General features: G+C 39.6%; 4 protein-coding genes and 5 pseudogenes across 13 annotated transcripts; 2 read left to right on the forward strand and 7 right to left on the reverse strand.

The window, feature by feature from the left end:
- Nucleotides 1-28,521: 28,521 nt before the first annotated feature.
- DYM (dymeclin) lies at nucleotides 28,522-426,198 on the reverse strand. 3 transcript variants are annotated; one of them, XM_079108988.1, is made up of 18 exons: nucleotides 425,898-426,198; nucleotides 388,737-388,922; nucleotides 348,466-348,518; nucleotides 343,250-343,343; nucleotides 342,436-342,569; nucleotides 318,438-318,510; nucleotides 287,776-287,901; nucleotides 286,426-286,568; nucleotides 253,933-254,115; nucleotides 249,771-249,949; nucleotides 233,574-233,699; nucleotides 232,733-232,846; nucleotides 231,685-231,779; nucleotides 185,299-185,463; nucleotides 139,476-139,578; nucleotides 106,292-106,474; nucleotides 88,929-89,042; nucleotides 28,522-30,573 (listed from the first exon to the last, which is right to left on the reverse strand). In XM_079108988.1, the coding sequence occupies exons 2-18, from the start codon at nucleotides 388,874-388,876 to the stop codon at nucleotides 30,424-30,426; spliced, it is 2,175 nt and encodes a 724-aa protein (XP_078965114.1). In that variant the 5' UTR covers nucleotides 388,877-388,922; nucleotides 425,898-426,198; the 3' UTR covers nucleotides 28,522-30,423. The 3 variants fall into 3 exon arrangements, with proteins under 3 accessions (XP_078965114.1, XP_078965112.1, XP_078965113.1); XM_079108986.1 differs by lacking the exon at nucleotides 185,299-185,463 and having other exon boundaries at nucleotides 425,898-426,196; XM_079108987.1 differs by lacking the exon at nucleotides 185,299-185,463 and having other exon boundaries at nucleotides 425,795-426,196.
- On the reverse strand, nucleotides 173,951-176,183 carry LOC306643066 (rab GDP dissociation inhibitor beta-like; annotated as a pseudogene). The gene has a single exon. The product of its transcript is annotated as a rab GDP dissociation inhibitor beta-like (transcript).
- Nucleotides 290,537-293,086, reverse strand: LOC306643064 (elongation factor 1-alpha 1-like; annotated as a pseudogene). Its single transcript has one exon. The product of its transcript is annotated as an elongation factor 1-alpha 1-like (transcript).
- On the forward strand, nucleotides 397,953-400,153 carry LOC306643068 (heterogeneous nuclear ribonucleoprotein A3-like; annotated as a pseudogene). The gene is made up of 2 exons (XR_013766872.1): nucleotides 397,953-399,456; nucleotides 399,570-400,153. The product of XR_013766872.1 is annotated as a heterogeneous nuclear ribonucleoprotein A3-like (transcript).
- Nucleotides 426,199-442,655: 16,457 nt separating the features above from the next.
- Nucleotides 442,656-446,785, reverse strand: LOC306643160 (UPF0729 protein C18orf32). 2 transcript variants are annotated; one of them, XM_079109095.1, is made up of 3 exons: nucleotides 446,610-446,785; nucleotides 443,184-443,371; nucleotides 442,656-442,786 (listed from the first exon to the last, which is right to left on the reverse strand). In XM_079109095.1, exons 2-3 carry the CDS (start codon nucleotides 443,346-443,348, stop codon nucleotides 442,721-442,723), a joined length of 231 nt encoding a protein of 76 aa, XP_078965221.1. In that variant the 5' UTR covers nucleotides 443,349-443,371; nucleotides 446,610-446,785; the 3' UTR covers nucleotides 442,656-442,720. The 2 variants fall into 2 exon arrangements, with proteins under 2 accessions (XP_078965221.1, XP_078965220.1); XM_079109094.1 differs by having other exon boundaries at nucleotides 446,533-446,783.
- Nucleotides 446,786-448,373: 1,588 nt separating this feature from the next.
- RPL17 (ribosomal protein L17) lies at nucleotides 448,374-451,820 on the reverse strand. The gene is made up of 6 exons (XM_079109096.1): nucleotides 451,268-451,820; nucleotides 451,137-451,177; nucleotides 450,567-450,701; nucleotides 450,218-450,316; nucleotides 449,046-449,237; nucleotides 448,374-448,552 (listed from the first exon to the last, which is right to left on the reverse strand). Exons 1-6 carry the CDS (start codon nucleotides 451,305-451,307, stop codon nucleotides 448,505-448,507), a joined length of 555 nt encoding a protein of 184 aa, XP_078965222.1. The 5' UTR covers nucleotides 451,308-451,820; the 3' UTR covers nucleotides 448,374-448,504.
- A 2,883-nt stretch (nucleotides 451,821-454,703) lies between these two features.
- On the reverse strand, nucleotides 454,704-455,467 carry LOC306642827 (transmembrane protein 126A-like; annotated as a pseudogene). Its single transcript has one exon. The product of its transcript is annotated as a transmembrane protein 126A-like (transcript).
- A 1,482-nt stretch (nucleotides 455,468-456,949) lies between these two features.
- On the reverse strand, nucleotides 456,950-457,415 carry LOC306642837 (large ribosomal subunit protein eL21-like; annotated as a pseudogene). Its single transcript has one exon. The product of its transcript is annotated as a large ribosomal subunit protein eL21-like (transcript).
- A 34,456-nt stretch (nucleotides 457,416-491,871) lies between these two features.
- LIPG (lipase G, endothelial type) lies at nucleotides 491,872-517,062 on the forward strand. Of its 2 annotated transcripts, none has more exons than XM_079108806.1 (10): nucleotides 491,872-492,128; nucleotides 495,677-495,849; nucleotides 497,473-497,652; nucleotides 499,153-499,264; nucleotides 505,424-505,645; nucleotides 507,622-507,864; nucleotides 508,865-508,985; nucleotides 510,127-510,345; nucleotides 512,871-512,975; nucleotides 514,923-517,062. In XM_079108806.1, the coding sequence occupies exons 2-10, from the start codon at nucleotides 495,700-495,702 to the stop codon at nucleotides 514,942-514,944; spliced, it is 1,374 nt and encodes a 457-aa protein (XP_078964932.1). In that variant the 5' UTR covers nucleotides 491,872-492,128; nucleotides 495,677-495,699; the 3' UTR covers nucleotides 514,945-517,062. The 2 variants fall into 2 exon arrangements, with proteins under 2 accessions (XP_078964932.1, XP_078964931.1); XM_079108805.1 differs by lacking the exon at nucleotides 491,872-492,128 and adding an exon at nucleotides 492,281-492,663.
- Nucleotides 517,063-576,716: the final 59,654 nt, after the last annotated feature.

The following is a 576,716-nucleotide window of genomic DNA, read 5'->3' on the forward strand; positions in this document are numbered from 1 at the left end:
AGGCACACACGGGGGCGGGAAGGAGAGCAGCTCCCCAAGCTTTCCAAGTCCTTCCAGAGACTCGGGGGGCCGGAGCGCGAGAACTCCTGTGGGTAAGGCCTGGCCTGGTCTGGCCCGTCCGACCCCCCATCCCCCCCAACGGTCACTGCATCCAGCCATGGCCAGGCCAGGCCAGGCATGCCTCCTTGCCACCCTACAGACTGCAGATCCGCCCTGCGTCATCCTGGCTGCCTTCTCCGGAACCACTCACTGCTCCCCTTCAAGTCTTGGCTCAAATGTCTTCTTCTCTTTTATTTATTTATTTATTATTTTTTATTTTTACAGACACCATTTTGACTCATTGTACACAAATGGGGTACGACTTTTCATTTCTATGGTTGTGCACGATGTAGATTCCTACCATTCGTGTAATCATATAGGCACACAGGGTGATGATGTCTGTCTCAGTCTACCATTTTTCATACCCCCCTCTCATTTCTCTTTACATAATCTAAGTTCCTCCATTCTTCTCTCACCCCCTACCCCCATTCTATATCATCATCCACTTATCAGAAAAAAACATTTGGCCTTTGGTTTTTTGGGATTGGCTTATTTCACTTAGAATGATATTCTCCAATTCCATCCATTTATCTGCAAATGTTATATTATTCTTCTTTATGGCTGAATAATACTCCATTGTATATATATACCACAGTTTCTTTATTCATTCATATATTGAAGGGCATCTAGGTTGGTTCCACAATCTAGCTATTGTGAATTGAGCTGCTATAAACATTGATGTGACTGTGTCACTGTAGTATGCTAATTTTAAGTCCTTTGGGAATAAACTGAGGAGTGGAATAACTGGATCAAAAAGGTGGGTCCATTCCGAGTTTTCTAAGGAATCTCCATACGGCTTTCCAGAGTGGCTGCACCAATTTGCAACTCCACCAGCAATGTGAAAGTGTACCTATTTCCCCACATCCACACCAACACCTATTATTGTTTGTGTTCTTGATAATAGCCATTCTAATTGGAGTGAGATGAAATCTTAGAATTGTTTTAATTTGCATTTCTCTAATTATTAGAGATGTTGAACACTTTTTTATATATTTATTAATTGCCCGTATATCTTCTTCTGTAAAGTGTCTGCCCAGTTCCTTGGCCCATTTATTGATTGAGTTCTTTGTATTTTGGGTGTAAAGTTTTGTAAGTTCTTTATAAATTTTGGAGATAAGTGCTCTATCTGAAGTGCATGTGGAAAAGATTTTCTCCCATTCTGTAGGTTCTCTCTTCACATTCTTGATTGTATCCTCTGCTGAGAAAAAGTTTTTTAATTTGACTGTATTTCATTTATTGATTCTTGCTTTGATTTCTTGTGCTTTGAAAGTCACATTAAGGAAGTCTGATCCTAACATGAAGATTTGGGCCTTCTTTGTCTTCTATTTGGTGAAGAGTCTCAGGACTAATTCTTAGGTCCTTGATCCATTTTGAGTTGAGTTTTGTGCAGGGTGAGAGATAGAGTTTTAATTTCATTTTACTGCATATGGATTTCCAGTTTTCCCAGCACCATTTTTTGAACAGGCTATCTTTTCTCCATTGTACATTTTTGGCTCCTTTGAGGTAACTGTATACTTTCTCTCTCTCTCTCTGGGGATTGAACCCAGGGCCTTGTGCTTGCGAGGTAAACACTCTACCAACTGAGCTATGTCCCTAGCCTGAGGTGACTGTATTTTTGTGGGTTTGTCTCTGTGTCTTCTATTCTGTACCATTGGTCTGCCTATTTTGGTGCCAATACCATGCCATTTTTGTTACTATTGCTCTGTAGTATAGTTTAAGGTCTGGTATTGTGATACTTCCTGCTTCACTTTCCTGCTTAGGATTGCTTTAGGTCTCTTATTCTTCCAGGTGAAGTTCATGATTGCTTTCTCTATTTCTATGAGGAACATCATTGGGATTTTAATTGGAATTTCATTGAATCTGTATATCACCTTTGGTAAAATGGCCATTTTGACAATATTAATTCTGCCTGTCCAAGAACTTGGGAGATCTTTCCATCTTTTAAGGTTTTTGTTAATTTCTTTCTTTAGTGTTCTGTAGTTTTCATTGTAGAGGTTGTTCATCTCTTTTGTTAGATTGATTCCCAAGTTTTTTTTTTTTTTTTTTTTTTTTCTTCTTTTAAAGCTATTGTGAATGGAGTGGTTTTCCTAATATCTCTTTCAGAGGATTCATCACTTATGAATAGAAATGCATTCAATTTATACATATTGATTTTACATCCTGATACTTTGCTGAATTCATTTATTAGTTCTAGAAATCTTCTGGTAGAGTTTTTTTTTGATCCTCTAAATATCAAATCATGTCATCAGCAAATAGTGACAGCTTGAGTTCCTCTTTTCCTATTTGTACTCCTTTAATTTCTTTGGTTTGTCTAATTGCTCTGGCTAGAGTTTCAAGGATGATGTTGAATAGAAGTGGTGAAAGAGGGCATCCCTGTCTTGCTCCAGTTTTTAGAGGGAATGCTTTCAGTTTTTCTCCGTTAACAATGATGTTGGCTGTGGAGTTGGCATAGACAGCCTTTACAATGTTGAGGTATAGTCCCACTATCCCTATTTTTTTTTAGTGTTTTAAGCATGAAGGGGTGCTGTATTTTATCAAATGGTTTCTTAGCATCTATTGAAATAATCATATGATTCTTAACTTTAAGTCTATTAATGTGGTGAATTACATTTGTTGATTTCTGGATGTTGAACCAACCTTGTATCCCTGGGATAAACCCCACTTGATCATGGTGCACTATCTTTTTAATGTACTTTTGTATGCGATTTGCCAGAATTTTGTTAAGAATTTTTGCATCTATGTTCATCAGGGATGTTGGTCTAAATTTTTCTTTCCTTGGTACAATTTCCTTGGTCTGGTTTGGTACCAGGGTGATACTAGGCTTATAGGATGAGTTTGGAAGGGTCCCTCTTTCTCTATTTCCTGGAATACTTTGAGGAGTATCGGTGTTAGTTCTTAACTGCGTCCCAGGCACGGCGGGGCCAGGCCAGGCCAGGCCAGGCCATGTAGGCCTCCTTGCCACCCCCAAAGACACAGACCTGCCCTGCATAGTCCTGGCTCCCTTCTCAGGAACCACTAGCCATTCCCTTTCAAGTCTTGGCTCAAATGTCTTCTTATTTATTTATTTTAAATATTTTTAGTCGTAGGTGGACACAATACCCTTATTTATTTATGTGGTGATGAGAACCAAACCCCCCAGTGCCTCACATATGGTAAGCGAGCGCTCTACCACCAAGCCACAACCCCAGTCCCAAAATGTCCCCTTGGAAACAAAGCCTTCCGGGCCCACCCCACTTACCCTAAAGCTCTATTTTCCCAGTCAGCACCCCTTGCCTCCTAGCACGGTGTACAGCTTACTCATTCCAAACCCTCACTGCTTATCCGCTGGCTCCCCTCCCTGGATGTCACTCCACTGGGCAGGGGGACTTTCAGGGAGCCCGGAAATGCACCAGGAAATCCCCGCAACTCCAAAGCACAATGACTGTGATTTCTGCAGCGCATGTTATTCTGACTTCTTTTCAAACATTATTTCTAATTCACTCAAAATCTCTACCGTGTTAGGGCACCCTCGCTATTTTATGGACAGAGAATTGGACTTAGAGAGGTTAAATATTTTGCCCAAAGTTGTCCAGCTAGCCGGGGGTGTGTTTGGAGTCTTGTCTTGCCTGTATTCCACCTTTTGGTTTTTAATTATGAAATTGCTTCATTAAAACTGAGGGTGTTTGCTAGAGAGGAAATATTCCATGCGAATTTTCAAACAAAGGAGCAGAGAAGCCCTTCTGGAGGTGGAGGCTGGGCGTGTGGCTGGGCAAGTGGACGGGTTGCTGAGCTGGAGGCAAATGCTGTGGTCGGGCTTGGTGGGTAAGAGCAGCCCTGCTGATTGCCACCCCGGTCCTCAAAGGACCGTCCCTGGGGCCCAGTGTCTGAACCTCTGCTCTTTACCTGGTGTGCCTTGGCGGCTCTGGCATGGGTCCCCCACCACAGGAGAAGCGGACTGAGAAAGGTGCCCCGATCCAGCCACTGGGACCCACCCATGGTGGGAAGAGCACAAAGAAACCTCCAGAATTCCTCATGATCGCAGTGTGCTGGCCGCGGAGGGGGCTGGGGAGCAGGTGGCGGGCGCGCTGGGCCACCGTCCCCTCCTCGAGCTCCCCTGCGCCTTTGGAGAATGTGCCCGTTCACCCAGCCTCCCAGCAACCGCCTTCTGCGGCGGGCGGGAAGCGACCCGTTAAGGACACGTTGGGCCCCGGGCCCAGCTCCCTGTCCAAACGCGCCCGCGGGACTCGCGGCTCAGGCAGAGCCCGGCCGCCCTCCCTCGGCCCCTCCCGCCCCCGCCTGGCACCCGCCGGCCAGACCCCTCTCCCCAGCATGGGATTGCCAAGGGACGGGGCACCGCAAGCCCTGGCCCGCTCTCCTGAACGGCGTGGAGGGCGAACGCCTGATTCAGAACAAAGCTCCAGGCCCGCTGGGGAGGTCTGATCACGGCAGCCCTGGGCCCTCCGATGGATGTCCCCGGGGCTGTGGGATGACACCTGATTCCTGTCCTGGAGTTTGCGGTGGGCTTGGGACGAGGGTCAGGCTGACCAGGGCTGCAAACCCCAGTGCGCCCCTGGGCCAGTCAGACTACCTCTCTGCCCCCTCTCCTGCAAAATGGCCACAGTGACTTTGTAGGGGTGTGGCATTTAACTGATGGGCTTCGCTCTTTAGACATTGTAGGTGCCTCACACTGTCATGGGACAAATGTGACAATAGTAAAAAATAAAATATAGAGCTAGGTGCGATGTGGCATGCCTGTAATCCCAGCAGCTTGGGAGGCTGAGGCAGGAGCATCGTGAGTTCAAAGCCAGCCTCAGCAACTTAGGCCCTAAGTTTTCAACGTTCCCAACTGTGCTTCTCTGTTGTTCCAGTATTTAAGAAGGAGGGGCATTTCTCCCTGGAGGGTGTCAGGCAGCTCTGTGGGGAGTTGGTGGCCACTTTGTCCTGAGGAAGAGCAGGTGCCCCTCCCACTTCAAGGCCTGCAGGGCGATGGCCTTCAGGGACCAGTGAGGGGCTGGCCCTTCTCTCCTCCCACACGGCAGGCAGAGTTTTGAACAGCCCAACTCCTGTGTCTGCTTTGCCCAAGAGGGGGAACCACCCAAGCTGTCAACCTTGTCCCCAAGATGCCAACAAAGTCACCTTCTGTTGAGAGATTCTGCCCGAGTTCCATTTTCCATTTTACTTTATTTTAATTCTATTTTTTATTGTTTTGGCGCCAGGAAATGAGCCCAGGGGCGCTTAACCACTGAGCCACATCCCTAGCCCCTTTTTCTTTTATTTAGAGTTGCTCAGGGCCTCCCTAAGTTGCTGAGACTGGCTTTGAACTTGTGGTCCTCCTTCCTCAGCCTCCTGAGCTGCTGGGATTGCACGTGTGTGCCACCCTGCTGGCATTGCTGAACAATGTCAAAACAACACAAAAGAAGAGGCATCAGGGGTGAATACATGCCCCACCCACCACCTTCCAGCCACTCCTGGAGACCCTGTCTCCCTGCCTCAGTCCCAGCTCTGCGGTGCTCTTATTCTCTATACTGTTTGGCTTTAGTTTGTTTTGTTTCCACAAATCTGGGCTCATTTTATACACAATCTGTCATGAGTTGCTTTTTCACTCAACAACATAGTATCATGGGGATTCTTCCCAATGGCCTTAATGCTCAAGACTTAGTAGAGATACTGTAACTTACTGCAAGACTTAATAGAGATACTGTAACTTACTGTAGCACCCTGTCACTGATGGGTATTTAGGTGGCTTCTGCATTTTTGTTAATTCAGAGAAAACTGCATGAAGATCTTTCCAAATTATCTGCACAGACTTGTGCAAGGCCTTTGTGCAGTATTTTCCTAGACATGGTACGACTGAGTGGAAGGTCTGTGTGTTAAACCTTGGATAGCTGTTGCTAAATTAACCCCCAAAAGGCTGCGCTCCGAGTAACAGCACACCAGCTGTTTGACACACCCTTACTGACCTCAAATTATCAATCTTTAAAATTTTTTTCCAATTTGATAAAGGAAAAATATCTCATTGTCTGTTTGTATCGGAGCAAATAAGCATCTTCTTTTAGTTTGTGGGTCATTTTATTTTCTTCTGGGATGCTCTTTTTTCCATCTTTTGTCTATTTTCTTGTTGGGCTATCTTTTTCTCGTGTGTACAGTCGGGACACTAATCTCTATTATCGCGCATATGAGGCAAATATGTATTTTCTCTCAGGGTGTCATTTGACTTTGTTTTTTAAAAAGTGACAGTCCCCCCCCCCCTTTCAATTTCTAAGAAACCCAAAGATTATCTTTTGTGCTGAATTCTGCACCCCGGGGTAACATGATGGGTGCTGAGACCCTCAGGACATGCTGGCATACAGCCAAGCCCTGAGGGACTTGAGCTTCCCTGAGAGAGAAGTGGTGAGCTTGGGGGCCCAGGCCAGGGTCCTGAAGCCTGCTTCCCCGGGGACTGCAGATGTTTTCCTTGGCCCACCAGCCAGGCCAGACCTGGACTTCTGGATGGAAGGGGCCTGATGGTCACCCCTAGTCGCCATCCCGCTGGGAGACAACAGGGCAGCAGCCAGCAGCTCCCAGGCGCCCAGATCGCTGAGATATGCTAACAGACTTTAACAGGAAGGAGCGGATCCGGCTCCAGCAGGCTGACCGACTGACTCTCCAGCCAGACGCCTGTCTTATCTCCCGGAAAATGGGTCAGCAGGCTGGAGCTGAGCGCCCGCCCCTCCTCCAGCAGGCCGCTGGGAGCCAGGACAGCAGCCCTTTGTTAAATATTTGGGTTTTCCCATTAGAAGAGTGCCACATACCACATTGAGAAAAACCTCAGCCATCACTGGAAGTGAGCCCAGGGGAAAGCGCCCCACCGGAACACCCCCAGGCCTGGGGTCCCTGCCCAGCCAACCCCGGTTTCTACCTGTCCTGGAGTCTCCTTCCCCAGCACGTCCCCAAACGCATCCCATCACCTGATCTCCAGCTCTGGGGCGCAGCGTCACTGTGACATCACCGTCAGTGTACATACAGTCCCTCTCTTACCTGCCCTGTGTCCCCAGTCCCAGTCCTATTGTTGTAGGGCTTTTTCTTTCTTTCTTTCTTCTTTTTTTTTTTTTTTTTTTTTTTTTTTCCAAAAACCTCTCATCACAAAAAACGAGGCTTGGCTAAAGCCATTGGAGAGAAACGTACAGCAGAGAAAATGACCCTAAAGGACGCGCCGCAGACCACCTGCAGCACCCCAGATCCCACCCAGCCCTCCTGGTCACAACCTCCTTCTTGCCCAGTCCCCCAAAGGTAACTGCCACCTGACTTGACCGCTGTCACCTCCTGTCTGCGTTGGCACCTCTGCCACTCTGGTTTGCTGGTTGTCTGTCTCTTGTTTTTTCAAGGGTGGATGGGGCAGCCCCTGCGCCAGGCTCCCCACTCCCTCCGCGCCCCTGACCTCCAGGCGCCACACTGCACAGCCCGGGCAGCCTCTGTGCTGTAGCTGCGCCGTCTTCTCCATCAAGCGGCTCACTGGGGAGGGCGACCTTGCTGGCGCTGAGAGTCTGGCCCAGTGCCTGGCATTTGTGTATTTATTTTGCTACCAGGGATTGAACCCAGGGGCACTTAACCCCTGAGCCACATCCCCAGCCCTTCGTTTTATATTTTATTTAGAGACAGGGTCTCACTAATTGCTGAGGCTGGCTTTGAACTCTTGATCTCCTGCCTCAGCCTCCTGAGTGGCTGGGATTATAGGTGCACCCCGCCACGCCGGCCCAGTGTCTGGCATTTAGGAAGCGGGACACAAATACTAGCTTTCATTCTTGCAGCTTCCCACCTGCCTGCCTCAGCTGCTTCTGATCCCAGTGCCTGGCACGCCTTGTCCTCTTGTCCCACGGGGATCTCGTATTCCTCCACCACAGCCCAATCCCAAAGCCTCAAACTTTTCCAGCAACTTGCTCCTCCTGCATTGTTTCCTCCCCTGCACCCCCACATTCTAAAACTCTCATAAAAACCTCTGCCATTTATGGGGCCAACTATTCATGCAGCCTCTTTCTGCACATCATCCGTAATTCTTGCATCAACTGGGAGAAGTGGATTATGACTCTGTTTTATAGATGAGGAAACTGAGGCTCCCAGAGGTGAAGAGATTTATTTGTCCAAGGTCACAGCTGAAGTCAGTGAGTGACAAAGCTAGGAATCCAACCTGGAAGAGCGGGCTCAACTCACCTCTCCAGTCCTCTCAGTGGACGCAGTCAAGCAGGGGATGAATGTCGTGGAGGTGGATGTGGGGACACAGCTCCTCTGACTCCCGCCCCCCAGCATACTTTCTTTATTTTCTCTGATGTTTTCTTCTGCAGTACTGAGAATTGGACCCTGAGGTGCGCCACCACTGAATGACATCCCCAGCCCTTTTTAATTTTTAGTTTGAGACAGGACCTTGAACTTGCGATCCTCCTACAGCAGCCTCTTGAATTGCTAGATCACAGGCCTGCATCCCTGTGCTCAGACAGGAAGGAACTGCAGGAATCCCAGATGCCCTAGAGTTGGTCTGGCCATGCTTGTGGAGAAGGGGTGGCCCCTGTGAGATATGAGCGCAGATGCCCCAAATCTGATTCACCCCAAGCACCTAGAACCTGCTATGAGCATTTTATGACTTTTGAACCCTAGTACAGGCCAGGACTCCAGGGGTCTAATTCCCAGTTCTCAGTCACTGTGGCCACTTTAAGGCATCAGCCTTACCCTCCCCTCCTAGAGCGGGGTATGGAAGTGCCTAAGGGCTCCGAGCCCAATAGCCAGGACTCAGGTGCCAACTCCACCGTTTTCTGCTTGTGCTACCAGGGGCCAGTCAGCTACTTCTCTGTACTTCAGTTTCCTCCTCTGTGAAAGTGTGATTAAAAGCAGCCCTTCCTGCCTCTGTGGCGCATGGTTAGGGATGCTTCTTAGCCCACTGGGCTGCGGTGAGGACCAAGTGAATTTATATCCTCTCAGGCAGCACTTGGTGCAGAACAAGGTCCATACATGTTAGCTACAGTGAGTCTTCCTTGTTCTGCAAGAGTAAGCTCAAGAAATCCAGCCTCAGCCCCAGCACATTGCTGAAGCTCTCTCGGAGCCTTCCAGACCTCTTTGGAAAGCATTCCCTCATAGGCTTTGAAGTTGGGGGTCTTAGCACCTCATCTTTAAACCAGCAACCAAGGATCTCCTGGGCTCTGGGAGTCTCCAGTGGGTCCCAGCTCTGCCCCAGGAGGTAAGGTTCATGGGCAACATCCATGACTACATGTCCCCTGGGATCCAACCCTTCCCAAATCTGGGCCTATCCCAAGGTAGATGCACCCATCTGACCCAGGAGGATAGGGGTAAGAGGAGGCATGCAGGATACTCACCCTGGTTGAGCACTCTTTATGCTGGACCGTGTAGGAGGTGCTTTGAAATATTATTTAATTTTCACCTATCCTGTGAGATGGGTGGAATCAAACATCATCTTATTATAGTTGTGAAGAAGAGACTTAGAGAGTTTAAGTAATATACCCAAGGTCACACAGTACTGGGATTCAGACTGGGCCCACCTAGCTCCAGAATCTGGGTTTCTTTGTGCAACTCACTGCCCTAAAGTGGGCAGCTTTCTGGGGTTAGCTGTGGATCATCCTGAGGGAATGAAAGTGAACCTCCCAACTTTCCCCAAAGAGAGGGCCCCATTCTTACTTCACAATTGAAGACATTTCAGGATCTTAGGAGATGGGAATCATGTTTCATCTCTAGAGCAATTTGGAGTGTGTTGCTATTCCAACTGTACTGTCTCTGATTCATGAACATGGTATGCCTTCTCAATTTTAATTTTAAATTTTTCAACAATGGTGTAACTTTCAGAATACAAATTCTTTATTTCTTTTGTTGAATTTATACCAATATTTTATTCTTTATTCTATCATAAATGGAATTGTTTTCTTAATTTCATTTTTTTTTTTTTTTTTTTTTTTTTGGTACTGGGGATTGAACCCAGGGGTCTTAACCACTGAGCCACATCCCCAGCCCTTTTGTTATATATTATTTAGAGACAGGGTCTCACTGAGTTGCTTAGAGTCTGGCTAAGTTGCTGAGGCTAGCTTTGAGTTCTTGATCCTCCTACTTCAGCCTCCCTAGCCGCTGGGATTACAGCCATGTGCCACTGTGCCTGGCTTCTTAATTTCATTTTGTATTGCTCATTCCTGGTATACAGAAACCAAGTTGACGTCATATATTGATTTTTCCATCTTGCAAATTTGCTGAAAATGTTTATTAGTTCTAATATTTATTTATTTAGGTGCTGGAGATTGAACCCAGGGCTGTGCACATGCCAGGCGAGTGCTCTACCACTGAGTTACCCCCAGCCTTCTAATCATATTTTAATGAATCATTTAGGGTTTTCTCTCTATAGATCATATCGTTTGCAAACAGAGATAGTTCTATTTCTTCCTTTCCACTCTGGACGCCTTCCATTTCATTTCTTGCCTGCTCACCCTGGCTAGGACCCCCAGCACAAGGCTGAATAGGAGTGGGGACGGCAGAATCCTACTTCATTCCCAACTGGGGGAGACCACCCAGTCTGCGCCAGTAAGCATGATGTTAGTGATGAGTTTTCTGGAGAACGCCTTGGGTTGAGGAGGTTCCTTCTCATTCCTTATCATAAGAAATGTCAAGCTATCTTAATATCATAAGACTGTGTAAGCAATGACAAGAGGGCACATAGTCCCTTCCTTGCTTGGGCTTGTCTGTTCCACCCAGGGGACTCAGTGCCATCCCTCCTCCTGCTGCCTCCTGGCTGGAGCGGTGACTTGTCAGAGCCCACAGGTTTCCACTCAAGTCTCAGGGTGAGAACTCCTCCCCAGGATTAAAAAATCACAACCCTGAGACTCTCGGGGTGGGGCTGGGCTTGCCCCGCCTGGCTTTTGAGTGGACTCAGCCCCCTCTCCTGCTGGGGGCAGGCAGGCTGGGGGCTGGGTGGGGGGCAGAAAAGGGAGGGAGGGAGAGCTGTCAGCCTGCCACCTTCTCAGGGGCTCCCTGGCCTGAAGAGGGAAGAGAGACTGGCAAGGGCCTATCTAGGGGCACCTGTAGGTCTCCTGTCACCAACTCAGGGAGCTTGGGGGACAAGCGATGGGACAGTCCATGAGTTGCTTTGGCTCCCTGAGCTTCAGGACACATACGCCACCAGACACATGGAGCGTGAGGCCTGGGCTCCAGGCTCACGGGTGGCCTGGGGCATCTGGTTGGCTCCTCCAGTCCATCTCCCTGGCTCTTCAGTGGCAGCGCCACTTTACCCCTTTCATCCCTGGCCTGTGTCCTTCCCTCCCTCTCCTCAGTTCTTCCTCTGGAAACAGCTTCACCAGGGAGAACCCGTCCCTTCCTAGTAAGGGTCACCTCTTGGTCCCTTAGGATGCTGGGCAGCCTTATCACAGGGGGCTTGGCACACAGCAGGTGCTCAATAAATGTTCTCTTCCCTGGATACCCAAGCAGAGGCACACTTACATGGATACATGTGTGGGGACACGGGAAGGGCACAGGCTGACTTGGAGGGTCCTCAGATGGCCCTGGTCAGGGAGCATGTCCTGGCTGCGACAGCCATTCCTTCCCCAGCCCAGGACAGCAGTTCTCCTGGGTCTGCGCTCAGCTCTGCAGGCCGGGAGCCTGGGCTCGGCAGAGGACAGGGAGGCGAGGAGGTGTTCGGGGCTTGTCTTTCTGGAGGAACCTCCTGGCTTCACGCTCATGACCTAGTGCTCAAGGGGACAGCCACAAGCACACTAGGCAGGGGCCACCCTGAAGCAGGAGGAAACTGAGGCCCAAAAGGCAGACAGTTCATCTGCAGATGTCACCGTGGGGCCAGAGGGTCTCAGGAAATAGGAGCCGGCCCTCCTTTACCAAAGCCCCGTCAGGCAGCGAGAACAAAGGGCCCCGTTAGGCTTGCCCACCCTGTCAGGAAACTGGGGGAAACCAAGGCAGAGCTTCGCCCTCTTCCCGGGGTGTGTGAGGAGCGCAGGAACCCAGGGATGCCCAGAGAGGGGAAGGAGGAGTGGGCTGGCTGTGCCCGTGGGAGCCGCTGAGCTCAACTCCGGCCCCCAGGGCCTGGGCCTGGGCCTCCGAAGCAGGGGCTCTGCCTTCCGTTCTCTAACCCCTGGTGTCTGCTCCACCAGAGACCTGTCAGTGCTCTGCAGCTTCCTGCCCCTGCCCATGGCCCTGCTCAGGACAGGGAGGACAGGTCCGCACAGCCCCATTTATGTCCAGTTCTGGGGGGATCTGCATTGAGGGCAGCTAGCCTACAGAATGCTCTGCACCCGGGCACCCCACCATGTGTCCCCCACGCCCCACACAGCCGAGCAGCTGGAAACCTGGGGACATGTGCTGGCTGGTCAGCCACCCGCAACTCAGCCTGCACGGCTGGGGAACGGAGGCCGCTGTGACCTGGGCCAGCCTCGGGTTAATAGTTTCATCTCCTGAGCTGCCACGCACGCCTGAAGCCTGCGGCGGGTCTGACCACATTCAGCCCTCACGGCCTTTACCTCTGCTCTCCAAGTCCCCAGAATTCTGAGGATTCAGGTGGTCTGGAAGTGTCTCTCCTGTCTTTGGGGACTCCTTGGACAGCCCAGTTCTGGCCCCCAGGAGTCCAGCCTGTGCCTCAGGATGGTCTGCGCACGTGCACAGGGACGTTCCGAGCCTTCGGCCCAGTAGTCTCCGGTCTCTTCATCCCCACCCCACCAAAGGGACCACTTCCCCGCCTGATGCCCTCTCCCCAGCCCCAGCGGGGCCTCTTCCAGAGGCCGGGCTCTGTTCCTCCTCCTCCTCCATCCATAACTGGAGCTGAGCTCCGGCCTCTGCCAGAGGTGGCTGCTGACCAGTCGACGAGGGAAGGCCCTACTCCGAGCGTGTGACCTGGATCTCAGAGGTCCCCCTGGAGCCTCGGCGCTCGGCCTTCGTGAGGGCCCCTTCCCCAGTGCAGCTCGGGACACTTGCCCGCTCACGTCCCAGCCGAGACCCCTGAAGGCTGGCATCTGTTGAGAGCCAGCTGGCCACATGCCCACGGGGACCCGACTTCTATCCAGCATTTCCCTACACCATCCCCACTCCTTGGGTGAAGAGGGCAACCCAGCCTCTGGCCTCAGTGCCCCTCGCCCTCAGTGCCCTCGCTTCCCCCTCATGCTCCCACAGGGCCCCAGGCCCCTGGCTCTGTCAGTGGAGGGAAAGGAGGCAGGGGCTCGGAGCCCAGGAAGATGCGCAATCAACAAGGAAGCGGGCGGCTGGATGCTCAGGTCTCCAGGTCAAGGCAAAGGAGCTCCGGGAAACATGAGCTCAGCGGCCACGCCCCAGGGAGGGGACCGGCCCTTCCCTGCCTGATGGCAGGGCCAGTGGTGGACATGACCCATGAGCTCACCTCTCCTGGCTCCAGGCAGCAGCCCTGCCCACCTCTGGAGAATTCCATGACTCAGGTGAAAGGGCGGGGCCCTGCCAAAGTCTCAGAGCCAAGGTCATACCACCCTGTACCCCACATCTCTGCAGCATCTGTGGGAGGTGCAGGTCGGGACTGTGGGCACTGAGCAGAGGGAGCAGGAGGGGCCTGGAGCAGAGCTCTGGAGCATGGGGTGCTGGGGAGCTGGGAGCCGTGAGCTCCTTCCTGGCTCTGCCCCAGCAGCCTGCAGGGTGGGAGCCTGGGTTGCAGCTGGGGCAGGCAGAGCCTGGGGCCTGGGAGGTGGGGAGCTGGCCTGGCCTTAGGGAGCTTCCCTAGCAGATGGAAGGCCAGGTGTGTGCCCAGCCCACACCCACACAAGGGCTGCCAAGACTGGCTGCCTGGGTTGTGCACTGCCAAACTCCAGGGGGCGCCCCATACATGGACTTGATAAGCTGGTCATGGGTTATGGGATGCCGCTGATTATCTCAAGAACACACACACACACACACACACACACACAAGCATGAACATTTGGTCACAGGGTATCTTGAAAGTAAATTCACACCGATGTCCTCCTCCCTGCCTAATGACACCAACAGCAAAGTAAAGGGGTGACTATGGCCTGGGGCGGGGTTCAGAATGGAAGAGCTAAGCTGCCTTCCTACTAAAACCCCTCTGTGGGGTCTGCTTCAGGTTCTCAAAGGTCAAAATCATTGTCACAATCCTAACTGGGACCTGCCTAGGCCAGTGCTGGGCCCTCAGGCTCCACTTGGCTGGGCCGCGGGAGCGGGGCGCTCTGTTGGCCTCTTGCTCCGGGGCAGGCCTGGCCCTTGCTCCTGGTGCCCCTGACCAGTCCTGGTCCACTGGGAGTCTGAGGCACAGTTGAAAGGTGACCTTGTGCATAGGGGCTTCCTGGAGCCCTGATAGTCACCCGGTCCTGCACTGCCATCGTCTCCCTTCCCTGGCCACCTCCCCTCAGCCCGGACCCGCACCTCTGGGTGATGCGCTGGGTCAACAAGTGGAAGCAGACGGAAGGCTCCAGACCCTGCTGAGGGTGCCTTTCAGCAAATGTGAGGATCAGCACTATGCTGTCTCATAGAGAAGGGCTGGAGGTCCCTGCAGCCAGCCCGCGGCGGTGGGTTTGAACCTGGGCAACCTGTCTCCAGGGTCGAGTTCCTTAACCCTTCTTCTTCTTTCTTCTCCTTCTCCTTCTCCTCCTCCTTCCTCCTTCCTCCTCCTCCTCCTCCTCCCTCCTCCTCCCTCCTCCCTCCTCCCTCCTCCTTCCTTCTCCCTCTCCCTCTTCTTTTTTTTTTTTTTTTTTTTTTGCGGTGCTGGGGATGGAACCCAGGGCCTCGTGCCCCCGAGCAAGCGCTCTACCCTCTGGGCTACATCCCCAGCCCTCAAGACCCTCCTAGTGTCCCCACTTTCCCTTTCAAGTTTCCCCGGGGGAGTCGCTTCTGCTTTACTGGGACACTGCTTGGAGCCCTGAGCTGTGGGCCTGTGACCCCCTCTCCAAGGCTGCCTGCGGCGGTGAAGAGGCCCAGGCGGGAGCTGCGGTCCCAGCCTCAGCCCCGCCGAGCTTGCGGACAGCCAGCAGCCATCCTCGGTTGGCTGAAGGCAGCTCCGGAGCCTCTTGACCCTGGTGTTGAGTCACCCTAGCCTTGGTGTCTTGCCAGCAAGCCCCAGATGTCATGGGCAGGTGTGAGCCACCCCTTCTACGCTCTGTCAACCTTCTGACCCAAACTCCGGACAATGGCTGTTTGAAGCCACTAAGTTTTGGGGTTATCTGAGGTGCAGTATCAGATAAATGGAATAGCTGCCATCTGCTCCTGGTCCCGCTCTGTCACTGAAACCCTCTCAACACACTGGCCCAGGACTTCCAGGTGGCTAAATTCCACGGGCTCATTTCTGCTGGCCTTTCTTTACCTCTCAGCCACCATTAGGGCCGTCTTGGAAGCACCCTGGCTCTTGGCTTCTATGACAGTCTCTCCCTCCTGGCCTTCTCCCTCACCGCCTGTGCCTTGGTCCCCTCATGGGACTCCTGTCAACTGCCCTTGAATGCAGGTTTCCCCCAGGGTTTCTGCCTTGTCTGTTCTTATCTCCCCGACACAGGGCTGTGATTCCACGTCTCCGATGGCCCCTGGACACCAATCGGCAGCTGGCGGCCTCAAGCCTCTGTCCCTGCACCACCCCAGACTTCCTGTGGCCCAGTTCCTGCAGTCACATCACTCCCCAGGCAACGCCTGGACACTGTGACCACAGAACTGGCATCTGGGAAGGCCACAGGTTCTGTGATGACGCTGATCATCACCCACAGGGAGACGGTGCCAGTCTAGGGCAGAGGCGGTGGCTCCTCTATCATCCCCGCACAGCCTTATCTGATAGTAACTGCCGTTGCTCTTTCGCTGTCCCACCCGCTGGTCTGCTCAAGGGCCCAGTGCCCAGGCTGAGGTTGCACTGACCATCGGCCAGTCAGTTCACACGGAGTGAAAACCAGGGCCCACGCTCCCTGGGCCCTTCCTCTTGATTCTGCCTTGTGTGAGCACAACGGCCAATGGGACTCCTTGGGGTGAGTTGGCCATTCTGTGGTGGAGGATGGAAATGTTCCTGGGCTTGTCCTGGGTTCTGCTGTGCCCTTCTGGAGCTGCCCCCCCGAGGACAGACGGATGCTAACAAAGTAATAAGCAGGTACCCTCGGGGCAGAAGGAGGGTCTGGAGGTCAAGAGCAACGGGCAGGTAGTAGGGCAGTGGGGCCTGGGAGGCGGGTGTGTCGGGAGAGCCCCTAGAGGGGCTGATAGCAGAACAGACCCACAGGTGACTCCATTCAGGGTGTGACCTCCGCCTTGGGAGCAGCAGGGAGTCTGAGGGTTCCCGGGGAGCAGGAGCGTCCACGTTCCCACACCAGAGCTGGAGAGTGGCAAGCCTGCCTGGGTGCGCACGTCCATTTGAGAGTGGGAGTCGGTGTGTGCGTGTGTTTGGGGGACCTAACGGAAGAGGACAGCAAGGAAGTGCAGTTAAAAATGAAGGGGGGGGAAGGTTCGGCCAAATGGGGCAACTCAGGGGTGGCATCTGGGGTCACAGGCAGAACTGCATCCCTCAAACTCAGGGACTGAAGTCAACCCCCACCCGGCCCCTGAGATTGGGACGGTCATCAGAGACAGGGCTTTAAGGAGGTAATTAGGGCAAAGTAAGGTCACCGGCTCGGGCCTCACCCCACCTGACTGGTAGCCTTCTGTGACATGGCTTTGTGGTGCTGGGGATGGAACCCTGGGTCTCCCACGTGCCAGGCCAAAGCTCTACCCCTGAGCCACATCCCCAGCCCTGAGTGATGTCCTTTGAAGACGAAGAGATTAGGACAAAAACACGCAGGGAGGGAAGAGGAGGCGAGGACCAGGAGGAGGAAGGCGGCCCTGGGCAAGCCAGGCAGACTGCAGAAGAAACTGGTTTCCCAGCCTGCGGCCCGGACCCTGGACTGCAGCTCCCAGAGCGGCCCGGAAGGAGGTGCTTGTTGTTCGAGCCCCGCCCCCGCCCGTGGGCTCCGCAGGGTGGCGAGCACACCTGGATCCCAGTCAAGACAGAAGGGCCTGGTGGGTGGCTGGTGACAGCCACCTCAGATCGGGCTGTGCTTCCTGCCCCACCGAGCCGCAGGGCGAGTCACGCCCACCTTAGCGTCGCCCCCAGTTCCTGAAGCTTCAGCTCCTTTGCACCAGCAGAGAAGCGGGAAGTGACCCTGGCTGTCCTTTAGGAACAAGCACCTCACCTCCTAAGATGCCGCAGCTCCAGAGCCACCAAGGGCCCGCGCACATGCGCACACGCACAAATATGTCATCCATTAAAATTCCAGTTTAACAGACTTGCTCTGAAACTGCCCAGAGGACATGGAAAATAGGCCTCTTTGAAGCTGCGTGCCTTTTGGAATGGCTGCCTCAGCTAGCATCTGGTTTCCTGGTCCCTGGGCTGAGGGGAGGCTGGGTCTGGGCCTCCTGTTCCCTGACAGCAGGGGCTGTTTTGGGGTGTTCTCCCTGCCCCGGGGCCCCTCTACTCTGCCTGTGTCATCTGGGTGGACGTGACTGTCCCTGTGTGGTGCCACTCTCCACTCCGTGCTGCCAGCAGACCTCAGCCTCCTCCGGCCCCAGGCCTGGCATCCCTCATTCGAAGATCCTGACTCTGTCCCCACAATGCCACCGTCTCTGAGCCCAGCCCTGACACCTGGGCAGGCTGACCTCCGCCAGGTGGCAGGGCAGGGTGGGGAGCAGGTCCGCTATGAGAGGGCCGCTCTTCTGTGTGCCCCAGGCTCCTGTCCATGCGGTGGGGACCGTGGTCCACCTGCAGACCCCAGGCTGCTCTGAGGGCCTGGTGGGCCCTGGAGGCCAGAGGGGAGGGTGGCCCACGCTGAGGCGGGGAGCTGCCAGCTTCTGTTGGGGAAGAGGCTGGCGAGGCTGCGGTCCAGCCGTGGGAGGCCGGCAGGGCGGGGCTGGTGCGGATGGCTCCTGGAGGAGGCGGGGTTACACCGGTCCACAGCGAGTCTTCCTCAGAGGCGACCAGGACCCCTGCACCTCCACCCCCACCTGAAGACAGACGGCCCCACCGCAGGGCCCACCTGCCAGGCTCTGGGTCGGGGCTCAGGTGTTTCCTCGCCAGGCCTGTCCCCTGGCAGGACACCAGGGAAGTCCCCTCCAGGGGCTGTCAGGTGGGTTCGGGTAAGGACGGACATTCCTGGCAGCCTGCAGGGAGAGCTGCCCGTGCAATCCTCTGCCCTCTGGGGAGCCTGCACTTCCCACTGCTCCTGTCCTGCTCCTGTGGCCCTGTACCCTGGGCATGTCGGTTTTTTTTTTTTTTAATATTTTTTTGATTCATTGTACACGTATTGGGTACAACTTTTCATTTCTCTACAGGATGTAGAGTCACACCATTTGCGTAATCATACATGTACACAGGGTAATGATGTCTGTCTCATTCCCCTGTCTTTCCTTCTCCCGCTCCCTTCCCTCTCCTCATTTTCCTCTGCACAATCGAACATTCCTCCATTCTTCCCTTACCCGCCCCCACCCCCGTTGTGTATCGGTATCCACTTATCAGAGAAAACAGTCGGTCTTTGGATTTTAGAGATTGGTTTATTTCACTTAGCATGATATTCTCCAACTCCATCCATTTACCTGCAAATCCATGATTTTATTCTTCTTTATGGCTGAATAATACTCCATTGTGTATATATACCACAGTTTCTTTATCCATTCATCTTTTGAAGGGCATCTAGGTTGGTTCCACAATCTGGCTATTGTGAATTGAGCTGCTATAAACACTGATGTGGCTGTATCTCTGTCGTATGCTGATTTTAAGTCCTTTGGGTATAAACCAAGGAGTGGGATAGCTGGGTCAAGGGGTGGGTCCATTCCAAGTTTTCTGAGGAATCTCCATACTGCTTTCCAGAGTGGCTGCACCAATTTGCAACCCCACCAGCAATGTATGAGTGTACCTTTTTCCCCACATCTTTGCCGACATCTATTGTTGCTCGTATCCTTGATAATCGCCATTCTAATTGGGGTGAGATGGAATCTTAGGGTGGTTTTGATTTGCATTTCTCTTATTACTAGAGATGTTGAACATTTTTTCATATATTTGTTGATTGCTTGTACATCTTCGGTGAAGTGTCTGCCCGTTTCCTTAGCCCATTTATTGACTGGGTTATTTGTGTTCTTGGTGTAGAGTTTTTTGAGTTCTTTGTAGATTCTGGAGACTAATGCTCTGTCTGAAGTGTGTGTGGCAAAGACTTTCTCTGGCTCTCTAGGCTCCCTCTTCACATGGCTGGTTACTTCCTTTGCTGAGAGAAAGCTGTTTTAGTTTGACTCCATCCCACTTGTTGATTGCTGCCCTCATTTCTTGTCTTCTCCCTGCTCAGCACAACAAGGTTGGGAGTCCCCTAGACGACAGACTCCAGGACCTGGAGCTGGAGACCACGGGCGGGTGGAGTCTCCACTGTGCTCGCCCCAAGTAGGCTGGACGGCCCTCAGGTGCCGGGCTGTGGCAGGGTGGGTGCTGTGCGAGGGCAAGGACGAGGCCCAGGTCTGAGGGCCTGGGCCCCCCTAACTCTGTTCCCTATTAAGCAGACCTGGGAGGTGCAGTGGCCGCTGTGCATCCTGCAGATGTGCGGGGAGCCCTGAAGGGCATGGGCTGAGCAGGCCGAGGTGGCTGTGGGTGCTGTGAGCACATCCCTCCTCGCGGCTCCTGCCCCTCCGCAGGCAGACTGGCCTCTGTCCTGGGAACTGTCCCTTGACTCTGAGCAGCCTCATTCAACAGGAGGGTGTGGGAGCTGGGACTCAGGCATCCCTGGATGGGTTTTCATTAAGATCCTTGCACCATCCCTGCACCATGGCCGGTGGCCTACGTGGGTACCCGGCCGCCCTGATGCTCCCTCTCTCCCACAGCAGACTGGCTTATGTATTCTGGCATTCACTTCACGTGGCCAGTCAGCCTGGCTCCAGCACCGGATTAGTTTGCCATGCTAATGGATCCCTCTCCTTGCCAGTGTTGCTTTAGGAACTGGGGGCTTCTGGGATCAGATCTCATCTTGATGGAACACCAGGAACTGTGGCAGCCGTCTTGTAACTGAGGGGAGCTGGCCAGAGGGTGTCAAATGACAGATGGGCAGAGCTTGGTTCTGTTAAGATGGCGCTGAGTTGCTGTGTAAACCTGTACTGGGGTTCCTATCATGTAAGGTAATACTAGTTATTATTTATTGGGTACTTGCCATTTTTAGAAATGGTGCTGGTGTTAGTCAACAGATACTTTTTTTTCTGTACTGGAGGTCGAACGCAGGGGCACTTTAAAACCGAGGTACATCCTTGGCCCTTTTTATTTTTTTGAGACAGGGTCTCATTAAGTTGCCCAGATTGGCTTTGAACTTGTTATCCTACTGCTGTGCGCCACTGCATAGGGCCAACAAATACTTCTTGAGGTCAGATGCTGTTAAGGGGCATTGGATGCAGATGTGTAGGAATCACAAAGTCTCTGCTCTCAGAGAATTTACATTCTCCATGCCTTCAATATTATATCACTTAAGACTCAAACAACAGCCAGGTGTGGTGACACACACCTGTAATCCCAGCGGCTCAGGAGGCTGAGGCAGGAGGATTGCAAGTTCAAAGCCAGCCTCAGCAGCTTAGTGAGGCCCTAAGCAACTTGGCGAGACCCCGTCTCTAAATAAAATATATATATAAAAAAAGGACTGGGGGTGTGGCTTAGTGATTAAGGGCCTCTGGGTTGAATCCTCACTACAAAAAAAAAAAAAAAAAAAAAAGACTCAAACAACTGCCTGATGTCCAGTGATGGACACCACAGTTGGGCTCAAGACGTCCCAGGAAAGAGGTTTTCCTGAGGCTAGGGGCTGGAAAGCAGAAGGTGTCTCTGGCTTCCCTGCAGCTGGTGTTCTTCCCTAGCTGAGGCTTGAAAGGTGGGAGGGACTATCAGGGGTAACAGGTAACAGGCGTTAGGGATAGGTGGTGGCACTTGGTTCCTCTTGGGCCACTGTAGGCAGAGTTTAGTGTCGGAGCTGTCACTGCATGGATGGATGCTGGGTGCTGGGTGGGACAGCACCAAAACTCTGTGCTGGAGAGCCACCGGGCATTCCTCTGGCCATGTGTCATCCAAGCCGAGGTCCCTGGTCCACCGCAGAATTGGGCAGTTACCCAATACCCAGAAGTGAATCCTTTTCTGCTCAAGTAGCTCACATGCTTGCCACGAATACCACCTCCTCAAATGCCCCACTGGTTTAGGGGAGATAGTGGGGTGGTGGATGAGACTCCGCCCACCGTGGGTGAGAGGCTGGTGGCCCTTGACCTGTGGTGGGAAAGAACCTGGTCTGGGGGTTGCCTCCAGTATTCAGGAAGGGAGGCAACAGGACACAGGGCTGGCAGAGGAACAGGCTGGGACTTGGCCATAACTTCTTTGCAGAGGGAGCCTAGTGCTTTGCTAGGGAATAAGACTAATGGAATGTGGGTGGACAAGGCCGAGGCCAGTAAGGGGACAAGGCCTCAGTCACTCAGCCAGTCTCTCCAGCTCCCAAGACAGCACGGGGTTGAGCAGTCAGTCTAACTGCGCTCATGAGACAGAGATGGCAGGTCCCCCACCAGCGTAGCTGGACGTAGAAGAAAAGAGTACCAGAGAAAAGGGAGCCCCGAATTTGTTACTAATTAAAGTCATTGACTCTAAAGCTGAGTCTGTGGAGGGGAAGACACCAACCTGGAATTCTGTATGCAGCGAAATTACCTTCAAAGATGAAGGCAAATAAAGACTTTTCATGTACACAGAAGCTGAATTTATCAATGGCACTGTAACGACCCTTGTCATGGGCCCCCTAAACTAGTTCAAGGTATAAATGACATTATCTTTAAACATCACCCCGTGTAAAGCAACTGAGAGAGACTGGTTTTATTAAACACAAATTTTTTAACCCAAAGGTTGAGCTTCACAATTATTCCTGCTACATTTCATCTTGTCACATCAGCCTATTGCTCTTTGGATCCTCCCTCTATCACTTCCCAATTTCATGTCATTCACAGATCTGGAGAACATTTTTTCCAAACTTTCATCCAAAGCACACACACACACACGCAAAATTGATTAAGAAGGTTGAGGGGGCTGGAGATAAAGCCCAGTTGGTAGAGTGCTTGCCTATTAAGCACAAGGCCCTGGGTTCAATCCCCAGCTTCGCATAACAAAAAAGAAGGTTGAACAGGCATGGCTGAGACCAGAGACCAGAACCATCTAGAGAACTTCCCTTAGATCAGTGGTTCTCAAAGTTTCTGGAATCAACAAACCTTTGTACTCTTAAAAATTACTGAGGACCCCAAAAAGATATGTTCATATGGGTTATGTCATTGATATTTACTAAAAAAAAAATTGAGAAATTAAAAGAAATTTAACAACTCAGTAAAATATAACAATAATAAACACATGACATGTTAACACAATGTATTTTAATAGAAACCTTTTAAAAATTGTGAGAAGGGAAAGTGGCGTAGTCTTGCATTTTTTGCAAACTGCTCCAGTGTCTGGCTTAAGAAGAGCTGGGTCTCAGGTCAGGTTCTGCACGTGGTCTTGCGACACCACTCACTGTGAAACTTCTGGAAAACTCCACAAACCCTCTTGGGAAAATGAAAGTGAAAATGACGACTGCTGATGATGGCGAGGCCTCAAGGAGCCCGGAGGTGGGTGCGCTGGAAAAAGGGGTGACCATGTCTCAGAGGAGCCAGAGCCAAGGTGCTGAGGTTTTATCACACTATTTAGAAATTTATACCTGGAGCTTTCCATTAATATATATCAGAGGTAACCGAAATTGCGAAGAATGCTAAGGGACAATGCGCGCTGCCCTTCGTTTGCACATTCTGCCTTTGATGACCACTGGCTGCTTCTGGTTTTGAGGTGTTATGAATGATGCTGTCTCCTGGTGCACACTTCTGCATTTCTGTTGGGTGTCTTCCTCGCCCTGGGATTGCTAGGTCTTAGGGTACCAACATCGTCAACTATGGTAGATAGTGCCCACGTTTCCTGAAGTGCTTTCCATTTATATTCCTACAAGCAGTATATGCAATTTCTGTTACTCTAAATCTTCACCCATGCTGGATGTTTTGGAGAGCTTTGATCTTTTTAAAAAGTGAGTTTGTTCATTTTGGTAAAAATAGAAAAGTAACTATTGTGGGATATTTGACATCAAAACTGCATGTAAAATGTCTTATTTGATTAATTTGACACAAATATGGCCCTCACCATAATTTAATCGAGATTTAAAATAAACTAGTATACGTGATTGCTATGGTTTGAATGTCTCCTCCAAAGTGCATGTTGAAATTTAATGCCATTGCGTTAGGAGGGAGCAGATCCGATGAAGGGGTGAAGTTTGGCCTCAGATTCTCTCCATACCCCACCATGCTTTCCACCATGTCATGACAGAGCAAGGTGGCCCTCAAAATCCTGATGTTGGATTCCTAGCTCTCTGAACTGTGAGAAGTCATCTTTTTTTTCTTTTCTTTTCTTTTTTTTTTTTTGCGGTGCTGGGGATCATCCCAGGGCCTTGTGCTTGCAAAGTAAGCACTCTACCGACTAAGCTATCTCCCCAGCCCCTTATTTTCTTTATAAATCACTCAGTCTGTGGAATTCTGTTATGCCAGCAGGAAATGGATGAATGCAACACTACTATATTTTTAATGTCTGCACATGGTCTGAAGGAATCCACTCATTCTCTTCTGATACTGGCTATTTCTCCTCTCCCATGCTGTTTTTTCTTTGATCAGTGTTGTGTGTGGAGGGGTTCAATCAGTTCTTTTAAAGAAACAACTTTTGACTGTTTTGATTTCCTTCATTGTATGTTAGTGTTCTTCTGCATCAATAGTTTTGACTTTTATATTTATTTTTGGGTTTCATTTGTTGTGAGCGTGGATGTGTTTTAAATTTTGAGATGGTTGTTAGGATAACTGATTTTCAAAAATTTTTTTTTTCTAACACATGCATTTAACAGTATACACTTCTAAGAACAGTTTCAGTCACCTCCCATAAGTTATTTACCCATTAGTTTTCATTTCAGTACTGGGGATTGAACCCAGGGCACTTCCCTTCTGAGCTATTATATTCCTAGCCTGTTTTGTTTTTTGACACAAAAGCTGCCCAGGCTAGCCCAAATTCAGGGCCTGCTGTCTCGGAAGTGGCTGGGATTACAGGCATATACCACCCTAACCATGCATTAGTTTTGGCATGTACTTATTTTTATTATCATTCAGTTCAAAATACTTCATATTTCCTTAGTGATTTCTTTGCCCGATGGATTAGAAATCTAATTTCCAAACATATGAGGATTGTAACATTTTTAAATAACTGATTTCCAGTTTAATTGCATTGTGGTCAGAGAATATCTTTTAGTTTTTTTAAAGTTTGTTGAGACTTTTATAGTCAGCATTTTGGAGCAAATGCCATTTGTGTTTGAAAAGTACGCTACTGAATGTTCCACATATATCCACTTGGCCAAGTTTGCTAATTGCATTGCTTAAATCTATGACTTGATTTTTGTATGCTAGTTTTAAATGATCAAAATAGTCATGTTAAAATCTCTCATTACATATATGCTGTTTCTTACTTTTATCATATTATTTCATGTATTTTCAAATTATATCATTAAATGTATATACATTTAGTATTATTTCCTCTTGAACCTTTTACTTCTGAAAAAAACAAAACTTTTTTTTTTTTGCCATGAAGTTTGCTTTCATACATTTATAGCAGTTTCTTCATAATTACTTGTTTGCTGGGTATATAGTTTTCCATATTTTTCTTTCATAATTTCTAAATACATGTTTTAAAGGTTCAAAATCAAGCTTGATAATCCTTGTCAACATTTGCACATTAGTTCATTTGCATTTAATGCAACAAAGGGTTTGTCACAAATACATAGCTTTGTATTTTTTTCCACCTGTTCTGCTTTTTCTTATTCCCTTTATCAACTTTTGCGACTCTTAAACCTGTTCCCTGAATTGATTATTCCAATTCCCCTTACTGGGTTGAAAATTACGTACTCTTTTACTAATATGTCAATTATTACAATATACATACATATCCAAGTCTCTTATCAAGTGGGTTTTTACTACCTTGAATGTTTCGAGGGTCTTAGAATGCTCACCCCTGCTTTGACTCTCATGCATTTTATTTCTACTCCATATTCGAAACTCTGTATAACAGACTTGTTATTGTTTTATGTAGTCAATGTTTATGTTGAACCCTATGTTTCTCCTTTTTGTTGCTTTCACATCTTTTTCTGAAGCTCTCTTCATGTTTGGGATCATTTTCCTTCAGCCTTTAAAACACCTTTTTTAGTACTTGTTTAGGGTAGGTGTGCTGATGAATTCTTCCAGCTGTTTCTCTAAAAATGTCTATTTCTTCCTCATTCTTGAAGGATATGTCCCCTGATTAAAAATTTTTAGGTTGACAATCATATCCAGCCCTTCAAAAGGCAGGATTTCGCGTTTCCACTGTTTCTATGAAGTTGGCTGTCAGTTCAACTGTTGCTTCTTGATGGTTCCATCTGCCCACCCCTCCCCAGCAGGCTGGATATTTTTCTTTGGTTTTCAACAGATTTACTATGATGCATATAGGTGTGGATGTCTATTTTTACTTATCCCACTTGGGGTTTATAGGAGGGCTTTTTGAATTTATTACTTGATAACTGTCTTGAGTTTTAGGAAAAGTTCTATTTATTTAACTCTCCCATGCTCCTACCCTTTTGGGATTCCAACTGCACTTCGATCAGAAATTCTGGTGTGCCCTTTATGTCTCTTACTCATAGTCTCTGTTTTCTATCCTTGACTTTGCTTCACACCCCAGATTTTTACTGTCCACATTATCTTTACTCATGTCTAATCTGCTTTTAAATCCATTCAATGAATTATGCTTAAATTCTTGTTATAGTATTTCCAACTTAAAAAAAAAGTCTCCAATTCTCTGCTAAAATTCTTGGCAATACATTTAGTTTTTTGAACATAGTAAGCACAGCTGTTTAAAACACAGCGACTGACTGATCTGGGTGTTTGTGGGTCCCCTCCTTGAATTTTAATTCAAGTCATTCATATTGTTTGGTCTTCCATACCTAAATCTTCTTCTTCTTTTTTTTTTTTTTGGCGGTACTGGGGATCGAACTCAGGGCCTTGTGCTTGCAAGGCAAGCACTCTACCAGCTGAGCCATCTCCCCAGCCCACTGAATCTTCTGATTGTAGTATTATAGAAGTAATTCAAGGACTTGGGTTATGTCCACTTTCTTCAGAGAGAAGGTACATGTGCTTTGGGAGGTTACTCTTGAGCTAGTTACACTTTAATCCACATTCAGACCCTGTGGTGGCTTAGGAAGTGAGCTTCGGTGTCCAGGACGTTTGGTCTAGACAGAGTAATGGAGGTAATCCAAACCAACTCTCCAGGTAAGGACAATTTCAAAATCTGGTCAAAATACTTAACAAAAACAAACAAACAAACAAACAAACTTGTTTGGAGGAATTCCAGAGCCAGCAGGATGGTGAAAGTTCACTTTAGCTGGATGGGGCTGTGTCATGATTTCAACATTTTTCCTTTCTAAAACTGGTGTTTAAATCCAACTGCCACTGAACAGTGTGAAGAGGTGTGCCCTTAAGAAGTGATTAGAGCACAAAGCCCTGGGTTCGATCCCCAGCACCGCAAAAAAAAAAAAAGAAGTGATGAGGCCATGAAGGACCTGCCCTCTAGGAAGGAGTTTAGAAGTGGTTCTCTTTTCGGTCCTCTGTCCTTTTGTCGTAGGATGAAGCAGCAAGAAGACCTCACCAGATGCTGGAACCTTGATATGGGACCTCCCAGCCTCCAAAATTGTGAGAAATAAAATTCTTTTTCTTTGCAAATTGCCTACTGTGTGCTACTCGCACCACAGAACAGACTGAGACAGGATGCTTTTCCTGTGGGCTTTGCCAGGCCCAGAGTAGCTGACTTTTGCCTCACGCAGTCAACGGGGGTTGGATCATGACCTGATCAAGGGGATGGGGATGCTGATGAGTCTCCCCTGCTCTGCTTTGGGGCTCTGATTAGCTATACCCTGATGATTACATTTTGTGCTTTAACAGAATTTTTCATAAAAGAAAAAAAATGCATTGTTTGCTGTGGATTGTGTACCCAGGTCTTCACGCTGATAGAAAGCCTGGCTCATCAGAGAACAGAACCCTGGCCTCCTTAACTTCAGGAGGTGATGGGCCCTGGAGTAGCCCTGAATTTGTCACTGCAAGGCCCAAGAATCAGTCCCTGCTATCAAGTGGTAACTACTGAAATAGCAGCAGGCACAGTACCTCAAGGAAACCAAGAGACTCGCAGGGTTGACTTCATGCACAATGCTGGGAAGTGTCAGCCAGGACCCGACTCTAATTCATGGCCTGCCACACACAGGGGCTCAGTTATGTAGGCTTCATGCCTGGTGTAAAACCTGGCTCCCCTGAGTCTCAAGGATGGCATGGCCCCTGAAGAATGATATACCAAGAAAGTCAGCACCTAAAAGCACACTTCTCTTGGAAAAATACCTTCACCCGTGTTCGTGGCAGGGGCGAACACTGTCCAAAGTTGCTCCTCTGTTCTCTCCTCTTCCATCTTCCACTTTTCCCGCGCTGCAATTCCCTCTGGAGAGAAGTGCGTGCGCAGTGTGCGTACTGCGCGGCCCTGCTCCTCCAGAGGTCCTGTTTTCTTTACTTTCTGCCTTTGCCCTTGAGCTCCCTGGTGGGCCTCACTTAACGGAGGCATGGGCCTGTTCAAGGTTGCTCCTGCGCCCTGTGACCAGGCCCCGGGGGTGGTTGTGGGAACCAGAGTTATAATTCTGACGCTTTGTGCCAAGTACCTTGAACTCTTGATAGAGAAGGTGCGATTGAAAGGGGCACATTCTTTTAAAATAAATACAGTGGCAGAACCCTTTGTTCATACAAGGACAAGTTGCAACAATGGTTTCATGCCTCGGGTAAAAATCACAAGTTAACTTCCATCTGACCACAAGATGATCCTGTGTTGCTTCATTTTACACACTTTTACTGTGGGTAAAACAAAAAGATTTCTAAACAAATTAATACTCAAAATGAATTCAAGCAGGGCTGGGGATGTGGCTCAGTGGCAGAGCATGTGCCCAGCACATGCAAGGCCCCAGGTTCAATCCGCAGCACTGAAAAAAAAAAAAATTAATTCAAGCATAATTCAAGCGTTATCACTTAAATTTATTGCCATTTGAAAAATATTTCACAAAAATAAGGAAAAAACTCCGGGTGGTTTTGCAGAGCTGAGGCAGTGATGCAGGTAGAGGCCTCGGTGCTGGCAGCCCAGGTGGAGGAGGCTGCTGTCCCAGGGGAGCTCTTAGGCCTCAGCACTTGTGCTGTGTGGCAGGTTGTCGAGGAGGAGAGGGAGGTATGTTTGAGGCCAGGGCCTTTGGGGACCATATTCTTCCCCTGTTCCCCACCACATGGACTGAAAGTCCTGTGTCAGGCCTGTGTCATGGCTGTTCCCTGGAACCACCCAGCCCTTGGACTAAGAGGAAAATCCTGTGGCACCGGGGATTGAACTCCGAGGCACTCAACCACTTAGCCACATCCCCAGCCTGTTTTTCTATTTTATTCTCACTGAGTTGCTTAGCACCCTGCCATTGCTGAGGCTGGCTTTGAACTCAAGATCCTCCTGCCTCAGCCTCTAGAGCTGCTGGGATTACAGGTATGTGCCACCTTGCCTGGCAATCCTGTGGTCTTAACAGAGATCAAGATGCTTCACATGACACTTAAATTCTTTTTTATTTTTTTGCTATTGTTTGTTCAAAGGAAAAAGGAAACAAATTAGAAATGCTCTGGAAACAAATTAAAGCTGTAAATCATTTCCCACATAGGAAATAGGCGTAATTGCTACTTAAAGTTACAATCAAATCATTTCCACCTTCAGATCACCTGTCCCCCAGAGCTGAATGGAGAAGGTGTGACCCACAGCACTAGCCAGAGATCCCGCATGAACCACAGGATGGAGTCTGTGGCCGTTCCTGGGACAGAGGGGCCTGAGAGCACAAGCACTGACGGGCAGGTGGCCCAGTCATGTGAAGCGCCGAGTCTCCGGAAGGACCTCTGGGAGGGCGCGGGACGGTCACTGGATGCATTTGCTTCCTGTACCCACCTGTCTAGGCACAGTCAACCCCTGCCCTTAGTCTTCTGGCCTCAGGGGCTTCTGCTTCATCCTGTCCAGATGAGGGTAAGGAAACGCTGACCTAGGCCAGCGGCCTATGAGCTTCTCACCGGTGGAAACCACACAGCTGCGCACCGAAGTGCTGGCATGGTTTTCAACCTTTACAGCAGGTGTAGTGTCTGAGGATGTGACAGGCCAAAATGACCAGACTCCCAGTCCTGGTGTGGGGGGACAGGCAGAGGGCTGGTCCTGAAGAATTGAAGGGGTGACTGCTGGTTGAAGCAGCCGCCCAGCCTCTTTGGGATTATGTGCTTCCTCTGCAGGAAACCTGGGGACACTTTTTTGCATCCTTGAGGAGGAGGAGAAACTGGGTTCCTCGTCTACACTGGGCAGGGACCAGCCAGGGACACAGATGAGACTTGAAAGGACAGTCCTATGGTCCTCACACCACTATTCTGCTCCACACAGCCTGCAGCGTGTTCCTCAGAGAAGCCCCTTCCTCCAGCTCAGGGCCCAAACGCACAGTTTTCATAGCCCCAAAGCATTTTTCAAGTATCAGAAACAAAGAGAAAATCATGTTTTTCATTCCACTTGGTATACAGCATTGATAAATGAGTCTTCTTTCGCCTTGACTAGCCTGGTTGAAGGAAAACAACTGCTTTCGAAATTAAGCTTTTCTTTCCCAGTGCTGAGTACAGCGCTTAACTTGAGCTACACTCGAGTTGAATTCCAGCTGTAGTTCGGAGGCTAACTCTCCCCAAAGGAACCTTTTTCCTTCTTTGAAGGAAAGACAAAGAGCCTTGAAAGGTCAGTACTGTATTGCCCCGGCACAGTGTTTAAGAAACCGTGGACCGCTGAGACACGCGCACACACACACACACACACACACACACACACACACACGCACACGGGTATGTGTGCACACGTGGCCAAAACAAATGTGTGAAAAAAAAAAAAAGGTGCACTGCTGTCTGTTATGTGCCCAGGGCGTCAGGATCCTGGGAAGCTCTAGATTTCTGGTTTAGAAATAAAACTGCATGTTGACTAGCAGGTTTCCATGTTTATTATTGTTGTGTACCCCCAACCCCTTGCACTACAATCTAAGCTGAGTGATCTACTGCCAACTGGCACCAATTCTCCAAATCTAAGCGTGTGAGGGAAACACGTTTGTGTGATCCTCTCCCATGGAAGACACACTGGGCACTCTGTCTGCTTCTGTTCCCCAGAAATAAAGTAAGTAGCAGGGCTGTTTGCCTGGGGGGTGGTGGGAGGTGCCTCCTGCCTCAGTCAGAATCCATCGTGAACAGCTGGACGTCCTGTGGGTTCCAGTACAGGCCTACTGCTGAGTTGTAGACCAGAGACCAGACATAGGGGATGAAAAACTCTTCCGGCTGTTCCTCTTCCACATATTTGAATTTCAATTCTGGAAATTTCTGGAACAAAAACAAGATGATTTTATCACCTCCTGGTTCCATGCACAAGCAAAAGCAGCCGGAGTTTGAGTGGTGTCGTGTACGGAGAGTCCCCTCCCTTGGTCGGTCCCCGGCTTTTGGGACACTTTGGTTGTCCAGGGGCTCCCCAGGAAATGTGAATCACCTGTGCCATAGTGAACTCACACGAGTTCTGGTCAGTTAATGCCAGTGTGGCCACCAGTTTGCTGAGGAGGGACCCAAACGGAGCATATGACTCGGATGAGACCCATCTCAGCTGAGCAACAGCTCCTGTTGGGGTCAGAAAGGGGTTCAGCAGGCGTCCTCTGGTGTACAAGGCTGAGGGGGGGTCCTTCCTGAGACCTTATCTTTAGGGTCGAGTCATTCTGGAGATGAGGACCCTCCCCTCACAAGACCTGAAACTTGAACTAGAGGCCGGTGCTGGCTACAGGATGGAGTGGGCAGCTTTCTCCATAGCCTTGGCTTTGCAAAAGGGAGCCCAAGCTCACCCCTCCCCTGGGCTGGCTCTGCACAGCACTGCAGGTGCTCTGGGCCTGGCCTCCTCAGTCTTGTACCACAGGGAGCTGATTTCGTTTATGAATTTGTTTACTTGTGTACCATGTGTCCCTATTAGAATACAGGCTCTAGGAAGATGGCAGTCATGTGAGCATCTGCCATATTAATGACACGAAATGTTCGTTGAACTGAATGAATGACCTCACATTTGCACAACAATCTGGTGATAGGTATGATTAACCCTACTGAGGAGATAAGAAATGTGAGGCTCAACCAGGGTAAGCAACATGCCAGAGGCCACAGCCAGACATGGTGGAGGCAGACGTGAAGGAAAGTACACATTCCCTCTGCAGCCTCCTAGTCACTAGGGGCCTAGTGCACTCTTTTTTATTTTTTAATTTTTAAATTTTATTTGTTCTAATTAGATATTGACAGTAGAATGCACTCTATACTTTTTGATAGAAAATACATATAGTGTAATCTCTCATTTTTCTGATTACACATATTGCAGGATCACATTTGTCATGCAGTCTTACATGTACATGAGGTAATAATGTCTGTTTCACTCTACTGTCATTCCCTCCCCTATTCCCCCTTCCCTCCCTTCACTCACCTGTACCTAGTAACCACAAAGTAACTTTATTCTTCCCTATCCACCCTACCTTATTGTGAATTAGCTTCTGCATTTAACAGAAAACATCCAGCCTTTGGATTCTGGGTTTGGCTTATTTCACTTAGCATGGTATTCTCTAATTCCACCCATTTACCAGCAAATGCCAGAATTTCATTCTTCTTTAAAGCTGAGTAATATTACATCATATATATATATATGATATATATATGTATATATCACATTCTTTATCCATTCATCTGTTGAAGGGCATCTAGATTAGTTCCATAGTTTAGCTATTGTGAACTGAGCTGCTATAAACATTGATGTGGCTGTGTCACTGTGGTATGTTGATTTTTAAGTCCTTGGGGTATAAACCAAGGAGTGGGATAACTGGGTCAAATGGTGGTTCCATTCCAAGTTTTCTGAGGAATTTCCATACTGCTTTCTATAATGGTTGCACCAATTCATTCCTACCAGTAATGTATGAGTGTGCCTTTCCCCCCACATCCTCACCAACATTTATTGTCGCTCATATTCTTGATAATTGCCATTCTGATTAGAGTGAGAGAAAATCTTAGAACAGTTTTGGTTTGCATTTCTCTAATTGCTAGGATGTTGAACACTTTTTCATAGATTTGTTGATCAATTGTATATATTCTTCTGTGAAGTGTCTGTTCAGTTCCTTAGCCCATTTATTGATTGGGTTATAAAATAAAATACTTTTGGGAGTCAATCTGATAAAAGAGGTGAAAGACCTCTACAATGAAAACCACAGAACACTAAAAAAAAAAAAAAAAAAAAAAATAAATAAATTGAAGAAGACCTCAGAAGATTGAAAGACTTGCCATGTTCCTGGATAGGCAGAATTAATACTGTCAAAATGGCCATACTACCAAAAGTGTCATACAAATTTTAATGCAATTCCTACTAAAATCCCAATGACAGTCTTCATAGAACTAGAAAAAGCAGACATGAAATTCATTTGGAAAAATAGGAGACCCAGAAGAGCCAAAATAATCCTTAGCAGGAAAAGTGAAGCAGGAGGCATCACAATACCAGACCCCAAACTACACTACAGAGTTATAGTAATAAAAACAGCATGGTATTGGCACCAAAACAGACACATAGACCAATGGAACAGAACAGAAGACACACAGACAAAACCACATAAATACAGATATCTCATACTAGACAAAGGTGCCAAAAATATTCACTGGAGAAAAGATAGCTTATCCAACAAATGGTGCTAGGAAAACTGGAAAGCCACATGTAACAAAATGAAATTAAACCCTTATCTCTCACTCTGCATGAAACTCAACTCACTGAGGATCAAAGACTTAGGCACTAGAACAGAGACCCTGCACCTAATAGAAGAAAAAGTAGGCCCAAATCTTCACTATGTCAGCCTAGGATCTGACTTCCTTAACAAGACTCCTAAAGAACAAGAAGTTAAATCAAGAATCAATGAATGGATGGACTCAAACTAAAAAGCTGCTTTTTTAGCAAAAGAAACAATCAATGTGAAGAGCGAGCCTACAGACTGGGAGAAAATCTTTACCACATGCACCTCAGATATAGCATTAATCTCTAGGATATATAAAAAAACTCAAAAACAACCCAAAAAACCAAATAACCCAATCAATAAATGGGCTGAGGAACTGCCCAGTGCATACTTGTTTAGAACATGTACAGGTTTCCAAGTTTCCCAACAAATGACAAAGAGCATCAATGTTAAGTCACTTAACCTTTATGCTGAGTATGGACATTGTGAACCGAAGGGACTGCTCTGCTGGAGCCCCAGGCTCAGGAGGCCTGGGCTCTGTCCTGACAGCTACTGCTATGCCAGGCAGTTTGGGGCAAGTCACAGCTTTTTGCTAGAATGTGATTTTCTTACCTTGTGAAAGTGAAGGACCTCTGAGCTTCTTCTAGTTCTAACTGGTTGTGGCTTTATGAGGTGACCCCAGTAAGGTCTACACATTTGTATCCCCTGTCTGTCTCTGGGCTCTGCTGGGCTGGTCCAGAGAAAAGCCTGAACGGACAGGGTCTGGGCTCAGTTGAGGTCAAGTAGCCCTGAGGCCCAGTGGTGCTGATTCTGCTCAGCCAGCCTCCACAGCAGGGACTGTGTTCCTGCGCTGTCCTGGGTATAGACAATAGATGGTTTGAAAGGCCAAGTCTCTCAACTGCTTATAACAGCACGAAGTTGCTGTTGAGGAGCTCTCTGGTCTGAAAGCTTACAGGTAAGCGGGATGGGTTCCAAGGTTCAGCCCCCAGAGATGGGGCCTTTGGAGCATCTGGCATATTATTGACATATGTCAATATTGTGCTGGCTAGTTAAGGTCTGATGCTTTCCACTGATATGTTCTCAAATTACTATTTCCCACATGTGTGCCACTGGGGAAAATCGGGGAACCAAAGGAGCAGGCAGACAGAGCAATACGAGTATATCACTACTGGCAGAAAACCGCCTGAACGCCTAGACAGCTCATGCGCACGTCCCTGAGTCCACAGCACCAGCTCTCTATGTCCCAGAGTAAACGCTGAGCTCTGACCTAGTATTTCTTGGGTTGTTTGCTTGAAACTTTACCTGCACTTGAACAGTTCAGCAAAGGGAATCATCATGCACAAAAAAAAAAAAACCAAAAAACAAAAAATCAAGGGCCTGTTCTCCAAACTGGCTGTATTAGGTTAACAGTTGAAAGCACAAGGTAAGGAGCTTCCTCTACTGAAATGAATTGTTTATAAGACCAGTGTCCTGGAAGCACTCTGCAAGGGTGAAAAGTCAGCATAAATCACAAGAGTTTTCACAATGCCATTCACCAACCTGATGAGTGAGATGAGGCTGCTGAGGGGCTCAGCCCAAGTCACATTTAACTGAACCCCTTCCCAAATCAATCTGTCAGTCTCTCCAGCTGCAGGGAGACTGAAACAGACATCCTTCAACCATGAGCTCCTCTGAGATGTCTCAGAAGTCTGAAGAGCCAAGGAAAAGAAAGACAAAAGATTTTATTTAGCACTAAGGACACTGGGGACACATTTGTTGGGACCCAGTCCAAGAAATGTCATGCCTGAAAGTCAAATCAACAACCCAGAAAAAGTCACCCTTTCCTTTATGTTCCTTTGCAAGCCTGTGGAGAACAATAATGCCATCCTGTGGGGCTGAGGGAAGTCCAGCTTCCTCACTCCGGAGTGCCTTTGTCCCTGACACCACCAGCAAATGCCGCTTAACAGTGCGTGAGGGCCACGTGGGGATTCTGAGGCCCTCCCTGCTCTGATATGCATCCCGTGCTTCTCTCCCACTTTCTCCTCCTTGGCTTCTCAGGACCCCTATGGCTCCAGGGCTGTAGGGTGCCATGTCCTGAGGACCATCGGGGCTCTGGAAGGCAGGGTAGGTGCTAGGAAAGGAGGGGCCTTGGTTTGCTAGTTAGGAACTGGCCAGCAAAGGGCAGGGTGCTGGTAACCTCAGTCCAGGATAACCTGGGAAAGTCCTTGGCATCCACTCCTTTCTGAGGTCCTTGTCCCCTGACTCAGCCCAACAAGGAGAGAAAACGCGTCTCTGAAGCTCGGAGTTTGGTGTTGATCCAAAGCTACTTACAACAATCCTGTTGTTTTGATTTTTGGAGCCAGAGGTAATGCTAGACTCTCAGTGTGGCCGGAACATTTTTATCAGTTCCAGCAACTCAACCTACCACAGTGGGACATCCGGACGCCCAGCTCAGACAAAGCAGAGGTCTGATTCAGTGGCGGAGACCTGGATATAACAAACAGACCAAGAGCCGTACAGCCTGACTCTGCTGTCAGTTATGTGCCCTGATGAAAACCCACAGGAAGTTCAGTGCTCAGAGGTAGAGCACAACTGTCATAATTTTATTACCACAAAAGTTCAATGGAGATTTCCAGCTTCCACGTAAAGGTTATACAGATAGCATCAGAAACTCTAGCGGGCACCTGGCATGGCTCCAGGGAAGTTTAATACAATTTAAAATCAAATGGCTACACAGCACATTAAAAACTTAAGCCTGTATTAAACCTCTGAACAGGCGAATAGAAGGGTGACCGCTGGCAGCGAGGCTGCTGGGGAGCTGCCGGCAGCGGGTGTGCCCCACTGGATAGGCCGAGCCACCTCAACAGCATGTGCAGGGTCTGTGGTGGGCAGTCCTGTCAATCCTCTCCACAGACTACTGCATGTGACTTTGGTCCATCCTTCACTAAAGGTTGGTCAGCATCATGACACGGAGGTGCTGTGTTGGGGCTGCAGAGAAAGGAGAAGAATGATGCTCTACTTCAATGGTGCGGGATTTAGGAAGAGGAAAAGGATCAAGCGGGGAGGGTGCTTCAAGATGGGGAAAAGGGGCGCCCCAGGGGCCCGCTCCCAGGTAGCTCTGGCTAACCCTGGGGCCAGCAGGGTTTAGGTAGGTTTGGATAGCAAAAGAGTGAACTGACGAATCGGGAAACATCTATGGTATAAACTCAGTTGAATTACTGGCTGAGCAAGACTATAGGGAAGGCTCTGCCATGTGTAAGGGACAAGTTACAATGTATCAAACACTATAAGCACTGGCAAAAAGAAAAGTGGGCGGGTCTATGAGTAATAGCATTGAATATGGAGTATTCTACTTTATGTGAATTTGTTTATTTTATTTCATTTTTTTGCAGTGCTGGGGATTGAACCCAGGGCCTTATGCTTGTGAGGCAAGAACTCTACCACCTGAGCTATATATCCCCAGCCCTGTTTATTTATTTTTTTTATGGGGTCTTGCTTTGCCCATGCTGATCTTGAACAGTCCTGCCTCACTTCCTGAGCAGCTAGGAGTACAGGTGCATACCACCATGCCTGGCTATGAATTCTTTAAAGAGGATCCAGAACTAAATTCAAAATATAGAAAATCATGAAGGGCCACTTTCTGGAAGTTACAAATTAAGAAAGACAAAGATAAAAGTAAGTAAGCTCATAATGTGGGCACTCAGAAGACAGGACACTTTGCATTTCAGGAATGTAGTCACTGGCCATGCACAGGGCCCGTGGGGGCTCTTTGGAAGTGCCTTCAGGAGGGATGATCATGAAGCTGGAAGACACCACTCTGAAAGCCCAGGCCACCTGGAGCTCAGGAAGCGACTTCTCCACTTCTGAGTGTCTACAAGTGACACTAATGACTTCTGTACTGGGGACAAAAAGACTCCCCCCCAAAGTGGGAAAGATACAGAATAAGGTTGAAGTCCTCCCAGGTGACAAACTCTCCATGCTTGCCATCATTTCACCAACCAGAATTTGAAGCCCATGAGAGCCTGACGCCTGGCATATGCCCCTGTGGGCCTTCCTTGCCAGGTGTGGAGCCCGGGGAAGGAGAGCTTCTCTGTCTCTAGTTTCATCATCTTTCTCTTCACCTGAAGAGCAGCCTGGAGCAGAAGGAAGGACAGGTCTGGGAGGGGACCTAATGGTGCAGGGACCCTTGTGCGTATGATGGCTCTCCATGGACTAGCTGGTAGCATGGTGCAGGGGGCAGCTGGAGGTTGGAAAATCGGGTGCAGGGAGGTAGCCTCAAGGATTGGGGTGAAAAGTGTGCTCATTTGCTGAGTGGAGTAGAGAGCAGGTTGAGGATATTTATAATTAAAAAGTCACTAGCTTCCACGTGTAAATCCTTGTCAAGACAACTATCCCTGGGCCAACTCCAACTCAGGAGACTGGAGGACAGATGTTTTGATCCCGAGGTAGGAGGGGTACAAAAATGCAGAGGTTACTGTAGAACTTATTGTGCAGAAAGTTGGCCCAGAGGAGAGCTAGGAATGTCTGAAACTATTTGTCCTTCTGTGTAGGTTCACTGTCACAAGGACCCAGATGCCATCCAAGAGCAAGCTCTCAGGAAACCAATGTGTTTCTATGATATGAAATTCTAACTAGAATATAAGCTCCATGAGGGCAGGGATCCCCTGCCCCCGACAACCAGGGCTCCCCTAGTGCTTAGAATATCGCCAAAGGCTTAACAGATACTTGCTGAGCAAATGAATTAGCAAACAACAAACAAATAAATGGGTAAAAATTATCTGTGGACAAATTTAGAATTACATATAAAATAAAATGTTGGGAAAATTTGGTCCCGTATACTAAGTGAAATTAATGGAATAACTGCCCAAAGTTATTTTGGATCAATATTTATTAACTATACATTATAGTCATTTAGGCAATATTTAGTGCATGGTCCTTTAAGAAATAAGTGAGCTGTACTATTTAGAATTTGGGGGGACAATAGTCTAACAGATTAATTTATTTCTCAAATTGACTGATATATTACCACTGTGAAAGTCTCACCTAGGAAAATTCAGCTCACGGATAATGGATTATGTTGACAGAGGGTCACCTGTCATATTTCTCACACATACACACACACAAATTATGAAAAGGAAAGGAACTCCTTAACAAAGTGCATGAGTTATAGGTAGTAATGGGCTAGACTGATGCATAAAACATAAGCTGAGAAGTTCCATGGTTATGCCTCCCAAACCTTTGACTCTTGTCAAGGATGTAGTAAGGTTGAAAAAAAAAAAAAAAGGCAAGCTTATGACCTCAAAATGAGAGTTAAACCCTAACTACTGAATCTGTGATAATCTTTCTTTTTGGTAAAAATTTTTCCAGACTAATCTGTGAGCCAGAGTGGTAGGAGATGAGGAGTTGGAAGAAGATTCTGAATCTTGTTTAGACAAGTTGTTGTTTGCCACATCTGAGACACTTTTGTTGGGAGTTACATGTGAAAGAACATACAGAAGATGAGGGAACAAGGGCAGATGTCTGCCAGTGACCTGCCCAGATGGTGTGTCACTATGTAAAGGGGAGTCTGGGTGATTTTATCAGGTGGGGATATAGCCTTTGCCACAGGATGTCAAAAAGATATCTGGAAAGAGAATTCCAACCAAGACAAATATGGAGATAAGAAATTAATTTCTCAGGAGCTCTCTTCTGGGGGCATCCTAGGATTTACACTGTAAACACACTTGAGTTTTCAAGTCTCCAATGGGCACCACCCACTACTAGAAGAAGCAGAAACCAGGCTTCAATATTACTACGCATCCTTGACAGAAGAGAATTTTTTTCTTTCTGCTTATGGAAAGAACAACCTACTCTTGGTGGTGTGTGGAAATCCTTGTGGTTGCTAAGCCAGTGATGCTTTCTCCCATCTATGTGGAGAAAATCAGACTTAAACCCCATAACTCTTTATTTTGTTGATTTTTTTGTATGCTGGGGATCAAACCCGGGCCTGAAGGATACTAGGCCAACACTGGCACAATTCTATGAATATTTTAGAGTGAAGAGGAGGAAGCTCAGTCTGTACTTCTCATGGCCATATTTCCCAGGGATTCATGCACGCTCCAAGACTGACTGAGCCAGTACTGTGGCTTTCCTGCCCAGTATGACAGTCCTGGCTCCACAGTTATCCCAAAATGTGTCACTGACGAATCAGAAAGTACATAATGCCATCTGTTTACTTTTTCATAGCCATGAGGACTAACAAAGAGAATCAGGAAATCTAGAAATCAGCTTCTTGGACCTTGGGCTAGGCAGGCCCCATGACACAGAAAGATGGAGAAACATATGCCTAGGATCTAGAACACAGTTAAGGTGAACACCAAGAAAACATGGGAAAAGGTGGACAAAATCAATGCAGGACAATCTAGTTGGTTCAAATTTTGCTAGGAGTTTCCTAGTTACACTAGTTTGCAAATAATTGAGCAAATAATTATTTTTATGTCACTGTTGTATCTTCAGAGATGATGATGTTAATGGGAATTAGAATCTGAATATGATGTGCTAGGAGTTCTAACACAGAGTAGTAACACTCCTGTTTGCTTTGAAGTCCTGAAGATCCTCCACGGGACCCTGCTATGGCCCATCCCCTGCACAGCTTCACGCCATGCTGCAAGCTTCTCCAAGTGCAGGGGCTGAACAGGCAGAACATTAACCACAGTGGGGCAGAGTGCTTTGGGTAAATAATCTGAATTCCCTTTATTGGACAAAGGTCTCTCTCAGAAAGAATGGAAAGGCAAAGACCATGCTGAGCTGGAGACTGGCAAGGCTGGGCAGATAAAGGTCTCTCTCCAGGGTTCCAAGAAACGTCCTGGGAGGGCTCATAGAAAATGAATGAACAGTACTCAGAGAGGCTGACTACAATGTAACAGCAGGGCCTGGTGCCAGTGGAGATGACTTTGGGCTGGTAAGGCCGCAGGAACACTGTGTGCCTGGCTTGGGCAAGTGAGTAATGGGGATGGAGGGAGAGGGTAGAAGGGGACTTGGGTATTTCTTAAGTCATGCCTGTCTCTTCAACTGTTACCCTTCCCTTCTACCTCCCTGAAATAGAGGCAGGACCATTCAGATAACTCAGATTCAAGAGCCACAAAATGTGCTCAGGGTCCTTCTTTATTCTGGCACTGCCCAGAGCAACTAAACAGTCAGCAAAAGAGAGTGCATTTTTATTATCAATATTGTGACAGAAAAGAAAAATAATACTTCAAATTCTCTCTTTCCAAAACCAGTGTAGAGACAGGATAATAAACAAGGGCAGGTGATGTGACTGCGAATCAAACATGATCCAATTTCAGCCTGCCTGCCCCCAAGGAAAATATTCACAGAAAGCTAATGAATGTGAAAGTACTGATATTTATAAACTGAAAGGTCGAATCTTTCATTTACAAGTCTGCTCTTTGCCATTCCGGAGTCTACTTTTACCCTTTCTTGGACAATAACCCATCAGTGCTGTTCATTACTCAGTGGGTGAGCAGTTTAAACAAATGGGCCACTATATCCAAGCTGGAGTCTTGAATTGGTTTCGGGGACATTAGACACTCAACTACATAGGTACCAACCTATGCAATTTGAATTTTTTCTCTAATTTTTTATGAAGAGAACATTTTCATATTTTATAGCATTATGAACAAGCAACAACATGGCAAACGGTTTAAAGGAAAATTATGTTGCTAGGTGGCAGAGGGATGATAACGGCTGGGGCTAGGACACCAGAGTAGATGAAGAGGCTGCTGCTGGAGCCCTGGCCCTTCATGACTGCCGGAGTCCTGGTCACTCAGGTCCACAGAGGAGCACACCTGGACTCTCAGAAATGGTGGCCAGAAGCGGCCAGGTGAGGAAGCTGGAGGCATGCTTGATTTGTGTGCTGCAAATATGGGGTCCAGGTGGTATAATTCCAGCTATCAACTCAGGACCCTGGAAGGGCCTTTGGAGTTACCCTGCCCTGTGCCATTCGTAGTCTGAAAGCTGAAGCTGTGCCAGATATAATGCTTTGCGTTCTGCCCTGCTTTAATTCCCCAGGTGAGACAGATTGGAGGTGGCAAGAGGCAGGAAGTTGACACTTAATGCTCTCTAAGTCAGCTGTCACAGTTACCAATTATGTGAAATTTAAATCAATGTCATAAAGAAGCATAAACTTTTATGACTGATATGTACCCCTGCCATCTAGAATAAGAATGGCAGAATGGAGGGAAATTCAGGATGCCTGGATTTTAGAGTTGGCCCTGACACTAAGCCAACTTGGACAAATAATGTCACCTCTTTGACACTGAGTTACTTCACCTGTAAACCATCATGGATGATCAGGCCTGCTCTGACTGGTGGCTGAAGACTGGTCCTGATGGTGAAGTGATTCACACGGGGCTGCAGGCCCAACACAGGCCAGGTGGGGCTCCTGGCTGGACTCGCTTAGCCCTGTGCCTGGCCTTGTCTAAATGATGCCATCAAAGAGGCCTCAGAGAACTCATATCCTGCCAGTGACACAGGTCACAGCCAGAGGAACGCTGAAAAGTAGAGAGCCTCTTCCCTTCTTTATCTTGGTCTCTAACGCTGCTTTTTCAAATCAACATCCCAGAAAGCAATAAAACTCAAAAATATACAGTCATTTCCAAGACATGACAGTGGTCTAAGAGTAAGTAAACATATTTTATAGTACAAGCTCTGATTATTCCAAATTTACATCTTCCAATAAAGAAAGATGCACTGCTTATCTCTTTCTGGCATCAAGCATGAATAGTTTGGTTGTTAAACACTGCAAGCATCAACATTAAAAATATAGGAATTTACCTTAAAATATTCACAAAACATTTTAAAGGATCTTTTGAAGTGAAATTCTAAATTTAAATAATCAACATATTATGTTTTAGGATTTGGTTACAGGAAACAATAAGATATTCTTTTATATACGGGTTTATTTAGAATAACAGAATGCAAAACTTTTCATTTTTGTAAAAAAAAGTCACTAAAAACAAGACAAAAAAACCTCCCATGCTCCTGGATAGGCAGAATCAATATTGTCAAAATGGCCAAACTACCAAAAGTGCTATACAGATTTAATGCAATCCTATTAAAATTCCAATGACATTCTTCACAAAACTGGAAAAAGCAGTTCTGAAATTCATTTGGAAAAATAAGAGACCCAGAATAGCTAAAGCCATCCTTTGCAAGAAAAGTGAAGCAGGAGCCATCACAATACTGGATCTCAAATTATAAGACAGAACTATAGTAACAAAACCAGCATGGTACTGCAACCAAAACAGGTGCCAATGAAAACCACTGGAATAGGATAGAAGACACACAGACAAACCCACATGAATACAGTTAACTACCAATACTAGACAAAGGTGCCAAAAACATACACTGGAGAAAAGAGTCTTTTTAAAAAATGGTACTGGGAAAACTGGGAATCTATTACATGGAAAAATGATATTTAACCCCTGTCTCTCAGCCTGCACAAAACTCAACTCAAAGTGGATCAAAGACCTAGGAATTAGGCCAGAAACCCTGCAATTGCTAGAAGAAAATAGACCCAATACTACAACATGTCACACAGGAACTGACTTCCTTAACTAGATTCTTAAAGCACAAACAATAAAATAAAAAATCAGTAAGTGGGATGACATCAAATCAAAGAACTTCTGCATAGCAAAGGAAACAAGAGTGTGAAGAGAGAGCCTACAGGATGGGAGATCTTTGCCACCTGCTCCTCAGGGCATAAATATCCAGAATATAAAAAGAACTAAAAAAAATTAACATCAAAAACCAAATAACGCACTTGATAATATTAACAGATGCTTCTCAAAAGAAGAAATACAAATGGTCAACAAATGAAAAAATGTTCAACATCTCTAGCAGTTAGGGAAATACAAATCAAAACTACAATGAGATTTCATCTTATTACCGTCAGAATGGCAATTATCAAGAATACAAATAATAAACATGGGAGAGGCTGAGGCAGGAGGATTGCAAGTTCAAATCCAACCACAGCAATTTAGCAAGGCCCTAAGCAACTTAGTGAGACCCTGTTTCAAAACAAAAATAAGGAGAGATCCAAGATGGTGAACTAGAGGGAGGCTGCGTTCCTTGTCCCTCCATAATTCGCGTTTCAAGCAGAGGCTGTTTCTTGGTGAGGCAGTTTTTGCTGCTTGTCGATTCCCTGCTGTATACCCCATTTGTCTATTGTGGTCACCTGTAGTCTGCCAGCATATCGACTACTTTTGGAGTGCAGATTGCTCACTATCTGGCACCTACCATCTGCCATTTGCCTGCCTCGTGCCTGTCCATCACCTGCCTTACACCCCATCACTCACCGCCTGAGGTTCACCTCCCGACTGTCCAACAGCAGCCAGCAGACTGACCACAGATTGCCAGAGGAGTGCCAGCTGCCTGCTGTTGCCTGGAAGTCCAATGTCACAGTACCTGCAGGTTTGATTGTACGTGGCTGCCACCATTTTGAGAAAACAGTGAGGACCTGTAGGACCCCTGGCCGGACTGACTGAGCCCAGTCTCTAGGACCCCTCAGCCCGACCGACCACTCCCTGCCTCCGGGGCTCTCAGACCGACTGACTGCTCCCCACTTCCAGGACCCCCAGACCGACTGACTATGCCATGCCTTCAGGATCCTGCAACCAGACCATCCACACCCCGCCTCCAGGACCCCTGCCCGACCAACTGCACCCCGCCTCCAGGACCTCCAGCTGAACACACTCACACCCTGTGCTGCAGCTTCCCATTTGCCAAAACATTTGGGAGCCAGAGCAGCCATCTTGGATAATCCTGGAAGCCGTATCTTTAGGTGGAGCAAATCCCATCCTGAGATGCCTGTTGGAGACTGGAAGCTCATTGACAGGTGTCTCTCATATGTAAGGCTACTGAAGACTGGGAGGTTTGAATAGTATATGACTGTTAATAGTGTAGATTTTTTTTTTCCTTATTGAAAAATTTTAAGTTTTTATTTCTTTACTTTTCTTGCTCTATTTTCCTTTTGTTTACTTGTTCCCTCAGAGTCTCTTTCTCTCTTTATGCTAACAACCAACTTCTTTTGATTATACTTTCACTTTCTATGATCTAGAACTTCTATATATTCTTTTCTTATCTCATTAACAGCTACATTCTACACCCCTCCCCATCCTCTTTGTCCTCCATTAGAAACTGCAGACCTTATTGCAAATCTATTTTTTTTTTTTTTTTTGGGTGCTGGGGATCGAACCCAGGGCCTTGTGCTTGCAAGGCAAGCATTCTACCGACTGAGCTATCTCCCCAGCCCCTGCAAATCTATTTGTTATATTTGTAGATAATAATTAAACTCATTCTGTTTATTATGATAATATTGTTAATGTCCTCATAGGGGCTACTGGGCGGGGGTTGCATATTCTCTGTACTGGGCACTGCTGATATTGATCTCCCCCTTAAAGAAAAGGATTTGGAAACCTGTAGGGCCACTATAAGCCTATAGGTGAGAAACTGCAGTACCCTATATCTGCACTGCTACAGGGGAAGATATATGAACAACATGAAAAAACAAGGGAAGAAAATGGTCCAAACAAACCTAGATTCAATATTAATAGAATCCAGTGACAGCATGGTAGAAGAAATGTCAGAAAAGGAGTTCAGAATATACATAATTAAAATGATTCGTGAAGCAAAGGATGAGATAAGAGAGCAAATGCAGGCAATGAATGATCACTCAAGCAGTTGAAAGAGCAATTTCAGGAGGCAAAAGATCATTTCAACAAAGAGATATTCTCAAAAACAAAAACAAAACAAAACAAACAAACAAAAAAACACCAAACGAAAATCCTTGAAATGAAGGAAACAATAAACCGAATTAAAAACTCAACAGAAAGTATCGCCAAGAGACTAGACCACTTGGGAGACAGAACCTCAGACAAGATAAAATATTTAATCTTGAAAATAAAGTTGCCCAAACAGAGAAGATGGTAAGAAATTATGAACAGAACCTCCAAGAACTATGGGACATCATGAAAACACCAAATTTAAGAATTATCGGGATTGAAGAAGGGACAGAGATACAAACCAAAGGAATGAACAACCTATTCGATGAAATAATATCAGAAAATTTCCCAAACCTGAACAATGAAATGGAAAATCAAATACAAGAGGCTTACGGAACACCAAATGCACAAAATCACAACAGATCCATACCAAGGCATATTATAATGAAAATGTCTAACATACAGGGCTGGGGAGATAGCTCAGCTGGTAGAGTGCTTGCCTTGCAAGCACACAAGCACAAGGCCCTGAGTTTGATCCCCAGTACCGCAAAAAAAAAAAAAAAAAAAAAAAAAAAGAAAATGTCTAACATACAAAATAAAGATAAGATTTTTGAAGGCTGCGAGAGAAAAGCAGCAGATTACATATAGGGGGAAACCAATATGGATATCAGCAGATTTCTCAGCCCAGACTCCAAAAGCAAGAAGGGCCTGGAACAACATATTTCAAGCTCTGAAAGAACATGGTTGCCAACCAAGAATCCTATACCCAGCAAAACTAACCTTCAGATTTGAAGACAAAATAAAATCTTTCCATGATAAACAAAAGTTAAAAGAATTTACAAACAGAAAGCCTACGCTACAGAATATTCTCAACAAAATATTCCATGAGGAGGAAATGAAAAACAACAATGGAGGTCAGCAAAGGGAGGAACTACCTTAAAGGAAAAGCAATCAAAGGAGAAACCAAGTCAAGTTAAAAACCAAAAATAAGCCCAAATGACTGGGAATACAAATCATATCTCGACAATAACCTTGAACGTTAGTGGTCTAAACTCATCAATCGAAAGACATAGACTGGCAGATTGGATTAAAAAGAAAGACCCAACCGTATGCTGCCTTCAAGAGACTCATCTCATAGATGAGAACATCCACAGACTAAAGGTTGAAAGGATGGGAAAAAACCTACCTCGCACACGGACTCAGTAAAAATGTGGGCTTTTCCATCCTTATTTCAGATAAAGTGGACTTCAAGTCAAAGTCAGAAGGGATAAAGAAGGACATTTCATACTCCTTAAGGGAACCATAAATCAGGGAGACATATGATCATAAATATTTATGCTCCAAACAATGGTGCATCCCTGTACATCAAACAAATTCTTCTCAATGCTAGGAATCAAATAGACCACAACACAATAATTCTGGGTGACTTTAACATACCGCTGTCACCACTGGATAAATCTTCCAAACAAAAACTAAACAAAGAAACCATAGAACTCAATAACACAATCAGTAACTTAGACTTAACAGATATATAGAATATTCTATCCATCAATGAGCAAATTCCCTTTCTTCTCAGCAGCACATGGAACCTTCTCGAAAACAGACCATATGTTATGCCACAAAGCAGCACTTAGTAAATGCTCTATCAGAGCATTACCTTAGTAAATGTTCTATCAGATCATAATGAAATGAAATTAGAAATCAATGACAAAATGAAAAATAGGAATTACTCCAACACCTGGAGACTAAATAATATGCTACTGAATGAAGCATAGACAACAGATAACATCAGGGAGGAGATAAAAAAATTCTTAGAGGTAAATGAGAATGATTTTACAACATATCAAAATCTCTGGGATACATTGAAAGCAGTACTAGGAGGAAAATTCATTGCATGGGGTGCATTAAAGAAAAGAATAAAAAGTCAACAACTAAATGACCTAATATTACAGCCCAAAGCCCTAGAAAAAGAAGAACAGAACAACACCAAAAGTAGTAGAAGACAGGAAATAATTAAAATCGGAGCTGAAATCAATGAAATTAAAACAAAAGAAACAATTCAAAAAATTGACAAAACAAAAAGTTGGTTCTTTGAAAAAGTAAACAAAATAGATAAACCCTTAGCCACACTAACAGAGGAGACAGAAAATTCAAATTACTAAAGTTCGTGATGAAAAAAGAAATATCAGGATAGACACCACTGAAATACATAACATAATGAGAAGCTACTTTGAAAATCTATACTCCAACAAAATAGAAAATACTGAAGACACTGACAAATTTCTAGAGACATATGATCCTCCCAAACTGAACCAGGAGGACATACACAATTTAAACAGATCAATATCAACCAATGAAATAGAAGAAGCCATCAAAAGCCTATCAATCAAGAAAAGTCCAGGACCAGACAGATTTTCAGTCGAGTTCTACAAGACCTTCAAAGAAGAGCTCATTCCAATACTTCTCAAAGTATTCCAGGAAATAGAAAAGGAGGGAACCCTACCAAACTCATTCTACGAAGCTAATATCACTCTCATACCCAAACCAGAGAAAGACACATCAAGAAAAGAAATTTTAGATCAATATCCTTGATGAATATAGATGCAAAAATCCTTAACAAAATCCTGGCAAACTGCATCCAAAAACATATTAAGAAGATAGTATATCACGATCAAGTGGGGTTCATCCTGGGAACACGAGGTTGGTTCAACATCCACAAATCAATAAATGTAATCCATCATATCAACAGACTTAAGGATAAGAATCATATGGTTATTTCAATTGGCGCAGAAAAAGCGTTCGACAAAATACAACACCCCTTCGTGCTCAAAACACTAGAAAAAATAGGGATAGTAGGAACATACCTGAACATTGTAAAGGCTATTTATGCTAAGCTCACAGCCAACATCATTTTTAGTGGAGGAAAACTGAAAGCATTCCCTTTAAAAACTGGAACAAGACAGGGATACACTCTTTCACCATTTCTATTCAACATCATCCTTGAAATACTAGCCAGAGCAATTAGACAGACTACAGAAATTAAAGGGATACAAATAGGAAAAGAGGAACTCAAGCTGTCACTATTTGCGGATATCATGATTCTCTATTTAGAGGATCCAAAAAATTCCACCAGAAAACTTCCAGACCTCATAAATGAATGCAGCAAAACAACAGGATATAAAATCAACATGCATAAATCTAAAGCATTTTTATACATAAGCAATGAAACATCTGAAAGGGAAATGAGGAAAACAACTCCATTTGCAATAGCCTCAAAAAAAGTAAAATACTTGGGAATCAATCTAACCAAAGAGGTGAAAGAACTCTACAATGAAAACTACAAAACACTGAAGAAAGAAATTAGGAAGACCTTAGAAGATGGAAAGATCTCCCATGTTCTTGGATAGGCAGAATTAATATTATAAAAATGGCCATACTCCCAAAGGTGCTATATAAATTTAACACAATTCCAATTAAAATTCCTATGACATTTCTCATAGAAACAGAAAAAGCAATCATGAAATTCATGTGGAAGAACAAAAGACCCAGGATAGCCAAAGCAATCCTGGGCAGGAAGAGTGATGCAGGAGGTATCACAATACCAGACCATAATAAACTCTACTGTAGAGCAATAGTAACAAAACCGGCATAGTATTGGCACCAAAATAGACAGGTAGATCAATGGTACAGGATAGAAGACACGTAGACATACCCACATAAGTACAGTTATCTCATGCTAGAAAAAGGTGCCAAAAACTTACGATGGGGAAAAGATAGCCTCTTCAACAAATGGTGCTGGAAAAACTGGAAATCCATAAGCAGTAAAATGAAACTAAACCCCTATCTCTCACCCTGTACAAAACTCAACTCTAAATGGATCAAGGATCTAGGAATTAGACCTGAGACCCTTCACCAAATAGAAGAAAAAGTAGGCCCGAATCTCCATCATGTTGGCTTAGGACCAGACTTCCTTAACAAGACCCCCATAGCATAAGAAATAAAGGCAAGAATCAATAAATGGGATAGATTCAAACTAAAAAGTTTTTTCTCAGCACAGGAAACAATCAATAATGTGAAAAGAGAGCCTACGGATTGGGAAAAAAGTCTTTTCCACACACACTTCAGACTCATCTCCAAAGTTTATAAAGAACTTAAAACACTTTACACCCAAAATACAAAAAACCCATTCAATAAATGTGCTAAGAAAATGGGCAGATACTTCACAGAAGAATATACACAGGTGATCAATAAATATAAAAAAAGTGCTCATTATCCCTAGTAATTAGAGAAATGCAAATTAAAACCACCCTAAGAGTTCATCTAACTCCAAAGAGAATGGTTATTATCAAGAACACAAGCAATAATAAGTATTGGTAATACAAGCACTCCTAGATATGAGTTTGAGTTATTGATAAAATGTTAAGGGTTTGATTTTATATAACAAGCTTATTAAATATATTTTTGTGGAAATTAAAAAAAAAAAGTATTGGCGTAGATGTGGGGAAAAAAGCACACTCATAAATTGCTGGTGTAGTTGCAAATTGGTGCAGCCACTCTGGAAAGCAGTGTGGAGAATCCTCAGAAAACCTGGAATGGACCCACCTTTTGACCCAGCTATCCCACTCCTTGGTTTATACCCAAAGGACTTAAAATCAGCATACTACAGTGATGCAGCCACATCAATGATCGTAGCAGCTTAATTCACAATAGCTGGATTGTGGAACCAATCTAGATGCCCTTCAATTAACAAATGGATAAAGAAACTGTGGTATATATATAAAATGGCATATTTCTCAGCCATTTTATATATATACCACTCAGCCATAAAGAAGAATAAAATTATGGCATTTGCTGGTAAATGGATGAAGTTGGAAAATATCATGCTAAGTGAAATAGGCCAAGCCCCAAAAATCCAAAGACCGAAATGTTTTCTCTGATAAGTGCATGACAATATATAACGAGGGGGGATGGCGGGGGGAAGAATGAAGGAATTTTGATGGTGTAGAGGAAAATGGGGTGGGAGGGGTTGGAGGACAGAAAGGTGAATGAAACACCTTATGTATAAAAAAAATTAATGCTCTTTTGAGATATAATTCACATGCCATAAAATTCACCTACTTAAAGCATGCAAATTGATGGTTTTAGTATGTTCCTGGAATCGTGCAATCTTCACAATTAAATTTCCAACATTTTCGTCACCCTGAAGGGAAATGCTCTTTCCATTAGTAGACACCCATCTACTTCAACCCTTCCAGCCCTACACAACCACTGTCTACTTCCTGTTGCTATGAGTCTGCCTGTTCTGGACATTTTATTTAAATAGATCATGCAGTATGTGACTATTGTGTCTGGCTGCATTCCCTTAGCATAATGTATTTAAGGTTCATAATATTATAGTATCATTACTTCATTTATTTTTATTGATGTTTTATGATTCACTGTATAGATATGCTACATTTTCTTAATCCATTCATCAGTTGATACATGTTTGGGTTATTTCTGCTTTTTGGTTATTATAAATTATGCTGCTATGAACATTCATGTAAAAAAATAATAAATACGGGTGAGGACGTGGGGGGAAAGGTACACTCATGCACTACTGGTGGAACTGCAAATTAGTGCAACCACTCTGGAATGGAACTACCATATGACCATATCCATATCTAGTTATCCCACTCCTTGGGATATATTCAAAAGATTTAATTGATACAACCACATAAATGTTTATAGCATTGTAATTCACAATAGCCAAGCCATGGAACCAACTTATGTGCCCTTCAACAGATGAATGGATAAAGAAAATTTGGTATGTATATACAATGGAATATTACTCAGCCATAAAGAAGAATGATATTATGGTATTTGCTGGTAAGTGTATGGAACTGAAGATTATCAAGCTAAGTGAAATAAGCCAGTCCCAAAAGTCAAAGGCCAAATGATATCAAAAAGCTAATCCAAAATTGGGGGGGGGGGGTAAAAATCAAAGAGAGAAGGAAAAAAAGGAGAAGGAATTTCACCAAAATAGAGGGAAGATTAATGGAGTAGATAAAGAGATTTGAGGAGAAGGAAGAAGGAATGGGAAAAGAAAAGAACAGTGGAATGAACTGACCAAATTTCATATGCGCATGCATGGATGTGGCCCAGTGGACCCCAGCATCAGGTGTATCCATAGGATCCTAATCTTAAAAAAAAAGATATATCCTGGCATTGTTTATAACCAAACAATTAAATAAATAAAATTTTGGTCTCAATAAGAAAACAAGGTGAAAACTATGAGCCTCCCCTGTGTAGTAGCTGGAAGTATAGCTCAGTGGAAGGACCCTAGCCTAGCACGTTCAAGGCTCTGGGCTCAGTCCCCAGCACTGGGGGTGGGGAACTGGGGGAGAAAGAGGACCCATGTATACTCATCATCAAAAGCATGATGATATGAACTTCTGGGGCTTTTAAAATGTTGCTTTACTTTCAAAAGTAGCATATTTAAAAAGAAAATCTGCCTATTTAAAAGTAATTTACATACACGGTAGAAACATCTTTCATGGTTTCTCCACTCTAGTGAACACAAAAAATACTTTCTGATGAAGAAAGATGTTTTAAGATAAAACTTCTGATTAAATTCCTCCGGTGAGGGGCTGTGATCTGAATATTGGTGTCCCCATCCAATTCATATGTTGAGATTAAAGTGATCTTAGATGCAGGGCCTCTGGGAGATGAATGGGATTAGTGTGACCTTATAAAAGAGACCCAGAGCTCACTACCCACTGTCTTCCACCATGGGAGGATACAGCTAAAAGGATGTTGTCTATGAGCCAAAAAGTGGGCTCTCACCAGAAATCAAATCTGCCAGTGCCTTGATCTTGAACTTCTAGCCTCCATAACTGCGAGAAATCCATTTCTAATATGTTTTTTAATAAAAATTATTTATTTATTTTAATTAAAAATCATAAATTTACATAGGGCAATATTGTTTGATTCATTCTGTTATTTCTTCCCTTCCCCCCCACCCCTCCCACCCCTCTAATATCTTTATAAGCCACCCAGTCTGTGGTATTTTGTTAGAGCAGCCTGCACAGACTAAGACAAAAAGTGACCTGCTCACCCATTCATCTGTCCTTCTTTTCATTAATTTTACATTATAATTATATAAACACATGCTTTAAAAAAACAGTATTTTAATTCAATGGTGGATACAAAATAATGGTCTTCTTTGGCATCAGGCTGATGGATGCTTATCATTTGCCTGTGACTATATCAACCAAATGGTGGATCCTCAGTCATTTCCCTGGCTCTTCTGGGGATCAGGGCAGTAGCAGTGGGCTGGACCGGCAGTGAGAGGTGTAGGTGGCCGCTAGCCAGGGAAGCGAGGAAGTGGGAAAGGGCTGGGGCCCTGCAAGCTGAAGGCTTCCTGGGCCCTACTGCACACTCAGGGTTTTATCAGGGAGGATTATGTACAGACAGAAGTAGAGAGGATAGTACTGTGGGCCTGTGTGTCCACTGGCCAGCTCCAAGTCACTAACTCATGGTCATTCTTGTTTCAACTACTTCCACTTCCCTCCTCTGAACTGTTTTGGTGCCAATTCTGGGTATTATATAATTTTGCCCTTAAGTATTATCAAATAAGTAAGAACTTTTTGCTCCACTTTAAGATAACTCAATATGAGAATAGATTAAAGGGTGACCCTGGTACCATAAAAGCATTTAATAAAAATATGAAACATGGTCCTTGCTCTTAAGGATCTTAACATTTACTCGGAGAGCTAAGATAAATGCAAATGGAAAAAAAAAATCACTAAAAAGTAATCTCCAACGTAACCTATCATTAGAATGTACCATGTAATAATTGCCAGTTCTGAATGGATTCTAGGATCTCCACAAAGTGGCTGCATGAGATCTCTTAGCTTTATCTGCTTTCTCTCACACAAACCCATCAGCTCTGTGCAAAGGAATTCTACAAGTCCTCTGCGCCCTCTAGGCTGATGCCACCTCCATCTCTGGGAACCAGGTTCCATATCAATAAACTCTGAGCTGGTCCCAATACCCCCACTCCCACAGATCGTCCTGCATGGTCCTCCCCAGGTTCAGTCCTGCCTGCCTGTTTATAGCATTTATTTGCAAATTTCCCACAAGGTAACCTGGCTGGATCCAGGTCTGGATATGGTTTCCACTCACAATGGACATAAATGTTTTGAAAGCTGTGCATGGCCACCTACAGCTCAGGTAAGGCTTTGCTGATTGAGGAACAGCACTCTACCAAGGGCTGTGGTGGCTTAGGGGAAGAGACCCTGTGGACCAGAGCAGTGAGGGGAGGCTCACAAGACAGGGAATCTGGTGTGGTTCTGAGGGACAAGGGAGTGTGGCAAGGCTCTCTGGGCAGAGAGGGTCATGCAGAAGCCTGGCCAACTAAGAACAGGGACCTCTCTGAGGAGTTCCTGGGGAGTGGGGGAGCATGAGCAAAAAGCCCCATAAAGAAATCTGATTGTGCTACTCTGTGCTTAAAAAAGCCCTTCCTGATGGCAGCCACTGCCACGGAAGGTACAAAAGCACAGGCAAAACCTCTGCACTGGGTGTGCATAACTGAGGCATGGAGCTAAGACATTAAAAAAAATTATGGGACAAGATGTGAAAAGGGCCCTGTAGGGTACTCTAGAAAGTGTGACTCGTGGGGCTCTGGGAAAGGAGACTCAAGTGAGGGTACCAAGAAGGGCTTCAAGAAGCAAGTGGCACATGGGGGGTTTGCACACAAGGGCCAGGATTCAGGCTGTGGAGGTGGGAGGAAGGCAAAGTAGGACAGGACGAACGAGCACCCAGAGCTGGTGCTCAGGGGTGTGCAGCACAGGGGTGGGTTGTGTGAAGAGAGCGTGAGGGCGGGTTTACAGAGACCCACTGGGCTGGAGCCTAGACTGCGTTCTGTGTGCAGAGGGCACACTGCATGCCTGTGAGCAGGGCAGTGCCCAGGGCCAGAGTGTGGCTCTGGAAGGCTACTCAGGAAAGAGTGTGGGGTATGGTTCATGTGGTTTAGAGAGGCAGCACAGCCTAGGGGAGGAGCCCCTGGAGGACTATTGTCCAGGAAACAGAGGACAAGGGATTGGGCCCAAGAGATAGCAGAAGGAACAGAGGAGGGTGAAGAGCAGGGAGTCTGGGCAGTTCCTCCCAGCTAGTGTCTTTCCCCAGAAAGGAAAATCAGGCTGAGAAAAGACATCAGGAAAAATTCAAGGGCCTCCTCTGTCCACCATCAAATTTCATGTTTTAAATCCAGTGACCTTTGTTACTTTTGCTTTTCACTAGAAACAAAGATGCAGACAAATATTATTCTGTTTCCATCCCGTCTGGCTCCATTCTAATGTGTCTTTATCTTTCTGCCATGGCTTCTCTAGTTGGCTTGCCTTTGGGAAAGGGCCTCTGTGCTGCAGACTGCACGGGCCTTGACTATGCACCCAGGCTGGACAGCCTCAGAGCCCAGATTAAGCAAAATGTCTGGAAGGCTTGACAAAATTATAATTCTTTTGCTGTCTTCAAGAGCTAGACAAGAGGGAAAGAGGTTCTGGGAGAAAGTCCCAATCCACCTTCCTGAAGGAAGACATTTTACTTAGTTCTGCACATTTTAATCAGGGATCATCAGCCCTACAAGTAAACATTAGAGTGCAACGACAATGGTTTAGGAAAAAGGAGAGACTACTGTCCCTGATGACGACCTTCTGATCAGGGTCTGGGAAGCATCCTTAGCTAGCTTGAGCTCAGGACCCATTGACTAATGCCCTCAGTGGTCCCTGGACTTGATACTACAAATGCAGTGACTGATGGGCCTGGTTAGTCCTGCCCAAAGTGGGAAGCCAGTAAAATACTCCCACAAGTTTTGGAAACACAGTAAGCCCTAAGATTCAGAGGCTAAAGACAAAATGGACTGGACTTCGGGTATTTCAGGCCCATGGCACAGCACCAAGCCTGTTTCCCACCCACAGGACACACATAGATGGTCACACCATGTGCATCTGCCCTCTCCTCTGTGAATTATTTGGAAAGGAAGTAGGAATCCTTGAGAAACACTAGGATTAAGGGTTTCAGCTTAGAGAAGCTCACTTCAGCGAGGTGCTCAGCCTCGCTCCCCTCCAGGAACGCATGGGCAGTGCACCCTTTCCTTTTCACTTCTAGAAACGATGATTGGGAATGAGGCCAGGGAGAGGAGTTTATGGTAAGCTTGGAAAGTCATTTAGCTAACCTGCTTTATTCCGAGGGTGGGATGCTCCAAACAGGAGCTCTGTGCATCTGTACTGTTCAGCCACTGCCAGTTTTTACGCACCGCTCCTCTTCCTCTCTCAAGTGGCAAATCTAGGTAGAACCCTACTAATTAGAACTGTCCTTAGAACACATCTCTTTTTAGGACAAGTGAACTAATACGAGAACAAGCACATATTCATCAGGTCAGTAACACACACACACACACCAAATCCCGAGGAGCCCACCACTGAAGGGATTGTATACGCTGCCCCATTTCCCAGGCCTCGCTCACGCAGGCCTCCACGGGGTGCTCACGGCAGGAGGAGGCTCCTACCACTCTGAGAGTCCCCTGCTGAAAAGCTTGGGGAATAAGTCTGCCTTTGTGTTTTGTAAAAGAAAGAAAGAAACTAAACTACAGAAATAGGTAAGTGAAAGGTACTGTCACAGAGGAGGAAACTGGAGGTGGAACAGGACAGTCCCTGCTTGAGAGGTGCATTCTCTCTACAAGGACAGACCAACTGTCGGACACACAGACAGGTCAAAGCGGGAGGCCCTTTTGGAGCTGGGCAGCTGAGGGGTGACACAGGCTTGAAAGGGCTGAGCAGTGTGGGGAAGAAGACTCAGAGGTGGGAAAAGGTGAGTGCGCAGCAGGTGCAGTAACAGCTTCATCCTCAGAGGGAGACAGTACAAATGGCCCCTCTTGAAGGGACTAGGCTTTGATTTTTTCACTTTTTATAAACAGACTGCTCACACTGTATAACCCTGGAGAGACCCTCTATCATCTGCATTATGAACAACTGCCATGCGTAGGAAAGGAGCTTTCCTGGGCAGACTCCTGCCTGGAAATAAAAATCCTTGGCCTGCAAAACAGGATGTTTCAAAAACCTATTCCCTGGCTAATAAAAATTAACTTCTGAGATTTCAATTATTTATAACTATCCTTTTTTACTCTATCTTCTCCAAAAGTCACTTACCACTGATAAAGAAAACACCTTCAGATAAACATGAAAACATTTATATCAGACACACAATTCTGAAAACAGATTCATTCGTGAAGCTCTCTACAAGGAAGGGTTCAAACTCCCCAAAGGAACTGTTAATGGTCAGAAATGTCACATTCACTTACTGAGGGCCACAGAGAATTTTCAGCCATGATGGATTTGATTTGATCCCACTCGAATGTATATATACACATACACACATATATATATTTATACACACACACACACACACACACACATATAAAGGTATACATGTTTTTAGACTTCTAAATCTACAACTAAATTTATTTTTCCATGTTCAAAAATTATAGTTTTCTCTTTACTTTTACACACTATTTTGCAATCCAGCCCTCTTTGTTGCTAACTATATATGTAGTATTAATTTGCAGTCATCTTATGACATAATATTGCCTCTTAAAAACACAGATGTCCTACCCTTAAGGGTTGTTAATCTATAAACAAATTATTTTCTCAAACTTTTTACTTACTTCTATGATTTAAATTAGCTACAGTCTCATTTCTGAAAGTACTAAACTGTTTAAGGTATACTTAAAAGATACTTGTTTAGCTAATTCATTGCTAGATCAGAGAGAATAACTCAAAAACACAAATTGTCTCTAAGTGCTCACAGACAAATCACAGCTTTGCCTTGGGGTTCCTTGCACAGCATGTCACTAAAGTACCCACAGGAGGCCTGGGCCTTCATGTTAGAGAGAGCAGGGATGGAATCTATTTCCCTATTCTCAATTGCTTCAAAACCATTAACTGCACATTCATTATAATCTCCTCTAACTCATACTGCCTGGACCATCTTTTCTTTACTTTCTTTTTTTTTTTTTTTTGATGAAAAACTATCACAAATTTTTTGCTACATGCGTTATAGTAGAATAAAATATACTATACTATTCATTGAAGGAAAGTTTTAAAACAGATTCAAATACTTCTACTGAACTGTAAAAACTGAAACATGGTGCTCTTTCTCTGTTTTGTCCTTTTGGGGGAGGGGCATAGATCACATTTTAGAAGAGAGAGGTGAACATTTGATTTTCATACCCAAATGAAATGGGGAAGAATTACATTTTTTTTTTTTTTTTTTTAAATCTGGGATTGAACTCTGGGGCACTTGACCTCTGAGTCACATCCCCAGCAGCCCTATTTCATATTTTATTTAGAGACAGGGTCTCACTGAGTTGCTCAGTGCTTTGCTTCTGCAGAGGCTGGCTTTGAACTCTCCATCCTCTGCCTCAGCCTCCTGAGCTGCTGGGATTACAGGCGTGCACCACTACGACCGGCCCGAATTACACTGTCGATAAAAGTATTCTTGCCTTCAGTGGAACCCCCTTAACATTTCTATCACTTGCACACTTTGTTCATTTTCAAATAATGGAGTCTATGGAAAGTTCCTCACCCTCATACCTCTTCTTACCCTTTTCTCTTGTGAACCATACCACACATCCACAGAAGCATGCAGACCCAAAAATGGAGCAACTGAATTAGAGGATGGCAAGCACCAGAGTCTGGACGAGGGGACTCAAAGGCACCCCTTTACACTATCCTGGCTGCCATGGGCATCGCTTCCTTGTTCTTTCTCACATTTCTCTCACCTGTATCTATATTCCCCAACACTCAGTACGTTCTGCTTATCTCTGATGGAATCATACAGTATGCACCCTTAGGTGTCTGGATTTTTTCCTTTTACCACTATGTGTGTGAAATTCATAAGGTTAGGGTTAGCCAGGATTCAACCATTTTCACCGCTGTGGAGATTTCTACTGTTTCAATATACCACAATGTATGAATTAATTCTACTGTTGATGAGCATCAGGTTGTTTCCGGGGTTCGCCTATTCACAATGATGGTATGGGCATTCTTACACGTCTCCTCATACACAAGGGCAAGCATTTAGGCCAGTTAGATTCCTAGGGGTGAAATAGAGCACAAGAGTCCCTCCTTATCTGCAGGGGATACCTCCTAAGACCCTAAGCGGACACTTGAAACTGTGGATAGTACCAAACTCCGAAACTAAGTAGTAGTATACTATAACCACTGATCTGGTAACAGAGATGCTGGATGTTTGGGATATAAAAAGGCAGATGGCAAACTTCTGTTACAATGGAGTCTTAACAGAGGTAGTATAATAATAAGCAGCAAATAATCAGTGTAGCCAAAGAGTGCTGTGGAAGCACAGTAGAGGAAAGTGTGGGGTGATAGGTGAAAATCTTGACGAGGAGATCACCCTTATGGGGAAAACAGGACTGGAACAAGCAAAGGCAGAGGCTGGGAACCTACAGGCCATGTTTAGGATACAGGGAAGGCTAAGTGATATCTTGTGACAACTGGATGTGGTCCCTTCAAGGCCTAGATAGATCTGGGATGTTCACATACTACCAAGCACTCCAAACTGGCCCTCTTACAAAGATAGTCCCTTTGTCACAAAGGAGACAGGTCAGTGAAAGAATCTAATGAACATGAATGAATTGAGAACATGAAGCCAACACTCACCGCATCCTCTTTGTATACAAAGATCAGCAGAGGGCTAATTACTACAAGCAGCTGGACTTCCCAGATTTTCAGGGCTCTTTTCAGAGAACACTTTAGACTGACACTAGTCATCACTGTTTCCCCAAGTGCAAGGAAGAGTCATGCAGAACACAGAAATGGTACCAATCAGGGACAGGAAACCTGGAGCCTGCCCCATCAGCCTTGTGACCTCGGACAAGTCAATTCTCATTTCCCTACTGATAAAATAAAGGGGTTGAAACAGATTTTCTGACATACCTCTTCTCTCTCTATTCTAATTACTGATGGTGAGCAATGAGATGTTTTCATTCTACCTCCTTAAGAATGGAGGAATGGGAGGAAGCCCAGGCCTCACTCCTCTATACTTTTTTTCTTTTTTTTCAGTGCTGGGGATTGAACCCAGGACCTGTGCTTGCAAGGCAAGTACTCTACCGACTGAGCTATATCCCCAGGCCTCCTCTGTACTTTCTTTAAACATTCCCTCAAACTGTAAAGTTTACAATGGAGAAAGGCCCCAGTTTGATGCTGCTCCTTAGAAATGATTCTGGGAGTATCATTTTGAATCATTTTAACACAGTTTTTGTTAGGCTGGGTTGCTGGAGGCAAGACACATGAGACAAATCAAAACAACCAAAAAGATGAACTAGGCATCCTGACACTTGGCTGCTTTTGTTAAAAAAATCACACATAGTGCTCATATGCAGAAGACAAAAATAGACATTTAAAATAAGAAAGTGGCTTCTCCTGTTTCCTCTCTAGGAGTGATTTACATTCTAAACCATCTTGTTTCCCTGCCCCCCTATTTATGAGATTCAGAATCATGCTCAACTTTAAGAAGGTCACATGAACACGTCTGCATGGAATTAAGAAGGCTTTTCATAAATAAACATACTAAAGCACTAAAGGATCTTAAAACCACAAGAATCAGGGAACAATCTATAATCTCAAATATTCAGTTTTTGTATATTGAGAATAGAATGTATATTAAGGAAATATGGGCAAAAGAGAAGTACAATAAATTGATATGGAAATAAAAGATATTCAGTTAGACAGGCTGGCTCAGCCTCAATTTGTACCATATCAATAAAATATTTACCTGCCTAGTGGGGCAATTATGAGTTAATTAGATAACTTAATTTTGATAGTTATTAATGTTTTCATGGAAAATGGTGAATAAACCATTTATTATAAATCAAAACATTTTTAAGGGGCTGGGGTTGTGGCTCAGTGGTAGAGGACTTGCCTAGCACATGTGAGGCACTGGGTTTGATCCTCAGCAACACATAAAAATAAATAAACGAAATAAAGGTATTGTGTCCATCTATAACTAAAACAAAAATTAAAACATTTTTAAGAATCTTGCTATGCTTCTTTCCAAAGTAAAAGAGCAAGCAATCTAACCAACTAAAAAGTCCCTCAGAAATCTGTGCTCTGAAAGGTCAGACCAGTGGAGCCTTCTCTGGCCACAGATCCTCCCTTTGCTGTTCAGCTGTGTGTCCTGGAATCATCCCAACTTTTCCTCAGGGTATGACCTCTCCAGACTTGCACATTTTTCTGATGTCTTCACAGGAGTAGGATGTAAAAGTAGTTTTTTTTTTTGTTTGTTTGTTTTTTTGTACTGGGGATTGAACCCAGGAGTGCTTAATCACTGAGCCACATCCCCAACCCTTCTTTATATTTTATTTAGAGACAGGGTCTCCCGTAGTTACTTAGGGCCTTGCTAAATTGCTGAGATTGACTTTGAACTTGTGATCTTCCTGCCTCAGCCTCCTAAGTTCCCACTGAGATTACAGGCATGTACCACCTTGCCAGGCAGGATGTAAAAGATCTTAATAGACACCACAGGGAGCATTCACATATGTTGCTTTCTGTCCCTTCCCTGGCTAATGAGTACAAGTGGCCCTCCATTTCCACTGCATTGCTGTATGCGCTTGAAGTGAGAAGTGTCAGATTGTTAGGGGCTCACAGCCCTCTACTAATACAGTACACTGAGAGGACGTTGAGCCACTGCTTCCATTGTTCGGAGCTGATGGCCCTAGTTCAAGTTTTTGTTCTAGGGCTGAGGCAATAGCTCATTTGGTAGAGTGCTTGCCTCACAAGCACAAGGCCCTGAGTTCGATCCCCAGTACCACAAAAAAACAAACAAACAAAAAGAAGTTTTTGTTCTAGAAAAGTGAAGCTGATTCACTCTCATGCCCTGCAGCATCCTGCCTGCCGGTCCTCTTAGGGTATTGGCTTCAGGGTCTGTACTCTGCCCACAGCCCTTTCTCATTTCAAGAAAATCAAGGCATCCCAAAGTCCCCAGGGTTTGGCAGTCTCCTTCCCCACCTTTCCCCTCCCCTGACTATTTGCATTCCTAATTTGCTTAAGATTCATTCCTTACCTTTGAGAGAGTAGGGAAGCTGTTTCTTTGAATGTTACTTTAGAAATGACACCCTCCTAAATGGAGGGGCTCTTTAAGGGATAACTACTGAGTGCTGCCGGGGCAGGAGTTGCTCCATGAATATTAGTTGAACAAATAAATGAAAGGCAAGAAAATCACTATTGCAAACAGTAGCTTTGTAAAAAGAGAAATGTCAGGCACTGGATATTGGAGATGTCTACTCAAGAACTCAGAGGTCTCAGGACTTTGAGAACAACTTCAATATATATAATGACCACAGGATCGCATGGGTCCTTGTACCCCATTGTGTCCTGACTTGGAAAAACTCCCGTACTGGATCTGGGGTTTTCTCTTAATCTGTTAATGAGAGGCCATACAGTGGAATGCACAGAACAAGTATGGAGAACTAGCATGCTCACCATTTTCCCGTTTCAGTTCCTGCAAGTTGGGGTGAGGGTACAGAGAGCCAGAGATGAAGGTGAATCTTTTACAGTACCTGCCTGTTATTATTTTTCATGTCTGTATCAGCCAGAAGAATGCAGAATGCACACAGCTGATAAGACTGATGTTTATTTAATGGCAGAGGTTGTTAAAAACAATAAAATGAACTAAACATACTCTTTGAATATTTCATTAGTGAAATTCATCTAATGCACATTTTTAATAAAAGACTGTACTTTTCATTTCCAAAAATATGGTCTTTTGCTATAAACATATTATAATTGAATAAAAAAAAATAAGAACATCCTTGACAAAAAGCAACCACCCACTTCAGTCTGTGTAACATTCTGGGATACAATTGAAACCATGGACACAATGGTCTAAAAGCAATTCAAGTTCATAAAAGCTTATCTCCCTGTGATGAATAAAGAAAATGATTCATTCATTTACCCTTTATGGAACCAGTGTGTCTCTTCAGGGCTCAGATTATGAGCAAAGTCACCAGCTGGCAGAGGCTAAGGGCTGGCTTTGTGACCATAAGCACATTTTTAGCTAATAGAAGCCACGACAGGCAAGGCTAACAGGGCTCACCGACAGTAACTGTCTACTTGTATAGCCTAACACAATCAAGGCAAAGAGCTGAATGAAAAGAAAGGGGGAGAGTAAGTTGAAGGAATTCACTCCTGAATTTTATCAAATATATACCTTAACTATCATATTTAATGACAGAGAGAGAAAGGACAATAACAGTAGGACTACAAAGGGACCCATTTATTGCATCCTGTCATAGGGACTATTGAAAATTAAATAAGGCTGTCTCTAGCTGCTACTGCTATTAATTAGCCAGCAACCACGTCCACAGCCATGATAGCTGCCACATGCCTATTGTGTGTTTACCTCTGGGCTAATTCCAAACACTGGAGGTTGTAGCTGGAGACAGCACCAAGCACACTAGCCTGTGACAGAACGCCTTGCTCCACTGACTTTGCTTTACAAAATGCAACAATTCAGTACGTCACAATATTTTGGACAACGTAGCCTGGTTCCGTTCCTTACACATGTGAACTAGATTATACACTTGGCCACGGTTCCACCTTCCCTCACCCAAACCATTTCTGTGCCACACAACTACATGCTCCTTTTTGTGTTCCTTCCAGCTTCACAAAATTTAAACAATAACCAGTTTATGCTGCCAATAAGGTGACTGTGTCATGTTTAAAGGCTTTCATTTTTGAAAGTGAAAAAGTCTTGTGAAAGTGAGACTGAAGATTGAAAGACGATGATGTCAACATGAAAAAAATATCCCATGCCCAAGGGCCATCTTTTAATATCAATGAAAGTAACCCCCAAACTCACTCCCCTCCCTGCGGTGTGGCTCAGACCCTTGTTATTGACAGGGCTCCCAGGGACAAAAGCTGCAGTGCTGACCAACAATAATTAATGCTTCCCCTGAACTTTGGAAGAAGTCAGATTTCGTCAGGGAGGTTTGGCAATGTGAAAAACTCTGTAACCAATTTCATTTCCTGATAAATGAATGGTCCATAGGGAACGTCAGCCAGTGAGTTTGGGAACTTTACTGAAGGCTCCTTAAAAGATCCAGACTGTCTCTGCTTATCATTGCTGGGCCAGACAGCTCCATGCTAACAGCCAGGCTCCATTTCCAGCCTTCTGAAGCAGCTGTGATAGGGCTTCCCTGGCATGCAGTATCCTCCAAGAAAGGACACTAGTGTCCCTTCCATCAGATGAGGCCTTTTAATTGTAGGATTGGGAATGTGGGCCTATTAAAATGATTTCAGAAGAGCAGGCTTAATGTCTCCATCATTTAAACTTAATCCCCCTTATGCAGCCCCAAATGAACTATCCTCGGCCTTCAGTTTCAGTTCGGAGTTGGAGAAATGCAATGTACCCAAACACAGAGGGGAGTTACAAAGAATACCAAGTATCTCAAAGTGTTGGGAAAAAAAATTCACCTGAAATGTGAAAAACCTCATCAATCACAAGATCATTTATATTTTAGGCTTGAAATGAAAACTTTTGTGTTTGAGAAAATTAAAAGTCAATTCTCATAAATATAGCCCTATATGTTGAATTTATGCTGAAAATTAAAAAAAAAAAAAGAACATTTTTCATATTACTTCAGAATTGGTCAAAGCACATCCTTAAAAGTATATTCACTGAATTCAAGTAACTTTTTGTCAAAGGTTCACTGGAGAGATTTAAAGTATCTAATTTGGTCTTACTTAGAATGCATACACGGTTACCCTCATAAAATACTCAAATGAACACTTGGAGGCAAGAGAAGGGGAAAGTCTTAAATAATGGCTTCAGGCCCTAATTATAAAAAATAAAGAAAACAAAGGCTGAGACCCTGAGCTTCCTAGAGACTGGCAGGCTCAGGCTGGCAGTGGGGAACCTGGAGCTGATTAGCCTCACCCTGCAACATGGCCCAGCAGCATGGAGGAAGCACTGGAGGTCTGCAGAGAGGGGGACACTAACTTCATCCGCCAATAAAAATGATATATAAAATAAGGGAGGCGGGAGCACCAAGGAGCCCTTTAGCTTCCTTGGTAACCTTTTAATTCATTTTCTCCTCTTCCATGATTTTGGAACCATGAGATTCATTCTTTGTTTGACTTCAATTTTAGACTCTTGGTGACACTGAGTGAGTTGTCTCCAGGCCAGGCCAAGAAGAGATGGAGTCGTGCACTTCCCTGCAGGAAATCAGCACTATGATTTATTAAGATCAAATAATTTGATAACAAAAAGGAAAAGCCAGTTCCCTAGGCATTTTAAAACCAGCTGAGGTGTGGGGTGAAAAGGGTAATCACCTTCACACCAGGGCTCTTTCAGTCTCCACAATTTCAAAATAAAGTAAAAGTAGCCGGGTTTGGTGGGGCACACCTGTAATCCTAGTGGTTCAGAAGTCTGAGACAGGAGGATTGCAAGATTGCAGACAGCCTCAGCCATTCAGTGAGACCCTGTCTTAAATTAATAATAATAATGGCTGGGGGTGTAGCTCAGTGGCATCATGCTCCTATATTCAATGCCTAGTACCAGGGAAAAAAATAAGAGTAAAAATAAGTTTTGGGCATGATATTTTCAAATTCAGAAAATAAGCAAAACTAGAAAAATGGAAAGGTTTAATTTAAAAACGGAGCTTGTTACCTGTGGTGGGTGAATTAGTCTGTTTCCTAACATGAAGGCTGAGTTGGTTAAAGGATAACCATCAGTGCTTTGTACAACAGAGCTACAAACGACTCCTGAGTTTAATGGCCAAAAGTGAATCTGAGACCTCTACTGAATCTCAAGGACCATTTCTTGTAAATATTCTGCAAAGCATATGAGTTTCTTATACAATGAATTCCAAGAGAACTAAATGTTTTTCTGTTTGCTTCTGAGTGTGACTGCTTTCGGATGGTTTCAGATTCAGCAGCCAGATGGGATGGCAGTGAGGGAGGAAAGGGTGGAAGGCTGAAGGCCAATATGCTGAGGCTGCCATGGAACAGGCCCGACAGGACAGCACAGGCTCTGAAGGGCCACGAGGGAGGGAGAAGAACTGGATTCTCCTCAGATGCTCATCAATCCTAGATCCTGGAGGTCAGGGATCTGGCTTCAACTTCTGCCTCCATGCTGGACAGGATCAACAAGGTTGTTTTTATATTTATTTAAAAAATTTTTTTTTAGTTGTCCATAGACCTTTGTTTTAATTTAGTATTTATATGTGGTGCTGAGAATTGAACCTAGTGCTTCACACATGCTAGGCAAGTGCTCTATACCACCGAGCCACAACCCCAAAAGGTGTTTGCTGCCAGTGAATGAAGGCCCCTGACCCGCGGGTCTGGACACAGGATCTGAGGTACTCATAAGCAGGCACTGGTGAGCTTCCCCCATCGGTATGCTTCTCCCTGCTTCCAGGTTCTCATGGATCAATGCAAGTCACAAAACTCTCCTCTGAGGGCTGAGGTGTGGGTCCTGTGGAGGAGTGGTGCAGGTGGCAAGGGGCAGAGAGGCCTGCACGTGGGAGGTGTGCATGCTCTCCCACTCCCCACACCTCTTTTCAGATTGTCATCAAAGCACCAGGGTCACTCAGAAATGTGTAATTACAGTGAGCAATGTCTGTTTTAGAGCTGAGGATATGTAGGGACAGAGAGATTCAGTGAAGGGGAAAAGGCATCAGTGGCAGGGTCAAGAGGAAAACACATTTCTGGAGTCTGACTGGGGACACTGGCAACAGTTACGAGCAAGACCACAGCCAGAGCCTCCCGCCCACATTTCGATGGCGGGGCTCATGGGTAATGCTATGAAATGCCAGAAATTTTCCAACACTGAGAATTCAAAACATTTACTACTGTGAGTCTTGGAAACAAGGAATAGGCAATTGAAGTTGCGAGGTGGGGAAGCGGAAGGATCAAAGACTGTTTACTTTGTTTTGTAGAGAAAAAAGTTTTATGAAGTGCTCCTTCCAGTGGAAGACATAATTATTATTTTCTGCTGGGAAACTTTCTGGCTAGTTTACAGTAAAGATCTAATATAACATGTGAAGATCTTAAACCCTATACACTTAAAAGTCTGCTAGCACATATTTTCCTGTTGAGGCTGTGGCAATGTTTACCCTCTAGTTTGATAGGGCAATGTTGGAAATGTGTTAGCAGGGCACGCTGTTACGGAAGAAGCATAATAACATTAAAGGACGTTTTAACAAAGCAAAGCAAAGCAAAATAGGCAAACAACCCACTCACTCTTAACCCTACTCTAAGTAAGTAAATTTTCATTTTGGGGAATAATCTTTCTGTCCCTCTGTGCATATATATATTTATATATGAACACAGTTGCAATCATATGAAAAACATTATGATGTTTTAAATTTTGCGTCTGGAAGACACATTAAGAAAAACTGCCATGCCTTTCTACTTGTAGATGACAGAAATTATTTCCTACTTTTGATTTATTCTCCATGCTACAGAGATTATGCCAAAAGTAAACTACTGAAATGTGTTTGGTGAAACATACTATTGTAATTGTTCAAGTAATCTACAACTCCAGCTAACAGCAAGCACAGTGTTGTTTAGGTTTTGAGACTACAGTCACGTAAAATGATTTTTCTGGAGTCATTTTGCTTTCCACTAGCTATCATATAAATATGTAGTAACAGTAGAAAGTGCAGAACCCTCACATCCTGAAGACACTGGGAAGAAGTGAATTGTACATTCCACTTTAAAACAACCCTTGAAGGTACTACAAAAATATGGTATCAGTTACTGCCAGAATTCTCCCTGGGAGTGCCAAAGAGAGGCGATGGATCCACAGAACACAGCTGCTGTCAGCCCCCATCACTTTTTGACAGATAATAAGCTTAGGTGGAAAATCTTTTTTTTTTTTTTTTAATTCCACATAAAAAAGCTCATTTTAAAAGGGTGGGTATTATATAGCTTTTACTCTCTGTTACAAGAACTGACTCTGGGCTGTATGAGAATATGGAGAAAGAACGGTCTTAGGTCTTTGTCAGGAGCTTAGCTTGTATAGCTCCTTTTTCCAAAATCTGATCTCTTTAAATGCTCTAACCATGAATTAGCTCTTTTTTCAACTCGTGAGACACATAGTATCTTGCACAACATGGGAGCATGGGACCTTCAAGTACTTTTTGGCAATGTTTTTCTGGTCTCCAATTATATTTTTGAAATTCAACTCTGCCCAAATACATTCTTTTCCTCCTTTTTTCTTTTCTTTTCTTTTCTTTCTTATTGAGTTTATCAGACAATAAAACCATTCAATTTCATAAATTTCATTACTTGAACATCATCATGTGATCACTGCCACAATCATATACAGAACAGGTGCCTCTGCAATTGACTCCTTGCACTGTTGCCCTGGTCCAAGGCAGTCTGCTTTCTGTTACATACAACTTTGCCTTTACTAGCATTTTAGTGATTTCTAATCATGTGTTTTGACTTTGATGATTCTAATGATTTTAATTTTTGTTTAGATTAGTTCTAAGGCTCAGAATAGGGTTTACTTTGGTAAATGTGCCATGTACATTTGAAAAGAATGTGAATTCTGCCACCATTAGGAGAAATACTCTATAACTATCAATCACATGAAGGTGGCTGATATGACAGTACCTTTCAGATCTCCTATGTCTTCACTGATTTTTTTGGTCTAGTTCTACCAATTACTGAGGGAGGGATGTTAAAATCTCCAGCAAATATAGTGTATTATCCATTTCTCCCTTCAATTCTGTCAACTTTTTGTTTCATGATTCAGAACTTTGTTATGTTTGTGATTATTGTATCTGCCTGTGGGCCAGTCCCTTTAATCATTAAGCAGTATCACCCTTTGCCTTAGGTCTTGTTTTGAAATCTGTATTAGCTGATATTAACATAGTTACTTTAACTTTATACTCACTGCTCACATGATATCTGCTGTTCCACCCACTTGATTTCAGCCTAGTTTTATAAGCAGAGTAAGTAGCTTTGCACACATCATGAAGTTGGGTCTTATTTTATCCATCTGACAATCATGCCTCTTAATGTGTTGGTGCATTAACATTTAATGTACTTATCTATGTGGTCATGTTTGGGTCAGTCATCTCATTTTCTGTTTTCTACTTGGATTCTCTCTTGCTCCTTCATTCCACTTTTCCTGCCTTAGTGGTGGTGAGGGTTATAAAAATAATTTTTAGTATTCCAATCTTTCTGTTCATTTAAAAATATTTTTATAGTGGTTGCTCTAGAGATTACAAAAGATATCCTTAATTTTTCATAGTATATCTACAAATAATAATATACTACTTCATGTATACAGCCATACAGGACCATATCCCTTCTCTCCTTTCCTTTATACTATAGTTGTTATATATAATTCACCTACACACATTATAAACCCTAAAAGGCAAAATGATGATTCTAGTTTAAGAAATGTTATATACTTTATTAAAAATTGGGGGTGGTGGAGGAAAAGAGAATGAAAGTATAAATATGAACATTTTGCATTTATCTAGGCATTTATCACTTCTTATAAATAGTTCTCATTCATCTCGGAAATCTGAGTTTCCATCTGGTATCATTTCTACTCAGTCTGAAGAACTTCCTTCAGTTTTTTTTTTTTTTTTTTTCTTACAGAGCAAGTGTGCTGGCACCAAGTTCTTTCAGTTTTCTTTCACCTGATAATGTCTTCATTTCACTTTCATTCTTGAATGATCTTTTCACTGGATACAGAATTTTGGGTTGATAATTGTTTTCTTTCAGCACTTTAGACTTTGTTCCCCTCTCTTTGAGACTCTGGTTTCTCATGAGAAGTGAGATGTCAACTGGACTGTTGTTCTGCCCATGGTGTTGTACTATGTGGTTTTTTTCTTGGTCTTCCTCACTTGCTTTCAACAGTTTTGATGCTAATGTGCCTTGACATGAGATTCTTTGCATTTATTCCGCTTGGTATTAGCATCTCATATCTGCACATTTCTGCCCTTTTTCCATTTGGTTCTTTCTTATTGTTTCTGTTGCTCAGTGGAGACATCTCATTTCTCTACTGAAATTTTCATGCATTGAAAATGTTTCATGCTATGAAACAACCGAGGAGTTATAGTAGTCACTTTAAAATCCTTGTCTGTTAGTTCTAACATCTGGTTCGTTTTGGAATTGAACTTAATTGATTTTCTTTTATGTAAGGAATGTGTTCAATTTTCTTGATTCTTTGGATGTTAGGAAATTTGGGATTGTATCCTGAATAAAATTAATGTTATGTTGTTGAGATTCTTGTCTAGGTTTGAACTGCAAACTTTTTTTTTTTTTTTTCCTGGCTATGCTGGGGATTGAATCCAAGGTCTCACACATGCTAGGTGAGTGCTCTGCCACTGAACAAACTGTATTCTGAGTAGCTGCTCTGGTCTCTGTGCAGATCTTCTGTCTTTAGCTGGGATGCTCATTTCTGCAGATATGTGGTTCAAAGTCTCATTCAGAGATATGGGAGACAGTGTTTAAGGATACCCTTGGACTCTTTCTCTTCTGGGATTCCCCTGTTATTTTCAGAGTTCCTGGATTCTCAGCTTCTCTTTCCTGATTTATCAGGCCAGGGAGGCTTCAACTTTTGCACATATACCCCATTTCTGTTGTAGGTGTCATGACTACAGTAAGTCCAAGGCTAAAAGCCTCAGTGACTGGAAGTCTGCTATTTTCCATTCTCCAAGTGAACAATTTACATCCTTCCCTAAAGGCTTTTTGCATCTGTTCACACTTCCCAGCTTCAGAGCTGCAAGTCTGGTCTTAGTTCAGATTTCTGGTCTTAGGTTGAGCTGCTTTGAGTCTGTATCTTACATGTGGTTCAGGTGTCAATCAGAGATCTGGATAGATACAGTTTGGGGATCCCTCCTCTGGCTCTTTCCCTTCTGAGATTCCTCTACTCTCTTCAGCATTCGTGCTTTCTCAGGTTCACTTTTGTGGCTTCCTAGACCAGAAATATTAAAGTTTTTCTATGTGAGCTCCTACTTACCATGCTGGAAGCTATGCAGATTGTACTCAGCTCCAGGTCACGGAAAGACACATGTACTTATATAGCATCCTACGTCCCCTCTTCTAAATGGGCATGAACTCACTGTAGAGTCTGCTTCTACTCACTCTCCAGGACGCTCAGGTAGTTACGTTTTGAATTATTTGTCTAGACTCTTTTCTTCTTTCCCTGCCTTCCTACCTCTATCTCTTTCTTCTTTTGTTATAGGGGATTGAGCCTAAGGGTCCTTCATCACTGAGCCACATCCCCAGCCCTTTTTATTTTGAGAGAGGGTCTGCTAAGTTGTGTAGGGCCTCCCTAAGTTGCTGAGGCTGGTTTTGAACTTGTGATCCTTCTGCCTAAGCCTCTTGAGTTGCTGGGATTAAAGGCATGCACCATCACACCTGGCTTCATAGCTGTCTTCTAAAGGAGGTATTATCTGAAAGATGCTTAGACCAGGATACATGGAAGCAGAAAATATTAATTCCCCCACTATTTTTTAACCATTTCACATTAGTTCATTCAATAATGTTTAATGATTAGCTAGTCTGTGCAGGGTAGTATGTTAAGATGTTATTGGGAGATAGAAACAGAAAACATAGCAAAGAACTTAAAATGAAATAAAGAGAAATTAAAACATGCACATACACATTTACATATAAAGTAGCATGGAATAAAATAGTACAAGAAGGTAAAGAAGAACTTGGGAACTTAAGACAAGGGTTTTGGCCGTGCCTCTGAAATGGATAGAATTTCAAAGGAAGGCATATAAAGGCAAAGAGGTGGAAAAATGCAAGCAATGTTTTCACAAGAATGCATGGCTCAGTGCACGAAGAGGAGAGGGTTAGATGAGACTGGCATGCCCAAGAGTGTGAGGACATAATGACAGGGCACATGAATACATGGGTAAAGATAGAGGGGGAACCTCCAGTGTCTGTCTACAGGCAGTTTAGGAACCAAAATAGCAAAATAGCTTCATTTTAGGTGGTGTTTCCAGAATGAAGAGATAATTCTAAGAAGCAGAAAACGAAATAGAATCACAAGGAGATGCTCAAACACATCCACTGGGTTAATCAAAATAAGAGAGATGATTTTTTTTTTTAAGAAAAAGAACTATAAACACACTGCTGATGAAATGATACAACCAATCTGGGGAACAGTTTGACACTGAAATTGAACATACCTATGTTATACAATCCACTTTTGAGTATATCATTGTTAATACAACACTGTTTTTAGTATAAAGAAACATAACAGTTTTTGAACGTGAATTCTGTATCTAGCAACATTTTTGGGGTGAGTACCGAGGACTGAACCCAGGAGCACCTAACCACTAAGCCACATCCCTAGCCCTTTTTTACCTTTTAATTTTGAGACTGGGTCTTGCTAAGTTGCTGAGGCTGGCTTTGAACTTGCAATCCTTCTGCCTTAGCCTCCTGAGCTGCTCGGATTACAGGTGTGCACCACCATACCTGATTCTAGCAACATTTTAAACTCATTTATTAGTTCTAGTAGTTGTGTTGTGGAGTCATTAAGATTTTGTAAATATAGGATAATTTCATATGCAAATAAAGACGGTTTTACTTCATTTCCAATGGGTACACATTTGATTTTTTAAAAATATTTTTTTAGATGTTGATGGATCTTTATTTTATTCATTTATTTTTACGTGGTGCTGAGAATAGAACCCAGTGCCCCATACATTTGAGGCAAGTGTTCTACCACTGAGCCGCAACCCCAGCCCCCACATTTATTTTGTTCATTCCATCTTAATGACCACCGTTCAATGCTGAACAGATGTGCTGAGAGAAGACATCCTTGTCTTCTTCCTGATCCTAGAGGAAAAAGCATTCTGCCTTTCATGACCATGTGTGGCATTGGCTGTGAATTTTTCATATATGCCCATTACCATTTCTAGTTTTTTTAGAATTTTTATCATGAAAAGATAAAATAGTTCTGTCTGCTACAGGGACTAAACACTTTTTCTGTAAAGGACCAGATAATAAATATTTTAGATCTTGTGAGCCACATGGTCTATATCACAACTACTGGATTTTGCTACTGTAGTGTGAAAGTAGCCATAAACAATATGTGAGTGGGTGGAGCTATGAACCATAGGACTCGGCCTGTGGGTCATCCATCACTTGCTGATCTCTGGTCTATGAAGATGATCATGTTTTTTTTTTTCCCCCCTGCAGTGCTGGGGATTGAACCCAGGACTTTATGCTTGCGAGGCAAGCACTCTACCAACTGACCTATACCCCCAGCCCATGATCATGTGGTTTTGTACTTTATTCTATCAGTAAGGCATACCGCATTATTTGATTTTTGAATATAAACCAGATTTTGCATTCCTGAGATAAATCTCATTTGGTCAAGGTATATAATCCTTTGTGTTGCTGATGTTGGCTTGCCATATTTTGTAAAAGATTTTTGTGTCTGTTCATGAGAGATGTGACATGTACAAAGTTCATGGTCTGTACTTTTCTTTGATCTCTTTATCTGGTTTTGGTATCAAGGCAGTACTGGCCTCGCAGATGAGTTGGGGAGCATTCCTCCCTCCTGTAGTTTCTGAAAGAGTTTGTGGAAGATTTATATTATTTCTTTTTAAAAACTATAAGTGAAGCTACATGAGTCTGTGTTTTTTCCTTATAGGAAGATTTTAATTACTAATTATTTTTATTTTAATTTTTAAACTAGTGATGTGTCTATTCAAACTTTCTAATTCTTAAATCAGTTTTGATCATTTGTGCCTAAAAATTTCCTATTTCATCTACGTTTAATTTTTTGGTGTAAAGTTGTTCTTAATATTCCCTTACATTTCTTTTTATTCTACAGGGTCGATGATGAGATCCCCACTTTCAGTCTTCACTTTGGTAATCTATGTTTTCTCTTTTTTGTGTGTTCACTCAAGGTAAATGTTTATTCATTTTATTGATCTTCTCAAAAAATCAGATTTTGATTTTACTGCTATTTTCTACAGTTTTTCTCTTTTTTATTTCATTGATTGGCGCTATGAGCTTTAATTTCTATTCTTTTGTTTGCTTTGGCCTTAATTTGCTTTTCTTCTTTTAGTTTCTTTTGGTAGAAGCTTAAATTATTTATTTGATATACACAACCCCCTCCCCCCACCAATACAGCTATTTAAAGCTATAAATGTTCCTCTAAGCACCACTTGGGCTGCATACCATAAGTTTTCATAAGCTGTGTGTTCATTTTCATTCAGGTAAAAGTGTTTTCTAATTCCCCCTGTGATTTCTTCTTTGATTCATTGAACGTGTGTTGCTTAATTTTCAAATATTTGGGAATTTCTCAAACTTCTCTCCATTGCTGACTTCTAGTTTAATTCTGTTGTTGTCCATGAACACATTTGTATGACTTCAACCCTTTCAAATTTAAGATCTGGCTTGTGACCTACCACATGGACTACCCCGGAGAATGTTCCATATGCACTTAAAAAGATTATGCATATTCAGCTACCACTGGGTAGAATGCTCTCTACCATTCAGATCAAGTTGGTTGATGGTGGTGTTCAAATCTCTATTCTTGCTGACTACTTACTTATTCTATTATGGAGGAACTGAAATCTGCAACTAATATTTTTGGATTATCTCTATTCCTTTTCAATTTTGTTTAAGTTTTGCTTCACTTATTGTTTTTAGTAGCTCAGAATTTGAAATAATCTAAATGTCTGCCAATAATAGAATGGATAAACTTTGAACTATTTATATGATGTCATATTAATGCATCAGAGGAAACACTATGTATAACAACATAAATGTCTCTCATAAATGCAATACTGAGTAAAAGAAGAAAGTTGAAAAGGAAAATACAGTGCATGATTTCATTTATGAAAAGTTCAAAATCAGAAACCATATTGTTTGGGAATATACACACAGACGGTGAAATGATGAAGAATGAGATGATCATCTCTAAAGAAAGGACAGTGCTTATTTCTAGGAGGACACGGTGTATGGAGATTTCTGGGATGTTGACAACATTCCATCCTTGATCACAGCAGTGGTCATATGGATATTCACCTTATAGTTACTCTTTTCAAGTATATGTCTATTATGTAGTCATCTGTATTGTGATATCTTTCTCAATTAAAATAGTAAAAAAAATAAGGGAGGGATTTCTTTTTTTTGTGGTCTGGGGACTGAACTCAGAGCCTCATTCCATGTGCACTATTTCTGAACTGCATCCCCAACCCTTTTTATTTTTTTATTTTAAGACAGGGTCTGACTAAGTTGCCTAGGCTGGCCTTGAACTTGCTATTCTCCTGCCTTAGCCTCTTGAGCAAATGGGATTATAGATGACTGTCACTATGCCTTGCTGGAGGTGGTTCTATTAGTAGAGAGAACCTTGACTATGTTTTAGATATGATGTTTGACCAGAAACTGGTATCATTTCTGTGACTCAATCAACATCTGAAATTAGCAATAATATACGTTCCTTCTAATTTCATTCTAAGATTATTGAACAACAGTATAATTCTTACCTAATACTAAAGAAAAGCTAATGTAAGTGTTTTTTTTTTTTTTTTTTTTTAAACTTTCACATTTGAAGTGTAATAGGGTCATTTCTAGTTGAAAGAGTGCACAAGAAATCTTTCTGATGAACAAAGATAATTTCTGGACACAAATAATTAAGCCTATGATTTATCATTTTTAACATGAGAGTTTCTGTACAGTGGATATTCTTGAAGTGGGGCATGTTGGTAGTGATCTTTAAAATCTAGTAACTGACATTACATTAGTCAAAGATTAGGAAATCCCCTGAAATATTTATCCAAACTCATATTTTAAACTGGGCGTGGGGGTTAAAGATCATGTCACTATTTAAGTTTTCAGAATGGATTTGGTTCCTACTGATTAAAGTGTGCAATGTCTAAGTACTTCAACTGCCTTCAGAGCTGCCAGGCAAGAATTCTATAGAGAACTTATATGTAATGAAGTGCCAAGAAAACAAAACAAAACATTACATGAACTAATAATAATAATTGCAAACTCACTTTTAGGCAACAATATTATCCATATTCTTCACAGAGCTAAGCTAGATTTCAGGAACTCAAATCCTCTAAAAATCAACAAATGCAGTGCACCAGGAAATGCGAACCACTTGTCCAGATGCTCACCAGCAGCCTCGGTGTGATCATCTATATGTCAATCACTGCTACCTCCAATTTCCCTCAAAACCAAAAATCATTAAAGAAAGTGGCCTTATTCCTTCAAATGACAAATTTTTCTGTGTAAGGTATTACAGTAGTATTTAAGACAATGAACACAGTCTTTTTTTTTTTTTTTTTAAAGTCTTATATCCCCTTCAAAGTTTTCAGAAACTTTTGGGCTGTCTGTATGTTAAGAATACCCCTTCAAAAATCATAAGAACCAAATACAATTATTTTGTTTCCTTATATTACTTAAAAAAGTCTATATGAAAAAGCCAAATTGAGAATATTAATAAAATAAGCAGAACCTATAGGACAAATCATTATGATTCATTAGCTTTCTTCTTATCAAAATAATTCATTAGTCACTGATGCATTAAAATAATTTTATAACTATCTGGGAACCACTAGTTTTTGGCATATGTTAGCAGTTCAAAAGATTCTGTAAGAATTGAAATAAATAGCCTGAATGGTGACTACTTAGGCAATGAAACAGTCTCAGTGACATTCATATAGTCGATCTCAGAACAGTCAAGGTTGGGAATGATGAATGATGATACTGGGTTTATTTTTTAAACTACCATAGGAGATTCTCTTTTTTAGGAAATTTTAGTTTGTGACTCACAAGTTTCTTACCAAAGAAAACCCTATCAAAACTAATAGCAGGGATTTAAAGATGAAATCACACAGAATAAAATTTCATTTTCTACCAAAGAGGATCAGCATTTCCCAGAGCTACCCTTGTACTGTGAACCTTGTTTCTTAGTCGCTGGAAACCATGGTTTGGAGAACTAGGTGATATGGACTGAATGTTTATGTTCCCCACAACTTCTTTTAAGACATTATAATCTAAGACATTATAACAAATATCACCTTGATTGTTTATCAAAATGGCTATGACAGGCACAGTGGCTCAAATCTGTCATCTCAGCTACTCAGGAGGCTGAGGCAGAACGTTTACAAATTCAAGGCTACCTGGGTAACACAGTGAGACCCCATCTCAAAAAACTGTTGGCGGTATAGCTCAGTGGGTGAGTACAGGCCTAGCCTGCATGAGGCCATGGGTACAATTTCAGCATCCCCAAACAAACAAACAACAACAAACCTCTCTAAAAGTAAATATGTCGTGAGACCATGTGTTTAATGCAATTTCTATGTTATGTATGAAAAAGGTCTAACAGCCTTGTAGTATTCCTTACAGCAGTGACATCGCAGAGACTGTAACACAGTGTATGGATACTGTCAAACCAAGAAGCTAATCTGGCATATTGTGAAGGAGTTAGGTTAAACAAATTGATCTAATTGTCAGAAGTGACAGGCACAGGCTCCTATCAGTTTCTGTCAGAACCCAAGAACATGCATGCTGTACACACATTGGAGGAGGCAGACAAAAATCAATCAGAAAAAAAGCACAGTGGCTCTTTGCTAGACCTTCTACCATGCTCTGAGAAAGAACCAGAAATAGAAAAAAACTAAGATCATTTCCCAAATTGATGCTAATAACATAAATCAGAATATTTTACTGTTTGAACTAAAATGAAATCACTATGAGTAACAGCCAAGAGCACCCTGAGAAATATTAAAAATTTAGTAAGGGCAGACTACACAGGAACTACCTTCCCCATGAGGAGAACTAAAATGGAGGTCCTCATGTTAGGCTTTTGTACAAAGCTATAAGAAAGCATGAGTGTGGGGGCTGGGGCGATAGCTCAGTCGGTAGAGTGCTTGCCTTGTAAGCACAAGGCCCTGGGTTCGATCCCCAGCCCCCCCCCCCACAAAAAAAAAAAAAAAAAAAAGCATGAGTGTGGAATATTATCACAGAATTAAGTAACTATTCCACCAGTCACACTTGAGCTTCTCTATTACATGTTGGCTTGGAAGCAGACTCTTCAAGAGTCTATGGAGAACTGTTCTTCAAAGAATGTTTTCAAAACAGCATTACAGGCCATCACTCAAGTCAATAGGCCTATTCTTCCTTTTCTCTCCTTCCTCCCTCTTCCCTTCCTCACAAACAGCATATAATAGCAAAGTGTCCAAGATATAGCAGATATGCTTCAGATACTCCAGAGCAAAGTGTAAAGACCCCTGACCCCCTGGAGTTTATGTCATCTGGTAGAATAATAACAAATAACTATACAGTATGCTGGTGAGAAACGCTGTGGACAGAGAGAAAAACATAGTAGGGTTAGAGGGGCTGGGAATGCTGGAAGAAAAACGAGACAGCCAGGGCAGGCCTCATCTGCTCAGGTGAAGAAATGTGAAGACAGTGCAGGAGTGAGGTGAGAGGTACCTGAAGGGGGAGTGACCTAGGCCCAAGTCCTAGGGGTAGAGAGCAGGGGTGCTGTCCAGTGCTGTGCTTCTCCAATTTGAGCAGGCAGCAGAACTGACAGAAGGCCTGGTATAGCACAGGCCCCCATTGCTGGGTTCCAGCACCACTTCTTCTGATTTAGCAGGTGTCAGGTGGGACCTAGGAAACTGCATTTCTAACAAGTTCTCAGGGGATGCTGATGCTCCTGGTCCAAGGATCACACTTTGAAAATCACCGATTAAATGCACTGTTTTTAACCTCTGAATCACTAAATGACAATTGATCATTAAATCAATCTAATAAGCCTGTCCAGCAATTAAAAAAAAAAAAAAAGAATAGGAAATATCTCAGCCTATTGCATTTAATGAGGGTAGTACTATTCTACGAAATTTTTGTTTCAGTTACATACAAATGTGCATATTGCATTATAGCGTAAAATGTACTTTTTAATGGGAATGGCAGTCAAAAAAGCTCAAAAGCCATTGGTCTAATGACTAGTGTATCACTGAATGACAAAAGCCACATTAATTTGGCAGAGAGAATTGAGGAGCCCTACTGTTTCTGTCGAGTACTAAGCCGATCTGGCCTTGGGCCCTCTCTTCCACTCACAGGTGCATTTCCTCTGCCTGCATTTCTTCTCTTTCATCTTTGCCTAGAATCCTTCCAAGACAGAATGTAAGTCCAGGTTCCTCCTTAACCTTTCTGACAAGCTCTTCCAGTGATGTCTCTGTTCCTTCCTCCTGACTTATTCTCTACACCTGTCACTGGACACACAGCATAAGCTACCCAGCTTGGTAAATTATCTTTCTCTCCTGAAATGGGATACACACACACACACACACACACACACACGCACGCACACATACTTTGAGGGCGCTGCTTGTGTCTTTTTGTTCCCTCAATATTGTCCTAGCAATGTCCTGTTCAAAGTGAAGTCAAATAACTACCTGTGGGCAGAAAGAACAGTCAAGCCAAGTTTGTTAATTATAATGTATTATTTTTCTAAGTTATAGGTAATGAGAGACCTGACAGAGAAATGAAAGATATTTGGTGGAGGGGAACGAGGGAGATCCCAACAGAAGAAAGTTTTTAAGCAAGTCAATACTAAGAAGCTATGAAAAAACTCTTGGAGCTGGTTGTGGTGGTTCATACCTGCAATCCCAACAACTCAGGAGGCTGAGGCAGGAGGATCGCAAGTTTGAGGGCAGCCTGGGCAACTAGTGAGACTCTGCCTCAAATTAAAATTTTTAAAAGGGTGGGGTAGCTTAGTGGTGGTGCTTGCCTAGCATGTGCAAGGTCCTGGGTTCGATCACTAATAATGAAAACCAAAACCAAAACCAAAAAACACCTCTTGAAATTTCTGTGTAACTTTCTATATTTCTCTTTGGGTAAGTGTAGACAATGGTGAAAGTACTCTAAAAGGAGCATACAAAAAGGAAGGTTTTTAAGTCAGTGTGAAACTGGTTATCACTTTTAATTTCTGATTTACCAAGTGTCTTAAGCAAATGAAAAGTTCATTTAATGTCACAACTTAAATTATTCCGAAGCTTCCTACTTATACTAAAAGAGAAGCTATCTTCTGGTTAGTTCCTCTTGAAAAGCATGATCTCATTTGTGTATTTGAGAGCGCGTGTGCGTGTGTTTGTGTGTGTGTTACTGGGGACTGAACCCAGGGCCTCATTCAGGCTAGGCAAGTGCTTTTGCTTTTCCATTTAGTTACACCTTCAGCCCTGGTAAAATCCTTAATCCTCAAATGATGTATATAGTTCACCAAATGGACAGAGACAGGGAACCTGGGAACTACACATAATTGAATATGAGGTGGTGTGGTTGTGAACATGCATGCAACTGGGTGAACTGTGCCCTGTCACCATGACACTCAAATTGTCCCACACTAAGTGAAGTAGGAGCCAGGAGCTGTTGTGGACACAGACAGTGAGAGCTTTGAGCTGTGGCTTCTAACTCAGCTCCCAGGGGACATGACTTTCTTTATTTCCTTCTGAACCTTAAAGGAGAAATAAGCAATTAAGGATTTCAGAGCTTGTTCTTTAGGTTTCTGTTTAAGCAGGAGGGTCCGGAAAAAATAATTACCTGGAATTGCCTTTCCCAGACTTCACGGAATACAAGTAAGAAGAGAATGTTTAGAATGATATTAATACTATTTACTCTGAACAGCCAAGTTGTTTAACTACAGAGACAGATTTATTCAAAGAGTATATATTTCCACACAGGATATTCTACAAATATTTTAGAAGACTATGTCAAATAGTATTTGATTGAAAAATATTTTATTTGGTTGAAAGTCAGTTACTATGCCTTGGACTTCCAGATTTTAATGTTTACTTGCCCAAAAGTGGAAGAATAATTTTTCCACAAATTTGGCTAGAGGTCTACAGTGCAAGGGAAACATTGAAAACTTTTGACTCATCTGCTTTAGCTGACATTAGTGAATTCATGAGTAAGGGGCACTGTGATCCTCTTAACAACCCACAAGGTAGCTAGAAAGAACTCTGAATTTTTTTATGTTTAGTATACATATTTCAAGAAAGGTGAATCAATAAGCATACATTATTCTGCACTTTCATAGAGTGCTCACAAAAACAGCATTTTCTCAATTTAAAACCAACTCTTCCATTAAAAACTCATATACAAAGCTATTATTATATACCCGACAATTATTTTATCAGTATATATTAGTAAACCACCCCAAAAGACTATGATGTGCTCTTATGTGGTATAATACAAATATTATTCAACACACAGCTTGAATTTTCAATCAATTTTAGATAACATAGTATTCTGTGAATTAACTCGAGATTTTAAGTAATTCATTTTATTATAAACATTCAATCCAAAAAGATGATTAAAATAATTGAGATAAGATAAGCCTTGATTATAAGGATAAACAGACTTTTTTTTTCTAGAAACATCTGTGGTAATAATATGCTATCATTTAAACCAACTGAGGATGACTCATCATCTGTGAGTAAATGTAATTTTTGTTTCCTTTCCCAGTACTGGTGACGGTTTTTTTTTTTTTTTTTTTTTTTTTTTTTTTAAAGACAGAATCATTCATCTTCTGTTCTTTTTTGCAATCACAGAGTGAGAGGGGAAGCTGGATCAGGAGCACAATTTCTTATTGTGCTTCAGAACAAAATTAACTCACTCACTTAAGGGATTTACTCATGACCTTGGCCTCAGCAGGATCTAACTCTAAGTAAGAGTTAACTTTCCTAGGACCTCCCACAGATGGATTAATTTCTCTATTTAGTTGTAATCCTAAAAAACACAGAGTTATATTTTCAATTACATGCCACTATCTCAAAGATAAAGAAAGTTGCTCTCTGAACATGGTAGAGTAAATGAGCAACACATTAGCATTCAAGCAGTAGACTGCACACTACAGTTAATTTCACTTTAAGGTCAGTGTTACAGTGAACTAAATACAATGTTAATTTTTTGTATCTACTGTGGCCCATGGAGGGGCTCTTGGGCCCCAAGTGTTCATTAAAGGAATTAGAAAATAAATCTGGAATTGCATTAAGTAGAAAAAAATGGGACAAGGACACAGTGAGAGATAAGCCAAAGATAAGAGAAAAGATTTATCAAAAAGAAGAAGTACAGGGCTCGGGTTGTGGCTCAGTGGTAGAGCACTTGCCTCGGACGTGTGAGGCACTAGGCTTGATCCTCAGCACCACATAAAAATAAATGAAGATAAAGGTATTGTGTCTCTCTACAACTAAAAAAAAAAAAAAGGCACAAAAGGAAAAATTTTGGGTATTTATATGGCAGTGGAGTGAGAAAGCACTTCAGCTGTAGAGGGAGATGGGAGAGGAGGGCAGGCAAGGCTCTAATAAGGTGGTGACCTACTACACACACACCAGGTCTTGGCTCCTAAAAAGAAAACCTAAAAGGAACTGGAGCTTATTGGAACAGTGGCTGACTTCTGAGCTGAGCCTGAGGCAGGAAAAATGCAGGATTACTCTGCAGCATCCCGTGGAGCCAGGAAGTAAGGAAGTTCTCAGAACAAGATGGGGACACATGGAATGATAGGTGATTCAACTTGGAGAAGCCACACTGGCCAAAGCTAGAACAACCTGAGTAACAAAATAAACAAGTGCTAAAACTGAGTTATAACCCATGGAATAAAATACAAAATCACCATTAAGTAAGTACCATGGTAGTTAGGTATTATTATGTAGGTAAGATCCACAAATGATGATAAAATCAGTGGGCAAAACTGTGAGGAGACACAGGATCCTAGTAAAGACTCAAGTATCAATACCAAGATATTTATCAATGACAAAGGGAAAATGACTTTTCACTGGAAAAACCTGGAGACAGCAACTTAATCAAATGATAAAAGACAACCTCCCAGTCACGAGATGTGCTGCCCTCACACATCTCCTGATGACACACTGAGGACACAACGCTTCTGTGGTGTTTTGCCAAATAATGCTTAACTTCAGTAGACTGATGAGAAAAAAATCAGAAAAACTAAATTGAGAGACATGCTGGAATGCAAAAAAGGGCACTGGGAGAGGAAAAAAGGCAAAATTCAAGGTAGGTCTGAATCAACTGTATTATGCTAATTTAGTTAGTGATCTGGGGGTTTCGATCACTGTACTGTACAGCTACGCAAGCTGTTAACATTATGGGAAGCTGGATGAAGATTCATGTGAACTCTACAATCCTTACAACTGGTGCCTACCACAAACAGGGAGGGACGGGGAAGTTAAAATTCCAAAGAGGATGGTGGAATAAAATTTGAAAAGCAGGTCTAGAAATTGAAAAATTTACTCCCCAACTCCTAAGTTCTGGAAGACCCCCTTTCCTCTGCAGAGCATAAAGTGAGCTTTGCCCTTATCTGTTACCACAGTGACTAAACAGCTACTCTGTACAAAACACTGACTGTCAGGGCAAGCACGTGTATTGCTGATCCTACCCCGGAGGAAGTTAGAGGTGAGGGAAGACACAAGCTATAGGCATAGGATGCTGTGGGGGCTTTGAGGAGGGAGGCATATGTAGATTGAGGAGTAAAAGTAAAGGTTTCACAAAGTTGTTGCCTTCATCAGGTACTTTAATGAATACCAGAACTTGGCTGAGCAAAAAGCGAGCGAAGTGGGGGAAGCAAGTCAACGAATGTAGAAAAGGGCAAAGCAAAGGCACAGGCAGCTGGTTGGCTGGAGTGGTGGGTGGAGAAAGAGAAGAGGGAGGAGAGAGGGGGCTGGGTTCAAACTGGGAGGGTCTAGAATTCCAAGCTAGGACTCCAGACTTTATCTAGTAGTAAGAAATCACTCACCCCCGAATCTTTTTAAGTAGGAGATGGAAGAAACTAGAACACTCTTAAGAACTGCAAGAAACTTTTGGGTTCTTCTTGTGTGACTTCTGTCAACCGCACCTCCTGTGCCATGGATTTGATATCCCTGCAGTACGTATACACACACTGACTATTATTCAACTATAAAAAGAAAAAAAATCTGCCATTTATAGCAACATGAATGGAACTAGAGGGGACACTGTATTAAGTGAAATAAGGTACAGAAAGACACATACTGCATGTCTCACTTGTATATGGAAGCAAAAGGTTGATCTCAAAGAAGCAGAGAATAGTAGAACAGTGGTCACTAGAGTCTAACAAGGTCACTAGAGTCTTGGGTGTACAAGGGGTGGAGAGGGGGGTTAACAAACGGGGTGCAGGTGGACAGGAAACATAACTGCTAGCATTCTGTTGCACAGTAGGGTAACTATTGTTGACAAAGATTAATTATTTCAAAATAGCTAGAAAAGATTTTGAATGCACCCAACCAAGCAATGATAAATGTCTACCGTTGCAGGCATGCCAATTACCCTTATCTGATCATTATATCTTGTATACATGTATTGAAATGTCACACTGTACTCCATAAGTAAGTACAATTACTATGCATCCATTTAAAAATAAAAAGATACTAAAAATAAAATAAAAGTGCTGCCAGTTCTTTTACCATTCATTTACTTATCTTGGGTTTCAATTTTGTTTAAAGGACATATTCTTCCAGTTTGAGATTATTCTCACTGAAGGAGATAAAATAACTGAACTAGAATTAAAAATGGGACAATGTATAAACAAATAAATCATGCAGTAACCTTTCTGTGCTAAAGACCCACAGCTTCTGGTTTCCCCACAAGAGGATCAAAATTCCTTTCCAATTTGAGTCTTCTGATGATGCTGTGTAAGCCCGCACCACTCCAGCACATCTGGCCTCCACATACTGTTCCCTCCGTCTTTCGTACACATCTTTTCAGAAAGCCCACGCCTGTCTGGGAGGCGCTTTACTACTTCTCACGCTGCTTTACCAGTGTGTTTACATCCTGTGCCACATTTTAAGGGGCAACTTAAACACCCTCCTCCCTGCCTCTCACGCTTTCCCCTGTGGGCAAGCTCTAGGTGAACAGGACCTTCCTATCTTAGCTCCAGCAGGGCTTGGGGGTTGACTGTGGCAATGAGAGGAACTTATATTTTGGGAGGCAGAAAAAGAAACCTGGGTCTGGTGTCAGTGGTGGCAGGACCGAGGGCGTCAGCCAGAAGCTTAGTGTCTTCCTGCAGACCCTCACTTTGATGCTCTGGGCAGGCCAGGTCATTTGTGGTGACGTTCCTGCCACTTCTGATTTCCTGACTACCAGTAGTGGCTTTCTTTCAACTTTGCTCTCCAGTCCTTTCAGTAATTTTGAATTCTTCAAGTTAAACCTTTGACTGTTTGAAATCAGACAGGTCTGGTAGGAAAAAACAGAAGCTACTCTGTGTAAGCAGTCAAGTGTAAGCAATTTCACTGTGAAACAGGCTGATGAAGCTGTCGGGAAGGGTACAGGCATGGAGTGGGAAGCAGTGACAGAGACAGCCGATGGCACTGCCTTCTCAAGAGCACACTGCGAGCTGCTGACAATACTCAGCATCCCTTAGTTCTCAGCCACCGATACCCTGAGCTAGCTGCCACACCAAGAGTGGGGCTATATTGGTATGTAGAATGTCTCCCAAAGGCCCAAGTGCCCATGTCCCCAGTTCACGTTGTCACTGGGAGGTATTGAAACCACGAAGAGGAGGGTCCTGGTGGAAGTTTTTAGGTTACTGGGTGTGTGCCTATGAAGGGGATGGCAAGACACTGGCCCCTTCCTCTTCCTCTATTTTGCTCCCTAGCTTGTAATGAGGTGAGCTCTGCCATGTGTTCCTGTAATAATATGATGCCTTGTCACTGGCCCTAGCAGTGGAATCAACTGATCATGGACCAAAACTTCTCGAACCATGAGCCAAAAGAAGTCTTTATGAGTTCATTAGTTCAGTCATTTTATTACAGTAACAAAAACGTGACTAACACAGCAGGTGAGGGCTGGAGAATGATGGTTTTTTTTTTTTTTTTTTCTTTTGCCCTCCAAATCTCATGCAAGTACCTCTCCCTGGCAGACTATAACCTAGAATGATGAGGAGGACTCTGGGAAATGTAATAATCTTGGCCCCTCCTCTGTGACACAGAAAGACAGAAGAGGGTGACAGTGATGCACAGATGATACTAGTTACTCCAGTACAAATGTATCTCTTGTATTTGTTTGCACAAAATAATCACTAAGTATATGATCAAGACCCCCCCAGGCCCACCTTCCCCAGTTTTCTAGCTTTCTTGAACCAAATTCTTTTTCTTGTTATGAGTGATACACAACTTTCAGCAATCTTTCTTCTAGCACACAGGTCTGTCATCTGCTTTCACAAACTGAAAAGTGAATTCTTTGTAATGTAAATCTGCCCACAGTCACAGCTTTTTCTTACTATTTTTTTTTTGCATTTTCTGAGCGTGATAACAGTCACCAAAATTTATGCGGTTCCCCCTTTGGGAGGAATGACAATTTTAGTACATGCTTAGACAAAATTAAACTCTTAGGAATGGAAAAATCCTTAGCAGTAACATAGTTGGATTTCCCTACCAGTGTTTGAATCTTTACAATCAGAATGGCCAAGAACAAGGGATACACGTGCTCCTTGCTTTCTGTTCTTGCTGCCAGTGGCAGGCCTTGGTAACAGACCTCAGTGCTTTTCTTGTTAAACCTGAACTGAGTCTTAGAATCCTTCTCTATTCACTTCGATCCAGCTAGCACCAAAAGGTAAGAGCTGCATTCAAGATGGAACTTATTCACCTCCCTGCCAAAGGGCCATCAGTCTGTTACCCTCATACTCCTCCAGTGAGAGTGAACACTTCACCTCCCCAAACTTGCCCATTCCATCTGTTAGAAAATTCTTCCTTCTATGGGACTGAAATGTGTGACCCTGTATGTGGCTTCCACTGGTCCTAGTCCTGCTCCTTGAGAGCACATATAAAAAGACCCAATCTGTTTCCATAAACGATTTTTCCAGTACTTGAAGACAAGTCTTTTCTTCTTGAATCTTTTCTCCTTAAGGTGATAACAACAGTCTGAGTTCCTGTAGTCAGTCACTCCTTGTGTTCTTTCACAATTTTGGTGATCATCTGAAAGTCCCCCAAATGGCACTCACTAAGTTTGCTCTGAAGAGTCTCCTACAGACAGTCTGTCTACACTAGCAGCACTCGGCTGAGCCAACAGTACTTAGGAAAGCAGAGGCAGGCTGCTATCCCTGGCACGTTTGGCTGACCAACCTCTGAAAGTTTTCTAGACTGTTTTCAAGGTACCCTTGAGACTATACAGACAAAGTCCAAATCCATTTTCATCAATGACTCCTCCAGTGCTCAACCGTCCTCTAATCCTCTCAGAGGCAGGACTTAGGTTGTTCTAGTCATGGAGCAGAGCTTTTGTAACCAAGGCAGATGGCAGCTCTCTCCTAGGGGGCCTGAGTGCTCTCCTCTCCCCTGCAGATATCCATGCTCTTGGATGACTTCGGTTGGTACTTCCACTCTTAGCACCGTGGTCCAATACAAGTAATAGTTTTCTAACTGGTTTGTTTCTCAAACCAGTTGCCAGAGTGATTCTATTAAATTTCTATTAGTGATTCATATAATTTCTCTTCTCAAATCTTACAAAGTTTCCCATTTCACTCAGGAAAAAAACAAATCACTAAAATCATCTAAAGGCCACACTGTGTGACTGCTGCGCGCCTCCCGCTCCCGTCGGCTCTGTCCACGCTCTTCCCCTCCCGGCCTTGCTTGCCCAGCTCTCACTGTGCTGGTCTCCTTGCTTTCTTCATCCCATGCAGCATCCTCCTGCTGTAGGAGCCCTTGAGTGGCTCTCGTCCTGTGGTGTCAGCCTGTTTAAGTTCCTCACCTTCTTGTCTTTGCTAAATGTCGCCCAGACTGTTCTCTAATTAATTCTACAACTTTCTCCCACCACACCCTCACTGATCCGCCCAACCCCTTAACCTGGCCACATTTCCTTCTTTTCCACAGCACTCACTATGCTCTAACACACCAGATGCATTGTTATTTATCATGCTTCTTGCATACTGTCCACCCCTTCCTGCTGGATAGTAAGCCCTGGAAAGGCATGGCATTGGTCACTGAGCTAGCCCAGGCACCTACAGCAGTGGCTGTCACACAGCAGATGCTTGAGGATTTATTCAGTGTTGATGGGGCCTGTGGCAAGCTTAAAGCTAACATATCACATGATTTAATCTCCCTGGGCTCTGCTTTAGACATAAGCCCTCCAGCCAGCCATCCTCTCCTACACTTTGGTCCTCTACTGCTTTTGGCCTTCTCTCCCCTGCCCAGACTCATTTCTTCCCTTCCTCCTAGACTCCATGGTACCGTTTCAAGCCTGTTTCATGTCCCCATCCCGCACCCTCACCTCTTTGATTGAAGTGGGGCTCTATTCAGTACTCCTGATCCCCTGAGGTTTTCATACTCTATATTCTTCAGGTCTGGAAGTAGGGTTGATGATCTTTTTGCTTTCTTTACTTCTTCCTATTACTCTTCTACCCTGAAGCAAAATACAAGGCTGGTAGCAGCCTCTTTTCTTCCATGAAGCTGTCTGCCATTGACTTCCAGGTGGCTGCCCCATAGCTCCCAGTTCCTCACCTGGCTCAATCATGCTTTCATTCACATCTATACCATCTCTGTCCCTCACACTCATGGTCAAATTCAGATCATGTGATCACCAAAATTTGCCTCACTTTTGAAATCATAGTCTAAATACACTTCTTTCCAATCACAATCTTTTTTACTCCCACTATACAAATTCTTTAATCTTATGAAAAATCTTCCTTCTCCCATCTCTGCATTATCCTTTTTCTGACGGCCTACTGATATTTCTTTCTTGACTAAGCTTAGACACCAAGACCCATCACTTCCTGTGAAGAGCCACTCTGGTCTTCACAGATTTTTGTACTCGTTCATATGGCATAGTGCAAACAAATATAAATAGTGCAAAAACCAAAATCCAACACACCAGTGTCTTAGTATGTAAGAATGGGAATAAGTGAATTGTCAGGAATAGAATAATGTGAAAGCCAAAGGGTCCAGTGAACTGTTTTTATGCTGTTAGTACATGTGGTGCCACTTAGTTGATCAACAGAAACATCGGCCATTTTTGTCCAGGACTGTGTGAGTCTCACTACTGTTTATGTACAGGGGAACTTCTGTAAGTGATTAAAATGACTAATGTGCTGTTATTTTACAAACTCTGTTATTATAACTGAAAATATTTTTATAACCTACAATAATATCTCTCAAGCATTCATTAATCAATGGTTCTAGTGATAGTACAGAAAAACACAGCCCCAAACAGCAAATACGGAACAAAAGTTGGTTGTGATAAAACATGATGAAGGCGGCCAAGTACCCACTATGTTGATAATTTAGGAAAAAGCATTCTGCAAAATTAGACCTAACGAAGGACAAACTTATTGAGAAGTATTAAAATAAAACAATGTTACAATACTATTCATTCATACATCTCCCAAAATAGCCCATCTGTATTTTTTCCTTGGGAAAGTTAGTCTTAACGAATGAATTTTAAATCATGAGATCACTTCAGGAATACATCTATCACACAAATGTAAATGACTTCCCCAAATCCAGTATTCCTCCTACCTTTTCCTCGAAATGCTTTCCTTCCCTTGCTATATTGCTGGCATACAGTAAATGGTGCAGAGATTATGAGCAGAGGCTTGTAGCCAGACTTCCAGGACCTGACTCCCCCAGAACAATCATTTTCTAGTTGTGTGGCTTTGGGTAGGTTTCTTCACCTCTCTCTACATCAGTTTCCTCATCTGAAAGACTCAGATGATAACACTGCCCACTGTACAGGACTGTTGTGAAGGCAGATGGGCTGATGCAGGTAAGATAACGAGAAGCTCTGTGGCAGTGAGCAACACTGTGTAAGGATCAGCTACTGTGGCAGCTGCCATCACCACCACCTTCCCATCGACACCTGATTCTTTTACACGAAATTTGCTTAATTGGGTTAAAATAATTAGGTGTCTCTCTGTTAATGACATATGAATTACTCACAGGACACACAGGAGTCACTTAAAGGATGTGCTGTGGTATCCTTTTGCTGTTTTCTTTTGAAAGGCTGCAGAAACGTTCACCACAATTCTGAGTATCAGTACACAGAGAAGTAGGGACTACTTGGCCTTTCTAGCACATGTACTGGATAAATGGTACAACTCTAAGTAGAGTTTGCTTAGGGGATGAGGATTCATAAAGCGACATGGCAGGAAGTACCAATAGAGCATTTTTTAGCCATCTTACCTTCAGTCTGTCTTTGGGCAGTGCAACAACCCCTTGCTTAATGATCTCTAAAACCCGCTCTACAGATAGCTCAGCTCCAGCTTGTAGCAACCTTGAGCTAAAGAAGGTGATCACCTGCAATACAAAGAGAATTTTTTTTCAACAAGTAGTTTTAAGAAATGTATTTTCAGTAGATGTCTTCCCACGTGGTAGTCGAATGATCATAATTCCATTTCTGAGTGACCTGGCGTTCACTTCACCTGCCTTGCTACATGCAGTCCTGTCTTTACAGGGTTTAATGACTACATCAGGACCAACCATGATTATTCAAAGCAGGGCTGATTATTCATTCTGTGAATTAAGTAGCTTCCTAAATTCTGCTCTTTCTTGGGTTGCCCCATCCTGCATTTGTATTTCATTTAGAGAGCAACACTCAGGAGATGGTGGGAAGGGAAAGCTCAATCTTAAAACCTGTCAATTCTGAAGCTTATCAGGGAGGGCTCAGAAAAAGGCTTAATAGGAAAGGAATTTTAAGTTAATGGCTAAAATGATGTTTTGGGGATTATCTGTTAAATTAAATTTATCCACATCATCCTCATCCCTGATCACCAGAGGTAATCAACAGCAAGCTATAATTACTCTTGTTTCATGTCACAGCACAACCTCAACTATGTAGCAAGACATTCACACAGTAGCATTCTGGAAATAACATCTAAATATTTGTCATTGTAGTTCAGTGGTAGAATACTTGTCTAGCATGTGATAGGCCCTTTATTTAATCTCCAATACTGCCAAGAAACAAAACAGAGCAAAACAAAATAAACAAAAATGAAACAAAAACCTAAAAGAATGCCATCATTTTTTAACAAACCATGTTTAAAATCACCATATTAACAAATCAAGATTTGTGTTGAACTGATGATACATGCATATAATCCCAGCTACTTGGGAGGCTGAGGCAGGAGAATCACAAATTTGAGATCAGTCTCAGCAACTTAGTGAGATGCTGTCTGAAAATTATAAAAAGAACCAAACAAACGGAGGAGGAATGGCGGCTGGGAATGTAGCTGAGTGGTAAAGAACCTCTGGGTTCAATTCTCAGTAAGCCACCCCCTCCCAACCAAAAGGCCACTTCTGACCTTTTTTATTCAGGAGAGTAACACTGAGGTGTTAATAGTCAAATATGCAAAAATAGAAAACTTCATTTTTTAAAACAACTTTCCTTTTTACATGTTTTTAATTTTATGGGTAAAATGCATTATAAGTAATACCTGGCAAACATTTTAATATGTTTTCTTTTTAACTGCTCTTCTAAATATTATTGAAGAGCACAGGACTGAAACTTTTAACTATTCTGTGGAAAGCATGCTGTATTACATGAATGCCGCTGAAATGCATTTGCTCTGCAAAGAAAAGACATGGGGTGGGGAGCAGCATCATCTCCAAGCCTGGGCCTCACAACTCAGGTAATCAGCAAATACAAAGGGAGCTCATGGCTGGCTACCCTGCATTTGATTCTAGATAGATCATTGTTTTATTTAATCAAGCAAATTGTTGGCACCAGCTCCTTTACAAGTTGCTTATTTTGTCCATAACAGGTTAGTTGTGCTTATGCAGTATGTATTTACGGGTCTTGTTTTTCCCAAATCAGATTTTAAATTCCTTTCGGAATTCTGGAATTAAGTTCTGTTTAAAGAGTTTAGATAGAAGTACATAAAATGATTTTTAATATAGTGAATAAATTTTTGAAGTAAGACACAAATAGGAAACATACTGCAATAATTCCACTAAAATCTTATTTTAAAATATGCTATAAAGATGTGAAATAAATGCTACCCTTTTGTATAAATATCCTCACAGGTTTTATTTTAAAATAAATTTTAAATTCTAAATTTATTTTAAAATAAATTTTAGCATTATTTTTATTTTTTAGGGACAGGGTCTTGCTGTGTTGCCCAGGCTGGCTTCAAACTTGTAACCCTCTTGCTTCAGCCTCCCACGCAGCTGGGATTATAGGCACTTGCCATCATAACCAGCCAGGTTTGAAACATATACAATTTTTCTGAGAAAAACATTGATTAACCATATAAAATAACATTTTTTAAATTTTAATTTATTTTTATTGTAAACAAATGGGATACATGTTGTTTCTGTTTGTACATGGAGTAACAGCATACCATTCGCGTAATCATACATTTACATAGGGTAATGATGTTTGATTCATTCTGTTATTTTTTCCTTCCCCCCCACCCCTCCCACCCCTCTTTTCCCTCCATACAGTCCCTCTTTCCTCCATTCTTGCCCCCCTCCTACCCCCCATTATGTGTCATCATCCGCTTATCAGTGAGATCATTCGCCTTTTGGATTTTTGAGATTGGCTTATCTCACTTAGCATGATATTCTCCAATTTCATCCATTTGCCTGTAAAATAACATTTTTGTTGGTAAAAAAAAAATGGCTGAATAGTGGCAGTTTCATATGGTTTAAATTAATACCTGTACATAAAATTCTCTTCTTTGACCAAAAAATAGTTAGTAGAATAGGAACATATTTGTTAAAAACACATTCTAAGAAATGAAACACTATCAGTGAAACAGTAGATATCTGCTTGAGGCTTACAAAATGGTTTTCTTTTTAATATTTATTAAAAGCTGAGATTTTGTTATTGGATGATGTTTAGCTTATAGCAATGGAGACAAGGGTAGTTCCCAAATATGGCTGACCATCAAAAGTGGCTGGGAAGCTTATGGAACACTGATCCTGTAGCCTAGCCAGAGGCCTTCAGTGTTGATCTCTCCAGGAGGTTATGACCATTAACCAGAATCTAGATTGGAGAATCTGATAACATATGTCTACAGGTTAAAAAAAAAAAGAGAGAGGTACTTGCAATACATGTTCTATTTATTTATAAATTATGTAATAAAGTACAGCATTAATGTTTTATATATCACAAAATGCACATAGAAGGAATAAAAAGAATGAGATAAATACAAAATAAACTAATTTAAAAAATACTTAACTGATAAGAAAACACTTTTTTTGTACTCATTAAATATTATTGAAAATAATTTGAGCCAGGTTCAACAGAAGGACTGCAAGTTTGAGGCCAGTGTCAGTAACTTAAGGAGACCCTGGGTGCAGTCCCCAGTACCACAGAAAGGAAAATAATCTGGACAACTGGTTATATCATATGTTTTGCTAATCACAAAGGCTTCACATTATTATCAGCAAGCAAAGTATATATATATGCACAGTGAGACACACTTTATTATAGTGGATACAAACCCATAATGGAAATAGTCTTCTGGATAATGTTTATGGATCCATTTCTTGTGAGATTAGGTGGGTTTGTCACTGTTTCTACCTTGAAATGTGGTACCTGTTCTAGGAGGAGGGGAATGTCAGCTCTACCACTGTCTTCTGTCATGTGTGTTGATATTATTACTGTGTGACCTTCAGTCTTGGGGGCAAGCACCAGGAATGCAATACATGATGTTAACTGTAGGGAAGCAACAAGGCGAGAGCCCATGTGCCAGGCTGCGTGCCAACTCTCCTCTCTTCCTCAGGGCACCAGGAGCTGTGGAGTTGATCCCTTGTGTGTCGTCTATGCCAATACCATCAGTAAAACGATATCACTTTATTTTTAAATGAACAAATAAAGCATTGGCATATTCTTCTGAACTGCTGGTGCATCCATTTACTCAGGAGATTGATAATCGAGATAACAAATGCCCGTAATCAGAGTTGAGTGGAACACATGGCATTCATATCCTCGCAGACATTATGAGCCAACAAAAGAGTGAGTACTCACATGTCACATAACAAAGTGATGCAATGACAGTTCTGTTTTGTTCTCTCTGTGGCCTATGCTGGCTTGCCTCTAAGCCCTAAGCAGTTTTCACCCCACCAGGACACCTGCAGAGGGGGCATGAGGCTTAGGTTCTAAGAAGACTTCTTCTTTCAAGCTCTCATTTGTATATTTTAAAGCTGACATTCTAATGTTTTTGCATTCAAATTGATACTATTTTAGCAAACGATAAAACTACCACTTCCAGAAGGAAGTATAATTTATACATCAAGAAGGAAGAAAACGAACCTGCACTGAATGTTTACTATGGACCATGTGCTCTACCTATACTATTTATTTCATTCTCCCAGAAATTCTACAAGGCTGATAAAAAGTCCTTTTCCTATAGAGGAGTAAACAGGAGCAGAGACAGAGGAGGGGCCAGAGTTATGCCTGTGTCAGGAGCAGAACAGCACTCTGGTCAGGTCTCCAGCGTTTTTTATGTAGCAATCTGGAACACAGGTTTAATTAGGATTTTTCATTTTTGTTTTTGTTTCCCAGTGGGACTGAACCCAGGAGGGTTCTATCATTGAGCTACATACCAGACTCTTTCCCCACCACCCTCATTTTTTTTTGGGACAGGGTCTTGCTAAATTGTCCAAGCTGGCCTGGAACTTGCAATTCTTCTGCCTCAGTCTCCCAAGTAGCTGGAATTACAGGTATATGTGCCAAATTTAGTTGTTGTTATCATTTTTTTAAAACAGGAAATATTTGAGCCAAAAGGTATAGATTGCTTAACCAAAAAATTCAGACAGAATTAGACTACAATACCAGCAAAGAATGTGAAAAAATCTATCCAGATATGAACTTGTATTTCCTACTCCCAGTTTAGAATTTTTATGCACTAGTAACTTTAGTGATGAGACTACAACAGATAATGTGTTTTTCATGAACTTGCACAGCAACTGTTAAAATTGTTCAAACGGATAAACTTTTTTCTTCTGAAAATGTATGCATAATATGTAGCAATAGAAAAAAAACAAAACCTTCAACTAAAATGGGAATGAGTGCTTTGCTAGTGTAACTTAAGGAAGGTACTTTTCCATAGTGCATGCTTTACAACTTTCTCTGCCTGCTGTATTTGTCTGCAACTCATGAAATCCAAGTATAACAAGTTATCTCCCATTACGCTATTAGCCTGGAACCCTGACTGCCCAATGCCATGTTCTGATTAATCAGTGTACTCCTCAAGTAATGTCAAAATCACAGTTGACTACTTGTCATGAAACCAGTGAATGATCATTCCATCCAGGTTTATGGAAATGAGCTTTTGTGGGGTAGATGGGGGTAAAACAGGAGCCAGTACGTGCTAGTCAGGCAAAAATTCTTCCTTAGCCACTCTCCCAAAAGTCAAACATAGAGAGATCATTTGTTTTTGTTTTTAAAGATAATAATAAATAGGTTTTAGAAAGTAGAATATGTATGTATTTCTGCATCAATTTCTTTTGGTTTTCTCTGAGATTTTTGTGTTTTAATCAATACATGCATGGATAACCTACTCAGCAGAGAATATCTCCAGAGGATTTACAAGGGAAAAAGATAATTTTCTGTCTTCAAGAAAGATGCAATATAAGTGGGAAGATAGGACACAGCTCAAACATGTAAAATCAATAGGTCAGACACACGGTACACTAGACAGTAAACTATTCCAAGTGAAATGGCCCAAGTTGGGTCTTGCCTTGGATACTTACTAGCAATGTGCCTTATAAGACACCTAACTTCTTCCAGAGGTGGCATCATGCAGTGGTTCAAGGAACCTACCCAGTGTCAGAAACCTGGGGTTAAATTCTAGCTCAACTTTAAGCCTTGGTAAGTTGTTTCAATCTCTATGTCTCAGTGTCCTGATCCACAAGCAAGGAAAAAATATAGTGCCTGCCTCATGGGCCTACTGTGAAAATTAAATGTTACCATCTGCAAAGTGAGGAGTGCTTTGCACATAGTTGGTGCTCGTATGATGTCAACTACTATCATTATTAAGTGTATTTCAGTACTGCCATTTACAAAATGATAGAGTTGCTCTGTGCAAGGCATAGAAATCAGCAATGATAAAGCATGTGAAACAGTCTGTTAATGATGAAACCCATGCATGTTACTATCACCATTGCCAGTGTATACCATCAATGATCTTTGTTGGAATTGTATTTCCTGATTTTATACTGCATGCAGGTGAAAGATTTGTCAGAACTGAGTTTGGTGGCAAAGGTCATCTTACCCAAACCAAACAGAACAGCAAGTGAAATCTATCAAAAGTAAATTCCAGGAAAATCTGCAGGTTAAAACCAACAAGATCACCACTAGCTTAATACATTGCTGAGGGCCAACTAAAACCTCTTGGATTTTTAGTTGAATGTATGCATAAATCTTTTCTTTCAGAAAATGTAGTTTAGTTTTATTATTTTAAGAAAAATGAAATAGTACCAGATTGAGGTAATTTTCTTCAAAATTTAGTTTGCAGAATTTTTTTTTCTATTGTGAAAAAATGCTGGATTTTTTAACAAAGGCTTTTTCTGCATGTATTGATATGATCAGATAGTTTTTCCTATCTGATTAGAAAAGAATTACATTTTTCTAATGCTAAATACAGTTTTCTAAAGCAGAACCAGCCTTCATTCCTGGGATTAATGCCAACTGATTACAATATATTACTCCTTTGATATATGGCAAATCTGCTAAGCTTTTGTCGAGGATTTCTGAAACCATGTCCAAGAGCAACCTATAGCCTATAAGACAATTCTGGCCTGTTGTCTGAAGTTCTAAATGAAGTCTTACTGGAATACAGCCATGCCCACTTGTTTACATATTGTGTATGACTGCTACTAAAGTCTACCAGCAGGGCTGGGTAGTTGTGACAGAGACAACGTAGCCCTTAAAGTCTAAAATATTTACTATCTGGCCACTTACAGGGAAAGTCTGATAACCCCTTTAGAAAGTCAATTATTGTACAGAATGAATCAACATAACAAAAAGTCTTTTATGTTTGCTTTAGTTTTTACCATTTCAGGAACTCTTACTTTCTGTTTGTTAATTTCTAAGTTTCTGTCAGGTATGTTATTTCTTGTGTTTGAATGATGTCTTTTAGTAGTTCTTTATGGTACACACTGTTAGCAATACCTGCTCTCCATTTTTGTCTGAAAATGTATTTATTGTGTTTTCAGTTTTTAAAGATATTTGTAGGAGGTCTAAATTCTGGGTTAGTAAGATTGTTTTATCTTGATATTTAAAAGATGGCACTCTTGTTAGTCTGACTTGCAGAGTTTCTGTTATTATCTTTATTCCTGTTATATAAACATTGTATATAACATTTTTCTCTTCTCTGTGTTTTCTTTTTTCATTGTTTCTCAGATATTTAAATATAAAGTGTGTTGTGGGTTTTTTTTTGGGGGGGAGGCGGAGATTGAACCCAGGACTGAAGCATGCTGTGCAAGTGCTCTACCACTGACCTATACCCACACCCTTTATTCTTATTTATTTATTTTTAATGGACTTATCCTGATTGAAATTCTCTGAGATTCTTGGATCTGTGGTTTAATATCTTTCAGTATTTTGAAAATTTTCAGTCACTCTCTTTTCTAATATTTCTTCTGACCAGTTCTTTTTCTCTTTTCCTTCGAGGACTTCAATTATGTTTGTTGATCATTTGATATTGCCCTGCAGTTCTTGGATGTCCTGTTCTCAGCCCCTGCCTGCCATACTGGGGACTGAATGCAGGGGCACTTTACCCCTGAGATACATCTCCAGCCTGTTTATTTTTGAGACAGGGTCTCACTAAGTTGCTAAGGCTGGCCTCAAACTTGTGATCCCCCAGACTTAGTCTTTCAGCTAGCTGGGATTGAAGGTGTGTGCCACCATACCTGGCTCTGTTCTCATTTTTCACAGTTTTTCTCACTTTGTTTGTTCACATACTTTATAATGACCTATATTCAAAATCACATATTTTCCCCCTTTGACTACACCCAAGCATACCAATGAGCCAGATATGGAAACTCTGTCATATCATGTTTTTTTATTTCTAGCATTCCCATTTGATTTTTTTTTTTTTTTTTTGATGTTTCTATCTCTGTGGTGTCAGAGAGAGATATTTATACATCTGTTTACACAACTCTATTATGCCAGGGGTTGGCAAACTTTCTGTAAAGGACAGGTAGTACGTAACTTAAGTTCTGTGGTCACAACACAGACTCTGATACACATTCTTCTTTGTTTAAATACATCTTCAAAATGCAGAAGATATCCTTGGTTCACGGGCTGTACAAAGACCAGTCTCAGGTTGAATTTGGGCCATGGTTCACACTTTGCTGACTGTCACACTAGATCCTCTATCTGTATTAATCATAAAGTCCCTTTCTGATAGTTCCAACATCTGAATCATCACTGAATCTGGTTTGGCTGTCTCTAGACAATTATTTTTTTCTTGCCTTTTTGTGTCTCATAATGTATGACTGAATGTTGAACACAGCGTGTAGAATGTTGAGACTGAGATGAATTCTATGCTAGAGGGAACACTTCTTCCTAGCTCAGGTTTGGGACAGGCTAATTTACTCAGAAGATGAGCTAGATTTGAGTTTTTGTTGCTATGGCTGCCCTCAGTACACCATGTCCTCTAACGATGCCCTGTGCTTAGTTAGGACCTGAAGTGCCTAACTGTGTTTTTCCATGCTCCGGCTCCACTCTCTGCTTTCTCTGTATTCCTGGGTGATGGAGCAGGGTGGGCACCCCTGCTCTTGATCCTTTCCCAGTGGTAGACTGCTCTGCTACTGCTTGTAACTCAGAACTTGCTAGCCTGGTGATAAGAGGTATTGGGTCTTGTGTTGTCCTGGCCCTGATGTCCTAAGACTTCAGTCTTAAGTGGGCTACATACAGCTGGGCCTAGAGCGTGAGGTTTTTCTCAGCTTTTTCTTCCCTTTCTTCCAATGACAACGGAACTTTGCCTGTGGTAAGTCTTGGGGTAGGACACCTCTAACGGTGCTCTTGGAAGATACTGGGGTTAGGGCAGTTTCCTGTCCCTTTCCCACAAGTAGAGGGTGTTCCTTCTATCCTTCCCTGTCACAAGGGGTCTCTGCCCATGCCAGAGGGCAGTAAGGAGTGGTTCTTCTTTCCCAGGTACATAAGGCTCTTGTACCATGACAGAAGGGTCTGGTATGGACACAGCACTAGATATTTTTCAATTGCCGGCATCTCCTTGAGAGGCTCTCTTTAGTGTCCTGCTGACCACCAGTCTCCGAGCCTTCCAGTGCAAATTCCTCTAGTACCTGGGTGTCCTTGGTGTTTTATAATGTCATTCTGGTTCACATTCAACCTTTAGCAAATTCTTAAACTGCATCTAATTTCTTTTTATGCACTTGTATGTTGGTTACCTGGATCTAGTCCTGGTGTCTCACTTCAGCTTTGGGGGTGGATGGGCCCATCTCTCCTTGGTTTCCAAGTTACCTGGCTGCCCTATGACCTCAGTTAATTGATGGGTTCAAAAGAAGTTATGATTTTGTAGTTCAACCCTTTTTCTCTTTGTCAAGGAGTGGGAATTTGTACTAGTTTTCTGCATCTTAGGCAAAACCCCACTCCAGAAAATTTATTTTTTAATGGTAAATTTACTGAGGTACAATTTGCATACCATATAATAAATCTACTCATTTTATCAAACAGTTCAGTGAATATTGACAAATATCCTATAACTCCCATTATCTCAGAACACTCTGCCTCCAGAAAGTTCACTTTCCACCTTCTGCACATCTTGGCTTAAACGTACCTTCTGAGAGGACTTGCCCGACCACTCTCTGTAATACAAAGCTGCTGCCCCTGACCTCTTCGTTGCATCACAACCTAGCTTGTCAGTCTGAAAGCTGCTCCCCACCCTTTCCGGTGCAGCCATTTTCCCCACCTCCCAACTACTGTCAGTCTGTGAACATCCTAGCTAGCTATTGGTTCATCAGTCAGCTTGCAAGTATCCTTCTCTGTTACTGGTCCCCTGTTAGCCCAGCGGGATTCTTTTTTTTTTTTTTTTTTTTCTCCTGGTGCTGGGGTTCGAACCCAGGGCCTTGTGCTTGTAAGGCAAGCACTCTACCAACTGAGCTATCTCCTCAGCCCCCCAGCGGGATTCTTAAAGATAGCTTCACCGCCATCTTTTCTCTCTTGCTCTTCTCTCCCCGACTTGCTTTCTTTCTCTTCCTCGCTTTCCACTCTCTCCAGCACTCACCCTTTCTTTCTCTTTCCCTTTCTTTTCCTCTCACTTTCTCTCTTACCCTGCAGGGAGACACTCTGTTTGCTTAATAAACTCCCTTATGTGATTTCCTGTGTCTGGCGTGGATTTGTGGGATTCCTTACACTCTCTAAATCTGTAGTTTCCCATTTCTACTCCAATTCATTCTCATTTACCTTTCTTATTTTTTGGGGGTGTGTGTGGGGGTTTTACCAAGGATTGAATTCAGGGGCACTTGACCACTGAGCCACATGCCCAGTTCTATTTTTTGTATTTCATTTAGAGACAGGGTCTCAGTTGCTTAGTGCCTCACTGTTGCTGAGGCTGGCTTTGAACTTGCAATCCTCTGGCCTCAGGCTCCTGAGCCACTGGGTTTCCTTTCTTTTTGTTGTTCTTTTTCCCCATAAGCAAATGGGTACATATTGATGCTATAGTAAGATAAAAGAAGACAGCAGAAGAAAACTTTCTTTTTTTGTATTTGTGTTTTGGACAAAGTCAAGAATTATGATTGAACCTGTTGAACATTTATGAATTGTCAAATGGGCAACTGAATATGCTAGCCTGGTGCTCAGTAAGGACAGTCAGGTCTAGAAGTACACAAGCTCTGAGGTCAATTTTGCATTGCTCAGAGATAAAATAGTTCTTGCCTTTACCATATTATATGACTATTGTAGTTCACTGTATCTGTTCTCTACTCACATTCAGCCACTTCTTGCCTTAAGCAACTAGAAAACTCTTCTCCTTAACTCTCCTGTCTGGTGTGGCAGTTCTGCTTTGTCCTGCTGCTTATGTCAACCAGATCACAACATCCCATGTTTGGGATGGGAGGGAGAGGTGCCAAAGGGTAATAAAAATGTGGGTACTTGAAAAACATGTCTTGTTCCTTTTGCCGAACTTAGAAGTACTCCAGCATTAGTCACTTCTGCCTCAGATATTCAGTACTGCTGGATGTCTTAATGAAAAATATCAACTCTCAACTCGCTGTCAGCTAAAATAACAGTAGATTCCTAGTCTCCTCTACTAACACTTTTCAAGGTTAACTCCATGGAAAAAGAAAGTAGCAAAGGTGTGCTTAAGTCCAAATTTCAGGGCAGTTAGGAAAGTAGGAGGAAGGCGAAATGCTGAAAGAGGCAAAAAGTAGAAATGTTATTTATACCTGTATCAACTACCATTCTTTTCTAAATATATGAAAAGAGTTCACTTAAAAAAAATTTAAGTGAATTTCCAGTGTGCCCAGCACATTTTGATGATAGTATTCAACAAAAAAATTGGTGAAAACCCTGTTCATTTTGAATCTTATGTTTCTCCAAGTGAATAATGAAAACATGGGATTTAGAATGAGAAGACCTAGATTCACACGGTCAAGTGACTCAGTAGTTAAGTGACACTCCACCAACTATTTTCCCTCTCTAGGTACTGCACTGCCTCCCTCCCAGGGACAGAGGAAAGGTCAATGAGATATGGGTATGCAAATAACCAGCAAGGATGAAGGCTGAGCAGATAAAGTGATCACCTAAGACAGGGATGCTTAGGGAGGGGTCTGTGTGTTGGTTTTCTTATCTGTCAAATAGGATGATAACTGTGATTTAAAGGGAGCAAAAGAGATAATCTACATAAAGGTACTTGGCCTCACAAGACAGTAGCTAGCCTGACAATGCATTTTCTGCTGTATACTGGTGAAGTATCAGGAAGTAGCTTATTCTTGTGACAATGATAGGAAAGTAGGCACAGGATATATGTCCAAATGAACACACTGCTTTTATTTCCACGTGGCCCTTCCTGTACTTCCTTACCTGCACACTGTGCTGTTCCCTGAGACTGTTTCAAATGTATATAATTTAAGTCCTTTGATGGTTCTTGTGTGTCCTCACAAAAAGCAGTACAGTGGTTCAAAGACATTTTTAAGGATATCAATAGCTTTGTCACTAAGAATGTTCTTCATTTTTATGAACGGTGGAATAAAGACGGATTTGACACTGTGAGAAGTGATCTTGAGGGAGAAAGTAAAAAGTGGGAGCTTGAGGCATGGAGGTCTGACCAGACACTTTCAGGGAGCGAACATGTGAACCAATGAAAAACTGCAGGTGCAGCTGGCAAACAGGAACACAGTCAGGCGCAATGACTACAAATGCTGGCCTTATCGCCAGACTGTCTGGGTTTGACTGCTGGCTCTAGCACTTTCTGAATGTGTGACTGTGAACAAGTTAATTAATCTTTCTAAACCGGTTTCTTTATCTGTAACTTGAGGATTAAAATGAAATACACCTCACAGGTTTATTTTTAAATGAGGATTAAGATAATGCATGTAAATGCTTAGCAGGCATGCAATAAAAGCTAGCAATGACAATGAGAAGGAGGCAAAGGAGGGGGAGGAGGAGGAGAAAAGAACCAAATGGTTTTCAATGTGGTATAAACAAGAATTTAAAGCTAAATAACTGAAATGATGTGTTATCATATAATAATGTATCACCTAGTACATCTGTGACCATGGGAGGGGATAGGAGGAACTCTGGGTTATTGTTTTGGGAAATGCAAGAAAATATTGGCAATCACAATGAAAGCTATTTGGAATTAAACAGAGAGCATTTCTCCCTAATATATCATTGGTATATATTATCAGACATATATAGTACATAGCTCAGGTGCCTGTCCTGTCCTGAAAAAAAGAAGACAAAACCAAAAGGAAGGTATGGAAAAAGAAACTGAAATCAGAGAGAGCCAGAGAAAGGCATAAGTTAGGATGATAGAGGTGATAGAGGACTGTTATAAAGAGAGACTAAAATGAATAGGACAACAAAGATTAGAAACAAAAGGTTGAAAAGTTAGCTTTTTATTGCTGTGACCAAAAAACTCAATGAGAACAATTTAGGGGAGGAAGTTTATTTAGGCTCATGATATCAAAGGCATGCTGAGTATATTGCTCTGGGCCCAAGGTGAGGCAGGACATCATTGTGGAAGGCCCAGCAGAGGAAAGCTGCTCCCCTCATGGCTGGCCAGGAAGCAGAGAGAAAGGGGGAAGGGTGGGGCATAGTAGTATTCCCAGCAGCTCCGGAGTCTGAGGCAGGAGGATTGCAAGTTCAAAGCCAGTCTTAGCAACTTAGCAAGACTGTTTCAAAATAAAAAATAAGAAGGGGCTGGGGATGTTTCTCAGAGGTTAAATGCCCCTGAGTTCAAACCCTTGTATCCAAACAAAAAAAAGGGAAAAAAAAATAAAGTGGGGAAGGGGTCACAGAGAACAACCCTTTCCAGGGTATGCCCCTAGTGACCCACTTCCTCCTGCCACCTGTCCATAGTTACCATTCAAACTACGATGGATTAATCAGGTTAGAGCTCTCACAATCCAATCACTTTACCTTCGAACTCCTGTATTAACACAAGAGCTTTTCAGGGACATCTCATATCCAAACCAAAACAAGGAAATATTAAATATTTTTATGAGAGGATCTGGGTAAATCCTGGAAAACTAGGAATAATCTAGAAAGTGATACATTTGTAAATAAATACAAGAACATACTATCTCATCATTGTAATGCCTACTCCTAGGTGATATTCTTAGGCCCAATTAGATACAAAGAATATTGAGACCATAAAAGGCCACACTTAGCATCAGGTTAATTTAAAAGAATAGAAGGACAGAAAAAAAGAGCAGGCTAACAGCATAGCCACAGATTTTTTTTTGTTTTCACTGAGAATCCTTACAATAGTTTTGGGACTAAAATTTGGTCCCTCATACGACAGTTCAGATGCAAGAGAATGAGACTGCTGCGGTGGGTGAGCAGGCACCTTGGCCCAGAACTCTGACAGTCTCGGCTTTTGGATCATGCCTGAGTGTAAGAGTCACCTTGCTCAGAGAAGCCCAAAGCTATTGCTTCCTACCAGGTATTTATAGTTCCTTTCAGTGCCGACTCAACTTATCAATCAAATGTCATTTTATCATTTTCCCATAGCAGGGATGCTGGTGATGCCGCTGATATCACCTTCATTGGTTTTCCAGGGACCTGAGTGAGAAGCAGCTTAACTCAAGGCCAATTTCTCATGTAAAAGGAGGAAACGTTTTGTTAAAATTTTACTCAGAGGCATCATGAATATTAAACTCAGTATTTTACTTCTAAAAATAGTACTAGCAAGAAACAGAAATGAATTTGGACAAATCTACAATGGTACAAAGTAGTTCTTTTAGAAATAAATAGTCTATAAAGTTGCCTTTACAGTAAAAACCAGCTTCTGCTCAGCATTATAATCCTTAAGACTGCTGTTAGGAGTCAACTGTTAGAAAGGGATGAAGGCTCCGCCTTCCTTCTCCACAGTTTCTTTGTAAACCAGGATCAGAGCGGGGACTGCACTGCTCATTCCTGGTGTTCTGCATTCTCATCTTTTACCAAAGCATACAATTAACATTAATTATTAAACTACAAACCACAGTCGACCCAGCCTAGAGTTTAGTCTCCCTCTCTAAATGCCCAGTACAAATAACCAAGGTTCAGGAAATCATGAAATCTCATGAGAATACAAGATCAAGAGGCCAGAAAAGCTTCTCAAGAGAACAGGCCAGGCCTGGGGATATAGCTTAGTTGTACAGTGCTTGCCTTGCAAGCATAAGGCCCTGGGTTCGAATCCCTGGCACCACAAAAAAAAAAAAAAAAAAAAAAAAAAAAAAAAAAAAGAACAGGCCATACACAAAGGAAGAAGAATAACATTTTCAGACAGAAAGTTAAAACATTAAAAAAAAATCTTTATTTCAAAATAACTAGGAGCTGAGTGTGGTGGCACATGCCTGTAATCCCAGTGACTCAGGAGACTGAGGCACAGGAAGATGGCAAGTTTAAGATCAGCCTCGACAACTTAGTGAGGCTCTAAGCCACTCATATGAGACCTGCCTCTAAATAAAATAAAAAAGTAGTCTGGAGATATGGCTCACCAGTTAGGTGCCCCAGGATTCAATTCCCAGTACCAAAAAATAAAAATAAAAATAAATGAATGAACAATAATATCTAGAAGAGAGAACTCTGAACATTCTCAACAAATAAATGATATATATTTGAGGTGATGAGGATGCAAATTACCCATATTTAAGCATTACACATTATATACATGTATTGAAATAAATGTACAATTATATATCAACTTTTTAAAAAAATCTATATCATATCATTCTTTTCCCAGAAAGTTAATGTAGTGTATGCTCCACAAACATGAAACCATAAACCAAGAAAGGGGAAGACACAGGAGCTAGGTTTGACCAAAGGAAAACAGTGAAGGAAATTCCCAGGAAGCCAGTGCAGCTGTGCAGGAGAACCAGAACACAGTGCGTGTGGCAGGAATCAGGTTCCCAAGGAAAGATGGAGCAGAATGTCCCCTGATCTGTTTTATCATTTTGAGAGGACTTTTAAAGTACTGTCAGAAGACTGTACTGTGTTAGTGACTGCTAAAGACTGAGAATCTAGAGCATAATGGAATAATAATAAAATGCAATATTAATAAGAAACAGATAAATACCTGAATAGAAAAACTGGCAAAAGATTTGCATAGGCACTTTACAAAAGAAAAAATCCAAATGAACACTAAACATATGAAACATGCTCATTCTCAGTAATAAAGGAACTATAAACAAAACTATAACAAGATACCATTACAAAATTGGCAAAACTATTAAGGTTAGAAGGTTAAGCAACAGGAATTCTTTAACGCTGTGTGCTGGAATGTAAAATAGTAGCATTGTGGTATGATTTGAATATGAGATGTTCCCCAAAGCCCATGTGTTAATGCAGAAATATTCAAGGTGAAATAAGTGGATTGTGAGAGCTGTAACCTAATCAGCCATCCTAGTGTGAATGAACTGGGTGGTTAACTGCAGGCAAGTGGGGCGTGGCTAGAGGCATTGGGTCCCTTCTCGACTTCCCTCTCTCTGCTTCCTGACTGTCACTCCTCCACCACATCCTTCTTTTTTTTTTTTTTTTTTTTTTCAGTGCTGGGGATTGAACCCAGGGCCTTGTGCTTGCACTCTACCAACTGAGCTATATCCCCAGCCCCTCCACCACATCCTTCTGCCACGAAGCATGAAGTTCTGTTTCATCTTAGGACCAAAGATATCTCTGAAACCATGACCCAAAATAAACTTGCCCTCCTTTAAGTTGTTCTTGTCAGGCATTTTGATTACAGTGATGCAAAACTGATTAACACATACCCCAGGGTAAACCCTTTGGGGTATGAGACAGGTCATGTAACAATTGCACCATTGTGAAGACACCCTAGAGAAAGGTATATATACTTATGCTTATTTATTACTGAAATCATAATATTTGCTTGTGTGACAGTTTATTATCAAAACTTTCCTAAATGTAAGTAACATTACATTTTGATTTTGGTGTTTAGCACCATGAATCGTATCAGCCATTCAAGAAACATTTATGAAATTAAACTGGATCAGAAAACACAATTAGCAATAGAAAATTTAACCAAAATCCTTTTCGAAAGGACAGAAAGCAAAAGTTCATGGACCTATAAAAAATGTTCAACCATACTAGTAATGAGAGAAATTAAAAATAATGATGAAATATCATTTTTGCTATAAAAAGACAAACATTAAAATAATTTTAATGCTCCAAGCTGCAAGAGTACAGTGAGATAGGTCCTCTCACAGGTCACTTGTAGAAGTATACAATGATATACAGATGCATAAACTGTACAATGTTTCTGGAGAGCAATCTAGCAGCCTGTGTTGAATCGTGAAAATATACGTACTCTCTGATGGCAAAAAGCAGCAAAATTCTAGCTTTAAAATAATACTAAAAATATAATTTAAAAATGTGAGCTAAGATTTATTTATAAACTGTTCATTAACTATGAATTGATATAAAACAACCTGAAACAATCAAAATGAGCAACAATGGGATGATGGTTAATATATTTTAGGACATTTACAATGCTAGCCAGATAGATACTAAAGTGTGAGATTCAAAGAACTGATTATACCACAGAAAAAGGCTGATGATCTAAATGTTGAGTAGAACACAATAGAGAATTATTTAAAATTAAGTACGATCTCAATTCTATTAAATGGGTGTGTTTAAGACACATGTGCACACAGGGAATGCAACATTTGTTACATAAAATTATGATCAAGGAATTACGAATTAAAACTACACTGAGATGCCATTACAAAATTGGCCAAACCATCAAAACTAGGATGCAAAGCAACAATAATTCTTATACACCAAGGGCCACAAATAGAGTTCAAGGAAAGGACTCAGTGTTATAGAGTTCATAGCAAGGTTTGTTAAATTAAACTTTTTCTGCTTTAGTACTTAAAAAAGAATTATAATAAATACCTCCATTTACACTTACTAGATCAATATTTTGCATTATATCCTGAAATGAAGGATGGGTTCGAAACTGCTCAAAGAGATCTCTTTTGTAAAGCAGCGCATACACCAAGTTTGGGTTGTGGTGAAGAGAATTTGTCAGGCAGGAATTGATGATCTCCAACATCATTCGAATAACTTCTTCAATGACGTTGAGGTCCTGCGCCTAAAGAGAAAGTAAACCCCAACAGAGTTAGTGTTTTTTTTCCTTGCTGTAGAAGTAATCAAAATTCAAGTGATTATTTAAAACTATAGCAGCATTAAAAAGATCATGCAGGAAAGCTCTTCAAGGTTATTTCTATCAAGAGTCTTTAGAATTAGTTTTATCAGTTACTAAAGGATTTGAATTAAAATTATTTGAATTTATTATGGTGATAATTAGGAATTTCATATAACAAATATGAATAAATGATAGACTAGCCAATTTAGCGGCAAATTTGGAGCTCGCTCAGCTTCAACAGATCCTTATTTATATTCTCATCCTAAATCATTAGACTTTCACAATGTAAATTAGTAAGGGGGTCTTACTGTTTCCCAGAAAAGTGTCTAAATCAGAAAATGATCTCAATTTTCTATATTGCCATTTCAATCTTTATATTTACAGATAAATAAGCTGTGGTTTTGTCATTGTTTCTTAGAGTTAGCAGTCTTTGGGAATCTGAACGTAAAATAATTTATAACATCAAAACTCAAAGCAAGCAATGAACAAGTTTTTCAGTGAAAGACCTACTCCAGCTCCCAACTTCTAGCAGGGACTGTGGCCCAGTGTGGTCCTGGTACCTTGGGGATCTTCAGGGCTCTTCCCTTCAGTAGGCTGAGCTCCCAACCACTCTTGCTGTCTGACAGTCCAAGGCTCAGCAGGCTCCTGGAAACGCAGGGCTCCCTGCTTTGATTGCTCTTTCTGTTTTGGGTCCATAAACATCCCTATCATGTTTAGGTGTGGCTATGTATTTTAAATGTTTTCTTATTATGGTTCATCTCTTATTGGTATATTTTTGTAGCAAAGGGGAGGAGATCAGGCTTCAAATTTGGAACTGACAACATAATCTCAACTGTAAGTTTTCTCAAATGTATTTTCATTTATTTCACCTGCTGTTTGAATGACTAGGGGAAGAGGAGACTTGAGAGTTTCAGAATATTCTCTCAGGTCATTTAAAAACAATTCAATGAGACAGTACACTTCAGAAATAAAGGTCAATCAAAATACTTTCTGCAGAATTTTATGTTAATAAATATTTCATATACTCATTTATGTTGTCTAATATATTAAATTTATTTTTACAGAATTATCTGTTAATAGATTACAATTTCTGCTTTCAAACACATTGTTTATTTTCAATATTTAATTAAGTAATTTGCTGAAGCAAACAGGGTGACATACCCAACCCTCAAATAGGACTTGCTCATTTAAACCTAAGTTAAAATATTGACCATTTATTTCATTCCCAAGTCAGGAAAGTATAAATGGAAACTTTAGATCAATATGCAATGCTCTGCATTAATTTTTACTTTGCATCAATCTGACTGAAGGCTCTTTAAGAATCATAGTAACCCTTTTATGCTTAAAGAAGTTTCTAGATACTTTATTTAACTTATTTTAACTTATTTTGTTTCTCAGGTAAGTTCTAATGCTATCTTTTATAGACTATATTCAGTTACAGGTATATAAATTGAATGACAATAATACATAGTTTCTATAATGTTATTCAAATTGATTGAAAATGTAATGTGGGAAGAAGTAGCAATGATATATAATATCAAATTTTGCTGTATTGTCACAATAAAAGGCACTTCTATATTTTAATGTGAAACAAGGAAACAAAAATGAGAAATTTTACACAATTTAGAACACTAAGTGTAACTTAAAGAGTAGCTGATTATAATTTTCTGTCAAAATCTATTTTAACATGTAACATTATAAATTATTTAGGTTATGAAAATTTCTATACAAAGAGTCTCTAATCCTCAGCACAACTACCCTTTTTATAAGATAAGGTCAGTTTCCTTCCTGGCTATACCCAGGGGTGAAATTCTAAATATTTAACAACTAGTAGACACTGTTAGTTCTATTAGATGTGGGCTGTACACAACCCAGGCAGCTCCACCAGCTTGCACCAGCTGGATGTCAATTACAGTTATTTTCACAACTACTCTCAAAGGAATGATTCCTTGAGAAATTAAATGGGGTTTACTTGAAGTCGGTTATCTACATTGATTACTTTTATTATGTTCCAAACACTGTACCAAAAATTGCTACATGTATCATTTCATTCATATAGTAATTCTTTAGGTTAATTCTGAGTTAGAAAGCTTAGAATTTGATCAAAAGAATCAACATCACAAAACATACTCAGCACTAGACACTAAAGCTGCTTCCTTTAGTGCTAGAATCTCTTTCCTTTTATAAGGTTCATCTCAAGTGCTCAATCAGCTTATCCTTGAACACAGAACATATAATCTTTGCAACTAATTCATTTCCATTTTTAAGTAACAACAGTTCTCTGCTAACCACTACTTTAATTATCTTTAAGAAACAGAGTTCCTACTGTGCAAGTTGTTTCCTACAAACCATGCTGTGTGGGGTCCTTTCATTTCTGTTGGAAGATCATTTGCAGCTTCAAGTTATGAAGAAGACTGTGAAATAATTATGGGCCAGAGGGGTAAACTATGTTTACTAAAAACAAGACAATCAAACTTTTGGCTAATTCTAATTTCCAAGAAAAATATAAAAAATAAATATAATTTGTAAGACTATTTGCATCTTTAAGTTGCTACTATGATTAGATTCTGGTGCAGGTCACTACTAGATATGGCAGTAAACCATATCTTTCAAATTTCATTTAAAAAAAGCATTATTGGGCAATAATCACCACTTGTAAAAAGATGAAAAATTAGAATGAACTGATTAGAGTTTTTAGAAAAAATACAAATTCATCCAAATCTCGACATTTAAATAGACCTAAAGGGTTGTTCAATTTAATCATTATTTGGGTGTCAACATTTCAAATGGTATTTAACAGTTTTGTTGTTGTTGATTTTTCTTTTTGGTACCTGGAGATTGAATCCAGGGCTTTGCACATGCTAAGCATGAGCTCTACCACTAGCTATGTCCCTGTGCCCATTCAATATTTTTTTTAAGGTTGTATTTGTTAAATTCTTAAAACTGTGTAACATCAGCTAAGTACCATGTGAATATGCTCCAAAATAAAAACAAAAATATTATTAAAGTACTTTAAAAGGGAAAAATCAATGCAACTTTAGACATTATTACAAAAAGAGCAAAAAGATAAATGCCTTTCCAAAGTTGCTACCATAAATGCAAAGAACTCAGAAATCATATTTCTAAGCCTTAAATCTGAGTCACAATTTTTTACTTTTATTTATAAAACCAGTCTTTTAGGGGATGCTGTGTAGAAAACTGACTTATACTTAAAGAATAAGGTTTTATAAAATTGATATGGTTTTAAAAGTTAACCATGTTTAAAAAAAGTTAACCATGTTTCCTCTGAACTGTATCAAAATTAGCTTTGTCAGACATAAAATCTCATTGACAAGAGCAAGAAAATATGGAGAGATAACAAGATATGTGTTATCTCATGTATCTCATTCATGGTCTTTTCTTTTTAGTACATATAGCTTCCATAACAGGAATAAGGTCCAGATCAAAAAAAAGGTGGGGTGCATACTTACTTTATTGCAAACAATTTCAATCTAAAAACAAGTACGCTGAGAAAAAGATTCCCATTTTCACATGTCTGACTGTACATGTTAGGACTGAAAGTCTAACAAATTCTACTTTAAGTAGTAATTTAATATCTAATAGACAAGTTGGCAGTTGTGGGAATATTTTACCTAGTTAACAGCACTTAGAGATGCCTTTCATTCTATAAACTTCCCTTTCCTTTTAAGAGGGAATTTATACAGTTAAATCGTTTCAAATAATTTATTTTTAGTTTCCTTAAGAGGAGCATATGTATCTTGTTTGTATTAGTTTTGGGGGGATTCCAAGAGAGTTGTCTAAATTTCCTGCATTTTCAGCAGAAAATAAAATCTTCAACAAAATTAATGGGACTTTGCCAAAGGCAGGGAGGGAGAGGAAACATACAGGCAAGGCCCTTTTTAAAGTCACTGAGCCAATGGCCTTCAAAGGCAATCCTCTAGTGATAGACTTGTTATCTTTATGTTGTTAATTCACTGGCACACACACACTGAAAAGCTTTGTGACCATGTTATTTCCAGACGGAACTGGATTTGTCTCAAAATATCTAATTGAAAGAATCAGCTTTATGTTAAACACAAAATCACAGCCGATGAATAAATCCTGTGACCAACTTAGACAATGGGTAACCTTAATCAAAGGGTGGGAGGGGCAGGTGGAGAGAAGACAGCAGAGTTTTGGTCCCATTGTTCCTGCGTGTGAATGGAAACCATGTGGTCTTCACTCATCCTGGGGCACTGTCTGAATGAGACCCATGCTAGGACCCTGGAAAGTGGCTGTTTACATACAACACACTGCTGTACAGGCAGTGATGGCATGGGCAATGGTGACCACTAGGGCACTGGTTAACTTTGATGGTTTCCCATATCTGGAAAATGATCAAAATCCAATGAAGCTGCAGCCCCCAACAATCAGAATATCTTAGTTGGCCATGGCACAGAAAGCAGGTACAAAACAGTGCTGCCCACCCTTCTTCTAGAAGAGACTAAGCATACACCAGAGCCTGGTGTTTTTAGCTTTTTAACTCAAATGCATTACTTTAAGAATTAATGTTCATTTTCATTCTTTTAAAAATATATTAGGGGCTGGGATCGTGGCTCAGCGTAGCGTGCTTGCCTAGCACACGTAAGGCCCTGGGTTCAATCCTCAGCACCACATAAAAATAAAATAAAGGTATTATGTCCACCTACAACTAAAAAATATATTTAAAATAATTAAATAATAAAAAGAAATACCCTTTCATGATCTATAAAAGGTAAAATAGTACTCTGGGAAGGTGTGCATTTGTGGATTTGACTTTCTCCTGAGTGCCTCCTTTTGCTCCAACTTAGGTCTCAGTGTTCCAGCTGGGTCCCAGCTCTACTAATAACTAGCTTTGTGACCTTTGGTAAGTCACTTGAAGTTATAGTTATGTGCCAAAACAAGTGCTTTACTTTCAAGTCTCAATTTCATAAAGAATGTAAAAAATACTGAATTTAGAAAGAAAATTATGAGTATAACCAATAATGCAATTAGTAAAGAAAAATCTTTAAAGTGACCTCAAACCTCAGTGAAGTTCAGAATTTACTTTCAATTACCCCACCACCTTAAATAGAATCATTGTTAGTTTTTAGAAGAAAATGCAATGCCCCTTGAAAGGACAAAAGTGCAAGGCTAAGTTCCAAAATGACCATTCTCTAGACCAAAGAACCTACTTCTGCTTCTGTTCTCCATGCCATTGTTAATGTGGGAACAGCAGGGGATCATCTCTAAACCTGTCTGTCATGGACTGTGCACTGACTTCAGAGACCTATGATATTTGGTACCATTTTTCATTCTTGCTTGAGAAAGAGAGTCAGTGATGCTAAGAAAGGCAGTGAAGAATCACACATGGGGGTTTTGTTACTCTGAAGTAAAAAGGAAAAATGTAGCTGCAAGTTAGCAGAGAGCAGCTGTAGATTGGGTCAAGTCCCAGTTTTGCCACCGACTGGGCAAGTCACTTTCTTGGACCTCAGTTTCTTTAAGTGTAAAATAAATGGGTTCTCTGGGACAATGTCAGGAAGCATTATCAGGGACTTGGACTTGGGCTTCTGCTTAGGATATGGAAGGAGAGGGAAAAAATGCCCCTCTATCCAACCCTAACAATGAAAAATAGCCAGACAATTTAGAAAATCTCAAGTCTTGTTCTCAGAGAACAATTCTTCAAGTGAAATGAATTCCTTCTCTGTAAGGAGAGAAGGAAGACAGGCACTCTCACACACTGGGCTGAGTGCGGAAGGAAGCTGTGTTTTCTGCTAAACTTCCAATGAATTTGTAAGAGCTAAGTGTGGTCAGCTGGGTGAGACTGAGAAACCAGGCCCCAGGTGGAGTGAAGACGGCCTTCACTTGAGAGCTCTTTTCCACAGGCCTCCAACAGAACACATGAGAAAGGCTGTGTGTGGAACAGGAGACCTAAGGGAGTCGCTCCATCAGTCAAGCTTATAGAAGGTGGTCAGCTGCTGCTGGGGACAGATGCCAGACTCACGGGCTTCCCAGACTCTTCTCCCATGCTATGCAAAAGCCTAGAGCCGTACGCTCAGCCAAGAGCACAGGTATTTCCACTGCTTCTAGGCGAGAAGTATAGACTTAGCCCATCCTGCCCTGAATGGGTAAGAAAAACACCCTCTGCCTCCAGGATATGGGCAAAGTCCACTCTGCTGGTGGAGGAATAAAAGCAAAAGAAATTCTAAAACTGGGATTTGAGGCCGGGAACCAGCTTGGGTTCGGGATCTCACACCAGTATCGAGCAGGGGCTATCCATGGGAAGGGACAGGACGTCTGAGAATGCCTGGCCTCTAAGATTCAGGCACACTCAGGGACTCCCCAAGATTGAGACCAGACAAGGACGACAAAGAGATCCCTCTTCAACCTCACTGCAGGGACTGCTGAAAGCACAGGGCAACAAAGGAACACTTAAACACACAAACAAATAAAACAAAAAACCTCCCTCTGACACTCAGACAGACCCCTCTCATGAAGTAGAAAATAACAACTGTGGGGAGAATTTGAAGCTAGTGGCACACTGCAGATATAAAACCCACTCACCTACAGCAGAGGCATAAGGACTTTAAATCCCTGTCTCTTCTGTTCTACTCATAATGTCCAGCATTCAACAGAAAATTATGATGCATAAAAAAACCCATACAGTCCCTGAGCACAGTGGCCTATATGATGGGTAGGCACTGTGGCAGGTGCTGATGAGGAAGTGATGATTCAGACATATCTGCCTCACAAAGGTTAGCACTTAGGGGAGAGACACCCTAAATGGATGAAAGTATGGGTGCCCTGGGGTAGGGTAGGGTTGGCCTGGGATGGGGAGTACAGCAGAGTGGTTAGGAACATGAGTTCTGGAGCCAGGTCAGGATTTGAGTCCCAGCTTTAGAATATACTAGCCACGTTCTCAACTCACTGAATCTCTCTGAGTCTCAGTTTTCCAATCTGGAAAATGGGAATACTACCAATTTTAGAGAAAGTGAGGATTAAATAATGTAATGTATTCAAAAACATTTGCAGTCTTACTTAGCAGATAAAAAGGGCTCATTACATGACAGTTTTTATGATCACCTATTTTATGAACAGGCAGAGACCTGTGTGAGATGTGGGTAAGGGGAAAGGTAGAGGGAAGTACATGTACAAAAAGCCTAACAGTGAAATGGAACACAGCATGGTTAGGAAATTCAGTTTGGTGTGAACACCAAATGTAGGGGACAAAAAAATGGAACTAGATCAAGCAGGCCTGACAGATCAGTCTGATGAGTGCAGGACTTCATCCTTAGTGCAAAGACTAAGGGTTTCTCTCCACTACGAGATATCCAGAAGAGGATTTAAAAACTTCTGGCTAAGAAGCAGCACTGGGGAACTCTAAGCGACTATTGGAGAAGAGAGGCTCTAGGAGGTCCAGGGAGAACACTGTGCAAACCTCTCAAGGGGTACTAGCCCCAGGTCAGTGCAAATGGCTCCAGAGATGGAAAGGAGATGGCAGAGACTGAGAATGAAGGTTGGAGCTCTGGGATTACTATCAAAAATTCTGAAAAGGAGCCAAGGGGAGACAAGTTCTACCACAACGCGTAATACAAAACTACACCAAAAGTCTTCAGAAATGCAAAGATTTCTTTTTTTTGTCCCTGCAAATCTAATGTTACAAATTTATCCTAACAAAAGAAATAAGACTGTGCCCAAAGATTTAGCCTCATGGATATTTATTATATAATTACCCTAGAATTTGATCATAAAATTTGAATTTAGTCTTCAATTCAGTTTGACATAACAAACTACTACAAATTTAGGGCGTTACAACAACATAAAATTTATCTCATAGTTCTGCAGGTGTTTAGGTAGATTTGGCTGGGTTCAGTCTCACCAGGCCAAAATCAGCTAGGCGGGCCTCTTTTCTGGAAGCTGGGAGAGAATCCAATTCCAAGTTCATTCAGATTGTTGGCAACATTCAGTTCCTGCAACGGCAGAGCTGAGTTTCCTATTTTCTTTTGGGGTAGCCCTAGGAGTCTGTTAGCAGCTCAGGCTGCCTGAACTTCTCATCACTTGCTCCTTCCATCTTTACACCAGGAACAGCCTGCCAGACCCCAGTCAAGCTCTGACTCTCTCTGAGGTCCTCTTCTGGCATAGCTCTTCTACTTCAGCTGGAGGAAGTTCTTTGCTCTAAGGACTCGTGTGTTTGGATTAGGTCCACATGGACAAAGTAGGTCTTCTCTCCCTATTTTAAAGTCCATAACCTCAGTTCTAGCTCCAAAGTCCCTCTTGCTACATAACCTAACATATCTGCAGGTTCTGAAATGGGATGGGATCATTTTTCAGGGACCATTATTTTACCTACCACAATCCCAGTGGCCCAACAGTAGATGAAATGAACAAATGAATACTATGAGGCTATTAAAATGATGAAAATAACTTTGAAATGCATAAAAATAGGACAGATTGATGGAAGAACAGAGAGATGAACAGGTAATGATAAAGTGAGCTGAATAAAATGTTAATTGGAGAATAAGGGTGGTGGGTACATAGGCATTCACTGTCAATATATTTTTTCCAATGTTTTTGTATATTTGAAATTTTTTCGTAATAAAATATTGAGGAAAAATCAGATCAGCCCAATGATCTTTCAAGTCCTCTTCAAGTTTAAGCTTTATTGGGTAAAAATCTAAATATCTGTAAGGATATATTTTTTTTCAACAAAGCAGCAGGAAATAAGGTATTGCTTAAGGTTTATAAGGAAATTAATCTCAAACAGCATTAATTATCACTCCACTTTATTTTTCAAATAATTACCAAACTAAAATAGAAAGGCAATAGTATAGAGTGCATTTTTGAATTATTAAAGAAAAACCAAATAATACCTCGTTTGAGGAATTTTATTTCCAAAAGTCAAGTTCTTACTGTAATAATTAACATATAAAACCAATGATATCTTGATTTAATTGTTTCTAGACAGGAAAAACCAAATCTACTTCACACTTTAACAAAATTCGACAACACAGATCCTCTCTATTGAAAAAGATACAATGAAATGAACATAAACAATGAAAACACACAAGACAGTGGTTTTATAGACATCAACTGGGGGTCAACACCATGACATGAGTACTGTCCTAAGCATGGGGAACAGATGCTGTGGAGAAAAAATAAAATGCAATCCTTCTCCTTTACTTTACCTTGGAGTTATAAAACATTATCTAGTTTTGTAATGCAGAAATATCTCAAAAACATTTCTTTCAAGATACTTAAGGAATCTAGCATTAAAGGAAAAAGAAGGAGAAGTAGAAGAAAAGAAAAACTGATTTTTTTTTCATTTGGAAATATTGCCAGTGTAACTGAGGAATACTAAACCTCACTGGGCTCAGAAGCTAGTGGCCCAGTCTCTGGCCAACCTGACTTGCCTCTGAATCCTTGTTCTACTACTTATTACTTATGTAACCTTGGGCAAGAGTCTAAACTTGATTTATTTACCAGCAAGACTATTATAGTAGAATGAAAATGAATATGTAAGACACCTACCTCAATGTCTAATACATAGTATTAGCTCAAGAAACTCTTGTTCCTATTAGTAAAAGCAACAGCAATCATGAGTGAGTTTCTCATTAGACACAGATGTGCCTGGGAGATGCATTAATGCTCTTGGCTACTAAGATAAACTGTACCTTTCTCTGTCTTGTACTTTAGTGTATACTTACAAAGAAGTGCTTCCATGATGCTGAAATTTGGATTTAGAACAAGTACATGCATTACAAAGAAATGCTCTGAGCTGTGAACCACAGATCTTTAAGAACCTAAATGCCACTGTTACACTAAATGGTTAATCTCCTTAGGGAATATGTTTAAAAATATTTCAAGTCTAATGTTGAAATATAGGCAATCCCTGATTGAAGACAGCTTGATTTGATACCCAGTGAATTATAATCATATTCCACAATAAGGACCAAAAGTTGTAGTTACAGTTGCCTAATGAATGGTACCAGTGCCTAGATTTTGTCCAAATAACCACTAAATGCTCCTGATTCAGTCAAGGTCAATGGCAATGGGGGTGACTCAGTCTGCTGCTACAATTAGAGCAAAAGATAACTAAAGTTGCAATGGAAACTGTCTATTGCCCAGCAATTACCATTCAAAACTTCTGGAGGCAATACTGCATTAAATTTGCAGTTTATTTATTTTTTTTTTGTGGTGCTGGGGATTAAACCCAGGGCCTTGTGTATGCGAGGCAAGCACTCTACCAATTGAGCTATATCCCCAGCCCTGCAGTTTACTTCTTGAGGCAGAAAGTAATCTTAAAAGTAGCTTGAAGGTCCTTAGAGTAACAATAAATGTTTGCCATAGAAAGCATTACTATAAGATACCATGAGTCCAAATGTCAGTCAATTTACATTTTTCAAAATCTCAAAGGCACCTAAAAGCATATATATCACCCAATTTTTAGTTGTCAATGTTTGTGATTATATGGTCATAAAATAAAAATTTTCATACCTATTTTTGGGTTTTCATGGTATGAAATTAGTCTTTTGGGTGGAACATTAATATGTATAACATTTATCAGGGTCTAACTGAACATGGCTCAACTTAGGATCATATTCTAGCAATCAATTCATGGGTTAGGGTAGCCTATCATTTTGCTAAGTAGTGCCAATTTTGGGGGTGGAGGGAGACAGATGCCTAATTTTATTTTCCTGGGATGGTTTTAGAAACAACTATGAATTATAAAAGAATAATCAAAATAAAAAACAAACTCTTAATCAGAATGAAGGGAATCTTCCTCCCAGGGGAAAGAGAGTTGATATTAAAGAGGAAAAACAGAAAAAGGCTTTATTCAAGGAGCATTCCATTCAAAATTTTATCTGGCAAGAAGGAATGTGACCCCCTCACCTCCTCCTTTCTTCTATAGCACTTATTCACTTTATAGCACTTTCTTCTATAGCACTTATTCAGTCTATCTGTTTCAATTTGGGGATAAGGAAGAGATCTTATTAGGGGTAAGACATGAAATGCAAGTAAAAGGCATAGTGATTATGTAAAGAAAACTTGTGAATACCTGTACCAGTATTAAGAGCAACAAAGACAAGATTCACTTGGTAGTGTTTCTCATCAAAGCATAATGACTATACAACGAAGTAACATAATGAAGATACAGGTATTTCTCTACAAGTTATGAACACTTTAAATAATATTTGTGTATTCCCATTATCTATTGCCAGAATGCACCAAACTGTCACATCATGACCTCTGCTGTGACAAGTAACCACTTCCTTCCTATATCTACCTCAGGGTGATAGGAAAGGATTGGATGAGTTAAGGAACTCAGAACAAGGCCTGGCCCTGGTGAAATGGAAAGAACACTGGGCTAGGGGTCAAATGACCTCAGTCCTGGACCTGACTCTGATAAAACAGTTGCTTCTGAGCTTGATCCATCAAATCCCATGTTTTCAATTTTGTGAACATAATAAATATTCAAACATTATTTGAAGTTACTGTAAGTGGTATATTTGTTGCTCAATTTAAGTTTTTATAGGTGTTCCACATCTGGCACAATGGGACAAAATTGGTTAAACAACTCATTTAACTTTTCTAGGTGGAATTTCCTCTCCTGTTAAGTAGAAATACAGTGTTTGCCTATGCTGCAAAGTTATGAGTATTGACTGGTTTGAAAATGACTTGTTAACACTGGATTGTGTAGAGGGAATTGAGGGGTGGGGAAGGGGCAGGGGGAAGGAAAGATAATGGAATGTGACAAACATTATTATTCTATGTACATCTATGATTACACAGTGTGACTCTACATTGTGTACAACCAGAGGAATGAAGTTATACCCCGTTTGTGTATAATGAATCAAAAAAGAAAAAAAAAAAGACAACTATAAATGCTATAGAAATGTGTAATCAACTATAACTATTGAACCCCTTTGCCTTTGACTCTAGAAATCCTGCCTTTTCCTAATTTTGTTTGAATATTAAGAAAGAGCAAAGAAGTTAGTGAATTTAGCATCAGATCAACAAAAGTGGCCACGATTCCCTTTGTTCAACTGTCCTTAAGTTTGTAAATAAGAAACAGGCAGTTCTGGGGTTTTCTTTAGTCAAAGGCAAACCATGCTCTCCCTAAGACCCAGTATCAGAGACAGTATGAGACAAACACCACTCAAGTCCCATCTCACAGCAGACTGCACACACTGCACCACTCACACTACAACCACGGAGACAGGAGGGACTATCCTGCCTAACACCTGCCACTCATTTAACTTTGGCAAGGACCTATACACATGCACAGGAGCAATTACAGAAAATCTCTATCAGGTTCTATCAATAAAGTCAATGATCGGTGAAAACCTTCTTGAAAACCTCTTGGTTTTACCAAGAAATCACACTAGGCATTAGATGAACATCTCCAAAGAACTGGGGAAATGGTAGTATCAAACCAATTTTAGTAATTTAACTGCCTTCTTAATAAAAACAACTCTCCAAGCAAAAATTTCAAAAATGTGTTTTTCTCCTACACATCTGATAATATGTAAGAAAAATGTTGTAACATTATTTGAACTAATTTATTGGTGATTATCCAATAGGCACTGCTAACTCTCTTTGATCTGTCAACAAGTCAAATAAAAGAATGATTATAACCTTTTAATGGTTTCTGTGTGTTAATTAAAATATGAGTAGATTGGATAAGGAATCAGACATATTGAGTAAAAAGAATAAGAAAACAAAGACAAATGGAGAAATTATAAATGCATCCACTGCACACACAAAAAACCATAGTTACAAACTGACTTTTATAAAAGATCTCAAAACAGTCGCTATCTGAATATCCCTTGTAGCTCCTAAGAGCCTCAATAACATGAACACTGAACACCTACTCAGGATTCTAGGATTCACTGTGATCTTCTGGCTGTGGAGGTCAATGTAATTTAAGCAGGTGGGAAAGTTTTGTTAATTTCTTCAGATTACCAATCTAAGTGAAGCAATTAAATCAATTTTTCCAATGGCAACCCATTAGCCACCTCAATGTTTCCAGATAAAATGTGTTGTTCATTTAAAAAAATAGCCATTAACCGACTTTATAAGGTGGAGCTTAGAGCCCAGTGGGAAAACTGTGAATTGTGGGGAACATTATAAAGATAAAAAAAGGGAGAATAAATAAAAACAATTTAGACTTAGACCTGAATAAAGTACAGGAAGTGTTCCTTTTAAAACTGCACATTATAATATTTTCAAGAATTTCATCAATTAAGTGTCATCAGAGATTTTCACTTAACTGAAGCAGGATGCCAGAAGCAGGAGAAAATGCCTAACGGTGGAATACAAAATGTATCAGTCATTTTTGCCAGTCTTTCCTGAACAACCAAAAGTCAGACTATGCTTACCCGAGTGAGGGTGCTGATGAGTTTATTACTTTAAAAGCTAAGCTTCAAGAATAGTACATTAAAAACAATTTTGAAGATGATTCCAAGTAGTTACTGTACATGAGAGTTTCCATTCCTGTTCTTGTATTTCTTTTCCCTAAATTTCTGCTTTAATTTTTAAAGCATTTTTTCAAAGTAATAAACACAGTTTAAATGCCCAGAAAACTATTAAATTAAAACAAGAAGAGTCATTCCCTGACCTGTCCTTCGCATTCCTTTCATGCCCACCTAGGGAAAAGTACTCTGAACCACTTTGTTTCCTCCAATATTTTTGTCTTCTATTCTGAAATAATGTATGCTGTTATTTCTGAATTTTTAATTCCATATTTTAAAGTTATCTACTGACTTCTTTTAAAAGATAAGGCTTTGCCTCTTTTAAAGTAATTCTGAATTAGGCTCAAGTTTTTACTGATTTACTAAACTATGAAAATATCTTTTTTTTTTTTTTTTTAATTCACTGTATGAAGAAGACACTAAAAAGAAATGAATATTCTTCCAGGCTAAATTGTTGAAAGAAATGAAACCAAGATTTAACAAGGAATCTGAGAATAAGAGGGTGCTTCAAACTTTATGATTCTGCATTGAGACAATGGCAGTGAACCAAACCCCCTTCTATCTGCATGTCTATTTGTCAGATGAGGGAGAGAGAACAGGAATTTCTCATGGTTAGTTACTGGAGTAAAATATGGGTCTGGGAGGCTACAGCATGTTCCAGAGTGCCCTCTAAGTTCAATTAGGCCTCTCTGAACTGCACCCCATGGTCATTCCCTCCCTTTGACTGACAAATTCATTTTGTAGCTCTCAAATATGATGAATCCTAGGTTGCTGATTTTTTTTCCTTTTCTAATTCTCTTTTGTTTTCTCTTCTTTTCTTTCTTTTTAAGAGTCTGGCATTCCCAATAGGCAAAGCAGCAATCCTGCAGGCTTTCTCTCTTATTCCTGTGCTATTACATTTAATTTGCGCTTTTATAACTTTGTGCTTACGCCCACAGTCTTTTGAACAATGGGCGCCCATTCAATAAATCCAAGAAATAAATGACTTGATGATTGTAAGTGCTTTGAACTCAATGGACAGAAGGCTCTACAGAAGTAATATAATAGTAAGGACACTAGGATAAAAGCATAAGAAAAAAAAAAGCCACAATCTAAAGCTTTTTCAGAACACACACACACACACACACACACACATAAACACACACACAGTTGTCATCCTTTGTTACATAGCATTCATTTCCCTCATTTATACTCAGTTCTCAAAACCACTCTTCCTCTATATTTTTTGATAGGAAAATGACAAACATTTGTAAAGCAAAAATGCATTTATAGTTGCTTTTAAGGAGTATTTCCTTTGAACCATATATAGGCTGATCACTGCAAGGCTTACTATATAATGTAAGAAATATTTAAATACATCCTGCAGTCTCATGGAAATAACTCCAGGGCTTGATGAGGCCATTTGGTACTTCCTATAACTCTGTGATAAAAAAATACATTTGGATTCTAGTGCTTCTTGTTTTACTGTGTAACAACTTTAAATCTGATATGTTTAAAGAAAATTAACCAGGATATTTAGCTACTATGAGGTTTATTATTATGAGTTGTTAAAAAGTACTGATTATCAAATTTGTATTTCAAACAAGCTTATCTATTATCATTAGTCCCCACAAGCACTCATAAAGTTGAGTATGTTAAAACAATAGAACAGGTGCATAGACATTCTAAGGCAAACAGGAGATTGAGAATAATTAATTTTATAACCTTTTTTTCATAGACTTCAATTTAGAAATCAATTATTTAAAATAATCTTCTTAGGATTAGTCTAACAGTTTATATAATTCAAACTGTTTTTGAATAGTACATGTCTAGATATCATGTTTTGCCAAATCTAGTGGACATGTTTTAATCCTCATCTTACCTTCAATCTTTAATCCATAAAAGATTCATCATTTCTTCCTTTTTCCAATATGCCTACTTGATATCATGCACTTGGGGTCTCCCCAGATCCCCTCGTTAAATGAGAAACAAAGTGTTCTCATGTTCAGATAAATTTTTCCAAGGAAGGATATACAAACAAGATCTTGTCTTACTTTCCATTCCTGAACAATGATAATCACATTTGACCAAATACAATTATGGTATGAGTGTGTCTACCATAAGCTGAAAACCTACTATGATCAAGGCAGTGGGCCAAGAACATCACATGTATAATCACTAATATTCAATTCAATTCCATAGTGTAGATATTAGCATCCTCACTTTATAGAGAGGAAAAGCTCAGAGAGCACAGAAACTTCACCAAGGTCACTAACTAAATACCTAGAGAGCACAGCTCTTAAATGCTAAGTCTGAGAGTTAACACAAGCCTGTCTAATTGGCAGTGTACCCTTATTCCACTATGCCACAATGCACTGGACAAGATGATTTTTTAATAGGTTTCCTCAGTAATATGCTTTGGTTTTCAGTGACAGATGGCAAATCAAGGACTTATATGTTCTTATCTTTCGAGTAGTAGAAGCTGTAGTGAAATAACAATGGCCACTAAGATTTACAGAGCATAATATGCCAGGTATTTCCTAAGTACTCTCTATGCACAATTTCATTTAATTTTCACAAATCCATGAGCTAGTTATTGTTTTTATTTAACATATAGGAAAATCAAAGATCAGAGGGGTGAAGGTCAAGGTCATAAAAAGGCTAAATCTGGTTCTTTCAGATTCCAAGACCCATATTAACTTTTTAAAAAACAGTGGTAAAATACATATAACATAAAATTTGCCAACATAACAAGTTTTAAGTTTATGGTTCAGTAACCTTCAGTACATTCATACTTGGAAAATTTCAAATATATATACATGGAAATAGGAGAGTATAATTACCACCTCATGACCAATCTTGTTTCTTTACCTTCATCTACTTCCTCCCCTCAAGGGTTATTTCAAAGCAAAGCATCTTTTGCCCATATATGTGTCTTGGTAAATACCTTTAAAAGATAAGGATTCTTCTTCTTTTTCTTCTTCTTCTTTTTTTTTTTTGGGTGTGTGTGTGTGTGTGTGTGTGTGTGTGTGTGTGTGTGTGTGTGGTACTGGGGACTAAACCCAGGACCTCACACACGAGGCAAGTACCCTACCACTGAGCTACTTCCCTAGCCTTTTTATTTTATTTCGAGAACAGGGTCTTGCTAAATTGCCTAGCCTGGCCTTAAACTTGTGATTTCCCTGCCTCAACCTCTAGAGTAGCTGGGATTATAGCTGTGTGTCACCATGCCTGGCAGGATTCTTCTTTTAAATACATTAACATAATGCCATTTTCCACATATAAAAATTAATACTGAATATTTGAAAATCATCAAATCTCATGAGTGCTCGGCTTTCTAATTAGGTTAAAAAAATTTAAAGAACAATTTGTTAGAATGAGGATCTAGGTGGGTGCTGTGGCCCACATCTGTAATCCCAGTGGCTCATGAGGCTGAGGCAGGAGGATTACAAGTTCAAAACCAGTCTTTGCAATTTAGAGAGGCCCTATGTAACTTAGTGAGACCCTATCTCAAAATAAAGAATAAAAAAAAGGGCTGGGGATGTGGCTTAGTGGTTAAGCACCCCAGTGTTCAATCTCTAGTATCCCCCTGAGAGAGAGAGAGAGAGAGAGAGAGAGAGAGAGAGAGAGAGAGAGAGAGAGAGAGAGAGAGAGAGAGAGAATGAGAATATGAGGATCTAAAAAATAAAGTCTGTATAGTGCAGCTCATCCTTATTCAAGAATGTTTCTCTCTTTTTCATGGCACTTTGTCAGCTGAATAAACAGTTACTTGTCTTATGTAGTTTCTTGCAATCTGGATTTTGCTGGTATTTAATGTTTCTTTGTTCTGAATACTTCTGGTAAATTGGTAACAAAATATAGAGGCTTAGATTAGGTTTTTTGTTTCAATTTGTTTTGCTTTTCAGAAGACTACTTCATAGGTGGTAGTGTGTTCTACATTAGGAGGAACACAATGTGTACTTGTATAGTTGTCTCTTTTTCTAAATTGGTAGTCACTGATGATGCTCAATGCTTGGATCCACTAATTTATTAAGGCTTTCAAAATGATGATATTCAAATTCTCTCATCATTAGTTTTTTTGTTTGTTTTTTGTTTTTTGGCTTTTTTGGTATGTATGGTAGGGATTGAACCCAGGGGTGCTTTATCACTCAGTCACATGCATAGCTCTTTTTATTTTGAGACAGGGTCTCACTAGTTGCTGAGGCTGGCTTTGAACTTGTGATCCTCCTGACTCAGTCTCCTGAGCTGCTGGGATAACAGGTGTGTGCCACCACACCTGGCCTTCATTATTAGTTGTTAGTTGTAATATTTCTCTAAAGAGGAACTTGTCCTTATCTACTATTTTGTTACACAGTGTTACCATTTTTATAAAAGGGAGGATAAATCCCTGGTTCCTCTCAGTGGAAATCTGGTTGCTGGGGGAATGCTCAAAGTTATTTTACTGGGTGGGTCACTGTTTTCATGAGATCAAAGGACAGAAGCAGAATGACTAGACATAGTTAAAGATATTAAGAAACAAAAAAACATGAGTGCATACAGATATATCCTTTTCAAATTTAAGATCAAAGGGTTTTTACTCGACTGCTTTATTTTATATCTGCATATAATGTTCCCATACCACGTTTCCAGGTTTCCCAGGACAATGGAGAAACACAATTATAATATTTCACAATTATTCATTTGCTTTATCTCTTGTTACACACACATGCATCTTGAAATAACACAAGGGTTTCTATTCAGACATCATTAGTAAAACAGTTTGATATTTTTTCAGTTTTGTCTTCAAGTATGGCATACGAGAGATGATGAGTCACTTAGATGTCTGGTTATTCCAACAACCAGACATATATTTAGGTTACTTCATTTCAATTTTAGAGATTGTGCTTTTAAATTGTCTTATAATCAGGTAAAATATTTATGTAGTTCTTCAGTTACATTACAGAACAAGAAATATTCAAAGAAGTCTAGATTCATTTTTGAAATTAGCTAATTACCTCTTCTTTTTCTTCCCCTCACTTTCCTCCTGGCATCTAACTTGAAGTACTATCCATAATTTCTTTCAGAGTATCCTCATGGAAACGACAGAACCAGAGATTGCTAACACTGAAGAAATCACACAGAGAAACTATTTTAAGATACACAGTAAAGACAGAGCATCAAGGGCCAAAACAGCAAAGTAAGTCATCCAAGCTCATAGTAAATTAAAGCTAGCTCAAAAATAGAACTCAAGTCTTCTAATCCACAGGCTATTGCTCTGTCCAAAACGTTCCTGGGTCCCTCCTCAATAAGAATTTGTTCAGGATGACTATCGTGATTCAGATAATCTCCTTCCCAGCCACAACACCTTGCTCAGGTTCCTGCCCCCAAACCTTTGCACTCTCTGTTTTACCTTACTAGAGCACATTCCTTCTAGATAGCTGTGTGACTCTCTTTCTTTATTGGTTCTTTGCTCAATGTCGCCTTCTATATAAGGCACCTTCTGTGTAAGGCACCTACTCACTGACCACCCACTTATGTGGTTACCTTTTCATTCCTAGCACACCCAATCCCTTTATCTGCTTTGTTTTCTAAAGGAACTTAATAATTTTTTTTATTCATTCTGTTATTTTTTTCCTTCCCCCACCCCTCTAATAATAATTTTCCAACATTTTATTTATACTTCCATTTATTTATCATTTATACTATTATTATATAAGATCCTGCATTGGAACGTAGGTTTTATGAGGACTGAGATGTTTATTGTCACTGGGCAGAGAACAGTATTTGAAACCCAACAGTAACCAAATTTTTGTTGAAAGAATAAGGGAATATACATGTGCTACTCTCTCATACTGCTGTTAATACAGATAACATTTGTAATTTATGGTCATTTATAAGAGGCATGTGAAATTTAGAATTAGTTAATGAGTCATTTCGCATATGGTTTAAAGTACTACTAATAACGAAACAGAAGTTATTCTAATTTGAATTCACTGACCAGATGAAACTTCTGAAAAGAGATAATACCTGATTATTAAGCTCAGTACTATTTAGGCTGTTATAAACTGAATATTTGTGTTCCTTCCCTGTCCCAAACTTCACATATTGAGGTCTTAACTCCTAAAGGGATGATCTTTGGAGATAGGGAAGTAAACAGGTGATGAGTGTAGGGTCATAGTCTGAAAGTGCCCTTATCAGAAAAGACACCAGAGAACTTGATTTCATTCCCTCTTGTAGTGCACAAACTGACAAAAGGATTGTATGAGCACATATCAAGAAGGAACACAACTGTGTTGGCACTCTGATCTTGGATTTCCAGTTGCCAGAACTGTGAGAAACAAACTAAGCCACCCAGTCTGTGGTATTTGGTTGTGGCATCCTGAGCTGACTATACAGGTCTAAAACATGACTCAGAAGAGGACAGATCATTAATTCAATCACTGTGTTGATCACTACCACTGTATCTTAAATGAAATAGGATGTCTCTGAGCAACACAATACACACCTCATGACCTCAAGCAAATTCAAATTTAAGATCATAGGAGATACCAGAAGACAGAAATTACAGGAGACTCAAACATGTAAAAATAATTAAACATTCTTGTCCTATGGATTATTAAATGAACATGCTCATTCATTTTGGTGGTTCCAACTATATTTAAGTTCTGAATGTTTAATTCCTAAACTTCAACCATGCAAAAGTAGCTGCTTTGTTGTATTAAATAAATCAAGAAAATCAATATACTCCAATCATGAAATGGACTCTAACAAGCATCAAAGCACAAATTACCTTGCTTTGCTACATCCCAAAGTATACTGACTCCAATTACCAAGATCTCTGAATTCTTATCTCAGAAACTCAAATAATCTAAGAATACATTATGAAATACTTTAAGGCTTAGCTCTATCTAGTGTTCTAGTGTTCAGTGAAGTTTTATATAAAACCTTAAGTCTAGATAAACTCTGATACTTTTCATATTCATTCTTTTCATTTGTAAGGCGGTTCTCAAATATTCCTGTAAGGATTCTTCTCCTAAGAATTTTTCAGAAGTCCATAAAATTTCCAAAAAAAAAAAAAAAAAAAAAAAAAAGCCAGAACTGAATTCTCAAATACAATTTGTTTTCAGAAATGAAGTCAATCAAGGAAAGGATTGAATTTCCACTCATACAATGAATAAGATTACTGGTTTTTTGGGTCTTATTTAGAGAAACTAAAATAAAGTGCCATTTATAAAACATTTGTAGCTTTGACTATAATCAACAGTAATAATAAGATACCAGCTCAAAAAATTCTTTTCATTGAAGCCTCTTTTGTAATACTGCTTTTTAATAACCCTCATAATAGCCGAATTAAAGGACCCCAACAGAAATCATTCATCCCACATAAAACAAACATTGCCTTTTCTTCTTAGCTTTGTTTTACAAGCTACATTATTTCCAGATGACGCTTGAGGGGACTATGGTTTCAAGAATTAGATGCTTAAATAGACAGCTGCTTTCTATTTGCCATTTAAATCAAGGATAAATCAAAGAAAATTCCAAATAGTGGACTTCTTTTCTTCCCATTAGGAACTATGAATTCAGGCAGAAAGGGAGAAAGAGAAGGAGAAACAATTAAGATAGGAGTAAACAGAACATTTAAAAAGGGATTTATTAAATAAAAGGAAGTTTGGAAGATATCTCAGGAAAAGGTGTTTTTATAACAGCTCTAGGAATTTTTTTTTTTTTTTTTTTTACTGTGATGAAAAGGAGAGGAAAAAATAAACCATGACCACTGGTTTTTACAAATATACCATACATTACTACTGAATTTAATATGCATGGGTTATTTTTTTCTGTATTCTTTAAAGTTCACTTAGAAAGTTAATTAATCATTGCCAGATTTCAATTCAAACACATCCTATTTCTTTTTATATGCCACAGGAAGGAACATAAAAGTTATTTAAGTATTTTTAATAATTTTTAAAAGTCCTTAAAAAGAATATTCTACCATTCTCCTTAAGAAGGGACAGGGCAAACTTCCTCTCCAGGAATAAAGAGATGCAACTTTTTTCTCCTGAATCAATCTATGCTTTTTAAGAATCAAGAAATTTTTCTAAAAATCAAGACAGGAGCCCTCCAACTAAATGTCTCTAAAATCATTCTCAGAAAAATTTTGGAACTCTAGTTTCCTAGCCAAGTTATAGCACACCCTGAAAATCTGTCTTATTTATTAAAGTCAGGCGTGGTCTTTATGGAAAATTAGTGGGGTGGGAGGCAGGGAGCTATTCGCTTGCTAGAAACTGTTTATTTGAATCTTTTAAATCAATTGTATTGGTACAACCACTATAGAAAACAGGATGGAAGTTTAAAAATTAAAAATGGAACCAACCATATGACCCAGCAATCTCACATCTGGGTATGTATCCAAAGGAAATGAAAGTAGAATCTTAAAGAATTATCTGAACTCTGACATTAACCATATAATAGTAAAGATATGGAAACAACTGCCTGCTGACAGATGAATGAATAAAGAAAATATGGTGTATGCAAGACAATGGAATAACATTCAGCTATAATAAGGAGATGCTCCATTTGTGACACTGCAGATGAACCTAGAGGGTGCTATGTTATGTGACTAAGACAAAGACAAAGACTGTGTTGTCTCACTTACCTTTGGAATCTGAAAAAGCTGAACACATAGAAGCAGAGAAGAAGATAGTTACCAGGGGATAGTGGTTGGGGCTGAAGGGGAAGATGTTGGTCAAAGTACACAATCTTTCAGTTATAAGATAAATAAGTTCTGAGGATTATTACACAGTATGTTGACTGTAGTTAATAATACTGTATTTACTAAGGAAATAGATCTTAAATGGTCTCATTCCCCTAAAAAAGGTAATTGTGAGGTTATGGAAGTATTAATTAAACTTTGAATGTAGTAAACATTTCACAATATGTACATATATAATAAATCACAATGTTGTACACCTTAAATTATTTATAAAACATTTATTAGTCAATTATAGCTTAATAAACCTGGGAAAAATTAATTGAACTAAAAAATAAACTTATGAAATCTAATCAATGTGGGGTTTGGGATCTATTTAAATTCAAAGCAGTTGTCTGAGTGGTGCTCACCAATCTTATTCTCAAGATTTGGCTCTAACTGGTGTTTTATACTGTTTCTTCATATGAAACTAACTGGAAAGATCTTGATAGAAATTCACAGTCTTCCTTGGAGAACTAGTTGATCTCAGGGAGAGGGCAGGGAAAGACCGGATGAACTATAGCATCCCGAGGGTCTCAGAACAGAGACAGAAGTATACCAAGAGGGCAAAGGATGTAACATGAAAGAGCCCCCAGTGGCCAAATCTGAAACAACATGAGCAACATAATAATGGTATTGAATTATAGCACAAAGAATAAAATAGTAGCCATGAGTCTATATTGATATATATATAATAATTGCATAAATAAAGACAGTGGGAAGATATGACAACTTTTCCTTGCAAAATTTTAGTAATAATTGTAAAAGGATGAGAAAAACAGAAATCACCAGTAAATCAGTGATAGGTGCTAAAGGCAAGATCCATGTATAATTTCTAAAATTTTGGGGGAAATGTTCAAGCAGAAACAGGCAAAATCTAAGATCTCTCCCAAATATATAGCAATTACAAAGGAAAAAATAGTTTTATGGTACAAAGTCTTGGCAGATGACCTTAGCTAAAGTGATCAAGGTAAACATTCCCAGCAACATTTATTGATATTGTGCATCCCTTGATATGATGCAGGGGAGGTGCCTCACCTCTGCAGCATGCTCCCCAAGAAGACATAATGTTAATCTAATCCTAGGAAAACATCAGACAGACCCAAATTGGGGAATATTCTACAAAATAACTGATTAGGAGTCTTTAGAAGTGCCAAGATCATGAAAGACAAGGAAGATCAAGGACAGATGAAAACGAAATTTAATGTGGGATCTTGGGTTGAATCCCAGAAAAGAATGAGGGCATTAATGTTAAAATTGGTGAAATCCAAATGAGATTTGTACTTCAGTATTCACAGTATTGTATCAATATTAATTTTTTAGTTTTGAAATGTTATGTGCTCATGTGAGATAATAAAAGAGAAAACTGAGTAAGCATATAGAAATTCTTTAAAACTCTATAATCCAAACTGTCAGAAGAAAATAAAGGAAAGAAGATAGAAAAGAGAGAAGAAAGGGAAAGGAAGGTATGTACTTGATAAAAATTTCAAGATCTATTTTATAAAAAGTATATAGGTGGACCTGTGCATTATATCAGCATGCAGATGTGAAAGAAACATGCTTTTCTGGGTTAAATCTCTCTTTAAGTATAGTTAGATTCAATTTTCTTGTATTTATGCTTTTTGCATCTGTAGTCAACTCTTACATATTATGATATAATCTTATACATATTGTGCATGTATGTGTGTGTAAAATCTAGCACAAAGTATAATTTTGTACACAGAGGTATATATTATATAGAATAGTTTATAAAAAATAAAAAGTATTTTATCTTCTCTCCTTTCTTCAGTCTGACTCCCCAGAGCTAACCATTACTTTATAGTGTCTTGTACATTATTCTTGGAAATTTTAACACATCTTTTCAAGCACGTATGTATATATGTTACTTACATACTACAAAGTGTTTTTAAATAGATTTATATATTGACACCTTTCACATAAACCTGTATGAATTGAATTAACTAAAAAATAGCTGCAGAATACTATGCTGGATGAATTTATACTTTATTTAAGTAGTCCCTTATTGATGGATATTTTGCTTTTTTCCGATTTTGCTCTTAAACAGGGTGAGAAGAAATATACTCTCGAGTAAATGAGTATTAATTACTAGCATTTTTAAAGTCAAGACACTGCTCAAGAAGCAAATTTTGCCCCCTTGAACATATTTTTTCCGAAGTGTAAAATTTATTTTCCTCATTCACTTTTGTGTCATAATTGCAGTCAAGATGATATTTATCTTCTATTATATCTACCAATTGGTTCTTTTATTCTAGTCCTCTAAACATGGCTTTTTTTAAAAAAATGGCTCCATAGAGATATAATTCACAACCATATATATCACCAAATTTAAAGAACATGATTTAAAACTTTTTGTGTAATCATCACCAAAATCTTATCTTAAACCATTTTCAAAATCCCCCCAAAATAAAAACTGCCTCTTTGGCAGTCAATCCCTCTCTGCCTCACACTCCCAAGCCCTAGACATCTACCCTCTGTCCCTCTAATATTTGCCTATTCTGAACACTTTGTACAAGTGGGACTATAAAATAGGGGTCTGGGTAATAGTTGGTAGACATTTGGGTTGTTTCTATTTTTGGCAATTATGAATAATGGTTCTACGAACATTCACATTTTGGGGTGCACATATGTTTTCAATTCATTTGTATCTAAATTCAGGAATAGAATTACTGGGTCATATGGTAATTCTATGTTTACCTTTTCAGAGGCTGCAAATTGTTTCCCAAATGACTGCACCCACTTTACATGAAGGATATGAGAACTCTAATTTCTCCACATCATTGCCAATATTTGTTATCAGCTGCCTTCTTGATTCTGATCATCCTAGTATTTCATTTGTTTTTTTTTTTTTTTTTAAGAATATACAAAGGAAAATTTATTTTTTCAGAATAACAGTTTCCAATTAAATATACTCAACATTCTTTTCTAAGATATTCTCCTGAGGTCCCTGAAATACATCAGTGAAGATAAAGGAACAGGCAGGTAGGACAATATATGATGTCTCAGCTAGATTAGAAATTAACTCTGTGTGTCAAATGCAAAAACAAACTTGCCACGAATTCAAGTAATGTAGTGATCAGGCCACACTCAAATATTACATTTAATGTCAGGTTCAGATTCTGCATCATTTCTGCAGCAAACCTGAACCATGTATTGGGGACAGAAACATGAAGCATGTAGCTGTTGCACTCAGTACTCATATCCCTGTGGGAGAGAAAGATCCATCAACAATAAAAGACACAGTCCTAACTACTATATTTTATCTCCTTGCAAAGTGCTATGTATAGGCAGAGGAGATGTATTAGTCTACTTGGGCTGCCATAACAAAATGCCATAAATTGGGTAACTTAAAAAAAAGAATGAATTTTCCCATAGTTCTGAAGGATAGGAAGCCCAAGATAAAGGTGCCTGCCAGCTGGGTTCCTAGTAAGGTCTTTCTTTCTGACTAGTTGATGGCAGTTATCTTGTTTTTTTTTTTTTTTTTTTTTTCAATAATGTATTTTTTTATTGTAAACAAATGGGATACATGTTGTTTCTCTGTTTGTACATGGCGTAAAGGCATACCATTTGTGTAATCATAAATTTACATAGAGTAATGTTGTTTGATTCATTCTGTTATTTTTTCCCTTCCCCCCACCCCTCCCACCCCTCATTTGGTTTTCATTTGTATTTTCCTAATGACTAGTGATGTTTTAGCAATTTTTGATGTCCTTATTAGCTTTTTAAAATATCTTCTTTGAAAACTATTCAGACCCTTTCCCACTAAAAAATGCAATAAAAAGCCTTATTGCTTATTCGAATCATTGTCCAGCAAGGTGCTCAGCTGACCTTCCATGAAATGATTCAGGGATCCAGGCAATGCCATCCTCTGGAGACTTGGAATCTCCTACTGTATTTCTGCATCTAGCTAGCAGATGAGGTAAGGGGAGGTAGGAAGGATGGTACAGTGGTGATGTCACTTCTTCCTACACTCCCCTGACTTCCCCTAATCCTACAGCCCTTTCTAGATACAATAGAGTTAAAAGACGTTGCTTTGCTGTGTAATTAGGAGAAAATGGATACTGGTGAGCATTCAGCCAACCTCTGTCTCACCCAAAGCCTCACCCAAAGTTGGGTGCCTGGCACATCAGGAAAGGTAGCTAACTGACTGGAAGTTGCCAACATAACCTGTTCCTTTGTTTATGGTGGTTACTCTGATTTATATTTTGAAGCTCCAGGACACACTGAGATCTTGTAATTCCAAGGTCAGGAAAGTGGGAGCCCATCATTGGTACCAAGTAACTACTGAGATGCCCTCACACAGATTAGAAGGCCCTCCTGATCTTGTTACTCGCCTGTGGACAGTTAACCTTAGCTCTATATCTGATGTCTTACACCTCACTCTCCTGCAGGAACCTCTTCCTGCCACTAAAGGGCATAGAGATAGCCCTATCCTCTGAACTTACATCTGCTGTCCCAGAATGTCTCTCCACACTTGGAGGCATCAGACAAAGAGTTGGTCTTAAATGCTTGCTATGTGCCAAGGATCCTACCTGGATGCACTCATTTAATCCTCACAACTACCTGGGGGTAGTCAGTTCTACTGTTAGCCCTAATTTACACATGAGGCAACTAAGGACCAGAGAGGCAAAACAACCTTGCACAAGGTCAAATACCTCGCCAGCTACAGAATCAGGTTACAAAATATAATATTTGCCCTTTTGTTTTTTCAATACTGGAGACTGAACACAGGGATGCTCTACAACAGAACTACATCCCCAGACCTTTTTTATTTAAGTTGCTCAGACTGATACTGAACTTTCAATTCTCCTGCCTCAGCCTCCTAAGTTGCTGGGATTATAAGCATTTTCCACCGTACTAGCTATTTGCCTAATTAATTAATTAATTAATTTTTTATTTTTGCGGTGCTGAGGATTGAACCCAGGACCTTGTGCTTGTGAGGCAAGCACTCTACCAACAGAGCGATATTCCCAGACCTACTTGCCGATTTTAAAATTGGTTATTTATATTTTTACTGTTTTTTTTTTTTTTTTTTTTTTTTTTTTTTTTGCGGTGCTGGGGATCGAACCCAGGGCCTTGTAGTTGCAAGGCAAGCATTCTACTGACTGAGCTATCTCCCCAGCCCTATATTTTTAACTCTTGAGTTTTAAGAATCCTCCACATATTCTGAATATTAGTTCCTTGAGAGCTTGTTTGAAGGTTCTAGCAGAGGAGTGCAGCTACTCTTATACCCTTGACTGAAGAATGGTCCTTCTCAATCAGGGAAGGTTGTCCTCTTTGACTGAGCCTGTAGCTTTGGGAAGGATGCACATGGAGCAGTGAGGGAGCAAGGGGACACCTGCCTAGCCAGCCAGTTTAGCAAATCAATGGAGGTGATCAATGGGTTGACAGATGTTGAAGCCAGATTGCCCTCACATCCTGGATATTAATGCCTGATCCATATAATTTGTAAACATTTTCTCCCCTTCTGTAGGTTTTTTACTTTCTTAATTGTGTTCTTTGAAACAAAAAGTTTTAAATTTTGATGAAATCCAATTTATTCATCCTTCTTTTGTCATTTGTGTCTCTGGTATTATCTAAGAAATCTTTGCTTAATCCAAAGGCATGAAGACTTACTTATATTTTCTTCTAAAGGTTTGTTGTGTTACCTCTTATATTTAGATCTATGGCCCAACCTAAATTGATTTTTGAGTGTGAACATGAGGGGTAATAAATAAATCTTGATCTGTGATCATAGATCTTTTGCAAAATTTGTCATATGTTGAATTGTATTCTAGTTGTACATTTGTTCAAGTAGTCTTTTAGATTCCCTGGGTGTAGACACGATACCCTCTTCACTTTTACCATGCTAAAGTAATTCCCAAACAGAAGTTTCAGCAACATTCTGAGGAATGTCACCATCATTTTAATAATTGCATATAAAGCCAGTAACCACAAATAATTCTTTCAAAAGTGACAGCATCAGCTGGGTACAGTGGCACATGCCTATGATCCCAGTGGCTCAGGAGGCTGAGGCAGGAAGATCGTGAGTTCAAAGCCAGTTCAGCAAATGTGAGGCGCTAAGCATTTCAGTGAGACCCTGTCTCTAAATAAAATACAAAATAGGGCTGGGGATGTGGCTCAGTGGTCTATTGCCTCTGAGTTCAATCCCCAGTACCCCCTCCCCCCCAAAAAATAAAGCGACAATATCTTAAAATAAGTGACAAATGTAAGAATTTCAATATTTGGTTATGCCAGTATATCCAAAATGATTGTTCCCATGTTGTATGAATACTAAATTCTTGATTCCAGTCTTGAGTTAAAGAGTAAACACTAACAAGTAATCTTGAAAACAGAACGACTTAAAATGAAAGTGGGGGAATGATAGAAAAATCTCTAATAAATTTTCGTGTCATATGGTAACAGGTTACCATGTCCCTTAATACATTTCTGAAGAAACAAAATGTCTAAAAGCAGATATAAAACTTGTAAACATGATGTAAAATATGATTAATAAGCGTTAGCAATGTAAAAGGTAAGACAAATGCCATATACCAGGGTTAGCAGTGTCTTAGGATTACATATAGAATGATAATATGCAATCATGGCTTGATAAAAATAAATTTCAAATACATAAGATAAAATTTCAAATACACGAATTCTTCAATAAGTTACAATCTAAGCAAACTATTCAAATCAGATCGAGAAACTGAACCTGCTCTATTTATATTGAACTAAAAGGAAAAAAATAACACACTGTCTCACAAATATGAAAGCACAGATTTTGATATACAGATCATGCAACAATTAATGGGGAAATTTAGTTATTTAGCACAGAAATTACCCATGTTTAGTACATGTAAGGAAGTAATCTGTGACTAGAAAATGTTCAAACAATTCTAATTGTATGTTATACAGATATGGCTGAGGCCTAAGACTTTTTCAATTGAGGACCTCTCCCAGAGTATGCACATATGCTGAGCAGGGCTTCATCCCCATCCCTTAGTAATGTAGTCTATTTTCTCAGGCTAGCGTATGACAATCTCTATACCTTCCGAGTGCATTCCTTCCTACTAGAAGAGAAATAATTACAGAATATAAAACAGGGACTATTTAGTTGATGCGCCTATGTGTGTGTGATACATCACACATTCTAATAGTTCTCAAACATTTTGGTCTCAAGATCTCTTTATCTTCTTAAAAGTCATAGATGCACTCAAAAATCTGTTTTCATATGGATTATGTATATTGGCATTTATCATAGTAAGAACTGAAAATAAGAAAAATTTAAAGCACAAGAATATACAAACACATTGTTACCTGTCAGAGCAATGACTATCATGAACCATGTAGCTTGTGGACAAATCCAACATGAGACCTGGAGAACCACAGGAATGTGTCTGTATATGTTGGCAATGTGATACTGACTTAGCAAGTCAAGGATAGACCCTTAGCTACTGTTTATACTTCTGCTGATTTTTCCAATTCTGGCTCCTCACTTATCTTTGTGAGGGCCTTTTTTGTCTTGTGTCTCTGTATTTACTTTTTGAAGTTACATGATACATCAGTTCTACAAAAAGATTCCAAAGCTCTCCAGGGATGAAAAAGAGCAACATAATTTCATTTCTATGGTTCCTCCTAGAACAAAATTTAGATTCTTCTCATCCCAATAGTTGTTGAAGCAATTGTTAAGACTAGGGAAATAAAGCTTATATGACACTGTGACAATATTAACAATTTAAAAGCCACAGTCATAGTTTAAAAAACAACTTAAAAAACAACTATAAGTAATTTGTTATATCTTTGTTTCATTTTCTATATTCAGGTTCCGTTATATGTGACCAAAGTTGTCTGAAAGGTCCATTCTTGTTTTTAAAAACTGTTTAGTTTCCTTTAACAATTCTGTTCTTTTGGTCACTAAATTTTAGAAAGCAAAGCACAGTCAAGCTGTCACCTTGTCTGCCCCTGTAGAGGCACTATCTGTAGTGGGTCTTCTCGCTCCCTGCAGAGGACTGGCATGGGATTTCCCCTCCTGCCCCCTCCCCAAAGCAGCCAGGGCAGTTTCCTCATTATCTGAAACTTAGTTGAAAGGTCTCCCCTGAGATGCTCAGACAAACATGGTTGTACTAAACTATTAATACTAATATTTTGGTAACTTGCAATTTGCTTTCTATGTTGTTACTCAACTGACTTGTGAATTACACAGTATAGTAAGTGTAAACATTTTCTTAATAAACTCAGAAACCTTGAGGTAGCCTGAAAGTACTCTATGTGCTACAGTGAAAAGAAAAACATATCCTTATTTTTAAGCACTTGTTCAAACTCTTTGCTAGTATAGTTTACTCAATCTTGGTACAGTGAATGTACATTTGGGAATCCACTGCTGCATTAAGATCCTTTCATTTTCATTTTCCATCTTTTATAAACAAGTAGTCTAAAGCAGTAGTCCAGGACACAGAATTTTATGTGGCTGTTGGCAAGGATACTTACCAAGTAAAAATTCTGGGGAATAATAAAAGGAGGAACATACTCATTTTTCAGTTAATGACTAATTTAAAAGAGAAAAACTATGAGAAAATGATATTAAATTTGCAAATCACTTAATGAACAATGTTTTGAGCAACAGGAATTACCAATAAAATATTGAGTTATCCTGAAAGAGGCGTGGCAGTTCTCATTTTTAAGGTTACTACTATTTTCTTTAATCATCTTTCAGATTGGTGGCAGAGGGAGTGACTGATTCAGTTACCATCACTACTACCGAACTGCTGCTAACCAACCTCTTCAAATAATTCTGAGGAAAGGTGGCAAAACTCAAGTTCATAAACCTATTTGGAAAATGTTGTGATTTGCAAAGTCTCATATATATGAATGTTAAAATAAGAACTGTTAAGTGACAGATTCCAAACAAAATTTTCCCACTATTCCTAGGAAGCAGATGCTTTACAAAATTCATTTTTACTTTATGAAAATTTCATTAAAGAATAAACTGTGACTTAAAAACTGTAAAGTTCAATAACAGAATTAAAATCTCTGCTACAAATTCAAACTATCCTCTATCACTGCACAATCAACTTCATGATTGGAAAATATCATTACATATGACCTATTTTCTTTAAGAAATCAATTTTATGGATCTCTAATTAAAGGAGGACACTTCAGGACTATATGAATCCAATACAAATTTTGTGGGTAAAATGACAAAGGAATACTGGGTAAATCAAATAATAACAGCATAAAAATAACAAAACATATTGATTGCACCTGGGGTTTCCGAGGAGCTATCAGAAAGAGAGTTTTTCTTATCACAAGTCAAGGCAAGTATAGAATTAAGTGAACTGTTAAGCCAGTTCTTAAAAAATTTTTTGAAATTACAAACTTAATACCTTAATGGGATCATATCATATAAAAGTGTGTGTGCGCATGTGTTCATGCTCACACTTGTGTGTGCATGCACGCACAGGATGAAAAAGAGCACCAGTCAGGTTATGGCTACACATAGCTACTATGTTTATCAACAACTGATATCCGGTCTGGTTGCTGCTCCCACAGTCTCATATCAGCACAACTATTTAGAAATTAAACAAACCACAGGAAATAAGCAAAACCACTTTTTAGCTGTCTGGTGGTATTACCACTTTAAACACAAATTTTTAAATTTTCTAATAAAGTTTCTATGTATCAACCCACTTAGTTGTTGTCTGGAGATTTAGGGATGTCTCTATTAGAATTTAATGATCTTTTGGCAAGGTAACTTTTAGTACCCTCATCTAAGCGATGCTCCCAAACCTGAGAGACATCACAGATAGCAGCACTGCCCTAAGGGGACTTCATGCGGCCTCTTCATCCCAGTGCTGCTTTTGTTGTGTTCCATCAGCATCATCCAAGGTCAGGTGGTAACAAGCTCTTCACCTTTAAAGTGGATGGAACACACAACACACTATTGCTGTTACTTCTGACCACTATTGATATGTCAAATCCCACAGGCACTGAGAATTGGTGCTTCAAGACTCTGATCAGTTAGCTAAAGGCACTACAGTCCCAAGGACGCGTTCAGTGGTGCTGTGAAGAAGGGGAAGGTTGGGTTGCGATCTTCTGCACAAGTGAGCAAACAGAAAAACCTGGCTGGTACAAATCACCAGAAGAACAAAGCAGAAGCAAATTCAGAAATCAGAAACTCAATGGCTCTCAGTAATGGGATATTCCTAAATCCAGTGAATTTTCAATTTTAGGTTCTAGTTCTTTGTGAAATCCAGGCGTATTTATGCCCCCCACACTCCCTACCACCCAAGTTTTTCGAGAAAACCTTTATACACTTCCTATAAAATACCTCCTTTTTAAAAAAAAAAATTATTTTTATTGTAAACAAATGGGATACACGTTGTTTGTTTGTATATGAAGTAAAAGCATACCATTTGTGTAATTATATATTTACATAGGGTAATGGTGTTTGATTCATTCTGTTATTCCCCCCCACCCCTCTTTTCCCTCTATACAGTCCCTCCTTCCTCCATTCTTGCGCCCCTCCTCCTTTTGTTTTAAGTAATTAGTTTGAGTGGGTTTTCCTGACTTAGTAGGATTTCTAATTATTAACAACCACTGATTTAGGGTTGATTTTCTTCAACCTCTTGATAATAGTGAAAGACTTTTCCCTTGTTTTGAGACCTCATTCCTTTATTTGCATGTAGAGGTTTCTAAGAGCATGAGAGAGAGATACTGTTATTTATAAATTTAACAATAAGAGGAAAATTTTTGATGAAATAAGGTAACTACTTACATAATCTGGCAGAGGAACATCATTGGAACTCAGTGAACCTCTCAAAGACTGTGTGGCTTGTTCCAGAACTTTGTTATGTTTTTTAGACAGCAAAGAAAACAAACTGAAAAAAAAAAAAAATACACACACACAGAGGAAAACCCATTACATTAAGAGAACTAAGTATCTCCTTTTTTAGGTCTAATATGGAGTTACAAAGTTCTACAGTATATCAATTATTCTGAAATCTACTTGTAAATAACTTTTATCATGCCTATATTAGCAGGATTAATAATACTATTACATAACAAAACAGTGAAGAGGATGTTTAAATTCTGAATTCTGAAAAATAAAAGAAGTTTGATAGTTTAAAATTAGGTTTCAAATCTAGGAGAAATTTTTAAAACATTACTATAGTGGAGAACAGTGGACAGAGATTGAGAAAACCTGGGATATGGATTAACTCTATAACTAATTCACAATGTAACCTACTATAGGTCACTTGAGCTTATGTATCCTAATTTTCTCATCTTACAAATAAGTGTTGTATTATACTATTATTCTGTGGTGTAATATAGGGTCAATGCTTCTGTATTTTAGTTTTAAGTTCTTGTTTCTCAAAAATAATTATTTTAAATAGATGTTTTATAAAAATTTACTTCTGGCTATGATGGATTAACTAAAATTAGACTAACTCTCCTGCTGTAATCAACTACAAACTACAAAAAATTACATGAAACAAGCGTTTTCAGATATTCTACAACATCTGAAATGCAGGATTATAATCCCTAAAAGAGAAATACACATAAGCCCCATAATGGTGAGTTTCTGCATATAGGAATATTCCTGACTGTGACCCAGAAAGGTGGGACCTAAACAGTGTACAGCAGGACTGAGCTGAGAAGACTGAGGTATGAATTTGGGGCTGCTGTGGCAGCTGGAATTTACAAAGCAGGATACTAGAGAAGGGAGAACTACAAGAAAGGAGTTCTAAAAATCCAGGTGTCTTCTTGAGTATCTGAGCAAGTACTAAGATGTGCCGATGATCTATGCCGAAGCTGTATAATGAACAGAGACTTTGGAGGTCATAAAAGACTGAGGGCTACTGGTGTTCCAATCAGTCAGTGGACAAAACTCCTTGAACATGGACATTCAGTTGAATTCTCAGAAATGCCATGCTTGAGGAGTAGGACTACTCTAATCTAGATTATTGTAGCCTAACAAAGCTAGTGAACAACCATCAAAAAATGAAGTTGATTTATATTAAATGTAAATGAACTAAACAATGAAGTTCAATATCAGAGATTTTCAGACTGGATAAAACAGCAAGACCCAACTATTTGCTGTTTAAAAGAAACATACTTCGGCAGAGTGTTTGCCTTGTAAGCACAAGGCCCTGGGTTCGATTCCCCAGGACAAAAAAAAAAAAAAAAAAAAGAAAAAAAGAAACATACTGTAAATTTAAAGACCCAGATAAGTTAACAGTTAAATGATATTTAAAAAATCATACAAATATTAATAAGCAAGCTAGAATGGCCATACTGATTTCAGACACATAGGATTAAAGACCAGAATATTAATAGTAATGATAAAGATTTTATAATGATGAAAGCCAATTCACCAAGAATACTTAACAATCCTCAATATTAGAGCCTCAAATACACATATTATAATTATATGATCCTAATATTCAATCTACTATATCTAATAAAAGAAAGAAATTCTCTTTGGGCTAAATGGTGGCATAAAAATAGAGGCAATTTTGATATCAAGTACTTTTTATGTAAATTTGAGATATGATTATATGTAGTATTTTTTTAGATGCCCAAAATATTTTAAATAAACTATTGACTCAAATATCAATTTAACAAAGTAATGATTTCAGATGGTTTAAATGAAGTCTAGACCACTAAAGATTCTAGACCACTAAGTCTAGATGAAGTCTAGACCACTAAGATTCTTTCTAGATTAAATTTGTTTTTTTGTTTTGTTTTGTTTTGTTTTTAAATGGTGCTGGGGATCAAACCCAGGATCTCATATGCATATTAGGCAAGTACTCTACCACACAGCTACAACCCCAACCCCAGATAAAATTTTAACTAACATTATCAAAAGCATTCTTATACATAGGTGATGAAGCTACTGAAAGAAAAACTAGGAAAAGTACCCCATTCACAATAACCTAAAAAAAAAAAAAAAAACTTGAGAATCAATCTAACAATAAAACTACAGAACAGTAAAGAAAGAAATTTAAGAAGATCTCAGAAGATGGAAAAACCTCCCATGCTCCTGGGTAGGCAAAATTAATATTGTCAAAATGGCCATACTACCAAAAGTGTTATACAGATTTATATGCAATTCTTATTAAAATCCCAATGACATTCTTCACAGAACTAGAAAAAGCAATCATGAAATTCATTTGGAAAAATAAGAGACTCAGAATAGCCAAAGCAAGAAGAGTAAAGCAGGAGGTATCACAATACCAGACCTTAAACTATACTACAGAGCCATAGTAACAAAAAAAAAGGCATGGTATTGGCATCAAAACAGACACATAGACCAATGGTACAGAATAGAAGACATAGAGACAAACCCACATAAATACAGTTATCTCATACTAGACAAAGGTGCCAAAAACATATTCACTGGAGAAAAGATAGTCTATTTAACAAATGGGGCTAGGAAAATTGGAATTCCCTATGTAGCAGAATGAAATTAAACCCCTCTCTCTCACCATGCATGAAACTCAATTCAAAGTGGATCAAAGACTTAGGCACTAGAAGACAGACCCTATGCCTAACAGAAGAAAAAGTAGCCCCAAATTTTCATCATGTCAGCTTAGGATCTGACTTCCTTAACAAGACTCCTAAAGCACAAAAAGTAAAATAAAAAATCAATAAATGGGATGGATTCAAACTAAAAACTTCTCAACAAAGGAAACAATCATGAAGAGAGAGCCTACAGAATGGGAGAAAATCTTTACCACATGCACCTCAGAGCATTAATCTCCAGGATACATAAAGAATTTTAAAAACACCAAAAAAACCAACCAACCAAACAACAACAACAACAACAACAACAACAAATAACCCAATCGATAAATGGGCTAAGAAACTGAACAGACACGTCACAGAAGAAATACAATCCATTTCAACAAATACATGAAAAAATGTTCAACATATCTAGCAATTAGAGGAGTGCAAATCAAAACTACTCTAAGATTTCATATCTTACTCCAGTCAGAATGGCAATTATCAAGAATACAAGCAATAATAAATGCTGGCAAGGATAGGGGGGAAAGGTACAGTCACACATTGCTGGTGGGAAAGCAAATTGGTACAACCATTATGGAAAGTGGTATGGAGATTCCTCAGGAAATTTGGATGGAACAACCATTTGACCGAGTTATTCCACTCCTAGGTTTACACCCAAAGGATTTAAAATCAGCATTCTACAGTGACGCAGCCACATCAATGTTAACAGCAGCTCAATTCACAATAGCTAAACTATGGAATCAATTTTATTTCAATAAATGAATGGATAAAGAAACTGTGGTAAATGCATACAATAGACTATTACTCAGCCTTAAAGAAGAATGAAATGATAGCATTTGCCAGTAAATGGATGGAGCTGAAGAATATCATGCTAAGCAAAATAAGTCAATCCCAAAAAACCAAAGGTTAAATATTTTCTCTGATATGCGGATGCTAATTCACAATACCTAGGCAAGAACAGAGTTACTCTGGATTAACTAGAGGGGAGTGAAGGGAGAGGAGGGGGCATGGGGGCAGAAGGACAGTACAATGAATCCAACATTATTACCCTATGTGCATGTATGACCACACAACTGGTGTGATTCTACATGTGCAACCAGAAGAATGAGATCTTATGTAATTTTGAAAGGCAGAAAGATTCATTTGGGCAGGACAGGAAAGAAGGCATTTCTGAACAGAAGGCAAAGCACAGAGGCATAGATAAAGGACAATGAGAAGCTTGGAGTAGAGGTGCTACACAACAAAGAAGGAAAAAGAATTTAATCTATGAGGTTATATCCATTTTTTTCAATCATTTTATTTTTCTGGATCTTCTGCATTTGAGATTTTATTTTACCTTTTCATTTTAAGTTGAAAAGTAAACCACACTTTTTACTTACCACTGTTCTCATGATCCATTGATAACTAATATCAGAAGTTTATTGTATATGATTTTAGAAATGTTATATATACCAAGCCATGTATAAATGCATACTGTATGTATGTAGCCATATTTTTTATTCCACAAAGCATGTATTATTTTGTATTTTGTACTTTTCCCTCCATTCATTCAACAAATTACTTAAGTGTCACCTATATGATGTCTAAGCATACAAAAGAGCTATGCTTCATATAGTCCATTATTCATCAGTCATTGCAACTGTTGCCAGTTTTTATATTATATGCAATACTGCAATCAACACCCTGTACATAACTTTTAGCATAACTGAGACTATATATATGATAAATTCTTTGAAGTAAAGCTGCTAAGTAAAAAAGTAATTGAATGTAATACTAAATTTCATTCAGGGCACATATTTTAAAATATGCAAATTATTTTGCAGAAAATGAAAAGGAAAAGGTAATAATATATTGGGATTGTATATATAAAGCATGTTCAACAGGAAATGCATAAAGAAGGAAATTAGTAAGATGATTCAATTGGTTGTGTGTTCTGTGCTAGAATGGCACATGCCTGTAATCCCAGTGGCTCAGGAGGATGAGACAGGAGGATCACAAGTTCAGAGTCATCCTCGCCACTTAGTGAGACCTTCAGCAATTGAGCAAGACCCTATCTCTAAATAAAATACAAAAAAGGGCTGGGAATGTGGCTCAGTGGTTAAGTGCTCCTGGGTTCAATCTCAAGTACAAAAAAAAAAAAAGACTCAAGAGGAATCAACTGGATACCCAACAGAAAGGAAAAAGAACAATGGAAACAGAGCAGTATTCGTTGAGTTCAGAGAGAACTAAGAAGGGGCTTTATGAATTCACCAAACCTGGGATATCCCCCGTGAGCTCTGCATGTGTGCATCCCATTACTGTGCCTTCAGAGAACAGAAGCAATCTATGGTAAATCCTATCATCGAAAGAAAATTGTTGAGTAAATCCTAGAAATCAAGAGCAAAAACAAAACAAAGCAAAACCCCCACCAATACTTGAAGCTCATTCCTTTGCTTTGGAAAAGAAAGACGAGTGTGAGTGTGTTTACTTATTTATTTTACAAGAGAATACTAACAATCTGTTTTCCTTGTTGGTAGGAGACCAAACAAGGAAATGAGCTTCAGTTCAAACATAAGGTATTTCAGTTGAGCATGATAGAAAGTGTGACTATTAAAAGCATTGAATTTTGCAGCAGTATACCCCAAGAAGCTGTAGTACTGCTCACAGCTACCTTTTTTTTTTTTTCCACAGCTACCTTTTAAGAAATTGTGTAATAATAGATCATTTGAGGTCACTTCCAATTCTCTACCATGAATGAGAAACAGAATTCACACTAACGCTTGAGATGTTATTCTTACATACTTTGATAGGCTTTCCCCTCAGTTCTTATAGCTAATGCTTTCAAAGTTTTGTGGGGTTTTTTGGCTTTCCTTTAGCATTTTTAAAACAAATGACTCAAATTTATATGAGAAATGACTTGCAAATTGCTATGTGAGAAAAGTAACTTTTGCTTAAAGCTCTGCATTCCAAGTACTTAGCCCCAGTTTAAGATAGTCAAAATAACAAAGACTCATGATATTTGAATATAAAAAAGACAAATAAGTTTATAAGAATAAGTGAAGTTGATCTTAAAGTGTGCTTTATATTCACTTGGTTGGGATGTATTTGCCAGAATACTTTTTTAAAATTAGAAAAAGATTAGTTTTTCTTTAAATACAAGAATGCATTGCAAACGAGGTAAACAATGAAAAGATGAAAACATCTAAACCGCTGAAGAAGAAGAGAATGGGTCAATAAACTGGGGTAGTCATACCATGAAGTACTATATAGCAATTTAAAATAATCTACAGGTACATGTTTTAAATCATCTAAAACTACAATGTTGAGCAAAAAATAAGGATTCTGAATGTGAACAAGGTGATGATATTTACACAATGTTTTAAAAAGTAGAACTATTATACATATTTCTAGATAAAACATGAAATAATATAAAATATATATGAAATGATAAACTCTATATTTAGGATAGTCATTGTTCTCTTGAGGAAGGAGGGAAGAAAACGGGATTAGGGAGGAAGAAACCAGGGATTTAGCTTCTCTCATAAAAACGTTCTGTAATATTGAATATATACACAGGAGATTGCTATAGTACTGTCTATTTCTGTGTATGTGTGCCTGAAATATTATATACATTTTAAAAACCTGATAAAAAGAGCATGCTGTCCTGAAGAAAACAGAGCTCCTGCCAACAGCCGGCATTTCACAAAAGAAAGAAGCATGTAAATAGAATCTGCGTGGTCAGCCCAAACTGGGACGTGCGGAGAAGATCACAAGCTGGTGAAAATGGCTGCAGTTGAGGGTGCACAGATGGTGGCAGGAGCTGAGACCAGAATGAAGGCAGCGAGAAGACAGACTTCGAGGGGCTGCTCACGCATCAAAAGCCCTGGACTTTATTTCACATGGAGCTGTGAAGCTAATGGAAAATGATGAAAGAGACCTGGTTTCTTGGCCCCAAGAAGCTCAAGTCTAATGGGATAAGGAAAAAAAAAAGAAGTCTACAATGCTGAAATCAGAGAATGCTGGGGTCTGAAGAGAGTGCCACGGGGGCACAGAGGAAGGGTTCGTGTATTCCCCAGAGGAGATCTAGCTTGAATGTGGCCTTGAAGGATAGGGACTTGCTAATTAGAATAGTAAAGGGGGAGGAAGAGCCATTCACAAAGGTGAAAAAGTATACAGGAAGTGTATCATAGCTCACAGTGAGATTAGAGAAAGTCCATGGGGGTGAGCTGTGGTAAGAGATGAAGCTAGCAACAGGCAGAGGCCAGGCCAGATTCAGAAAGGTCTTACATACCAAGATAAGAGGTTTATATTTCACCTTGTCAAGTTGAAGAGACAGAAAGTCAGTCAGATATTTACTAAGGGCGCACTATGCGCCAGGCAGTGTGAAAGCTGCCTGGGATATGATAGCAAGTCAAAGCAACGGTCATCGTTCTGCCTTCCTGGGGGGTAGTGGCAGTTCAGGGAGGATATACCTGGACAGACTGGAGTGAACACAGAATGTCATGAGGCAACAGGTGAGGGGTGCCGAACTGCACCTCAAGATTAGAGCAGGAAACCATTTCTGGAGACAATGTCTGAGTGTCCCCTTCAGCAACAATTAGGAGTTGGCCAAGTAAGTTAGGTAATGGTACAGGTAACCTGGGCAGAGATAAGAGCACGAACAGAGGCTGAGAAATGCAAACACCGTTGGTACAGGAACAGCACCACTCGCGGGCAGCACGGGTTCAGTGCATGGTGGGACACAGCTGCAAGCCTTGGGAGGGAGGCAGGGAGTTCAGCACCTCTAAGGCCTCACATGCACCTTGCCAGAGGTGCTCAAGGACAACAGGACTGCAATGCAGGCCAGAGACAAAAGTCAAGCTGCCATGCTTGGTATTCAGGCATGAGGAGGGATGGAGGGTTTGTGGGAAGGATGGTACTCCTGTGCATCTGTGGCCGTAGCTTCTTCCCTATGCACTCCCATTCTGTGGTGGCCAGTGTCCCTGCCATGGAATCCCCCAGGGCTCATAACCGATGTTTGAAAATCACTGACCTGAATGATGAGGCACAAGCATGTAACTATAACTATATTTACTTTAGAAAGATTCCTCTCTCCTGCAGGGAAAGAGGGACAGGAAGTTACAAGAGAATAAAAGTGGAAAGAGAACTTTAGGAAAACATTTACATTACCCAAAGTAAGAGCCAAGGAGGCCTTGAATTAAAGAAGGTAAGAGTTATTTGGAAGACAAGAGAAAACACAGAATAAAAGAAGGGAATCACAGGTGTTGGGGGTTTCCAGCAGCTGATGAATAGGTGCTGGGACATATATAGAAGACCTGAGACAGGGAGAGGGCTTAGGAGAACAGCAGTTCACAACAGCAGGGGCAGCTCTGTGTATCAGGCTCTGTCTACCAAGTGCTCATGAGAGGTGGGTACCACCACCATCATATTCCCTCCACTTCTTTTTAAAGGGTTATGGATGAAATTGAAGCAGAGAGGGCTTAGGTAATTTGTTCAGGTACATAGCTACTAAGTGAAAGCCAGGAGTTAAATTCAGACATTCTGGCTCCAGAACCTAGAGTTGCTCAGGGAAACCAGTGGATATGGGTGGGTGGAGGGACTCTAAATGGCAGCATAGGAATACTAATCTGACGCTTATAAGAGAAGTGATGAGAAATTTTGGGGTAAATTGTACAGCTTTGATCAAAAAAGTGGAGGCGATCTCCCAAAGACATTGTGTAACGTAAGCAAAGAAATGTACGGTCAGAACCTTGGGAACCACCAAGACTGAAAGGGTAAAGAGAGCAAATGCAGTCAGCAAAAGTCGATTAGGGAAGTATTCTGAAGTAGGAGAATGGGAAAAGACAGACTTTCTGGAAGGCAACAGAGCAATTCAAGGAGAGAATAATCATCACTGTTAAAAGCTGTCAATTGGGTAAGCAGGGTTTAAAAAGGAAACAAGGCCACTGGATTTGGCACAAGGAAACAACAAATGAATGGTGACCTTATCCCTTTCAAGGGGGAAAAGGAGCAGGAGTAGGACTGCAGAGGTGGGACATATACATGGGGGAGCAAAGAGGTAGCACAGCACCAGGAAAGGAAGGCCCTAGGATAGAGAGCCACTGGGTGGAAGGTGGTGGAGGGGGCTCTGCTTTGAGATGTTGTTCAGACATCTCCCATGGTTTTGCCAGTCCTCGAAACTCTGAGGCAACTTCTCCCCATGCCATATACCTTCCCTCCACATGCTGGCAAGAGCACTCACCAGGGAGAAGATGAGTTTATTTTCACAAAAGAACATAAGCAGCTGGCTTACAGATAAAGAAACAGGTACAGAGAGAGCTGGGTGGTTGACCTGAGCCCAATATTAATGTTGTTTTATAGTTTTATCTCTTTTGTAGTGACTACAAACATTCTTCACAAATCCTAAAGAGCATTAAAATGCAAAACACTTTTTTAAAAGCTATTAAAGTTATCAGAGGCAGGGCCCTGAAACCAAATCTTTCCAAACTCTAGGCTCTTCTGTTGTGGTCACTGGCCTCCTCCTTCTTCCTCTCATTTAAGGTACAGCTCCAGGGCCCCATTCCAAATGCACAGGGAAGATGTTTCTCTCCTGTGCTCTCCCTGCCTCTGAACTATACAAACTTCTCCACTACTTGCAGCATACTTACATACAGTCTTATGCTACTGGTTACCTTATTTTTAATCAGTTTTGTTGAGGAATAATTTGAACATGCTAAAACAGTGATTTTAAGCATACAATGTGATGTTTGGAAAAAATGTAAACATTCATGTAACCCATCACCACAAGCATCATATAGAACATTTCCATTACCCCAGAACATTCTCTTATGTTCTTTGACAGTCGATATCCTCCTCTAATAACCTCACCTACCCTCCAGGCAACCACTGTTCTGCTTCTATAGCTTTGCATTTTCTAGAATTTCATGAAAATAGGATCAACTCTATGTACTCTTTTTTTTTTTGGTTGGGTGGTATTGGGGATTGAACTCAACCATTGAGCCACATTCCCACCTCTGTTTTGTATTTAATTTAGAGACAGAGTCTCATTGAGATGCTTAGCACCTCATTTTTGCTGAGGCTGGCTTTGAACTTGTGATCTTCCTGCCTCAGTCTCCTGAGCCACTGGGATTACAGGTGTGCACCACCACACCCAGTCATACCCCATGTGTTCTTTTGTGTCTTCCTTCCATCTCTTCAGCATGCTGCTTTTCAAATTCACCCATGTTGTTCAGTGTGCCATAATACATTCCATTTTATTGCTCAGTAGTTTTCCATTATACGGACATACCCTAATTTCTTCATCTATTTGCTAGTTGATAGATATTTAGGTTGTTTCCAGTACCAGGCTACTATGACTAAGTCTGCTATAAACATTCTTGAACAGGTTTTTGGGTGAACCTGTTTTCATTTCTCTTTAATAAACACCTATGAGTGGGAATGCTGTTTTGTTTAACTCTATAACGAACTTCCAAACTGTTTCATATTCTTACTTGGTATTTCAGGTTTTTTTTAACTTTAGCCATTCTAGTGGATGTGAAGTAGATTTTCCCTATGGGTAATCTGCATTTTCTTAAATATTTTCTTTGAAGGATCTGTTCAAATTTTTTGCCCATTTAAAAGTGGGCTGTTATTTTTAATTAAAATAAATTTTAAAAAAAAGTGGGCTGTTTTTCTTCTTTCAAAGTTGTATTCTGGATATAATAATCAGGTGGTGGCCTGGGGTGGGGTAGGTTGTTGAGTTGTCTTTTCATTTTCATAACAGTGTCTTCAGAAAAGAAAAATATTTATAATTTGATAGAGTCCAAATGACCAAATTTTTAAAATTGTGTTTTTGGTGTTCTATCTAAAAAATCTTTGCCTAATCCAAAACCTCAAAGATTTTCTTCCATGATTTTTTAGAAAGTTTCGTGGTTTTAGCTCTTATATTTGAGTCTATGATCCATTTTCAGTTAGTATGTATGTATGACACAAAATAAGAGTCAAGGTTCATTTTGTTGGCTTTGGATTTTTTCTTTTCTTTTTTCTTTTTTTGGCATATGGATGTTTAATTGCTCCAGCAGCATCTGCTATAAAGACTAATCTGTTCCCTTGAATTACCTTGGCACTCTTGCTGAAATTTCATGGCCCACTCACGCATCCATCCATTCTGGACTATACTCCATTCCATCAGCCTATCAATCTATCAGATGCTGATATCATACTTTCCTGATTACTCCAAATTAGGTTTTCTTTGTCAAAATGACTTTTGGTTATTCTAGCTTCTTTGTATTTCTATACAATTTTTAGAATTAACTTATCAATTTCTACCAAATAGCCTGGTAAGATTTTGATTAGCAAGATTTTGATTAGCACTGTGTTACATGTATAGATCAACTTCAGAATCTTAACAATACTAAATTCTGATCCCTGAGTATGAAATCTCCCTGTTTAGTTCTTTAATTTCTTTCAGCAATCTTTTTTAGTTTTCAGTATACAGGTCTTGCATGTATTTTCCTCTCATATTGAATGTATTTTTTAAGTTTACCCTTAAGTTATTTAATATATATGTGAATATGTAGCCCCGAGTAGCTGGGATTACAAGTGTGCACTGTTGCTGCCCATGTGGTAATTTAATATTTTTGATGCTAATATAAATAATAACATTTTAAATTTTTTTGATTTCTGATTATTCCTAACAAGAATATAAAAATAAGATTACTGCTAAATAGCGACCTTCCATCCTATGACCTTGTTAACACTCTATAATTCTGGATTATTTGTAGATTACAATTTTTTAAAAAGTACATTTTATGCAAATACTAGTTAGAGAATGAAAGACAGCTTTAAATCTTCTTTTGCAATGTGAATTTTTAAAATGTCTTTTTCTTAACTTATTGCACTGGCTAGGACTTCCAGTTCATGTTGAAGAGATGTGAGAGCAGACATCCTTACCATTTTCTTGATCTTAAGGGAAAAACACCCAGTGTTTCATGATTATAATTTTAGCTGTAAGATTTTTATTGATTTCCTTTATTGGGTTGCAGAAATTCACCTCTATTCCTTATTGGGAAAGTTTTTGTTTGTTTGTTTGTTTTAAATCATGAATAGGTGTTGAATTTGTTAAATGCTTTTTCTGTGCTTACTGAGATTAAAGTAGTAGAATGTACTGATTTATGGAAAATTAAATCAACTTTACATTTCTCAAATGGATCCATCTCTTTCTCTTTTGTTGTACTGGGGATTGAACCCAGGGGTGCTCTATCTCTGAGCTACATCCATAGCCCTTTTTTATTTTGAGAAATGATCTCACTAAGTTGCCCAGTATGACCTTAAACTTTGAACCTCCTGCTTCAGGCTTCTGAGTAGCTGGGACTACAGGTGTGAGCCACTGTGCCAACCCTAGAAAGGATTCTGATAGTTACCTTTTTATATGGTGATGATATGCACATGGATGATATGGAATATGGATGGTTGTCACTGAGAATGTATTCTATGCAAGCATATTTCTAATCGACATGTTAACAAAATTAACATACAACTGTTTAATGAAAAAAATCACTATTATTATTACACTATACATGAAGAAACTAAGGTATTCAGAGGTAAATGAGCCTGCCAAGAATTATACGTTCGTAAGTGGAGAAGCCAGAATTTATACTCTGAAAATCTTACCAGACCCTAAACTCATAACCAGTTTATTATCACTTATCTAGATTTATTTTATGACCATGGTCACTATTGTTTTTCTGTCCTGCATGATTCACTCTCACCTCTTTCTTTTAGGAACAGAAATTACTCTCCTAAAACAAAATTCATGATATATTCATGATATAGGCCACGTTAATTATAATTCCCCATTCCCCAGGTCACAAAAACTGGTCAGGGGATACATGCTCCTAAGTTGAGCCAGCTGAAAACTTTCCCTAGGATTGTTCTAACTAGGGATGGTGAGAAAATTGCGTGTCCTCTCTGGCCAGAAGACTGTAAAGAGGGGACTATGGAAATGTTTCAGACTCATGGAGAAAACCTATGTGCCAGAAGGAGGACCAATCTATGTTGAGAAAGAGAGAGAGAATACGAATATGAACGTGAGAACGAATACAGTTCGTACTTTCAGCATTTCTCCTGCATCCTTGTAATCCCACTAAGTATCCTAAGTCAACTCTTTCTTTTTCATATGTGCTAGAGCCTGCTACAGCTTACTTCCTCAGTTTGAGGTCTGTGTTCAACTAACCCCTCTTCCTTGAGGCCTACCACATCACCCTAGCTAATATCACTACCCAACCCTGGCACACCCACTTTTTCCTTTCACTACTTAGTTTTCCCCCTTACAACTCATCCCTTTCTAAAGTATCATGTACTTTCTCATATATTCTTATTGTTTCCATTACTAAAACAGAAATTAGCCAACTACAGCTTGAAGACTGAATGCAACCCACCATTTGCTTTTGTAAATGAAGCTTACTGGGACACATTCAATCAAGGACTGGCTATGGCTGCTTTCCTACTCTAGTGACAGAGCTGTGTAGTTCGGTCAGAGGTCATGTGATAAGCAAAGCCTAGCACTACTTTAACATTAAAGTCTGTTACAGAGAGTTTCCTGACTCCTCACCAGTATGGGAGTTCCTCTATGGCAGGCGTTCTTACCTGCTTTGCTCACTATGACATCCCAGGCCTGGAACAATGCCTAGCACATCATAAGTCCTCAATATTCACTGAATAAAATGCAAGGTAGAAATTCTCATGGTCAAAACTTTTGTTAACTTTAACATGTCAGAGTTTATCTGGTTTCTGATTTTTAAGCCAAATACATGATAGTTTTATGGTGAGGAAAGTTATCTTTTTTTCAAATTCTTAATACACTAAAAACAAAATAAAAAAACAAGCATCCTCTCAAATTTACCTAGAAGTACAACTGTCTTACGTGTGTCAGTTTCTCCCTGAGAGTAATCCTTCAATGTTTTCCCTGAATACATAAACCTAGTTGGTGGCAGAATCAACAGGATTTGCTGCAGATTAGATTTGGGGTATAAGAGAAAGAGCTGAGGATATCATGGAGGTTTTAAGTGTAAGCATATGGTTCAGTGATGTACCATTTACAGAGACAGGAAGACTGGGGGAAAGGTACAGGGAGACCAGCAGTCATCCCTTTGGGATATGCCAAGTTTGAGAGGTCTACTTGTTATCCAAGGGGAGGTTTCAAGTCAGGGGTTGGTTTCTGAGTCTGGATTCAGGTAAAGGTATCCATCTAGGAACTGTAAACATATAAGCAGAATTCAAAGCTATTCCAATGGTTGAGAAGACTCAGGAAAAGCTGAAAATTAAGCTAGCAGTGGTGAAAGGGAGCAGTGAACGAGCTATACTTCAGAGCTCCAGCAGATACAGGTACTGGCAGCACCAGGTATTAGGAAGTAAGTGTACAGGTGAGTTTTGAAATAGCAAGACTGACTAAAAAAATCAGTATTTTAAAAGGCAGACTTTCAGTTCCCACCCCTGCCCCACTCAACCCAGTGGATGCCTTCCTATACCTTGGCAGAAGAGAGGTGCTCACTCTCAGAAGGTGAACCTGGACTCTGGACTTGGGATGGAAGCCCCATGTGAGAGTGGAAGTGCTACACTGAAAAGGAGCAATGCAATCACACCTCAGTACCAAACACTGCAACCTCCAGCTCCACTCACAGTTGGCTCAGAGAATGCTAGGTTTGCAGACTTGGGAGAAACCCTGGAGGATAACTCTCAGCAGAAATGGAAGAGCATTAAGACAAAAGGACCCATAGATACTAACATTTAGAAATTCCTCAAAAAGCCCACGTTAGAGCTTCCGAGCCTTTAGTCAACAACACCCAGCCCATGTGTACAGAACTTCTAATCAGTTCTTTTAAATATAAACTCTTTGTTAAGATCACCAGAGACAGCCACTCAATGACAAAACAAGCAAAAAAGAAGGGATAAAACAAGAACACAGGGAGGAGAAAAGCGCTTCCAAAATGTTGTGATTACTAAGCAAATGAAGAACAGTAAAGTAAATATACTGTAAGTATGAAACAAGAAGGAAATCATATTAAAAAGGAGCATCAGGAAACAAAAGAAGAATTATTAAATGGAAATATGCCAACAGAAATGAAAATTTTAATAGAAAGAAAGTAAATTTGAAAAAGTGGAACCAAAAAGACTAAAGAGTTGGAAAAACAGCAGGGAAGGGGTGGGGGGAGCAATTAGAGAACAGGTCCATGAGGCTGCTCACATAGGATATCTTAAAAGAAGAGATAAACTAGGAGGACATACTGAATAATTATTTCAAGGGAAGTACTCAAAACTGAAAAACGTGAATTTCCAGGATGAAAGAGCCACCCAGAATCCAGAAAAGAGATGAAAAAAAAAATGTTATAGTATGTAACTAGAATTTCAAAAGTTGGTCTTAAAAATTGAGAGAAAACAAAGAAGGGAGAGACATACATATATCAAGTATTGATACAGCATTAGAGATCTCAACAGCTACTAAACAATGAGCAATAACTTCCAAATGCAGAAGGAAAATCACTGTGAATATAGAACTAAAATACTGCTAACTTAAAAATTCTAGAACAAAGATTAAAATAAAGACTTTCAAAAATAAATTGTTTAAGGAATGAAATATAATCATATTACACTCTGTGGGTCACCTTGAATAATATCTGGTTATAACAGAGTAAACACTGAGACTGACCTCATGTGTAATGACCAGCACTGGGAATGAGGGGAGATGCACTCTTGTGTGGCACGTGCCTGTGAGCAGCTGCAGGGCAGTTTAAGAGGAGGAGGACTACAACTTTTGAATACTGGTCTGTTCATGTAGAATACTTCTCTTCCTTAATCCACTTTTCTGCTGCTTCTTATGAAAGAAACAGAAAAATCCTCTATTACAAGAAAATCAGACAGACCAATGATGCCAGAGCACGATTCAGGCACCTTTGTCAAAGACAATTAGAGCAAATCAGAGGTGAGAAAAAAGACTGAGAGAGGAAGGAAGCTGTCAGATGACTCTAAAAAGTGTGGAAAAGATTATGAGGAGTAAACATTCTTAATAAAATAAAAATTTTTAAAACTACCTCATCTATGAAGATAGTCAATTTCATTTTGTGAAACTTCTCTTTGTACTTGTAGATACAACAGGAATAGTGACATTCCAGGCTTTGCCTCTCTATCAATTTATGTCATTTAAAAATTTTAATATGCTGTGTGGTATTTGCTCTTAAATTGCTACACAGCTGTGTATGTATGATGTATTCATGTATTGTAAACATGTTTTTTCCAGATAATAAGTTAATTTGAAGCTTTGATTATAGAACTTTGGACAATGTTCTGTATACAACATGGTCTAATGATGTGTCTTCTTTTTCTCTTCTACCTTTCTTACTCCAGTAGAAGAAACTACAAAAAAATGTCAGTATTCTTGCCTTATGAAATTAGGAACAAGAAGTCTTAATTTATTTTTAGTTAGAAAAATACTTTTTAAAGTTACAACGAAGGAGATGGTCAGCTACGTAATTATCTTTGCTAAGAATATGAACATTTATACAAAGTAGCAAGATGAGGGCATACTCTACTGCCCTTTCATTCAAACTTTCATTGCCTTAATAACCGTAAACATTTGTGTATTTGTATGTCTGTGTGTGTGTATCAACTAGCTTAAAATTCATTTCTCTGCAAGACAAGTAATAAAATGGTGTTGAGTTTATGGAATAGAAGATAGAAAGCAAAATAGGAAACCTCAGCACTGCAGTTTGCCAATTGCTAAATAAGGCTTGTTAAAGGCCAGCATCTTGTGCGACAGCAGCAGAGTGCAAGGCATGGACAATGATGTGTCTATCACTGCAATGAATATCACACAGTCTATTAGAATCTATGCTGCTCCACATTTCAATGCTACAAGGAAAAGTACATAACTCATCTTCTCCAAATCTTTGAAATAAAAGCAAAAAAGAAAAAGATATATATGTATTAAATTGGTAAGCAAAGTTCCCATCCAAAGGGCACATCTTGAATTGCAACTAGAGAACCCAAAGGGATTGCCATAAAAACACACAAGGTATCTTAGTGAATCTGCAATTAAAGCTACAATGTTCAAAAACAACTAGTCATACATCATGGCAAAGTACACTATTAAATAATGTTTCTTTAAAAATAAAAAAGTTAAAACTCAGGAAGAGAACCCCCCCACGACCACCAAATAAGGTAACTGAATTCCTAATAAGGAAGACAGGAGAGCTGAAAGATGACTAACAACAGTTAAAAAGAATGTTACATAATTACTGTAATTACTACTAGTAAAAATATGTCGAAAATAGTGGATAAAACATAAGATCTGTCAATACATGATCTGGTGACTATATTACTAAAAATATAAGTGAGTAAAACAGAATCTCTCATTAAATACAATTACTTTTATCTTCACAAAGGTATCCATGCAAATTTCTTTCATGTGTTTTTAACTTTTACTCAATGAGAAAAATATTTAGTAAGTGGAAATAATATGAAAGGGGTTTTTAATGCAGATCTTCCCCAATTTTGAATAAATTTGTTCAGAAATGCTACTTAGCAAGAATAACTAAATTAGAAGATTGGTAATTTGGTTGCACTCAAAAGAAGAACTATACTCCTAATTTTCACTCATGTTTACACCTATTTTACTGTAATATATTTAAGAATGTATATCCCTGATATAAACTATAAGAGATAACTTACATATTTTGTAATTAGTATGTAATTCTAAAGAATTGGACTTAGAAGTTTTATAGTATTTTCTCTTCTGTATTTGAAAAATATATTCTGTAAAGAACAGAAATAGGGGCCGAGAATGTAGTTCAGTGGTACAGAACTTGCTTGGCACGTGCAAGGACCTGGATGCAATTTCCAGCACTGCAAAAAATTTTTAAATAAAATAAGAACAGAAATCAATTTTCTGACTTGAAACCATGTAGTTTTTCTTTTCCTGTCACCCTTTCTTAGTCCCCTGAGAAAGGTACATAACTGCCAGATACCCCACCAATCCAGTCAAAAAACATGAAACAAAACCCCATAGCATGGTGTTATTAATTTATGGCAATAAATGAGATCCAAATATTTAATGACTAAATTCATCTGGAAAAAGGAATTACTTTACAGCGAGTACAAGAGGAGCCAGGGTGGCAGTTTAGAACTTATTATTATCACAGGTCATAAGGCATTTCCTAAAGTGTAAAGAAATTTCCTTTCAGGGGAAACCAACCAAATAAAGCATGTTTCCTATATGTCAGACTTTACAAAGATGGTCACAGGGAACTTGATAGTGGCCACTATGAGGAAAATGCCAAAGATTATCTACAACTAAATTGTAACGCAATTTATAAGGAAGACATTTTCTAAATGTTGAACTGTTAATTTGGAAATCCCATTTAGAACTTTGGCATTTCTATTTGCTTAGCCCTTCATCTTAATTTAACAAATGTAATTAGGCTTTGAGAGGGCCATAGGAAAAGGAAGCCTTAATTGGAATTATTAGGTCTTTACTGATAAATTCCTTTTTTCACTTCTGCCAGCTTCATTACTATTAAAAAACCTTAGATCTGTAAAAACCCTATCCATTCATTTCAACTTCCAGAGATCTTTGTGTACTTAGTTACTAATTTATACTTGCTTTAAACATTTTTAACATAGATCTTCCTTGACATCTTGCTTGTGCATTTGTCCTGCTTTCTATGAACACAGTTCAAGGGTACAGATGACCAAGCCTCCTCCTTCCTTCAACTCTGATGCCATGGTGGTTCCAGTGGGTTAGTTATCCTGGCTCTTTATTTTCCTTTTTCAAAAAGTACCTCATGACTACACTGGTAGATACAATATACTTTTAGTTAAAGTTCAGAAAAGCCTTTTAGAAAAACCGCAAAACCAAAGATACTTACAGTAACTTCATAGGAAACCCATCTCCACTGTGACTCATCCTGAAACACAGGAGTGGCCCTTTCCACCTCCTAAGACAAGAACCCAAACCATGAAGAGAAAAAGATTTCCATGCATGAAATGGCCATTAAGGCCCAAAGGAAAGCTACAAATTTAACTCTTCAGGCCTTGGCTCAAAGTTGTATTAATTTGATTTTATGAAATTCTCAACAAGCTCAGTTATTAGCATCCTCAGCTAAACATTCTAAATAATAAAAACAACAAAGAAGAGGCGAAAACCAGATGGGAACATGTGGAGATGGAGAAAAGTTAAGAGAAGTGTAACCAAAACGAGGAAAAAGTCAGGACACCAAAACAGGAGCAAACTCAGGATCCCATCACGGTTCAGTTCAAAGAGGCACAAATTCAAAGTGACAACGTTGCAGGATTGAGAAAAGACTCGTCAGTGTGTAAGGTCCTGTACTCAAAAACTTCCAGTGAGGTCTTCATCCAAATACCTTAAAGACATTTTTGAGGTAGAGATTCTGTGAGATGTACTTTTGTTATCTGGGAAATATGTGGGACTCCACAATTCCCAAGGGTACTAGATAAATGAGATCACTTAAAATGGGCTTTAAAACTTGTGGCTTCAACAGCAGAGCTGATGCAAAATCAGCAGAATACCTCGCTCAACATAAAATTACAATGCTTCTACTAAAATATATTTAATAATACAGAAAATAAACCACAGTGATCCTTATAAAAAACCACTGATTAAATACAGCTATTGATTTTAACTACCAATAATCATAAAGGTAGAAGTCTATCAGTAATTTTTAAAACGCCATCATTTCAAGAAAAAAATTGCAGTTCAATATATGTTGAACATAACCTGATAGGAAATACCCTCCTTTTAAGAAGGGTGGTTAGTGTTCACTTTAGCCCCTCCACAGTCCTCAGGCCTGCACATAAGTTCATACTTTGTGCTCCCTCTACTGGCTCTGTGACTACACTTAATCCCATTCTGGGGTGATCTGCTGCACAAGGCATTCCTGTTACAACACACTGAAAGAAGGAACTGCTTTATAGTATCTGGGATCTTAAAAATGTACACCAGTTCCCTCCTTTGAGTACTGAGGAAAAACAAGAGAAGTGACATAACTTAACCAAGGTCACGCGGCATTCTCAGAGACTAACAACCCTCATCTTTTGACTCAATACAGTGCTCCTTCTCTTTCATAGTGATCTCATTGTTTCCATGTACAGACTATAATTGAACTGTATTTTGTTATAGGTTATCTAAAATATGAAGCTTAAGGTCTTGGGTCACAAAGGTTTTTCCCTGTGCTATAATTATAACTGGTAGGAGGCTTGACCAATATTGAGTGCGGACATTCTGGGCTTAATGAGTATCCATGTTTCAAAATTTCTTGACAGTGCCTGATCCAAAAGATCCTAACACACGGAGCACTTATTTCTCCTACATTTCTGCCATTTGCTTACAAATCATGTCACAATTTTTGTCTTGGAATAAACAGTCAACCTACAATGTGTCTTCAGGTCAGTAAAACCCACAGTCCTTTCTTGATGATGGTGATGACAAGGAGAAGGAGAACTGTTATCATCCACAGGATGCCTATTACACTCTAATACAGGGCTGCAACTTTACTGCAACTGTGTATGAACCATTGTCAAGATTAATCTCTAAAGTAAGCATTTTCATCCCAAGTTTACACAGAAGCAAGCTGAGGAAAAGTAACTTCTCCAGGGTCACATGGAAGCCTACGCAACTTCTGCTGTGCCTCACTGCCTTGTTGTCTTGCTCACTCTAGGGATCAACAGAGATATTAACAGGAAAAGAGACTCTCACCACCACTGCCGTCACACCACCTCCAGCAAAAACAAAAGCTTCAAGCAAAAGACACTTTGTTGCAAGCATACATTTGCTTTAATTTCTTTTAAAGTTTAAAGCGAAGAGGGTTAATTATTTTTTAGACTAAGTTACATGACCTGCACCATAAATTTTAATCAACCCGAGTATGTTAATATTTAGTTTCCAATTTATTTTTATGTAATGTATTAATTATTTGTCAAATAGTGTATGTTGGGAAATTGATAACACTAGCTCTATTCTGATAACAATGCTATTTAGATAGAAAACAAACAGTCTGGGATTAAAGAATCTAATCTGTGTAGACTAAAAGTAAATATTTATCAGCCAGAATATACAACTCTGTCTTTGTGGGGAAGAGACATTTGTTTCTCAAAAGATATAAACTGTTATCTAAATCATGAACGATTTTTCATTCAAAATGAATTTAAATTCTGTGTTCCTTTAGAAAACTACAGACATCAGGGTCTCTTCTTGTAATCTGGTAGTGATTTAACTGTTATTTTCATGGAAAGGAATCAGGTTAAGGTATTTAAATACATATTATTTATCAGTAAACTATTTGGACAATACAGAAAACAAATTTGTCAATGTTTCAGAAATAATAGCCTATGGTAAATCCAGCCTTAAGGAATTTAGAGAAAAAAAGGCAAATGAATGGAAATTTTAATCATGTACCATTTAAATAATTTAATAAACTTGGTATCTTGGGCTTGATGGCTAGCACCATGTATTATGGACATTATGATTTTTCACTGAAATGAAGGTGAAGTAACATTTTTGATGTTATCAAGAAAGGAACTAAGGATAATACAGGCGTGCTTGTATTTAAACTCCAGCCCCACTACTTACTAGACTGGTGAGCTTGAACATGTCACTTTTCTGAGACTCAGAGTTTTACATGCAGTGGAGGGTAATAATGGACAGTTACTGAATAAGAAATGCTCTGATGAGAGAATTAGTATAAAAACCCTTAATAGAAAGCCTCTGAGAAAGACTTCATTCAGTTCCAACTGACTACTGGCATGGGGAATGTGGGCTCTGGGTTGCCAGCTATTCCAGTTCTTTGTTATATATTAGGAACAAATCTTAACTTTTAAAAACACTATGCAAACTAAACACAGCACACCTCTCTCGGCTCAGTTCAGATTGCAAGATATTGATACACAGTTTCCATTCTGGAGAATCACTGGAAATGCTACACGTCCTGAGACTGAGCAAACAATCTGGAGTCAGGGTTGTGCTGGGGTTAGATGGATGTTCTAAAAGAAAGATGTGCTCTGACAGGAAAAGTCAGGGGTAGAGGCTAAGATGATCTGACAAGAGAAATTCAAAGCAAAAGTGTGTTTCCCTGGATGCTTTGAGATGGCCTGATATATATTTAAGTGACAATTAAAATCTTTTGCTTTAATATACGTATTTCAACTTAATCCTTGATTCCTCAGTCCTATGAAAGTCAGACAACTAGTTTATAATAAAACAGTCTCCACATTCATGTGTCCAGGATATATCTTGGCTACAGGGTTCTCAGTTTTATTGATCTTCTCATGGAATGAGCCTTTGGTTGCTGATTTTCTCTATTCTTTTTGTTTTCTATATCATTGATTTCTGCTCTTTATTATTATCTCCTTCTTCTTATTTTAGGTTTAATATCCTCTTCTTTCTCTAGTTTCTTCAGGTGGAAGCTGAGGGTCATTGATTTGAGCCCTTTTTTCTTTACAAATACAGGCATTTCAGGTTATAAATTTCCCTCAAAATACTGTTTTAATGGTATTTCACAAATTTTGATATGTCACATTTTATTTCTCATTTAGTTTAAAATCCCCCTTTGAAATTCTTCTTTGATTCATGGGTTATTCAGAGTGTACTATTTAATTTGCAAACATTTGGGGGTGTTCCCAGAGAGCTATCTAGATCAATCTCTGTTACAACTGCATTGTGGCCAGACATGCTTTCAGTGACTTGAATTTTACTGAAACGTGTTTGATGGCTTAGAACGTGGTCTTTCCTGATAAGTGTTCCTATGTATAAATGGGAACAGTATATTTGGCTGTTATTGATTGGAGTGTTCTATAAATGTCAATAAGTTCTTTTTTATGGTGCATTCCAATTAGACAAAATAGTTGGATTCAATGTGCCACATTTGTGCACGTGAATACGTAATTTGATCAATCTCATTCTCCTTGCCCTTCCCCTTTTCTCCCCTTTTCCCTCTCCTGATCTGCTAGCTTTACTCTACCAATCTCTCTTCTGTTTGCTATTATTTTACTTACTGTATTATAATTATACATAAAAGTGGGATTCATTGTGGTATTATTTGTGTATGGGCATAGCATATTTGGTTGGTCTTATTCCCTAGTACTTCTCCATGCCCTCTTCTCCCTCCCAACTTGATCACTTTCCTCTCTCTTCTGTTTCCATGAGACCCTCTGCCCCCACTTTTCTTTTTAATTTTTTTCACACCCCCATCCCAACCTCTCTAGCTTTTACATGTGGAAGGAAACATTCAACCCCTGACTCTCTGGGGTCTGGCTTATTTCACTTAGCATGATATTCTCCAGTCCCACTCACTTACCAGCAATGACATAAATTTCATCTTCTTTACAGCTGAGTAACACTCCATTGTTACATCCACTATCGCATGCTACAGTGGTTGTTACTAACACATCCAACTATCGCATGCTACAATGGTACGTACACACCAATGCTTACAGCAGCACAATTCACAAGGCCAAGCTAGAGCACCAGCCTAGGTGTCCACCAACAGGACAAAGGGACTAGAGAAAATGTGGTGCATATACTCAATTAGGTCTTCCAGATTAATTGGTTATTAGTATTAAGTCTTCTATATTCTTGCTCATTTTTTTATCTACTTGTTCTATTTAATTACTCAGAGGGGAAGGAACTATATAATTGGTAGATTTGTCTATTTCTCCTTGCAATTTTATTAGTTTTTTGCTTCATGTATTATGGAGCTCTGCTATTCATTGCATAAACATTTAGGATTGTAACAGTCCTCTTGGTGAACTGATTCCTTTATCATTATGAAATGAATTTATTTATTCTGCTAATACTTGTGCACTGAAGTCACTTTGATATTAATACAGTCACTCCTACTCTCTTTTAATCTCTGTAAGTGATATGGTTACATTGAAGACTGTCATTTTGGTATTGATTTTTTGTTTGTCCTATCTGCTCTCTTTTCCCCTTTCCCTTTTATCCCCACCTTATTTTGGGTTGAGTATTTTATGATTCCATTTGTTGACTTATGAGCTATAATTCTAACAGTTGTCTGGAAATACTCTCAAATAGTAAGCTACACTATCTTAGGGCTGACCTCACTGGTTTTCCTTCTCCATAGTGTTTTGCTGTTGTTGTTGTTGTTCTTGTTGTTTTTGAGACAATGTCTGTCTAAGTTGCCAAGGCTGGCCTCAAATGTGATCCTCCAGCCTCAGCCTCCTGAGTTGCTCAGATGACAAGACATATGTGCTGTGCCCAGCTGGATCTCCAGGGTCTTGAAAACCATTGTTTCATATATTGGTTTTTTGGTTTTTGTTTTTGTTTGTTGGCTATTTCAGACAGAAAAGTAAATCTAGTCTATTACTGTCTTAATTTTTTAACATTTGTGTGAAAAAGAAAAAGATTTCTAAAAAAGTTTAGGAATATTGGCTAAAACCAAACTTTTAAATGTTTTTCCTTACTCGAAGAGGTAATTGTACAATTTTTTCCATCTCGGATAACCACAGTATTTAAATTTTACCCTGATTTTTCAAATGTAATACTAAATATGTTTCCTTCACCATTTTTTTCCCTGAATCTCGTTAAATTCTTTGTATCACTGTTTATATTTGAATAGTTTCTTTTCACAGATTATAAAGTCAGTCATTGCTAGTCTTTTAAAACTTATTACTTCTTTTTTTTTTTTTTTTTTTTGTCAATGGATCTTTTATTTAATTTATTTATATGTGGTACTGAGTATCGAACCCAGGGCCTCACACATGCCAGGCAAGTACTCTACCACTGAGTCACAACTCCAGCCCCAACCTATTACTTATTCATTGTGGAAATCAACATACTAGGTGCTCTCAACTTTTTCAGCATCAGGAAAGACAAATACCATAACACAATTTTACATATCCAGATTCACGCCCACCCACCCCTTCATTCATTACCCATGCTATCCATATGGATCTGCCTGCTATTTCCTAAACATACTATACTGTTGCTCATATTAACCTCTCAGTCTATAATTCCTTTCTCCACAAAGGCTGCCTGGTAAATTTTGACTCACTCTTCAAATGTAGCTTATAGAGACATTTATTACATTTACCAATTAATTATATTATCCATATTTATTTTCCTCACAAAAATATTTCTTGAGTACGGTATAATTCATTTTTGCCTCCTTGATCATTAGTATAATGCCTGTTACACTTAATAGGGTCTCAAAAAATGTTTGTTTATGTGAATAAAGTTCAGAAGTAGAAATAATCTGGGATGTTATGTATTAAATGTTCGTGTCCCCCCACAATTTATAAACTGGAAACTTAGCCCCTGTTGTCACTGCATTTAGGATAAAGAATCAAGATTAAATGAGGTCATAAGGGTACCACCCTGACTGAATAAGAGGAGACAACAGAGGGTGCTCTCTCCACACATGCACTAAGGACAGGTGATATGAGCACCCAGTGAGACAGCAGTCATCTACAACGGAAAGGGAGAGTCCTCATCAGACCCAACCCTGTTGGCACCTTGGCCTTGGATGTCCAGTCTCAAGGATTCTGATAACTAAATGTCTGTTATTTAAGTCATTCAGTCTATGGTATTTTGTAATGGCAGGCAGAGCTGACTAATGTACAAAGGCACGTGGGTAAGACAAGGCAGTTGCACTCTTCCCACTAAAAGGCAAGTTAAGGCTCTTGGGTCTCCAAGACCAGCAGTAGAGACTCTCTTCTGTTGGAGAGAGAGAAAACAAAACAAAACAAAACAAAAAGTTTTTCTGGCAGGGGGAAGAGAGGCTGCCTTTTGTCTAGTGGGCTATATGCAAACTGTGCCATCAGTCAACATTAGCCTCATTAGCTATCACTATGACGAACCCCAAACTAAGATGGTTAGACTTTCTACAACCTCTTTTACAAGCAAACTAATTTTAAATGAAAGCTCAATTCCCTAAGTACTGACCACTGAGATAACAGGGAAGTACAAATCTTTATTCTAACCTAGGGTCAGTGTTTAGAGATTCTCCAGAAGCATCTACCTCAGAGGTGTAGAGAACCATTGTAGGATCTCTAAAATAACCACTATTTATGAAATCACAGAAACAAGGCTAAAGAGGAAATGGCTCAAAAGAGGCTCTAGGTCTGAACAGGTGGTCAGGAATGGCTTTACTGAGAAAGGGACATTTAAGCAAAGGCCTAAAGGAGGTTAAGGGGTGAATTATGTAAGTATCTAAGGAAAGAGCATTTCAGGAAAAAAGGAACAAGAAATGCCAGTGGTTCAAAGAAGAATATGTTCAAGTTAAATTACTGACAATTTCATGAATCTCTTTAAATGATTATTTAAAGCTTAAAAGATCTTAATCATATCATTTTTATTTGCCAAGAACCATCTCCTCCCAGCCCCCAAAAAAGTTTCCACACTCTTACTTACAACAGAAAATTTAATGATTAATTTATCAGTCGTCACAGTGATGGCAGATGCAGAACAAGAGATGGATTTGAAAAATAACACTGCTGAAAATATCTTTAGGACTTTTTTAAACACATGAGAATTACTATTCTCAATAATTTATTAGAGGACTGTGAAAACCTACTTCTGAGAAGTGAGAACAGCCTAGATAGGTAGAAGGTGTGATGTGAGCTATATTAGCCACCAATATACAGTTGTCATCCTAGCAATGGTAGGAAAAATGATCACAGTGGCATCTAGTGCTTAGCATATGACAGGCTTTATGTTAAGTGTTTTGCACACATTACCTCATTGAGGCCTCACCTCAGTGCAGAGAGGCAGGTTTCCCTAAGAGCCCCATCTTGACAGAGGGTCAATGGCAGAACCAGAATTCAAGTCCAGGCAGCCCAACTCAACACCTAAGCACCATGCATGTCACCACAGAAACACTGTCAGTCAACATCAGTGACTATTCCTGCTGATCCTGATGCATCTGACGCTTATTTACAGTTCTAGTTTTGTTTGTTTTCCTTTGTGCTACTGAAGATTGAACCCAGGGCCTCCTGCATGCTACCCAAGCACTCTATCGCTGAGCTATACTCCCTGCCTTTAAGGTTTTTTACATTTAAGCAATGCATTAAAATGTGATTATGATGTTTCAATACTCAGGATTTAAATTTTTCCCATCTTTCCTGCTTTTCCTATCTTTATGCTCTACTAGTGAAGCCCATGTAATTGTTCATAAGTAAAGGCATAACCGCATGTCCCGATTTGCCCAGCATAGTCTCAGTATACATATTTTGTCTCATCCTATTAGTGTCCCCTTTCACTCTCTTAAAGTGACCTGGTTTGAATGATAGATTATATGATTCCCCCATTTAATAATCACTTCCTTCTTTGCTCACTGTCTTTATTATTAAACAATGAAGTTTACTAAATTGGCAGCATTCTTTCTTTTGGGATGCAGATTCACCACACCTCTTCTACTCAGAATATGGGCTCTCAACATTTACAGCACATTTTTTTCTTGTCTTCAAATGGCTCCACAACTCTTTTCCAACTCTTATGTCTGATCTCATCTCCTCCTACGTCCTGTCCCATTCCTTATTCTTTCCTCTTAAACGAATCCTTTGTCTCTCTCGCCCACTCTTGCCTATAGCTTCTTTTATGCCACCCCTACGCTTGGAACAAACCTACTAATCCCCCTAATGTCTGTCCTCCAAGCTCTGTTTTAAAAGTCACTTTAGTCAGTGCGGCCTACCTGATCTCACCCATCCACCCACCTGGCCTATTTGTTAACTGAATTCTTCACACTAACCTCTATGAGGCTCTAGTTTGAAATGTTATTATTTTTATTACACTACAATTTGGTTCACGATATTCACTCACATCAAGGGAATGTGATTCTTGATAAACTTTATAGTTTGAAACTTTGGTTTTCAGTTAATCTATTAACTAAAGGGAATACATAATCCATAGGGATCTTGCTAACAATTGTAAATCCATGGGCTGGGATGTAGCTCAGTGGCAAAGTGTTAGCCTTGCATTAGCAAAGCCAGGGTTCATTCCCCAGTTCCAAAAAGAAAAAAAAAAAAAATCATAAACCCAACTCTGCTTTAGAGGATACAGGAGCAACTCTTCAATGTGGACATTTGATTATCAAAAGGGAGATCATACCTCATTGGTAGTCACTCTCAATTTCATGGAGGGGAAACAGGTGAAGTGGGGCTCTGGTCTCACTCTGCTACTACCTCCTACAATTTGAGCTCTGAACCTAGCTCTGTCCCTCTCTGTTCACATGGATAATAAGGACAGCAGTATATATATATTGCTATAATATATAGAGAGAGAAACAAAACGGCACAGGGAAACCAATTCTCTTTTGGATCAAAGGCTACACACTTAGTGAACTAGTATAATGAGCCAATGAATTATAAATTCCATTAGCCTATTATGGGTTTTGGTGGACCTGTACATTAAATTAAGAAAGATAATTAATTCTAGATAACCTAATTTCTGAACATCCTACTTTGCCTAAAATGAACACAATGAATTCAAAGCTGAAATAGGACAACACCAAAAATATATTTTTAATGAGATAATGTATCTAAAAATTAACAGTATTAAAACTAAACTCTCTTCAACTATTTGAATAACAAAAGATTAACAGGCTTGGAAAATTTTTCTTTTTTTGTTACTGGGGATTAAACTGACCCACATTCCCTGCACCCCCTCAACCCTTTTTTAAAATCATTTTTCAATTTTGAGACAGGATCTTGCTAAGTTGCTTGCGGGCTCACTAAGTTATCTGAGTTGGTCTTGAACTCACAATCCTCCCATCTTAGCCTCTTCAAGTTGCTCGTGATTACAGGCATGCGTCACCATGCCCGGCTGTGATATCAGAAGAAAGTCGTTTCACTACTTAAGTGGGAAACCCAGTTCTTCTAAATGTGTAAAATCAAAGACACTACCACCTACAGAAACAGATTGGGATAATAACATTAATAGAGGGCGCACTGTTATGCTAAAAAACAAACAAAGTATGGGAAAGTGAGTTCTATGGTTTTTGGCTACAGGGAGAATATGTCAAACTTGCACATGTCCTAAATGAATAAAGCTAACTTCCCTCACCCTCTCAAAAGATTACTTGTTAATTCATTTTGTTCTTGACATTAAAGAGCAGTACTTAGAGAAGTATGGTACATTCCTCAATACACAAAAAAACAGTGACTTAGTCATGTGTCACAAATTCAAATCAAGAATACAAATACGCCCGAGTTGAGCTAAGTATTAGCAATCATTTAAGAGTTCATTTTGCTGTTTGGGGTAGCATTTTCACTGAGCAAAACAAAATAACTACCATTTGGACTACAACAGGCTTGCAAAGGAAAGACAGATTAACTTGGTCTCATTAAAGGAAAGATGCCACAAAAGGCAGGAGGTGGAAGTAACTCTGTACAGGAGTCGTGGTCCAGATGGTGTGGCACAGAAGGTGCATGCACTTAACGCGCATCTTTGTCCATGGGCATGTGTGCACAACAGACAAGAAAGTTGAGGTGAGGGAGCCTTCAAGACCTAAGCTGTTTGTAACTAAGAATCTCCCCTCAAGAGTGTGGGTGTAGCTGCTGCTTTCTTCCTGTGCAAAGCAATTTTTGCTTTTATAGCTCTGGTCAAGCTTCTAAATGGCATATGGAGCACCAGGGAAACATTAGATAATATACTGTTTTCTTGTTCCCAAAGCAGTTTAATACAAGTAATCTGAATTTACTATCGAGGAAGCAATGAACTCAGCCTAGAAATACCAGTTTACAAGCACGTGGGCAAATAGCAACAGAAGAGTGAGTAGAGCAACCCAGAAGTCAGATTACATACACCTTCGTAGCCAATGCCTCTTAGTTTATACCATGACAAGCTCAAGTGGATCTTCTTTAAGTAGAACCACAAATTCTTAGTGCATACAGATTCAGTGTATGAATAGGCTATTGTTATCGCTATCGTATTCACAAGAGAAATGGAGAGTCGAGACAGGCTGAAATACAAATACTCTATAAACAACCATGATAAAATGAAACACCACAGACCCTCAAGAGTCCCACCAAGGGTCACACAAAATATGGTAGCTTGGCTACCTCTTACATTTGCTATATTAGTGCCAGGCACAGGAATTAAGTGATAGTGATTCTTCAGAAGGAATATTAAAAAACAAATGAAAATTGAAGTTCTTTTCCCTCCTTCTAAACAAGACAACCACAACACACTGTTCTGCAGTTCACTTACTGCAATAAAATAGTGTTATGTAAGATGGGAAAACAGCAAGAATCAAGTAACCACAGAAAACAGATGACTGCCTTCTCTTACTGATGAGCATTTAACTCACAATGAATGCTCTGACTTGACCATGTGAGGATCCTAAGAGGAATTCAGAGGCTTTTTCACAATTTAATAAAACTATAAAAATATTTTCCAGACTCATTTTTTTACTAACATTAGAAGTTTAATTATTTTTCTGCAGGTTTTTTAATCACTAATTTCAGATTTATATTTGTAAACTTTTCCTTTACTTCCTCACATTTTATTAGAAAAGATATCGAATATCATTGTAGCTCCACTGCTATCTTGACAAGTTATTTAGGAAGTTTAGGATTGAAGGATTTAATTAAGCCTACTGGAACGACCTTATGCAGACAGAAATGCTGTCTCTGCACAGATTTCCAATGTCATGATCACTATTTTATGGAGACCATGTATTGAATTCATGAACTAAACTTCTACCATCCAAAATAATGCAACTTGAACTCCTTCCTATTGACTTACGATATGTGTTATTTGAAAACAAATACACACAGGAAAGAATTAATAGTACTAACATAAACCTACAACCAAATGAGCTTTTAAGTAAACATCTTTTAAGTCTATATAAAGGCTATTTGTATAAAAATACACATACATGGATACCAACTGCACTTCTACTAAACACCCAGGAAAGTTTCCGCTTATTTGTTTACTTAAAGATAGAAGAATGCACAAATGTTAGTCAATAAACAGGAATGACAAGGAAAACTGGAAGACAATTAGTCACCATTCCCCAATTATATTCAGGTGTTGTTTATTTATTTATTTTCTTCCTCTTCCCAGCAGTAAACCAAAAACTTATCCTTCGAGTCACCTTGAAATCTCCATAAATACTTAATTTGTGAAATTCAGTTAAAAACATTTGAAAGGGCTGGGGATGTGGCTCAGGCATAGAGTATGTCTCTCCCACAATGCATGAGGCTCTGGATTCTTTCCCAACACCGTAAAAACAAACAATACAAAATAAATGTTCTGTATTCATTCCATAATTACCTGTTGGGAAGAAAACAAAAATCACAACCTCTATAAAAAAACCAACACCAAACTAGACTTGGAATATGTTATGGTTTGGGATCTGAAACTAACTCCCCCAAACCCATGTACTAAAAGTTTAGTCCCTAGTGCAGCAGAGTTCAAAGGTGGAGCCTTGGGAGATCATGAGAGCCTCCAACATCATCAGTGGATTAATCATTGATAGATTCATAGCTAAATAGGCTATTGGGAAGTGGTCAAAACAACTTTAGAAGGGGTGCTCCTCTCCTCCACTTACAGTCAGATGAGGTAGCAGCTTTGCTTACAACAGCAACAGTGGAACTCAATGACCACGGGCTGAAACCTGCGAAGCCTTTCCCTCCTTTTCAATAGATTCGCTCAGATATTTTGTCATAGAAACACATACATTCCTATGAAATTTTGTAAAGACCAGTATGGAAAACAAGAGATGCTACATGTTTTAGAGTAGAAAACTAGAATAAATGGTGTGTAGAGGATTTTAAAGGATGGAAAAGTAAAAATCGAGATTCCTGTTTCTATAGCCTATACTTCAGCTTAAAAATTTTTACTAATTTTATAACTATCTTCCAAGTGAAACTGTAAGTAGGTTGAGAACAGAAGTTGTTCAAGAATTCAGACACAATATAGTTTAAAATGTATAATCGCTAAAATAAATCAAATTTTTAGTGGGCTTTAGAATGGGTCAAAATGATTTCACCAGGACAAGTTACTTAATAAAACATTATTATAAAAGGCTTTATAATAATATTTTTAATAATATCTAGGAAGCAGTATAAGATTAAAAGTATGGCTTCTGAAGCCAGCATACTTTGGGGTTCAATACTGATTTTTTTTCACCTCTGGCAAGTTATTAATCATTCTGTGCATTAGTTTCCTTATCTATAAAATGGGAATAATCATACAGCAGTTCAGAGTTATTTTAAATATTAAAACAAAATAGTTAATAATTGGAACAGTTCTGCTAAAGAGTAGAACTCAGTTATTAGCTATTATCACAACCAGTAGACAAACAATATATTTTATATGTATGCTCTAAAAAAATCTATACTAGTACATCTAAAGTTCACCTAAAAATTAATTTTTAATTAAGTGCCTCTAATAGACAGCTAGTTGTGCTAAAACAAGTGACTCTTAGAGAACGTTTTATTCTAGTTTAAGATCAATATCCAATGCCCATGGAAAAGCACCAAAGCAACTCTCCGATTTCCCATTCCAGCTCAAATCTGTAAGAGAGATCTTCAAAATGTAAACAGAAGAGAACTGAAGTTTTAAAATTTCAGAACATAAAAAGTTTAAAAATAGAACAGCTGTCTATTTTTAGAATAATTCACTCAGCACATGTATAGTAAGATACATTATCTTACTTTATAATGCTGTGATATTCAATAAGATGAAACTTTGATCAGAGCAGGGACTCCAGAGAGACTGGATTTTACTTTCAGCTCATTGGGTGATCATTGCCAAACCATTTAACTCTGTATTTTTTCTGCCTCCTCATCTTTGTAACACAGAAATAAATCATTTTGTTGTCAATACTAACTTAGAGGGATCAGATTAGCACAAATGCCATTTCCATCCTGCAGTCAAATTGAAAAGAATTTACCTGCTTTATCACAAGTACAATGTTAGTCACTTAGTGCAGTAGGGTGACAAATATTAAACTTCTGATTTACATCAGTGCCTATTATTAAATTCTGGAAGTCAAATAAATGTTATGGGCTGGTTATCATGACATGCCAAGGCATGGCGAGTGGGTGGAATGACTTTTCTTCCATATACGGGAAACCCTGTATGTTTAAGTTCGTGAGACAAATTAGTAACAAGAATATTCTATAAATAAGCAGTTGTGCAATCTCTGCATGTCTGAATATGTACATGAAATTCCCTGCAAATGGCAGCCCCAGGGGAAGAGATCCACTCTAAATCCCTTATACACTTGCCTGAGAAATTTTATTATTTAGAGTGTTTGGGAACTCTGGTCACAACTACACACCCACAGATATTGGTCAACTGAGACCTGAGTGTGTTCTTTACCTGGATTAATACACAAGGGCAATTGGTGGGAAAAAGAGCTACCTTTCTTAACGGTATATGAATTTAATATTGCTCTTTCATAAGATGTTATCAATTCTCATTTTGTTTTAAATCTGTCAAAATTCTAATGACATCCTCCTCCCGTATAAAAATTTACTAGTTAATAAATATCTTTTGTCTATTTTAGCTATTAATTTTATTTAAATTTCTCCCTTTAATGATAAATTATACAATACAACTTTGTGCCATTTTAGTGTAGATCATCATGACAGGCTAGCATAACATTTTTTTGCATAGGATTTTATTTTTTTTATTATTTAAACAAATGGGATACATGTTGTTTCTCTATTTGTACATGGAGTCAAGGCATACCATTTGTGTAAATAATAAATTTACATAGGGCAATGTTTGTTTGATTCATTCTGTTATTTTTTTTTCCCCTTCCCCCACCCCTCCCACCCCCTCTTTTCCTGCTATATAGTTCTTCCTTCCTCCATTCTTACCACCCTCCTTATCCCTAATCCTAAACCTAACCCTAACCCTAACGCTAACCCCTCCTACCCCCCCCATTATATGTCCTCATCCACTTATCAGCGAGATCATTCGTCCTTAGTTTTCTGGATTGGCTTATCTCACTTAGCATGTGTTCTCCAATTTTCATCCATTTGCCTGCAAATGCCATAACTTTTATCATTCTTTATTGACTGAGTAAATATCCATTGCATATATATACCACAGTTTCTTTATCCATTAATCAATTGAAGGGCATCTAGGTTGGTTCCATTCCACATCTGGCTATTGTGAATTGAGCAGATTATGAACCTTGATGTGGCTGTATCTCTGTAGTATGCTGATTTTAAGTTCCTTTGGGTATAGGCCAAGGAGTGGGATAGCTGGGTCAAATGGTGGTTCCATTCAAGCTTTCTGAGGAATCTCCATACTGCTTTCCAGAGTGGCCTTGAAGACATCAACAAGTTTCTAGAGACATATGAATTACCTAAACTGAACGAGGAGGACATACACAACTTAAATAAATCAATTTCAAGCAATGAAATAGAAGAGGTCATCAAAAGCCTACCAACAAAGAAAAGTCCGGGACCAGATGGGTTCTCAGGCCGAGTTTCTACAAAACCTTTAAAGAAGAGCTCATTCCAATATTCCTCAAAGTATTCCATGAAATAGAAGAGGAGGGAACCCTCCCAACCTCATTCTATGAAGCCAATATCACCCTGATACCTAAACCAGACAGAGACACATCAAGGAAAAGAAAATTTCAGACCAATATCCTTAATGAACATGGACGCAAAAATTCTCAACAAAATTTTAGCAAACTGCAATAGGATTTTAAATATTGGTTTTCCTAAATCTTACTGACACACAAGGAACACACTGAAAATATTTTCTAAACATTTTCTTTTTCTTTTGTTTTTTTGTTTTGTTTTTTTGGTTCCAGAGTTTGGCTTTATTTTGCAGTATAGTAATTATTTGGAGCCATTTTGGGATAGTCATCATTGAAGTAGAGGCTATGTCAAATCAATACTGCATTGCAGCTTGGTCCATTTGAAGAAGCACACCTGGGATACAAAAGATGCTTCCACATTTTACCTGTTTTTTTTTTTTTTTTTTTTTTTTTTTTTATAGGTTTTTTTCCCCTTCTCATCAATTTTATTAGGTTAAAAAGCCACATACTGGCTTCCTTCAAATGAATCCCTAAGTCTGGAGTTTGGTTAGAAGTTTATGCCCACATAAACCAAACTTTTGGCTATGGTATTTGGGCCCTGCCATAATACTTAACACAAAATGTAGTAATAGGGAATATTTAATTTAGAATCTCCTTAATGTCAAGATGGCACACAAATTGTATGAATACAACTCTTGAGTAGCAGAAGCACACAACTGCGAAATCTACCCTGATTAAAAGATACAAATACTGAATCAAGATCTCTGTATTGATATCACAATGTTTAAAACTGTTCCTTCACTAGAAAAAAAGCCAGTTCAGTTAAATTGAACAGAATGTGGTAACTGGCCAATTCTGAATAGCCACTCCATGAAAACAAGTTAATACATGATATTAGAAAGATGAAGGGGAAGAGTATTTACTAATACAATGCTCTTCAATCTCTCCATTTTGATTACAAAAGCAGGCCTTACAATTTTGATTTCATACAATATGCATTATTTGTTGAATTTTAAATTTGTCCTAATTAGATATTAATGTGTACTGCTGTTAGTCTTCCCCATAGATGTCATTTTTCTTGTGCTTCATTTCCTCAAAATCAAACTCAGATCCTGTCATCCTCTTATAGATGTCATTAATGTCATCACAGTTGTCTCAAAGTCAGTTATGGCATCATATGTGCAGGAAATAAAGATCTGGCTCTCTTTTCCCAAGTCTTTTGGTACAAGGAGGTCACTGATGCTCACAAATTTTTATTCAATTGGTTCCAAGAGTTCCAAAGCTGGTCTGATTTCTTTTTCAGGTTCCTTGGTTTCCATAGTTGTACTATCAATGGCAATGTACTTTCCTTGCACTGCCACGTTGTGTGCAGAGGAGATCATGCAAACGTAGATATCAGACTTTTGATTGACTTGGTTCTGTGGAATAATGATCTGACAGGAGTTGGCATCATTGGTGTTCTTGATGGGGTGGCTGAGGATGCATATAACTCTGATCACCTGGCCCACTTTTTCTACCCGATCTTTTACATAGCTGGGGTCACAGATGAGCTGCTGACAGGAGCAATCTCTCCTTCAGACTTTACACCAACCACTTTTCCATTTTGCACAATGATTTCTTCAAATGGTTTATTCAACATGTAGGTACCTCCATAAATAGCACTCAGCCTTGCAAATCCTTGTGGCAACTCTCCAAGGCCATAGAGTGGATAAGGTATGGGTTTCTGCCATATCTTGCCAAAGACTCACTGTAAAGTTTAATTCTATTAATGGTTTCACAACATGGTTGATCTAAATAGTCATCAGTTCTGTAAAGTGCAAGAGCTTGACCAGTAAAATCTATAACATCTTGGCCCAAATCAAATTTCTTACACACATCTCGCATCGTGGTCTTCTTAGGATCGATACCCTCAAAAGTTCTAGGATCTTTTTCATCAAAGTTGGCAACGTACACTAGGAATTTTCTGAAGCGATGCTTTTCAAACAGTCCCATTAAATTAGATGCCAGGGCTTCTGCTTCAGTGGAAGGAACCTTGTAGATTTTTCCTCCTTTATAAACAAAGCTCCCTTCAGTCACTTTGAAATCTAGATATCAAGTGACCTCTATATAAAGCAGCATCTTAACCAACTGACCATTAGCCATAAGAAACTTGGGAATTAAGTCAACATTCCAGTCTCTTCCTCTCCCCACTGATGCTGGTGGTGGTCCTGGTCATTTAAATCTTTTGTATTAATCCTCCAGTGGTGTTATAGATGCACTTTCTCCTCCATAATACGGGTTTCTATCCATATGAAGAGCCTTCTTTCCATTCACTGACGTTATTCCAGACAGAATACATTCCGTCAGGCCCAAGCCCAGGACGATCACGTCGTCCTAGTCCTCATTCACCGCGGGGCAGGGCGAGGACCGAGGATCCAAGGAGAGAGAAAGCGCAGAGGCTCTGCAGCCACCCCAAGGAGGCGGGAAGGGCCGAGGGAAGGGAAGCGCGTAGGAGAGGTAAAATGGAGCTGACGAGGAGGTGAGGCCGACCGCCACCTCAGACCGGAAGAGCGGAGCTGGGCCTCTGAACATTTTCAATTGGACGTAGTATTGTAAGTTTGGTTTTCTACTAGGTTATTTTGAATTAAAAAGCTAAATGGAATTTTTACTACATACAATAATATATTTTATTTCTTACTTATATTTTTAAAACTTCATTCTGTTATTGCCAGTCATTTACCCCCATAATTTATTACATCAAAAAAAAGTCCACTTTTTTTTAGGGGGGTAGTAAAATTTGTTACTAACTACTCTGTTTTCAAATAGTTTTTCAGTGCTGTGTTTACATTTAAAGAGGCAAAATGAAATGTAAAATAATTTTACTTCTGTGTTCTTTTGCTTAACTAAAGCTACCAGAGTAAATGTTTTTTTTATCAGGCATTTTTTAAAGCATGGTGATATTGCCTTGCTGGTCATGGATTATCAGATATCCCCAGAATAGAAAATTTGTAAAGTACTTTACTGGGAGAAAAAGCAACCCAGCTTTACATGTTCCAGAAGAATTAAGGATCCTTCCTTTGGGAGGGAGTTTTACTGCAAATCTGTGGAAACTATAACCAGAGAATTATAACTAGAATCCTCCATTATCTAATGATGCTATCTTAAGTGATACTCCGAAGATGTAACCGTACTGTAAAATGATGCCACTTTTCTACATTTGGATAAAAACAATCTCTGAAGTAGGTGGTCATTAGGAGACTGAACAAGTCTGCATTAAGTTAATTTCAATTAACTAAAACCATTTGTTCTCAGCAAATATGAAGCACCTATTGAATAAGAATAGCCAAGAATCGTATTAGGTGGCTGGGTCAGTGGTTAAACACAAACGTTCCCTGCCTCTGTGAAACTTATAATCAACTCAGGGTGGGGTGGGGTGGGAAGAATGAGAGAAAAGAGTAAGAGAGAGAGAATATGAATGTGTGAGAGAGATAAAACACAGTATGCGAGCATGACAGTGGATGACGAATATAAGAGACAGAGTAGGGAAAAGACAGGAAAGAGCATGTGAAAAGTCCTAAGACAGAAAAGGGGTCAATAAATCCTGGCAAAGAAAAGACAACTGGTGTGGCTAGATAATATACCAGCTTAAGGGCAAAACAAGCCACTCAAGGGTTTGAGTGAGGAAGAGACACGATCTGATTGAGAATACACAAGAACACTTGCTGGATGAGAGTTGGGGTGGGGATGGGAGTAGAGGAGAAGCAGAGAGGAATCTGGGTATGAGATAAGGATGGTTTGCGCCAGGGTGGTTGGCAGAAGGAACAGAAAAAAGAAAGAGATTCAATCTGTATTTTGGGTACAGAACTGAGATAGAGTGAGGATGGATGCAGGGGTGAAGGGGGAAAATGATGATTCTCACGAGACAGGCAAAAGCAACTTGGTGGCTGCAAGCACTGAGATGGAGGGAATGACAAGACACAAGGGTCACAGAGAAGGCCTAAGAATCGCCGGGAGAGGTGTGAATGAGAAGCAGGAGCGGTGGTGCTGTTAGGCGCCTGACAAGTGTGGACTGGAATTCGGCATTTCAGCAGGAGGTTATGAATCTGGGAAGTATTGGCTCATGGTTGACACTGCAAAGTGAAGAAAATGATGAAAATGCCTAAGATAAGAATTTGAGTGAAAAGAAAGGAGCATCTCAGGAACAAGCCCTAGTGAATTCTAATATTTAAAAACCCCAAAGCCTAAAAACAAATGGCAAAAGGGTGGAAAGAAAACAGAGTCTGTTGTCAGAAAAGCCAAGAGAGGAGGGTGGGTCAAAGCTATCCACCCTGGTTGTGACATCCAGCACAGATGGTGGCCGAGGTGTCCCCTTTCTTCAGAGTGTGCAGCACCAATTCATTCCTACAGCACTTCAGAAGAAGAAAGAAAAACCCCAAGCCAGAACACATACCAAGTTAGAAGAGGGAATTCTAACAACAACATTAACTGCTTATTGTATTTTCTAACCAACTTTTCAAGTCTGGATGTTACCTGTTCTATTTGATTTATACCATACTAAGTACAAAGCAGTTAATCTCCAAGACCACAGAGCACATTCTAGAACATGGAAGGAGTATGATGACAGCATTAAGCAGGGCATATGTAATACAAAAGGAAACCATAATGACTTAAGTGGATAATACATTTCATTTCTGCCACAGAAGTGGCACAGTAATCAATAAAGCACACAGCCCAACAATTATTAAGGACACGTATCATATGCATGAAAATTATTACTATGGTTTCAGATTTTTTTGTTACAGATTTAGTGAGTGGTACACCATGAAAAGACTATTTTGGTTATTTTAAAAAACTTTTGAGGAAACTTAAAACAGTGTGTTAGATTTTAGAATGAAGATGCAATTCTTTCAAACCATGAAAATGGCACAGATGTGATTTCATTTTTTTATTTTTTATTTTTTTGGGGTGCTAGGGAATTGAACCCAGGGCCTTGGCATGGGAGGCAAGCAACTCTACCAACCGAGCTATATATCCCCAGTCCACCAGATGTGATTTTTAAACCACATATAAAAGACACAATGAATGGGCCAAAATACCCCCAAATTGGGAAGTGCTACAGTTTAGATATAGAAATGATTTAATGTTGTGCTTCGTAGATTTATAAACCTATTTAGTTAAAAAGGAAAGAGAAGAAAAAAGTGAATGTATACACATTCTAAAATAAGTCATCAGAGAAGTCTCTGAGATCACACCATGGAAGCTCTACTCACTCTGCGAGTCACTTGCAGTTCTGTGTCAATAAACTGACACTATATTATACACCAACATGTGAAAAATTAGGGCAAATGAGGAGGAGGGCAAAGATGAGGAGGGAGAAACTTTAATTTGTATAATCTTGAAAAATTCATAAAAAATGAATTTCACTCAATTCACCATAGCCAGATTGTGGAACCCAACCTAGATGCCCTTCAGTTGATGAATGGATAAAGAAACTGTGGCATATATATACAATGGAATATTACTCCGCCATGAAGAATGATAAAATTATGGCATTTGCAGGCAAATGAATGAAACTGGAGAATATCATTGCTAAGTGAGATAAGCCAATCTCAAAAAACTAAAGGACGAATGATCTCGCTGATAGAGCGGGATGAGGACATATAATGGGGGGTTAGAAGGAGTTAGCGTAGGGTTAGGGTTAGGTTTAGGGTTAGGGATCAGGAGGGTGGTAAGAATGGAGGAGGGAAGGACTGTATAGAGGGAAAAGAGGGGTGGGAGGGGTGGGGGGGGGGAGGGAAAAAAATAAACAGAATGAAATCAAACAACATTGCCCTACGTAAATTTATGATTACACAAATGGTATGCCTTGACTCCATGTACAAATAGAGAAACAACATGTATCCCTTTTGTTTAAATAATAAAAAAAGAAAAGAAATTAAAAAAATGAATTTGAAATTATTTAAAAGAAATGTCATTTATTACTGCTAGTATTTATAGCTATTGTATATATTATTTAGCTTTTTTGATCTATATGAATATATACTTTTAAAGTTGTTTTTGATAGGAGTATAAAATTTTGTATTCTCTTTTCACTTAATATTATTTCAATGTTTTCTGAATATCTTACTTATTTTTTTTTATAATATTTTAACGGCTGCATATTTTTCCACTGAATTGACAGGATACTAGTTTACTTAACAAATCTATTATTTTGTATCTAAATATAACTCTTTCCTTAGGATAAGTTCTCCGATGATCACATTTTAATGAATTTTGATAGGTATTTCTAGTGTATTTCTTAACAGAAACCAGTATTTTTCACTACTCTTTTCAAAATTATTATTAATTGACAAACACTATGTATACTTATAGTGTACAACATGTTTTGATAGAGGTGCACACTGTGGAATGACCATGTCAGCTTAATTAACATATCTATTACCTCACATACTTATTCTTTTGTATGGTGAGAACACTTAAAATCTACTCTCTTTGCAATTTTCATTTACAAATATACTGCTATTAACTATAGTACTATGTAATAACCATAGTTATGATAATAGGAAGACTGACCACATCTCTTGAATCATCATTTTTTATCTAGCAGATACAATTTATGATTGGAAAATAATCCAAGATTGGATATTATACCATATCTCTAGACTATTAAGGCAGAGTTTTAAAAGTCTTTGCTCTTGAAAAATCAACCTTTACACTAGATTACATAAAAGCTTTTTTAACATTATTAGTAACAAGAATATCTCTGCATATTCTTACAGCATAAAATATAAATCATGCTGACAATACATACTAAATGTGTGCAGTGCTGATTGAAAAGAACTAAGTACACACACAGGAAAGATGGAAGAATTATGACAGTATTTCATCACTGCAACGATTACATTCCCTCAATATGGCTTGCCAATTCATATTTTTCAAATTCATTTACATTGATTCCTCCTTTAATCACCTCCACTGCCACAATCAGCTAGTCTCTGTTTTGGTCTATTGCTTAAATTCAGATTCTTCCCTCTCAACTTTGTATAAATGCATGACAATCATCATCAGAAGCATGCTTTGACCATATCATACTCATGCTTTGAAAATACCTAAAGTAAATTCAACTGCCTACAGAAATCCATACGCAATAAAAAATGTCAAAAAATAAAACAAAAGCATACATACAGAAATGTTCTGGTCTAACATTCAAGGTCCTCAGGAGTCTGCTCCACAACTGGTATAACTAGTTGCAATACTGAGTAATCCTATAGTAATTCTGCTCTTGACAAATGACCTATTTACTGCCCCAGAATATACTGTGTGCTCTTCCTTTGAATTTGAGTTTTTGGCACCTGCTCTACTGATCTAACACTGTCCTTTGTTCCTACTTAAATCCTACTTGTTTGAGGATACTTCAGATCTCCCTGTCAGAAAAAAATCTCTTTTTACACGTGACTAATTTTACATTTAACTAATAATACAAGGCAGGGATTTTACCAAAGATTTTGTCTTGTCTTTCTGTCTTCACCATAAAGTCCTCTTACTGGCTGGCATTATACTAATTACATAGTACTAATTGAGTAAACATTTGCTAATTCTATGACCGAGGACAGGAGCTCTCAATGGTAAGGCATAGACAGTAGTCCCCAAACAATCCCCACTTCCTACCCAGGAAGAACAATCTTAGCACACCACAGTCACTTCGCTAAAGACTCAACTTCCAGCTGTCCAGGCAGGTTGGATAGTCTTATGACTAACTTTTAGTTGAGGGGTGTGTGATGCCCATAAAATGGAAATTTACATGCAATCCCAGTCCCTTCCACCTCCCATTGTCTGGAGCGCGGACTTGTGGTGAACCATACCAGACTCTTTGGATGAGGTCAAGGTACTGTGGAGGTGGAACACAAGAGAGGAGGCTTCTGGGTTTGGAACTTCTATGGGGCAGAGCTGCCACATCAGCTCACACTTTATTTTAGAAATAAATGGCTACCTTGTTTATTAATCCATTGTTATGGAGGGGTGTTCCTCTTTTACAGTAGTTGAATCTAATTTTCTATCTTAATCAGGTCCATGAAATTTCTAAGTTTAGAGGCAAAAATTTCTCTTTCTGACTTTTGGTGAGAGGGTTCATCATTTTTAACACTTCATAGAAGAATTCTATGGCATCCAAAAGGTCAGGACCACTGATGATAGCAAAGTAGTAACTAGCCAAGGAATTCAGTGTCAATATGCTTAATTTTCTAAGAAGAGAACATAGTACCTTAAAATCAATGTGACAGAAAACAATTTTTAAACACTGCTGGTGTTCTTTTTCAGTTTTCAAGCACCCAGAGGCAATAAACTGAAGTCCCAAGTTAACAGTATTTCAAAATAAATGGTGCCAGTACAACAGAATCATCTCAACACTGAACTTTTCCTTGATCTCTCCTTGCCTCTGGCCAAATTAAACTAATAGCAAGCAACTATGTTTTTTTACATCAGCCAAAATAAATATATTAAATATGCAGTCCATTAAAAATAAGGAAAACAGGTATTTTCTTACTTCATAGATTTCTTATAAAACTTATTTGCAACTCCACCCTGAAACTTAAGAAAGTGGAACTTAAAGTTGGACATAAAAATCTAAGCATTTGACTTCATATAGTTACCAGCAATGAATTCAAATTCTCAAGTGCTCTCTCAGAATTCTAAATTTGATTTCCGCAGAAATCAAATCTAAGGTTAGTAGCTCAAGAGGTGATCTCAATGTTTTGAGGCTAAAATGGAGGAGGCACCAGCTCTGAAAAGTTTATAACTTCATGAAGTATGACTCAAACAAAAAAAAAAAACAACAGTAAGAATACATTTATTCTTTCTTTACATTTAAGTAAATAAAGCCTCTCCACAATTACATCCAAATAATTAAATATAGAACAAGTCCAGGGAGATGTGTATTCCCGTGAAAAATATCTGAGAATTCTATAGAAGCCAAAGTGTGCCTGTTCTCAAACACCAGTGCAGTCCTAGGACAAATTATGAGTACTATGTATATGAATGTGTGTATTCACACACATGAACGTACACATGAACTTTTTTTTTTTTTTTTTTTTCCTTTTGTACTAGGGGTTGAACCCAGGGCACTTTATCATTCAGCTTTATCTGCCAATCCTTTTTCTTTTTAATTTTAAGACAGGGTCTTGCTTAGTTCCTGGGGACTTTTCTAAGTTGCTCAATCTGATCTCAAATTTGTGATCCTCCTGCCTCAGTCTCCCAGATTATTAGGATCACAGGTTTGTGCTACTGCATCCAGCAAACTGAGTAAAATTTATAAATTATAATTTAAAAATTTTAAAAATACCCTTTGGATGTTTATACCTTAAAACTTAGCTGAGAACACGAAGGAAGAGAGAGGAAGCAAAATGGATAAGTGATGAGGGGGTTCCAGAAAAGTCATGGAATGAGGAAGTAGAAAATCTAGATGGATTTCTATGATGACCTGAGGAACGGTGGAGATTTGGCTCCGTGGCAGGCAGCTGAAGCTGGCACAGGAAGAACACACTGCTTTTGCCACTGATGCCTCCATCTTCTTTTTCCTCTCAACATTTTTACTCTCGTTCCTCCCTACTTTGTTTTCCTTGTTCTTTTCCTTTCATCTTCCTACCTGACCATGTATTTATTTTCCCTTTCTGTCCCTGCCAGGTGAAGGGTGGAGTGACTCCAGAAGACACTACACAGTGGCCTCTATCACAAATGGCAAATGGGAGAAACTGCTGCCAGCAGTATTCATGAGGGTTAATGATGTGAGGCATGAAGCTACAAGATGCGTGACAATGAACAAGACAGAGTGTTCACTCTTAGGAGGCTTGTAGTCTGACAGGACAGATCCAAACACGGGAAAAAGAGGAGAACAGTATGACAGTTACTTTTTTATGTTCAACTTGTCTAGACATGGCACCTAGTTCTAGTCCATGGTCAAACACTAGTCTAGATGTTAGTATGAAAGTATCTGCAGATGTCTCAACACTTAGGATCAGTTGATTTCAAGGGAAGTAGACGGCCCTCCATAATGTGAATAGGACTCATCCAGGCAGCTAAAGGCATCACAAAGACTGGGCTTCCCAAGGAAGAAGGAATTCTGCCTTAAGACTACAACATAAAACTCCCCCATGAATTTAGACTGCAACATTGATACCTACTACAATTTCCAGCCTGTCAACCTGCCTACAGATTTCAGACTTGATAGACCCTAGAGTCATCAAAGTCAATTCCCTATGATTGATTCCTCACTGCCCATATATATAAAATCTCCTATCAGTTTTGTGGACAGCCCTGACTGATGTACTAGTGAATAAGGATAAAGTTAATTGTGCTGTCAATTTAAGAGGTTCACTGATCAGTAGTGCTTCCCATTCCTTGCAACTAGATAATTTCTAAAAGTATTCACTGACCTGACAGTCATTTTGCATAAGTTAGTGAAATGTCATTGACTTTAGTTTGATAGATTCTTCTACACTGTATACTGACTTTATTATTTTTCTCTTGATTTTCTATTCTTGATTTCTCAAAAGTATCTGCATCATACTGATCTGTAATGAGTCTGTAAAATCTTTCTGCTACCAAGAAAGGCTCTGCCAACTTAGATGCCACACAGTGTTCCTTTCCTAAGAAAGTGTTTTCACTTAGATATAATGTGTAGTCTGAAGCTTTTGTATGTTTCTTCATCTGTGAAGATCTATTTTAATTCTAAATGTTTTCCATTTCCTGGTTAAGGTTGCCATGGAGTTTTTTCCTCCTCCTTCTAAATCATTTGGCAATGAAGATCTCGTCTTAAATCATCATATCTAGCTAACAGTATAGTGTTGGTATAAGTCATCTCTGACTTATAGGAAATGTGTTTAAAAATGTCAACTGCAAAGTACAAAGCAGTAATGTCATACTGCCCCTCTATTTTGGTACATGATACACACTAAATAGCAGGTGTCAAATTTCTCTAATATTTGAGATTGATTGCTTGTCTGTTACTACTCCCACCATCATTATGTTTAATCTAAACTCATCTATGACACATTGCAACTCGCTGACTTTATAACAACGCTGTATGTAAATAAAATGAGCAAGAAATACAAAACCCAAATAGGATGATTTCTATCTTCCTATAAAATCAAACCTGCTCAATTGAATGTGCCTCTATCAGAACAAGGGCAAAGTCCTACAGTGAGCTCTTAGGTGCATTTACAGAGCAAGAAAGAGAATGCAAAATTAATTTGTAATTGATGGTTAACTAGAGTGTATTTCATATGCAAATCAGACAGACCACTCCAACTACTATAAATTAAGTCAAGAGATTTCCAAAAGAAACAAAATACAGAAAAGTTCTGAAAGTTTATGTGACAATTGTGGGCTGAAAGTCTTCCTCTTTCCCATGAAACATAATATAAAGTACTGAAGACATATGTAAGGAAACAAATCCCAAGTAGCACTTTAAAGAATTATTTAGTAGTAGTTAAAATATAAATTTTCACTCTTATCATTTCATTTACATGTGTCCCATTAAAGCATGCAATTATCAGTTATATACAACATGCAGCATGCAGTAAATGGACAGCAGAGGTTAATAACCTGGAAGCATAGGATCTGAGAATGTGAGAGCAAGTTAAAGACAAGAGTTCCTCTCCATTGTCACTGAGGGCCGAGAAGCAATGCTGAAGCGCAGAAGAGTGAGAGTGGGGGAAATACAGTTTGTCCAACACATAAACATATCTCCGCAAGTGGCGGCAGGTATAACTGAAAGACAAAGGTAAGAGGAGAGAAACACAAAGAGAGGAGTTTTCCTTTGAAAAAATGTCATTCTTTATGTCCTCAAAGTTTTCTGTGTATCTTCACTAGATGGTGCCCAATATAAAACAACTATTAAAAGAGAACATAAAAAGGATAAAAAACCGACTAAAAATGTGCAAAAGATATGGACAGACACCTCACTAAAGAAGATATACAGATGGCAAATTAGCACATGAAAAGGTCCCCATCATATGTCATTAGAGAAATGCGAATTAAAATAACAATGAGACACCAGTACAGATCCATTAAGAATAGCTAAAAACTGGAATACTGATCACATCACATGCTGGCAAGAACTGGGAACAACAGAAACTCTCACTCACTAGTGGAGGAAATGCAAATGGCACAGTCACTTTGGAAGACAACTCTGCAGTTTCTTACAAAACTAAAGATACTCTTACCATACAATCCAGCAATTGTGCTTAGAATGTACCCAAAGAAGCTGAAAAAGTATGTCCACCCAAAAACCTGCATATGGATGCTTATAGTAGATTTGTAACTGCAAACACTTAAAAATAACCAAGATATCCTTTGGTAGGAAAATGGATAAATTGCATTATATTCAGAAAACAATATTAATTATCACTAAAAAAATGAGCTATCAAGTCATGAAAAGACAGAGAAGGAACCAAATGCATATATCAAGAAGCCAATCTGTAAAGCCTACATACTGTGATTCTAACTATATGATGTTGTGAAAAAAGCAAAATTAGGGAGTTTTAGAATGATCAGCGATTGCCAGGGGTTGGGAAGGAGGGGAGGGAGGAAAAGGCAAAGCACACAGGATTTTTAGGGCAATGAAAATATTTTGTAGACACTATAAAGGTGAATACATCCTTTATACATTTGTCCAAAGCCATAGAATATACAACATCAAAAGTGAACCTTAATGTAACAGTGCAGGCTTTGGGTTATAAAGATTTGTCAGTGCATTCATTACTTGGAATGAATGCCTGACTCTGGCACAGGATGTTGATAGTGGGGAAGGTTGAGAGCCACAGGGATATGTCAGAACTCTGTATTTTTTCTGCTTAATTCTTCTGTGAACCTAAAACTATTTTTTTAAGTCTATTTAAAACAAAACAAAACAAAAAAAGACACATAAGGAAAAAGATCTCAAAATAAGTTGGTATCATTAGTCAACCACATATCTGCTTTGGTGGAATAAGTAATCTATGGTATTTTCTCTTCACAGTATTTCAAATACATTCTTGGCAGATATGTGATAATATACCACAACAGCATGGAAGATGCTGTGGCAAAGGAAATATTAAATAAGGAATCAGAAAACTTAAAAGTCTAGATGCAGCTCAACCACTGGTAGCTTTAAAATAATGAGTATTTGATCTCTTTCAAGTCTTAATTCCACAAACAACACAGAACTTAAAACTTTAAACTGTCCCAAACATTTGAAGCAACATTATGAAAAAGTAATAAGAATTATGATTATAATAATTGTCAGGGCAATTTCACCGGTACCATATTTTAGGCCACTTAAGTGTAATAAGTTTGAAAGAGGAAAACACAAAATCAATCCGAGAGGTGAACAACAAAATAGTGAACACCTCAAATGATACACCTTAACTATTAGTCTTAGGGAACTGTGTCTAGAGAACCACATCAAAAGCATAAAGTTACCAAGGGGGCGTCAGATGATTTTTAAAGTATGCTAAACTCAAAACTAATACTGACTTTAAATGGGCAAATTTCCACAAATGAACAATGCAGTCATCCATTTAACCACTAACCAACCAACCAATCTACCAACTGGCCAGGCACTAAATACCTACTGTGCTGGGCACTGAAGAGAGGGTGAAGAACAAAATACAAATCCCTACTGTTACAGAGCTTACACCCTAGAGGGAAAGATAGAGGGAAAGAGATTTTAAAAACTTTACTGAAATTGGAAAAGTCTTAGAAAGCTAATAATATCCACAATAAGACAATTTAAAAGTCTTGTAAGCTTATACTTAAATAACTCTAATGAATCTCAAAAAGGATTCAATCTACCAAAGGAGAGTAAAAATCATGAAAACTGAAAAAACTGTGTTCTTTAAAAAATGGGGATTCACAGCCAGGAGTTGTAGAGCATGCCTGTAATCCCAGCGGCTTGGGAGGCTGAGTTCAAAGTTAGCCTTAGCAAAAGTGAGGCACTAAGCAGTTCTGTCTCTAAATAAAATACAAAACAGGTTTGGGGATGTGGCTCAAGTAGTCAAATGCCCCTGAGTTCAATCGCGGTACTTGCCTCCCCCACCTCCCCAAAATGTGATTCAGTACCACTTTGTCAACAAAAATGATCAGCAGTTACTTTTACGATTAGAAATGGGACAAGCAGACATCATGTGTCTCCTGATATGACCACAGAAGAGTCAAAACCTAATCCTGAAGAATCAGACAAACTCAAATTGAGATTTATTCTACAAAAAAAAAAAAAAAAAAAAAAGTGTACCCTTTAGCTTTTGAAGGCCATGAAAGACAAAGACTGAGGGACTGTTTCAGATTAAAGACAAACAAGGACAACAAACTGTAACATGTGGTTTTGGTATTGGATTCCCTACTAGAGGGGAAAAGGCATTTTTCTCTAAAAAGGGAATTAGCAGGGCAAAGGACAAAAAGTTGAATGACAGCAAATTAGACAATAGCTTTTAAAAATCAATGTTCATTACTTGATTTTGATAATGTCCTTTTTTTTTAAAGAAACACACTGAAGGGCTGGGGATATAGCTCAGTTGGTAAGACTGTTTGCCTTGCAAGCACAAGGCCCTGCATTTAATCCCCAGCACCACAAAAAAAAAAAAAAACACATTGAAGTCCTCAGAGGTATGGTGCATCATGTCTGCACATTCATTCATAGGCATTTCAAAAGAAGAGAAATGGAATGATGATAAAGTGAACGTGATAAAATTTTAACATATGTGGAATCAGAGTGAAAGGTACTATTTTTGTAACCCTTTTGTAATTCCAATTTCAAGATAAAAAGCTTTTAAAATTAATCAATATTAAAACATCAAAAAAACTAATCTATATTTTAATCTAAAAAAAAAAAAAGAAAATAGAACTAATAGGTTTTTGCAAAGTGAATAATATCCATTGTAACATGAATTCTAATGGAGGACCTTCAAAATGTTACCCTGACCTCTATACTTAAAGCTTGGGCCATCAGAAAAAGTAGAGCGTGGGAAGTAAGCAAATGTGGTCTGGAGTTATCCCATAAAAAACAGTCACTGTTACTTAAGAGTCGTACTTTCATAAAAAAATAAAACCTCCTTAGTGCCTTCTTATACGAAAATGTCCAAGATTATGCAATGTATAGTTCTGAAATGTTACTCGATATGGTTATCCTTCACCAAAATAAAGTATGAAAATGTTCTGTCCTAGAACAACATTCAAGTCTGTAGAGGATGCCAAAAACCACAAGCAAAAGAGTAAGGCTTAAAAAGGCTCCAGAGTCAAGTCTTCTAATGGATGTATTTTACAGTACTTTGATGATAAAACTGTAATTTTCACAGTGATTTTTTACTAACTTATTTTCTCAATTATTTATATGCTTAAAAAACTTTCAAAAAAAAAAAATAAGATTACCAGAGGCATTAAACTTTAAGGACTACTGAGAATATTCTGAATGCTAGCTATCCTTTTCTTTTTCCTTTAAGTTTCTCCCTTTCCCTTCTTTCCTTAGAGGAAACTTGTTAACAGATCCATTAGTAGACATAAAATATTAAAAATTAATTTAATAAGAAAGATTTAGAACTTATATGAAGAAAATTATAAAAACTTACTGTTGCATATAAAGAAACTGGAATAAATGAAGAGACACTGGCATGTCTCTGAATGGGAAAACAAATTATTATAAAGAACATTATTATCAAGCCCTGTGTGATTTTTTTAACCCATTTTGAGTTCATTTTTGCATGTGGTGTGAATAAGGATCTGATTTCATTCCTCTGCATATGGAGATCCAATTTTACCAACACCATTTATTAGAGACTACCCTTTTTCCATAGAGTATTCCTGGCACCTTCGTAGAAAATCAGTTGACTATATATGTGTGGGTTAATTTCTGGCCTCTCTTGTCTGTTCCATTGGTTGAGTCTTTTTTTTTTTTTGGCCATGCTGTTTTAATTACTGTAGTTATACAGTATGGTCTCCTACTTTGTTCTTTTTGTTCATGATTGAGTTGGCTATTCAAAATACCCTGTGGTTCCATTTAAATTCTAAAATTGTATTTTCTATTTCTATAAAAATAACATTAGAATTTTGATAATGATTATGTTGAATCTGTATGTCACTTTTATCAACATTTTACTTCCTTGATTAAATTTATTCCTAAGTTTGGTGGCTGTGTTTTCTTTTCTTTTTGTTCTTTCTTTCTTTTTTCCTTTTTTTTTTTTTTTTTTTAAGGTAGCTTCTGTAACTGGGATTTTTCCCATTGACTACTTTTACAAATAATTCATTGTTAAAATATATAGAAATGTTAGTGATTTTCTATATTGATTTTGCATCCTGCAACTTTTACTTTGTTTAGTATTTCTAACAGTTTTTAAGTGAAGACTAGGATTTTCTTTATCTAAAACCATGTTATCAGTAAACAGTGATAATTTTACTTTTTCCTTTTCATATTGTCTCCAAGAGACTCATCTCACTTTTAAGAACACACATGAGCTGGCCATGGTGGCTCATGCCTGTAGCTGAAGCTACTTGAGAGGCTAAGGGATAATAGTTTAAGTCTGCAAGTTTGAGATCAACCTAGGCCACACAGTAAGACCCTGACAGGAAAGGAAGGGGAAGGGGAAAAGGAAGGAAAAGGAAAATGAAAGGAAGGCAGGCACAAACAGACTGAAAGTGAAGGAATGGAAAAAGATATTCCACACAAATGAAACCCAAAGACAATAGAGGTATCTATACTTATATATACACACGAAATAGAGTTTAAGTCAAAACTGTTTAAAAAAAAAAAAGACACACAAGGATATTACATAATGTTAATGGGATCAATTGATCAAGAGGATATAATAATAGTAAATATATATTCACCCAACACGAGCAGCTAAATATGTAAAACACTAAAGATCTAAAGAAAGAGAGAGACTACCAATACAATAATAATAGAGGACTTCAATATCCCACTTTCAACAATGTATAGATCATTCAGATAGAATATGATCAAGGAAATACTGTATTTAGACTTTAAGTCTAACATACTACAATTACACTGAACACACATTCTTCTCAAGTACACCCAAAACATTCTCCAGGATAGATTAAATCACATAGGGTAGGGCTCACACAAGCTTTAGCAAATTTAAGAAGACTGAAATTTTATCACGTATCTTTTCTGACCATGATCATATGAAACTAGCATTAAATAGGAGGAATTTCCGAAAATTAACAAATACATGGAAATGAAACAACATGCTCCTGAACAATCAATGAGCCAATGAGGAAATTAAAGGAGAAATCTTTAAAAATCTCAAGATAAATGAAAATGGAAACATAACATCAAAATTTGTGGGATATAGCAAAAACAGTTCTAAGAAGAAAGTTCAGGGACCGGGGAGGCAGCTCAGTGGTAGAACGTTTACCTAAAATTACTTTAACATTAAAGTCTGTTACAGAGAAAGTGTCCTGCCCGAGGCACAGTTGCACACGCCTGTAACTCCAACAGCTTGGGAGGCTGAACCTGGAGAATCACAAGTTCAAAGCCAGCCTTAGTAACTTAGTGAGATCCTGTCTCAAAATAAAATACAAAATGGGCTGGGTATGTGGCTCAGTGGTTAAGTGCCCCTGGGTTCAATCCTGGGGTGGGTTAGGTGATGAAAGTAAGTTTCCTGACTCCTCAGGACCAGTATGTGAGCTCCTCCATGATGGCAGATCAATGTTTTTGATAAACACAGATGTAAAAATCCTCAACGAAATACTAGGGAATGGAAGTCAGTAACATACTGACAGGATCATCCATCATGATAAAGTAGGATTTATCTCTGGAGTACAAGGATGGTTCAATCTATGCAAATCAATAAATATGATATATTACATCAATAGAATGAAAGACAAAAGTATATGATCATCTCATTAGATGCAGAAAAATCATTTGACAAAATTCAACATGATTTCATGACAAAAAACTCTCACCAAATTAGAGTCTACACAATAAAAGTCATATATGAGAAGCCCATACCTAACATACTCAGTGGTAAAATACTGAAAGTCATTCCTGTAAGATTTGAAACAAGGCAAGGATGCCCAAACTGGACACTTCTCAACAATGTATTGGAACAACAATACTCAACAATGTATTGGAAGTACTTGCCAAAGCAATTAGGCAAAAAAAAAAAAAAAAACGGCACATTGTAGTTTCTAAGCATCATGCCCACTAAAGGAAAACTGAGCTCCTGGGAAGAATGGCTATTTCTCGAACTGCAACAGAAAATATACAAATGAGCCTGAGATATGTTCACCTAAAGGCAAACAAAGAAGGAAATTATCAAAGACAAAAATGGGGTCATGGGCTGGGGATATAATTGAATGATAGAGTGCTTGCCTAGCATATGTGAGTTCCTGGATTTGATCACCAGTACCATAAAAAATAAAACCAAACAAATGAAATGAATGGGTACTGTGAAAAGGACATAAGAAACAATATTAGGGGTCTCCCAGTGGCCAAAGACAAACAGAAATCAAAATGAATAATTACTCTGCAAGTGACTAAAACACACAGACTATATATAAAAATCCAGGAGTTCATTAAAAAACAACATAAAAAAGCAACAACCAAAATTTACTGGCTACTCCTAGAGGTAAGAAAGGCATCAATATCTATTTCTGAAAATTGAATATTAAAACAAAAAAATTAAGGACAAATCCTGCCTTTTCAGCTAACAACAGATGATGAGGAAAAATCCTCCTTCTTACAGAAGAATTCTTAACAAACATGCACTTGCTATTACAATTAAAATATTGTCACTTGGCAGCCCATAATAAAATAACTAATTTAGCCCAAAATCATCAATAAGAACATTATGTGAAAGAATAATGATGAAATTTAGAATGAAGGGACGAGGCTATCACCATATGAACCTACTGATAAATTTCAGCTTATCCAGCATAATTAGACATATGTGTCTCCTGACATGATAAAATAGGAAATATACAGGAACAATTACTAAGAATATTTACAAAAGCAACCCTGAACCTGAATGATCTATTCTCTAGAGTTTATTTTCAATTTACAGTAGAAATTAATGTGAGAGAACAAATTAAAGAATATGAAAAGAAGCAAATTCAGAATGCAGGATATTCTGTAAGACAAATGACCTATTAATAGAGTAGGCAAAGATGTTAAAGAAAACAAAAAAGAAAGAAAGGGATACTGCTCTAGACTATACATCAGCAACTTTTTTCTTAAAGGGTTAGATATTAGGTGGGTAGTGAGGTATGAAATTGATCAAATTATTTCATGTGCGTGTACAACTATGCCACAATGAATCCCACTATTTTGTTGGCACATAACTATTATATATCAATAAAGAGGTTTTTTTTTTTTTTTTTTTTTTTTTTTTTTAAGAGCCAGATAGTAAGCATCTAGGTCTGCACTCATTTACAACTAGTTAATTTTTCATTTTCTGAAAGAAAGCAATCATAGAAAACACATAAATGAATGGGCATGGCTATATGTAATAAAATTTTATTTGAAAATCCAAACCTGCTAGACTGAAAAAAACCTGATACATAAGGAATCAAATGAGGTACGAGGATCATGGGTGTATTCTGATTTGAACCAACCAAAATCGTTTTTTTTTTTCCCCAAGATTATCAGGCACAACATGAATACAAATTTGCTATGAGTTGGTATTAAGGAACCACTGTCAATATTTGGGTGGACAGACTAATTAAATAATCAAATTGATGTAAACAGGTAATGAAGTACTACAAATGAAACTTAAAATAGGTGAAACTTCACCTGATCAGATAGGTAAGGGAAGAATTTCCTACAGAATGACTCAGTCAAGTTTTAAAGGGTGAATAAAGATAAGCAGGAAAAGAATTTCAAACAGAAGAAAATAACACAAAGAAAGGACCTGGGTTGGAAGGAGATGTTTCCTACATAGCAGTAGGAAGTTGACCTTGGGGGAGAAGAGGTAGGTAGAATCATAGCACAGAGGAGTTTTGTGTTTATTCTAGGAACAATGAGAAGCATCTGAAGTATATTAAGAAGAGATGTTCCAGGCGAGATCTGATTTTGACATGATCAGTCTGGTTACAGGATGATGAATCAGAGTTGACAACAGACCTGCTAAAAAGTTAACAAAGCTGGGGGTGCTGGCACATGCCTCTGATGTTATTCCAGCTACCCAGGAGGCTAAGGCAGGACAATTTCAAGTCTGAGGCCAGCCTGGGCAACTTAGTGAGACCCTGTCTCAATGAAAGAGCGAAGGGGTGCAGATATAGCTCAGTGGCAGACTGCTGGCCTGGTGTGAGTGAAGTCCAGGGTTCCATTCCCAAAACCATTCCCCAAAAAAGTTAACATATTAGAGACCAAGGTAACGGTAAAGGAAAATCGCTGAATTTTAGGTATATTTATTGACAAGTCTTGGTAATGAACTGGATATGGTTGGTGAGAAAAAAGAAGAGTCAAAAGTGACTTCCATATTTCTGACTTGCATAAAACATAGTATCACTCACAAGAGCAGGAACAGGAAAAGGAGATAAAGTAAGGCTGGAAAAGGGTAGGATTTCCATTTTGGATGAGAGGGAAAGATGATATCAACCATCTGACTGGGCATGCAGTTCTCAGCGACCAGACCTGGAGATGTGTGTTCTGTTCATCTGTACATTGGTGAGAGAGGCTATATCACCTAGGAAAAGGGGAGGGAGAAAAGGGGCTTGCAATGCTTGAGTTTGTGAACCCAGTCTCCCAAATTCATATGTCAAAATAATAACCACCACGGTGATGATATTACGTGGTAGGGTCTTTGGAAGTTGGCTGGGATTAGATAAGGTCATGAGAGCCGAGCCTTGTGTACAGAAGTAGTGACCGTATTAAGTCTTGCCTCTTCTTTTCACCTTGGGATAACACAGAAAAAAATTGAACATATAAGACCCAGGAAGTGGTTCCTCACTGGACATTAAATTGGTTGGCCCCCTTAATTTTGGACTCCCCAGACTCCAGAATTATGAGAAGTGAATGTCTGTTCTTTATAAGCTACTCAGTTTATGGTATTTCATCATAGCAGCCCAATAAAGACAGGGTGACCCTGAGAAAAGCACCATTTAATACAAAATTCCCTTTAAAACAAGATAGAGGGGGGGTTATCTTTCTACTGTCTTTTCATTACAGAATTTTGAGGAGTGGCACACCACACACCACACACAAGAAAGATGAGGAAACTAAGAAGAGATTATCTTAAGGAACAGAATAGGTAACTGTCAAAACACAATTGTAAGAAAATCCATTGGATTTAGCAGTATGGAAACACTGCTGATCAAGTCCTTTTTGCTAATAATATTAAAATACCATTCATTAAAACATAATCTGAATGAAAGACTTCCTGAAATATGTTTAATCCCACTGATTCACTCATTTATATAAATTAAATATGCATTATGTTTCCAGGGGAGGTTACTGCAAACTTAAAAATTTATAAAATGCACACCCATACAAGTTTTATATTATTTTACACAGTTTTCAAACTTCTATATCCAAGAAAATAAGTAAAGGAAAATCTGGGATGACTGTCAGGAAACTATACAACAGTGGAGGGAGCACACCCTTGAATCATTTAACTCTTTGGCAGCAGAAGCCATTTTTCCTGGAGCTGAATCTACTGCTAGCAAGGAACATCTTGGGAATCTGTAGTATGAAGGATTAACAAACTGGCCCAAGCAGTGGAAAATACATTGAAAGAAACAATCCAGAGCTGGTTGGATGAAATGACCTAATCTCCCAGGGCCAGATCTAGAAAGTAACAGGGATCAAAATAACAATAATAAAAAAATTATTTTAACAAAATAACATAACAATAAAAATATCTTTTCTGTGAATTATTTTATTTTCTTGGTTGCTGAAGAAATTCACAGTAAGAATTTCCTAACTTTGTAGCATAAAATTTATTTTTAATTAAAAAACATTTTTGTAGTTATAACTGGAGAGAATGCCTTTATTTCATTTATTTATTTTTATGTAGTGCTAAGGATTGAACCCAGTGTCTCACACATGCTCGGCAAGCACTCTGCCACTAAGCCCCAGTCCCAGTTCATGTAGCATAACATTTTTAAGCGACTAAAATTACACTACCATTAATACATGAAATTTAATCAAACTCCCTAATTTAGAATTTTTTCCAGTAAGTACTTTTATTCTACATTAGGTACTTATTTTGGCAAGTAAAGGCATTAATAAAGAGCTAACTTAAACATTTTTGGAAATCTAAAAAATAGTCAAATATTTTAGATAGTAATTTTACAATGTCTTTGTCAAATTACTTGCTTCATGATTATAAAATATTTGTTAGATTCAGACACAAATTTGGTAGTAACTGCAGATTAATCATATTTTCTCTTAAGCTTTATTTCTAAGAATGTTTTTGAGAACTACAACTTGTTTTTGAAGACATGATCATAGCGTTGCAGAATCTCATTCTCCTCTTTATATAAAACAAAATATACTTAAAGGCACTGATTTTCTTCTGCTACCAAAGCAGATAAAGCACTTGAAAATAGATTAAAAAAAAAAAAAGTTTCATAAACAGTAACGGTCATATGCATCAGGTATCTAAAAAAACTAGGCTAAGTAGATGTAAACTTAATGGTCCCTTGTTTAAAGATTTATAATCTATATTTACAGGTGTAGATTAAACAATCAATTTATTGCCAGGATTCCTTTCTACATAGCATGAATGTAAAAAATGTCCTTTGACTTTGGACAAGCAACTATTTAAAAAGAATGTTGTCATGGCTCTCATTACAGACAAATGTCTGCAAATGCTCTGCAAATGCCCAATATGGCCATGTAGTAACGTGAAGCTGGCTGGGTTCCCAGCAATGCATAGTTTGCTATATGGCTTGATGCTGTATTTCAATGTGTTAATAGCATGTCGCTGTCTACTCTCTACTTGTGGACTAATGAGCGAAATCTAAAATTCACAAATGCAGACGTTCATTCCAAATTCCCTTCTAATGTTTTCTTTTCGTGAACATACAGTTAGAACGAAGGGAGCACTGACAGAAATGTCTTTTTTTTTTGGGGGGGGGGGGTGCTGGGGATCGAACCCAGGGCCTTGTGCTTGCAAGGCAAGCACTCTACCGACTGAGCTATCTCCCCAGCCCCCAACTGACAGAAATTTCATAAGGAAATACCGAAATTATTTTAAATCAATTTTTTTGATTAAGTTTTTTACAGCTTATACTTCAAGAGGCATTTTCATGTCATTATGATCTTCCTTGTACAAGGGGAAGTGATAGATTGACAAAGGACACATTAAAACAATGACTCCCACAGATGCCAAATTAGGTCTAGTGGGGTGCAGCTGACTAAAAGAAAAACAGATCTAAAGGATGCACTTATTATGTAAACGGCTACCAGAGGCATACAACTAGCCTGAAACTTTTAAAATTTGCCTTTTCATGTCATGTGGAAAAATCAAGATACTCATTCTAAAAAGTTTAGTCTTTGAGGGACATTAACAATGCCTACATACTGGATTCCGTAGTTTGAGAAGTAACTTCGTCAGTGTTTTCCAGTCCATGCACATCTGTCTACACTGAGTAATCCAGGGTATAAATACTAAGAGTAATGGAAAGACTGGGTTCACAAAGAAATAGGTATAAAATGGCATATTTGGCACATTTTATGATAACCAAAAAGCTTGCTCATTTTTAAAGTCATTATATTTTATAAACTCCCTCTCACAAAACGATTTATAGCCACTGTAAAATTCTTCTAAAAAGCTGAGTTCTAAGTTTTTGACTCTTCACATACGTGCCACAAGTGTTACATCACTGAAGTTAGATAATCTAGAGCCATGAAATAAGGAAAATTCTACTGAGGCTGATTAAATGTTTATGTCACATCCCTTTTATGCAGCCAGGGCTGGAAAAAAACACACAAGATAAAATGCAATAAAGGAGTTGAAAATATACTGGAATCTTTGAAAAAAGGAACAAATATTCCCACAGAGAGAGAAATTGTGCTAATAACTCATCAATGGAGGACCATCTCAAAGTCATTTTTTAGTTGCGGTCATAGACAGACACTGAAATATCTACATGCCCTCACTGTTTCACCCACATGGGTGTGGTGACCCACACTAAACCCACATCTGTGAGGATTATGGGTGCTGCCTTTCACAGGAATGTGGCTGTCATCCAGCTGAGGCTCACTGGCGTGGGTGATGGAGATAAAAAGCCAGATCTTGGTCTCACCAGTTCAGTCCTCTAACCAGGCTCACTGAAGAAGAAGCTGAATTTCCATGAACATTCTCCCAGGGAAAAGTCAGGAATCCTCTTGCCTCTGGGTCTTTCCACTGGCTGCCAACTATCTGAAGAGGCTTGCTTAACCTTCTTGTCTTTTTGGCAAACTCCTTTTCCTCCAATCTTTCAGGGTGATCCTCATAAGACGCCTTCCCTGACTGCTGCAGGAACATTTTGGTGCTTTCCCTAGTAGCTAGCACAGTGTTTTGGCCCAAGAAGGTTCAATATTTATTGATTTATGGGAGGAAAACTGGCAAAAATTAACATTCCAGATTCAAAGGTCCAAAAGTTATCTTGTTTATGGGATTTTCTATGCATCACAATTACCTTTATATTGTTCTGACAATCACAGTTTAGGCTGGGCTAGGATTCAGAGTCATAACCATAAACGTTAAAATTACTTCCTTCCTTAAGAGTGAGCAAAGGTCTATAAATCACTGACAACAGGAACTTAAACAATAATTTCTCTCTAAGGCCTTAACTGCTATTTTTTTTTAATCCTAAAAAATCCACGATCTGGCCCACTTTGCAGAAATGCAAAAGAAATTAATCATTTTAATCATCCTAGGCCCCCAATCAAATAAAACTTATCCGTCTTCATCAGTAGAGCAGAGAATTAGAACATGATTAATGTCATGGTTGGCCAATCTGAAATAATTATGAAGGCATTATAATTATCACTTATTTCATTCTATGAATTATTTTAAGTTGTTTTGGATCCAAATTAGCAATATTTCTACTAAGCTCTAGAATTAGGATGTCTTACAAAAGACTACATATCCTTTTAAATCTAAAAGTTGTAACTGTTGATACAAGAAACAGGCCAAAATGGATGTACAAAAGAGATCATTGGTGGGAGTTATTATTTCACATTAGACTTGTCCTTCTCATCTCTATTTTGTATACAATCTACAAGAAATTAACGAAACAGTTACTCATCAAAGCAGTTTATAATCTAGTTGAAGAATCAAAATACAAACATTAAAAATTAAATAACAATGAAAAACAACATCAAATATACAACAATAAATATATTTACTATTTAACAAAATAGTAAATCTGTAACAATAAGACCTACAAGACCAGGAAGAAAGAGAGTACTACAGATGATGAAGATAAGTATCAAGAAAAATATAAGTGGGTATTATGAGTTGAATTTTTGCAAAGGCATTGTTAGGAGAGAAGTCAAAAAATGGTAGACATGCATTACAAAGCACATACTTATAAAGGAATTATATCCAAAATAAATAAAGAACTCCCAAATTCAAACTGAAAATCCAAACAAACCCAATACAACATGACAAAAAAAAAAAAAATCAATACACATCCTACCAAAAAAGGTATGCAGCAAAATAATGCATGAAAGATACGCAACATTATCAGTTATTAGGAAAACACAAAATGAAGTCAGATGGCACTACATGACTATTAAAAAGGTCTTTACAAGAAGACAGTACTAATTGCTACTCAGGAAAGATGTGGAATAACTGGAACTCACTTGTGTTGCTGGCAGAAATGCAAAATGGTATAGCCACTAGCAAAGGATCTGGCAGTTTCTTATAAAGATAACACTTGCCAATATGAACAAAACCACTACTCCTAGTACTTACCCAAGAGAAATGAAAACTGAGGTTTCCCACAAAATTCTCTATATAAATATTTATGACAGCTTCATGCATAACTGTCCTCAAAAACAACCCAAATGCTGAATGGATAAACTGCAGTAAGCATATAATGGAATACTGCTCAGTAATAAAAAGGAACAATATACACAAAAGCATGGATAAATCTGTAGACTTGAAAGACTATATGCTGTATGATTTCCTTTATTATAATCTAGAAAACGGAAGACTACAGATCAGGAAGGGGTTTGAATAAGTGGAAAGATCTGACCACAAATTAGCATAGGGAAATATTTACAGAGATAAAATTTTCTTGATCTTCACTATGGTGGTAAGTATCATCATTACACAAGACTATCTGTGTTTGTGAACTCAAAGATCTATACAAAATGGAAATTTTCTGTATTCAGTTTATATGTTATAAAACACAGTTTTTTTTTAACTATCCTAAAAAGTTAGAAATGATGATAGCCTTTGATGAAGCATTAGCCTATCTATGCTTCTCAAATATCACATGTTTTCTAAGGAGGAAGAACATAAGGTTGTAGATTTTAAGCAAAGTTCTATATGTTGTATTCAAGCACAGACCATTTGTTTTTTGTAAAACCTTTAAATACAAGTCCTTTATAATCTCCACATACTTTTCAAATTTCTCTATTCCATGCCAGCATGAAAAATATCTTACTATTCTTTTTTTTTTTTATTGTAAACAAATGGGATACATGTGTTTCTCTGTTTGTACATGGAGTAAAGGCATACCATTTGTGTAATCATAAATTTACATAGAGTAATGTTGTTTGATTCATTCTGTTGTTTTTTCCCTTCCCCCCACCCCTCCCACCCCTCTTACCCTCTTCTACACTACTTCCTTCCTCCATACTGCCCCCCTCCCTAAACAAACTCTAACCCTAACACTAACCCTTCCCTCCCCCCCATTATGTGTCATCCTCCACTTATTAGCGATATCATTCGTCCTTTGGCTTTTTGAGATTGGCTTATCTCACTTAGCATGATATTCTCCAATTTCATCCATTCGCCTGCCAAATGCCATAATTTTATCATTTTTTATGGCTGAGAATATCCGATTGGTATATATATACCAGTTTCCTTATCCACTCATCAATTGAAGGGCATCTAGGTTGGTTCCACAGTCTAGCTATTGTGAATTGAGGCAGCTCAATGAACATTGATGTTGGCTGTATCTCTGTAGTATGCTGATTTTAAGTCCATTGGGTATTGGCCAAGAGTGGGATAGCTGGGTCAAATGGAGGGTCCATTCCAAGTTTTCTAGGAATCTCACACATGCTTCACAGAGTGGCTGCACTAATTTGCAGCCCCACCAGCAATGTATGAGTGTACCTTTACCTCCCCACATCCTCGCCAACACCCTGTTGTTGTCGTATTCTTGATAATCGCCATTCTAATTGGGGTCTGAGATGGAATATTAGGGTGGGTTTTGATTTGCATTTCTCTATTACTAGAGATGTTGAACATTTTTCCATATGTTTGTTGATTGCTTGTAGATCTTTTCTGTGAAGTGTCTATTCTTTCCTTAGCCCATTTGTCGATGGGTTATTTGAATTCTTGGACGTAGAGTTTTTTGAGTTCTTTATAGGCTTCTGGAGATTAGTGCTCTATCTGAAGTATGATTGGCAAAGATATTCTCCCACTCTGTAGGCTCTTTCTTCGCATTGCTGATAGTTTCCTTTGCTGAGAGAAAGCTTTTTAGTTTGAATCTATCCCAGTGGTTGATTCTAGCTTTTATTTCTTGTGCTATGGGAGTCCTGTTAAGGAAGTCTGGTCCTAAGCCGACATGTTGAAGATCTGGACCTATTTTTTCTTCTATAATCTGCAGGGTCTCTGGTCTGATTCCGAAGTCCTTAATCCATTTTGAGTTTAGTTTCGTGCATGGTGAGAGATATGGGTTTAGTTTCATTCTGTTGCATATGGATTTCCAATTCTCCCAGCACCATTTGTTGAAGAGGCTATCTTTTCTCCATTGCATATTTTTGGCACCTTTGTCTAGTATGAGAAAATTGTATTTATTTGGGTTTGTGTCTGTGTCCTCTATTCTATACCATTGATCTACCTTTCTATTTTGGTACCAATACCATGCCGTTTTTGTTACTATTGCTTTGTAGTAGAGTTGAAGATCTGGTATTGCAATACCCCCTGTTTCACTTCTCCTGCTAAGGATTGCTTTAGCTATTCTGGGTTCTTATTCTTCCAGATGAATTTCATAATTGCTTGCTCTATTCTGTAAGGTACGTCATTGGGATTTTTATTGGAATTGCATTGAATTTGTATAGCACTTTAGGTAGTATGGCCACTTTGACACTATAATTCTTCCTAATCCAAGAACATGGAAGATCTTCCATCTTCTAAGGTGTGTCTTTAATTTCTTTCTCTAGTGTTGTATAGTTCTCATTGTAGAGGTCTTTACCTCTTTTGTGAGATTGATCCCAAGTATTTTATTTTTGTTGAGGCTATTTTGAATGGGGTAGTTTCCTATATTTCTCTTTCTGAAAATCATCACTTATGTATAAAAATGCGTTGGATTAATGGGCATTTGATCTGTAACCTGCTACTTTAACTGGAATTCACTTATGAGTTCTAAGAGTTTTCTGGTGGAATTTCCAGGTTCCTCTAAATATATAATCATGTCCATCAGCGCACAGGGATAGTTTGAGTTCTTTTTTCCAATTCGTATCCTTTAATTTCTTTGGTTTGTCTAATTGCTCTGGCCAGAGTCTCAAGAACGATGTTGAATACAAGTGGTGGAAAGAGGGCATCCTGCCTGTTCACTTTTTAGGGGGAATGCTTTCAGTTTTTCACCATTAGAATGATATAGCCATGGGCTTCTAGCATAAATGGCCTTTACAATGTTAAGGAATGTTCCCACTATCCCTATTTTTTTCTAGTGTTTTGAGCATGAAGGGGTGCTGTATTTTACTCAAATGCTTTTCTGCGATCTATTGAAATAATCATGTGATTCTGACTTTAAGTCTATTAATATGGTGAATTACGTTTATTGATTTCTGATGTTGAACCAACCTTGCATCCCTGGGATGAAACCCACTTGATCATGGTTGCACTATCTTTTTAATATGTTTTTGTATGCGATTTGCTAAAATATTTTGTTGAGAATTTTGCGTCGATGTTCCATTAAGGATATTGGTCTGAAATTTTCTTTCCTTGATGAGTCTCTGTCTGGTTTAGGTATCAGTGTGATATTGGCTTCATAGAATGAGTTTGGGAGGGTTCCCTCCTCTTCTATTTTATGGAATACTTTGAGGAAGTATTGGAATGAGCTCTTCTTTTACAAGGTTTTGTAGAACTCGGCTGAGAACCCATCTGGTCCCGGACTATTCTTGTTGGTAGGCTTTTTGATGACTTCTTCTATTCAGTACTTGAAATTGGTCTATTTAAATTGTTATGTCCTCCTCATTCAGTTTAGGCAATTCATATGTCGCTAGAAACCTATTGATGTCTTCGAAATTTTCTAATTTTGTTGAGGTATAGATTTTCAAATAGCTTCTAATTATGTTTTGTATTTTCAATCCTGTCTGTGTGTGATATTCCTTGTTCATTCCGAATTTTAGTGATTTGGGTTTTTCTCTCGTCTTCTCTTTGTAGTGTGGCTACAGGTTATCAATTTTGTTTATTTTTTCGAAAGAACCAACTATTTATTTTGTCAATTTTTTGTATTGTTTCTTTTGTTTCCATTTCATTGATTTCAGCTCTGAGTTTAACTATTTCCTGTCTTCTACTACTTTTGGTGCTGTTGTGTTCTTCTTTTCTAGGGCTTTGAGCTGTAGTGTTAGGTCGTTTATTTGTTGAGTTTTACTTCTTTTATAAATGCACTCCATGAAATAAATTTCCCTCTAAGTACTGCTTTCATAGTGTCCCAGAGATTTTGATATGATGTTTCTTTGTTCTCATTTACCTCTCAGAATTTTTAATTTCCTTCCTAATATCTTCTGTTATCCATTCATCATATAATAGCATAGTGTTAATCTCCAGATGTTGAATAGTTTCTGTGTTTTTACTCTTTCATTTATTTCTAACTTCAATCCATTATGATCTGATAGAATACATGGTAGTGTCTCTATCTTCTTGTATTGCTAACATTAGCTTTGTGGCATAATATATGGTCTATTTTAGAGAAGGATCCATGTGCTGCTGAGAAGAAAGTGTATTCGCTCTTGGTTGGAGGGTATATTCTATAAATGTCTGTTAAGTCTAAATTATTGATTGTGTTATTGAGATCTATGGTTTCTTTGTTTTCAATTTTTGTCTGGAAGATCTGTCCAGTGGTGAGAGAGTCGTGTTAAAATCACCTAGTATTATTGTTGTATGGTCTATTTGGTTTCTGAAATTGAGAAGGATTTGTTTGACATACATGGCTGAGCCACTGTTTGGGGCATAGATGTTTATGATTGTTATATCTTGCTGATTTATGCTTCCCTTAAGCAGTATGAAATGACCTTCTTTATCCCTTCTGACTAACTTTGGCTTGAAGTCCACACTATCGGAAATGAGGATGGATACTCCAGCTTTTTTGCTGAGTCCATGCGCATGGTATGTTTTTTCCCCCATCCTTTCACCTTTAGTCTATGGGTATCTTTTTCTATGAGGTGAGTCTCTTGCAGGCAACATATTGTTGGATCCTTCTTTTTAATCCAATCTGCCAGTCTATGTCTTTTGATTGATGAATTCAGGCCATTAACATTCAGGGTTATTATAGAGATATGATTTGGTTTCCCGGTCATTTGGTTCATATTTCAAATTTTATTTATTTATTTGTTTGACACAACTTGTTTCCTCCTTTATTTGACAATTCCTTTAGGATAATTCCTCCCTTTGCTGATTTGCTTCTTTGTTTTTCATCTCTTCCTCATGGAATATTTTGCTGAGAATGTTCTGTAATGCTGGCTTCTTTTTGTAAATTCTTTTAGCTTTTGTTTACCATGGAAGGATTATTATTTCATCGTCAAATTTGAAGGTAAGTTTTGCTGGGTATAAGATTCTTGGTTGGCATCCATTTTCTTTCAGGGCTTGAAAAATGTTGTTCCAGGCACCTTCTAGCTTTAGGGTCTGGATTGAAAATCTGCTGATATCCGTATTGGTTTCCCCCTGAATGTAATTTGGTTCTTTTCTCTCACAGCCTTTAAAATTCTGTCTTTATTTTGTATGTTAGGTATTTTGATTATAATGTGCCTTGGTGTGGGTCTGTTGTAATTTTGTGTATTTGGAGTCCTATAAGCCTCTTGAACTTGATTTTCCATTTCATTCTTCAGATTTGGGAAATTTTCTGATATTATTCATGAATAAATTGTTCATTCCTTTGGCTTGTTTCTCTAGGCCTTCCTCAATCCCAATAATTCTTAAATTTGGCCTTTTCGTGATATCCCATAGTTCTTGTAGATTCTGTTCATGATTTCTTACCATCTTCTCTGTTTGTTCAACTTTGTTTTCAAGGTTAAATATTTTGTCTTCAATGTCTGAGGTTCTGTCTTCCAGGTGTTCTATCCTATTGGATATGCTTTCTATGGAGTTCTTAATTTGGTTTATTGTTTCCTTCATGTCAAGGATTTCTGTTTGGTTTTTTTTCAATATCTCTAACTCTTTATTGAAATGATCTTTTGCTTCCTGTATTTGCCTCTTTTAATTGTCGATTGGTGCGATCATTCAACGCTTGCATTTGCTCTTTCATGTCATCATTCAGTGCTTGCATTTGCTCTTTCATCTCATCGTTTGCTTCCCTGATCATTTTAATTATGTACATTCTGAACTCCTTTTCTGTCATTTCTTCTGCCATGCTGTCATTGGGTTTTATTGATGTAACATCTAGATTGTTTGCAGCATTTTCTTTCCTTGTTTTCTCATATTGTTCAGGTATCAGTGGATCGCTGAGATATTGCAGATTTCCTCTATTGACTTACAATGTCCCTGAAGATTTCTATATATATCCCCCCTTAGCCTTCAGTAGGCTGAAGTCTTGGAGGAAGTTGATAATGCGGTGCTCCACAAGGAAGCTGCCTCTCTAGGAGTGGTGGCCTTCAGGTGGGGTATAATCCCTGCTAGTGGGCAGAGGTGCCTCCACTTGTTGACCAATGGTCATCCAAAGGGGACCTAGGCTGTGGGCTGAGGCAAGGCCTGTTTGGGCCTGAGTCTCTGGTTTTACCGTCCTTGTGGGGAAACCTCACTCGGCAGGGAAGACTCACCCGGTGGGGAGGTCTCGCTGGTCAGTTCCCTCCTAGAGGTTCCCCAAATTTACAGCTACCGCCTGGGCTGGGCTGCCTTCCTCTGCTAAGTTCCCAGGGGCCCGGCCCTACCTCCTGGGCCTGGGAGCCTCACCCTTCGCAGATGAATCTCCTTATCCTGCCCCTCCTCAGAGAATCTGCCCGCAGGCCTGGAACCTTCGCTCCGCCCTAAGCCAGTCTCTGTGCGGCTCTTCCACCAAGAAGCCTTCTAGATCCTGGGACCCTGCTCTGCACCTAATCGCCTGGCTATGCGGCCCCTCCTCTGAGCAGCCACCTGGGGCCCCGTACAATCGCTCTGAGTCCCAGAGACCCGCCACACGCCTCTTCCTCCAGACAGCCACCCAGTATTCCAGTGCAGTCACTAGGAGTCCAAGAATCTCACTGCGTGCCTCCTCCTCCCACCAACCACCCGTAGCCCTGGGCAATCAATCACTCCGAGTCGAAGTGACCCTCCCCGTTCCTCCTCCTTCTCCAGATAAACCCCCGGGTGTTCAGAAGCGGTCATTCTGAGTGGCTCTGAATCCACGTGACCCGCTGCACGGGTCCTCTGGGCAACCGCCCGGAGCTCTGGTGTGGCCACTCAAGACCAAGCGACCCACCACGCTTCTCCTCCAGGCAGCCCCCCTGTTTTCAGGAGCTGTCACTTTAAGTCCAAACAACTCACCACTCGCCTTCTCCTCTGAGCAGCCACCTGGAGCGCTAATGCAGTCACTGGGAGTCCACACGCCCCGCCGCGCTCCTCCTCCTCCTCCTCCTAGTCCTCTGGGCAGGCCCTGGTGTGGTTTATTTATTTTTTGTATGTTGTTTTATTTTGTCTAAATGTCTTTCTCCCTGCCCATGGAACATACCTGCTTAATCTCAGAATACGGCACCTGTAATCCCAGTCACTTAGGAGGCTGAGGCAGGAGGGTCGAAAGTTCGAGGCCAGCTGGGCAACTGAGCAAGCCCCCGCTCGCAGTGGAGCTCCTGACACTCCCGGCTCTAGGCATTTGCTCCCGGGAGGAGATCTGCCAAGGGATCCAGTCCGCTGCTGCAGCCGCTGCAGCTGCTGCGGCCAGCCCCGGGCACCGTCACCCCCAGGCTAAGCCGCCAGAGAAAGTTTGCTAGGGGTCTAGTCCTCACGCGCCGCGGCCCCGCAAGGGGAAACAGCTCCCCGGGTCGCTCCCGCGGTCGCCACCCGCGAGGCCGCACTCTATCTTACTATTCTTAAAACAGAACTATGTACTGTCAGTTATGTGGAACAAAAAACCAAGTGTTTAGTGCAAGGATAGAAATTTATCAATTTCCTACCCAAAATGAACTATGTTGAAATTACATAAGTTCTTAAGAAGAGCTTTCCATACCCTAAATGCTACTGCAATGGCTCATTCCATATCAATCTGTGTACTGGCCCCAAACAATTGAGAGGATTATTAGAGAAGACTAATTTCTTCAGATCTTAATGGAAGCTAGAGGAAATAGTCAATGAAGCCCTAAATATTTAGTTCAAAACACTCAATATAGTTGTTTTGGTAGCTTAAGACATATGCCTTTATAATTAATAAAACAGATTTTCCCCTAAGAATCCATATTCTACCTGCTAACAGATAAAATTCTGTAAGGCAGAGAATAAAATAGAATAAATATTAGAACCAAAGAGAAAAACTCAATCATCTACATGTAGATATAAATAAAAGACAAAAAAGGCTCTACATCACAAATTTATTTTAAAAGGTACAGAGTCTAGTCAAATGAACCTATTATCTATTTTTTTAAAACCCTAGACTTCAAGAATGATACAAAATAATTGTTATTCTTATAATGTATACTATCCATAGAAAGGTTCAAGGAATCCTAAGATTAACCTCAATACGCCACCATTTAAAGAAGTGTGATCTAATTTTCATCTTATTTATTCATGCGAACATGTATATATGTCCTTATGTATTTAAAGCAATGGAACCCTTTCTTCAAATGAAATCTGATGGTAAAGAATAACATGTAAAACAGAAAAAGTCAGAACAGAGCTGCTCTGAGGACAGTGTGTGTTTTTTGGGGACAGGGGTAGTGTACCAGATTCCTAGGTGCTCAGGTTGCCACAGACAAAGAAAACAAGACATCTGCAGGAAAACAAAACACAAAACAAAACCTAGAAACCATACTTTTGCGTAAAGACAACAGAATCACAGATTCTTAGATTGGGAGGGATACCACTTAACTTTCCATCCATATCTCTTGTGGTACTTGCAAAGGTCTAGAGTCACTATTGAAGAGTTTACATTCTTAGTTCTTTTCCAGGTTAAGCCAAATGCAGGTCATATTACATTTTCTACACTCCTGTATGTGAAAGATACTGAAATGTAAGAATAAGCTACCACATCCCTCTGAGTTATTAGCAACATGTTCACTTTGCAAAACAATGTAGGGTGGAATGGATTGATTTGTATCTGATTCCTCAGAGTCAAGGAGCAGTTCAAAATCAACTCTAATGAAATAAGCAGTCTCAAAATGCTTCGTTTTGTACTAGCACATCCAGATCTGAAAGCTCACCAGAAGAATCTTAATGAAGGTTTAAATATAAACTAGGACCAACTAGTCTTCAAGAGGGCCATGTCAACACAATTCCTAAAACTGATAGTTACCTGATTTTAATCTTGCTGGTGGACTGAAGAAAATTTCAGAAGCAAACATTCATTGATATAAAATTAAAAAATAAAAAGCAAATTCCTTTACAATAATACATGGTCCATACATTTTCCAAAATTCTCCTTCCATGCCAACCTGTTGATGGTTTTTAGTCACACATGTAATTTTCCTATTCCCCTACCTTTACCCACTGAAATAGTCTTCACGTTTAAGATCTCACTTCAAAGCCTCGACCTTCATGAAGTCTGCTGTTTATCCTAGATTAGAACCACTCGTTCCCTCTCCCTTCCATGTTCCTGCAGCACTGTGTACCACTTAACACTTTTGGTCATGGATCTGTTGGCCATACAAAATTCTCCTGCAATGTGTCAAAATACATTCTACTGTCAAGTATAACCAATTATAACAATTTAAAAAATTAAATTAAAAAATTCTCCTGGATTGAAACTGCATTTCTTTTTCCTAATCTGTACTTTGACATTTTCTTTCAGTAGATAAGATACTCAGACATTGTAAGAATTAAAGGCAAAAATGTATGGACTGGTTACAGACTGGGATCCCTAGCTGAGACTTAACACAATATTCAAGTATTCAAGAATGTACATTTCACAGAACAATTGGATATAAAAAGGATCCTCTGTAGCTTTATAAGTAGCTTTCTCACTCAAAATGACACTAGAGGAGTAAATTAAAAAATAATTACTAAGATTACTCTTGGAAAGGACAGAAAAATCAAGACTAGGTATTCTTTAAAGGATAGAAATTTGTGTTCCAATGTCAAGATGTACTGTTTATTTAAGGATTTTTTCTTCAACCTGACCCTAAGGACCTTTAATTTGCTCACAAAGTTATTGAACCCCATCCTACAATATGGTATTTGTACAACTGCATTAGACACCTAGGTTCCTGGTCTCCAATGATGAGATGGGCAGAAGCTGCTGGTTATTCCCCAATAAACCATTTCTACTTCTACTCTAACAGATTTTTCAGTTGGGCACATGGCTACCGTGTCCATCTCCCAACTTCTACTTCTGCTAAGTAAGGTTGCATGTCTAAGTTCTGGTTTATTAAACCTACATTTCCTGGCAGCTGCTGGGAACCTTCATCAAGATTCACCCAATGTCTCACCTCATTTTTATTCTTTGTCTCTCCCTCACTTGGAAATTAAATAGCATTCTCTGAAGAACCAATGAGTCCATGAAATGAGTCCAGGATAATTTTTTAAAGTTCTTGAGACAATGAAAATGAAAATACAATGCTCCAAAACCTACTGAATATAGCAAGAACATCACTAAGATTATAGTAATAACTACTACCTACATCAAAATAGAAAATTTCAAATAAACTACATAATAATGAAATTCAAGGAACTAGAAAAGCAGGGGGAAAGTCCAAAATTAGTAGAGGACAGAGACAAAATAGAGACTTACAAAATACAATCAATGAAATGAAGAGTTGTTCTTTTAAAAGACAAACCTTTAGCGAGGTTAAACCAAGAAAAAGGAGAGGAGACCCAAATAAATAAAATCAGAAATGAAAAAGATGACATTATAGCTGACATGTAGAACCTGAAACTATGAAAGAACTGGGGAAACACTTCAGGACATTTATCTGGGCAAAGATTTTTAAAAATATGATCCCAAAGCACAGGCAACAAGGACTGACGAATGGGATTACATCAAATTAGAAAGCTTCTGGACAACAAAGGTAACAATAAACTGAGGAAAGAGAGAATCTACAGAATGGTAGAAAACAATTCCAAACTGTTTTTCCAATGAAGAATTAATTTTGAGATAAAGAATCTAAACAATTCTACAGCAGTAATAACAATAATCTGATTTTTTAAATGGGCAAATGAGCCACATCTGTAATCCCAGTGACATGAGAGGCAGGAGGATTTCAAGTTCAAGTCCAGTCACAGCAACTTAGGCTTTTGGTGACTTAGTGAGATCCTGTCTAAAAATAAAAAATAAAAAAGGGCTGGGGATGTAGCTCATAGCTCAGTGTAGAGCACTCTGGGTTCAATTCCCAATACAAAAAAGAAAAGAAAAGAAAGAAAAAGAAAATGACCTGAACAGACATTTCTCAAAAGAGAGGATAGTACAGTAGGACAACAATGGTTGACATCTGATGCAACATTTCAAAATAACTAGTAGGTAAGATTTTTTTTTTTTTTTTTTTTTTTTTTTTTTTGTGGTGCTGGGGATTGAACCGAGGGCCTTGTGCTTGCAAGGTAAGCATTCTACCAACTGAGCTATTTCCCCAGCCCAGTAGGTAAGATTTAAAATGTTCCTGACACAAAGAAATGATGCATATCTGGGGTGATAAACAGGACAATTATCCTAATCTGATAGTGATACTTTGTGTTTGTGTATTGAAATGTCACACTATACTCCACAAATATGCACTTAGTATGTGTCAATTTAAAATAAAAATACATTTTTAAAAAGCTTATATATTTTAAAACAGGAAGGTAATCCAGATGTGCACAATTCAGTCACATGAACCCTTAAAGCAGAGAACTTTCTCTGGCTGGAGTCAGAGAGAGGTGGTAAAGTTAGAGGGACTGCTTGCATAAGAAGTGGCATTTGATGTTGCCAGTGACACTAGGTATAGAGACCCCTGCCTGAGTGCAAGTAAGGCAAGGAGAACCTCAATCCTACAATCACAAGGAACTGGATTCTGCCAACAACCTGGTGAGCCTGGAAGAATGCTTTGATAGCATCTCCCAGTAAGAGCCCAGGAGGCCAACGGTTTGACTTCAAACCTTATGAAATCTACAGGAAAGAAACCAGCTGAGCCAAGTGAGATTTTTCACCTACAGAAGTACAATAAAGTTGTATTGTTTTAAGCATTTATGTTTGTGGTGATCTGTTACAAGTGCAAATGGAAACTAATACAGACTCCCTGGAGCAAGACTCCCCATCAGCCCTGGAAGGACTGCTTTAGATTTTTATTGCCCTGGAGAGAAATAAAATTCTATCTTCTTTTAGTTATTTATATTTCCACTTTTCTGTTACTCATAGTTGAATCCAAATCTGATTGATACACTTGATGAAATCTTTGAACACATTAACAGCACTATTATCAACAGCTAAAAAAATAACAGGGGCTAAAGTAAAATACTTCTTTAAACTGTAATGATTTTTAAAAAAAAATAGATGTAGAGATAACACTTCGAAAGACTTTAATAGGGTCTATTATCACTTTTTAAGTTGTAACAAAGAGAGGCGTGTGATATTTCAGACTTACTTTATTCAGTCTCTGGACAATTTTAAGAGAGTCTTTTAAAAATGCCCTACGATTACACTGCTGCCAGAGTCTGGACCAATCAGAGTCAGAAGTTACTTATGGGACACAGCAAGTTCAGTCAACATACATCAACAGAACAGGTGCAAATGGTACAATAGGAGAGAAAAGTACCATTTCAAATAAGTGCTAAACACAGTTGTGAAAAAGAAATAAAATACTTGTGCTTTGAAAAAATGTCTAAAAATCTTTTAATTATCATACAATATTCATGCCATTTCCTAAGTGCAGTAGAAAAACAGGCTGCAGAATCTTTTCATATGGAATCAAAGACTTCTGCAAATAAAATTTGTTTGCACTAATTCAACCAGTTTAACATGAGATGTTACATTTCTAGGAATCCAAATATATACCAGGAATCCAAAATTTGTATAAAAATTCTAAGATAATTCAGTTACAACTTTCTTTTTGGTTCTGGAATGCTTTATTCACATTTCAGGTGTCATTTTGGATAATCTAAAAATAAAAACCTTCTTTTAAAGCCTATCAGAAGAGACTTTCAGTTCTTCCTTCATGGCGGGGTGGTCTGTGAAATGCCCACTAATACATAACTCACAAAAATATGTAAACAGTCATTTTCAGTCATATTATTGGTATTTCAGAACTGTTTCAATTTGATCAATTATACACCATGATCAAATATACACCATGTCAAGAAAGTCAATTTGTAGAAAGGAGAAAAAGCATAGTTGGTGATTCAGAAGCAAAATAGGCAGGCAGGGACAAATTCAACAGCTAATTAACAATTATTAATAGATGAAAATCAAGCCTTTTAAAAATAATGATGTAGGTAAATATGAAAAGCACGAACTGACCACCCAAAAGTCAGTTCCCCTGGCATAAGGCGCTTCCTGGCACTCAGGTAGGATAAGCACAGCACGTGCATCAAGAGGGCCAGGTTAGACTGAATGGATGTCCTCTCTGCTACAATAACTTGGTGGAAGAGGACTCAGCAGTCCCTTAGGCCCTGAACACCTTTTTCTGATCCGGAAGCCCTGCTGGCACCATCTCCTTAAGAAAGGGAACTGCCCTGAAGCCACTCCCCCAGGGCTTTCTAAATGCTAAGCTTCATCAAGCCACTTATCCTAAGGGTCTCTTGCTCATGACCCCAGTGATCACTTTAGAGAACAATACCAAAAGGAAAAGCTATAAACAAGTGTTTGGGAAGGTCTCTAGGCGTACAAATGTTCATCAGTAAAACAGTCACTCAGAATGAAGTCTGTCTTTTGTTTTGCCCACATTCCACATGGGGAGAAGGGCTGGCTAACATTAAATGTAACATTGTTCTAAATGGTTTTCCTATTTTTACTGATTTAACCATCACAATGACCCACAAAGTAGGTCATCCACTTATTATAGACATTGGCTTGTACACACAGAACAGTTAGGTAGCCTCCCAAGCTCATGCAGCTACCAAGAGGTGTAGGTGGGTCTCACTTCAGTGTTTGCAATGCTAACCACTACCACACACTATCTCTTAAGCATGCACAAAGACTTTTTTGTTGTTATTGTTTTTGTTTGTTCTATTTAGTTACACATGACAGCAGAATGCATTTTGATTCATTGTACACAAATGGAGGATAACTTTTCATTTCTCTGGTTGTACAGGATGCAGACGCAAACCATTTGTGTAGGGTAATGTCTGTCTCATTCTACCATCTTTCCTTCCCTTCCCCTCATTTCCCTCTACACAATCCAATGTTCCTCCATTCTTCCCTTACCCCACCCCCCAGAATGTACCAACATCCACGTATCAGGTTTTTTGGAATTGGCTTATTTCATTTAGCATGATATTCTCCAACTCCATCCATTTACTTGCAAATGCCATAATTTTATTCTTCTTTATGGCTGAATAATATTCCATTGTGTATATATACCACGGTTTCTTTATCCATTCATCTACTGAAGGGCACCTAGGTTGTTTCCACAATCTAGCTAATCTGAATTGAGCTGCTATAAAAATTGATGTGGCTGTGTCACTGCTGTATGCTGATTTTAAGTCCTAAGAATGCATAAAGACTTTCTCCAGAACTGAATATATGTGTGTACATGTGCAAATATACAAACAACTTATGTGCCCAAATACATGGTATTATTAACTTTATTTGGATAAATTTTTCCATATACATATAATGGAAAATGCCCACAAAACTTTTTATATAGTATAGCCTGTATTTATAAAAATACATTACACTTAAATGAACAGAAATTTTCTAGAGTGCTGTATACAATGGCATTAGTTTAAGTATTTCTTGGGGAGGCAGGTGAGGGCACAGATTGTGGTAGAATTCCTGCCTACCATGTATGAAACCCTGGGTCCAATCCTCAGTGTTATGGTTTAGATACAAGATATCCCCTTAAAAGTTGAAGTATGAGACAATGCAAGAAAGTTTAGTGAAATGATGGGGTTATGAGAGTTTTAACCAAATCAGTATATTAATCCCTGATAGGGATGAACTGGGTGGTAACTGTAGGCAGGTGAGTGGTGGGAGGAGGTAGGTCATGAGAGGCATACCTTTGAGGCATGTACTTTGTACATGGTGAGCGGAGCTCTCTCTGATTCCTAATTGTCATGTCCTGAGCTGCTTTCCTCCTCCACACCTTTCCACCATAAAGTTCTGCTTCATCTCAGACCCACAGCAATGGAGCCAGTGGTCTATGAACTGAAACCTCTGAAATCATGAGCCCCCAAATAAACTTCTCCTTCTGTAACTGTTCCAAGTCAGGCCTTTTGGTCACAGGAATGAAAAAGTTGACTAAAACATCCAGTAAGGAAGGAAAGCAGCACTACTTAGACTTGGGCATTATGGTTGTTTTCAAGCTGTGTATACTTTCTGTAATGAGTCTATGTTGCTTTTGTTTTTCAACTGAGTTATTTTTGAATAACAAAAAATGTTATTTTATGTGCCATATACTGTCATAAGTACTTGGGATATATTTGTGAACAAATAAATACGTGATAAAGATAACGCATCCATCACTGTCCTTTTGGTGCTCACATGGTGAGAGAAGAGAAAAAGTGAGAAGTCTTGCTTTCCTCCTACCCACAACCATTCTAATCTGTGTACTGTATATCCTTCCAGAGTTTCTGCAGATAAATAAAGACAAATTGAATATCACTTCTTCTGTACTCACACTGATCACATACCACACATATTCCATGCCTTGCTTCTTTCACATAATGTATCATGTGGAATCTTCCTTTAGTACCCTTACTTATTTTTTTTTTTTTTAACAGCTGCACATTGTCTATTGTAACAGTGTACTATCATTATTAGGTCTTTATTGATGAACATGAGTAATTTCTAACCCTTTGCCGTTATTTAAAAACTTCTAAAATACCTTTTTTAGAAGTACATTGTCATTTTGCACATGGTTGTTGGGTAAAAAAGTAATGTAATTGGAATTTGGACAGATATTGCCATTGTTCTTCATAAAAGTTGTACCAATTAACACTTCCATAAGCAAAGTTTGAGAGAATCTATTTCCATATAACCCAGCAAACAGATTCTTCTAATCTAACAGGTAAACATGATATGCCAGTGAAAATTTTAAATTGTATATTTCTTAGTAGAATGAAATCATACCTTTCAAGATACTTAAAGGGTTATATGGTACCTTTTCAATTTTTAAAATCATAAACTTTGTGAATGCATCATCTCTAGGCAAGCAGGTTAATACCTCCAAGATTAGAGTACCTACAGTCAGCCATGGATCTGGCTGGAATTCAGTTAACTACGTTGTGCCCTCCGCCCCACCTCATCCCATACACACTATTCAGGAAATGTCAAGAAAGCTGACAGCCAGGATTAGACTATGTGGACAATAACTCTCTTATTAGTCCCTCTAAGCCTAGCACAGGGCCCAGTGCATCTTAGCATTCAATAAAATGTTTGCTTTGAAAAAAAAAAAAAAAAAAAAAAGGCTCTAAAATGCTGTTTTCTTTGGAAGTCAGTGCAACAGCACCACCAAGGGGAGCTTTCACTAAAGCACCCCCTATCAAATTTCTTCCAGCTACACCTCCAAACCACTGTGAATACACAATCAAGTTGGAGGCAGCAAGAATGATGTACAAACGCCATGTCACAGCAATCTTCAAGCTTCAACCTCCAAACGTAATGCCGCCCCTCAGCCTCTCTTACAGAGAACCTGGAGCTGCCACTGTCAGAGAGTGAGCATCTCTCTGACAGCGGGCACTGCCAGTCATGCTGCCATAGGATTAACAGAGTCCTACATTTTTCTCAGACCTGAGATGAGGCCTGGTCAATATCAACGCTCTGTGGTCAGCAGGTGCAGCCACGGGAGCATCCATGGAACAGGAACGCTGTACCTCTGCTCCTTTACTTTAAGTAAAGGCAGCTCTACTACACGCTGGGCATTTCCTTCTCAACAAAATAAACTGAATGCAAGGAAAAGAATGCTTATGTCAAATGTAAATTAAGCAAAGAGAAGTACAACAAATAGCATTTAAGAGGATTCAGCTTATTTTTCTATTTTGAACTGAAATCTAGACACTTATTTTAAGCTCAGGCTTTAGGAATGAAAGGAATTGTTCATTTGTGACACTGAATTCAACAGTCTTCATGACAGCCTTGGGGCAGCTAGTATCTAAAGATGGCCACAAGTGAACCATATCTCCCAGCATTTTTTCGATGATCTTCTCCTTCTAGATTTAGTTTGTTCTTATGACCTGATTTTTTAAAATATTTTTTAAGTTGTCAATGGATATATATACATAGTACTGAGGATCGAATCCAGGGCCTCACACATGCCAGGCAAGCACCCTACCAATGAGTCATGACCCCAGCCCCTATGACCTGCTTTTGACAAATAAAATGGGGCAGAAGTGATATTCTTGGACAGTTGAGCTAGGCTGTAAGAAACTGTATAGTTTCTGCTACTCCTGAGATATTCCCTCTTAAGAACCTAGTTGCACCACTGAGGGGTCAAACTTCATGGAACACAACACAAGGTCACAAGGGAAAGAACCAACATATTGTGGTCAATGCCTCAACATCCCTCCCAGATGACAGCTAGCTTCAACTGCCAGTTGTGAGCTGGGGTCCTGCTGGGCATCCAACCCAGCTTTTCTCTGACTGCAAACACAAGAGACCTCAAGGAAGTGTCACTCGGTCAAGCAATCAGACCACAGCATGTGAGAGATCATTATAAACTGTTGTTTTCAGCCACTAAGTCTTGAGGTGGGTTGTTACAGAGCAACAGACAATTAAAACAAATTTATTTTACAGTCACACACAGGCAAGATGAAAAATAAACTTAAAAGACAATTTAATATAGTGACACTGCCAGCTTATAGCTCTTAGAGACCATGAGCTTCTAAAGATAATAAACATGATTTATATATTCTGCAGGTACCCTTCTCTTCTAACCCCTGGTAACCATATTCTCAATAAATATTTATTAAATGGAAGCATGAATAATATAAACATAGCCAACTATTGATTATATTGATGGAAGGGCATAATTAATTCAAAAATAGTAGATATTTAAAAGTATATACAGTGAACTCTGAAATGCAGACACATTTACATTTGCTCTGCCTACCTTCAGAGGTGAAAAGGCAAGAAGTGTTTCTTAAACTCAACCCCAGAGCCCCTTTTGGCTCAGAGAAACTTGAGGACCTCAAGGAACTTTTTTATATATATAGACTTTAAAACTGAAAGAAATCTAACATATTCATTAGTTTGTTTAGATGCAATAATGAACATATTATGTGTTAACATAAATAATATGGTTAATGAAAAAGTGATTAGTTATTTGAAAAACAGTGGTTGAGTTCACTGAACAGATCTAATGTTGATACATTTCATCATACAGTATCTTCAAAACCCCACATTTATTAACATTACTACTGATCTCATCACAAGAGTCTTAAAATTATTGGGAAGCAAATTCATGGTGCCAGGTACAAGTTTTTCAAAATCCTAATTTTTGTTTGAAAGTGCTAATTTTATTATTGGCAACTAACACTGGCAGCTGTTTAGTTTGAACTGACAAGACTGCTTTATTTCTTTTCAAGAAAATGTCTGTCAAGTCTAAATAACCACAGATTGTCACTGGTTCCTTCTTCTAAAAATGGTATTCCACAACACAAGTGGCTTGCTGAGCTCACAACTGGATTGCACGCATGCTTTTCCTGAAGACAATCGCTGTGACTCGGCATACAGGCATGTTTCATGTGAACTTCTAGTTTTATCACATGAAATATTAAAAACACACACACTAAAGTGTCAAGATTTATTGCAACAAATCATCTTTACTATGACATTTTTAAGTGAAGATGAAATAAAGTGAGTACCAACACAGCGTGGTGCCACTTGATTTATGTTAGGGTCTTACCAGATTCACCTCAACTATGCTTTTGCACAATTGATGCTATTTTCAATACAGCAAAAATGGCAAATGATGTCTTGTTATAAAAAGTTTAGATTCCAAGGACCCTCTATGGCCTGCAGACCACACTTTGAGAACTACCACATTAGAGTGAGCTTAGACTGCAGAAACTCCACCCAGTAGACATCCCATTCATTTCTGAGAATCCAGGCAGAAGGTAGATAATATCTGTCTATTCTTCTGAGTATTTATCGATGTCAAGTCTTTCAGAAACAACATTTCTAGGCTAGGGTCATACCCAGATTTCAGGCTAGACCCAGATTTCAGGCCAAATTTCAGATAGTGTTGATGTAACAATGACTAGCACTGTGAGTGGCACAGAATAAGCCTTACTAAATGACAAAGGACCAAAACTATGGCTAATGTCCATAGTTAGTGCTGATTTCATTTTTTTCTCTACCATTTATAGAGAAACCAAATCATACATATGTGCTCATAAAAACTTGTCCTTTTATATCATACAATTTAGATCCATGAAATGATGTCAGGAATTGCTTCAAAATAATCCACAGTACGGAGGAAAAGGTGGTATTAAAAATGAAACTAAGGGGCTGGGATTGTGGCTCAGTGGTGGAGCACCTGCCTAGCATGTGTGAGGCACTGGGTTCGATTCTCAGCACCAAATATAAATAAACAAAATGAAGATCCATCAACAACTAAAAAAATAGAAAGAAAAAAGAAACTAAGCTGGTCACATATTGATAGCTTTTGAATTGAGATGCAACTTAAAGATTTATCATATAATTCTCTTAAATGTGTTGAGTTTTGTAATCATTTTGAAGGTTCTAAATGATCATGCACGGGCTCTAGCGAATTTAATAATATGGCAGTTCATAGACTACACTTGTTACCAACTGCTTTCTCCTATCACGACACATACCACACACTACCTAAGGAATCTTCGCTGCAAAGATGAGTGAGTCAGCATGAGGTCACACTACCTGTTACACTGAGCTCCACTGAAAAACTGCTGATCTAGTCTGTGTTTAATCAAACTACACTTTAAGTTAGAGTATTTCAATTATCCCAGAACTGTGATGCAAATTGAAAACTAGTTTTCTGAGTAAGAAAAATTAAAATCAGAAGGAGGGTCTGCCTGGCACACAAGCTCTCCAGTAGTTTTTACTTTAATTCACATTATTATTTTTATCACTTCTTGTGGAAGTCGAGACAGATTTTGTGAGTGTTGCTGTAGGCAGTTGAAAGGGAATCATGTATAGGGAAGTTAGAGACCCATACCTAGGGTCTCTAATGGAAGGTGGGGGAAGGAAGGACTAGAAGCAAAACAAACAGAAAAGAGGTGACTGCTCATATTCCAAGACACAACTCCGGCATCACAGCCTCCCTGATGAGGCTTCGGCAACACTCAGGTGAGCGGTCTGCCCTCTGCTCCACTGCTTTCATCAGGGCACCACAGTCCTCCACAGCTGCTAGACTCAAAGCCCTGTGAAGGCAGTTGATGAGTCTGCTTGGAAATGTCTGACCCCACAGACACAGGGAAAACACCTGACAGTTAAATGACCCTCAAGGACCTGCTCATGCTAAAATAAAATATTCCATGAAGAAAACATTATTCAAATTTCCAGTTTCTTGAAGGGTATATTTAAAATCTCAGTGATTTATTTAAGATTGAATGGTTCTAAATGAGAAGTGTGTAATGATGCAAAGGTCTTTGATTAGTTGATGCACTATAACACCATCATGGTACTAAGGTGACATCTGTACTAAGGCAACAGATCATAACTACATTAGGTAGTAAAAATAATGACAGAAGTGTGTACATATCTGAATTTTGAGGACTAAAAGATCCATGAATGTATATTAAGAATATAAACACTCTCATACTTCAATATAATCATCATGTTTGCCTAACGAAGGTAAGAAAACAGGAACAATTCAGAAAACAAAACATTAACAGGAACATTACACAAGGTTCCTCCAGTAGGTTTTCTTCATCAGTGTACCTAAAATCCAGAAGTTCTCTCAGAGCTTTTCAACCAGGTTCCTAACATGACAATCATTTTGTCATCAGTTAAATTCTCTTACATGTTTGGAAAGATATTCACTATGCACCATCTTTGGGAGAACTGAGAGAAACTGTCACTTATCTCATTTTTTCTATTGTCTCCTTTTTACTCTTCTTGTGGTGCTTGGGATTGAACATGCAAGCTAGGTAAGTGCTCTACCACTGAGCTACATCCCTAGTCCACTCATCTCATTTTCTGTAGGACTTTCATGGATTCCTGGTTGAAAAAGACTGCTACAATAACACAAGGTAATCGGAACTCCACAGTGCACCCTAGAATCTTGTACGTCAGTAACTACTAAAAGATAGTGTGTGAAGAGACAATGGGTTAACAAGGCTGCAGCCCATTTACTGCTCCCCTGCCATTTTGCAGCTGTCATTATTCTGCCCCTCCCCCCACCATTTTACAACCTATATCATTAGCCCTCTAATTTCCTCGTCATTCATTGGTTCGATTGTTATTAGTCCTCGAACTTCCACTGCTTAAGAATAGCTCCCCTTCCATTGTCTCCCTCCCTCTCTCTCTCTCTTACCCTTGAAGGCAGACACTCTGCTCGTCCGCTTAATAAAATCTCTTGTGTGAGTTTCTGAATCTGGAGTGGTTTTCTGAGTACTTTCAGTGTGTTAAAAAACATATCAACATGGGCTGGGGTTGCATCTCAGCGGTAGAGGACTTCCCTGCACATGTGAGGCACTGGGTTCAATCCTCAGCACCACATAAAAACAGATAAATAAAATAAATGTATTGTGTCCATCTGCAACTAAAAAGAAAATTTAAAAAAATATCAACAAAGGGATCACATGCTTAGAAATGCAGACAACAGACTCAAAGTAGAGAGCTATGTTAAACTTTCCTATGGACAAATTACTTGCATGTTTTTAATTTTAAAAGTTCATTTATAAAAAGCATTGGCAATAAGGTGGTACAGGATGGTGATGGAGCAGATAGAGGTTTAAATCCCAGCACTGTCACTTTCCTTAGACAAGTTTCTTCTGAGACTTAGATTCTTGATTGTAAAATGGAAATAACAGCCATAAAACTGAATAATATGAACAACATTTTGTGCAGGGCCCAGGATGCAACACGTGGCAAATATAAACTATGCAAACAAAGGCCATCTGTATGGCATGCTGGCTCCGTCTCACCTACAGCCAGTAACCATTTATTTTAGTCCATTTGGAGTAACTGGAATTTTGTCATTCGATGAAATACCCCCCTGAGCTATCACCAACAAGACATGGTGTTGTGTGTCTTCTAACAAGAGAGATTTTTTTCCCTCTGATAATTACTGGTAATTGCTGTCCAATAGATGTGATTCTAAGTACTTTATATTTTAAGTCATTTATTCTTCACAGTGGTCCTGGGAGGACACTACCATTTTGTAAATAAGGAAACACAAATGAACAAATGCAAAATGCCCAGAAAACTCATATTATCTGTGATAGGAAGCATCTAGATACCCTCTCAGAGTCACTTTTTCCTGGTTCTCCTCTTAGATCTTCTAGGGAAGCATTCTCTCTCCCCTTGTTTCTCCATCTCTGGTACCTCTGATTCACCTTGTATTATCAGTCATTTTAAGTCTCTTTACCTTTGCTCCCATTTCTCCTGTTAACACATTTGTTTGCCTATATTTCTCTTATGGGTCCTTAGCATTTTATAATATATCAGATATCACATTTATGGAGAGAGAGAAAGAGAGAGAGAGAGAGACACTCTTTTTTCTCTCTAGGGTTCTATAGTCCCAGGTCAGAAGCTAGGCTCCTTGATTTCGATGTCTGCTTTTGCAATAGCTTTCACTCAGGTTAGTCACACAGTAACTCTAGGTTTCAATATTGCCACATGTGAAAAGTAAGATTTGTCACAAATGATTTTTTAAAGTCCTTTCGAATTTATAATTTTAAGATACCATAAAATTTTAACAAATTACTTTATCAACTGTAATATTAAAACTATTATACATTATAACAAAAATACTCTGTGTCTGTCAAAGCCACTCAGACCAAGGTTTTATGGGTGGTGTTATGGACATTGACACTTGAGCTGGAGATTCATTTTGACACATGTGTAAAGTAGAAACCAAACAGGCCCTTCAATACTTCTAACATATATAAAGCCAATGCATTATCAAGTGAAAGAGAGAGCCTAGAGCAGTATCAAACTAGTTACCTTAAAGAAACATTGACAAGCTTTTTCAATCAGCAATTAAAAAAAAAATGTACAACCAAGTAAAGATGTTGGGGGACAAATCTCCAGGAGTATATTGTTTATGCATATCTAAAAAGCAGGTGCACGGACAGCCTTGTGCTCTGGATTATCTATTCATAGGTGTTTATATAGTGAATTGACTTTGAAGACAGAGATAGTTGAGATAGTATCTCCCTTCAGAGCAGAGGGCAATTTGTCGTTGACCATATTAAAGATGTCTCCTTCCAAATTAAAGGCTGGGCAAGTTTTTGAAGCCTGCTATTCAAAATTATGGCTTCCTATGCTCAGGGTTCCTCTCTTGCAATGCAACCCACTACATTCGCAGGTGTGATCTGCCTCTTATCATATTGTCCTATGGGCAGAGGGACCCACACAAGAAAGTGATGATACTCTGGCTCCCATTACTGTTATAAATAATAATTTACTATAAAATAAGTGAGAAAAAGACAGTAACTGTTCTTTGTTTCTGATCCAGGAATTCTGAATTTCCTACCAGAATCTATAACACTGTGGCAGACAAATTTACTGGCTTAAAAGCAGGGGAAAATTCTCAGATCCTTAGTACAGGAGACAGAAATGGAGGCTTAAAAATTTGTGGCTAACAGGACAAAGTATGAGTCATATTCCTCCACATACCCACTTATCTCTACAATGTGACATCTATAAAGCTCTAAGCAAGTTATTTTAATGTTTAATTTCCCATGTGGCAATTTTGTCCCTAAAGGTCTCTACTTAAAAGAAATCAAAATTCAGACAACTGTGTGCGACATGCTGCTTTAAAACCTGACATTCTGGATGTGCCAGCAATCTAAACTGAAATTAAATCAGTTATGAAGTTTTTCACATGTCCCATTAAAGTGTGCCAAGACTTGTATGATACTAGCAATTCTCTGAATAGTTACAAATTTTCAATTGGGAACTTAAAATTTTTCAACTTGGAGCTTTTTAAATGCTTTCAATATAACTTCTTAAGAAAACACGAAACTAAAAAAGCAAACCATAACAGATTTCTTTGAAAAATTTAGCTGCCTTCAAAGTACCACTGTCGTAGGAAGCACAGGAAGCCAGATTTCTAAGGCAAACATTCCTCCTTCCTTTCTTGGCTGACGCTCTGCCAGGATCAAACAAGGATCAGCAAAGACCACAGTAATGGAGAACTGGAACCTGTTTACTGACTAGGCATAAGGCAAGAACAAGTTAATTCTGTTTTTAAAAATGAAATAGGCCTGAGATGTTACTCAGAGGTAGACTGCTTGCCTAGTATGTGCAAACCCCTGGGTTTGATTCCTAGCACTGCAAATAAACAGAAAATTAAATCATGTGCATTTAAAAGAAGTATCTGCACTATGATGTCATTGCTCAGATCTCCCACCAATCTAAATAAATTATTATTATTATTATAAACCTTTATTTACATCCAATGAGTTTTTATTTTCCTCCATTATGGAAAATATAGTCAATTTGATGATCTCCTGGGCAGGGAATCAGAATCTAGGAATATTAACAGAGACCAAGAAATACTTTTGCACAGATGTTATCCAGATTTACTTTCTGATGCAAAATATTTTTAAAATGTTAAAATACTATAATAGAAAAGAGATGAAAAAGTATTTCCAAGCCATTATGAACTCTCACAACACTCACATGAAGTAGGTATATCTTATTTTAGAGGTGAAAAACAGAATTTAAATAACTTTCCAAGATTTTGAAACTCAACTGAACTACTCATTGTAACCCTTTTTATCAAACAATCCCTTCCCTATTTCTTGACTACAATCATATTAGATTGTAATATGAGGGTAAAATTCAATTAGTTTAAAAAATAAAATCACTATAATTTCCAGATACAACAAATGGCATTAGCCTGAAATGAAACTGTAAGAAATTTCAAAGAGAACTTTAGTGGTGGCAGGCATACAGTAGAAGCTCAATAAGTATTTACAGAATTAAAATAAATTTTAACATCAAAGATTAGATGTAAAAATATTAAGAGTTTCAGTCTAAAAGGCACACAGTTCTTGTCCTTTTTCATGCTTACTTCCCAGGACAATCTCAACATGCCATGCATGTTATACCTGGACATGTCCGCACCTGCTGACTTAGAAACAATTAACAAAACCTTATTGTCTTCACTACTGTCACTTTAGGTACTTAGTTATATTGAAAGGAAACTGGCTTGAGGGATGGGGAGCAGCTAAAAGAATGGCCACCCAGGGTTCAGCTGCCTTGCAGAGCACCATCTGTTTCAGATACCCCCTGGGAGTTTGGATCCACAGTGCCAGGCAGGTGAACATTTCTGCTAGTCTGGCTATGACAGTACTGTGGAATGAGCACAGGCTTTTGATCTGGGACAATTATCTACCCGTGGAGTAAAGCCAACATCCTACATTGTAAAAGCCACCCAGCCTTTTGCCTGTCTTAAATGCAATAAAAGGGAGACAGCAGTGAGAAACCGAATGTGATGAGAATGAATTTATCGTTAAACTTATCACTTTAAAAATAGGACAGTTATTCCTGAACTGTCATAACCAAGAGAAATGCCAAATGTCACGTTACTGTATCGTATATTTGAAAAATGTATGTGTACAGCACAAATTCATGCCAATAACAAACATCCAATCTGCTTATTAAAATTCTCATTTAGGTTTTCAGTTGTTTGGTTCAGAAAACAATCAATCCATAAAAATTTAATTCAATAGGGACAGAAGTGAAAAAGGCTGATAAGGTTAAGACTAGAAGGTATTATTCAAAGCCCAAATTTGATTCCATGGACCAGAAAGGTGTGTATTTGCCCAAAATACAGGAGCTATCTGCCCAGAGTTAAATAACCAATTTGTGCTTTTTGTAGTTTTCAACAGAGTGCTGGGTAACTAGAGTGCATACCATCACATGTGCAGGACAGGAAAGGCAGTTTATTAAAAATGCTAGTGTGGGACTAGCAAAAAGAGGCATAGCTGTGTACTTGGTTAAAATTCGAACAGTACATGACGGCAGTTAACTGTAAAGTGAAAGCATAAATCAAGTTGTAAAGATTTCTAAATTCTCAAGTTATATGACCAGATTTTACCAAAAATAACTGTACTACTATTATAAAAGTTTTAATTAAAAATCAAATTAATGTTTTATATTAACTTATTCTCAAGAAGTTTGAAAAACCAGAAAACTTTCAATCATGTCTTGCATTATCTAGAGCACCTTACAGACATGTTCTCATCAACTTCACCAGCTTCAAGTAGCAGCAGATTACCTGTAGAATTCGGCTGAGAGTAATCAACTTACAGGAATTTCCAACTGTGGGTGCCAGAAGCAAGCTGAAAATCCCAGACACCAACCCATCCTCCAAGAGTCAAAACTAAGTATTAAAGTTCTATTGTATGCCTCTCTGTAAAGTATTGTAAAGAAATGTCCAAGTCTTTTTTGGGAGAAAAGTGTGAGTTTACTGGGGATTGAGCCCAGGTGCTTAACTACTGAGCCTCACACCCAGCCTATTTTATTTTTTATTTTGAGACAGGGCTCACCAAGTTGCTTTGGCCTCTTTAAGACGCTGGGGCTGGCTTTGAATTTGTGACCCTCCTGCCTTAGCCTCCTGAGTTGCTGAGATTACAGGGGTGCACTACCATGCTGGCTGACAAGTCTATAATCTCCTGTAATTATTACTCTGCACAGCGACAAGATTTGCAACTTTAGGTCAGGCCAGTGTGTCGTAAGTACCTACACTGGACAAGTCAAGACTCAAGTTCCCTTTCTCTTGTCTACTTCTAAGAGATTCTGATTTTCTAGCATGTAACTCTCTGTCCCTGGCCCTTCTTACCAGCTCTTGCCCCAGTAACTAGTTGCTGGGCCAGAAACGGACAGTGACCCACCCACAGGCTGCTACAAGGAGCTGAATAGACTCATGTGGGTACTTTTCCCTTTTAATGTGAATGGGAAATAGGAAAGAACAATGCTAGCAGCAGCTGGACCCAAAGTGAAAAATCTGGGAGTTGAATGGAGGGGAGAGGAGGACAAGCCAAAGAAGTCATTCCAGGCTCCAGATAAAACAAAAAGAGTAGAATCTGGTTGAAAAAAAGTCCTACAGAAGTCGAGTGTGGTGGCGTGGCCTACAGTCCCAGCAGCTTGGGAGGCTGAGGCAGGAAGATCGTGAATTCAGAGCCAGCCTCAGCAAAAGTGAGGCTCTAAACAATGCAGTGAGACCCTGTCTCTAAATGAAATACAAAATAGGGCTGGGGATGTGGCTCAGTGGCCAAGTACCCCTGAGTTCAATTCCCAGTACCCAAAAGACCTACAGAAAAGCAGTATCACTGGTCAGTGCACTGACCGTTTTTAGAACCAGACCACGTTTATCCAGATATAGGAATGTGGTTGTGGAAGAGCAGAGAACCATAATGATTCAATGATTCCATCACGCTGGAAGAGTGGATGTCAAGGAGCAACAGAAGACTAGCAGCAAAGGCCAGGACCCAGACAATGTCACTCTGAGACAGGGTTTCTACTTCTATGACACTCTGGGCTAGATAACTCTTTGCTGCGGGGGTCTGTCCTGTGCATTTTAGCACATTTAGCAACATCTTGGTGTCCACCCACTAGATGTCAGTAGCAACCTTCTCCCCAGGTGTGGCAACCAAAACCAAACTCCAGATAATGTCAAATGTTCCCCTGGGAGGCAAAATCACTCTCAGTAGAGAACCACTACTCTAAGCAGGTTGGTGCTAGCAACAGGAAGCCATTTAATAATTTTTTTGTGTGTGTGCTAAGGTACCAGGGATTGAACTCAGGGCACTCCACCACTAGGTCACATCCCCAGTCCTATTTTGTATTTTATTTAGAGGCAGGGTATCACTGAGTTGCTTAGTGCTTCACTTTTGCTGAGGCTGGCTTTGAACTTGTGATCCTCCTGTCTCAACTTCCCCAGCTGCTGGGATTACAGGCATATGCCACTGTGCCCAGCCCATTTAATAATTTTAAGCAAAGGAAGCAATGTGATCAGATTTGCTTTTTGAATAGATAGCAGTGTAAAGGGAGACTGGAGGGGAAAAAGGGGAGGCAAAAAGATGAACCACAAAGTTTGAGTGAAGATGGGGAACAGTGAACCAAGGCAGAGGCAACAGAGATAGAGATGAGGGTACAAATGTGAGATACAAGGACAGAGTTGTAACTCCAGGCTCAGTGATATAGAATTTGAGGGGGAGGGAGAAATGTGACAGAATTACTTGCAGGTTTCTGGCTAGGCAATTCAGGTGGCTATGGTGTGAGTCATTACCTTGGATAGAAAATTTAAAATAAAGAGTACTTTAAAAATCAATTCAGCTTTCAACATAATAAAAGCTTTCGGTAAGTAGAGGCTATCCAGGAAGTGAAGTCCAACAGAGTCAGTGCTCAGCTACTAACACAAAGTACACACTACAAATATTACAAATATTAACTTGCTTAGTCCTCAACATCATCTTTTGAGATACTAACCACTGTCACCCCCATCTTATAGATGGGGAAACTGTTACATAGGAAGGTGAATAACTTCTCCAAGATTCCATAGCTAGTAAGTTTGAGAGCTGGGTTCCCAATCTTGGCAGCTGGCTTGTTCATTACCCACTACACTTCACTGTCTGCTAGTACATTTTAAAGAGAAAGAAAAACAAAGGTCTAGATAATAAATAAAGATTTGTGTGGTTTTCATTATACGAATGGACAGCAGGTGAAATTATAGGTATACATGTGAACTCCCAAGGGAAATGTGTAAACTCAGAAGAAGGAAAAAAAAAAAAAAAAAAGGAATGAGCTACTAGAGAAAACTACTGCTAAGCCAAGGGTGGAGAGCCAGAGGAAGGAGCCAGTGGAGGGATGTGAGAGGAAGTAAAGCAAAGTTATAAGGCAGGACATTTGTAACCCATGCAACCCCTTGCATATAATCTACTCTCTTCTAGAAATGTCTTTAAATTGAATCATTAGCCTCAAACAAGGAACACAGCAAATACCCATGTTTATGGCATATTCAAAATAATTTATAAAGTTGAGCAGATCTCAAATCATATCTGCTTGTGATTTTTCTGGACATTGAGAGTTTGTGAAAGGTACACTGTCATTAAAAATGAATAGCCTTGCTGGGCACTGTGGTGCATGCCAGTAGCTTGGGAGGCTAGCCTCAGCAAAATCAAGGTGCTAAGTAACTCAGTGAAACCCTGTCTCCAAATAAAAATACAAAATAGGGTTGGGGATGTGGCTCAGTGGTCAAGTGCCCATGAGTTCAATCCTTGGTACCAGCTCCCACTCTTAAATGAATAGCCTAGGTATCATAAGAAATCATTCTTTACATTTATATCTAGCTAAGATGATTTTTAAAGTTTTATTCAAATGCTTTCAAAGCAACAAAACATGTTACTTGTATTTTGTTGACTATCACATGAAATATTGGCTCTCTGAAGTTTTGAAACTGACAGATATAAAACTGTGTAGTCTTTTCCTAAAAGAGGATTTAGAAAATATATACAGGAGAATTCGTCACTTCTCACTCAAAGGAGTTACTTGACCACTGATATATCTAGAGGTATATTTCTTTGTAACTCTGTTATCAAGAAGTTTTGGTCATGCATTCCTTATCAAATTTTGCATTTCTAACCCTAAACACAAAAACATAGTAGGAAATAAATTCCCTCAAGATACAAAAAGATGGACCTACTTTCAATTCAAGACATGTTTCCTCGGGGAATAAATCTTGATTTTCAGGCCAAAACTTTAATGTGCATACAAATCATTCAGAAGGATCAAGCTACAAAGAATATTTTGATCAAGCAGATCCAAAGCAAGGCCCATACTCCACCATTTCTAACAAGCTTCCTCCTGAATGAAATGGATTCTCTGGTTCACACACGTTACTCAAATGTGATCCTTGGAAAAAATGCACTGGCAGCACCTGGGAACTTGTAAAAATTGAGTTTCTCCCAGTATGACAAACAGAACATAAGAATATCACCTACTGAAATGGTTGGCCCTAGAAATATACTTTGAGGTTTTTAACTTTATTTGTTGTTATTAAAAATCACACCTTCTTTTCTCTTTCTTCCATTATCTAAAGCTGTGAGTCTACAGTTCTCTCTGGCTTCTCAGCTATAATCCCTGTACAAGTCCACAACATGCCAATCAGATGGTGATTGCCAATCAGACTGGTGATTTTCTACTATAAATCATCCTCTCTCTTGTTTTGTTTTGGTTGCTAGGGTTGATACTTCTCCTCATCTGGCCAGTCTCTCTAGTCACTGTGCCTAATTTCTCAATGGAATATGTTCTCGCCACTCTCTGAACCAACAACTTACTCCCTTATAGGAATTTTTATTTCATTGTAATGTTTACCACATTCTGCTGACTATAAGACCTTTATATTTTATATGTATGAGGCTAGGTCTTTTGTCTTATTCCTGCTGCTGAGCTATAAGTTAGATACCTAGAAAATTTTAATCTAACCTTACTTCATACATTTTATCAGAACTTAAGTTCTGAACCAGTTCATTTGGCATTTTCATACTGAACAGTCCTTATCAGTTGAAAAAAATGAGTCTTACAATGAAATCTTCATGAAACCATTATAAATATCCACATCTATGCACAGAAAGACTACAAAACAACCCAGAAATCATTAAATCTGTCATGTTGAAATACAGTACAGTGAAAAAGATTAACTTTTGGAAACTAAAGGCTCTTCAGGATGCCTAAAAAACTGAGAAGTGTAAAGAGACTGTCATGTCTACTTTAAATCATAAAGTTAGGTTAGTTCAAAGTTAGCCAACTAAACAAGCTCTCAAGCACAACCCCCTTTAAATATAGTAGAATGTATAAAGACCAGATATAAATTAAACAATGCAAAATATCCTCTACTATTCTGAAGAAAAATAAATAAAGCACAGAAGTCAATTTTGAGTAATCATTAAAAAAGAAAAATGAGCCCAGGTCAATAAGCATATAACAAATGGACACAATGTGAGATCAGAGCTTAAAAGTGATAAGGAGATAAGTTCAGCACCAATGGCTGGAAACAAAAACTAATGGTCTAAACTGTACTTCCCTAAAAAGAATTAAACAATGACGTCACTGACATATAACAAGTGTTCTATTTGAGAGCTACTAACATTGAGCATCCTACTAGAAGACAAGAAGTAACCGCATGCAGAAAAGGATATTCATTCATGATTAGTGAATTAGCTTTCCATCCTTTAAAGATCATGTCACTGGCAGAGGGTGAGAAAGGAGTTTCTAGTGATGAAAGTGGTGGCACACAGAACAATGGCTCCCCCCTCAAAATGTCACATCCTGATTCCCAAAACATGTGAATATGTAACCTTACGTAGCAAAAGGGACTTGGCAGCTGTGATTCTGTTAAGAATATTGAGAAAAAGGAGATCACCTGGGTTATGGGGTAGGGAAGAAACAATTACAAGGGTCCTCTAAGTGGAAGAACAATAAGGGGAAGGCAGGGTGATGAGAACTGAGCAGAACTCAATAATGTGCAGTTGCTGGCTTTGAAAATGGTGGAAGGGACCATGAGTCCAGGAATGAGGAAGCCTCTAACAGCAAGAAGAGACCAGGAAATAGAATCTTCTCTGGAGCCTTCAAAAAGGAACACGGCCCTTTGACCTTTGATTTTAGCCTAGTGAGACCTATATTAGACTTCTAATCTAAAGAATAGTAACATAACAAATTTATGCTGCTTTAAGCCCACTAATTTGAGATAATTTCCTATGGCAACAAGAAGAAATGAAAACAATGGTAAATTGCTATAAAAAGAATTTTCAGGGCTGGGCATATAGTTTACTGGTAGAATATTTACCTGGTATGCCCAAGACCCTGGATTCAAACTCCAGCACCAAGGAAAAAAAAAAAAAGTCCTTAAAACAAATACAGAAGTTTCCTTAAAAGTATAGTAGCATGATGTTCTGTAAAATACTCAGCAAATATGTTGATTTTGTTTGCTTACTAAGAAAAGCACCCGCTCCCCTGTAAAAAGATATCATACACATCTACCACTAGATAAAAGAATTAAAAGTAAATACAATGAACTTTGATCAAAAAGTGGATGATAAAACAAAATAGAATGATATTTTCAACCAAACAAGAGGGTGATGAAAGTAAGTAGGAAATTTGGCATCTCTTGCATATAACATTTAAAAAGAGATCAATATTGTATTCTACTCATAGGTCAGCCAGAAGGCAAAGCCCAATATTTCTTTCAAAGTTTATATTTACCTGATGATCCTCTGTGCAGCATACTGATGCAGGGAACGGAACTGTGCTGACATATTTGCTAGTGCTGCCAAACAATTTGTGTGAAGGTACTTGTCCTGTTAGAAAACAGCAAGTTTAAAGCACACGTCAAATCTCTATATTTTAAGCAAGGTTAACTAGGAGCAAGTGTAAACTCAATTGTTACTTATTTTAGAAAGTTCAGGTGCATCATCCCTTTTCTCTAGTCTCCAAATCCATAAATCATAAAGAAGATCACGACCCATCTTGAAGCAACAACACAAAATATCATGCTACCGATGGTCTCCAACATGCCCACCAAGGAGAATACTACAATAGTTTGCTGCAGAAATATTAATGTTAAGGTACAGTGTGCTGCTTCAGACCCTAATGGTTACATGCACTATAACATGTACACTATAATTACCTTCCTAAAATGCAATAAATTCTCCATAATAAAACACATCTGATTCCTAGGGTCTCAGATAATAAATATGAACACAGATCTACATTAGCCCCATACAGAGAAAAAAGCAAAAATATATAAGTAAACTTGACCAATTGAGCTATGACTTCTATACATTACTTCCTTTGATAATACATTTCTATAGACCAGAACTGAAATTCACTCATAAGTAGGACAAAAAAAATCCAGTAGGAAATTTTTTTATACTCGTTCAAGTATTCTCTCTTTTACATTTCTTTCCCATCTGAATTCACATTTTTCCCTGTTCACACCTTCTTATACTTTGTTGCTGCTTCTCTGAAAAGGCAAATCAGTGTTATAGTTCAGCAGACATGACTTTGATCTAATGTATTGCACTGCTTGTTTTCTATTTCATGTAAAATATCTCTGCTAATATAAACGTCTAATATTAAGAAATAGACATTATAAAACAATCATGCAAAATAATGAGTATATATGCTGATCTGTATTTTTCTACCACATTTCATGAGAATTTAGCATGTAAAAATTGAGATTACTTTAAATTATAATCTTAATTGTACTATGTGCATAAAGATTAAAAAAAAAAAGCTGTGGAATACTTACTCTTGTCCTTGTCATGTTGTATTGAATGGTTCTTATTACAACCAGAATCAGGAGACTCCCCAGTGAAATTTCAGTTAAAACCCGTTCTGAATACCAAGTAATATTTTTTAATATCTGTAATGGGGAAAAAAGTTTAAGTAAAAAAATAATGCTTTAAGGAAAAAGGTATTGATCCACATCTACAATTTTTTGATAAGCTACAGCTTCACTCTAAAAGGTTAAACAGTAAATAAAAGTGAATTATGAGATTTTCAGTTCTAGCAAGCAAACAGGGTTAATGTGCTTGCTTCTTCCTTCTTAAAACAGAAGAAACAAACAAATAAACAAAACCCCAACCTGCGCACACCCCTGCCTGAAAAAAGCCTGGGTCTGAAAAACAGAGGAGGATATCATTAATAGACAGAAAGGAGATATATCTGAAAGAGATATGGCACACAGGATAAAAGTGACAGGAAAAAAAAATGATTTGTAAACAAAAATAAGAAAAGATAGATGCCTTTTGAAAAGTAGAGCTTTCCCAACAAGAGTTCAGAAAACCTCTCCAGGCATGTGCAGGAGAGAAGCCAGGAGTGCAACGAGCCCAACTTTCAGGAACGATGTGCAGCGGCCAGCTGTAGCTATCTGAAGCAGACAGCTCTGGAGCACAACTCCAGGCCTCAGGGAGCAAGAACTGTTCCTAAACTAAACTGAGGTGTTTCCACAGTAGATCTGTAACATGGGTATCAAGGATGAAAGGAATTACACACACAAAAACTGGGCATGAGAGGATTCCCCAGTGAACCTTATGGAGAAGCATGCCCACTCTGTAACTTTAACCGGGATTAAAGTAACACTAACTTACCACTTCATGAATGGACCTATTGAAGCCATCATCTTCTGTAAGGATCAATAATATTATAAGGGCCATATACACATGGTGTGAATTTCTTTCTTCAACATGATACAGAATCTCAAGAATTGGTAAAACCTAGGGAATAAAAACTACAATGTACTATTTCAATATCTTACTCAAATGTTTTAGACCTTTACACTTTTGTACTTTTTACTTTAATGTCACAGTTATATTTGCCTTTAGAGAAAAAAAAATATGCAAACCCGCTCCTGACTGTATGCACTTTCCATATGTATAGCTAAGGTACCATGACATGAAATCATCACTAATTCTGGGAAGGTCTCTGAAAGTCTCTGAAGGTCTATCTAACCTAGAGACTGGATTTTCAGAGAACATTTAGGGTCATGGGCTGAAATGATTAAGACATCACATGACCTTGCCCCAGCCAAGAAAGAGGAGAAAAGCCCAGATGCCCAGAAATTCAAGAATGTTTTCATTTATATGCTTAGCTTTACCTGTATTTCAATGCTAATAAACTAAACAGACTACTGTAGCCCAGGGTACATTTTTGTTCATGTATATTGAGGTTTTAATCTTCTACATATTTCTCCAACATTTCATTTTATAATCCTGTTTCCATACAGACCAATTTAGTTTATTTCAAATCATTACTTTGATACCTTCAATTTGTTCATTCTTTACTAATTAAGTAGCTTACTGAAAGTATCTTTTAAATATGGACTAATCAGCTGTAAATTGTGTCTTGTATGAAACTACACTGACTACTATCCACTGGATACAAGTAAACAAGCAAAAACTCTGTACTGTAAATCAGACAATGACCTGTGATAAGTAAACTGTTCTTGTACATAATTCCCTGCAGCACACGGTACACAAAGCCATAAAAACGGGCACATTTGGGGAGGTAGTGTGTTTCATTTTTTTTACAAGTTACAGCTGAAACTTCCTCTAAATTGTAAAGTGCAGATACATGAATACCACTAAATTCAAGAACTAAATGTACCACAATTACCAAAATAATCATTGATCTTTTTACTTTGTATACCCCAGGTATCTCTGCCTTTAGAGGTCCCTCTGATGTCAAATACAATACACTGCACTCACATTCCACATTACCTAGTTAGCATAGCTAGATTCTGTATTGTCATTTAACTCCGCATTTGTTAATTCTGATTCTGCAGTTTTCAATAGGCATTTTGTGCCATGTCATTCTTGTTCTGGCCAAGCCTTAAGAAACACATTCATCACTGCAGGATGTGATACCTGTAGTACCCAACACACTCTCAAGACCCTGTACTTTACTGGACAAGACAGACAAGTAAATGGTATATTCAAATATATATAAGCATTAAAGCAGGTATGCAAGTATTGGGTCCAAAAGGACTATGTTGGACTAGCACTTGGATTTTTTCTTTTAAACATTTTTTTTTTATTGAGCTATAACTTACATACTATATAATCCATCCATTTAAAGGGTACAATTCAATGGTTTTTATTATATTCACAAATATGAGTAACCATCACAATTTTAGAACATTTTTACCTCAAAAAGAAATCCCAGACCCTTTAGCTATCACCCCTCCCATCCCCTTTTTTCCTCCCCCTCCCTCCCCTGCCCAACACTCAAAGGAATTTTCTATCTTCATAGATTTTCCTATTCTGGGGTTTCTTTTTTTGTTTTGTTTTAGTTGTAGGTGGACATAATACCTTTATTTTGTTTTTATGTGGTGCTGCTGAGGATCAAACCTAGGGCCTCATGCATGCTAGACTAGTGCTCTACCACTGAGTCACATCCCAGGCCCTATTCTGGGGTTTCTAATGAAGAAAATCTCGTAAGATGTATACTATTATGACTGCCTATTTTCACTGAGCATGTTTCCACATTGTAGCGTCTATCAGGATCTCATTCCTATTTATGTTAAATATTATTTTACTGTACACGTTTTATTTGTCCATTCATCTGTTGATGGACTTCTCAATTGTTTCTACTTTAGGACTATTACGAATGTTGCTGCTATGAACATTTATAGAAAAGTTTTTCTGAAGACATGTTTTCATTTCTCTTGAATATGTACTACCACATTCAGTGGAATTGTTGGGTCATATGGTAACTGTTTAATTGTTTCAAGATCTGTCAGACTTCCCCAAAACAGCTGCATGACTCCATGTACCAACAATGTATGAGAGAGAACATTCTCCACATCCTTGACAACACTTAATATTATTTAACATTTTTTTACTATAGCCTTCAAAAGTGGATGTAAAGTGGTATCTCACTGTAGTTTTGATTTTCATTTACCTGATCACCAGTAATGTCAAGTATTGTTTTCATGTGTTGATTATTAGTCTTTTAAATGTCTTCCTTGTAGAACATTTATGCAAATCTTTCAACCATTTTTTAAATTGGGCTGTCTTTTTTTATTACTGAATTATAAAGTTCTTTATATAGTCACATACACAGCCTTACTAGACATATGGTCTGCATTATTAATCTTGTTCACCTATTCTGCAGGCTCTTTTCACTTTCTTGATGGTATCCTTTGAAGCACAGAAGTTTTCATTTCAATGAAGTCCAGTTTATCTGTTTTTTCCTTTTGCTGTTCATGCTTTTGTTGTTATACCCAGGAATCATCTGCCAAATCCAAGGTCATGAAGTCTAACTCCCATGCTTCTGATGCACTTTGAGTGAACGAGGACATGGGTTGAAGGCTCAACTCCGTTCTCTCACGAGTGGCTCCCCAGCTCCATCAGCACCATTGATTCAAAAAAGACTCTTATCCCTTTCATACTAGTCTTGACCCCAACTAAAAACAGTAGACCATCAAAATAAGGGTTTATATCTGGACTTTCGAATGAATTCCATTGATCTATTATGTCTATCCTGTGGCAGTACAGTCTTGATTACTATTACCTTGTACATTTTGAAATAATAAGGAAGTGTGAATGTTTCACCTTTGTTCTTTTTCAGGGATATTTAGGCTATCCCAGGTTCCCTGTAATTCCAAATGAATTTCATATTTGCCTTATCAATTTCCACAAATAATTTAGCTGAGATTCTAATAGGGACTTCGTTGAATCTGTCAGTCAGTTCAGGGACAACTGCCATCTTAACAAAGTTAAGTACCATGATCCATAAATATGGGATTTTTCCCATTTTTTAAACAATATTTTCATAGTATAAATTTTATACTTCCTTGGTTAAATTTATTCCTAAGTATTTTACTCTTTTTGATGCTACTGTGAATAGAACTGTTTTCTTAATTTGATTTTTGGATTCTCCATTGTTAAGGAATAAAATTACAATGATTTCTACATATTGATCTCATATACGAATCCTGTACCCTACAATTTTGCTGAACTCTTCTATTAGTTTTAATAGCTTTTTGAGGATACTCTATACATAAGATAATGCCACCTGCAAATACAAATGTTTTACTTCTTACTTTTCCAATTAGATAACTTTGAGCCTGGCATGGTGGCACAGACCTGTAATCTCAGTGACTCAGGAGGCTGAGGCAGGAAGATCACAAGTTTAAAGGCAGCCTCAGCAACTTAGTAAGACCCTGTCACAAATTAAAAAATAAAAAGCTGGGGATGTGGCTCAGTGTTTGAGCATCCCTGAGTTAAATCCCTGGTACCAAAAAAAAAAAAAAAAAACAAAAAACGTAGATATCTTTATCCTTGATCATAGGGGGAAAGTATCTGGTCTTCATCATTAAGTACAGTGTTAACTCTGGGGTTTAGTGATGCCCTTTATCAGACCAAGGAAGTTCCCTTCTATTCCTGGTTTGTTAAGTGTTTTTATCATGAAAGGGCAATGATTTTGTCAAATGCTTTTTTCTGCATTTATTTAAATGATCATGTGATTTTCTTATTTTTATTCTGTTGATATGATGACATTAATTGATTTTCAGATGTTGAACCAAGCTTATGTTCCTGGGACAAATTCTACTTGGTTATAATATATGTAACTACTTTTAGAACAGCACTTTAAATCTGAAAGAATTATTGAAACTGAGATCTGCAGAATTATGGGAGTTACCTGAGAAGGGGGCAAACAGACGTTTGTAAGAAGTAGTATTCAGGAGAGAAAACCACGTTTAAACTTAGATGGGAAAGAGATCACACTGAGGGAAATTCAATTAATTCAGTATGACTAGGAAAAGAATACAAGAACAATAATGGGGAAAAGATGAAACCAAAAAAGAGATCTGGGGCCAAATTTCAAAGTGTCTTGTTAGCTACATTAAAGAGTCAGAGTTTTAACTAAGGAAACTATGAAGACATGAAAGGCTTTACAAGCTGGGAATGGACATGATCACATCTGACATTAGTAAGTTCACTTTGGCTTAAGTGTTGAGAATGTTAAAGAATGGCAAGACAGAAAGCAGGAAAGCCAGTTAACGATACTGCACTGATTGGAGAGATGAGCAGCTTAAACCACAGGAGTGGCAATGAGGAAAAAGAACATTTAATAGATTCCAAAAATATTAAGGATGGGAAATCAAAAGGACTTCTTTGGATGTGGGGAAAGAAAATAGAAGGATCAAAGCATCCAGTTTTTACCAACTACATGGATGGCTCATCATTGTGGCAGAGAACACAGGAGTAATAGAAGGAAGAACAGGTCCCAGGGAGATAATGAGCCCAATATTTACCTGTTTGGGATAGGGTATCTATGATGAAGCCACGAGGGAATGTCTGGGGCAAGTAGGAACATGGATTTAAGACACAGGTGATCAAGGATGTAAATACAGAACTCAAAAGTTGTCCACATACAAATGACACCATAATGGAATTCACTAGATGTTTTACGAAGAGGAGCAAAGAAGAAGAAGAAAGATACTAGGACAAAACCCTTCCGAAGGGCATATTTAAAAGTTAAGAAAAGAATAATACATAAAACAGAAAAGTAAAAGACACAGAGGTAGAAATAACAGCAGAGTACAATGGTCTGAAAGATAAGGGTGTGTACAGGTGCATGATTCTACTCCCTAGAATCCATAGGTTGAAACCCTAACCCCAATGGGATGGTATTAAGAGGTGAAGCCTTGAGAGGTGATTAGAAAGAAGTAGAACGCTCATGATTGTCCTAATAAGAGACAGGACCCACTTGCTTCCTCTCCCTCTCAGCCCTATGCCATATGAGGACGCAGCAAGTAAATGGCCATATGCACACCAGGAAGCAGGCCCTCACCAGACACAGAGTTGACAACCCTTCTATCTTAGAATTTCCAACCTATAAAATGACAAGAAATACATTTCCATTGTTTAAGCATCCACTCTACAATATTTTTTTGACAGCTGCCAGAATGGATTAACACAAGGAAGTTGGGTAACTGAAGAATAGAGGCGGACACTGTCAAATGTAGCAGAATGCTCAAAGTAGTGATGAAACACGCCCATTGGATTTAGCAACAAGGAGCTACTGACAAGTGAGCTATGGGAACAGAAGCTGGATCATAACAAGCTAAAAAGGGAACACTGAGTAAAGAAGTGAAAGCAGAGAATGTGGCCCAAGGTTTTCAAGAAACGAAAGCCATAAAAAGAGCTAAACAGGATATTTCATCTTTTTATTTTTATGTAAAAATCATACTCAGAACCCGGGTTTGAGAAGCTAAGGCAAGAGGATTTCAAGTTCAAAGTTAGCCTCAATGATTTAGCAAGACCCAGTCTCAAAATAAAAAATAAAATAAGATTTTAAAAAAGGGTTGGGGATGAGGCTCAGTGGTTAAGCAACCCTGGGTTCAATTCCCAGTACCAAAAAACATATAAACAAACAATCATATTCAGAAGATAAAAGACTATTAGCTATCCAGAAGAAGATATAAAAATCCTTATGTAACTTGTTTTGATAATTTATGACACATCCTGGACTTCATGTTACTTGTAAATACTAATTTTATTTTCTATGTGACTCTTCAGTGAAGTTTTAAGTTAGCAAGCAATCAAAATGACAAGACTTCCATATGTGCAATATATATGTAGGTTCAAGGCCTAATTCAAGGGCAGAAGACTGGTGGAGGCTTAAGGGAAATGTCCACCAAAATCTCTACTTGACTGATTAACACAAACAGAAATTCAAATGGTAATTAACTCATAATCCCCTAATTAGAGAAGTTATAAATAATGCAATGCTTCAGTAACTATATGTTACTTGTCCAGAATCCCTTTAATAAACCCTCTTGTACACTGAAAAAAGAAATGGAAGAAAAACTCAGAAGATGGAAAGACCTCCCATGTTCATGGATAGGCAGAATTAATATCATTAAAGTGGCCATACTACCAAAAGCAATATACAGATTCAATGAAATCCCCATTAAAATACAAGTGACATTCTTCACTCAACTAGGAAAAAAAAAAAAAAAAACAGCCCTAAAATTCGTTTGGAAGAATAAAAGACCCAAAATACCAAAGCAATTCTACACCAAAAAAAAAAAAAAAAATAGAAGACACAGAAATAAACACACACACCTACAGTCATCTGATCCTTGACAAATGGTGCTAGGAAAATTGGGCATCTGTACACTAGAGCCTTATCTCTCACCAGACACAAAAACCAACCCAAAATGAATCAAAGATCTAGGAATTAAAAGCAGAAACTGGCAATCCAAGATGGCGGACTAGAGGGTGACTGCATCTCCAGTCGCTCCAGAACCCAGGATTCAAGAAGGGGAGGCATTGAGAGACTCGGACTAAAATAGAGCCTCGGGGTGAGGCTCCCCCACCCAGTGAAGCGCTGCCCGGGCGGCAGGCCCGGGTTCGGGTGGCTTATTACGGTAGGGCAGAGAAGCTAGAGTCCTCCCCAGGCAGCTCTGTCCACTCCAGCGGTGGGCTCCTCCCACAGGGCCAGAATCTCCAGCATCTCGGAGCAGGCCCCCCAGTGAGAGCCTTTCTGCACAGAACCAAGCTTCAAGTCCCTGAACCAGGGCGCCAAGTTCCTGCCCGCAGGTTGCTTCAGGGACCAGGACAGGGCAGCCAGGGACTTCCCCAAGCAGCCCACAGCCCGGCCGCCTCTGGTGGGAAGCGCCTTTCCAAGCTAGCTTCTCGGAGCAGACCACCCAGTGAGAGCCTTTCCACACAGAGCCAGCTCCAAGTCCTGGAACCAGTAGAGGACTAGGGGCAGCTTTCCTTGGAAGCACTGCATTATCAAGTTACTCCAAGACTTCAGGCTACTGAAGGCAGGAAGGTGATACACTGGAAATCTACAGGGACACTATAAGCCAATAGAAGAATTCTGCAATATCACAAAGTCCCACTGACATCTGACCAATATGACAAAACAAGGGAAGATGTCCCAAACAAACCTAGATACTATATCAATAAAACCAAATGACAGCACAGCAGAAGACATGTCAGAAAGGGAGTTCAGAATGTACATAATTAAAACAATCAGGGAAGCAAACAAGGAAATGAAAGAGCAAATGCAGGCATTGAAGGAGGAGATGAAAGAGCAAATGCAGGCATTAAATGATAGCACCAATCAACAGTTAAAGGAGCAAATACGGGAAGCAAGAGATCATTTCAATAAAGAGTTAGAGATATTGAAAAAAAAAAAAAAACAAAAATCCTTGAAATGAAGGAAAAAATAAACCAAGTTAAAAACTCCATAGAAAGCATAACCAATAGGATAGAACATCTGGAAGACAGAATCTCAGATATTGAAGACAAAATATTTAATCTTGAAAACAAAGTTGACCAAACAGAAAAGATGGTAAGAAATCATGAACAGAATCTACAAGAATTATGGGATATCATGAAAAGGCCAAATTTAAGAATTATTGGGATTGAGGAAGGCTTAGAGAAACAAACCAAAGGAATGAACGATCTATTCAATGAAATAACATCAGAAAACTTCCCAAATCTGAAGAATGAAATGGAAAACCCAGTACAAGAGGTTTATAGAACTCCAAATATACAAAATTACAACAGACCCACACCAAGGCACATTATTATGAAAATACCTAACATACAAAATAAAGACAGAATTTTAAAGGCCGCGAGGGAAAAGAACCAAATTACATTCAGGGGGAAACCAATAAGAGTATCAGCAGATTTTTCAATCCAGACCCTAAAAGCTAGAAGGGCCTGGAACAACATTTACCAAGCCCTGAAAGAAAATGGATGCCAACCAAGAATCTTATACCCAGCAAAACTTACTTTCAGATTTGACGATGATACCCAGCAAAACTTACTTTCAGATTTGACGATGAAATAAGATCCTTCCATGATAAACAAAAGCTAAAGGAATTTACAAAAAGATAGCCAGCATTGCAGAACATTCTCAGCAAAATATTCCATGAGGAAGAGATGAAAAACAACGATGCAAATCAGCAACGGGAGGAACTAGCCTAAAGGAATAGCCAAATAACGGGGAAACCAAATCATGTCAAAAAACAAAAATGAGTCAAATGACTGGGAATACAAATCATATCACAATAATAACCCTGATGTTAATGGCCTGAACTCATCAATCAAAAGACATAGACTGGCAGAATGTATTAAAAAGAAAAATCCAACAATTTGCTGCCTGCAAGAGACTCATCTCATAGAAAGAGATACCCATAGACTAAAGGTGAAAGGATGGGAAAAAACATACCATGCACACGGACACAGCAAAAAAGCTGGAGTATCCATCCTCATTTCAGATAATGTGGACTTCAAGCCAAAACTAGTCAGAAGGGATAAAGAAGGACATTACATACTGCTTAAGGGAAGCATAAATCAGCAAGACATAACAATTATAAACATCTATGCCCCGAACATTGGCTCATCCACGTACGTCAAACAAATCCTTCTCAATTCCAGAAATCAAATAGACCACAACGCAATAATACTAGGTGATTTTAACACACCACTCTCACCACTGGATAGATGTCCAAACAAAAATTGAATAAAGAAACCATAGATCTCAATAACACAATCAACAATTTAGACTTAACTGACTTATATAGAATATACCATCCAACAAAGAAAGAATACACTTTCTTCTCAGCAGCACATGGATCCTTCTCTAAAATAGACCATGTCTTATGCCACAAAGCTACTGTTAGCAAATACAAGATATACTACCTTGTACTCTATCAGATCATAATGGATTGAAATTAGAAATAAATGACAGAATAAAAAACAGAAACTTCTCCAATACCTGGAGATTAAATAATACACTATTATATGATGAATGGATAACAGAAGAAAACAGGAGGGAAATAAAAAAATTTATAGAAGTAAACGAGAACAAAGACATATCAAAATCTCTGGGTCACTATGAAAGCAGTACTTAGAGGAAGATTTATTTCATGGGGCGCATTCAACAAAAGAAGTAGAAATCAACAAATAAACGACTTAACACTACAGCTCAAAGCCCTAGAAAAAGAAGAGCAGACCAACACCAAAAGTAGTAGAAGACAGGAAATAGTTAAAATCAGAGCCGAAATCAACGAAATTGAAACAAATGAAACAATTGGAAAATTTAACAAAATAAATAGTTGGTTCTTTGAAAAAATAAACAAAATTGATAAACCCTTAGCCACACTAACAAAGAGAAAGAGGGAGAAAACTCAAATTACTAAAATTCGGAATGAACAAGGAAATATCACAACAGATACGAGTGAAATACAAAACATAATTAGAAGCTATTTTGAAAATCTATACTCCAACAAAATAGAAAACCTCGAAGACATCAACAAGTTTCTAGAGACATATGAATTACCTAAACTGAACGAGGAGGACATACACAACTTAAATAAATCAATATCAAGCAATGAAATAGAAGAGGTCATCAAAAGCCTACCAACAAAGAAAAGTCTGGGACCAGATGGGTTCTCAGCCGAGTTCTACGAAACCTTTAAAGAAGAGCTCATTCCAATACTTCTCAAAGTATTCCATAAAATAGAAGAGGAGGGAACCCTCCCAAACTCATTCTATGAAGCCAATATCACCCTGATACTTAAACCAGACAGAGACACATCAAGGAAAGAAAATTTCAGACCAATATCCTTAATGAACATCAATGCAAAAATTCTCAACAAAATTTTAGCAAATCGCATACAAAAATATATTAAAAAGATAGTGCACCACGATCAAGTGGGTTTTATCCCAGGGATGCAAGGTTGGTTCAACATCCGGAAATCAATAAATGTCATTCACCATATCAACAGACTTAAACTCAAGAATCACATGATTATTTCAACAGATGCAGAAAAAGCATTCGATAAAATACAGCATCCCTTCATGCTCAAAACGCTAGAGAAAATTGGGGTAGTGGGAACATTCCTTAACATTGTAAAGGGCATCTAGGCTAAGCCCATGGCCAATATCATTCTAAATGGTGAAAAACTAAAACATTCCCCCTAAAAACTGGAACAAGGCAGGGATGCCCTCTTTCACCACTTCTATTCAATATCGTTCTTGAGACTCTAGCCAGAGCAATTAGACAAACCAAAGAAATAAAAGGGATACGAATTGGAAAAGAGGAACTCAAACTATCCCTGTTCGCTGATGACATGATTATATATTTAGAGGAACCTGGAAATTCCACCAGAAAACTCTTAGAACTCATAAGTGAATTCAGTAAAGTAGCAGGTTACAAGATCAATGCCCATAAATCCAACGCATTTTTATACATAAGTGATGAATCTTCAGAAAGGGAAATTAGGAAAACTACCCCATTCACAATAGCATTGAAAAAAATAAAATACTTGGGAATCAATCTCACAAAAGAGGTGAAAGACCTCTACAATGAGAACTACAGAACACTAAAGAAAGAAATTAAAGAAAACCTTAGAAGATGGAAAGATCTCCCATGTTCTTGGATAGGCAGAATTAATATTGTCAAAATGGCCATACTACCAAAAGTGCTATACAGATTCAATGCAATTCCAATTAAAATCCCAATGGTGTACCTTACAGAAATAGAGCAAGCAATTATGAAATTCATCTGGAAGAATAAGAAACCCAGAATAGCTAAAGCAATCCTCAGTAGAAAGAGTGAAGCAGGGGGTAATCGCAATACCAGATCTTCAACTCTATTACAAAGCAATAGTAACAAAAACGGCATGGTATTGGTACCAAAATAGACAGGTAGATCAATGGTAAAGAACAGAGGACATGGACACAAACCCAAATAAATACAATTTTCTCATACTAGACAAAGGTGCCAAAAATATGCAATGCAGAAAAGATAGCCTCTTCAACAAATGGTGCTGGGAAAACTGAAAATCCATATGCAACAGAATGAAACTAAATCCCTATCTCTCACCCTGCACAAAACTCAACTCAAAATGGATCAAGGACCTCGGAATCAGACCAGAGACCCTGCATCTTATAGAAGAAAAAGTAGGTCCAAACCTTCAACTTGTTGGCTTAGGATCAGACTTCCTTACTAGGACTCCCATAGCATAAGAAATAAAAGCTAGAATCAACCACTGGGATAGATTCAAACTAAAAAGCCTTCTCTCAGCAAAGGAAACTATCAGTAATGTGAAGAGAGAGCCTACAGAGTGGGAGAATATCTTTGCCACACATACTTCAGATAGAGCGCTAATTTCCAGAATCTATAAAGAACTCAAAAAACTCTACACCAAGAATACAAATAATCCAATCAACAAATGGGCTAAGGAAATGAACAGACACTTCACAGAAGAAGATGTACAAGCAATCAATAGATATATGAAAAAATGTTCAACATCTCTAGTAATAAGAGAAATGCAAATCAAAACTACCCTAAGATTTCATCTCACCCCAATTAGAATGGCGATTATCAAGAACACAAGCAACAACAGGTGTTGGCGAGGATGTGGGGAAACAGGTACACTCATACATTGCTGGTGGGGTTGCAAATTAGTGCGGCCACTCTGGAAAGCAGTATGGAGATTCCTCAGAAAGCTTGGAATGGAACCACCATTTGACCCAGCTATTCCACTCCTTGGCCTATATCCAAAGACTTAAAATCAGCGTACTACAGAGATACAGCCACATCAATGTGCATAGCTGCTCAATTCACTATAGCCAGATTGTGGAACCAACGTAGATGCCCTTCAATTGATGAATGGATAAAGAAACTGTGGCACATATATACAATGGAATATTACTCCGCCATGAAGAATGATAAAATTATGGCATTTGCAGGCAAAAGGATGAAATTGGAGGATATCATGCTAAGTGAGATAAGCCAATCTCAAAAAACTAAAGGACGAATGATCTTGCTGATAAGCGGATGAGGACATACAAGGTGGGGTAGGAGGGGTTAGCATTAGGGTTAGGGTTAGGTTTAGGATTAGGGATAAGGAGGGTGGTAAGAATGGAGGAAGGAAGGACTGTATAGAGGGAAAAGAGGGGTGGGAGGGGTGGGGGGGAAGGTAAAAAATAACAGAATGAATCAAACAACATTGCCCTATATAAATTCATGATTTTTAATTAAAATTAAAAAAAAATAAAATAAAAGCAGAAACTATGCAATCCCTAGAAGAAAAGGTAGAATCAACACTCCAGCACATAGGCACAGGCAATGATTTTCTCAATAGGAACCCTAAAGCTCAAGAAATAATGCCAAGAGTGGCTAAAACAGAAAAGTATTAAATTTAAAAGCATCTGAGCAGCAAAAGAAACAATTAGGAGTGAAGAAAGAGCCTTCAGAATAGAATGGGAGAATATGTTTGCTAGCTACTATTCTGACAGGGGGATTAATATACAGAACATATAAAGAGCTAAAAAAAACTTAACTCCAAAAAAAATCCAATTAATAAATGGGCAAATAAATTAAGCAGACAGTTATCAAAAAATAGAAATACAAGTGGCCAATAAATACATGAAAAAATATTCAACATCACTGGCAATTAGGGAAATGCAAATAAAAACTACACTGAGATTTCATCTCACACCAGTGAGAATGACAGTCATCAAGCATACAAACGATAATAAATGCTGGAATGAATGTGGAGAAAAAGGAACACTTCTACACCATTAGTGGAAATGTAAATTAGTACAACCACAATGGAAATTAGTATGGAGGTTTCTCAAAAGACTGGGCATGGAACCACCATATGACCCTGCCATACCACTCCCTGGTATTTGTTCCAAAGAATTAATGTCATCAAACTATAGTGATACATTCAAATCCATGCTTACAGCAGCATGATAGACAACAGCCAAACTATGGAACCAGCCTAGGTTCCATCAACAAATGAATGGATAAAGAAACTATGTTTTATATATGCATAATGGAGTATTATTCCATCAAAGAAAAATGAAATATGTCATTTGCAGGAAAATGGATAAAAACTTGATATCATTATGTTAAGTGAAATAAGCCAAGTTCAAGGGTCAAGAGTCATACATTTTCTCTCATGTGAGGAAGTTAGGTAAGAGGAAAAGAAAGGTGTATGTGTGTGTGTGGTGGTGGGGGGTGTCTCATGAAAATTAAAGGGAGATCAGTAGAGGAAGGAGATCAGAGGATGGGAAGAGGGGAGAAAGGGGAAATTTTGGGGAGCCATATTAAAAAATTATATTCTTATATGCATATATGAATATGTAACAACAAATCCCACCATTATGTACAACTACAATGCAGCAATAAAAATATGTGGAAGGAGAAGAAAATAGAGAGAGAGAGAGAGAGAGAGAGAGAGAAAGAGAGAGAGAGAGAGAGAAATCCTCTTGTTAAAGGTTAAGATGGCTTATCATTAAGAGGGTTCCATTCCACAGTGATTGGTCAAGGAAGGAGTACTCAGTCAAAACAATACTGGAGCCCTTCATGACATTTTTATAAATAGTAGATATAAATTTTCTTCCCTTTAGCTTACAAGTGATAAGATGGCATGTACCCAGAGCTACTGGTGGTCAATTCTCCATTTCAAAAAGTGTGTGCCTGACAATGAGGCCAAGGCTTTGTTGTTTAAGCATTCACTTTGGAAAGCAGAGGTAAGGGATGGAAATGTTTAGCCCTTAGGTCCTGCCATGACTGAAGCTAAAAAGTTTCATGAGTTTTTCATTTGTGCAAAAACATTTCTTTTCATTCAAGGCAGACAAAGAATTTTGTTACTTACAACTAATAGATTTGTGACATTTAAAATGTCTAGCTCCTTTTGTGAATAAACTACTTGTGATGAAAAATAAAAATCATGACTGAATAGGTTTTTCTAAAAAGTTTGCCTTCTTTAATCCTGTTCTTAACATTTGGGTACTTGGATTCTGGCTGAAATACTATTCACAGACACAAAAAGAAATTCAGGAGTCATTGCATTGTATTCTAATAAATACCAAAAAAAAAAAAAAAAAAAAAAAAAAAAGCGTCACAAGAAATTAGGCCAGATTAATGAGTACTCGTATTAAAAGAAGTCAGAGCCATTAAGTCAAACCACAGTAGAAAGGGCTCAGGTCAGTCAACACCTGACACTGAAAAAAGGAAGGTCTCTCTCCAACCTCACAAACACCTGCACACAACAAGGTATTCAAGAGACACTGTGATATGCCAAACACTGTCTTCTTAATATCAGAGTCTATAGAATTAAAGAATGTTAATAATAACAAAATCAGATCAGTACAATAAATTTCCAACTGACAGCATGTTTTCTAAGAAAGGTAAAAGGACACATGGGGACATAAATTAAGAAATTATCAATGTAATCTACGAAATAAAATTAGAAATAAAACTAAACAAAGGCTACTCCATCCCCCTAAAGTCATCAGAACAAAACCCTGTCACCATTCACCGTGTATCATCAAACACAAATAGCTGCTACTCCCTGCCTCATCTTGCATACCAACATCCTCACCATGGAACCGAAATCTGTGATGTCCAGGCTTTCTGCTTAATACCAACATTTCCCCTAGAATGTAATATGCTTAGACTTGTCTCTGTGCTTACAGTATCCATGAGAAACAAGTCTTCTCTTTACAAGTTTATACTCAAGAGCAGTATACTTAAGCAAAATATGTTTTTCACACGTTGCTGGTGAGGAGACAGTTCTTTCATCACACTTTGTTCATAGTGTCACAGTGATGCAGAATATGCTCAATGAATTCCAATAGCTCATCTTTCTTCAGTATTTACATAGTACTTAACACTGAAAAAAATGGCTACGAAATGCCTGGCGAATCTGTAAAAACTAGGGAAGAGGAGGTATTCTGTTGCTATCAGTCAACTGCTGGCTACTTCAGGAATGTTCACATTTTGTTCACATAATGAATGCATTAATACACTGCCATCTGAATATCAGAGCTTCTAGAATTAAAGAATGTTAACAACAACAAAATTGGACCAGCACAATAACAGTCCACAGGAATCGGTGTATGATGTATATCAAACATACCTTGGTAAGGAGGCTTACCTACCCCTCAGAGAAAGACTAATGTCTACACATTAGTTATAATGGAAATCAATGATTGCTTATAGGAGTTTATATCTAGAAACAAATACTGTGGCACCAATTTCAATCATATAATGAAAGAACAGTGTTCATTAAACAGATGTCAAGCTGGTTTCAGTGGTACAAGTCTATAATCCCAGCTACTACGCAGGTTGAAGTAGGAAGATTACAAGTTTCAGGTCAGTCTGGGCAACTTAATGAAATCCTGTCTCAAAATAGAAAATTTCTAAAAAGGACCGTGGGATATGGCTCAGTGGTAAAGTGCCCTGGGTGGGGAGATGTCCAGCAAGGCATTTTAAAATAACTACAACAGGCCGGGAACTATGTTGAGGCAGAGCCAGAATCCAAATCTGTCATGAGGATAGGACACTTGGGAAACCAAATTGAAAAAAACCATCCTTTCAGTCATTTTCCTCAAGAAGATGCTGCAACTGTGACCAACTGCACAAATCTGGAGGGCAGGCACCTAGCAGATGAAAGGGATCAAGAAGAAATAAAAATCTTGAGAACTGCAGAGGTGCTTCTTAGAAGGCTTGATCAGGCTGAATCCTCAGTGGCTGCTAAAGATCTCAAGAACTAGTAAGCCTGTTATCAGCTGAGGATTCTGCTGTGCTCAGCTCTGTGAGGTCATGCTAGGAGAGGAATCTTGCACATTGAAGCAACACAAGTCTGTGCCTGTGTCTGATGACACTGTCCCTATCAAGCTCTTAACCATACACCTGTGTGGCACACATACTTACCCCCTCTTGGGAAAAGAAATTATTCTTCGAAATTTTATCAAATACACAAAACATGGTGTGTTTAGCATGATACTTACAAGATTTTCCATATCTGTGCGAGCCAGCATGTATGTTCTGACATTACTATTCTGATGGAGCAGTGTGTACAAGAGAAGCGTTGCTTGATCAGATGTTTGCTGTTCACATAGGGCTGTGTACAAACTGTTAAAGTTAATCTGGAAGGCATGTGGAATTGATGAGGGAAAAGGGCTGCTATCTAGAATACAAAAAACAAGCAGATTTTTAAAAACCGGTACATGAGTATTTTCTAGACTGTGTTTTTTGTACAAACAATAAAAGCAATGTGAAAGTAACGCATATAAATCAATTTCTCTTAGTTTTACGTAAAATCCCTACATTTCAGAGTTAAACTTTCAAATTATATTTTAAACTTCACTAAAATAAGTTACATAGTTTGACTCTGTTACTCTTTTTCCACAAATATAGCTGAATTAAATCAACTGAGAACATGCACTTAAACAGAGCTATGGGGCAAAAGGTTCTTCCATACATACAATTTAATCAAGATACTGAGATCCCCTGACTGCTAAACGAAAGTACCAGTACTAAAAAAAAAAAATCTAGAAACAAAGAAAAGTTATTTTAAAATAACTACAGCTTCTATATAAAAAGAAAATCTTCTCATAAGATAGGGTTTACAAAATCCTGCCTTGAAGCTAAGTTCATTTACTTAAAAGAAGTCATGGCTAAAGTATTCACCAATGTTATTAATCCATTTCTAAAGAAAATGGCTAGAAAAACAACATATAATTTAGTGAGTTTTAAAATAATAGCTAGATCAGTAATATTCAACATTAATTTCTCTAATGGAGAGAATATACCAAGCCTAAGACAACTACCATAAGATTTGTTTAACATTTTGTTTAAAAGAAAACAAAGTTAATTGACCATAACTGCTAAGAAACTTCCTTCTTTTTTTTAAAGAATGGTCATCGGAATGATAAAAAGCATAAATCATAGTCTATGCTGGGAAAATTCTTCATATTCTAAAACAGACCCAGTCCCTTTCCTATAGTTCACTAGATTTGCATAGAAATTGAAGTAAGGTTAGAAAAAAAATGAGACTCGGCAGACAGAAAGTCATAATCTCATGAGATAAAACAAGTGAACGTGACACTACAAAGAACTGACACTTTCATGTGTGCTGAAAAGAAGCACCAAAAAATTCTTAAAAACATTAAAGCACAGAAGCATCACCAACGAAACAAAACACTTAGACATTCCTGAAAGCCACACTCCTGTGGGAAACAGTTATGTCTCGACACAAACGACCTTGGTGGCCCTGTGCCTCTGATTCTCCTTCCTATACTCCATGGTTGTGAAAGGCATCTACAAATGCCTTCACTTCTACTTCATGGTGACCTGACTTTTCCTTCCACATTTAAAATAATAGATTATTTTTTCAATCTTAAAACTATATTTTGACACTTACAAAAATAATGTCTTTATGTGACCATTTTTGTAAGGGATGGCAAAAGGAAGTATTGTCATGTACTGTAAGTATGAAAATATGACAGAATCCATATAAGACTCACTGGAGGAGATTCTGGACACCCTGAACCTCTTTACAGTGGAAGCAAAGCAGCAAGTTCACCAAGCTGTAGCATATCTGACGGAACCAACATGTGCTAAATGCTTCTACTTTGCCTGCTTCCTCTTATTCAATGTGAACGACAGTCATGTCTTTATTCTGACCAGTTGGACAAAGGATGAAATGGAGACTTGGAGAGAATAAGTAACTTTTCTCAGGTCAGTCTTGAGTAAAAACCAAATGAACCTCAGAATTACACTGTTTCTTATAATAACACTAATAAGGTGGTGAGATTGTACTATGGATTAAAGTTCATTTAATTCTTACAAAAAACATGTGAGGTAGAGATTATAACCCCTGCTTTACAGTTAAGGGCAATGGTATTGAAAGGTTGGGAAAATGGGGTCAGTCTAACCATAAAGTCAACTTTTTAATCTTTGTACTACGTGGTCTCCCAAAAGATGACTATCTCAAGCAAAGTTCAACCCTAAATGCTTACTAACATTTAGCCACAGCAGCAATAGTAAGTGCAGTAGAAACCATAGTTTCTACCATACTTACTTACTATGTGGTAAAAACTGAACATTTTAAAGTTTTATCTTTCTTAATATTTATATGAATGCTATTTGGTGAAATTATCTTCATTTCATAGACAAAAATCATTGAGGCTTACTGATTATGTGAACTATCAAAGGTCTCACATTCTAAAGTGACCAAGGTGAGGTATGAACCCAGGTCTGCTTGGCTCCAAAAGTTGTTTTCTTAACCATTAAGTCACACTGTCACTAGGAAGAAGAGTGTAGTAATGGAACAGAAAAGTACTACCATATGAGGTTTCATTATTTGTTCGTCAAACTGCTATTGAGTCCCTATTGCTCTGCGCTACGGCGTGAATGCTAGTATTGAATCTTAGTCTCCAATGCATTCATATTAAGAAGTGAGGCCTTTAGGAGGTGGTTAAGTCTTGAATGCTCCTCCCTTGTGAATGGTATTAAGGCTTTCATAAAAGAGACTCCATGTAGCACTTGGCCCTTTAAATCCTTCCATCTTTTCCACCATGTGAGGACAAAGTATACATGGTACCATTTTGGAAGCAGGTATCTGATCCTCACCAAACCCAAACTTGCTGGAGTCTTTGATCTTGAAATTCCCAGTCTCTAGAACTGTGAGAAATAAATTTCTGTCCTTTATAAGTTACCCAGTCTCAGGTATTTAATTATAGCAGCACAAATGGGCTAAGATACTCTACAAATATTACCAGAATTGGCAAAGGTACAACTAATTGGTACACTAATCCACTGTCTATTAAAAATGTATGTTAGAATAGTCTAACAGCACAGCACAGAGCATCAGAAGCCTTAATGTTCCTACCCAATAACTATATATCTTGCTTATCTTAATTACATGAGTGTTGGATAAATCTCTGTCTTTTTTTTTTTTTAGTACATTACAGTTATACATAATAGTGGGGTTCATTCTGACATATTCATAAATGCACATAACACAGTTTCCTCCATATCAATCCCCATGCTGTCACCTTCCTTCTCTTTCTCCCTCCCAATTCCCTTCCTCTACTCTGTTGGTCTTCCTTCCTTTTATTTATTTATTGGTGCAGTATAGCTATATATAAAATTAGAATGCATTGTGATATATTCATGCATACACATAGAATAATTTGGTCAAGTTTATTCCCCAGTTCTTCCTTTTTCCCTCTTCTCCTCCTTCCCCTTAGTCCCCTGCTTCTAAGTATACTGCTCTCCCTTCTATTTTCATGAGATCCCCCTGCCTTTTTTATTCCTTTTTCCTCTCTAGCTTCTGCATATGAAGGAGAACATTCCATTCTGACTTTCTGCATCTGGCTTATTTCACTTAGCATGATGTTCTCCAGTTCCACACATTTACCAGCAAATGACATAATTTTATTCTTCTTTATGGCTGAGTAGAACTCCATTGTGTATATACACCACATTTTCTTTATTTGTTGGATACATCTTGATAACCTAGCTACTATAGTACAGTAGAGTGCTATCTTTTATTAGGAGATTACTGTTTCAACTTAGAACTATCTGTTCATGTTCTACTTTAGGTGTTAATAACTTACAGCCCATGAGCAGCCCACTATCTGTTTTGGAAATATTTCTTTTTGGTACATGGCCATGTTCATTCGTTCTTGTGTTATCTATGGCTGCTTTCCTGTTGCAATGACAGGGTTAAGAGGTTGGAGTACAGATGACCCTGTGAAGTTACTGCTCCTTTACAAAAAGAAATTGCTGATTTCTGATCTAATTTTTAGTTCTATAAAATTCTAACTAGAATATAAACTTCAAATGAAAATTTGAAACAACCTACTATTTGGGTTTCATAGGTTATTCTCTGTCCCTTACAGGTAGGACAGGCAGGCCAAATTAAACACAAGTTAGTTTGGTTATCTCTGAAAGAAATATAAACTTAATGGGATATAAAGGATCATAGTACTCTTCTAAGATTTTTTTTACCTTCCCGAGAATATTAACAGGAAAATCTAAATTTTTCTCATTTTTAAGCAATATGAAAATATCAAACAACACCAAAACTATAAGACAATAAACAACTTGGTATAAACAATAATCTCATTAGAAGGAATAGTCAGAGAAAAAAACATTACAAACCTTGTGTGTTCTTAAAGGACATAATGGCCTGTCTGTAGGGATTGGGTGCATCTGGAGCGTCTGTCAGGTTGGCCAGCACCAGCAGAAGCAGGAGACTCTGGTTGGCCAGAGGGGAAGAAAGCTCTGGAGAGACAGCCGCTTTGCTGCCCACACCGCCTAGTGTGAACACAGTCCAGAGTCCAGCTTGAGAAGAAAATACACAGGATTGCTGTCATCAATAATTAATGCATTTCTGCACAATACTCTACACTTTTTATGTTTAAAATTTGAAATAACACCTTTTTTTATTATAAGAGCAAAAGAAGTTCATTATTTGAAAATTCTATTGTTATAAAATGCTATAAACACTTGAAATATTCCCACTAATACTATCCACATCAGCATTGTACTACTGGTGCTCCAAGTAAGATTAAGATAAGGAAAAATGATTTTCTAAAAGTTAGGAAAAAAATATTCATTATTTGCACACAATGATTGTCCATTTAGAACTGCACCATCCAAAGAGTATCCCCTAGCCACTTGCAGCTATGGAAAATGTGAAATGTAGTTCAAATTGCAATGTCCTGTGGGTATAAAATGCACAATGAATTCTACAATACAAAAAAAGAAAAATGTTAAATATTTTACTAGTATTATCTTGGTAACATTGCTTACATGTTGAAATGACAGTATTTGGATACATTAGGTTAATGTATATCATTAAAATTACTTTCATATGTTTCTTTTTATTTTTTAATAAGACTACTAGAAAACTTTACATATGTGACTTATATTTACATTGGACAAAGATGCTCTAGAACATCAAAGAGAATCAACCGATATTCCATTACCGACACACTATTATAACTAATAGAAGATTTCGACATAGTACTATGGTTGTAAGATTAAAAAAAAAAAATCAAAGCCTTCTTATACACAGTGATAAATAATTAGAAAATATATTTAATTCCAAGCTGGGTGCTGTGGCACACATGGGTATCTCACTAGCTCAAGATGCTAAGGCAAGTTCAAAGCCAGCCTCAGCAGGTTAATGAGACCTGTTTCAAAATTTAAAAAAATAAAGAGAGGTGGGGTGCTGGGGATGTAACTCAGTGGTAAAGTGACTCTGGGTTCAAATTCCCAAGTCAAAAAAAAAAAAAGAAGATATTTAATTCCAATCAGAATAGTAAAACACAATAAACTATTCAGGAATAAAACTAAAATATGTAAGACCTATGGGATAGCAACCTCAAAACTTGATTGAAGGCCATAGGAGATCTAAATTAATGTAGAGGCATAACATGTTTGTGGACAAAAAGACAGTACTGCAAAAACATCAAATCTGCCCTCAACTGACTCTAAAATTTTGTATGGTAGGCATCAAAATACCAACAGGAATTTATGTGACAGAAAATTTTATGCAAACAGAAAATTTTCAAGACTGATACTACCCAGCATGGGCAAAAGTGCAAATTGCAAACAGTAAGAGATCAAAGTGAAACAGGATTTGGAGGAGGATATGTGGTATTCTCATTGAAATTTAAAATGCAAGTCCTCAGGCTAGGGAAGTAGTTCAAGTGGTAGAGCACCTGCCTAGCAAGCACAACTCCAGGAAGTGTGATATACTTTGGAACTAGAGAGGGAGGAAGGGTAAAGAGAGGAAGGAGAAGAGAGAAAGGAAGGGAAGGGAGGAGAAGGAATGGAAAGGAAGGAGAAGGAGTAGGAAGGAAAGGGAGGACTTCTGATAATTTTGGAAGAAAACAATCGCCAACACATTAACACTTACTATATCTAGAAGAGTGGCAATGAATGTAATATTTTACTTAAATCGCTGTACGTCTATATTTATTACTTATTATAGTAGGCAGATGTTATTCTTTGAAAAACACCTTTGTCAAAGGAATTAAATGCTTCTGAAAAGTAATCAAAAAACTGCATAGCAAAATACACAACTGATAATTTTTATTCCTCGTGAACTGACACAGGCAGACACTTTTTATTTCTTCTTCACATTATAAACAGTTCAGTGTGAAATTTTGTTATTTTCTAATATTGTGCATTTTTTATTGCATGCAATATAAACTACCTCATTAAAAAGTCTATAAATGTATCATTTCTTACAGAATTGCGGGCATACAAATCTCAGACTTTTTCTATCATTCGCTGGAATGGTTTACTCCTAACTCAAGTTGTTGTAAGGGTCACGTAGTCTCCCACCTCACCAAATTTCAGAGATCCCTAGAGGAGTATAAAGGGAATTTCCAATGACTTATCTGCTATAAGCCTTCAGTGGAGGCACAAGCAGAGCTGAGGTTCAGTAAGGATTTTTGTTTTTTTAAAGCAGGAAGGATTTTAAGATAATCGAGGAAGAAGGGAATGTTTCTGTTAAGTGATATACACCCTTTCATTAGGAAAATCTGAGGAAAAATTATCAGTAATTGATAACTAACTATAAATCACAGATTTCCATTAGTCAAAACAATGATCATAACAGTTAAGAAATGAGACATTTAATAAGAAAATCAAAATTATTTTAGGTATAGCCAGAAGCCAAGTATTAATTATTGGGATTGGTTTCTTGTTTATCTGTAATCTATTTTTTTAAACTTTCAGGTCATTTCCTTCTACTTAGAGGTTGCTCCAAGACTTTCTACCCCTTATATCCATCACTGTGTGTTCCAGGATTGCAAGCAAAGGAAAACACAATTAGGAAGTTCAATCTACAACAAAAATAATCACAAAATGCTCTCTAAGATAACATAAGCGGTTTTTTTTGTTTGTTTTTGTATTCTCTTCACAGCTGCTCATTTTCATTACTAAGAGAACCAAGAGTTGACTATCCCCGGACAAATTTCCAAATCAAAATACTAACTCTACTTCAGCACAGCTTCACTTTCCTTCTCCCATTCCCTCCGAGTTTTTCTAAGAGGGCTGAGAGTTGCATATTGTCAGATAAACTAATATTTTATGAGGAAGTTCACACACACACCCACACACACACACACACACACTTTGCTTTTCTGGTGAACTGCACTGTTGCCTTTCCTCACAGGGAGAATGAGGCAGCCTGCCATTGCTTACATTGTAGTTTAAACTGGCCCATGATATTGGATCAGAATTCTTCCAAAAGTTCATTTCTTTCTGTTGATCCAAGCCTCTGATCTATGACCCAAGAATCTTAGTGGAACTGTACTTTCCTGTTGGGGAAGGGGGGGGTGGGCATTCCACCAGAAAAATAAAGGAAAGTTACAGTGTATTTCCTTCTGTTCCAAAAATTAAATTAAGGATGGTTCCCAAAGTTATTCAATTATATCCCTTGGATATTCCAAATAAGCTCTGAAAATAAAATTGATCTAACTAAAACTAAAATGTACTGAAATTAACTAAAAAACAAATCTGGAGTTGATTCTATTTTTTTAAAGTACTCAAGGATATGCATTCTTAAAAATCAAAATGCAATGAAAATACAAAGAATGGCAAACTAAAACATTAATAAATATTGTAATCATCAAGGAAAAGAGACCTCTCATTTAAAAAAAACTCAAAAATCAATATTTCCTCAAAATTTAAGAAAAAGAGGTAAATTACTATTTTTCCATGTTAGTACATATGCTACTTGCTAAACTATAATTTGTTATATCTAACAAATATATTACAAAATGCTAAATATTCCTTCAGAACTATACAAAAAATAACTGATAGCACTGTAAGATTAAAATCTGGTAAAATGGTCACATCCATATGTTTTTGAAGCTATAATATTATAACAAACTACAAACTTGAGAAAATTAAGAAGACCAGTCAGCTACCAGAGACATGAATGACAATTCCACCAGAGATGTTTCAATCAACACCCACAAAAGGCTATTCAGTCAACAGATTAGGAATGCCTATTGGGGTTAGGTTCTACACCCACAACCAAAAATGAAATAAGGAAAGGCTCCCACTCCAACTCTGAGGAAGTTAGTATGACCAGGAGACAAGTATTCTAACAACTAAGAACCAACTTTAGTTGCCATCACAATCCAACAAATCTCTGACAAAACATCTGTGCTTTTCCTATGTACATGTAGAAAATAATAAGGAAGACAGTTTCACCAAAAAAGTTAGTAAACATGTTCCAGGACAGACATGATGGCAGCCATGAGCCCTCCTTTCTGTAAAGAACATACGCTGGGATTCAGCTATGTAGGCTGCATTTTCCAACACCTCTTTCAGAAGATTATGTATCATGAATGCAATTATATATCATAACATTCCAGAATATTATTCCTCAGAGATCTTTTTTTACAAATAATTAAAATTTTCTGCCCATAATTTTAAAAACTTTAAGACAACCGCACAGATACTGGGGAAAAAATGGGGGCGTAGATTAAAAAATATACAACTGTAGATTCACATACAGAGGATTCTCTGTACCCTTTACCCAATTTCCTCTAACATTAACATCTTACATAACTGTAACACAATATCACAACCGGGATATTGGCACTGACATAGTCAAAATACAGAAGAAATCTACAACCAGTTAGGAAAATATCTGTCTGACAATCACTCAACTTCTTTATAATTAATTTTTTTTCCCAATCAACATATACTCCCAACAAAGATGAAATTCACTGTCACCAAATATATCCCAACTGCCTGTGTACTGACATACATACATTCAACTCATGGTGTATTTAGGGCCTGCTGTAGATTGGGCAAAATGAAAGAAACTGAATTTGAACTGATAAACCAAAGATAATCTACTCTACTCACTGTAGCTTAGTATAAAGGAAAAATTAACATGGAACAAAAATAAGCAAATAAACTAGTGTTTGTTGGGGTGTGGGGTGGTATGAGGTATGATAGGTATGAGTGTTATTATTTTAAGTCAATTTAGAAATTAAATGCATACTATAATACAAAGGATGAAATAGTCTTAAAATTGAATGATACATTGCAATAAAATTTTATACCTAAATATAATGATCTGTGAAGAAAAAAAATAGTTCAGAAATTTGTGACAAGAACTGACCATTGCTTGATATCAAGTTCAAACAAAGATGTCATTTCATTTTCTCCCTTTTAAAATTTTTATTTTATTTCTTGCTTAGAAAAAGCCTTCAAGGTCCATAGCAGTTATTTATTGTAATACATAAAGCAAAAAGTAACTATTCTTGGAGCTGGGAGTATATAGTTCAATGGTAGAACACTACAATAGCATACTCAAAGCCCTGGATTTGAGCCCCAGAAGGGAAGAGGAAAATTTTAAACAAAAACAAACAAATAAAAAAGTATACCTTTCTCTTAGCTCCTGGAATTAGGCATCAAAAACATTTTTTAAAAAGTATATTGTCTCAGCAAAATAATCATCATCCTAAAATGAATAGAACGATCAACTTATAAAAGCCTATTCATCTTAGGCACAGTGAAAACGTTTACACTTAGGAGATCAAATAAGAGGGAACGAACTAGTGATCTGTGATATATTTATCAATATGCCAGAATACTGGCCCTCAGTTACAACTCTAGGCATATCACACAGAATATCAACAAAGTTAACATTTTTTCAGTAGAATTTCTCCTAATTTTTATATCCAAATTCCCTGGAACATATCACTGAATTTAATGCTTTTCAACTAGTGTTTATGAAGTAATATTTTATATCTCCCAAACTCACCAAAACATTTTTAACAAATAATGTATGAAGAAAATCAAGTATCATTATAAAGATAATTGGCACAAAGAATCATGGACATTTTAAAAACTAAAGTGATGTATGTCTCATACATTACTGGTACCAAGAGAATAACACAGCAGCACGTCCAGGGTTCACCATTTTCCCACTGGGAACACAAACTAACCATGTTTCCATAAGACCTTTCACAATGAGCCCTTGATTTTGCTGAGTGTTATACAAAAGGCAAACGTTGACAAGGTGTTAAGAATATTCTGGCAAAACTAACAGAACCATACACTATAAGGTACACAATTAGGTCTATAATGGTAAGTTTTACTGTTTATAATTATACTTCAATAAATCTATCTCCATTTCCTCTCCTCCAAAAGTGTTGCTATGGATGTGGAGCAACTGGAACTCTCATATAATGTATTAAGTGTATAAACTGGTGCAAATAATTAGGGAAACTATATAATTTTAACTATTAAAGCTGAATTATGCAAAACTAGGATCCAGCAATTCCACTGGTGATTAATACAACAAACACAGGTATGAGTGTTATTAAGTCAAAATTTAGAAATAAAACAAATGCATAATATAAAGAATAAAGTATGAAATAGTCTTAAAATGGAATGATACAATAAAAATGAAATTATGCTTTGCACAAAAATAGGATGAATTTCTCAAATTAAAAAAATAAAGACAACCACAAAAGAATATATAGCACATGATTCCATTAATATGAAGTTCAAGGTCAGATAAAACTAATCCAGTATCAGAAGTCAGGATAGTGGTTTCTTTACTGGTGAGGGGGAAGAGTATTTAGGGGAGTGTGTGTACGGTGGGGTACACTGCAATGCTCACAGTGACTGTTTGCATACTGGAACTAAAGTTGCTTTTTCTCATTAGAATGAGTTCTAAAATGATTGTATAGTAAAAGAAATAAAATTTTAATTTGAAAAAAGATAATAGTATATTCTTAGAACAATGTTTTTTTTAAATGAAAACAAGTGTTGGTTTCATCAGGGAAAAAAATACTTGATGTTTTATCTTTATTAAAGAGCACAGTCCTCAAACACCTCCTTTTCTATACAATCAACTCTATGTTAAGAAAACATAATTTTCAGCAACTATTTTTGCCAGCTTAAAACGTAAAACAGTAACACACGGAATCTTGAACTGAAGCCAGACTACATAATGCTAGGAAATGGGGGGAAAGGTCACTAATAGTTTCACTTTTTTACATGTGTTTACATTTAAATCACTCTTGAAATATCTTAAAATGACTGCTAGTTCCTAAAACAGTTTTGAGTCAAATTCAATTTTGCTAACACAAAACAACATATTACTACCCCCATCCTGTCTCCTAAAAGGAATGCTTTGACCATCTCAAAAGAGAGAGAGAGAGAACACACACTATAAAGGAACAAAGGAATCTTTTTCTAAAAAATTCATAGCACAGTAAAATATTTTATCCACCTTTGTAGTTTGAAATCTGTCAGGATCTCTTACTTATAATCTGCATAATGTAAGCCATATGGAACTTTTTAAAAGTCTAACTCCTTTAAGAATAGAAAATAGACAATAGTTAAATGTTTTTATGTTTAAATGTTCAAATGTTTTTAAAATACACATAATTCAGTAATTATGAAGACTGATACCTGTTTTCAAAAATGAAAAACAATGAGAGGTAATAGAACTCATTTTTTTTCCAGTAAAACTCTAGATTCATGCATTCCTAAAGTAAACATTCATGAGAACCTTAGATGAGGTGGACCTATATTAAAATGTAAACTTTAAAAAAAATAAAGAAGAAACTTTGTGTGCTTGGAGATAAATCCTATCTCATACACACATGCAAAAACAATAAGCAAATTAACCATGATCTATGAAATAGGAAAGAGCACTGAGCACTCAAACAGCCCTCCTCCTGGTTTCCAGTAACTTCATTCATTATGTCCTAATGTCATCCTCTAAAGCAGTTTCCCAAACTGGCACATGAACCACTGGTGATGTGAAGGATGGTTAAGTGTGGCACAGGAAAACTTCTAAAAATCTTTGTTATCATATTAGAATGATATACAACTAGTATCTCCATATCAATTTTTCAAGGACTTTGTCACTTAAGGATAAAGTAAATAATATGCTTAAAATTTTGAAACAGTGAAATAAGTATTAGAATTCAAGTTACACTCATATAACAAAATCATGGTTGTTGGCACAGATATGGTTGAAGTTTGGTAAATACCGCCATGTAGGAAAATAAACCAGCCTCTAAGTATCTGACAGTGTAGAGCAGTAATGCCATCTCCATGAGGTGCCCTTCAAGACCTACATTGGAAGCCTGAAATCACAGTTAGACCAAACCCAGTATAGGCCGTTTTTTTTTTTTTTTTTTTTTTTAAACTATACCTGCTTGCCTATGATAAATTTTGTAAATTAACCACAGTAAGAGATAAACAATAATTACTACTAATAAAATAGAACAAATATAAGAATATACTGTAATAAAAGCTATTCAAAACATACAAAATTTGACAATAAAAGATCTGATAGTTCGTGGGGAAAAAAACATACATATTTTATTCCTGGAATTTTTCATTTAATATTTTTGGATTGCCACTGATGGCAGGTAACTAAAACCACAGAAAGCAAAACTGTGGATAAGAGAGGACTATTATATATCACCACAAGAGACAAAACAAGCCCTGTTCTCATGATACACGGGCATTAACACAGCAACACCCTGTCCATCCTTATATCTATTGACAATGAGGTACTCCAAAGGAACATAACACTTCAGTGTGTTTAGTGATGCAAGAGAAACATAAGTTAAACAGTTTTAACCTAATACAATCATTGACTTCTTCAGCGGAGGAAATCCAACATGCAGTGTGCCACAACTGTGAACACCACAGGGCCTTGTGTGCTAGAACCTCTATTGTTACTACACACTCTCTTTTCCCCATACCCATCCTACTGCACAGCTGTGATTTGCAAAACCATCAAGACATGGGTTCCCTAAGACGGTACCTCCATTATTCACCACAGTTTAATTCCTTTGTGCCAAAGACAGGATCTAACATAATTTTAAGTAGGGGGAAAATAAATTTTTTTTAAATTTTGCACTTTTGAAGACTAATTTTTTGCTTTATGTAAAAATATTCATATGAAATTTGCTTCAAAAAATCAAAACTAAAATCTGAATTATATATGATTTGTGAGGAACAACCTAGATTAACGTGATTTTCATATACTCAAAAACATACAAGGTAAACTTACTAACTTTAATAGTATTAGTAAACAAAAAGGACAAATTTGAAATCTACAGATAAGAGCTTCTACATAGTAAAATCTTAGGCTAATTGTTTACACTGACATTTAAGTTTTACTTGTGAAGGCATAAATATAAACCCAATGACTGGAGAGGTAATTAAGTATATAGTATAGACTTACTCCTATCTTCAGAAGCTGCCATTTTTTCCCACTTTTGTCTCCAACTAATACTTTACTGGGAATTAAGAACTGGTTCCACACAAGATTACTGTAGGCCAAAGGTAAGAGAATTCACAACCACTCCTCCCTTGCTGAAAGTGACATTCAAGAACAGATGGGAGAAAATTTCTTCCCAAAGCTCTGCCAGTTCAATGTTATTAATATATAACCAAGAAGAAAGACACAGTTATCAAGCAAAAGGTCCCAGGCCTTAAACTCAGCAACTGCAATGTCATCTCCATTGCTAGGTAAGATAAGAGCTTGGGAGACATTGGGAAACCAGAACTTTGAAATGAGAGGATATACCTAAGTGTTAGAAAAGAGGATTTCAAATTAATGAATCCAAAAGATTCCCAAGACACAAAACAATCAGCAAATGAAAGAATGTATTAAATGTATAATATGCATGTAAGAGTGAAAAGGGAAGACAGGAATGCTCTGAAAGTAGTCAAGAAACTGAAAAAATACCCTTAGCAGTCAATTCAACTCAGCAAATGAGTTAATAAATATGTGCTAACACTAGTAGTCTCTCAAGTAGGAGAGCTGAAAACTTCATTTTTCATTTGAGAACTATGCAAAAGCTAAGCTTTAGCAGAAAGCATCACCCACACTGATACTCAGTCCATCTGTCAGGAAGTCACTGGTCCTGTGTGACACCCCAGGTTTCCTGAGAGAAGTGTGGGAGCCCTGCTGTGCAACAGGGAGGACAGAGGTGCTTCCTTCTCTTTCCATATAATGACAAATTGTGGTTTAGCGTGCTTACAATGTTACCTAGGTTCAACTAAACCGACTGTCATAAATTCAATTTAAAAATAATGGAACCATACAACTGTTCTAAAACTTTCTTGCAAAGAAATCACAGATTTAAAAGCATATATTAATGATCCAAATATAAGCAAACAACAAAGTCACAGACACAAACACACACACACACACACACAAAACCAGCAGAGCTGACCCATCTACTACCTGTATGGACTCTGTTAACCATGTTGTAAGCTAAAAACAAAGAAAATATGAATCAGATCTCCGAAGAAAACTCTCTCCTATCCATTACAAAGATTCTCTGAAATACAGATTTATATTCATCATTATTAACAATGAACATGGTTCTAAAATAGATACTGTTTCTTGAGACAGTACATAATGACACTTTGAAGTCAATGTAATTAATATTAAAAGACTTATCCAGATAATTAATAATTTATATCAACAAGATTTTCTTATTGCTAATAAACCCAATGTTAAATACTTCAAACTTTTTACTTAATCGTATCTTTTTAAAATGCCGATTTATAGATGTCTTTTGTATATATTAACATAATGCGTTACATAATTTATAAATCCATTCCCTTAAATCAGGGTGTCGTTTTAAGTGTTACATTGATGGGACAGATAATTGCTGGAGTTTAAAGGTCACTATACTCAAGGGAGGGGGAATGAAAGTGAAGAAGTAGGAAAACAGCAGCATCTGTCATTTACTGATGATCCAAATTATCACATCTAAATCTCACTACACATTAGTCTTTACCCAGTTTTACAGATAAGGGAATTGAAGTGCAAAGAGGTTAAATTCCTTACTCACATAACAGAGATGTGCAGATCTGCACGCCTGTTGTTCTGACTCTCCAGTGGATGCACTCAACCACTGCCCTCCCTTACTGCCTCTCCTACTCCAAAACAACAAAGGGAGTTCCTGTCTCAGTTGGGTTGTAACCAATCTGAAATTTGCCATAGAATAGATCTTCAGTCCCTCGGATGTAAATGCCTATGCCCAATCTTTTTGCTACACGGTATAGGATTTTTGGTTTACAATGCAGCTAGTACCAAATCATCTTTCCAGACTTCTCTTCTATTCTTCATCATCCTCAACAGAATTCCAGATCCAAAAGAAAAGCATAACTAGTTTAAAAAAAAAAACTGTGTTCCTGTTGTTTTGTTTACTGGCGTGATACTGCAGTGTGTTTCCTAAGGAACAATCTCACCTAGGCATTTTGACCCTTTCTTTGACCCTTTCTTCATGCTTCACTCCTTCAACATTTACCAAATCGTCAATTTGGAAGGTCTGCTCAGATTCTTCAATGAATAAACTGCCATTACCATACTTGAGGTGCTATAATTTTAGGAGAGGAAGCAGGGAAGAACACCATTATACACGACATAAGGAGAGGTTTACAAAGTTCTTTGGGAACAGAGGGACCCAGCTCTGCTACCACACTCCACAAGAGCTCCCTAAAAAGGCTGCCTGTGACCTGGGGTGTGCAGGTTGGGGACAGATCTGCAAATGGAGAGGAAATCAGACTAGTCAGGTGAACCTGGACCTTTCGCTGGAGCTCCAAAGTCAAAGAAGGCAGGTGAGGGCAGGCTGAGGTAGGTGGGCATATGGTCATCTCACAGTCTGCTCCACTGCCCAATACTGAAGGACCACAAACAGGCCACAAATTCAAATACTTTCTAATAGTCTTATAAATGACTGACACACAAATATATAACTTTTATTTTAAGCTATTATTAATGCTGACCAAATGATTTACTAAATGAGTTATGGTATATTGTATCTGCTTTTCATAAACTTGGGGGAACTTTTATTTGAGAGAGGCAATCCTAACTTAGCATCCTACGAAAGTGTGGCTGCTATATGTGTGTTGCAAAATTTCTTGTGCAAACATGGACACAGAGACACATCAGACATAGAATTTCTACATCATGGGATAATGGTCATCTGTTACTGACATACAATCCATTTGGTTTTGTATTGGTCACAGTCTTTGACTAATGTACTTATAACACAACAATTTTCTGTTAAATTACCCCTCAAATGACCAATTAAGGTGGCTGTGGGTTCTCTGGATAATCCTATAGAATATAGTAGTGCATTAACTCTACGATCACAATCCTAAGATATCCACCCCCACCAGGATACACCCAAACAGCAAGATCTAAGAGTCCTTCCCAGAACTCCGAATCCTTCAAGATGATTCACCTCCCCCTAAAAGATCAACAATACTGCCATATATGTTTTATGTCTTTTCTTACCCCAATCATCAGAAAGATCTGAAGCTGCATCATAGCTGGGTTGTGGCCATAGCCACAGCTCTCCCTAGCCCAGTCCCTCTACTCATCCTCTAGAACTCACCTCTTTCATCAGAAAAACCGGCTCCATTTTCAACCTCAACCTCTCTGAAAGCCCTTGAATTCACAAAAACCTGCATGTCCCTGAGGACAGTTCCTTCCCAAAGGCCTTTTCCAGTAGTGATTTGTTTGTTCCCTCCACAACTCATGTTCCAAAGAGAGGCCTCCTCATGACTGCTTCCAAACCATCACTCCTCAAACCTCCCAGCCACTCTGAAACATCTGACTTCCCCCACCAACTTTCCCTGCTTCATTCATCATGGGACATCCCCATCACTCCCACCTACATACTGATACAGCCTGAGCACCAGCTCACTGTCTTACTCTCCACATTGCTCCTGTCCTCATTTTAAAATTTTCAGCATAGCCAGACAAATCACCTAACAATAAGGCCACTGCATCCTTAGCTGCTTGCTCACGTCCTCTACTCTGTATCAACCACCCATTCCTGCCAGGACACATCCTGCCAGGACAGCCTCTTTACTAACAGCTGCACAATCACTACAATTTTGAAATTGTGTATTCTGCTTTCTGACAAACACCTTCCAGCCACCAGGTCATTTCTTCTAGCACCTGACTCAAACAAATTTTGACCAATCAGATATTTCTATTACTCTTTTCATTCTTCATCACCAACCCAATATCCTCGCTTCTCTTCTCACCCAGCTACTCCAGATACAACAGTGGATCAGCACCAGAACGACTTGCTGCATATTCCTTCCCTGTTCCCTCATTCTGCTCTTCCTCTATCATGTTTGCTGGCAATTGCCAACCTTGATTAAATCCAACTCTCCACCTATCTGATGTCCCAAAGCAGTTACACATAGCTGAGAACAACATAACAACCATTCCGCTTGCTCTGACATAAGTTCATGTGGGTCTCCAGTTTTGCCCAGTAATCCTACTACACCTCCCTAGGGCCTTGGGGGAAATGACTGTCCTACTGCTCTCTTTCAACTTCAAACCTCTCTGCAACCTGCAGGCTCTCACCTCTTTTTTTCCCCCAAAAAATGAAAAACTGAGCCAGTCAGAAGAATTTTCTATCTATCTTAAAATCTACACACTTACCTGCAACAACCTATACACACTCTACCTTCACCCCTCTTATAAAGGGGGCCAAATGTCCTTTCTCCTATCTTTGGGAATATCATTTCTCCAACACTAATAAGAGATAAGCTCTATGAAATGCAAACATTTAATAAAGGTCTGTTGAATTAAACTGAATCATTCCTAACAGAATACAAATGTACTGTGCCATTTTCCTACCAAAAAGAAAAAAGAAAAAAAGAAAAACCTCCCTAGAATCCATGCCCCACTTGTTGCCTTGTTTTTCTGCCTATGCTGATTTCTACTCTCCCCTCGACCCACCCTAATTAGGTTCTTAGATACAATTCCAACTACATGATTCATGCCAAAGTAACCAACAAGTTGAACCTTTCCAGATCCAATAGCTAATTATAAATCCTTGCCTTATTCAATCTCTCACATATTTGCATCATCACATTGCATAATTAGGATTGGTACTTTATTGCACCATATGTTATAAATCAAACATTAGAAAACTTCAATGAAAAGACTTAATTGATCAGTTACAGCTGAAAAAGAGCATTAGTGGACTAAAAGATATGCAGATCAAAGAAATGGAAATTCTAACAGATTAAGAAACATGAAGAATAGAATGAGGAGTTTCAACACATATGACAGGAATTTCAGAAATAAAGAAAATGACAGAGATACAATGTAACAAATTAAAACTTCAGATCATAAAAGTTACAGAAAGTAGAGATTTAGTGATATTTTTTTCCTCCTCTAAGGTCACAAAACTAAGAGGCGTAAGTCCAGGTTTCAGGCTTTTAAAAATATATTGCATCACTTAGAAAGCAAAGAAAGAGAAATTCAGTCGGCTCAAAAATTTCACTAGATTCAAATCACATATATCCTGCTTCCTCAACTGGGCTGTGTGAACCCTTGGAGATAATCCATGACATGCTAGGAATAAGCAAAGACATAGAACAAGCATGGTACATTTTCTTAGACCATTAATTTTACATAAACATTCCAAAGAAGCTGATTAATTAAATTAGCATGTAATTACATCTTTTAGAAATAAAACAAATATGGATATGTTTACTAAAGCAGAACTTACATTGTTCAGAAATTATAAAATAAAAGATGAAATCAGAGCACAAGCTCAGTGGTTGTGTATTCATTTATTTGCCTCAGTTAGTACTGCTAAGCTTTAAAAGTACCATTAAGGGCTCTAATGGCTTTCTCAACAATATGTGAATTACCACGATTCTCGGAATTTAAGGTCTGTTTACAAGAAAAAAATATTCTCTGAATGATTCATTCTGTCTTTGTTGTTGTTTCTTTTACCCAGGATCTAAAATATTTTCTTTTGTAAAGAGTATGACAAAAATGCCAGGGAACTGAGGACAAAAACTGGTAGAAAGGGAGAAGTAAGTACACAGTTCTCTCTCATCCCACACTCTTCTGCTCGCAATGACGTTCTGATGATAACTTCTACAATACCATCCTAGAAAGCTAGTTTATTATACCATGGCCTTGTCTTTATCTCCTAAACATTAACATCTAAGAGTAGAAGTCAGGATTAGGGCAGTTACAAGTAACAAGCCTGAGCAATAATGGCTTCCACAAAATTCCAAAAGTAAGTGTAGCAGAGGTTGCATGCTGCTTCATGATGTTCAAGAGCAAGGTTTCTTTTCCCTTGTTCTTTCACTGTGTTTGGTTGCCCTTCCTAAGGTTACTCATTGCCCAAGATGGCTAAATTAGCTCCCATCGTCACATTTTCATTCAAGTTAACAGGAGAGATGAGAGTATATGAACTTCCTTTAAGAACCTGACCTGATAGGGTAGGGATGTGGCTCAGTAGTTGAGTACTTGCCTAGCATGCACAAGGCACTGGGTTTGATCCCCAACACCATTAAAAAGAGAGGGGGTAGGGAAGAAAGAAAGGAAAGGAAAGAAGAGAAAGAAGAGAAGGAAGGAAGGAAGGAAGGAAGGAAGGAAGGAAGGAAGGAAGGAAGGAAGGAAGGAAGGAAGGAAGGAAGGAAGGAAGGAAGAAAGAAATTTAACCTGCAAGTTTGCCTATGTCCCTTCTGCCTACTTCCCTTTAGCCATACACAGACCACATCTTGTCGTTGCAAAAGGAACTGAGAAATACATCCTATTCTTGCTGCCCATGTAGTGAATGGGGGAAAAAGAGTGCAATTGGCAGGCTCTGACACACCACATCTGAGTAAAACATTTGTAGCATCCCCAAACTATGCCCCTTGTGTTTGAGATGATGTGGGACAGCTAGTTTGCCTTCTATACTCTGTCCTTTAAGTCTTTTAATTCATTCAGTTTAGGGGAAGCAACCATGCCCAGATAAACCAGCTAGCAGTATTAACAACATGAGAACTGGCAGAAGAACTGGTAGCCTTCCCATAATATCCTCCCTCTGAATGCAAGCAGCAGGATGCCTCAAAACATGTGCCATAAATCACAGAGCCAAAAGAACAAGGAAAATAAACTTGCTCCTTTATGGCAGGAATTTGCCTTCTTTCCCAATGTGACTGAGTCAGGAACTGAAATTAATAAAAGTTAACAACTTGGATTTATTGCACCTTTCTTTATTAGGATTTGGACTTTTCAAATATATAATAATATGCTATTTTATTTTCATAATATACTGCTACTGTCACCCACAGGTAAACTTGTATTCACCTTCTCAAATACTATTTCACAAGTTTATGATTATCATTTCCTCAGTTTTCTGTATAGTTTCACCACCTATAAACACAACACTAAACCATGTAGCTTAGTTTGGCTAGCTTTCTCTTTTCTCTCCTTCTGTAGTACTAAGGATAACCTGGGGCACTCTGGCACTGAGCTACATTCCCAGTCCATTTTACTTTATTTTATAATTTATTTTTGAGACAGGGTCTCATTAAGTTGCCAATGCTGACCTTGAACTTGAAATAACCCTGCCTTAGCCTCCTGAGCAGCTTGGACTACAGGCATGTGTCACCACACCCAGCTTGGTTCTGCCACCTTCATAGATACAGTTTTGCCTGGTTTTGAGCTTTCACACTCTATGTGCTCTTTTGTAACTTGCTTCTTTCAGTCAGCCCTGTTTTCTAACATTCAGGTATACATGTATAGCTGTAGCTCCTTCTGTTGCATATAACGAATATAAGATTTGTTGCTAGTCAGTTTCTTGGTGCTGTGACCAAAATACCTGACAGGAACGACTTAGAGGAGGAAGTTTATTTTGTCTCAGTTTCAGGAGTCTCAGTCCATAGATGGCCAATTCCACTGCTCTGGGCCCAAGGTGAGCCAGAACACTGGGGAGACAGGAATGGCAGGGGAAAACCGCTCAGCTCATGGTAACCAGGAAACACACTGAGTGAAAGAGGAACCAGGAACAAAATACAAAGAATACAAGGGCACAATTACTGTGACCTACTTCTTCAGCCATACTCCACCTGCCTACAGCTATCACCCAGTTAGTCCATTCAAATTATGAAGCCATCAAATGAATAAATCTAACATCATTTAGTTATAGCTCTCATAAGTCTAATGGAACTCTGAACATTGCTACACTGTCTCATGACCTTTAGGAGGATACCTCATATATAAACTATAGCATTTGTTTTTACAAACAGTGCTGCTACAATTGTTTTTATATGTGTTTCCTGGTACACATGTACAAATTCCTCTAGGGAGTACACCTGAGAATGGAGACCCTCAGTTCTAGAACATGTATATGTTCAAATTTTACTAAATAATGACCAGTCTTCCAAAGTGACTATGCCTTACATTTTCAAAGTGAGTCAGATTTCCTACTGGTGTACAAATACCTTCTTTTGTAATTTAGTAACATGCATCACTAGTTTTGAAATTGTATCTGTTTTCATATTTACCCAATTTTTAAACAGGTTTAATTCATTTTATTTCATGCAAAATAGGAGTAAAATTATACCTGTAGTCTAATAAGTAACATTCATCTCCATATAGAACTTGCAGGGGAATTAAGACATTCTTGCCCTATGACTGACTCCTGGATCTCTCAGGGAAGTATCAGAAGAACCCCAAAACCTTTAGAGCTCTTCACTTCCTCCTCTCTCTGGCTCTTATGATGTGCTATAATCATATTAAGGTTGCTTATTTAAATATTTAACATACAATTTTAGTCTTCATAAATCTAAATACCCATGCACAAAAATACCAAATGCTTTTTTTTATCTACCAGAATTATATCTGGCCTGTCTGCAAGGTAAAGGGGAAAGATAGAGCTACCTACATTTGTAGTAAGAAAATGGAATATATTTCTTAAACAATGAATTATATATTATGAAAGTGTGATGTTATAAACTTCAGACACAGTAAAGACATTCTTACAAAGAACTCACCCACTTGCCACCCGCTACCGCCCACTGTGAAACGACCACCAACAGCTATGGTCTTATCAAGCTGTTGCCAGTTACTGAATGAAAATTAAAAGACATGATTTTTAAATACTTTTTTCAAAATAAATACATTTAACATAATCAGTTCAATTGCTATCTAATTTTGCCAGAATTTTAAATAAAATTTAAAAGCACATGAATCAGCATATTACTCTGTTGTACCAAAGTGTTCATATAATTCATAACTTGAAAGCATCTCTCAGAGGTAACTGTACATGTCAATACTTCATCTTTTTATTTAAAATAAATCAGTCTACAGAAAATCTCAAGTGTTTTCTTTTAAAAATACATTGGAAGTGTTAAGATAACAAAATAGTACAGATGAAAAATAAGTTAGAGACACATACTTTATGGTTTAAAACAAAAAAGTTTTACTGAAAGATCTCAAAAGTACAATAAAGATGATAAAATAATGTTTACAGAAGCTGCTGAAAAGTCAGATATATCATTACAATATTAATAGAATAGTATCGCCATTCTAAAAATGCTGTGTTATACTACTTATTCCTCTCTCCCTCCCCCGAACCCCTGGCAATCACTGGGTTTTTTTATTCTTTCTTTTCTTTTGTCTTTTTTTTTTTTTTTTTGCATTTTCCTGAATGTCATACAGGTAGAAACATGCAATATATACCCTTTTAGACTGAATTCCTTCCCTTAGCTTTTTAAGGTTCCTCCATATCTTTTCTGGGCTTAATGACTGGTTTCTTTTCATTTCCTCTTGAATACTGGTACTTCCCTTCAGATTTTCAAAACTGGTCATATTCTTACAAATATTAGATGATATATATTCTTTTATCAAACATTTCAGTGCCTCCTACAACCCAGACTCTCTGCTAATGAGCTGAGGCTATAGGTCAGAATAAGAAGCAATTCCTGCTCACCCGACTCCAGGGATCATAGGGAACAGAAAGGCCTAGCTCAGTTCAAAATCACAGGGTTGCCCAGCAAAACAGATGACTCTGCACAGATCACCCTCTGAACTTGTTCTCATTCTCATTCTTTTTTGACCCTGTGCCAAACCTAAGCGTGCCATCTCAGACCCTTGCTCCACGGTTCACACTTGAAGTCACCCATGGAGCTACCACTGTTTCCCAGCATCATGGACCCAGAGATGGGAGCAGTTGTTCAGGACAGGGCCACACACAGCAGCAAAGCAAGGCAGGAAATATAAGTAAGCCAAGAGCACCAAAGAGGAGACAGAACAGAGCAGAGTGGAGAGGTGAAACAAAAATAGGAAACTGGGGCTGGGGATACAGCTCAGCTGGTAGGGATACAGCTCAGCTGGTAAGCACAAGGCCCTGGGTTCAATCTCCAGCACCACACACACACACACAAAGGAAACTGAGAACAAACTGAGATAGGGCTAGGAACCATCTTTAAAAATAGGCAGACAGGGCTGGGGTTGTAGCTCAGTGGTAAAGCACTTGCCTAGCATGAGTGAGGCATTGGTTCGAGACTCAGCACCACATAAAAATAAATAAATAAAGGACTGTGTCCATCTATAATCAAAAAAATAAAGTTTAAAAAAATAGGCAGATAACTACAAATTTTATTTACTCATGCATTATCATCTCTTGAGTAACATGGATGGATATGTAGGTAAACTTATTTTTACCTGTAGAAGCACTCCTATGAAACTTTATATTTTACTATTGAAAAAAAATGGCTCCTTTAAAACCAATATTTGTTGGACTGTCTACACTTTTTAAAATAAATAAGATCTAATGTATATCATGAAGACAATCATAAATAATCCTAAAAAATGTTAATAGGCCTAAAAAATAATACCGATAGTTAGTAAGGCTTCTTCTAATTTGGTAAAGTAAGGATGAAGATGGTTATGGAAGTTGTTGCTGAATCTATATTTACCATCTTTTTTGATAATTTGGAAGGGAAGAAATTACCTTAATTGAAAATAGACAGGCTGAAAAGCCCAGGAAACAGGAAAGATAAAATATTTAAGGTGTTTGGAAAATTAAAGAAATTGACATAGATGAGGGGAAAAAAAGATAAGGTAGGTGAACAGTAACTAGTACAGTACTGTTTTCAGCATCCATGTACTAGACACTTGTTTATCTCTTGCCACATGTCACCTAAATATAACAAAAGTTCACAAAGACATCCTAAATTCTGCCTTTAAAATGAGGAAGCTAAGTAACTTGCTCAAGGTGACACAACTTGTAAAAGGCAGGGCTCAGCTTCCGCTCAGACTTTTCTGATGCCAAAAGCTTTATCCTCTTCCAACTGCTAAGCAACTTCCTGCTGCTAAAGATGGCCACTGGCTTCTCTCCTTCCTTTCCCTTTGTCTTGCCCCTGCCAAGCATGGACCTGGACAGCCTTGCAGAGTGAATCTGGCAGCTGATGAGCACCATGAAGAGTGGGGCTTCACCCTCTTTCTACACCATTCATCCTAGTGGATTTGATGGGCCTTCAAGGGACCATGTCCTGGCTCACAAAGACTAAACAAGTAAAGGAGGGCAAGAATGAAGGGACATTTGCCATAACCCTGCAAGGAAGCCTCATTGTATTTTTTAAATGAGGAAGGGCTGAGAGAGGTTATAAAATTTTTCCCAAGAGAAATGCAAATTAAAATTATACTGAGATTTCATCTCATTCCAGTCATATGGCAATTATCAAGAATACAAGTAACAATAAATGTTGGCAAAGATGTGGGGGGAAAGGCACGCTCGTACACTGCTGGTGGGACTGCAAATTGGTGCAACCATTATGGAAAGCAGTATGGAGATTCCTCAGAAAACTCAGAATGGAACCACCATTTGACCCAGTTATCCCACTCCAAACCATATACCCAAAGGACTTAAAATCAGTATACTACAGTGATGCACCTCATCAATGTTCATAGCAGCTCAACTCATAATAGCTAACTTATGGAACCAACACAGGTGCCCTTCAACAGATGAACAGATAAAGAAAATGTGGTATATACATACAATGGAATATTATTCAGCTTTTAAAAAGAATGAAATTATGGCATTTGCTGGTAAATAGATGGAACTGGAGACTATCATGCTAACTGAAATGAGCCAACCCCCCAAAACCAAAGGCTCTCTAATATGTGGATGTTAACACATAATAAGGGGGTGGGGGAAATAAAAGTTCATTAGATTAGACAAAGGGGAATGAAGGGAAGGGAAGGAGGATGGGAATAGGAAAGACAAAAGAATGAATTGGACTTAATTTTACTATGTTCACATATGAATACATGACCAGTGTAACTCCACATCATGTACAACCACAAGAATAAGAAGTTATACTCCATGTATGTATGTCAAACAGATTCTACTGTCATGTATAACTAAAAAGAACAAAAAAAAAGTTTTTAAAAATAACTTTCCCAAGTTTAGTCTGCAGTCTGGGTTCAAGCCCAGGTCTGATCAGACCCCAGCTCTTCAGAAGCTCTTACTTAGCAATTCTGGAAAGATTAAGGAAGTTCAAAGAGATAACATTTTTTTTCCATCTTTGTTTAAAGTGGACAAAATGAAATTCAGAACAGTAGTTCACCCTTTGAGTGATTCCATATTTTCCCTCCAACATACTATGAAAATTGTCAATCATACAGAAAATCCAAAAAAGAATTATATGGTGAATTGCCATATATTCACCACCTAGACAATACATTAACATTTTGCTGTATTTGTGATACCATCCCTATTTGTAATACATCTATAAATATAACTTATTTTAGCTTATTAATGCATTTCAACATAAGTTGCAGAAACATAGTGATTTCATTTTAAAAGGAAAGATTTTGCATATTTTCTAATAGGCTTTTTAAATTTTTATTTTATTCACATATAGAGTTGGTCTCAAAACTACACCAGCTTTAGATTAGTTTACTAACATTCACAAATTCTGTCAGCAAATAACACTGAATAAAATTAATCTTTAAATTAATCCAATTACCCATGCTGAAATTAATGTCAAATAATTGCTCCATAAAAGTTATGCTCTCTTGACTAGCATAGGTTCTAAGTCTTAAAGCAAATCAACTTTAATCACTGCGTTTTTCAAAAAATAAAATTTGCATTCTCAAAAATTCGAATTTCATAATTTTAATAATTTTTGTGTTCTTAGTTATACAATATTTTAAACCCCACAATAAAATTTACATTAGTAGTTTCAAAAACAGATTAAATCATTTGTACCAAATAGATCAGTACTTGTAGCAAGTCTCAGATATACATTCTTATGATTTCAACTAAAGTTTATTATTTTACTTCTCTATTCTTCAGAGTAAATACAAAAGAATTCACTCTCCAGCTGTTTGTGACATGGAAGGGGCCATCACTCTTCCCTTCAAATCTGTAAAGCACATGAGAACAGAGGACTGGAAGGAAGTCAAAACTATTCTGACACTATATTACTTATAATAAATACCACTTAGCAAACACCTATCAAAGTCTAAATCTAAACTAATACTTTTGTCAGAAAATAATTAAAATTTAATTTTAATAACATTACTACTCTACAACTAAATATAGTCATTTTGGATTGTAGATACTATTCTGAATCTTCATTGTCTCTATCCCTGCACAGAAACACACCAAGGAAATAGTCAACTGACATTAACTGTATTTTATAAGTTATAAAATGAGTTCAATACTGGACAAAAAAAAGAAAACAAGTCATTCTCTCACTTGGTAGACAAAGTCAAGCAAATCATTCCAAATAAAAATGAAATGAGAATATTATTATTGTTTATAAAGCACTTTGTTTTGAAAGTTCAAAATGTTTTAATTAGGAATCTGTTATTTTCACAGCAATGCCTGCTTCTGAGTGTCACATACTTTTTCTCTTACTGTAGTTTTTCTTTCTCTCAGTGAGTCACCCCAGAAAAAGCCAAAACTGAAGAGAAAAATAACCATCATGTAAAATAAATTACAACTACTAGATACCATATCTATAGTAATAAATTCAATAACATTCTCAACAGCAATTGGGAGAAATATGAGTTTTAATTTTCAATTTCTACTTTATTAATTTCTCTATTGCAGCATTTGCCTAAACAAATAATCACTACTTTGGCCTTACAATTTGCCTTGGACACCCACCACTGCAACCAAAGGGAAAAAAACATTTTTGATGGCTCATTCGAATGGAAAAACCATATATCAGAAGTTATTGTGTAAAAACTCGGGACTTGTGATGGAAAGCTCAGTTTGGCAGAACACATTTAATTAGGCTTGGCTCTTTAAAATATTAAATAGTTATAATCACATTACAGTTTTGTCTTATAACTTAAAACAGAATAAATTTCAAAGTCAACCCTTCCGTGCTTCACCATTTTTTCAGACATTAGCAGCAATTAAAATGCTTGGGAATATAGTAAAAGACAAGATTAAAGAAGTAAGGATAGAAGCAAAAGAAAATCTGAATAAATGTTGCAACTTATTTCTCCATACAGTATCAAATTTTCAACATAATACTTCTTTTCACAACTATCTAAAGTCTGTTATAGTCATGCACCACATGACATTTCAATGACAAACCAAATACACAATGGTTGTCCTGTAAGATTATGATAGAGCTAAAAAATTCCTCTTGCCTAGTGACATCCATAACCATTATAATGTTGAGTCTACCCTGGTACTTGTCTGTGATGATGCTGGTGTAAACAAACCTACTATGTTGTCAATTAAATAAAAGTATAGCACGTCGTAAAGTACAGTACAGAATACTTGGTAATGATAATAAATGACTAAGTTACTGGTTCATGTATTTACTATACTTTTATTGTCATTTTAGAGTGTATTCACGATACTGAAAAAAAAAACAAACATTGCTGTCCACAGTACGCCAGGTGATGCTGGCAGGAGCCTCGCACATCTCAAGATTACTGAATCTCTTGGGGCTGGGGTGTGGCTCAGTGGTAGAGCACTTGCCGAGCATGTGTGAGGCACTGGGTTTGATCCTCAGCACCACATATTTACAAATAAAGTAGAGGTTCATTGACAATTAAAAATATATTAAAAAAAAAAAAAGGATTACTGGATCTCTCAATGGCAGCATTTTTTTGAGTGTGCTTGATTTAATCTTGTGTTGTTTTGTTCACCATGGCCCGTGGAGCTATACCATCTAGGTTTGTGCAACTGCACTCTATGATGTTTGCATGATGAATCACCTAAGGACACATTTCTCACAACATATCCCCACTGTTAAGCAATACATGACTGTAGTACAATATACAATACAAAAATACAATGTACCAAATAACTGATACTTTCATCATTTATATATTAATACATTAAAATTTATACATTAAAATACAAGTAAATTTCTACTTCATTATGAGGTTATTTTTTCTATTTTAGCTTTTTTTTTTTTTTTTTTTTGCAGTGTGCTGGGGATTTGAACCCTGGGCCTTGTACTTGCAAGGCAAGCACTCTACCAACTGAGCTATATACCCAGCCCAATTTTAGCATTTTTAAAACAAAGTTATATTCTAAGTGTTACTATGTGGTATCTATTACTATTAATGGTCATTTATTGTGTACCTAGAAGATACCAGGCTCTTTCCACATGTTTACTCATCTGATCTCATCAACCCTACAGAGGAAGGTACAGTGCCCACCCATCCTAATTCACAGAGGACATGCTCAAAGACCCCCCAGAGGATGCCAGAACCTGTGGATAATACTGAACCCTATATATTCAATGTTTTCCCCCCATATATACCTACACAAATTTAATGCCTTTTCCATCTAACCTAAGCACTTATCACACACTGTTAACTTTAACTTATTCAGTTTAAGGTGTAAAGAGCAAAACAGGCATGAATTTTTTTTCTTTCTTCACAATTTCACAGACTGAAGGTTCATTTTTACCACATATCTTAGCAACCTTAGCATTTGATTTTTTTTTCTTTCCTTATTAAGTGAAGAACATTCACATTTCCACTCAAAGGAAGCAATTTATGGCTTCTGTTTGGTATATCCAAATTGACACCATCACTTTTTCTTGCACTTGGGGATAATAATTAAGTAAAATAAGGGCTACTTGAACACATGGACTATGACAGTCAATCCAAGACAATAACCAAGTAACTAATGGATGGGTACCATATACAGCATGGATACACTGGACAAAGGGATGACTCACATCCCAAGCAGGCTAGAGCAGGACAGTGTGAGATTTCATCACACTCTGCAAAGCAGTATGCAATTTAAAATTTGTGAACTGTTTATTCCTAGAATTTGCCACTTGATATTTTCAGACTACAGCTGGATGCATGAAGGTAACTAAAATCATAGAAAGTGAAAATGTGAATAAGAAGGGACTATTGTATTGACCTCTTTTACCATGAGGAGTTTAAATCATTGAGAGTTTAATAGCCCAAGAACACATAATAAATGGCAGGACTGGCATTCAATCCTAGTTCGACCTAATGCCTATATACAGAGTTCAATACTTATACCTTTTGCATAATATCAAATTATTAAAATCCAGAACTTGCTTCTCCAAAGGACAATACAAACAGTGGTCCCTAGAGTCACTATATAATTTATTTTAATCTTAGAATTGCTTTTTTCTTGGATTTCTCATATATTTTGGCATGATTTTAAACAAGTTAGTATGGTTAGAATGGACTGTGGATGACATACTTCACCATCACCACTAAGCAGGGTTGTGATTGATGTAAAGTAAGTTCCTGGAGCCAAATGGTGTCTTAGCTACCAATGTACAAGAGATGAGTGCCTTTACAGGTTGAGAATTACAGGAAGAAGAATTCCAGCATAACCTACTTAATACCTGGTGCTATGATCTAAATATAGTTTGACCTCCAAACTCACATAGGAAGTTAATCCCCAAAGTTATGTGTTTATGGTATTATGAGAACAGAATATTAATCCAACTATGGGGCTTAAAGATAGGACCTTTGTAGAATGATTAGGAAGATGAGGTCATTAGGGTGGAACCCCCATGATTAAATTTTGGTGCATTTATAGAAAGAGGGTGAGAAACCAGAAGAGACAGTTATGGGCTTTCCTTTATGCCTTAGGACATGGCAAGCAAGAAGGACACCATCAAAAGGCAAACCAACAGAGCCCACCAGATCCTGGACTTTGAACATCCAGAACTATGAACCAAAATAAACCTTGTTTTTCCTTATAAAGAAATTTGCTTCAGTTATTTCATTATAAAAAAAAAAAAAAAACTGTGTAGTATACCTGGTTACAGAATGTATTTTTGCATCACCTCCAATATCCATGTTGAAGCTTTCTCATTGTGATAGTGTTGGAGGTAAGGTCTTTGGGAATTAATTAGGTTCAGATGAGGTCATGATGGTAGAGCTCACATGATGAGTTTAGAGCCCTTACAAGAGGAGAAAGAGATGCCAAAGCATCTTCTGTCTGCCATGTGAGGATACAATAAGAAGGTGGTTATCTGCAAACCAGGGAAAGGGCCCACACCAAGAACCAAATATGCTGGCATCCCAGTCTTGGGTTTTTAAGCTTCTACAACTGTTAGAAACAAATGTCAGTTGTTCAGGCTGCCCAGTCTACGATATCTTATTGTAGCAGCTCATGCTGACCATACATCCTGCAAATTAACAAATAATAGACATAAAGGTCACTGGCCATTTATAAAACATTTTTAACAGGGTAGGGTGATGTGCCTACAGATCAAAGAAAAAATTATCAATTATCTTATTGACTATAACTAAAATTAACAATACTGTTGATATCTATGATTAGTTGAACATTTCAAATACTTATTAAAACACAGAGCAGGCTAGCATCAAATCTTTTCTATTAAAATCTTTGGCTAGTTTTATAAACAAAATGTCAAAAAGCAAATATAATAATCTATCAGATAAATTATTGTATAAGAAATGGTACCATAGTGATTGTTGTCAAGGCAAGCTCATTTAGGAAGCAAGGAGAAATCTCTTGTGGAAATATCTATTTAACAATCAAATTTTCCTTTCTAACTGTCATTGGCCAAATTTTGCACCACATAAAATGAAAAGCCAGTTGGAGAAAAAGCAAAAACATGGCAGGCATATTCAATTTAGTCAGTTTTTCAAAATATTTTTTACATAAACTTTAAAAGTTTAAGCAAACCAAAAACATACAAAGATCTAAATTTTTTAGTCTGCAATAAATATGTCTGGCTTTTCTGATCACTAGATGTTTCTCTAAATTTGTTCTAATTATTTTTATTTTAACAAACAAGCATAAGAACTGCAGTACAGATAACAAAAGTTATTTACATGAGGACATATATTGTATAGTTTTACAAGTGATTTCATATACAATATCTCATTTGTTCCTCATAATAACCCCATATAAAACTGGTCTTATATCTATCAGTATTATATATTAGGTAATGCAATTTAAAAAGATGAAGAACTTGTCTAAGGTCATGCTGAACTGTGACTCCATCCCAAATCTTCTGATTCTGATTATAAGGCTCTAGAATCCAACCTTATCCACCAGGATTTCCAGGAATGGAGGTAAGGAAAAGCACCTCTCTGAGAGGTTCCTGGGATACAATAACAGTGGAGATATTGACAGATTTAAGGATTTTTTTTCCTTAAAATGAAATCTATATGAGTTAAGTGTCATTGTTCTCAGTAACAACAAACAACTTATTAGTTGTAATTTTTTAAAAAATTAATAAATCCTCCAATATTTATTACACTGACTGCACACTTCCCCAGGACTCCCTGTACACTGCAGTACTGACAACAGAAAGAAGAAAGACTTGTGCTGTGCCAGGGAGCCTTTAGTCTAAGATAGTTAGAGGAAAACCCAACCATAAAAATTCAACCTAAGTACAATACAAATAATTGTAACTTAATAAAGGAGATTTTTAAATACAGAGAAAAAAACTCTATTTCTTTATTTTTACTGGGGTAAAAGCAAATTCCCTAACTCATCTGTTTCTAAGGGTAGTGAGATGTTAGACATACTGCAGTGGTAAGTGTGCTGCCGTTGTGTAAGAGGCATTCCCTTCTACACTACAAGTACACTGAAGAATGAGGCAATAAAAAGCAGATAACTTGCTCTCAAGCAGTTAAAAAAATATATACTGTGTGTGTCTGTGTGTGTGCACGCACGCACGCACACGTAGAAACAGAACACAATGACAAAGCAAGAGGATAAAATGCCAATGTAAAGCAATCTTGATAAAGATACATGTAGGATTTTTTAACATTTCATTTTTGAAACCTTTCTAAATATATAAACTTATTTCCAAATAAAAGTTTGTTTGTTTGTTTGTTATTGTACAAAGAAGGAGAAAAATGAAAAAACAGTAAGATGTTGATCATTCTAGAAGTCAGGTTGAAGGTAAATGGGAGTTCATTCCACCATTCTCCCTACTTCTGTACATCTTTATTTTATGTACTGAAACGTGAAAAAAGAAAACAATGGATAAAATCACGTATGTAAGGTAGCTATGATAGTGCCTAACAAACAGAAGGCATTCAGTAAACAACAGACACTCCTCTCTCAACAACAGTCACATCTCTCAAGTGTAGACAAGTATTAGCTTTTAGTGTACAATTACATACTAGTATTTACTAATAATTCATATGTGTAAGGTGCTTTGCTGGACACTGTAGTGCTAAGAAGTAGTTCAGAACTCAGGTGGTCATGACACTGTAAAAAGTAGAACAGCCTATTCCATATAGATGAGGTTGCTATGAGAATAAAGTAAGTGCTTAAAGATAAACTCAGAAGAGTTATATAAACATTAGCTCTCATTTATTGTACATGGAGCCAATATAGGGAGAATAAGGCACATATGTAAGTAAATATAATCAAAGCCAAGTGGCAAGTGCCACAGAAAAAGATCACATCTAACGAGGAATACAAAGGAAGTCTTCGTGGAGAAAGTGGTACTCAAGATGGACTTTAAGGAATGGATGGGCAGAAAAATCAAGTCAGTGGGAGGAGGAACTAGCATGCAAGATTACTAAAATAATCCAAGCAAAGGCATGTGCAAAGAGAGTGTGAGAAAGCAAGAAGTAGTAGACTGTTTGCTAGTGCCTGGGAAACAAACAGCAGTATGATCACAAACATGTCTGTAAAAGTAAGTGAGAAAAACTGCAGAAGGCCTTGCCCAGCTTGGGAGGCTCCAGGTATGTGGCTCGCTACTCATCTGGACTCATGTTCCATCACCAGGTGTCTCCTCTCCCCACTGCTGATGCTGACAAAACTTCACTATCCAAGACTATGACGTTTTTTTGAAATAAGATACTCTGTTTCAAAAGGAACAATTTAAATAAAGCATATAATGCATTCATTGCTATGAAATAAAATGCTTTCTATATTCAGGAAAAATTCAATCACAACAAAAATGAATATAATCCAATTGAGTTTGTAATTTTCACTTGGCTTTTAAATAATTTTTTTTTCTATGAGAAACTTCCAAATCATATACTTTACAACGTTTTAGTCAGCTTTTTTTAATCACTGTGACCGAAAGACCTGACAAGAACAATTTTAGAGGAGGAAAAGTTAATTTGGGGCTCATAGTTTCAGAGGTCTCAGTCCATAGAGGGTTGACTCTATTGCTCTAGCCCAAGATGAGGCAGAAAATCATGGTGGAAAGGTGTGGAGGAGGAAAGCAGCTCAGAACATGATAATCAGGAAGTATGTACAGAGAGCTCTGCTCACCAAGAACAAAATATAAATCCCAAAGGCACACACCCCCAATGACCCACCTTCCTCCAGTCATACACTACCTGCCTACAGTTACCAGCCAGTTAATCCCTATTAGTGGGTTAACCCACGGGCTAAGTTACAGCTCTTATAATCTAATCATTTCACCTCTGAACATTCTTACATTGTCTTACACATGAGTTTGTGAGATACCTCATATCTAAACCATAATACAACTAATATTAATGAGAGAAAATTCCTTAACCAACTAAAAAATCAAAAGTGATTATACATGACATTAGTTTTGTCAATGTAACTGATATTCCTGAAAGGTAGCTGAATTCAAAATTACATGACTGTGATAGTTCTTACATTTTGTTTTGTTGACATTACACAGCTGCATTTTTAGTAGTATGTCCTTTGTTGTTTTTTATGATCTTTTGACTCATATACTGTAAAATAATGAATCCATAATTATTCCATCCTGATTTATGCTTTTACATAGTTTTATGAGGATGAAGGAAGAGAACTATGCAAAATGTCTTTGTGACTATAGCATGCTAAAAACCATAAATTTATTTTAAAGCCCTACTAAATTTTAAAACAGTGGGGAAAAAAATACCAGAGAATCTTTGAAAGTTATTTCAGAAATAATCTCAGAGACCATTATCCCGACCAATCTTCTCACTCAACAGGCAAGGAAACAGAGTTAGGAAAATTAGAATGATATGCTAATGATATAACAACCTCCTTATGATAAGCTGTTAACGAATTAGAAACAGATCTAATTTTAAATTCATGTTTTTTGCCACCCGTAATACAAGTGGCACCACATACAATACTGGGCATCCATCTAATACAACATATAAATGAACAAAAAATCAAAAACTATACATGTATACTTTAAAAAAGAAACTGATTAAGTATTACCACTGCTTTGAAGAAAGCAGATAATGAACTTTAGTATCTCCCCCAAAAAACTATATACTTTTAAATACTTAGGCCAGCTTAATGACTGTGTTAGCTTTCTGATGCTGTGACAAAACATGTGAAATAAACAACTAAAAAGAAGGAAAATATTACATATATGACTGTATGACTGATGTGATCCTACAATTTGTATAATCAGAAAAATGAGAGCTTATACTTCATTTGTGTATGATCTATCAAAATGTATAAATGCATTTTACTGTCATGTACAACTAATGAGAACAAAAAAATTTTAATTTAAATAAAAATAAAAATAAAAAAGAAGGGAAGTTTTATCTTGTCTCATGGTTTTAGAGGTATCAGTCCATGGGTGGCCCAGTTACTTTTAGGCCTGTGATGATGGAGTAAAGTACATCACCATGGCGGGAGAATGTTGCAAAGGGGAGTACTCACCTCATGGCAGCCAGGAAGCAACGAGAAAAGAGCAAGAGGCCAGGGACAAAGTAAATGTTTCAAGGACAAGCCCCCAGTAACCTACTTCCTCCAACTAGGCCCCACATTCCAAAGTGTCTACCACCTCACAAAGCACCAGCTGGGAACCAAGCTATCACACATGAGTCTTTGGGGGACATTTCAGATCTAAAATATAACAATGATTAAAAAAAAAAAAAAAGAATTAAAAATACTAACAGATTAATTAAGCTTTCCTATGGGACACAAAAAGTCATCCCTGTGTTGCTTAAGTCTTTGAGCTCATGGATGAGCTATACATAGCTTCTTCATCTAAAATAGCACAGACAGACATTGGATAGGAGTAGGTTGGAGAAACCAATGCAGGTACAGCATTCTAAGCAGGCTGCTCAACCCTAAAGATGAGGGCATCAGTGATCTCACATGTATTTAAGTTCACAATATTAAAAGAAATCAAAGGAAGACAAATCTAGAAAGTCTAGTTCACCAATCAGTTTCTTAAATCAACAAAACATACCCAGAGGGATTGTGTTTCCTTTCATTGTTTGTTTTTAACCACTAAGCTACATTCCCAGCCCTTTTTTAATTTCTTCCCAGTCCATCTTATTTTAAGACAAGATCTCAATAAGTTGCTTAGGGTATCACTAAGCTACTGAGCCTGTCCTCAAACTTGCAATCCTCCTGCCTCAGCCTCCCAAGCCATAGGGATTACATACAGGTATGTACCACCATACCTGGCAAGCTTACCACTTTTTAACAAGAAGTTACCAATATTCATTATCTAACAAGTTACTGCACAGTACTGCCTTTTCCTATCACACTTATGTACCTGCCTGAGGGTGGAGAGCATGCCAGGGCCATAACTCCACAATAGAAACCAGTTTCATCTGGACCCTGCCCTCAAAAGACAGAGTATACTGGGGCTTAGTAAGAGTAAGCACACCATGCAGACCTGACAACTGCTGAAGTATTACTCTACTTTTTATTTATTCTTCAGAATAAAGCAAAAGGTCCGTGTGTGCAACCTCACATGACCCAGGCCCCCCATGCTAACCAAGGGGAAGACCAGAGGTACTCTGTGCCTCTCATGTCCTCAGGTCTGAATCCTGTGAAGCAGAAATGAGAACTTCCCATGTGGCAGGAAAAAGGGGCTTTCTTCAACTATGACACTTGTTCCCAAGCAGACAAAACTCAAATTTGTAGCACTTCAGAGTTCAGTACAAATTCTACTAAATGTACTAATTTGTCACTGAATAAAACAAAGCACTAAATGTAATAGAAAACTATACTCAATTGGTCATACAAAATCCTAATCAATGAAGACTAAAATAGAAAGGTCTCTTATAACAAAAGCAGTAAGAAGTTTAAATTTTATTTTTAAAGTTATTTAAAAAGGCTTACTTTTATTTTTACTGTATAGCCAGTTTACTACATAGCCAGAACTCATGAAATACACATATTTATGTGTAAACATTCTTCTTGAAAAAATGGGAGTTTTGTTGGTCAATAATACACTCATTATTTGCATATATTTAATATAAATCACTGCACAGAATGAAAGGAGTAATATTTTAGTTACCTCCATTATTTCACATTTATCCCACTGCACAGATCCAACATAACTGCTGAAGGTGCCAAGAGAACAGAATTTATTATGCCCAATTACACTAAATGTAATACATAAAAGAATTGAAAAAAATCTTGTAGGACTTACTTGCTACTCCTGATGCCAGTCCATAAAGCAGTCCTCCCCCATCTGACTGCTGAGGGTAAATATGGGCTCCTGGAGGAGGTGGCTTTTCTTGTCTGATAAAGTTATATAATAAAGTTTTCACAAGTTTGCTGGTATACGGAAGACTATATAAAAAGAAAAAAAAAAATCAAACATGTTTATGGGAGTCACCTAATTCTACAAAAATGACATAGAAGTAACTCTGTCCTTAGTATTACTTCAAAGAAATCTGCACTGTCACATAATAGTCAAGACCCTGGTGGGCTGAGATCAGTGCTGAGGCTTACTTCTGACTTTGCCTCTTGCCACACCAGAAGACACTGGTCTTTAAAACAACCGAGAGTCAGTTATTCTTATCTGTAATTAACATAACATTGTGAGACATTATAAATTTAGTGCATAATCTAGTTCCTTTTACCTGCCACTAAAAGGAACCTAGTAATGTAAAATCATCAAGGATGAGCGAGGATTTAAAGACAGTAATAAAAGACTGCACTTTTTAAGCATGAAACTTCAATATATCTAATTAGTCAACTGGTGATAAACCAATTCCTGCAATCTATATTAAATTTCTTAACAAATCCTTGAATGTACTATTGAATTTTTAAAAATACTGCTGTCAAAATTTACAACAAAAATAAGCAAAACAACATATTATGGTTTAAGGATCTGATACCATAATGGTACTATAAAAACCCTAATATCTATTGATTCAACCAATTGAAAATATTCAGGAAAAAATATGCATCTATATTACACATGTACATTTTCCCTTGTCATTATTTCCTCAGTGATAAACTATATCATTTATAATTTGCATTGTAGGTATTATAAGTCATCTGGAGATGATTTAAAGTATGTGCATAGGCTTATGTATTTTATATAAGGAACCAGAGCACACAAGGATTTGAGTGTCCTTGTTGGGGGGTCCTGGAACCAATTCTCTGTGGATACCAAGGGAAAACTTTAGTGAGATGGACATGAGTGAGAAGGAGAAGATACAAGAACAATTTGAACAAACAAGTACGACTGCAAGACTGCTTAGATATAGAAAATGAAGGAGAAAAAGAAAAAGAAAGACACTTTCAAAATTTTCCATTCTATAAAGCAACCACTAGAGATGGCAACGAATTTAGGGGACAAGAAAGATAGGGAAGATGAGTAGTTTGGACACAAAACTGAATTTGGACACTTGTGCACTGGATGTGAAACAATGATAGAAAAACCAGAAGCAACATGTTGAAGATGAAGGACAACACTCAGATAAAAGGATAAGAATAGAAATATAAATTATACAGTTAAAAGAAGGACAAATTTAAAATAGAAACCTACCATGGACCTTGCATCAAATATTTGTGACTTATGCTCTGTCGCAAAATTTCTTTGTGAAAGAGTTGGCAGGAAAGGAAAACAACCATTGTTGATATAGCTTCCACTGATATTTCATATGTAATGTCTCTGGAAAAATGGGGAAAAAACAGTAATGATCATTTTGGAAGATTAATGTATTACTCTTTTCTAAATAAGTTGTATATTTTAAAACTCATGATATTAAAAAACTTACATATTTAACATAAAAATTAAGTCAAGCAGAAATATGAAATCCTTTCCCAAGCATGAGTTCTTTTACTCCGGTATTCCACTACTTTCCCAATTTCTAGTTCCCACCTCATACTGAAGTACATGTCTATCATAAACACAGTGATCAGCAGTGTCCTACTCTGAAGATCGTCTCTAAACCCCTACATTTATGCTGTTTAGTAATAGCATAGATTGTAAAATGGAAGAGAAATCACAGTGCAGGGAAGAAAACAATGTATTTAAGATTCATAATCTCTTTACACTCATAACCGTAGTACAAGATCTTTCAACTCTAGTGTGTGCTTTCTCAAGATCAACTTTGCATGTTTAGAAAAATATTAGCAGTAAATACAACATTCCTGTTTTATTAAGCATATTTCTTTTAGGAAGGACTATCCTGTCCTCTCAAGATCATTAACCAATTTTAGAAACAAATCTTAGATCAGTAAAAAGCAAAGTTTCAGCTGAGTAGGGAGACCAAACAAGAAAAACATATCAAGAAATCTTGAGTTACTATAAAAGTTTAAACAGAATCATCACAGGGACCAGGAAAGCAGAAATCTCAACAGCACAGCAAGAAGAGTGGCAGCTTCAAAAGAATAACAAAATACTTTTATAAATTTGAAATGCAAAGTGAAAATAAAAGTACTTAACACCTACTTAAATGAAGCCTCATTAAATAATTTAGGGACAACTTGACTCTAGAGTTAGACAAGGTTAAACTCTACCAGATACTTTAAGGAGTTATCAATGATAGAAATATGTTTAAAAAACAAAGTGTTTTTCCCCACATCCTTGCCAACATCTATTGTTGCTTGTGTTCTTGATAACAGCCATTCTAATTGGAGTGAGATGAAATCTTAGGGTAGTTTTGATTTGCATTTTTCTAATTACTAGAGATGTTGAACACTTTTTCATATATCTGTTGATTGCTTATATATCTTCAGTGAAGTGTCTGTCCAGTTCCTTAGCCCATTTATTGATTGGGTTATTTTTATTTTTGATGTAAAGTTTTTTAAATTCTTTATAAAGTTTGGAGATTATTACTCTATCTGAAGTACATGTGGTAAAGATTTTCTCCCACTCTGTACACTCTTTTCACATGATTATTTCCTTTGGTGAGAAAAAGTTTGTTAGTTTGAATCCATCCCATTTATTGATTCCTGCTTTCACTTCTTATGCTCTAGGAGTCTTGTTAAGGAAGTCTGGACCTAAGCCAACATGATGAAGATTTGGCCCTACTTATTCTTCTGTTTAGTGCAGGATACTGGTCTAATTCTTAGGGCCTTGATTCACTTTGTGAGAGTTGAGTTTGGTGCAGGGTGAGAGACAGGGGTTTAATTTCATTTTATTGCATATGGATTTTCAGTTTTCCCAACACCATTTGTTGAAGAGGCTATCTTTTTTCCATTGTATATTTTTGGCACCTTTGTCTAGTATGAGATAACTGTATCTGTGTGGGTTTGTCTCTGTGTCTTCTATGTGGGGGAAAAAGGCACACTCATACATTGCTCATGGTGTTGCAAACTGGTACAGTCACTCTGGAAAGCAGTGTGGAGATTCCTCAGAAAACAGGGCCCACCATTTGACCCAGCTATCCCATTCCTCGGTTTATACCCAGAGGTCTTAAAATCAGTATACTACCGTGATGCAGCCAGATCAATGTTTATAGCAGCTCAAGTCACAATAGCTAGTTTGTGGAACCAACCTAGATGCCCTTCAACAGATGAATGGATGAAAACTGTGGTATATATACACAATGGAATATTATTTAACCAAAAAGAATAATAAAATTATGTCATTTGCAGATAAATGGATGGAGATGGAAAATATCATGCTAAGTGAAATAAGCCAATCCCAAAAATTCAAAGAATATGTTCTGCCTCATAAGTGGATGATCACGTATGACAGGGGTGGTGGGGATGGGAGGTCTAGAGGGGTAAGGGAAGAATGGAGGAGCACTGGAGTGTGTAGAGGGAAATGATGAGAGGGGAAGGGGTGGGGGAAGAAAAGATGGTGGAATGAGACAAACATCATTACCCTATGTACATGTATGATCACACAAATGGTGTGAATCTACAGTGTGTACAACCATAGAAATAAAAAGTTGTACCCCATTTGTGTACAATGAATCAAAATGCATTCTGGAAAAAGAAAAAGAAAGAAAGTAGAATAAAAGACTGCAAAAACAAAACAAAAAAAAAAGTGTGCAGGTCTGGGGTATAGGACTTTAAAAAAAAAAAAAAAGTATACAGAAAAAAAGAAGCCCCTGCAGCTGACCCTATTTTGTAATGAATAAATCTTGGTTCTACTCAGAAATTTTATTTTTAAAGTACTTTGGTTTCCTCTCCTAAAACTTTCATAATTACTGATATAAAAATTAACCATATAAAAAGCAATTCTTGGGGTTGGGGCTGTGGCTAAGTGGCAGAGTGCTTGCCTACCACGAATGAGGCACTGGATTCAATCCTCAGCACCACATAAAAATAAATAAAAAATAAAAATATTGTGTCCATCTACAACTAAAAAAATATGTTTTTAAGAAAGCAATTCTTTTTTTCTCTCTCTCATTAAACTTTTGTTTTAATGGGTCTCAAAATTCTGTGACAGATTTTTAGTCAATTTGTTTCCATTAAGAAGTACTGATTTTAAAAACTAATAACTTAAAACTGCCACACACACACACACAAACGGTCCACAAAACATTCTCCTTTCCTTCTGAAAGTTTTATGATGCACTGTTATCGTTGACCAGTCTTTTACTATTAAACTTAAATGGCCAATTGAGACAACCAGTTCTGAGATCTTTCTTCCACCACTGATTAAGACTGGGGTGGCAGGTGTTAGGGGTAATACTTGTTTAGCCTTCTGAGCTTTCCAGGCAGACTTGGTGACCTTGCCAGCTCCAGCAGCCTTCTCATCCACTGCTTTGATGATACCCACAGCAACTGTCTGCCTCACGTCACAAACAGAAAAATGACCAGAGGAGGAGAGTCAGAGAAACTCAGGCTTTCCTGGAACCATATCAACGATGGCAGCATCACCAGACTTCAAGAATTTAGGACCAGCTTCCAGCTTCCTACCAGAATGGTGATCAATCTTTTCTTTCAGCTCAGCAAACTTGCAAGCAATGTGAGCTGTGTGACAATCCAGTACAGGGGCATAGCCAGCACTGATTTGGCCTGGATGGTTCAGGATAATCACCTGAGCAGTGAAATCAGCTGCTTCCATTGGTGGGTCGTTTTTGCTGTCAGCAGCAACATTGCCACAACAATCATCTTTGACAGACATGTTCTTGACATTGAAGCCCACATTGCTCCAGGAAGAGCTTCACTCAGAGCTTCAGGGTGCATTTCAACAGACTTTACTTCAGTTGTGACGTTGACTGGGGCAAAGGTGACCACCATGCCAGGCTTGAGAAATCCAGTCTCCACTCAGCCCACAGGGACAGTACCAATACCACCAATTCTGTAGACATCCTGGAGGGGCAGACGCGAAGGCTTGTCAGTTGGACGAGCTGGTGGCAGGATGCAATCTAAAGCTTCAAGCAGTGTGGCTCCACTGGCACTGCCGCCATCTTTACAGGTGACTTTCCATCCCTTGAACCAAGGCATATTAGCACTTGGCTCCAATATGTTGTCACCATTCCAACCAGAAATTGGCACAAATGCAGGGTTATAGCCAATTTTCTTAATGTAGGTACTGACTTCCTTAACGATTTCCTTGTATCTCTTCTGACTGTAGGGTGGTTCAGTGGAATCCATTTTGTTAACACCAACAATTAGTTGTTTCACACCCAGTGTGTAAGCCAGAAGGGTATGCTCACAAGTTTGCCCAGTCTTGGAGATACCAGCTTCAAATTCACCAACACCAGCAGCAATAATCAGGACAGCACAGTTAGCCTGAGATGTGCCTGTAATCATGTTTTTGATAACGTCTCTGTGTCCTGGGGCATCAATGATAGTCACATAATACTTGCTGGTCTCAAACGTCCACAGGGAGATGTCAATGGTGATACCACGCTCACACTCACTTTCACACTCAGCTTCCAGGCATAACTGAAGAAGCCCTTTCCCATCTCAGCAGCTTCCTTCTCAAATTTTTCAATGGTTCTTTTGTCGATCCCACCACATTTGTAAATTAGATGACCAGTAGCGGTAGACTTGCCGGAATCTACGTGTCCGATGACAACGATGTTGATATGAGTCTTTTCCTTTCCCATTTTGACTTTGATTTAGTGGTGATTTTCATGACACCTATGTTCTGGCAGCAAACCCGTTGCAAAAAGCAAGAAAGCAATTCTTGTACTTAATCTGATTTCTGGAACTGATGTTTCCAGATGTTTCATGTCATGTTATGATTCTCTAATGATGATCTGGGTCTCAGATAAGATTTTACATCAGGTAATCATTCATTTGTATTGCCTAAGCTTGTCCAGAGTCCATACTCTATGTCAAATGACTAGGCTTTTCGGTTGGGTCAAAGTTTAAAGCCAAATCCTGAGTTAACAAATACTCTATCAGAGTCTATTCATAGGCCTGAACATACAAATTCACAGGTGACGACCTGCAAATGTATTCAGTCACTGAATCAAAAATAAAGCAACAACTTCAGTGCTTTACAACTCAGCATCTTGTAGAAATAACAAAGACCCTGAAATAAATGGTTTTATTTTGTTTAAACTATAAACTGCAACTATTAAGAAATACTAGGCCTAAAATCCCTAGGGAAAGAGCATGTATTTAGAACACAAAATTGTTCTCCTTCACACATAATTGGACTAAACAAAATCACAAGTGAAAAAAAAACAGGAAAAGTATTAACCCTTGAATCATCCTCTTTGATCAAGGAATTCTGAAAATCTGAGTAAACAGTAAAGGGTTTGATGTGGGGGGTAAGTAAGTTCACAATAGACAGAATGCTGAACTAACATGACTTTATATTCCATACCAGGCTATAGGTGCACTCCCCAAAACTTCTAATTGGAACCACCTGTGTGAATTCATAGGCCTGAACATACAAATTCTATCAAACCGTTTATCGCATTGTCCTTCAGCTCACACATCATTCAACAAATATGTATGAAGAACTTATTCTTACTATATACTTAGTTATGATTTAGATATGAGGTGTCCCCCAAAAGCTTATGTGTGAGACAAAGCAAGAATGTTCAGAGGTGAAATGGTTGAACTCTAAGAACTGTAACTTAATCAGTGGATTAATCCACTGATATAGATTAACTGGGTGGTAACTAGACCAGTGGGATGTGGCTAGAGGAGGGAGGTCAGTGGAGGTGTGCTTTTGAAATTTACAGTTTTTATCTTTGGTGAATGGAGCACTCTCTCTCTGCTTCTTGCTTGTCATGTTCTAAGCTGCTTTCCTCTGCCATGCACTTCTGCCATGATGTTCTGCTTCACCTTGAGCACAGAACTATGTAGTCAGCTCACCATGAACTAAAACTCTAAATCCATGAGCCAAAATAGACTTTTCCTCCTCTACACTGTTCTTCTCAGGTTTTTAGTCACACTGGCACACAGTTGACTAAAACATCTAACCAGGCATTACATTACATATTAAAGACAAATTCAATGATAAATAGATAAGGAGTCTACATTTATGGATTTTATGACTTAATGAAGAAGACAGAAATCAAATACTTAGTCCCAAAAGGGACATTAAGAAAAAAAGAGCAAGTAATAACAAGGATTATAGGGAAATGATTTTTAACTTTGATATTAAAAGAAAGTTTATCTTAAAAAATGACATTAAATTAAGACCTGATGTAGTACAAGGGGGCAGTTCTTTGCAGTCAAGTCTTTCTTACTAGAACAGGAGGTTCTAGTTTTCATTTTTGTTATTGCTGTTATTCTTAATTCTAGTACCTAATAGGTATTCAATAGATTAAAAAGATAGAAGGCTCTTTATTGCTCTGGTTTTGACTAAAATTTATTGGGCACTTTCTTAAATAGATTCAGCAACATAATGTAAGAGACGTGCATAACTTAGAAAAATAAAGAGAAGGAAGTATGTTGAGGATGTTTATTACATGTGAATAAGCACAAAAGGAATACTCATTGCAACAAAATGTAAAGGGAATTTCACAAAAGAAGAATGCAGGAGAAAGCCGCATATGAAGAAGGCCTTTATATAAAGCAGAAGAGCTATCCATCCCAAAAGATGCAAATCTCAACACAGAAATACACAAAATGGAAAAAAAAAAATAGGGCTAATATGAAATCTCACCTGCAAAGACATACACAAACTGAAAGGATGGAAAATGGTACTCCAAGCAAATGGAATCCAAAAGTATGCAGGGATAGCTATAAAAAGATCTGACTTAGAAAAAAATCAGGAGAGATAAAGTAAGTTACTATATGTTGACCCAGGCAACAATTCATTAAGAAGATATAACAATTATAAATTTATATGCTGAGCATATAAATTTATCATCAAGAAGATATAACAATTATAAATTTATATACCCAATTATATAAGCACTACTAGACATAAAGGGAAAGAGGAGACACCATACAATAATAGTGACATCCATGGCCCACTCTCACCAATAGATACACCATCCAAACAAACAAAAAATCAACAAAGAGTTAAATTAAACTGCAGATAAAATGGACTTAACATAAGCTTACAGTATATCTCATCCAACAGCTGCAGAATACATATTCTTTTCATCAGCACATGGAACTTTTTCTATAATAGACCACATATTACAAGTCTTAGTAAATTTTTTTAAATCCAAATGATGCCCTGCATCTTCTCTGATAACAGCACAATGAAACTATAAATCAACGCCAAGAGATACTGCAGAAATGACAGAAACTCAACAACACACTTCTGAACAAACTTCTGAACAGACAAGATCAGATGGAAAATTTAAAAATTCCTTGAATCAAACAAAAACAAAAACACAATATACAAAAACTTGTGGGATATAGCAAAAGCAATACTAAGAGGGAATGTTATAGCAATTACTGCCTACATCACAAAAACAGATCTCAAAGAACCCAATTATATCTCTCAAGGTCTTAGAAAAAAAGAAACAAACCCAAAATCAGAAGGAAAGAATAATAAAGATCAGAGTTGAAATAAATGAGATACAACACAAAGAATCAATTAAATAAAAAGTTGAACATTTGAAAAGGCAAACAAAATGGACCAACCTGTAGCTAAACTAACCAAGAGAAAGAGAAGACCCAAATAAATAAAATTATAGTTGAAAAGGAGACATTACAACTGAGACCACAGAAATTCAAAGGAACATTAAAGAAATATTTTGAAAAACTATATGCCAATAAATGGGAAAATCTAGAAGCAAAGGATAAATTTATGGACAGAAATGACTTATCAAATTAAAGCAAGTGGACACGGTGGCACACACCTATAATTCCAGCAGCTCAGGAGCCTGAGGCAGGAGGATTGTGAGTCCTAAGTCGGCATCAGGAATTTAGCAAGGCCCTAGGCAACTTAGTGAAACTCTTATCTAAGAAATAAAAAACAAGGCTGGGGATGTAGCTCAGTAGTTAAGCACTGGGTTCAATTCCTGGTACCACCAGAAAAAAACAAAAACAAAACACACACACACACACACACACACACACACACACACACACACACACCCACCCACAATTCAAGCAAGAGGATATGAAGAAGAAAAAAAAACACACAAAAGAACCATTAACAAATAATGAACTGAATCAGCAATATAAAGTCTCCTGACAAAGAAAATCCCAGGAACAAGATGGCTTCACTGTTGAATTTTATCAAACTTTTAAAGAAGAACCAACAGTGTACCTCAAACTATTCCATGAACTAGGAGGGGAAGGAAACATGCCAAACTAATTCTATGAAGCCAGCAACACCTTGCTACCAAAACTTGACAAGGACCCAACCAGAAAAAAAAGAAATGCATAGAACCATATCCCTGATGAACATATATGCAAAATCCTCAACAAAATACTTTCAAGTAGAATTTTAAAGCACGTTAGAAAGATGGTATGCACTGGACATAGTGGTACACATGTGTAATTCAAGGTGTCACCAGTAATCTAAGGCTGAGGAAGGAAGAGTACAAATTTGAGGCCAGCTGAGGCAACTCAGTGAGACCCTGTCTCAAAATAAAAAAGTAAAAAGGCTGGGGATGTGTTCAATGGTAAAATGCCCCTGGCTTCAATCTTCAACCACAATTAAAAAGAAAAACTGTGCCTCATGATCATGGTACCATGATCAATCAAGTTGGTTCATTCCATTCCAGGGATGTAAGGACAGTCTGATATATGAAAATCAACAAATTTAATACAACACATAAATAGAGTCAAAGGCAAAAATTCATGATCACTTCAAGAGATGCAGAAAAAAACATTTGATAAAATTCAACATCTCTTCAAAATAAAAACCCTAATAAATTATAAATTACAGAAGTTTCATTCTACAACATAATAAAGACTACATATGATAGAAACAGCCAATATCATAATGAAAGTGGAAAATTCAAAGCATTTCCTCTAAGATCAGGTACAGGAAAAGGTGTCCATTCTCACCATTCTTATTAAATATAGTAATAGAAATCTGAATCAGAGCAAGCAAGCAAAAATAAATAAATAAAAGGCTTATGAATAGGAAAAGAGAATTCAAATTACCTTGCTTGCAAAAGATATGATTCTACATCTAAAAATCCTAGAGACTCCACCAAAAGACTCTTAGAACAAATAAATAAATTTGATAAAGTCACAGGACACAAAATCAACACACAACAATCAGTAGCTTTTCTATATAGTAATAATGAACTCACTGAGAAAGAAATCAGGAGTGTAATCCCACTCACAACAGTCACACACGCACAGACACATACACACACACACACACACACAAATAGATAAAAAAAATACCTACAAATAAACCCAACCAAGGTGAAATACTTTACCATGAAAATTACAAAACACTAAAGATAAAACTGAAGAGTACATTAAAAGGTGAAAAGAGGGCTGGGGAGATAGTTCAGCTGGTAGAGTGCTTGCCTTGCAAGCACAAGGCCCTGAGTTCAATCCCCAGTACCGAAAAAAAAAAAAAAAAAAAAAAATTAGAAAAGGTGAAAAGACCTCCCATGTTCATGGACTGGGAAAATTAATATTGTTAAAATGGCCACACTACTCAAAGCAATTTACAGATTCAATGGAATCTCTATCACTCTTCACAAAATAAAACAAATCCTAAAATTCATATGGAAATCAAAAAGATCCCAGGTAACCAAAGCAATCCTGTGGGGTGTGGAGGAAGCAAAGCGGGAGACATCACAATACCTAAGTTCAAGACAAACTACAGGGCCACATAACAAAGCATTCAGCATAAAAACACACATACCAGTGGAACTGAATAGAGGACCCAGAAATAAAACCACATATCTTTAGCCAACTGATTTTCAACAAAAGTGCCAAAAAACATACATTGGAAAAAGTATACTCTCTTCAACAAATGGTGACAGAAAAACTAGATATCACATGTAGAAGATTAAAATGAGACCCCTATTTATCACCTGTAAAATATTCAACTCAAAATGGCTTGAAGGGACTGGGGTTGTGGCTCAGTGGTAAAGCATTGGCCTAGCATGTGTGAGTCACTAGGTTTGATCCTCAGCACCACATACAGAAACAAATAAATAAAATAAAGTAAGACCTGAAACTGCTAGAGGGAAACACTTCAAGATAATGGCACAAGCAACAATTTTCTGGCTAGGACTAGAAAAGCACAGGAAACAAAAGGAAGAACAGACAAACACAACTACATCAAGTTGAAAAGCTTCTGCATAGCAAAGGAAAGAGTGAAGAGACAAGTCTACAGAAATGGGAGAAAATCTCTTGGCAGCTATTCATCTGACAGAGCATAATATCCAGACAATATAAAGAACTCACAGGGGGTATCGCAATACCAGATCTTCAACTCTATTACAAAGCAATAGTAACAAAAACGGCATGGTATTGGTACCAAAATAGACAGGTAGATCAATGGTACAGAACAGAGGACATGGACACAAACCCAAATAAATACAATTTTCTCATACTACACAAAGGTGCCAAAAATATGCAATGCAGAAAAGATAGCCTCTTCAACAAATGGTGCTGGGAAAACTGGAAATCCATATGCAACAGAATGAAACTAAATCCCTATCTCTCACCCTGCACAAAACTCAACTCAAAATGGATCAAGGACCTCAGAATCAGACCAGAGACCCTGCATCTTATAGAAGAAAAAGTAGGTCCAAACCTTCAACTTGTTGGCTTAGGATCAGACTTCCTTAACAGGACTCCCATAGCACAAGAAATAAAAGCTAGAATCAACCACTGGGATAGATTCAAACTAAAAAGCTTTCTCTCAGGAAAGGAAACTATCAGTAATGTGAAGAGAGAGCTTACAGAGTGGGAGAAAATCTTTGCCAATCATACTTCAGATAGAGCGCTAATCTCCAGAATCTATAAAGAACTCAAAAAACTCTACACCAAGAATACAAATAATCCAATTAACAAATGGGCTAAGGAAACGGACATTTCACAGAAGAAGATGTACAAGCAATCAACAGATATATGAAAAAATGTTCAACATCTCTAGTAATAAGAGAAATGCAAATCAAAACTACCCTAAGATTTCATCTCACCCCAATTAGAATGGCAATCATCAAGAACACAAGCAACAACAGGTGTTGGCGAGGATGTGGGGACAAAGGTACACTCATACATTGCTGGTGGGGTTGCAAATTAGTGCAGCCACTCTGGAAAGCAGTATGGAGATTCCTCAGAAAGCTTAGAATGGAACCACCATTTGACCCAGCTATCCCACTCCTTGGCCTATATCCTTGGACTTAAAATCAGCATACTACAGAGATACAGCCACATCAATGTTCATAGCTACTCAATTCACCATAGCCCGATTGTGGAACCAACCTAGATGCCCTTCAGTTGATGAATGGATAAAGAAACTGTGGCATATATATATACATATATATATACACACACACACACACACACACACACAATGGAATATTACTCCACCATGAAGAATGATAAAATTATGGCATTTGCAGGCAAATGGATGAAATTGGAGAATATCATGCTAAGTGAGAGAAGCCAATCTCAAAAAACTAAAGAACGAATGATCTCGCTGATAAGCAGATGAGGACATATAATGGGGGGTAGAAGGAGTTAGCGTTAGGGTTAGGGTAAGGTTTAGGGTTAGGGATAAGGAGGGTGGTAAGAATGGAGGAAGGAAGGACTGTATAGAGGGAAAAAAGGGGTGGGAGCGGTGGGGGGGGAAGGGAAAAATATAACAGAATGAATCAAACAACATTGCCCTATGTAAATTTATGATTACACAAATGGTATGCCTTGACTCCATGTACAAATAGAGAAACAACATGTATCCCATTTGTTTAAATAATAAAAAAAAGAAAAAAACTTAATAAAAGAACAAGTAATCTAATCAAAAAATGGGGAAATGATCTGAACAGGTAATTCTCAAAAGAAACATAAATCAGGCTCAGTGATGCATGCCTGTAATTCCCAGTGATGGGGAAGGCTGAGGTAGGAGGATTCTAAGTTTGACGCCAGCCTCATAATGACACCCTCAGCAACTTAGGGAGGATCTGTCTCAAAATAAAAACCAAAAAAACCAAACTGGGGGTGTAACTCAGTTTTAAAGCATCCCTGGGTTCAATCCCCAGTACCAAAAAACGAAGAAGGGTCAGGAAAAGGAAAAGGAGGATGAAAATGACAACAAATGGTCAATAAATAGATGAAAAAATGCTCAATATATTTAGCCATCGGGAAATGCAGATCAAAACTACAACTAGATTCTATCTTACCCTAGTCAGAATTATTTTTTATAAAAAATAAACAAATAACAAATGCTGGAACCCTCATATACTGTTGGTAGAAATGTGAATCAGTACAGCCATTATGAAAAACAGAACTACAACATGACCCAGCCATCACACTCCTGAGAACACATCCCAAGGAATCCTGTAGTACTACTCACAATAGCCAAGATGTGAAATCAGCTCAGGTACCTGACAATAGATGAATGAATATAGAAAATATGGCATGTACATAATTCAGCCATAAAGAACAAAATCCTATCCCGCTGATAAGCAGATGATGACACATAATGGGGGTGGGAGGGGACAAGAATGGAGGAAGGAGGGACTGTATAGAGGGAAAAGAGGGGTGGGGGGAAAGGAAAAAAATAACAGAATGAATCAAACAGCATTACCCTATGTAAATGTATGATTACACAAATGGTATGCCTTTAGTCCATGTACAAACAGAAACAACATGTATCTCATTTGTTTACAATAAAAATAAATTTAAAAAAAGAACAAAATCCTGATTTTTGCGTGGATGGAATTAGAGGACATCATTTTGAGCAAAATAAGCAATACACAGAAAGACAACTATTGAATATTTTCTCTCATGTGTAGAAACTGAAGGGAATTAAAAAGGGAAAGATGATCTGAATGTAGGAAGGACTATTAAGAAACTGGAAGGGGGCCCAGTGGGGAGGGCAACAAGAGGAAAGATGGGGGAAAGGGTAGAAGAAGGGCGGATAAGCATGATCAATAATATATGCATGTATAAAAATATCACAGTAAATTCCATTAATTTGTACAAATAAATGTGTAATTATTATAAAAATAAAAGTATTTGCATTAAACACAAGAGAGCGGCTGTTCATGAGAAAGAAAAGGAGTAGGGAACAGAAATAAAAGGAAATGAGTGAATGGATATTAAATAGAAGGAAAGAGATGCTTCACACAGGTCGATATGACAATAGTGCTGAAGAATGTGATTAACTCATCTTGTGCCTAACGGGTCCAAGACCAGGGACTATGGGATGAAGAGAAACGTAAGAGGAGAAGGAACACATTAAAGTGGGAAAATCCTTAAACTAATCCAGAATGCAGAAGGAGAGAGCAATAAGTCATCTGGTTGGGGCATTAAGACAATCTTGACTATGAGAATGGAAAAGAGCAATCAGACATGAACGACATTTAAGAAAATAAAACTAGTACCACTCCGTAACAGATTCGTTTCTTAAAGTGGGAGAGAAACTAAGACCAATCAAGAAAGACTAAGGTGTCTAGATTTAGAACTCACATGATAATATCATCAACCTAAATTGAAGAAAATAGAAAATCATTATGTATATAGTCAATGCTCATTATTCACAGATTCCAATATACTTGTGATTTTACTTACTCACCAAATTTGGCTTGTAAATGCAAAATCAGCATTGCAAGAGTTTTGCAAACTGAACTATTTACATGATTTTTCAAACTCACATCAAAGAAATCCTAGACAAAAGTTAACAAAAAAAAAATGGAGCTAAAAATTGCAAGTGAATTTCATAATGTATGAAAGAATATACCTTATTATAAAGATGATAAAAACAAGAACAGTATTTTTTTGGAGCGGGTCACTGGGGAACATGAGTTAATAACTGCAACAGCAAAACGTCACATAGAATTGCTCGGAAATGATGTGCCTCATATTTTCTTTAAAATAATTCAAGAGCTGGGGAAAGGGTGGTTGTAGAAACAGGAGTGTCCTAAGTTGATAATTATTGAAGCTGAGGGATAAGCATATGAAGTTTCATTATTCTTTCTGTAATTTATATGCTTATACTTTTCCATAAGTTTAAAAATATAAAATAAACTGAACATTTATGAACTGATTGTAGACCATGAGTTTGGTATAGATGGTCTTCTCTTCCAATAAGAACTTACCATGATTCACAGAAGTCAACAAATGTTAGTTGAAATGAATGAACCACTCAAAATTCTGTACTTAACAAATCTAACCTGCTGAAGTTTCTGCTTAAAAAGCTGAATACATTTCATCCCTGTATTAGTTTTATATATATATTGTTGCCATTAAACAAATCTTCACAGTCACTTATTTATTCATTTATTTATTTATTTATTTATTTATTTTGCAGTGCTGGGTATTGAACCCAGGCCTTATGCTTGTGAGGCAAGCACTCTACCAACTGAGCTATACCCCCAGTCCCCAAACAGCCATTGAAAACAGCACAAATTAGTTACCATATAGTTCTAGAGATTAGAAGTCTGACACTGGTCTCATAGAGTCAAAATCTGTGTTGGAAGGTGTGACTTCATTTCCTGCTCATTTGGGTTGTCAGGAAGATTCAGTCCTAATAGTTGTAGGGCTCAGGTTTCCATTTTCTTGCTGGCACTTCCCAGATTCTACAGGTCACCATATTTTTCTGATCATATATCTCTTCTTCCATCTTCAAAGCTACCAACAGCTTTGAATAATGCATGTCTCATCTCTACCTATTCTGCTTTCCTTGACTACCTTTAAGGACTCATGTACTGAGACTGTCACTCTGGGATAATGGAGGGCTATCTTTCCATCATAAAGTCTTTAGCTTTAAGCACACCTTTGTAATCACTTTAGACAGCAGGTATGTTACTCACAGGCTTCAAGGATAAACTTAAGACCAAAAAACAAATAACCCAATCAATAAATGGGCTAAGGAAATGAACAGACACTTCACAGAAGAAGATAATCAATCAACAAATATATGAAAAAATGTTCAACATCTCTAGTAATTAGAGAAATGCAAAACAAAATAAAGATTTCATCTCACTCCAATTGAATGGCAATTATCAAGAATACAAGTAACAATAAATGTTGGCGAGGATGTGGGGGAAAAGGTACACTCATACATTGCTGGTGGGAATGCAAATTGGTGAAACCATTATGGAAAGCAGGATGCAGAGTCCTCAGAAAACCTGGAATGGAACCACAATTTGACCTAGTTATCCCACTCTGAGGATATATATACCCAGAGGACTTAAAATCAATATACCACAGTGACACAGTCACATCAATGTTTGTTTATAGCAGCTCAATTCACAATAGCTAAACTTTGGAACTAACCTAGATATCCATCAACAGATGAATGGATAAAGAAAATGTGATATAAATATGTGATGGAATATTACTCAGCTTTAAAGAAGAATGAAATTCTGGCATGTGCTGGTAAATAGATAGAGTTAGAGAATATCAAGCTAAGTGAAATATGCCAAACCCAAAAATCCAAAGGTTGATGTTTTCTCTGATATGTGGAAGCTAATTCACAATAAGAGTGCAGGGGACAGGGAAGAATAGAGTTACTTCATATTAGCTAGAGGGGAGTAAAGGGAGAAAAAGGGGTAAGGGGGAAAGAATGACAGAAGAGTGAAACAGACATTATTACTTCGTGTACATGTATGACTGCATGACCTATATGATCCTACAATATGCATAATCAGAAAAATGAGAGATTACACTCTATTTATGTAGGGTCTATTAAAAAGTACAAATGTATTCTACTGTCATGTACAACTAATCAGAACAAATAAAATTTTAAATATTTTTTAAAAAGGATAAAGGCATGGACATCTCTGGGATTAAGCAGAGGACATTACTTTGCCTACTACCAGCACCCAGTATGAAATAGGTTTAAATGCTAATTACAATAAAAACCCAAAATCTTTCCAACAACCTGGCTGTAGCTGGTGTGTTCCATTCCAGTGCCATAGCATCTCCAGCAACACATGACTGACTGACAAGGGCTTTCAGTTTCAGGTCTTTGAGACAGTGTTTTATCACAAAAAATAATAATAATAATATATTTTTAAAAAAGAGACAAAAATCTGCCTACCAGTCAGCATGAAAATATTAATCAATAGTTATATTAATCTATCAGATTAGGTGGGGAAGTGTGGATAATAAATATATAATGTTCAAATACATAGATTAAAATAGGCTCCAATAAACTGGATGGATAGAAGAAACAATTTAAGTACACAATGCTTCAAACAATAACAAAGTGTAAGTCCTAGAAATCACTAGAACAGAATCTTTTTTACCCCACAGATGTCAAGAACCTAATTTCCAATTTCTGGTGCCTACGAATAGTGTTTACAGGTACCGAACAAGAGAAAATTTAAATGCGAATGGTGAAAAATATTTAAATAAGATAACTACCCAGTAATACAGTCACACAACTTATTTAGAAAAAAAAAAAAGCAAAGTCCCTACTAGCTAACTCCCTGAGACTCCATGACCTCAGTGTGGCTAACCACACTGACCTTCCTCTACCACATGCTCACTCTGCTCCAGCTTGACAGACCTACAGGGTCTCTGGGCATGCCTAGCATTCATCCTTCTCAGGGCTTTGCATCTGTGGTCCCCTCTGCTTAGAATGCTCTCCCTTCAGACAGCAAGAGAACTTTCTCTAATTTCATTTTAGTTTCTATTTAAATGTCTTTTTCATAAGAAGCCCTCTTGGCTAATACACTACCACCTATTTTTTAAATAAATAAACATATATATTATTATTATTTTATTTATAGGTGGACACAATACCTTTATTTTATTTTTATGTGGTGCTGAGGATCGAACTAGGTCCTCATGTGTGCTTGACTGGTGCTCTACCACTGAGCCACAACCCCAGCCCACACCACCTATTTTTTTCACTGACTTTATTAATACATTCTGACATCATATTATATATTAATTTACTGTTGGTCCCACAACTAGAGTTTGTCATATTCAGTATTATATCCATGGCACCTAAAACAGGAGCTGACAACAAGTACATAGTCGCTATTTGCCAGTCTTTCTTACTATGTTCACAGGTACAGAGAAAGATTAACATTATTTCAGATTACCAAAACAAAACAAAAATACATCCATTTGTGCACAAATTTTACATTGCCAAAAATACCTGAAACTCCCAGTTTCCAAACACTTTCTGCTTTAGCACTATGTATAAAAATTCACTAGACTCCTAGGGCCACAGTAGCAGAACTAGTGGCAACAGTAAAAAATAATTACTCAACATAAATGGTACTAAAGGTGATTGATGTTTTTTAAAAACTCAACTACAAAATAAGGAACCCAAATCTGTGTTCTGCTCATCTGAGGAAAAAATCTCTCAAATAGCCATTAAAAAAATACAGTTTAAAGACATACAAAGATAAGATGGAACTATCTACCAATTGCTGTCTCCTAGTTACCACATCCCCTCACATCTCCCAAGTTAGAGTGACAGCTCCAGCTTCCCCATCTGCCTCCAAACCACTGGGCTGAGTCAGACTCATCATTTACAACTGAGGACTAGTTTCTTCCTCCAGAAAACTCAACTCACAAAGCAGGTTAATGATGTTTCTATAACATATTCTCAACACCACTATTAGAATACTTTTTATATTCTGTAATCTATAACATACAGACAAAAAAATGCTGATTAAAAAATTCAACCGGCATTAGAAAATATTATAAAACAGCTATACACTGTATTAAGTTATAGAATCTCATAATATTTAAAGAGAATATGAGAGTTGGGGCTATTCCCATTTCAGTAATGGACACAAAATTCAGAACCATCTTCTGATGAAGTCCCAAAAGTCCTTGTGGGAAGTAAGGGTAAGGAAGGGTACTTCCTAAAAGCATCCAAGAACTAACAAAATATTAAAAGACTATAAGGCCAAAATGGAAGGTACTAGGAAAAATCCGGAGTTCAGTCTGATATCTGGAATTGCTTTGGCCCAGGCATGTTTACTGATCTACAATGTGAGAGGTAGCTGGGATTCAGAGGGTGCTCTTGACATGGTTGAGGGTCATAGGGACAAAAGTTGGAGTCCAAAGGTACAGGCCCTGGTAGTCCATCTCACACAAAGAGTTAGGATCCTCAAAGGTATCCTTACCTGAGAGTAAGGGAGAGAAGAAGTAAATCAACTCCCCTGGACTATAACCCAGCTTTAAGTTGTTGGAGTGCCAGAAAACTTCAGTCCTGAAAATGAATTCAAAGCACTCAGTAGAAACAAGAGACAAAGCTCTCTGAAGAAAGATAAAATTATCCTAACCATCAAATCATTGCTACAATATTGCAAAGACTAAGAAGTAATAAAAATTAGGCAGATAAATAGAAAGGAATGCATGAAGAACTACCATACACCCATAAAACAATCAAAATTCTCTCAATAATAATTATCAAACACAACTGCACTTCCTATATTTGTGGGATAAAAGGCAAATTTTTTTAAAATCAAAATTTTCTTGAAGATCCATAAACTACACAAATAACATCTAAAAAAAATAAGCTCCAAAAAAATTTCAGAACTTAAAAACATAAAAGCTAAATTTAAATTTTAATTCATTTTGTAAAAATAAAAGGAAGAAAGAAGATAAACATATTAGATTCAAATGAAGAGAGATATAAGGACATGGACAGTACATCACAAGAAGTTACCATAATAAAATATAGAAAAGGCAGTAAGATAATGTTGATGGGCATTTGGGTTGTTTGCAATTTAGAGCTATTATAAACAAAGCTTTATAAACTTTGCATATGAGTCATTTGCAACAATATCTTTTCATTTCTCTTGGACAATACCTGAAAGTAAAGTCTAAGATGAGAAGAGAGGTGAATATTTGACTTTATAAGAAACTATCAATGAAAACTAAAGAACACTAAAAGAAACTGAAGAAGACCTTAGAAGATGGAAAAACTCCCATGTTTTAGGATAGGTAGAATTAATATTATCAAAATGATCCTATTACCAAAAGTGCTATACAAATTCAATGCAATTCTCATTAAAATTCCAATGTTTTTCTTCATAGAAATAGAAAAAGCAGTCATGAAATTCATTTGGAAAAATAAGAGGACCACAATAACCAAAGCAATCTATATCGAGAAAAGCAAAGCAGAAGGCATCACAATACCAGACCTTAAATTATACTACAGTTATAATAACAAAAACGAAAAAAGAAATGAACTATTACTGTATGGCAAAAAAAATAAATAAATAAACAAATATAGATATTTTCCCTCCAAACAAATTATCAAACCTTTTCCAAAGTGCTTGTACCACTTACATTCTCAAACCAATATTTTAATATAAATTTTATATTTTAGAGCAGTTTTATGTTGACATAAAATTAATGGAAAGCAAAGAGAATTCCCATCTAACCCCACACATCTACACATGCATAGCACCCCCTACTACAACTAGAACAGTACATTTGTTATAATCAGTGAACCAACACTGACACTGTTATCACCCAAAGTCCACAGTCTACAATAGGATTCCCTCCTGGTGTTGTATATTCTGTTTTTGTTTTTGTTTAATTGTTGCTGTTTGTTTTGTTTTTAATATTTTTAGTTGCAGATGAACACAATACCTTTATTTTATTTATTTATTTTTATGTGGTGCTCAGGCTCAAACCAGTGCCTCACGCATGCTGGGCAAGTGCTCTACCACTGAGCCACAACCCCAGCCCGTATATTCTGTTTTGACAAATGTATAACGAAATGTCTTCATGTTACAGAATCATTCAGAGTAGTTTCACTGCCCTAGAAACCTCCTGTGCTCCACTTCTTATCCCTCCCTCCCGCAACCCTTCACTACCACTGTTCTTTTCACTGATTCTAGTTTTTGCCTTTGTAGCCTTTTCAAATTGGCTTCTCCCACAGCAGTTCCTGAAAGTTCTAGCTGCTTCACATTTCCATGAATTTTTAGTAGTCAATCTTTTTATTTTTAGCTATTCTAGAGGGAGTATGACAAAATCTCATTATCATTTTAATTTACATTCTCTGATGATATTAAATACCTTTTAATGTACTTACTAGCCACTCACATATCTTTTATGTAAAATATAAACTTTAAGTCTTTATCTTTTAATGGGTAATTTACCCAAAATGTTAACAATATTTTAAGTTGTAATATACCTTGATATACTCAGGAATAAAGTCTTCTGTCAAAAGAAAAAAATTAATAGTCTATCAGATGTGTGATTTTCAGACATTTTTCCTATCTATGACATGACTATTCATTTTCTTAGGAGTGTCGTCCACCCACCCACCCCACCCCCTTTTTTTTTTTTCTTTTTGGTACTCAGGGTTGAACCCAGAGGCACTTTTACCTTTTACGTCATTCCTCAGTACTTTTTAATTTTTTTAACCCTTGTTTGTTTGTTTGTTTTTTTTTTTTTTTGAGACAGACTGGCCTCAAACTTGGGATCCTTCTATCTCAGCCTCCTGAGTCACTGGAATTACAGGCATGTACCACTGTGCCTGGCTATCCCATAAGCTTTTGATTTATTGGAACATTTGCTTCAGGAAGTGTTAAGCAAAGATAGCAGCCTATGCCTATGGTGGCAGATGTGTCCACAAATGCATATACATGCAGATGCTGATGTGAAAAAATAAAAACAGCAATCCTGAGAGATGAGATTATAAGTAACAACTTTTATTACTTTTAATTGAAATTCTTAAAATGATAAGGGTACAAAAGTGAGGGAAAAACTAATGGTCTCTACTGGGAAGTTTCCAGAAAAATTATAAAAGATGGTCCAGGGATTATATCAATTGTCAATCTTTCACTTCATCATAAACAATCAAAGTAAAAGCTGTATGCAAATAGGGGAAAATACTCTAACATGAGCTAGCCATACCAGCCAATCAAAGGTAAGAGTTAAGTATTTTTGCTACTGGCAGAGCCAGAGATTAATAAATTCAGTCTCATTTAAAAGTGTTTAGTTATTAAAAATACTTAAACACTACTTGATAGGCTTTACACCTAGAAATTCTATTCCAGAATAAGAAAAAGTACTCACAGACACCTAATTTTTACTAACCATAAAAAATGAATACACATTTCAGCACCAAAAATTGCACTCAATATAAAGCTTAGTGACACAGTCCAAGATAGTGTTTGTTAGTCTTGATTATTTCCAAAATAGCTGATAACTACAAGCCAAAAACCAGGAGATTCCACATGTTGACCTCCCACTTAATAGGAATAAAAATTTAAGACATATTTATTTCTAAATAAAAATATTTATGTTGTTTGCTATTCAACGTCATTAGAAACTTCCATGATTAAGGCAGAAAGGTCAAGACATGAATGAAAATTACCAGTTCATGTAAGGGGCTTCTTGTCTTGTCAACAAGAAAGGGGGAAGAAAAAAAAAAAAGCAAATGATTTTCCTTGAGTGTTATTAGAGCTGGAAAAATAAAATACAAGCAAGTGTTAAAAAATATATATTTATGTTTATTCCTAAGTGAATATAAATCTTACATTTTTATCTTCCTTCTTAAAGAAGAAGATAATGAATTTTAGAAACTACTAATAATTTATCACAGGAATGCTATGATTTTAAATAGGAAAACCATAACAAGAGGTTGACATCTGAGCAAAGACACGAAAGAAATAAGGAGGCATGACTACCGCCTTCCAGGTAGAGAGACCAGAACATGCAAAGGTCCTGAGATAGGGGCCTTTCTTGTCTAAAATATTTATGGAATAGTAAAGAGATCAGTGGGGCTAAAATAGAATATGCAAAAAGGAGAGTAGTAAGAGACCAGGTTAAAAAAAAAAAGTTACAGTTTACAGATTCTGAAAAGCAGCCACAGACTGATAAATTAAAATTGTTAACATTGTTTTTAAATATTCATTATGGCAAAACCAAGAATATACTACAAGCAAAAAAGCCAAGTCAACAGACAAACAGAAACAATACACTTTAGATTCATTTCACTAAGGGCTAATCTTGCTAATATAAAAAGGGTACTAGAAACAGATACAAGAGGTTCCAATACAAAAATAAGCAAAAGATATGAGCAAAAAAATGTTAATGATCCTCATCAAGAGGGGAATGATTAAATACATTTTGTGTGACCTACAACAGGATATTATGCAGTTTTTAAAGAACAATGAGAAAGGATGTGGAGAAACTGTAACCCTAATACACAGATGGTGAGAATGTAAAATGGTAAAGCCACTGCGGAAAACTCTGGCAGATATTCAAAAGTTAAACACAGACTGCTAAAGGCTCTAGCAATTTCATTCCTAGATATCCATTCAAGAGAACTGAAAACATAAGTCCACACAAAATCTTATACAAGAATTTTATAGCAGCACTATTCAAAATGGCCCAAAAGTAGAAACAAACCAAATGTCTAGCAACTGATGAATGTTTAAACAAAATGTGATACAGACATACAATGAAATACTTTTCAGCAATAGAAAAGAGTGAAGTTTTGGTGACAACATAGATAAACCCTGACCAATTTTTTCAAAAGCCATATACAAAAGGCCCAGTCTCATTTCATTAATACAGAATATCTACAATGGGCAAATCTATAAAGAGAGAAAAGCAGATTGTTACCAGTAGTAAGGTTGTGGGGATGGTCACAGGGACAACTGGGGAGGGGCTGCTAATGGTAATAGACTTCTCCCAGGGTTAATTAAAATGCTCTGGAATTAGTGATGAGGTTTTCAAAACTCAAAACCACTGAGTTGTTTCCTTTGAAAAGATGAATCTTGGGGAATATAAATTACATCTCAAAAAAGTTATTATTTTAAAACTAAAAAAATAAAAGCTCTCTAAATACTGGTAGGCAAACACTGCTAGGAGAGATTGCTAAAAAGAGCAAAGTTAAAAAAAAAAAAGTGGCATTTTCTACCTTTGTGTGAAAACAGGATGAAGAATCTATACTTATAATTGTGTGTGTGTGCACGCACGTGCAAATGAATAAAATTTTTCAAGAAAGATACATAAAAAACTAAGAACTATAGTTAACTACAAAAGTAAAGGGGAGGGCTGGAGAGACAGGAGACAAGGACGAAAGGGAGACCATTCAAGCACTTTTGTGTGATGGGTTTTGAATCATGCAAACATATAAACTGAATTAAATTACTCAAGAGCTGAAAAAAATTGCCACAAAATCTTAAAAACCGAACTTTTACCTATTAAAATTTGATGACATATTGAAATAAAAAAAATAAAAAACTTAGTCATCCAAATCACATTGTGGTACACTGTAGGAGTCATTGACATAAAATTATTAAAGTTGGTATCTATTTCTCAGTTCTCAACTCTGGTAACTTTGACAAATAATTTCTCTGTATCTTGGTTTTCTTATTTGTAAATAGGCACATTAATCAAGATGATCTCTAATGTCATTTCCTGCTATAACTTACTGTAACAGTTTTAAAAAAAAAAGGAACTCAAGGTAATGTTAGATTCCTGTGAAAACAAAATTTAAAATATTAATTGGGCTATCTTAAATGCCAAATAATCAGAGAAATGAGCCAGAGGGGTCAATACTTGAAAGAAACCAAAATTCTACCATGCTGAGTGCAGTGGCTTTCAAAAGATGAAAAATATATTAAACCAACAGATCTTTCTTGTTTTAATGTTCTTGTATAATCTTCAGAAGATTTTCATTACATAATCACCAAAACAAAGTCAACTTTAGAAAGCCAAAGTGTTGCTTTGGCTGCCATATCATCCCAAGAACTTTCCACCATCTGGTCTGGAAATGTCCTAGAACAAACTACTGTTGAAGCAAGTTATTAATTTTGTGTGAAGAAAAAAGGCAGGCGCCATGACCTTGTACTGCTCTGCTAGGGCAGAGTGGAACACTTGGATAAAGACAAAAGCCTTCATGAAATGGGTGTTAGTGTTGGCTAAGTTCAAAATCAACGAGCACAGAGGGAAAAAACATGCTCCTTTGACTTACTATTGGATAAGAAACCTGAAGGTACTGTAAATGGAACATAAGTTAAAACAAGCGACAAGTTCAAAGGATTACCAAAATTTAGAAATATCAATGCCATGCCAAAGAGGAAATTCTAAAAGACAAATATAAGGAGAAATTAAAAAGTGGTATCATATGTTAGATACTATTAATAGTGATGACTAGTGTTAAGTTAATGAATTAAAGACATGGTAATAATTCTCATTTATGAGTTTTTTTTTTTTTTTTTCTGGTGCCAGGATTGAATCCAGGGTCTGTGTATGCTAGGAGTGTACTCTACCACTGAGCTACATCTCCAAGCCCCTATAAAAATTTAAACAATAAAACAAAAAGTACCTGGAGATCAAGAGTCAAGAAATCTGGATCTAGTCTAAGAACTGACACTCATTACCTTTATCGACCACCTTATGTGTATACTCATCATATGAAAAAACTAAAAGGGGGGGGGGTTATAGGAGCTCAAATATCCACTCCTTGTTTCCAGTTTCTCAAAGAACTGATACTTCATATGTAAAAATGCACTGAATGTTTAAAACAGAGCCACAAATATTGAAACAAAGTTTAACACACAGAGCTTCTAAAAATTCCTTTAAAAACAAAAATTTAGATTGACAAATTGATAAAATGGAAACATAACAATAATGCAAATATACTAAAATCATAACAATTACAGAATTTATGGTATGTGTGTGGATGTCCCAAGTGTAATTATGTCAACACAAAATGTTTTGTTCATAAAACAAAATCAGAAACAAAAAGCTCCTGAGGGGGGGAAAATGATTGCTAAAACTTCATCAAAAGTTAGAAATAGCTTTTAAATAGACATGTGTTACATAATGAGGTTTCAGTTCATGACAGACCACATACACAGGGTGGTCCCATAAGATTATAATGGAGCTGATAAAGTCCTATCACCTACTGACTTTGCAGCTCTTAGCACACAGCAGTTATGTGTTTCTGGTGATGCTGGTGTAAACCAACTGTGCTTCCAGCTGCATAAAAAAGTATAGCACATAGGACTGCGTACCACATATAATATTTGATAATAATAAACTACTATGTTTAGTTTATGAATTGATGATACTATACTCATTGTTATCTTAGAATGTACCCCTACTTTTAAAGAAGTTTACTATAAAACAGTATGCCATGTGATCATCAGCAGCAGCCTCCTACATTTTTTTGAGAAAATGCATACAAAAAAAACCAATTTCCATTCTAAACTTATACAACTGAAAATAATTTTTGACTAGTTTTTTAAATTTTTAATTGGCACATAACTGTATTCACATATTCATGGAATATGGTATGCATTTTGGCACACATATACAACTGTGATGATTAAATCAGGGTAATTAGCATATCTATTGCCATGAATGTTTTTTTTTTCTTTTTTTGTGTTGGAAACATTGAAGATCCTTTCTTCTAGTTATTTTGAAATGTTAACCTTAGTGACTACATTGTACTATACAAAGTTAGAACTTGATGCTCCTAGCTAGCTGTATTTTTGTAATTATTAACCAGCCTTTCTTTATCCCCCCTCCTCCTTACCCTTCCTAGCCTCTGGTAATCACTATTCTACCCTCTACTTCACGACATCAACTTAAAAATAACAATTTAACACACAGCAAGGAAAACAGCAAAAGAAAGTGTGCAAGGAAGCAAAAAGAATCACCTGGGCAGACATCAATAAATAATTTAATGAATCAAGAAATGGTGGTATACACTTATATCAGCACTCAAAAAAAATGAAATGCTAGGATAAAAACCTAACAAAATATTTACAGGAAAAAGATTTTAAATAAAAATTTAAAAAATATATGTACTATGAGAGAAACTGCAAAACTCTTGATGGTTGGATATCAGATCCCTGCTGATTGCAGGTAATTAAAACCCCAGGAAGCAAAAGTACAAATAAAATAAGACTACTGTTATTAAACTATCACCTTGCTTAGCTGTTCCTTCAATGTTCTTTGAGTTGTTTTCTAAACTGATGCAACTCCATTTCCATATCTAAAATATTTAAAAACTGAACTACTTGTCTACAAATGTCTTTGGCAAGTCACAGTCTCTAATCTATTTACTCCAATTTTAATGGGGGGAGGGGAGGGGACTGGGGATTGAACCCAGGGCCTAACACATGCTAAGCATGCACTCTACCACTGAGCTACCCCCCCAGCCTTAATCCCAATTTTAAAATGAGAAAACAGGCTAGATGTGATGTTGCTGGTTAGTGATAGAACTAGAATTCAAAACTTATCTTCTGGGTTCATAGAATACATGGTTTTTTTTTTTTTTTTCTCCATGAGATACAGCTATACCACTTTGACAATAATCAGTCAAAACATTTATAAGCAATCTAAGCACCTATCTTTTAAAATCAACACTGTGTGTACTGATAAATATTTTGGTCAGATTCAAATAAACCCAAATAATGTTTTACATATTAAAAAAAAAATTAACCTGGACTCTCCCTCCACCCCAAGACACCAGCATCAGGTTCTTTCTTTGTGGTGTTGGTTTTTGTTTGATACCAGGGATTGAATCAGAAACCACATCTCCCTTTTTTGAATTTTTTATTTTTTAATTTTGAGATAGGGCCTCACTAAGTTGGTTAGGACCTCATTAAGTTGCTGAGAGTGGCCTTGAACTTGAGATCCTACTGCCTCAGCCTCCCAAGCTGCTAGGATTCCAGGTGAGTGCCACCACACAGGTCAATTTTCCAATTAAAGAGCTATTGGGAATTTTATTTTAAATAAACATTTTTAAGTATTTATTTATTTATTCATTACAGGTGGACACAATACCTTTATTATGTTTTTATGTGGTGCTCAGGATCAAACCCAGGGCCTCATGCGTGTTAGGTGAGCACACTTCCACTGACCCACAACCCCAGCCCTGGGAATTTCAAATATATAATACTATCTTGAAAACCCTATAAGCTTTAATTCAATGGTTATAGTGTCTTAGATGCTTCACTCATGCAGAAAGCTGTATGAGATGTTTACTTCACAGCACCTAAAACCGCTGACTTGCTGCAGCCCACACCCCGCCAGGTCCCCGCCAGGTCCTGGTTGAAGCCAGCTTTGGAGAAGTGTTTGAGAATCACCACGCAGGCTGGAGCAGAGCATTTTCCCAACAGGCCCTTCACTGCCAACCACAGGCCTCTCAGACCTTCACTCTCTTCCAATAACTGGAGACTTCATAAAGAACTATTTATGACTCTTCAGGTTCTTCAACCACCTACTCACTGTTAGCAGCAAACGCTTTCAATATTCAAACTTTCCACAATATAACATCTGAAGACTATGGGTTGAATAAATGTACATTTTGCATAATTTTATTACACTTCAGAAATCCTGTGGATACAATTAATTTTATAAAAAAGATTCTTAAATCAGTTTTAGTTTCATCCCTCCCCAATATTTCCAAAATGGACAGCAGAGAAATAGATATAAAAATTATACTGTTATATCTAAGAAACAGAATCCTAAGCATAATTAAAACTTTAGTCCTCTAACAGGCAAGTCTTTGCTCCATAGAACAACAAAGCTTTCCCAGTCCTGAATTTCCACAAACCTGCTGTAATCAAACTATGCACTTATTATTCTCCAAACATATTATTCATCCTGCAAGGTCCCTATCCAGTTCCTTTCTAACTCTTCAATGACCTAGGTACTGCTAATCACTATGGCTCCAAACAAATTTATCAACTGTTTCTCTTATGGGGCTATCTTTCTGTGTATCTTTTCATCTTTCAGGTTTTCAAGAGTCACTCCTTTCTATATCCAGGGCCTCATACAATATATATCCATCATATATTTAAACTACATTTTCAAGGACTAACTTAATTAAAAAGAAATTATTGTACTGTAAAGAGATAAACTGAAATACAAAGCCAACAGTCCCTCATTTCCTTAAATATTGTCAGATGTTTTGACTTCTATAAATGTCAGTAAGACACCTGTTTTTTATAATAAAAGGTACCAAGTACAAAGGAATCTGAGCCATGACACTTGCAATGGAATATGCCTTCGCACAATACTGTGTTTCTGTACAGACTAAATAATGAAAAACAAGCAAACAAAACGCTTTAAGCACACTAAATAGGTTGTACCCTACTAATTTACTTATCCAATAAATATCTTCTGAGGCTCTACCACATGGAACTGAGTACCAGGGATACAGCAGAGAACAAAACAAACACTGGCACATGAAGACTCCTGGCTTTTATGGAACTTTCATTATAATTTTATTTGAAAAATGCAAACAAGAGAGAACAGATAGTATGAAAAGTTGTGCTAAGTGTTTAGACAAAGAAAGAAGCATGATAAAAGGACAGAGAATGACTGGGTCTGTTGGAGGGTACCTACCTGAAAGAACAATTTCTAGGAAACAGACCCTGAGCAGAAGAAAGCTGAAAGGAGGTCAGGGAAAGAGTCATGGAAATGTCTGAAGGGAGAGAGACAGGTAGAAGAAGAAAGTTAAAGACACTGGAGGCAGGATGGCTGGCCCACTTTCCATGAGCCACAGTAGCAAAGAGGTTGAAGCAGATGGGGTATGGCAAGGTAAGCAGCTGACACCAAACATTCCCTACACTCAGCAAGTACACAAAGTCACACTACAGTTACTCACTAAACAGCAGCCGTGATGGTGACTAATTACAAAATCTCATCTTCATCTATCTATAACCCATGAAAAAACTAGGAAAGGTTTCCTCAGATTAAGTTCTCGATGAAAAATCTACAAATCAAGGCCAGAGTAAGAATTAACTGAGCTCCAGTCCACAATGAGTCCACAGATTCAAAAGGGAGAACAACACGCGAATGCATCTCAGAGGGAAAGGCTGCATGGCAGGCCTGATGCCAACAGAAAGGCCTGCTCTGCATAGACCTCTCAGGGACAAGCGCAAGAGAGGAGGCGCAGGGCCTGTACTTGACAATGACATCATCACATACAGCTAACAGCATCAGCTTGGAACACATACGGCAATGAAAACAGATAAAAAGCCTAGGAAAGAAATCTAGTTCAGGTCTTCTATTCAAAAATTTCTATTTCACAAAAAAACAACATTGCAAGCAGTCCTCCAAATTTAAGTACAGTATTCAGACTACACAACTTAACTGACACTACAGTCTCACATATACCCTGCCACTGAGTCGATTCTCACAGGTCTGATTCAGCCCTTACAGTGACACTCTGTGAACTAACACTGTATAAATTCTAAGCTCTGGGTTTGACTCTGACCTACATTACTTCACAGTAATGTCCTGAGGAAAACACATCTCTCTTACTCTATGCCTTTCCAATCCCCCTAAGATCACAGGAAAGGTATAAAAATCAAAGGCATGATTTTACTTTTGGAAGACTCATTTAAATTCTAGTGGTATCAAGTGGTATCAACCCAAACACACTGAAAATTGTCAAGGGACAAGTCCACATATGACAATCTTTATTTTAAATATATAAAAGCTGAGAGATATGGAGTTAAGGAAGGGTTCCTGAGAGACCTGTAACACTAATTTGACTTTAAAGATGTATACCTCAGAGAATTAATATTTTATCAAGAAATCCAAAGTGCCTGAGAAGTAATAGCCACTAACTGCTTAAAAGTCAATCTTCTCTACAAATGAACACTGCAATGAACTTCTAGGTGTTTATCTAACCTACGGTACTAAAGCTGATCCTATTCTCTTAGTAATAAAGTAACATGTATAAATATGTATATGTGTATGGTAATCACTTTTCTTTCAATTTTAACAGAACAGTCTCATGAGAAACATTTAAGCTAAGTTGTTTTGAATTATTCTCCATGAGTACTAAAATTAGATTTCTCACTATTCACCTGCTAATTCAGCACAAATACGTCAATGTTAATGTGAAGACTTTAGGGCAAGCCTGATGATGTTTAGGTGTGACACTATTCCCACTTTTCATATATTGATATCCCCTGTAAATCATAAGCAGATCTATAACACTGCACTATGGTTATAGTAAATGAAACATTTAAAGAGTAGCTTCGTTTCACATGGAAACTGTAACCAAGACAAACCTTCTTGTAGGATGGAGTTCCAAGAACATTAAATCATAAAAAATTGTTTCAGCAGCTGGTTAAAGCTGAGTGTACATAATACAAGACATCTGGATGTCTGTGCATTTTCAGTTCATTTAAAAAGTATAAACACATTAAAACACTGAAATGTTTGATAGATTGTAACACTGTCTGCTTGCTCCTCAAGAGTGTCTAAGTGGCTGCTCCACCAACTGTGTTCACACAGCTTATTTTCTATTTATCTACTGTTTTCATACCCCTTAACTTCACCAAAACGTTTTATTAATAAAGGCTAAACAACAACAAAAAAGAATGTACCTATTTAGTATATATAAATAGGCCGGAAATAAAATCAGGAAGTCAGGAAAAAATATAGAACAAATACGGGGTGACCAACTTGCTGCGTCTACGACATACAGATTAGATGCAAGCTGCTTCCCTCTCAAACTCATTTTCAAAGATCTATAAAAGTGTCTTATTGAGATTAATCTAATTCTGCGCCTAATGCTTAATATTGCCAAAAGGTTTAATGATTTTCCCTTAACAAAAAATTCTTGTTTTGATTATAAATAGTCAAAGTATAAATACTATTAGGCAAAAGAGATAAAGAAATTCCATGGATGTGTCCTTACAAGACACACAGAAAAGTACTACACCAGGACCTATAAACTCTTCTATGTAATCTATCATCTTCAATACATGAAAGAGAGAAAATGAATCCATACTTAGCCAGAACTTACAAGAGTGGAATATCAGTGATTAACTGCATCAAACAGCAGAGCAATTCTTCCAAAAGATCTTCTGAGTCAGAACCTGGCAAGACACAAAAAAAGTTTTTAAAAAGGAATACAACAGAATGGAGTTAAGTTTTCAGTCCTAGTGAAAGTAAGAATAATTATCATTATATACATTCAGATGCTACTTTTGACCTTTGAATAAAATTCAAAACATAAGCAAGTGAGTATCACTATTAATAATGCATTAGCTATTAATACAGCTTTTAAAGCTGGAAAGTACCTTAAGGGTCCTGTAGGCCAGTAGTTTTGCAATTTCTTATACTGACTACATTTCTTTTAATAAAATTATATATTAAAGTAAAATAATGTTTGAAGCAAGGGGAATTACACGTACCCCTTACTGCCATAAATATCTGACCTTATTTTTGGTCTTCTTGCTAAGCCCCAAGGCATCTTTCTGAACCCTTGGGGTTCCACAGATCAGACTGAATTCCATCAAGAAGCTAACCACATCTTTACAAAGTGACAAATGAAATGGCTTTCCCAAGTCACAGAATAAATAAGTAGCAAAGATAGGATACAAATTAACATCCCAATGGAACTGCCTTCTGTCCCTGACTGCTACTGCTAAGTGACTTTCAAATTTCTAAAGCCAATCAATACCCTATGTGACTTCTGGTTTTGGACAATACTGAAACCTGTTCTTTTTTGTTATTCTTTCCTCGGTTCCTGTAACATCTTATTTCTGACCAACTTCTTTTTCCATTTCTTCCCAATGTCTGCTTCCTCAGAGTACTTTCCCTGAGTGCTCCCTTTGGCTATCTTCTCATTCCCCACCCTGTCTCTCGTCAATCACCACACTTCCATACAAGTGACTCCTAAGTCTACAGTTTTCCTTTTAGCCTCCCCTCTAACCATCTTGTTTCTATCCAATTGCCTACTGGCCATCTCTACCTAAAAATCAAATTCACCTCTCCTAACATTTCTTCTTTATTCTCCTTTTTGGCAACTGCATCAGTAAACAAGTTCTAAACCCAGACTACTCTCCTACTCATCCTTCTGTAACTAAAGCAGAATGAACTTGGGAGCACGCCTCTGAATTAAGAGGAACTTCCTCCACTGGGAGTAAGGGCCAAAGGGCTGCAATCCCTGACCTAGACAGGTGACAAAGAGGCTGGGAGCGGAAATCAGCCTCTGCCCAGGCCTGTGTAGCTCCGCCATCTAAATCTGCCATTTGTATTTCCTGCCATTTGTCCCATTTTGCCCCCTCTTCAGGCCAACTAAATCTATACATGTCTATCACCTGGCTTTTGTTTCTATAAATTGTAAGGCTTCTGTGGGGCTGGTGGGAGAAGTAAAAGAAGCAATACAGTTGTTTCTCCCTAGTTTTACTGAACTGCATAAAGTTCATTTTTTTCCCTTTTCATCTTTTGCCTATTTCTTATGTGAGCGGGTGGTGGAATCCAGCCCGTCAGGATTCAAGCAGGATCCCTGGGCCAGGCTGACAGTAACCTAACCACCCAGTCTCTGGGTTCTGTCAACTACTTCGTCCACCTCTCTGCCTCTTTCCTTCATTCCCTCTGTCATGCCTATATTCATTATCTCATCATCTCAGTTCAGTTAAACAAGTTTACTAAATTAAAACTCACTCCTGAATATTTCTAAACCTTCCCAGTTCTAGTACTCATACCTCCAATTTCAATTATCTTCAATCCAAACTCCAGATTACAACCAGAGGGAGCTAACTGAACTCCATCCTTTCACCTCCTGGCTTAGATCTTTTGATTACTTTAAATTGATGACTATATATCAGTAAAAAAATTCTAAGATCTAAAGTAGAGCATGGTAGTCCCTTCAAGTTATAGGGCCTGAACCCACTTCTACTTTCTCTCCCTCCATTACCCCTTTCATGGTGTATATGCCGAGCTATCTGCTACATGCCATTTTATACTTCCACAACAGTCTCATTTCTTAGAATACTCTCCAACAATAAAATTGTGATTTTTTTTCTTATCTTTTTCTTCCTTGTACTGGCGGGGGAGGGTTGAACACAGAGGTACTTTACCACTGAGCTACATGCCTAGTCCTTTTTTAATTTCTTATTTTGAGACAGGGTCCCAATTAAATTGCTGAGGCTGGCCTCAAACTTGAGATTCTCCTGCCTCCCAAATCACTGGGATTACAGGTGTATGTCATGGCACCTGGCTAATTATTTTTTCTTCTTTTTTTTTTTTTTTTTTGGAACCCAGGATTGAACTCAGGGCTGTTTAACCACTGGACCACCTCCCCAGCCCTTTTTGTTTTGAGATAGGGTCTCACTAAGTTGTTGTTGAGACTGGCTTTGAACTGGTGATCCTCCTGCCTCAGCCTCCAGAGTCACTGGAATTAGAGGCATGTGCCACCATGCCGAGCTAATGTTTTTTTCTTAAAGTTCATGTTTATCCTTCTGAGCCAGTAAGTTTCCATCTCCTCCATAAAATTCAGTTGCCTCACCAAGAATAAAAATAATAATCTGCCAGGTGCAGTGGTGCACACCTGTAATCCCAGCAACTTGGGAGGCAGTAGGATCATGAATTCAAAGTCAGCCTCAGCAACTCAGTGAGACCCAGTCTCTAAATAAAATACAAAAAAGGGCTGGGGATGTGACTCAGTGGTTAAGTGCCTCTGGGTTCAATCCCTGGCACCAAAAAAAAAAAATCATTCTCCTTCTCCTCCTCATCATCATTATCATCATCATCATCATCATCATCATCATCATCATCATCATCATCATCATCTATAAAGTATCCATGCCTTAAGCATGACTTTCATTGCATACATATGCATATATATTGCATTCACTGACTATGGTAAACCATTATTGCTTCCCATCTACATGCAGGCAGATCCTTATTGGACTCTGGGCTTCTTGAGGGCAACAACTGACAAACAGCTTGAACATACAAACAGCTTGAACATACTCCATGCCATCCATAGATTCAACAACTGCAGATTGAAAATATTTTAGGGGTAAAAAACTGCCCATGCTGAACACATATGAACATTTTTGTGTCACTATCCCCTAAACAATACAGTATAACAACTATTTGCATAGTATTTTTATTGTGTTACATCTAGACATAATCTGGAAATGACTTACAGTGTATAGGATGATTATATAGAATATATGCAAATACTACACATTTTATATAAAGATATAGAGCATCTGCGGATTTTGAAATCTACAAAATTTTGGGGGATGGGCATTCCTGGAACTCATCCCCCAAAAATAGGAGAAAATTATAATATATACTCAAGACATATTTGCTGCACTGAACCCAGGCATATTAGTAAAGATCCAGCAGTTATATCCAAAGCACTCAAGAGTCTTTGGCCTTTTTTTCCCCCTAGGCCACAATATTACTTGCTATTCAGAAATTACAGAGAAACTTGCACAGTAGCCCTCAGACAGGTGAGTATAAATACTGAAGAAAATATTAAACCACAGTGGAACATATCAATCAATACTAAAAAAAAAACAAAGCAAGACTCAAGTTCAACAATCACTTCAAAACTCAATCCAAATGAAGAAGATAAAATCAGGGAATAAGTAATATTTGTCTCTCAGTCTACACAATAAAGGAACAGATCTAACTAAAATGCCTCTTACTGCCAAGGCTATCACCCTATCCCAAGGGAGTTAACAACCTATTCTAATAGGTTGATTTCTTGGCACATAGTACATACTCAATTCTTGTTTGCTGGACTCACTCTTTGGTTTATCCCACAGAATGTAGTGACCCAGTGAGACCCTTTCGAATCACTCACTGATTCTCTAAGGAACATTTCAAACCAAATACCAATTTAATAACCTATCCCTGTTCAGCCAAGCAGCCAGCATAGCTTTTTATTATAGAAGGTGAGGGATCAACACTCAGGACCCACAGATGGTTTCTGATTGGATTTTTTATTTCCTGGCCTATAAGCACATCTAATTTTTAAGACTTAAAATAGTGACAAGAACTCTCTATCCAGTTGCATGTGCCATCATGAGCATGGCCAAGTTTACATCTAGGTGAAGGAAGGCATAATCACAGTATTATTATCAATTTAATATAAAATTAAGATGATGATAATTTCACACAAGTAAAATATAACATTTCAAACCCAATGCCCTAAAAAAAGACAAGAAAAAGCAATTTCCAGTTGAAATTTCTGAAGACTTAAGTTTATTTTAAAAAAGCTTCAGAATCATTATTAAAATAAATCTTCAGAATTATTATTGTTTGGGGCTAATCCTGAAGTAAATACTTACACATTAAGTGAAGAGTGACAAGGTTTGACTGCTTACCTAGTTGGCCATTAAACAAGTCATTCATACTGCACTGATTTCCAAAAGGTATTTATATCATCTTAGCTTTCATAGAAAGTCAGATATCTTCCTTAGTTACAATTTAAAACAAATAAGTATAAATTCATCTACCAAAAATTACAAAACACTCATAATACTTCTCACAGTAAAGAGAATCTTAGAAGTCCTTCAGATTAGCAGATCAATGACAAAGTATACAGAGGTTCTTTTAGCAAAGAATATTAAATGTGCTTACTGTACTGTGAATTTTACTACTTAGAATTTTTCACTTTAAAAAAGACTATATGTCTCTTAAGAATTCTTTCTTAAAGAGTTTTAAATTGAGGGCTGGGATTGTGGCTCAGTGGTAGAATGCTTGCCTGGCATGTGTGACACACTGGTTCTTAGCACCACATATAAATAAATAAATAAAATAAAGGTCCATTGACTTTAAAAAATTATTTTAAAAAAATTTTTAAATTGAGGCTAGAATGTAGCTGTGGTAAAGTGCTTGCATTGCATAACACAAAGCCCTGAGTTTGATTCCAGTTCCAAAAATGAAAAGACAAATAAGTAAATAAATAAATAAACAGCCTCACTAGCTCTAGCCAAATGTTTTAATATTTTAACTCTTAGCTTCTGTGAGCTTAATATGAATAGCAAACCTTTACTAAGTGCTCTGCCCCTTGAGAGGAGAACTTCTCACTGTCTCACAGTGATCTGACAATAACTCTTAAGGAGTTGGTATGATTACAATCATTTTACAGGTGAAAAAGTCAAGACTCAAAGAGGTCAGTTTACTTAAAGTAAGGGGCACAGGTCACATGTGTACCCAAGCCCAGACATCCAGACTCTCAAGGGATTAAAAAAAAAGGAGGAGGAAAAAAAAAATCTTACAAATTATTCCAAAGCCTTGTTTCTAAAACCTGATCAACCAAGCCATGTTTCACTCAAAAACCTAAATACAAAATCTCTGATAAGTGAGGACTATGAGCCAGGTGAGGGGAGAGAGATATGAACTACCGCATATTACTTTACATATCCAGATTGTATTTTATACACCATCAAGGCACACAGGAAGTCCGTGGTGTCCTAAGTACCCAATCTAAAATAATGAATAAATATAAACTACTATTATCATTATTATGCAGAAAAAGTCACTAGAATCTTAGCTCTGTCCCTGGATCTCCCCCACTCTAAAGCCTTAACCCATTTCTCTGGTTCCTATGAGCTTCACCACAGGCAGGAGCAAGGATAGGAGGATTTATCAGGTCCCTTCCAGCTCTACTAATCTATATCCAAAATTGAGCTACAGACCATTTATTCCTTCTATTCGACACCCACTCAGTACCATGGGTTAAGATATTCCTTGTGCTTTGGGAAAGGAGCAGTAGTAAAATACTGTCCTAATCAAACGCCTTCCATCAGAGCAGGAGGGGGAAAAAAAAGAGAAAAATAAAAACAAAAACAAAACAGCACTCACTGATCACTGCTAAAAAAAAAAAAAAAAAGCAATCAAAATAAAGGAAAATATGGTCACTTAAATCAGGTTATAAGGAGTTATTAAAAGGAATATCAAAAGACCAAGAGCTAATTGTTGTCATCCTCTTTGCATTCAGAAAGTTAAACTGCCAGTTTCTCAGGGTTGCCCAAAACCACAATGTCCCAAAAACAAGTGCTAAAAACAATCAAGAACAGAAACATGCTCCAAAAACATACTTAAACAGTACCTAAAAAGTTTGGAACCAAATTGAATTCTTTAAAATTGAAGACATATAGCCAGACTTGTAATTATTATAAATGTTGGAGTCACAAAACCATGATATATTCTATGTTGTCACCAGTTTTAATTGTAAAGTAAATATTACAATTATTCTAAAATATTAAACATCTAATTAGCAAAATTTTGAAAGCCTATTAGCTAATCACAAAGGAGAAAAGCACATGGATTTACTTCTTTATAAAAATAAAAGTGATCTATATCTCAATGCATTACAATATTTATAAGCCGGTGTCCTATACCATTCCAACGAAATCCTTAAGAATTTTGGTTGAGTGCTATGACTGTGGTCAAATAGAAATGGTTTTAATTGCCTTTAAGAATAATACTGTCAGTGGTACAGCACTTGCCTATTTGTGTGAGGCACTGGGTTCAGTTCTCAGAACCACATATAAATAAATGAATAAAATAAAGGTCTATCAACATCTAAAATAATTTTTTTAAAAAAAGAATAATGAGAGATCCAAGATGGCGGACTAGAGGGAGGCTGCAATCCTTGTCGCTCAGGAACTCTGGTTTCAAGCAGAGGATATCTGTCTCTTGTGCTGCTTAACGATCCCCTACTGTTTACCCCATTTGTCTGCTCTGATCACCTGCAGTCTGCCAGCATATGGACACCTTTTTTGAGTGCAGATTGCTCACTGTCAGGCGCCTATCATCTGCCATTTCCCTGCCTCTCACCTGTCCATCGCCTGCCTTACACCTATCCATCACCCACCACACGAGGGTGACCTCCCAATTGTCCGACAACAGTCAGCAAACTGATCACCAACCGCCAGTGGAGCACCAGTTGCCTGCTGTTGCCTGGAAGTTCACTGTTACAGTACCTGCAGAATCGTGCACCATGATCAAGTGGGGTTCATCCCTGGAATGCAAGGATGGTTTAACATCCATAAATCAATAAACGTAATCCATTATGTCAAAAGATTTAAGGATAAGAATCATATGGTTGTTTCAATTGACACAGAAAAAGCGTTCAACAAAATACAACACCCCTTCATGCTCAAAACACTAGAAAAAAATAGGGATAGTAGGAACATACCTGAACATTGTAAAGGCTATTTATGCTAAGCCCACGGCCAACATCATTCTTAATGGAGAAAAAACTGAAACCATTCCCTTTAAAAACAGGAACAAGACAGGGATGTCCTCTTTCACCACTTCCATTCAACACTGTCCTCAAAACTCTAGCCAGAGAAATTAGGCAGAGCAAAGGAAGTAAAGGGATATGAATAGGAAAAGAGGAACTTAAGCTGTCACTATTTGCGGATGACATGATTCTATACTTAGAGGATCCAAAAAACTCCTCCCGAAAGCGTCTAGACCTCACCAATGAATTCAGCAAAATAGCAGACTATAAAATCAACACGCATAAATCTAAAGCATTTTTATACGCAAGCGATGAAACAGCTGAAAGGGAAATGAGGAAAACAACTCCATTTGCAATAGCCTCAAAAAAAATAAAATACTTGGGAATCAATCTAACCAAAGAGGTAAAAGAACTCTACAATTGAAAACTACAAAACATTGAATAAAGAAATTGAGGAAGACCTTAGAAGATGGAAAGATCTCCTATGTTCTTGGATAGGCAGAATTAATATTGTCAAAATGGCCATACTACCAAAAGTGCTATACAGATTCAATGCAATTCCAATTAAAATCCCAATGACATACCTTACAGAAATAGAGCAAGCAATCATGAAATTCATCTGGAAGAATAAGAAACCCAGAATAGCTAAAGCAATCCTCAGTAGAAAGAGCGAAGCAGGGGGTAATCGCAATACCAGATCTTCAACTCTATTACAAAGCAATAGTAACAAAAATGGCATGGTATTGGCACCAAAATAGACAGGTAGATCAATGGTACAGAATAGAGGACATGGACACACAAATAAATACAATTTTCTCATACTAGATAAAGATTCCACAAATATGCAATGCAGAAAAGATAGCCTCGTGAACAAATGGTGCTGGGAAAACTGGAAATCCATATGCAACAGAATGAAACTAAACCCCTATCTCTCACCCTGTACAAAAATCAACTCACAATGGATCAAGGACCTTGAAATCAGACCAGAGACCCTGAATCTTACAGAAGAAAAAGTAGGTCCAAACCTTCAACTTGTTGGATTAGGATCAGATTTCCTTAACAGGACTCCCATAGCAAAGAAATAAAAGCAAAAATCAATAACTGGGACAGATTCAAACTAAATAGCTTTCTCTCAGCAAAAAACTAACAGCAATGCGAAGAGAGAGCCTACAGAGTGGGAGAATATCTTTGCCAATCATACTTCAGATAGAGCACTAATTTCCAGAATATAGAAAGAACTCAAAAAACTCTACACGAAGAATACAAATAACCCAATCAACAAATGGACTAAGGATATGAACGACACTTCACAGAAGATCTACAAGGAATCAACAAGCATATGAAAAAATGTTCACCATCTTTAGTAATAAGAGAAATGCAAACCAAAACTACACTAAGATTCCATCTCACCCCAATGAGAATGGTGATTATCAAGAATACAAGCAACAATAGGTGTTGGAGAGGATGTGGGGAAAAGGTACACTCATACATTGGTGGTGGGGCTGCAAATTAGTGCAGCCACTCTGGAAAGCAGTGTGGAGGTTCCTTAGAAAACTTGGAATGGAACCACCATTTGACCCAGCTATCCCACTCCTTGGCCTATACCCAAAGGACTTAAAATCAGCATACTACAGAGATACAGCCACATCAATGTTCATAGCTGCTCAATTCACCATAGCCAGATTGTGGAACCAACCCAGATTTCCTTCAATGGATGAGTGGATAAAGAAACTGTGGTATATAGAGTGAGAGCCTTCCTGCGCAGAACCAAGCTTCAAGTCCCTGAACCAGGGCGGCGAGTTCCTGCCCGCAGGTTGCTTCAGGGACCAGGACAGGACAGCCAGGGACTTTCCCAAGCAGTCCGCAGCCCGGCCCCTTCTGGCGGGAAGCGCCTTTCCAGGATAGCTTCTTGGAGCAGAGGGCCCAGTGAGAGCCTTTCCACACAGAGCCAGCTCCAAGTCCTGGAACCAGTAGAGGACTAGGGCCAGCTTTTCCTGGAAGCACTGCATTATCAAGTTACTCCAAGACTTCAGGCTACTGAAGGCAGGAAGGTGATAAACTGGAAATCTACAGGGACAATATAAGCCAATAGAAGAATTCTGCAATATCACAAAGTCCCACTGACATCTGACCAATATGAGAAAACAAGGGAAGAAAATGTCCCAAACAAACCTAGGTACTATATCAATAAAACCCAATGACAGCACAGCAGAAGAAATGTCAGAAAGGGAGTTCAGAATGTACATAATTAAAACAATCAGGAAAGCAAACGAGGAGATGAAAGAACAAATGCAGGCATTAAATGATCGCACCAATCAACAGTTAAAGGAGCAAATACGGGAAGCAAGAGATCATTTCAATAAAGAGTTAGAGATATTGAAAAAAAAAAAAATCCTTGAAATGAAGGAAAAAAATAAACCAAGTTAAAAACTCATAGAAAGCATAACCAATAGGATAGAACCTCTGGAAGACAGAATCTCAGATATTGAAGACAAAATATTTAATCTTGAAACAAGTTGACCAAACAGAAAAGATGGAAAGAATCATGAAACAGAATCTACAAGAATTAGGGGATATCATGAAAAGGCCAAATTTAAGAATTATGGGATTGAGGAAGGCTTAGAGAAACAAACCAAAGGAATGAACGATCTATTCAATGAAATAACATCAGAAAATTTCCCAAATCTGAAGAATGAAATGGAAAATCAAGTTCAAGAGGCTTATAGGACTCCAAATATACAAATTACAACAGACCCACACCAAGGCACATTATTATGAAAATACCTAACATACAAAATAAAGACAGAATTTTAGAGGCCGCGAGGGAAAAGAACCAAATTACATTCAGGGGGAAACCAATAAGAGTATCAGCAGATTTTTCAATCCAGACCCTAAAAGCTAGAAGGGCCTGGAACAACATTTACCAAGCCCTGAAAGAAAATGGATGCCAACCAAGAATCTTATACCCAGCAAAACTTACATTCAGATTTGACGATGAAATAAGATCCTTCCATGATAAACAAAAGCTAAAGGAATTTGCAAAAAGATAAACAGCATTGCAGAACATTCTCAGCAAAATATTCCATGAGGAAGAGATGAAAAACAACGATGCAAATCAGCAACAGGAGGAACTAGCCTAAAGGAATAGCCAAATAAAGGGGAAACCAAATCATGTCAAAAAACAAAAATGAGTCAAATGACTGGGAATACAAATCATATCACAATAATAACCCTGATGTTAATGGCCTGAACTCATCAATCAAAAGACATAGACTGACAGAATGTATTAAAAAGAAAAATCCAACAATTTGCTGCCTGCAAGAGACTCATCTCATAGAAAGAGATACCCATAGACTAAAGGTGAAAGGATGGGAAAAAACATACCATGCACACGGACACAGCAAAAAAGCTGGAGTATCCATCCTCATTTCAGATAATGTGGACTTCAAGCCAAAACTAGTCAGAAGGGATAAAGAAGGACATTACATACTGCTTAAGGGATAAAGAAGGACATTACATACTGCTTAAGGGAAGCATAAATCAGCAAGACCTAACAATCAAACATCTATGCCCCGAACATTGGCTCATCCATGTACGTCAAACAAATCCTTCTCAATTCCAGAAATCAAATAGACCACAACACAATAATACTAGGCAATTTTAACACAACGCTCTCACCGCTGGATAGATCGTCCAAACAAAAATTGAATAAAGAAACCATAGATCTCAATAACACAATCAACAATTTAGACTTAACCAACTTATATAAAATATACCATCAAACAAAGAATGAATACACTTTCTTCTCAGCAGCACATGGATCCTTCTCTAAAATAGACCATGTCTTATGCCACAAAGCTACTGTTAGCAAATACAAGAAGACAGAGATACTACCCTGTACTCTATCAGATCATAATGGATTGAAATTAGAAATAAATGACAGAATAAAAAACAGAAACTTCTCCAATACCTGGAGATTAAATAATACACTATTATATGATGAATGGATAACAGAAGATATTAGGAATGAAATTTAAAAATTCTTAGAGGTAAACGAGAACAAAGACACATCATATCAAAATCTCTGGGTCACTATGAAAGCAGTACTTAGAGGAAGATTCATTTCATGGGGTGCATTCAACAAAAGAAGTAGAAATCAACAAATAAACAACTTAACACTACAGCTCAAAGCCCTAGAAAAAGAAGAGCAGACCAACACCAAAAGTAGTAGGCTTAGGATCAGACTTCCTTAATAGGACTCCCATAGCACAAGAAATAAAAGCTAGAATCGACCACTGGGATAGATTCAAACTAAAAAGCCTTCTCTCAGCAAAGGAAACTATCAGTAATGTGAAGAGAGATCCTACAGAGTGGGAGAATATCTTTTCCACTCATACTTCAGATAGAGCGCTAATTTCCAGAATCTATAAAGAACTCAAAAAACTCTACACCAAGAATACAAATAATCCAGTCGACAAATGGGCTAAGGAAATGAACAGACACTTCACAGAAGAAGATGTACAAGCAATCAACAGATATATGAAAAAATGTTCAACATCTCTAGTAATAAGAGAAATGCAAATCAAAACTACCCTAAGATTTCATCTCACCCCAATTAGAATGGCGATTATCAGGAACACAAGCAACAATAGGTGTTGGCGAGGATGTGGGAAAAGAGGTACACTCATACATTGCTGGTGGGGTTGCAAATTAGTGCGGCCACTCTGGAAAGCAGTATGGAGATTCCTCAGAAAGCTTGGAATGGAACCACCATTTGACCCAGCTATCCCACTCCTTGGCCTCTACCCAAAGGACTTAAAATCAGCATACTACAGAGATACAGCCACATCAATGTGCATAGCTGCTCAATTCACTATAGCCAGATTGTGGAACCAACCTAGATGCCCTTCAGTTGATGAATGGATAAAGAAACTGTGGCATGTATATACAATGGAATATTATTCTGCCATGAAGAATGATAAAATTATGGCATTTGCAGGCAAATGGATGAAATTGGAGAATATCATGCTAAGTGAGATAAGCCAATCTCAAAAAACTAAAGGACAAATGATCTCGCTGATAAGCGGATGAGGACATATAATGGGGGGTAGGAGGGGTTAGCGTTAGGGTTAGGGTAAGGTTTAGGGTTAGGGATAAGGAGGGTGGTAAGAATGGAGGAAGGAAGGACTGTATAGAGGGAAAAGAGGAGTGGGAGTGGTGGGGGGAAGGGAAAAAAATAACAATGAATCAAACAACATTGCCCTATGTAAATTTATGATTTTTAATTAAAATTTTAAAAAAAGAAAAGAAACTGTGGTATATATATACAACGGAATATTACTCAGCTATAATGTAGAATAAAATTATGGCATTTGCAGGCAAATGGATGAAATTGGAGAATATCATGCTAAGTAACATAAGCCAATCTCAAAAAACCAAAGGATGAATGATTTGATAAACAGATGATGACACATAATGGGGGGTGGACGGGGGGCAAGAATGGAGGAAGGAGGGACTGTATAGAGGGAAAAGAGGGGTGGGAGGGATGGGGGAAGGAAAAAATAACAATGAATCAAACATCATTACCCAGTGTAAATGTGTGATTATGCAAATGGTATACTGTTACTCCATGTACAAACAGAAACAACATGTATCCCATTTGTTTACAATAAAAATAAATTTAAAAAAAAAAGTACTGGGGATATAGCTCAGTGGTAAAGTGGTCCTGGGTTAAATCCTCAGTACCAAAAACAAGAAAAAAAAAAAAAAAAAAAAAGAATAATACTGTCTACTAGGTTTGATTATAAAATATATGCTTATTAGCAAAGTTTAATTGTTTTTGTTCCACTGATAACATACAAGAGAAAAGAGAAAAGAAATACTACAATGGACAGCACCCATCTCAGAACCAAAAAACCACTTAAAAAGTTCCTGGAGGCACATTAGTTTTTCTGCATAGATAGATTACAGCTCTTATTGTGTTGAATATTTTAACACAATATTTAATATTTAAAATGCTTCCTTTTTTTCTCTTGAGTTGCATTTTTCCATTATTAGTTTATTGTTCACATTCTTACCTATAACCAACAAAACTGTTAAATTTTATGCTAAAATAAAAATAAAACCAAAACTACTCAGCCATTCACTAAACAATTCCAGGTTTACCTCTTGAGCTACTATAATCTGCCCCAGTCTCTGGGGACCAGATCAAGCAGAGAAAAGTGAGTTGTGAAGACCTTTTCCAGGGCAGCCAAACCACACTGGTCAGCAGAAAAAAAAACAAATGGTTTCAAGGAAGAGAGATTTACCTCCACTGAGTTTAGAAAGATGAAAATGCCACAGATTTTAAGGGTAATTTCAAAGAAAGAGTTTGAAAAAGTTTTAAGCCACAGGACAATGGAAAGAAACTGGTTGTTAGAGTACCGTCAGAGATTTTTATATCTCTCCACAAATTTCCTCTTATATGACTTCCATTCTGTTTGCTTGTATCACTTACAAGTAGCTATCTTTTCAATTATTGGGCTCCATGGCTCTCTATTTACCTGCCACAGTAAAGCACACAGAGTTTGCCGTGTGGCAGTTCCCACTGGAGAGGTCAGAGCTGCTTCACTGAGGACACCCAAAACTCAGACCTTTCCTTGTTTTGGTTCACTGTCTCTAGAAGCGCATCCACTCATCTGGCAGGAAGGTGAAATCCTGGTGCCAGCATCTAGCAGCCAAGTCCAGACCCCTCCTTCCACTGCAACCTTTGCACTCACCCCAAGCTCAGCCAGCCAGTCCCTTACTACACCTCAGGGCCACTCAGGGAGGCCTGTAGTTCAGCCTCCACCAAAAACAGACCTCCCAAAACTGGAGAGGGGGTGGTCTCATGACTGTGTGCCCGGGACAGGATCTTGGCCTCTATCTGCCTCTTTCAAGCGGTCCTAGTTGTCTGCCTTTCAGGGACACCTGGCACTTCCAATTCCCAAACCTCTCTGGGGTTGTGGGGCAAAAACTGGCTTTTCTCTGATGTTATCGAACCCTGAAGGCATTCAGCTTTCAGCTTCCACCAAGCAGTTAAGCTCTTTAGTGCTCAATTTCCTAACTACCAAAATGTTACTAGCATTGTGCCCCCCTTCACATTATCAGTGTCTTTTTGAAGTTTTGAGAAAATGCAAAATAAACATGCATGTTAATCCACTATGGCTAAGAACAAGTTCTCAAATAATAATTTTAAAAATAAATTTTACATCCAGGCGCAGTGGCACGCGACTGCGGCTGAGGCAGGAGGATTGCAAGCTCAACGCCAGCCTCTGCAACTTAGTGAGGCGCTAAGCAACTTAGTGAGACCCTGTCTCAAATAAAATATAAAAAGAGCTGGGGATGTGGCTCAGTGGTTAAGCACCCCCTGGGTTCAATACCTGGTACCAAAATAAATAAATAAATTTATACTGAACTCATTTTGTACTTTTTACTTGGGCTTTTCAACCGCCTGTTCCTTTTCTACTCTCTGAGAACTGAACTAACCAGTTCCCCCAAATTCCTGCTCTCCCAGCTTTAAGCATGTGACCACCTGTGTCCCCCCACCAACAACTGTTCCCACCTCCAACAACCACAGCTCCACAGCAGCCACTCAAGGACCACGTGGTACCTGCTTTCCCAGCAGGCCTACACTTCCTCTGTATGCTCCCCTTCCTGGCACCTCCTATTTCCCTGGGCCTGCCTTTCAGTCTTTTTCCCCCTTTGTGCCTTGTATCTTCAGTCTCTCAATCTCCTTCCTCTTTCCTTTAAAACAAAAAAGAAAAAGAAAAAAGGGTTGGAAGTGTGGAGCCCTTGCCTAGCATTTGTAAGACCTTGGACTAAATCTCCAGGATTTATATTTTTATTATAAATATTTTTATCATAAAAAATAAATGAAAGTAATGAAACAAACTGCCTTCCACTGGCGCCAGCACCATGAGGTAGCTACTCCATCAGGCCCCTCCTGCACAAAACAACTAGTTGTTGACTAAATAACGCTTTTTTGAATAGTGATGGGCTCCCAGAAAGTAAAGATCTCCAATAACCCCCCATCATAACCAAAAAGAACAATCGCAAGCAACTAAACTGACTTGAATCCAGAGCAAATGCTGTGCAGCAAAGTCTAAAGCAGCATGCCAACAGGAAGGAAGCCTGTGATCGGCAGACTTAAGTCTCCACAGCAGCCAGGAATTCCCTCAACCTGAAACCCCACTTGAAGCAAGAACTGAACTGCTGCAGGAGGCCAAAGTGGTGTGAGGCATACTGCCCCTGGGTCCCTTCAGAAGCAAATGCGGATTCCTCCCTAATTTGGGGATCAGTTTAAGATCAAACAAATACACTCAACATCATTAAATACATAAGGAAACAAGCCATCAGAGGAAAGGGACGCAGATTTAGATGTCTAAAGATTTAAAGTATTGGATACAAAAGACCCAAAATATAAGATATTTTGTACTTATAAAGCAATATGAAGTTTTACTTTGACAAGAATGGGACATAATATCAAAAGAGAGGAAATAAAGTCTCATGTTGAAGGCAAGAGGAAAATGGTAACAAATTTGTAGAAGTATTTCATGTTTTGCCGAGAGCTGACTTTGTCCCCTTCGACAAATTCTCAAAGGCAGGCAATATAAAGAGCTATCCTCAAATAATGATGGAAATTGTCAGTAACAATCTGCTACCACATCACATAGCCCATGGTAAAATGTTCAAATACAAAATCCTCACAAATTTAGATTACAACCCAATCTCACTGACAGTCTCATTACTCCCATAAAGACTGCTTCATTGAAAATACCAGCAATATCCATGTGCTCATGGCAGCATTACAATGGATTGAATAAAGAAAAAAATGCTATAATAGTCAACACACCTAAGATGCCTCAGTTGACTGTACTCAGCTGTTTGCAAATAGTCCCATACTTATGTAAATTCAACCTTAACACCACCTGTACTCCTGAATATTATCCATCCTAAGCAGTCTTTCACATACCTAACTCAGTTCATACATGAGCTGATAAATGAATGTTTTCAGCTATGGCATAGTGAGGTTCCTGTTCACTACTCTTTAATTATTTAATGTTATTGCACTATTATAAATCGTAAAAAAGTTGGAAGAGAATCTGAAAAGGGCTTAAATTAGTGATCAGAAGTAGAAATCTTTAAACTAACAATATGTAAGACTAAAACAAAAATAATTACATATGCCAAAAACAGCTAGTCTTTAACCTTAAAAAGACCTTATGCTGGTGGGCCAATAGTAGACTCAATGATAAACAAAAAGAACATCATTAAAATGCATGTAAAAAATCCTAAATTGCTAACTCCATGTAAAAGCAGATAGTTACCAATAGCAGACCACACAGATGGCTCTTTAAGAGTGACAATCACCTTGATAATGTGGTCTGTGGTTAAGAAAGTGTTGTTTTTACACAGTCCATAGGTAATCTAGGATGATTAACAACACCACAAACATGCTTCTCAGGCCTGGATGAATGTGCATGAAGGGGCAAAAGGGGTACTGAAGGGAAGAGGACTAGCCCCAAAATAAACACAGTGTATCTCTTAATTACATCAATTTACTCAATATTAAGTAACAAAAAATAGAATAAAAAAGACATATTTCATGTTAGAATAAAAAAGACATTAATATATAAAGTACACACGATTTTTAGAATGGAATACAAAACCAAGCATGGGTTTATAAATGTTGGTTGATTACTCTCTTAGGCCCCATGGGGATAAATACTAATTCTGTTCTTGCTGTAGAACTGGAAAGGTTTGCAACTCAATAAGTAGAACTTTTCCTTATACTGTTAGTTCCACAAACATGAAGGCTAGCATTAACAGAACTAATATGTGCAAGTCACAATTCTGATTTAAAACTCTGCTAAAACATCAGTGCATATTTAAGAAATACAAAAGCTAGTTATCAAAATAATATATCAAACATTCATTCTTAAAGAGTTTCAAACTCAAAATCAATATATAAAACTCAAGCTCTGAAAATCAATGCTGAATGATAAACAATAATTGTGAAAGATAATGGAGTATTTTAGAGATAACTACATTAAATTAATTCTCTGTAACTTTCACAAACATTTCCTCCTAGAATAAGCAGTTCATAACATTCAAGACTTCAAAATTCTGCAGAATTTCTCATACACCAATTTAGTTTGTCATCAAAATCTCTAAATTTATGACTATAACACATAGTTACATAGTATATTAGGGTACATAACAATTGATCCAGAAAGAGGATCAAAACTAGCAGAAATTCTAGGTATATTTAGAAGTATTTAGAAGATCTAGGCTTCATTATGTTCCTTTAGGTGAGAGAGAAAGAGAAAAGAAATATATTTGGTTTGTGACTAGTTTAGGGTTAAAAAAAAAAAAAAAAAAAAAACACTGTTTTTTCAGTACAACTAATTAAGTAAATTTGGAGCCAGAAGATATTTCATTATCAAAACTACTTTTGGAGAAATAGTGGCTCAATCTCTAAATGTGCGGGATGGTTGTGTGTGCTTCCCATACCCAACCTCCATTTCCAAAACACTTCACAGAACTTTTCAATAAAACTGAGTCGCCTGTCCTCGTTAGAGCAGAATCTGAGGGGTGCCACAGGAGACACTCAAGAGTGAATAGCAGAGAATTCAAGGAAGGAACATTTATTTGATCTACAACAGAACTGGACAGCTGCTTCCGGAGACTGACAAAGTAAACATTTTCATTCAAGGGAAATACACACGAAACAGTCCCCAAATACCTAGCACTCTCCATTATAAAATGAGAAGGGGGAGAAGACACATATAATCCATTCCTACCTTTGGTTTTTTGTTTATTTATTTACTTGTTTGTTTGTTTATTTTTGTACTAGAGACTGAACCCAGAAGTACTTTACCACTGAACTTAGTCCCCAGTCTTCTTTACCCTTTGAGACTAGGTCTTGCTAAGTTGTTTATTAGGGCTTCACTAAATTTCAGGGCTGGCTTCCATCTTCCCATCTTCCTGCATTAACTTCCCAAGTCCCTAGGATTATAGGCTTGAGCCACCACGCCCAGCTACCTTTGGTTTTAAAAGTAAAAATTATCTGTGCTTATTGTATTTTATTCACTCTTTATAGAAGGTATGCTTTACTTGATAAATTATAATATGGCACATTATTTGAAATTTAACTGTTTTTAATAGCATCAGGCAGAATTTTTGTATGTACACCTCTCTCTTGTCTTTACCTTCTGTACTGTTTCCCAAACTTAAGGAGGGTAACAATCATATTAACTGAAAACTGAATAAAACAGGAATGATTTTCCATGGAATAGGTCTTTTGAACAAAAGGGGCAATAAAAATGACAGCAAATAAAACTGTAAATATTAATATGCTGGCTTTGTTCAATAATAACCTAGTTAAAGTTATTACATTCTTGCTTTGAAATGAAGAATAACAGCTTTAAAAGAAAAGTAGACCATATCAAGATTCAGCTTCCCTGAAACCAGAGAACTACATCATTTGTTTGGAAAGAAATTTTAGAGTATTAAAGAAATAAAACTTAATTTTTTGTTTGTTTGTTTTTTTAATTCAATAGTCTCTTGAGGAGGAAACTGAAATAAAGGTAAATAAATTCAAGCTGTATTTTCCCTATATTATCATCAGAGGAAAAATAAAGATTTTTCACAAAAGTTAGCAGAAAACAAAAAAGAGAGCTGATATCTTCTTCAAACACAAACTAGATTTTGCTCATCCACCTACAGGAAGACAGTGCATGAGTAAATTTTGGCAAAATCCAAGCAGCCTACAAACTTCTTACCAAACAAAAAGGAAAAGCACTTTCCTGCTCACTGTCCTGTACAATGCTATAAAGAAAAGAATTTCCTACCTTGTGATATCTGCCACCTTTCAGTTTCCTCAAAAACTGCAGAGGTGGCTGCGCATGGTGGTGCATGCCTGTAATTCCAGTGGCTCAGGAGGCTGAGGCAGGAGGATCAAGAGTTCAATGCCAGTCTTAGCAACTTAGTGAAGACCTAAGCAACTCTAAGACCCTGTCTCTAAGTAAAATACAAAATAGGGCTGGGGATGTAGCTCAGTGGTCGAGTGCCCCTGGGTTCAATCCCCAGTACCAAAAAAAACCCTACACAGTCCCATAGTAAAATTTTTACTTTAGTGAAATGGAAGGAGATAGTCTCCTTAAGGATGTACCTACTAAATCGCTATCAAGGCAGTCAGACACACACACACACACAAAAAAATGTTAAAAAATTAGAAAACAGAAGAATCACATTTTTAAAGGTTGGTCAAGAAGGATATCCTCTTGACTGGGGTTGTAGCACGTGTGAGGCACTGGGTTCAATCCTCAGCACCACATTAAATAAATAAATAAATAAATAAATAAATAAATAAATAAATAAATAAATAAATAAATAAATAGATAAATAAATAAAAGTATTGTGTCCATCTACAACTAAAAATATTTTTAAAAAAGGATGTTCTTATTCAACATATGCAAATCAATGAATGTAATTCATCCCATAAATAGAATGAAGGTCGAAAATCAATAGATGCAGAGAAAGACTGACAAAATTCAGAACCAACTCACAATAAATAACACTAAAGAGCAGGTGTGGTGGCACACGCCTATAATTGGCTAAAAGACTAAGGCAGGAGAATGACAAATTCAAAGCCAGTTCAACAACTTAGTAAGGTCCTAAGCAACTCAATGAGACCCTACCTCAAAAAAAAAAAAAAAAAAAAAATATATATATATATATACAAAATGCTGGGGATGTGATTCAGTGGTTAAGTACCCCTGGAGTTCAATCCCCTGTACCAAAAAAAAGAAAGTTCCACCAGAAGACTGCTGCAGCTAATAAACAAATTCAGCAAAATAGCAAGTTATCAGAATACAAAATCAACATACAAAAATCAATAGCTTTCCTATACACCAATAATGAATTAGCTGAAAAAGAAATCAGGAAAACAATTCCATTCACATAGCTTCAAAAAAAGAGAAAGATACAGCTCAGAATAAATCTCATCAAGAAGAGGAAAGACCTTTACAATGAAAATTATAAAAAAACTGAAGAAAGAAATTGAAGAAGACACTAGAAAATAGAAAGGCCTCCCATTTTCATGGATAGGCAAAATTATTGTTGTTAAAATGGCCATATTACCAAAAGTGATCTGATCTACAGTTTTAGTACAATCCCCATCAAAATACCAATGGTATCTTCACAAACTAGAAAAAAGCAGTCGTCTTGCATGGCTCAGCTCAGTCGGGCAGTGGACAGGAGCAGCACCAAGGTTGCAAGGGCTAGCAGCTGTGCAGCACATGGGACTGGACTTGTCCTGGCCCATGCCTTTCAGTGGGCACTCGCATTTGTTCAACAAGGGTCTCTCGTGAGACCCTGAGCCCCACATGGGCCTCAGCAGTGCTGTGGAGCAGTGGCACAAGAACTTTGGTTGGAGACATGGGATGAGGTTCCATGACAGGACATGACTCTGCCTGGGGATTCTGAAAACAAAAGGCTTTGGACAGTTGAATTCATGGCTGTGGAAATCTGGCCCAAATTAAGCAATGTCAGATGTCCAACCTCTGATTGTGAAGCAGCCCATTGCACCCTAGGCCTCTGGAAGCGCCGCTCGACAGCTGGAACTACATAGTGGAGATGCCCATCCTGAATTCAGGACATGGCACAGTGGCCTTCAGTGAAGCACAGTCCACGCAGGATATCATGAAAAGGTACTGAACAAGGCAGTGGGTATCCTGAGGGACCACACGATCACACCAACCAGAGAAGACCTGGAGAAGATCAAAGCTCTACAAATAATGATGAGGAACAGTGACAGCTTCAATATCAAGTTAGCCCAGGACCAAGGCATCACTACCTGCAATGTGCCCACGGCATCTGTGGAACAGACCACAGACTCAACCATGTGCCACATCTTGAACCTGTACCTACGGACCACCTAACTGCACTAGGTACTGAGGGATGGCTTAGGTGCAGAGTGGTGAGCAAATCCTCAAAGCAGCTTCAGGAGCAACCAGGAGTTGCAGGGAGATTGTGGGCAGACCATGAGCATCATCTGACTAGGTCACATTGGGCAGGCAGCAGCGCTGTAAGACAAGGCCTTGGGTTTCAATGTCCTCTTCAAGGACTCATCTCTGTCCTAAAGCATCAAGTAGGCCCTGGGGCTATAGCATATGAACTCCCAGCAGGACCTGCTCTTCCAGAGCGACCATTTGTCACTGCATGGCTGATTCAATGAGCACAACCACTAGGTCATCAATGACTTCACTGTCACGCTAATGAGACAAGGGGCCTTCCTGGTGAACATAGCCTGTGGGTTGGTGAACCTGGCCCATGCCCTGAAGGAGGGCCGGATCCGCAGCATAGTGCTGGCCGTGTATGTGTCAGAGCCCTTAGATTTCAGCCAGGGCCCCTTGAAGGACACACCCAACCTCATCTGCAAAGTCCATGCCCCACAGTATGGTGGGTGGCCATCCATCGAGATGCACAAGGAGGCAGCCCAGGAGATCCGACAGCCTGAAAAACGGCTTTGACAAGGACCACCTAATAGCCTCCACACACACTGGACCAGCACGGATCCAGTCATGGGGCACACTGAGCTCAACAGGGCTGCCTATAGGTACATGCAGACATCATGGGTATGGCCCCCACTGGCATCCCAGTCTCAGTCACAGGAATTGTCCCTAGCACCATGTCCCTGTTCCATCCCCACCCCCATGGATCACCCACCCCATGCCCCTTCTCCTGGCCAAAATGTCAAGCCTGAGGTGGACAGAGACCACACAAGTGACCAGTTGTAGCCCACACAGAGCTCTCCAGTCTTAGGCTGGAGTGTGCAGAGGTGGCGTCCCAGAGACTGGGCCAGCAAGAGGCAGTGTAGTGTGGCTTCCCCATGTCTATTATTGTAGTCTGGTACCATGGGCTGGCTCACTAGCCTGCGTCCTTTGCATTCCTCATAAGTAAAGAAGTTAGTAGCTAATTCTATCATGAATATTCTTGTCTGTGTACAATTTTTAGGACATTAGAGAGGATATGTTTGCTGAGCTGTCAACAAAAAGAAAACCTGAGGGAGTGTTCAGCAAGTCAGTTTGAGATTCTTTCCCTTTTCTGTGTTGGAACATGCCTGGAGCAATGGGTGGCTGGCACGCTTCTCAGGACAATGCATCCTTTCCATTTTTCTTTTTATGCCTCACAGTGTGCGTTGTTTTTTCTACCTGCTTGTCTTATTTTTAGAATAATTTATAAAAACAAAACAAAAGCTGCTTTTCTAATTTGGGCATGAACCCCTTTGTTCAAAATGGAGACAGCATCTCCAAGCAGCTCAGAGAAGAGCGAGCACCCAGGCAGTTATAGCTGCCCGATAACTTCTGTCCTAGAGGAGGCTAGCCACAGTGTCTACGACTAGGGCCATGCCATCCTGCTGATGTGGTAGACTAGCAACATTTTGATTAAAATCATGTTTTGTGACTAACCATTTATATGAATTATTTCAAACAAATAAAAATCCCAGAAAGTAAATTAATAATAAAAGATATATAATAGGTAAAGAAATTCTAAGCAAATAAAAAAAAAAGCAGATCTTTTCTCTCTTGCTTTTCTCTCCCCCTGACTCACTTTCTTTCTCCTCCTCGCTTTCCACTCTCCCTAGCACGCGCCCTTTCTCTTTCCCTTTCTTTTCCTCTCATTTTTCTCTCTTACCCTGCTGGGAGACACTCTGCTTAATAAACTCCCTTAATGTGATTGAAAAAAAAAAAAAAGCAATGCTGGAAGCATCACAATACCTGACTTCAAATTATATCACAGAGCTATGGTAATAAAAAATGCATGGTACTAGCATTAAAAAAGAACATAGGGGCTGGGGTTGGGGCTCAGTGGTAGAAACCTTGCCAGCATGTGTGAGGCAGTGGGTTCAATTCTCAGCACCGCATATAAATAAATAAAATAAAGGTCGACTGACAACTAAAAAAAAGTTTTTTAAAGTCAATTAAAAAAGTGTAAATATAAGTGTTACAAAGTTCTCTCAATGCCTGCCCCCAGGAACTGATAAACTCTGAAGCACATATGATCCCTGTCAGCCTGAAGGTAGAAAGATAGTTTGAAAAAACGGAATTTGTAAAACTGAGGAGTGACACTGCTCTGGGCCTCAGAAGAGGAAGTTGGTGGCAATGGAGTACAACACATGGCATTCCCCATATTTCATTTGTTAATGATCCTATTCTACTTTTCAACTTGACTTTTCAAGTTGTAAGTTTTAATGCTAACAAATGAAGAAAACTGCAGGCCCTTCTAACATGTGGAAAGAGGGTGGGGTACAAACCTCCAGCAATATCAGGAGAAAATGAAGACCTTTCTCTGTATCTTCACAAAGAGGCAGATTTCAACATCATGAAACAGTCCTTAAAAATGTTATTTCTGATGAAGCAGACCCAAACACACCCAGTCTCAAACTGTTTCTGTGTCTTGTGAAAGTAAACTTTAACATTTATAAATTCCCTAACTCTGATTGATGTATTCTTCTGGAAGTATATTTACAATTGATACCTTTGTTTTTTAAAGGAATAAATACTTGTGAACTTTATATTTATTTCTTTCTTCTTTCACATGTATGCAAATGGAATAAATAAAAGTCTTGTTCCTACTTGCTTTCTTATCAAGAAAGAAAAATAAAAGTGATGATAGGAAAATTGGAATTTTCAAAGTTATACTTTTATTCCTCAGACTTTAGCCTTATATGTTAAGACATACTATACCCAGAACATCTTCAAAAGGCAATGCTTACCATAACTACCAGGAGACTTTTCTTCATAAGTAAAATGAAGTTGTAATTCCTCATCTGACATTTCACACATGAACACTTTCAGCAAACAGCAAATAATAAACAAAGCATTATGTGTCTGCCAAATGAAGATGTGGCTAGAAAGGAAAGACCAAAATCATGTAAGAATGATAAACATGATTATTTGTAGTCCATGATTTCTTCATGATTTGTCATTCATTTTTGCCCAGTCTACCTGTAATATTTCAACAATGTTCATATATTTTAATGGCTAATGATTACATGGGACCAGTGATGCTTACTGCATTCATATTTTACTCTGTTTATCTCCCATAGTGAGTCTACTTTTAATAATAACTTTATTGATTCCTGTAGGCATATCTGCTGTGTTAACATTACAGTTTTCCCACATAAAGGTAATTAAAAGTAACTAAAAACTCCAAAAAATTATGGAAAGATAAACAGTATATGCAAATATGTAACAAATTTTAAATGAGGCATCAGCAGCAGCTCAGTATAATGCTTGCTATTTGTACTGATGACCCATAAACTCAAAAAAAAAAGGGATTATAGGGCTGGGGATATAGCTCAGTTGTCAAAAATGCTGAAATCAAACTTTCCACAATTTATAACCTCACTCTAATGACTTATGACACTGAACTTAAACCTTCCTTTCACCTTTTTTTCCCTTAATAATCAGGAGAATAAAGACTTCAGGAGAATTTTCTAAAGACCATAGTCTATTTCCACCAATAAATGAAAAATAATTTTCATGTTGTTAAATGAAAAGCAAACATAATTTAATCAGCCAGCTTACTTCTGACATTCTGCTGAAAGTTTGAGTTCTTTGGTTCTAGAAAGGAAGACCTTAATTAGTGCACCAAGATTTCCTGTTCGAGGATTGTTTTCAACTGCAAGAGAAGAAAAGAATTTAAAAAGTTAAAATTAAGCACTGAAATCAAAGAGAACATATAATAACATTTATAAAATCAAATGTCAAATTGAAATTGCTTATTGACCAACCTTATACCAATTTCACATCTAATTATGGAAATAAGCAATGAGAGAAACTGCTGCTCTTGGGTCATAATTCTAAACATCAAAAATATGATTAACAAAATGAAAATTACAGGAACAGTAGAAGAAAATAGCCTATCTCAGAATCAAAAATTGTAATTTTGTAGTTACTCACCTACATTTCTCCCTTTAGGAAAACAGACATTTTAAAATCCTTGAAAATTGTTCATCTATATCTTTAGTATATAGAATATAATAAACTATAAAAGTAGAATTCTATTCAGAACTTCACAAATCACTCTAATGAGAAATGAAGACACATAAAGCGATGTGGGGGGAGCTTTCTTATTAGACAAAACTTTAAAGAATACTTTTATTTAAAGTTTTAAAGAACTGAGAGAATCATGAAAGAGCACAAGAAAGTACTAGGGAATGAAATCTACCAAATTATGCTCTCTCTGTGTATGAATATACCATGATGAATCAGCTTATCTATGTAACTATAATGTACTAATTGAAATAATAATTATTATAGAAGGGACAACAGTATCGTACAGCAAGCAGATGGGGGGAGGGTTCTGGGGAGGGAAAGGGAACTACTGGACAAGAGTGATCAAATTATGTTAGGTGCATATACAAATAGGGCATATTGAATCTCCACTGTTATGTATAATTATATTGCGCCAATAAAAAAAGAAACCATTTTTAAAAAAAGAATTGAGAGAATACTGGGAATCAGAAAATCTGGTTTTAAGAGTCAGTGATTTGTCTGAGGTTCAGACTTTTCCAACCTCAGTTTTCTCATCTGTAAAATAAACAACAGCTAACATACTGAAGAACATATACTAAGTCCTTTATGTGTATTATCTCACTTAATCCTAACAACTCTATGAGAAAGGCACCAACATTACTTTCATTTTAGAGGTCCTTACCTGTAGGGCTTGCTCAAGGACACATCCTTACGTACTGATTCAAATCCTTAGCTATAACCAAGGAATTCAACAATGAAACTATAAAGTCCTATTAGACTACATAATTCATATGTGCAAGAAGTTAAGAATTCATCAGAAGAAAAGATTATTTAGTTAGAACTTTGAATTTTACTAATGAATAAAGAAGCTCAAACAGGTTAAGTATTGAACCCAAAATCAACAACACATCAGTAATTTAAGTGTGCAGTCATTTTCCTTCGCCAATGGTTTTCAAAATGTGAGATTCCAGAGTCCTGGATATTTCTTTCTCCTTCAAAGTACCTTTTGAACGATTTTTAAAATGCAAAAACTCAAAATACATTGGCCTGTGCTGCCAGAATTCATTTTTGTGCATATTTAGGAACTATGCATATATCTGAATTTCTTGAAATGTGTCAAAGATTTTCAAAGATGGTTTTCAAAAAAAAAAAAAATACACACACACACACACACACACATACACATGAAGACTTGATCTTTATATATTTTAAAAGACTATACATAAGGATAAATACACCTTTGCAGTACACCCAAATTGTGGTAAACAACTGCCAAGTTAACTCAGGTTTATCTGCTTGAGAGTCAGCTTAGATTACTGCTTAACTTCCTCTGGTGATAACAAGTTGTAGCATCTTGCTGTTCCCAGTGTGGCTCAAGGACTAGAATAGTAGTATCAGCATTATTTGAGAGCTTGGTGGAAGTTCAGAATCCTAGGTCCATCCTATACTGTTAAGTCAGAATTTGGGCAACTATGTGAGGGATAGCGGAGCAACTGAGGCAAAGGGCAGCTCATCACACTGCGACCACTTACCTCCACCTGTCACTCAGGAGGACCCCCGCCCATTCCAGCCTTTAAAGACCCTGGACAGTGGAGCCACATGCAATTTTCTCTGGCTCCCTAGCCACTAGTCGTGCCCCCAAACTTACATATACCTATGGAAGCTGAAAATCCTTCTCTAAATTTAATGTGCATTTAAATCACAGGGTATTTTATTAAAATTCTGATTCCACATGTGTGAAGTATGACCTGAGAATCTCCTCTCTAATAGTGTCCCAGGTGATGTCCACTGTTGCTGGCTGGAAAACTCCACTGTGAGTAGCAGGGTGCCCCGTGTACTGCAAGTTGGGGAAGTTTCTGTTCAGTTTTCACAACCAAGAACAGATAAGCAGTTAGATATCAGATCACATTAGAGTTTCACTTTGATACAAAAATTTTCTAGTCTTCTTTCTAGCTTTGGGTTTAGTTTAATTAAAAATACCTTGTGATTTCAGAAAAAAACTGTTTAAAAAAAAACAGTTAATGTTTACTTACAAGTCTATCTCGGTGGGATTTAATATTAGCTAGCTTCTATAAATTAAAATAATGAATTTGGGTGTGGTAGCGCATGCCTGAAATCCCAGCAACTTGGGAGGCTGAGGCAGGCAGATCAAAAGTTCGAGGCCAGTCTCAGCAACTTAGTGAGACTATGGTTCGAAAATTTTTAAAAAGTCTGTAGAAGTAACTCAGGTGTAGAGTTCCCCTGGGTTCAATCCCCAGTGCCACAAAAATAAATAAATAAATAGAAATGAAATGAAAGAAACTAAAGTGAGACTGGTGTGACAGCTATCATTCCAAATTCCAACTTCACAGTCTTTGTTAAACATTTGTTAATGTTAATGAACAGTCCTTTTGTTAATGAATGACTTTATAAATAATCAATTGAATTTGCAAATGGTTACCTATTTAAACACAAAATGAGTAAAACAATATTGTGCTGTTGGAAGGAGCAACCAGACTACTAGACTGATGTAATTAAAGCTTCCTGCTAGGTGGTGGTACAGGCCTGTAATCCTATCCACTAAGAAGACTTTTGCAGGAAGATGACAAATTCACAGCCAGCCCAGGCAACTTAGAGAGGGGCTGTCTCAAGATAAAAAATAAAAAGGAGAAGCCAGACAAGTAGCTCCTCTTGCAAAGCGCTCATCTAGCATATGTAAGGATCACGGTTCAAAGCCCTGGACCCTCAGATGGGTCAGGGACCAAAAAACTCCCCATTTGTTTATAATAAAAATGAAGTAAAAAAATAAATAAATAAAAAAGGAAAAGAAATATACTGGTTTAATCCCCAGTACCATAAAATAAATAAATAAAATAAAGCTTTGTGTACCTTTTTATTCATCATGTATTTACTGAGCCACTCTCATACACCTGCACTAGTTCAGGCACTAGAGGCACCTGTAAACACAACCTCCTGTCTTCATGAAGCTTACATTCTAAAATAGTTTCCACAATACTCTTTTTGATATGATGGAGATCAAAACTATAAATTAATAAAATTAAATATCTTTAATGTGTTTTTAAAAACTACATCCCATGGTAGGCTCAAGATTTCAAAAGATTGGTGGAGCTATTGGCAATAAAAATTTATCTTTTTTTCTGTATCCAAAGGTATTTTTAATGACAGCCTTCTAATACAATGTCAAGCAAAAATATACATAAAAAATATACACATATACATTAAAATAATCTTGTGCATGTGTGTATGTATGTATATGTGTATGTATAGTGGATGATATACATAGAGATAAACACATATTTAGCGTGCTTGCCACCATGTATCTAATGAGTAAATATAACTTCCAATTATTTAAGTGCAAGTTTTATAAAAAGCCATGGTCACTTTAAAGCCACCATCACAATGACTACGCTGATACCACTGTGATATACAACTGTAATTTTCAGCATTAAACTGCCACATGATTTTTGAGAACCAGCTCTAGTTAGCATAAAATTGTCTAATCTATGTTTATAATTGAAGGCAAATACAACAACAGCATCTCTGTCATTACCAACATAATTTGTTTTCAAATACAAAATATTTCATCAAAGACTGTTTCTGGTAAAGTAACTAACATGAGAGTTGCCCATACAACTGATATGGTTATCAACATGGCTTGATTTATTGTTTTAGTTTTGTTTTGTTTTGTTTGTTGTACTAATGATTGCACTTGGTTAGGTGCTTTACTACTGAGCCACATCTCCAGCCCTTTTTATTTTTTATTTTGAGTCAGGATCTCACTAAATTGCTGAGGCCAGCCTCAGAACTTGCAAACTTCCTATCTCAGCCTCCCAAGTTGCTGGAATGACAGGTATACGCCACCACTCCAGGCAACATGGCTTGATTTTAAAACAGAATATTAATCTCACTTTAAAGTTCCTTATACTGGGTATTTTATAAACACATTCTCTCTCATTTTCAAAGCAATAATGCAAGGTAATTACAGTTATTTGCATTTTAAAACCATTTTTTAAAAAGCATATACATTCCATTCTAATTACTACCAACTTGAAAGTAAAGCATTTGAAAAATGAGCCCAAAAAAAGGAAATACTTGTTGACATAAATACTGCATGACAACTAGATACTCTGTGCTATACTGGATATTTCATGTTATATAATTTTTAGCCTTTCAAGAATCCTGTAAATTAGTTGTTCTTAACCTCAACTTTGATGAGGAAATAAAGGTTCGACTAAAAAGTAGCAAAGGGGAAACAAAGATCATAAAAGTATTTTTGATCCCATACTTTTTACCATAATATCACGCTATCATGGAGAAGCTTCCTAATATACTTTTATGAGTAACAATTATTCTGGTTAACACAGCCAACAACAGCTTATGTAGTCAGGGCAATTGGCAAATCACAGGATGAATGGTGAATTCTACATGAACTGTCCATTACTAACCTAATACTTTGATTTTTCTCAGTACTTCAACATTCACAAATACAACAAGCCAAAAGAGTACCTATGTCTTAGCACTATCTATTACTACCACTACAAATACAGCTCAATGTGTATTGACTTGAATGGTATCAATAAATTAACATCAATAAATCCTATGAGCAGAAATAATTACTACTTCTTATTATCATCAAGAATACATCACTTCATTCATTCAATTCATATTACACTGGCAAAATCTGTAACAGAATATTTGAAAAAGTCTTCTACACACCTACACACACACATACACACACACACACACACACACACTTTCTCCCTTACCTAAAGCCTTGCAGACTGAAATGGTTGCCTCCTCCAAGAGCTTCAACTCGGTACTAAAAAGACAAAAGAAGAAAGGTACTTTACAACTACAATACTATAAATACTTATCAGTTAAAGGAATATACAAAAAATAAAAAAATAAATTTAAAAAATATTGTACACAAGGTAAACAATAAAATGAGAAATATAAAATAAAGCTTTAAGCTAGGAGTGATGGTTAATCCCAGCTACATGGAAGGCTGAAGCATGAGGATTCCAAGTTCAAAGTTAGCCTCAACAACTTATTGAGGTCCTAAGTAACTCAGCAAGACCCTGTCTCAAAATAAATAATAAAAACAGCTGGGGATGTTAAGTACCCCTGGGTTCAATCCCTGGTGTGTATGTATGTATGTACAATCCCTGGTATGTGTATATATATATGTGTGTATTAATTACTTAAAAGGGTTGGGGAAGTGGTTCAGTGGTTAAGCACCCCTGGGTTCAATCCCTGGTATGTGTGTATGTATATATAAATAAATCAAATACACAAACAAACAAACAAGCAAACAAACAAATAACATAGCCAGGCTTGGTGGAGCATGTCTATAATCTCAGCAGCTCCGGAGGCTAACGCAGGAGGATCACAAGTTCAAAGCCAGCCTCAGCAACTTAGTGAGACCCTGTTTCAAAATAAAACATAGGAAAAGGGCTGGGGATGTGACTTGCTGGTTAAGTGCCCCTGGGTACAATCCCTGGTAAATAAATAAATAAAATTTAAGTAAACTGTAGCTTAGTGGTCAAGCACTTGCCTAGCAAGTACTGAGGGCTCTGCGTTTAATTCCCAGCACTGCAAAAATAAAAATAAATTTAAAAATAATAAAATGTCAATTTTTCAATGTTCTTTGACATTTATTATAATTTTCAACATAAGATTGTTAGAACAGAAGAACTTGGGGTACCCTGTCTTTTAGGCATTAGGTGGGAAGAAGACAGAAATTTTTAAGAAAGGCATTCCAAAGTAGAAAGCATAAGGCAGGTGCCCCATAGGCTGAACCTAAAGTAGTGTTGATACTCAGATTTTGGTTATTTAGGAAAATGCTACAATTATTTAGGAAACACATAAGTAGCATGATGTCTATAGTACTTACAAATAGTTCAACTAAAAAGAAAAGGAAGAAACAAGGTAAGAAAAGAAAGAATACATATATAAACTTCAATGGTTCACAAATACATAAAATACTGACACATATATATACAGATACAAAGGCACAAGACAGACACAGAGACAGATACAAACTGACATAGAGACATGGGGCACCAAGAGACATACAGAACACTAAGAAGAAACCCTAAGGGAAAGCTTTATGACATTTGAGTTGGGCAAAGATTTCTTAACTATGACAACAAAAACACAATGATCAAAAGAAAATATAAGGTGGGTGCAGGGGCACACTCCCATAATCCCAGCATCTCAGAGGCTGAGGCAGGAGGACTGCGACTTCAAAGTCAGCCTCGGCAACTCATCGAGGCCATAAGCAACTTAGTAAGACCCTGTCTCTAAATATTAAAAAAAAAAAAAAAAAAAAAAAAAAGGCCTGGGGATATGGCTCAGTGGTTGAGCTACTCTGGGTTCAATCCCAGATACAATCAATCAATCAATCAATCAATCAATCAATAAAATATAGATATAGATATAGATATAGATCAAACAGAATAAAAAGCCAATCTGGAGAACAGATAAAAATATTTGCAAATCATATTATGTGATAAGGCACTAAAATCCAAAATTTAAAAACTCCTACAACTCAACAACAACAAAAACCACCTAACTAAAAAAATAAGCAAAGGTCTTAAATGGTCACTTTTCTAAAGAAGATAACAAATGACCAATAAAGCAACTGAAAAGATGCTCAACATCACTAGTTATCCCAGAAATGCAAATTAAAATCACAGAGACGGGGGTGGTGGGAAAGAAGCAAGAATGGAGGAAGGATGGATTGTACAGAGGGAATAGAGGGATGAGAGGGGTGAGGGAAAGGAAAAATAACAGAAGGAGACAAACATCACTTCCCTATGTACATGTTATGATCACACAAATGTACAACTCTACTTCATGTACAACGAGAGAAACAAGTTGTACCCCATTTGTTTACAATGAATCAAAATAAATAAATTATTAAAAAAAAACAGTAACAACTGACTGGATGTTTGTTATCTTTCATTAGGATAACTACTCAAGAAAAGAAAAGGAAAGGAAGGGAACAGATAATAACAAGTTTGGACAAGGACGTGGAAAAATGGACTGATGTGCTGCTAGTAAGCATGTAAAATAATGCAGCCACTGCTGAAAATCACATGGAGGTTCAAAAAGATAAAAGTTAAAAAGAAAGTAGGATTTCCATATGATCCAGCAATTCCACTTTGTACACCCATGTTCAAAGCAGCATTACTCAAAGAGTCAAATGGCAGAAGCAACTCAATTGTCTACTGAATGACAGGTGAATAACAAAATACAGCACATACAGATAATGGAATATTCTTTGACTTAAAAATAAGGGAATTCTGACACATGCTATAACATGGATGAACCTCGAAGACATTGTGCTAAGTGAAATAAGCCAGTAACAAAAAGATAAATCTTGTATGATTCCTCTTACATACAGTACTTAGAGATGTCAAATTCATAGAAGAAAATAGAAAATGGTTGCCAGGTGCTGGGAAGGAGATAATGCAGAGTTGGTTTTCAGTTGGTACAGAGTTTCGACTGGGGAATGCAAAAAAGTTCTAGAGATGGATGGCGGTCATGGTTACAAAAGACTGGGTATGTACTTAATGCACAGAACTGTATTTAAAAATGGCTAAAATTATAAATTTTTGTTCTATATATTTCAACTCCGTACTTTTAAAAGGTAGATTCTCGCACCAGTTTACTTACCAGATAAGCAACCCTGGACTAGTTTGCTAACTTTATGTTGTAGTTTTTTCATATATAAGAAATACTTCTCAGGCTGGGGATATAGCTCAGTTGGTAGAGTGCCTGCCCCACAAGCACAAGGCCCTAGGTTCAATCCCCAGCACCGCAAAAAAAGAAAGAAAGAAATACTTCTCCATTCTATATGAATAAATATCTCCATTCTATATGAAGAAATATTGTTTCCAAAAAATAGCTGTGACTGTATTTTTATGTTTTATAGGTACCAAATTATGATTGTCAGATATACATTTTAAATTAATACTAGGTTGCCATTCTTAGGAATTTAGTTTGAAATTTATAAATAACATAGAAATGTTATATCACATTTGCTTCTATGTTAAGTAAGACATAGTTTTAGACTCATCTGTATTGACATTATTTCTAGAATGTAAAACCATTGAAAGTAAACAGTCTCTTAAAACAAAACAAAACAAAATCCCATGAGAGTACAGATCCATTTAGGCTTGAAGATTTGGAAAAAATAATGTATGCAAGAATGAGCAAGACAGACCACTCGGGAGGTTTCAAGATGGCGGCCTAGAGGGCGGCTGCATTTCATGTTGCTCCAGGACTCAGGATTCAAAAGAGGAGATATTGAGACACTTGGGACCAACTCAAAGCAGCCGGGTGAGTCTCTCCCATTGGGGAGGCATCCCGGATGGGACGGTGGTCCCGGAACGCAGGAAACTTTGTGAAGTAGAGCTGCCGGCGAGACGCCCCTCCCCCCGCTGGAGCAGTGAACTCAGACAGCTGGGAGCGCCGTAAAGGAGGCCGCTCAGCACAGCGCTGGGACTCGGAGCAATCACTGCGGCTCCGGTGGCTGCCCAGGGGAAGAGTGGCGAGGAGAGCTGTGTGGACTCAGGACACCGGGGCCTGCCCTGAGGAGGAGGAGGAGGAGCATGGCCGCTTGGATTCGGAGTGACTGCACCAGAGCTACAGGCGGTTGCCAGAGGAGGGGCTGTGCGGCGAGCTGTTTCGACTCAGACCACTTCTGAACCCCAGGGCCTGCCTGGAGGAGTAGGAGGAGGAGGAGGAGGAGCGCGGCGGGACGTTTGGACTCGCAGTGACTGCATTAGCGCTCCAGGCGGCTGCTCAGAGGAGAAGGCGAGTGGTGAGTTGTTTGGACTTAAAGTGACAGCGCCTGAACACAGGGGGGCTGCCTGGAGGAGAAGCGTGGTGGGTCGCTTGGTCTTGAGTGGCCGCACCAGAGCTCCAGGCGGTTGCCCGTAGGACCCGTGCAGCGGGTCATGTGGATTCAGAGCCACTCAGAGCGACCACTCCTGAACACTCGGGGGGTTATCTGAAGAAGGAGGAGGAACGGGGAGGGTCACTTCGACTCGGAGTGATTGATTGCCCAGGGCTACGGGTGGTTGGTGGGAGGTGGAGGCATGCAGTGAGTTTCTTGGACTCCTAGTGACCGCACCGGAATACTGGGCGGCTGTCTGGAGGAAGAGGCGTGTGGCGGGTCTCTGGGACTCAGAGCGATTGTACGGGGCCCCAGGTGGCTGCTCAGAGGAGGGGCCGCATAGCCAGGCAATTAGGTGCAGAGCAGGGTCCCAGGATTTAGGAGGCTTCTGGGTGGAAGAGCCGCACAGAGACAGGCTTAGGGCGGAGCGAAGGTTCCAGGCCTGCGGGCAGATTCTCTGAGGAGGGGCAGCCTAAAGAGATTCATCTGCGAAGGGTGAGGCTCCAGGCCCAGGAGGTAGGGCCGGGCCCCTGAGAACTTTGCAGAGGAAGGCAGCCCAGCCCAGGCGGTAGCTGTAATTGAGGGGAACCTCTAGGAGGGTACTGACCAGCGAGACCTCCCCACCGGGTGAGTCTTCCCTGCCGGGTGAGGTTTCCCCACAAGGACGGTAAAACTAGAGACTCAGGCCCAAACAGGCCTTGCCTCAGCCCGCAGCCTAGGTCCCCTTTGGATGACCATTGGTCAACAAGTGGAGGCACCTCTGCCCACTAGCAGGGATTATACCCCTCCTGAAGGCCACCACTCCTAGAGAGGCAGCTTCCTTGTGGAGCTCCGCATTATCAACTTCCTCCAAGACTTCAGCCTACTGAAGGCTAAGGGGGGATATATATAGAAATCTTCAGGGACATTGTAAGTCAATAGAGGAAATCTGCAATGTATCAGCGGTCCACTGATACCTGAACAATATGAGAAAACAAGGAAAGAAAATGCTGCAAACAAATCTAGATGTTACATCAATAAAACCCAATGACAGCATGGCAGAAGAAATGACAGAAAAGGAGTTCAGAATGTACATAATTAAAATGATCAGAGAAGCAAACGATGAGATGAAAGAGCAAATGCACGCACTGAATGATGAGATGAAAGAGCAAATGCAAGCGTTGACTGATCGCACCAATCGACAGTTAAAAGAGCAAATACAGGAAGCAAAAGATCATTTCAATAAAGAGTTAGAGATATTGAAAAAAAAACCAAACAGAAATCCTTGACATGAAGGAAACAATAAACCAAATTAAGAACTCCATAGAAAGCATATCCAATAGGATAGAACACCTGGAAGACAGAACCTCAGACATTGAAGACAAAATATTTAACCTTGAAAACAAAGTTGAACAAACAGAGAAGATGGTAAGAAATCAAAAACAGAATCTACAAGAACTATGGGATATCATGAAAAGGCCAAATTTAAGAATTATTGGGATTGAGGAAGGCCTAGAGAAACAAGCCAAAGGAATGAACAATTTATTCAATGAAATAATATCAGAAAATTTCCCAAATCTGAAGAATGAAATGGAAAATCCAGTTCAAGAGGCTTATAGGACTCCAAATACACAAAATTACAACAGACCCACACCAAAGCACATTATAATGAAAATATACCTAACATACAAAATAAAGACAGAATTTTAAAGGCTGTGAGAGAAAAGAATTAAATTACATTCAGGGGGAAACCAATACGGATATCAGCAGACTTTTCAATCCAGACTCTAAAAGCTAGAAAGGCCTGGAACAACATTTTTCAAGCCCTGAAAGAAAATGGATGCCAACCAAGAATCTTATACCCAGCAAAACTTACCTTCAAATTTGACGATGAAATAAAATCCTTCCATGATAAACAAAAGCTAAAAGAATTTACAAAAAGAAAGCCAGCACTACAGAACATTCTCAGCAAAATATTCCATGAGGAAGAGATGAAAAACAAAGAAGCAAATCAGCAAAGGGAGGAATTATCCTAAAGGAATTGTCAAATAAAGGAGGAAACAAGTTGTGTCAAACAAATAAATAAATAAAATTTAAAAAATGAACCAAATGACCGGGAAACCAAAGCATATCTCTATAATAACCCTGAATGTTAATGGCCTGAATTCATCAATCAAAAGACATAGACTGGCAGATTAGATTAAAAAGAAAGATCCAACAATATGTTGCCTGCAAGAGACTCACCTCATAGAAAAAGATACCCATAGACTAAAGGTGAAAGGATGGGGAAAAACATACCATGCGCATGGACTCAGCAAAAAAGCTGGAGTATCCATCCTCATTTCCGATAGTGTGGACTTCAAGCCAAAGTTAGTCAGAAGGGATAAAGAAGGTCATTTCATACTGCTTAAGGGAAGCATAAATCAGCAAGATATAACAATCATAAACATCTATGCCCCAAACAGTGGCTCATCCATGTATGTCAAACAAATCCTTCTCAATTTCAGAAACCAAATAGACCATAACACAATAATACTAGGTGATTTTAACATGCCTCTCTCACCACTGGACAGATCTTCCAGACAAAAATTGAACAAAGAAACCATAGATCTCAATAACACAATCAATAATTTAGACTTAACGGACATTTATAGAATATACCATCCAACCAAGAGCGAATACACTTTCTTCTCAGCAGCACATGGATCCTTCTCTAAAATAGACCATATATTATGCCACAAAGCTAATGTTAGCAAATACAAGATAGAGACACTACCATGTATTCTATCAGATCATAATGGATTGAAGTTAGAAATAAATGAAAGAGTAAAACACAGAAACTATTCCAACATCTGGAGATTAAACAATATGCTCTTATAGGATGAATGGATAACAGAAGATATTAGGAAGGAAATTAAAAAATTCTTAGAGGTAAATGAGAACAAAGAAACATCATATCAAAATCTCTGGGACACTATGAAAGCAGTACTTAGAGGGAAATTTATTTCATGGAGCGCATTTAATAAAAGAAGTAAAACTCAACAAATAAACGACCTAACACTACAGCTCAAAGCCCTAGAAAAAGAAGAACAGAACAGCACCAAAAGTAGTAGAAGACAGGAAATAGTTAAACTCAGAGCTGAAATCAATGAAATTGAAACAAAAGAAACAATACAAAAAATTGACAAAATAGTTGGTTCTTCGAAAAAATAAACAAAATTGATAAACCTTTAGCCACACTAACAAAGAGAAGATGAGAGAAAACCCAAATCACTAAAATTCGGAATGAACAAGGAAATATCACAACAGACAGGATTGAAATACAAAACATAATTAGAAGCTATTTTGAAAATCTATACTCCAACAAAATAGAAAATCTTGAAGACATCAACAGGTTTCTAGAGACATATGAATTGCCTAAACTGAACGAGGAGGACATAAACAATTTAAATAGACCAATTTCAAGTACTGAAATAGAAGAAGTCATCAAAAGCCTTCCAACAAAGAAAAGTCCGGGACCAGATGGGTTCTCAGCCGAGTTCTACAAAACCTTTAAAGAAGAGCTCATTCCAATACTTCTCAAAGTATTCCATAAAATAGAAGAGGAGGGAACCCTCCCAAACTCATTCTATGAAGCCAATATCACCCTGATACCTAAACCACACAGAGACACATCGAGGAAAGAAAACTTCAGACCAATATCCTTAATGAACATCGACGCAAAAATTCTCAATAAAATTTTAGCAAATCGCATACAAAAACATTAAAAAGATAGTGCACCACGATCAAGTGGGCTTCATCCCAGGTATGTAAGGTTGGTTCAACATCAGGAAATCAATAAACGTAATTCACCATATTAATAGACTTAAAGTCAAGAATCACATGATTATTTCAATAGATGCAGAAAAAGCATTTGATAAAATACAGCATCCCTTCATGCTCAAAACACTAGAAAAAATAGGGATAGTGGGAACATTCCTTAACATTGTAAAGGCCATTTATGCTAAGCCCATGGCTAATATCATTCTAAATGGTGAAAAACTGAAAGCATTCCCCCTAAAAACTGGAACAAGGCAGGGATGCCCTCTTTCACCACTTCTATTCAACATCGTTCTTGAGACTCTGGCCAGAGCAATTAGACAAACCAAAGAAATTAAAGGGATACGAATTGGAAAAGAAGAACTCAAACTATCCCTGTTCGCTGATGACATGATTACATATTTAGAGGAACCTGGAAATTCCACCAGAAAACTCTTAGAACTCATAAGTGAATTCAGTAAAGTAGCAGGTTACAAGATCAATGCCCATAAATCCAACGCATTTTTATACATAAGTGATGAATCTTCGGAAAGAGAAATTAGGAAAACTACCCCATTCACAATAGCATCGAAAAAAATAAAATACTTGGGAATCAATCTCACAAAAGAGGTGAAAGACCTCTACAATGAGAACTATACAACACTAAAGAAAGAAATTAAAGAACACCTTAGAAGATGGAAAGATCTTCCATGTTCTTGGATAGGAAGAATTAATATTGTCAAAATGGCCATACTACCTAAAGTGCTATACAAATTCAATGCAATTCCAATTAAAATCCCAATGACGTACCTTACAGAAATAGAGCAAGCAATCATGAAATTCATCTGGAAGAATAAGAAACCCAGAATAGCTAAAGCAATCCTTAGCAGGAAGAGTGAAACAGGGGGTATTGCAATACCAGATCTTCAACTCTACTACGAAGCAATAGTAACAAAAACGGCATGGTATTGGTACCAAAATAGAAAGGTAGATCAATAGTATAGAATAGAGGACACGGACACAAACCCAAATAAATACAATTTTCTCATACTAGACAAAGGGGCCAAAAATATGCAATGGAGAAAAGATAGCCTCTTCAACAAATGGTGCTGGGAGAATTGGAAATCCATATGCAACAGAATGAAACTAAACCCATATCTCTCACCATGCACGAAACTAAACTCAAAATGGATTAAGGACTTCGGAATCAGACCAGAGACCCTGCAGATTATAGAAGAAAAAGTAGGTCCAAATCTTCACCTTGTTGGTCTAGGATCAGACTTCCTTAACAGGACTCCCATAGCACAAGAAATAAAAGCTAGAATCAACCACTGGGATAGATTCAAACTAAAAAGCTTTCTCTCAGCAAAGGAAACTATCAGCAATGTGAAGAAAGAGCCTACAGAGTGGGAGAATATCTTTGCCAATCATACTTCAGATAGAGCACTAATCTCCAGAATCTATAAAGAACTCAAAAAATTCTACTCCAAGAATTCAAATAACCCAGTCGACAAATGGGCTAAGGAAATGAATAGACACTTCACAGAAGAAGATCTACAAGCAATCAACAAACATATGAAAAATGTTCAACATCTCTAGTAAAAAGAGAAAAGGAAATCAAAACCACCCTAAGATTCCATCTCACCCCAATTAGAATGGCGATTATCAAGAATACGAGCAACAACAGGTGTTGGCGAGGATGTGGGGAGAAAGGTACACTCATACATTGCTGGTGGGGCTGCAAATTAGTGCAGCCACTCTGGAAAGCAGTGTGGAGGTTCCTTAGAAAACTTGGAATGGACCCTCCATTTGACCCAGCTATCCCACTCCTTGGCCTATATCCAAAGGACTTAAAATCAGCATACTACAGAGATACAGCCACATCAATGTTCATAGCTGCTCAATTCACAATAGCCAGACTGTGGAACCAACCTAGATGCCCTTCAATTGATGAGTGGATAAGGAAACTGGTATATATATATACAATGGAATATTACCCAGCCATAAAGAATGATAAAATTATGGCATTTGCAGGCAAATGGATGAAATTGGAGAATATCATGCTAAGTGAGATAAGCCAATCTCAAAAGCCAAAGGACGAATGATATCGCTAATAAGTGGAGGATGACACATAATGGGGGGGAGGGAAGGGTTAGTGTTAGGGTTAGAGTTAGTGTTAGGGAGGGGGGCAAGTATGGAGGAAGGAAGTAGTGTATAGAGGGTAAAGAGGGGTGGGAGGGGTGGGGGGAAGGGAAAAAATAACAGAATGAATCAAACAACATTACCCTATGTAAATTTATGATTACACAAATGGTATGCCTTTGTGCCATGTACAAACAGAGAAACAACATGTATCCCATTTGTTTACAATAAAAAAATAAATTAATTAAAAAAAAAAAAGACCACTCTTAAGTTTGACTAGACTTCATATGTATAAAAGTATTGTCTATTTCAGTATAAAACTCTTGAATTTACAAAGTGTTATATATTTTCATGAAGCCCAACACAACTTCTATTTTTTTAAACAATTGTATGTTTAATCTATTTCTGAAATAATTTTGCAATCTATGGAAATAGAGTAGCAATTGATTTTTCTAAATTGTGAACTTTAGATTGCTTTTGGGAAGTGGTAGTTTTTCACTCTTTGCTTTTGAGACAGCCATGAGGTTGAAAATATATTTATCATATAAAACTTGATGCAATTGCACTACTTTCCATTTGTATGCTGCAAATAACTATAGTCTTTTAAATATGGAAAATCGGCAGTCTAGAATTTTAAATTCTAAATTTTAAAAAAATCTCTTAAATCTGAATATCCTCCAAATGTTGTAAGGGGTTTGGTTCAATAACTTGTGATGGGAGAATTCTTTGATATCTTACTGTTTGTTAAGGCACTAATTTTATTTTACTATTAAATTTTGAAAGCATCTGAGATATACAGGTTTCCCTGTAGGAAATGTAAAAGAAAAGCACAACAGAACAGGAATTTTTTTTTTTGAGGTTTTTATTGTTTTACTTTTTGGTTGGTTTTTAGTATCAGATGCATTTTTGTTTCTATACAATATATCCATACAATCAATCAACTATTTGAAAGGACCACAAAACCTGAGAAATGTTAATAGAGACTTGCTGGTACATAGGAGCCTAGCAAATTCAGGAACCAAGGGGAAATGTTCTGAGATAATATTTGCATTGTAAACCTCTGTTGACTGTTTTTACAATAAATATTTTGCAACTTAAAAAAAAAAGAAATACTAGTACCTTCATAAGTTTGATGTTATGGTTAAATTATAAAATATGTATAAAGCACTCAGAACATTTCCTGGCACTAAGTAAACTCTCAATAAATAATAGTTTTTATTGGTTCCAAAATGTGGTGGACTTTTTACCCCTAGTTAAATTAAAGTAATGCCTTCAATTTAAAACCTATAAATGTCTTTAAAAGTATTTTTCAAATTTATCAGTGTATTTAAATCCCATGAAAATCTCATTCTAATGAACAGGACTATTATAAGCCCTATTTTTATACATGAGCAAGCTGAGGCTCCCAGAGAGGTTAAGTGACAGTGCAGGAATAAGAAATCTGAGAAGAGGCAACAGCTTCCAACCTGGAAACCTGGTTAATTACATGTCCTTTTCACCAATATAGGTGGCACAGCAAATCCTCTGCTGTGGCTGGTTTTAAAATCCCTACTCATCTCTCCGCCCCCTAGAGTTCTCTGCTGATAGTGATGAAGGGCACTTTTTAAAAGAGTGATCTTTTAACATTAAAGCCTTTGAGAAAGAAATTTTAGAAAAACTGAGGAAGAAAACCAAATGTTTTTAGACAGTTCTAAAACTGTTTAGCTACAAGTAGTTATCACTTGAAATGTGGTTATTCCAAATTGAAATGTTTTGGAATATACCATATTGCAAAAATTCAGGAAAAAATGGAAAATATTTTATTCTTAATTTTATATTAGTGAAATTATAATATTTGGGATACACTGATTCAATGCAGTTTTCAAATTAACTTACAAATTACCTATTTCATTTTACTTTTTCAGTATGGCTACTAGAAACTTTAAATCACATGTATGGCTCCCCTCATATTCATATTGAACAGAATTGCTAGGACCTATTTCCCAATAACTGAAGACAGTATCACATATAATAAATATCATCAGGGCTGGGATTGTGGCTTTGGTCGAGCATTTGCCTGTAGGCATGAAGCCATGGGGTCCATCCCCAGCACCACGAAAATGAAGAATGAAAGAGAAAGGAAGGAAGGAAGGAAAAGAGGGAGGGAGGGAGTGAGGGAGGGAGGAAATGTTTCCATATACAGAAAACTAAGACCAACAACATGTGAATATGCCATGACCTTAAATGTCTCAATTTACATTCATATTAGAAAGGGTGAATATGATTTTGAAGAGTTAAATCTTTCAGGTTCATATGAGATTGATTCAGGGGACCAGATAAATTAGAAGGGACCTCACAGTGGTTTACAGTTCTCCAGTATTTATCATTCTATTAGATGTTTTCAGAGTGCCGGGCAGCCTCACAATGTCTCTCTGCCCTCAACCCTTTTTTTCCATCTTCCCACCTACAATTTAGATATGAGCAGAAGCAGGTTTGTCAGCATGACCCCACATGCTGCTGACTGGATCAGGGTTTGACATGCAACCTGAGCCAAGCCTGAAGTCTTGGGGAATTTGGAATTGAGATGGAAAAACAGGCTTTCCATATGGCTGGAACCTGGCTGCAAAACTGAGCATTATGAGAGGCCACCCTCTACCCACTGAGAAACAGAAAGCCAGTTCACAAGAAAGATGAATAAAAGAGCTTTGCTGAAAAAGACAAACAGAAAGACTTGGGATTCCTGCAGGCCTTCCAATTCTCAGTTCCAATTCTTCCTGAAGCCTCGCTGTGTTCCTAGTCTTGGATTTTATGAGCTGCCCCTGTCTCTCCATCACATATTCCCCCCCTTTGTCACACAGTCTAAGTCAAATTGATTTTTGTTAACATCAAAAGACTTTTAATTAATTTAAAAACTGTGCTACAATTTAAAAATACACATTAGTATTTAGTTAACAGGAGGTAGTAGGAACCATGAATTACTCAGTTTTTTGGTTACTCAGGCAAAAAGTAAAGAGGTATAAAATGCAAAGGACTATAACAAGCTTTATGAGGTTAATAACCAGACCACATGTATAAAATCTGGTGCTTCTACATTTTTCAGTAAAATGACACTCTATTTTACAATTGGCTAGAACCAAGAGCTTCAATTATACATGACTACAACCTTCAAAAGTTATTAAATCTGGTTCATTCAGCAAACACTGACTAAGCACCAAGGGTATGCAGGCTCTGTGAAAAGATCCCTCTGCCTCCAGATTATATGGAGGAATGAGGAAGCCAGACTTCTTGGTACAGTGCAAGTGAAAAATTAAGACCAGCCTGGCGTGGTGGTGCACGCCTATAATCCCAGCGGCTCAGGAGTCTGAGACAGAAAGATCATGAGTTCAAAGCCAGCCTCAGGAACTTAGCTACACCCTAAGCAACTCGGAGAGACCCTGTCTCTAAATAAAATACAAAATAGGGCTGGGGATGTGGCTCCTGAGTTCAATTCCCAGTACTTAAAAAAAAAAAAAAATTAAGACCAGTATTCTGTGTGAGCTCTAAGACATGTACCCAAACTCCCCTGGGTGGAATCAAGGAAGAAGGAACTTCTGTCCTGAAGGACGAAGAGAAGTCAGACAAGAGTTCTGGCAGTCACAGAGACACTGGCACATTCTGGGACCTGAATGAAAGTCAATCAACATAGTAATGGCAAACTACCAAGCTGGGAAAGTATGCTGTTGGACGGAATATGGAGTTCGGTCCGACTTCCTTTCAACAGAGAGTTGCTGGGTGCTCCCAAAACAGGGTTCTGATTTATTTTTAATATAATATTAGCCTTTAAAAAGGAATTAACTCCGACATTTAAGGTTGGTATGGACATTCCTTTTTCCAAGAAACTTTCTTGATCACCTAAGACCAGGTGAGAAAAGGACCCAATCACAAAATTGAGCCCAAGGTAGTAAGATTGCCCAATTGCTTGTCTGTGAGCTCCTTGTTCATCACAGCACTCCCAGTCTGGTACAAAGCAGGCCCTTAATAAAAATTTACTGAATGAATAAATGCCACTGTCAGGCACTTCCTTGGCAGAGGACAAAACTATTTTCCCTTGCTCCTGAAGAAACACTTCCTACTTTCCAGCCCTTAAGGCAAGCTCTGACCTCAAGTTTAAGTTTTTATTAAAATATTTTAAAAGATTTTTTTTTCCAAGTGTAAAATAAAGTGTCTTTTTGAAGCAGTCTAATTTCTTGGAAAGCTCCCCCTTGTGGCAAGTCAGCCAGCACCTGCCTTCTGTGATGAGGCCCACCAGATCTGGGCCCCCCTACACATAGCCACCACTGCCTCAGTAATCACTACATCCTGGAGAAAGCATCTTCACTGCCTAGATTATATGTTCTATGGGAACAAGGAAAGTGCTTCACTCACTCATACATCGCCTACTCTGCCTGGCTCCACCAGAATAAAAACCCTTGGTAGTTATCTGTTCAATAACAGACTCACAGGGCTCTGTCTGTTGTACTCCTGCAATTTCTGCACTCTGAAGTGTTACTTATTTCTACAAAGGAAATCAGCCAGGCACATCCCTGCCAAAACCAACACACTGATTGTTATAATAGAATTTCTTCCCTCTCATCCCTTCATTCTCCAGTTTTCTAAACTTATTGGAACATTTTAGGAATAATCTGCTTTCCCTTTTGCTTGACTTAGAGCCATAATGAGGTGGTAAGCAACTGGGGTGGTTGGTAACTGTCACTGCCTGTTATAGGCATCTATGCATGGTACCGTTTTAGTTAAACAAATGAGCTCAGATGTTCTGGCAGCAGGCAACTAACAAATCATCGTTTGCAGTAAATAAAAGTAAAATGGTACTGCAAAAACATGCCAATGTTTCCAAGACAATTACAATTAGAAACTGAATGTTATTTTTGAAGGCAGACTTGAGGCACTGGAAACATGCAAAAAGGGGACAAAAAGGCAACAAATATTCACAATACTTCATATTAAATAAATTAGAACCACACAGAGTACTTCACACTTAGTATATACATAAACTCCATACCTCTAGAACAATCAGAAAACTGTCAACTGTGGAAGATTAGAAATAAATGCTTAACACTAGTAATCTCTTAGTCAGACCTTTGCTAAACAAACTAACTTACATAAACAACCATACTGATCCAAACTCCAGGTTAAGACTACCTGGAGCAATTCTTATTATGTGACAGAATATCAGGCACCCTCTTCTCATTTGGGCAGCATCACAGAAAGGGAATCTCAGTTTTGCTAGTGACATCCCAATGAACAATGACCCTTAAAGTACTAGAGAACTGTACCCCAAAATCTCACACACGTATACATTCCATAAAAAAATCTAAAACAGATTGAGTTTTCCACAGTTTTAAGAACCTCCACTGGGCTTCCCTGAGGATAATTAATTCACCAAGGAAATGGTTACTAAAATTTTCACAACCATGGGGAAATTATTAAACATTACTGTTGCCACTTCTGGGCTAAATTCTAAACCTATATACCTCCTTACTTTGATTTCATGAAAAGAATATCCCAAGGAAGACAACTGCCATCACCACCAACCTCACTCTCCACTCACTGCTGTAAGGGCACTGCTACAAAATTCCACAAGGAATACCAAAAATACAACCAAATTATCTTCCTTCCTTCAAATTATCTTCTCCACCCCCCCCCCCCCCGTCCCCTTCCCTTCCCTTCCCTTCCTTTCTTCTCCCCACCCCCCGCTTTTTGGTCCCAGAGATTGAACCCATTGCTACATCCCCAGCCCTTATTTTTAATTTGAGACAAGATCTCACTGAATTGTTTAGGGCCTTGCTAAGTTGCTGAACTTTGAACTTGTGATCCTTCTGTGTCAGCCTCCCTGAGTAGCTGGGATTACAGACCTGAATCACTGCACCCAGTTCCAAATTACTTCTAAACTGGCCTTGATCAATGTCATCTATGCCACCTCTGCTAAGTCTGTCAACATGTATCATGATAAAGTTAAGTCACTAAGGAGTGTACGTAGCAGAGAAGACTGGCAAGGTAAAACAGAGAAAAATAATAATCTGCCATTTAAGGAGTTTGGATTTTATCCCAAATGTAATGAGTCATTAAGCAAAAAATCAAAAACACACTAACAAAACTCAACACAGTATCAACAGCAGCAAGATACAGTGGTTAAAAAACTGACTCTGTAAAGCCAGCAGCTTGGGAGGCTGAGGCAGGAGGATCACAAGTTCAAAGTCAGCCTCAGCAACTTATTAAGGCCCTAAGAAATTTAGTGAGTCCTTGTCTCAAAATAATAAATATCTGACTCAACTGATGACCTGACAGGACAGGTAGGAGGGCAAGAAGTTGCCCCCATCACCAGCTGATTGGAATGCCCTGAATCCCTTTACCTTGGTGTTTGAAGCAGACATGATGAACCCAACCAGCCCTACTCATCCAGGACTGTGCCTAACCCCAGTGGATTTTCCAAGCAAGTTCAACTTTGGGGGACAGAAGTGATGGCATGACCAAGAGTCAGCCAAAGAGCTTCAAGGGCTACCTAAGAAGGTCCAGCAGTTTGGATTCTTTTTACCACAAAAAAAGTAGTTTTATGAAGATAAGTGTAGCTAAATGACACCATATTTAATAAAATATTAGTTTGAAAAAAATCTGACCCTGGCTATAACTATCCTGACATTTTTGGCAAAAAAAAAATTTTAACAGATAATTAGAACAACAATAATGATATGCTTTGGGACTGGGGTTGTGGTTCAGTGGTAGAGCACTCACCTATGAGCACCTATGAGGCACTGAGTTTGATTCTCAGCACCACATGTAAATAAATTTTAAAATAATAATAAATAATAATAATAATAATGTCTCTGTCTCTACTAGCACATAAGATAAGGAAGGCCTAACCATGTGCCCACAACAGCATAATTAACCACTTCTGCCAAATGTCAGGCTACCACACTTGGTCAAACCACTAACTGTTACTAAATCAGAACACAGGCAAGTACATCATCTTTAAAACTTCTGGTTAAGTTCCACAAAAATTTTATACCAAATTAAAATACTAGAATGAATTTCAACAGCAAGAATATGTAACACCTCTGTAACCACTGGATTCACATGCTGATCACTTTCAAAATGTGCTCACCAAACATACTACCTCTCAATTTAACCACTACCATCAATTAACAAAACTCAAGGACACTATATGTGGATTTTCAAACTGTGTGTGAACACATTGCAAAGTTGAATATTTAAGTCCCAGAGTCTGCATTCTCTACTGGTATAACCCAGTCACATTACTTAGTTTGAGTCTCAGTTTCCTTCTCAGTAAAAAGGAAGGATACAACCACCTCACGTAAGTTGTAAAGAACATATGGCAATGTAAGGAAAGTGCCCAGCACACAGCTCAATCAAGTTTCCTAACCCTCAACAGTCACAACAACAAACCCCCCCACACACCAGTATTAAACTGTCAAACATGAATTCCTTAATACACTTAAAAGTAATTTATCAGCACTGTCTTCCCCTGTTAGGAAGGAGGGAAGCAGGTAAAACTTTGGCAGTTCCACATAAAAGCAGGATCTGCCAGGCATGGTGGTGCACTACTATAATCCCAGCCCCTCGGGAGGCAGGAGAATTGCAAGTTCAAGGCCAGCCTCAGAAACTTAGTGAGATTCTCTCAAAATAAAAAAATAAAAAGGGCTAGGGATATGGATCAGTGGTTAAGCGCCCCAGGTTCAATCCCTGGTACAAAAAAAAGATAAAGAAAGGGTCCTGTTTCTTGATTGCGGTAATGGTTATATGAATCTACACGTGATAAAACAGGATAATGCTATGTATAATTTTAATACACCAATTAAAAAATATGAAAACATAGTATAATGCTACACAGACACACACAAATGGATGCATGTGTAACCATCAGTGAGCTCTAGTGATTGTACCGTGTCAGTTTCCTGGTTTTAATGTTGCATTGTAGTTGTGCAAGATGTTACGGGTAAGCAAAGGGTGCTAGGAACTTCCCTGTACATTTTTTTGCAACTTTCCATGAACCTAAGTTATTTCTAAATAAGTCTGAAAAAGTGAGCCATAAAAATAAAAAACTACTCAAACTTACACAAAAAAGTTAAATAAATGTACACATCTTTAAAATATATACAAACAATTCACATGAACAAGATCATGCTGTGCAAATGGTTTATAATTGGCTTTCACCACTGAATACACCATTGATTCTTTTCCTTTTCTATGAACATATAATTATTTTTAATGGTTATGTTGTTCCAACATGCAGATTTTTATTTATTTATTTATCCAATCTCCTTACTTCTGTACATTTAAGTTGTTAGCAATTTTCTGCTATCATAAAAACTGTTATAAATGTCTTTATACATGTATCTTTCTACATTCATTTCTGAAATTGTCTCCTTTAGTATAAATTCTAAAAGTGCAATGGCTAGGTCAATGAACACTTCCATACTAAAGAGTTTCATAAATTATACGACAGAAAGATTTAACCAATTACCCACCAACACTGCTTAACTATGGCTTGTAAGTGCCCACATAATGCTAAATTTATAAAATTGTAAACTCAGATCTTTTGGCACCCAATCTTGTGGTCTTTATACTTAGACAAGTATGGATTGGCAGTAAGTAATCATAAGATTCTTTATTACAAATATAGCCATCACATCCCTAAAATGGCCTATAGGGAGGAATTCATGAAGGGTAGGATGTCTCTCTAACCAACTATTACCACGTCACCAAAAATGTAGAACAAATTCTATTCACCACTTCTATTGGTGAATACTATTCTATACTATTCACTATTCTTTACTTGTATCAGGTAATCAATTTTTGAATTAAATAACATGGAGGATGAGGAATGTCACTGTACAGTTTACAACTCCTCTGTATTTAAACTCCATTTACAAACCTCTGGCATGAAAAATGGCTCTGGCCTTAACTTTGAGAATGGTCTGGCAGTAGAGCCAACTGTGGTGGTGCACACCTGTAATCCCAGCAACTCAGGATACTGAGGCTGATGAATTGTAAGTTCCAGACCAGCCTTACCAACTTAGTGAGACCCTGCCTCAAAAGAAAATTTTAAAAATAGGGCTAGGAGTATAGCTCAGATGTAGAGCACCACCACCCCCAGGTTAAATCCCTAGTATCTCAAAAAAGAGAGAGAGAGAAGAAAGTGAGGAGAGAGAGAGAGAGAGAGAGAGAGAGAGAGAGAGAGAGAGAGAGAGAGAAGGAGGAGGAGGAGGAGGAGGAGGAGGAGGAGGAGAGGGAGGGAGCAAGGTAGGATAAAGAAAATAAGAAAAATGACTGGGGGTGTAGCTCAAACATAAAATCTATAGGTTTTGAATTCCATCCCCAGAACCTAATTTTTTTTTAATTTAAAAAAAAAATGATCTAGTAAACATGCACAAATGTTCAGTTGTGATAGAAAAATAAAAATTTAGCAAATATTGTGGATAATACTTTCCTTTATAAAGAGGGATGATCAACTATATTAGCCACTGAAGCAGAAAATGCCTCCAAATGTCACTGGCCACAATTCAGTAGGTGATAAAAGAGAAACGACCCTTGGTGAGTAGAAAATATGATAGATGACTTGTAACTACAATAAAACCATATTTTGTTCAGGAAACTACTTTTTTAATATTCCCTAATTCCCTAATATATATTCCCTAATTCATGGCTCTCTGCCCTTATTTTGCTTTTAGGTATAACAGTTCCATATTTGAATTTCAATAATGACAGATAATAAACTCATAGTTCAAATCTTTTAAAGAAAAGTAATTGGGGATGTGAGGGTGACATGGCTGCGAAATCTATCACCCCATTGATCACCAGGGTTGATTCGGCTGATCTCGTTAGCTAGGTGGGTGTCCCTTCCTCCCTCACTGCTCCACATGCGCCCCTCCCAAAGCGACATGCTTAGTCAAAGAGGACAACCTTCCCCAACAAAGGAGGACCTTTCTTTGGTCTACAAGTAGCTGCACTCCCCTGCTAGATCCTCCAAACACTTGGTGCAGCCACTCTGGAAAGCAGTGTGGAGATTCCTCAGAAAACTTGGAATGGAACCACCATTTGACCCAGGTATCCTACTCCTCAGTTTATACCCAAAGGACTTAAAATCACCATACTATAGTGATGCAGTCACATCAATGTTTATAGCAGCTCAATTCACAATAGCTATATTGTGGAACCAAACTAGATACCCTTCAATAGATGAATGGATAAAGAAACTGTAATATTCACAATGAAATATTATTCAGCCATAAAGAATAATAATATTAGGGCATTTGCAGATATATGGATGGAATTGGAGAATATCATGCTACGTAAAATAAGCCAATTCCAAAAAACCGAAGGCTGAATGTTTTCTCTGATAAGTGGACACTGATACATAATGGGGTGGCAAGAGTGAGAGAAGAATGGAGAAACTTCAGATTTCGTAGAGGGAAATAAGAGGGGAAGGAGGTGGGGGTGTGCAAGACAGTGGAACGAGACAGACATCATTATCCTATGTACACGTACGATTACAAGAATGGTATGAATCTACATTGTGCATAACCACAGAAATAAAAAGTTGTACACCATTGGAGTCAATGAATCAAAATGCAGTCTGTAAAAATAAAAAAAGAAAACTCTTTACTAAAATAAAACAAGAAAAAGAAAAAGAAGAAAAGAAAATGGGCACAAAGCTATTGGGGAAAAATTATAATACACTTCTGAACACAAGATTTGTTGAACAATCAAACTATAATTATGAGGTTCATAAAATAAATACAATGATTAAGTCCCTTTCACTGAAAATTCTGCTATAAATTGCTTCAAACTTGACACTTTATATTAATAATGTCATTTTTCAGCCCACAACATACCTATTCTGATAAATACATAGTATTTGTCAGTTTAAGACATGACCTGAAAAAATTAACAAGTAACCATTCAGAAAAGTATAGAAGCACAAGCAATCAACAAACATATGGAAAAATGTTCAACATCTCTAGTAATAAGAGAAATGCAAATCAAAACCACCCTAAGATTCCATCTCACCCCAATTAGAATGGCGATTATCAAGAATACGAGCAACAACAGGTGTTGGAGAGGATGTGGGGAGAAAGGTACACTCATACATTGCTAGTGGGGCTGCAAATTAGTGCAGCCACTCTGGAAAGCATTGTGGAGATTCCTTAGAAAACTTGGAATGGAACCACCATTTGACCCAGCTATCCCACTCCTTGGCCTATACCCAAAGGACTTAAAATCAGCATACTACAGAGATACAGCCACATCAATGTTCATAGCTGCTCAATTCACCACAGCCAGATTGTGGAACCAACCTAGATGACCTTCAATTGATGAATGGATAAAGAAACTGTGGTGTATATATATATATATATATATATATATATATACACACACACACACACAATGGAATATTATTCAGCCATAAAGAATGATAAAATTATGGCATTTGCAGGCAAATGGATGAAATTGGAGAATATCATGCTAAGTGAGATAAGCCAATCTCAAAAAAACCAAAGGACAAATGATATCGCTAATAAGTGGATGATGATACATAATGGGGGGTGGGAAGGGTTAGTGTTAGGGTTAGAGTTAGGATTAGGGAGGGGGGCAAGAATGGAGGAAGGAAGAGGGGTGGGAGGAGTGGGGGGAAGGGAAAAAATAACAGAATGAATCAAACAACATTACCCTATGTAAATTTATGATTACACAAATGGTATGCCTTTACACCATGTACAGAGAAACAACATGTATCCCATTTGTTTACAATTAAAAAATGTTAAAAAAAAAAAAAAAAAAAGTATAGAAGCATTTCTGAAGACTCCCCCCTCCAGCCCTTACCTTAGCAAAGAGAATTACAGACATCATTCACAAAACGAATACTTATCAGCCCATTCAGTGGTTACACTGTGAGAAAGTTAATGTTTTAAAAGGATCTATTCATAGCAAAGAGTCAAAGGATAAAAACCACATATAAATTTATCAATGAAATTTTTAATGCACCAAACAGAACCAAAAACGTGTTTATACTCATGTGATTCACAGACAATTCTGTATTCTGTCATTCAGCTGCCAAAATGAAACAATTGTAGCCACTAAACTGTCAAAACTCAGGGAACTACCATGCTAGATAATGTTGTATTTACTTTCTCAAGAAAGCAAGAGGGAAAAAAGGACTTAAAAAAAAATCAGAATCTGGGCTGGACTTGTGGCTCAGTGGTAGAGCGCTCACCCAGCATACGTGAGGCCCTGGGTTTGATGCTCAGCACCACATAAAAATAAAATAAAGGTATTGTGTCCACCTACAGCTAAAATAAAAACATGTTTTAAAAATTTTTTTTAAATATCAGAATCCAACCAACAGTGAGAAAAAAATCAAGGGTACACTGGATTAAAACTTGCTTGCTCCTTTATTTTAATGCTTTAAACAATGCTAATTGTTTCTCCCCAATGAAACTTCAAAGTTTAAGGGAGTCATTAATCCTGGGCAAAAGCAATCATTTTCTAAAATAATTGTGCATAGAAAGGTATAAAGGAAAGAACAAGAATTAAAATTTCTAACTCAAAATGCAAAAACTGAACTTCCTGTGGCTCCTCAATTTGAGAAAATAAAGATGCCAAGAAAAGTATTAAATTATGTATTCCATTAGTAAATTGGCCTAGGACATTATGTTAGTCAACATCCAAGCAAACAAATGATGAAAGAACTAGAAAAGAATTTAGAAGACAGTTTAGTAGCTATCCCAGGCCCACCTCTGCGACAGAGCAGATTGTTTCAATTTGAAAAGTTCTAATAAGATTGTACATAAAGTATGCCAAAGAGAATAAAAATATAAAAAACAGGCACCAAAGAGTCAAAGAAAAAAATAATTTTACAATCATTTAATTGTTTCTTTCAGTTAGTAACTCGTGACCCAATTCAATAAAATCTCTTTTCCCATTTCTCAACTGGGGAAAGAGATTAAGAAACCTTGAAAAAGGATCATTCAGGCAGTTCCCCCTAAGCAGAGAGAAGATACACTACACTACAGACACGTAAAAATACTAGACAAATAAGCTATCAGCTTGCATACATTATTGTGAATAATGGCATTCAGACATAAGGTACCTGTGACTATGACCTGTACCTTTCAAAAAGCTTGAAAACATGAATATATTTATAGTGATTAACAGATAATTAAATGTCATAGCTCTTTGTCATTACTTGAAGCTCAGACTGGGAGTAGTCTATGTTTCCCAAAGGAGACAGTGTCACAAAATGGGTAACAGAATACATCTCTGGAGTTACATAAACCTGATTTAAATTTGGTCCTTACCAGTGCTTGCTGTGTAATAATGCACAACCCTTCTAGACCTTAGTTTTCCCATACATGGCATAATGATAGATATGAGAACTAAACAACAAGACAGATGTACCTAAGGCAATGAGCCCAGCAACTGGCACACAGAAAGTACTCAATACACAACTGGTAAATTAACAATGATGTTTATGTTAGTGAAGATTCTTAGCAGAATATACATTTCTTTTATTATGAGGAAAATCTCTGAAAGAAAAATCAGTATAAATCAGAATTTAATAATGCTATAATGTACAATCACAAGAACAGGATCGTAATTAGAATAAGTTATACTCCATATATGTATAACATATCAAAATACACTCTACTGTCATGTATACCTAAAAAGAACGCATTTTTTAAAATTTTTAAAAAGAATTTATCAGGCCCAATGTGGTGGCGGTAGCTCACACCTGTGATCCCTGCAGCTCTAGAGGCTGAGGCAGGAGGATCACAAGTTCAGAGTCAGCCTCAGCAACTTAATGAGGCCCTGAGCAACTCAGCAAGACCCTGTCTCTAAATAATATATAAAAAGGGCTAGTAATGTGGCTCAGTGGTTAAGAACCACTAGGTTCAATCCCTGGTACCAAAAAAGAAAAAAATAATATAACAATGCTAAAGAAAAATGGGAGCCCTTTAAAAGAATTTAGAAGTTTTTACAAAGTGAATTTTAAAAAACATTGTATGATAAGGCATATACATACAATGGATATTATGTCACATGCTACAATATGGCTGCAACTTGAAAACATTATGCTAAGTAAACTAAAGCAATCATGAAAGGGTGACTGTTGTACAATTCCACTTATATAAGGTATCTAGAGTAAGCAAATTCACACAGAGAGAAAGTAGACTAGAGGTTACCAAGGACTGAAGAGAGCAGGGAATGGGAAGTTAGTACTATTTAAAAGGTACAGCATTTCTGTTTCAGTTGATGAAAAGGTTCTGAAAATGAAGAGTGAGGGTAGTTGTATAACACTATGAATATACTTAACAACACCGAATTACACATTTTAAAATGTTTCTAAAAGGTAAATTTTATGTTGTGCACATTTTAATCACAATAACAAATTCTGTTAGTAAAATCTTTCCACATTATAGGACAGTTAGTAAATTATAGTAAACTAGACTCAATTCCCAAATATCAAAATTAAAACATGCTCATTTCTAGAATACCAGAAAACATAAAAAAATCTTTAACCTGGGCGAAATTCCCTGGGCTATTTGTTCCCTTGCTCACCCTTCCTCCACACTCCCCTTCTTGTATTCTAACATGCAGAACTTACTCCTGCTTCGGGTTCTCTATGCTTTTCTTTCCTCTACCTAGAATACTCTTCCCTGGAATTTGCAAGGCTCACTCCCTGGTGCCACAGGTGTCTCTGTTCTAAAACTGCTATCTCAGGGTGTCCTTATCTGAAGAAACCTCCCTTCTTATATTCACTCCCATTACATCCCTTTCTATGGCCTGGCTCTGTTTTGCTTCTTTATCATACCTGGTACTTCCAAGAATGACCTCATACATTTTTTCATTCATTATTAATCTACTCCACTAACATATAAACTGCATAAGGGCAAGAGACTTTGTCTCTCATGTTTTCAACCCTTAAAAACAGTGCCTGTTAAATGGAAGGTGTTCAATAACTATTTTTTAGGTAATCAAAAAAGATTCTTTTATTAAAAAGGATATATAACAATAAATTAATTCAAAAACATATAATAGTGATATGGTATAATACAATTTTAGAAAAAAAAAGAAAAAGTATATATAAATACATATCCACATAGAGGACATGTGTATTTCTATAAAAGCAACAAAGAATACATACCAAAATATCAACTGTGACTGTCTTTGTGTGATGGAAAAACATGACTACTTTTCCTTTTGTTTCTGTGTTTACTGACTTCTCCATAATGAAAGATCACTCAAGTGGTTAGAAAGGATTATTTTACAGGAATATCAACCATAAAGAATTCATCTACTTATATAACTAGGGATTAAGCACAAAGACTTGTTTACAAGGAAATTCTTCATACTTTCTGTATAATAGAGTGCAGTAAGAATGAAATGGTTGACATTAATTAAATAACTCATGGATATTCATAAACTAGACTACAACCAATTAAAATTATGTTATAGGAAAACACTAACAGGAGGGAAATGTGAGTTAAAGAAACAATGTGTAGAATATAATGAAAACGTTTTAAAATGAGAACTAAAAGGACATGAATAGTTACTCCTGATTGTTATTTTTACCATTTTTGCCTTCTTTGTGTCTTTTTGTATTTAAAAGTATCAAAAATGAATATATACGACTACGGTACTCAGAAAAACGAGTTGTAAATGACTGTGCCAAATGCTATCTTTTTGCCTTATATGAGCACCATCTAGTGTTCAGTACATGTAATACAATTTCCATAATGCAATCAACATTTCTGAACAGTAGCATTTATAAAAAATACATTTAAGCAAAAAGATGAATATTATTCTCAGTGTCTGACAATTTTTAAAACAGCTGAACAACTAATTCAAGAGTCATATGACTGAATCATCAGGATAAAGAGATCATCAGAAAACTGATTAACTTTCTGTTTATGTTCATTCCTCAAACATTTTAAACTCTCAAGACAGGGTCCTTGTTCTCCTTTTAAACTAATAGATAATTACTCTTTGAAAGAAAAGGAAAGTCAAACATTTTATGTGCATTGTGGTGTTTTATGGTCCCTATACATTTCTGTGGCAGGGATTTTTCTTTCCACTTTACAGAAGCAGCAACAGACTCAATGAGATTTAGTAGCTTGCCTGAGTTCACAGAGTTGGTAAATAGTGGAACTGAGCTGCAAGTCAAGGTCAGTCTGGCTCCAAAATCTATATTCCCCACTATGCTTCTCTCCCTCCATTCTTCACACCTCACCCAAAATCACTGAACTTCTGAGGTGCTTTACCACTGAGCTACATCTCCAACCCTTGTTATTTTTTATTTTTTGAGATATGGTCTCACTAAGTTGTTGAGCATCTCATTAAGTTGCTGAGGTTGGTCTTGAACTCACAATCCTCCTGCTTCAGCCTCCTGAGTGGCTGGGATTTCAGACATGCACCACTGCACCCAGCTTCACAGAACCTTTTGACAAAACAATTCCGCTTAAAAGTACACAAGCTGTTGCCATATTGCTTAGTTTTGCTCTCAGACCTAGAACTTTAAGCTCATTAAATATTAGTCTTAAATAAATATCAACTTAAACCAAAAGAACTTTTAAAACATATTATTCTATAAAATGTTAGGTGGATAATGTCAGTTTTTATAGGGATGTAAGATTTTCCATTTCCTATGTAACACAGAAAGTCAGACCTTCATCACATCATGGGTACATTACTACAGATGCCTCAGATTTGGTTTCTCTGTCCTAGTTATTATTTCCTGCTCTTTCCAACCTATCACTCAGTCTATTTAAATAGCAAGCTCCCTAAAACAATGCTTTCACCAAATCCATCCAACAAGAGCCCACAATGAACCCTACTTCTAATACTTGGCTTTCTAATAGGTATGTCAAAAATAGGTGAGTGGCAGATAGATTTTTATTTCTCCAGACAGCCTTCTGTGGTCAGAATTCGAATCCTTGAGAGCCTCTAGGCCTCTCTAGATCTGAACAGCCTGGCCAGTTGTTTGAAACTCTAGGAAAAATGTTGGGAAGCATTTTGAATGCTCCCTAAAATCTTCCCAATCTATTACACTTGCTTCTCATGCCCTCCCAACACAAACTGGAAGGGTTTATAGAAGTCATTTGGTCACACTTCCTTCACAGTACAAGAAACCATTTCTACCTATATGTATAAGGTTACTCATTGCTGCATTATATGAAATGACAAAACACTGAAAGTAATCTAAGTGATAAAAGTAAATGGCTGGGTGCAGTGGCACACACTTGTAATCCCAGCGGCTTAGGAGGCTGAGGCAAGAAGATCGAGAGTTCAAAGCCAGCCTCAGGAACTTAGTGACACTGTAAGCAACTCAGTGAGACCCTGTCTCTAAATAAAATATAAAGAAGGGCTGGGTATGTGGCTCAGTGGTTAATTGACTACAGGTTCAATCCCTGGTTAAAAAAATAAAAATAAAAAGTTAATGATTATATTAATTTTGGTAGACTCAGCAATGATGTACTGTGCCTCCATCAAGAAGAATGAGGAAGCAAATACATTCGAGGTTCTCTAAGATACACTCAATACAAAAAACACAAAGTGAAGAAGCATGTATAATACGCATGCCATTTTGACTAAAAAGAGGGTGATATATGTGCATATTTGTATGCATATGTACAAAATATCTTTTGAATGAATATTCAAGTAAACTGATAACATTGATTGCCTGTGGGGAAGAGAATCAGGCATACGGGGGGACAAAGGATAACCTCGGTATCCTCTGGGTTTTGAATCACAAAAAAATGGGTTATCTTTTCAAGCAAAAATAAATAAAATTATAATTTTAAAAATTCCATCTCCAGACACCATAGCCCCTTCACTTCTCATACCACTGCCAATGCTGGGAAGGCTCTAACATTCACAGCAAGCCCTGTAACCAACATTTTCCTTTGGCAGGCCAATATCCACTGGCCCACACCTGCAGACTGAGCTATGTTCTGCCCCAATGACTTAGGCCATGTACTTTTCAAATGTGTGAACTCTCTTGTTCTTGCGGGCTGTCTCTAAATCACCCACCCACTTCAGGGCTCTGTTCATATTCTGATGCTTCCAAAATGCTTTCCAGAATCCTATAATCATGACCATCCCACCAAGGATGACATACCATCTAAAACTGTACTTTGGAACATGTATATCTGATTTTATATTTCAACTTCTTTTTAGAAAAGGAAAAACTTTGTAGTCAAGAAGTAATAACTTCCAGCTATGCACATGCCTGTAATCCCAGCTACTCAGGAGACTAAGACAGTAGGATTGAAAGTTGAGATCAGCCTGAACAACTTAAGGAGACTCTGATGTAAGACAGATTTTTTTTTTTTTTTTTTTTTTTTTTTTGGTAAGACAGAATTTTTAAAAAGAGTTGGGGGTATAGTCAGCAGTAGAGCACTTGCCTGGCATGCAGGAGGACCCCTGGGTCCAATTCCCAATACCATGAAAAAAAAAATAATAATAATTTCTCCTGAAGGACAAAGTGACTACCACAGGGAAGCAATTAAAATATCAAATCAAATAAAAACCTGATCATGTCTTTCTGATTAAAATCTTTCAATGGTATCCACTGGAATCAGAACAAAATTGAAATGCCTTAGTGTTCTTTAGAAATATGCTCAAATCTTCCAAACCATCTCCCCTTACCACTCCTCTTCACTTCTGAAAACTTGGCATGTTCTTCCCTACCATTGGGCTTTCCTCCCTCCTGCTATTCCCTCTACCTGGACCAATCTTCTGCTCCCAGCCCCTACTCCTCTGACTCAGGTCTCAGTTCAAAGGTCATCTTTGGCTGCCTTCAGAAAGGAATACTGAGGTAGCTGAGGGATAAGGATGGGAAGGTGACTTCATTAAATATCTGTTGGTATGTTCTGAGACTCAAACCTGGGAATTAATTACCTTTGAAAACTTAAGTGAAATAAATAATATGCACCACTTCTTCCAGGAAAGCTGTGACCCAACCTGCTCATTCCACCTTGGGTGAGGGGATACTCCTGGTATGTGCATGCTTCCCTGTACACTTCCATAACAGCCCTGATCACGCTTCACCAAAGCCGACGCAGACATACAAATAAGATTACAAGCCCTTTGAGAACAAGTGGTGTCTTCTATCTAGCTCACCATTATAGCTTGAGAAACAAACAAATAAATACCAGATGGATCAATACACAGTGAAAGGTCACCTGGTCCTTCAGTTCTAAATGAAAAGCATGACACACATGAGTACGGTCACATAAACCATAACTTCACGTGGGAATATTCAGATGTCTACAAACTGAAAAAACAATAAGCACAGGTTTGTTTCGCATTTTTGCTATTATGGAATTCATAAACAAAATCAGTCATGTAAGTAGCTTAAAAATATTTTATTAAGAAAAATAAATAGTATATTATGTAAACTTTACTCTTAATTATTCTTGATTTCAGAACTTCGCTTCACAAGTAATAATAAGGTGAAAAATTTTAAACCATTAAAGAAGCTAAGCAGGATTTGCAACCAAGCCTGGAAGCTCTAACAAAATCAGTTTACTCTGGTGCTAAAAATGGTTAATAATAAAGAACAATCTGAAGGCTTCTAAAACTTGGCAGATATTAATTTGTGGCTGCAAAAACAGGCTGTACTTGAAGATAGTACCTATTTTAGGAATGACCAAATCTCTGAAATATCTGGATTCATAGTTTTTCCCAACAGAGACTCATCTTAGCCCTAAATGATTCATAAACAAGGTAATCCTAGCCCCTGACTTTCAAGGGGGCACCTGCTACCTCAAAGCCTACTCAATCTCAAGGTTTTGTTTTGGGTTTCAGGGATCAAACCCAGGGGAGCTTAAACACTGAGCACAACCCCAGGCTTTAATTTAAATTTTGAGACAGGGTCTTGCTAAGTTGCTCAGGATCTTGCTAAGTTGCTGAAGCTGGCTATGAACTTGCAATCCTCCTACCTCAGCCTCCTGAGCCATTGGGACTATAGGCATGTACCATTACACCCAGCCCTCAATTTCAAAGCCACACAATAAATACTATCACTAGGGAGCAAGGAAGTCTCAAACAGAAAGTATACTCCACCAAAATTATATATAACCCCATAAGTAACATCTCTAACAGTGTCACACACACACACATAGACCCACAATGTGTGGTGTATTCCCTTTAGAGCTTTTTACCTAAGATTCACTTATGCCCCTTTTATTAACTAGGGTGAATTAAGAAAAGGAATCACAACAAAAAGAATAAATGCATGAGAAGAGCAAAAGATATTTTAGAAAAGTAGTAATTAACAGAACAATTATAAAGTCATAATAACTTAAACTGCAAGGCATTAGCACAACTATGGCAAACGTGGAGGTCAGAAAGACAAAATGACAGATTATTCCCATCACTGTTTCTTAGATCCATCTCTTTTTCTCACTGTTCTGGAGTGCCAGCTCTGCACAATAGTCTTTGTTTATCCATGGTTTCACTTTTCAGAATTTCAGTTACCCAAAGCCAACCATGGTCTGAAAATATTACATTGGAAAGTCCAGAAATAATTCCTAAGTTTTAAATTATCTGTCTTTCAATAGCACCGTGCTTGTATACAGAGTTTGGTACCATCTGCAGTGTCAAACATTCACAGAAGGTGGACAATTCTACAGAAAAACTTACCCAACTTAAAAACCTTTTCTTTTCTTTTTTTTTTTTTTTTTTTTTTTTTTAATGGAATGATGGGGAAAAGTGGCAGGGGTAGGGAGGGGATACCTCTTTTCTAGATTTTAAAAACATTTAAGATATGTAACAACCAAATGCAATGTATGCACCATATTTGGTTTTTAGTTAGGTTCCTATATGTAATAAATGAACTATAAAACGACTGGAGAAATTTAAATGTGAACTAGGTAGCAGGAACAAATTTTGTTAATTTTGATGGTCAATGGTATTACAGTTATGTAAAAATGTCCTTACTAATTTACTTTAAAGTATGTAAGCTAAAAAAAATGATGAAACAAATATGGAAACACAATGTCTAATAACAAATGTTCAATAACAACTAAATGTCTAATGGACAAAATGTGGTATATATATATATATATATATATGATGGAATGTCACTGAGGAATAAAAATAAATGGAAGTACTGGGTACATGTTATAATGTGTGAACATTATGCTAAGTAAAAGACACCACATACAAAAGAGCACATATCTTATGGTTCCATTTACGTGCAATATCTAGAATAGGCAAACCAAGAGACAGAAAGTAAGTTAGAGCTAACTAGTGTGGGGGCATTGGGAAGAAAATGGGGAGTGACTGTTAATGGCTATGAGAAAAGGTTCCTTAATGGGTGATGACAATCTTCTAAAACTGACTGTGGAGATATTTGTGCAACTGTGAATATGTTAAAAATAATGATCATATCTCAAAAATGTTTTAGTTTTCTATTGCTGCTATAAAAGTTGCCACAAATAAAGTGGTGTAAAATAATGAAATTTTATTATCTTACAGCTCAGAAGTCTGACACACGTCTCAGTGAGCTAAGATCAGGATGCCAGGCTATAGGACAAAATCAGTCTTCTTGTCCCCTTCAGTTCCTCAAGGATGCTCACCTTTCTAGACTCATGACCCCCTCCTCTAATTTCAAAACCAACCAGGGTAAGCTAAGTCCTCCTCTGTCACATCACATGACTATGACTTTTTTTCTTTTTTCTTTTTTTTTTTTTTTTTTGGCAGGGGCCGCAGGTACCAGAGCATTCAATGACTAAGTCACATCCCAGCCCTATTTTGTATTTTATTTATATAGAGATTGGGTCTCACTGAGTTGCTTAGCACCTTGCTTTTGCTGAGGCTGGCTTTGAACTATTGATCCTCCTGCCTCAGCCTCCTGAGCTGCTCCTGCTTGGATTACAGGCATGTGCCACTGTGCCCAGCCCTGGCTTGTTCTTAGTCCCCTGCTTCCTCTTTAAGAATCTTATGATCACACTGGACCCACCTGGATAATCCAAATTATCTCCCTATTTTAAGATCAGCTGATTAGCAACCTTAATTCCATTTGCTACTCTAATTCCTCTTTGCCACATAACAACATTCACAAATCATGGGAACTAGGACATAGACATCTGAAGGCAGGAAACTATCAGTCTCTTACAAGAAGGTTATTAAAAATATTTTTTAAAAGTCTACTTATTGAATATATGAAATTCAATATTCTAAGTTCTCAAGATGGCGGACTAGAGGGTGGCTGCATTTCATGTTGCTCCAGGACTCAGGATTCAAAAGAGGAAATATAGAGAGACTTGGGACCAACTCAAAGCAGCCGGGTGAGTCTCTCCCGTTGGGGAGGCGTCCCGGATGGGGCGGTGGTCCCAGAACACAGGGAACATTGTGAAGTAGAGTTGCCCAGCAAGACACCCCTACCCCCGCTGGAGCAGTGAACTAGGACAACTGGGAGGGTCGTAGAGGAGGCCGCTCAGCACAGCGCTGGGACTCGGAGCAACCACTGGGGCTCCGGGCGGCGGCCCAGAGGAGGAGTGGTGAGGAGAGCTGTTTGGACTCAGAGCGACCACTCCTGAACACGGGGGCCTGCCCGGAGGAGGAGGAGGAGGAGCACAGCCACCTGGACTCGGAGCGACTGCACCAGAGCTGCAGGCAGTTGCCAGAGGAGGAGCTGCTCAGTGAGCTGTTTGGACTCAAAGCCACCACTCCTGAATGCCAGGGCCTGCCCTGAGGAGGAGGAGGAGGAACGTGGCTGGTCGCTTGGACTTGGAGTGACTGCGCCAGAGCTACAGGCGGTAGCCAGAGGAGGAGCTGCGCGGTGAGCTGTTTGGACTCAGAGCGACCGCTTCTGAACACCAGGAACCGGCCCGAAGGAGGAGGAGGAGCACAGCGGTTCGATTGGTTTAGTGACTGCATTAGAGCTCCAGGCGGCTACTCAGAGCAGGAGGCGAGGAGTGAGTTGTTTGGACTCAAAGTGACCGCTCCTGAACACCGGGGGGCTGCCCGGAAGAGAAGGAGGAACGGGGCGGGTCACTTGGACTCGGAGTGACTGCCCAGGGCTATGGGTGGTTGGTGGGAGGAGGAGGCCTACAGTGAGTTGCTTGGTTTCCTAGTGACTGATCCGGAACACTGGGCGGCTGTCTGGAGGAAGAGGTGTGCAGCAGGTCACTGGGTCTTGGAAGGACGGTACGGGGCTCCAGGTGACTGCTCAGAGGAGGGGCCGCATAGCCAGGCGATTAGGTGCAGAGCAGGGTCCCAGGACCTAGGAGGCTTCTTGGTGGAAGAGCCGCACAGAGACACGCTTAGGGGCGGAGCGAAGGTTCCAGGACTGCAGGCAGATTCTCTGAGGAGAGGCAGCCTAAGGAGACTCCTCTGCGAAGGGTGAGGCTCCCAGGTCCTGGAGGTAGGTCTGGGCCCCTGGGAACGTTGCAGAAGAAGGCAGCCCAGCCCAGGCGGTAGTTGTAGATTGAAGGGAACCTCTAGGAGGGGAACTGACCAGCGAGACCTCCCCACCGGGTGAGTCTTCACTGCCGGGTGAGGTTTTCCCACAAGGACAGTAAAACCAGAGACACAGGCCCAAACAGGCCTTGCCTCAGCCCGCAGCCTAGGTCCCCTTTGGATGACCATTGGTCAACAAGTGGAGGCACCTCTGCCCACTAGCAGGGATTATACCCCTCCTGAAGGCCACCACTCCTAGAGAGGTAGCTTCCTTGTGGAGCACCACACTATCAACTTCCTCCAAGACTTCAGCCTACTGAAGGCTAAGAGGGGATATACTAGAAATCTTCAGGGACATTGTAAGTCAATAGAGGAAATCTGTAATATCTCAGCGGTCCACTGATACCTGAACAATATGAGAAAATAAGGTAAGAAAATGCTGCAAACAAATCTAGATGTTACATCAATAAAACCCAATGACAGCATGGCAGAAGAAATGACAGAAAAGGAGTTCAGAATGTACATAATTAAAATGATCAGGGAAGCAAACAATGAGATGAAAGAGCAAATGCACGCATTGAATGATCACACTAATCAACAGTTAAAAGAGCAAATACAGGAAGCAAAAGATCATTTCAATAAAGAGAGATATTGAAAAAAAAACAAACAGAAATCCTTGAAATGAAGGAAACAATAAACCAAATTAAGAACTCCATAGAAAGCATATCCAGTAGGATAGAACACCTGGAAGACAGAACCTCAGACACTGAGGACAAAATATTTAACCTTGAAAACAAAGTTGAACAAACAGAGAAGATGGTAAGAAATCATGAACAGAATCTACAAGAACTATGGGATATCATGAAAAGGCCAAATTTAAGAATTATTGAGATTGAGGAAGCCTTAGAGAAACAAACCAAAGGAATGAACAATCTATTCAATGAAATAATATCAGAAAATTTCCCAAATCTGAAGAATGAAATGGAAAATCAAGTTCAAGAGGCTTATAGGACTCCAAATACACAAAATTACAACAGACCCACACCAAGGCACATTATAATGAAAATATACCTAACATACAAAATAAAGACAGAATTTTAAAGGCTGTGAGAGAAAAGAATTAAATTACATTCAGGGGGAAACCAAGACGGATATCAGCAGATTTTTCAATCCAGACCCTAAAAGCTAGAAGGGCCTGGAACAACATTTACCAAGCCCTGAAAGAAAATGGATGCGAACCAAGAATCTTATACCCAGCAAAACTTACCTTCAAATTTGACGATGAAATAAAATCCTTCCATGATAAACAAAAGCTAAAAGAATTTACAAAAAGAAAGCCAGCACTACAGAACATTCTCAGCAAAATATTCCATGAGGAAGAGATGAAAAACAAAGAAGCAAATCAGCAAAGGGAGGAATTATCCTAAAGGAATTGTCAAATAAAGGAGGAACCAAGTCATGTCAAATAAATAAATAAATGAAATAAAATGAAATAAATGAACCAAATGACTGGGAATACAAATCATATCTCAATAATAACCCTGAATGTTAATGGCCTGAATTCATCAATCAAAAGACATAGACTGGCAGATTGGATTAAAAAGAAAAATCCAATAATATGCTGCCTGCAAGAGACTCATCTCATAGAAAAAGATACCCATAGACTAAAGGTGAAAGGATGGGGAAAAACATACTATGCACATAGACTCAGCAAAAAAGCTGGAGTATCCATCCTCATTTCAAATAATGTGGACTTCAAGCCAAAGTTAGTCAGAAGGGAAGCATAAATCAACAAGATACAAAAATCATAAACATCTATGCCCCAAACAGTGGCACATCTATGTATGTCAAACAAATCCTTCTCAATTTCAGAAACCAAATAGACCATAACACAATAATACTAGGTGATTTTAACACACCTCTCTCACCACTGGACAGATCTTCCAAACAAAAATTGAACAAAGAAACCATAGATCTCAATAACACAATCAACAATTTAGACTTAACAGACATTTATAGAGTATACCATCCAACCAAGAGCGAATACACTTTCTTCTCAGCAGCACATGGACCTTCTCTAAAATAGACCATATATTATGCCACAAAGCTAATGTTAGCAAATACAAGAAGATAGAGACACTACATTGTATTCTATCAGATCATAATGGATTGAAGTTAGAAATAAATGAAAGAGTAAAAAACAGAAACTACTCCAACACCTGGAGATTAAACAATATGCTCTTATAGGATGAATGGATAACAGAAGATATTAGGAATGAAATTAAGAAATTCTTAGAGGTAAATGAGAACAAAGAAACATCAAAATCTCTGGGACACTATGAAAGCAGTACTTAGAGGAAAATTTACTTCATGGAGCGCATTTAATAAAAGAAGTAAAACTCAACAAATAAACAACCTAACACTACGGCTCAAAGCCCTAGAAAAAGAAGAACAGAACAGCACCAAAAGTAGTAGAAGACAGGAATTAGTTAAAATCAGAGCTGAAATCAACGAAATTGAAACAAATGAAACAATACAAAAAATTGACAATAGTCAACTATTGACAATAGTCAATAGTTGGTTCTTCGAAAAAATAAACAAAATTGATAAAACCTTTAGCCACACTGACAAAGAGAAGATGAGAGAAAACCCAAATCACTAAAATTCGGAATGAACAAGGAAATATCACAACAGACATGAGTGAAATACAAAACATAATTAGAAGCTATTTTGAAAATCTATACTCCAACAAAATAGAAAATTTTGAAGACATCAACAAGTTTCTAGAGACATATGAATTGCCTAAACTGAATGAGGAGGACATACACAATTTAAATAGACCAATTTCAAGTACTGAAATAGAAGAAGTCATCAAAAGCCTACCAACAAAGAAAAGTCCGGGACCAGATGGGTTCTCAGCCGAGTTCTACAAAACCTTTAAAGAAGAGCTCATTCCAATACTTCTCAAAGTATTCCATAAAATAGAAGAGGAGGGAACCCTCCCAAACTCATTCTATGAAGCCAATATCACCCTGATACCTAAACCACACAGAGACACATCGAGGAAAGAAAACTTCAGACCAATATCCTTAATGAACATCGACGCAAAAATTCTCAATAAAATTTTAGCAAATCGCATACAAAAACATTAAAAAGATAGTGCACCACGATCAACTGGGTTTCATCCCAGGGATGCAAGGTTGGTTCAACATCAGGAAATCAATAAACGTAATTCACCATATTAATAGACTTAAAGTCAAGAATCACATGATTATTTCGATAGATGCAGAAAAAGCATTTGATAAAATACAGCACCCCTTCATGCTCAAAACACTAGAAAAAATAGGGATAGTGGGAACATTCCTTAACATTGTAAAGGCCATCTATGCTAAGCCCATGGTGAATATCATTCTAAATGGTGAAAAACTGAAAGCATTCCCCCTGGAACAAGGCAGGGATGCCCTCTTTCACCACTTCTATTCAATATCATTCTTGAGACTTTAGCCGGAGCAATTAGACAGACCAAAGAAATTAAAGGGATACGAATAGGAAAAGAAGAACTCAAACTATCCCTATTCGCTGATGACATGATTATATACTTAGAGGAACCAGGAAATTCCACCAGAAAACTCTTAGAACTCATAAGTGAATTCAGTAAAGTAGCGGGATATAAGATCAATGCACATAAATCTAATGCATTTTTATACATAAGTGATGAATCTTTGGAAAGAATAATTAGGAAAACTACCCCATTCACAATAGCCTCGAAAAAAATAAAATACTTGGGAATCAATCTCACAAAAGAAGTGAAAGACCTCTACAATGAGAACTACAGAACACTAAAGAAATTAAAGAAAACTTTAGAAGATGGAAAGATCTCCCATGTTCTTGGATAAGAAGAATTAATATTGTCAAAATGGCCATACCACCTAAAGTGCTATACAGATTCAATGCAATTCCAATTAAAATCCCAATGACGTACCTTACAGAAATTGAGCAAGCAATTATGAAATTCATCTGGAAGAATAAGAAACCCAGAATAGCTAAAGCAATCCTTAGCAGGAAGAGTGAAACAGGGGGTATCGCAATACCAGATCTTCAACTCTACTACAAAGCAATAGTAACAAAAACGGCATGGTATTGGTACCAAAATAGAAAGGTAGATCAATGGTACAGAATAGAGGACACGGACACAAACCCAAATAAATACAATTTTCTCATACTAGACAAAGGGGCCAAAAATATGTAATGGAGAAAAGATAGCCTCTTCAACAAATGGTGCTGGGAGAATTGGAAATCCATATGCAACAGAATGAAACTAAACCCATATCTCTCACCATGCATGAAACTAAACTCAAAATGGATTAAGGACCTCGGAATCAGACCAGAGACCCTGCAGATTATAGAAGAAAAAGTAGGTCCAGATCTTCAACATGTCGACTTAGGACCAGACTTCCTCAACAGGACTCCCATAGCACAAGAAATAAAAGCAAGAATCAACAACTGGGATAGATTCAAACTAAAAAGCTTTCTCTCAGCAAAGGAAACTATCAGCAAGAAAGAGCCTACAGAGTGGGAGAAAATCTTTGCCAATCATACTTCAGATAGAGCACTAATCTCCAGAATCTATAAAGAACTCAAAAAACTCTACACCAAGAATACAAATAATCCAATCGACAAATGGGCTAAGGAAATGAATAGATACTTCACAGAAGAAGATCTACAAGCAATCAACAATCATATGGAAAAGTGTTCAACATCTCTAGTAATAAGAGAAATGCAAATCAAAACCACCCTAAGATTCCATCTCACCCCAATTAGAATGGCGATTATCAAGAATACAAGCAACAACAGGTGTTGGAGAGGATGTGGGGAGAAAGGTACACTCATACATTGCTGGTGGGGCTGCAAATTAGTGCAGCCACTTTGGAAAGCAGTGTGGAGATTCCTTAGAAAACTTGGAATGGACCCACCATTTGACCCAGCTATCCCACTCCTTGGCCTATACCCAAAGGACTTAAAATCAGCATACCACAGAGATACAGCCACATCAATGTTCATAGCTGCTCAATTCACAATAACCAGATTGTGGAACCAACCTAGATGTCCTTCAATTGTTGAATGGATAAAGAAACTGTGGTATATATATATGATGGAATAGTACTCAGCCATAAAGAACGATAAAATTATGGCATTTGCAGGAAAATGGATGAAACTAGAGAATATCATGCTAAGTGAGATAAGCCAATCTCAAAAAACCAAAGGACGAATTGTATCACTAATAAGTGGATGATGACACATAATGGGGGGTGGGAGGGATTCGTGTTAGGGTTAGAGTTAGGGTTAGGGAGGGGGGCAAGAATGGAGGAAGGAAGGACTATATAGAGGGAAAAGAGGGGTGGGAGGGGTGGGGGGAGGAGAAAAAAATAACAGAATGAATCAAACAACATTACCCTACGTAAATTTATGATTACACAAATGGTATGCCTTTACACCATGTACAAACAGAGAAACAACATGTATCCCATTTGTTTACAATAAAAAAAAGATTCAATATTCTAGTTATCCTACATTATATGTCAAGTTTTATAATGAAGGGTTAAAGTTAGCTACTATTTTTCATCTACCAAATTTTCTACAATTCGAAGTAAAAAGTTCATTAAATTGACAAAGATGTGGAGAAACAGGCTCTCTCTTATATTGTTCATAGGAGTATAAATTGGCAAAACTTCCGTGGAGCACAGGTTGGCATATTTACCAAAATTACAAACTGGCCACAGTGGCACATGCTTGTAATCCCAGTGACTTGAGAGGCTGAGGCAAAAGGATCCCAAGTTGAAGGCCAGCATGGGCAACTTAATGAGACCCTCAGTGACTTAGGGAGATCCTATCTCAAAATAAAAAACAAAAAAGGACTGAGGAGGTAGCTCAGTGGTAAAGTGCCCCTGGATTCAATTCCCAGGATGAAGGAAAAAAAGTATAGAAACACTTATACTTTGACCCCACAATTCTATTTTAAGGAATTTATAGTAGAGACAGAATCCTATAAGTGAGAAATGATGTATACAACATCATCTGTTAAAACAAGAGACTAGAAACAGTCTAAATGTTCATCAAATAGAAAACTGATTAAGTATATTCCCCAGTTGGCCTGTGGCCATTAAAAAGAAAAAGATATTTTCATGTAGTCTTATGTACACAATACATATTTTACTTAACTTTGGGGAAAAAGCAAGAAACAGAATAGCATATATATTCCATCATTTGTACTTAAATAATTGTATAAGACTATATGGAATATATGCTTAAATAACCTTGGACTATCTCTGAAGGATTCAAAATAAACTGCTGCCGCACACAGAGGTGCATGCCTTATAAGCCCAGTGGCTCAGGAGGCTGAGGCAGGACGATTAAGTGTTCAAAGTCAGCCTCAGCAAAAGCAAGGTGCTAAGCAACTCAGTGACACCCTGTCTCTAAATAAAATACAAATAGGGCTGTGGTTCAGTGGTCAAATGCCCGAGTTCAATCTCCAGACCAAAAAAGGAAAAGAAACTACTACTGGCAATCATTTCTTAAGAAAGGAGGTGGTGAAGTAAAAAGAAAAGGAAAGAAAAACTTATTTCCTACTGTTCATACCTTTTGGATTTTCTATTAGTATATGTATGACAGACAGATCGAACAAACACTAAAAAATATTTTTAAAAAGTAGCATATCACACAAGTTCAGATGGCCTTCTACATGAATTTTTCAATTTCCGGGTAATCTCTTACCTGCTAGTTGGTGCAGGGAAAGAAAACGAGAGAAGCTGATTCCAGAATGGGTCATTCTCAGAGACAGATTCTGTGCCTGATAACTTTTTTAAGTACTCGTTTTTAGGAAGATCACTGATCCTGCTGCTGTTTGATCCCATCTTCTAAGTGGTGAGATAACTTACACCTTCATTTCCACAGTACAGCCTATAAAAATGGAGAAAAAATTCAAACTTGTTCAAATAGTCATCATATAACTTTTCCTGTCTTTAACCTACATATAAAAAACTATAAGCTTACTAAAGGAAATCTCATCTCTCCTTATTTGCAAGTGTATTAGACATCAGACACAAAGTTGCAAGGGCTAAAAATCTTAGTCAACACAAACATAAAAATTCAAATCTATACTTGTACCTTAGATCTTAGGATGGGCCTATCTCTACTTATAAAAATGTCTCAAAGCATATTCATACTGATGGTAACTTATTTTTTTTTTAGTTGTAGATGGACACAATATCTTTATCTTATTTATTTTTATGTGGTACTGAGAATCAAACCCAGGGCCTCACACATGCGAGGCAAGCACTTCACTGCTGAGTGCCAGCCCCAGCCCCTGACATTCCGAAAATGAGACTCATTTACAATTGAGACAATGGTGCTAGAGAAATACACAGACCAGACGCTGGTGGTGCACACTGTAATGCCAGCCACTCAGGAATCAGGCGAGAAGATCTTGAATTTTAGGTCAGTGTGAGCAACATAGTGAGACCCTGTCTCAAAAAGTGGCGGGAGAGGATGGGGCAGTTATAGAGACTGGAAGGCATGAATGTGCAAGGAGGAGAAAACAGTTCAAGTAATTACCATGTGCTACCAACATGTACAGTGGGGTTGACCTGAATTACCTGCTTCTCATCAAAGAGCTCCCAATTCTAAAGGAATCACATTCTCTCTCATTCTGCTAAGCATACATATAATATTTGTTGACATACTCCTTCACTAAACCTTGAATTTTTGATGATAGAAGCTCTTAATTCATCTTTCTATCCCCATTACTTAGATAAGCATGTAAGAGGCATTCCGTAAACAATATGTTGAAAAGAATGAGTGACTGAATAATTATCCATAAAGCTCTTCAATATTTGTTGTTCTTGATCATTAAGGAGAAAACTAATTTCTTCATTCAAATATGAATTACTGTCTTCTTCAAATCACACTTAACATATTTCTAGAACATGTTTTATCTCAATTTTTCAGAATAAGTCTCACTGAATCATAAAATGGCAGTGAGATTAACAATAATTACACTATTTTCACAATGAAAGAAAACTATGTGGGCTCAGTGACCAAAAAAGTTCAGTTCAGATGAGAATTTTTATTAGTAACTGACTTTCTTATTTATGTCCCTCCTTATTCCATAAAGGCAAGGAAGCCAAGGGCAGAATTTGGAAGAATGTCTTCTTGTGTTCTCTACAGAACAGAACTAACGCTTATCTGAGGGCATGAGGCTTCCCCAATGCACATGGGCAGCTGGGTCTTAGAAACATTTGTGAGAAACACCAATCTGGCTCCTTGGCTCCTGCCCCTGAACCCATATCCCCTCTGTTTTCATCCTCCCTAGTCCTGGGGACAGGGATTCCAGTAATGGCTGGCTCCAATTCAGTTTCCCTGCCAAGTCAGCTAATTATAAGGTTTAATTTCTTACAATAGGCATTGTTAAGTCAAATTAGAAAATTCTATAAAGAACTATTCTAAAGTGCATAAGTTCCTTACCTTTTATACCCCAAAACTACGTTATATATTTTAAGCTATTTAAAATTAAAATTTTAATAGTCTTACAATGGGATACAATACATTGGTAAAAAAATGAATGCTATCAGAAAGGTGAAAGGGACTTCAACAGTATCAATAAATAGTTTCTTAAAGGGGAAAGGAAGCTGGAGATACAGCTAAGTGTGAAGCCCTTGACTAGTATGTGGAAGGCCCTGGATTTGACAGTATGTATGTAGGTTTTTGTTATATTACTTTCTATTATCATTTGTTTCATTTTCTTTTTTTTTCCTAGTACCAGGTACTGAATCCAGGGTTACTTAACCACTGAGCCACATCCCCAGTCCTTTTTATTTTTTATTTTGAGACAGGGCCTTGCTAAGTTTGTCAGGTTCTCACTAAGATTCTCAGGGCCTCACTAAATTGCGGAGGCTGGCTTTGAACTTGCAATCATACTGCCTCAGACTACCAAACTACTGGGATTACAGGCCTGCACCATTGCACCCGGTTCATATTACTAATATTTAAAAAGAAAAGAATGGTTTTCAACATCTCAAGAGCAATACTTGAAGCTAGATGACAGGAAAGCAATGTCTTTAAAATATTAAAAGGAAATAATTTACTAGAATTCTACGGATAGCCAAGCTACCAACCAATTCAGTATGCAAGTATAATAAAGACATGTTTTAACTTGTCAATAATCAAAACACAGTCCTGTAACCCTTTCCCAGGAAGGTACTGGAAGATATTCTTCTTCCATATAAGAAAATAAGGCAAGACAAGGAAACACATGGAATTCAAAAAAACAGGGATTCAACCTGGCCATGATGAACAGAAGTCACAGGACAAAAACTATGTAGCAGGCCAAGACAAGAGTCAAAACAGCTGCAGGATCTCCAGGTAGAAGTGAAGCTCACTTGATGTGTCTGACTTTATTATGTGAGTATTACAAGACTGTCAGAGAACCTGGAAGTAATGAAAAACTTACATAGAAAACATAGTAAATGATTTTTTAAAGAGTATATACTTTTGGGAAAATAAAAAGTGTTCATGTAGCTCAGTGGCAGAGCACATGCCTCATGTGTGAAGCACTGGGTTTGATTCCCATAACTGGGGAGGGGGGGTGAAATTAAAGGCATCAGACAAATTTAGAGCTGGGGATGTAGCTCAGTAGTAGAATAACTACATAGCATGTGTAAGGCCCTGGGTTCATTCCCCAGCCCAGTCCCACCAAAAAAAAAAAAAAGAAAGAAAGATAAGTTCAACAAAAGTCACATAAAAATCAAAAAGGACTAGGAATGTAGCTCAGTGGTAAAGCTCTCCTGGGTTCAATCCTATATTTGTGTGTGTGTGTGTGTGTGTGTTTGTGTGTGTGTAAATTCACTGTCCTCTAAATATTAAAGATTTAACTAAAATTGTTATGTGCCTATATTGAGAAGATTCCAGAAAAAGAGGGAGAAATGATCTACATGTGTTAAATTTTCATCTTTCATAACAGATAGGGAGTCAATAGAAAATATGAAAAATTACTAAGATAAAAAAAAACTGTAGGGGCTGGGGAGATAGCTCAGTCGGTAGAGTGCTTGCCTTGTAAGCACAAGGCCCTGGCTTCAATCCCCAGCACCAAAAAAAAAAAAAAAAAAAAAAAACTGTAAAAATACATTAGTTATAAGGAGATACAGAACAACAGCAACAGCTAATAGATTTGAAAGTGGCCCCCTCTGGGGAAAAGGACTGGATAATGGGAAGGTGACTCTGCAATTTTTTATTTTAAGTTCATAATACTGTTTGATGACTTTTAAAACCACATCCAAAATTTTGATTAAAAAGTAAATATATTTTAAATTCCAACATTCCATACCCTATTAAAATTTAAATCTTTAACATACATTAAATATATAATGTTACTAACTAAAGTAACAATAACAAAAATGTGAATTATGCTTTACTGAAGCACATAATTAGCTAACTTAAGAAAATTTATGTCTACTACAGTTTAATGTCATATATATTAAAGCTGATATCTTCCAAATTATAAATTCCAAATTTATACCATTGTATGAATTCACTAGCAAGCATAAGTCAAGGCTTAGTCAGAAATACAGGAAATAAAATTCAACCCCACAACAGTGATTGATATATAGAGCAATAAAACAAAATAAAAAAATCCAGTTGGGCCCAATAGCACATGCCTATAATCCCAGTTACTTGGAAAATCAAGGAAGGAGGCTCACAAGTTCCAGGCCAGCCTGGGCAACTTAGCCAGATCCTGTCTCAAAACAAAACAAAAAATTAATAGGTCTAGGTTTGTAGCTCAGTAGTAGAGAATCCCTGGATTCAATTCCAAGTAGAGAGAAAAGAAAGAAGGAAGGGACGGAGAGAAGGAGAGAGGGAAAGAAAAAGAGAGAAAGATTCAGAAATGAACTCACAAAAGTATAGACAATAGATTTTTTTTTTTTACTTTTTTTATTAGTTCTTTTCTGTTATACATGACAATAGAATGTACTGTGACACACTATACGTACATGGAGTATCACTTTCCAATCTTGTAGTTATACATCTATGGAGTTCGACTGGTCATGTATTCGTGTATGAACACAGGGAAGTTACAGACAATTGATTTTTGTCAATGGTGCAAAATCAATTGAACAATGGAAGGAGAGTCTTTTAAACAAATAGTGCTAGAACAAAAGGATAAGAATAGGGACAATTCTGGGGTGGCAGGAGAAGGAAAGCACCTTGACTTAAACTTCATACCTTATATAAAAATTAACTAAAAATGCACCACAGATGAAAATGTAAAACATAAAATCACAAAAATTTTAGAAGAGAACATAGGAGAAAATATTTGTTATCTAGGGTTAAGACAAGAGTTCTTAGAACATAAACGCATAATCTGTAAAGAAAAAAGTTAATAAATTGGGCTTTGTTAAAACTTAAAAACTTGTTTTCTATGAAAGACCTATTGAGAAGATGAAAAGACAAGTCACAGACAGGAAGAAAATATTTGAAAATCACATATAAAACAAAGTCCTTATATCCAAGAATATATCAGGAATGTTCTAATTGGGGTGTAGCTCAGTGGTAGAGTAACTAGTTAGCATTCATCACCAGACCCTGGGTTCAAACTCCAATACCACACACACACACACACACACACACCTCTCTAAAGTCAATACTCAATAGTAAGAAAACAGACCAATTAGAAAGTGTACAAATGATTTTAACAGGCTACCAAAGAAAATGGAGTTCAGTGATAGACTGCTCACCTAGTATGCCCAAGGCCCTGGGTTCAGTCCCAGCAAAAAAAAAGTCAGACTTTTGCCAGGAGCAGTGGCACATGCCTGTAATCCCAGAAACATGGGAGGCTAAGCTGAAAGGGCTACGGATATAACTCAGTGGTAGGGCACCCTGGTTCAATTCCTGGTACCAGAAGAAAAAAAAAAAGAGAAAGAAGGGGTGGGGGGAGATATTGATTCTGATATCATTAGCCACTAGGAAAAAGAAAATTTAAAAATCACAATAACACACCACTACACATCTACGGAATGGCTAAAATAAATAGCACCAAATGCTGCTCAGGATGTAGAGAAACTGGATCCCGCATAGGTTGCTGGTAGGAACTTAAAATGACACAATCATTCTGGAAAATGGCTTAACAGTTTCTTATAAACATATGTTTCAATCAATCCAGTAATTGCCCTCCTGGCCTATAAATGAAAAGTTAACAATAATGACAAATATAATACACAAATGTTCACAGCAACTTTATTTGTAATTGCCAAACTGGAAACAAACCAAATGTCTTTCAACAAGTTAATTTAAGCAAATTGGAACACCCATACAATGAAACAAAAGAAGCTACTGATACCAATAACTAGGATAGATCTCAAGCAATTACTATTAGTCCTTTAAAAAAAAAAAAAAAGCCTTTTCAAAGGTTGTCCTCAAATGATCAGTTTATATGTAAGGGAAATGAATGACAGCAATGATACAAGGGAAGGGCAGAAGGAATTAGCAATATAATACTTTGTTATTGTAAAGTACATGCATCACCTGGGAAGCAATATATTATTCTTTGAAAGTGAACATGGGGAGGATCCAAGATGGTGGACTAGAGGGAGGCTGCGTTCCTTGTCCCTCCATAACTTGGGTTTGAAGCAGAGGCCATTTGTTTCTTGGTCAGGCAGTTTTTGCTGCTTGTCTATCCCCTGCTGTTTATCCCATTTGTCTACTGCGAACACCTGCAGTCTGCCAGCATATCGACTACTTTTTGAGTGCAGATTGTTCACTCACTGGCGCCTACCATCCGTCATTTGCCTGCCTCTTGCCTACCCATCACCTGCCTTTCATCTACCCATCACCCGCCTTTCATCTACCCATCACCCACCGACAAGGTCCACCTGCCGATCGTCCGCCTGTAGCCAGCAGACCAACCGCAGACTACCAGTGGATCACCAGCTGCCTGCTGTTACCTGGAAGTCCACTGGCACAGTACCTGCAGGCTGGGTTACACGTGGCTGCCACCATTTTAAGACATCAGCCAGGAACTGTAGGACCCCCCCAGACTGACTGAGTCCCATCTCCAGGACCCCTCAACAAGACCGACCACACCCCACCACAGGATCTCTGGCTGACCACGCCCACACCCCAGCTGCAGCAACACATTTGGAAGCCAGACTGGCCATCTTGGATTATCCAGGTAGCGGTAGCTCCATCTTTAGGTGGGGCAAATCCCAACCTGAGACGCCTGCTGGAGACTGGACGCTCATTGTCAGGTACCTTTCATGCATCAGGCTACTGAAGACTGGGAGGATTGAATACTATATTATAGTGTAGATTTTTTTTTCTTTTTTTTTTTCACCTTTTTGAAAATATTTTAAGTTTACTTTTATTACTCTATTTTCCTTTTGTTTACCTCCTTCCTCAGAGTCTCCTTCTCCCTTTTCTCATGGTAACAACCAACTTCTTTTGATTACACTTTCACTCTTTCTATGATCTAGAACTTCTATTAGACTCCTTTTCCTATCCCACTAACAGTTCCACCCTACACCCTTCCCCATCCTCTTTGTCCTCCATTAGAAACTGCAGACCTTATTGCAAATCTAATTGTTATATTGTAGATAATAATTGAACTTATTCTGTTTATTATGACAATATTGTTAAAGTCCTCATAGGGGCTATCTTGTTTAAGACTGTATATTGTCGGTACTGGGCACAGCTAATATTGATCTACCCCTTAAAGAAAAGATTTTGGAAACTTATAGGGTCACTATAAGCCTATGGGGGGGAACTGCAGTACCCCAGATCTGCACTGCTAGAGGGGAAGATACATGAACAACATGAAAAAACAAGGGAAGAAAATGATCCAAACAAACCTAGATTCTATATTAATAGAATCCAGAGACAGCATGGTAGAAGAAATGTCAGAAAAGGAGTTCAGCATATACATAATTAAAATGATTCATGAAGCAAAGGATGAGATAAGAGCAAATGCAGGCAATGAATGATCACTCCAATAAACAGTTGAAAGAGCAACTGCAGGAAGCAAAAGATCATTTCAACAAAAGAGATATTCTCAAAAAAAAAAAAAAAAAAAAAACAGAAATCCTTGAAATGAAGGAAACAATAAACCAAATAAAAAACTCAATGGAAAGCATCACCAAAAGACTAGACCACTTGGAAGACAGAACCTCAGACAATGATGACAAAATATTTAATCTTGAAAATAAAGTTGCCCAAACAGAGAAGATGGTAAGAAATCATGAACAGAATCTCCAAGAATTATGGGACATCATGAAAAGACCAAATTTAAGAATTATTGAGACTGAGGAAGGCACAGAGACCAAAGGAATGAACCTATTCAATGAAATAATAGCAGAAAATTTCCCAAGCCTGAAGAATGAAATGGAAAATCAAATACAAGAGGCTTACAGAACACCAAATGCACAAAATTACAACAGATCCACACCAAGGCACATTATAATGAAAATGCCTAACATTCAAAATAAAGATAGAATTTTGAAGGCTGCGAGAGAAAAGCATCGGATTACACATAGGGGGAGACCAATACAGATATCAGCAGATTTCCCAGCCCAGACCCTAGAAGCTAGAAGGACCTGGAACAACATATTTCAAGCCCTGAAAGAACATGGTTGCCAACCAAGAATCCTATATATGCCCAACGAAACTAACCTTCAGATTTGAAGATGAAATAAAATCCTTCCATGATTAACAACAGTTAAAAGAATTTACAAATAGAAAGCCTGCACTACAGAATACTCTCAACAAAATATTCCATGAGGAGGAAATGAAAAACAATAATGTAGGTCAGCAAAGGGAGGAACTACCTTAAAGAGAAAAACAATCAAAGGAGAAACCAAGTCAGGTTAAAAACCAAAAATAAGCCCAAATGACTGGGAATACAAATCATATCTCAATAATAACCCTGAACGTTAATGGCCCAAACTCATCAATTGAAAGACATAGACTGGCAGAATGGATTAAAAAGAAAGACCCAACAATATGCTGCCATCAAGAGACTCATCTCATAGATAAGGACATCCACAGACAAAAGGTGAAAGGATGGGAAAAAACCTACCTCACACACAGACTCAGTAAAAAAGTGGGGATTTCCATCCTTATTTCAGATAAAGTAGACTTCAAGCCAAAGTTTGTCAGAAGGGATAAAGAAGGACATTTCATACTACTTAAAAGAACCATAAATCAGGAAGACATAACGATAGTAAATATTCATGCCCCAAACAACGGCGCATCCATGTACATCAAACAAATCCTTCTCAATTCCAAGGATCAAATAGACCATAACACAATAATTCTGGGTGACTTTAACACACCACTGTCACCACTGGATAGATCTTCCAAACAAACACCAAACAAAGAAACCACAGAACTCAATAACACAATAACCTAGACTTAACAGATATATATAGAATATTCTATCCATCAACGAGCTAATACACTTTCTCCTCAGCAACACATGGAACCTTCTCTAAAGCAGCCCTTAGTAAATGCAAAAAAATAGAGATACTACCTTATGTTCTATCAGATCATAATGGAATGAAATTAGAAATCAATGACAAAATAAGAAACAGAAATTACTCCAACACCTGGAGACTAAATAATATGCTATTGAATGAAACATGGATAACAGAAAACATCAGGGAGGAGATAAAAAAATTCTTAGAGGTCAATGAAAATGATGATACAACAAATCAAAATCTCTGGGACACTATGAAAGCAGTACTAAGAGGAAAATTCATCGCATGGAGCGCATTTAAGAAAAGAATAAAAAAATCAACAACTAAATGACCTAACATTACATCTCAAAGCCCTAGAAAAAGAACAGAACAACACCAAAAGTAGAAGACAGAAATAATTAAAATCACATCTGAAATCAATGAAACTGAAAAGAAACAATTCAAAAAATTGACAAAACAAAAGGTTGGTTCTTTGAAAAAGTAAACAAAATAGACAAACGCTTAGCCACACTAACAAAGAGAAGGAGAGAGAAAACTCAAATTACTAAAATTCGTGATGAAAAAGGAAATATCATGACAGACACCCCTGAAATACATAACATAATGAGAAACTACTCTAAAAATCTATACTCCAACAAAATAGAAAGTGGACATGGAGGGCTGGGGATGTGGTTCAGTGGTAGAGTCCTTGCCTAGCATGTACAAATTCAAAGGTTCAATCCCCAGCACCTCAAAACTTTTTAAAAAATTTATATGTGTATGTGTGTGTGTGTGTATAGGGAAAGTGGGCATGGATTATTTGTAAATGTAACTATACTGCAAATTCTAGGGCAGCCACTAAAAATGACTTTTTTTATTTTAAAAAGGGCTGGAGATATAGAGTTTGTCTTGCCTAGTATGTGTGAGGTTCTGGGTTCAATTCCAATACTATAAAAAAGAAAAAAAAAAGCAGAAAAAGAACACAAAAGTAAAAAATAAAGAACAAGGGCAATGAATAGAAAACAGCAACAGGTATTAATCCAACTGTAGCAATAATCACCTTAAACATCAATGGTCTAAATATGCTAATACAAAAAGATTATCATAGTAGATGAAAAAGAAAGACCCAACTGTAAGTCGTCTATAAGAAACCCACCTTAGGGCTGGGAATATAGCTCAGTTGGTAGAGTACTTGCCTCTCAAGCACAAGGCTCTGGGTTCAATCCCCAGCATCGCAAAAAAAAAGAAACCCACTTTAAATATAAAGACATGAAAATTTTTGTTGGTAGTATTAAAGAAGATACAGAAGAATATAATTTGAGAGATTACTTTGAAAAGTATGGCAAGAATGAAACCATAGAAGTTATGGAAGACAGGCAGAGTGGGAAAAAGAGAGGATTTGCTTTTGTAACTTTTGATGATCATGATACAGTTGACAAAATTGTTGTTCAGAAATACCACACTATTAATGGGCATAACTGTGAAGTGAAAAAGGCCCTTTCTAAACAAGAGATGCAGTCTGTTGGATCACAAAGAGGTTGTGGTGGCCGATCTGGCAACTTTATGGGTCGTGGAGGAAACTTTGGAGGTGGTGGAGGTAACTTTGGCCATGGTGGAAACTTTGCTGGAAGAGGAGGCTATGGTGGTGGAGGTGGTGGCAGCAGAGGTAGTTATGGAGGAGGTGATGGTGGCAACTATGGCGGTGGTCCTGGTTATAGTAATAGAGGAGGCTATGGTGGTGGTGGACCAAGATGTGGAAACCAAGGTGGTGGATATGGTGGAGGAGGATGACAGGATGGTTACAATGAAGGAGGAAATTTTGATGGTGGTAACTATAGTGGTGGTGGGAACTATAATGATTTTGGAAATTACTGTGGACAACAGCAATCAAATTATGGACCCATGAAGGGGGGCAGTTTTGGTGGAAGAAGCTCTGGCAGTCCCTATGGTGGTGGTTATGGATCTGGTGGTGGAAGTGGTCGATATGGTAGAAGGTTTTTTGTTTTGTTTTTTTTTTCACAGTCCAAAAATACTAGTATTTGGGTTTTTTGTTTGTTGGTTTTTTTGTTTTTTTTCTTTTTTCTTTTTTTTTTATTGTAAATGGTAGAAGGTTTTAAAAACAGCAGAAAAGGTCTACAGTTCTTAGCAGGAGAGAGAGCGAGGAGTTGTCAGGAAAGCTGCAGGTTACTTTGAGACAGTCATCCCAAATGCATTAGAGGAACTGTAAAAATCTGCCATAGAAGGAACAATGATCCACAGTCAGAAAAGTTACTGCAGCTTAAACAGGAAACCCTTCTTGTTCAGGACTGTCATAGCCACAGTTTGCAAAAAGTGCAGCTATTGATTAATGCAATGTAGTGTCAATTAGATACACGTTCCTGAGGTCTTTTATCTGTTGTAGCTTTGTCTTTTTCTTTTCATTACATCAGGTATATTGCCCTGTTAATTGTGGTCGTGGTACCAGGAATAAAAAATTAAGGAATTTTTAACTTTTCAAAAATAAATAAATAAATATAAAGACACATAAAGATTAAAAGTCAAGAGATGAAGAAAGATATTCCATGTTAACACTCATCAAAAGAACACAGGATGGAACTGGGGGTATGGCTCAGTGGTAGAATGATTGTCTATTGTGCACAAAGCCCTGGATTCCATCCCCACCCAAGAAAACAGGGGAGCAGGGTGCCGCTGAGAATATAGTTCAGTGGTAGAGCACCTGCCTAGCTATGCTTGAGGTCCTGGATTCAAACCCTGACCAAAACGGGGGCGGGGGGGGGGGGGGGGGGGAGAACGCAAAGTAGTCATATTAACCGTAGATGGAGCAGACTTCAAAGCAAGGACAATTATCACAGAAGAACACTGTGATGGAAGGATTAATTTTTTAAGATCCTTAATGTGTATGTACCTTACAACAGAGTATCAAAGTACTCGAGTCAAAAACTAAGAGAACTCAAGAAGAAACAGATGAATCCAATATTATAGTTGGAGACTTCAAAATTCCTCTATTGGAAATGGTCAAATTTACAGTCAAGTAGAAAATCAGTAGACTAGTTGAAACCAACAGCACCATTAATCAACTGCCTAAAACTGACATCTATCCTATTGGACACCATGGAGGAAGGGTGTGGCAGAGGTAAACTGCTCAACTCATGGCAGCCATCATTCAACAACAGCAAAATATGCATTTATCTCAAGCTCCATGGAATCATCACCTGAACAGATGACATTCAGGGCCATAAAACACTTTAACAAATGTAAAATAGATTACAAGCTAGATGATCCCATAAGGAAATATTCAGACAAATGCAGAATATAAACCATTGTAAAGATCATCTTGACCTCTTCAAAAAGTCACTATCATGGAAAATAATGTACATGCAGGAGAAAGGTATTCTAAACTAAAGGAGACTAAAGGACTATGTTAATGATTGTATATGAGGTGCCCCCCCAAAATCTCATGTTAGGCAAGACAAGAAAGTTCAGCAGTTATGGGAGCTGTAAACTAATCAGCAGATTAATCCATTTGGTGGATACCTCATTTGAATGCACTAACTGGGTGATAACCTATTAACAGGTAGGACGTGGCTGCAGAAAGCAAGTCACTGGGGACATGCCTCTGGGGTTTATATTTTGTCCCTCGTGTCTCGCTCCCTCTCTCTGCCCCTGGTTGCCATGAGTTGAGCTATTTTCCTCTGCCATGCCCTTGCTCCATGATGTTCTGCCTTACCCAGGGCCCAGAGCATTGAAGTCAGCCCAAAGTGGACTGAACCTCTGAAACGTAGCCAAAATAAACTTCCTCCTCTAAATTGTTCTTGTCCTGTATTTTGACACAGTGACAAAAGGCTGACTAACACAGGTGTAACAACCAAATGCCATGTATGAATTCTGATTGAGCCCAGATTTGGGAAAAAAAATGGAAAAACAAAAAAACACTATACACAATCTTGAGACCATTAAGACCTCCTGATATGGAATGATATTATGAATAATATTATAGACTAAGATAGGATAATAACATGGAACTGCTATAGTAGGAATAACACTTGATCCTTAGGAGATTATGCTCAAACATTTAGAGGTAAAAAGTCAGCATGTGGTCTGCAACTACTTTCAAATAGTTCAGAAAAAAATTAAGACAAAGCAAAACTATGAACAACTATAAAATGTGGATGGAGGGAACAGGTAGTATTTATTATACTATAATTTAATAAGTATGTTTTGAAGAACCAACAAATATATATAAAACACTCAAGAAATAATAAAACTACAATGAAGGAGAACTGAATTTGTTTGTAGGAATGGAAGATTTCTGTATCTTGGGTGCCGATTATATGAATCTACATGTAATAAAATTTCACAGAACTATACACAAACACAAGAGAAAAACGAGTGCATGAAAAGTATGAAGAAACACAAGTCCAGTCTGTGGCTATTATATTGTGCCAATATCAATTTCCTGGTTTTGACAATATGCTACAGTTATACTAACACTGGGGAAAGCTAGGTGAAAAGTACACGGGTACACAGGACTTCTCTATACTGTTTTTGTAACTTTTTATGAGTCTATGATTATTTTAAAATAATAAGTTCTTAAAAATAAAAATCAAATAAAATTAAAATCTATATGTCCCAAAAAGATGCCAATAAATCAGGCTAACACGGGTGGCATGCAGCTCCGTGTTAAAGAGTGCTTACCTAGCATACTTGAGGGCCTGGGTTCAATCTGGAGTAGCACCAAAAAAAATCAGACTAACAAGTACTTCCTTTCACACCTCCATTGTTTATTTTTACATATCACTTTATCATCTATACTATCACATGATGAGATATTAGGATCTCAAATTCTAGCTACTTGTATCTTGAAATGCTCTTTCACTCATACCTGTTTACCCAAAAAAATTCTTTCAAATAATTATTCAGAACTGAACACTGAACTGTCAGGGCTGAGTATACAGCTCAGTGGTAGAGCACTTGTCTACATGAATGACGCCCTGGGTTTGATTCCCAGCACCATAAAATTAAAATAAATAAATAAAAATTTTAAAAAGCTCAACTGTCCTCTTAAATAAAAGCAAAATATGTATTTGGGTCTTTGGGAAGTTATACTAACTTCATTAACTCTGAGAAATATACAACAGATTTTTCCTCTTCCACCCACTTAAGGGTACTGCTATTTCCACTTTACCAAACCTTTAAAATTCTTTTATTTTTTCAATAACTCCTGTGACCTCTGAGTATGCCTCAGTGAAATATTTTTTTAAAAATAAACAAAAATGTCCTTGATCACTTATTTACAATCTATTTATCAGGAACACTTATTAATTAGCAGTTAACACTGTAGTGTCTGACATTAGCACACTAAATAAACACCTCTAAGTGTATGGCTCACCCTGGGCTGGTTGAGAGAGTTTTGGTTTACCAGCACATGTACCACTTCTCCTGGCTCTAACATAGAATCAATTTTACCTCTCTATGCTTCATTAAAATAAAAACTCTACAAATGACACCAAAACAAAAGAAATGAGAAATCAGAACGATTTGTTCTGAAGTAATTCAACCAGTATTTTACTTTTTGTGGTACCTAAAAGTAATCAATTAAAACAATTTACTTTGGGAGTTTAGCACTGTACATGAATGCTAGATTTTCAAAAAAACAAAATTTCACTTTAAAATCAACTCCCTTCTCCTCCTAGACAAGGCAACAATGAGAAACAATACTTCATAGAAACCTAATGATGAAATTTAAGTCAGATATGTTATTTTTATTTTGTGAATCAAAACCTATTAAAACATATTGGAAATCATTTCCTATCCATACATGAAGCATTTCACTCCTTTTTACAACTGTGTATCATTCCATTTCATGACAAAATAATGCCATATTGATAAACATTTACAGACTTTTGCTATTACAAATCATTCTCCAGTAAGAGATGTGTTATTTTTATCACATACAGTCACTTACATGATTATATAAGATATTTCACACATGTACAGGCATGATAAATCTAGAGAAAAAGAAATGTAAGTCAAAGGCTATGTGCATCTCTAATGTTGATGGGCACTGCCAAGTTGCCTTCCATGGAGGCTGGACCAATTCTGCACTCCTACCAGAAATGCCTGTTTCTCCAAAGTGTATGACCCTTACCAACTAACAGGTAATAATAATAATAATAATGATAATAGTTCTTTACAGTTTTAGCTTATATATCTATTACTGAGAATTAAGTCATTGCCTGTTCGTATTCTTTGCCTATTTTTTTTATTGATTTATAGGATATACTTTACTTTCAAAACTGCTAGTGTAGACCACAAAGTTAGGTATTAAACCAAAATAAGTGCTCAGACCAGGGCCACTGTTAAATCTTTCTAAAACAACAATATGAATACAGACTGCAAGTTTATCAGGAGAGAATGGACAGAATACAAAGAAAAGACAGCCTACTGAACACAAAGGGCAGGGTCTCCTTTCCCCTCTTTTCTCACTAAACCTTAGACATAATGTAGGAGATTTTTTTTTTTTTTTAATGGTGAATGACAATTTTTGAGCCATGCTCAAAAATTCACAGGGGAGCCAAGCATCATTGTCTAATCCCAGCTACTCAGGAGGCTGAGGCAGAAGGATCCAAGTTTGAGGCTAGCCTCAGTAACTTAGCAAGACCCTGTCTTAAAATAAAAAATAAAAAAGACTGGGGATATAGCTCAGTGGTAAAATGCCCCAGGGTTCAATCCCCAATACCAAAAAAAAAAAAAAAATCACAGGAAACCACAAGCTTTGAATAATCTTCATGAAATAGAAAATGGCTGGAGTTGGGTTAAAAACTCAACTCAGAATGGATCAAGGATCTAGAAATTAGACCAGATACACTGCATTAAACAGAAGAAAAAGTAGGCCCAAATCTTCATCATGTCGACATAGGACCAGACTTCCTTAACAAGACTCCTAAAGCACAAGAAACAAAAGCAAGAATCAATAAATGGGATGGATTCAAACTAGAAAGCTTTTTCTCAGCAAAGGAAACAATCAATAATGTGAAGAGAGAGCCTACAGAGTGGGAGAAAATCTTTGCCACACACACTTCAGATAGAGCACTAATGTCCAGAATCTATAAAGAACTCAAAAAACTTTACACCAAGAATACAAATAACCCAATCAATAAATGGGCTAAGGAACAGGACAGACACTTCACAGAAGAAGATATACAACAGATCAACAAATACATGAAAAAATATTCAACATCTCTAGTAATTCGAGAAAAGCAAATCAAAACTACCCTAAGATTTCATCTCACCCCAATCAGAACGGCTATTATCAAGAATACAAGCCCCAACAATAGGTGTTGGCAAGAATGTGGGGAAAAAGGTACACTCATACATTGCTGGTGGGGGTGCAAACTGGTGCAGCCACTCTGGAAAGCAGTTTGGAGACTCCTTAGAAAACCTGGAATGGACCCACCATTTGACCCAGCTATCCCACTCCTTGGCCTATACCCAAAGGGACTTAAAATCAGTATATCACAGTGACACAGCCACATCAATGTTTACAGCATCTCAATTCACAATAGCTGGATTGTGGAACCAACTTAGATGCTCTTCAATAGATAAATGGATAAAGAAACTATGGTATATATACACAATGAAATGTTATGCAACCATAAAGAAGAATAAAATTATGGTATGTGCAGGTAAATGGATGGAGTTAGAGAATATCATACTGAGATAAGCCAATGCCAAAAAACCAAAGGCTGAATGATTTCTCTGATAAATGGGTGATGATACACGGGGGGTAGAAGGGAGGCAAGAATGGAGGAAGGATGGATTGTATAGAGCAAAATGAGGGGTGGGGAGGGGGGAGGGGGAAGGAAAAATAATAGAATGAGACAAACATCATTACCCTATGTATATGTATGATTATGCAAATGGTGTGCTTCTACTTCATATACAACGAGAGAAACAATAGTTGTACCCCATTTGTGTACAATGAATCAAAATTAAAAAAGAGAGAGAGAAATGGCATCTCAGAGAAAGTAAAAGAGTTTCCAAGGGCACCATCACAAAGTATGAGAACAATAATTCCTGCCCACAGGCAGAAAGGCCAGAGCCCAGTGACAACTAAAGGAGGCCTGGCCAGAGTACCCTGGGCATTCACCTAGCCAGGCAGCAACATCAGGGCACTACTAGCTGAGAAGAGAGAGTGAAGCCATGCCTGAGCAGCTGAAATGCCCAGGTGGAACAAGTTCAGCCTAGCAAAGAAGCTACTGAGGTACTCTGGCAGCAAGTTCCACCTGCTCCCTATCCCCAAAGAAAACAAAATCAAAGCTAAGTTCCAGTGACATCTATCCTGCAATGATTCAGGCCAAGGGTTCCAAACACACACACACACACACAATCATCTGCTCCTATTTGACTAGGAACTCCTAAGCTCTTATCGATGAAAAGCAGAATGAGATGGACCTTGAAAAGCCCACTCTTCCACCGCCTCCAGAGTCCTCCGAGTGCTTCCACTCTTGCTGTACACCAGAAGACTTCCTCAGCTTTCAATTCTTCTTTCTCTAAATTTGCCAGTACTTCATCCTACCTTCAACTCTCACCTGGCTACCACCTCTGACCAAAAGGCCAATTCTAGCAATCTCCCTAAAATACTCATGATTTTTTCACTCAGTTTCCCTTTTCGACTCACTACTCCCCTAAAGCTTCCACCATGTAAAAATGGTCTTTGAAATGTTACCTTTCTATCTCCCCAGAGAGATTATTCCTGAGAGTCATGAATCAGGCCTCTTATCTTTTATTTCTTCTTTATCCCTAATTAAACTCCAGAATGCTGCTAAAGAGAATATATCCACCCCCCCCCAAAACATGCTGAAATAGCCAAGATCCCAACATAATAAATATGTGAAAAGATCTTCAGCCCTAATTAGGAGTAAAATGTGTTAATTAAGCCATAAGAAATTAGTTTTACCCACCAGGCTAACTTAAAAACCTTGGTAACAGTGTGAGAGTAGTAAACAAACCTATAGTGTGTAGATATTTGGCAACATCTATCAAAAGTTTAAGTGTGCCTGCTATTTGTAACAACGATTTTGTTTTTAAAAATTATCCCATGGGTAAACTCAGAAAGGTTGACAAGTTCTACACATGCAGATATTAATCATATCATATTGCTTGTAATAGCAACCCAAGTGTTGTTATTACAAGTGTTAATAAGTGTTGGCGTGGATGTAGGGGAAAAGGCACACTTGTACATTGCTGATGAAGTTGCAAATTGGTGCACCCACTATGGAAAGCAGTATGGCGATTCCTCAGAAAACTTGGAATGGAACCACTTTTGACCCAGCTGTCACACTCCTCAGTTTATACCCAAAGGACTTAAAATCAGCATACTACAGTAATGCAGCCACATCAATGTTTATAGCAGCTCAATTCACAAGAGCTAGACTGTGGAACCAACATAGATGCCCCTCAAATGATGAACGGATAAAGAAACAGTGGTATATATACACAATGGAATATCACTCAGCCATAAAGAAGAATAAAATTATGGTATTTGCTGGTAAATGGATGAAGTTGGAAAACATGATGGTAAGTGAAATAGGCCAAGCCCAAAAAACCAAAGGCCGAATGTTTTCTCTGATAAGTGCATAACAATATATAACGATGGGGGCTGGCGCGGGGAAGAGAAGAATGATGTAGAGCAAAAAGGGGTGGGAGGGGGTGGGGATGGAAAAACAGTAGAATGAAACGGACGGTATTACCCTATATATATGTATGATTACATGAACGGCATGTATATACATTGTGTACAACCATAGAAATAAAAAGTTGTACCCCATTTGTGTATAATCAAAATGTCTCTGTAAAAATAAATATCTAATAAAAATTTTAAAGAAAAACAAAAAAAGGTTAAAAAAATATATAACTTACCATGTTTTTGGTTGTACATGATGTGGAGTCACACTGGTCATGTATTCATATAAGAACACAGGAACACGGGCTAGGGAGGTAGCTCAGCTGGTATAGTGCTTGCCTCGCAAGCACAAGGCCCTGAGTTCGATCCCCAGTACCACAAAAAAAAAAAAAGAACACAGGAACATATGTTCCTATTCGTTCTATTATCTTTCCTATTTCCATCCCTCCTTCCTTCCCTTCATTGTCTAATTTATAAACTTCTATTCTAACCTCCCACCTGCTTAATGTGAGTTAGGATCCCCATATCAGAGAGAAGATTCAACCTTTGATTTTTTGGGACTGCCTTATTTCACTTAGCACGATAGTTTCCAGTTCCATCCATTTGCCAGTAAGTGCCATAATTTCATTCTTCTCCATGGCTGAGTAATATTCCATTGTGTGTGTGTACTACATTTTCTTATCCATTCATCTGCTGAAGGGCACCTACGTGGGTTCCATAACTCAGCTACTGTGAACTGACCTGCTATGAACATTAATGTGGCTGCATCATTGTAGTATGCTGATTTTAAGTCCTTTGGGTATATGCTGAGGGGTGGGATAACAGAGTCAAATGGTGGTTCCATTCCGAGTTTTCTGAGGAATCTCCATACTGCTTTCCATAGTGGGTGCACCAATTTGCAGTTCCTCCAGCAATGTATGAGTGTGACTTTCCCCCACATCCTCACCAACATTTATTGTTACTTGTATTCTTGATAATTGCCATTCTGACTGGAGTGAGATGAAATCTCAGTGTAGTTTGAATTTGTATTTCTCTAGTTGCTAGAGATGTTGAACATTTTTTCATATATTTGTTGACCAATCATATTTCCTCTGTGAAGTGTCTGTTCAGTTTATTATCCCACTTTTTGATTGGGTTATTTGGGTTTTTTTGGTGTTAAGTTTTTTGAGTTTTTTATATATCCTGGACATTAATGCTCTGAGATGCAAGTGGCAAAGATTTTCTCCAATTCTGTAGGCTCTCTCTCCACGTTCTGGATTGTTTCCTTTGCTGTGACAAGGCTTTTTAGTTTGATATCATCCCATTTTTGATTCTTGATCTTACTTCTTGTGCTTTAAGAGTATTATTGAAGAATTAGGTTCCTAAGCCAACATGATGGAGATTTGGGCCTATTTTTTTTTTCTAGTAGATCTCTGGTCTAATGCCTACATCCTTGATCCACTTGGAGTTGATAAACATGCAATTCTTATAGGATACTTATAGACTGCTCATAGGAAGCATAAGCAACGTTCCAAGACTGCTTACCTCTGAAAATTGGAACTACAACCTGTGGGGGAGGGGTCTTTCACTTTACGTCCAGTACCACTTGATTTTTTTCCAACAATAAACATGTTATAATTTAAAGTTAAAAAGCAAAAGTTAAGTGGAGTATGCTCTCTTTTCCTTTAGGAAGGATATGAACATGCTCCCAGCTTGGGTTACCATCTCTGTGTGAGTGACCACAGTATTATATGTTCAGTCTTCACTTCTCAGTCAAAACTCAATCATAAATCTGACTTGACATTACAGTTTGATATCTTTATATCATATTAAATCTTTTTTAAATTTCTTTTATTTTTAGTTATAGACAGACACAATACCTTTATTTTTATGTAATGTTGAGTGCCTCACATGTGCTAAGCAAATGCTCTACCACTAAGCCACAACCCCAGACCTCATATTAAATCTTAAAATAGACTACCTTTTATCCCCCAACATACTGAACCACTTCAAAAGTCACTATGTCTACCAATGTTATCAGCATTCTTGGTTCATGTAATCTCACTCACAAAACCAACTGCTCATTCCACAAATACCTATCACACATGTACTACAAATACTAGGTGTTAGGAAGATTACTCAAAACACAATCATTGATAAAACTGGGCTTCTGCCATTAATAAACTCAAACCCTAACAGGAAAAACAATATGCCAATAAATTACTAAAATATAAGATGGTTAAGTGCTACGTGGAGTTGTTTATACACAAGGAGGTACAGGTCTGCCAGGCAGTGGCGAACACCTGGAATCCCAGCAGCTCGGAGGCTGAGGCAGGAAGACTGCAAGTACAAAGCCTGCCACAGTAACTTAGTGAGGCCCTGAGCAATTCAGTGAGACCCTGTCTCAAAGTTAAAAAGTTAAAAGGGGTGGGGTGTGGCTCAGTGGTTAAGTACCCCTGGGCTCAATCCCTGGTACAAAAAAAAAAAAAAAAAAAAACTAAAATAAACAGCCCTAAAATTCTTTTGGAAGAATAAAAGACCCAGAATAGCCAAAGCAATACTAAGGCAAAAGAAGCAATGCTGGAGGCATCACAATACCCAACTTCAATTATACTGCAGAGATACAGTAACAAAAACTGTGTGGTTCCGGCATAAAAACAGATACATAGACAAACCCATACCTGTACCGTCATCCAATCCTTGACAAAAGTGTCAGAAACATGCACTACAGAAAATACAGCCTTTTTAACAAACAGTGCAGGGAAAACTGGTTCTCCATATGCAGAAGAATGAATCTAGACCCTATCTTTCACTCCACACAATAACCAACACAAAATGGATCAAAGACCTAGGAGTCAGACCAGAAACTATGCAACTTCTAGAAAAAACAGTGTCAACACTCCAGCACACAGGCACAGGCAACAAGTTTCTCAATTGGACCCCCTAAAGCTCAGGAAATAATGCCAAGAGTTAATAAATAAGATGGCATCAAATTAAAAAGCCCCTGCACAGCAAAGAAAATCAGGAATGTGAAGAGAGAACATATAAAATGGGAGAAAAATCTTTGCTGACTACCCTTCTGACAGAGGATTAATATCTAGAATACATAAAGAGCTCAAAAAACACCAAAAACCCCACAAATAACCAATTAATAAATGGACAAATGAATTAAACAGACACATCTCAAAGAAGAAATACAAATAGCCAATAAATATATGAAAAAAATGTTCAACATCATTAGCAATTAGGGAAATGCACATCAAAACTACCCTGAGAGTTCATCTCACACAGTCAGAATGTCAGTCACCAAGAATATAATGTTAAAAAAGAAAGAAAAAATACAACCAATAATAAATGCCGGAAAGGATGTGAAGAAAAGGGAACTCTTTTACAATGTTGGTAGGACTGTAAATTAGTACAACCACTATGGAAATCAGTATGAAGGTTCCTCAAAAGACTAGGAATGGAGTTACCCAAATATGAGTCCTTGGTATTTATCCTGAAGAATTAAAGTCATCTTACTACAGTGATACACGCACATCCGTGTGTATTCACAATAGCCAAACTACAGAACCAGCCTAGGTGTCTGTCAATGGATGAATGGATAAAGAAAATATAGTATATATACATCATGGAGTTTTATTCAGCCACAAAGAAAAATGAAATTATGTCATTTGCAGGAAAATGGAAGGAACTAGAGGCCATTATGTTAAGTGAAATAAGCCAAACTCTGAAGGTCATATCTTGTCTCTCCTGTGTGAAAGCTACAGAGGAAAAAGGAAAAGAAAGATGTGGGGAGCTAAAATTCAAAGGGAGACCAGGAAAAGGGAGTAGAGGAGGGAGGGGAGAAGGGCTAGGGAGTGATATCGGTCAAATTATATTGTTACAGTATATGCATGTACATATATGTAAAACAAATCTCATCATTGTGTACAACTATAATGCACAAATAAAAAAATGTGGAAAGAGGGAAAAAAAGCTATGGGAATATAGGAAAATCTGAAACAAAGAAAACAGTATGTGTAATGGCACTTCTATTTAATCGATTTGTTTACATTTCTTTATTTCTGGTCTATTTTTTATATATGTATATATAAAATATATATATTTTAATATATATATACATATTTATATTAGAAATTGAACTAGTACTTTACAATTATTGACTCATTTTAGTCCTTGGATCAATCCTAAGAGGTAGGTAACTATTATCTCAATTTAGAGATGAGAAAACTAAAGTACAGGGGCATAATTAATTTACAGAGTCCAGAGGTAAATGGCCAAGCCAGATTTGAACCCAGACAATCTAATTCCAGAGTCCCTGGTCTTTACCACTTTACTACGCTAACTCTCCAATGACATCATCAAGTCCTACAGGTTCTTCTACAACACCTACAACTGAGAAAGCTTTTGTCTGTGCCTATATGCTTGGAGTGTCAACCCTATGTCTTCCTCTGGAGTTGCTAATTTCCGATCTAACTTCTAGATCTTTGATCCATTCTGAGTTGATTTTTGTGAAGAGATGGCTAAATCCAGCCATCTCCTTTATCTCCAATCTTCCTTTATAATCCACTACTCTCATGCTGGCCCATGCCTCTGTGTTTCTAGAATCTCAGTGATCAAGCGCAACAGTATCCTGATTTCTTTTCTTCCAATCTCTCATTTTGTTCACTTTCTACATTCCACTGCTAATTAATCCTTATAAACAGGAAATTCAGTCCAAGCATAGCACTGAGACCAAAGTTCAAGTATGATACAGACCGTGCCAAATCTATATAAATCAGGTTTGAATATCCGTTTTAAACACTTATAAAATCCCATAGTATAACAAAAAAAAAAAAGTCAGCACTTACAACTCATAAGACTTTCTGAAAATCAAGCAAATGATGCATGCAAGCCTTAGTAAAGGACCCAGCACAGAGAAAACGTAGCCAAATAAAAGATCAAATATAATTTATTTTTTTAAACTTTTTTAGTTGTCAATGAACCTTATTTTATTTATATGCAGTCTGAGATCGAACTCAGTGCCTCACGCATGCTAGGCAAGTGCTCTACCCAATGAGGCAAAACCCAGCCCTAATTTAGTTTAATATTAGCAAAATTACTACTTCCATCATTTCGATAACCAGCTCAAAAACATTCAGTGAATGAATTCTTCATTAGCAGAAAAACTGAATACTGACATTCAAGACTTTCCACAGTCTACAAGCTCATTTTCCAACTTTATCTCCAACTACCCTCCAAACCTGCAGTTTTAAAACTTAGATGTGTGCAGAAATAACTGAGGCACATGTGGTTTAAAAAACTACAAATTCTTGGAGCCAATTCTGATGGCAAGGTAAGGCACGGCATGTGCATTAAAAAAAAAAAAAAAAAAAAATGATTTTGATACAAGTACTCTATAAACCTCAATTTGCAGTAAGTGCCATAACAAGGTAAGTTGTCTTAAGAGTCTAGCATGCTCATTCACACCTCTCTCCTGCCACTCAGGTGTGTCTTCCAACAGCCCTGTAACCTGTTCCACACCCCTTCCAACCCTACTCACTTCCTCACAGTGTGAGCCTCTCTTTCCCTCTGTAATCCTGCAGCACTCACCTCACTACTCATTTGGAATTTAAGTGAGCTTCCTACATGCCTTGTCTGGCTGTCAAATCCTTATCTAACTTTTCAGATCAGTTACTTCCCCAGGTCAATTTTACCATCATGGGCCAAAACAATACTGTGAAGCACGAGACAACATGCTCAATGTGTTGTATGTAATTTGCGAAATATTTAATATAAACAGAAAATTAAAGCTCATCTCTTTTGTGCACCCATTCACTGTCTCCTAACCCAATATGCCTTAATGGAAAATAAACATTAGTGGATCTGAAAATCCATAATAGCCAAATTCTGTCCTAACACCCTCAAAATAAATAAACAACACCAGAGTGCACTTGGTCCCATTCTAGGTTGAGAAAACATAAATCAAAAGCTATATTTAACTCTCACTCCATAAAGAATCCATCAAATATTCCAAAACATTTTTTCCTGCCTCCTAAAAAAGAAAATATACTTATATGCCCCACTTATACTTAAAAGACTTTAACCCATTTTGTCCCATCATCCTAGATGTGGAACAACTATAAAAACTTAAATTGAGCAACAAATATACCACTTATGATAACTGTGAAATAATATTTGAATATTACGTTCACAGAATTGAAGACCTGGAACGTAAAGGGTTAAAGAGAAACCTCTAAGTTGAAATAGGAAACCAAAGAAATAATGGACAATGGTCACTTGCCACGTGACATGTTAAATACCACAGGCATGTTACACTCTCTGAAAGGCCACTGTGTTTCAAGTGCTATATTAAGTACAGTTGGGTATTCCAAGCCAGTAAATGAGAAGTGAAAATTAAAAAGATAAGTGCCAAAAAATAAGATCCGAGCCTGGTGATTTAGCTCAGTGGCATAATGCTTACCTAGCATGCATAAGGCCCTAGATTGGATAGGAAAAAAAGAAAAAGAGAAAAAAAAGATAAGATCAGGGAAGATGGAAAGGTGACAGAGTGTAACCAAACCCACAGCTGAGGAGGCACCAACCTAAGTGCCTGCCAAAGGGGACTAATGAACAAGGCAGATCACACCCACGGAATTCTGGGAAGGCTACAGAGTGAGTCAAAGTGCCAGCAAAAAGAGGTAAGATGCAGGGCTCTGTGTCCCCATCCCCAGGAAGAGCCCCAAGTGCGCTTTCTGGACGAAGCTGACTAGAGGGATTTGGGGCTCCAGAGCCAAGGTTGGGAGGGTAATGAGGTAGAGGACGAAGCTACAAGAATGAAGATAAGAGTCACACGGCGGGGCTCTCAGGCTCCCAGACAAGAGATTGGAGGATTCTTCTCAAGAGAAACTGAATGTGACCCATGGGCAATGCCACCACTCAACAAAATCCACTTAGGCAAAGAGCTTTCAACCTCCATGGCGACTCGGGGGGGTCTCAATCTTAAGAAAAGCAGCCAAAATCACTAGATTTGTAATGAAAGCCTCCAACATGAAAGGAGGATGAGGAAAGGAATCATAGAAAATAAGACTATACGACAAAATCAAAAACGAAAAGTAATATCCTCAGAGAGAATAATAAAAACACCAAAATAAATAAATAAATAAATAAAAACACCAACAGTAATAACAGGAAGCATCACATAGCACCTACTAAGTCCCCCAGCACTGTTTCCAGTGTCTGACACACACTGACTCATCCATCCTCCACCACAATCCAGGAGGTAGTACTGTCATCCTCACTGCCTAGATCACGGGCCAGCAAATGATGACCCAACGGCCAAATCCAGCCTGCTGCCCAAAGACTGATTTTTAGATTTTTAAATGGCTGAAGGAAAAAAAAAAATCAAACGATATTTTGGGACATGTGGAGATTATATGGAATTAAAATTTCAGTGTTCCATCTAGAAAGTATTATAACACAACCATGCTCCTTTGTTAACACACTGTCTGTAGCTGTATTTCTGATGTGACAATAGAGATGAGGAGTTGCTATAGAGACGGTGTGTGGTGCCCTCAGCCCTTTATACCACTACTCAGCAGACCACACTGCTCTATCACAAGTCACAACTCAACAGTATTAGCCAGGCATGGTGGGGCACACCTCTAATCCCAGCACTCAAGAGGCCAAGGCAGGAGAATTGAAAGTTTGAGGTCAGCCTTGGCAATTCGGCAAGACCCTTGTCCCAAATTTTTAGAAAGTTCCTGGAGGTATAGCTCAGTGGTAGAGCACTTCCCAGTATATGAAATGCGTGAGCTTAATCCCCAGTATAGCAAAAAAATAACAGTAATAATAATAATAACAGTATTTCAAATGTCATGCATATTGCCATACTATGACTATTTTTTATTACCAGTGAGTAAAATCACGTCAACACAAAAAAAGTAAACTTTGATGCCATCCAGACTTTCAAGTTACAATGAAGTATAGCTTTTTAAAATCTAATTAGACATCAAAGCATTTTGTTTATATGTAACAGCACCATAGCTGTACTAGAATACTACATAGGAAGCATTACCAGACTAAGCTTCTGTCACAATATCCTGAGGTGCCCCACCACTGCCCAACTCATGAGAGCAATGATGAGGAAAATTAGAAAATGTAACACAATGTGGTAAATCATCACAACAGAATGTCTTCCCCAAAATAAAAAATGAAAATGAGGCTGCAAGCAAAGCACATTTCTAAATGGCTAATTTGTTAACCAAGTAAACAAAGACATTTATCAATGGTGAGTTAATTAAATCGCATTAGATTACAGCAGCCAAAGCAATGTGTCCAGAGAAAACAAACATCTTTAAACATCTGAATCCTTCAGTGAAAAGTTAATCATAGAACAGTCCATATGGAATGATTACAACCATGAATATTTTCAAAAATAACTTTAAAAATACTAAGTCAGGAGAACCTAAAGCAGAACCTGATAAAATGCATAACAATTGATGGTGGTGAAAAATACATGTAAAGCAAAAAAGGCTTAGTTGAACAAATGTACAACCCCTGCAAAATGCAAGTGTTGAAAGTGTGTGGAAATGACTTTGCTGCAGACTTGAGAGTATTTCTTAATGAATTCAACCTAAAATCAGAAGACCCATAGTACTTACATATAAAACCTAGAGGTGAAGTCATTTCAAGAACAACCAATATCACTTGAATCATGAGTAACATCAAGCTGTTTTATACACTTCTCATGCTGTCTAAAATTATAAGAGATGGGCATGGTAGCACACACCTATAATCCCAGCAGCTCAGGAGGCTGAGGCAGGAGAATTGCAGGTTTGAAGTCAGCCTCAGCAATTTTGTGAGGCCCTAAGCAACCTAGTGAGACCCTGTCTCAAAATGAAAAATAAAAAGGGCTGAGGATATGGCTGGGTGGCTAAATGTCCCTGAGTTTAGTTCCTGGTAATAAATAAATAAATAAATAAATAAACAAACAAACAAACAAATCAAATCAAAACAAGAAGTCAGGCACATTGGCACACACCTACAATCCCAGCAGCTCAGGAGGCTGAAGCAGGAAGAGTTCAAAACCAGGCTCAGTAAATTAGCAAGCCCCTAAGCAAATGAGTGAGACCCTGTCTCTAAATAAAAATATAAAAAAGGTCTGGGGATGTGGCTCAGCGGTTAAATGCCCCTGGGTTCCCTCCCTGGTACCAAAAATTAAAATGAAAACAAGAACAAGATCTCCATTTCCACACAAATATACAGCAAATACATTCTCCAAAATCAAACTACATTTCCAACAGCATTTTTCAGACCTCAATGCAAGTACAAAAAGAAATTTCCACATTTCAGAAAACATTTAGCTGTGTAAGGAAGAACTTCTACCTAACCCTCAACTGTTAGAGATTAGTCTGCAGTGTAATGATATGCTGACAAATACCAAGAAAAGAATTTAACAGTTCAGTAAATGCCTTCCAAGCAATGAATATGCCCTATTTAAACAATATGTTCATGGACTGATATCACTTTGGCAATACCTGTATAAGATATTTTTAAAGATGAAATACATAAGGGCTGGGTTTGTAGCTCAGGCACTTGCCTAGCATGTGTGAGACACTGGGTTTGGTACTCAGCACCACATATAAATAAATAAAATACAGGTATGTGTCCACCTACAAAAAAAAATTTTTTAATATTTTTTAAAAAGATGAAATACATAAACTATCATTACAAGTCAAAATTAACAATATTAAATCAAAATGAAGATTTATAATCAATTCTGAAAAAGGAAATATTAACTTCAAACTCCAATTAAGAAAAATATTATCTATTCCCCACCAAAAATTTTTTTCATTCTTCCCACTATCAAATCTTCATTATGAAAAGTTGTTCTTAATCATTTTAATATTACATTTTCAATCTCATTAATAAAATCTTGTAGAAAATTATTTTCTCCTATTATAAAAGTACCTACATAATATTCTTCATTTTGCCTCCTGAGCCTAAAATATTTAAAATCTAGTTCTTTATAAAAAAATATCTGCTAACTCCTAACCTACATAAACAAATTGAGGCAAAGAAAAGTTAAATAACTTTATAAAGCTAGAACATTATAAAGCTAGAATGTGACACACCAAGTTTCAAACTCAGGCAGTCTGTGTGCAGAAAATATGCTCTTTTTAACTATTACCTCATATTGCTTCATAAGCCAAGAACAGGTCATCATCAAAAAGGTAATAATCAAAGAGCAAGAAAGGACTTTGAAATTAAAAATAGGATAAAAAACTTAACAGAAAGGAGAAAAGAAAAGGTCAATGGGATGAAATAAGGAAACTCCCACAGTAAAGAACAAAAAGACAATGGAAAATGGCAAAAAAAAAAAAAAATAGAAGATTAAAAGACAAATTTAGAAGACCTTATTATATTAATAAGACACACAAAAAAGAGGAAAAACAAAAAAGAGAAACATTACATTTTTGAGTCAGGAGTATAAAAGGTCTAAAGATTTTTACCTTATTTGCAAAGCTAACAAAGAGACAAATCCTCTGGGGTAGGGACAAAAAAAAATTAGTATTCACTACCGTAACAATAGAGTAACATCTTACATCAGTTCCCTGGGCCCTGATTCCCACAGGTCTTCCAAAGTATTTGGTAAAAATTAATATGTTCATGGAAAATTAACCAAATTGGATCAAGTGAGGGGGGAAAGCACCCTATTCACCAGCAATATTTATATTTTCATTTTAATGTACAATAACTATGTTGTCAGTTTTGTGTCTAGATAACAAAATACCTGAAATAATTAATTTATAAAGAAAAAGATTTATTTTGGCTCGGTTTTAGAGGTACTACTAGTCCATGACCGATTGGCCTCATTGCTTTGGGCCTCTGGCAAAACTGCTCATATCACAAGACAGGGAGTGAAGACAGAAAGGAAAGGTCAGAGTCCTATAATCACCCACAGGTACATTCCCCCAAAGACCTACAGACCTCCCAGAAGACCACACCTCTTGAAGATTCCAAAACCTCCCAATGTTTGTTCTAAGCACCACCCAAGTGACCAAACCTTTAACCCATGGAACTTCGGGAAACATGCACAATCCAAATCATAGCAAAGACTCAGGGAAAACTCAACAAAGGTCATACCAAAAAAAGCTAGGGCCTGAAGAATAAGCGAGATTGGACTGCTTGGATGTGAGAGTTGAGAAACTTCCAAAGCAAAAAGAACAGCATGTGTGAAAAAATAGGCAGAACTCATTCAAGGACTGAAACAAGTTCAGCAAGAGACAGTCAAAGTGGAAACCTAAAGCGAGAGAATATAAGCTGATGCTTGATGCTTTGAGAGACTCACTCTGTACTCTGTAACCTACAATCACATTCATCCCAAGACTTCCAGACTAGGGAACTCTACCCCATCAGTGATGAACCCAAATCATCTGTGTCCAGTCCAGAACTGTCTGGTGATTACGGATACATTTTTCTGATTGCATTATCTGGTGTCCCAATGCTACCTCAAATTCAACATGTCTAATACTGAACTGAATGTACATCTTTCACCTATCCACCTCCAATTCCTTTTTGTACCACCTATTCAGATACCCAAGTCCAGAAACCCAAAGGAAGAGAATAAAAACAACTAATATCTATAATATATGTTTGCAAAGTTCAGGAGGCAGGAGGATCACAAGTTAAAGGCAAGCCTCTACAACATAGTGAGAGACCTTCAGCAACTTAGCAAGGCTCTATCTGAATATAAAAAAATAAAATAAAATAAAATAAATAAAAAAGGACTGGGGGGATTAGGGTTGTGGTTCAATGGAAGAGCACTTGCCTAGCATGTGTGAGGCACTGGGTTCAATTCTGAGCACCACACATTAATTAATTAATTAATTAAAATAAAAGGTTCATCAACAACAAAAAATTTTTTTAATTAAAGGACTAGGACTATATAGGACTATATCTCAGTGGTAAAGCAACCCAGGTTCAATACCCAGTACCAAAAAAAAAAAAAAAAAAAAAGTATACATATTGCTAGATAAAAGTATTTTCATTCAATTCTCTAACAAACATATAAATTAAATATGTATCCCATTTTACAGATGACGAAACAGAAGCTCAAAAATTTGAGGAACATGCCAAAGCAAACAAATGACAGAACTGGAATTGAAACCCGAAGTTGTAGAAGTATGTAGATTAGTCTGAAGTCCACAGATAGAAAAACTGGTTGTGAGGTATGGCAGAATATGATCATTGCCTACCCAATTTCCAGTCCTCCCCTACTTTCAGTAACAGAATCAGGATTTTTGAGTACCTTCCTGTTCAGCTAAAGGATACAGTTAAGACTCCTTATGACCCGGTGGTCACTTCTTTGTCCCTTCCTCCTTCCTTGGAACATGGCTATTTAGCTACAACTCCTGCAGTCATCCTGGACCCAGAAATCAAAGGCCATACTCTAGGGATGACAAAGTAAGAAACCACGCAGGGGCTAGGTCTCTGATGTCAGTGAAGCTGCCATACCAATCTTCAATTGTCTACCTCTGGATTTCTTTCACAAGAGAAACAAACTACTACAATTTTGAAGCTATTATTTTTCAGAACTCTGATACTTATTGACAAACCTAATTCTGATACAGGAGGTTTTGAAAGTATTCTAAGAAAAAGGTGAAGGACTGCATGCAATATTTTGAAGGAAGAATTGTCAAAATGCAGTAATTAACTTAACTTAAACTGTCAACGGGTGTGGTGGTGCACACCTATAATCCCAGTAGCCCAGGAGGTGAGGCAGGAGGAGAGAGAGTTCAAAGCCAGCCTCAGCAACTTAGTGAGGCCCTAAGCAATTCAGTGAGGCCCAAAGCAACTCACTGAGACCCTATTTTATTTCTAAATAAAATATAAAAAAGGGCTGACGATGTGGCTCAGTGGTTAAGTTCCCCTGCGTTCAATCTCCAATACCTTGGGCAAACTGGAAATTCATATGCAGCAAAATGAAATTAAACCTCTATCTCTCACCCTGCACAAAACTCAACTCGAAATGGATCAAGGACCTAGGAATTAGACCAGAGACGCTGAACTACACAGAAGAAAAAGTAGGCCCAAATCTTTATCATGTCGACATAGGACCAGACTTCCTTAACAAGACTCCTAAAGCACAAGAAACAAAAGCAAGAATCAATAAATGGGATGGATTCAAACTAGAAAGCTTTTTCTCAGCAAAGGAAACAATCAATAATGTGAAGAGAGAGCCTACAGAGTAGGAGAAAATCTTTGCCACACACACTTCAGATAGAGCACTAATGTCCAGAATCTATAAAGAACTCAAAAAACTTTACACCAAGAATACAAATAACCCAATCAATAAATGGGCTAAGGAACAGGACAGACACTTCACAGAAGAAGATATACAATAGATCAACAAATATATGAAAAAATATTCAACATCTCTAGTAATTCGAGAAAAGCATATCAAAACTACCCTAAGATTTCATCTCACCCCAATCAGAATGGCTATTATCAAGAATACAAGCCCCAACAATAGATGTTGGCAAGGATGTGGGGAAAAAGGTACACTCATACATTGCTGGTGGGGTTGCAAATTGGTGCAGCCACTCTGGAAAGCAGTTTGGCGATTCCTTAGAAAACTTAATATGGATCCACCATTTGACCTAGCTATCCCACTCCTTGGCCTATACCCAAAGGACTTAAAATCAGCATACTACAATGACACAGTCACATCAATGTTTATAGCATCTCAATTCACAACAGCTGGATTGTGGGACCAACCTAGATGAAAGGATAAAGAAACTGTGGTACATATATCATTTTTTTTTTTTTTTCAGTGCTGGGGATTGAACCCACAGCCTTGTGCTTGTGAGGCAAGCACTCTACCAACTGAGCTATCTCCCAGCCCCTGTGGTACATATATACAAAGACACATTACTCAAACATAAAGAAGAATAAAATTATGCATTTGCAGGTAAATGAATGGAGTTGGAGAATATCATGCTAACTGAAATAAGGCAATCCCAAAAAACCAAAGGCTAAATGTTTTCTCTGATAAGTGGATGCTGATACATAATGAGGCGGGGAGTAAGGGAAGAATGGAGGAACGTGGAATTGTGTCGAAGGAAATGAGGTGTGGGGAGGGGTGGGGAGAGGGGGAAGGAAAGATGATGGAATGAGACAAACATCATTATTACCCTATGTACATGTATGATTACATGAATTGTGTGACTCTACATCCTGTACAACCAGAGAAATGAAAAGCTGTACTCCATTCGTATATAGTGAATCAAAATGCATTCTGCTGTCATGTATAACTAAATAGAACAAACAATTTAAAAAGTTCCCAACTCAAAAAAAAAAAAAAAATTGATTGTCAGTCATACAACATACAAAAGATTTTTAAAAATATAATCCCTCCAATGTCCCTAAAGAAGAGTTACAGCAACATTTGGTGCCATTGTTTTTAAATAATGTGATAAAAATTAGAGAAGACATAAAAATGTACTGTCCAAACGTCCTTAAAGGAATGAAAAAAGTCTTTTAGTAAATAAGATCTGTATGTAAAGTTGTTCCCAAGTCTACTAGTTTAGGTTATTTTGTCTAGAAATAAGTAATGTGAAGATAACATACAAACTATTTACAAGTGTGAAATTCAGAGCACTAAGCTCTGCTAAAAACCTTACTAGGGAAAATAAGCTTAAAGGCAGGAGGAGATATTAATTCCCATCACACTTCCTGATTTAAAAGTGTTTTAAGGGGCTGGAGAGATAGCTCAGTCAGAGTGCTTGCTTTGTAAGCACACGGCCCTGGGTTTGATCCCCAGCACCAAAAAAAAAAAGCTTAAAAGTGTATTAAAACATACCAACAGAGTGAGGGTCTTCATATCTAGGAACAGTCAAGACTTCCGAAGCTAAGTAGGAAAGTGGAATCACACCAGGAAGCAGGATATCAAACTAGGTCTTCCAGAAATCCCTGCTACCTTCAAATTAACCTTCTGTTTCAGGAAGGGGAGAGGAGCAAAGACCATCTTGTCTTTATGCTTTTCAGGTCCACAGTACTCAATCACATCCAGCTGAGTCACAAAATGAGAATTTGAGAGGGTGCTTCAAGTCCAAATCTCATACCAGCTCATTCTGCCTAAAAAATAGTCTCTTTACTTTAAGAGTCCTCTCTTCCTGCTGAATTATAAGTGCCTTTATCTCCCATTAGGACAAAGAGTCCCTGTCCTCTCAACCTGTACACAGCAAACATCATTGCCCCAGAGTATCATAGATACACACACACACACACACACACATACACACTGATTACAGGTATACAATATTTCAAAAACATGAATATGAAAGAGACGAAATTGAAATACAGAAAAACTTTACGTGCATTATATTATTTCATACTTTTAAAGGTCTCACTTTACCAAAACCAGTACCATAGGTGCATTTCCCAAGTATCTGTTCAGTTAGTAGGGAAAAAAGGCAACAGTTGACTCTAGCTCTAACCATTATCTACTATCATATATGAAAGATGGCATTCTTGTTGCATTTGCAGAGCAAAGAAAACCACCTACATTCTGAAGCCTCAACAAAACATTCCAAAACACACTGGGGCAGGCAGAAAAACAAATCCAAAGATGTCCACTTCTTAATCTGTGGAACCTGTGATTGTTACCTGCAAAAGGGACTTTCCAGGTGTGATTAAATTAATGACTTTTAGCTGGGTAGATTATCCTGGACTATCCAAGTAGGCCTAATCCCATCACCTAGGTCCTTAAAAGCAGAAAATTTTCCCCAACTGTCATCAGACAAGTGTTGACAGAAGAATGATCAGAGAGATGCATCACTGGTGTCTTTGAAGATGGAGAAAGGGAGACATAAACCAAGGAAAGTGACAGTCTCTAGAAGCTGGATGAGGCAAGGAAATGAATTCTCCCCTTGAAAATTTCAGAAAGGAACAAGGCCTTGCTGACACCCTGATTCTTGCCCACTGAGACCCATTTTGGACTTCTATAGAAGTATAAAATAATACATCTATGTTATTTCAAGCACTAAATGTGTGATAATACATTATTAATCATAGAAAAGTAATAAACACACAGTAAATGACTTTTCACAATATGTAAAATTATCTGGAGGGGAAAAGCACAATCAAATTTCCCAAATATTTAGAGCACAATAAGAGTTAGTTGTGCATACTGCAGAATATTTCACTTCTATTTCTCTCCTGCCATCACAAAATTCCATTCAGTAGAAAGCCAGCAACACCTATAACCCTAGTGACTTGGGAGGCTGAGACAGGAGGATCACAGGCTCAAGGTCAGGTTCAGCAACTTAGCAAGACCCTGCCTCAAAATAAAAAATAAGAAAAATGTCTAGGGCTATAGTTCAGTGGTAAAGGATCCCTGGGTTCAATCCCCAGTACCAGAAAAAAGAAAAAAAAAAAAAAAAAAAAAGGGGAAAACAAGGAAAAAGAAAAAAAGCTAGCAAATGTGTCTTCAAACTTTTGCACTGAATGAGCTATTTTATTTTTTTAAATGGAAAATTAGGAAAGGAGGATCTACAGAAAACAATCAAGAGACAGTTACATTGTATTCTTCAGTCAAATATAAAAGTGTTTGCACTGTTTTCCCCCTGTATCAAATGGATACCATAAAAAAAAAAAAAAAAAAAAAAAAAAGTCCTGTAGAGTGCATTGGCAAATACCTGTAATCCCAGTTATGTGGGAGGCCAAAGCAGAAGGATCACAAGTTCCAGGTTAGTCTGGGCAACTTAGTGATACCCTATCTCAAACTAAAAAATACACAGGGTTATGGGATATAGTTCGCTCACAGAGTACTGGGTTAAATTCCCAGAACAGGGAGAGGGGAAATCTTTCTAGATAACATTAAGATTTATTATTAATTTTTGTGTGACAAGGTATTATGAGCACATTAAAAGGAGAGACTGATCAATCTTTCATAGATTTATACTGAGATATTTACAAATGAGATGGTATGCTAGGTCTGCTTTAAAATAATTGGAGTTGGGGGATAGGAATGAATAGGAATACAGTTGAAATTAATTGCCAGGAGTAAATCACTGTTGGAGTTGGGTAATGGGGTACTTGGGAATACATTATATTATTTCACTGTTTGCTTTTGGTTTTTTCTTTTCTTCTTTTTTCAGGGCCTCATACATGTTCAGCAAGTTCTCTACCACTGAGTTACACTTCCAACCCATCTAAACTTTTCTATAAAAGGAACTAAAACAAAAAAGACCTTGACCTATCATAATAATATAGACTTCTCAATACCTGAATTGCCTTCATATTAATATTGCTCTACCTCAATTCTCTACAACTTGCAATTGATAGTTTTATCAAGTATTCTTTAACTTCAACTCATTTTACCCTATTTACTAATCTTATCAGCTTAAGCAAGTCCCCTAGCCTCTAAAAAACTGGTTCTTCATTTGCACAATGGGAATATTCATACTTACTCAGACTATCTGAGTTGCTAAGAGGATTATCCAAGATAAAAACTCCAAAAGTAAGATAATCATTCTAGAAATCCATATATTCTTAAATTTCATCATCTGCAGCAACCATTCACCTCTTTCTATAGAATTTCTTCCCTTCCACCTACATTTCTGTTGAGCCCTCAAGAGCTCAAGCACCTGCGTCTCTCTTGCAAGATTACACTCCTTTCCACTGTCTCCACCCGTTTTCATATCTTCAGTCCAGCACTTGCTCTCCACAGGACCTCTGACCAATCTCGACTATCCCCTTTCAAGGATTCCATACATCTGACCCTAATCTTTCCTGGGTACCTCCTCTGCTGGCCGTATTACAATAATGCTCTCACCTCCCTACCCCTTTGCAGTACTCTGATTATCTTTATCACCCCAATAGCCTCAAACCCCACTACTGCCATCGCCCCTGCTTCCACAAACACCTTTCACCCTTCAATTACAACACAACTGCTGCCCTGCGGTGGCGCTGGTCTCTAATCCCACCAGTTCAGAAGACTGAAACAGGAGGATCTCAGGTTCAAAGTCAGCCCCAGCTATTTAGTGAGGCCCCAAGAAACTGAGACCTCAGTCCCAAAATAAAATCAAAAGGGCTGGAGATGTGGCTCAGTGGTTAAATGCCCCTGGGTTCAAACCCTGACACACACACACACACACACACATACAAAAGTAAAATACGCGAATATGTGGAGACAGAAAAGACGATAGTTGCGGGGGTCGGGGGCGGGGATAAAGTGTGCCTGCTAACAGGTACGGGCTTCTTTCGGGGTGAGAAAAATGTCCTGGAATTAATGGTAAGGTTGCACAACCAGGTGAATATACCAAAAGCCACGGAGCTGTACTGTAGTTGTACTTTTAAAAGGTGAATTTTATTATATCTCAATAAAAGTATATATGTCAAACACACAAACGCTACTGCTCACCCTGCCCACCACACGCCCATTTGTCAGGCCAACATCACCCCATCTCCGGAAGCACCGACTTGCCCTTGGGTATCCCCCAACTCCCACCCCAGACGGACCGAGGTCCCTCGCACTCTCGCCTCGCACACCCCCTCGGGCCCGCCGGGGAGGGGAAGAGAGGCCCGGCTCCAGCGGCTCAGCACGGCCCCGGGGGTGGCCCAGGCCCCTCCGATAGGAAAGTGTCCCTTCTCCCCCGGCTGGCGGAGCTGCCACTCACCGCCCGACGCGGCCGGGAAGGGGAGGTGTCCGGAACCCGCTCTGACAAGGGGCGGTTGCCGCGCTGCGGGGTCCGCGCTGCCAGGGGCGGCGCCACAGCCCACCTGTCTCAGCCCGCGGGAGCTCCGCTCCGGCCCCACGAACGGCGGGCGGATTGCAAGAGGGCGTCAGAGAAGCGCGGTCCCGCCGCAGCCCGGGTGGCGCACCTCAGCTCAGGCCTCCATGTTTCCACCTCTCTGCGGCTCCGATTCGGGCTCCGGCTGTGAATGGGTTCCGACTAGGCTCCAACCCCGGCCGGGTCTGTGCGGAGGCCGGGGGCGGGGGGCGGGGGAGAGACGAGGGAAGCGACCGAGAACGCGACGAAGGACCGAACGGCCGGGCGCGCGCCGGCGGGCGGTCCCTTGGCGCGAGGCGCACAGGCTTCTGGGAAATGTAGTCCTTCGGGCGTGGCTTGTGTCTCCGCGTCTCCCCGGCAACCGCCCAGCCACGTGGCAGCACCTTGAAACCGCAAAACTCGACTTCCCAGGTGCCTTAACTATATATATAGGCTCCTGTTAATTCCAACAGGCTAACCATCCCAATGTCAAGCAGTTTCTTGTGGGGCTCTGAAGAATTGAGAAATGGAAAAAACAACTTTTGATGGAGGCAACTGGAAGGTCTAAACCTGCCTGCAGTAAGGAAAATCAATATGGTGTAGTGCCAGAAGAACAGAAGTTGAAGCCAAATAGGTTGAAGTTACCTTAATGACAACCTTAAGCAATTAAACTTTTCCTCTCCCAGCCAGTTTCTGCATCTAAAATATATACATGATGATTACTGACATTACAATAATAATTAACCATTCACATTGAGTTTTCTATCTGCGATGCACTGTTACTCCTCCACATAACCCTATGAAACCACTCTCATTTCTATTGTATAGTCAATAGTTCTCAGTAAAATATGAACAGATGCTAAATATCCTTTTCCAATATTAACTGCCTGTAAATTCAGAGTCCGCAGAAGAACAGGAAAATATACTAAAACACAAGATGCCTGGGAGCCTAGCTAAAAAGAGGTGGGCACTAATGTGCAGCTATTGTAAAGAATGCTATGGATGAATGTTTATTTGAAAACAATATATACTGAGTACAAACAGTATTCATAGTATTATCTAATTTTTGTAAATTAATTATATTTATAATACCTAATATATGTTCCCAGGGGAAGAGAGGTTAAAAGAATATTAACAATATGCATGGGGCTGGGGAGATAGCTCAATCGGTAGAGTGCTTGCCTTGTAAGCAGAAGGCCCTGGGTTCGATCCCCAGCACCCAAAAAAAAAAAAATATGCAACTTGGGATCATGATTGTATCATTAAATTTTATTTTCCCTATATGTTGTCTAATTTTTCTGCAATGGATATTAATTACATATATAATATTATTTTTAAATTATAGCAAAAAGAGAAGCAGGCACCAAATCCAAAGTAATTTGTGATTTTGCCTGCGCACACTCTTCCTCCAAATTGACCCAGAAACAATTATGAACCTTACTTTTGAACTGGCTTTATGGATCAAGAAGCAGCATATTCTACTTTAAGGTGATCCTAATAGGGAAATTTTATATTCCCTCTCTTTTGTATTTTCAGATGGTGTTAGTCAACTTCTGGTGGCTGCAGCAGGATACTCAAAATAAACAACTTCAAAGAAGTAAAGATTCATTTGGGGTTGTGGTTTCAGAGGTTTCGATCCATGGTCATTTGGTCCTATCACTTTCTGCCTGTGGTAACTGAGTAGATCATGATGCAGCTGCATGGGAAGGGATGCTGCTCACCCCATGAGGGCTGGAAAGCAAAAACAGAGAGGAGAGGACAGAGTTAAAATATCCCCTTCAAGGAACATCCCCTGTGACCTAACTTCCTTCCCTAGGGCCCCACCTCCTTAAAGTTCCACCATTTCCCAATAGTGCCACAGGCTGGGAACCAAACCTTTAGCAACATGGGTCTTGGGGAACATTTAAGAGTCCAACCATGACAAATGACTTGAAATTAAAAGGATCTTGCCATTGTTCCTAGGCAACTCTCATAATGATGCTAGGTGAACTTCCTAAGTCACAGGGTAAAATTAGGAATGGTTCTAACAATACAGGAAGTCTGAATTGGAACAGCAGTGCTTCAGTAACTTTTCAGTAACTTAGTATACATGTAAAATGCTAAGTATTATCCTTGTTCACTAACTTTCAATACTACCTGAAGAAATAATCATGATACTTTGACCGACTTCTTCAATGTGTCTAGTTAGTGCAGCTACATCCACAGGCAAGTCATGAAAACCTTCCACCAAATCATCAGGGTGTCCTGGATTGGATCCCAGAATCCAAAAACAAGGCAACAGTGGAAAGACTGATGAAATCCAAATGAAGTCTGAAGCTCAGCTAAGTGTATTGTACCTATGCCAATTTTCTAGTTCTGACAAATATCTCTTTATTACATAAGATGTTAACATTAAAGGAAGATGGGCAAAGAATATACAATTCTTTCATGAATCTAAAATAATTCTATGTGGTTGTCAGAATAGTGTCCACCCATTAATCCCCATAGCCTATGAATATGTTAGGTTACACAGCAGAGGAAATTAACCTTGCAGATGGCATTGAGATGGCCAATCAGTTGAATTTACATAGGAAGATTATCCTGGGCTATCAATATGGGTCTACTGCAGTCTTGAAAAGTAGAAGAGGAAGACGGAAGTCAGAGGAAGGTAGCTGCACATCAGAGTGAGGCAATGTGAGGACCAGGTACTACTGGCTTGGAAGATGCAAGAGCCCAGGAATGTGGGCAGTTGCTTCTAGAAGCTGGAAAAGGCAAGAAAAAATTATCCAGAAGTGCACTCAGCCTTGCCAGTGCCCTGATTTTAACCCAATGAGACTGTGACATAGGGGCTGGGGAGATAGCTCAGTGGGTAGAGTGCTTGCCTTGTAAGCACAAGGCCCTGGGTTTGATCCCCAGCACCCCAAAAAAAAAAAAAAAAAAAAAAAAAAGAAAAAAAAAAAGAGAGAGAGAGACTGTGACATAGTTCAAATTTAACAGAACTATAAAATAGTAAATGTGTGAAATGTGTGTAGTCGTAAGTCACTAAGTTTCTGGAGATGTGTTATAGCAACCGCAGAAAATAAATACATTCAAAAATTGGAAGTGTAATAAAACTGGGGAAAAAAACCCACTTCCAAATGACTGCCCATCTCTCCAACACGTTTCCTATCTGGGATTGTACAATTGTTCACAGTACTGACAAAGTAATCATAGAACAGAAGATGCACCCCAAAACGTTATACTTTGCTTTGGAAGACAGGCAATAGTTATTTGTTTATGCAGCAGCATACTTACAACATTTCCCTGTTGGTTAGATGATTATGGAGAACAACTATACTCCAGAAAGAAAAACCAGGGAAACAATGACCTGTGAGACACTGGATAGGGTCCAGAATTGCAGTCCAGTGTAACCTCTTCTTCCTTCTCACTGCTCTGCAACTTTCCAACAAGATACTGTCATCCTCAAAAGGAGGACCTGTGCCTGCAGTGTAGGGTTTCCATTTGGTTCGTTCATTCATTCATTCATTCATTCATTCATTCATTCATTCATTCATTCATTCAGCAAATAGCAACTCTGTCAGCACTATTTCAGACCCATCCTAACCTTATAGAACCTAAGGACTAGTGGAGGAAAATAGGCTTTACGCAAATTAAAATTTCATTAGATTATCACAAAAGAAAAAAATAGCCAGGACAAGTTAGTATCTAGCCCCAAAGGAATTGCTTTTTGAGAAATAAATGCTGAAAATGAACTGGGAGTGGCACATCAGAATATTCTTCAACATTGTTATAACAGAATTTACATCTGTGCAACTGAAACTTACATTGGTATTACAGCAAACAAACAGAACTGACCTAAATGAATGGTTACTCCAGAGATACTAAATTCCATCATGGCTCTTTAGAAGTAAACGTTTCTGAAAGCCATTTAATGGCCTTGGCTATGGGTTCATGATCCTATTTTGATTCCACACCAATTCAAGATTTTGTTTATTTTCCATTATGAATTTCTAACTTTATTTTTTTGATCAGAGAATAATACTTTGTAGTACATCTATCTTTTTAAGTCTGTGAGACTTAATTTGTGATCTAATATACAGTTTGTCCCAGAGATTGTACCACATGTACTTCAGAAGAATATACGGGCTGGGGATATAGCTCAGTTGGTACAAGTCCCTCGGTTCAATCCCCAGCACTGCAAAAAATAAAATAGAATAAAGTAAAATAAAATAAAATAAAAGAATCCACATGCTGCCCACATTGAGTGGGACTTATGAACACAGCTGTTAGTTCTAGGTATTCCTCATGCTGTTCAAGTCTTCTATTTCTGTATCTTATATCTGGAGATTTTATCCATTATTGAGAATGGGATGTTAAAGTCTGCAACTATTATTATAGGAATATTTAGTACTCCTTCAATTCTGTCAGTTTTTGCTTCCTATACATTATAAGGTATGATTATAGTATTTTTGGTAATATCCACTGATCTTCAAGGTATCTATTTTCTGAGATATACATTTAACTGAAAAAAAGACAACCAAAAAGTGCATGTTGCATATACCATTTACCATTAAAAAGAGAAAATAAAGTACATACATATACCTGTATTTTCTTGGGCAAACAGAAACTATGTCTGGATGATAAAGAGACTGGCAACTTTGACAGCCTCCTGGGAGGGAAACTGGGTGCTTGGTAACCATGAGAAAGAGAGAAATCTTGGTCTGCTTATACTCTTGTCTTGTGAAGTTTGTATCTAGTGAACTTATCACCTACTCTAATAATAATAATAATAATAATAATAATAATAATAATAATAATAAAATAAGTACAATTTAAAGTTTTTAAATTCTGCATACTGAAAACTTAAAAAAAAAAAAAAAAAGCCAGATAGGATGTGGTTCAAGTTCAAAAGAGCCTTGAAAAGAGCCTTGAAGGTATTAGAAAACTAAATTCAGTAAGTAGGGCAGGCAGCTGAAAGAGTTCACTTGTATTCTGGGAAGGTCAATTTAGATGTAATATAGTAAAAGGCAAAGAGTAGCAGCAGCTACTTATTCATTTGTTATTTTGTTTATACCTTTCTTCTTAAACTACTTAAGATGACTTGCAAATGTGTACATGAAATACACAAAATCGCAACATTAAAAACAAGAGGAAAAGAAGTATAGGAACATAAAATAGAAACAGTTGGGGAAGTCACCTGTCCTTCAAAACCTTCTCTGCTAAACTTTTCATAACTACTGGTTTGCAAGGTCGGAGTGCAGCTTTACTGTATTGCAAGTTAAATATTCATCAGAAGCTGATCGCTGTGGTACGTGCCTGTAATCCCAGCCATTTGGGAAGCTGAGGCAGGAGGATTGCAAGTTCAAAGCCAGCCTCAGCAACTTAGTGAGGGCCTGAGTAATTTAGTGAGATTCTGTCTCAAAATAAACATAAAAAGGTCTGGGGATGTGGCTCAGTGGTTAAGCACCCCTAAATTCAATTCCTGGTATAAAAACAATTAAAACACACACACACACACACACACACACACACACACACACACACATTGGAGCTGCAGGGGGCTGAATTTCTTTTTAGAAGGTAAAGAGCCAAAAACTGACCTATACCTAAGAGGACATGCCACAAGCAACACCAAGAATGCCCCCAAGTCCCCAAGTTATTGTCTCAAGTCTGTTCCAGAAAGAGTGCTCAGGTTTGCACATTCCTGAGAAAGAAGAGCAGAATGTAGAGCCAGACAGATCTGGGTTAAGTTCAGAATAAGTTCATAATTTACATCCTGAGTGACTTCGGGCAAGCCGCTTCACCTCTCTGTGCCTCAGTTTTCTCCTGAAAAGGTAGTCAGAAGAGGTTGACAAGGTAGGGAATGTGAGCAGTTAAACAAGTCCCTTCATTTTAGAGATCAGGAATTGAATCCTAGGAACACGAAAGAACCCCAACAAGAACACTCAGTCAGTAAGCTGAGTTAACGACTGGGCAGGCTCCTGAGGTAGCATCATGGAAGCTCTGCCCGATGCTTTGGTAGTGAATTTCCTGCAGTGCCGGCTGTTAGCAGTCAGTCAGATAGTCTGAATGCTCAAAAGGCAGTGTGACTCAGCTGCTACTTGGGGCACAGAGGCAGGAGGATCACCAAGTTCAAGGCCATCCTAGGCAACTTAAAGAGACTCTGTCTCAAATCTTAAAACAATGAACATACAATAAATAAATAAAAAGGCAGTGACTCCAGTGTTCCTGGGTGTCACCTGCCTGACACAGTGGGAGGCTACATCACTAGTTCTCCTTCCTGCAGGAGAGCATACCTTCAGCCTTTCTTTTCCTGAGCCCTGAGGCCATGCCAATACCCAAGGTCCAGAACTGTTCTCTGCCTGAGAGGAGCTATTTATTGCAGCACTACTGGAGAATCCTAGGGAGGGGGCATGGGCAGCTGTGATGTCCTCTTCTTTCTGGGAACAAATTAGTAAAAGTCACAAACATATAATAGTTAATGTTGTATCAAAAACTCTTGCCCATGTTAGGTACTTTTCTAAAATTTTCAGCTGTATTAATTAACTGAATGGTCATTAGGAACTTTCAGACTAGTTTTGCTATGGTTTCAATGTATGAGTGCCTCCAAATTTCACACACTGGAACTTAACCCCAGGTGATGGGATTTAGAGGTGAAGACTTTTAGGGTGATCCAGCCACGAGGGCTCCACCTCTATAGAAGGAAGTAGTACCTTCTTAAAAAAGCTTGATGGAACTAGCTAGGCCTGTTTTGCTCTTCCACCCATCTGCCATTGGAGCATACAGCAACTGAACCTCTAGTGCCTAGATCTTGGACTTCCTAGCTTCCAGAATGGTGAGAACCAAATTTTTGTTTTTTCTAAATGCCCCAGTCTGTGGTATTTGGGTATCGTAGCACCAACAGACTAAGACAAGGGACAATCTCTCTTACCCATAGTTTAACTTCCCACAGTTTCAGTTACCCACAAAGTCCAAAAATACCAAATGGAAAATTCCAGAAATGAACAATTCATAAATTTAAAATTGTGTGCCATTCTGAGCCCCACGATGAACTTCGGTGCCATCCTTCAAGCCCCTCTTAAGGGGGCAAGTCATCCCTTGTCCTGCATCTCCACGTTGGGTACACCATCTGCCCACCTGCAGTCACTGAGTCTGTTTTCAGATCAGCAGTTGCAGTAGTCACGCCCGTGTGTGAACACTCACGCTCGACTTCCTCAGAGTCAGTCTTTCTAGTTAAAATGAGATGTAAAACGTGACTGCGCTGGTCTGGGGCTGTAGCTCCGTGCTAGAGTGCTTGCTTTGCTCCTATGAGGCACTGGGTTCCATCCTCAGCACCACAGAAAAATAAGTAAATAAAGTTCTAAAAAAGGTGACGGTACTACCTGGGTATGTTGGTTTGCTAGATACCGCAGACTGAGTGACTAAACCAGGCATCATCTCACAATTTGGGTGGCCAGAAGACCAAAATCAAGGCATTGCCCTGGTTGGTGGCTTCGGATGATTCTGAGGGATGACCCGCCCATACTTCTTTCCAGCTGCTGGAGGCTTGCTGTCAACTTTTAGCACTTCTCAGCTTGTAAATTGATACGATACCTTTATTTTATTTATTATGCCAGCCCCTGGCATTTCTCAGCTTGTTAGGATGCCCCCCGTTTCTGCCTATATCTTCACGTGTGTGTGTGGGAGTTGGGGGGACTCAGAGTTCCCCTTTTTATAAGGACATCAGGCATATTGGATTAGGACCCACCCTATTGACCTCATTTTAGCCTAATTCTATATGCAAAAATCCTATTTCCAAATAAGGTCACAATCTGAGGCACTGGGGATTAGGACTTAAACATAGGAATTTTGGAATTTTTGGAATTTTGGAAAGACAAGTCAATCTCTAGCAAACCTGGTTTGAAGAATTGTAACTGACATCAGAGGGCTTGAGCAGATTTATTTACTAGTGCCCTTGACCAAAGTAGATAAAACTTGTTTTCACTCATGTCTTACAGAAGCATGTGATTATACAATAATGAGATTGCTAGTCTCTCTAGGAAAAGTGAAACTTCCTGGAAGCCAACAGCATGGGCCTATAGGATTTGTGACTTAGTCCATGCTATGCTACATTTTGTGCAGATTGGAGGGGGAAGGGGTGGTGTTTAGAGCACAGAGCACAGAAACAACAGTGACCCAGCCTTCCAGTTTCTCTCGAGTCATCAGGTGACCTAGCTGTTTGACCTGTTCACTGAAATTGCCCTTCCAATTCCACTAAAGTGGCAGGGAAAGAGGTTTCAGTAATGTGTTAGTTCAGCATTTGGTAATTTCTTATTGTATTACATTTTTTCCTATTAGTTCCAAAACATTTAGCAAACGTGTCCTCCATGGTACTATGGAAGGTGTCAACATAATGACAGTTGTAGTCTAGAAGGAACTCACCATCCTGTGACAGATACAGTAGGTAGGAGGCTCCCCGAGTACAAGGTCACCTGTATGGAAAGCTTTGAGAGGAGCTTACAGCCTTGAGAGGCAAGAGAGGCCTGAAGAGGAGAAAGGGAAAGACTGCCGGAAGTGAGGGCAGAATGGGCAACTCAACACAGTCTATGCTGCCTCCTACAGGTGCCAATGAACCCGAGTCTATTAAAGACTCAACATGCGCCTTCTTAAAAAGGAAGTGCTCAGTGAGAGATTATGGAAGATAAAAGATATTCCTTTGACACATTCATCGGAAATAAAAGAGCATAGAGAGCCAGGCATGGTGGGGCATGACTCCAAGTCCCCGTGACTCATTGGGCAAAGGCAGGAGGATCAAAAGTTCCACATCAGACTCAACTCTTTATTGAGACTCGGTCTCAAAATTAAAAAAATTAAAAAGGGCTGGGGATGTAGCTCAGTGATAGAAGGCTACTGGGTTCAATCCCAAGCACTGCAAAAATAAATAAATTAAAATTCACTTGTTAAATTAGCTTACATTTTTATTAACTTTTACACAGCAAACTGACAAATGTTAAGGACATATCTAAGTATTTACATGTGTATATATCTGGTAACCACCTCTCATATCTAGAGATAGATCATTTCCAACAACCTAGAGAGCTCACTCATTCTCCTTTTCAATCAAAATCCTCCAGAAGTAACCACTATTCCTACCACATAGTTTTGCATTCATTCACATTTCACTGCTGCATAGTATTCCAATATATCTATATTTCACGGATTTTTGGTCATAAAGTAATTGCTGTTTGGCTCTTAGATCCCTTGATCAGATGAGCTAAGCAAACTTGCCTCTATCATTTAATTAACCCAAAATGGTATGTGTAAGGAATTCCACGAAAACCACAGCCGGACCTGGGAAATCACATAGGGGAGTTAAGCAAACAGTGTCTCCCTGCAGGGTAAGAGAGAAAATGAGAGGAAAAGAAAGAGAATGAAAAGGGCGCACGCTAGAGAGAGTGAGAAAAGCGAGGAGGAGAAAGAAAGTGAGTTAGGCGGAGAGAAAAGCAAGAGAGAAAAGATGGCGGTTGAATTCCGCAGGGCTAACAGGGGACAACATCAGAGAAGGATACTTGCAAGCTGACTGATGAACCAACAGCTAGCTAGGATGTTCACAGATTGACAAGTGGTTGGGAGGCGGGGAAAATGGCGGCAAGGGAAAGGGCAGGGGAGCAGCTTTATACATTACAGTATGATTCCACAGTTCACTCAGTGGCATTTTTTGAAAATCACATAGAGCATTATTGGCATCAGATCTGCCATTTTAGGTTGGGAGCCATTTTTACCTATGGGGCTCCTAAATTTCAATCCTGACGCAATGCCGCTTAGCTTCCCGTAAAACGTAGAGGTCAACCCCACTCCAGCCCATGATGTAACCCCTAGGAAAAATTCGTATTGAACAGACACGCTGCTGCTCTCCCCAGGGGGTCAGCCTTGTTGATTGGCCCATGTGCTACTGACAATAAATCTCTTGTGTGAGACTTCGGTGTGTGGCATGGTGCTTGGACTCTGTTCAGACTTTGCGCATGTCCTTTCATCATTATAATAGAGTTTCACGTGGGTGTGTGCGTGTGTCAATGGGGATTAAGCCCAGGGCTGCTTTACTACTTCCTTTTAATTTTTTAATTAATTAATTAATTTTGATTGAACACAGGTGCTTCACCACTGAACTACATCCCTAGTCCTTTTTCTTTTTAAATATGAGACAGAGTCTCACTAAGTTGCTTAGGATCTCACTACAATGCTGAGGCTGGCCTTGAACTTGTGATCGTCCTGTCTCAGCCTCCTGAGCTGTTGGGATTAAAGGTATAAGCCGCCGTGCCTGGCCCTTTTTTATTTTTATTTTGAGACAGGTCTCCCTAAGTCAACAAGGCTGACATTGAACTTGTGATCCTCCAGCTTCAGCTTCCCCCCACAAGTAGCTGGGGTTACAGGTGTGAGCCACTGTGCCAGCTATAACTAAATTTTATTACACCAATCAATTTATTCTTCCTACCCTAAATGGACTTTTGTGGGGGTTTTGCTTTGTTTGGGCTATTACTATGCAATGCTTCTAATAACACTCTCAGAAACGTATTCTCGTACACACCTTCTGGCACACAGGAACTGTTTCCTCTGGGATCTAGACTCTGGGAATGGAATGGCTGCATCGCAGTGTGAGCACGTTTAACTTTGCCAGTTGTTCCTGACAAAACAGTTGAACCAATTTCCACTCCCAGCACCAGTAGGAACCTCCCCTGCTCTCCAGCCTTGCAACAGTCGATCTTTAATTTTAGCTGTCCTGGTGGTTTCTCCCTATGATTCTAATTCAAATTTTCCTGTGAAACATGTGTTTTCATATTTGTGGGCCTCTCCTTTTCCCTCTTCTCTGAAATATACCATTTCTTTAGCTGTCTTCCTTACCCTTCCCCTATCTGAAATCATTTCTAGCCAGCCAACTTGGAGTCAGAAATGCCTATGCTGAGTACTCTTTATATTTCAAGATTATAAACTTTCCAGACAATAGGACATTGATGGGTGGTGACATGAGATTCAGATCCACAGTGGGTTCTTCAAGTGTGATATTGTAACATAGATTTTTGGGTTTTGTCCCTGGTTCCCAATTCATAATTCCCTCCCCCAAACAGGACATAACTAGAATTTCTCTCCCTCCAAAATGGGTCAGAGAAAATATCTTCCCCCACCTTTCTATCTTGGAACCGGCTACAAAGAAATTCTCTGACTTAGCCAGGTGCAGTGGCACATGCCTTTACTCCCAGGGACTCAAGAGGCTGAGGCAGCAGGATCTCAAATTCAAGGCCAGCCTCAGCAACTTAGCAAGGCCCTAGCAGCTTAGGGAGACCCTGTCTCAAAAATTAAAATAGTCTGACTTACTATTGTCAACAGCAGGTCACAGGACCCTACTTATTCCAGAGGGGTCCTGCTCTGAATCCTGGAGAGAGGGCAGCTGCCCAGAGAGGCCAAGAAGACTAGGTGCTGTTTCCCCACCTAATCTATGAGCATTTGATCATACCCTGTGGGGAGCCATCATGTTTAGCAGAATCAGACCTGGCTGAGCCATGGGATATGGAGGTCTGACTCCCAGGAACTGGTAGTCACGAGAGACTCTTTCAGCTAGCCAGGGAGTAGGTGGCCCTGTACAGAGGTGGCTCACCCCTGAGGAATACTAAATCTCTAAGCAAATGGCTTCCCTAACTCCACCCCATCCTGTTCCTCACAGAAGAAGCTCCTTTGGGTCTGGACCTCTTTACCTGTGGGACTATAAATAAATGTGAAGGTGGGCTTCTCCATCTTGTTGGAGGCCAGATCTGGTATGGCCCAGTCCACCACACCCCCCTCCACTTGACGATTATTGGCTCTTGTGTTTATTGATTAGATAGATTATTAGTAATTAATTGATAGCCAGCACTGTCATTCTGCGACAGAAACTCTTCCCCTTTTCATGCGGGATGTGGAAAACTGCCCACAGTACATCACATTTTGACACCAATGTCCATGTTTCAATCATATTTGTGTAATGAAACCTTCACAAAAATTCCAATGGACAGGATTTGGACACCTTCTGGATAACCAAACAGGTGGAGATTCCTGGGGTTCCTCCCAGAGAGGGCATGGAAGCTCCACGCCCCTTCGTTTTACCATACCCTGTTCACTTCATCTGTATCCATTGTAACGTCCTTGATAATGAACCAGTATGTTTCCAAGAGTTCTAGGAACCACTTGGGCAAGGGGTGGGTGGGAACCTGATTTATAGCCAATTGATCAGAAGTACAGGTAAAACAATTTGGGGCTTGCAACTGGCATCTCAAGAGGGGGCAGCTGGGGGAGCCGAGCCCTTCACCTGCAGGATCCAAGGCTATCTCCAGGTAGACTGAATTAGAGGACACCCAGCTGGTGTCTATTGCTGCAGAATCACATAATTTGGGTGTGGTAGAAGTGACTTGTCAAATGAGAAAATCTGAGATTGACTTGGGGTTGATTTTCCTCAGCACATCAGTAATTAAAGGGTTAGAATCATTAGGAAAGTGGCCAAACATGGCAAGCAGACTTTTTAAAAATATATATGTATTTTAGTTGTAGATGAACACAATACCTTTATTTTATTTATTTTTAATGTGGTGCTGAGGATCGAACCCAGTGCCTCACACGTACTGGGCAAGTGCTTCACCACAGTCACGACCCCAGACTTCTAAGATGGTTCCCTAGATTTCTGGTCCCTGGTAGAAATCATGCGTCATCTCCCGAACATCAACCAAATACTGATCTAGGTGCTGCTGTGAAAGAATCTTGAAGATTGATTTCATATTAGTTGAACTTCAACGAGGGAGATCACGTACAAAGCCTGACTTGGTCACAGACGCCCTCAAAAGCGGATTTCCCCACTGGCCCCAGGTTAGAATCCAAAGGAAAGTGCTCCGGCAAGGCAGGAAGAAAGTGAACATCAGTGGGGAGCGCACTGTGGGGCTGTGTGCGAAGGAACGGGAGCGGCCTCGAGGGCTGAGAGGCCCTGGTTACCTCGAGGGAAACCCAGGGCCAGCAAGCTATGGAGAGGGCCCTGGGCCTTCATGAAAACCACAGAACATAACCACAGCCCTGATGTTGGCCTGCCAAAACCCTAAGCAGAGAATCCAGCTATGCTATGAGGCCCTCCAACTCACCCGAAACTGTGAGATAATACATTTGTTGTTAAGGCCCCTGAGTTTGTGGTAATTTGTAATATAACAATAAAAAGCAACTACACCAATGAAATATGAATTAACACCTGCCAAATGGCCAAGTCAGGAGCAGAACCCCATGTGCGGTTGTGCGGGTGTGTAATGCAAAGACCTAGGGGAATCGCTTACGTTGTTGTTCATTGTGCCTTCTGAAATCGCCCAGTGCACATGTGGCACAACTGTACCCAGTAGATCTGCAGGGACTCCACTCTTGCCCTATTCCTGCACCTGGACCACCTCTTTTGTTCTTAGTGAAAATGAGAGGATTGGGTTAGAGGTACACTAAGGGCCAGACAAGCCCAACTCCTGGAGTGTTTAGTGTATTTTGTGAATACTTCACTACACATTGGCCATTCACAGTTCATTTGCAGTTCTTAACCTTCTCAATTTCAACCTCTCCCTTCACTTGAAAAATCTGAAATTCCTTATGCTTTCAATTTAAAATTACTCTTGTCATCAGATGGGGGTTTAAGGAGGCCCCTCCAAAGAGAATGGGACCTCAACTTGGCCTGGGTGGGTTCTTGATATTCAACATTGAAATTTCAGGAGGCAAGGCAGAAGCAAAGATTTATTTAAGCATAGCGAGTGTACACACCCAAAGGCAGGGTTTGGGAACCCCACCTCAAAGAGAAAACCAGTGACATGCCCAGGTTGGGTTCTGATTACCATTTTTTCTGGAAAAAAATGTGCAAGTTCTCAATCTTCTTTGAAGTAAAGTCCCATGAAAATCATTTTGTATCTGGGGTTCAGAATGTTGTTCTTTGGCCAAACGGTCTAGCCATAAATCATTTGTGGGCACATTGATAAGTATTTGAATCTGGTGACATTTAAATTAATTATGTTTTTGTTCTAGTTGATCTGTTACAAACATGCCACGGAGGTTTTATTTATCCAACAAAGGGACAAGCATGACACTCTAGATCCAGGTCTCCACTTTTTAGAGTCTCTTTTTCTTTCTTCCTAGGACCCCAGTCTCACGCTTGTCCAACTACTGGGCCAAATTCTTTTTCTCTCTTGCTCCATGTGGTCATTTCATAAGAAAAAGTTCACCTGTGGTCTTCGCGTCTTTCTTAAAGCAGCAGTCAGCATCAACAACTAATAGCTTTGAGGACAGAACAAACCAGAAGCTCCCTGTGGAGACCAGGAGGAACCTTCTCTCCCCTTCCACTCTGTGACTGAGTGAATTCAGGACATTTAGCTTTATGGGGTTCAGGAGGCTGGAGATCAGTGATTAAAAGTTCTTTTTAATAAAGGCTGCCTAAGACAGCAGCAAGTCAGTGGATGATCATTTTGAGAAAAATGCTGACTCACCCACGTTTCCTAGGAAAGGATAGCTCAGTAATGGAAAAAGGTGACGAAGCCCAAGTCTTTCAGGTGAGCCTTGAATAATTATGTGAGAAAATGAGTATGACTCAGAGAGAGATAGGAAATGTAGCTAGAATTTATCAAGACAAAAGTGAATTATTGAAAAATAGGTAAATTAAAGCATCATGGTTTAAGGTGAGCAAAATTAGGACTTTAAAACAAGCTCACAAAAACTGATCAGTTCAGACTCATGCTCTCCACTTTTGCTTAATTATTTCCAATAATGTATTACTAGCAATTATGGTATTACAAAGGACTCCTCACTGTAAGTTAAGGAGATCTTAGTCAGGTGTGTGGTCCATGCCTATAGTCCCCAGCTGCTTGGGAGGCTGAATCAATTGAGCCCAGGAGTTCAAGACCAGTCTGGCCAAAACTGCAAGACCCAATTTTGGCCGGGAGGGGACGGGGGTGGGGTGGGGGGGGCAAAAACAAAATCTTGAAAACATAGACTTGCCATTTAATATGTCTAAACTCTATGACCTGTTTTCTTGATCACTTCAAAGTTTCACAAATATCCAATAAGTTCATGTTGTTCCCTTGCACAGTGACAAGTACAATGTATTACAAATGGTAGATCTTAGTAGCACAGCAGCCCTCAAGCATAGACTGTCAAACAGTAGGACTGATATTTTGGGGAAGGGTGCACTGGTGTGGTACTGGACAGTAGTTATCAAACCCAGTACAAGGACAGTTGATGAAAGCATTTCTCAATTAGCCATCAAAATGAAGAAAACATGTTCGGGTGCACACTTGTAATCCCAGTGGCTCAGGAGGCCGAGACAGGATGATCACAAGTTCAAGGCCAGCCTCAGAAACTTGGTGAGACCCTAAAGAAACTTAGAGACTCTGTCTCAATATAAAAAAGGGTTAGGGATGTGGCTCCGTGATAAAATGCCCAATACCAAAAAAAAAAAAAAAAAAAAGAAAAAGAAAATATGGACAAAATAGTAAATTTTTCACAAAAATAATTTTCATAAATTCATGGGCTAGTGTTATCTATTATCCTTACATTATTTTATTCTTTTGCTATTAAAATGTCTTATGAAATATTGGTAATCAGTGATTTTTTTTTCTTTTCTTTGCGGCACTGGGGAATGATAAACCCAATGCTTTATCACTGAACCCTTTTTCTTTTAAGACAGGGTCTTGCTAAGTAGCCAACGGTGGACTTTAAATAGAAATCGACCTTCTCAGTCTCCCAAATTGCTGGGATTACGGCATGTTTCTGGTTGGCTGCAGCAGAAAAATTGAGACCTGCTGATTTATATCACATGAAGTCCAGGGTGGGTCCACAGGTTGACAGGCACATAGTTTAATGTAATCTTAGTTAAGATCCAGGATTTCACTGAGGACCCAAGGGCAAGAGTGCCTTCTAATTCCTTTGTTTTCAAGGAAATAAATATAAAGATATATCTCATCATCTTTGAATATGTACATATCCCTAAATAGAACTAAAGAAGCCCAAGATGAAAGAAGACCCCAGCATGTAAGAGCTCAGAACAGCCAAGAACTGCCCAGACAAGTCACTGTTATTGAAACCACTCAATTATGTCCTTCTTGTCATGCAAAGTATGTTGTCCCATCATTTGTAGATGCCACCTTAGTATTGTCTTATGATGTGGCAAATAATTTCTTTTCAAATATTTGATAAAGACTTTAAAAAGAACAAAGAACCACAATTAAATTGAATGTTTAATGCATTTGTAGGAATAGAAGGAATGCAAAAGCATTATAATTTTATAACACATTAGACATGTACCTAAAAGATGTTTCATTTTTCAAAGAAGTTTCCTCTATATCCTTCTTCTCCATTTTCCTCAGAGCAATAAACAGTAGTTACTTACTCTCACAGATAAACTGCTCCATTGTGTTGGACAGTATTTTACCTTTATGTTTCACATCATTATCATCTGTATTATTTCACAGTAAAACTTACTCCATTCAAATTAAAAGGACCCGTAGAATTAGAGCAAACAGCAGTCAAATTCATGAGGATGAATGCTAGAGGCCTGAGTACTGAGTATTTACTGGCATAAACCTATTTATTCATATTATTAAATCAGCAATAATAGAAATAAAAGCTACTATAATGAAAATGGAAACCAGGAATGAGGTCATTAAATATAACTAAGTACATTTTAAATATAAATACCATGTATTTTCTGTTAAGTATCAGATAAATAAACTCTCTATCCAAAATTCTAGTTTCAGAGAAAAAGGTCAGAGACAATTACAAAGAAGGTGCTTCGTGTTATCAGGTCCATTTTAAAAACAACTGAGATCCTTTGGGAAAATTGCGTTAGTCTTTTTTTTTTTCATAGATTCCTGTTGGTCCTTTTGTTGGTAATCCATTTCTGTCAGCATCCTAAAATAAAAAACATTTTAAGAATTATTATAACAAAAAGATACTCATAATAAGAAACATTTCTTAAAAAACAGACAACTTTAGAATGAAACAATTTTGCTTCCAGAATGCCTAAATTAGGCATGCCTAAGTTAGTACAACAGAACACAAAGTTGAACTTAACAAGCACCAATGCTAAAGGCGACAGAGTTGTCAAAGTATTAATTTTCAAATATCTTCAGTTTGTTTTGGCCATAAGTCAAAGGACAAATGCACTAATCCTTTTTCTAATTTAAATTCTTAGTTTAAATGTTAATTACCTGAGAACAATTATTGAAGCTTCTGGCTCCAATGGTTAGTCTCGAACAACCCTCCCCCCCCTTACCTGCTCTTATTCAAGGCATTTGAATGTTCTTACCTTAAAGTCTACTTTGCCTTTGTTTTTATCATTGGATTCTTGTACAGCTTTTCTAGGCCATATGCGACTAACAAAAGGGGAAATCATAGGGTATATGTATGGCTCCAGGAATTTTTTGTAGATCCAGAGAAGAACAGGAATGACGATACAAGGAATGCACACCATTGTCCCAGGCTCAAGCCCCTAAACTGTTGATACATATGAGGAAAACATTAGTTCACCAAAGAATAGTGACTGAAGAACTTTACTTAGATTAAGATATCTGAAAGGGTAGGGTGTGGTGGCACATGCCTATAATCCCAGCTACTTGGAAGGCAGAAGTAGGAGGATCACAAATTCAAGATCAGCCTCAGAAACTTAACTTTCTCAAAAGAAAAAATAAAAAGGGCTGGGGATGTTCCTCAGTGGTAAAGTACCCCTGGGTTCAAACCCCACTACAATAAAAAACAAAAGAAAACAAAACTGAAAGGACTATTTCTTATAGTGAAGGAAAAGTTTAAAACCATCATTTCTTTATTTCTTTTAAAAATTATTTATATGCTCTACCACTGAGCCACAACCCCAGCCACCAAAACTATTATTTCTTAAAACAAGAGTTCATTAAATAAAAATGCTATCTGCAAGATAAGGAAATAAGACAGCAGACAAGAATAATGAGATGGCAGCATCCAAACCTTTTCAACCACTGTTCCCCAATCATAAATTTGATGATAAAAGACACCAACCCTCAATAGGTGCAAAGTAGTTCACATATACCAACTCATTTAATCCTGAAAAAGCCCAGGAGGCTGGTGCCTTGCTATCTCCAATTACTGATAAACAAATGGAGAACAAAAATATCGTGACTTATACTCCACCAAAGTGGAGCGTGCACTTGGCGTGAAATAACTCACAAGTCCCAATCTTCAGGGACTGATAATATAAATTAGCCATAAGACACTAAAGGCAAATTCTGTAATCAAGACATCACCTTGGAAGAGCCTGAAGCTACAAATCAATTGGCCTTTACCAGGCAACAGCTCCTGGATGCTTTGTTTTTCTTTCTCTTTTTGTGGTGTTGGGGACAGACCTTGAACACACTAGGAAAGCCATCTTCATTTGGCTACACCCCCAGTCCTATTTTTTGGTTTTAAGGACATAATTTAAGGTGTGCTAACTAATAAAAATCTTACTCAATATTACCATATAGGTAAAGTTCTAAAAATTAACGTGGCCAATTTCTTTGGAAATTATAAATTCTATTTGGAATTTCTGAAAAGTAGCAATTTCTTAACGGGCCAATAACAGTAACATAACACAATTAAGCCAAAACATCTTTTAAATTTACAAGAATTTTTAATCCTCTAAGTGTACCATTCAGGGCTTTAAAAAGCAAGCAGCTTCAGAGCAGTGCATAAGGCATAATTCAGTATGTTAAAATCTCTGATTTCCAAAATATTATAAATTAAGTAGTATTGACTGGTAAATACGTCAGCACCATGAGTATACTAAGCAATTTTAAATTGTTCACAATTCAGGTAGTAAACAGTTGTATTGATAATCCAATCTCAATGTGCCTTTGACATAATTTACAAATGAGATGTAAATATACATCAAGGAATGGCCAGTTATTTTACAAAGAACCCAATAGATTCTTTGAAATAATCCCCTAATCGAAGTAATACTTTTTAAGAATTTACCAAAGTAACCTGTTGCAAAAATTTAAATAAAATATTCTCTGATTAAAATATGACAAACTAGCCACGCATGTTGGCACAAGGTGTAAGTCCAGCTCCCTGGGGAGGTTGAGGCAGGAGAACCCCAAATTCCAGGCTAGCCTGGGCAACTTGGTGAGATCCTGCCTCAACTTAAAAAAATTTAAAAGAGCTGGGAATGTAGCTCAGAGGTAAAGCTTCCCTGGGGTTTAATCCCCACTACGTATTGGAGAAAAAAAGAATAAAAAAGACAAACTAGTACTGAGTCTCAGAATTTTTCAAGGGATCATTATTTTTGGCCACTGATGGTTAGAATCTGATCTGAAGAAATTTCAGAGGTAATCTGATTTGGGTCTTGAACTTTCTTATTGGTACTATGGCACAATAGTTACAGACTTTGGCTGGCAGATACCTGGATTTGAGGGGGACATCACCATTTTCTAGGTGATGTTTCTGGGCAAGTAATTTTTCTCTTTTGTAAAATACAGTGCCTTACTTTTTCTCATTTGTGAAATACAGACAATGATAGTACCAATCTTACAGGAATGCAATGTAGGTTAAATAATGCGAATACAAAGCTCATCCTGGGGCAGTGGCACACACACGTAATCCCAGTGGCTCAGGAGGCAGAGGCAGGAGGACGGCAAGTCCAAAGTCAACCTAAATGAGGCCCTAAGCAATTCAGTGAGACTCTAAATCAAATACGAAAAGGGTTGGGGATGTGGCTCAGTTGTTAAGCGCCCCTGGGTTCAATCCCCAGTAACAAAAACAAAAACAAAAAATGCTCAGAACAATGTCAGCACATATTGTAATTTCGGTATTATTTTTAAAAGAAAAACAAAAGACTCAAAAGTTGTGTTCAGAGTAAAGAGAGTTAAGACCAGAATTTCCTGTTATGGTTTCCTAGCCCAAGACTACTGATTTTTCCTTTCAAAAAACACAATGGTCAGTCATGTTCTCCACCTTCTACCAAACCTTCAAATCCAAGTGACCCCTTGCAGAACAACGGGTAATACTACCAGCACTAGATTATGCCGGTGACTGGCAATCCATCTGAAAGATTCATTTTTACCTTTGCGGTCGTTTGAAGTAAGATCGTATACATTATGTTGTAAATAAACTCTCAAAAACAAATGCTACTAACCGCTTATGCTACAATTAAAACTTTTTACGCATTTTTAGCTCTTTATAAAAGAAGCTACTGGTATTTTATCTTTTAATCCTCATGATTGTCTACAGGAGAACGTGGTTTTAGAAAAGTCTAGAAGGTGGCAAGGACAGAATCATTTTAACTGTTCTCCAAGACACCAAAGCGAGCAAATTTAGAACTGCTGCAGAGCAATCACCTTTCATTCGACTCGGTCCAAGATGACAGTGGAACAGAGGGGAAAAGGCAAGGCTCCACCAGAAGTAGGTCAGGTGGGGCGGGCCAGAAAGCCACTTCGCTTGAAGAAACCCAGCAAGCAGAGGTTGAGTCAAAGACAATTGAAAAGACAGAAGGGAACAGCAGGACCAGTGGCGAGGATCACAGAAGGGAAGCGACACGTACACCACAAGGCCAAGGCGGGGAACGAAACTAGCAAGGAGAAAAGGAGCAGCAGGACCGAGGCCCCGAGCGGGCGGGTGGAAGGGACGCGCGTGGGGAGCGAGTGTACCGTGAGGCCAGGCGGAGTGTATCGGGAGCGCAGGCCGCCGCAAGGCGCCGGGCAGGGCGGGGAGGCGAGCCACGCACAGGCCGAGGACCCTGAGCGCCGCCGGGAGGAGCCTGCGGAGCTGCTCAAAAGCGCCCCGGGAGCGCGGAAGACAGAGCCCACCTTCCTGCCCCCGCCCCTGCCAGGCGCACCGAAGCCGGGCTCACCCGCTGCGACAAAGCCACCAAAGCAAAGTCCGTACTTCCGGGAGGAGGGACGAGCTGCCGCCCAGCCAATGGGCACCTCCAAAGGGACTGACAAAGGGTGCTGCGTCAGTTTGAGGACGCACAGGACGTAATGGGGTCGCGGGGCTGTACTCGCCGGGACTTCCGGCGCTGCTGCCGGGGGCCAGAGCCAGCAGGCAGGGAGGTAGAGCCCAGCCTTGTAGGGCGGCGCTAGATGCAGCTCCTTTCCGAAGAACTCTTGAGCTAGGGCCTATCCCAGAAAGCAGCATTCAAAACAGGGATTCTGGAAATGACGCCGGGAAGCGGCTCACCCACATAGGAAAGGTTAAATAGGCTGGCTGCAGACGCACACTTGCTTAGGTTATTTGCTTATTTAAGTATCTTAAAATGGAAGGGCAGGGATTTGGGGGTAAACTTTAAACCTAAGATAGGGGTGTAGCTGAGTGGTAGAACACGTCCTTGCCAAACGGATTCCATCAGCATCACCAAATCTGTTGCTTAGTAGAAACGGTTATTACCACTTCACCTACTTTAGGATTTCATAACCAGACTGGTGCTGGTGAGAATATGAATATGGAACTACTGCTGGTGGAAGTCTTTTGACAGTTACTCAGAATGTTGAGATTATCCTATGATCAAAAACTTGCACACCCTAGTTCACAGCAATAACAAAACACCCAATTGTTCATGAATATGAATACATGCTATATAGTATATACCAACCCTCAAAACATGCTGTGAAAGCCAAGTCAGACACCAACTCCATTTTCATGAAATGTCCCGAAGAGGCAAATACATACAGAACATTTTTAGGGATGAACAGGGTAAATGGACAGTGAGAATCAACTATTGTTAAGATTCTTTTATGGGGGCTAGTGTTGTGGCTCAGTGGTAGAGCACTTGCCTAGCATGTGTGAGGCACTGGGTTCGATTCTCAGCACCACATACAAAAGTGTCCATCAACACCAAAAAAAAAAAGAAAAAAAAAAGAATTTTTGTGGGCGGGGTGTGGTGATAGATGCTTCTCATCTGAGGCAGGAGGATTGCAAATTCAAGGCCAGGCTCAACAACTCAGACTCTATCCCAAAATAAAAAAGGTTATGTAGCCAGGGTTAAATTCCCTGTACCCCCACCCCACAAATTCTTTTATGGGACAAGGAGTAAACGCTAAAATCGATTGTAGTGATGTAATACCTCACCAAATATGCTGCCCTCTGTAAATGAGTTATATGGTATGATAAATCTCAAGACTCAATACAAAGTTTCAGAAATTTCCCCTTATTCTAATTCCATTTTATATAAAGGATCAAGAGAATTAAGATAGCACATTTTGGCCTGTCCTAGCTACTTCAGAAGCTGAATGATGACTTTGATCCTAGAGGTTCAAGGCTAGCCAGGGAATAAACAAGACCCAAAAGAAAAGACCCCCTTCCCAAAAACCCAGTCATCAAAATTAGTGGGGGGGCTGGGGTTGTGGCTCAGTGGTAGGATGCCTGCCTATTATGTGCAAGGCCCCAAGTTCTATCCTCAGCATCACATATAAAGGTATATTGTGTTCATCTACAACTAAAAGTATTTTAAAAAGATCTTAATTCTTTAAAAAAAAAATTAATGGTAAAGGGCAAATAAAAACTTGTTTCTAATTTTAGTCATAAACATATTTGGTCCATCCTGTGAGAACACCCAAACTATTTACTAACTTAAGACAACCAACATTCTTTTATTTTATTTGCATTTATTTTATGCTGAATTTATTCCCGTGCCATAAGTTTTTGTTTCTTTAGTTTCTTCTGGGATATCTGGGAAAGAAAAAAAAAAAAAAAAGAGACCATTAAGTTTCTAGGTAAAAGCCACATTAAGTCTTGGGAGGACTTCATTTTATACTCAAGACACAGGAAGCCCAGTTGTAAAGACAATGGGGGAGGCAAGGACAGAGGGTAATATTTACATGATAAAAATCTACACATGCTAAATCCATTAATTGTGAAGGGGAAAATGGAGAACTACTCTCAGGTACATAGCTTAAGGAAATAAATGTGATCATTTTCTAAAAAGTTTGAAGTGACTATAGAAACCTAAGTGAGACTACAGATAATTATATGCATTTGATATACTGAATACAAAGTCACTTTTATTATTAGGCAAGAAACAAATTAGGATCATGAACAACAAAGTGTTAAAGGGTTGCTCAGAATACTTTCCTTTCACGGTTATTCCAAAGGTGTCCTAAGATGGTCATCACAGCAACCATAGTATACACCAATGAAACTAAGCAACTACTTAAGTAATTACCTTTTTCTTCTGTGCAACCTCCTCTTCTGGTTTAGGAACAATCTGTTCCTTTTCAGTGAGGATCATCTCGATGTGGCAGGGGGAACTCATGTATGGGTTAATCCGACCATGAGCTCTATAAGTACGGCGGCGCATCTTGGGTGCTTTGTTCACCTGGATATGTTCGATGACCAGAGAATCTACGTCTAAACCCTGCCAAGAAGGAGAACAAAATAAGGTAACATCTTTCACTTTCTTAATGCTATAAACTACATTATAGAGAAATACTAATCCCCAACCATGCCTTGAATCCGTATCTGAATAAATCATTTTTGAAAGGCAATCCTTTAAGACCTTTAGTGTGTGTATCTTTTTAAGATGCTGCCTCCCTTCTGAGTTACCTCCACGATGTTGTTCTTACTGTGCTAGGTTAAGTGCTCTACTACTGAGCTATATCCCCAGCTTATCACCATGTTTATGTGACCACCCTTAAAGCTATTAAAGAGGGTTGAAGACTGGCACACCTGCAACCCCATGTTACTCAGAAGGCTGAGGCAGGAGGTTCTCAAGTTTCAGGCCAGCTTATAGTAACCTGAGCAGTAACAGTCACCAAAAAAGGGGGGGTGGGAATGGTGGCAGCAGCTGGAAGCAGCTACAGAAGAGCACTCTTGGGTTCCATTCCCAGTGAAGGAAAAAAGGATGGGGATGGAGAGGTAAAGGATAATGTAGAGTCAGTTTCTACACTTTACACCAGTTCTGATAAATGTGAAAGGGTAATAGATAAATTTGTTCTGTCAACTTTATCATTGTTTCAACTTCTAAATTTAAACGTTTTCCCTCATTACAAAAGTAGGCAACAAACCACATTAACCACCAATAAGGCAATAATTTGGATAATTTACCATACTACTAAAAAAGTTCCATTGCACAAGAAAAGTTAAGAGTGTTGGTAGAAGAAAATGTTACTTTTGGAAGTACTGGGGGAATAAGGGATAAAGTTAAACCAGAAGTGTGGAGAGACAGCAGACCATGTTTGTGAAAATCTTTAGACAAAATTTTGGACTTCTGGAGACAGAAAGCAGATTTTAAAATAAATCTTTAAATGAGAGATTTAATCAGAGCAAGACAATGATATAATTCTGGAACAATCACCTAAGTTGTATATACATAAGGATGTTTACAGTTTGAGATACCTTAAGTTCAGCATTACTCTCTGCATTTTTAAGCATATGCAGCAAAAATTCAGCACTCTTTTTGGGCCACCGTCCCTGTGTCCAGCCCCACTGTTTGGCCTAAGAAAACAAAGGAAGGAGATTAGTAATTTTCCAGCTTAAGTGATCATTAGAACCATGATGAATTTATTTTATCCAACACCAAGGTTGCTCAGCACATGGTTTATTTCACGGTTAATCCAAAGGTGTCCTAAGATGGTCATCACAGCAACCAGGAAAGCCTGACAAAAGCAGACTCTAGCCATAATTATACCAGTTGATCACCTTTCCTTACAATTTGTCTTTTCAAATAGCAACTAAGAATTCTCACCTGGGCACACCTACCAACTCCACCATTGTAACGCCGGAATGGCACACATTGCTTCTTTAAAGTGACATCCTTCAGGTACTTGGTAGCTTTTCGGATATGCATACCCTTGATGGCCTGCGCAGTTTCACGGGTGTTCTAAATACAAGTAATGAAGTTTTGGTTAACCATGTCAAAGTATAATTTTTTAAACAAATATTAAATATCAGAATGTCAAAATTGTGAGACATGACTAAGTGCCAGGAAAATTGAAATTGGGGAAATTTAATCCTAACCCTGCATATATCCACTGTAAAGTGTTTAAATCCCAACATCTTATAATTGTGTCTTATCTTGATTTGGATAGTTGTTTCTCAAGTAGTTCTCTGGTACTTTTATTCAGTTTCACAAATCCTGAATCAAAGTGCTCATAATACACTGATGACCAATATATAAATAAAAGGTGGCTGCTCAGAACGTATTAGTTTTCATGGTAAATCCAAAGGTGTCCTAAGAAAGACATCACTGCAGCTTCCATGTAAGGATGAGTAACACTAGAACATGTGGAAACACATTGGATTAGGAGTCCCATACCTTAAAGTGAACGCGAAGATTTGAACCTCTTGATTTGCATGCTAGAATATAAAAAATTTTGGGTTAATTTTAGGTATACTTTTGTGCTCACCCCAAAGTAGGAATTATAGGCCTGTGTCTTATTCACTTACACTTTGTGGGGTTTTCTGGGTCAAGAGAGTAGCGGACCATTTTCACAGATCACCTGGAAGGGGGCACAACATACTTGTCAGTAACATATAGTGAAGTTTCAGTAAGTGTTAAATGACATTAGACGCTGCTCAGAGAGTAGTTGTTTTCATGATTAATCCAAAGGTGTCCTAAGAAATGCCATCATCGCAGCCATTCTTTCCCTCCACCCCGTGCTTTCGTCTCTTCTCTTCGCATCTACCAACCTCTACCGCACTGATTACACGAAAGAGCGACTCGAACTTCCATCAGCCCACTCCTGCCCCTTTGGAGAAAAACGGCTAGTTTCGAGCAAACCGTGGGTTTTTTAGACCTAAGATGCTGCCAATGCCCATGATGGTAAAAGCCAACTCCAATCCTCCCCATCCTCCTTCCTCTTTATAGAAACTCCTTCACTCACACAGCTTCACAGGAATAGCCTTCCCACACGCAGACTTTTGCACTATCACCCACTTTAGGTAGGAGTCATCCAATATGCACTTAATTGAAAAGAATTTGGTCTAGATCCGCCTTCATCCCCTCCAAACTTTCTCGCATACTGGCCACCACTCACCGCGGGACACTGGACCTCCACAGTCGGAGTAAACACGAAGCACGATTGCCCGTACCCCTGGTCACTGACGAGCCCCTCCCTCCCCCGTCCCCATCCATCACGTTCATCTGCAGGACTCAAGAGGCCGGCCGGCTCCCGAGCGCCAAATCGGGCGCTCTGCCACGTCTCCTCGCACAGAAGGACATCGCCTCCAGCACGGAACCGTAGACCTGGGAGTTTCCTTCCTGGGAGACCTGGCGCCCGCCATCCAGACACCAGGATGGCAGTGATGACCCGAGGATTGAACACTCACACCAAGACTCCAGAGAAACACTCACCTGAGGCCGCTTACAGGAAGAGGAAGAGGGGTGGCTTCTGGGAGAATTCATGAAAACTCGACCTCTCGCGAGATTTCAGGCTGAAAACGAGATCGGGGAGGGTAGAAAGGGAGTGTAGAATATGACACGTCTTAAACGAATTGCTTCGTTAGAGATCGTCTAAAAATTCTTTTTATTTGGTTTCCAGAAATAAATTTATAGATTTTAAATATCGGTCAATTAAAAACAGGTTTGTGGTTCTAGGTTAGAAAACATGTGTCACTAGACATGACTGAGAGACATTATTTAGTCGTCAACATTCGTTAGGTTTGATTTTGTGATTATGTACCACTTGAAAGTGATTTAAAACGGCAATTAAAAAGAAAGGAGCCGGGCGCAGTGGCTCACGCCTGTAATTCCAGCGACTCGGGAGACTGAGGCAGGAGGATCACATGTTCAAAGCTAGCCTCAGCAACTTAGAGAGACCTTGTCTCAAAAAAAATAAAAAGGGATAGGTTTGTGGTCCAGTGGTTTCACCTTGGATTCAACTAAAAACAAAGAAATCCTCTTTATCTCCTTTCGTTTTTGTTGGTTTTTTGGTACTGAGTATTGAACCCAGGGGCGCTTTACCACTGAACCACATCCCCAGCCCACATTTTATTTATTTATTTTTTTGAGATAGGGGCTTGTGAAGTTGCTGAGGCTGGCCTGGAACTTGTGAACCTCCGTCTCAGTCTCCCCTCACTGACATCACAGGCGTGTACCACTGTGCCTCGCAATTCCCTTTGATTTGCAAACACTTCCACGTGTAATTCTAATAGATAAAGATTTTCTTTATCTCCTACTCTCTCCTCCTCCTTCCCTCCTAGTTTCACCTTTTAACATAATTACTATGTCATTATCATACACAAAGCAATAACAACAATAATGCCTTAATATATCTCATACCTTAAATTTGTGATCAGTTTTTTTCACTTTCAAAAATGTTTTCACAGTTTATTTGTTCAAGTCCTGATCCAGATGATCCAGGTGAAATCCAAATATTGTATTTTTTTTTTTTTTAGCTTGTAAAAGAAGTAGGTAATTTATTTTGACTTTTAAGTTTTATACATGTACATTTTTTTCTCTCCAGTCTTTTTGTTTTTTTGGGTACTGGGGGTTGAACTTGGGTACTTTACCACTGAGCCACATCACCAGCCTTTGTTTTCAATAATTTTGAGAAAGGGCCTCCTTAAGTTGCTGAGGTTTGTAGTAAACTTGGAATCATCCTTCCTCAGTTTCCCAAGTTGCTTGGATTACAGGTATGCACCACAGTATCCAGCTTTTCTCTCTACTTTTAAAAGTAAAGTATATTTGATAGAAAACTTGAGAAATCCAGAAAGAAAGCAAATAAAATCACTCATAACTATAATTCAGAGGATAGTCACAGTAAAATTGTGCCATATTCCCTTGTCCCTTGTGTATAATGTTCTTCTGGTGCAGGTTCGTTGTCTCAACTGGTATCATTTCTTATATTAAAAATACATTTTATGTGCCTATTGAGATAACAGATCATCTTTGCTTTGTGCAAAATTGAAAATGTATTTTAAGTCACTTGAATTTTAAATTTGGCAACTGTTTTCTTTAAATAGGCTAAGAGCATAATATTGCTTAACATTTAAGTCACTACATTTGAAAGGAGTTGAGATACGCTCAGAATATGATATTGGATAGGATTTAAGATTTGACGTGGTACTTTTCTGTGGTGACTAAGTTGCTTCATAAGAAAGTGCTAGTCTAGATGTGTGTTGTCCAATACTGTAGCCATGTATCCAGATTTTAGGTGCTAGTGGCTAACAGGATACCTTTCATCACAGGTTAGACAGTGCTGATTCAGGTCCTATTATAATGAAAGAAAATGGTTTAAAGAACTAGGATGAGAAATATTTGGAAGAATACAACAGATCACTTAAAAATTTAAATGTTCTCTTAGTGACTGAATCCATGAAGATATGTCGGAAAGCAAAACAAGAACCAATAGGAAGAATATATACCTACTATTTGAGTGCCTGATGTGCCAGGTGCTATTAGGTAATTCATGTATGTAATACCAGTCTTGAGTGAGGATTAGAAGTTAGTTAGCTTGCTTAGTACATATGTACAAAAAGGAGTGATTCAAGTCTCTGATGATAACTATCCCACCACAGAGAGAAGCTTTAAAGGATGAACTTTGTCTATATCTTACAAAAATAGAGCTTTCCAAGAATATAGATTAGCATTGATGTCCTGTGAGGAAGGTTATAAGTTCTAAAATTTTATGGGTTAATGATACCCAAGGTAACACCCTGAACTGAGGAAACAAAGTAAAAGTAACATTTGCTATGTCGATTTTTGTTTTAGTTTTCCTGTTTGACTTTGTGAAGTCTTCATGGAAAATTGCTGAATTTTTTCTCGTGTGTTACAGTCCAGATTCACTGCTTAATGTATTAAGAGGGCATCTTTCTTGAGTCCAGCCTTTGTTGCCCTGTGTGTAGCCTTTTGTTGTAGGTCCCAGAATTATACGTCTTAAGATAAATTATAAGTCTGTTTATTTTTAACATTAGAGTTACAGGTTGTCTTTATAATTTTATTTTTGTATACACATTTGCTTAAAATCAGTGAATTTCTAGACCAGGTTCAGGTAACTGAAGGGCCTTTATAAGTACTTTGTATTGTCTAGACCCAAGGTATGCTGGAAACGTAGTCTGAAGTAAAATGGGAAATAACATCCTTCCGAAGATAGGCTTAGAAATTCTAATCCAGTAAGTTAAGGTGTTTCCTTTCTCTGGTAGCAGAGCTGATTGATACCTGGCTGCTAGGCCACCATTTACAGGTATAGCCAAGAAAATAGGGTACAGTCCTCCTAAAACAAAACCAATATTTCCACTCCGTGTCACGATACAGGTTTCACAATGCAGCTCACCTGTACTCAAAGGTAAACTTACAAAACCTTTGAAAGATGCATTTGCTGTCAGAAATGGGAGCACTGCCATTGTAAACCAGCAGCTATTCGGGCCTGTGTCACATGTAAGATGCGACGAAAAAGACTGTTTGCTATTAGGCCACAGAAAGCAGCATTGAGTCCAACATATGTGGATCTGTGTTCAAGTAGATTCCTTTCTGCTTCTGGTAGTATTCAATTTTTCTGGCTATGATATCAAAAATTGAGTTTTCCCTGATGGTATTATGTGGTTTATGGTTTTCCATCTTGACCCTGTTGCTCTCCTCCCAGCAGCAGCGGGTGACTCTCCAGTTCTTCCTCCAACACGCCGGGGCTTAAGCTACAACCTTTACTCCGCTACCCAAATATTGTATTTGAGAGAGACCTCTTATGTCCTTTTATGTCTTTAAAAAAAAAATTTTTTTTTATATTGGGGATTGAACCTGGGGGAGCTTGTCGCTGGCTCTTTGCGGTTCCAAAATCCGTGGATATTTGTCACCGCCTGCAGCAACAACTTGCACGGGTCTTATGGGTGGTGGAGTGGAAACTGAGGCACTTCCATCTTTCTCTTTGGTGCACTGCTTTCTTGCTTGTTTATAGAGGATAGAGGAAATGAGGTTTACTTGCTTTGAGAGGAGAGAGAGAGAGACCCCGCTTATCAGAGAGAAAGAAACTTTGCTTAAGAGAGAAACTTTGAAAGAAAGACAGGTTTTTCTTAGAGCTTAGAAGGAGAGAGGCCTGCCACGCCTTAAAGTCCTGCATCCTGTGAACTAAGGGTGTGTCTACCTAAGGTCCCCTAGTGATGCGTCTCAGTTCTCCGTTCCGCAATCTGCCTTCCGCAGCTGCCCCCATTCGCTGCTGTGTTTTTCCCTCTGGCTGCTTCTAATGGCTGCTATAGCGTGTTTTTCCCTCTGGCTGCTTTGCGCGTGTGTCTTCTCCTACTAGCTTTTCTGGTAATGGCTGCTGCTGTCTTGCTCGCTCAGCCTACGCTTATATCACCTCCAGGACCCGGAGAGCAGGGCCACGCCTCTTACGCAAAGATTAGGCCAGTCGCTCTAGCAGGCAATTAGTGCTCCAGAACACATGCTCATACATTGTGTGTGTGAAGGAGAAAATCACCTGAGTGTGCTTATGTCAATTAACCTCCTCGCTGCGGATGTGATCAGGCGCCATCCTGGCGCCGCCAACATGGCCCAGCCCCCAACAGGAGCTAAGCTACATACCTAGCCCTTTTTATTTCTTATTTTGAGACAGAGCCTTGGTAAATTGCTGAGGCTGGCCTTGAATTTATGATCCTTCTGCTTCAGCCTCTAAAATTACTGGGATTACAGGCCTACACCACTGCCCCAACTCTTAGGTCATTTTAAATTTGTAACTATTTATCTTCCTCATACTCTGTAACCTCCCATTCCCCATTCCATGCCAACTATTTGTGGAAGAGATTGGATCATTTTGTTATGTATTCTTTATTTCAGGATTTGGCTAATTGTACTTTCATTGTGTCTTTGAACACGATCTTCTATTCTTTTTTCTTTTTGTGGTACTGGGGATTGAACCCAGGAATGCTCTACCACATTTTAATTTTTTGAGACAGGTTTTCCTAAGTTATTGAGGGTGGCCTCAAACTTGAGATCCTCCTGCCTCAGTCTCGCAAACCCTTGGGATTATAGACCAATACTACTATACCTGGGGTTATATTTAAGTATCTTGAAACTTAATCAGATTCACTTAAAATTTTTTTCCACTTTTTTTAGTGCATTATAGTGGTACATATATTTTTATTTTTTTAAAGTTCACAGGCCTTTATATTTTTTACATTTATTTTTGCCAAGAATTCTTAGGGAGTAGGTTCCAGCAGCTCAGGCTCCTTTCCATTTGTCCTCACAAGACCTGCTTCTCTGGGTGGAGCAGGCTGGCACTTCAGCTGAACCCAGTTCCTTTCTCCTTGGCTTCCTTCTTTTCCTGATCATTTCCTTCACATGTGTCAGGAAGCTGTCTCGGCTCTTAGAGTGCTTGACATGCTCAATACGCACATCAGTTCTCTTGGCAAGACTCTTGCCCTTAACTTGCTTACTCACAACAATGCCAACAGCATGCTGGGTAACACTGCAGACTCTCCCAGTTTTGCCATGATAACATGAGTAGGGCATTCCTTTTTGAACAGCACCCATTCCCTCAATGTCCACAATATCACCTTTCTTGTAGATTGACATATATGTGGCCAAAGGAACAAGGGCCTGTTTTCTAAAAGGCCTAGAGACCATATATCAGGTTCCTCTCCTCTTTCCCTTTGTGTTCGTCATTTTGGCGAACTACTGGAAGATGGCGGTTCCAGCCGAAAGGAACAGTGGTACATATTGATAGGATTTATTGTTACATAGTCATACGTGCACTTAATATAACAATATAGTTTGGCCAATATCACTCCTCAGCACTTTCCCTTCATTTCAAGTTTTTTGATAAGAAAACTTCACAGGTGTATTTTCTATCGTATTATATCAAGAGGTACATAATGTCTTCTGATTGTCTCACTTTTGCTGATACTAAGGTGGCCAAGTGCGTTCAGGAGTTGTCACCCTGTTCCCTTCATTATATAGTTCCACATCAATTATTCGATGGCTTTAGTAGCTATTTGAAGTCCATTTCCTAGACTCATTATTTCATCATGTAGTGGAAAATGGTGATTTTAAAAAATTCTATCAGTCCATTAGCTTTTTTTAAAAATTTTTTTGGTGCTGGGACTGGAACCCAGGGCCTCATGCATGCTAACTAAGCATGTGCTCTGCCACTGAGTTACACCCTCAGCCCTCTTATTAGCATTTTTATATGGGATTTGTACAAAAGAGAATGTACAAAAAAGAATGTTATATTGATGATATGCCAAAACAACTGTATTCAGGATACATTGCATTATATAAAATAAATTATCAATATATTATATTAATAATTAATACACCACATTAGTAATTTATTATTATATTATATTAATTATATATATATATTTATATATAAATGAAATCTTATAAGTACAGTCATTCACTGTTATAACTTTCATCCTTCATTTATGCAGTTATCTTGAAATAAAGTTCCCACAGGAAAGGCAGGATAAAACCTAATTCTTCCCTTAAATTGACTTCCACAAAAGAGAACTGGTGTTCTTGCTATGAAAGGTGAGTAATTTAAATCTGTTTGTTTGTCTAACAAAGTTTTGTAGTTTTTGATGTACAAGTCTTTTTGCTTTTAAAACTAAGTGTATTCCATCTGGGGGCAGTGGTGCACACACAATTCTAGTGACTCAGGAGACTGAGGAAGATGGATTGCAAGTTCAAGGACAGCCTCAGCAAGTTAGTGAAAGCCTGTCTGGTTTTAATCCCCAGCAACAAAAGGAGAAGGAAAAAAAAAAAAAAAAGAACTCTTCAGTCTTTATTCTGCAGAAGAGAGGCGGGTGGAGGTGGGAGGGTGGGGGTGTGGCGGTGCTGGCAGTTCCAATTTTCTAATCCCATGGTTGGTTCCTTTGGCAGCCAGCCATCATCTCAGGACTTTTCCAAAAGTTATCTCATTACCATAAACTCTGATATGGTTTAAAGGAACTTGTTAAGAATAACAAGACACTCCTGTATCACTCTTATTGGTTAGGCAATTACAAGAGCTTTAGGAGCTCTGTGCCACCAAGAGGAGATGAAGATGTATCTAGATCTATTTTTTTTTAATCACAATATCACAGGCTTTTACTGAACATATCAGTAACCATGGGCTCTACTTCATAGGTCCTAGAGTCAAAGACTAGAGGGATCTTAGGATCAATTTAGAAAGTAGATAATAAAATCAGGAGAGGGATAAGACAGGGGTGGTGAGATGGGAGCAAGCAGAGCCTCCACCAAAAGAATCCAGGAATAGAAGGCAGTAGGACACTTTTGTAACATGGATTCCTGAAGGCATTGCATAATGCAAGACTAATTTCCCAAAGCAATGAACATACACTAAAGGGGAACACATTCTACTATGCCTAAACATGTGACAGTCATAACCTTCTACTTATTATTTCCAGGAGTATCTCTAAAATTTCACAGTGTGGTACTTAACAGCATAGGCCCTTGAGCCAAACTTTTAAGTTCAAATCTAATTTCCTGTCCCCTTTCTGGAAATGTTTACGAGCTGTCTGACCTAGAGAAATTTGGTTAAGCTCTGTGCCATGGTTTCCTTATTTTCATCTTTCCTTGTCTGTAAAATGAGGATGGTAATAATCGAACCTACCACAGGGAATTGTTATGAAGATTAAATGTGTTAATATTCACAGAAGACTTTGAGTGGTGCTTGGTACACAGGAGGTACTATGCAGACACTTGTAAGCAAAAATCATTAGCTGTGTTTCAGAGAAGGATTTCCTAAGTCATCAGTATGGTATAGCATGGATTTTTATTTATTTATTTATTTTTAAATATTTTTAGTTGTCGATGGACCTTAATTTATTTATAGGTGGTGCTGAGAATCATACACGTTAGGCAAGCTCTCTACCACTGAGCCACAACCCCAGCTCAGATTTTTATTTTTTAATTTAAAAAAATTTCTTTTTTCAAGGTGTTGATAATCAAACCTTTGCCCTAGCACATGGACAAGTGCTTTACCACTGAGCTACGTCCCAGCCCATGTCATGGATTTTTAAACCCATTTTTCATAGAATTTAATCACATTTAAATTTTCCTGCAAAGTGATTAATATTTGGGGGTAGCTTTTTAGCAGTAGTGTTAGCACCCCATCTTAGCAAGGACATTTAGGAGGTAGAAATCACTTTTTAGGCCGGGTGCAGCAGTACATGCCTGTAATCCCAGTGATTCCAAAGGCTAAAGCAGGAGGATCGCAAGTTCAAAGTCAAACTCAGCAACTTAGCAAGACTCTAAACTTGGCAAGACCCAGTCTCAAAATAAAAAATGAAAAAGGATTGGGAATTTAGTTCAGCTATATCATGACCTTGGGTTGGGTTCAATATCTAGTACCAAAAAAAGAAAAAAGAAAACACATTTTAAGTTACAATAGTGCATAGAACAATAGTCACTAAAGTCACTCATGTGTTCACATGATAATATGGAGCAAAAGAGTATCGCACTTATAAGATTTCATTTGTATGTATATTTTAATGTTAATACCTTATTTCATATAATGCATCCTGAGTACAATCGTTTTGGCATGTCATTGTTACAGGGCATAGGCCTGCTGCCAAGCTAAGACAGCTGTGGCGGTCCTTTCTCGCCTCGACTCTTGCCCTCAGGCCAGAACGATTTCAGACATGTCACTCAGAGTAGCAGACATGAGTTTTATTAAAAGAGATTGGAAGAACAGCGAGAGCGCATGCGCGAGCGGTCCCACGCCGCTATCGCGCTAGCCCGCCCGCGGGGTTGCGCACTCTCTCCGTCAGTGGCCCAGCTGGGAGGCGGTGGAGGTCACCGCGGGGAGGCGGGGCGGGCAGCATGGCAGCCTCCTTGCGGCTCAGAGGAGCCACCTCCGGCCTCCGGTACTGGAGCCACAGGCAGCGGCCGGCAGCAGTCAGCCTTGCAGTGGTGTGTTCTAGGTCAATGGCTTCTAAGACTCCGGTTGGATTCATTGGACTGGGCAACATGGGGAATCCAATGGCAAAAAATCTCATGAAACATGGTTATCCACTCATTATTTATGATGTATTCCCTGATGCGTGCAAAGAGTTTCAAGAGGCAGGTGAACAGATTCCAGATCTTTCTGATGCTCTGCCTGAATTATCTCATATTTCGAAGTTACCCCCCTTACCTCCATTTCCCAACAAAATTCTTGTTCTTTGTTAATTTTAGGATCTTTGAAGAGAAAAATTAAGGATCTTGAGTTGAGATCATCCTGGATTTAGGGTGGGCTCTAAATCCAGTCACAAGTGTCCTTCCAACAGACAGGAAAGAAGACATAAAGACCCAAAGAGGAAGGCCACGTGAAGATGGAAGCAGACATGAGAGTTATGCTCCTGTAAGCCAAGGAACTTCATGAGCCACTTGAAGCTGGAAGAGGCAAAGAAGATCCCTCCCCTAGAGCCTTTGGAGGGAGCGAGGCCCTGCTGACACCTCAATTTCAGACTTTGGTCTTCCGAGCTATGAAAGAGTAAATTTCTGTTGTTTTAAGCCACATGCTTATAGTAATTTGTTGTGGCGGCCAAGGGAAACTGATAGAGCAAGTATTGGGAATCTACAGAATGCCCTGGGTTTGGAATTTGTCTTCATCACTTAGTGTCTGTACAAACGGGAAAGTTTTAAAATTATCTCTAAACCTGTTCTATGTGTGAAATAAGGATAATAATCATACCTTTTTCATGGAGATATGAGGATTAAATGAGTCAGTATGTGTAAAGACTTAAAATCATCTTTGTTACATAGTACTGTTTGTTAGTGTTAGCCATAAATTAGTTTCTATAAACCTTAGATGTGCCAGACATGGTGGTGCCCTCCTGTAATCCTGGCGATTCAGGAGAGTGAGGGAGGAGAAGTGACATTTCAAAGCCAGCCTTGGCAACTTAGCAAGGTCCCAAACAACTTAGTGAGACCCTGTCTCTAAATAAAATATAAGTAAAGGACTGGGGATGTGGCTCAGTAGTTAAGTGCTCCTGGGTTCAATCCTTGGTACCAAAAAACCAAACAAAAACAAAACCAAAAAAAAAACCTTAGATGCACTTCTACTGTACACATACATCTGTTGTTCTCTTCTGATGCTCTCCTTCTGATGCTCTCCATTCAGATGGCAGTGTCAGAGTGTCCTCACTTGTTTGTGAAGGAAAATTCCTTTCTATTGCTCCGATTATGAAGTTCCTGCAGATTACCATAGCAAAACAGATCATAGGACTGGGAATATTGCTTGCTCAGTGGTAGAGTTCTTGCCTAGTGTGCACAAGGCCCTGGGTTCAGTTTCCAGCACTGAAAAACAAACAAAAACCCAGGACCTTCATTAAGTCATTAACAGATATTTCTTGAGTACTTTCTGTGTGCCAGGCACTGGAACTATAGCCCAGAATGAGTCGTCATCCTTGCCTTTGGGGCTCAGTAGTGGGTCTTAGATTATTGAAACACAAATATGTGATTCCAAATTGTGATAGGTAGAATGAAAAAAGTAAAAATATCATATATATTTTTAATATGCATTATCTTAGGTGAGAAGGCATTTTCTTTAAAGACCTGACATTTAGTTAGACAGCAGAATACATAGCATTTATCTGAGATAAGAATGGGATTGAAGGAGCATTTTCTTCAAAAAGAGGAGTCTCAGACTGTTTGCTAGAGATTTTACTTTAGTTCAACAGATATCACTTGAATACCTGTCATTTGTCTAAAAGTTCACCTAGTGCTGTGGTGAATAAGACAGGTTGAGCTGAATGTGACAAGGTGTTGGATATGTCTCAGGGGACAAGACAAATATTACAAGGAATTCCTATTGAAATTATAATTTGACTATAATATGCTAATAAAGCAGTTTTTGGGAAAAAATAACTATTAAAAGCCATTTCTGATAAAGAACTACAGAAATATTGTGTGTAGTCTTTGCTTACCCACACATAGAAATGATGTAATCTAAAATAAAAGTCATGGGCTGGGGATATGGCTCAGTTGGTAGAGTGCTTGCCTCACAAGCACAAGGCCCTGGGTTCAATCCCCAGCACCACAAAATAAATAAATAAAATAAAATAAAAGTCATGAAGACAAGGTCTCCCAGACTCATGGATGGAAATTAAAGAGTTCCAGGACGCAGACTTAATGACCAGGTTTTTCTTTTCCCTCTTTCTTGTGATATGTAAGTGGGTGTAAGGAAAGAATATGGGTTCTGGGTAACTTTCTTTCAGACTAGCGAATAGTGAAGACTTGCCTTCGCTCTTGTGTGCCCCTCTGACCTCTGTACCCAGTACACAGACAGGTTCTGTGTGTGGTTCACATTGAGGCCGGAAGCCTGGAAGATGGAATTCTCTTTTTTTTGCATCCCATCTTCCTCCCATCTCTGGTTCTCTTAAGAGTCTGGACTCAGCAAGATTCTCTGAGTATTGATTATTATCAGCAGCGGAGGGTAGGAGAATGAAATATAGATGAATGAAGCGAGAAAGATAAGAGGATGAAAAAGCTTTGGGCCTGAGAGGAAGCACCTGTTATAATAAAATGAAAACATTTATTGATAAATGATATATGTTGGCAGCTTAGAAAATGTTTTGAACAGTGGCAATATCACTTGAACAAGTGTGATTTTCTAAGAATATTCCTTTAAAAGGTAATAGTAATTCAAATGAAATAAGCTCACATATATTAATATGTTAATATTTTTTTATATTATGTTTACAAAGTATTCGATAAAAGAAAAAAAATGAACTTCATTCTGCACTATAAGGCAAAGACACAACTTGAAATAAGACTGGAAAAATATAGGTGAAAACCATGAAACTTGTTACCCTGTGTAAAACAGTGCCCTGAAGGGATTAAAGGTTAAAAAATTCTGGGTGTATTTTAGTTGACTCCAACATTTTAATGACAGGTATTCACCTCCCCACACTCTTCCACCAGTGTTACAATATTAAGCTGATGAGGTGAAAGCCAAAGTCAACAAAAGTTTCTCCCCCATCTCCCAAATTGCAGAATGCTTGCTTCCAGTTGATTTCTGATTAGCAGGGAGACTAGCAGGGAAGAAAAAAGTTCCAGAATAGGCATATCTAACTCAAAGAGTAATCAGCTAGTTCTAAAGATCCTCATAAAAAGTACCACATGGGGCTGGGAGTGTAGCTCAGTGGTAGAGCACTTGCCTAGTATGCATGAGGCCCTGGGGCCCATCCCCAGGGCCACTCCCACCACAAAAAAAAGTACTACATGGGTTATTAAGGAAATAAAAATTTTGACATGTTAAGTATTTTACATGACTGATTAGCTTATTTATGCCTTTAAAGGTTAACCAGTTCTAATGAGGCATTTATAATTTATTAAATTTGTTATTGGTGGTCATTTCCATTAAAAATTTGGTCTTTTCCTCTTTAAAAAAAAAAAAAAAAGAGATTGGAAAAGGGAAAGGGGGACACTCAGAGAAGAGGAGGAGGACCTCATGGCATTCCCCTTTCCTGCCCCCCAGTTGCTGGTTTTGGAGCTGGGATTGAACCCAGGGGTGCTGTACCACTGATTATCCCTAGTCCTTTTGTTATGAGAGAAGAGATGTCTTGGGGAAACATCCAAGGAGTTCTCAGAGGGAAGTGGGAATTCAACTCAGGACAGAAAGGAACTTCAGCATGAGCCAGTCAAAGGCACAGACAGGCTTATTAGGAAGTAGGTACACATTCAAGGGAGAATGTGGGTTGTCTCCAGAGTGAGAAGTCCCGCCTGTTTTGGGGGTTCAATACTTTAAAAAGGTTGTATCAGGGGCAGGTCTGGAGCCAAGGAAGAGCTGCACTATTTTATGCCAAGGGCCTGCTTCTTCAAGATTTGCAGCTGTGCTTTCTGCATCTCAATGACTCATGAACATTTCCTTTAAGACTCAGTATATCTCTCTATGCTAAATCGCTCTCTCTCTTTTTTATTTTTAATTTTGAAACAGAGCGTCACTAAGTTGGTGGGGCTGGCCTCAAACTTGCCATCCTGCTACCTCAGCCTTCCGAGTCATCTGCCCTCCAGTTTATTCGGGATCCCATGGAAGTTTCTAGAGAGTGCCACTCAGATTCACCTCTTGACTTTTGACTGACAGCAGAATTTCAAGTTCCCACTGTGCATGACAACTCTAGGTCACTTTGGCCCATGTTTACCAGTTCTAATTGAAATCCATTCTTACAGATTTTATGGTTGGGGGAATTATGCTTGCCTCCCTGAGCTCTGGGATCTGATTTGTGTACAGTTCACAAAAGTCCCCCCCTTCAGGGTAGCTTGTGTTCTTTTTATTGGCATTTTGGGCCTTCATTTCTCCTTCAGATGACAGGTTGTTTGCTGAGGAATATAACATACTGACTTAAGCCAGACAGGGCTGCAGGTAAATTGCTTTTTCTTTTTAAAGAATGCATGTGGAGGTCAGCGTGGTGGGCCCAGTTTATATAATTATTTCCTAACCTCATGTTCCCCCTGCCCTCTATCTGTTCCCCCATCATCATCAGCATAAAAATTGTTGACATATTTTACAAGTTTTTAAAAAAATAGATTAAGTCTTCAAAAACCAGTGTGTGTGTTTCATATCTGGTGCAAAATCCCTCGTCCAACATCCACTGCCGCCTGTGCTCATCAGGATGCGCCCGTTGAAGGTGGTGCTGAGGAGGACTGTTCCAGCTTGAGGCTGGGTAGATGGGGGTGGCCAGAGACCTGGGACTGGATTCCAGCAGAGCATCAGGAAAGCTGTAGGCACCAGGTAATAACAGTATGGCAGGGGTGAAGAAGGCGATAGTGGATGTCCCCGGCTCCTCAGATAGAATTAAAGCAACCCTCCTGAGACCCTGTATTTGATTTACTTAATAGTGACCACTGGGACTTCACATACAGTGTGGCTCTCCTCAGAGCAGCAGGAAGTGACAAACCCCTAGTCTTTTCCAAGTAGTAACCATTGATTCTTCTACTGACCGGCAAAGACAGATGTCAAGTGCGCCCAGCAGGAGTTTGACAGTTTGGACAAACAGTGATTTTCGTTGAAGCCATAAATCTCTTAGGAAGGGTTGTTCAGCTGGTGCATTCAATCAGCCAGCCATGTGGATTAGTAACCATCTTCTTAGAAAGGACTGTCTTTGGGGATTTCAGATGAGTCAGTGTTCCACGTTCTGTCTTGTGGAGTTATCACACACCTCCCCTGTCCCTTGAACAATACCGTTCAGAGTCTCAGCTCCTGGCCTCCAGGAGAGACCAGGGAGTAAAGTTTTAATCCCTCCACAGGGATTCGCAGGGATTTGTTCCACTCTCCTCTGTCCCAGTCTCCCATACAATGCTGTTTTCATCTTCACTTAGAAATTAGTCTTATTAGCCTGGAAAGGGGAATTCTTTCGTGACAATAAGGAGAATGTAATCCTTTCCTCAGGGGGTCAGAGTCCTTCTATTTGCTTCTCAGGATGTCTCCTCTTTGCCCTGGCCTGTTTTCTCTTACCTCCCAAAGCTGTTGTAGTACTGACTTATTTCTCTGCGTTAGGCTTTCCTTAGGGATCCTATTCTGCTTGTTTTCCTAAGACTCTTCAATTCCTTGAGCTACAGAGTTTGTTCTTTATCATTATAGCGCTACCTCAGTTAAATTTTCAGGAGGGTATGTGTGTGCGCGCACGCTTGCACGTGCCTGTGGTACTGGGTGTTGAACCCAGGAGTGAGTGCTCTACCACTGAGTTACATCCCCATCCCGTTTGGTTGTTCCTTTTGAGACAGGGTCTCCATAAGTTGCCTAGGCTGGCCTGGAGCTTGTGATCCTCTTGTCTGAGCCTACCTTGGAGCTGGGAATACGGGCACGCTGCACCTCGCCCCACGCCAGACAAGAATTTTTTCAAGGTCAAATTTAAAAGTCCATTTTATTTTCATCTTGCCACTTATTGATAGTGTGTGTGTGTGTGTGTGTGTGTGTGTGCATGTGAGAAAGAGAGAGAGAGAGAGAGAGAGAGAGAGAGAGAGAGAGAGAGAGAGAGAGACAGCGAGTGAGAGAGATTTCTTTGGCAGGTCTTAGCATAACTCTACGGAGGAGGACTGATATTTGCATTTACCCTGCTGTATAGCAGCCTTCTAGACCCTCTCTTTACTGCTTTACTGATCAGCCCCTGGATTCATGCAAATCTCTACCCTCCCTTGTTGAGCAACAAAAGATCCTGAATTACTGTGTATTATTGTGGCATTACTTGGTATTACTGTGGTTGTATAAATGCAATTCCTCATCAAACATTTACCTACTAGTGTGTGTGTGTGTGTGTGTGTGTGTGTGTGTGATACTAGAGATTGAACCCAGGGGCACTCTTCCGCTGAGCAATATCCCCAGCCCTTTTTATTTTTTGAGACAGGTCTTGCTAAGTTGCAAGGCTGGCCTGAAACTTTCTATCCTCTTGCCTCAGCCTCCCAAGTCGCTGGGATCACAGGTGTGTGCCATCATGCCCAGTTCTACCTAATGTTTTACTAACATCCATTAGTGATATTTGCCAGAATTAAAAATTTTATTAGGGTTTATTAAGTTACAAATTTTTTTATTTCTATCATTTTTTAACTTAGCCAATTTTTCTTTAATTAAAAAAAGTTGAATTGGAAAACATTTCTACTGTGAAATTAGTGATATATGCCAGAATCAAATATTTTATTAGGGTTTATTAGAGTGCTAATTTTCTTATTTCTATTATTTTTTTAACTTAGTCAATTTTTTCCTTAATTAAAAAACTGAATTGGAAAACATTTTCTACTGTGAAATAATTTCAAACTCACAGAAAAATTTTCAAGGCTAATATAACCAATTCTGTTCACTCTTTATTTGGGTTCATCAATTATTAATATTTTGTCTTATTTCTTATTCTCTATATTACATATGTATGTATAAATGTGTACATCTCTGCACAGACTTAGGTGGGCCCACCTTCATTTGCTCACTTTCCATTATACTTGCCTGTCATAGGGCAGAATTCCAGAAAGGGGATACTGGAATTCTGGGACAATTTGCCTTGGATTTTGTTTGCTAGGAGGTAGTCCAGAAAGAAGCCTGAGAACCATCCACAAAAACTTCAGTAGGACATGTTCCTGTGTTGGGATGGCTGACCACCAGATGGCAGAAGTTCCACGTGGGGGATGCTTTCTCTGTCCTTTTCAGGGGCAAAGGGCGTGTGTAGCATGTTTCCCTTGATATGTACATTTTAACTTTGACCTAATGAACTCTGTATTTCCTCGAAATGGAGTTGACTTTTAAGCTTTCCAATGGTGTGATTGTGAGCGGGAGTGGGGACTTAGCACGATGACATCCAAGCCCCAGGGAAACATACTGGGGACATGCAGTACCCAAACTGTCATTCCACACCAAGGAAACCTGCCATTCAAAGCCCTTGAGAGCATCAGGGTTGGAAGGATGTGAGGAAGTCATCTGGCCCAACTCTGATTAAGCAGGTGAAGAAACATCCTTCCCTGCTCTCTTGGGGAGGGATCCCCCAACTTATCCAATCACTGTAATAAAAATTATTGGCCCAATATCTTGCTCCTGTGGCCTTCCCAGTAACTGAGTCCTTTTGTAAGGCAACCAGATAGAGGATGCAAATTTTGCTCCCTTCCCTTTGTTTCCAAAAAAGGAATTCTTTTCTTTCTGCTCAATCGAAATTCTCTGGCAAGTTTTTCAAACTTGATTAATTTGACAGTCTTGTGAGGCTAAGGTGAAGGCGTGTTTGGCCTGGAGCAGGGAATGCTCAGAAATAGGATTCACGCTGACATGTCTGGAATTTGAATTGCCATGTGGATGAGGGTGCAGAACTAAATCCAGCAGGTTGGAATGATCAGGAGTAGGTTTGACCTCAAATAAAGGACTCTGTCAGTGACCTGAATAGAAGGAGCAGGCTGCCTCCAGAAGTGGTCAGTCATGAAATGATGCATGGCTTCATTCCACGGATGCAACCAGCATCCAAGGTGAGATGAACTGTACCCAGGACCCTGGAGGGATGCCACCCCTCCATGGGGGGTCAGCTGGGTAGGGTTTATGATCTCAGAAATAGTCTCTGTTATGTGGAGATATTTAGGGTGGACATTGTAGAACAGGAAGCCAGGTGGAGCAAATATCCTAGAGGAAGTTGAACTTCACCCTTCCTGGGAATCTATTCAGGTCTAAAGCCCCTCCCGAGGGACCCCTAGGAGGCTCCCCCTTCTCCCACTGAGAGCCTTCCAGGGAGTAAAGGTCAAGATGACAGCAGCAGTGTTCCCACGTGGCAGGATCCAAAGAAATTTTTCATAGTTTTATCATCCTGTCTGTGCAGATAAGGTGACTGACCAACTCGGGGAGAGAAAGCAGAGGCCACTGTGTGGTATCTTTTGGCAGGTCACACTCAGTCTTTTTCTGCTCACATCAGCTGGGTTACAACAGCTGATGTGTCTGAGCTGGTCACCCAATGGCTGAGTGAACACCTCACCCCACTATTTCCTGCCTCTAGAACAAATTCCTTGTCTTGCTGATAATTCTTTTGCCTGCCAGTGAAATTGTGCCAAAAGTCATCAGTTCTGGGACAACATGCATAACCTTGCACGGAAGGTGAAGCTCTACTTATTTATTTGGCCAGATAGAATCACTATTACTTCTTTTATGCGTTTCTGACAAAAAGACAGATGCAAGTGGCAGTTTCTGAACTGTCATATTTATGCTGCTGAATGGATTCCAACAGGGGGCCAGTAGGTCCAGGCTGTCCTTTCAATCCTGCCTCAGCTGATGCATGGCTAATGCTTTGCTTGTTGTTCATACTCTCTCAGGCAGAGATGCACTTTGAGGATGGAAGGGAACGTATGTGTGTTTGTGTGTGCACGCATGTGTGTCCTATGGGAACTGGGAATGGGTCCCACTTTCTGGGCTTTTCTTCAACTGTACCAGCTAGCCTGAATTGTTTACTTTATCTCTGTGTCTCTGGGCCCTTCTGTATGTCAAAGTGCTTTTCTGGAAAAGTTGGTCTCTCATTTAATGAACAGGACTGAGAAGCCCTGCTCTACCCCTGGTTCTGACACTGCAGGCTGGGTAACCTTGATCCCAGCACCCAACTTCATTGCACATCTCTTGCCGGTGTATGGCTGGAAATCTTGGTTAACTCAAACTGAGTCTGGACAGTGGGAAAATCTGCCAGAACCAGCACCTTGTTGGTTAGCTATAGGGATTAAATAGCATAACAGAATTTATTTTTTTATTTAGCACTGTGCTGTGATGGATGTAGGGCCTTGTGCATGCTAGGCACGCGCTCTTCCTCTGGGCTACATTCCCATCAGTAGCTCCAACATAACAACATTTAAAACAGGGCTCCATTTTGACTCCTGTCTGTCATCCAGGCCCAGGCCAGAGTTTTGTTGATACTGCAGCCCATAGTGACTGTTCTCCGATCCACCACTTCTGTAGCCTCATGCTGCTGTACTTATTTGTGATCTGTTTATGTGTGTGCTTTGCCCTCTCCTTTTGTCCATAAAGTTTCTCTGCCCTTTTGAATCTTTTCAGATTCTAGAGTGATGCCTTAATCATAACTGGGTTCAGTACGTCTTTGTAGACTGGCTACTTAATTGAAACTGGGATACATGGAAGGAGACTTACTTTACAGGGACCACCCAATGCAAGGACGCTAGGTCTGAGATCATTTTATGCCCTCTTTCATGGTGGGATGAAGAATGAATAACAGTCCTAATGAATAATTCAGTGTGTCATGAGTTGGAAAGGGAGAGAAAAAGAGGGCATCTATACATGTCATTTTCAATCATCTTGACTTGAATCGCTGGGTTTTATTCTGTCAAACAATGAAAGCTGGGGAGAATGGTGAAACATTATTTGGGTCTTTGAGACAAAGTAACTGGCTGACTGTCTTTGGGGCTCAGCAGAATTTGCTGGCCCCTGAAGCCGCCACCACTATTTGAACAGACACAAATAGGAACATACCCCAGAGGAAGCAGCAACATAGCAACATCTTTATTTTTGCCTTATTGGTGTAACTTCGTTCACAAAGAACACATGGAAAAGAAAGGACTTGAAGAGTGGGAGAGGGAAAAGAAAAGAAGGATCGTAAGGAAGGACCAGGAGGAGGAAATAATCCTGCCAGTTAATGCTCAGGGACTATTCCAAGTGTCCAGTGGAAGAGCGAGTGATGGGTGGGTTTGTTCCACATGCTGAGAGACAACTCGTTAGACGTACCTTCCTCCCAGCTCTATCCCCAGAGGGAGGTAGGTGTCCATCCCTTGTGTGAGTAATTCTCAGACCTGTCCAGTCCCCAGCAGGAGGCAAAGTTCCCCTCTCTCTATCCTTGATCAAGCCTCACTCAGATTTCATTCAGCCCTGGTGCACTGGTCAGGGTTCTCCCGACATACTAACAGAATGCGTGTGTGTGTGTGTGTGTGTGTGTGTGTGTGTGTGTGTGTGTGTGTAAAGAGAGATCGTCCTTCCTTCCTCCCTCCCTCCCTCCCTTCTTTCCTTCCTTCCTTCCTTCCTTCCTTCCTTCCTTCCTTCCTTCCTTCCTTCCTTCCTTCCTTCCTTCCTTCCTTCCTTCCTTCCTTCCTTCCTTCCTTTCCTTCTTCTTTCTTTCAGTACTGGTGATTGAACCTAGAGGTTCTTTACCACTGAGCTGCCCTTTTTATTTCATATTTTGTGACAGGGTCTTGCTAAGTTGCTGAGTCTGGCCTCAAACTTGGGGTCCTCCTGCCTCAGCCTCCCAAGTTGTTGGAATTACAGGCATGTGCCTCTGCACCTGGCAAGATGTTTATTTCTGACAATTCCAAACTCTGCAGTGTAGGCAGACTACCCTGAGGGAGAGCTGCGGTTTGAGTCCAGAAGCCATCTGCTGGCAGAAGTCCTTTTTTTTCTGAAGAAGTCATTCTTTTTTCTCAGGACCTTGAACTGATTGGGTAAGGTCCATGTACACTATGGAGGGTAATCTGCTTTACTCCGAGTGTTAATTAATTAATTAATTAATTAATTATTTTTTGTTACCCGGGATTGAATCCAGGGGCTCTTAGCAACTGAGCCACATCCCCAGATCTTTTTTTATATTTTATTTTGAGACAGGGTCTTCCTGAGTTGCTTAGGTCTCACTAAATTGCTAACTTTGAACTTTCTATTTTTTTTTTTTTAGATGTTGATAGACCTTTATTTTATTCATTTACTCATATGTAGTGCTGAGAATCAAACCCAGGGCCTCACACATGCCAGGCAAGTGTTCTACCACTGAGCCACAACCCCATTCTGATGACTTTGAACTCTCTATCCTCCTGCCTCAGCCTCCTGAGCCATGGGGATTACAGGCATGTGCCACTGCACACGGCAAAGTTTGTTAACTTGACTGGTAATCTCACCTAACAAATACCTTCATAGAAACATCTAGAATAATGTTTGACCAACTGTCTGGGTACCATGGCCCAGTCAAGTTAACATAAAATTAACCATTGCCCCTGGGAAGAGAGGATGGTTTCATGGTAGAACTGACTTCGGAAGTGGATGACTGCTTCCCGCTCCCCACATTTCCCTTTTTAGCAATATTTATATTTTCAAGCAGGAATGTAGGTTCATGGTAAAAAACATGAACAAGTCTAGAAAGATATACAATGGAAAGAAGAAAACTCCTTCCCACTTCTAACCTGTTTGGGGGGAAGTGTTTCAAAATATTACATGACTCTATAAGCCTATTCCCATTAAAAGTAAGGGTAACAAACTTCACATGCCTTTCTAGACCTTGCTTTTTTCTTAGCTTAACTAGAAATCTGGAGTTTTTTCTCTAAGGGCCCACATTGATGTACCTGATTGTTTTTAATGGCCATGGAGTATTTCATGGAACATTCAAACAGTTTCCCAGGTATACACAGGTATGATTTCCAATCTGAAGCTGTTGCAAACCTTGTAGCAACAAATGTGCCTACCCATGTGTCACTGAAGCAATCCCATTTTCTTGCTTATACCTATGACATGCCAAATGTGTCCTTCAGATGAATTTCCCCATGTTTTTAATCTGCTCTCCTCCCTTGGGCTCACTCCAGGCTTTAGTCGACCTCTCTGGGCTAAGCTACCACCTCTCCTGCAGACTTAATCTCTCCCTTCAGTAAGAAGTTAATCTCTCTCTGATTCCCTGAGGCTCAACTGAATTGGACAGTGTCTGTCTGTGTGTCTTTGTCACACCCTAAATGTGGTTCTTCAAATTCAGCCAGGCCCGCTCTTTGTTGAAGACAGCGTATATTTTTCTAAGCTTATTCCAGAGGCAGCAGCATTCAGATTCAAATTTCTCCTGGCACTTGGCTGCAGTCAAAGTGACCAAGGAGAATAAATTGTAACCAAGACAGGCAACACAATCCTCTCACCCGACAGAGGGTTTTGTAGGCTGCAAATCCTGTCACCAGGCAAGCGGACATCCTTATCCTCCATGGCAGCTCCTGGGGCTGTGATGGAGAGTGAAGGTTGGGTCACCTCCAGGCTCTGCGAGTGAGATCTAGTGCCCAAGCGCTGGACAGTGTGACAAAAGGCAGGGTAGCCGGAACTGGAGGAGGTTACAGAGATCTTGCAGCCCATCCCTGCTTTGAACAGACGAGTCCAGGGAATAGCTCTCTGAAAACCAGTTCCGGGCTGGGTCCATCAGCCAGAGGACCTAACCTAATCCTACTGGGGTCCACAAACCTCTTTAAGAACCGAACGCAACTTTGGTCCCATCTCCCCAGTAAATGCATTGTCACACAGTGTTTGCACAGGCTGTGTGTTTTGGTTGGGGTTGTGGGTGGTAGGGTGTGTGTGAGGGAGGCATTCTGTGTTAAGAGTCCCATAAGAGGATGCCTGGGAAAAATTTTCTCTTCCACTGCTACATAAATGTCAGCATTTATAATTATTTTATTCTCTTGCCCAGAACATTCCTCCACTAACTTGTCTTTGACTAGACTGGCTTTAAAAATCATTGCAATGAGGGCTGGGGCTAGGGCTCAGTGGTGGAGCACCCGTGCTTGCCGAGCATGCGTGAGGCACTGGGTTGGATCCTCAGTGCCACATAAAAATAAAGGCATTGTGTTCATATACAACTAAAAAAATAAAAAAAAAAATCATCAAAGTGCTGGTTGTAATGTAGTGGCTGACTGCCCTGTTCTCTGAGAGGAAGCTGGTTTTCCCAGCTCACTGGGTTGAGGTGTGGGCAGTCTACTTTGCTTAGAGGCTGAAGAGCTCCTTTCTGCTCACATGGTCAGGCTGAACCTGCCATGCTGAACCTGCCCTGATCTCTCTCCTGCTGACCCACCTGGACTTGTGTGAGGGGAGAGTCAATAGGGCTGGGCCCAATGGGAGGATACAAAAAGACCTGTTTCACTTCTGTGAAAAACAACTCTATCTCTCCTCTAATCTTTGCCTTTTTCCCCAGGTGTTGGAAATTGAACCCAGGGCTTTGCACATGCTAAGCACATGCTCTACCACTGAGCTACTCCCCAGATCCTCTCCATGAATCTTAAATAATATGTAATTTTCAAAAAGGAGAAAAAAAAAAAAAAAAAGAAAACTGAAAAAAATCTACACTATAACAGTCATGTAATATTCAAACCTCCCGGTCTTCAGTAGCCTGATGCATGATAGGTACCTGATAATGAGCTTCCAGGCTCCAGCAGGCGTCTCAGGATGGGATTTGCCCCACCTAAAGATGAGGGCTTCCCACTTCCAGGATAATCCAAGATGGCTACTCTGGCTTCCAAATGTGTTGGCAAATGGGAGCTGCAGCGTGGGTGTGGGTGTGGTCAGCTGGGGTTCCCGAAGGTGGGGTGTGATTGGTCGGGCTGAGGGGTCCTGGAGATGAGACCTGGCTGGAGTCCTATAGGTCCTGGCTGTTGTCTCAAAATGCAGCAGCCATGTGTAACCAAACCTGCAGGTTCTGTGACTGTGGGCTTCCAGGCAACAGCAGGCAGCTGGTGATGCACTGGCGGTCTGCAGTTGGTCTGCTGGCTACCAGTGGTCAATGGGCAGGTGGACCTCGGGCGGTGGGTGGTGGGTAGGTGAAAGGCAGGCCATGGGCAGGCAAGAGGCAGGCGAATGGTGAATGATAGGCACCAGTCAGTGAGCATTCTTCCTGGGTGGTTAACGACTTTGCCTGATCTGACATGTGTGATCTTGTAGAACCGGTGCTGAGGGGTCACTGCTGACCCCTCTGGTCTGCGAGGCTCCACTGCCTAACATGTGGCCAACCTCTGGGACCTACATGCACCTTCTTTAGCTCTGGAAACCCTGGCCGGCCTCCACAGATTCGGAACCATCCACCAACAATATGTAATTTTACTTCTTCTCCCTCTACCAGAGCAAAACTTGCTCACATAAAAAGATATAGACAGGCACGAAGAAAAAATAAAATTCACAAATAATCCCAACCTTTAGAGTGTCAATATTTTGTTGTGTGACCTTACACACACACACACACACACACACACGCACACACACTCACACACACAGAGGCTCATTTTACACAGTGTGAATGTGTATTATGCTTTCTGCTTTAGATCCAATCATATCTAAGAAAGAAAGAAAGAAAGACAGAAAGAAAGAATCCTCCAACAACCAAAGTGATTCATTAATGGAACTGGCGAATTAGCTGCATCAAAAGCAGTAAGGCCCACTGTTTCTGGAAGTATTTAAGTATTTAAGTGACTGGGGGAGCTTTCTGCAATGTGGCAGCAGTTAGCCTCAAAGCTTTCTAAGGCTTGCATGCACTAGAGACCTGAGGCATTGGTTCAAAATTGTGATTGCAGGAACTCTTGGGCAGGTGGCTTCCTCCCTACCTCACCTCCACGAGACTCCACAGTGCCACCACCTGCCTCTCTGTGAAGGGCCTCCTGAGCCAGACACGTGAAATCAACACTCTTCTGCCTGCCTGCGTTGTTACCAGTCCTGGCAACAATCTGACGTGCAAAGGCTGTGTCAGCGGTCCCTTCCATTTCCAAGCAGTGACCTAATTGTTTCTTTGGTTAACACAAAAGAGAAGACATCCTATTTCTATTCTCTTGCTATCCTTCTGTGGGCACTTTGGATTTTTTAAATTTAGCACTCTACAGCTGCTGCTGGTGGTTGTGTGTGTCTGTGTGCACGTGTGTGGTGTGAGTTTTCCTTGCCCAAATCATCCTATCACATTGTGTTCTCATATTCAAATCTTTTCCACTGATGAGTGCTTCAGTGAGTGGACAGGGGCCTGGGCTTGCGAGGTTGTGGGGCAATGAGAATTTGGTCAAAGTATGAGTGTCACTAAGGCATCTGACTTTTATTTTATCAACTTAATTTAAATTTTAGATTTAAAAATTTGATATTTCAAGAGTGTAGAAGAGTACAGAAAAATCTAATTGTCTCCATCTAGCTCATTTATTGGATTTAACAAATGTATGATATTTAGTTTTTGGAACTCTCTCCTTTTGTAGGAGAAAAAAAGGCACAGCTAAAACCTGACTTATTCTTCCCAGCCTCTCTTGGGCTAACCACTAACCCGAAATTTCATATTTTTAAATTTTGCAACATAAATAAATGTGGCCATTTCTTATTTGTTTTAAAGATTTACTAAATGGTATCATACTGCATATTTACAGCTTTGTTTTTCACATAATACTGCGTTTTTAAGATTTATCTGTGTTGACCCATGCTACTTTCATTGATTCATTTACTTTCTCTCTTTCTTTTCCTCTTTTCAGTACTGGGTATTTAACCCCAGGACCACCTACGCACTGAGCTACATCCTCAGGTCTTTTTATTTTTATTTTTTATTTTGAGACAGTCTTAAAAGTTGCCAAGGCTGGCCTCGAACTTGCCATCCTCCTGTCTCAGCCTCCCAAATTGCTGGGATTAAAGGCGTGCACCACCACATCTGGCCATGGATTCATTTTCAATGTTATATAGTATTCCAAGGTATGAAAGGTGCATTGTATCTGTTTTCCTAATGGGACCTTGGGACACTTAGGCTGTTTTTCTCCCTACCTCTCTCCTTGTGTTGCTGTTGCAAATAAGGCAGATGTGAAAATCTACCCACTGAGCTCCTTCCTTTCATGTACATGTGGGAATATTCCTAAGGTCCAGATACCAAAGTAGAATTGAATGTGTATAGGGAGTAGAACTTCTTTTTATAGCTGAGAATAAAGGGCATTTCAGTTGTTAGTATAGATTTTTAGAAAATTGTGATTGGCATATATATGTTTATAAACTAAATATATGTATACATATCATGAAATTTACCATTTTAACCATTTTGAAGTTCAGTGGCATTGTGTACATTCATATTATTGTGTGTCCATCACTACCATCCCTGCGACCATCAAACAATAAGGCCTCACTTAAGGCCCTACATAAACATTTATTGAGTGTCCATCATGTGTCAAATATATACATAAAATTTTGTTTTGCTATCAAGAAACTCCCACCCTAACCAAAGAAGATACAGGAGTAATGGTGAGGGACAGGTGTTAGAATCCAAGTGCTCGGGGCCCAGAGGCAGAGTGATGAATTCAGAGGCAAGGATGAGGGAGGTGCAGGGGGAGTGGGAGAAAAGAAAGTCCTCAGAAAGGAAAGAATTTTAAAATTTGCAATGCCGGGATGGAACCCAGGGCCTGGTGCATGCTAGGCAAGTGCTCTACCCCTGAGCTATACCCCCAGTCCTTGGAGAGGAAAGGATTTTAAAGCTGACAGTTTTTCTAGTCAACAGGGTGGGGGTATGGGTTTGCAGAAGGACCTGCAGAAACCAAACCAACCAATCACCCAGGGACTAACCAACATCCACGGAGCCACTGTAGGAGTGAGAGACAAGGGGCTGTGGTGTTGGGAGCTGGCAACCCAGGTGACGGAGCTGCTGAGGAGCCCAGCAGGGGCTGTCGAGGCAATGCAGGGACTAGCAGTCAAGGAAGCTCCTACCATCCCCAAGTCAAAGGCCCAAGGGAAGAGATGACGGCAGTGGGAGTTGTGGTGGAGCCCTTGCCGCCTGGGGTAGAGGGAGGGGATGGGACACATGGCTTCTTCCTTCCTGCCACCCTTCACTTCCCCTAGATGGCAAGAGCAAAAATGAAGCCTAGGCATACCCAGAGGCAGTAACCACAGCAAGCAGCTCCCACCCCAGGGTGGGGACGGGTGGGACAAGGAGAAGAGATGGGGGCTTAGCAATGAGAGGATCAGAAAGGGCTCCCTTGAGCTGGTGCTCAGCCCTCTGACAATGCTTCTGGGACTGCAGGATGGGAGGCCAGGCCCCTGCTAGGTGGGTGCACAGACTTCTGAGCATCTTGAAGGTCCTCCTTTTACCAACACTAGGAGAACCACTGCTCTCACTGCCAGCCTGACCTGCCAGCCACAGAGAATAGTGCAGGGGCCCAATGCAGCCATTTCCCCAGATGTGTGAGGAAGGGAGGGAGGAAGATCCGCTGGCCACCTGGTGGTGGGTCGATGTCCTCAATCCTCTTCATTATGAAGGGGGCAATGTTTTGTTCATTGGGATAGACAGTATTCTGAATGTGGATTTTCCTCCTCAGCCTCCACGTGCCATGCCAATGCTATTTGTGGACCTATAGGATGCCTCAGACAGGGTAGCATCTTCTATACAGCATTATTTCTGTCCAAGGAACTCAGTTCACAAAAACAGCGATGATGGGTGCAAACCCAGGAGACTCTCTGTTCTTACCACGTGCCCCAATTTGGCCTGGGAATACAGACTTAGATATGGCACCAATTGAGACCGATGACCCGCAACGCTGAGGTTTCAACTTACAGGATATGGTGTATGCTTCGAGTCAGTGATCAGAACATGGTGCGGCTCTTCCCACAGACAGAACATACTGGTCTTGGAATCAAGGGGTAGATGTGGGAGAGGTTTTACGAAGTATTACACTTAGCCCACTCGCAGAACTTTTGCCTGGTATTTCTGCAGCTTCAGGCTTTGTGGTTTGAAGGTATTAGTTACCAAGAAAGGAATTCTTCCACTATGAGACACCATAATGGTTCCATGGAACTGGGGGATTAGAGTACATTTGGCCATGAACTGTGGCTGAAGTGATTGATTCTAATTACCAGGGGAAATGTGGTTGTTGCCATACAACGGGGACAAGGAAGACCACGTCTGGAGCCCAGGACATTCTTGGAGTGGGCTACTTCTCTGTCCAATAATGGAAGTTAATATAAACATAGAGCAATTAAAAAGGCAAGCCCACTAGAGATTCAGGTTGGAGTCATCCCAACAGGTAAAGTACTCAGCCAGCTGAGATAATGGTTGAGGAAATTCAACATGGGATTGGTAGTGGAAGAAGTCATATCAACTATAGCCTTGTGACCAGTTGTAGAAGTAAGGATAGTAGCAGCTATGCATATTTTCCTTATTTATCTCTTTATGGTTTTGGCTTTCTGATATATGTTTGCTTATATATTAATTATATTCTTATTTTCTCTCTCTTCCTCTCCCTGTATTATCTCATTGTTTTATCATCCTGTAGAACTTATCATTTATATTATGATAATCTGTTATGTGTCCACCTCTCCGCTAAGAGAGACCCTTGAGAGATGGAAGCTTTTATATGTATGCCAAACACAGGCCCACTCTGCTGGGCATGGCAGCCTAGCTGTTTTCAGTTGCTCCTGCCAATGGGCATCTGCTAACCACCTGGAATTCTCTGTACAGAAACAAAGGGTTAATTCAATGCAGGAGCTGTTACTGACCATTAGTTACAATTATCACTTGGCTCAGCAGGCCATCCCTGCTGGGAAACCAACCTCACAAGAGAGGAGTTAGACATTGTTTAAAGAAGTTGCTATGATTCATGGAAAATAATAAGTAATCTCTCTCTCCCTCTCTCTCTCTCCCTTTTCAAACATATATATGTATATTTATATATAGTGCTTGATGACAACAGCTTAATAGCTAATATTAATTGAGTAGCTAGTCCTGGAGATACAGAGAAGACACGTCCCAGGACAGTGGGAGGTGAACTGGTAAACCCTGATTACAGGACAGGGTGATCAGTGTTATGCCAGAGGTTGGGAGGGAAGCTGCAGGAAACAGAAGAGCAGCATCGACTTAGACAGGGAGGGGTCTGCAGGGAAGGCTTGTTGGAGGAGGTGGCCTTGGGGATGAGGCTAGAAATAAGAGTGGGACTTAGCTTGACTAGCGGGTTAAGTCTGTGTTGGGTTCCTCTGATGCTGGAAAACAAAAGTTAGTTTCCAAGAAAGGAATTCTTAGGCTAGTTTTAGCAGTGGGTTTATTGCAGGCATAGCCAGGGACCCACACACAGGAGTCCTGCTACAGCTGGGTCTCGCAGAGACTGGCCTAGGGCAGTGGGCTCCCACTTCAAACACGCCAGCACCAGGGGGCGGGCTCCCACTCTAGACTGCTGGGCCTCCCCAGAGGTTATGATTCAGTTGCCCTGGGATGGGGCCTGAGAATGTGCTTGCAGGTGTCCTGGGATTGAACCCAGGACCTCACACATGCTAGGCAAGTGCTCTGCTACTGAACTAGACCCACAGACCTCACTTTTTTTTTTTTAAAGTCATTTTAAGACAGGGTCTCACTAAGTTGTCTCAGGATGGCCTTGAACTTGCAGTCCTCCCACCTCAGCTTTTCCAGTAGCTGGTGTTATAGGCATGCACCACCATATCCTGCTCAGAAAATGGACCATGAAGCAGGTGGTTTATTCCCTTAAGCCAAGAATAGTTCCCAGGGAGGGATTCAGCTGTGAGTCCTCAGTCGCCAGTATTCCCATCAGCTAGGAGAGTGTCTTGGACCTGCAAGGGCCCTTAGGTCATGTACCATGGCATCCATAGTTCACTCATGATGCAGTTGGCTCCTCTTGATTTATCATGTAAATTCACCTCTTCTGGAACAGCATCTGCAGAATCCTGATTAGTCTCTTTATGGCAGGAGGGGATTTCTGACTTAAGTTTTTTTTTTTTTCATATTTTTTTACTAGTGCATTACAGTTGTACACACTGATGGAATTTGTCACACATTTGTATATGCACACAGTATCACAATATAATGTAGCCAATATCACTCCCCAGCATTTCTCCTTACCTCCCCACCTCCCGCTCCTTGGTCCCTTTCCCCTACTGATCTCCCTTTGATTTTTAGGAGGCCAGCCTCCATCTTTCTTTCCTTTTTCCTCTCTAGCATCTGCATAGGAGAGAAAACATATGACCCTTGACCTTCTGAGTTTGACTTATTTTGCTTAACATAATGATCTCAAGTGTCATCCATCTTCCTGAAAACGACATAATTTCACTTTTCCTCATGGCAGAATAAAACTCCATTGTGTATATATACCACATTTTGTTTATCCATTCATCCACTGATGGACACCTAGGCTAGTTCCATAGTTTGACCGTTTTGAATTGTGCTGCCATAAACATGGATATGCATGTATCACTGTAGTAAGATGACTTTAATTCTTCAGGATAAATACCAAGGAATGGTATAACTGAGGCATAGGGTGGTTCCAGGCCTAGTATTTTTTTTTTAAACATTTTTTAAGTTGTAGATGGACACAATACCTGTATTTATTCATTTTTATATGGTGCTGAGGATCAAACCCAGTGCTTCACATGTGCTAGGTGAGTGCTCTACCACTGAGCCACAACCCAGCCCAGCTCTAGTCTTTTGAGGAACCTCCTTCTGGTTTCCATAGTGGTTGTACTTAGAGTCCCACAAACAGTGTTCCTTTTTCTCCACATCCTCTCCAGCATTTATTATTACTTGTGTTCTTGATGACTGCCATTTGGACTGGTGTAAAACAAAATCTCAGTATAGTTTTGATTTGCATTTCCCTAATTGCTAATGATGTTGAATGTTTTATTGAGCATTTGCATTTCTTCTTTTGAGAAGGGTCTGTTTAATTTATTTGCCCATTTATTAATTGGGTTATTTGATATTTTGGAGTAAAGTTTTTTGAGAAATTTATATTCTAAATATTAATCCTCTGTCAGAATAGTAGCCAGCAAGCAAAGATTTTCTCCCACTCTGTAGGTTCTCTCTTCATATTCCTAAATGTTTCCTTTGCTGTTCAGAAGTCTTTTAATTTGATACCATCCCATTTATTTACTCTTGGCATTATTTCTTGAGCTTTAGGGGTCCTATTGAGAAAGCCGTTGCCTGTGTCTTAAAGTTGGAATGTTGACCCTAGGTTTTCTTCTAAGAGTTGCATACTTCTGGTTTAATTCTTAGGCTTTGATCCATTTTGAGTTGATTTTTTTTGTGTGCAGTGAGAGATAAGGGTCTAGTTTCATTCTTCTATGTATGAATAACCAGTTTTCCCAGCATCATTTGTTAAAAAGACTGTGTTTTCTCCGTTGTATGTTTTTGGCACTTTTGTCAAGGATTAGATGACTGTACAAGTATGGGTTTGTCTCTGTGTCTTCTGTACCATTGGTCTGTGTGTCTATTTTTATTTCAGTACCACACAGTTTTTGTTACTGTATCTCTGCAGTATAATTGAAGTTGGGTATTGTGATGCCTCCAGCATTGCTTCTTTTGCCTTTGAATTGCTTCGGCTATTCTGGGTCTTTTATTCTTCCAAGCAAATTTTAGGACGGTTTGTTTTCTAATTCTGTGAAGAATGTCTGACAGATTTTTAAGGATGAATAACATCTTGCTAATTTTTGAGAACTTGAACTTATAATCCTCCTGCCTTGGCCTCCCAAGCCATTAGGATTACAGAGGAGTGCCACCACACTCAGTTCTTTTTTCTTTTATTGACTCATTTCTATCCTGCTTAGAGAGCCCTTGCCTCTGACATTGGAAAAGTAGAGATTTTTGTAAATTCAGTATGTAATCATCCTTGTTATTGAATTATGTTATTTCTAATTCATTTCAAACACCTATTGAAATAATTTTTTGTCTGCCTTTGGCAAATACAAAAGTGGCAACTTATATTTATTGATTTCCACATATTGAGCCATGCTTGCTTGCATTTCTGAACTGATTGAATGTATCACAATTGCTGGGGATGTCCTTTTAATGCACTTGTGAATTTTTTTTTAATTTTTAAAATTTGTTCTAGTTATACATGATGGTAGAATGCATTTATGCATTTTGACATATCATATATAAATGGAGTGTAAGTTCTCATGCTTCTGATTGTATATGTTGTAGAATCACACTGGTTATGCAGTTACATACATACATGAGGTAATAATATCTGCCTCATTCTGCTATCCTTCCTACTTCCATACCCCTTCCCCTCCCTTTACTCCCCTCTACCTAATCTAAAGTAAATCTATTCTTCCCTAGTGCCCCCCACTTATTGTGAAAACTCAAGAGTTTTATTTGCTAATATTTTATGTTAAATACTTGGCATGAGATTGTTTTATAGTTTTCTTCTTTTTTTGGTGTTTCAATCTTTGTCAGATTTGGTATCAGTTTCTTTTAAATTTATTTTTTTGTTCCTTTTTGGTATCAATTTTACTCTGGAGCATTGTAAAAAGAATTTTGATGCTTTTTATTTGGCTCTGAGAAAGTTTAGAGTTTGAAAATTTATTATGCATTTATTCAACAAATATTTATTAAGTCCTGGTGCTGGGAATACAGCAATGATCAAAACAGACAAAAATTCCTTTCATCTTAGTGGGGGAAAGCACACTGTAAACAAATAGTTAAGATATAGAATTTGTCAGATGGTGGCAAGTGTCATAGAGAAAAATTAAAGCAGGGTGGAGACAGTGCTGGAAGTGGGGTTTGCACTCAGGGAAGCTGCACAGAGACAGTGACACTTGAGCAAAGACCTGAAAGAATGAGGGAGGGGGCCCCATGTTAGGACTGAGTGATCAGCAGAGGAAATAGCATAAAGGCTGCAGGGGGGACACAGAGGGTGTGAAGGTCAGAACCAGGAGGGAGCTGAGCTGGGCGAGTGTAGGGTGCAGTCATATCAGGAGGTGAAGCAGAGGTGAAGCAGAGTCAGAGACTCATCTTTACTATGAATGAGTGGAGGTGACACTGTAGGGTATGTCAGTTGGTTTATATCAGCAAAAGATACGGTTGGTTGGACCAGGGTGGAAGCCATGGAGGCGTTCGGTTTCTGGACTAGTCTTGAAGGAGGAACCCCTGGGATTTGTTGGCCATGGCATTTGGGGTAAGAAGAAATGGGAGAAGTAAAATCTGATTTCAGTTATTGGCCAGAATGACTGGAAGAATAAATTTGCTATTTATTAGGATTGGGATGATTGAGGCAAGAGTTGATTTGGAGGGATGACTTGGTGACTCAGTTTTGAATGTAGCATGCTTGAGATGCCGTTTGAGTAACTAAGATCTTCATCAAATCTGGAGTCCAGGGAGAGGGTTCAAGCTAGAGATAAACATTAGAGAATGACATAAACATGGCTTTCAAGGAATGGAGCAGATGAGATTAATAAATGGAGTGTTTGTAGATAAGCAGTAAAGAAGAGACCCATGCTGAATGCTGGGGCACTCCAGCAAGGACGGTCAGTCAGCAGAGGAGGGAGAGGGAGAGGAGAGGGGGAGCGGGAGAGGGGGAGGGGGAGAGGGGGGGAGGGAGAGAGAGGAGGCAGAGAGAGGAGGCACATCAGGAGTGTGGGTCCATGACAGGGTCAGGTGAGGGCTGAGGTTTGACCTGGCTCAGAGGAGGCCAGCGGAGACCTTAAGGAGAGCAGTTGTGAGGTGGGCATGCCTGGCTGGAGCTTAAGACGTGATAGAGGGGGGATGTGGAATCAGGCAGGGGAGAAATAGAGTCTGGAGTGGGAAGTGGAGTTGATAGAATTTTTTTTTTTAGATGTAGAGATTATAACTTGTTTATATGCTGATGGAAATGATCCAACAGAGAGGGGGAAGAAAGTTGGAGCGATGTCCTTGGGTGAGTGAGAGGAGACTGACTCTGTCATGGAGGTTAGATAGAGGCACTGACCTCACTGGTAAGGGAGGGACATGAAGACATGGGTACCGATACAAATAGGTGCACCGATGTGAGGGTGGGCCTTGAGGGTGGTCTCTTATGATTGTTTTTACTTTCCCAGTAAAATGGTCAGTCGGGTCATCAGCTGAACTCAAGGATGGGAGAGATGTTGGAATTCTGAGAAGAGAAAAGAGGTGAGAGAGTTGTCTAGGAGGAGGAGTAGAGGTACGCAGGGTCTAGGAAAATAGAGTTTCATGCCAGGCAGAATTGAAAGACCAGTTGAGGTTAGCAGTCAGGAATTTATTTAGCAGCAAACTTGTGTGATTTTTTCCCCCCTCTACTTGTGTTCTTCCATGTTGGCATAGAGAGCAGAAAGGCTGAAAAATTAGATCTGGCCAAGAGTTTGATAATATAAAGAACTGTAAACCATGTGCACTTGGCACTTTGGGGTGGGTGGGTGAATAGGATAGTTGGTTATTTTATCAATCTTTTTTTGTGGTTATTGGTCTATTTGGATATTCTGTATCTGCTGGTTTCAGTTCTCTGTAATTAGAAAATAGAGCATTTGGGAATAAGTTTAATTTTTTTTTTTAAACAAATCTTTGGAAATGCCCAGAGCATTAAAGTACAAATATAATTTGGTGATCTAGTTCTCCAGTCTGTCACTTGGTCAAAATTCCCTTTGCATCACCCCTGGGTGGACCCTGTCCCATTCCCAGGGGGATGGAAGAGGGAGAGCCTCAGCAGGCTGACCTGCATGGTTGTCTGGGCTCCTCAGCACAGGGCTGGCTGCAGTCCTCTCCCTGGGAGGTGCCGGTTTCCTGGCCTGCTTCAGATTTTCAAGTTCTTGGCTGATCTCATCAGTGATCATTTAGCTTTTGTGTGTGTGGGTGTCTAATTGGAGAAGATTAGCCTAGCAAATTAAAATAACATTCTGAGCTGAACCACTTTTTTTTTTTCTTTTTTTTTTTGGGGGGGGGGGGTGGGGTGGGGAGGAGGTGGGTAGATTTGAGTGGATCTTACCAAGCATTTCTGAAGTCCCATTCTCTGGGTCAATCTATATTGTGAACTCTGACCATCACTGCCTCTACCCACAGAAATGTGCTGGGTCTGGCTGGTTTCTGGTAAATTCCTTTAGAGTACTCCAAAATCTAGTAAAGTCTAATTATTTTCACCTGCTTTTTGCCTGTTTATTTGTAGGAGAAAAACAAACAACTGTGTATAAACTCATGAATGAAGTTGCACTACAATATTTTTACTAAGGACAATTACTTGTCTTGCCTTAGATATCTTCTGAATGGAAGAATTCAAGGAATCAGAGCTCATGATTTGCAAAAGAGTGGAAATACAAAAATAAAGAAACCAAAGCAAGCCAGGGGTGGCCGCACACACCTGTAATCCCGGCAGCTCAGGAGGCTGAGGCAAGAGGATTGTTATTTCAAAGCCAGTTTCATCTACTTAATGGGGACCTAAGCAACTCAGGGAGATCCTATCTCTCAATAAAATACAAAAAAGGGCTGGGGATGTGGCTCAGTGATTTAGTGGTTAAATGCCCCTAGGTTCAATCCTTGGTACCCAAAACAAAACAAAACAAAACAAAAACAATACAAAAACCAAAGCAAATCTACCCAGAGCTACCTTGATCATGCTGGCAAACTAAGGTCAAACTGAAAATGGAGATTTAAATTTAGGCTCAGTTAATTTCTTCTCTAGTCCCTGAACCAATGCTTCCCAAATTGTTCTGATCTCTCACTAAACTCTTTTATGGGGTGAAATCAATTTAGCAAAGGCTAAATATTCTGTCCCCTTCTTGGAGAGTTAAAACACACTCCATTTACAGAACAATTAATCAAAGATTGCATGAGCTCCTTCTCCAAGCCACACTTTGTACTGGACTCTGAGAAAATAATTAGAAAACAGAAACCCAGTGGCTTCTGTCATGGGGCTTATGCTAACAGAGAGATGGACGTTAGACAAATAGCCAAGAAAAAATGCATGATTACACATCAAGGTAAGTTCCAGAAAAGAAAGGAACATGCTTATGGAAAAACTATGCCAGGTACCAGGAAAACTTCAGAGGAAGGGACACAAACATCTATCAGAAAACTAGAAAAGAGGTCGTGTTAATTAGGCCAAAGAAGTAAGTAAATCTTAAGATTTTAGACTGTCTAATAAAAATACCAAGTGAGCCACATGTGTAATTAAAACTTCTCCAGCAACCACATTATAAAAAGTAAAAAGAATGAGAAAATAATTTTAATATTATATTTTACTTAACGCAGTGTATCTAAATATTGTCATATGAAATGTAATCAACTTAAAAATTATAATGTGACATTTTACATTTTTTTTTAACAAGTCATCAAAATCGAGTGTGCCCTGTATGTTCACAGCACACCTTAACTTAGACCAGTCGTGTTTCATGTGCACAATAGCCATAGGGAGCGCGAGGGACTGCATTGGATGGCATTGGGTAGGATCAAAGGAATTGGAGCAAGGCTAGTGTGGCAAGAAGAAGGGGTGCGGTGTAAGATGAGGGACTGCCACTTCCCTGCCCGCCATTCAGGGGGTTGTGGGTCATGTTAAGGATCTTGATCTTGAAGCTGAAACCATTGGTAGGTTAAAGCTTATTGAAGGACCTGGGTGTGGTGGGCATGCCTATAATCCCAGTGACTGTTGAGGCTGAGGAGGAGGATCGCAAATTCGAGGCCAGCCTTAGCAACTTAGTGAGATCCTGTTTCAAAGTAAAATTTAAGAAAGGTTTGGAGATAGAACTCAGTAGTAGCATGCCCCTGGGTTCAATCCCCCTTCCCCTGCCATATTAAGGGTCCTGAGAAGTTCTGCAGTTTCATTTTTGCTTAACTCAGTTCTCACATTTATTCTATGTGGGATATTATCTCAACATCCCATGGCCACACAGTGGGAAATGCTGCTCTACTTTACTCCTTTTAGGGGAAAAGTTGCTACTGATAGGAACTTCAATAACTGGAAGCTTTTGGTCTTATAATTTATGGAGTAGAAGCCAGTCTATTTGTTACTTGGAATTAAGAGCCAAGTTAGTAGAGAGAGAAGTTGCTTTCTCTCTCTCTCTCTTCCTCTCTCTCTCTCTCTCTCTCTTTTTTTTTTTTTTTTGATACTAGGAATTGAACCCAGGGGCACTTTACCACTGAGCTACATCCCCAGCCCTTTTGATTTTTGAGACAGGGTCTTACTTAGTTGCTGAGGGACTAAATTGCTTAGGGCCTCACTAAGTTGCTGAGGCTGGCCTCTAACTTGGAATTCTCCTGCCTCTGCATCCCAAATCTACTTGCTGAAATTACAGGCATGTACCACCATGCCAGGTGAGATGAGGCTCCCTTGATGGAGTTTTAGCAGACCCTTTCCAAACTGTGCAGTCAGTAAATAACTCAGGCGGAATCCCAGTGCCTGGCAAGAGTTGAGGTGTAAGGCTTTTTCACCCACTAAATTCTTCCCATGTTTCATCCTCACCCAACGGTCTTTCCCATCAATTTAATTCACTTATGTTTTCTCTTCTCTGAACTTTAGTAAGCTGTGCAATCGATTGTATCTTTCAGTTCTTTTTGAGTTTCCTGTAGCATCTAGTTCAATGCCGGGGATACAATAGGTGTTTAATAAATATTTGGGGACACGTTTGTGTTATGTTTATTCTTTCTTAAACCAATGGTGTGATTCTTTTCCAGGTGTTCCGTGAAGTCCAGTCTTCCCAGCCCACCATCATCCTGTTTTTGAACAAGAAGAGGCCACCAGAAAAGCTCTGTTTTGTCTTGGAATCAGGAACCTTGATTTGTGTCTCATCTCTGCCTTTTTGCAACTGTGTGACCTTGAGCAAGTCAGTTAATCTGGCTGGGTCTTCATCTCATTACCTGTAAAGTGAGATGGCGTACTAAATGATCTCTAAGACCTGTTTTAATTCTAAGACTCTAGATCTATGTTGCTAATATGGTAGTCCTGTGGTTATGAACGTGTGAATTGTGGTTAGTTCAGACTGACGTGTTTAAGCGTAAAACACATACTGGATTTCAAAACAAGAATATAAAATATCTCATTAATAATTTTATATTGGCAACAGGTTGAAATGATATTTTAATATATTGGCTTAAGTAAACCATATTATTAAAATTAATTTTAATTTTTTTTTACATTTACAATGTGGTTACCAGAAAATGTAAAATTGTGTATGTGATGCTAAAGATGTAATCTTGTCGCTCCAAATTCGTATGTTGAAGCCTTAACCCCTGGGGAGATGGTTTTCCGATATGGGACCTTTGGGAAATTGTTAGCTTTAGATGATGTCATGAGGGTGGGGTCATGATGAGATTAGTGTCTTTATGGGAATAAATATCAACACTTTCTCTCTAGCAACCAAGAAGAGGGTCCTCACCAGAACCCAACTATGCTGGCACCCTGAACCTGGACTTCTAGCCTCCAGAACTGTGAGAAAACAAATTTCTGTTGCTTAAATTACCCAGGCTATGGTGTTTCGTCTTGGCAGCCCTAGCTAAGACATGCCGCTTGTGTTATGTTTCTATTGGACAGCACTTGTCTAGAAATTTGGGAATTTTTAAACCCTAGGCTTTTGGCACCTGCATTTCTGCATTCTGTCTGTGAGAGCAGGGAGGGCTTCTGGAGCGTTCCTTAAGGCAGTCAGTCCAGCGTTTCCTCCTGTTGGCTGTTCAGTAAACATCTGATGATTAAGTCATTTTGTTTCTTTTTTTCTTTTCTTTCTTTCTTTTTTAGTTGTAAGCAATACAAGCAGTCTCTGGATAATTAATGCTAAAGATGAACTCATTAATAGGCTATTGGGTGGCATTTGGAATCTCTGCAGGGCAGAAGATCCAGGCTTGGAGGACACACTGACATAGACAGCAGTGCCCCCAACTCTCTGCAGACTAGTCTGGTCAATGAAGACTCCACTATGGCACTAGAGAAGTGGAGCTGGCTGGGCACTGGCAGAGGGGAGTGGGATGTGTTTCCAGCCTCACTAGCTGTTGCCTGAGTTTAAATTGGGAACTAGCTGCAAGGGAGATGGAGAGGCCAGGCTTTGCTTTTTAGCTTCTGTAGTGCAAAGTGGGCTCTTTTCATACCAGGAAGGTTCACTGCCCTAACACAGGATGCGTCTTTAGAGGCTGAGCTGCCAAAGGAAAGTGACTAGAGTTCTTCACCATGGTAGTACAGACCTTGCAATTTTAGCTAAAACACAACTGAAGTTTCCCCTGAGACTTCTCAGTTGGACTCCATGTAGAAGGCTCCTAGATCTCCTTGTGGTTTTTCTGAGAAGTACGAAGAACAAGACTTATGATGTACATTTGAATGCTACTATTATAATTTCATTATGTCCTCTGGAATTTCTCGCATGATATTTTAATATGGAGACACAGGGGGGCACTCTAACCAACCAGCAATAAAACTTAACTGGTTTCATAGTCTTGGCAGTTAAAAAATGGACATCGATTCGTTGAACTTGTTTTTTCCCCCAGACAGGATAACCAACTTTTCAGGGATACCTACCTCTCTCAGAATATCTCACCTGTGACAAAGTTCTCCAAGACACACCCTCTATAATGTCCAGTTAATGTTGTTGGGGCAATGGCTGTGAACAACTCAACAGGGAAGGGAATTTTTCTTTTTTCCTTATAAGTCTTGCTATGTTGCCCAGGTTGTTCTGAACTTCTGGGTTCTACCAATCCTGCCTCAGCCCCCAAGGCCCTGTCCCCCCCCCCCCCCCCCCCCCCCCCAGCAACTGAGCCTGCTGGGCTAAGGAGGATTTTTTTATTCTTTATTTTTATTTGTTTATTTATTTTTTGGGTACTGGGGATTGAACCCATAGGCACTTTACCTCTGAGCTACATCCTCAGTTCTGTTTATTTATTTTTATTTATGAGACAGGACCTTCTAAGTTGCTAAGACTGGCTTTGAACTTGTGATCCTTTTGCCTCAGCCTCCTGAGCCGCTGGGATCACCAGCTCTGTGAGCAAGAATTTTTAAATTGTAGTTTATCCCCTGCCTTAGCTATTAAAGAGATGAAGATAAGGCTGCTAGGGGCTCATATTTAGAGGTCACAATTGGCCAAATCAAACCTAGGGCAGAGAAGAGGGATCCAGTTATGAGATTTCCTTTAAATGGGCAGCCTATCCCGGGGCCGGTTTTCGCATCTGCACAAAGGAGCTAACACCTGACCTGTGTCTGTATAGTTTGCCAACGTAGAGGGACAGCGGGTGGAGGACGGGAGTAACATGTCTGGGGGTGACATTAACCATCCCATATAGAGTATTGAATTTTATATTTAAAACAAAATACAGCCAATATGCCTCCTGTTAATGCATGATAGCACACGGGAGGGACAAAGCGTGCTCCGCTGGCAGCTGGAGTAACAAAATAACAAGGATAGGTCAGAACAGGACCTGCTCGCTCCGGATCGTTTTCCTCACTTGGGTCTCTCAAGCTGGAGCACCAACACCAGGGAAGGGGCTGCTGGTGAGGGGGGAGGGGTTCTCCTCCCTCAACCGGGGCGGGACTGGTTCCGGATGACTACAGGGTTACTCGCGGTCAAGGGTGCCTTCTTGCAGAGCCAGCTCTCGCTGGTTGGAAGGAGCCTGGATGGTTGTGCGCAGCCTACCGCGGCGCGTTCCAGCTCTCCGGCGCGCCTAGGGTCCCCACAGGTTTGACGCATGGTGGCTCCGCCGCGGTCCCAGGCTCAGCCTCCGCTCCCCTGCGCTGGGCGCAGAGGTCTGGCCAAGATCTCAGGCGCTCGCCACTCTTATCTGCGGGATCTCGTTAAAAGAGGGAAGGAGAGGAAGGGGAAATGAGGGAGGAAAGAGGAAGAAGGTGCCTGAATCCACTCACCAGATAGTTACAGCGCGCGGCGGAGGTTGGGCCACGCGTCAAAGACCCTCTACTTCAAGTTAGGATCACTCTTCCTTTTGGGGACGGTCGCCTACTATTTCTCTACTCCTCCACCCTCGTGGTAGGCGAGCGCCCACCACATTCCCGGTGTCGCACTAAGCGCTTTCCAACGTTAAACTCTTATTATTTTCCCCAAGATCCCGAAGTGGCAGAAACTTATCACTCGCGTATTGAGGACGACAGGATGGCCTTGGAGAAATTGGGTGACTGGCTGAGTTTTGCAGCTAGTGGTGGAACCAGGTCTCTGAGCAAGGTTTGTGTGACTCTGAAGCGATTGCCAGCTCTGCGTGGCAATCGTCCAATCACGGCGGTTGCACCTGTTGCGGCCCTCTTTGGGCGGGAGGGGAGGGAGAAGGATCAAGAGAATGACCAGGTGACATTCCCCCAATCGGGACCCTAGGTTAGGGACGCGGAGAAACCATTCCTGCGCTTCGGAGAAGACGACTTCCCTTAGCGTGGGATCGCGTTCCCAAAAGGGCGCACGGCTAGGGGAAATGTGCCCCACGGGGCGGAAGGGGCTAGTGGAGGATCTATAGGTCTGCGAGAGACACTAGGGGGAAGCGGAGGTGGCGGGAGTCGCGGCAGCCTGCACAGCGGGCGCGAAGCAAGGCCACTTGTGCCAGTGTCCACGCGGTGGGTGTGCGGCGCTTTCATTCAAACTTTGGGGAGTCTCGATTCGGGCGTCAATGAGGGTGTGACCAATCAGAGCCTAGAGATGGGAATAAATTATGCAAATAACCATCTGGCGATGGGTCAGATGACTTCAATACTTTAAAAAACTACCTCGCTAGGAGCTCTTGGTGTGACAGCGGCGAGCCCAGGCTTCCCGGCAGTTCAGGGAGAGCGCAGGTCGGCTTCTGGAGCAAGCCCCTCCTCGCTCTTCCCTCCCACCTCCCCGCCGTCAGGGCAGCCAGGTTTTCAATTTCCACCTTCTCCTCCAGCTGTCTAGCCCATCAGTCCTGACCGAGAGAAGGGTGCCCACTTTTGGTCTTATTGACTTGGGAGGTGGTGGTGTTTTGTTTTGTTTTGCTTTAAATCCCTGGTTCGGGGGAGGGGGCGTGGCGGGGAAGGATGAAAAACTCCGTTCCTTTACTCTGCTTTTGGAGCGTCTATTGTTGCTTTGCGGCGGGAAGCCCCACACCCCTTGGTTCGGAGGGACGGCTGGAAGGTAACGTGCATTTATATTTATTACCCTTCCCCACTTCTTTTCTGTGCTGGGACTCCTCTGTCTTGTAGACTCTCCTCTGGTCGCTCCTCGTTCCTACGAAATCCTCCTTCCTTCCCCACTGCGCTGTCCATTGTTCTCATCGACTTGTTCTTCAGCGCTTCTAATGAGGGCATCCCCTGGCGAGTCAAGAGGAGGAGGCAACAGGCGGGCAGGGTGCTGTCTTGCCTTCTCTCACCCCGCCTGCTTCCATTACGTGATTCCCTTCATCGGTGCTGTCCAGCCACCCGGACTGCCTATGTGCAGTTCTTAAACCTTGTCCAGTCTTTGAACCTGGAGATTTGAGAGGCAAAAAGTTGTTGGAAATTCTGTCTTCCAGAGCTCCTCCTTTTAACCGTGGCCTAGGGTTTTGAAAGTGAAGGTGTCAGGGGAGCTGGCTTTGGTTTGATTAGTGCTTGCAGGGAGGATCTGGTGGGTGACTTGGGTTGAGAGGCTGCCTGGTGTCGGAGTTCCACCAGATTGTCAGCCTCAAAGCTCTTTCTTCCCCGACTCTTCCCATTCCTCCTCCTATCTTCTAGCATTTCTTCCGTTTGGGTTTTGTTTGGAAGTCTGTTCCATTGGAGGCAGCCTGCCTGGTGGAGTGAAGATAGGGTCACCTGGAGCTAGTAGTATCTGGTTAAGCAGAGGAAGACTGGGGAATCCCAAAACCCAGCCCCATGTTTCATCTACTTGGCTGCAGGGGTTGAGTCAAATGCTCTAGGTCTATGCTGGCTAGTGTGTGCATGGGGGTGTTAATCGAATGAATGGGAAAGGCTTGCTTTGCCTACCAGGTTTCCAACTCTAGTGCTAACTAGAAGTATGACCTGGGATAGGTTGCCTCTCTAGTTTGTCTCCTGAGAAATGCTGAAGTTCCTTCCAGGTCCTGTGTTCTGGCTTCTGAGGATTTGGAGGCCAGGCCATTCATTCAAAAACTATTCATTGCTTTCCTGCTTAGTGCCAGGCAATCTTCCAGGAGCAGGGGTGACAGCAAGAAACAGAACAAGATTACAGTCCCTGCCTCATGGAACTTACATGTCAACAGTGGGAAAACAGATAGTGAACTAATGAAAATATGTACATGGTGCCAAGGGTCATGGAAGAAACGAAAGCAGGGGGAAGTTATGGAGTGTTGGTGGGGGCAGGTGGGAAGATTTTAATGTGTGGTCAGGGAGGGCCTTACCCAGAACTTGACCCTTAAGCAAAGGAGCTGAAGGAGGTAAAGAATGAGTCACAAGGACACCCGGGTGCAGAACAGTCATAAAGTCCTAGAGACTGAAGTAACCCTGGCCCAAAGTAGCAGGAATGAAGATAGAGAATTGTGGGGTTAGAGCAAGCCACAAGCCAAGGTGAACTTTCTTTGTCCATCCATGTGCTTATCTGTAAGTCTGTCTCAGGGACCAGTACACCTCTTTTCCTCTAAGCTTCCCCGTCTGCTCTCTGTGTGAGTGGCTATCCAGGTGGAAGTTGGGGAGCTGTCAAACTATGTCCAGGGTTCAAATTTCTGCCAGTTGGAGCTTTTGTTCATGACTTTCATGACAGCCTGAGTTCTGCTTGTGTGCTATGTTTTCCAGAACATTATCCCCCTTACATCTGGTATATTTATTTCTACTTTTTGTCCCTTTACCCCACTTCAACACCACCCTGTCCACAACTATAGTCTCTCTTTCCATAATTTCTTTTACTTCCTCTTTTTATTTTGGGGGCAGGTGGGCAACTGGGATTAAACCCAGGGCCATGTGCATGTTAAGCAAGTGCTCTACCACTGAGCTACATCCCTAGCCCTATTTATTTTGAGATGGAGTCTTGTTAAGCTGACAAGACTGAGTTTGAACTTGTGATCCTTCTGCCTCAGTCTTCCAAGTAGCTGGTATTACAGGCATGTGCCACCATGCCCAGCTCCTTTGGCTTCTTTCTGCAATAAATTAAGCTCCTGGATGCTCATTTTTATTTCCCCAATTGCAGATGACAAGTTTGATATTCTAACTAGTTGCCAAATGATGCTTACCAGGATGACTGAAAGAGTGCTGGGGGGGGGGGGGTCCATCAATGACCATCTGAAATAAAGTGGTGATGATAGTGCCTACCTAGACAGGGACCGTCAGTGGCACAGGCTGCACTTTGGGGAGCAGGGCCATTGCCTACGTGGCATTGTGTGCAAGCACAGTAGCTGGAAGGGTGGCTGTACCACTCTGAGAAGTTTCTCCGTGGCCTTAGTCCTTCATGGATTCACAAACCAGGTGAACGCCTGGCGCCCGTCAGTGCTGCAGGAGGCCCTGAGGATGCATGAGGTCTTTGAAGTAAGTGCTGGAATAGAGTTGGGAACACAGGGGAAAGCCCACTGTTCCACTGGTCAATAGCCTTTGAACTCCAATTGCAAAATCCAGTATCTCTCAAAATTGGAAAATTTGCTGGGAACTCGTTTGGCAGTAAAACCTGGCCTTACCTGATCTGAACTCCTTTGGCAGCAAAACCTGACCCCAGCAGGCAGGAGACTATTTATAATATTTATTTCTGCCATTAAATGTGAGTACCCCTGTATTTCTCTGCAGAAATCTCAATGTATTTGATTCATGAGGAACTCCCCAGACTCCACTGGGAGTGTTAATGTAATAAATGGTATATGTTCTATAATGCTTTTCTAAAATATGAAAATTTCTGAGTTCTGAACCTTAACAGAACCTAAGCATTTCAGGAGAATTGAGGACTCACGCATTAAAAGCATAACTTGAGGGAAGGAAGAAGTTCTTTTGGTGAGAATAGAGAAAAGCAGAGATACTCTTTTTATTTCACAGCATAGTAATTAATGCAAGTGACTAATTAATCCTGGTTGCATATAGGTGAGAGGTCCCTTCACAATTCTCTTGAAAGGTGAAACCCAAATGGCTTAAGTAATTTGCTCAAGATTGAATTAGAACTACACCCTAGATCTCTCACTTCCCAAGCCACCTGAAACATCCATACTTTTCTTTCTCCCCAGATGAATCCAGGGAGGTCCAAGCCATGGCCAAACCTTCTGTGAGTTTTAACCTCCGCACCTCTAAGGACCCAGAGCATGAAGGATGCTATCTCTCCCTAGGCCACAGCCAGCCTTTAGAAGACTGTGGCTTCAACGTGACAGCCAAAACCTTTTTCATCATTCATGGATGGACGGTGAGCCTGAGGAGAGGGCTCTGTAGCTTTACACAGATTTGGTTCCTTTTGTTTTGGTCAATTAAAAAGAATACTGGTGCTTCCAGATTCTAAACCCTCTCCCCCCGTCTCCTTGTGGGCTGCTTGTGTTTCAGACAGCTGTGAAGAATGTAATGGGCACTTCGCTGAGGGGGCAATCTGGACTCCAGCAGGGCAGTATTTAGTGCTGGCACACAACGGGCTTTCAGAAAGTGGGTCTCCTGAGGGCAGCAGCCCAGCTCCACTGGCTCTGAAGGACCCTCTAATTACACTTAATTACGTTGGTCAACCACTGCCTGGAGGGGGCCGTCCTGCCATAAGAGCTGAGCTGAACTGAAGCAACTCGACTACCTCAGAGAGCCTGTGAGGGGCCAGCTGGCCTGGCTGGCTGGCTGCCTTTGGCATGGCGCCCTTCTATTTGCAGAGAGATGGGTCCGTTTAAAGGCACCAGGGCTCTTTATGTGCCCTAGCTGAGCAATTCCCATTGAAAGGCCCATGACAAACTTCAACAAAAAAGGGCTTTGAGGCTCAGCTTCAGAAGCTCTTGGCCAGCAAGGGATTTATTCATTCATGTAATGACAGTCTATTGGAAAATGGCACCGTTAAGCGAACAGGTTTCTGCCTGGGCTAATTGCAAGAGGACATTCTTCCTCTTAATGATGAGAAATTCATATCCGTTGCATTCTTTCTGTTTAAGTCTATCACCAACAGTTGAGATGGGGTCAAGAGCAGGAAGGGTTGGTGTCTACCTACCTAATGGGAAGGAAGGGTTGATTAAGGGTCTGTCTGTCTGTCCACATCTTGTAGCCTGTGATTGGGATCATGTGTTTGAACCTTTTTAAGTCTCTCCTGTCAAAATGCAAATACAAACTGCCTGTGACTTACAAATGGGGTGCATTCCAGAAAGTTCTTTTATAATGTGTTTGGAACTTGGAACAGCCGTTTCCCAGAGAAGCAAGATTGTAAATTGTGTTTGGTTTCCCAGGCTAGACACAGAAAATCTATTTATTTGATAATGTACTTGTAGATAGGTTTTAGTCACCATTTATAACTTTGTTTCTGTGGGAAAATGTGTTCTGAGTTCTAATTTGGAATTCCAGGGATGAATTTTCACTTCTTTGGGGTCAAGAGAGATGGCAGAGATGGGTTGTGGGAAGGAGTCGTTTGTTAACTCTGTGTTTGCCTAGGAGACAGCATCTCCCTGCATCTCTAAGGGAGTAGCTAATTCTCCAAGGCAACCCTCCCCAGCTGCCTTTGAAGGATGGAGAAGGCCACTTGCCTGACTGTGACAGGGACTCAGATCAACTTCATGCTTGTAACACCACCAACACATAGCTCATAGACAGTGGGACCGAAGCATAGGGCACCACCTGAGAAAGTTTTTGATAGGAAAAACTGGGGATGTAAAGAGAAATGAAAAAAACACCCATGTAGAAATTCTGCCTCTGACTGGCTGTGCTCACGTGCAGATGTTTAGTTCCTGAGCAGTAAGTGTGAAGGCTCTAAAATTGGATGGAGAGGTCAGAGATGGAATGCTGTAGTCACTGGGATTTTTGAAGCCCAGAAGAAGAATATTTAAAAATAAGTTCCCTATCTTCTTTGCAGATGAGTGGAATGCTTGAAAACTGGTTGCACAAACTTGTGTCAGCCCTGCAGACAAGAGAGAAAGATGCCAATGTAGTAGTGGTTGACTGGCTGCCCCTGGCTCACCAGTTGTACACAGATGCCGTCAACAACACGAGGATGGTGGGGCACAGCGTGGCAAGGATGCTCGACTGGCTGCAGGTAACTAAGGACGAAAGAATGAAAACAGTCATTACCTCTCACAAGCAGGATTTTAAATCTGAATGGCCTTAGGAAATATAGGCCACACTTGACCACGACTTACCAGATTCTGATCAAACTCGTTGGGATTCGCCAGGCAGAGTGGCACATGCCTGTAATCCCAGCTACATGGGGGGCTGAGGCAGAAGCACTGCAAGTTCGAATCCAGCCTGGGCAATTTAGTGAGACCCTGTCTCGAGATAAAAAATAAATAAATAAATAAATAAATAAATAAATAAATAAATAAATAAATAAATAAAAAGGGCTGGGAATGTAGCTCAGTGGTAAAGTGCCCCTCAATGTAAACAACGAACAACACCCAAAGCACTAAAAAAGAAAAACAAAACAAAATAAAAATAGAGATTACAATTTTTGCTGAATTCAGTATTTGAAATACTTGAAAGCCTGACCTTTTAGTGAGCCTTTTTAATTATTGATACATCTTTTGATTTTTTTCTGTGACTCTATTTGTTGTAAGAAAATTTGCCTTATGGCTAGTTACTTGCTGATCTTAGAAGCGATACTCTTGGTGTATTGGAAATGGCCAGGAGCCAGGTCAGGTTTGTAATCTTAAATAACTTTTGAGGTCTGCTCTTGCCTCTGAAGCCTGACTATGCTGAGGGTTGGAAGGAGATTTGTTCAAACAAATGCCGCCTAATACCTCATTTAAAATATTTAGCGTGGAAAATAGATCCTGAGGGCCTGTGTTTGCTTTTTATAGGTTAATGATTTGCCTGAGACCAGTGGACTTAACCGGGGCAGGAGGGACAGGGGTACACTGGCAAAGTGGCTCTAGGATCTGGGCAATTCCAGCCTGACCTTCCTTTTACCGGTGGAACGCTAGTGGAATTCTGGGCAAGATTCTTGAGCAGACCTGCTCTGCTCTGCCAAAACTGTTTGAGAGAGTTGGGTCCCTGAGCCGTGGGGTCAGTCCTCTAACTCCTCACTCCCTCGTAGTTGAGTATTCTGGAAGGGAACCAGTTTTCAACTCTGACATCACGTGTGGGCTTGTGGTGAGGATGCCAACAGCTTCTGGGCCCAGGGTGGAGGCCAAGGCCTTATGAGGGCAGGCAGAGAGCAATCTGCTGCAGGCTGCACATCACTTTCTAATGAGTATGGTGGCTTTGACCTCCATCCACACTGTTCCCTCCCTCTGCCCCCTCATACTGCTAAAAAGAATAGAAAACATGTAGGGAACGCATAGGGGAAGGGTCAGGTATGTAGCCTTTAGTCACATCCTCTACCTGCCCCCTTGGCATTGGAAGCGCCACCAAGTCCTTTTGACCTCCCTGTCCTTGGCTGGGAGTCATGTGCGTTGCATGTTCAGCAATGCCAGCAATGCCCTGGGGAGTCTCTGTGCCCATGGCCTCTCCTCCATCCTAATGGACTTGTTGAATTGTGGTGGCCCCGTGGGCTCAGGACCATATTCTTCATCTCACCCTCTTTGGTGAATTCCTGCAGGAGAAGGAGGATTTTTCTCTGAGAAATGTTCACTTGATTGGCTACAGCCTTGGAGCCCATGTGGCTGGGTATGCTGGCAACTTTGTGAAAGGAACAGTGGGAAGAATCACAGGTAAGCCCTGCTTCCACCACCACCCGTGACCCCAAGCTCCCTTTGTCACTCTCCAACGTGGGTGTTCTGAACCAGAGTGCTCCCCAGTGAGGCTTGCTTTGGAAGGAACTTGGAGAATACCCAATCTAGAACTTTCCAAAGGTTCTTTTCAGTCACAGAAACCCTTTTCCAAATTGAACTTGTGCAGGACCCTTATATATGAGATGATAGAGGAGGATATTTTGATTGAAGCTGGGCGGGAATATGTGGTTGATTTTAGCCTTGCCATCTGGGCCTTCTCCCTCCCTGGAGGAACTTCAGGGTCTCTGAACACTGGGGAACACAGTTTGGAAACCACTGGTCTAGTCTAAAAGATGTAGAAACAGTCAGAGGTGAGGCAGCTTACCCAGGGCAAATGGCTGAGAACTAAAGAGCAGAAGCTGGGTGGGGCCTGGCCTCTAGGCTTCCGGGTGTTCCTTTCAGGTTTTCACCCACCATACTCCAGGGACTCAAGAGAAAAGAAGGAACAATAGGATTCTAGTTTATATTCAACCTCTAATGTCCATTTCATCCACCAATGGCCTGGTGTTTAGGATATTTATTAATAATAGTTACTTGTTTAGCATGAGTGGTTAAGCTCTGTAATTAGAGATTTTTCTGACATTGGTACCAAGGGATCAATAGAAAATTGAGTTTTCTATCTGGAAAACTGCATCTTAGTGAACTTCTAAAGTGAGAGTTTGCATTAAATCATTTAATGATTGTGAAAAGTGTGAAAGATTCTTTTCTATCTTTGGACTCTAGAGCTTCCTCCACACTAAAATTAGTGGTAAATTTGTTGCCCTGACTTCCTCCCCTCCTTCCAGCACTCTTTTACATGTATTTGTACCCAGTCTCTCCCTCACCCACAAGGTACCAAGAATGCCATTTTAGAATCTTCTCTGTTGCTATGACTGAGTAGCAGAGACTGGGTAATTTTTAAAGCATAGAAGTTTATTTAACTTCCAGCATCTGGTGAGGGCCTTCCTGCTGCATGATAACATGGTGGAGGGCATCCTATAGCCAGACAGAACAATTGTGCTAGCTTGACTCTTTTTTTTATAAAGCCACTAATGTCATCATGGGGACCTCACCCTGATGTCCTCATTGAATCTAATCCTAATCACCTCCCATAGGCCTTCCCTCCAAATACCATTAACATATATGAGTTTTGGGATCAAGTTCCAGCACATGGACTTTTGGGAGACACAAACCATAGCAGGTGGTAACCTAGAAAGAAAGATTGGTCAATTTCTTTCCCTGTAGTGTTTTTATTTTAAAACAGGAGTTAGTCCCCTCTGGTGCTTACCAGAGGTTGTGTTCTTACACTGACCTTACAGAAGAAGAGGAGGCAGAGTAAACCTACCCCGGGTAGGCCTCAGCCCAGGCCCTGCACCTGGTCTGCATTGTGAAAGGGGAAATATGGAGGAAGAAAGAAAAGAAAAAACAAAAACAAAAACAAAACAGGACTCCAGCAGAAAGAGATCCTTAGATAAAGAATGATTCGGTAAAGATAGGATTTCAGGTTTTGGCAATAAGGTGGTACGGTAGGTTTTTTAAAAAAAATATTTGTGAGGCTTCCCTGGACCACCTCAATTTCCATCTCTGGGCTTAAGTCTAATATATACACACATATGAAAATATGCATGGACATTCATTTACAGCCAATGATTCCATTCAGCTTGGTTGCTTTGTTTTTTATTTCTAAGAGGGTGGGGCTTGAGCTGTCTCAAGTGGGCTGTGGGAGTGTGGCCACCCCTGGCTGCTCATTAACCCACCGTGGGTGCAGGGTGACTCCACCTGAAGCCACTCTGGGTTCTACCAACTGTGTACCTCTGCCCAGCCCCAAAACCAGAGGTGCCACGTTCTAGGGACAGACCCTCCGGATTCATTCTGCAGCACTCTGACCTCCTCAGAGTCAAGGCCCTGTGTGTCACTGGCAACAGGGACAAACTGTAGATCTGGCCTTTCCCTGCTCCCAAACCTGAAATGAGCTGGGGCTATAGTGAGGGGCTTTCCAGTTCTATTCCCTGCTTGTTTGGGTGGCAGCTGTTGAGAGGGCTTCTTGCCTGTGGCTGGCCAGGGAGCCTGCAGAATGCTAATCGGTGCTGCGTGGAGCCTGGTGTCCTAAGTGCAGTCCCGTTTCGCCAGCCTGTCTCTGTGGAGCAGGGGCCAGCCTCTGTTGAGTTGCCCACTGAGGCAGCTCTGAGGGTATTCATGCACTGCTCCACACTGCTGCGTGTGTCTGATGGAGGAGGCTGTCTCCCCGACTCTCCCCTCAGCTTGGAGAGGGCTTGTGGACCGGGTGGTTTTGAATGGTAGGAAGATACAGATTGCAGGTAGTATGGGGTACTCGGGCCAGTATGCTGTTGTATCAAGGCCACCACCACAGAATCCTTAGCATGGAGTTTTCAAGGGGATACCTGAACCCCAATCTTGCTTGGGCCAGAGGGTGTGGACTGGAGTCTGCTGGAGTTTTATCCTCTTCAGCTCCTGAGAGAAGCATGTGCTATACTAGGGAAGAAGGCATATATTTCTAGTTAGTTATAAACAAATAAGCAAGCAGAATTCACAATGGGTGGGGGGAGAATAGAGGTAATTTGAACCAGACAGAGGGGAGTGAAGGGAGGGGTGGGGGAGGCGGCATGGGGATAGGAACGATGGTAGAATGAATCAGACATCATCACCCTATGTGCATATATGATTACATGGCCTGTGTAACTCTACATTATGTACAACCAGACGAATGAGAAGTTATACTCCATTTATGTACGATGTGTCAAAATGCTTTCTACTTTCATGTATAACTAATTAGAACAAATAAAAAAGCAAAAAATATAAGTAAGCAGATTAATTCATATTATGAATTAATTAAATATGAATAAAACGTTCACTTGGGGTAGACTCCAGGCTGACCACTGCCTGATGTCAAGTACTTAAATGCAATTACTTGACAGGTGAGTGATGAGGTACTTCATGCTATTTTTAAACTACATAGCAACCCTGCGCATTTTACAAATGGGTGAAGTGGGATGCGGTGATTAAATAACAGGCCCAATACCTTGCACCCTATAAGTAGCAGAGCTGGTATTCAAACCCAGGCTGCCAGGTTCCAGAGCCTGCATCTAAACATGGAGGCATCCTGCCTCTCTTCTGGAGGTGGAGATAAGGTAGCTGATGAACAACAGCAGCTCTGCCCTGCTAGGCCCGAATGTATGGCCCCCAGTCTTTCCTCTGTGTGTGTGTGTGTGTGTGTGTGTGTGTGTGTGTGTGTGTGTTTTCCATTTGCTGATTTGGGGGAGTCTACAACTGATTGAAAGACATGAGGTCCTCCATCTACCTTTATTTTTTGGAGGGTATAAATTCTTCCTCCTATTACTAGTTTAAAAAGTAGATCGTATCACTATTTCCACCCGGAGCCTGTGGGCCATAATTGTGTGTCAGGGCCAGTTCGATCAAGGGGGCTGGGCCAGTCTGGGTAGGTGAAGGCCCCGCCTGCCTGCTGGCTGGCCTGTGAGGCCCTGTCAGCTGCCTGCATTCCGCCAGCACAGCTTGGTTTCCATGGCATTGCCCGTCTGGTGGGGACCTTTGTTCACACCAAGCAAAGAGCCTCTCTCTTGTCTTGGTTGCAAAGCAGAATCAATCTTTCTTTCTTTCTTCCTTTCTTCTTTTCTTTCTTTCTTTCTTTCTTTCTTTCTTTCTTTCTTTCTTTCTTTCTTTCTTTCTTTCTTTCTTTCTTTCTTTCTTTCTTTCTTTCTTTCTTTCTTTCTTTCTTTCTTTCTCTCTTTCCTTCTTTTCCCTCTATTGCACATGGCAAGAGGCAGGGAGAAGCCCTTTAGTCTGTACGGTGGTCCTTGCAGTCTCTAAAATGGGTCATTGTGGTCTATTCTGGAAGAACCCTGCTTTTGTGCCATCTTTCTTTTGGATTCTGGATTAGGGATGAGCCCCTAAACATCCTGGCTCCCTTTCTGCCTTGGTCATACATGAAATCATCTAAACTTCTGGAAGCTCTTGAATTTCAGTCTCAACTAGTTCTCATGAGTAGCGAGTCCTACAAGTTGACTGCTTGCTCTAGACAGCTTTGCATTTTGTGTATCCTGAAATGACACTCTCAAGCTCCCTGTTGCTCCCTGGTTCTTTTTACTGGGGTCTGATGAACCTGGTTCTGTTACCCATCTCCTCCTTTCAGGGGAGAATTCTTAGCCACATCTCCTCTTGGCCTTGGAGCTTTTAGGCTAGTAGAGGCACTGTTGATAGGTGGGGCCAGCCAGAGCTTTGTTGTGTGACTGTGTGAGGGGATTGTCTTGTGCATTGTTCCCCTTCTCACAATTGTGACAAACAAGAATGTCTCCAGACATTTTCAAATGTCCCCGGGTGGGGGACGGGGGGGGGGGGCAAAATCACTGAGTGGCAAACAGCTGTTCTAGAGGGAACAGAGCCTTTTCTCTGTTTCTTAACTTTCTCCAGGTCCTCTCTGAGTGTCTGTAGGGCAAAGAGCCTTCCTGGTGGGAATGAATCAAGTTCCCATAATTACTTATGCTTTGTAAATGTGGTTATTATTGACAAGTACTTAATCTGTTAAGATCTCAAATGAACAGTATGAATGAAGGCATTTAGGTTCTATTTCATAGATAATACTGAAGCACAGGGACATTTTTCAATACCTGGTCTACAGACCACTGACTTTTAGGATCACCTGGGGAATTCATCAACATTTCTGGATTTTGTGCCAGACCGACCCATTGGAATCTCTAGGAGTTGGAAATCTTCTTTTTGTGCTTTGCAAGGTTTTTTTTTTTTTTTTTTTTTGGGTGCTGGGGATCGAACCCAAGGCTTTGTGCTTGCAAGGCAAGCACTCTACCGACTGAGCTATCTCCCCAGCCCTTGCAAGCTATTTTTTTTTAAATGGTTTTACATTCATATAATTCCAGAATTAAAAGATGGTGTAAATTCTCTTACTATTGCACATTTCCTTCCCCACTTGCTCTCCTCTTCCATCTACATTTACTGTGCATCCTTCCAGAGGCTTTTTTTATTTTTTTAGTTACATGGTACACTCCAAATTTTTAACAAGCTCCTCAGTTCTCTTGGTGCATTTTCAAGTGTGAGGATCAGGGCCTATGCAGGGCTTCCTGCCTGCTCAATGTAGACAGTTTGGAGGCAAAACGTTTTCTCATGGTGACTGCTAAACAGAGAATTCTGGAGGCGTGGCATGTGGATTTCATTCTCAGTGTCTTAGGGGTATTGAAGGCAACTCCTTTGTCACCATCCCATTCCTGGACCTGGCTCATAACTAAAGGAAGGGGAAGAGTCAAGTCAAATACAAATAGCTCAGTTTGGGGAGACTGAGTTCTTCTAGAAGAATGTAGTCATTTAGTTAACTTTGTAAAAATTCTGCTGAAGAGCAGGCTGCTGCTGGAAAGGCTGTGACCAAGGAGGAATTTCAGGGTGAATGGACTGCTCCAGCCCCCAAGTTCACTGCTACTCAACCTGAGGTTGCAGACTGGTCTGCAAGTGTGCAGGCGCCCTCTGTGCCTATCCAGCAGTTCCCTGCTGAAGACGGGGGTGCCCAGTCGGCCACTGAAGACTGGTCTGCAGCTCCCACTGCTCAGGCCACTGAGTGGGTAGGAATAACTATGAGTGGTCTTGAGCTGTTCTGCAGAACTTATTAAGCAAGATGGAAATAAGGTTATGGAAAATAAACACCAGTTTCTTAAAAAAAAAAAAAAAATTCTGCCAAAATTAGACCAGTGGAAGACTCTCAGTGGCCAATGACTGAATTGAATGGCTGAGACTGAGGCAGCCCAGGTCCTTTTAGAAGTGCTGTAGTTCTGACCACCCATGCTTTCTCAGAGCTGGTGGCAGTGTGGTCTTGTTGCTCGTCTACTCGGTCAGCTAAGTCATCAGGTCATGAGGAGGCTTCAAAAGGCAGTGTCAGCTCTCCATCTGTAGACTTTAGTTCTCATCGCAATGTCTTTGGTCAACTGCATGCAGAAATGGGTTCCTAATTTTATTCTATGTTTCCATGTCTGATTCATGGTGCAGGGATACCTTCATTCTGCACAGTGAGATTCAACTCTAACTCAAGTCTTGTTGACATGGCACACCTAACATAGTCTCTCTTGGCTTCTCCTGCTGCAGGTCTGGATCCCGCTGGGCCCATGTTTGAAGGGGTGGACATCAACAAGAGGCTCTCCCCTGATGATGCAGACTTTGTGGATGTTCTGCACACCTACACACGATCCTTTGGCTTGAGCATTGGGATTCAGATGCCTGTGGGCCACATTGACATCTACCCCAATGGGGGTGACTTTCAGCCCGGCTGTGGATTCAATGATGTCTTGGGATCAATTGCATATGGAAGTGAGTTTCTTATCTTCTGTTTCATGTTTGACTCAGTTTATCCAAATTCCTTCTAAATCAGCCAGAGAGCTATTAGTGCTCCCAACACAACTCATCTTATTACTCTCACGTCCTCCCACAGTGGCCCCAATGCTGTGTTTAAGGTTTCCAGTCCTACTGTGTGCCTGTTAGTAGCATCCATTTGCTTTCTCATGCTTCTATGCCACAGGTGTTATTAATTTCTTTTTATGAAAAAGTAATACATATGTTTATTGAAAAAACCTAGGCAATATAGAATGGCATTAAGCAAAAATACCCCTGCCCCCTGCCCACTACTCTCATGTTGCTCTTCAAGAGTAGCCAGCATGGATGTTTTTGTGTGTGTTGTTTCAGTCTGTTTTCTTTGCGAATTTATGTATGTTCTTCTGATTTTTCTCAAATCACTTTGTTCTGTAACTTTGTTCTATTGTAATATGTGATGAACATTCTGAAACATCAGAGAAAATAGATCTATTAATCTTATTTTTTATGGGCTATCTGATATTCTGTAGTGTGGCTACACTGTATTTTAATGTTTGGTAACATTTGAAAGAAGCAAAACCAAGAAGCTTTTCCTATTCACTTACAATTTATCATCTGAATGCCTGAACTTATTCTCAGCAGACTTAGGCTGTGTGGCCCAGGGACCGATCACTCCATGGGCTTCCCATACTCTCACTGTCCTGGACTCTGGCAGCATTTCCCAAGTCTTGACTCCAGTTGGCTCTCTGAACTCTGAGACTTTGTGCTTTGGAGGACCCACTCTCTCACTTGGTCTTAAGACTGCTCCTCACTCCCGATGCCCTGTGTGGCTGCAAGGCCCATGTGAGGATAGTTCTCCTCTGCCCAGGCTATGGGATAATGACATTTCTTAAATTGGTGGTGCCAGTGATGAGGGGGTCAAGGGGGCATTGCCAGATTTTTCTGATTCCAGGAATTTCTTAAGCCAATTACTATTGACTTTAGCCTCTGATTGCAAGAACAATGATGTACTATGGACCAGATAGTACAAATTATACTTTTAACTTTGCACCCAATTGTCTGTATGACCCTGAACAAATTATCTCTGGACCATTTTTTAATTTTTTTTTTTTGGTACTGGGAACTGACCCAGGGTTGCTTTACCACTGAGCCTTTTTATTTTTTATTTTGAAACAGGGTTGGGCTAAGTTGTTCAGAGTCTTACTAAGTTGCTGAGGCTGCCTTGAATTTGTGATCCTCCTACTTCAGCCTCATGAGCTGCTGGGATTATAGGCTTGTGCCACCACATCTCACATATGGGCCTTTGAATTACAATCTGTAGTTGAAGGCATTGGACTAAAATGGTGTGGGTGTTTTATCAAGGGGTTGGCTAGTAAATATTTGTAGGCTTGTAGGCCGTTCAGTTTCTGTTTCAATTAATCCACTCTGTGGTGGTAGCACAGAAGTAGCTACAGAGAATACATACACCATCGCTTCTTGGTCTTTTGACTAAGATCAAAGAATACGTACAAGTGGGGTTATGTTCAAATAAAACTTTAATTACCAAATCAGCCAGCTGGCCAGCCACATTTTTCTGATCCCTTGACTAGATGACATGCAGCATTTGATACCTGTCCTCCTTTTTGTGAACATACAACTCTGATAGGATTCAAGACTCCCCTCCACTCAACTGGTCTGCATTGCTCTCTTTAGCACTTATTATATGAACTTTCTTGCTCTTTATTTCTCTCTGTCTTACTGGTGCTGTATTCTTACCAAGAGAGTGAATGGTTAGGAGGTCAGAAGGGTCATAAATTCTTCCACATCTTCACAGGAGCCTGGCACATCACTGGGCCCGTATTAAGAATTACACAAATGAAAAGGCTCATAACCTTAATAAACGTAGCTCTCATTGATCAGGTATACAGTAAATATAGACACAGTGGTGTAACCATGGAGGAGTGGCTTGTCCTACATGCTCTATCTCCTTTCCCCAGCCATCACGGAGGTGGTGAAATGTGAGCATGAGCGAGCGGTACACCTCTTTGTGGATTCCCTGGTGAATCAGGACAAGCCAAGCTTCGCTTTCCAGTGCACAGACTCCAATCGCTTCAAAAAGGGGATCTGTCTCAGCTGCCGGAAAAATCGTTGCAATAGCATTGGTTACAATGCTAAGAAAATGAGAAACAAGAGGAACAGCAAGATGTACCTAAAAACCCGGGCAGGCATGCCCTTCAGAGGTAACCTTTGGGCCCCAAAGTGGCCCTTTGTTGTTTTCCTCCTTTTTTTATTTTTATTTTTGGTACCGGGGAGTGAACTCGGCGTATTTAAGCACTGAGTCACATGCCCCGCCCTTTTTTGAATTTTATTTGGAGACTAGGTCTCACTGAGTTGCTTTAGGGCCTCACTAAGTTGCTGAGGCTGGCTTTGAACTCATGATCCTCCTGCCTCAGCCTCCTGAGCCGCTGGGATTACAGGCGTGCACCACGGCACCTGGCTCCACATACTTCTTTTTCTTCTGTCATGCCTTCTCATGAAGCTAATGAAAAGGCATTTTCTAAGGTTCCTTTTCCATTTTCTGGGATTACAGGTGTGCACCACTGCACCTGGTTTTTTCCTCCTTCTTAATACCTTGTTTCCCAAGAGCTGTGGTCAGCCAGCACAGTTACATCAAATTATTGCAAATCAGATATCATTGTGTGTGTATGTCCTCGGAAAATTATTCTTCAAAAATCAATGGTGCAAACTCTTTTTGTGCCTGTGAATAGCACTCCATGATCCCAATAATAATATCTGAAATTTCTGTCTTGCATTAAACTTTCCAAAACTATTTCATATTTGGTTTCTTATTTGATTGCAACAAATCTGAACTAGGTTGAACACAGAGTTACAAAATGATAGCTTATGTTCTTATAATGTGCTATGGAACTACAGTGTTTTGTGGGTGTTACATATGAGGCTCAGAGAGGTTAATACTTTAATCCTTAGTCCAGGGTCACACAGTTAGAAAATATCTAGGCCTAAATCCCCCAAACATCTAATCCCTAAGTTTAGGGCTCTTCCTTAGCAGTGGCCTCTTATGCCTTTGGACAGGATAAGGTTAGAGGGAGACTGGAGGCCAGGTTGCACTAAAAGGATGTCAATTCCTAAAATCCAGTGTGCTGGTTGACTTGGTGTGGGAGAGGGTGCTTGAGATGACACACCAAGCTCACCAGCATCTTTGATTTGCTGTCTCTACAGTTTACCACTATCAGATGAAAATCCATGTCTTCAGTTATAAGAACAGAGGAGAAATCGAGCCCACCTTTTATGTCACCCTCTATGGCACCAATGCAGACTCTCAGATTCTGCCTTTGGAAATGTAAGTCATGAGTTTCCTTTGCAACTTTGGTTCAGGACCGAGAATGAGTTGGTCTGACACTGAGAAAGGGCAAGGAGCTTTGGAACAAGTGCAGAAGTGCGGTTGGATTGCCCAGGGAAGGAGCTGGTTCTAGCTGTCCTGAGTCCTCTCTCCCGGTGTCATGCGCTCCATCAGCACTTGACTCAGAACGCTCTGGGAGGGAAGCTCCTGGGATGAATCAGGGGTGTGAGAAACTGCTGGATCAGCTGGGCAGAAACTGCTGTTTCATTTCAGGCCACGCCTGACACCTCAGGCGTTAGGGAATCTGGAACTTGGTGAACGTCATTTCTGTACCTTTTCAATGATCAGCTGTGGGAGGGGCACATGATGGTCTGTATGTATTTGTTGAGAATCCACAGGGGACAAAGTGCCCTGCTAAGTAATGTTGATTGAAGTAATCCACTTCTCAGGGCTCAGGGTCTAGTATGCACATGCACACTGACACACAGCTAGGGCCAGGGCAAGCCACACTGAGTGTCAAATGAGAGGGACAAGCAGGAAGGGAATAGGAGCTGAGAGGGAGACAGACACCCATGAGCAGAAAGAAGAGCACACTGCTGTGTGGTGATGTGACTTCCTGTGTCTTCTCATTTCTATTCTTTCTTGGTCCCGTCTCCCTGGGAAGAAGCAGCATGAACTGAGAGATACTCAGAAATGTTTTTATTTTTTTTTAAACTTATTTTTGGTTCCAGGGATTGAACTCAGGGCTCTCAACCACTGAGCCACATCCCCAGCCCTATTTTGTATTTTATGTAGAGTCAGAGTCTCACTGAGTTGCTTAGCACCTTGCTTTTGCTGAGGCTGGCTTCGAACTCATGGTCCTCCTGCCTCAGCCTCCCGAGCAGCTAGGATTACAGGCCAGAGATGGTGTTAATAAGAAATCAGATGCCGTGGGCAAAGTTATCTCTCTGTCAATGTAGAGCACAGCTGAGCTGCCACCTTGGTCCCATGGGAGGGACATGGAGGGCAGGAGGTGGGGAGGACTTAATACCTGTTTCCCTCCAGTCCTTGTTGGGGAGGTGCTGCCACTGTGTCACCTGGCACAGCATGGCAGTTCTTCAGGTGGCAGGGGCATGAGACGAGCTTCTCTCTCACTTTCTAGAGTGGAGCATATCGGGCTGAATGCCACCAACACCTTTCTGGTCTACACGGAGGAGGACTTGGGTGACCTCTTAAAGATCAAACTCACCTGGGAGGGGACATCTCAGTCCTGGTACAACCTGTGGAAGGAGCTCCGTAGTTACCTGTCTCAACCCAGCAACCCCAAGTGGGAGCTGCATATCCGGCGCATCCGTGTCAAGTCCGGGGAGACCCAGCGGAAGTAAGTACTCCTGCCCCTTCTTCTGCCGCATCCATGTAAGTGGTGAGCAGAGGGCTCTGAGCTTATGCTCTGATCACAGGCCCTTGGCTGGGAGGGCTGGGAAAGAGGGGCTGGAATTCAGCCCCTGTTCTGTTTTCCCAGCCCTGTGTTGGCCTGGAGGGAGGAGGGCTCCTCTGGGCAGCGCTCTTTGGGGCTGCCTTGTTGATCTACTCACTGGAGGGCCAACTGGAACAGCATGCCCCACTGATGAGGTCTGTGAGCGGACCTGGTTTCCCCCAGCACCTTGTTTTCGGAGCACGATGGTATCTCTCCTCCGGAGGGTCTGAGTCTGGGATGTAGGGCTGGAGTTCAACCTTCAAGTAACAAAGAATCCTCTGTGCCATGCCAGCTGGCAGCTTCCCCACTCCTTCGAATCCTGAGCCTAGCATGAAAGATCCAGACCTTTATATATCAACTTCTGATATTGTGCCCCGACTCTTTGAGCAGGCTTCTATCTAAATAGAAGTGGAGGAGGGCTCAAAGCCAGCGGAGCCTGGGAGACCTTTGTCAAGAGAGGAGGGTTTTCTTAACCACGTCCTTCCCTGCAACTTCTGCAGTGGTCACTGCCAGTCTCAGTGTGGGAGGGAGCAGCTTCCACATTCTTGGTCCCTTTTCTGGCCTTTTCTCCATTACAAATCTTCACACGACTTGTTTGGGTCCATCCACCTGCGGCCCATCTTGGCAGCAGATGGGCTGAACTGGAGTCTTGGATCCTTTCTCTGGGCACTTCTGGGCTCAGATGGGGGAGAGCTGTTAGTACCAAGCCGGTGAGCTAGATAATCATGTGTCTCCTTTCTTACTTCTCTGGGCTTCTAAGCACAGTCTATGCCTATGGGTGTGATAGCAGAAAGATGATTACTTTTATAAACTGTTTCAAATATAATAAACACTCATTTAATCTCCATTGAGACTTAACAAATGTAAGCAGTTTTCCATATTGGTTTCAGATATGAGTTTTTCAAAGTAAGACATTATAGATGCAGTTGAAATCCCATTATGCTCTTTTCTGGTCTTATTCTTCCCCTTCTTTCAAGCCAAATGTAAGGAATGTTTCAACATTAACTAATGGTAGGGTTTCCTTACTTCATATTTTATGCTATTTGTATTTTTGTTTATATCCATAAGCCATATATGAATGATTCTGAATTTTCCATGATTGGACATACTATTTCACAAGTTGCTTTTGTTGGGGGGGTGGTGCTGGGGATTGAACCCAGAGCCTCACATACGCTAGGCAAATACTCTGCCACTGAGCTACACCCCAGCCCTGCAAATTGCTTTTTTTTTTTTTTTTTTTTTATGAAAACATTGTCTGTGAAATTAATCCAATGCATTCAGATCTAGTTCAGTCACATTTAATTCCTGTAAGTCATCATTGTATGAACACTGAATACTTAAACTTTTGCTATTTTTTTGTAGTTACAAATAGTACTGAAGTGAATGACTTGGTACATTTTCCTTGCACCTGTGTGTTAGGCCTTCTTTGTGGCCTGTCTACTCAAAAGTGGAATTGCTGAGTTCTGGGATATGCAGCCTCCAATATGATCAGCTATTATTATCTCTCTCTCCATAGCGGTTGAGCTAGTTTTCAAACTTGGTCAGGGCGTAATAGCTGCCTTTTCCCTTCCTCCTCACCACTGGTGGGACACTCTTGCCATTCTCATGAGACCCCTATTGTTGTATTCATTTGCATTTCCAGACTGTGAGCGAGGCAAGTCCTCTTTTTATGTTTATAAGCATATAGGCCCTAAAGTTCTTAGGGCTTCCTGGGAAAAGTTCTTAAACCATTCCGAATGTGGCTCTTGTCCTGCCTCAACATCAGGGTCAAGTTCCTCAAACATTTTTGATCATGAATTCATGCTGGTCAAACAGAAAGGCTACATGGGCAGCCTTAGGTTATCATGAAGTGGTTACCAGGCCCCTGAGATCTGGCTGTGCATTTGCTGAATTGTTCATTTTGACTTGCAGCTGGGTTCCATTTGCTCTGGCCAACGGGTATTTGTGGAGCACTGTCTTAGAGGCACCTGGAACTTGTCCATTCAAGGAGCTCACAGAACCAATAGCAGTTTCAGGCAGCATAGAATATTGTAAAATAAAATGAAACATTCATTTTTAACTTCTTGTCATAAGAAGTAATGACAGTCGTAAAATCGACATGTACATAAGAATAAGCCTTTTTATAAGATTGAGAAGGAGAATTAGGTTCATGAGGGCTTCCAAGAGGCAAGGGTCTTGACAGGCAGGCAGGGTTTTGGGTGGATAGGGAAGAAGGTGGGAGCTGAGGCTGTGTGGAGTTGAATCCTGGAAGCCTTTGACCCAGTTTGGAGTCCAGCTGTAGCCGTGGCCATGGCAGTTCTGAAGGCTCTGGCGTTGGCATGACATGATGAGAACTTCCCTTTCCCTGCCTCCATTTGCCTGGAATCTAGAAGGCATTGTCTGGATGCGCCTGGAATTTTGGCTATGTCAGTGGTTTTTTTTCTTTTTAGATTGACATTTTGCACTGAAGACCCCGAGAACACCAGCATATCCCCTGGCCAAGAGCTCTGGTTTCACAAGTGTCGGGATGGCTGGAGAATGAAAAATGAAACCAGGTAACCAGGACTTTCTCTGTGTTCTGACCACCTGTGGGGCTGGGCATGGACCTGGGAACTTGGGTTGTGGCATGAACAAACAGACAAGAACCCCTTCCTTATGAAGCCCATCTTCTGCTAGAAGGAGATAGATGATAAATAAATGAAAAACATAGGTTGTCAGAGGGTGTGAATGTCCCTCTGCCCCTTGGTCTGCCTCCCCCTGAAGATGCTCATTGCCTGTGGCCCTATTGGAATCAGGGTTTTTGGTTACTAATTCCCTGGGTTTGGTGTCTATGCCCCTCATTTTGACATCTCCTCTGTAGTGACCAGGGCTATGGGAAGGTCCAGTCTTCTGAGCTTCTTCTGGGATCAGGTTGGAGTGGGAGCCACCTGGGAGGGAGAGAAGAAGCACAAAGCATATTTCCGTTTCTAGGTTTTCTGGAACCCAGGTTGGTGCTGGTAGATATTAGTGAAACTAATTCACCCCCCTGAGAAACAGGAATGCTCATTGTGTGGAGCTGAGTCAGGGACAGCTTCAGTATTCCACTGTGCTATCCTGGAATCTCCTGATGTCCGGCTGAAGAAGGCCCAGGTCACAGTGTGAGGCAATAGGCTTCTCCAGGGAAACCAGCCGCATGCCTTCTGAGCCTAAGTGCTTGCTGAGAAGAAGGGGAGACCATCTCTTCATGCATACACTGAGCACTAAGCACATGCTCACCCAGCATCCAGTGACTTACACAATCACTGAGTTCTATCATCAACGCCAGAAGGCAGGTGTTACCTCTGGGTGCAGATGAGGAGACTGAGGCCCAGGGAGATTAAGTCACTCTCCCAACTTCTCCCAGCTGGTGATGGCAAAATGAGGACTCGAAGCAGGTCCTTCTGTTCTAAAGTTTGTGCTCCTGAGCCTGCAGGTTCCACCTGCTCAGATGAACCACCTCATCTTGGTCTGGGTGCCAATTATCAAGCATACTTGGGGGTCCCCTGTGATTAACCATCTGCCAATCCTGAGGGCTGGGCTGCATCCCCAGCTGCTCTGTCTCCAGGTTAGGGGCATCAACAGGACTTTAAGCTCAGTGATCATAGGACGTGTGGAATCTGATGACTGCTTCTCTAAGTAAGGGACTCCATCTAGTGCGGGCTCATATGATTTTCCAGTATCATCATAATTTTAATGCTTTATGTTTGCATTCAAATTTATACCTTTCAAAATGCTTCCATATATATTAACTTCATTGATCCCCTGAACAACCATGTACATTGGACACACCCAGGAAGACTACTATTCTTACGATGAGGGGTAAATATGTGATTCTTTTCTACTCCAGAACTTCTAACAGTTAAAAATGCCATGGCTTGCCTCACACAACTTCTTTTAGAAGACAAGTTGGCCTTTCCCTTCCCCAGCAAGGAACAGAAAACAAGAGAATCTCAAGGAATAAATGAACACTAGGAAGTTGTGCTATCCCTAGGCATAGGCAATGCTGTCAGTATTCTTCCTTTTGACATGGACACTGTACACCTGCTCACTGACTAAGAGACTGAGGTTCAGAGTGATTCAGTAGTATCTTCCTATAGCTGAAACTAGAATCTGGGTCTCTTGACTCAGCCTTGCCTCTTTGTGGCCATATTACAGTTTCTTGTGTTTCTAGATAAAGGCAAAGGGTGCACTTTGATAGTTCTCAGATTTGTGTGGGCTTGGTTTCACCTGTTGTGCTTAAACATGTGAATGCATGGGCTGTCATGTACTAAGGTCCCAGAGACACTTCCCTGGGGTGTTTCTCAGAGTGAAGCTGTGACTCTTGGGGCAGGAAACTGTCAGAATCTTATCTGCTTCTCAGAAAGGAAATTGAGCAAATAGTTCCACAGAGGTGTCAGAAAGCTGGGTCAGAGCACACACTGTTCTGGTTTGCTGGTTGCTGGCGAGCAAGTTAACAAATGCTGGACTTACATGATTCTTTTCAGTCCAACCATGGAGCTCATCTGAGGGTGCCTGGAAATGTGGCCAGCACGTACCCCCAACCCTGCTGTCCAGCCATCCATGCACATGGAGGAAAGTTACTGCTGAGGACCCACCTGGTGAAGGACTCCTCTTGGCCTTGACCTTGGAGCCTACTGAGCCTGCCTCTATTGCCTATGAGGGTTGCCACTTCCTGCAGGAGGAAACTGCTCTGCTGAAGCACCAGTTGCCACTCTAGATGAAGTCTAACTCCAAACCTCCATTGATGCCCCCAGGAGCCAAGTCCAGATCTGTGTGGAAGCAGCAGAATGCCTGGGTCCCTGAGCATAGCCAGTGGGTCTCCCAGTGGCTGGGTGAGCCCAGGCTTTGCTGACACCAGAAGGACTTAGCAAAAGGAAAAGACCTCTGGAGGTCTTTTCCTCCAGAGCTGACTCATGTCAGGTGGCAGTCTTCTTACCTCACTGACCCAGAGAGGGGACATTAGATCTGGGTCAGGGCTAAGGCCCTGCCATGGAAGTTCCCCTGGGCTGCATTGGTCAATACTGGTTGTATCTTAGAACGTCCATCCAGCTCCTTGCTTACCCTCTGAGGCACACAGCATCTGCAGTCTCCCGTTTCCACTGTTCATCTCTTGATTGAACAAGTGCTTTTGGGGCACCCAGTTAGCTTGGGGCAGTAGATACATTACTTTGGAAGCTTGTGGGGTTGGTGTTCTAGAATCCCTACCAGTTTAGTGGTCCATGGGTATCCATGTGGTGAAAGACGAGGGGAACGGGCTGGGCTATAAGTGTAAGCGTTGGGGACTGAGGTTTTAAGTGGTTCCTATCTATTGCTTCTTAGTTAACAGGTGCCATTTCCTCCAAGAGTGACACATTCAATCACTAGCAGAGTATCATATGCACTGGGACCACAGTGGTGGCCAATTGCTAGACAGGGTTGCTGTGGAGTGGAATCTCTTCCATTTAGGGATCTAAATGGATAAATATCCATTAAATGGATACATATCCATTCACACAGAAACCCTGGGCTGGGGATGCATGTCGAGGGCTTGCCTAGCCCATACAAGGCCCTGGGTTGGATCCCCAGTGCAGCAAAAAATCAAAAACAAATAAACCCTGTGTTCCAGAAAGTAGCCCCTGTCAACAGAGCTGGTCCTAAGAGTTAACACAGTGCTTTTTCTCCTTGAAATGTGTTGCTTTCACATGAGTGCATTTCCGGTGTTGAACTTGGAAAAGCCTTCATTTCTAGCTCTTGTTATGAATGAAAAAAACATGACATCTGAGCAACTCTTTCATACTTTTCAAACGATTTGCATGTGTCTCACCTGGAGCGAGGTGAGCAGGCAGCTATTATTAACCTTATTTTATAAAATCAGGGCTTAGCAAGATTCAGCAACATGCCTGGGATTATATACCAAGCTGGTGGGGGAGCCAGGCCAAGGATCCAGATTTCCTGGAGGCAAAGTTCATGGTTCACTCACCTCTGAAATTTCATGAAGATATCTATAGCCAATTCCCGCCAATATGCCCCAGATGTGACAAACGTGGAATCTTTCTGGAGCCATCCATAAAATCCTAAACACTTTTATTAATATATAACCAGGAGAAACCTGTGCCAAGAGGTTGGGTTTTTTTATGGGTGAGAATTATTTGGGAGGAGGTGTGGTATCTGATAGGGTGGGACGGCAATTTTCTTTGTACTTAGGTTTTTTTAAGGACATTGTTTTAATCTACAGTGTGCCAAAGTTGTGTCACTGTTGAATATCAAACTTGCGAAGACATAACCAGTCAAGTCTTAACTCAGAGTGTGCTCTCAATCCATTGTGTACTTCTGTAACTGCTTTCTAGCCAAAGTGAAACTTGTATTATTGGCCTTGCGTCCTGGTTACTTCTGACTTCTGTTTTCAGTAACAGGAGCTTTGGGAACCAAATCTTCAGTGGGTTGTGTATTTATGCATTTGGCTTGAAGCCTTATTTGTATATAATGATCCTTTTTTTAAATGCTACTTAAAACTCTATTTATTTCTCAAATGTATATAATGTATAAAGATGAATGTATGATTAGTTTTTACTTGAAGATTAACTGATTTTGAGATTTAAAAATTTTAATAGTAAAATAATTAAAAAAAAACTACAAAATTCTTAATGGCTTGTCAACTCATTTCTTTTTTTAAAATAGTTTTTTTAGTTGTCAGTGGACCTTTATTTTATTTATTTGTTTATTTATTTATATGCGGTGCTGAGGATCGAACCCAGGGTCTCACACATGCTAGGCAAGTGCTCTACCACTGAGCCACAACCCCTGCCCTCACTTCTTAACATTATAGCTGCTCACACCTTGGGTTTGACATGGAGTTACTTCAGTGGAAGATATATTCCCTATTAGTTGTTAGCAGGACATGGACAACAATTCTTTTCACTAAAGAACAAGAAGGACAGTTATTTGAATTGCTGCAGAAAGGTCTGAAGGTGGATGTTGGGAAGAACAGGGAGGGAGGCTGGACACCAGGTGACATTAGTGAACATATAACATATAAATGACTTAAACCCAACAGAGGCTGACTTCTCTACTGGGTTAAAGCCCTGCTCGAACTGAGGTTCTGTTCTACGTGGCCAAGACAAGTGCAGGCTCTTAGTTCCCCACTGTGCCATCCTTAGCGTGATTCTAAGGGTATTACCATGGCCACAGCCCAAGGTACCCCCATTTGGTTCCCTTTTAGCCTGCTGAAGGGAAAGGGAAGGACAGTCCCCTCTTAAGGGCTAGATTGAGAAATTGTCCAAATTCTACTGGCCAGAAATTGATCTTACAATCACAAGGGACACTGGGGAATATTGTTTTTGTTCAGGACCCCTATGGACTCAGCCTTGCAATTATTATTTACAAGAAGGGAAATTAGATATTGCCATCTGTTTCTCGGAATCTCTTCTTATCTCCAGGGAGATGGAACAGGGCACCCTTTAAATGATTCAATCCTATAGTCAAGTTTTAGTAACTTTACATTGAACCGTCACTAGGAAGTTAGAGGCGTCACATAAATTTGACTTTATTTCTAGGCTTAACTGTGAAGACACTTAGAAATGAGAAGAAAGCTCTCTGTGATGGGCTTTGACAATGGTAGAAAATGGCTTCACTTCATCTCCACCAATGACATCCTGAAACCAGGCTGGATCACAGCAGTAGGGTTCTGAGATAGAGGTGTGTTCTTAACTTAGTTCAGGAGTGAGAGGAAAGGGCAGAAATGGTGTCTCTGGCAGAGCAGAGGACATGGTGTCATGATCTGGAGTACCTTTTATTTGACTTGGAGATTCAGCGTCACCCCTTGCACATTAGAGTCCAGGAACTTCCATGGCCTTATTTGGACTCTCCAAACAAACTGAAGCACCAAGATCTTGGAAAGGATGGATACTCAGTGGGGATGAGAATAGTCACAGGTTTCAAATGTGTTTCTCAGTTGCCATCTCTGTGTTCAGATCTGCCTGGTGAAGTCTGCCACATTAGCTCTGTGAGGGTTGAGACTTTCACCTGCTTGTGTTCTGCTGTTACCTAGAACCAGAATAGTGTCTGGAACAGAATAGGTGCCCAAAAGACGACTTAAGCAGATGAAATTAGGTAAAGAAACTAGCTGCTTAAACAGGCAGTATGGGAGCTGGGAAAAGAGCAGTTAATTTGGAGTCTGAAGTCCTGGTATATCATCCAGGATTATATCAACTTTAGTCTACGTATAATCTTTCTGAGTCTCTCTGGTCACTTAAGAAACTGATAATATTAAATGTATATACTAAATGAAAGTATTAGTACTTTGTAAAATTTGAATTAGAAAAAAGACAGTGAGATAAAGATAAAATTAAATATAAAATCCTTTCCATGTATATTTAGACATTTTATGTATAATAAAGGAGATCTGTTAGTCATTGAGGAAGAAATGGATGGTTACCTGGATCACAGTGGGAAACTAGGCTCATTCAATAAGAAGAAACATAAAACTAGAGCCCTAGCTTACACTATACACAAAGCTGATTCCACTTGAATGAAAGGTATAAATGTGAAAGAAAGTCTTAAGATTAGTAGATATTATGAAATATAAGTTGAAACCTGTATAAAACCTGAAAGATTTAAAATGTCACCATTAGGATGATAAGAAATAGAAAGTTTGAATAGATCAAAAAATATTAAAGAAATAGAAATGCTAATAAAAGATTCTCCTTTATCCCATCATTCAAAAAACTCCCTGGTCACAGAGGTTTTACTGGGAAATTCTACCAATATTTCAAAGAGCATGTAATCCAATTTATACAAGTGTTTTCAGATAACCACAAAATCTTTTCCAAATTTCAGCTCATTTATGAAGAAAATTATAAGCCAAATTTGCTTGTTAATATAGATGAGAAAGTAGCGGGATATAAGATCAATGCATATAAATCTAATGCATTTTATCCATAAGTGATGAATCTTTGGAAAGAATAATTAGGAAAACTACCCCATTCACAATAGCCTCGAAAAAAATAAAATACTTGGGAATCAATCTCACAAAAGAGGTGAAAGACCTCTACAATGAGAACTACAGAACACTAAAGAAAGAAATTGAAGAAAACCTTTGAAGATGGAAAGATCTCCCATGTTCTTGGATAGGAAGAATTAATATTGTCAAAATGGCCATACCACCTAAAGTGCTATACAGATTCAATGCAATTCCAATTAAAATCCCAATGACGTACCTTACAGAAATAGAGCAAGCAATCATGAAATTCATCTGGAAGAATAAGAAACCCAGAATAGCTAAAGCAATCCTTAGCAGGAAGAGTGAAACAGGGGGTATCGCAATACCAGATCTTCAACTCTACTACAAAGCAATAGTAACAAAAACGGCATGGTATTGGTACCAAAATAGAAAGGTAGATCAATGGTACAGAATAGAGGACACGGACACAAACCCAAATAAATACAATTTTCTCATACTAGACAAAGGGGCCAAAAATATGCAATGGAGAAAAGATAGCCTCTTCAACAAATGGTGCTGGGAAAACTGGAAATCCATATGCAACAGAATGAAACTAAACCCATATCTCTCACCATGCATGAAACTAAACTCAAAATGGATTAAGGACCTCGGAATCAGACCAGAGACCCTGCAGATTATAGAAGAAAAAGTAGGTCCAGATCTTCAACATGTCGGTTTAGGACCAAACTTCCTCAACAGGACTCCCATAGCACAAGAAATAAAAGCAAGAATCAACAACTGGGATAGATTCAAACTAAACAGCTTTCTCTCAGCAAAGGAAACTATCAGCAATGTGAAGAAAGAGCCTACAGAGTGGGAGAAAGTCTTTGCCAATCATACTTCAGATAGAGCACTAATCTCCAGAATCTATAAAGAACTCAAAAAACTTTACACCAAGAATACAAATAATCCAATCGACAAATGGGCTAAAGAAATGAATAGACACTTCACAGAAGAAGATCTACAAGCAATCAAGAAACATATGAAAAATGTTCAACATCTCTAGTAATAAGAGAAAAGGAAATCAAAACCACCCTAAGATTCCATCTCACCCCAATTAGAATGGCGATTATCAAGAATACAAGCAACAACAGGTGTTGGAGAGGATGTGGGGAGAAAGGTACACTCATACATTGCTGGTGGGACTGCAAATTAGTGCAGCCACTTTGGAAAGCAGTGTGGAGATTCCTTAGAAAACTTGGAATGGACCCTCCATTTGACGCAGCTATCCCACTTCTTGGCCTATACCCAAAGGACTTAAAATCAGCATACTACAGAGATACAGCCACATCAATGTTCATAGCTGCTCAATTCACCATAGCCAGATTGTGGAACCAACCTAGATGTCCTTCAATTGATGAATGGATAAAGAAACTGTGGCATATATATACAATGGAATATTACTCAGCCATAAAGAATGATAAAATTATGGCATTTGCAGGCAAATGGATGAAATTGGAGAATATCATGCTAAGTGAGATAAACCAATCTCAAAAAACCAAAGGACGAATTGTATCGCTAATAAGTGGATGATGACACATAATGGGGGGAAGGGAGGGGTTAGTGTTAGGGTTAGAGTTAGGGTTAGGGAGGGGGGCAAGAATGGAGGAAAGAAGGACTGTATAGAGGGAAAAGAGGGGTGGGGGGGTGAAGGAAAAAATAACAGAATGAATCAAACAACATTACCCTATATAAATTTATGATTACACAAATGGTATGCCTTATGCCATGTACAAACTGAGAAACAACATGTATCCCATTTGTTTACAATAAAAAAAGAATATATATATATAGAGAGAGGAGAAACTTAGAAAATATTAGATACTCCTAGGGGCTGAATGTGCCCTCCCAGAACTTGTATGTCTCAGAATGTGACTATATTTGGAAATAGTACTTTAAAAAGGGCAGTTAAGATTAAAGAAGTCAAAGGGATGGATCCTAACCTACTCTGGCTGGTATTCTTCAAGAAGAGGAAATTTAGATACACAGAGACTCCAGGAATATGTGAACACAGAGAAAAGGCCACGTGGGGACACAATGCCAAGATGGCCATCATTACGTCCACGAGAGGCCTCACAAGAAACAGACCCTTGCCACAACCTTGATCTTGCCTTCTACTTTCCAGAACTATGATAAAATAAATTCCTGTCATTTAAGCCACCCAGCCTGTGGTATTTTGTTATGGCAGCCCTAGAAAATTAATATAGTTATTAAGTCCAACAAATACTGTAGAGCAATGAATCACGGCCTTTGTTCATCCCAGAAGTGCAAGAACAATTTACAAGGTGAAAATTTATCTGTGTAATTCATCCAATTAATTAACTAAGAGAAATTTCATGTAGTTATCTTAATAGATGCAGGAAAAATATTTCACAAAAACATTTTAAACTTCTGCCACTTGAGAAAGCCTCTTTAACAAAAATTTACAGGTAATATAATGAAGAAACTTTGGACTTCTTTTCTTTAGATTAGTCAGAAAACAAAGATTTTTTTTGGGTGGGGGCTACTGGGGATTGAACCCAGAGCTTGCTCATGCTAGGCAAGCATTCTATTACTGAGCTACATCCTCAGCCCTTTTTGTTTTTTATTTTGAGGCAGGGTATCACTAAGTTGCCTTGAACTTGTGATCTTCCTGCCTTAGCCTCCCAAGTAGCAAGAATTCTTGCTATCATTTCTACTTAGCATAGTACTGTATAAACTGACCAATACAATTAAAAAAGAAAAAGAAATAATGATCAAAAGGAAAACAACAGAGGAGATCCAAGATGGCAGACTAGAGGGAGGCTGCGTTTCTTGTTGCTCGATAACTTGGGTTTCAAGCAGGGGAAAATCTGTTTCTCAGTGAGGCAGTCTTTGCTGCTCATTGATCCCCTGCTATTGACCCCATTTGTCCACCTCAATCACAGTCTGCCAGCATATTGACTACTTTTTGGGTGCAGATCACTCACTGACTGCTGCCTATCATCCACCATTTGCTGGTTTGCCTGCCCATTACCTGCCTTTCACCTACCCATCACCCACTGCCTGAGGTCCAACTGCCGATCATCTGCCAGTAGCCTGCAGACTGCCTGCAGATGGGCAGCAGATCACCAGCTGCCTGCTGTTACCTGGAAGTCCACTGTCACAGTACCTGCAGGTTTGGTTACACGTGGCTGCTGCCATTTTGGGACAACAGCCAGGACCTGCAGGACCCCTAGCCTAACTGACCACACCCTGCCTCCAGGACTCCTGGCCTGACCAACTGCACCCCACACAGACTCAGTGCCCATGCCCCATGCTACAGCTCCCCCATTTGCCAACGTGTTTGGTAGCCAGTGCAGTCATCTTGGATTATCTTGGAAACGGAAGCAGCCATCTTTAGGTGAGTCCAATCTATCCCGAGACACCTGCTAGAGACTGGAAGCTCATTGTCAGGTACCTCTCATGCATCAGGTTACTGAAGACTGGGAGGTTTGAAAAGTATATGACTGTTATAGTGTAGAATTTTTTCCCTCCTTTTTGAAAAATTTTAAGTTTTTTATTTCTTTATTTTTCTTGCTCTGTTTTCCTTTTGTTTACCTGTTTCCTCAGAGTCTCTCTCTCTCCCTTTTCTCATACTAACAACCAACTTCTTTTTATTCCATTTTCACTCTTCCTACAATCTAGTACTTCTATATACTCTTTCTTATCCCATTAACAGTTACATCCTACACCCCTTTCCATCCTTTTTGGCCACCATTAGAAATTATAGACCTCATTGCAAATCTATTTGTTATACTGTAGATAATAATTGAACTCATCTTCTCTGTTTATTATGACAATATTGTTAACGTCTTCATAGGGGCTATTTGGTTTAAGGCTGCATATTTTCTGTACTGGGTACTGTTAATATGTATCTCCCCCTTAAAGAAGATGTTTTGGAAATGTACTGGGTCACTATAAGCCTATAGGGGGGAAACTGTAATACCCCAGATCTGCATTGCTAGTGGGGAAGATACGTGAACAGCATGAAAAAACAAGGAAAGAAAGTGTTCCAAACAAACCAAGACTGTATTAATAGAACCCAATGACAGTATGGTAGAAGAAATGTCAGAAGAGGAGTTCAGAACATACTTAATTAAAATGATTCATGAAGCAAAGGATAAGATAAGAGCAAATGCAGGCAATGAATGATCACTCCAATAAACAGTTAAAAGAGCAACTGCAGTTGAAAGATCATTTCAATAAAGAGATAGAAATTCTGAAACGATATCAAACAGAAATCCTTGAAATGAAGGAAACAATAAGCCAAATAAAAAACTCAATGGAAAGCATCACCAATAGACTAGATCACTTTGAAAACAGAATCTCAAAGACAAAATATTTAATCTTTAATATTTAAAACAAAGTTGCCCAAACAGAGAAGACAATAAGAAATCATGAATGGATCCTCCAAAAACTATAGGATATCATGAAAAGACCAAATTTAAGAATTATTGGGACTGAGGAAGGCACAGAGACACAAACTAAAGGAATGAACAAGCTATTCAATGAAACAATATCAGAAAATTTCCCAAACCTGAAGAATGAAATGGAAAATCAACTGTGAGAGGCTTACAGAACACCAAATGCACAAAATTACAACAGATCCACACCAAGGCACATTGTAATGAAAATGTCTAACATCCAAAATAAAGATTGAATTTTAAAGACTGCAAGAGAAAAGCATCAGATTACATACAGGGGGAAACCAATACAGATATCAGCAGATTTCTCAGCTCAGATCCTAAAAGCTAGGAGGGCCTGGAACAACATATTTCAAGCTCTGAAAGAACATGATTGCCAACCAAGAATCCTATACCCAGCAAAACTAACCTTCAGATTTGAAGATGAAATAAAATCCTTCCATGATAAACAACAGTTAAAAGAATTTACAAATAGAAAGCCTGCCCTACAGAACATTCTCAGCAAAATATTTCATGAGGAGGAAATGAAAAACAACAATGTAGGTTAGCAAAGGTAGGAACTACCCTAAAGGAAAAGCCAATCAAAGGAGAAACTAAGTTAAAAACCAAAAATAAGCCCAAATGACTGGAAATACAAATCATATCTCAATAATAACCTTGAATGTTAATGGCCTAAACTCATCAATCAAAAGACAGACTGGCAGATTGGATTAAAAAGTAAGACCCAACAATATGCTGCCTTCAAGAGACCCCTCCAATAGACAAAGATATCCACAGACTAAAGGTGAAAAGATGGGAAAAAACATACCATGAACACGGACTCAGTGAAAAAGTGGGGGTTTCCATACTTATATCAGGTAAAATGGACTTCAAGCCAAAGTTAGTCAGAAGGAATAAAGAAGGACATTTCACACTGCTTAAGGGAAACATAAATCAGGAAGACATAATGATCATAAATATTTATGCCCTAAACAACGGTGCATCCATTACTTCAAACAAATCCTTCTCAATTCCAGTAATCAAATAGACCACAACACAATAATTCTGTGTGACTTTAACACACTGCTGTCAGAATGCATGAGAAAATGCTTTCCCTTCCAGAGTTCTATCAATAGAATATGTTAGATAACTGGATTTTTGCCAATGAAGAGAGAGAAAACAGTCTTTCATCTGCAGTTTTAATTTACATTTCTCTTTTTTAATGAGTAAAGTTAACTATCTTATTGTTTATTAATAGCAAATTTTATTTCCTTTTTCTATGTTTTGGAAGGGTTATGATTTTGTCAATTTACATGGTAGGAAGGATAGCTCTTTGTGATATGAGCTGTAAATATCTCCCTTAGTTGTCTTTTTAGAAAAAGCTTGTTTATGATGCTTATTTTCATAAAAAATTGATTTTTATGTAAAAAAATATTTTAAAAAATTTTCATTTACTCTTCATGTCATTATTTTAAAATTTGATCCTATAGAACTCTAAATAACAATACACAGCACATGCATATAGTAAAATAGGCAAGTGACAAACTATATAAAAAAGGAAAACAAGAAAACTCTTCTTAGTTGCAAATTCAGAGGATGCTTAAATTAAATGGACTAATGATTAGAAATGAGAGAACTTGGTAATGTCCCTGGGTAAAAGACCACATAATGAAAATCAAATGATGCTGTTTACTAGCTATTACCTACAAAATTTGAAAGAAAACTTATTTACATTCATGATGCACTTTAAACCCTAAGGAATTCTGGAATTAGTTTAACACATATTGTGTAAAATCTTAAGGAGAAATTTTAGAAACTATTCTTATAAGTAAACATGAATAAATAAACTTTTAACAGGTGAGATTATTTAACACTAGAGAGATGTCAAATTATTCCACAAATTCAGTATAATCTCAATCAAAATATTTGCAGTATTGTGCTGGGGTTGTAGCTCAGTGGTAGAGTGCTTGCCTAGCATGTGTGAGAAAATGGCTTTGATTCTCAGCAATGCATATAAATAAATAAAATTTTAAAATTTCTGCAATTTTTTTTATGAACTGAAGATTTATTCTCAAGAAATATGGAGAGGTAAAGTCCATGAACATATAATTTAATTTTGAAAAAGAAGAAGAAAATGGAAACACTTTCCCTGAGTTATTAAAACGTGCTATAAAGATATGATAGTCACTAGGGCACAGTGGCACATGCCTGTAATCACAGCAAGTCAGGAGACTGAGCAGGAGGATCACAAGTTCTAGGCCAGCTTTAGCAACTTAGTGAGATTTTAAGCAATTTAGTGAGATCCCATTTCAAAAATAAAAATAAAAAGGGCTGGGGATGTAACTCAGTGGTAAAGTGTGCCCTGGGTTCAATCTCTAGTGCCAAAGGGTAGGGGGAAGATATGATAGTCAAAAGAGTCTGCTATTGGCACATAATAGATCAACTAGATTAATGGAATGTAATTGAGAAGTTAAAACAAGTCTATGTAAAAACCATATATGCATGGGAACTTGCTTTGGGATAAAGGTGGCACCACAAAGCCATGGAAGAAAAATCTTAATAGTGTTGGGAAATCCAGTTTCATACATGGAGAAAAGCAGTGCTGGCTTTCTATCTTATCACAGGAAAAGGCAGGTGCAGATAGATTTGAAGCTTAAGAATGAAAGGCAAAAGTACAAAGATAATTGAATAAAACATGAGGATATATCTTTGAGATCTTACAGCAGGGTAGAATTATTAAGTATGACTCCCTAAGCATTAACCATAGATTGAAAATTGAAGCATTTGATTACATTGATACTGAGAATTTTTGTTCAGTAATAATTGTAACATCAGTCAATCATAACCAATATTTATTGAGCACTTACTATGCACCTGCTATATTTTAAGAAGGATATATATAGCAACTCATTTAATTTTTATAGCAACTCTATAAAGCTAAGTATTATTATAATTCCCTTTTACAAATGAGGACATGGAGGCACAGAAAGGTTAAGTAACTTGCCTAAGGTTACATAGTCAGTAAGAGACAGAGTCAGCATTTAATCTGGCAGTCTGGCCATGTTCTGTGTCCTTAGTTCTGTGCTATATGAATCACACAGAATGACTGATGGCAGAGAAGGTATTTGTGACATATAAAACTGACAAGTGATGAGTATCTGGTATATACAATTAACCTCCCCAAGTCAACAAGAAATGGAAAAATGGGATACATGTATGGAAAAATGGTTAAGAAACATGAAGAAATACTCAAACTTGTAGAAATTAAATAAATGTAAATTGCAACAGTGAGATACTATTTTATACCATTAGAATGGCAACTTTTTTTAAAAAAAGGATGCAGTAGTCTGCTAGACCACAGAAAGCTAGTTTGTGTATCATGTAGCTGAAACACTGCAGGAGTAAAACTCACTGTAAGTTCTGTGTCTGGGGAATCAGGGTGTGAGAAAGGAGAAGGAAGAGGGGAGAGACTCCAAGGCCAGCTCCAGTGAAGATGTTTAGCAGGGTGAAGTTTTTGTCAATTGCTGATGTTTCTTTCTTATGCCTCTTGCTTCTTTCTACGTAACAGCAAGAGCATTCCTCCTTTTTTTGGTAAGGGAGATTGAACACTGAGTCACATCCCCAGCGCTTTTTTATGTTTTATTTGGACACAGTCTCGGTGAGTTGCTTAGGGCCTTATTAAGTTGCTGAGGCTGCCTTGGAAGTCACAATCCTCCTGCTTCAGGCTGCCCAGGCACTGGGATTATAGGCGTGTGCCCTGCGTCTCCCTTATTTTAATACAGCATGATGATCATTCTTCAAATGGCCTCCAGATATCCGTAGAGCGGGGGGACTGTCATCCTTTGTGCTGTTGTTCCTCTGTTGCTGACCACACTCTGTTTCTTCCTTTCTTTTTTTTTTTTTTTTTTTTTTTTTTTTTTTACAGACTGCATTTTGATTCATTGCACACAAGTGGGGCACATCATTTCGTTTCCATGGTTGTGCACGATGTAGATTCACACCATTCGGGTGATCATACATGCATGTAGGGTGATGACGTCTCTGTTTCTGATGACTCCGCTCCCCTGCTGCCTCCTTTCTTGGCCCCTCTAACGTGTTCTTATTTTGCTTCAAACACTTCCACCCCCCTAACTCTCAAGCCCTCCACTTCCCACATTTCATGGGCTTCCTATGCGCTTGGTCCAAGCTCTTTTATTCCTTGTAGCTGATTTCCACAAGGAATTTGTTGGACACTTTTAAATGAACAGAGTCACGCTCTTAGGTCAATGGCTTGTAGACCTTTAACTGGTACAGAGTTACATACGATGCTTAGTGAAGAAAGTTTTTAATCCACAATAACCTTTGACTTGCATTGAGGCATCAGAGTAAATCAAAAGAGAAGTTCCTTGTGAGGGTAGAAAGATACTGGAGCATGCGGTCGCCTTACACCTAGGCTGGTTCTGCTTGGGAATCTTTCTTCCAATCGAGTCCCCTAGAATATCCCTGATGTTCACCGATGATTTCATGTCTTCACTCCTCAACCTAGAGACTCTTCACATAGGCACCAGTCTTTGTCTTTCCCCTTTCCTGCCCTCTGGTTTCCATGGTGGCGGCAGTTGCCATGGAGAGGTGCAGAGAGGCGTTAGCACCATCTTTTGTAACTGTGGGTTATCTATAAATTGGGGATGGCCCCTTAGAAAGCATTAATAATAAAAATAGTAAGAGTAAAACAAATAAAAACTGGGACTTGAGTTGAGTCACTTGTTTGCCTAAGCCTCTGTGGTTATAATACCATTTAGCCTTGACTTACCTGGTGTAATACTCATGCATAAATATGGTGTACCCAGAAAGGGGAGGGAAGAGTCTGGAAGCTGGGACTGGTCTGACCAGGCAAGAGCTTAGGTCCAGAGGTCAGCCAGGCCAGTGGGGCACAGAGCTATTGGACCAGCACTAATCCTCTCAGCCAGAACAAATTCTATCTCGTTTAAGAGTTTCACCAAAGGCAAGAGATCTTAGATGCCCAGGAATTGGTCACCATCAGAAGACAATGGGCAGATGCCATGGCACCTTGAGAGCTTTGTGACCAGGAACAGAGGCTGGAATTCTATCCCTGGAATGGAGAAGCTGAGATTGCATTTTAGAAGGAGCACTATCTCTAGCTTGGTCCCCACCCCAAGGCAGCCCCCCGGGAACTGTCACACGGTCAAAGCCTCAGTTAGTTATGGAGGGGACAGCATCCCAGCACCACCTCAGCAACTCATTTTCTTTATTCTGTTGGAGAAAGCAGCCCTAATATTTGTCCTATGCCCTTGATTAGGTAAACAGACAAACTCTCTACATGGGCTTCTTTTTGACTGGTCAAAAATAGACCCTCAGAAATAAGGCCTGGACTCTCTCCCCTACCTCTCTCTCCTCAGGTCAATCTTCTTCCCCTCTTTTCTTTCTGCTTCCTCTTCTCTTTCTTCCTCCTCCTCCTCTTTTCCTTCCTCCTCTTCTTTCTTCTTCTACTCTCCAGTTTTATTGGGGTATAATAGGTACGCAATAAACAGTGCATGTGTGAGTTCTATAACTCAATATCGTGGTATATGAAGTCATCATGAAACTGAAATCATGACCACGGTCAAGATGGTGAACACATCCCCTCCAGAAGCCCCCTCACACGTGTCTCTTCCTATCGCTCCCTCTCCAGGCAGACGCTGATCTTCTTCTGTCACTGTGGATTCATTTTCTAGGATTTTTTTTTTTTTTTGCGGTGCTGGGGATCAAACCCAGGGCATTGTGCTTGCAAGGCAAGCACTCTACGACTGAGCTATCTCCCCAGCCCTAGGATTTTATTTAAGTGGAATGGATGCACAGTGCACTCTTTCATCTGCCTGGCCTCACTCAGCACAGCTCTTCTGAAATTCACCATATTGTTACTTGTATCAGTAGCTCATTTCTCTTTTGTCTTCTTCTGAAAGTTCTATATATTTAGGTTGATAATCTAAATTATTTTGGGGTGTGAATTTTTTTTTTATTGTAAACAAATGGAATACATGTTGTTTCTCTGTTTGTACATGGCATAAAGGCATACCATTTGTGTAGTCATAAATTTACATAGAGCAATGTTGTTTGATTCATTCTGTAATTTTTTTCTCTTCCCCCCACCCCTCCCACCCCTCTTTTCCCTCTATATAGTCCTTCCTTCCTCCATTCTTGCCCCCCTCCCTAACCCTAACTCTAACCCTAACACGAATCCCTCCCTCCCCCCCATTATGTGTCATCATCCACTTATTAGCGATACAATTCGTCCTTTGGTTTTTTGAGATTGGCTTATCTCACTTAGCATGATATTCTTCAATTTCATCCATTTGCCTGCAAATGCCATAATTTTATCATTCTTTATGGCTGAGTAATATTCCATTGTATATATATACCACAGTTTTCTTTATCCATTCATCAATTGAAGGACATCTAGGTTGGTTCCACAATCTGGCTATGGTGAATTGAGCAGCTATGAACATTGATGTGGCTGTATCTCTGTAGTATGCTGATTTTAAGTCCTTTGGGTATAGGCCGAGGAGTGGGATAGCTGGGTCAAATGGTGGGTCCATTCCAAGTTTTCTAAGGAATCTCCACACTGCTTTCCAAAGTGGCTGCACTAATTTGCAGCCCCACCAGCAATGTATGAGTGTACCTTTCTCCCCACATCCTCTCCAACACCTGTTGTTGCTTGTATTCTTGATAATCGCCATTCTAATTGGGGTGAGATGGAATCTTAGGGTGGTTTTGATTTGCATTTCTCTTATTACTAGAGATGTTGAACACTTTTCCATATGTTTGTTGATTGCTTGTAGATCTTCTTCTGTGAAGTGTCTGTTCATTTCCTTAGCCCATTTGTTGATTGGGTTATTTGCATTCTTGGTGTAGAGTTTTTTGAGTTCTTTATAGATTCTGGAGATTAGTGCTCTATCTGAAGTATGATTGGCAAAGATTTTCTCCCACTCTGTAGGCTCTTTCTTCGCATTGCTGATAGTTTCCTTTGCTGAGAGAAAGCTGTTTAGTTTGAATCTATCCCAGTTGTTGATTCTAGCTTTTATTTCTTGTGCTATGGGAGTCCTGTTGAGGAAGTCTGGTCCTAAGCTGACATGTTGAAGATCTGGACCTACTTTTTCTTCTATAAGATGCAGGGTCTCTGGTCTGATTCCGAGGTCCTTAATCCATTTTGAGTTTAGTTTTGTGCATGGTGAGAGATATGGGTTTAGTTTCATTCTGTTGCATATGGATTTCCAGTTTTCCCAGCACCATTTGTTGAAGAGGCTATCTTTTCTCCGTTGCATATTCTTGGCCCCTTTGTCTAGTATGAGAAAATTGTATTTATTTGGGTTTGTGTCCGTGTCCTCTATTCTGTACCATTGATCTACCTTTCTATTTTGGTACCAATACCATGCCGTTTTTGTTACTATTGCTTTGTAGTAGAGTTGAAGATCTGGTATTGCGATATTGGGGTGTGAATTTTAATAATTAATTGTAAGGTTTCTTTTTTGCATATGGATATTTGCACCATTTATTGAAATAATATTTACTCTCCACAGAATTGTCTTACCACCTCTGTTAAATATCTGTTGTTCAAATATGTGGAAGTTTATAGCTGGGCTCTGTTTTGTGTAGTTTGATGGCAGAATCTCACTTTTTTTTTTTTTTTTTTTTTTTTTTTTTTTTTTTTTTTTGCAGTGCTGGGGATTGAACCCCAGGCCTTGAGCTTGCAAAGTAAGCACTCTACCAACTGAACTATATCCCCAGCCCGAGTCTCTGTCTTGACTACTGTAGCTTTATGTCAGTTTTGAAACCTGGTACTAATAGTCTTCTAACTTTTATCTTTCTTTACAAGTTGTTCCAGTTATTTTAGGTCCTTTTGAGTTTTCATATGAATTTTAAAATCAGCTTGTGAATTTCTACAATGCAAAGGCTGTTGGGATCGGGGTAAATTTTTAATCAATTTATAGCTCTATTTAGGGAGATATGATAACAAATTTTTCAATTCATTTTCACCAGTTCATAATTTGAACTGGAAACCTTTTTACATAAAAGTTGGAATTTTCCAACTTGGCTTTCTGATAGTATAATTTCTTTCTTTCCTCTTATCCTCCTCCCTTTTCCTTTGAGATGGGGGTTTCACTATGTTGCCCAAGCTGACCTTGACCTTCTGGACTTAAGGGACTTTCTTGTCTAAGCTCCCGATTAGCTGGCACTACAGACATGCATCACAGCATCAGGCTGCTAATATAATGAATTCGGGGCTGCAGCTCACTCTTCCTGAATACAGATCTCCTTGAGTCACAGTGGGTTCTGATAAATGCATTTAGAAATTAAAAACATAAGTCAAAAATGCATTGGATCCACCTTACCTAGGAAGTTTCATATTTTAGCATCACACTGTGGAGACTTGGTTGTTCGCCCTGGTGACCATGTGGCTGACTGGGATCTGTGGCTCACCTCCAGAGAGAATTGTACCGCACTTTGCTAGCCAGCACAGCTCAGTTCACATGATGGTTGCTACCAAATTCATATTGCTTTCACAACATCATAAAGTTAAAAAACATCTGTGGAACTATCGTAAGTTTGGTTCTGCCTGTACATAAGAAGCGTTTTAAGAAGATACACAATTACTTAGTTATAGTGGCATTTTTACTTTTAAAAAATTAAAAACATGAACATTTAGGAATGTTGAGTCACTTTAGATTGTGTTTTGGTCAACTTTTCATCCCTGTGACCCAAATGCCTACATTTACAATTTAAAGGAGAAAAAGATTATTTTGGCTTACAGTTTCAGAGTTTTAGTAAATGGTGACTGGCTCTGGACCCGAGGTGAGGCAGAACAACATGGTGTGGCAGAGCAGAGCTGCTTCCTTCATGGTAACCAGGAAGCATTCGTACTCATGGAGGTGGGGATTGGGGACAAGATAGAGTCCCCAAGGCCATGTTTCCAGTGACCTATTTCTCAACCACGCCCCGCCTGCTTACAGTTTCTACCTCCTTCCAGTAGTCCATTGAAATGACTAAGCCATCAGATGGATTGATCCACCGACGAGGTCAGAGCCCTCAGGATCAGATCACTTCCCCACCTCTGATCACTGATTCCAACACATGAGGCTTTGGGTGACACCCAAATCCAAACCAAAAGGAGATGGTGTGTGGTTGTGGTGGGGAGCATCAGGTGCCCCTGGGTCTGAGGTACTCAGGGGTGTTGGCAGTGCAGGCTCTCATCTGAGTCTGTCTAGGCCTTGCCCTTAGTGCCCCACGGGCTCAGGTTTGCAGCTTCTCTCCAGAGGCAGGACACATCCAGTGAGTGGTTAACAAGACCTGACCCCTTGCCTCCAGACGGGGAAGTTCTGCAGGGCATTTGGGCTGCGGAGCTCCTGGTGCATCAGCAGAGGCCTTTGTCTGTCATCTCCTCTCCTCCCCTGCCTGTCCTGCTGTCTTCACTCCTCCCTGAGGGCCGGTCCTGAGAGTGCAACCCTGTAAACTTGCCACATGCAATCTCCATCTCAGACAGTGTTTCAAGGAACCCACCCTAAAACAGATGGTTATTTCTTGATCAGTTTGCAGGTAATTCAAGAGCTTAGAATGTAGCTAGAGACCCCCGAGGTCGGCCTGCAAGACTCAGGGATGAGAAAAGCAGTTTATAGTGACTGGCGACTCTGTTTACTTACAGTCACTGTCACGTACCTCATTCGAATGTGCTTTGCCTTTCACATATTATAGTGTGAAACCACCTGATGTTGGGAGGCAGAGAAAGTACCTGGCAAACTTCTGCTTTCTCAGTGTGGTGGGGACACAGATGACACAGTGGGCAGAGAGGGAAAGGGTAGACTCTATACTGGGACACAGAGGCTTGCCCACAGGGAACAGGGTGTCCCCGAGCTGGAAGGGCACCCTGATAAGAGGTGGAGGTTAGCTTTATAGCTTTCTTAACTCCTGCCCCGGAGGTGGGGCGCAGGAGTGTGAACTGGGAAGTAGGAGGAAATAGTACCAAAACGATCATTGAATTAGACATTGTGATGCCCAAACATTTTTATTCACCTATTGATGCTGATGAAATGGAGAGTGACCAGGAAGGACAGGTGGGCAAACAGCATCTAATGAATGAAGCTCCTAATTGCTCTCCTTTGCCACAGACCTTAGTGGAGTTCAGTCTTCCACCCTGATATAAATCCTGTCCTGTTGTCCCCAAAATATGTGCCTCATGGATTTTCTCCACATTTTCTTTTAAAGTTAGAATAATTTCTTTAAACAATCTTGTGCTGCCTCAGGAGTTTTACTTTATACAACAGGTAGACTTACATAATTTATGTTATAAAATGGTGACTAGTACATTAATTGTATTCTCAAGTCCTTTCCCCTGTTTCCTTATTTGATCTTTACATGATCTATGTGAGAGGTCCTGGGCTGTTTCCTTCCTTAAAAGCACTGGAGGGCTCTACCTTTCAGAGGACTCTCATAGTGAGTTTGTTTATCCTCTGCAGCATTGGAGGTTTCTCTGTTATGACATGGAGACTACCTGCTTTCTCTGGGAGAAATGCCCATTTCAAAATTTTCTAAGAAGAAAATGAACAGTGAAGAGAGGATCTTTCCATTGCTTCAGGTGAGTGGGAAACTGGTAGTCACTAAGATTTCCAGGCTTGCCCAACTGGCTTGCTGGGGGAGGCCCAGGATTACGCACATTCCTGAAGACTGCCTAGAGGTGTTTTACCAGCAGAACCACCTGGTGTGTTGGGAGAATGCTTTACCTGAGGAGAGGTGCCTTGAGGAGGAATCTATGAGGTAAGACCTGGACACCCTCTAGCTATCGGTTAGGCAGGTCCAGAAAGTCTGGAAGTAATGGAGGACCCAACAGTAGACAGTCCCTTTCCAAGTGGATAGCATTGAGTCATCACTGCACCAGTGTGAGAGGAGTTTCCCTGCCTTTATTTCAAATGTGCACATGGATGCATGGAGAGGCCGAATTGCAGGTCAGCTCTGTAAGTGGTGGTCGAGATCTAAGCCCAGGCCTCTCCGACGGCGAATCTTTCGTTTTTAATCACTGTGTTGTGTTGAATGCAGAGCTAGACAGGATAATGACTTGTGTTGCATAGGGTCAGACCCATATTTAAAATGTTTCTTCAACACTTAGTGGAGAGGTGAAGGCCGGGGGCGGGGGGGGGGGGGGAGGTCGGGGGCAGCATCCTGCTTGGAAACCTCACTCAGCAGACATGGTCCTGCCTTTGGCACCTTCTCCCTGCTTGTGAGGCAGAGGAGGGCTGCTCTGTGCTCACCGGAGTTTACTGTTGGGAGATATGTTCTTCCCCACCTCAACCAGCCCAGCATATAATCCCTTACAGGTACCAGAAGTTTGGACCCCAAGAGGCGGGCAGCTTTGTGAGCAATGTGGCAGGGAGGTTGCAGTGCTGAAGGCTGATTTCACTGGCAGTGACACTATTTCTTACAAGGTCAAACCACAGATCACATCTGTGGGTATAAGCAATTGCTAGAAGGTTCTCTGGAGATCTCACATTCTGTCTCCTGGCCTCATTTTTATGGCCTGCTGATGTGCTTGCTTAGGGCTGGGGGACTGACTAGAAATGCCAGCCCCTCTGGCCAGAAGGCTCCATCTCTCCTCCATCAATCTGCAGGGGGTGTGCCAGCACTTCCTCTCTGCTGGGGAGCAAGAGGAGATGAGGGATCCTGGAGCTTTCTTCCAGTAATTACTACCTTCTGTACCTGGCTTCCTCCCAGACGACACCGACTGCATCCCCTCAGAATGACAATAGCTCAAGAAATCAGATGATCTATACACTGTAACCTGAAGAAAGGTCGGATCATGGGAAGGCCATTTTCAGGGAAACCCACCCCAGGATTTGCACACTGTAATTAATAACCAGTGGTCTACACCCTCCCTTTTATTTACTGACTGCCATCGCCAGTATACTTTATTAAGGCTGAAGCCCATAGAATTTAGGTTGAATATGAATCCAGCTGAATATTAAAAAAAAAAAAAAAAACTAGACAGTGATCCAGACACTTTCCCTAAGGAGTTAATAGTCTACAAAAACCTAGTTCCCACTATAGATAGATTTTTACTGTATCCAAACCAGTTTTAACATTTAGGACAAGGTAATGTGACAGCTTGTGCACAAATAAATATGGATGTGTAGGAATAGAGGAGAGGAACAGAAATGGGCAAAGTTGACCAGAGGTGACTGGCAAGGACATATGCCTCATCAAGAGCCTGCACCTGCTAGAATGTGCTCATTGAAATCCTGATTATTATCAGAATCAAAGAAAAACAAAAGATGAATGCTCTGTCCCCTAAGTTAGGACTATACCAGCCCAGAGGCCCTGAGGAGCCTGACCTAATCTGTGCAAGATCAGGAAGAGTTTTGTCTTGTTAGTCACAAGATTTACCTGAGCACTAAAGATGTGCAGATTATTCCATTAATAGCAGACTCTGGAAGAATGCTCAGCTGGTGCTTGGAAAATGAGCTCAAATTTCCTGCAGAATGTTCCAGGCCTTGAATCACTCTAGCTGAAGATGTGTACATAACTTCCTACTGACTTCTTGTGGTTTTGCCTACGCTCTATGAACAAAGAATTGGCTGATACTACTGAGGAGTGAGATGGTACAGGGGAAGATGCTGGTGTAATGGGTCTGGCCATCCCAGAGATGTAGGAAGGTTGAAACACCTGACTGTGTATGTAACATCTGGATGATATTGTGTTATCCATGGTGATGCCAATGTTACCTTATTTTATTCTCAAATACTCTAAATACTCTAAATTATTTAATGACTGGTCTCTAAATTCCTGAGAAAGGTATGGAGTAATTAATTAAAACAGAAAAAAAAAGAAGAACAGAAAAAGTAAGTGACTTATCTAAGATCTTACAGCTCAGTGGTGCTAATCTGAAGCTTTCGACTCTCGTAAATGGCTCAAGGGGATGGACCCTGAAACTTTCTCTCTTTCTACCAACTTATTTCTACCCTAAGTGTAGATGAATTACTTTTTCTGGTTCTTTCAGAAAGCAAAATGCATTTGTTTTAATAGCTCAAGTGACGTGGGAGGCATCGTTCAGATCAGATTCTAACAGGCCAAACTTATTGCATAAAGTCACTCTAACTGCATGAAGAGAGGGCACACGGTGTATAGAACAAAGAGGATTTGAAGTTAAATATAGGTAAGGGACATCAGTGAAAAGTAGGTACTCAAAGTAGGTAGCTCCAAGGACCTGTCCCTCCACAGAAACATAAAAAAAAACAGCAAAAAGTGTCATAACAAACTTTGTCTGATAAATAGTTCAATGATAAATAACAACCAAGTAAACAGTGAATCAAGAAAATGATAGAAGAGTCTTACTGTAATCTTACTTGCTCTTGCTTCACCTTCCCCCTCAGTGAGGCTGGAAAGTCTCAAAGGAATGTAGTCTTAAAGATGGTAGCATGCATTCCTTGTGTGGATCCTGATTCTTGGATCTGGAAGAAACAGAGAAAAACTTATTCTCAAAGAACTGTCTGTTTTAACTTGTCTGCAGGTCACCTGAAGGAAAAACACAAGATTCTTGCCTTTGTTTTAACTAACTCAGAGCCTACTCAGGGTGGGAAAGCATCTACCTAGTGAATATTCCTTAAAAACAATGGTGAACACATGAACAACCCTCTATTTCATAGGCCAAAAGATTATAGCCGAGGCAAATGGCAGATTACCAAAAGTCTGGGAAAAAATGTTGAGAGTTTCTTTGGGAAATATGGGCATTCAAATATGTACCCTAGGGAAATTTTAGAAGACCATTTTCATGCCCGGGACATGATAAATGCTCAGAAAAGAGCTGGGAAGAACTTATGCTTTCAGTTTTGGCTTATCCTTAAGCACAGTATAAGCAGGAAGTGAAGGCTAAGGCAGAGCTGTAAATGGATTCATTAGACATCGAAGGAGAGCTCCAACATGTATCTTATCTACAAAGACTAGGAGAGGTATTTTTTCCCTTCTCTTTTGACTTCTGGTGTTGAAAAAAAAATCACTGTCAAAATATCTGCTGAATATGGGCTAAAGTAACAGTGACATCAGAGATCATACTTGACAAAGAATATAGACTTTACAAAAATAGTTTAGAAAAGGCACTAAGCAAACAACAGGTAGAACTCACAGCAAGCAACAAAAGTAAATACTAAACATGGGCTTAGGAACTGATTTCTATAGTTACCACATAACAATATTCAAAATAGCCAGTTTTCAACAAACAAGTATAAAGCATACAAGGAAATAAGAAAGACTGGTCCATTTACAGAAGAAATGAACAGCAACTGTTCCTGAGGAAGTACCAATTCCAGAAATAAACTGTCTTAAATATATTCAAAGGGCTCAAGGAAACCAAATGAATGATGCATGAATATGCAGACTTTCAATAAGGAGATAGAAATTATGAAAAAGAACCAAGCAGAAATTTTGGAACTGAAAAATACATTAATATTGTTAAGACATCAACACTCTTATTTACAGATTCAATGCAATCTTTATCAGAATACCAGCTGACTTCTTATACAAATTGACAGACTGATTTTAAAATTCATATGATATTTAACTGCTTCATACTTTGCCATGAATAGCCAAAACAGTTTTGAAAAGAACAAAGTTGGAGGACTCATACTTCCTGATTTCAAAACTTACTACAAAGCTATAGAAATCAAAATGGTATGGGACTGATATAGGAAGAGACATACACATCAATGAAATAGAGACTCCAGAAGTAAACACATATAACTATGGCCAATTGATATTCAACAATTGCTAAATTCATTCTATGAGGGGACTAATAGTCTCCTCAAATGGTGCTGGGACCACTGGATAGTCATATGCAAAAGAATGAAGCTGGACCCTATCTCATGCTATGTACAAAAACTAAATCAAAATTGGATGAACAATCTAAATGTAAGAGCTAAAACTATAAAACTCTCAGAAGAAAACATAGGAATAAACATTCATAACCCTGGATTTGGCAATATGTTCTGAGACATAACAAAAAAAAGCATAAGTAACCAAATAAAAAATAGATAAGGTGGACATAATCAAAAACATTCCTGTGCCTCAAAAGACATATCAAGCTGGGGGTGTAGCTCAGTGGTAGAGCACTTGCATAGCATGCACGAGGCCCTGGGTTTAATTTCCTGTGTATATACATGTGCACCTCCTTCCCCCAACACACAATGGCATACCAAGAAAGTGAAAAAACAAACTACAAAATTGGAGAAAATATTTGTAAATTGTAATCATGTATTTGTTAAATGACTATATGCAAAATACATACATCACAACTTGAAAAACCAAAACAAAATCTCAATTTAAAAATGGGCAAAGAACCGAATACACATTTCTCCAAGGAAGATAAATGAATGGTCAACAAGCACTTGAGAAGATATTCAACATCATTAGCCATCAGAGAAATGCAAATAAAAAATGCCAGGTACTTGCCTAGCAGGCATAACATCCTGGATTCAGTCCTCAGTATCTCAAACACACACTTGCAAATAAACAAACATAAACAACTAAAAGCCAAAAAGCAAAAAAATAAAATAAAATAAAATAAAAATTAAAAACATAAATCCAAACCCCAAACCCATAACGAGATGCAAAGTCATATTCACTAGGATGGTAGTAATTATAAAAAGGGAAAACAGTGTAAGTGTTGATGATAATTGATGTAAATTAAGATGTAGAGAAATTGGAGCCCTCATTACACACTGCTTATGGGAATATAAAAATGGCACTGTGGAAAACCAAACAGGTAAACATAGAATTAACACACAACCCAGCAATTTCACCCCTAGGTGTGGACTCCACACAGTACAAACAGGTTCTCAAAAAAAATGCTTGTGCACTTAGTGTTAGTAGCAGCATTCATCATAAGAACCAAGAGGTGGTAAAATCCAAATGTCCTTTGATGGATTCATGGATAAGTAAAATGTGTTGCATCCATATAATGGAACATCCTCAGTCATGAAAAAGAACAAATACTGATACAGGCTACATGGATGGACCTTTAAAATACTGTGCTAAGTGAAAAAAGCTTGGCACAAAGATCATATAGATTCCGTTTACATAAAATATTCAGAATAAGTGAATCCACAGAGACACCATAGAAAATAGGTGGTTGCCAGGGACTAAAGAGGGACAGGTGACTGGCTACTTAATGAGGTGATGGAAGTATTTTAAAACCACACAGAGGTGGCACTTGTACAACATTGTGATTATACTAAATGCCACTGAATTGTACACTTCAAAATGACTAATTTTATGTTATATTAATTTCATGTCAAATTTTAAAAAGGTTATGATCTTACAATTCAATAAAAAATAATGCAGTTAAAAAAATGAGCAAAAGATTTAAATGTGTATCTCTCCCAAGACAATATACAAATGACCAATAAGTCCAGCCTCTTTAGCCATCAGGAAAATGCAAATCAAAACCACAGTGAGATACTGCTTCATACTCAGTAAGATGGATAGAATTAATACACAGATAAAAAGGGTCACTGAAGATGTGGAAAAGTTGGAACTGCTTCTGGGAACATAATTGCAGCCACTTTGGAAAACACTATCACAGTTCCTTAAAAAGGTAAACAAGGACCCATGTGACCCAACAACACTATTCATGGGTGTATACCCAAAGGAATTGAAAATAAATGTCCACACGAAAACTGGTGAGAAAATGTTCATAATATCATTATTTATAGTAGCCCCAAAATAGAAGCAACTCAAAAGTCCAAAAACTGGATAATAACGATTAAGCAAAACATGGTCTATCCATATAATGGAATAATATTCTGACAAAAAAAAAAGTTCTGATACATGCTACGATGTGGATGAAACTTGCAAGCATTATGCTAAATGAAAGAAGTTAAACATAAGCTACCATGTTTATGTATGGAAAAGCATCTATATGGAAATGTTCAGATGAGGCAAAATAGTAGAGACACAAAGTTGATTAGTAGTCCCTTGGGCTGAGAGAATGGGAGATGGGAGGCATGGCTTCTAAATGGTACAAAGTTTCTTTTTTGATGAGAATGTTCTAAAATTGATTATGGAGATCAAATCTGTGAATATACCAAAAACCATTAAATTGCCTACTTTAAGTGGGTGAATAGTATGGCATGTTAGTTATATCGCAATAAAGTTTTAAAAAACAAGTGAGGAGGTTTCAAGATGGCGGCCTAGAGGGTGGCTGCATTTCATGTTGCTCCAGGACTCAGGATTCAAAAGAGGAGATATTGAGACACTTGGGACCAACTCAAAGCAGCCGGGTGACTCTCACCCGTTGGGAAGGCGACCCGGATGGGACGGTGGTCCCGGAACGCAGGAAACTTTGTGAAGTAGAGCTGCCGGCGAGACACCCCTCCCCCCACTGGAGCAGTGAACGCGGACAACTGGGAGCCCCGAAAAGGAGGCTGCTCGGCACAGCGCTGGGACTCGGAGCAACCACTGGGGCTCCGGCGGCTGCCCAGGGGAGGAGCAGCGAGGAGAGCTGTGTGGACTCAGGACACCGGGGCCTGCCCTGAGGAGGAGGAGGAGGAGCGTGGTCGCTTGGATTCGGAGTGACTGCACCAGAGCTACAGCCGGTTGCCAGAGGAGGGGCTGCGTGGCGAGCTGTTTGGACTCTGACTACTTCTGAACCCCGGGGCCTGCCCGGAGGAGTAGGAGGAGGAGGAGGAGGAGTGTGGCGGGTCGTTTGGACTCGCAGTGACTGCATTAGCGCTCCAGGTGGCTGCTCAGAGGAGGACGCGATTGGTGAGTTGTTTAGACTTAAAACGACCGCTCCTGAACACAGGGGGGCTGCCTGGAGGAGAAACGTGGTGGGTCGCTTGGTCTTGAGTGGCCGCACCAGAGCTCCGGGCGGTTGCCCAGAGGACCCGTGCAGCGGGTCACGTGGATTCAGAGCCACTCAGAGCGACCGCTCCTGAACACCCGGGGGGTTATCTGGAGAAGGAGGAGGAATGGGGAGGGTCACTTCGACTCAGAGTGATTGATTGCCCAGGGCTACGGGTGGTTAGTGGGAGGTGGAGGCACGAAGTGAGTTTCTTGAACTCCTAGTGACCGCACCGGAATACTGGGTGGCTGTCTGGAGGAAGAGGCGTTTGGCGGGTCTCTGATTGTACGGGGCCCCAGGTGGCTGCTCAGAGGAGGGGCCGCATAGCAAGGCGATTAGGTGCAGAGCAGGGTCCCAGGATCTAGGAGGCTTCTTGGTGGAAGAGCCGCACAGAGACAGGCTTAGGGAGGAGCGAAGGTTCCAGGCCTGCGGGCAGATTCTCTGAGGAGGGGCAGCCTAAGGAGATTCATCTGCGAAGGGTGAGGCTCCCAGGCCGAGGAGGTAGGGCTGGGCCCCTGGGAACTTTGCAGAGGAAGGCAGCCCAGCCCAGGCAGTAGCTGTAAATTGAGGGGAACCTCTAGGAGGGAACTGACCAGCGAGACCTCCCCACCAGGTGAGTCTTCCCTGCCGGCTGAGGTTTCCCCACAAGGACGGTAAAACCAGAGACTCAGGCCCAAACAGGCCTTGCCTCAGCCCGCAGCCTAGGTCCCCTTTGGATGACCATTGGTCAACAAGTGGAGGCACCTCTGCCCACTAGCAGGGATTATACCCCACCTGAAGGCCACCACTCCTAGAGAGGCAGCTTCCTTGTGGAGCACCGCATTATCAACTTCCTCCAAGACTTCAGCCTACTGAAGGCTAAGAGGGGATATATATAGAAGTCTTCAGGGACATTGTAAGTCAATAGAGGAAATCTGCAATATCTCAGCGGTCCACTGATACCTGAACAATATGAGAAAACAAGGAAAGAAAATGCTGCAAACAAATCTAGATGTTACATCAATAAAACCCAATGACAGCATGGCAGAAGAAATGACAGAAAAGGAGTTCAGAATGTTCATAATTAAAATGATCAGAGAAGCAAACGATGAGATGAAAGAGCAAATGCACGCACTGAATGATGAGATGAAAGAGCAAATGAAGGCATTGAATGATCGCACCAATCGACAATTAAAAGAGCAAATACAGGAAGCAAAAGATCATTTCAATAAAGAGTTAGAAATATTGAAAAAAAACCAAACAGAAATCATTGACATGAAGGAAACAATAAACTAAATTAAGAACTCCATAGAAAGTATATCCAATAGGATAGAACACCTGGAAGACAGAACCTCAGACATTGAAGACAAAATACTTAACCTTGAAAACAAAGTTGAACAAACAGAGAAGATGGTAAGAAATCATGAACAGAATCTATAAGAACTATGGGATATCATGAAAAGGCCAAATTTAAGAATTATTGGGATTGAGGAAGGCCTAGAGAAACAAGTCAAAGGAATGAACAATTTATTCAATGAAATAATATCAGAAAATTTCCCAAATCTGAAAAATGAAATGGAAAATCAAGTTCAAGAGGCTTATAGGACACCAAATACACAAAATTATAACAGACCCACACCAAGGCACATTATAATGAAAATACCTAACATACAAAATAAAGACAGAATTTTAAAGGCTGCGAGGGAAAAGAACCAAATTACATTCAGGGGGAAACCAATACGGATTTCAGCAGATTTTTCAATCCAGACCCTAAAAGCTAGAAGGGCCTGGAACAACATTTACCAAGCCCTGAAAGAAAATGGATGCCAACCAAGAATCTTTTTTTTTTTTTTTTTTTTTTATTGTAAACAAATGGGATACATGTTGTTTCTCTGTTTGTACATGGCGTAAAGGCATACCATTTGTGTAATCATAAATTTACATAGAGTAATGTTGTTTGATTCATTCTGTTATTTTTTCCCTTCCCCCACCCCTCCCACCCCTCTTTACCCTCTATACACTACTTCCTTCCTCCATACTTGCCCCCCTCCCTAACCCTAACTCTAACCCTAACACTAACCCTTCCCTCCCCCCCATTATGTGTCATCCTCCACTTATTAGTGATATCATTCATCCTTTGGCTTTTTGAGATTGGCTTATCTCACTTAGCATGATATTCTCCAATTTCATCCATTTGCCTGCAAATGCCATAATTTTATCATTCTTTATAGCTGAGTAATATTCCATTGTATATATATACCACAGTTTCTTTATCCACTCATCAATTGAAGGGCATCTAGGTTGGTTCCACAGTCTGGCTATTGTGAATTGAGCAGCTATGAACATTGATGTGGCTGTATCTCTGTAGTATGCTGATTTTAAGTCCTTTGGGTAGAGTGGGATAGCTGGGTCAAATGGCGGGTCCATTCCAAGTTTTCTAAGGATCTCCACACTGCTTTCCAGAGTGGCTGCACTAATTTGCAGCCCCACCAGCAATGTATGAGTGTACCTTTCTCCCCACATGCCAATCATACTTCAGATAGAGCACTAATCTCCAGAATCTATAAAGAACTCAAAAAACTTTACTCCAAGAATTCAAATAATCCAGTCGACAAATGGGCTAAGGAAATGAATAGACACTTCACAGAAGATCTACAAGCAATCAACAAACATATGGAAAAATGTTCAACATCTCTAGTAATAAGAGAAATGCAAATCAAAACCACCCTAAGATTCCATCTCACCCCAATTAGAATGGCGATTATCAAGAATACAAGCAACAACAGGTGCTGGTGAGGATGTGGGGAGAAAGGTACACTCATATATTGCTGGTGGGGCTGCAAATTAGTGCAGCCACTCTGGAAAGCAGTGTGGAGATTCCTTAGAAAACTTGGAATGGACCCTCCATTTGACCCAGCTATCCCACTCCTTGGCCTCTACCCAAAGGACTTAAAATCAGCATACTACAGAGATACAGCCACATCAATGTTCATAGCTGCTCAATTCACAATAGCCAGACTGTGGAACCAACCTAGATGCCCTTCAATTGATGAGTGGATAAAGAAACTGTGGTATATATATACAATGGAATATTACTCAGCCATAAAGAATGATAAAATTATGGCATTTGCAGGCAAATGGATGAAATTGGAGAATATCATGCTAAGTGAGATAAGCCAATCTCAAAAAGCCAAAGGACGAATGATATCGCTAATAAGTGGATGATGACACATAATGGGGGGGAGGGAAGGGTTAGTGTTAGGGTTAGAGTTAGGGTTAGGGAGGGGGCAAGTATGGAGGAAGGAAGTAGTGTATAGAGGGTAAAGAGGGGTGGGAGGGGTGGGGGGAAGGGAAAAAATAACAGAATGAATCAAACAACATTACAAACAAATTTATGATTACACAAATGGTATGCCTTTACGCCATGTACAAACAGAGAAACAACATGTATCCCATTTGTTTACAATAAAAAAAAACAAAAAAACAAAAAAACAAAAAAACAAGTGAGGAGAGAGTATTAGTAAGATTTGGGGTGCTGAAGACGGGAGACCTCAGCTGCATTTGCACCCCTTGGAGTTCTCCTGGGGCCAGAACTGAGGGCCAGTGCCAGGGTGACAAAGGGATCTTCAGCACCTCAGAGGCTGAAGACAGTAGGCATACAATAGTTGAACATACCAACACTGAAGCTGCTGGCCTTTGTTAAGACCCCAGCAGTGATAGCGAAGAGGAGAAGAGGTTGCCATAGTCTTAGGATTTGGAGCTTGTAAAGACTTTAGATTGTGGCCTGAAGTGTTTTTTAATTAAGATTTTAACAGAACTGACAATATTGTGTATTTGCACATATGGTCATTGCTCAGGATATTTTGCATCTGGAGTCTCATTGGAATTCTTGGTGCCATGAGGCTGAGGGCTGGAAAGTGGTAGGGTACTCAACATGGAAACCTGGAACAAGGAAACCAGTTGTCCTTAAGAAAAGTCATCTTCATCATAACATATGTCATTAAACATGAAGATTTCCCCAGCAGCAAAGCTCACAAAACACTAGAATGAATCACCTCTGGAAAGATGTGAAACTTTTTTTTTTTTTTTTAATGTAGAAGGATGTGTAAGAATTAGATATAACCAGTATGAGACCAGGATACGGATCACCCCACCTCAGGAAAACCCTGTAGTTAGGGAGGTTGTGATGGAGGCGATTGAAGGATCAAGTTCAGGTATGACCTAGTGGGTAGAACATAGCCAATGGGTCATTTAACTCAAGTTCTAAACCAGTGATTGCTTCTCTACTTTAGTATGTGATGCTAGTCAAGCCACTTGGCTCTATAAACCTGCCATGAAATTGTAAGCAAGGACTGGATTTGAAAGAAAACATGAGCCACCTTCTGTTTTCCCTGTTGCCTAGGTACTTCAGTTTCAAGTACAAGTGCCAAGAGCCAATGTTACCCTCATCTGGTCCCAACACTGTTTCTTAGTAACTTGGCTGGCAGAGAAATCTTTAGAAAAAGAATGGCGTAGGCTGGAACATTCTGATAAACAGGTGTCCGCTCAGGCACGCTTAACTAAGGGTTGTTGAGCATGTTGTGTTTTAAGAGAGGAGGTCAGTTACCTTAAGGGACAATTTAATGAGCCCAAACCTCATTGCAGTAGAAGTTCTGTTCATTTGTTTTAGGTGGGAGGGTTTTCTGGATGCTTCTTAACTGACATCACTTGAGATCAGTGCGTCTCAAACTTCGAGGTACATATGAATCACCTGGGCATCTTGTTAAACTTGATTCTGATCCAGCAGGTCTGGGGTGGGGCCTGAGAGTCTGCATTTCGAACACACTCCCATGGGTGCTAACACTGCTAGGAGGAGCTGCTGCTGGAGCTCACGTTCAGCAAATGCGGATGCCCTCGGGAAGGAGGGGTTGGATTCGTCTTTGTTGGAGCCTCTTACACTGTACGCTTCTCCTTCAGAGCACTTCAGAATGGTCCTGTAATGATGCGTTTTGGATCCACTTCCCTGTCGGATTGAGAGCTCTTACACAGCAGCCAGGTCTTACTCAGCTCCCCTCTCCTCTTGATTTCCACCTCTCCTCACTGCAGCGCTGTGTTGCTTGAGGCACAAAGAAGGCATTTCATGTTTGATGAAGAACAGACCCAGCTGGGGGATCAGATGAGATCGTTGTGGCATCCCTCTTGCTGCTTGGCCACTCGCAGTAGACCAGTGATTCTCAACTCCTTCTGCAGATAAGGGGAAGTTTAAAATGCTGATGTGCAGGCCCACTCATGTTCTGATTTAACTGAGTACAGATGGTATTAACAGCTCCTCAGGCTCTTGCAACTTAATAAAAGGACAAATAAGGTAAAAATGGGCCAGGGCTGGGGGTTTCTCAGTAGTGGAGTGCTTGCCTAGGATGCACAAGGTGTTGGATCTGATCCCCAGCAACACACACACACACACACACACACACACACACACACACACGATTTGAACAGACATTTCTCCAAAGAAGTTATATAGATGTCCAATAAATACAGGAAAAGATGTTTATCATCATTAGCATGAGATGTGCTACACATCTACACGTGTGTGACACACAACTTTAATCCCAGTGACTCCAGAGGCTGAGGCAGGAGGATTGCAAGTTTGAGGCCAGTCTGAGGAACTTAGTGAGAGCTTCTCTTAAAATAAAATAAAATAAAATAAAATAAAATAAAAAGGGCTGTGGATGTAGCTTAATGTTAGAGGGCTCCTGGGTTCAATGCCTAATAGAATGACTATAATAAAAAAAAAGAAAGAAAAGAAAAAAAGAAGTGTTGATGAGGTTGTGGAGAAACCAGAACCTCACAAATTGCTGAAGGAACATAAAATGGTGCAGCTGCTTTGGAAAGCAGTTTGGCAGTTCCTCAAAAAGTTAAACAGAGTTATAATATGACCCAGCAATTCCACTCCTAGGTATCCATCCAAAAAGAACTGAAAACATATGCTCCCACAAGAACTTGTACATGAGTGTTCATAGAAGCATTATTTATAACAGTCAAAATGTAGACATGACCCAAATATCCATCAACAACTGCATTATAGCCCAACAGTGGAATATTATTTAGCTATAAAAAGGAATGCAGTACTGATACATGCACAGATGAACCTCAAAAACATTAGAAGAGAAAGAAATCAGATGCAAAAGCTCATGTATTCAATGATTCCATTTCTATGAACTGTCCATAATAGGAAAATCCATAGAGATAGTGATTATCAGGGGTGGAGGGAAGAGGAACTGGGAGATATGGGCTTTGTTTTTGGGGTGACGAAAATGTTAGTGTGATAGTTGCACAGATTTGTGACATTAAAAACCAGTGAATTGGACATTTTTGGCATACTTTAAAAGGATGCATTTTACGTTATTTGAATTTCACCTCAAAAAATAAAAAGTAAAATGCTGTTTAAGGAAATCTGACTTGCCTCCAAGCCTGAGACCCTCTGATGTGAGGCTACCTGGAGCACGTGCTCCCATGTTTGCGTGGTGAAGATGCTGCTGTTGGTCAGACGTTCTCAACTCCGATTGCACTTCGGAATGACCTGGGGAGACTTTTAAAAATGCCGATGTGTGGGTGCCCCCCAAAGAGTTTGTTCTGGGGTGCAGTCTTGAATACTTCCCAGGAGATTCTAGTGGGCAGCCCAAGTGGAGACAGAGCTGTCACAAAGTTCATCAGGGAAGTCATGACTGGACTTCCACCTCTGAGGGAAGCCCTGCAGGAGACCCGGGTGGGACCTGGGCACCTTTATCATTAACAAACTCCCTGGTGATTCTGATGCAGGTGGTCTGACGTGCTCTTTAAGAAACTGCTTTAGAGAAGATTTCTAAAAAAAAATTTTTTTTGGTATTATGGATTGGACCCAGGGGCACTTACTCTCTGGGCCACATCCCCAGACCTTATTTTTATTTTGAGAAAGGGTCTCACTAAGTTGGCTAGGACCTTGCTAAGTTTCTGGGCTAACTTTGAACTTGCAACTCTCCTGCCTCTGCCTCCCAAGTCACTGGGATTACAGGCATGCGCCACAGCACCCAGCTAGGTTTCTCAAAATTTAGTATGCTTATAAGTCACTGGGGATCTTGTTAAAATGCAGCTTTTCATTCTGAACTTCTAACCAACTCTGAAATGATACAGGGGATACCTGTCCACAGTGCACTCTGAGTAGCAAGGCTATAGAGCCTGGTTCTCAAAGTGTGGCCTTGAGTATCAGCATCATTTGGGAGCCTGTTAGAATGCACAGCATCAGGCCCTACATGTCTCTGACTTACTAGATCAGGAGCTCAGGGAATGGAGGTAGCAGTTTCTAAAAAAAAATATTATTATTGTATATGTTTATGGTGTGACATTTTGATATGAGTATATGTGGTGAAATGTTTACCACAATCAAACTATTTAACATCTCCATCACCTCACATCGTTGTCTTCTGTGCGTATAGGTGAGAACACTGAAGACCCATTCTCAGCAATTTTTAAGTGTACATTGTCATTCACTATAGTCACCATGCTCCAAATAGCTCTCCATAAATCAGAATTCTCCCTATCCTTTGATGGACATCTCCCCATTTCCCACTCTGTTCAATCTGTTTCAACCAAATCTCCAGGTGGTTCCGATGCACCCTGGCGTTGAGAACCACTGCAGATGGCTTACCCCCCACTGCATGCTTCCCAGCATGGAGCAGCACCCCACAAGAGCAGCTGAGGGCTGTGAATTCACAGGGGGTCCCCGAGGCTGGACGGAGGAAGTCCTTAAGGACCGAGGATCTGGAGTGAGCACATTCCAGCGTTCTTCTGCCTAGGGTGGTGGCAGACGGGAGGATCAGCTTGGCACGGGGTTGCTGGGTGCCTTGTGTGGATCTGGGAGCTGCAGGCTCTGGTCTTCTTTGCATTTTCTTCACAACTCCGCGCACCTGTGTTCCCAAGCTGACCCCAGGTCCCTGGGAAAGCTGCACACCCACCCATTGATACTAAGGTGTTAGCAACTTACTGGCTACTTCTTTCAGGGTCATTTGCATTTAAATAGCAGTCTTCTGGAGAAAGCACTCTTTCTACAGTGGAATTTAAAGCTTTGGGTTCATGGGTGGAAGCTGCCCAGTCTTCAAATCCCACTGCCTCAGTGACAGCTTATGGCGGCCTATGAATGGGACTCTGCCTATAGCTTTCTGGGGTGATGGCTGGCAGCTCCCTCCCTGGGCGCAGGCGGGCTGCGGAGCGCGGGAGGTGGAAGCGGAGGAATTCCCCATCCGCTTGGCTGCCTCCTGGAATCTCTCACAGCCCCATCCTCTGGCAGAGGGGCAGGAATTAGCATAAGTGGAACAGACCCTCTTTGTCTTCACCCCAGACTGTGGGATTCGGGCCTCCCCCAGAGACATGCTAATTAATGCAGGGGACCCTGGGTGCCTGTTGGCACAGATCCTTGCTCAAATGTTGCTGCTGCTGGAAAATAAGCCAGGTGTAGGCGGAGCCCTGGCGAGCCTTTTGCGTTGATGAGCACCCTTCTCATCCAGGAAATTGCTGCTCTGGCAACTTGCAGTCTTGACACCTCTCCCCGGTGTCTTCCTCCTCCAGCTTTCCACAGCTCCTGTGCTCAGGACAGCACGCTTACTCTTGGCATGCGCATCTCTCACCTGTGATTGGTTTTCCTCCCATCTGGACTGCAGATTGATCAATTGATCAATCAATCAATATTTATTAAATTATTTTCAGGTACTGTCCCAGGCTCTAGAGACAAAAAAATTAATAAGGCACCAGCTGGAATGAGGTGCTTGCAGTGCAGGGGGGTCTAGCCAAGAGGACAGGTGCAGGCGACAGAGGGGACAGGGTAATGTGTCGGAGGCTCTGTGATCACTGAGGAGGGGCTCAGAAATGTGCGGTGGTCACAGGACTTGGCCAGACAGTCCTTTCTCCCTGGTTCTTGCAGTCACACCAGAAAATTTCAGACATGTCACTCAGAGTAACAGGCCTAAGTTTATTAGGAGGGATAGAAGAAGGGAAAAGGGGACACTCTCCAGGAAGAGAGCGGGTCCTTTCAGATGGAAGAAGGGCACACTTCTTCTACTCTCTAGTTTTACTGGGGATTCAGGGAAGTTTCCAGAGAGTCCCACTGACAGCAGGGTAACATCAGAATTTCAAGTCCCCACTGTATGACAACCCTAGGTCCCTTTGGCCCATGCTGATTAGTTCTAATTAGAACCTGTCCTTAACAGATTTTGTGGTTATGGGGAGTTATCTTTATCTCCCTGAGCTCTGGGATCTGGTTTGTGTACAGGTCACAAAAGTCCCCCGCTTCAGGGTAACTTGGGTTATTTTATTGGCATTTTGGGCCTTCATTTCTCCTTCAGATAACAGGTTGTCTTCTGAGGAATGTAACATATCCTGTTGGCTTAAGCCCAGGCAGGGCTGCAGGTAAATTGCTTTTCCTTTTTTAAAAAGAAATCATGTGTTGTGGGGGGCGGGGGTGGGAGCAACACAGACAGACCGGTTTATAGAATTATTCCCTTATGGGCTGAGGTTATGACTCAGTGGTGGAGCACTTGTCTAGCATGTGTGAGGCACTGGGTTTGATCCTCAGCACCACATAAAAATAAATAAACAAAACTACAACTAAAAATGTGTGTATATATATATATGTATACATATATATATATATGAATAATTCCCTTAACCCCACATTCCTACCCTGCCCCTCTGTTCCCTGACATGTGGAAGGTAAGGAAGAATTGGGGAAGTCTTTTCCTGGAGAAGGTAACATCTGAACAGTATTGGGGATGAGTAGGGGTTCATCCTAGAGCTGTTACAGACAGAGGGAAAGACATGTACAAAATCACACATGTGGAATTGTTGGGCTTTCCTGGGACTGTGGGTGGCTGAGGCGGCTGGACAGCAGACCACTTTTGAGGGGGAAGCGAGGTGGAGAGGCAGGGGGTGGTTGGGTCCTCAATGGTTTTATCTTCCAAGTTAAAGAATTTGGGGTTTGACCTGAGAGTACTGGGCAACCAGAGGGGATTTCAAGGAGAGTCATGTGGTCAGAGTTGTTTTAGAAAAAGAGTGGCCACTTACCTGCAAATGCCATAAATGGATGGAGTTGGAGAATACCATGCTAAGTGAAATAAGCCGATCCCAAAAACCCAAAGGCCGAATGTTTTCCCTGATAAGTGGATGATGATACATAATGGGGGTAGGGGGTGGGGGTGAGAGAAGAATGGAGGAACTTTAGATTATGTAGCGGGAAATGAGAGGGGGAGGGGACAGCGTATGAGATGGTGGACTGAGACAGACATCATTACCCTGTGTACATGTATGATCACATGAATGGCGTGGATCTACATTGTGCACATAGAAATGAAAAGTTATACCCCATTTGTGTATAGTGAATCAAAATGCAGTATGTAAAAATTAAAAAAAAAAAAAGAAAAGAAAGAGAGCGGCCACATTGGAGAACGGGCTGAGGGGTGAACTGGGAATGGGGAGACCAGGAAGGGTTGAATTGCTGAGGAAGGAGATCCAGACAGGGAGAGTGGAAAGCCAGGAGGCAGAGGGGAGTCGGGTCCGCAGCAGCCCAGTCTCTGGAATGGAGGCCTATGTGCCCAGTGGTGCCATGGGAATTGAGGCAGGAAGATGGAGAGGGCCGCAGCCTACGGGGGTGTGGAGAAGGCCTCTTTCGGAAGTGTTAAGTTTGAGGTGCTTGTGGAAGAGCATCTTGTGGACCAGACTCATGGGATGTTGGGCACAGGAGTCTGGAACGAAGGAGAAGGAAATGAAGGCGAGAGCTTGATGGGGGCGGCATCAGCTAGCACGTCAGAGATGCTTTAGATTTGGAGCTGAATTTGAATCCTGGCTTTGCCTTTTACTAGTTGTGCAGAGTGGAGGAATACGAAAGCTCCAAGCTGTTGTTGTTGTTTTCCTCTTTTGTAAAAAAGGAATCTAATCCTACCTTGGATTGTGGAGGACTCATGGAGAGCACACGCGTGAAGTGCTGGTACGGTGCCTGGGAGGGTGGGCGCTGAGGTTCAGTGTGGGTAAGATGGAAGGCTGAGCAGGTGGTGAAGGGAGAGAGCTACAGGCAGCACCACCAAGAAGTCCTGCCAGGGAGGCAGGAGGGAGCAGGTCAGGGAGACCAAGAAAAGAGGAGGAGCAGCCACCATGGGCTTATAAAATGAAGGTGAGAATGGTGGGGTGTCTGGCATGAGCTTTCCGGAATCGAAGGCAATTTCCATGAAGTGAATACTTAAAAATAAATAAATAAATGTTTACTATAAAGGATAGGAAAAAAAAATAAAATGAAGCAAAAGAGAATAGACATAGGGAAGACTCCTTGTTTACGGCTGACTTTGTCCTTGTCTCTTACCCTTCGCTTTCCGTATGGTACTCAGGTTGTAGGAAGGGCACCTCCGCGGCCTTCCCTCAGCCTTCCCTCATCCCAAGCTGCTCTTCTCTCAGCTCCCAGCTCTGCGAGAGCTTCAGCAAAGCATCCGTGTAGTGATCTGAGGTAATGATCACTTAAGGGTTTTCCTTCGTCACACTGTGGTGAGTTCAGGAACTCTGCTATGTGACTTTGGCTTCCCTGCCCCTGTCCCAATGCTGGGCACATAATAGGTGCTCAAGTAAGTGTGTCTGGGACCAGCTTATATAGGCAAGCTGTTCTAGATACTGTCTTCTTGGGGAGACCTAACTGAAGTTGATGGCGATTGTCCTGTGATAGGAGCTGTGAAACGTGCTAACTCTAGCCCACCTGGGAAAAGAGTAAGAATGGAGGGTGTTGAGTATGCCCAAGGCCAATGCCTTATGAATTCAAGTGTAAGCTCAGCACATCTATGTCCATTTTGGACCACACCAGTTCAGATCTACCCTGAAAGTTACCTGTGGGCCATTAAGGTGGACTTGGAATTCTCTGGTTTCATCCTGTGCTATAATCGTCTCGAGGAAATCCAGGGTCAGAGCAGACCCAGGATTGAAGGGAGGAGGCAGTCTCCTGGGTATGCATCGTGTCCATTTGTCTCCTGTTTTGCAGGAAAAGCCTTGGAGGAGCCTCTGACAACTCTTGACACCATGAAGATGCTAACCACGAAGGCCTGGTTTTAAGTCCGAGTTGGTGGATAGATCAGAGGTTCTAGAAGAGTTTGTTCTTTCTCTTCTTTGGCCTTGAAGTTTCACGCAGGAAAGCAAGAGTAAAGCATGCATCATGGGCTCTGGAAAGGGCCCATATTTCTTAGGGATTTGTATCTTTCTTTGTGCCTAGCATTTGGCTGGGAAAACAGATGTTCCCTGCAAAATTCTTATTGAGTGGCTAAATTAATTGTAAACGACAGAAATGAAGGGTTTTCACATTTCCTAAATTATATGTATTGGAATCTGACTCTTAAGGGAGAAGTTCACCTTGGCTGTGTGAAGGAGGAGGCTCCATGCCCTGGGTCCTTTTACTTCTGCAGTAGACACATTTCCAGACCACTTCCATCTGCCACCCAGAGAGCCCAGGAAGTGTTCGTCACCACCTGGCTCTGATCAGGCAGGGAGAGCAAGTTCTGGGAATTATTCAGAGCTTGCTCTTGTAGGTGCTTCTTACATCTCCAAGTTGAGGATGCCTTTTCTGCTGCACTATTGCCAAATGGGCTCAGAGAGAATGGGGTGAAGAAATTGCAGCATCTTTGGAGTCTATTTATAACATTTGATGCAAATACTCCACTCTAAAGAGGAAAGGTGGTGCACTTTCTCAGGAAAAAGTTGTGAATTAGGAGTCGGAAGACGAGTGATTCTACCATTTTAAGATCCACAAATGCAGTCAGGTACAATGGCACACATCTGTAATCCCAATGGCTTGGGAGGCTGAGGCAGGAGAATCACAAGTTCAAAGCCAGCCTCAGCAACTTAATGAGGCCCTAAGCAACTTGGTGAGACCCTGTCCCTAAATAAAAAATAAAAGGACTGGGGATGTGGCTCAGTGATTAAGTGTCCCTGGGTTCAATCCCTAGTACCAAAAAACGAAAACAACAAAAAACAAAGTCCATGAATACTTCAACTACCTGTGTCTCAGTTGTCTTATCTATAAATGGGAACAATAATACCTGTCCTGGTTTGTTTTGAGGATCAAATAAGATTAAAATGTTCTGTTGCAAGAGATGATTCTTTTGATTAAAAGCCGTCTGGATGCTCCCTCTGGCAGATATCTGCTAAATCACGCCACGTGGGCCTGCAGGGTGTGTGGGGTGGGCGTGGGGCTCTTTCAGCTCAGTTTGGGGCCTCAGCTGGCAGCACAGTCCGCTGCCTTGTGTGCTTTGCTGGTTCTGCCCTCTGCTAGAGCCAGTGAAGTCTTCAAAACTGGAAATGTTTTTCAGTTTTCTGCTGAGTGAACAAGTCCAGTGTTCTAGAGACCGCATTCTGATCCCCTGCCAGAAGACCCTTGTTCCAGAAGGATCAGAGATCCTCCTTTATCTCTGGGACAGCTTGTAGCCTTTATAGCCATTAGGACATTTTATTGTCTCCCTAGTGATGACATGATTGGAATGTGGTCCATCTCTTTGTTGCACTCCCTGATATTGAATTACGAAGGGGGAAGGCACAGACACTGGACAGGGAGAGCCAAACTGGGTTTCTACAAACTCCCAGAAATTCTCTTTTGGTGGGAAGTGTTGACAATCAGGAATTCTCCATTCTGATCTGGGTTTCTGGGGTGAGGACAGAGATGGGCTGTACATTTCCAGCCATCATCTCATTAAAACACTACATGAGAGAGATCAGTGTCAGAGTCGGGGGTTGAGGATGATTGGATTAGGGAAATAAAAAAAAAGAAAGAAAAGAAAAAAATTAGTTTGACAGAGAGCAATTTTGAACAAGGATATAAAGATAAAAAACGTATGGTTTTAGCTGGGCATGCTGGTGCAAGCCCATAATCCCAGCGGCTCAGGAGGCTGAGGCAGGAGGATCACGAGTTCAAAGCCAGCCTCAGCAAAAGTGAGGTGCTAAGCAACTCAGTGAGACTCTGTCTCTAAATAAAATTCAAAATAGGGTTGGGGATATGGCTCAGGAGTCGAGTGTCCCTGAGTTCAATCCCTGGTACCCCAAAACAAAAAGCAAAAACCAAAACCAAAACAAAATGGTTCTTGCTCTTAAGGAAACTTCAGGAAATGATATTGAATGTAGCCACATGGTCATGATCCATGATGGATGTGGTGACAAGTGTCAGGGAGGAGCCCAAGTGGTGTGGCTGGGGTATTGCTGGGAGAGCCCAGGAGTCAGCAGCAGGGTCTCACAAGCCAGGCGTCTGCAGAGAAAATATTTGTCATGGCAAGCTGGTGACCTCCAGGCATAATTTCCTTGGTCTGGGTGGTGAGATAAATGTGTCCTCCTGGAGTCTGAGGTCAGTCCCCTTTGAAATAAATGCGTCGCTATCACATGGGCCAGCTCGGATGCACACTCAGGGATGACTGCCTGCCCTGAATGGCGACTGTCCCCAGGCTCCAGGTCAGTTGCCCCTGGGGTGCTTCCACCTTCCCTGATTGGAATAGCCCTTCCTAAAGACAATATTCCCCCAGGTTAAAAAGAAAGACAGGAAGATAGAAACCAGCAGAAGCGGCTCCAGCCCTCTTGGTCACCACCTTCCGGGAGTAGCTGCACCCTTTGCTCTTTCTCTGTGGCGTGATGGAAGTTGTCTCCCTCTTCCTGTCCGACTGACTCCAGCATCTGTGTTCTGGATGTCACAATCCATGGGTCCCATCAAAGATCCTCTCTTTCCAGTGTCTTTCCCCGCTCCCCTCTGGGCTAGGCTTTCCTATCTGCATTAACCAGTTCAAGTCTCAAGTCCTTAACAAACACAAAGCCCTCCCGCCCCTCCCCCGCTTGCCTTTACATCCCCACCTAGCGGCCACTGGGTCGTGGAACTCCCTTCAATAGGTCCCCACACCACAGTGTGCCTCAGCTCACTGCTGCCAGGCTCACCTGTCCGGTCCCACACCACACCTGTCCCCAGTAGGGAACCACACTGGCGGTCTACAAAGCCCATATATATTTTCTGGGTCCATTCAATTCTCTTGACCTCTTTTTTTCTGGGGAAAAAAATAGATGCGACTTTCCTCCTGTGTTCCGACACGTGCTCCTGGTTTTCCTGGGTCTCCACCGTCTTCTCATTTTCCTTCCACCAGCCTCTGTTCTCGTGTCCTGCACGGTCACCTGGTCTCGTGTTACTCCTCCCCCTCAGCTGTTCTGTCCAGTTACACAACACGACCCTCCACCTCTGTCTTCCCGCCTAGACATCGTTCCTGAGCTGGACTTGGTTGTCTCTGGACTCCCAAACAGAGCACGGATCTGATCTTGTCCTTCTTCTCACGCTTCAACCAGAGGCTCGTCAGCAACCTGGATTTGTGACTGTGCGTGGTTGTCTGTGTGAGTGACTGTGAGCATATGTTTCCCTCAAGCCCATGTTTTCTACTATCACCTTCGGAGAGTAGGATTTGACAGAATAGGGAAGAAGGACAAGAAGGAAGAGGAGAAGGAGGAGGATGGAAGAGAGGGGTAGGAGAGAGAAGCATGAGAAGGAGTTTGTCTTTTCTCATTGGAATGAACATCTATGACAGGCTTTATCCATGTCTGTCCCGTTTTCACCATGCAAGGTTGTCCAGGCTGGCTCCTGGCGGCTTCCTCTCAGGGACAGGATGACCTCAATCAGGAAAACAGTCTCTCTCTTTGCTTGAGATTAGACCTGGGTGAGGCACCTCAGTAAAGCATTGATCCAAAAGCTGGAGAAGTCCCTGACACAGGAGGGACAGATGGGCTCGTGGCACTCATGGGGCATTTCAGAGCATAGGCTGCTCCTTGCTGGCCCTTGCCTCTGGTTTCCTTCTGAGATTGGACAAGAAGTCCTATGGGCAGTCCTACCCTGGCCCTCTGTGTAACAAAAAGCAAAAAACTAAACAAAACAAAGCAAAACAACAACAACAACAACAAAACCAAACAAACAAAACAAAATGAAAAACCCTTATCTTTCCACATCTCCTTTCTTGCCTGTCTGGTCTTCCATTCTGTTGACTTTTTGAGCCTGTCTCTCGTTGGGATCCCCTTGGGATCAGTAATGCAGCTGTGGGGGGTCCACTGTATTCCCATGTGGCCAGTCCCAAAATGTGACCTCACAGATTAACCCTCCGCATTAACCACCCATTCCCGATCTTGCCTGAAGGAGGTGGCCAGGGAGCCCTCTTCCCTGACTCCCTTAGATACCCGGAGTTCCCTGTCTTCACTCAGTAGCTCTGTTTTCTATTTCTTTAAGACCTCTCTGATTGAGACAGTCTGGCTCGGGTCCTTCTTGTGCCCTCTTGCTCTCAGCCCTTACATACTGTGTCCATGACTTTGCACGTCAACAGGAAACTGAAGCTTCATGTGGACACATTCAGTCATCCCATGGAGGACAAAGAAGGCAGGAGAAGGTCCCAGTGCTCACTGCTCACTGCGAAGTCCAGTTGCTCTGACTAATTTGTCATTCTGTTGGAACATTCCTTTCTTTCTCTGTGATCCTGGGAGGCATTGGAGGCAAAGTTACCACACACCTAGTTCCCATGAAGGTCAATGTGAAGACCAGTCCTCTGAGTCACGGGCATCTAAAGGAAGAGTCACTCCAACCAGGTCAGCTTTTTCATTGCTGCCACTAAGAGACCTGACAAGAACAATTTTAGAGGAGAAAAACTATTTGAGGGCTCATGGTTTCAGAGATCTCAGTCCATACAGACAGTTCTATTCCTCAGGGCTCCAGGTGAGGCAGAACATCTTAGTGGGAGCATGTGGCAGAGGGAAGCAGCTCACAGGATGATCAGAAATCAGAGAGACTAAGCTCAGCTCACCAAATATAGACCCCAAAGGCAGGGCTCCATGACCCACCTCCTCCATCCTTATCCTACCCGCCTTCCATTACCACTTGGTTAATCCCTACAGGGAGATTAATTCACTGATTGGATTGAGGCGCTCACCACCCCATCATTTCACTTCTGAATGTTCCTACAATGTTTCACGCATGAGCTTTTGGGGGACACCTCACGTCCAGACCATAACACAGGGCAATCCATTCACTCGTTCCTTTGTTCTTTCATTTGCTTCTTCCTGGTAGACCCACTAAGAGCCAATCTAGTTAGCACACGGTCCCTGGAGCCTGCCATCCTGCTGTGGGGATGAGACTTGAAGCAAGGAGTCAGTAAGGCAAATCAGGATGTGGTTCCATTCCCCAGATACTTGAGGTGAAGGGTAGACTGAGGAGGCAGGAGAAGCATGGTGTGTGACAGGAGAGCGTGGTGGTCTGTGGGGATGGTGTGGCTTCCCAGCCCTGGAAGGAGGGGAGGAACATGGACATGTGGAAGAGAATGTGAAAGACCTTCCAGAGTGGAGAAAGGAGAAAACACTTGGTGTTTTGCAGTGGGCAGAGGATGTCTGGGGCAGTGGAAGGAGCTGGAGCACATGGGTGTTGGCTCTATGCAGCTGCCCTCGACACAGCGTGGCTATGGGCCCACACTGGCCATTCCAGGCCTTGTCTGGGAATCACTCTGGTAACCAAGAATGCGCTGAGAGTGGCTTGCTGTGGCCACACTCACCTCTTCCCATGCCCTGTGAGTAGGCCCAGCTGGGGCCTGAGGCCTTGTCCAAATCACTCCTCTTGCTCCAGGTCCAGAGGTAGCAAGAGAAGCTGGAAAGGCAAAGTTGTTTGATTTTCAAGGCTTTCTGAGCCAGCCAGGTGGAAGGCAGCCAGAGAGGCAGCAGCTGGTGACAGCCTGCCTGACCGCCTCAGATAGCAGGCAGCTACTCAAGGGAACAATTGGGCAGAGGCAGGGGTGGCCACTCAGGGAACACGGGCCAGTGGAATTCTGAACAAGGTCAAAGTCCAATTTGGTACAGTGCTTTATTACCAATTTAAATCTCGTCTTTCCTTCCCGAGTGGCTGCCACCCCTGCAGAGGAGGCCAGGACTGCCACAGGGAAATTTGCATTTAAAGAGTACCAGTGCTGGGCACCCTGGCAAGGCTGCGGTCTGCCCGCTGTCCAGCCTGTGTTCACCTCTGCAGCCGGTGACATGCTGAAGATGCTATTTTGCCTCAGTTGGCTGCTGTTTGCTTGCAGGGAGACACCACAAACAAAAACTCTTGCTGCTTCTAATGGGGCAGGATCTTGAGGTCTGCAGGTCGCGGGTGGAGGGGTCTGAAAGGTGCTGGTCACATGCGTCCCCCACGGGGCTGGAGGGAAACGTCAAGGGAAGGCAGTCACATGGAGCGGGGCAGGGAACTTTCAGGAATCTGGCATCTGGGATGTGGCAACAGGAGTCAGGAATTTGGGTTAAGTGGGGGTCTGGAGGGTGGATTGTGAACATGCAGTTCATTGATTTATTTCAGGCATGTGATTCAGGTTGAAAGCTGGCCCCTGGTCACGCCTGGTTACTAGAGACCCAGAAATTCATATTTAGCAAATCCACCACTTCTATCCCTTCCTATCAATTCCACTGCCTCCACTACCACCTTGGCCACCATCCAAGACAAAGGGATGGAAAAGTTCCTGCCCACCTCCCTATTCTACACAACTCCCTTGGGTTGGTCTTTTTGTGACCCTCTCCCATTAAATCAACATGTTTATTTGGTACCTAGGTGTTGGTGAAAGACAGCTGCACAGCTTAAGACGAGGCTGCTTTGGTATTGGATTTCAGCTGTACAGGACCTTCTGTGAGAAGAGCGAGCGTGTGGTGCAACTTGCTCATTACGTCAGGGTTCGTGGGGATAATGACCTTCTCACAGGGTGCTTTGCTCGTGGGTACCCTCAAAGGCAAGGCCAGCTGCAATCCTTTGGCTGCTTGGTGGACTGTGACATTGAGATTGGGTTACCCAACACCCTGTGCCCAGGAACCGAACAGAACAGACAGACATACATGCATACACCCTGCTGGAGGCACCTAAAGATATATGTTGTGCAACCTGCAGCCAAGCTGGTGATCAACCAGACCTTGCTGGCCCCATCTCCATCGGAGGACCCCCAGGACTCAGGGAGTGTACTTAGATTTTGCTGTGGGCCACAGGGGCTACCGCCCTCTCCTTTTTGGATGGTGATGGGGAACCGAAGATTCTGTAATGGGGGCTTTCTGTTGTCTCTTCTAATCTAATTGGAAGGAACAAGGAATGCCTGGAATCAGCTATTCAGAGAGCACATGTGAGCTCCTTCAGGCTGCAAGGGTCCTGCTGGGGAGAGCTGAAGGCCCCCCTAGGCTCTCAGTGTCTGGCACTGGCCGGAACTCAGGACAGTAGTTACTCAGAGTTGGCCACTAGATAACTAGGCTGCTAACCCCACATTAGCTAGCTCCATTTACTATTCATTTTGGAAGTGGCAGGAACATTTGTGGGGCACATTTCGGGACCCACCGCTCATCAGAAATCCTAAGTAGTCCAGAGATCCACTGCCTAAATTGCAAAGATCTTTCAGTGCCAAACAGGGCACTATCACCTGCTCCCAAGGGTGTTCAGCCTCACATGCCTCTGCTATCATTCAGAACTTCTTCTCAGACTGGCCCACTCAGCCCATTTTACCCTACATGCCCTGGGATGGTCCATGGGCCATCAGTCCCAAGTGCCAAACCACAGGTGTGGAATACCTGCTTCCTCTCTAGACACCCACCAGTTCCAGGAGAACTTCCTCAGCTGGACATGAATTCTTTGCATTTGTCCAGGGTAGAACCTGAGAAATGGACTGTTTGCATCTGTGTCCCTAGTGCTTAGCATGGGATGGACAAGGAGCTCAGGAAGATTTGGCTGAATAAACAAAGGCACATTGAAGATCGCCATGGCAAACATGGCCCTGTCTTGGATGTATTTCTCTCATGAGTGAATATTATCTCTTTAGCTTCTGAGCTCACAAGGCCCAGTCCATGCACTTCAGGTCTCCCTACATGTTGCAGACAGCCTAAGGCCTTGTCCAGGTAGGTGCTCAGTGACAGATGTACTTTGATAAAGAGGAGCAGAGACATTGAAATTAGCTTGCTTTCTGCTTTCTAATTTGGACCCTTCAGTGAGGCCCATTTTTCCACGGTCCCTGCTCACCAGTTTGCTCATTCTGTTCTGCTTTCTTCCTTTGTCCTCCCAAGCCCTATCTATTATTGCCAAGACCAGGCTGAGCCCTACCTCATCCACCATACCCACCTCTAGACCTGTCAGGACTGGAAGACTTAGGTTCTCAAGCAATATAGTTCTTTATTTTTTTCCAAAATAGCTCAGTGTTGATTTTATGTCCCCATCCCATTGGACTGTTCAGGAATTCAACCTGAGTATTTTTTGGGTGTCTCCCTAATCCTGAATTGTGTTGGGTAAAGGTTCCAGGCCCCTCTTGCCATGTGTCACTCGTCCATACTCATCACATATGCCCCTGCCCAGCAGGTGTCGTCTCCAGAGCTCTGCTGCTCTCCATCTTGCCTGTTACCTTTAGGCCATGGACTTCAATGGCAAGTCCACAGTCCAAGGTCTAGCCTCCTGAGGGCCCCTCAGTTTGGGCACTTCAGGGAACTGGTTCCCATAAACTGGTCCCCATTAATCTGGAGGTCCCAACTTTAGTCTAGAAAAGCCGTGTTCCTGAACTGAGCTTTCACCTTGGAAAACCAAGCGCCCACACAAATTCTCTCTGGTAAGGAAGCTGGGGCTTGACACGTGTGGGAACTGGTTAAGGCAAAGAGGATAAAAAAAGTGGGATGCAGGGACTGTTACTTCACAAATTACTTCACCTGACCCCGCTTTTCTGAGCTCTATTAGGGTATATAACACTTGTTAAGTGTTCTTTCCTTCACAAATGCAATCCTCTTGTCTCCCTAATGAAATCATTAACCTGTGAGGTCCATTTCCTGATGTATAACACATATTTCCCCATATTTTCTCCCTAACAACACGTGCAGAGCTTAGCTAAGTGGTAGCTGGGCCTTAGGGTTTGTTGAGTAATTCTTTGGTTTCCAGAGTTAGTTCATCAGGGAATGACTGGCTCAGCTCCAGCTTCTCGGAAATCTGGTCTGGATGCTTCCCGTCCCCAAGAAGACAGCAGCTCTTCTTGTGGCCTGCTTCCTCTCCCCAAGGCCTCCCTGCCAGGCGTTCCCCACAGCGCTGGCCTTGCCTGGAGCTGGAGCCCACAGCAAAGGGGCAAGCCCTCTTTGTCCTCCTGGTTGGGACCTGGCTAAGCAGAACTGAGTGATGTCAGTCCTAGGCTCTCTTTGGTAGGAAGGAACAGGTCTCTTGGAGAGAGTTTTGAAATTTTCTTTCTCTTCCTCTCCTGGTGGGACTGAGACATCATTAAGTCCCAATGGCAAGGAGGAGAGAGTTCAGCAAGGGAAAGGTCCAGAGCCACAACCAGTATTAGGTCCATCTCTCCCTCTGTCCTTTCTCCTCTCCTCCCCTTTCTCCTCTTCACCCTGTCCTTCCTTTTTTAACTCACCTCTTCACTCCAACTTGGTCACCAATGTGAACAGACTAGTACACCTTCCACTACTATCTTTGCATACAAAAATCATGTGTTTAGACTGCATATTTGATAGCGGATTTATAAGATTATAATGGAGCTGAAAAATGCCCTCCGAGTGTTAGTTGTAGTCATCATGTCTTTTTAGCTGGGCATGGTGTCGCGCACCTGTAATCCCAGCGGCTCAGGAGGCTGAGGCAGGAGGATCACGAGTTCAAAGCCAGCTTTGGCAACTCAGTGAGGCCCTAAAGTAACTCAGTGAGACCCTGTCTCCAAATAAAATATCTTTTAAAAAAAGGCTGGGGATGTGACTCAGTGGTTAAATGAGTTCAATTCCCAGTACCAAAACAAAACAGAACGAAAAAGCGATAATGTCCTAATATTTTTTTTGGCTAGGATCGAGCCCAGGGCCTTGTGTGTGCTAGGCAAGCCCTCCGCCACTGAGCTATGCCCCCAGCCCCATCATAACATCTTAGTGCAACACACGACTCATGTCTGGGGTGATGCTGCTGTAGACAAACCTCCTGTACCGCCAGTCACATACGAGCACAGCACATGCAATTATGCCCAGTGCACAGTGCTGGGTAACAAATGGCTGTCACTGGCTCATGCACTTACTGTGCTTTTATTGTTACTTTGGAATGATTTCTTCTACTTACTGAAAGAGTGTGCCGCAAAACAGTCCCCTGCGTGATGCTGGCAGGAGCCTCACCTCCCATGCTCATCGTGCTCTTGATTTAATTTTGTGCGGCTTTGTTCACCATGTCCCCTACTGCTAATGTTGCCAGCAAGAGGTGGATTGGACTGGAAACGAAATTAAAAAGTGATTAAGGACTGCAAAGATGGAAAACCAGTGATGGCCACGGCCCCCCATCAGGCATGTCCTCTTCCTCCACAGCTGTGATCTTGAACAGGCACAGCGTGATGGAAGCTGAAAAAGGGTCTGTTTCACTGAGGCAGAGAGACTAGTGAAAATTCCAGAAGGACCTGTAGCAGATATGGAAAAACTTCTAATGGCCTGGATTGAGGACCAGATGCAGAAGCTCATCCCTCTCAGCACCAAGGTGATCATAGCTGGAGCAAGAATTTGTATGTGATGTTGAAAGAAAAGGCTGGACCTGATAAAGATGTTGAATTTACTTCTAGTTCTGGGTAGCGTTACTCATTGCATAATGTTGAGAGTCTGCAAATGCAGATATGAAGGCTGCTGGAGACATTTTGGAAACTCTAGATGAGCTGATTGTTGAGGAAAATACTTGCCAGAGCAAATCTTCAGTCTGGGTGAAACCTCTTTGCATGGGGGATGAACTCATCTAAGAACAGGGCCCTCGGAGCACATCCCCTAAGCTGAGTGATGCGTGACTGCACACCTGTCCTACAACTCATCTGTTGCTTAACTTGTGGTTTATTTAAAAAAAAAAAAAATCATCATTCTCTTCCATGCTATTCTTAATACAATGTGAAAAATCCCTCCACAGTGAGAGCCACATTAACAGCCATGTTGTATATACATTTAAAAATGTATAATGCTGGGTGGGGGTAGTGGCTCAGTGGCAGAGTACTTGCCTAGCACATGCGAGGCACTGGGTTCAATTCTCATCACCACATATAAATAAATAAAACAGGTTCATTGCCAACTGAAAAAAATGCATATATACATATATTTATATATATGTATATATATTAGCTGGGTGCAGTGATACAGGTCTGTAATCCCAGCGGCTCAGGAAGCTGAGGCAGGAGGATCCCAAGTTCAAACCCAGCCTCAGCAAAAGCAAGGTGCTAAGTAACTCAGTGAGACCCTGTCTCTAAGTAAAAAAACAAAACAAAACAGGCAGGACTAGGGATATGGCTCAATGGTTGAATGCCCCTGAGTTCAATCCCTGGTACCAAAAAAACAAAACAAACAACTACAAAAAAAAAAAAAAAAAAAAAAGAAAAGAAAAGAAAAGAAAAACCCACAACAAAACCAATTTTAAAAAGTATTTAAAAATATGTAATGCATTTTAATAAATGACTAAATTCTATTCCTTGACATGGTTATATTATACCACCATTTATTCAAGAGATACCTGTTGATAGGCCATCAAATGCTTGGTGCAATATAAGCAATGGTTTTGTGTATGTGCTTTTTGATTCCATGGAATTAAACATGAGTTTCAACCGAGACATGAGTTTTCTGATCAAGGTGAGTGTATAAAGATACAGTGATGTTCACTCACTTTAGCGTTAGTCCTGCAGGTTTCTACAAATGCATGCAGTGTATAATCTACACCACCATCCAGACAGGATATAGATCCTATCCATAGCTGCTTTTTGAGGTCCTATGGCCTCAAAAAGTTCCCTCTTGTTTTTTTTTTTTTTTCTCTAAGCAATGAGGATTGAACCTGGTATCTTGAACATGCTAGGCAAGTGCTCTAACACAGATTAAGCTACATCTTCAACCCTTTTTATTTTGAGACAGGGTCTTGCTAAGTTACCCAGGCTGGTCTACATCTTGCCACTTTTTTTGTTTCGTTTTGTTTTGTTTTGTTTTTTGTTACTGGGAAGGAATTGAACCCAGGGTGTTTAACCACTGAGCCGCATCCCCAGTCCTTTTTATTTTATTTTTTTATTTTGAAACAGGGCATCACTAATTTGCTAAGACTGGCTTTGAATTCCCGATCCTCCTGCCTCAGCCTCCTGAACAGCTGGGACACAGGGATGTCCATGGTGGCCAGCCTCCTGGCTGTTTTGTGGTCAGCTTCCCTAGCGCCCACTTTTCGCCCTGCCTATATTGTCATTTAAATGAAGTCGGATGTTAGCCTTTTGTGTCTTTCACTCAGCATAATAGATTCATCCTTGTGGCAAACCTCAGTACTTTGCTCCTTTTTACTGCCGAGTTTTTCCCTATGTGGATAATTATTCATCCATTCCTCAGTTGAAGGCTTGCGTCCATTTTTTGGCAATTTTAGGTAAAGGTGCTATGAACAGTTGTGTAAAGGTGTTATGTGGACATGTGTTTTCATTCCTCCTGGTTAAATTTCTAGAAGTAGCCTTGCTGGGGTTGTATAATAAGTATGTGTTGAACCTTCTAAGAAACTGCTGAGGAAGGATTTAAAATGTCACAAAATGAGGTTACAAAATTCTTTAGCCCGGGAAAAACATGCGGTACAGGATTGCGGTCACCTATGCCCTTCTGACCTAGCATGGCATGATTCTGCTGACTCCCTGACATCATAAAGATAATAAACTACCCGGGATAGCCTTTTCCCCTTATCCCAGTTCTTATTTTTGTCATCTGATTTTTTTCAACTTATTTTTATTTAAAAATTTTTTTCATACATGTATATAGGGTAATAATGTCTGTCTCATTCTACCATCCTTCCCATCCCCACCTCCCCATTCTTCCCCTCACTACCCTCTGCACAATCCAAAGTTCCTTCATTCTTCCCTACCCATCCCCTGCTATGGATCAGCCTCTGTTTATCAGAGAAAACATCTGGCCTTTGGTTTTTTGGGATTGGCTTGTTTCACTTAGCATGATTTTCTCTAGTTCCATCCATTTACCTACAAATGTCATAATTTCATTCTTCTTTAAGACTGAGTAATATTCCATTGTGCATATGTACCACATTTTCTTTTATCCATTCACCTATTGAAGAACATCTAGGTTGGTTCCATAGTTTAGCTATTGTGAATTGAGCTGCTATAAACATTGACGTGGCTGTGTCAATTTAGTATACTGATTTTATGTCCTCTGGGGATAGGCCAAGGAGTGGGATAGCTGGGTCAAATGGTGGTCTCATTTCAAGTTTTCTTACGTATCTTCATACTGCTTTCCAAAGAGGTCACACCCACCTGCAGTCCCACCAACAATGTATGAGTGTGCCTCTTTCCCACATCCTCACCAACACTTATTATTGCTTGTATTCTTGTGATTGCCATTCTGACTGCTTATCCAAGTTTTTAACTGGACTGTGTAACATAACTGAACCCCAGTCAACGTCCTGCACATTGTGTCAATCAACACAGTTGTAACAACCAGTTTGCTGTATCCTCCTTCCTGTTTTTATTTTTTAAAAAAATATTTAAAACTCCAGTTCCCTTGGACATCTTCTCAGGAGCTCTTATTCTAGGCAATTAGAATGTGTGTTTTTTCCCCATCTGGTCATCTCATTGGCCTGGAATGAACTTCTTGCTCTCACACTTGGGGTGCCTGGGCTGGTCTAGGCTGACATCTGCTCAGACACCAGCAGGATAGGAAAAGCCCTCCCTGAGAGGAGGACAAGGATGTCCTCTGGCTTCCCACACCTTTTCTATAAACAGGGTGGGTGGATCCCTCTTCCATCGCCCTGGGTGGAGGCAGCATGCGGCTTGGCCAGCTGCAGAGCCAATGTAAAGAAAGTCGGCTTTTGCACAGGCTCTGGGTCCCGTGGGCCCTGCTCACAGGCTCCAGGAAGCTGCTGGGCAAGCTCCAGTTGGAGAGGGGCTCCCTGCTTGTCTGGGGACCACAGTGTCCAGCACCAGAGATGCTGGGAAGACACCTTGAGCCTGTCCACGTGAGGCAGCCAACAGTCTAGACTTAGCTCGGCGAGTCTGGGTTTGCTTTCTCCCCCTGGAGAACTGGTTTTCTCTTCCTTCCCTTTCAAGACCCTGAACCAGGGGAGACTCAGGAAACAGCGAGAAGAAGCAGTTCCCAGACGCTCGGGTGGGGCAGAGCGCCAAGCGAAGGGAGGCTTCTGCAGCCTCGTCCAGCAGCGGCTTGTCGGAGGGTACGAGGGGACTCCGGTCCCAACCTCATTTCACCACGGTTTCCTTCGTCCACTTTGTCCCCCACATCTGGCCACCCACGCCCAGCCCTCTGCACGGTGCTGGGCCAGGGCCTGGAAAACGTCAGGCTGTGGCCGACGCTATGCAAACAGCCACCGCTCCACCCTGAGGACGGTTTTCCACTCACCTCGCTCCAGGTTTCCAGGGCCGGTGTCGGTGTTTATGTCTCGCCCCGTGAGCAGAGTCTCCTCCATGGGGAGGCCGATCCTTGGGGGCCCTGGACCGGTGGTCACTGGATGAGGAACTGAGGAGAGTGAGCAGCCATGCCTGAGCTCTTCAGGACACCGACCTTTGAGAGAGGCAGCCAGGACCTGTCTCCTGGCCTGGAGCAGCCCAGGGGAGGGGCGTGCATGTGCCCAGGGGCTTCCCTTGGGCTGGGAAGGGAAGAGCAGCTGACGGGCAGGGCGCTTTCCCTCCCTCACCTCACAGCAGGCCCTGGCAGGGTTCAGGCGAAACCTTTCAATAACGATCATGATAAAAACATGGATACTTCGCATTTGAATTGTGCTTTCCAGGTTTCTTTAGCTCATTTAATCTCCATGTCAGTTTCCCAGGAGGGGGAATTATTTCCACTCTTATAGATGGGGCTACTGAAAGGTCACTAAGAGGGGTGAACTCTGGCTGAGGTCAGGTGCCCTGGTTCCTGTTCTCTCTGTCACTTGCTGTTGAAGCAAACAAGTGACTTCTCGGAGCTCGGGTTCCTAATTTGAGTATGACTTTGTAATGAACAAAATTGTTTCCAGGGCTGGGGTGTAACTCAGTTCATACCCAGCAGGCTCTAGGCCTTGAGTTCAATCCCCAGCACAGAAAAAAAAAAAAAAAAGTTTTCATTTAAACATGATATATGTCAATCAAAGGCAGATCTTTGTGTACTGATTTGGAAGGGTCTGAGTGTTGGGAACAGGGAGGGTGGGATTGGGGATAAAATGCTAGTATTTGAGTTTTTCTTTTCTTTCTTTTTTAAAAATTTATATTTATTGTAAACAAATGGGATACCTCTTGTTTCTCTGTATATGAAGTAGAGGCATACCATTTCTGTAATCATACATTTACCTAGGGTAATAGTTTTTGACTCATTCTGTTGTTTTTTTTCTACCCCTGCCCCTCCCACCCCAATTATTCCTCTATACAGTCCCTCCTTCCTCCATTCTTGCCTCCCTCCCACCCCTCATTGTGCCATCATCCGCTCATCAGCGAGATCATTCATCCTTTGGTTTTTTGAGATTGGCTTATCTCACTTAGCATGATGTTCTCCAATTTCATCCATTTGCCTGCAAATGCCATAATTTTATTATTCTTTATGGCTGAGTAATATTCCATTGCGCATATATATATATCTCCCAATTTCTTTATCCATTCATCAATTGAAGGCATCTAGGTTGGTTCCACAATCTGGCTATTGTGAATTGACCAGCTATGAACACTGATGTGACTGTATCTCTGTAGTATGCTGATTTTAAGTCCTTTGGGTAGAGGCCAAGGAGTGGGATAGCTGGGTCAAATGGTGGTTCCATTCCAAGTTTTCTAAGGAATCTCCACACTGCTTTCCAGAGTGGCTGCACTAATTTGCAGCCCCACCAGCAATATATGAGTGTACCTTTTTCCTCACATCCTCACCAACATCTATTTTTTTTTTTTTTAAGACTAGGTATCCACATACACATTTGGTTGTATTTATGATGCCTCCACTATGACATATTCCAAATTTAAACAAAATTTAAAAATAAAAAGTTAATTTAGCAGCTCAATTCACAGTAGCTAAACTATGGAACCAACCTAGATACCCTTCAAAAGATGAATGGATAAAGAAAATGTGGTGTATATAGATACATTCACACACTCACACACACACACACAATGGAATATTACTCAGCTTTAAAGAAGAATGAAATTCTGGCATTTGCTGGTAAATGGATGAAGTTAGAGAATATCAGCCTAAGTGAAATAAGCCAAACCTAAAAAACCAAAGGTTGAATGTTTTCTCTGATATGCAGAAGCTAATTCACAATAAGGTTGGGGATAGAGAAGAATTGAGTTACTTTATATTAGGTAGAGGGGAGTGAAGGGAGGGGAAGGGGTATGGGGGAAGGAAGGATAGTAGAGTGAAACAGACATTATTACCTCATGTACATGTATAACTGCATGACCAATGTGATCCTGCAATATGTACAATCAGAAAAATGAGAGATTGCACTCTATTTGTGTAGGATCTATCAAATTGTATAAATGCATTCTACTATCATGTACAACTAATTACAACAAATAAAATTTAAAAAATTTAAAAAAGAAAGTGCTAGTGGCTTTTTTTTTTTTTTTTTTTGAGCCAAGGAGATACTGTGGATGATATATTATTATTGAAGATAGGTATCTTGAAGTCCATTATTTAAACCCTTGGGTTTGGTACCATCAAGAATTGGGAAAATTATGGGCTTAGGTATTGAGTTAAAATTTGGTCTCTGGTTTTCTCATTTAAAAAATTAATGGGGGTGATGAGAGAATAACAGTTGTGAGTTATGAGAAGTAGAACAAAACCCCATGAAATAGTGGACCCAAGAAGGGTGTACCCTCCCCCTCCATGACCATGTGCTCACAGGGAAGCTGCTCTGTGTCTCCTGTCTCAGCTAAGTCCTGGCCTCCCAGGAAACCTCTGAGCCGCATTCTCCAACAGCAACACCATGCAAGCTGCACATGTAACTTCGGATTTTCTAGTAGCTATGTTAAAAAAATTAAGAAGAAACAGGTGAAATTAACCTTAATAATACATTTTAATCAATCCAATACATATTAAATATTATTTATCATGCAAGCAATGTAAAAAGTATTCCTAAGATACCACACATTTACTTTCACACTAGGTCTTTGAAACCGGTTGTCCATTCTCCGTTTACAGCTCTCCTCGGTTTGGAACAGCTCCATTACCGGTGAGTAGTAGCCACCTGTGCTGGGGGAGCAGCTGGAGAACTGGAGTGCCTTCCAGGGACGATACAGGGGAAGGCTCTGGGTAACCCGGCACGTTGGTCCTAGGCTTAAAGGGAAAGGGATGGACTGAAAAGCAGGTTTCGCCTGGTCCAGGCTGTGATTAGGTAACAAAAGCACAGAACTTCCCTGAGTAAATAAGCAGGGACCGTGTGCCTGTGGCGCTATCCTCCCACCCGGCTGAAGGTCCAGGGGTGGAGTGGGCAGGGCACTGTGCTCGAGGCCAGGGCAGGGTCAGGGAAGAGGCGTGATGGTCCCTGTGTGCCCCCCAGCCGGGCCTCTCCTCCCCGCCTGCTGTGTCCCTGCGGGTCTGCCTCTGCCCAGTCCACGCGTGGGTTCTCCGCCAGGCCTGCTCTGAGCCTTCCTCACTCCACGCCGCTCCTGGGGCATCATTCTCTTCTCGTGCCAGGACCAGTCTGTGGGCTCAGGGTCCAGCCCCGGGAGCCCCCCTAGCTCCGAGACCAGAGCTGCCTGCAGTCTCCACTTGGATCTCCTTTCCCCTCCTGCGTCCCCTCTTTTAAAGGTTGCCTGATTCAGAAACTTGGGGACAAAATGTGGCTCCCTTCCTGCCTTCTGTCTTCCAAATCACCACCAAGACTGCTGATTCTGTCTCCTGTCTGTGGCTATTCCTCACCTGAGTTGCCGGGACAGCTTCCTGTGTGGTCTTGTCCGCATCTAATTTGTTCTCTATTCTGAAGTCAGCTTCGCTTTCTTTTTTCTTTTTCTTTTTTTTTGGGGGGGTGAGTACCGGGATTGAACTCAGGGGTACTTGACCACTGAGCCACATCCCTGGTCCTACTTGCTATTTTATTTAGAGACAGGGTCTCACTGAGTAGCTGAGCACCTCGCTGTTGCTGAGGCTGCGCGTGCCACCATGCCTGGCTGAAGTCAGCTTAGCTTTCTAAAAGCTTAATTCTAGCCTGTAACTTTCTGACCTGAACACTTCCACCTTCCAACACTGTCCCCGGATGAAGCCCCAAGGGCCACGTGCGTCCACTGCTACTTCTGAGGTTGTATCTCTCTTCACTTTCACCCTGGCCCTCCGAACTGGGTTGAATGTGTCCCCACCCAAATTCAAGTTCACTATAATCTGAGAATATACCTTTATTTGGCAATTGGGCCTTTGCAGATATAATCAGTTATGGATTGAGACGAGGTTAGGGTAGGCTGTACACACAATGACTGGTGTCCTTGTGAGGAGAGAAGACGTGCAGAAAAAGGCCATGTGAAAATGACAGAGCTGGGAGTGAAGGAGGTGCCAGCTAAGGAACCCAAAGACTGGGAAGAGGCACGGCGGGCATGTCCCCCGTGGGCTCCAGAGGAGCGGGGACTGCCGCGCCCTGGACTTTGGACTCTCATCTGCAGAACTGTGAGGGTCCTGGATTCTATAGTGCTCACCCTCAGTGGGAATCGACGGGACCGTGGAAGAACCTGGAGGCCTGGGTACTAACATGGGAGGGGACGCCACCCCCAACAGGATGGCTGGCGGAGGTGAGGAAGGCTGCAGGAGATCGAGGTAAATTTGGTCCAACTGGAATCATGCCGTGGTGGGGGTGGGGATGGGGATATCACAGTTTCTGGAAGGAAAGAACGCTCCTGGAGACTTGTTGTAGGCCCCTGTGACCTGCCACACCTACCAAGCCCAACTTCCTCCTCCTGCTCCCCAAGTGTGCCCAGCCCTCACCTAGGCCCCAGGAGGTTCCAGGCCTTGCTGGTCACTGGGCCTTGAATTCTGTTGTCTGCTCACCTGTCTCTCCCACCTCCTCCTATGCAAGGCCTGGGCAGATCCTACCTCCTGCTCAGGGCTTCCCTGAATGTGGGCCCTGCTGATCTCCCCAGAGGCTGAACTCTCCTTGCATGAGTTGGTACCATTTGGGGTGACCCCCTATTATCAGTATCACCCACATGTGAACTGCTCCGCCCACCCGCATCTATCTCTTGGGTGTGTTTTCTGCCCTAGAGAGCCAGGGCAGAGTCCTACAGCGCAAAGAGCCTGAGCTTTGGGGCCCCTAAACCTGCGCGTGAATTGTCATGTTTTAGTAATGGAACTTCCAGTAAATGATTAACCAAAGCCTCCTCATCCTTATAATGGGAATAAGAATGTCTACCTTTCAGGGTTGCCGTGAAGACGAAGTGAGGCAACGTGTATGATGTCCTTGGCAGACAGTAGGTGATCAATAAATCCATGCTGATTAACTAAGCAATGGGACAATCATTGCCATAATCATAGCTATAATTAAATCAGGGAACACTTCGGTTTCTCTTTGGGATTTTTATTCGTCTTTTTTTTATTAGAGCTTTAGAGTTATATGTGGTAGTTGAGTTCATTCTGACAAACTCACACATGCATGGTATTGGTCTTGCTTTGCAGAATGGAAAACAAGATTCAGGCACACTTTGAAGCACTTGAGTTGACTGGGCGCTGGGCTGAGGTCCTCTCTCCGGGTGCTGTCATGCTTGGCTGCAGTCTGGTTGGTTGACAGGTGCCAAGCTGGGTCATGTTTTGATGTTTTCTTCTGTGTTCCTGATGTGGCCCACTCCTGTCTGTGTCATGGGGCAGGCACATACACTGACTTTTCCCTCTTGGTCCCATCCACACCGACACCAGAGCTGCCCGTGTGGTCCGAAACATCGTGCATTTTGTAACAGTGTGGTTCTTTGAAGGGCAGGGGTGCAGGTGAGGAGGGGCAGGCTGGTGGAACAGAAGGAAGGTGTTAGGACCTTTCTGGAAAGAAACCAAGGAGATAGGAACCTCCCATACTTCTGCTGGGCTGGCCTAAGGCCACATTGATTGAGGGCTGCTGCAGGATTCAACTGGGTGAAAGGTCACTGTGGGCCCTTCTGGCGCTGGTGGGAGACATACTGAGTCAGAGCTCCCTGCCCCGCTTCCTGCAGACCCCACTGAGAGAGCTTGAAGTTGCCAAGTTGTGGAGTCTTGCTGGGGCCTGGGTTCCTGGGCCAAAGGCAGGGAGTTGAGGAATTTAGAGACACCTTTCCAAGAGTCCCTGAATTGGCTCTCTGGATTTTGGTCATAGCTGCAGAAATGAATTCTTTTTTTTTTTTTTTTTTTTTTTTTTTTTTAATTTTGGTGCTTGAGACTGAACCAGGGGTGCAGTTATATCCCCAGGCCCTTTAAAAAAATTATTTTGAGACAGTGTCTCCCTAAATTGCCCAGGCTGACCTGGAACGTGTGTTCCTCCTGCCTCAGTCTCCCACATGACTGAGATTATAGTGTGTATCACTTCGCTGGGCTCATATGGGTCTCTCCCTTCAACGTTTATTCAGAATATAAGATTGCTCTGTCTTCATGATTCCACCAGCATCGCCAGACTCTCTCTTCCCGCTGCCCTGGCTGTGGCACATGGTGCAGTCATGGCTGGTATCTAGGGGTTGCCCCAGCCTGGACAGGGGGACTCCCAACAGCTCCCTTCATGCAGATCTCAACCTCGCCCAAGGAGTTGGAGGGAAGCCCCCAGGAGCTCCAGGCCTCTTTCCACATCACCAGCCTAAGGTTGCAGCCCCCAGAGCAGCCCTCTCTGGGGGAGACATGCTGGCTGGAAGCTATGCATATGGGAGCTAAGAAAGGGGCAAAGCAGCCAATCTTGGGCTTGAGGGAGAGCAGATGAGGGTGGGCAGGTGAACGGAGTGAAGGAGGTGAGAAAATCAAAGCCAAATCCTACTATGTCCACATGGGAATATCCCACAATGAACCCCTTTTTATGTATAATTAAAATGCACTAATTAAAAAAATAATAATAGAAGGGAGGCCAGTAGATAAAGGAAGCAGGCAGAGTGAAGGAGGAGGAAAGAGAGAGGAGGAACTGAGGAATGAGATTGATCAAATTATGTTACGTGTATGTACGAATATGTTCCAGTGAACCCCAGTACTGTGAATAGTTATAATGCACTAATAAAAACCATGAAGATTCCTAAAACCTTAAAGAGCACAATCACAACTACAATAAAAATACCATGCTACCTAATTTAAAAAAAGGAAGGAGGAGGAGGAGGAGGAGGAGGAGGAGGAGGGGAGGGGAGAGGAGGAGGAGGAAGAGAGAGAGAAAGAGGAAGAAGGAGAAGGAGAAAGAGGGAAGGAGAGAAGAAGGAGGAGGAGGAGGAGAAGGAAGAGGAAGGGAAAGAGGAAAAAGGAGAAGGAGGAGGAGGAGGAGGAGGTGGAGGAGGAGGAAGAAGAAAGAGAAGAAATATTCCCTGAGTTTCCCTGGGCTTGGGGCTTCCCTCTTCCTCCAGGAGTGTCCTCTTCCTTTCCTGGGCAGGCTGGCCCCACATCCCCAGGGAACTGCTTGCGCCTCAGGCTCCTAGGATGCCCCCTACTGTGGCAGTAGAGTGTGATCTTGGGGTGCAGATGAAGGGAAGCTGCTGATGCCCAGTTCTCCCTCCAGTGGGCACCAAGGGCCAGGGGCTTCTCTGAATGGGAAAGGCAGCTGTGAGCAGGGAGAAGAGGACAGCAGAGAGGGCCCTTGGGTCTGTGCTTTAACTCGTATCTTGGGAGAAACTGTGCAGAAATAGACACCCAGTGAGTCCCCGCCTCCACCCTCTCACCACATGTGTTCAAATGGTCAGAAGCCACCCCCACACAAGTAGGGGAGACCACCTAGATGTCCCCAGCAGCAGCTATTGCTAGGAATGAGAGAACTAGTTGTCACTGACTGGGGTCAAGAGGTGTTTGTTGGACTGTTTGATTGGAGGGAAGAATGAAAGAGTGTGTGTGATGGGGAGGTCTTGGGGAGGGTCCCCAGTGGGCTCTGCTGGGGTTACTGTGAGAGAAAAGTGTCATTGAATATGTTGGAAGTCGGGGCAGGAGTCCCAAGCCTGTGGAGTGTGGCAGGAGGGGCCATTTTCCCCGTGCCCAAACCCAGCAGCCGGTTTTACCAAGAAGGTGACGGGAGAACCAGCCATGCAGGTCCCAACTGAGGCACAGTACCTCAGGTGGAGACAGGAAACGGAAGTCTCTACCCAGAAGCCTATTTTCTTTCTTTTTTTAAAAAAAATTTTAATTGTTCTTTTTTGTTATACATGCCAGTAGAATGTATTTTGACATATCATACGTACATGGAGTATAACTTCCCATTCTTGTGGTCGTACATGACATGGAGTTACAGTGAGGATGTATTCACACATGACCATAGGAAAGTTAGGTCCGAGTCACTCTACTGTCTTTCCTATTCCATTCCTAGCCTCCCTCCCTTCCTTCCCCTTTGTGTAGTGCAAAGTACTTCTAGTCCTGCCCCTTATCGTGTGTTAGCATCTGCCTATCAGAGAGAACGTTTGGCCACTGGTTTTTTGGGATGGGCTTACTTCACTTAGCATGATAGTCTCCAGTTCCAAGTATTTACCAGTCAATGCCATAATTTCATTTCAGAAACCTATTTTCTACAGTGATTTCTACAACGCTTTTTGGTTCTTGAAACGCTTTCCCCTTCGTTCTCCTCTGTCCTCTTGGACCTGAGGCCTCTTGAGGGCAGGGACCACTCTTAGACACCTTGGAGTTGCTTATGTGCCTGAGGCAGGAATTGGTCCAGAGCTACACAAAAGATCATCACCAGCTTGACAAACTGCAGATTGTGAAGTCAGGGAAGTCAGAGTTTTGAAATGAGCCTCTGAACTCTTAGAACCAGACCATCTTCTTAATTATAAATTTTATTTGTGCAGAGCATTAGATGAAAGCACCTTATCTCCATCATCTTTTCTGCTCCAGCCTTTTCTTTTCTCATTCCATTGCTTTTTTTGATGCTATCGCACCTACTCTACTTTTTGGCACAACTTAAAATTTATTTTTATTACAGTAAAGTACACATGACATAAAA

The sequence above is a fragment of the Sciurus vulgaris genome (assembly GCF_902686455.1).
Source record: "Sciurus vulgaris genome assembly, chromosome: 13".
Taxonomy (NCBI): Eukaryota; Metazoa; Chordata; class Mammalia; order Rodentia; family Sciuridae; genus Sciurus; species Sciurus vulgaris.

Excerpts from the sequence above, each read along its gene's own strand:
- LOC306643160 (XM_079109095.1), bottom strand. The coding sequence starts at position 443,348 with ATGGTGTGCATTCCTTGTATCGTCATTCCTGTTCTTCTCTGGATCTAC. Across the intron at positions 442,787-443,183 it reads AAGGCAAAGTAGACTTTAAG|GATGCTGACAGAAATGGATT; the intron begins GTAAGAACATTC and ends TTTTTATTTTAG.
- DYM (XM_079108988.1), bottom strand. The coding sequence starts at position 388,876 with ATGGGATCAAACAGCAGCAGGATCAGTGATCTTCCTAAAAACGAGTAC. Across the intron at positions 343,344-348,465 it reads TTCAGTCTGCAAGGCTTTAG|TTGAAAACAATCCTCGAACA; the intron begins GTAAGGGAGAAA and ends CTTCTCTTGCAG. Across the intron at positions 249,950-253,932 it reads GTCCTTTAAGAACACACAAG|ATAGCAGCCCTTTTCCCTCA; the intron begins GTTTGTAATGTT and ends TTTGTATTCTAG.
- LIPG (XM_079108805.1), top strand. The coding sequence starts at position 492,567 with ATGAAAAACTCCGTTCCTTTACTCTGCTTTTGGAGCGTCTATTGTTGC. Across the intron at positions 505,646-507,621 it reads GGGATCAATTGCATATGGAA|CCATCACGGAGGTGGTGAAA; the intron begins GTGAGTTTCTTA and ends TCCTTTCCCCAG. Across the intron at positions 512,976-514,922 it reads AGAATGAAAAATGAAACCAG|TCCAACCATGGAGCTCATCT; the intron begins GTAACCAGGACT and ends GATTCTTTTCAG.
- RPL17 (XM_079109096.1), bottom strand. The coding sequence starts at position 451,307 with ATGGTCCGCTACTCTCTTGACCCAGAAAACCCCACAAAGT. Across the intron at positions 450,317-450,566 it reads GAGTTGGTAGGTGTGCCCAG|GCCAAACAGTGGGGCTGGAC; the intron begins GTGAGAATTCTT and ends TTGTTTTCTTAG. Across the intron at positions 448,553-449,045 it reads AGGTTGCACAGAAGAAAAAG|ATATCCCAGAAGAAACTAAA; the intron begins GTAATTACTTAA and ends TTTCTTTCCCAG.